We start from the raw sequence: 576,716 nt of genomic DNA, 5'->3' as shown, positions 1-576,716 counted from the left end.
CAGGTGCAGTAACAACATCAACTGCGATGGAATACCAGAAGTCAGGAATGCAGTTGTTGTTACAACATCTCAGGTTTTTGAGACATTTAGAGTACGCAGTAATTATAAGGACACGGAAATCACATAGCTTTTGTTGAGGACCATTGATACCCTGGAGAAAAACAATAAAAGTCTGAGGCAAAGTGTGAAAGTACAAGGAGACCCTTGAGTAGCACATAAAGCTACTATGATTTCCCATAGCTGGAAGGCAGAAAAGCTGAGAATCATGCCTAAGACTAAGAGTAGCTGACCCATAAAGAGTATTGAAAGTTCAGCCCTGGCAAGTGTACCATACCAAGGTCAGGTCCCACACTGTCAAGAGCACAACCTTGAAAGGGAGTGCCTCCTTAAAATTTGGGCCCCGGGTGCCTCACATGTCTCACTCTAGACTGGCTTTGCCTCTGTGAAGAGGAATCCATTTGGCTGATGCCTCTGGGTGGCTTCATGATGAAGGTGGTTTTACAAATGTTGAAAACACTGCAAACTGGGTCCAGCTGTCCTTAGTGTATGGAACTGTCACTGCAAGAGTTAAGAGTCATTGCTTGAGTGATGTGCCAAAAAAAAAAAAAAAGAAGAAGCAGAGAGTAAAGCCACAATTGCAAACAGAAAAAGCAAGTAATTTCTTCTTCCTCCAGCCTTACAGTGTCTCTAGTGACCTGTAATTGGCAGATCCAGAGAGAGTCAGCAGGCAAAGCTTTGTTTGCATAGTGTCAGCACCAACATGCAAAGTTGAAGCCACAAAGCTGAACATAGAAGAGTGAAGCTGAGAGATGATCATTTAGTAACTGTTCTGGTAGTGTGGCAGGAGATAAAACCTAGTGTGGCAATGTGTAGGAAAGACAGTTGGAAGAGAGAACTTTGGAACAGTGAGTACATGAAAATCTTCAAGCTTGCTATAAAGCGATTCATAAAAACAGGTCAACAGCTGGAGGGGCATGAGAAATCAAGGATAAATATTTTAAGGATAGAAGAAACAGTGTGTTTGTATCTCGATAGGAATAATCCAACAGGAGGAAGAAAAGGAATGCTCCAATATAAAAAAAGGAAACATTGCTAGAGTAACTTTCTTGAGTTGGTGAAACTGGACATTAGAGGGTTTGGCCTTGGGGAGAGAGAGGCACAGAGAATTTGTGCACGTTAGTAAGGACAGAGTTGATCAGAACTGATGAAACTGGTTTTGTAGACGTGGTAGTAAGAATATGTGAATGTTGTCACTGTTTTCTCAGTAAAGTAGAGAGCAAGGCTACCAGCTTTAAGTCAAGTCAAGTCATGGAGGAGATTTAAGAATATTTAAAAATATTTGTTTAAAAGAGTGGTAGAAAGAAATGACCATGGAAAGGGCCCCGTTGAATTTTAGGCATCTTAAGTATAAAATGAGATGTGTCAGCATGGTTTTGTGTTTTTTCCAACTATATTCAACTGTGAAGAGAAAAGTATGGAATAAGTTGACCTTTGGATAATGCTAACATTGGGGTTTTGAAGGGGTAAAGAGACATGAGATGGATTATAATAATGGACCATTTAGCCTAAGAAGACTAATGTGTAAGTAAGAACAAAAAAACTTGAGAGAAACAGTGGAAAGATGTTAGGGTGAATGGACAGTAAGTTGCATCAGATAAGCAACAGAAATATAGAGAGAGTGCTGAAAAGAAAGACACACCATTGATTAATTTTGACCTTCCTTCCAGCACATTTTGGAAGATAAAATTTACCCCATGGGCAAGTAAGCATGTACTGTGTACACAATTTACCACTTGGTGTTACCAAGTGGTTTTTAAGATAAAGGAAGATTTTCTCCTTACCAGTAATATTTTACAATATTAGGAAGAAAACAAAGTAGTTACATACTAAATAGATTTCTATGGTTCAAACCAATTTAAGATGCTAGGTATTTGTCACAGGCATATTATGTGGTCTTTTGTATAATAGAAATATGGAAAAACTGAAACCCTGAATAGATACTATGAGAAAATTTAACTAAAAACGTAGAGAATGTTAAATCTCTGCCCCTTGAGAACTGAAACCGACATACATTCCTGGGCCTGTGCAAACCGATTCTGGGGTAAAGCATACTTTCCTATTCCTATGCTAAATAGCACAAAAACTAGGCAAAAAGTAAACTGAGCTGCTTTTTACAAGACATATTTGCTTTTGGAAGATAGTAATAGATAACTGACTTTTGTTGGCAGAATTCTAAGATGACCTGCAATGACACAAGTCCTTGCATAATGCCCTCTCCTTGCTTGAAGGTGGTATCTACAAATTGCTTCTGAGCGGTAGAATATGACAAAGGTGATGGTGTATCACTCCTGCAGTTATGTTATGTTATATGGAAAAAAGGGAAGGTATTTTGCAGATGTAGTAAAGGTCCCAAGCCAGTTGATTTTGAGATAATCAAAAGGGAGATTATTGTGGGTGAATCTGTCCTAATAAGGCTGGCCTTTTAAAAGAGAGACTGGGGACCTCCGCAAAGTCAGGGATTATTCTCCCTCTGTCTTTGGCAGCAAGATGCCATGTTCAGAGAGGGTCTGTAAGAGGACACATGGCAAGGGACTGTGGGGGCCTTTAGGAGCTGAGAGTGCCCTCAGCTAACAGTCAGTAAGAAAGCAGAGAACTCAGTCCTGCAACCACAAGGAACTGTATTCTGCCAACAACATTTGTTCTTGGGAAAGGATGCCAACCTTGAAAAAGGAATGCAGTTTTATGTCTGAGACCCTGAACAGACAAACAGCTAATCTGTGCCCTGACCCAAGGGAATGGTGAGATAATAAAAGTTGTAAGCCAGTAAGTGTGTGGTGATTTGTTATGCAGCAATAGAAAACTAATACACTAAATTGAGTATTAGTATATATATATATATCAAGTCTAAGACTTATGTCATGAATACTTACATTGATATACTTTCTCTCTGTTGCCCATAAGTCCGAAGCTATTGTAGCGTAAATTCTGCCCAACCCAACCAGTTCTCTGCCTTGCAAGACCTGCCGTAAAAACTCAGCCAGGCCCTAAAACTCCATAAATATCTTTCCCTGACTTCCCCCTTTTGAGATAGCAGTAAGATTGTCGAGTTGTGTTCTCCCTAACTTCAGTAGGTTTCATAAAATGAGTTTTGTATGAGCATCAGGTTTTCTAGTGGTCTTTTGGAGAGTGAACATTAATTTAGCCTCTAATATTTTAAATAATGTTGATTAACAAAATAATTATATGACCAGTCAGAAGCATGAAAAGGAGTTTAAATGCGTACTAAATTAACAAATATGTTTATACTTAAATATAAAGTGAATGAAACATGCTCTGCTGTTTTGTTCTAAATATTTTTAAACTGTTTTAACTTCTGGCTAATTGTAGGTAGATGGTAAAATTTTACAGTCCAGAAATTTGTTATAAGTAACCCCCCTATGTTCACTCCTGTGGGGCTAATTTATTGAATAAGAATTTATTTTCCACAGACACAAACATAGAAAATGTTCCAAGCTGCATATATATTCCGAATAGGTTTTTAGGGCAGAATGAAATTTCCAGTTGTTATAACAGAACCATGTCCCAATGTACAGAAATAAATAATTTACCTTGTGTCACTTTCCAAGGATTCAAATCTAAAATAAGAAATATAATCCAATAAGTAAAACTTATCTGAATTTAAAACATTACAGCTGTTCCTTCAGTGGCAAAAATTAAAAGTATTATTTTTAAAGTTGGGATACACGATCAATAAAAACTTTGATATTATAAGTTTTTAAATGGCCCAGCATTTACCAGAATAATCCTTTGCAAATAGGTGGACGTGGATGAAGATGAGCTCAAATTACCTTGGTCTTAATTGACTTTAGTAGTCCACACACTCAAGAGTATACTCTATTTCCTTAGTGATGGAAAGTAGAGAGCACCCTTCTTAACTAATACACAGATTAGAGGGTATACTTACATTTCTGGAAACTTTAACATGTGTTATTTTATTAACGTAAATTAAATAAATGCATCAGTATATCATTTTCAGCCAACTAACATTTCTTGATGACCAACTTTGCATGGGCCTGTAATAAGAACAATAGTATATGTCAGGGGTCAGCAAACTGTCCTGTGGGCCAAATGTAGATTACTACCTGTTTTCCTATGGTCCACGAGCTAAGAATCTTTTTATATTTTTAAATGGTTGGATAATCAAAACGGCAACAACAGCAGCAGCAGCAATAACATTTCTTGGCAGCACATGGAAATTAAATAAAATTCAAATTTCAGTGTCCATAAACTTATTGGTAACACGTCAACTCTCATTTATTTCTGTACTGTCTGTGGCTATCTTTGTGCTACAATGGCAGAACTGTGTAACTGGGATAGACACCACATGCGGTACTCTCATCACTTTGCAGTGTTGTTCAACACACTACACAATCACAGTCATAACTCAGTGGTGTTTCAAGTGCCATGCATATTGCCATAGCTTGATATTTTGTTTGTTTGTTCATTTATTTACAGTGCATATTCAATATGTCAAAAAAAGAGGAGAGAAAATGGACGTTGAATGTTATTCTTTTGAGACAGAGCAGAGTATGGATAGTTTGTCATGAAATTAGATGGCAAAGCATTGTGTACATTAAGCAGTGTCACTATAGCTGGGTTAAAAAAAATTACAAGACTAAGCAATCATCATAATATTCCAAATTCATAGGAAACCAATGGTCAGAAAAATGAGGATATCTAAAATGGAATATCTTATTTGAGCAGAGTTATTTCCCAAAAAAGAAAAGATGAAAAGGCTTCAACCTACGTTTTCACAAGTGTCTCTATTGTTAATCAAGCAAGAAAAGTCACAATGATTTGTTAATTAAGTCATGTTTGATTGCAGGAGCTAAAGAAATTTGTCTATGTTGCTGCAAAAGGCAGCATTTCATCCTTTCTTTATGTTAAGTGAAATAAGAAGACACAGAAAGAGAAATACCGCATGTCCTTACTCAAAATTGGGAGATAAGAAGGAAGGAAGGAAGGAAAGAAAGAAAGAGAGAAAGAGAAAAAGAGAGAAAGAAAAGACCACAGTAATACATTGAACTTTTCAGAAGGAGAGAACAAACCTAAGGAGACTAGAGATGGGAGAAGAGAAAGAGGGGTTGGGGAGGGATTGGCTGGGTAAGGGGCATAGAGAATAATTACAGTTTGTAATAATAAATAAAATAACAATAATAATAATAATAATAATAATAATAATAAAAGAAATTTGTCCAAAGAAAATAAACTTAGTTAAGGCAATTAGCCTTTAGGCAAGAACAGTTGTTTGAATTGTTGAGGACTTTGGAGGAATGTCAAAAGGAAATAAAACAAATTATTCTGAGTGATTGTTTTATTGCTTTTTCAGAGACTCAATGCTGAGTTTGAAATGACTGAAGCAATAGCCTTTATGAATGAATAGTCCATGAGAATATTTTCTTTTTTTTTTTTTTTTGTCTTTTCGGTGACCGGCACTCAGCCAGTGAGTGCACTGGCCATTCCTATATAGGATCCGAACCCGCGGCAGGAGCGTCTCCGCGCTCCCAGCGCAGCACTCTCCCAAGTGCGCCACGGGCTCGGCCCCATGAGAATATTTTCAAAGGAATTTAGAAAACTTACATTCAATAAAAACCAAAGTGGATTCTGCTAAGATTTTTAAAGATTATCATTACTTAAAGATTATTCATTAGCAGATACTTTATGGAAAATGTCTTGACTCTGTCGTGTTATTGAACCAGTAGCATCAATGATGAACTTTATTTATTCCTGTGGGCTTGAATACAATTAGTTGCTTCACCAAAGAGCTTGATAACTAGAGATAGTTTTTGTTTTACTTTTTTTGTGATGTTTTTAGCTCATGGATGAGATCAAAATTATCCTAAAGGAGAAGAACTACCCTCAAACACTTATCAAATAAATGCCACTAGAAATTAGTTTTTACTGCAGACATGATGTTTCTTAATAAATTTAACCTAAAATTATGACAGAACAGTACTTATATGTGAAGCTCACACTACAGTAAAGTCATTTTGAAATTAACATTTTTGAATCACAAGTAATGTCACGCTGCTTTATACACTTCCTGTGCTGCCAAAGGTTAAAAGAAGAAGCAAAGTCTTCATTCTCACACAAATTATAGTGGATATATTTACTCAAAGTTCCATTCCATTAACATTGTTCAAACTTTGATGTAAGTACAAAAGAAATTTGTGTATTTAGAAATCTAAGTTTGCAATTGAAGAGTTTCAACCTATTCTTCAATTGGAAGGATTAATCTGCAATGTAATGACATGCTAAAAGGCAAATATAAAAAAATCCTAGTAGAATCCTATAAATATCTTCCAAGTGGTTGAATATGTTCCAAGAATTGAATATATTCAGTTAAAATCATGTTTGTGGATTGATATCAATATCATAGATATCTGGCAATACCTACCTATAAAATCTCATTACAAATCAGCATTGAGATAAATATTTATAGTCAATTAACTTTGAACCCCAAATAAGCAAAATGTAATACCTCCAAATAATTCTATTATTCTCATCAGTAGATCTGTGTTACAAAAAAATTGTACTGGGCTGACCCCGTGGCGCACTCGGGAGAGTGTGGCGCTGGGAGCACAGCGACGCTCCCGCCACAGGTTCGGATCCTATATAGGGATGGCCGGTGCGCTCACTGGCTGAGCGCGGTGCGGCCGGTCACAAAAAGGACCAAAAAAAAAAAAAAGTACTTAATTATTGTTATTATATTTAAATTTTATTTAAAATTTGTAGAAATATATTTTTCTCTTGTTTTATGACTGCTTACATAATATCACAGATTTTGACTCTTAGCCCACAAAGCCTTAAATATTTACTCTCTGGCTCTTTACAGAAAAAGTTTTACGACCTCTGATACAGATTCCTGTTTTCTGAAAGACCACTTCGATAGCAATGTAAGTTAGTGTCTTTAATATGTCGAATAAGAGACACTGATAGTAAAGAAAGCTGGAGGAAATAAAGGAAGACCTCTCTGAGAGAAAGGGATTTAAGCTATGCCTTAAGGGATCCATAGGATGGAGGCAGAAGAAGAAAGCAGGAGGGAAGCTGCTTCCTGCAGAGGACACGACCGGCACGGGACACGGAAAGTCTGAAACGCAAAGGGTATGCTTAAGGAACAATGAGCAGGCCAGTTTGGCTAGATGGGAGACCTTGTTTAGAAGGGTGTAAGAAGGGAAGATGAGTGAGCAAGACAGTCAAAGCTCTTGGATGCCAGGCTAAGGGGTTTACTTTGTGGCACTTTGGAGATTAGCAATCTTGAATGAACTGCTCTCATATGCAAATTTTTGTTTATCCTTCATAATTTCAAACATCATATTCTCCTTGATATTCTCCCAAACACCTTCAGACAGAATGGAGAGTAAGAAAAAGATTGGACAATGAAGACAGACTAGCAAGAGAACACAGTTAAAGAATATTTGGTTAATTCCGGTGTTACATGGTTCAAGGAAACTGTAAATTTTGTGGGCAGTGAAATATAATATCTTAAATTGAGAAACTGAGCTTTAAAATTATACACTCTATTGCTTCAGAAAAAAAAGTGGGAAATTTGATGTTTTAAGAATTAGCTTAGTAGTAAATATATGCGGAACGTGTCACAACAAGGAGGCCGCTGATGAAAATAATGGCGTTTTATTTTTAACTAGGTCATTTTTATTGATTTGTGGTTATAATCAACTCTTCATCCAAATTCAAGCCTTTGTTCTCAGATCGTGGTAGAAAAACTTTAGGGAAAAACAAAAGGGGGTGGGGGTGGAAGAGGAAGGATTGCTAACCCATTTGCTTGCTCATGCTTCAGTCGTGATAACATCTCAGGTGGGCTGAGGATTCTCTTTTGAGTAGCTGCCCCTGTGAAAGATGAGGAGATGAATTCAGTCCCTGCCCCAATCCCAATTGCCTTTATCTTTGAGAGGTTTATCAAAAGCAATTTTTAACACTGCAACAGCTGTGTCCTAATCTGTGCACAAAATGCTTTTCTATTATCCACCCATCTAATTTTTGATTGAAATGACTGGATTTGTAACAGCTTTAACCCAGTAGGCTATCCAGCTTATGTGAAATTGTTCTTCACAACTGACTAAAATCTTCACTTTTGCCTATATTGATGTGTTTAAAAAACACTACAAATGAGAACATTGTTTGCCATTATTTAACACATTTACTTTAAAATAAGTCTATTTTATTGTATCCCGAATTCATCATGCAAATGAATATAAACAAGTAGGACCTGATTAAAAACATTTTACTACCCTTCTAAACAAAGAAAATATTTTTTTAACAAAGAAGGAAATGGGAAAACATTATGCCATTATGTGTTAAAGAAGTCTCAATAATATTTGACCCTCTGTGGCTCAAAATTCTATCTCCAGGCTTGTACAGTTCCATAAGTGCTGATGAAGTATAATATGAGAAGTTTTTACATCTTCTCTCATGCAGAGCTATTTTATTTATGTAAAAATATCAAGTATAGAGTTTAAATCTAAATGACTTTATTGCATGACTATTTCCCTTTGCCTGTGAGAAGGGTGTTGAGTAGAAGACTAAGCTTATCAATGACTTTTTCGCTAGGGCAGAGGAAAGATGATCTGATTCCAAGAGCCGTAGTTACTATGAAAATGAAATCATACAGATTTGTAAACATAGGCGACAGAAATTGGTAAGATAGAATGACATCACAACAGGAGAATTCACACTGATTTTGAGAAATGGACTGTGAAGACAGAAAATTGAAGAACAGATGGCCAAGTTTATAAGGACACGGAGCCTTTGTGATCTTGGACAAGAAAATACGTGAAACTCCAAACTTTCCTGAGACTAACTTTTGTAGTGATTTCTTAGCCATACTTGTTTCCAGGGTCAGGGTTGGGATGAACGTATCTGAATAAAGGTCAATCATGAAGAACATAGAATAAAGTTTTTAGGTTATCTGATGAAAGGGAGAAAAAAAGCAAAACAGGACTAACCTATAATTCATAAAGCACCCAAAGGGTGTCTCTTAGAATATTGCTTCGGGACATTGATAAATTTTACACACACACACACACACACACACACACACACACACACACACACACACACACACACACACACACTTTCTATGGTGAAACAGTGCTTTCCAGATTTATTCAACCATATAAGTTTTTTTTAATGGAATATTTTGTGTAAACAATAGAAATTTAGACACCTGATTTTATTTTATGTTGACAGTAAAATCCTCAAAGTATCAATTCAGTTTTATGCGTCTCCGTGACTGGCATACAATGAGTAGTCAATAACATTTGTTGACCCTCGTTGCTTGGTCCAATAAACTAGCTAAGCCTGTATTAATTTTACCTTACAAGTGAGAAAACTGAAGGAGAGAAAAATTAAGTCATGTGCTCAAGCATCAAGGGATGAAATGTAGATTTGTTTGATGTCAACCAGAGATAAGCTGTTGTGCTACTCCAGGGGCCGCTATCCATACAGATTATAATGTGCTTGGCACCCTTGGGCACGACTCCAAGAACCATTGTGTGAATGATGAGTCCCCTGAAGTTGGGTCACACTGTGTCCTAGCAGAAGCTGTGCACTTTCCATTTTCTCTTTGGGCAAAGATTCCCTTGCCTCTTGGTCCTCTCACAACTGCCCATCTCCAGCAGAAGTAGATGGATCTAGGGAAATCTCTGTGAATATTGTTTCTGGTATAGGCAACCATGGAAGATTTGGTCCTGGGTAATGAGATCTTTAGAAGGCATAGTCATTTCTGGGACATCCTAGGATTTTTGCTCAGTTCATATTATCTTTAAGGAACACATGGATCTGGTGAAGCAGGTGCCTCTCTGTCTCTCCCACCACAGTGTTTCTCAAACTTCAATATGGATCAGAATTACTTGGGAATTGCGTAAAAACACAGATTCTGATGTGGAAGGTCTGGCGTAGGGCCTGAGATTCTGTATTTCTAATAAACTTTGAGATGATGCCAGTGCTGCAGATCTGCACACACACTTTGAGTAGCAAAACCCTAGAGTATGTTGAAAATCTAGAAGCAGACCCTTACCCCCATTAAAAATTTAGACTCTTCTGGACACTTTTTACTATGGTAAGTGATACCAAACTTTCCTTCCTGAGTTGCAGAGTCCAGTAAGATGCAGAATGAGAGAACCAGGTGCTGGAAGCAATTAGTCTAGACAGCAATACAGGCAATGAAACTGTGAGTGTATTTGGAACATCACGTGTCTTGATATGTATACACAGTTCCAGCTTGAGGTTATGATAGTGGAAAGATGAGTAAAGATGAGTTTAGAGATGGAATATAGGACACTATGTAGAATGGTTTTGTACTTAATGCTAACGAATCTCAACTTCATCTAATTGCCAAGATAGCATCAGTAGATTTCACTGATTATGAGTAGACACAATCAGATGTGTGTAATAGAAGTTAACCTTGGTGGAAGAACTCTGGTGTATAGGACAGGGGAGGGACTGGAGTAAGAAAAGCTGGTTTTTTAAAAAAAAACTATTGTAATAAGGATGATGAGGACTGAACAGGCACAGAACCTCAGTGGGATGGACAGGAAGAAATAGATTCTAATTCAGGGAATGAAGAAGAGGTCAGAACTGAGGACAAGGTGATAAAGTGAGACATTCTAGCCACTTATTAGGAATGATATTATTCTTTAGACTTGTCAGTGGCCGTAAAGATCATTAGGTTAATATGACAGGGTTCTCTGTGTCACAGCCCATTTAAAAGTTGTGTGCTTGCCTTTTAGATTTAGAATGTATTTTTTTGTGACCAAGTGCACAAATGCAGATTTGCTTGTCCTTTCATTCCTCCTCACATGGACACTGGCTGTATCCAGGGAAACTGATTGTGTTGTAGTGACATAAGGATAAGCTGTCCAAGACACAGGGAAAAAATGCACTCCATCTCAGGACTCTCCGTAGTTCAGCGTAACCTGCAATCAGTCAACGTGCGTTCCTGGTTATTGTTTTTTTCTGCTTATGATATTTCTTAACCACTCAAGAGGCTGATCTCTTCTTCACACAGGTTCTCTAGCCCTATATACTTCTGTTTTCTCCTGCCTCTTTCTCTACATGTGAAGTCATCCGAGGTGATCAATACCAAGGATGTTTCTCTGGGTGCTTACTCCTTCAAGCAAGAAGGCAGACACAGGTGGAGTCACAGATTGAGATTTACAAAAACTAAGCTTTGTGATACCTTGTATTGAAGTCATTAAACTAGAAGTGCTGAATGACGTTATCTATTTGATCAAAAAATCTCTTGAAACTTTATAAGATGCATCATTAGTCTATCACATCATTTGTTTGATTTAATAAGTGTGTCTCCCCTTTATTTTTAAGAAAATAATTTTTGGAAACCCCAAAGGTACAATAATCATGTGTATAATCTGAGAAAGTTGAATACATTATGACAGAATCTAGGAAAGATTAAATGTTTATTTTGTTATTTTGTATATAAATGTACAATCAAATAATTCAATCCACAAACATATGTTGAAATCTTCTCTTATATAGTACTTCACTGCAATAGGTTCTATGGGTATCCAAAAACAAACAAGACAGAACTGCTAGCTTTGTTGATGTTATAATATGGTCAAGTAAATAAACAAAAAATGTATCCAACTATTGCTGGCATGTGAAGGTCATGTGAATGTAAGCAGATCCAATAACGCAGGTCCAGTGAATGGCCTCTTAAGGATCCCAGTGTAGACTGGTAGAAAGGGGGCTCTGTAAGAGTCTTCAGTCCTTTGTTTGTTATGAAATATTTTTGGAATTCTAACTTACCTACTATGCATTTTCTCCAGCATTTAAAAATATATTCTAAACAACTTCTCACAAGCACATATTTTGCATACTCTCTTCATCTACTCAGTTTCTCTTTCTGCCTCTCTATTTCTTTTAGGTTGTATCTTTAAATGAATTCCTCTAATGAATATCCTATTTTACAGGATCCATGCCTTTTTTTTCCACCAGAAAGCTTCCAATTCACCTGTGAGGCCCTCCATAGACCAAGTCACAAACCATTCGTCTGCAAACTGCAGGAGAGTGGGGATTACCTTGTTATCACTGACTTCCTGGCTTTTTATTTCAGGCTCTGCTTTAAATTTACTCTTCGTACACTGCAACTGCAAATGTGTTTATTCCTTGGAATAAAAAGTAAATATTTGGTTTATTTAATTTTGGCTGAATAGTTTTCTTTTTGAAATATCAATTTCTGTCAGCATAGCTTTCTACTGCACTTGTGAGTACCTAGAGGGCAGATCTGTGACTTTCGGAGCAGGTTTTGTACATGCCTGGCATAGTGGACCAACAGAAGCATTCATAGATGCTTTGTAAAATAACAGTGACAGTGATAATGGGAGACTTTCTTCTAAAACAAATGTTCTAGCACGTAATAAATGAGGAAACTTGGGTAAATATTTTTAAAAATTATTGGGCTTACCCAGTGAAAAGCAGTAAAAGTAACTTGCCGCTTACTCCTGTAACCAGACCATCAGTACATATTTATTATTCCATTTCTAATTAAACAAGAGCATTTTCAAAACATCAGTATTGCTAAGCATTTCGTACCCCAAATACTATTCTGATTTACCATAAACTTGATTTATCTTCTTCTGTGGAACAACACTTAGCATAGTATTGCTTCATTTCTCAATCTAAAAACTTGGATTTTCTGCTTTTAACTGTGTTTTTCTTTACAAAAAATAGTGTTCTATGTAAGTTTTTATCAAGTTTCATAAGGTCTAGAAACTTTTATGTCTTCCATTTGCCCTGTTAACTGATACCTAAAAAAAATCTTTCTACTTCATAGTCATGAGTTACTTGGATTTCTCACTGTGTGTTACCAGTGCCAAAACTTCTAGAATAACTAAACTAATCTTCCTGTAAATAGAAACATGCCCCACCGTGCTCTACAGCTGTTATCAAGATGAAAACACCAATCTTTTCACCTCACTCTGCCTACACCCAGCTAAGCAGCATCTGTAGCCTAACCTCTTTTGCTTCCTAACAAAAAATTTTAACAAGCTAGCCCATCTTCACAATGAAAGGATTTGCTTATTTTTTTTATCTGTCTATAGTTGTGTAAAGTATTAGCAAGATCGGATATTAAGAAATCTTTTAGGTAGTTCTGAAGGTACCCTTCCAAATTTAAGCATGTTTTGCTATTGTACGGTATGATCACAGCTGGACAGTGCTGGTGACTTTGGATGCAAGCTATTAGTGAGCACATTCCTAATCCAATGCTAGGGAGACACCTTGGGATTCCATTTAGCTAGGATTGGTTCTGGTTGCTTTACTGAGTGAGAGAAAAGTAAAAACTCCAGATCATTGCCATGGGAACTAGGACTCTTCTCATAGTTCAGAATTGCAGTTGCATAATAGCCATCAAATGTATGAAATTCCAGTGTTACTACAGAATACAACTGGTGGAAATGTTCAGAGAGAGAAAGAGAACGTAATATTAGAGCTAAGAATACAAATTAAAGGAAGATCCAGTGTAGCCAGCTGTGTAAAGTTGCAAAATCTAGAATGAGTGCATTATCTTCAGTAGTTTTTTTTTTAAATTTAAAACTATATACATGTCTTCACATGAAGTACCTGAATGTCAGCTCAAATAAATTACTTCACAGTGAAAAAGATTAGTATAAAAACGAATATGACTCAGAGCTGGGAGTGGGAAGTGTGAGAGCAATAGATTGAAGGCAAGAAGGGAGTCTGTTAAAGTGTCTTACATAATCTTCATTAAAAAAAGATGGTGAAACAAGTATTATCTTTACAGCTATTGATGTTAAAGTATATGGAAAATGGGCATTATTTTAGAATTAACATTTATATGCATTTTCCTAAGTGAAATGCCACCCTGGACTATGCCTAGTCAAGCAGAAAAATCTTTTTTTTTAAATCCATGTCAGTAATATATAGCTTTGTTCTCATGGCAGAGAATCCCAAAAGTTGAGCTAGGTGTAAAATGGTCCAAAATGGAGGATTAAGCTTAGCAGTTCTAGAGTTGGACCTTAGACTTAATCTTGAATTTTTCCTAATTATTTTTTAAGACATTTTTACATACCAGCTCATGAAATGAAAATCTGATGAAGAATCATCACAAATATGACAGACTATTTCTCACAAACACCCCAAAACATTTTATTTTTATTTTTATTTTTATTGAAACATAATTGATTACACATACTGTGGAGTACAGAGTTGACTGTGTTTGTGTATAATATGTGATGATCAAATCAGGATCATTAGCATATTCATCATTACAAAACATAATTATTCTTTGTGTCCATTACACAAATTCTTCCCAGCCAAAACAATATTTTAAAAGATTACTTGTTTAGAATGATATATTTTTGGAAATAGGATAGGGTTTTAGATTTTATTTGTTGATACTTTCTAAAAGCTGTCATTTTTACTCTGACTGTGATGGGCAGAATTCTAAGATGGCCCCAGAGATTCCCCACCCCCAGTGTACATGTCCCTGTTTAATCCCCAGGGCTGAAGATGTGATGGATTTACTCCTATGATTAGATTACATTCTAGGGCCCAGCTTCAAGGTATGGAGGTTATCTGGATATGCCTGACCTCACCACATGAGCCCCTTAAAAGCAGAGTGTTTTTCACTCTGTGGTTTCAGAAAGGGAAGTCAGAGAGATTCAATGTGTGAAATGACTTTCACATAAAGGATGTTGTCTGCTGCTGAGATGGAAAGGGCCACTTGACAAGGACCTGAGAACAGTCTCTAAAAACTGAGAGCTGTCCCAGGCCCACAGCTAGCAAAACAATAGGGACCTCAGCTCTACAACCACAAGGGAATGAATTCTGCCAACAACCTGAATAAGCGTGGAAGAGGAGCTTTTCTCAGAGCCTCCTGATAAGAATGCAGCCTGGCTGACACTCTGTTTTCAGCCTGTGGGAGCTTGATCAGAGAACTTAGCCACGCTGTGCCTGACCTCCTGACCTGCACAACTGTGAGCTAATCAGTGGATGCTGTTTAAGGCCACTAAGCTTGTCATGATTTGATGAGCCGCAATAAGAAACCAAATATACTACCTTTTCCCAACATGATTGTCTTGTGCCTAGACAGTCAGAGACTCAGAAGCTCCATGCTAGACAAAAGCCAAATAACAGTATGGGGCATGTATTATTCTCTCACACCATATTTTACAGGTTTTAAGAGAAAATCAAATAAGTTTGTGTAAAATGTTTCTGACTACTCTGTTTCTTTAATGAACTGTAAATTCCATCAAGAATTATTAGTGTTCACAAGTCCTTTGATATGTTAATTTTCATGTTCCAGGTGTTGGGGAAGAAGAGAAATGTAGGAAAAAAAGTCTGAAAGTGGAAAGTGGTAGGGTGAGATGGGAGAGACAGGGAGACGGAGAGGAAAAGGGAGAAAGAGGCAAAATACAGAGATATCATGAAGCCAAAAATCTTTACCTAATAATGTAAAATGAATTACTTGCAAGACTGGCAATGAAGCAGTGTTTCTGCACATTTTGCAGCCTCCTTCATGCAGTGTTTTTTTCCTTCAAATGCAGTCACAAAACTCATTATATTTTTTCCTCTCAATGTTCAGACTTAAATGAACATTGATTCTATAACTATGTGCCCAAGAAAAGCTAGACTGAACTTTGACTGTTTGTTAGGTATTACTGACTGAATTGTGTCCCCTCAAAATTCCTGTGTTGAAGTCCTAACCCCCATTGTGGCTGAATGCGAGTAAAGAGATAGTTAGGCTTAAGTGAGGTCATGAGGGTGAAGCCTTGATTTTATAGCATTAGTGTCCTGATAAGAGGAGACACCAGAGAGCTCGCTCCCTCTCTCCACCATGAAGATGCTTATCTGCAAGCTAGGACGAGAGTCCTCATCAAAAATTAAATCAGCTGGCACCTTGATCTTGGGCTTGCAAGCCCCCAGAACTGTGAGGAAATAAATTTCTGTGTTTAAGTCATCTAGTCTGTGCTGTTTTGTGTTATAGCAGCCTACAATGACTAATACATTAACTATTACTAAATTATTGTTTATTCTTTCTTGACCATTTTAGTTATGGTATTTAATGTCTACAGAAAATTGCGCCATGATAATTTTAACATGCCAATCCCATCAATTTCCATCCAGAAGAACACAGTACAAGGCACATGATCATTTTTTAAGAACACTAACAGTTTGTAACCTGTCTATAAAACATAATAGGTTCTCAATCTAAATTACCTTTACTTTTAACAATCTATTTTCATATGAGTATTTCTTACATAATAAAATTACCAGAGTATTTAGATTTTATATTTTTTGAGATATACTTGATGCTGAAGACACAGCTATAAGTTAAAATTTGTATTTTATTTCATTATATTTGTTACTATTTTAGACATGATTGTAATGAATTCAACACATATTTCTTGATTGCATCCATTTATTCAGCAAATACATACTGAATAGGTACTGTGTGCCAGATGCTCTGCTGAGTTCTGAGTATAAACTGAGCTAAGTGTAATACATATGTGTACCTGACAGTTGCCAAATGTAGGCTTTCTACTGAGGCCGGAGTGCCATGTAGAAATTTCTGCTTTAATGCATATACTGCATCCTGAAACATGTGCCTCATCCTTTCAATGTGTTCTCTCTAAGGTAGCACTTTATGCATTCAGAAAGCTGTTCCAGTGCTCACTGAAACCAGCTTGCATTTAGATGATGTGGTATATGATATGACCAATGATCAGACACTGTATTGTATGCAGTTCCCCTGGGAAGATGCTGTGTTGTGTGGGATTTCATGCTTTTAAATTAGGCATTGTGTCAGCCTCTAGACGATGCTGGCTGAGGTTCTGTGGGCAGAAACGATAAACCCATGCCCTTGAATGGGTATCCCTCCCCCTGAGAAAAAGCTTACAACCTGATGTAGTTAGCTTACAACTTAGAGGAAAGTTGGTCTCCTTGAGGATAGTATCATATCAGGGCTCGCTTTGGTGTCTGTTGCTGATAGATTGGGCATTCAGAATCTAGCAGCAGTAGCTAGATCTAATTTGTTAAGTAGAAGTCCATGATGTTGGGTTGACGTGTAGCTTGCATCTCTACCACTGTGGACAATATGTGGCTATTGTGCCAGTTTTGTAACGGCCAATACAAACAGACTGACTATTGTTAACTGGCAGGGCCATTTTGTCTACTTTGCAATGCTTTACAATACTTTTTACTTTGCAAATTTTACAGTGATTTGCCACTGAAATTCCATCTTCATATTGTTTTCTGTTCATTCCCCTTTTCTGAAAATCATGTCAAATATTTTTGTATCTCTCTTCAATTTTTTGTTGTTCTCAGAAAGTTTTTCTTTCAAAATTTCAATTTCTAACTACACTGAGATGCTATTACCTACCAACTAGAAAGACTATAAACCAAAAGACTGATAACACCAATGAGGACAAGGATTTAGAAAAAAATTTACAATGCTGGTAAAAACGTGAAATGTTAAAGCTATTTGGAAAACAGTTTGGCAGTTTCTTAAAAAGTTAAACATATATTTATTATAAAGTTCAGCAATTACACACCTAGGTAGCTACCCAACAGAATTAAAATATAAGTTCACACATGTGCATATGAAAAGATGCTCAGCATCATAACATGTAGAGAATTACATATTGAAACGACAATGAGATACCAGTACATACCCATCAAAATGTTTAAAATTCAAAACACCGTATGTGCCAGGGAGGGTGTGGAGCAACAGTAACTCTCATTCATGGTTAGTCAGAATGAAAAATGGTGCAGCCACTTTGAAATAGAGTTTAGCAGTTTCTTTCAAAACCAAGCATACTCTTACCATATGATTCAGCAGTTGTGCCCCTTGGTATTCGGCGTACTCTTTCTATGGATGCAATATATGATTTACTGGATGTCACATCTTCTTGAATCTCATTAGCAATATAGCTAGATTTTTTTAAAGTCTATGTTTTTTTTTGTTTGTTTGTTTAAATTAGTTTTGCTTGCATGTGATTAATTTTGTTTGTGTTTATACATGTTAGCTTGTTGCATACAGGGTGAAGCTTGCTCAGGGATTCCTATAAACACCTTCACATTCCAAAAGGGACCCTCACGTTTGTACAGTGAGTTCCTATGCAGTTGTTTTTTTTTTTTTGGTTATAGTTTTTTATCTACTTAGCGCCCCCCATGGAATGTGAAGGTGTTTATAGGAATCCTTGAGCAAGCTTCACCCTGCATGCAGCTGGTGAACACTGACTGACAGTGAGCCTTCATTTCTAGTCCTCAGACATTCAACAGACTAACACGTTTGGTTGCTAGGGGGTATACGGCTGATGATTCATGAAGATTTTTAACCACTAATGTACATCATGCTCTCTAACTCATTCATCCTTTCAGCATCTGTTGGTGGGAATTTAGTTGTGACAGTGTGTGGTTAGAACCTTTAGCTAACGGGAGTTATGGGAGCAGTTGTAACGGTGACATTGGGGATTTCACTGCTGTACAGTGCCAGATATGTTTTTCTCTGTATTTGTTGGGGTTGTCCACATCTAAATAGAATATATACCCTTTTTATCTTGGCTATTTTATGGCCCTACTATCCAGGTAAGGAAAAATTTCCCACTATATTTAGCATGAATTGTGTAAAGTCATTCTGGAAAATACTGTAGTTTAACAAGCCCTTCAGTTATTCCCACTGATTACTCATGGCTCTAGTGATTCAGCTCCTGTATATCTGAACTTGACATTTGAACATCTCTATTTATTTCTTATTGAGACTCTCTGCCTATGGAGTCACATGGTTTGTGAGCATGCCCAGTAGTGATTGTTTCATTCGATCAATTTGTTCTCTTTTTATTCATTTTTTCCAGAAATTCCTCAGTGCTTTGGTGCATCAGTAATGTCTTTCACGTCTTTTATTGGTACCATAAAATTATTTTTCTTCTTTCTTTAAATTTCTTAGTACATTTCATATTCTTGACACAGAGCTTCACATTTAGAACACTTTGTTTTTCCCTCAGATACAGTCCTTAATTCCTATTGAAGTTATTTTGAATACAAATTCATTAATACATTAGTCAACATCCTGTGATATTTAAATTTTTCATTTAAAAACATTATGTAACACTTCATGCATTTAGTACCACTAATATGTTAAATAATATTGTCTACGACATTTCTAAATAAGACTTTTGAGATTCATCTTTCTTTTCCTTATACAACGTATTGTTTATTTAAAAAAATATGTGTATGTGTGTGTATGCATCTAATCAATGGTAAGTCAATCCAACAAATGATTGGTTCTTAAAATCTGTTTGTGTTAATATTGGAAAACCCAAGTGACAAGAAGAGACTTAGTGATATTTTTAGCTGTTGGATCCAGTGGAAATTGACATAAATGGAACATACAAAGACTCTCAGTCTTTGACAGGGTTTAATCAGTTAAATCCTCCTCTTCTGCATTGCAGGGTGCTTCTCCATGGGCAGAGCACAACTGAAGATCCATAGAAAGAAAAGCAGAAAAATTGGGCTATAGAACACAAATGGGATGCCTCTGACCTAATCCTAGAATTCCATTAATTTTAATTCTAGTAAAATATCTAAAAATACAATACTGTCTATACTTTGGCCACTAAGTGATTATGATTTTAATTTTTATGGATTATTGAATACTAATTGAATTCATATGTTGGTTATTTTCCCTTTATTTTTTGTGGTAAAATAAGATAATTACTTTTTATATTGTATTTTGAATTATATTTTGATTATACAACTTCAACTGTTATTTAAGTAGACTATTTTTCATGGCTTTCAGCTCTTTAAATGACTTGAATATTTATATTCATAATGTCTGTGGAATCAAATTCCACCTAGCCTGTACATACTATTGCATAAGTGGAAAACAAATTGATTTTTTTAACATGGAACTGTAATAGGCCACAAGTTGAACTGAAATGAAAATAGTCAGTTTATGGTTCTTGTCCTGAATTTGCAGCTCCATCGTCTCCCAAATATGATCAGTAAGTTAGACTGGGTTCCTGTCATAGAGAGAATAACACAGATGCTAATTTATGACCTTTGGGAGTAGTTCACAATTTGAGATAGGTTATTTTGAGATAGGTTTGGGGAGCAGGTGAAGTGAGAAGTGGGATGAACAGAATAGAGTCAGCTTCTTGCATTGTAAGTTGCCTCAGCTTATTAGTGATGCTATTTTTAAAATTTTCCAAATAACTTTACATTAGGAGAAGCATAAATTGAGTTTAGCCATGTGGGTTCATCCCTGGGAAATCTGAACACCATAGTGTCTGGGACTAGACGGACAGAGAGGTGGAGTCAGTCCTTAACACCAGGATGATGAGGTGCACTTGTCAGAAGGGCACTAGTTGAAGGTTTAGGTAGAAACCCCCCTACTTTCTCAACTACTACCCTGAAGGAAGATTGACTGGAAATTTCTTTGGACTTTAATTTGTAATTTCAATATAAAAATATGTAATCATCTATAGAAGTTATGCTATGAATATATATATATATACACTTATTACATATGCATATCTATCGTCTATCTTTTGAGAGGGAGCACATTTTGATGATAAAATGTTCTCATTTTTAACACTAAGATTTTTGTTTTTTCAAAAGGTGGATACAATTTTTACATTTTGATATTGATCATATTATATTTTTACATTTCATTTACTTTGATTTTGAGAAAATTTCCTTAACATTAATTTTATTTAGTTACTTTATCTTGTACTCTTTCTCACAAATGTTTCTTTTTTTTTTTTTTTAAGTCACAAATGTTTCTTAATTACTGTTCTTATCATGATGCATTATTTTCATGGTACTAAATTTCACCTTTTATCTTTTATGTTTACATCTTTTTTTTTTTTTTTTTTTTTTGTCTTTTTCGTGACCGGCACTCAGCCAGTGAGTGCACCGGCCATTCCTATATAGGATCCGAACCCGCGGCGGGAGCGTCGCCGCGCTGCTAGCGCAGCACGCTACCGAGTGCGCCACAGGCTCGGCCCATGTTTACATCTTTTAAAGTTTCTAGTTTTCCTTCTTTATTTTGTCATTAGTTGTAAGTTCTCTTTTAAATGCTAGTAGAGTTCTCTTTTAAGCATTTTAATTTTATTACAGCTTATATTTTTATACTAAAATTTTTATTTTCTCTTATTAAAATGTATTCAACTCATTTTAACTACCTTAAATTATAAGATAATTAGTTTGTTCTTAATATTTGCTTTCAAGAATCAAGGAATGAAAATAGAAGCAGATTTTTGATCAATCATGCTATTTTTTCTAGACCACGTTGCTTTATCCAGTAATGTGGTCTGACATACTTAGTTCTCATAAAGAAGCCAAAGTATCACTTCAGTAAGGATATGCAGCTAATCTTGTATTATCTAGGCTTTCTGAGGAAAACAGAGTTACACACAATCCAGTCAGGGTGAAGCATATTTACAGAACCATAGCGTTGCTCTCATTTAAAATTCTTTAGTACCACACATTTTGTAGACACTTTACTGTGCGCCAGTATATGGAAAGAGTAGAAAGGGAATCTTCTACTCTTTGAGAAGTCACATAACTAATACATGTCGTTCATAGAGCTAACCGGGCCATTATAAGCGAGAGCATACTTTGTAACCTGGTTTAAAAAACATTATGGGGGCTGGCCCCATGCTTCACTCAGGATAGCGCGGCGCTGGGAGCATCGCGGCCGCGGGTTTGGATCCTATATAGGGATGGCCTGTGCGCTCACTGGCTGAGCGTGGTGCGGACCACACCCTGCCGAGGGTTGCGATCCCCTTACCTGTCAAAAAACAAAACAAACAAAAAAACATATGGGCTTCCTCATAATCGGGGGGGAAACAAAATAATTAGTCACCATTTTACACCCATCAAAAAGAAAAATAATGTAAAACTTCTCAGTATTTCAAATGTTACTAAAGATATGGAAAAATAAGAATCCTTATAAACTCCTGGTGGCATTATATTGGGTATACCAGTACTGCAGAATAATTTTTTGGCATCTGCTAAAATCATTAACTAGCCTAAATCTCATCATTTTCACTGCTAGGTGTATATCTTTAAAGCAGCGATTCTCAAACTTTTTAGTCTTAGTACATCTTCAAACTCCAATAAATTATGAAGGACCTCAAGGAGATGCTGTTTTTATGACTTACATATGTCAACATTTGCCATATAGAACTTAAATCTGATAAATTTTAAAAGCTTTTATTAATTTATTTTAAAATAATATAACAAATTCATTACATTCATTAAATAACATATTGCATGAAAAATAACGTTTACCAAAATAAAAAAAAGAAATTATTGATAACAGTGGCATTGTTTACATCTCTTTATCTGTCTTAATAGAAGATGGTTAGATTTCATAGGCTAATTAGCATATCCACCACCTCAAATATTTATTATTTCTTTGCTGTAAGACCATTTAAAATTCTCTCTTAGCTTTTTTTTCTTTTTCTTTTTTTTTTTTTTTTGTCTTTTTGTGACCCGTAAGGGGATCGCAACCCTTGGTGTGGTGTCGCCCGCACCGCGCTCAGCGGGGAGCGCACCGGCCATTCCTATATAGGATCCGAACCCGAGGTGGGAGCGCTGCTGCGCTCCTAAGCGCTGCACTCTCCCGAGTGCGCCACGGGGCCGGGGCCGGCCCCTCTCTTAGCTATTTTGAAATACACAGTACAGTAGTCCCCCCCTTATCCTCGGGGGATATATTCCAAGACCTCCAGTGGGTAGCACTGAACCCTATGTTTTTTTCTATACATACATACCTTTTATATTTACTGCATGCATCAAGTTGTGTGATATTATATGCTGTTATATACTGAAAGAAAATAGGAAAGATACTACTATAAAGTTTAACCTATAAATTAGGTACAGTAGTAGATTAACAACAGTAAGTAATAATCAAATGGAACAATTGTAACAATTCATTGTGATACAAGCTATGTAAATGTAATCTCTCTTTCTCTCTCTCAAAATATCTTAGTAGTTTTAGACTGGAGTTGACTGCAAGTAACTGAAACTCCAGATAAGGCGGGGACTACAGTACATTGTTATTAACTATAGTCACCGTGTTGTGCAACAGAACACCAGAACTTATTCCTCGCATTTAACTGAAACTTTGTACCTGTTGATCCAGCAATCCTACCACTGGGTATAAACCCAAATGAACTGAAATCAGGATGTGGAAGAGATGTCTGCTCTCTCATTTTCACTGCAGTATTATTCACAATAGCCAAGATATGGAATCAATCTATCATGTACTTTGGATAAGTCTTATACCCATATGTAATTTTATAACATCACCCACTGGACATTTGGAAAATATTGGCTCATGGAATTACACAAGGCTTCCAAATGTATGGAATTAGAGGTTGAAAGTGAAAAAAGCAAATATTTTTTAATATTATTATTAAAATGCTTTTTACTTTCACATATGTTCCCAGGGCTCCCAAGTCAAAATTTGAGAATTGATGATTTAAGGTAACTCTTTCAGATGTGCACAAAGAAACATGAATGATATGGTTAATTGAAGTCTTAATTATTTTGGGGAGAACAGGAAACATCTGAATGTTCAAAAGAAGACTAGAGAAACAAATTATCACACAGGTAAATAAAATGAAGTAGGTGTAAATGCGTCCTAATGGAGAATTTTTTAAAAATTATAATGTTTAGTGAAAAAAATCAAGTTTGGCCAGATACAAGTATGTAAAGTTTAAGAACACAAGCAAATGCTGCATATGATTTATGGATACATAAATACATAGTAATTTATAAAAACATGGATGGGAAAAATATGTTCAGCATCAATGAGGGTCAGAAAGTAAAACAAGTGTCAGGTGAGATGAAGGAAGTCTTGAAATGCTGGAAACAGCAGGTCTGAAAGTAAAATGGAGTAGAAAGGGGTTAAGGTTTAGGTTTTCCCTTTTAAAACAATATTTACTGAGTGCACCAAGTTGTGTGATATTATACTTTGTTATATACTGAAAGAAAACAGGAAAGGTACTAACATTATACTAGATGGGAGGGTGGGAACTGAGCTCCTTTAAAAGCCTCAGAGAAATTATCAAATCAGAGTCAACAATTACAAGTAGCAGGAAAAGTGTGGCGTGGTCATCAGAAGTTAATGAAAGGTCTGCATTGGGAGCACTGGGCCAGATCTGTACCTACCTCTATTTCCCTGCAGCTATTGAGCTTTTGGTCTTTCTAGTAAAAATCTGTAACAAAGCCCTGACTTTAAATCCTAAACAATAGGAAAACATCTATCTTGATACTCCACGTCTGATTTTGGGGCTCTAGAGAAGGATATCAGAGCCTGAATTAATTCCAAATAATGGCGTGGATTTGGGGTGAAAAGAGGAAGGGGAGAAACAGTTCTTGACTGACTATGGAACTTTCCCATAAGATAAATCCAAAAATATTTCTCTCTAAAGTGGAAGTTCTTGATACCATGTGCTCCCAGAATTGGTGACAGACCCTTCCTGAGAGCTAGGAAAATATCTCCAAATGACAGGAGTTCCCAGTTGGGAAGAGGAAACAAATTCGAAATACCAACACTTAATCTACGCCTTCAGCTTCCAATATGAACAGATAAACAATAATCAACAATGCTTTTAGGAAATGAAACAATGAAAAATAACACCAAACTAAAAAAAGAAAACAGAATAACTTATCAAAAAGGAAAAGAATTAATAGAGAAGAAAAAGATAAAGAAAACTTTATATGTATCTAATTAACATCCACTGAGATGTTTGAGAGGTATTATATCAAAATAATTAACTACTCAAAAAATAGTGCTTTAAAAGTATATGATTACTATTAGTAAAAGAAGCTCAGTGGCTGAACTAGTTAGTAGAAGAAACACAGCTGAAGACAAAAAGAGGGATGGAGCCAAGGAATTGCCTTGGAGAGCAGTGAAGAGGAACAAATATTAAAAACATGAGAGAAAATTTAATAAGTGTAGAGGTTATATCCCAAAGTATGGTGAATAGAAATTAATAAAACAACAGATGAAAGGAAAGAAGGAGATGGAGGAGAAGAAGAAAATAAAATAACCCAGAAAAAAAAGAGAGAGAAACTTCAGAGGTACACAAAATGGTTCCAAAGTAAAAAACAAATAAGCAAACCTATAGGTAACCCCCGTACCCCATGAATAAATAAAACTTTTAGAATGCTTTCCTATAAAGGTAAGAGACAGAATGTCATCATATTTTACATATTTTTTACACAAAGGTTGTGGCTGATGTTATAACAATTATGATTGTGTGTATACATATACAGATATATATGATTGTGTGTATACATATACAGATACATTGATTGATATGCTAGGCACATCTACGTGCTTTTCATCAATACTAGCTTATTCTGGAAAGACGAAATATCACTAAAATTCCAAGTGTGAATTCAAAAAGATAAGGATATATCACCATATCATTGTTACATATTTTTTCCTCTAATTTATACGTAAGTTTAGTGCAATTTCAATCCCAATCCTAACATGATAGTTTATGGAATTTGAAAATCTGATTCTCACGTTCATTTGAAAGAAAAATAATATTCAACATTGATAAATTTAGTTGGTATCGTCCTACCACAAAAAATTATGTTATATAGTTAGAATTATTAAAAGAGTGTGCTTTTGGCACAAAAATAGACAATAGATTAGTGGAAATACAAGAAACTTCAGAAGCACACATCTGTGTACTTTGAAATTTATCTTCTGATGAAAGTAGCACTTCATATCAGTAAAGAAAAGATAGTTTATTCAATAAATGGTGTTGGGTAATAGCTACTTGGGAAATAGATAAACTTTACTTCATTAACAAAGGAAAATTAAAATGAATAAAACTGTAAAAAGGTATAAAATTAAATTACTAGAACGAGATGAATAAGAAAATTTTCATGGCATCAGTGGGGTCTTACTCTGCCACCAGAAGATCCTCACCTCCCTTCTGCTCAGCATGCCGTATGCCCCTCATCTATTCCACTTTATTTTAATCCACGGCTCTCATTTCCACCTGACATGATACATTTGTTTATTGTATATCTCTTTTGACTAGAACATACATTCCATGAATGCAGAGATTTGTCTGTTTAGTCATTTACAGTATCTCCAGTGCCTTGAAGAATGCCTGGTATGAAGTCAATACTCAAAAAATTTGTTGAATAAAAGAACAAATGATCATGATTATTGAGAACATATTTATATCTTGTTAACTTTAGTCTTTTGAAATAGAAATGCAACCCCATTTTATAAAATGAGATTAAAAAATATACGTTTAGCTTGCACAGGAGATATAAAACTTATGATTGAAATTCCTCTCATTTGTAAATTAGTAAACAGTGTTTTCTTTTACCACTCTTTGCACCACTACCATTTTCAACATAAAAATAGCTGCCTGAAAATGGTGATGCCTCTTTGTAAAATGGCATTGGTGACTAAAAAATCATTATTTTGAAAGGTCACAGTATTGTACTATTCTGGCTATTTTCAAATTTTGGCACCATCTCAGTTGGAATCTTTATTTATCTTATATCTTCCATTATTTTTTTAAAATTTCCAAATGTGCATTCTTACCTCATCTTTGATTATAGACTGCAGCTATTTATTTTAAGTTGACTTCACAAGAGAACAAATTATCTATATTGCTTTTGAAAAGTGTATTAAGAATAAATCATGACTTGGCTTATAACAAATGAAGCAATTTGCAAAGAAAATAGTAATTTGAGTTACAAAATAATGTTCATAAACATCTGTGGACAGGCTCATCAATAAATTAATATAAAATAAACATTTCATCATTACTTTGAAACATCACAATTTCACACATCATGATTCTTAATGTCCAAGAAGAATTCAATGAATCAAATGCATATAAAATAAAGATGATTCAAATTTCATTAATTTGGAGCTTTATAATATATTAAAAGACTAATGTTGTCAATTAGTTTCCATGTTTTTCCTTTCATTTTCATGCACATGCAGGAAATCCTTAGAATTTTCTGAGCCATGTGCATGTAAGATTTAAAATGTTCTATAGCATTTATGTTATATATCAGATAATACATACTTAGTAAAGGAAATTTGAATGAAACCATTCAAGATAAAATCATGAATCTGATGGAGGGTTTTTTAAACAAACAATGGATTTTAAGATGTGAACAGTTTATACCAACAATACTTGAAAGAGATTTAATCCTACCGTGGGATAATCTGTGTGGCTAAATAACCTTATAAATTAAGGTAATCAAAAACTTTGGTTATGATAAGAAGCATAGCAACAAATTATAGTCGCCATAAACAATTTTCAAGTGAACAGAAAAAAGTAAACATAAAGGATTCTGTAAAACGTGTTTTAATAAATGTGAAGTTGATATTTTCTATTAAGAAGGCATACAATTTTAGAAGCAAAATAGTCAACTGTCTAATAGATGTTACTTAAGACTCATCCTGTGCTCTATTTCGACTTTCATCTTATCATTTTTAACGCTTTGAATCTAGGAAGCCCAGAAAAAGTGTTTAGCTTCAAAATTATTTGACCGTTTTCCTTTGGCCTCATGTCATAACATGCACAGGGCTCTTGAGAGGATATTTACAAGCTCACCTAATACTGGGGCCTTGCTAACTTTTCACTATTCTATATGAAGCTAACATTTAAGTTTTTATTGATGCTATGTAAAACTAACACCAGAAGGACAGGAAGTAAGAATTTAGAATTTTATTTTTTAATGCAAACGCCCCCCCACAAGAAACCTAAAAGTGTCCTCAAGAATATGTATTTTTTGTGCACATACTCCAAAGAGCTGTAGACAAGGCAGATGATTTGAATAGTTAATTCATTTTCCTAAAGGTAAAAAATAGTCAAAGCCAATTTCTATCTACCCAAGAGCAAAAATTATATTAAGTAATTAATACAAAAACAGTTACTTTTACTCTGTATCTTTTACTTATCAGCATCTGGTTTGAATACCATTAAAGCACACAGTAACTCGAGGACTTGTGATTATTTGGGAGGTGGTCTTTGGAAGCACAAATGAGGCAATGGAACTGTGAGACAAAGAGAGCAAGGAAGCCATTAAAGAGTGCATTAATTAGCAGGTACTTATTGTATAAGAAGGCTTTTGAAGCAGAGTTCAATCCTACTGCAAACTGAAGAACTCTCCAGAATTCAGCTTAGAATTGCCCCTCCAAGGTGCAGGTATTTATGCACCATGAGGGTCTGTCTTTGATTGAATGTATTACCTGAGGTATCAAATTTTTAACACTTTTAGGCTCAAGATAAAAGCAAGCTCTCTGTATTGGTCTGGGTTCTCCAGAGAGAAAGAACCAATAGGATACGTTATAAATATATGAAAATGGATTTATTAAGGGAATTAGCTCATGAAATTGTGAAGAAAAGTCCCACGACAGGCTGTCTGCAAACTGGATGCTGGTAGTGGGACTCATTCCAAGTCTGAAGGCCTCAAAACCAGGGAAGCCAATGGTGTCCTTGGTGTAAGTCCTGGAACCCAAAGCTGATGAGACTTGAGCTCTGATGTGTTTGGTCATGACAGAAGAGTGGATCCCGGCTCCAGCGGATAGAGAGAGAGAGCTTTGCCTTTTTCCTCTGTCTTTTGTTCTCTCTGGACCCCCAGCAGATTGGATAGTTCCCGCCCACATCGAGGGTGGGTCTTTCCCACCCAGTCCACTCAGGATCTTACGCTAATCTCCTCTGGAAACACCCTCATGGACACACCTGAAAAAATAGCTTTATCGGGTTTCTTGGCATTCCTTCATCTAACCCAGTCAACACCTAGAATTAACCTTCACACTCTCTAAAGAAAGTCCTCAGGTGGAAAAGCGGATGGAAGTGTCAGTGTGCCTCCACTGGTGCTGGCGAATCTGAAAGGTAAGAAGGCTGTTTTTGTTTTTCCATGCCACATGCTGTAAATGTATCTGAGTCATGCACACAGATGAATACAGAGAGCAACATATCTCATCTCAGGTTTACACTCCACAGTCGCCTAAATCTCTAAAACTACATTTTTCTCTTCTGTACTAGGATTTGCCATCATCCTTCTCAACTCATAGTTGCTTCCCAGTGTCTGCTCCTGGTCTTCCTTACTGTTGTACTGATCATTTGGCCCCGTTTCCCAGGCTCACCACCGCCTCTCTCCTACCCCTCAGCTCAGCTCATTTTCTTGCTCTTCTTTGATTTAGTTGTTGCCCACTGAGTTTTGTTAACTTATGTCCTGTCCTCTGCTCTCAACTCCACATGAACTAGTATCAGGTAATTCCCATTTCCTATTGTGTCTGTAAAAACATTTCCCATTATTGTGAGAAAACATGTCCAACTAAACTAAGACAAAACAGTATTACCTCATTAAGAGTAAACATTCTCATTTCATCTTGATGAGTAAATTAATACAATGTTAATGATCAAATCACTCTCTTCTAAATAGGTAATCAAAACCCACAGCTGCCCTCTTTGTCATTTCAATGAACGCATGTGAGCAGTGAGTTTGCATTTCCCTCAATGCCAGCAAAAGTGTATTTGCATTAGTATGTATTTAAGTTTGACTCATAGTATTTGTGAGAAATTCATGTATTTTTCGCAAGTCTTGAGTGAGCTCATAATGCAGTTTTATTCAAATCATTTTAAATAAAATAGAAACATGATTGAAGACACTCTAAGATATACAATGAGTGGATAATAACATTCAGTTTGCATTTCCTAAAGTAAATTATGTTGAGATCAGATTCAGTGATTCAGGAAGTCTTATCAGAGCAATTCTAAATGTCCCAAAATTGGCATAGTACATTTTATTTGCACAGAAAATTAAGTCTACAGTTTCTTCTCTCATGAAATCCTACCTATCTGTGGGGAGATGCATAGGAACGAATACAGGGGAAATGCTCTAATTACACTAAACTTCTTTTTAAATTATTTTGTTAGTATTTATTATAAATTGTAAAGTGTGTTTGAATTAGAATGAGGAAAACATTACTTAAAAATAATTGATTTATGTAATGATTTTCCACTTAGGGACAAAACTCTTTTATTGAATAGAAAAGTAGGTTCAGAGCTTTAATTCACCAGTGGAAATATATCAGTTACTTCTCTTTACCAGTATAGATACAATTTATAAAGATAGAATTTGGTTCTCTATTCTTGAAGCCAAAATAAACAGTCACAAAGTGTTAGGAGAGGAATTTGGGAGATAGCAAAAGCACCAAAGAGAGAAATTTTTATTAACAGGGCAAAAGAATAGTAATAATTTAGACCTCTTTATTCTGTGAACTATTTTCACAGTTCTGAGCATTTTAAATTAGGAAATATGAATGAAATAAAATTTATACTGGCTACTCATCAGCAAGGCATCAAGGATAAAAGCAAAAGTCAGGGCTTACTAAGAAACCTCATAGCATACCAAAAAATAGTTTTGCCTTGAGAAAACTTCTGATTCTGACAAAAGAAAACTATTTCAAATAAGTATTAATGTGCTTGGGATTTTCAGGCAGAGAATTCTGAAAAAAATAACTACCAAATTCTCAATACCAATTCCCATTCACCCCTGACAAAAATGACAGTGAGCTTCAAAACTGACTTTTTATGCCAACCTATCTTTAATATCAAAACCTGATAAAACAATACAAGAATTCTTGAAAACTGTATACGAATTTCTGGTGATTATAGATATAACATTTATATAAAATGGTACCAAGTAAAATTCTTAAGAAATATCACTCAGAAGGGCACAAGGACCTACTAGGTGGATATGAGACCTGAAGAGAGGAATCCTGGAACTTTGGGTGTGCGGCTTTTGGCTTGTACAATCAGGTGAGCACTAGCCCGCTCCTAACATGATCGGGAAGTGAGGCTAGGGTCCATACTTTGTTGTTGCAGCTGTATGATATGGTAGAACCTTAGCCTACAGCCTGTTCTGCTGTCTCAAATTTGTGCCTGAGGGAATACCTCGATTGATAGCATTAAGCACTCGGCTGCAGTACATTTCCTTGGAGTTTTTCCAGGAGGCCATCTCCCTCTCAAGAAGGCCGGTTTTCAAATAAGTAGACTTACATGAGTTAATTCTGAGCCCTGAAACTCAGTGGAGAAAGTTTTTTAACTGTGTCAAATGCAGCCCATAAGTTTTAAAAATATGAGGATCAAGAATAATTGGTTAGATTTGAAAATATGAGGTCATTTGCTACCCCAAGATAAGCTGTTTCAGTGAAGTAGTGGGGTCAAAGCTGTATTAAAGCAAGCTGGAGAGGATGGAGTGGGGAGAGATAAGAAGTGGAGAAAACCAGTAGGAAAAAATATTTAGAGGAATTTTATTTTTAAAGTGAAAAGAAATTAGTGATAGTGCTATGATGGTTAATTTTATGTTTCAACTTGACTAGGGTAAGTGATGCCCAGATGGTTGGTAATACATTATTTCTGGGTGTGTCTTTGAGAGTGTGCGGGTGTAAGTCTGAGGTGTCTGTGAGGACAATTTAACATCTGAATCATAGACTGAGTAAAGAAGATTGCCCTCACCAGCGTGGCCAGGCATCATCCATTACTTTGAGGGCTTGAATAAAACAAAAAGGCAGAGGAAGGGCAAATTTGCTTTCTTTCTTAATCTGGGACATGTGCCTTCTCCTGCTCTTCCACGTCAGAGCTCCTGGTTCTCAAGCCTTCTGCTCCAGGACTTAAACCAGCTACACTGCCCCCACATCCCACCACACACGTGTGCATGCACGTCTGCAGGCACACACATGCACACGCCACTTCCTGGTTCTCAGGCCTTCAGCCTCAGGTTGTGAGTTACACCATCCACTCCTCTGGCCTCAGGCCACCAGATTCAGACTGAATTACACCACTGGCCTTGGCTTTCCCGGTTCTCCAGCTTACAGGTGGCGTATTGTGGGACTTCTTGACCTCCATAATCACGTGAGCCAATTCCCATAATAGATCTTCTCTTATACATGAACATGTATCCTATTGGTTATTTTCCCCTAAAGAACCCTGACTAATACAAGCACATTTGAAATCTAGGGGGCTTTTCTTTCTTCTTTCCTTCTTTCCCTTTTCTCTTTCTTTCTCTATCTTTGTTTCTTTTTATATAGGAAGTATTTTTCAGCACATTCGTTCTTGATTGGAAGGATATATCAGAAAGTGAGGAATTGATGATTCAGAAGAGAGTGTGGACAGCGACTGGAGTAATGTTCCTGACTGGACAAGAGGAGATGAGGTCCAGTGCGGCAGTTGAGGAGCTGGTTCTAGATAAGAACGCCGACTACTTTCCAATAATAACTTGAGTGAAGGTGGTGAGGTGCACGGGTAGGTAGTGTGGTAGTTCTTATCATGGCTTCTGGTGGAAATTTCCTGCTGATTGCTTCTGTTTCCTCAGTAAAGTAAGAAGCAAGGTTGTCAGCTGGGAGAGATCAGGAGGAGGAAAAATTGGAATGTAGAAACTTTAATAAGCTGGTAATCAGATAAAATTAAATATTTACTTGTAGAGAGTGATTTTCAAATGCTATTTTGTTCTCATTCGTTGATTTTAATACTATGTAAGTTTTATTACAGTTTGAAATGATACCTCAGTTTAAAAATTGGACTTTCATTTAACATTCAGAAAACAATGTAGCTTATGTTATTTTGGGTCAATGGATAACTTTTGTTCTAATTTCTGGTAGCAGTCACTCTTGACTTAAGTATATGTAAGTCCATCAGTTACTATTATAAAGGGCCAAATAAACCAAGTGACATAATTAGAATACAAAATAATATGGGTTAAAGAAGAGAGAAAAATGCATCTAATTGAGGCAACTACGGAAAGATCTCTTAGAAGAAATGGCATTTCAAATTTGATCCGTAATTACGGATGACATTGACAAACGGCATCATATATCAAATAAATAGAAAGTCTAATTTAGAATTTTGAGGAATGTTTATAGTTAGAACTAGAAAAAGAGGAAAAGAAGAAAGAAAGGATGGCTGGAAAGGAGGAAAAATCAAAGAGGTAGGAGGAGAAGTAAAGCATTTGAGTCCATCTAGTTATTGAAACATTGCTCTAATGTCAAGTACCTTGTTAAGCACTGGAAACGTAAGGGAGTCCATATTTTTACGGCATTCACAGTCTGATAGGGGAGACGTAATTGGGTGTCTCCCCCATGGCTAGAAATTTTTAGGTTGAGGGAGTCCTGAACATGTTTTAAAGGATAGAATAAAGAGCCAGAGAGTACTGAAAAGACTATATGTCAAAATGTGAGCTGTTTAGTCCAAATAGATTGTTGTTAGCACATAGACATGTAAACCCTAGCTATTTTTGTGGAACTCTTTTTGTTTAAAATTCATTTTAGTGCGTACAGATAGATATGATCTTTAATTCACTACTTTGGATACCTAGCCTTTGATCCCACTTGCTCCATATTCTCAAGACACAGTGACTTCCTTACCTTTGCTGCTGTGACAGCTGTGTGCAGGCCTGTTTGGCTAATTTTACTAGTTAAAGGTAACCTTTGACATTTTCCGTTTAGTGGAGCATGAGGCCATTAAAAAAAATGGAAGCTGGAAACTTTTTTTTTTTTTTTGTATGAAGCTGGAAACTTTTGATGAGTTGCATAGATCAGAATGACTATTAAACTTTATTTTCTTCCATAATAAAAAGGTTTATTGTTATATAAACTGTTGTTGCATTTAACTTGTTTTAAAACATAGCTCCATTAGCTCAATGTCTACATTTTGTTGACCAAATAATTGAAAGTATAAACTTATTGTAAATTGAGTTTTTCTCCACGAAACATAGCAATTTTTTTTTTCTTGAGTAGTAAATGATGACGTGGAGAGAAATCTTAAATCTGTTATCCAAAGAATATTACAGGCATTTTAATATGCCTAAGCTAAGATTTTATGGGTAAAGTTTCCCTCCCCGCTTCTATGTGAGTTCCCATAACATTTTCAGCCTCTCTCTAATTTTCATTTGGCAATACTTGTAGTGGGCAAAGGTTGCAAGCTGGTTGGAACAGACCTTGTCTTTGCTTTTAGGAGTTTCTGTTCTTAAGCACTGATGACAGGGCTGAGGGTATCTGACCTGTGGCGTGGGTGGCACTGAATGTAGAATTAAAACTCAGATCCAAGACTGCAGGCTCCTAGTCCAATGCTTCACCTGTGGCTTAACCATATTTTGTTCTCTCATTAACATAATGTATGTGTCTCCTTTATTATCTTGGGGTATAAACATTAAAGTCACATCTTTCTTAATAGTTAAATTAAGCAACTCTGAACTCCCCAATTCATCTCTTCTGAAATACCTTTCTTCCCTTCACCATCAATACCAACCTACAAAGTCATAGCTCTAACTACTGATCCACCTTCATCTTAGGGTGCAGGAGAGGAGGAAAGACTCTCCTGTTGTTATGTTCAGCTGTGATCTCTTAAGCTCTTTTCTTAAAATAGCTTTTTCCTTCACAGACACGGGCAATATCCCCATAGTGCCAAGGTGGTTGGAAAAGGAGGGATTTGTATTGTGTGTAAACCAGGATTTCTAGTGAAAAATTTGGCTCTGGTTTTGAGTCTGAGTCACTTGTTCAGAATCCCTTCACTTGTTCAGAATCCCATGAAGAATTTACCATCTGTAGCTCCTAGTGTCTTTTCTGCCCATGACCTTAGACTTGGTCACTTCAATTTATCAGAAATATTCCATATTCCATTTTAGGATGGAATAGTGTAATGTTTCATTTTATTCCTTCCCTCCCAGGCTGCTTTTTGTCTTTTTAAGTAAATGTTTTTACATCTCTTTGCAATCTTTTAGTAGTTTTGTTCACCAGAACACAAGTGTAACAAAATAAATAAAAAACAAAAACAGCAGAAGTAAAAAAAGAAAATATTGAAACTCCATCTCCATAGGCATGCAGAGCAATGAAAATAGGATATTTGGAGATGAAACCTCCTTGGGGAATATAGTAAGAATTTATGTGGGTTTTCAAACATTGCCAAACTGTAAAATGTCCAGGTCATAGAACAATTGAAATTTTGACAATGCATTAATGATAGCAGGATAAGGACATATTTGTAAAAACAAGGAAATATGTGATGTCCATTACAAGTTTCAGGAATCCTTCTCCCACTACCTGCCTTTTGTGAACTTGGTATTGTAGAGGGTTAGAAATTTTGATTCCTATTTGATTTTTAGTATAGGGTTTTTAGGTAATGCATGCATGGGACAAAAGTCCTCGGATAAGAGGCAAGAGCCTATAGCTAGGGGACAAGAGCCCACCGAATCAATTCTAATCACTGTCTTAGGTTAGGGATTATATACACTGATTGTTAATATAATGGTTTCATTGGAAGATTTTGTGAAAAGGAAGCTCACACAGGTTTAAAGCCTTTAATGTGAACAAGAGAACTGAAACAGAACAAGGATTGTTCTGAGGGCAATAACCTTTAATACAACAAAGCTTAAATGATGGGAAAATAAGTGAGTTAAGACTTCCAAGGACGTTTTGCTAGATCAGTTAGTTCATGGGGGTTCCACATTTTGCTTTAAGCTGTTTCTGTGAATTTCTCAAGAAGTCAGGCACTTTCATAATTGTTTTATTGTTTCTTTTTCATGTCACTTAGCTTAGATTTATAACTTTTTTGATGGTGTATTGTTTAAACTATTTTGAACCATGCATGCTTGGATGAAGATTGTTACACAGCCAATTTCTTTATGTTCTTACTGACTGATTAACCATCTGTTCTTTTCCTGTAATTTCCTTGTTTTTTCAATAAAAACTGAAGCAGAAACTGACTCGGGGCTGTTACCCAGTTTCTCCTTCTAACAGAGGAGTTGCTGAGGTGCAGTCCCTTTGGGCTCCCATTGCATTCATGTTGCTTTGAGTAATCTTTATTCATCTCTGTTACACAGAGAGAAGTGTAACAAGTATAACATAGGGAAGAGAGAAAATTTAAAGCTTATAAAATTTAAATGTACATTATTAAAGTCTTGGTGGATACTTGAATTATTACAAAGTGATGAAGGCTTCTAGCCTAATTTTGACCAATGTTTATGGAAATCAAAAACCCTTCTTCCATTGGAATATTTCACATCTCTTCTCATACCAGAACATTGTAATGTATGAGAACATAAACTATGGACCCTCACTCTTGGATTGTAATTCCATCTTCATTCCTTATTTTCTATGAGAACTTGGACAGGTTAAACTCAGTTTTCCAATTTATAAAAAAGCAATAATGTTATCTATCTCATGCAGGGTAATAAGATATTTCAGGCAAGGTATTTAACACAATGGCTCACATTGAGTAAATGCATAATTGTTTTTATTCATTATTATAACAACCACAACTCCCATGACAAAGCAACGGGTAGGAGGAGGGATCCTGTAGGTGGTTTGTCTTCTGTCTTGAAGCTTTTCTTTTCTTTTGGTGGACTCTCAGCATTTTATAGTTTACAGAAGTGTGGAACTCATGAGCACTTTCAGGTTTTGACATTGTTCTTCTCAGCAGCTTCACAACAAGGTCATTTGGGTTTTCTTCCTGTGTCCAGTATCAACAAACCAGATAAGTATCAATAAGATGGGAGGAAAAAGCACAATATTTAAGACGAATTGGAAAGTAAATTATACCTGGGTGGCCTTCTTTAATAAATAAGGAAATACTGGATAATAGAGGTTTCCAATAGTTCTTATTGCTGAACTATATAGGAAAACATCAAATAAAGCAGTTTGGGCACAAAACCCGTGCTGCTTAACTTAGAACCCAAAGCAGCCCCCAGCCAGTTCAAGTGTCAACCTTCCTCATCAGAATCAATAAAATGAATCAGATAAAATCTGCAGCTCTTCAGAATAATATAAACTGAAAATGTATTTAATTACTCATAAATCATGACTCATATTAAAGCTTAATGTGGCACTCACTGGTAGAGTGACAATCAATTCATCATTATTTGAAATGTGTTTATCCTTTGAAACAAAGGGCAGAGTTCATCTTACAAAATATTAGGCCAATTAGATTAATTAATAGTCTTGAGAGCATATGAAGTCAACAGTTGGAACAGGACTGAGGAGTCTTCACACATGGCCTTTTTATCCAGTTCTCAAATAATACTTTGCTTTATGTCTTTGACTACATAAAGATTCATTATGGTTTTGTTTTCTTCACAGAAATGTAGCCCAAAGTTTGATTATCTGATTAAACCTCTAGGCAAAGCTATAAAGATAATTATATTCATTCAAAGAGGAAGAATCACTTGAATTTCAAGGTTATGCTGGGTTCACCACATTTTGGAAAGTTTTTAATAAGAATTGTGAAAGGAATGCATTTAGCATCTATTTGGTCAAGGTACTATTCTACATATCCCTTCCTCTCAAAGAGCTTTTTTAAAAAAAAAAGTTAAATGGCTATGTTAATTAGCTTGCTTTAATCATTCTAAAATGTATACATATATCAGAACATCACATGGTACCCCCATAAACATATGCAATTAAAAAAGTGTACCTGGCCTTGAGTGAATGCAGTTAATTAATCCTAAAACACAGTAATCCAGGTTATCCAAAAGTTATGTGATGGGCATAAAATAAGCACATTTAGAAGTCATTTAGTTTTTATGGCCAATTAAATTAACACTAGTATTGTTATAGCAGCCCCTGTTTGTCAATTATATACAATGTTATGTACATTGTATGACTTGGGTCATTTTCCCAGAAGCAACTCTGAGATGATGATCTTTGTGCATGTGATTTATTAAAAAGGTCTCCTAGGTGAATCCACCAAGGGAATGGGTTAAGTGGGGTAAAAGGGGGAGGCAGGCAAATCAGCGCAATCCCACAGTGGAAGTCTTGAGAGAAAGTCACTCCTTTTTAGTTTAGCAACTTTAGGTGAGAGAACTGGCACCCGTCAGTCACTGATTAGAGATGTTTTTGAGGAGAATGTAAACTTCCAGGCTCTCTCTGCTTTTACTCTGGCACAGCAGCCCTGGTAGTCCACAGGGAACTCCCCACAGCTGGGGGGAAGGGTGCAAAGACAGCATAAATGGTTCCACAAAATTATTTTTGCTCTTACATGAGTTAAACATTATCAACCAGAATTTAGTTGAAGAAATTGAAAGGAGTTTAGCAAATTTTTTAGAATCACACAATCATGATGGTCAGAGGTTGAATTAGAGTAATTTTTTAATTCTTCACAATGATAATGGTGTCTTTGATTCACAACAATTAATTGCTTCAAGACAATAAAATGCGGTTTTCAAATATCTCAAAAACTTTCATATAATAGGTGAGAAAGTGATAATATATGACTTGACAAAACATTTTCAGAGACATTAAATCCATTTTTTCAATACTTCCAAATAAAATAACATGAAATAACTGCACTTAATTGTCTAGAATTTCTCATGAGAAGAATTTTGGAAGACCTTTAGTTTCAGGACTGGTTTAAGCTAGCAACAATTTTTCTATATGATATGAAATAATTTGTTAAAACATACAAAACGATGATGCCTGGATCCACCATTGGACATTAACTAGCCTGAGTTAAAGGGCAAGTCTCTTATTTAAAGTAAAAATCCTCTTAGATAGGGTTCAGTGCTTTACACTTTACAAGGAGTTTTCATGAGCAATATCTCACTTATTTTCCATAATAACCCTCTGGTGTACATGTTTTTGTTGTTCTTGGTTTTTACATGGAAAAGTTTAGGATCAAGAAGGGTAAGAAAATTTTCCATGTCACCCAGCTAATTAGATTCAAGATCTGAATCCAGGTATTTTGACTCAAGAACACCATAGTGGAATCTCTTGTGCTGTAGACTAATACTGCAAAATATATGTACAATGAACCTACTGTGTTCAGTGTGCCACTGGATACCTTCATGTGCATTTTAATTAGAAATTAGCAAACCATTTACAGTAAAACAGTGTGTGTACTTGTGGGGGGGTGGGCGTTAGAGGCCCAGTTGAGAAATTGACAAAAGCCAATGATTCCCACTCCCACAAAAAATTCACATATACACACATTTTTCACACATAATTTCAGTTGATTTCATGACCTTTGTGAGTCCCAAGGTTAATAATTCTGTTTTACAAAAATCTTCAAGTATGAACATCTTAGAGTAGGGTAAGTGGGAGACAGATAAATGAGGAAGTTTAACCATGTGGTCCATGGCTGTGAGCTCAGGAAGGAGGTGCAGGAAATGGTAGAAGGGTGTCAAGCTTGATTCTCATGTTTATTTGTGTTCAAGGATGTTCCTGCACATTCAGTCATTTAATTTTGGGGGTGAACTGCTCACAATATTCAACTTTCTCAAAGTTAACATATTCCGGTTTCCCTACTATCTAGAATTTCTGTATTTTGATTATCCTATCATGTGTATGCACTTCCTGATCCCTCCCCTAACCATCATCAGGGCCATGTATATCAGTCAGTGTTCCAGGAGAAAACTAATGGCATGTTCATATTAGGATAACTCAAGATGCATTTTATTGAACCTATTTGCAAAGATTTGGGCAGGGTACAGAGTATCCACAAAGAATAGCACAGTGCCCTAGGGTTAGTAACAGTGGGGCTATTACTAACCTTAGATCTTGAGGGTGGGAAGGTGGAGTAGTTATTAGAACTTGGAAGTAAAGAGTTGTGTAAACAATCCTTAACTGATGAAAGTATTTCTCAAAGCATCAATTAAGGATCAACTGATCAAAGGAGCTGAACCCGGCCAAAATACCTGGGTTCGGATCATGAATATAATGCAGTCACGTGTCACTTAACAACAATGGTATGTCCTGAGAAATGTGTTGTTAAGCTATCTTGTCGTTGTGTAGACATCATAGAGCATACTGATATAAACCTAGACGGTATAGCCTACTACACACCTAGGCCATATGGTATAGGTTGTAGCTCATAGGCTACAAAACTGTTCAGCATATTACTATGCTAAATGCTGTAGGCAATTATAGCACAATGGTAAGTATTTGTGTATCTAAACATATTTCAACATAGAAAAGGTACAGTAAAAATACAGTATAAGAGATAGAAAAAAAGTTATGCCTGTATAGGCCACTTACCATGAATGGAGCTTACAGGACTGGAAGTTGCTCTGGGTGAGTCAGTAACTGAGTGGTGAGTGAATGTGAAGGGCTAGGACGTAACTTTACACTACTGTAGACTTTATAAACACCATACCCTTAGGCTACACTAATTTATAAAAAAGAGGTTTTTTCTTCAATGATAGGTTAACGGTAGCTTACTGTAAATTTTTCACTTTATACAATTATTAATTATTTTTAATTTTTAGACTCTTTTGGAATAATGCAACTTAAAACAAAAGCACATTGTACAGCTCTACAAAAATATTCTTTCTTTATATTCTTAATCTATACATTTTCTCTATTTTTAATTAATTAATTATTCATTTTGTTTTCAAACTTTTGTGTTAAAAACTAAGGCACAAGCACACACATTAGCTTAGGCCTACACAGGGTATGGGTCATCAATATCACAGTCTTCCACTTCTACATCTTGTCCTACTGGAAAGTCTTCAGGGACAGTAACACTCATGGAGCTGTCATCTCCTATGATAACAACACCTTCATTGTATATACACTATGTCATTGACCAAAACGTCATTGTGTGGCACATGACTGCAGTTAAAAATATCTATGACTTTCATCCAGGGTCACTGCCTTGCTGAGACAATCACTCAGTAGGGATCTAAGGGAATAAGTTCTCTGACATCCCCCTCCTAGACCCTCTGACTCCCTGCCTGGTCTCCCTGTTGACCAGTTGAACCCACATGAAGCATGAGAGAATCCTCTGCTGTAGTTCATTCATGTCATTTTCCAGAGGAGAAAGCAAGTTAAGCCTGCATCTAAAGGGGCAAATGGAACATATCCAGCAAAGAAAGCATGTGTGTGCTTACACGTGCACACTCACACACACACACACATACACGCCCCCCTGCTCCTCTTGCCTCAGTGAAGTCCCGAGTATCATTTACTCAAGGTAGAATTCAAGTTGCCATTTTCATGAAGTCTTTTCTGATGCCCTGCCCCATGCTGAATTTAAAGCAGGCCTTACTCCTTGAAAAGGAATACCTCTTTGAGCTGAGCCACTCCTCTGGCACTTGATTTCCCCTTCCACCTTATTTAAAGAATTATTTGTCTTCAATTTAATCTTACTTATTAGCTCAGAAGTGTCTTAAATGGAAGGACTATGTTTTATACAGTTTTGCCTCTTCCTGAGCACCTCAATAAATGTTTGAGCAACAGAGTGAGGGCTCTGGGAATTTAGTTTTGCCTATCCTAAAGTGGGGTATAATTACCAATAATTTTTCTTTTAAAGCATACGTCTCATCTTTTTTTTTTTTCTTTTTTGCTTTTAAGCTCACCAAATTAAAAAGCATGTTATCTGGGTTGCTTGGATACTAATGTTTTTTTTCTATGTTTTATGAAAAGACTTTGTAATACCTTTCAAACAATTTATTCAACCTTTTAATTTTCTCTCGCATGGAAGACAGCCAGATGCATTCTAATTTTGATTTACTTACTATACCCAAATAAGATTAACATAGTGCTTTTTCACATATTAATTTTTTCACTCATTTAATGCATACTTTAAGATGAGTTATGTATAAAATAATCAAAAGTGGGAATCATTCAGTGATTATAAAGGGATACAGCACATTAAGTGAGATCAGAAAGGGACAGTTTACTTTTTGTCAAGGGCATAACGAAAAACTTTCTGGCTAGTTGAGATAAGGAGTGTGCTAACAGAGGCTTTTTGAAGAGGCTGCGACTAACCTGAGCATCCAGAGATATGAACAAGGTGATCTACATCTGTCTGTTTTTGTCAATATCAACATTTTACTCTGGTTCTCCTCTGATCATAGTCCTATTTACTATCTGTACCCCCCATCCAGAGATGGTTAGACTTAGGAGGAACATGGTTCCACTTATCATTGGTGAGAGTGTTACCCAGGGAACAGAATTGGCCCAAGGATAAACAGCCAATTTGAATCTTGTTTTGTTTAAAAACCAGATTTATTATCTCTCAGACCAGGGTTCATGTTGCCCACACAGTCTTTGTGCTGGAGATATCTAAGCTCAAGAAAACTGAGTAGAAAGGTATTAATAGGGGGGTAAATATTTCAGAGGGCTGACATAAATAAATCTACAACCACATCTGGTTTCTTAATACAAAGCAAGATCCATGCCCACTCCAAAAACAGTTTAAGAGATTCTGATCGAACTATAAGTCTTATTAATAAGATTTTTTTTTTACCTGAAAGTATGTTTCCAGTCTTCATGTAGATTGAGAGTCCAGAATGTAGAGAAGCTGTAAATAAAAGAATAGGATTTGGGGTTGAGTGGACAAGCCAGACATTTAAAAAAGGAAGTGAAGAAGAGCATATTATGGAAGTGGTAAGACAAGAGGAACATAAAATCTGTGTCTTGGCATTGCTTTTAGATGGGAAAATGATATTCTATGCATGGCAGGGCTTTGGCAAGTATTGAAACATTGTCTTACTTCCTAAACTGATTGTAGATAATAAGCAATTAAATTATTCATACCACACAGTGCACACTGTCTTTTAACTGGAACCATAGGTTAATGTTCACAAAAGTATAAAAAGAGGCTATATATTAGGATAAATTTTTTAACATTTTCCTGCATCTATAACAGAAAGCAGAGTTCTCCCTTTTTTGTCAGATCATTGGCATGGATTTCATTAAAAACTGAAGTGGTGTTTAACAACATCCTAGTGTTCTGTAACAAAGATTTGTAAGGTGAGGTATAATATTTGATTCAGGAAGTTCTTGTCTGTACTTTTAAAAAAATGTATAGACCATACATTATTCAGATTTTTTTAGTTTTTACACAATGTCCTTTTTCTGTTCCAGGATCTTTTCCAGGATACCACATTGCATTTAGTCGTCATGTCTCTCCTTTTGCTTTCATGGTTGCTTAGCATAAAATCCTTCGTTGTTGCTTAAATTATTTTCAAATGTTCTTAACTGGAATAACAAGGATAAACATAGATAAAAAGTGTGAAGATCAAGATGACAGGAACAAAATTTTTTATGTTTCATGCTTGTATTACATCTGCCTCACTAATTCTGCGCCTTGGCTTCACTTCTTGGTATTTTTAATATCAATTGAATTTACAAATTGATTTCAGTTTAGAGATGCATTACCATCTTGAAATACAAGAAATCACATGTGAGGGGGCTGTACGTGTGAACCAGGAAATCCCAAATGAGAGCTTCTCTATTTGTTCCATGGAAAGGCAACTTAACAATGTTTAAATCTTTGATTGGATCTGCCAACGACATTTTAGCCTCTGCGTTCATTTAAAAGCATCACAGGAAAACAGGCAGCTTGTGCCAACATAGCTAAGAGGATAGAATTAATACAGGAAATATTAAAGACACTTTAAAGAACATCATAATTATGATATGATGTACAAAGCAAAGATATGCTAAAGGAACTATAAAATTAAGTGGAGGAAATACTTGAATAGAGTTAATTACTTTGGGGGACCTGGGACCAATCTAGGACTGCTTGGAATGTATATATTCCATGTATACTGTATATGAGTAATTTTCCAAGGCTCTGGTAAAGAAGTGAACACATTGATGAATTAGACATGATCTGTCTTTAAAGGAGCTTATACTGTAGTGCAGGGGGCATCACATGTGTGCACAAATAATATAATAGGCAGGTGTGAAAGGAAGTGCTGAGTAGGAGCTGAATGTGGACGTGGGCACTCCCAATGTTCTAAATTAGGTGCTTTGAATGAGAAGACCATTTGTAAATTCTACCCAAGCCCAGCACTGAGATCAGAAGAGCAAAGCAAGATGGAACAACCAAAAAACAGCCTGCAAGTAAGGATACTTTTAAAGTCACAGCATATTGCCTGTGAGGAATAAATCTTGCTTTGTTCATAGACATCAGATCCATGGGATCTACTAAACATCTTTGATGCCTATGGTGTCTGTTATTCACAATGCCAATGGTAGGAAAAGAAAAAAATTGACTGTGCAAGAGAGCGAAGTTATATTTCTTGGTCTCTTGGTCTCATCTTTAGTAATAGTTGACTTTGTAATAGAACCATATGGGTAGTGAATCGCCCAGTTAGTTCTGGCTCCCATTCCTTTGTATTGAGTGTCTGCTTAAATTTCCCTCCTCTCAGAGTTGACAAAGGAAAGAAAGACTATGAACAGTGAGCTGTAGTGGCAGTCTCTTTCCAGTCATAGTGAAATATAGGATTTTAATATTTTTGAACCCTGATTTAGCATATATGTATCTCCTGAAAACAACACATGTTAGAGAATCTCAAGCACCTAAAAAATACTCCATACCATAGCCTAAGGTAACAGTGGAGCCAGAAAATGTGTATGATTGCATTGGAGAAGGCATTCACTCACTAGAGAAAATACTTATGCCAACTCCATTTGTTTACTTTCTTTACAACTCATTGAATCCCTACAGGAAGATGAAATGATGTGGGGATGAAAACTGGAGCGTATTTGCGTACAATCTGAATTGACTTCTTCTTACGTGGAAGTGGCTAAAGTTGTTGCAGCTTTATTAAAACAGTTTTCTTTTGTAAATGTGAAATAATAAAATTGAATGTTCTGTTCCACTGTGGGTTTTCATTTTCATGTAGGGGAAAACAACAACGACAACGACAACAACAACAAAACAGTGGCTATCTGTTTTAATCGTAGTTTCTCACAAAATACAAATTCTACTGAATAAATGCAGGGCAAAGTGCTCAAATGCAAGAGGCCTGTGTAGTTCATTAAGAAGGACCTTAAACTTAGGATGAAATTGAATGTGTCAATTTTAGACAATTGAATGTGTCAAGATAAGGTTTAACATTAGGTAACTACAACTGTACACTATATTCTTGCTACAGTTCATTCCATCTTCTTGTAAGACACTAATACTATTTTATGAAGCTTAATACTACTGCCTTCTGAATGTATACAGTGGTGTTAACCATGACTAGCAGCAATAAAGATAAGCAATGATGACAGATGTTATTTATACAAGAAAAAGGAAGAGGAATAAGAGAGCAGGGAGGAAAAGACTGAACAGAGAAGACCATGAAGATCAGAGAAGAGAAAACAATACTTAATGGTTAGGAGAGTTAACTTCATAGATGTTATGATTCAGGTACCAGTCTTCAGCACCAGTGGCCCAGGAAACAAAAACTACTCATTTTGGTGTTTAGAACTAAACTCATAAATACACATTAAAACTTTATAAACAAAATTAATATGCTATTCCCTGTGAAATATTTGTGACAAATCTTTCTGATTAAGAGGAGCACTCTCGTATGAGCGCTTGCAAACAATAATAACACCAATAACCCAACAGATAAAGTGGGAAAATGACATGAATAGAACATCTATAATGTTTGTATTTTTTAAGTAATTTTTTATTCTAGTGAAAATACTTAATTTACTAATAAAGACTTGCCAGGTATATCACTTGGCACTGTGGGCATGGAGGTGACTATGATGAGTTCTTTATTCTCGAGGAACATCCAGCCTTTTTGTTAGAGATAGAAGTGTAGAAATACAACTTATATTACAAAGATAGTAACAAACTACTGAGAAAAGTCAGGGCACGTTCTCAGGAGCAGGGTCATATAAAAGAACTGTCAAGTAACGAAGTAGTCAGTAATAGGAATATGCGTGAATAAGAAGGATATTCGAGGTAAAGAGAGCAACTTGATAAAACTCAGTTTCAGTGAAAGTGCGAGTCCTCTGACTTGACTGTAATGGGACTTTTGACTTCCTCCCTGTCTCCTCTGCCTCTGGATATCTGTAGGTAAGAAGAGGAACCTAGCATGAAGAGAAGACATATTATACATATAAACTCTCATTTCCATTTATAAAAATAACGTATAGATATAAAAAGGCTTGAATTTTGGAAAAGTGTAATTTGAGACAGTTCAGAGATCAGAATAGAAGACATCTAGGCTATAACTGTGCCATAAACTTCAAAACAGTAAAACTACTCCAGTCTGACAGTGCATAATAAAATTGCATGTTTAGTGATATTTTCCAAAACAAAATTTGGATCCTGAAGATTTAAAAAACATTGTTTGCCTATGACAGAATTAAGGAATTGTTTAATATAACATTTTTGATTGTACAACAGGCAGTGTGAGTAATACAAGGATACTCTTTCCTAAGAAGTACTTTCATGATTTCAAATAGAAGATACAGAGGATATATAGATAACTTCACAAACAATAATATGCATATATATGCGTAGGTCACATCTTAATAAATTAGATATCATCTCTCTCTGAAGACTTTTCTGGCTCATATCTTCATGGTTTCATAAAGCTGTGATTAATTACTTCTACCTCCTCCTTAGCTTTCAAATATAACTATCTTAAACAGCACTTATTTCTGGTTATTTTATACTGTGTTGGAGGATAATGGAAGTGCAAGTAGGCTGAAATTTTTGCACAAGGTTTTTAGAAGACAAAAACGTTTAAAATGTGAGTTATTATATTTTGAGATCAGACCTTTTGTCTTCCCCGCCCAGAAGTCTACTTCAAATCAGTATTGACAGCAATAAAAAATGAAAAACAAACAAACAAAATTTAGTTATCATTTAACTTTCATTTCCCTAGTCCATCAATTTAGAAAAAAAATCACATAACTGTTTAGAACTATATGCTGCAAATCTTGTCATCTATATCGCCGCTCAAATCATGTGAGGCTTTTCACAATCTATTTCATTAAGAGTTGATGGTAAACAGTGTTCTCATGCCTTAAGGGATTGTGTCCTGGCTACTCAATAGAGAAACCTGCCCCCCTTTTATCTTAGTGATGTAAAATGATAAACATATATCATCATTTTTATTTTGTGTATGTCTTGCTGATAAGTGTAAGAAACTAATTTCCTAATTACATTAAAGATCTTTCTCATTTGAATCTGTTCTCTAAAGATTGACACAATTCTAGATTACTGAACCTTAACATATTCAGTTTATTTAGATTTCTTGATAAAATCTCATGTCCCTCTTGTTGAAAATTAAGTACCTATGAGAGGGATTAGAAATCCAAGCACATGTCCCTGCTTCATCCCTCCCATCCTGAATTTCACTATTCATCAGGAAGGACTTTCAACCTGTCTAGCTGTTTCCTTAAACACATGCCTTTAAATTTCTGAATGCCATGTTTATAATGAAATTTTAATTTTTTTTCAGTTTTAGATATTATCTATTGATTCCCAGTATGGGAGATGTGGATATAGTTCTTTTATGCCATTACCCCACATGAATTTTTTTTTCATGTTCCCCATGAGTTTTATATTATAATTGTGCTTAGATCACAAGTCTAAGTTTACCTTACTAAGATTATGTAAATATTATTGACCATTTAACCAGTACTGAATGAAGATTTTACTTCATTTCTTGTATCTCTTTGTTATTCCAGGAGTTAGTAATTGCCTCTTTTTTAATTTGCTCAGTTCTTTCTATCACTAATTTGTCACCAAACTCTACAATAATGTATATCTCCTCTTACTATAATATCAAATTTGGAAATTAATAAAATGCATCTTTTTTTTCCTTGATGACATTCCTCCTGAAGACCTTGATTTGACCTAGTACAGATGATCTTTGGGCTTGCTGCACAAATGCCATCCTGAAATTTCCTTCATCTCTCTCATGGGTCAGAGCCCTTGTACCCTGGAGCCAGAGACTTCCACTTCATTTGGTTTCTTCCTTGTTTGATGGAGTGATCATGATTCCTGACAAAGAATTCAGGGGAAATAACGTTTTGAGAACTTGCATGTCTAATAAAATACTCATTCTGTGCTTATCAGTAAATGACAGTGTGGTTATTTATATAATTCTAATTTGGGAGTATTTTTCCTTCAGAATTGTGAAAGCATTGTTTCAATGACTTCTAATTTTTAATGTTGCAGCTACAGAAATCCAATGCCATTCTGCTTTTCTATTATTGCTATGGATCATCTAGCCTCCTCCCTTTGTTTATCTGCAAACTGCTACTCCAATAATTAGAAACCTGGATTTCACTATCTGCCACTCATTTGCTTAACTGTTTAATTTCAGTAAACACATAAAGCAATATCAGAATTGTTAATTGTTAGAACACAACTTTATCAACTAGAGTACAGTGCTTAAAAACATTTTTTTTTTTCTTTCTGGAAGATCTCAGGGTAGTCTCATTGTCCTCAACATTCTAAAATTTCACTATGATATAATGAGGTTTTGGGTTTACAGAAAAATTTGAAGATAGTACAGAGAATTCCCATATTCCCTACACCCAAGTTCTCTATTACTAACATTTTATATTAGTATGGTATATTTGCTACAAGTGGTCGACAAATACTAATAACATTTTTATTAACTAATATACATGCTTTATTTACATCTCTGTTGTTTTTACCTAATGCCATTTTCTGTTCCGAATCTCATTGAGGATACTACGTTGCCTTTAGAAGTTGTATCTCCTTAGGCTTCTCTTGGATGTCACAGTTTCTCAGACTTTTCTTGTTTTTGATGATCTTGATGGCTTTGAGTTCTGTTTAGGTATTTTGTAGAATATTCCTCAATTGAGATGTGTCTTATGCTTTTCTTATGAACAGTTTTTTGGGAGGTAGACCACAGACATAAAATACTATTTTAATCAGATCATATCAAGGGTTCATCCTATCAATATGGCATCACTGTTGATGTGGTTGAGGTAGTGTTTGTCAGAGTTTTTTCTGCTGTAAAGTTACTCTTTTTTCACCCATTGCATACTCTACCCTTTAGAAGGAAGTCACTATGCACAACACACAGTTAAGGAATAGAGAGTTATCCTCCCCATACTTGAAGTATGAGTATTGACATAAATTATTTAGAATTCATCTGCATAAGATATTTCTTATTGTCGCACATATATTTATTAACTCAATCATTTATTTAGATCACTATGTACTAATGTACTATAGTATTTATTTTATTGCTTTTTTTTTTACCATTTGCTATTGGAAGCTTTTTCTGTTGACTTCTATGTTCCCTTCACATATCTTATCATTGTGAGTATTACATTCTGAGCACTTTTTTACTTTCTGGCACTATAAGATGTTCCAGGCTCATCTTGTGTATTTCCATTTCCCATCTAAGAATCGGCTGTTTTCTCAAGGAGTCATGATTCTTTTTTTTTTTTTTTGTGACCGGTAAGGGGATCGCAACCCTTGGCATGGTGTTGCCCTCACCGCGCTCAGCCAGTGAGCGCACCGGCCATCCCTATATAGGATCCGAACCCGCGGCCTCGGCACACCCAGCGCTGCACTCCCCTGAGTGAGCCACGGGGTCGGCCCGAGTTATGATTCTTTTTACTGAGAATGATATTAGAAACCAAGATCTGGACACTAGGTGTCTCAGTGCTACCGGAGTCACATTGTTTCTAATATGTGTAGATACTAACCCATGTATATACAAGTATATGTAAATATCTCTATGTGTAACCACGTTTATCTATTTTAAGATACATATGAATTCATATTGATGTCTCTGACTCAAATCCATTACCATATGGTTCATTCTAGCCTCCTCCATTTGTTTATCTATAAACTCCCACTCCAATAATTAAAAACCTGGATTCCACTATCTACCATTCACTTACTTAACTGTTTAATTTCAGTAAATATACATATAGCAATATCAGAATTGTTCCCCCATAGTCTCATGGAATACATCTTTATCAAATAGGTTACAGTGCTTAAAAACAGTTTACTTTTTGCCTTTAGTCTTACATATTCAACTCATTTCCAGAGTTACTTAGATCAGCACCTCCCCCCACCGTCTTAAATGAGATTGTTTCATATACTTGTAATACAGTTAGATTGTAACATTACATTCTGCATGCCAGAGATCGACATCATCAAGATGGCAGAATAGATGATTCCCAGTATTGCACCTTCCCACAAGTTACCAATTTACAACTATTAAAAAGCAAAGACTGCCAACCTGGAACCGCTGGAGCTGGGGGAAGAGTAGGAGAGACTTGTGGAATCTGTGAAGGAAGGAGAAGCAATGGTGAGAGGATGTAGAGATGGTACTATTGTTCTGAGCCAGCCTGGTATGGACGTAAGGACTAGCTGTTACATACACATCGAAGCTATGAAAAAAAGCTGCAGCGGGACCCTTTGCATAAACGTGCTTGGAATCTGTAGGGGACTTAAGGGCTTCAGAGAGTACCATACCAGGCCACAGGCCATAAAGACCAGTGGCCGGATTCCTCTGGGACCACGTGGGAGCAAGCCACCACGGCCAACTGGAGAAAGAAGCCTCCCAGAGGCCAGTGAGTTATTGTGAAAGACATGTACATGACCTGTCCCAGTGGGAAATGGCTGGAGTGCAAGAGAAAGGTTGGCCACCTGGGACAGGAGGAGACAGGGAGACACTAGGTGCATGTGGGCAGCTGGTCTCAGTGGAAATCAGTCAGGGCAATAGAACTGCAGAGGGGCTCAATCTGCAGGACAAACTCCATTCCAGGCCAGAATTTCCACAAAGCCCAGACCTGGAAATGATTAACAATCTGCACAAAAATCTTCCCCTGAGAATTAGCACCTAATAGCAGTCTCCTCAAATGCCTAGGCATCATCATAAAGACACAAGGATTGAGAAAGAACAGGAAAAGATGTCACCACCACATGAAACAAAATACCAGCAGTGGAAGCAGAGGAACAGCAGATTGATTAAATGTCTGACAGAGAATTCAGAATAATGCTCTTAAAGATGTTTAGGGACTCACAAGGAACTACAGATAGAAAATCAAATGATATCGGAGAAATAATTCAGGAGCAGAATGAGAAACTTGACAAAGAAATAGAATCAATTAAAAAATTCTAGAAATAATACTTTATCTGAATTGAAAAACTCTATAGAAAGATCCACAGACTTAACCAAATAGTGGGAAGACTTAGGTAAGTTCAAAGATAAAATACATAAAATTATCCAATCAGAGGAGCAAAACAAGGATAAAATAATGAAACATAAATACAGCAAATATGGAACTCCCTCAAGCAAAGTAACCTCCACATAATTGGCATACCCAAAGGAAAGGAAAAGGAAAGCATGTAGAAATCATATTCAAGGAAATAATGACTGAAAATTTCCCAAGTTGGGAGAATGATGACAGCATTCAGGTATAGGAAGGTCAGAGGTCACCAGTCAAATTCAGTGCAAGGAGGAACACCCCAAGTCACATCATACTCAAATTATCAAAACCCCAAAACAATGAGACTACTGAAAGCAGGAAGAGAAAAGAAACACATAATATTCAATGGAGGCCCAATACAACTCTCAAAGGATTTCTCAGTAGAAACTCTATACTCCAAAAGAGAATAGCATGACATATTTAAAGCGCTGAAGGAAAAAAACTGTCAGCCAAGAATTTCATATCTGGCATAGCTATACTTAAAATACGAAGGAAAAGTAAAGTCTTTTCTAGACAAACAAAAGCTAAGGGAATTCATCGATGCTAGACCTGCTTTACAAGAAATGCTAAAGGCAGCTCTTAAGTCTTAAAGAAAATGATGGTAAGGAGCAGCAAGAAAACATTTGAAAGTACATAAATATATTAGTTAAAGTAAGTTCATGGAAAACCTCAGAATACCCTCAGAATACTCCAATGTCATACGGGTGGTGAGTAAACCACTTATATATTTAGTATGAAGGCTAAATAAACCTAACAAGACACTAACATATACAACAACTGTATAAGATAAAGGCAATATTAAAAGATGTATCTTGAAATAACAAAATTTCAAAAAGGGGGGGCAGTGTGGGGAATTATACCAAAGTATAGAGTTGGCTTTGGTTTTTTCTTTTTTCTTAGATATCAAAGTTATGTTGTTATTAGAGTAAAATAATTTGTTATAACTGTAACATGGTTTTTTGTAAGCCTCATGGGAACCAAAAACTTAGAAGAGACATACTAAAAATAAGTAGCAAGAAAGCAAAATGTAAAGCTAGAGAAAACCACTCAACCACAAAAGAAGACAGTAAGACAAGAAAAATGGAAAAAAGGATCCACAAAACAACCAGAAAAAAAAAAAGGCAAACTCGCAGTCTCTATGTTTCGATAATAAACCTAAATGTAAGTGGATTGAATGCCCCAATTAAAAGACACAGAGTGGGGCTGAGCCCGTGGCGCACTCGGGAGCGCAGCGACACTCCCGCCGCGGGTTCGGATCCTATATAGGACTGGCCGGTGCACTCACTGGCTGAGTGCCGGTCACGAAAAAGACAAAAAAAAAAAAAAAAAAAAAAAAAAGACAGAGTGGATAAATAGATTAAAAAACAAGAACAAGAAACTCACTTAACAAATAAAGATACACACCAGCTGAAAGTGAAGGATGGAAAAAGATATTTCTTGCAAATGGAAACCAAAAAGGAGCAGGAAGTAGCTATGCTTATATCCAATAAAATAGACTTCAAGCCAAGGAAATTAAAAAAAGATAAGGAAGGTCATTATATAATGATAAAGGGATCACTTCAACAAGAGGATAAAGCAATTCTAAATATAGGCACACTGACCTCTGGAGCACCTAGTTATATAAAATAATTACTGTTGGACCTGACGAGGGAGATTGACTCCAACACAATAACAGTTGGGGACTTTAATACCCCACTTTCAGCAAAGGACAGATCATCCAGACAGAAGATTAATCAGGAAACGTCAAAATTAATCTCTATTACAGGCCAACTTGACCTAACAGACATTTATAGAACATTTCATCCAACAGCTGCAGAATACACATTCTTCTCAGCAGCACATGGAAGGTTCTTTAGAATAGATAATATTTTAGAACACAAAACAAGTATCAACAAATTTTAAAAAATCAAAATAATATCAATATTCTGCATTCTATCCTGGGATCCTCTACTTTTTGAATGAGTTTTTTAAAAATTTGCATGTTAAGATTCACTCTTTGTGCCGTAAACTTCTGTGGGTATTGACAAATGCCTAGTGCCATGTATCCACTATTCCAGTATTATACAAAATAATTAAACCTCTAAAAAATTTCCTGTGCTTCACCCATTCAATCCTCTTTCTACAAACCCTTACAACACTTGCAAGCATGTTTTTTTTTAACCATCTCTACAGTTTTGCCTTTTCCAGAATGTCATATAATTGGAATCATATCGTATGTAACCTTTTCATATTGTCTCGTTTCACTTAGCAATATATATATAAGATTCATCCATGTCTCTTTGTGGCTTAATAACTCATTTTAATTGCTGAATAATATTTGATTGTATGAATGTACCACATTTTGTTTATCAATTCAGCTACTGAATGACATTTTTGAAGCATGATTTCAATACATATAATCTCAGTGTTTGATGACTATGCAAAAACCTGCTATAAACATCCATGTGCAGATTTTTGTGTAAAGGTATTTAAATCAATTGGGCAAATATCTGACAGGATATGGTAAGACTGTGTTTAGCATTGTAAGAATCTGAAAACAGTCTTTCAAAGTAGCTGTACTATTTTGCCTTTCCACCACAATAAATGAGGGTTTCTGTTCTTCTTTATCCTTGCCAGTAATTAATGTTGCTAAATTTTTAAATTTTAGCCATTCTAGCATGTATGTAATGGTATTTCATTGTTTTATTTTGTAATTCCCTAATGACAAATTATGTTAATGTATTTTCATATACTTATTTGCCATCTCTATATATCTTTTGGTGAAGTATTTGTTCAGATCTTTATTTATTTATTTATTTTTTTCAGTTGGGTCATTTCCTTATTGTTGAGTTTTGAGAGTTCTTTGTGTGTTTTGGATACAATTCAAAATATTAGATATGTGTTTCACAAATACTTTTTCCAAGTCTGTGACTTACCATTTCATTCTTTTAAGTGTCTTTGGCAGAACAGAAGTTTTTGATTTTTATAAAATCCAACTTTTTTAATAGATTTTTAAAATATATCTAAGAACTCATTTTCCATATAAGTTTTAGAAATTTTTAAATTAACAATTAAGTGCATAATCCAGTTTGTGTTTACTTTTGTTAAAAGTATAAGATCTGTATTTATTTTTTATTTTTTTGCATATGGATGTCCAATTGTTCCAGCACCGTTTATTGAAGAGACTATCCCTTCTCCATTGAATTGCCTTTGCTCCTTGGTCAAAGATCTGTTGACTATCTTTGTGTGGGGCTATTTTTGAACTCTCCACTATGGGTCATTAACCTATGTGTCCATTCTTTTAAAATTATCATACTGTCTTGATTACAGCCTTATAGTAAGTTTTGAAATCAGGTCATGTGAGTCCTCCAACTTTATTTTACTTTGATATTGTGTAGACTTCCAGGTCTTTTCTCTTCTAATAAAAATTTATGAAATGTGTTTTCAATATCTGTAAGGGATTTTTACTGGGATTGTGTGGAAACTATAGTTGGAAAGTTGGGAAGAATTGACATCCAAATATAGAATACCTCTCTATTTATTTAAATCTTCTTTGATTTCTTCTTCCAGACTTTTATAGTTTTCTGCATATAGATCATATATATATTGCTAAATTTAAACACAAGTATTTTATTTCTAGGTACTAATGTAAATGGCATTTTAAAAAAGTTCAAATTCCAATTTTACATTAATGATACATAAGAAACCCATTGACTTTTGTATATTAACCTTTTAATCTGTGAGTATAGATTATTTTCAACCATTATTCTGGATGCTGAGAAGACTTTTCAATTTATATATTTGTGTCCTTTGGTTTTCAAAATTTGTTCATGTTTTTTTTCCTCCCCCTATCCCTGGCTTTTCTGTTTTCTCTTTGTGGAACTCCTCACTCAGTTTTGAACCTACTGAACTTTCGTGTACTTGTCAATTTAAAAAAATTTTCTTCCCCTGTTTTGTTTGTTTTTTTGTTTTTGCTTTTGTGTTTAACCTCCTTTATTTAACTTAATTTTATAAATTAATGTTTGAGAGTGAAAAAATATATTTTTCCTTTTAGCCATTGGGCATACTTCCTCAAAGTCTAACGTCCTCTGTCCTCTGTAAATATTTTTAATATGATATGAAATGATTTAAAATATAACCTTTTTAGGCTTAATATTTTTATCATTTTTAGAGACTTTGTCTCTGATCTTTCATTGATAATCAGATTTAACAATGTGCTTTTCATTTGGAGAAATAATACATGAAGGGTTTGTAATTCAAATTCTAAACAGTAATTTGGGCACTTGGGGCCTACAAATTTTAATTTCTTTACAGAAAAAAATGCACTAAATTTTCCCTGGACTGAAAATTTTATAACTTAAGTAGATTAAAATGCCTCTTTATAAAAAGGTTCTACATTTTCCCTATCTATTTAACTCAGAGTTTGTAAAAATTTTTGCCACTTTATGTGGTGCTAGATATATAACAAAAACTTTTCCTTCTCTTCTCTTCTTTTTCTTTATTTCTCTTTCAGTCTTGTCTCCTTGTAACCTTATTTCATCTGCTTTAAATCCAGTATTGCTAAACAACTTTGTATGAACAAGCGTGGTATTTATTTTCTACTTCTGTGACACAGAGCTGTACATAGATTCTCAAGTTACCTATGAACAATCTCATGAAAGTCACTCAAGAGACAGGAATCAAAACTGACACAGCAAGGTCACTACAGAAGATTAATTTTCCGTGGCCCACAGTTTATAAAAAGCAAATTTGATCCTTGTAAATATTCAATTTATCTAAATGATATTGACTGGTTTTTAGATATAATAAAATAGAGAAAGCTTTATTTTTAAAGGAAACAGATGTTTAATAAAGTCAGTTTCTATAAAGAGTTTGAGACATTGTCAAAATTTTGATGGTGTTGAGTGAATAAACATGTCCCACATAATCACTTATATTATTTTCAGTTCAATCCATAAGTTGCTAGTTCAATACATGTCTGCTAAGTCTTTTCCCTTTCAAATCCTCCTAGTAGAATAATAATATTAATTTTCTTTGAGGATATTAAAATGTTCTGAAATAGCTTCCCTGAGCCAGCAGTTCCGAATTTGTTGTAATATACAAGTAAAAAAGGAGCCTGACATAATGGAAATTAAATGAGAATTAGCATACCTACATTTATTATTCAGTTTCATCATTTTATAAGATAAATTAGGGGTAATGCATTTTATTTCCTCATTATTCAGATTTTCTTCTGCAAAATGGGAAGACTATTAGTGTTTTCTACACAATGTTTCTCATAAATAAGATTTGTGAACAGTGAATGAAAAGTTTAGCATAAATTCAATGTATTTAGACAGATTATTCTAATGCCAGCCTACTCCTGAATTCTGCTAAGTCATTTTGGAAACAAATTTCAGTCTCACAGATTAATATATTTTCCTTGGGTAGGAAGTTGCATAATTGATCAATTTGTTGGGCACTGTGAAACAAATTTTATCCTGTAATATGGAGTATAATTAGTCTGCTAGTGTAGCTAAAATATTTTATTAAAAGGGATTCATATCTTTAGGGAACTTCAGCCACTACTTATGAATCCTCTTTATCAAATATGACAAAATTACAAAAGCAAACAGACAAACAAACAAAAACAAAAGAAAAGAAAGAAAAAAAATTAGATTACTTGAAAGGGGTGCCTATCTCAGATCAATTCCTTATCCAGAAACCTGGAATAGTCCCACCACTTGACAGACTTACAATATGCCATGATCCTGAATCACAATTCGCAAGTATATTTACAATAATGTACAGAACATTATTAATAAAAATATTCAATGAATAATTCTACCCAGCAGCAGGAAAATTACAGTGAAATTAAACTCTAAATGTGCCACCAATTTCCAGTGTCCCTCTGCAAAGTTTCCTTCTCTCTATCCCTTGATTTCTATAGTGGAGTTCTCTGTGAACCTCTTCCTGGAATCTATTGCAGTAACTTGTGGGTATTATCCAAAAGTTGATCTGTTCAGATCCTCTTTCTTGTTGATGTGGTTACTTTGATAACTGCTCTACTGCTTAGTATTGACTGTCTTCTGCTGGTTCCTTTAGGCTCTCTTCTCCTGGGATGGTTTGAAGAATTCTAATCTCCCTTCCGTAAAGGACATGCACTACTCAGAGCGTCTTGAGTAGAAATAGGGCACCTGGGATTTCATCTAAATATTCACAATTGTTCTAAAAGAAGTCCTATTCTCCAGCATTGGTGTCAGATAAGAGATTCTCTTGGTGTAGAAATGGATGCTCCTATTTTACAGTTTGTTTTCTTATACTCTCTTAGAAGATCACTCAGGAGAAGAATCATTGCGTATATCGCAGGGTGACACCCTCTTACTTTTCTATGGATCTCACCTTCTTTTCTGAGATATAAGAATAAAAGTATAAAGGGATTTATTTTTTAGTCAATCTGACTGAAATTCATCCCAATTCTGGTGTCATCTCTACCTATAATAAAAATATTTGATGGATATATTCCTTTATTCTAGAGAGATATGGCTACCAATTATCAAGTACTTATAAAGTGCTATTCAGTGTGAAAGGTGATTTATTTATTTATTATTCTTATTTTAACTTATCAATATACAATGTAGTTGTTTTTCATGTCCCTTTATCAGTTCCACTTTCCCCCTTCCCTCTCCCCCTTTCCCCCCATCTACATCGCATCTGTTACTTCTCTTAACAAGTTCAAGGAACTGCTGTGATTGTTGTGTCTTCCTCCTTCCCCCACCATTTATTTGTTCGTATATTTATTTATTATTTATTTTTAGTTCCCACACATAAGTGAGAACAAGTAGTATTTCCCTTTGTGTGCCTGACTTGTTTCACTTAGTATAATTTTCTCTAAGTCCATCCATGTTGCTGTGAATGGTATTTCATTCTTTCTTATAGCAGATTAGTATTCCATTGTATAGATATACCACAATTTCCTTATCCACTCATCTAATGATGGACATTTGGGCTAGTTCCAACTCTTAGCTGTTGTAAATAGTGCTGCAGTAAACATGGGAGTATGGGTATCCCTTCGACATGATGATTTCCATTCCTCTGGGTATATTCTCATCAGTGGAATAGCTGGGTCATATGGTAGGTCTATCTGTAATTGTTTCAGGAACCTCCATACCATTTTCCATAAAGGCTGCACCATTTTGCAGTCCCACCAACAATATATGAGAGTTTCTTTTTCTCTGAAACCTTGCCAGCATTTATCATTCTCACTTTTTTGGATATTAGTCATCCTCACTGGAGTGAGATGGTATCTCAGAGTGGTTTTGATTTGCATTTCCTGAATGCTGAGTGATGTTGAGCATTTTTCCGTGTGTCTGTTCACCATTAGTATACCTTCTTTTGAGAAATGCCTAGTCAGCTCCTTTGCCCATTTTTTAGTTGGGTTATTTGTTTTTTTGCTGTAAAGTTGTTTGAGTTCCTTGTATATTCTGGATATTAGTCCTTTGTCAGATGTATATTTTGCAAATATTTTCTCCCACTCTGTTGGTTGTCTTTTCACTCTGTTGATTGTTTCTTTTGCTGTGCAGAAGCTTTGTAGTTTGATATAATCCCATTTGTTTATTTTTCCTTTGGTTGCCTGTGCTTTTGGGGTCATATTTGTGTAGTCTGTACCCACTCCTACTTCCTGGAGTGTTTCCCCCATGTTTTTTTTAAGGAGGTTTATTGTCTCAGGATGTATACTTAATTCCTTAATCCATTTTGAGTTGATTTTGGTATATGGTGAGAGGTACGGGTCTAGTTTCATTCTCCTACATATGAATATCCAGTTTTCCCAGCACCATTTGCTGAAGAGGCAGTCTCTTCCCCAGTGTGTAGACTTTCTGCCTTTGTCAAAAGATCAGATGGCTGTAGGTGTATGGGTTGATTTCTGGGTTCTATATTCTATTCCATTGATCCATGTGTCTGTTTTTATGCCAGTACCATGCTGTTTTGGTTGTTATAGCTTTGTAGTATAGTTAAAAGTCAGGTAGTGGTATGTGTTCAGCTTTTTTTTTTTTTTTTTTTGCTCATGATTGCTTTGGCTATGCATGGTCTTTTGGTATTCCATATAAATGTCTGGATAGTTTTTTCCATTTTGGAGAAAATTGTCAATGGAATTTTGATGGGGTTTCCATTAAATGTGTAGTCACTTTGTGTAATATGGACATTTTCACAACATTAATTCTTCCAGTCCAAGAACATGGGATATTTTTCTGTCTTCTTGTGTCCTCTTTAATTTCTCTCAACAGTGGTTTGTAGTTCTCTTCATAGAGATTTTTCACATCCTTGGTTAACTTTATTCCTAAGTATTTTAATTTTGGTGGTTATTGCAAATGGGCTAGGTTTCTTGATTTCTTTTTCTGCATGTACACTGTTGGAGTATAGAAATGCTACTGATTTTTGTGTGTTGATTTTTTTTCCTGCAGCTTTGCTGAAATCATTTATCAACTCTAAGAGTACTTTTGTAGAGGCTTTAGGCTGTTTGATATATAGAATCATATCACCTGCAAACAGATCATCTCTATAGATGCTGAAAAAGCTTCTGACAAAATTCAACATTCATTCATGATAAAGACTCTCTATAAGTTGGGTATAGATGGAAAGTATCTCAACACAATTAAAGCCATATATGATAAGCCCACTGCCAATATCACCCTGCACAGTGAAAAGCTGGAAGCCTTTCCCTTAAGAACAGGGACTATACAAGGATGCCCTCTCTCACCACTCCTATTCAACATAGTGTTGGAAGTACTAGCCAGAGCAATCAGAGAAGAGAAAGAAATAAAGGGCATCCAGATTGGAAAAATGGTTTATATACATTGTCTATTTATCCAATATAATCATACCGTTTAGGGCTATTTTCATCTAAAAATTGGAAGTTAGATATGTTAAGTAATTTGCTCAAGGTCTCACAGTTAGTGTATGATGGACATGTAATTTGTTTGCAAAATCTACTTGTTAAAACGCCACCTATTTTTGTAAGGCATCTAATCCTTCAAACTTATCTTTATTCATACTGGCCCGTAATTTTAGAAGGACAAAATTTGCTCACTTCAGTGATAAAAGATGGTTGCCCATCTATAGCTGTGAACCTGTATTTCAGAGTCTGCTCAGCTATTCCTAGTAGAAAGTATAAAGGTGAGGGTTAAGATACCTTGCCTAGTTAAAAAAGCGACTTCTTACTATATTAGAGGGAGCTTGCAGGTATCTATTAATACAGATAAGCAAAATTATTTGAGAACACCAGATGAGGAAGCATAAACAAATGTATTTTAAAGTTGGTGAAGCTAATTGGAGAAAATACGAACAAATAATTGAACATATATATATATCCCTTTGGTAGTCCATAAAAGAAAATATCATGCATTTAAAAGAAAGGGAAAGAGAAACTGCAAAGAAAAAAATATTTGATTAATGACTGAATTGAGTCAATCAATAACCAGGTTAGTTGAAATAGCAAACACAAATCAATTAGGTAACTGATATTTTATTTTTTTAATTAATAAACTTTATTTTTTAGGCTATATTAGGTTACAGCAAAATTCAGGAAGAAGTTGTCATGTAGCTTCTGTTCCCACTCAAGCACAACCTCCTGCGTTATTGACATGCCCCACCAAAGTGATGCATTGTTACAACTAATGAATCTATATTGACACGTCATTATCACCCAAAGTCCATAGTTTACATTAGGATTCACTACTGGTGCTGTACATTCTATGGGTTTGGACACAGGTATAATGGCATGTATCCGCCATCGTAGTATTGTGCAGAATAGTTTCACTGCCCTAAAAGTCCTCCGTGCTCTGCCTGTTCATCCCTGCCTCCCTCTTAACCCTTGACAACCATTGATCTTTTTACTGTCTCCATAGTTTGACCTTTTCTAGAATGTCATAAGGTTGGAATTACACAGTATGTAGCTTTTTCAAATTGGTTTGTTTCACCTAGTAATATGCACTTATTTCCTCATGTCTTTTTGTGGCTTGATAGGTCATTTCCTTTTAACAGTGAATAATATTCCATTGTCCGGGTGTACTGCATCTTATTTATCCACTAACCTAATGAAAGTCAATTTGTTTGCCTCAAAGATTTGGCAATTCTGTATAAAGCCACCTGAAACATTCATGTACAGGTGTTTGTATGGACACACGTTTTTAATTCATTTGGGTAAATACCAAGAAGTGCAATTGTTGGAATATGTGGTAATAATATGTTTGGTTTTGTAAAAAACTGCTACTTTTTCTTGTAAAGTGACTGTACCGTTTTGCATTCCCACCAGCAATGAATGAGAGTTCCTGCAACTGCACATCCTTACCAATGTTTGTATCACAGTTTTAATTTGCAATTCTCTTATGACCTGTGATGTCAAACATCTTTTTATATGCTTACTTGCCATTTGTATATCTTTTTTTTGGTAAAATGTTTGTTCAGTCTTTAGCCCATTTTTTAACCGGATTATTCATTTTCTTATTATTTAGTCAATTATTCATCTTCTGATACTCTTTTCTTTATGTAGATCTGAGTTTCTGACCTATATCATTTTTTTTCTCTTTTTAAAATTTTTTTTATTTACACTTTTAACAAGGCAGGTCTACTGGCAACTAATTTCCTCAACTTTCATTTGTATGAAAAGTCTTTATTTCTTCTTCACTTTTGAAGGTCAATTTTATACGATAAAAATTCCATGTTAGTGTTTTGTTTTGTTTCTTAACACTAAGCATTTCATTCCATTCTTATCTCACTTACATGATTTTTGAGAAGTGAGATGTAATTGTTATTCTTTTATACGTAAGGCATTTTTTTCTTGCTTCTTTCAAGATTTTTTTTAATCTTTATTTTCTGAAATGTGAATATCATATGGCTGGGAGTAGGGTTTTTTGGGGCGGGGGTTTGCTTTTTTTTTTTTTTTTTTTTTTTTTGGCGTTTATCCTGCTTTGTGTTCTTTGAGCTTCCTGGATTTGCTTGGTGTCTGACATAAATTTGGGGAAATGCTCAGTCCTTATTGCTTCAAATATTTCTTCTGTTTCTTTCACTATTTCTTCTCCTCTGATATTCCCATTACATGTATGTTACATTTTTTTTAGTTATACCACAGTTTTTGGATACTGTTTTCTTTTGTTTTTTTTCTTTAGTCTTCCCTTTGTTCTTCAGTTTGGGAAGTTTCTATTGTCATATTGTCATGCTCAGGTATTCTTTCCTCAGAATGTTCAGTGTACTAATGAGATCTCTAGCACTTCTTTTTGGTTTTGTCTTGGAATTTACACCTCTGCTTCTATTGGCCTTCTGTTCTTGCATATTGTCTTTTTTTTTCCTTTTTTTTAAAATTAAAGCCCTTAGTATATTGATCATAGGGATTTAAAATTTTTGGTCTAATAATTCAAACATTCTTGCTATAACAGACTCTAACTCTCAGGCATATTCAATCTCTTTGCCTTTTAGTATGCTTGGTAATTTTTTGTTGAAAGGCAGAAATGGTATAATGGGTAAAAAGAATTTCACTAAACAGGACTTTAGTAATATAGTGTTAAGGTGTGGAGAGAAAGGAAGTATTCTATCATCCTATGATTAGGACTCAGTCTTTTTGTAAGCCTGTACCCCTGGACTGTGAACTTCACAAGTGCTCTCAGTGTTCCTCCACCCTTAGGTGGTACAGGATGGCATGAGGGAGCTAGAATTGGATATTTCCCTTCTCTTGGGGAGGTTAGGCTCTGATATAACTCCAGCAGGTTAGGCACTAGTAAAATAGTTTCTTCTGAGATCAGTCTTTGCGAAGAACAGAATGCTGTTGTGTATTTCTTAACGTTTTTGTTTTTGTTTTTGTTTTTCCTTTCCACTGCCAGAAGCATGAGGGGATTTTTTCCCCCTGATATTCACTGTGAGAATCTGGTAGAGCTTCTGAAGGTAGAGCTTCTTACAGGTGTGAGAGCCTTCCTGTAACTGGTTTCCTCTGAAGTTTTTATCTCTCATGCATGTCCACACTGGGCGAACAGCAATTTTTTAATTACACTTTAGGTTTTCATATCCTGGTACTAGTTCCAGCAGAGGTTTTTGCTCATGGATTTCTGCTCAGGTAAGTTATGATTCTCTGTATCTGTCTGTCTCTCTTTCCAATATTCAAAGCAGTTGTTTGCCCTATTACCTCACGTCTCTAATGGATATAAGAAGAGTTTTGTTTTTTTTTCAGTTTTTACTTGTTAGATAATAGAATTACTTTGATATTAGGAGAGCATTTTGCAACTTGGATTTTGTGAATGCTATCATTAGAAACAAATAAAGATTAGAAATAAAAATTTTTCTTTTGTTTATCCTTCACAAGACTGAATACATGTCCTGAGAGGAAGTTGAATGGTACAGAAATATGTACTAAGTAATGGAGAAATATGAGTCAGCACATTGGAAATGTCCAAAAAAGAAATAATAAAAGATTAGACATTAATTTTGTCCTTTATCTCAGATGTATATTTGTGTGTAAGATTAGTGAGTTGATGTTTGAAGGGGCTCTGTTGATTTTTTTTTTTAAATCCACAGATTAATTATATTAGTGAAGTTTAAGTATTAGATTCTGTGCTGTGCAGTATAGAAACTTTTGCTAAAACAAAATTACATAAATATTGTATTGTGTTATATGCATTTCTAAACTGATGCACCAAATTGATACAAACAATAAATTTAAAATGCATCTGTGATATATTTCTGTAATGGCCCAGTTTATCTCTTCTCCCTGTATGTATCCACTTTAAATTAGAACATGTGGTTTGTTTTGGCCAGTAGAATCAGGTAGAAATCAAAATGTGCTAGTTCTAAGGTGATAAGTTCCAAAATCTGCTAGGCCTTAAGAGTTTCTACTTGCTTTCTCGGGCTTTTGTCAGAGCTTTTTAAAAGCATGTCTCAATAATTTTTTCTGGGTGCATATAAAAACTACATGGAACAGATCTGTCCCAGATAATCAATGACAACTAGTAAGCTATGCTCCAGACAAAGTATTAAAACATACAAATTTACCTACTGATGCATGGAAAATAAATGCTTATTGTTGAATGCCACTGAGATTTTTGGTTGGTCATTTCACAGATCATTGTAGCAATAGCTGATTGATATAGCATGAAAGAGAGATTGTTTTTTACTCAGATTTGAGGAAAATAAATTGTATGTGTGTTCTCGTGTGTGTCTGGGAAAAGTAACCATATGCTTTTAGGACTCTACATCTTGAAGTCCAAATTGGTTTTTAAAAACTATTTTTTAATCTTTATAAACAATCTCAAATCTATACTTATAAATGGAGTATGGTAACCTGTATTACTTCTTTTTTAATTTTTTAAAAATTTTAATTTTTTTATTGAAACATAATAGATAATATATGTGAGTGGGTACAGAGTAGAATGTCAATTACTGTGTATGATGTGTAATGACCAAGTCAGGATTATTAGCATATTTATCATTAGAAAATGTAATCATTTCTTGTGTTGGGGACATTGAATCTCCTCCGTTCTAGTCCTTTGATGACATGCAGCAAATTAATATTAATTATAGATGCCTGGCTTGACTGTACGTCAGTAGAATTTATGTTTCCTAACTAGCTGTTTTGTGCCAATAACCTCCTTCTTGCTATCCTCCCTCATGATCCTCTTTTCACACCTCCAATAACCTGTTCTTTTCTGTCCTTCTGAAAGTTCAACATGTAATTATGATTGTTCCTTCTTCCTTCCTTCCTTTCTTTCTTTCCACCCACTTATGAGTGAGGCCAAGTGGTATTTCTCTTAACATAATTTTCTCCAAGATGATCCATGCTGCTGCAAATGGCAGAATTTCATTATTTTTCAAGGCTGAGTAGTATTCCATTGTGTATATATACCACATTTTCCTTGTCCTGTCATCCTTCAATAGACATTTAGGTTGGTTCCATATTTTGGCTATTGTAAATAGAGTTATGATAAACATGGGAGTACAGGTATTTCTTTGAAATGATGATTTCCATTCCTTTGGGTACATACTCAGTAGTGGGATTGCTGTATCATGTGGTAGTTCTATCTATAGGGGTCTGAGAAACTTCCATACTGTTTTACACAGTGAGTGTAATTTACAGTCCCACCAACAGTGTAGAAGGGTTCCCCTTTCTCCATATCCTCGTCAACATTTGTTATTCTCTTTTTCATAATAGCTAGTCTAACTGGGGTGAAATGATATTTCAGTATAGTTTTGATTTGCATTTCCCTGTTGAGCATTTTTTCATCTATCTGTTGGCCATATGTCTTACTTTGAAAAATGTCTGTTCAGCTCCTTTGCCCACGTTTTAATTGGATTTTTTAAAAAAATATTAAATTGTGTGAGTTCCTTTTATATTCTAGATATCAATCTCTTGTCAATGCATAGTTTGCAAATATTTTCTTCCATTCTGTAGGATGTCTTTTCACTCTGTTGATTGTTTTCTTTGCTGTGCACAAGGTTTTCAATCAATGTGATCCACCATATCCATACAATCAAAGGCAAAACCATGATCATTTCAATAAATGTAGAAAAAGCATTTAATAAGATTCAACATCCCTTCATGATAAAGACTCTCAATAAATTAGGTGTGGAAGGAAAGTATCTCAACACAATAAAATCCATATATGACAAATCCACTGCCAACATCATCCATAATGGGGAAAAAGAAAAAAGTTTTTTTTTTTTTTTTTTTTTTAAGAACAGGAGCAAGACGAGGATGCCCACTGTCACCACTCCTAGCCAGAACAATCAGGCCAGATAATGAAGCAAATCTATATGGGAAAAGAAGAGGTCAAGTTACCCCTGCTTGCAGATGACAAGGGCCTATATATAGAAAAATGTAAAGACTACACCAAAAAAAAAAATTCCTAGAGCTGATAAACAAATTCAGTAAAGATGCAGGATACAAAATCAATACACGAAAATCAGTAGTGTTTTTATACATCAACAGTGAACTAGCAGAAAAAGAAATACAGAAAGCAAGCCCATTTACAATAGCTACCAAAAGAATGAAATACCTAGGAATAAATTTAACCAAGGAAATCAAAGATCTTTGCAATGAAAACTACAAAGCACTGATAAAAAAAATTAAAGAGAACACCAAAAAATAGAAAGACATTCCCTGTTCATGAATTGGAAGAGTTAATGCTGTGAAAATGTCCATACTGACCAAAGCAATCTACAGATTCAATGCAATCCCCATCAAAATACCAATGACACTCTTCACAGATTTAGAAAAAACAATCCTTACATTCATATGGAACAACAAAAGTCCTTGAAGAGCCAGAACAATCCTGAGCAAAAAAAAATAAAGCCATAGGCATTACACTACCTGGCTTCAAATTATACTACAAAGCTATAGTAACCAAAGCAGCATGGTACTGGCATAAAAACACGCATGTACCAATGGAACAGAACAGAGGTCCCAGAAATCAATCCACATGCTTAGAGCCAATTGATATTTGACAAAGTTGTCAAGAACATATGTTGTGGAAAAGAAAGTCTTTTCAATAAATGGTGCTGGGAAAACTGGACATCCATATGTAGAAGAATGAAAATAGGCCCTTACCTCTCCATGTTTACCAAAATCAACTCAAGATGGATTAAAAACTTAAAAATAAGACCTAAAACTGCAAAACTCCTAGAAGGAAACAGAGGGGAAACACTTCAGGATGTAGGAGTTGACAAAGACTTTAGGAATAAGACCTCAAGAGCACAAGCAACAATAGAAAAAACAAACAAACAAACAAATCAGATTGTATTACTTTTTAAAATGTTTTCCTAAGAGCATATGACCTGATTATTCTATATCTTTTATACTTGTAAATATATATAAATTGATAACATATTTGATAAAAGTCTGGATTACATTTCACCTGTTTCTGAAAATAAAAATTTTCCATGGTACCTTGATTTGAGAGAAGCAGTCTGCATGCTAATTTTTGGATAATTTTTAATTAATAGACTTTATATTTACTACAGTTTTAGGTTTTTAAAAAATTGAGTGCAATGAAGAGAGCCCCACACACCTCTTCTCCTCTTCTACCCTCAATATATTCTACATAAGTTTTGACAGATGTATAATGAGATGTACCCATCATTACAGTATCGTATAGAACAGTTTCACTGCCCTAAACCTACCCAGCTATCGTCTCCCCACCCTGTACTCCACCTATCATCCCTCTGTCTCTCCATTGAAATCTCTGGAATCCACTGATGTTTTTACTGTGTCCTTAGTTTTGCCTTTTCCAGAATGTTACATAGTAGAAATCAGTTTTTTTAGACTGGTTTCTTTCACTTACCAGTATGTATTTAGAATTTCTCAGTGTCTTTTTTGTGGTTTGATAGCTCATTTCTTTCTATCATTGTGTAGTATTCCAATGTATGAATGCTCCACAGTTTCGTTTATCAGATCACCTGATGAAAGGCATCTTGATTGCTTCCGAGTTTTAAAAATTATTAACAAAATTGCTCTTAAACATGTATGTGAAGATTTTGTGTAGAGGTAAGTTTTCAACTCATCTGGTAAATACCAGAGTGTGCGATTTACTGGATCATATGATAAGCACATGTAGGAAACTGCCAAAACTGTCTTCCAAAGTGGCTATACTATTTTGAATTCTCACCAGCAAATATGAAAATTTCTTGTTGCTCCACATCCTTACCGGTCTTTGGCATTATCAATGGCTTGGGGGCATTTTAATTTGCATACTATAGCCATTTTGTGCCTTGGTTTTATTTTCTGTTAAGAAGAATTAAGGAGATTTTCACATGTGTTAAAAGCCTGCTTTTAACTGCCTTTCCTGACCAGAATGAGAAGAGACTTACATAACATTAAGAAAAAAATATAAGTGATGGTATCATGGAGCTCTTGAGAAGCACACAGTTGGGGGAGAAGAAAGACGTTAGGTGCTGTTTTTCCCTCTGGTTATTTGACAATCCCAAAGGGACACCTGGAGACAGAAAACCTGAGCAAAACCGTGAAGCCTGACAGTATAAGAAGCTGAGCAGTGTTCTCAGCAGCTTCACAATGATAGAGCAAAACTGAAAGTTCAGGTCTTGTGTCAGGGTAGGCTTTTGGGAACCCCAAAAAGTACTATCCCCTTGGGGTAATAGTGAATTAGAAATAAACACATCCTCACAGAACCTGAAGCCCAACCTTAAATAACTTTAATTTCTGATTTAATTAAGGTAGTGGACACCTCTGCCAATTGCCTGCTGGAATAAAAATTTAAAACTTTGGAAGGAAAATAACATCATCTAGACCATCAGATGATCACTACAATTTTTCATGTAAAATATAAGGTATTCAATAAAATATAAACACATAAAAACACCAAAAATTGACTTAACAGTAGGAGAAAAAACTAAAAATAGAAAGTGATCTAATAGATATCCAGTTTTTTAAATGGTCAAAGCTGGATTTTTAAATAATCATTATGAATATTTTCAAGAAATTAAATGCAACATGATAAATTTCAGAAGCCACATGGATGAAAGGGAAATAAACAACTGAAAAATTTAACAAATAAAATTAAAATCTCAATAGAGGAGTATAACAGTATATTAGATATCAGTGAGTATAACTGAGTAAACTCGAAGGAATTTTAGAAGAAGACATTCAGACTGAAACATCGACAAAGAGATGGCAGGAGAAAGGGTAAAACACATATGGGACATGGTGAAAATACCTACTGTATTTGTAGTTGGAGTCTCAGATAAAAGGAGACAAGACATGAGAGATGATCATTAAAAAAAAATGTAAGAAGAGATAATAGCTGAAAAATTTCCCAAAATAGTGGAGGACATCAAGCCATGACTTGAGGAACACTACAAGTCCCATCCAGGATAAGCACACAAAAAAAGCATACCCAGAAACTCTGTATAAAACTGCTGAAAACAGACAAGATACCTGAGCTAGAAAAAAAAATTACCTTCAAATAATCAACAATGAGCCTTATAGCCTACTTCTTAACAGCAACAACAAAACCTGAAGAGAATAGACTATCATTTTCGAAGTGTTAAAAGAAAATAGCAACCAATGTACAATATAACTAGCAAAAATATTTATCAAAAAAAGTGGCATAAAGATATTTCCCACCTTCCCAAAAGGAATTTCTGAGCTGACTAATAGTAAAAATAGTTTCTTGAAACAGTTCAGTGATCCAAGGTGGAAATATAAAGGGGAAAGGAGGAATAAAGAGGGGAAAAAGACAGATATATGATAAACCAAAAATATTGAACATATAAAAATATCTCATGGATTAAAAACCTAAAAATTAAAATACATATATAATTGCACAAAATGAAAGGAGTTTGGCATATGCAGTTAAAGTGTACAAAGTATGTTTTTGCTTAATATCAATACTTGTATGCATATATGCATCTTTATATTTATAGACATATGTACAACTATTTACTGCAAAAATATTGTGAGTGGCTTTAACAAGTGAAATCATAATATGATAGACATATGGCAAATTGAAACAAAAAATACACCATAAAGGAGTGAATATGGAAAAAATATCAGCTGTGTTATTGCACCAGCCTTCTAATTTATATCTTTTTTCCATTCTCTGCCTTCGCATTTATTCTCCACATTTCTTCTAGAATTAGCTCTGTAAATTTCAAATATGATAGTTTACTTCCCTACTTAAACCACTTCAATGAGATTTTACTTTTCTGTTGAACTCTAGAAATGTTCAAAATTCTAAGGGAATCATTCTGTACCTCTAACAAAATGGCTCCTGCCTAATTCTCCAGTCTCATCTCCCACATTCCATTTCCCACCAACCTTACACTCCAGGCATATTAAAATACTGATTATTACCCCAACTCACTCTGATGTTTCACTTTATGGTTTCTTTATATACTATTTCCTCACTAAATAATTTCTTTATTAAATGACTTATCTTTCTTATTTAGTTTGTGAATCTTTCAAAATTCAAATTAAACAATTTTTCTCACAGAAGCCATTTCTGATCTAATTATCCAAGAATGGATAATTACTTCTCAATTTTTACCACCAGTGTGATCATTATTTAATTAACAAGGTGAAATGAGGAGTATTAATGAACATATTTTAAATTCAATTATTTACCTCTGCCAACAGATCATGAGAATCATGGCATTGGAAATTTATTTATTTTTGTATTTTAAAGCACCTAACAAAGTCATTGAAAAATAAAAATCCCTTACTAAATATTGATTAAAACAATTTTATAATTATATATACACATGCATATATAAAGATACCAGCAAATTTCTTTAGCCTGACAAAGGACACCGTTATAAAATAGAAAGCTATGATATTATACTTAATGATTGAATACACAATTCTTTCTGCTTAAGACTCTGAACAAGTCAAGGGTGACTTGTTCACTTTGACCAGCTCTGTCCAGCACTTAAAGGGAGGATTTACTAAGGGTAATAAGGCAGGAAAAATAAATGAAACGAAAAAATATTAGAAGAGAAGAAATAAAAATCTCTTTATTCAGAGATTATGTGATGGTCTGCATAGAAACATTTGAAAGAATCTACCAAAATAGCTATTAGTTATATATAATAAGTAGGTCAGTGCAAGGTCACAGGCTACAAAGTTAATATCAAAAGTTCAGTTGTATTTCTATATATGAAAAAGGATCAATTGGAAATTGAATTAAAACAATACCATTTAAAATAGCATCAATATACATGAAACAGTAATAAATCTGACAAGATGTATGACATATTTGTACTTTAAAAGACAGAAAGATCTCAGCAAAATTAAAGTAATCTTAAGGAAATTGTGAAGTGCTGATATGCTCAATATTGTTAAGATGTCAATTTCCCCAAACTTTCCATAGTTTTAATGTAATCCCAATCAAAACCTGTAAGGTGTTTTTTGTAGAAATTGACCAGGTAATTCTAAAATTTAGATGAAAATACAAAGAGAGGAATAAATTTGAAGGACTTAGTCTACATGTAGTCAAGAGTATGTGTTATTGACATGAAGGTATACATACACTAATGGAACAAAGTAGACTGCCCCAAGGTAGAACCACACATGCATGAACATCAAATGTGCCGATATAATCCAATGGGGAAAGCATAATCTTTTCAACAAATGGTATTGTAGCCATTCGATATCCACATATATGAAAACTAATAGTAACCCTTACTTTATATCATATACAAAAATCAACTCAAAATGTATCATATGTATAAGATCTAAAACTGTAAAACTCCAAATGAAAACATATTAAAAAATCTTTGTGGTGCTGGGTTAGACAAAACTTTCTTTCATAAGATGAAAAAAGCCTGACCAATAAAACAAAATTAATAAACTGGATTTCCTCAAATTAAAAACTTATGCTACTTTAAACTGATTAATAAGAAATTTTTTTTTAAAAAGATGTCACAAACAGGGATAAAATATTTAGAAAACACTTACGTGACAAAGGACTAGTATCCAGAATATATGAAAAACTCTTAAAACTCGATATAAAGAAAACAATCCAATAAAATTGTGCCAAATAAATAAATAGATCCTTCATCAAATAAGCCGATGGATGGCAAATAAGCACATGACAATATGCTCAGCATCACTGGTCATTAGTAAAATGCAAAATGAAACCATAATGAGATAGCACTATGACCCTACTAGATCGATGAAATTGAAAAGTGCAATAAAACTAAATTACAACCAGGATGCAGAGCAACTTACACCCTCATGTACCAATAGTGAATATGGAAAGTTAAAGCAAATTTTTGAGAATAGTTTGGCCATTGTTAGAAGATAAAAATCTAGGGCCAGCCCCGTGGCTCACTCGGGTGAGTGTGGCACCGGTAGCGCCGAGGCTGCAGTTCGGATCATATATAGGTATGGCCGGTGCGCTCACTGGCTGAGCGTGGTGCAGACAACACCCTGCAGAGGGTTGCGATCCCCTTACCGGTCCCAAAAAAAAAAAAAAAAAAAAAAAAGAAGATAAAAATCTACCATGGGCTTTAAGGTTCTTTGCACATTCTTGCTCAGCATGCCGAGAATGCAAGATCCTGACCACTCTTTATACACTTTACCAGTTCGTTTCTCATGGTTGTGTCCACAGTGAGCAACCCTGAGAGATGAGGCAATGTCTCTTTTGGTATAAAGAGTACACTAACTTATTGCTACCTATAAACCAGGTGGATTCCCCAACTGCAGTGTTGCTTTCCTATAACTCAACCCATTGCAAACGAAGGCATCCTTCTAAGCCCTCCGTAGCTCCACCATGGGACTTGGGGAACAAGGAGAAGTGATGCAAACACACTGATGTTCATGCTGTTTGCTGTGGTATCAGTAATAAAGTCTCTGACCCAGGAGGCTTGTGTCTTTTACCAATATCTAAAGAACAGTAACATGCTGATTTATTATATTGCAAGTTGGGTAAAATTAATTTTAGATGTGATAGCAGTTTTTTTAAAAAAAAAATATTAAACATGCATTCACTCCATTGTACAGCAATCCCATTCCTAGGTATTTATCCATGGAAAATGAAAATATATGTCCACACAACGACCTAACACAAAATTTTGTAGTGGATTCACTCGTAATCATCTCAAACTGGAAACAAGCTAAATGCCCATTGACTCTGAATCGATAAAGAAACTGTGGTACACTGGTTGAATACTACTCAGCAATAAAAAAGAACAAACTAATGACACATGCAACATGATGAATCTCAAAAGCATTTAAGTCAAAGAAGCTATATAACAAAGGCTCAGTACTGTATGATTCCATTTATATTACATCCTGGGAAATACAAAACTATAGGGACAACAGTAATTGTTAGTGATTATAAGTGATTGGGGGAATATATGTAAGAATTGACTGCAGAGAGACATAAAAGAACATTTTTCGGTGATGAAATGTTATATAATTGGACTGTGATGGTGATTACACAATTGAATATATGAGGGTACTTCAAGAAGTTCATGGAAAGATTTGTATTGTTTTAATTTTATTTTTTCATAAACTTTTTGAAGTATCTTCATTTGTCAAAACTCATTACACTTTACACTTTAAAAAAGTGAATGAAGCATTTTCATTATTATTCTATGAAAAAAAGTTAGTTTGAAGATTAGTTAAATGTTTTTGTTTTTATCTAAATTGATATACTTTATCAGAAATTTAAAGTTTCCCACCATTACAGGGTCAATATGCTGTAAAGAAAAGCATGTATTTTCCAGAAGTAATGAGACCTGCTTTTGTCTTGGTTCTCCTAATCACTGGCCATGCCTGAGATCTTTAGGATCTGAGTAACTTCAGAATTACAATAAGAAAGTTAACTATGGATGATTTCTCAGTTGAGTTTCAATATTTAAACTTTAAGAATCGTCCATACAAATTTCTTCTACCCAATAGTTATTGCCTAAAAAATCCTTTAATATTTACTCCAAATATGGCAAACTACTAACATCTGATAGAATTTAGTGGGCTAATTGGGAGATTTAAGTAATTGTTTTAAACAGATGTTCCAGATTAGCCTAGGTATCATAAAATTTAAAGTCATCAATGATTCAGAACTAAGGCAGTTTCTGATAATTCCTCAGATTTACCAGTGGATGTACTGATGTCTTTTTTTCCCCGATTATAATTGCAAAATTTGGCTCCAAGCCTGAATAGTTTGTTCATGTTCTCACCATGGAAGCTGAACTCTTCTCTCAGATGTGGTGGGGATACAAGTTCAGTGAATTGCTTATCTCTCTTTTTTCTTGTGTAAAATGGCACTCTTCATAAGGGTTCACGGTTGCCAAATAATTCATCTTGGCAGAAGATGTAAAGGGACTCAAAGCATACTTGCAACTGAAGTTAAATTCGGTTGCTGACTCTGAAGAACAAAGAGAGTTTTACTCTCAGAGTTCTTTGCTAGTGGAGATGTATTTCCTGAACTCCCAATATATTCTCATTCAAAGCATTCACCCATTCCAGTTCCATTCTTCACAGTTTCAGTACTTTCTAGTGTTATGTGTTTTTGTTTTTAAAGTGTTGGAATCTGTTGTGATTATTTTAAGCTTCTTCTGTGGGTTTGTAACTTCCATGAAAGGTTTAGCATTTCCATCACTTTGGTGCTGGAGGAAGAGTCTTGGGAGGCCCCGTAGCTGGCCTCAACCTACCCTGTTCTTTTACCAGGTTCTTGACTCTGCCACAGGAAAGAATTCAAGAGCAGAGTCACAGCAGAAAGTGAAAACAGGTTTAATGTAACAGATAAGAAATACAGGTTCCACAGAGAGTGTGGCCTAGCTCTAGAGATTGAGCAGGGCCCACATCAAGTTTAATACAAAAGTAAGAAATACATACTCAAAGTTCAGTACAGAGTACAGGCTGGCCAAGAGAGTGAGCAGTCACCTGCTAAAAGTAAGCTTAACACAAAAGTAAAGCATACACACCTCAGCCAGCAAAGTGTAGTTTGGCCCCAGGAAAGTGAGCAACAACAACTTCACCACCTGCTGGGATTCACCTTTTAGAGTCTCACTATCTAATAAATATTTAATTTATAGGGTGGTTTCCAGTTATGTAAAGTAGTCTTGCACATGCTCAGTTGGTCTCTTCTTGGAACATGTTCATTAGTCAGATCCTATCACATGCACCAGACATACTCAAGAACATTCTGTGCTCTTTAGCACCCCTAGTGGAAGGTCATTCAAAGGATAAACTCTCTTCCACTGAGCATGCTTGGCTACCAGGGTTATGTAACTCTTCTCTACTGAGCATGCCCAGTCACTGGATTTACATAAGCCATCCCTTGAGGTCCCAATTTACCTCTGTTGGTGCCAAAAATAGGTCTAACTAGCAACAATAACTTCCCCCTAGGGGAGGGGCCTGAGAACTTGGGGATTAGCCCTAAACCCAGATGTGTGTCCTGTAATCCAAGCCCATGGAAACTGAGCACTTCCTATCTCACCTTTTGGTACAAATTTTAACATTGATTTTAGCATGCATTTTGAACTTTATAAAAGTCATGTAGAGGTCTTATTTAAATAAAGATATTTGGATCTCAGCCTCAGAAAGTTTGATTAAGTATTTCTGAAGTAAGATCCGAGAATCCTTTTTAAGCAGGCACAAGGGTGCATTGATGTCAACAGTTGCTCTGTCACACTGAGAATCTACTCAGTATGTTCACTTAACAAGATCTTTAGTATTAACAGGGGCCTTTGCCTCTCCTTTAACCCCCACATCCAATCACCAGCCAGGTTCCACAGACACTGATTCTTCAAATGCTCACTCCCACTGCTCTTTCCATTTCTGCTGGGGTGGTGGTAGCACAAATGTTCCAAGTTCCTCACCTTGACCATGATAGTAGTTTCCCTAACCCTCAGCTCTAGTCTTGTTCTTCCAAAGTGTTTCACATATGATTTACCTCCTATAACTTCTTTCACGACACTCCTCTCTCAAAAATATTTCAAATCCTTCTAATGTATAATTAGTAAAGTTCAAACTTATTTGTCAAGCCCTTTATGATCCAAACATCGTGAATATCCAGCGTTATGCTATAATTTTACTTTTACCTGGACTGTCATCATTTCAATCTCTACCTGATAAAATCCTACTCAATCCTCTAATATTTAATTCAAATACTATCTCCTCCACACAGCAATGACCAATTCTCTAAAGCATAAATTTATAACTTCCACAGCATTTATGTATTCAAGGGTACTTCAAAAAGTTCTTGGAAGGATTCGTAGTATTTCTTAATTTTATCTGAGAACTTTTCAAAGTGCCCTTATATGTTTATCATGTGTACTGTATATTGTAGATGCTCAGAAAACAATAAATTAAAAAATGTTTACATGATTAACTCCAATCGCTATGACTCATTCTCTCCTTATATCCAATTAATCATTCTGCCATTTTGATTTTTAATATGATACTTATTAAAGTAATGTATGTGTAGAGAAAAGTACACTAAACATAAGTGTGTATATAGATGAATTTTCACAAAATGAACACATTGATGTAACCAGAATCCAGATCAAGAAATAGCACGACTAGCAGACTAGAAGCAAGCTCATGGCTCCTTCCCATTCTTATTTCTCATCAATAGTTACCATTAACCTGACTTCTAACCCCTAAATTGCCTGTTTGTGAACCCGAAGTAAATGAAATCATACAGTATGTACAGTTTTATGTTCAGCTTCTTTTGCTAAGTATTGTGTTTGTGAGGTTCAATTTTGTTGCTGCATTTTAGCAATGGTTTTTTAATTCTAATTTGTACATGGTACTTCATTGCATAAAAGTACCAGAATTTATCTTCTGTATTGGCATGGGCGTTTGAATTGTTTTCAGTTTTTTTTTTTTACCTTTATAGGTAATATTATTATAAACATTTTATGCATGTCTTTTGGTGATTGTATGTAAACACCAAAAGTATTCACCTAGGAGTGGAATTGCTGGGTCAAGCACTATTGATTTCATTTTCTAAATATTTCATCAATACAACTTCTTCAATCTTACATCCACTTCCTGAATTCAGGCTCAGATAATTTCTTTTTTTTTTTTAACCTCAAAACAACTGCTATTTTTATTTTATGATGTCTTCCTACGGTTATTTTTTTATTTTTATTTTTTTAATTTTATTTTGTCGATATACACTGTGGCTGATTATTGCTCCCCATCACCAAAACCTCCCTCCCTTCTCCCTCCCTCCTCCCCCCCCCCAACAATGTCCTTTCTGTTTGCTTGTCGTATCAACTTCAAGTAATTGTGGTTGTTATATCTTCTCCCCCGCCCCCGGTTTTTTTTTTTTTGTGTGTGTGTGTGTGTGTGTGTGTGTGTGTGTGTGTGTGTGTGTGAATTTATATATTAATTTTTAGCTCCCACTTCCTACAGTTATTATCACTGTGCATACACAACTCTACACAGGTGTAATCAAGGTCAGGCTCAGATAATTTCTCATCAGGACTAGTAAAATGGTTTCATAACTGGTCTTTCTGCTTCTAACACTATTGTTCATTTTGCCCAATTGTGGCAGACCAATCTGTATAAAATCCAATTTTCATCATGTCTTCAATTGCCTGAAAATGTTTTATAGATTCTCTGTTGCAGAATAAAAGTGAAGTTTTATATCTGATATACGATTTACTTCATGATCTTGCCAGTGCTAATTTTTTGATTCTTGTAGCCTTCAATTCTTATTATCATAAACAGCATTTCATTTCAGTGATCTACAATTTTGTTACAGCCACTATTCTAATATATTTAGTCAATAAGTAACTTAGCTAGAGTATAGAGGTGTTTTCTTTTTGTTGATTTTAGAGAAATTCTTTATGGCCTAGAGGTCACTCTCATTGAGTTCTGGCCTCATCTAGGCATTGGCTAACTCTTGGCTCATAAAAGAAAATTTTGATATTTGCTGTGGTCTGAATGGGATCTCCAAAACTCATGTGTTGGTAACTTTAATTCCCAATGCAATGGTGTTGGAAAGTAGGGCCTCATTAGAGGTTTTCAGATCGTGAACGGATTAATGCTGCTATTAAAAAACAAAACAAAAAAAGGCTTGCAGGAGAGAATTTGCCTTCTGCTATGTGAGGACACAGCAAGAAGGCTCTCACCAGATTCCTGCACCTTGATCTTAGACTTTCCAGCCTTTAGAACTGTGAGAAATAAATTTCTGTTCTTTATAAATTACTCAGCCTCAGATATTTTGCTTTAGCATCATAAAATGGAGTAAGACAGTATATTCTGGGTTGTTTAACAAATACCGTTGGAGACACTAGTATTTTAGTTTGAATTACAGAAGATTCAGAATGCTGTGTTCACCCTTTAGAATCGGAATAATACTGATCTAGGGGTCCTTGTAGTCTGAGTCCCCAGGTGAGATTAAGTAGAATAGGGTGCAGAATTACATATGATTCCGTGAAAGGAGCCTGACAAATAATTATTGGAAATATCATTTAAGAGGGTAATGATTGGAGTTGAGATAATAGAGGCAGTTACAACCTCTCCTGAATTTCCAGAATTTTTTTTCTTTATTCAGGGGTCATTTTTCTCAGCCAGCAGGGACTGGAAAGTAAAAGTCATGATTATTCATGATAGAAATGTTGTTTGATGGCAAACTAGAATTTTGTCAGCAACTGTACTGAGAAAACTGGTATGAACCAAGACTTGAAACTCATCTTCAAGTTTCATCTGTGAGGGTTTTTTTTTTTTTTTGACCGGTAAGGGGGTCGGAACCCTCGGCACGGTATGGTCTGCACCACGCTCAGCCGGTGAGCGCACCGGCCATCCCTATATAGGATCCGAACCCATGGCCTCGGCGCTACCAGCACCACACTCTCCCAAGTGAGCCACGGGGCCGGCCCCATCTGTGAGTTTTTAATGGAGAAATAACAATTATTGTAAAGTGGAACATTCCAGTGAGATCAGTTAAGGCAGAGAACAATAAGATACCATATGTCCTGGCAGGCAATTGATCAAATTTAGGATACTGGGAAAAAGAAAAAGGTGGCCAAGTTAAAAGCCAAGAAAGCAAAGGGCCGTAAACCCAAGCTTAAAAGTTCGATAATAGGAATTTAGAATATAATTAATAATTTACTTTATAATTTATTCTGAATAAGTAAATAGAATTTCTTACTAAAGGATGTTTGAATAAGAATATTCTTAAGGAATTTTCTTGCCTGTGAACTCAACTCAACTTAAATATGGGAGATTCTGAATCTGTAGATCAGGCAAACATAAAAACTGACTAATTGATATGTAGTAGGTCTCAGAAGCACAGAGACATATCTATAGAATAACTCTTGGTGGTCAAAGACACTCATTTTGTAGGGTTCAATCCAATGTTCTGCCTCTGGAATGTCAGTCTCAGGTTTGGTTTGGTTTTGTTTTATATGTGTGGATGGAGAATACGCCTAATATATTTCTTTAGGAAATGTTACTGGATCATCAGGATGCTAGAATATGGTAGGATCCAGATAGGTCATTGAGATATTTATCAGACTTTGATTAAAAAAACATGTCAAATTCTTACTAAAATTCAGAATTCAGGGCCTCTGAGACATAATTCCTCTTGGAATATCTGGAGGGTGGAGGGGTAGGTAGCAATCAGGAAACTATAAAATAAGCATTGCAGCTGATTCTTTTGTTTATGAAAATTTGAGAAACACTAGTTGGATAGGGGTCAAAATGTGATGCAAATGATCAAAGCAAGAAACTGGTTTAAGAATTAGAGGGCAGACCTGACAAAATTCAAGCTAAACTCTTAGGAGAGATTGAGAAATCACTGTCCTATGGTTAGAATAGGGGACTGCTGTACTAAGTCAATTCAGAAGAGTAAGTTCAAAGTCGAACAAAAATAGGATGGTATGAGGAGATCTGGTCCAATGTATTAAAGAAGATTTTAGGCAGAGGTAGCATAGCTATCTGAAAGGTGAATTTGGGCTACAGGCTTGCCTTAATTTCAAGCTCAAACTCAGTTTTTTTTAAGTTGGAGCTCAGTTTGATGTAGGACTCTCACCCTTTTGTGATGTTTGCCCTTATGGGGTTGGAGAATCTTCCTAATTCCCCTGAGACATTCTCTGTAGAAAGGACCATGTGTACAACCTACACTGATACTCAACAAGCATGCCTGTGTTCTCAAGGGTGACTGTTTTGTAGTGGACTTAATCCTTTGCTTCATAGTCTGGTTAATTGTGTGTGTGTGTGTGTGTGTGTGTGTGTGTGTGTGTGTGTGTGTGTGTGTGTGTGTGTGTGTGTGTGTATTTCTAGCCACTCCCTTCTTTGTCCATAGTTACAGATCTTGTCAGTGTTTCAGATCCTTACAATGATGTAAGGTATTAATATTTATTCACAGCAGTTGATACTTTTGTAATGCTAGGAAAAAAAGCACTTTTTCTAAGAATTTATTGCATAATCAATAAAGACAGATGAAGGTCTTGAAAAAGGTAGAACATATTTTTTTTTTCTTTCAATAAAACATCCTGGAATTTTTTCTTTCTTTCTTCTCCATTCCCTTTAAATCTCTCAGCTTCTTCCTTTTGTCTTTTGTTTTCCATCTTCTCTTTCCTGCATAATCTTTTTGATAGTACTTGATGTTATAAAAAATTTATGTGTATTTGTATACTAGAAGCAAGCATCTAATAGGTTAAAGTTAGTAAAACCTTAATGTTTTATTAAAGATAAAAATATTTATTATAATGAATTTTGAAAATTACTCTGTTATCGGGGATGTAAATGCCAGTTTAATAATTATTTCTTGTCCCATTATATCAATCTTCCCACCCTGAAAAGTTTATTATATCAACTGAAATTCATCATAAAAGTTTTCATAATCCTTATTTTTGTTTACAAGTATACAAAATAAAAATTACCAGCTTCTTTCTCTAGTTTGCAATTAATACAGCAGTTCCTATCACTAACCACTGGGAGGTAGCACGTGTATTGTGTTTTCATTCTTTTAAGTGTAAAGTATGAACTAAGAATTCATATTACTTGAACTTAATGGTAGTATTTTTGTTATTTGCATTAAATTCATGTTAACATAAATAATTAGTGACTATGGTAAAATTGATGAATAGCAAAGGCTAGGTATACAATACAAGAAAGCAAATTCCATTGATGCTTTTTAAGAGGTCAGTGTTTTCCTGTAAGGAAAATGTATACAGTGCTGAATACTTGAATATTTTGCCATCTCCATGACTTTCTGAAAAACCATGTAACAGAAAATCTTAGACTTATTTATGTTCAATATGAAAAAAGTTCAGATATAAAAATAGTTATGGTTTCATGCCTGAGTTAGCATCCAATATAAGATGCTAATTTACAGGCTTGCATACACATTCCAGTGCAAACAAATCTCTGCTTTGCAAAGGGTACAAAAGTAATTTCTGGTAATGGGTATGCCCCCAGTATGAATCTGGCCCCCACATCATTTGCAGGAGGGGGGACAATCAACTTTGTTTCTCATGAATATTTGAAATAAATAAACAAATAAATTTAAAAATTTATTCTTTTAATATCCATTAAATTATTATTGTTACTAAAGTGCATTACTGGAAATTTGGACAGTGTAGATCTATTGGAGATTTATAACAGTAAGTAAATTTCCTGTTCATAACATGCTATTTCCAGCTTTATTAGTGTGGAAATTAACCTCATAGTATTTTTTTTTTTCTGTAGATGCTAATGCCTTTAAAAGTGTCTGATATTTGGAATTGTTTCCAATTTTATATATGTCAAACAAAAACTTTTTGCTCAAAGAACTTGGGGTTAAGTTTGACTAATACTGAATTCTTTTTTTTTTTTTTTTTTTTTTTTCGTGACCGGCACTCAGCCAGTGAGTGCACCGGTCATTCCTATATAGGATCCGAACCCGCGGCGGGAGCGTTGCCGCGCTCCCAGCGCAGCACTCTACCGAGTGCGCCATGGGCTCGGCCCTGACTAATACTGAATTCTAATTCACTTCTTAGTACTTAGCTGTAATTCAGAAATAGTGTGTATAGTAGAGAAAAATTTTATTGTGAAATCCTAATAAATAAATTTCATCAGAAAAATCACAAAATTAATTCATCAAGTGCAAGTAATTCGTAATTTTCCACATGCAGTTTTTAATTGAAATAAAGTCTTAATCAAAATAGATCCTTATTAAATTAATTATTGATAGTTTCTAAACTATACTCAGGACAAATTACCTCACAGAGGAAAAAAAAAGAAAGAAAAGATATGAGAAAAACTTCATGTGATTGCTTCATTAGCAAAAGGATAAAATATCTTGCACCACCCATAGTTGGGAATTTTCATTGTGCCTTAAAATGACATTTTAAAAATTTAATTGAAACTTATTGATTGTACATGTTTACGGGGTACAGAATTATATTTCAATACATGTACACAGCATGTGATAATCAAATCAGGGTAATTAGAATATTCATCATCCCCCCAATTTACCATATCTTTGTGATGAGAATGTTTAAGCTCTTATTTTAGCCATTTGACCACGTGTAATAAATTATTGTTAACAATAGATGCCTAGCACTGCTGTTCACCACTGAAAATTATTTTTCCTACCTAGCTGTAATTTTATGTCCATTAACCAACCTCTACCTATCCCTTCTCTACCCTCACCTTTTCTGCCTCTAGTATTCACAGTTCTACTCTCCTCTTCTAAAACTTCAACTTGTTATTATTATTTTATTTTTTAGCTCCCACACGAGTGAGAACATGTGATATTTCTCTTTCTCTGCTTGGTTTATTTCACTTGACATAATTTTCTCCAAGCTCATCCATGCTGATGTAAATGGCAGAATTTCATTCCTTTTTACCATTGTTAGTATTTCATTGTGCATGCACACCACCTTTTCATTATCCAGTCATTTGTCAATGAGCATTTAGGTTGTCCCAAATCTTGGCTAGTGTGAATAGAGCTGTAATAAACATGGGAGTGCAGGTATCCCTTAGACGTGTTGATTTCCATTGCTTTGGGTATATACACAGTAGTGGGATTGCTGGGTAGTTCTTTCTATCTGTAGTTGTCTGGGAACCTCATGCTGTTTTCCATAATGGCTGTACCAATTTACAGTCCCATCAACAATGAGTAGGGGGTTACCCTTCTCCTCATCCTTACCAACATTTGTTATTTTCTGCCTTTTTAATAATAGCCAATCTAATTAGGGTAAAATGATATCTCAATGTGGTTTTGATTTTCATATTCCTGATGATTAGTGAGGTTGAGCATTTTTTCATACACCAGTTGCCCATTTGTGTGTCTTCTTTTGAGCATTGTCTATTCATCTCCGTTGCCCATCTTTTCATTGGATTATTATTATTTCTTTTATTATTAAGCCATTTGAATTCCTTGTATATTCTGGATCTTAATCCACTGTCAGATGCATAATTTGTAAATATTTTCGTCCATTCTGCAGGTTGCTTCTCTCTGTTCACTGTTTCTTTTCTATTGTAGAAGACTTTTAGTTTGATGTGATCCCATTTGTTTATTTTTTTCTCTTGTTGCCTGTGCTTTTGAGGTCTTATTCATAAAATCTTTGCTCAGTCCTATATCCTGAAGTGTTTCCTTCCCCTATGTTTTCTTCTTGAACTTTTATAGTTTAGGTCTTTCATGTAAGTATTTAAACTACTTTGAGTTGATTCTGGTAAATGGTAAGAGATAGGAATCTAGTTTCATTTTTATACACATGAATATACAGTTTCCCAGCACCATGTATTGAAGAGTCAGTCAGTCCTTTCCCAAATCTATGTTCTCAGCACCTTTGTCAAAGATCAGTTGGCTGTAAGTAAATGGATTTACTTCTGGCCTCTCTACTCTGTTTCATTGGTCCGTGTATCTTTTTATGCCAGAACCACGCTGTTTTGGTTACTATACCTTTGTAGTATATCTTGAAGTCAGGTAGTGTAATGCCTCCAGTTTTTGCTCAGGATTGTTTTGTCTATTCAGGGTCTTTTATGAATCCGTATGAATGTTAGGATTCTTTTTTCTATATTTGTGAAGAAATTCATTGGTATTTGGATAGGGATTGCATTGAATCTGTAGATTGTTTAGGTAGTATGGTGATTTTGACAATATTAATTCTTCTGCTTCATGAACATGGAATATCTTTTCATTTTTGTGTGTGTCCTTTCTAATTTCTTTTATCAGTGTTTTGTAGTTTTCATTGTGGAGATGTTTAACTTCCTTGGTTACATTTATTCCTAGGTATTTTATTTTATTTTTTGGTAGCTATTATAAATGGGATTGCTTTCTTGATTTCTTTTTCTGCTAGTCCATTGTCAGTGCATAGAAACACTACTAAATGTTGTATATTATTTTGTATCTTGCAACTTTACTGAATTTGTTTATCAGTTCTAAGGTTTTTAGTAGACTCTAGGTTTTTCTACATATGAGATCATGCAAACAAGGACAATTTGACTTCCTATCTTCCAATTTGGATGCCCTTTATTTCTTTCTCTTGCCTAATTGCTGTGGCTAAGATTTCAGTCCCATGTTAAATAGGAGTGGAAAGAGTTGCCATCCTTGTCTTTTTCCTGTTCTTAAAGCAAGAGCTTTCAACTTTTCCCCATTTAGGATGATGTTAGATGCGGGTGTGTCATATATCACCTTTATAGTGTTGAGATACATTCTTTCTATACCTGATTTGTTGAGAGTTTATATCATGAAGTGATGTTGAATTTTGTTAGATTTGCTATTTCTGCATCTATAGAAGTGGTCACATGTTTTTTTTTTTTTCCTTTGTTTTGTTTTTGTGGTATATCAGATTTATTGATTTGTGTATGTTGAAACATCCTTGCATCCCTGGGATGAATCCTACTTGATCATGGTGTATAATCTTTTTGATGTGCTGTTGTATTCTATTTGCTAATATTTTACTGAGGAGGTTTGTGTTTATGTCCATCAAGCATATCGACCTGTAGTTTTCTCTTTTTTTTGTTGTTGTATCATTGTCTGGTTTTGGTATAAGGGTGTTCCTGGCCTCATAGAATGAGTTTGGGAGAATGGTCTCGTTTCAGTTTTTTGGAATAGTTTGAAAAGGACTGGTATTAATTCCTCATTAAAGGTTTGGTAGAATTCAGTGAAGCCATTCAATCTGTGTGTTTCTTTGTTGGGAGACTGCTGATTACTGCTTCAATCTTGTTGCTCGTAATTGGTCTGTTCAGATTTCCTATTTCTTCCTGGTTCTGACTTCTTAGTTTGTCTGTGTCCAGAAATGTATCCATTTCCTCTAGATTTTCAAATTTGTTGACATATCCTTGTTCACAATAATCTCTAATGATTCTTTGTATTTCTGTGGTATTGGTTATAATGTCTCCTATTTTATTTTATTATTATTTTTTTTTTGTCGTTTTTTCGTGACCGGCACTCAGCCAGTGAGTGCACCGGTCATTCCTATATAGGATCCGAACCCGCGGCGGGAGCGTCGCCGTGCTACCAGCGCAGCACTCTACCGAGTGCGCCACGGGCTCGGCCCTCCTATTTTATATTTGATTTACATTATTTATGTCTTTTTTTTCTTAGTCTAGCTAATAGTTTGTCAATTTTGTTTATCTTCTCAAAAAACCAACTTTGGTGTCTTCAATCTTTTGTTTCATTTTTTGGTCTCCATTTTATTTATTTCTGCTCTGATCTTTATTGTTTCTTTCCATCTATTAATATTGAGGTTGTTGTTGCTTTTCTTGTTCCTCGAAGTGGAAGTTTAGGTTGTTTATTTGAAATCTTTCTACTTTTCTGCTATAATATCTTATGGAAATAAACTTCCCTCTTGGTACTGCTTTTACAGTATCCCATAAGTTTTGGTATAACATTTCTCTATTTTTATTTGTTTTAAAAAATCTTTTGATTTCCTGCTTAATTTCTTCTTTAAACCATTGACTGTACAGGATCATGTTGTTAAATTACCATGTATTTGTAGTTTCCAAAGATTTGCTTGTTACTGATTTCTAGTTTTGTTCTGTTGTGGTCTTTAAAGATACTTGATCTAATTTCAGTTTTTAAAAATTTGTTGATACTTGATTTGTGGCTTAACATGTGGTCTATCCTGGAGAATGATCCATGTACTGTTGAGAAGAATGTATATTCTGCAGTAGTTGGATGGAATATTCTGTAAATACTGCTTAAGCCCATTTGGTCTAAAGTGCAGTTTAAATCCAATGTTTCTTAACAGATTTTTTGCCCAGATCATCTGTCCAGTAATAACAGGGGAAGGATGAAGTCCCCAACTATTATTGTATTGGGGTTTATCTCTCCCTTTAGATCCAATAATATTTGATTTATATATCGAGGTTGTAACTGAAAGGTATAGCCTTACTCCTGACATTTTGTTTAATTTTTTGTGGTTGTTTTATATATCTTGTGTTCCTTTCTTTTCCTTTTATTGTTTGGTGGTTTTTTGTAGTGATAAGATATAATTTCTTCTCTTCTTGTCAGCATATCTCCTCTACCAGTGAATTTTATTCTTTTGCATGTTATCACGATGGTAGTTATTGTTCTTTTGCTTCCAGATGTCAGAGTCCCTTCAGGACTTCTTGTAGGGATGGTCTTATGGTGTTGAAATGCAGCAGTTTTTGTTTTTCTGGGAAGGACATTATTTCTGAAGGATTGCTTTGTTGGGTATAGTATTCTTCACTGGCAGTTTTTTTCTTTCAGCTCTTTGAATATATCATTCCACTCTCTCCTGGTCTGTAAGTTTTCAGCTGAAAAATCTGATGTTAGTCTAATGGAGATTTCGTTATAGGTGCTTTGATGCTTTTCTCTTGCTGTTTTTAGAATTCTTTCTTTGTCTTTGATTTTTGAAAATTTAACTACAATGTATCTTGGAGAGGATGTTTTGGGTTAAATCTCTTTGGGGATCTTTGAGCCTCTTAGATCTATAAGTCTGAATATCTCCCAATACTTGGGAATTTTTCAGCTATTATTTTGTTATATAGTTTTTTTGATGCCTTTTCCCTAGTCTTCCCCTTCTGGAACACTCATAATACTGATTTTATACACCAAAACCATAGATCTCTTTCTTCATTTTTTTAAATTCATTTTTTTGTCTTATTGTGTTATTTCTAAAAGCCTGTCTTCAAATTCAGAAATTCTTTCTTCTACTTGATATAGCCTGTTGCTTAAGCTCTTGGTGGTAATTTTTATTTTGTTGAATAAATTCTTCAGTTCCAAGATTTTTTCTTGGTTCTTTTTTATGATATTTGTCTTTTTGTTGAATTTCTCCTTCAGACACTGAGTTGTTTTTCTCATTTTGTTGTGTTGTCTATCTGTATTTTCTTGCATCTCATGGAGTTTCCTTATGATTATTATTTGAAATTCCTTTTCAAGCATTTGATAGGTGTCCTTTTCTTTAGGCTTTGGTAGTAGAGAATTATTTTATTTCTTTAGGGGTGTCATGTTTCCTTGTTATTTCATGGTTCTTGCATCACTACACTGATGGCTGGGCATCTGGTGGAACAGTCACTGTTCTAATACCCTGGAGTAGCTTTTGAAGGGAGAAACTCTTTCCTATAGTTGTGTTCTATACTGGCAGTTGGGTAGGATGTTTTTGGTTTTGTTCTATGTGAATGCAGTAGTGTAGTCTCTGTGTTATTTCTTTGACTGTATTCAATATCAATCAAAGTTGTCTCTGAATGCCTCCATGGCCTAGGTACTGGGCCACTTGGAAGTTCCTTGTTGAAATGGGCAACACTGGGCTGTGTCACATGGGTCATGGACAAGGTTCCAAGCTCTTGAGGGAAGTATTGGCGTGCTTTGCTGCTTTTCAGCTGAAATGGGCAACACTGTTTGCAAGAGAAATATTGGGGCACTTTGCAGCTGCTCAGTTGGAATGGGACACTCTGAGCAAGGCTGCTGTCATTGTGGGTGGGCCTCTTTGCCTCCAAGAGAGGTGGGGCATTCTGCACCTTCGCCATTGAAGTAGACCATTCTGACTGATGCCTCTGTGGTTGTGGGCAGGCCCCTGTGACCTCAAGCTTTCTGAAGCTCCTCAGCTGGAGTGGGCCACTCTGGATAAGGTTGCTGTGTTTGTGGGTGGAACCCTGTGTCCCCAGGAGAGATGCTGGATCACTCTTAGCTCCTCGGTTGGAGCAGGCCACTCTGGCCTAGGTTGCTGGGCTGTGGACAGGTCCCTTCATCCCTGAGAGAGACACTGGGTCTCTCTGTACCTCTTCAGCTGGAGTAGGCCATCCTGCACAAGGTCACTGCCATTGTGGGTGGGACTCTGTATCCTCAAGAGGGATGCTGGGTTTCTCTGCAGCTCCTCAGCCATGGTGGATAGGTCTGGAGTCACAGAGGGACTTGGTGCACCTCTGTGAGGAGCACAGGTGCTCCACTGAAGAGAGCAGGGCCTCTGGCATGGCCAAAGGGCCCCATTACTGGTCTCTCTGGCTCTGGGAAGTGCACTCACTGACTCCCTCTGTCCTGAGGGTGGGCTCCATGATGAGCTGTACCATCTGTTCCCAGGGTGCAGGACACTTTGTGGGCTCAGGTGCTGGAGATGTGCCATGACGTGGGGGTCTCAGGGCTGAGGAGATGCTGGGGTTATCAGGCCTCAGGGCAAAATGCACTTGGGAGTTGGCTCTGATCTCAAGTTGGTGTCTGCTGAAATATCCTGGGATCTGGGGGGTGAGGGATTTTGTGTGAACTCCCTCCCTGCCTAATGCAGTCACATGGGCTCCTAGAAACTCCCTACACTGGGCTCATGGCCTGCAAGGGCTATGCAGCTACCTTGTAGCTTGGATTGTAGGCATCATAGCACAGCTCTCACCTTTCCCCTGCAGGCAGAAGTTTGTCCTGGGTCCCTGCTTCTCCTAGCTGGGAGATGGGGTGGTGTGGCCAGGTATTTCCTCCTGTTCTCTATGTGGCTGTCCTGAGTTTCCGGACTCACTAGCTTTTCTGTTACTCTTTTGGTGTGCTCTAGTACTCTACCCCAGTTATTTTCATCCATGTGTAGCTGCATGTTTACTGTTTTGTCTGTCCTTCTGGTCTGGGAGAGACAAGTGGTAGTCTTCTAGTCAGCTATCTTACTCCATCTGTCTTTTAAAAATGACAATTAAAGACTCTTTTTTTTTGCTTTTGACTAACACTTTTAGAAAAATCTAAAGAGTAATATTTGTTAACTATACATTTATAACACCAAGTGCAATAGCGACTATATTTTTATTGTGAATATTTGTCTTTTACTTGTTATCCAAACATATAAACTCCTTAAATTTTACAATGAATCAGTCTTTCAGAGGAGAATTCCAGGATGATTGTTTTTATAAATGATTTACAGTTGTTTTGGAGCTTATTAGACAGAATAATAGAGAATATTATTTTATATTTTAATCTGATGATTTCTCTTTTCATTCCAGAAATCTGTCTACAAAAGTACCAGAACATCTCCATGTAGTGTGTTACCCTTGGACATGAATTCAAATAACTAAAGTCCAAACAAATGATCACGAGAAATACAGTAGAAGTTTTCTTAACCAACCCACTCAGTCGCTGGTTTATTTAGTTTCTCTGTTCCCTCTGAAAACAAATGGACTGATGTTTCTGACACACTGAACATTCACAACAACAAGTTCACCCACCAGTAATCCTGAGACTTCAACCATTATCTGTTGCTTAGAGCCTTATCTAGTGTGCCAGTCAAGGTTGTTAATTTCCTATAACAGAGAATCTTCCAGCTAGTTTAAGCAAAAAATTATTTATCTAAAATATGAGATAGATCACAGGACCTTCAGGAAAGCCAGACTAGTAGAGTTTGAAACAGGATTGCCCTGGCATTTGGGAGGCTACGCAATGTTACAGAGGCAGTACTCTGAATGTGACCTCCACTCTCTTTCCATATCTGACTTCATCACAACCAAGAGAAGGATTCATGAACATTATGTGAGTATCCCAGTTCATGCTTTTGTGGCCTAAAGATACACATAGCCATGGCACAGTCTGCTTTGGGAGGACTGACTCAGCAAGAAACTTGAATAGGCCCCACACGAAGTCCATTTATCCCGGAAATGTTGGGGTTTTGAGTTCCCAAAATGTATTCTAAAAGCAAATGCCTAAGAGTCCTTGTTTTACGGGGAGAGGCATTGCCAAAACAACACACCAGTTGCTAGTGTCTGAAAGTGGCTTTGCTTGGAGTCTATGCACTTGGGCATCCTGGCGCTACTGAAATACAGTGTCAGTAACTGGCAAGCTAATATCAGAACTTCTGTCACTGCTGCTTCCATGCTGGAAAGCTTCACCACTGCTCCCATTAGAAAATCGATTTCTATAGCTACTGCTGCTTGACAACATGAGAATTTAGTTCATTTATCTCCTTCCTAATGTGCTCACATCTTAACTGCAAGGGAGGATGACCAAGAAAATGAAGCCTAACTCATAATGTGGGAAACTCCCCAAACCCAGGGAGATTGTTCAATATGGCTGCATGGTCCCAAAGACATAATCAATGTGCACTAGGCTTAGGGTTAATTATGTTTTTTCCCAAAGCCATTTATGTCAGTTGCACATATTTTGCAACTACATAATTTAAACAAATATTACGCAAACCTATGAAAGGTAAATAAATAAAAGAGAAACTTTCTTCTTTCAACTTGTATACTTTGGAAAAACAGTGAAGGTGAGTTGCTTTTAAAATGCTATTAAATTAACTGTGAATGGAAAAATCATTAAACTCTAAAAAAGACTGTAGTTAGATTGCTTTTCAAGTAGTTTTAGGTTTCATCTTCGTTTCACTTTAAAGAAAGCAAAATTTGAAATCAATTGTAGATAGCTCATTATGTGTATGTATAATGAAGGAAAGACAGTAAGTTACTTAAGTCAGCAGATCCATGTTCAAAGAAAAGATGTTGGCCCTATATCAAAAGATTACTAGCAGAGCATTTATTAGCTGGTTTGAAATTTGGGAGAAAAAAAATCATGGTAGTTAGTCCTAGAGGAGTGATACCATTTTATCAACCTGAAATTCAGAATCTTACAGAAGCACTGAAGTCATTTATTGATTGAGATTAACTCCACAATATAGTAATATATAGCAAAATATACCTATTTTATGAACTTACTTTTATATAACCTCCCTTGAACTTACTTATTTTTTAATTAACCAATAGTTTGGTCTTGATCCCATTGTATAAGATGGCTTCTGTAATGTATCCAGATAATTAAAGTTATGGTTGTAGCTTGAATACTTAAGTTAGGTTACTTTGTCTATGATCCAGATTAATTTCTTATGGATTCATATACACAATATTTAAGACAATGAGTGAAATCAAAGCTTCAAGTTATTTTTGCCATATTTTCACAGATACAGTGAAATAATGAAAATTATTACATATTATTAATTAATTAAATCCTGCTATAAAGAAGAGGGATTAGCAACTTTTAGTAGATGCTCATTAATATCTGCTTTGGTTTAAGTTCTTATCTTATTCCTATATGAAAGTGAACGTACACAGTTACGTGGCTAATTATTTTTTTCTTTTATCATGTGCACTATCAGAATCTTTGTTATGCAGTTTTTTTCTTTTATTTCTGTGTATATCATCTCACTCAGCTGTTATTAAAAATTAATAAACATTTTGGATGCATTCTTTTAAAAAATGAGGCTTTCCTGGCACAGCTGTCTTATGTTGTTTCCCTTGATATAGTTAGTTCTGGTCTTGTCACGTCCAGTTCCTAACATTTACCTGGACTCAGTCTTATGAAATTTGTTTTTACCTCTGTTCATGTTCTTCATATTGCTTAACCATTTTTGCTATGAATTGGTGATGCTCTTAAGGTCAGCTCTTATTGAGAACTTTGCCTTGATGACCAGATTGAATGCAATTCACACTTATGGCCATTCCCTACTCTTCAGTACCCTGCCCGGTTGTAGCTTTTCCAATTCTAACTCTTTGTCTTCCATTTATCACCTGCTGAATTCAATACCTACAATTTGCAAGGGACGGAACTATCTTGGAATATAACTATTAATCCTCTTTGGTTCCTGGTAACATTTGTCTTCCCTTTGTACTCTCTGCTATATTTATTTTTCCAATTTGTTTTTGTTTATCAGCCCATATTTCTGAAACAAACTGATTCTATCTTGTCATTTCTAAGCTGAGTTCCATCTATTATACCTTAGAATTTTTATCAGTCAGTATTGTATGTAGCTGCATACAACAGAAAAACCAACTAACATTTGCCTAAATAATTATTTGTCATTTATTTTTCTTCCACTATAAAAAGTCTGGAGTTAGGTCCAGAGTTGGTGTATCTGCTGAGTATTATCAATAGGGACCCAGCTTCTTATCTTTCTTAGGTCCCTCAAATAACCTAGCCTATTAGTTTTGTCCTTTTGGTGGGATGATGGCCACTTTGATTTTTGCCAATTTTTTAGCCTTTTCTTACTTTCATAAAGCACACCTGATAGAGTTTGGATGTATTGTCCTTGCCAAAACTCATGGGGAAATCTGATCCCCAGTTTGGGAGCTGTTTGAGTCATGGGGGTGGATCCCTCCTCGTGAATGAACTAATGCTCTCCCTGGGAGGAGGGGGCCTGAGTGAGATCTCACTCTATTAGTTAGTTCCCTCGAGGGCTGGTTGTTTAGATGACCCTGGCACTTCCCTCTCTCTTTCTTGATTCCTCTCGCCATGTGATCTCCATCGTACCAGTTGCCTCCCATTTTCCGCCGTGAGTAGAAGCAGCCTGAGGCCCATGTCAGATGCAGCTGTCCCAGAATCATGAGCCAAATAAACCTCTATTCTCTATAAATTACCCAGTCTCAGGTATTCTGTTATAGCAACACAAAACGGACTAATACAACACCCTTTATGTTTTTGTACTTTTTCTTTTAAAAGAGCTTTATTGAGGTGTCATTGACATGCAATAAACTGTACATATTTAAAGTAAACAATTTGACACATCTGGAATTATACATACATATAAAACCTTTGCCACAATCAAAATAGTTAATATACCCATTACCCTTGAAAGTTTCCTTACATCTCTTTATGCTCCCTTCTTCCTGACATCCTCCAACCCAAACAAGCCACTAATGTGATTTCTGTCACTAAAAATTAGTTTCTGTTTTCTAGAACCATGTACAAGTGGAACCATACAGTATGTAGCCTTTTTTGTATGGCTTCTTTTACTCAGCATAATTATTTTGAGCATAAATATTTTCATTTATTGAGCATTATTTATTGAGCAATATTGAGCATTATTTTCAGCATAAATATTCATGATGTATTTGTATCAGCAGTAAATTCCTTTTTATTATGAGTAATGTTCCATTATACAGATAAATCACATTCTGTTTATCAATTCACATGTTAGACTTTTGAGTTGTTTCAGTTTTAAATTATTACAAATAAGGCTGCCATGAACATTTGTGTAAAAGGCTTTGTATGTACATTTGCTTTCCCTTCTCTTGAGATGGCTGGATCATATAGTAAATATATATTTTATGGAAACTGTTATTTTAGTTTTCAAACATATTTATTGTAATATATTGTGTATTATATCATAATACACAGTAAAATATTTTGAAATATATATTGTAAATATTAATGTTTTATAATCTATTTTCTAAAGTGATTTTACCATATTTCATTTCCACTGGCATTATATGAGAGTTCTAGCTGCTCTATGTTCTCAATATGTAACATGCTCAATCTTCTCAGTTTTAGTTTAGTGTATATCATTGTGATTTTAATTTGCATTTACCTAATAACTAGTGATATTGTGTATCTTTCCTTGTGCTTATTTGACATCATTTTATCTTCTTTGGTGAAGTGTCTGTTAAAACGTTTTGCCCATTTTTATTGGGTTCTTTGTTGTCTTAATATTAAGTTTTACATTCTAAATACAAGCCCTTAGATATGTAAGCTGCAAGTATGTTCTTCCAGTCCGTGGTTTGTCTTTTTATTCTCTTATCAATGTCTTTAGCAGATTAAAAAAAATTAATTTTAATAAAGCCCAACTTTATCAATTTATCCTTTATATAAGATGACCTTGGTCTCGTATCAAAGAAAGCTTTGTTAAGCCAATGTCACACAGATTTTATCTTGTATTTTCTTTGAGAAAGTTTAGGTTTTAGGGTTTACACTTACGTCTATGATCTATGTTGTTTTTTTAAAATGTAATATGAGGTATGGATCTGTGTTCTTTTTTTAATGTGGATATCCAAATTGTTCCAATATTGTTTTTTGAGGAGACTATTTTTTTCTCCACTGAATTGCTTTATATCTTTGTGGAAATCAATTGACCTTATATGTATGAGTCTATATCTGCAGTCTATTCTTTTCCATTGATTTGTTAGTCTATCTTTATGCCAATACCATACTGTTTTGATTGCTGAAACTTGAATTAAGTAGTGCTAGTTCTCCAACCTTGTTCTTCTTGAAAGTTGTTTTGGGTATTCAAGGCTTTGAATTTTCATATAAATTTAATTTTTAAATGTTTTAAATTTTTAATTTTTATAGAAATTCATTTTTTAATTGGAACATTAATCATACATATTTATGGGGTAATGAGTTACATTTCAATATATGTATACAATACAATGTGTGATGATCAAATCAGGGTAATCAGCATATTCATCATCTCAAAACTTTCATCTTTGTGATGAGAACATTTGATCTCCTGCTCTCTAGCCATTTGATAACATACTAAACATTATTAATTAAAGATGCCAAGCACTATGATGCACCACTATAGATTATTATTCCTATCTAGTTGTAATTTTGTGTCCATTAACCAACCTCTCACTATTCCCTCTCTCCCCTTCCCTTTCCATACTCTAGAAATAACCCTCCTACTCTCTACTTCTAAAAGTTCAACTTATTTTTTTAGCTCCCACATATGAATGAGAACAATTAGTATTTATTTTTCTGTGCCTGACTTATTTCACTTAACATGATGTCTTATGAATTTCGAAATCAATTTGTTTACTCATATGGAAAAAACCCAAAAAACAACTACTGGGGTTTGGATTGGGATTGCAATGCATCTATAGATCAATTTGGGGCGAACTGACATCTTAAAAAATATAGAGTCTTATGATTCTTAAAATGGTATTTTTCTTCATCTTTTTAGGTCTCTTTAAATTTATCTTTCAGTGTCTTGTAGTGTTCAGGTTTTGTAAAGTAAGATGGCCACTTTTTTTTTCAAGCAATAAATCTGCATTTGAGGTCAGAGGAATAGAGGAAGTACTAAAAATATTCTCCTTGCAAGGTTTTTTTACCTTTTTTTTTTTTAAAGGAAGATTTACTGAAGGACTTTCAACTACATCTTATAGGCCATAATTATTCATATAGCAGACTGTAGTGGTAAGGGTGTCTGACAGGATGATTAGCCAAGAAAAAACAAAGATAGGGATAATTTTGAAGTAGCTGATCTCAAGTATTACAATAATTTCTTTTTTTATTGAAACATAATTTATTATACATATTTGTGGGGGTACAGAATTGACTACCAGTATTTGTTTACAGTATATGATGATCAAATCAGGACAATTAGCATATTAACTTCTGACATGATTTTTCAAAACTTCAAAGCCATTTTATTGTATTCATTCTGCTTTAAAGTAGTAAGAATTTTTTCATCTCTAATATAGTATGAGGGCCGGGTTTCTAACTTAAATATATTGGATCTAGGGTCATAGCTTCTTCAGGATCAAGCAACAATATTGCTATTTAGCCTGGAATTCTTTTTGTATTAAATATATTTACCTAATTGCAAACCTTTTTTTTTTTTTTGGTAGAAAACCTATGTCTATCATCGTAGGAAAGATCCAAGTAATTTCAGGTGTTTATATGATCTACTTGTATTGGTTTTGAGAATGGGGTCCAGTTACCAAGATCTCCAATAATAGCAGAGTTTTGGACTAGATATCCCAGGATACCATTAATCCATAGGTAGAAGATGAGAAGAAACAAACCAAAATAAATAGAAGAATGTTTGCTCAGGCAACTGATGCAATTTTCACCTGATATTCCCCTCAGCCATTTGTCACATAATGTGGGTGATAATGAAGATTAAAACCAGGGAAAATTTAAATTTTGTGTTAAGGGTTGCTTGTGACCATATAAGTATTGACCAAAAGCGCATACTTTGAGGCCTTGATGATCATTTTGGTCATCTTTCTTGTGACTCTTTAGCTTTATGAACAGATAAAAAATTCCAGGTTACTGCAAATCAGACGGGTTTTTGTCTTCTTTAAATTATTCTTTGATTGAAATTATTCCATGATTGAAATAAATATTCTAAATTATTCTACAAACAAATGCTATGAAGCTACCGTTAAGTTTCATGAATAATATACGATACTGAAAAAATACTGTTTTTGATTACACAGCTCTTCCCTGGTATACTCTAATGTAACCTGAATGTTATAGCCTGCTGTAGGAGGTAAAAGGTCTTGCCACTGAAGTGAGAGAAAAATTTTTTTTTTTTCAGAAATTATTTTCTCATTCTATTTAAAATGTACTCTTGCATAATGAAGATGACACAGGTCATTTTGGAGTATCTTGTTACACGATTTCTGACACTCATTAGCAGAATAAACTTGGGCAATTACTATAAACATTCTTGATTTCCTAATATGTGAAATAGAAATGATAAACCTACTTCATGGAGTAGTTGTAAATATATTGATAATATATACAGAATATCTTATGAGTAGTAAGCACCATTATCTGCTTTTCTACCCCTTTAACCCATGCTCTCCCCTGAGCACTAGTAGCTCAGATGCAAGGCTTTAATAATAAAGATAAAAGAAAAACATAATACGGAAAATGGATGCCAAGTTGCATAGACTCACTGTGGTTGAGTTTAAATAAAATAATCTCTTTCTCTTAGTGTTAGGGCCAGAAAATTTAAGAAAAAAAATATGAATTTATGGAACCAATAAATTTAGTATACCTTATTTAACTTCAGCAGAGATCCAAATGATTTCTGAAATTAAATAAATTGAATTTAAACTAGATATGAAGGCATTACTGCTCCGTAAAGTTTGTATTGTTGTAACATTCTTTGATTAAATTCTTTCAGTCACCAAAACTGTCAATGCCTCAGTGACAAATTTATCTCAGAATTTAAATCTAATATATTGTTTCATTGAAGATTATTATCCTAATAAAAAATTTGTGGAAAAAACAAGATAAACTCTGGTAGCCTCCAACACAAAATAAGTAGACTGTTGGGGAAAATGGCACTTTATGTATACTGACACATTACTGAAATCAGGCATAAACTAGATCTCATAGCATTTAGCATCAGTCACCAGTGCCTGGCCAACTGCCTAAATTCTTATTCCTTGATTGTTTTGATTGTGGGAAATTAAAAATGACCTCGTAACTGGGAAATAGAAGAAGTGTAAAGTGCTTTTAGTTTAAACACCTAAGTTATTGTTATAATTTATCTGAGTCTGGACAACTCAAATATACATGTGCTCTTTCTATTTTACACAGTCACAATGTTCTCTCTTAAGACTTATATATCTTATTCCTTGAATGTTGTTATTCTCTCATAAATGTACCCGAAACTTGATCAAAAACTAGTGGCCTATGCCTTAAAAATGTAGCACATGCAATAGTGGGAAAGGAAAGGGTTTCCGAGTAAGACACAAAAATTGAAATATAAGATCCATAATGGGCTTCCCTACCCTGACATCAGGTTAGAGTTTGCATCAGGGTGAATGTTAAGTTAATTAGCCTTTTAAGTTTCAGTTTCCTTGTCTGTAAAACGTGAATGATAATACTTTTTTAACACAATGGTGGGAAATAATGAAGTGCCTGACACAGGTCATCCTCAACAAATTGAAACTTTTATAAGTAGTATTACTTTGTACGATAGCATGGAATCACTTAGCAAGGCTGGGTTTGGATAATGTGAAATAACTAATCTTTTCCCTTCCAATTTAAATATCTGGATGACTATAAAATTATGCATATGATAAGCTTTTCTGTTATTCTTTAAGAAATTTCTATTATGAGGACAAAACTTTTAGGGTGTACAGAGAATGTTTAATAAATGTGGGATTGTGAAGTAATTTTTTCCAATGAATTGAGAGGTTAGACGGTGGAGTGGAAAACATGAGTTGGTTAAGGAAGCACAGAAGAGTAAGAAGTTAAATTCAAGAAAGAAAAAAAAAAAAGCATTTGCTGTAAATCATGCCTCTATTTTCCCCCCGTACTAGAAATATCACAGCATTAGAAGAATATCAAATAAATTGATGTGTGTATGATGCGTATGTGTGAGTGGGTGTATGGGTGTATTTGTTGTATGAGTGTGTGTGTGTGTGTTCACACATTTTGAAAAGAATGAAGATATACTCATTTATTTCTTTACCTCTTAATTATTTTTAACCTCCCCCCATTCTCTTTTCTTTCTCATCTCTGTAAAAACCTGGTCCATAAGAAATAGCCCATTTATATAAGGATGAACATGAGATTCAGCCCAGATCTGCAATAACAACAATGATTACCATATTGGGACATTTTATACTCAAGAGGTTGTAAACTCTGATTGTAACTAGTCTGATTGTTTGCTGCTTAGATGAAACTTTATTGTGCTATCCTTGACTCAAACTCCCAGGGATTGTGCAAAATATTGCTTTGGCACTCCAGAAAGAAAGCATCTTGGACATAATTGCTATCTGCATTTTGAGGTGGAAAATTGTTAATTCAGTTATAAAATGGTTTCACCTGAATAAGATTTAATTTTGAGCTTACTCTTTGTTTCTAAAGTAGAGAGCATGGATATACATATTACAGAGCTATAAAACATATTTAATTCAAACATAACTGGCTTTATTAATATCTTCTATTTCTCAAAACCTTTTTTTTTTACTGTAAAGAAATATAAGCATCAGTGCATGTAACGGATACAGTCAAATGATTTCACACATTTAGCTGAGATTCTGGTTTAGGAATTGCACAAAATAGATGAGCTCGAGGCCATAATATTCATAAGCATACTGTGAATATTTTGATAGCCATTGTGCCATGAACAAATTTGAGAACCCTTTTCTCTCTTTAAATCCAGTCAATTCAAATGCTATATTTGCAAGCAAATATAATTTTAAAAATCATTAGAATTAAAGTCATATTTTCAAACAATAAAATATTCACTGCACTGACACTATTTTTAGATATACAGAAATATATTTTATTATATGTTCTGAAATTCTCATACTTTTAATTTTTGGAACAATGATTATAGAGAACTTTATCAAGTAGCTGGTGATCATGGCTTCCCTGTTCCTAACCCGACCTCCTTCCCTCTTTCTAAAGAAAGTGAACCTCCAATAAAAACTAGCTCTTTTTTTTTTTTTTTGAACGGTAAGGGGATCGCAACCCTCGGCATGGTGTGGTCTGCACCACGCTCAACCAGTTAGCCCACGGGCCATCCCTATATCCGAACCCGCGGCCTCAGCGCTCCCAGCACTGCACTCTCCGATTGAGCCATGGGGCCGGCCCAAAACTTGCTCTTTTTTGAAATACTATGCATATGTTTACCAACTTAAAGAAGTAGTCCTATAGGCTTACTTGTAACCATTTGAGGTCATCAGCACCTTCAGCAAAACCTTAGAAAACTGAGTTGCATATGAGGCATGGTCTTTCCTTTTGAGTTAAACTGATACTTACTTTTGCATTCTGATTTTTAATAGTCTAATTTGTACTTTTTCCACTTTTATGGCTAACTCACAGCATGTTCCTGATACTAAACTTGTTCTCAGTAGTCTTGAGTTACTGATGATTAAGGATTCAGAATGATCAGTAGCTAATTTGACCTTTCCTGTCAAGCCAGACCTCCATCAATGATGGAAAGCACCAGGAAGTTTTTTAAACACTTGATGTTATACCTAACTGGTGTTATTCTTTTAATCTCTCTTTTGAGGACACACTAGAGGTGAAAAGTGAAAGTGACCATCTTCTTCTTTGGCTATAAAGCTATGAATTACTATAACCAGTATTTCCATATCCAAGGGAAGAAAACAGAGACAATCAGCTAACCCACCCCACTCCCATGAACAGAAGAATTAGCTTAGTCAAAAAAGTGTTGCATAGGCCAAGGAATGCTATGGTCCCTTTCTTTTTTTAGTGTTACCTATTTAAATATTCTAGAGGCAGTGAGGCTTGACTGTCTTGTTGAAAAACTTGTGCCTTCGTTGCTTCTGTTCCCTATTAGCCAATATAAACCATTTAAAATCATGATTGATACCATTGTATGATATTGTTCCATGCCACTCTGGCTGAGGGAGGCTTAATGATATTGCCCAGGAAGTCATAGTTTTATGCAATTAAGGATTGCTTTTTGTTTAAGAAAAGAATATTCTTCCCACTACCATCATCCCAGCCTCCAGAGACCACGAAGTTCTCAGGTTAAACATTCAGAACTACAGTATTATGCAAACATTTTATGCTTAATAAGAAAAATAAAAAGAAACTACTAAGTGACATTATGTAATTATTTGTTTTCTAATTTGTTACTAGCGTCTTCCTTGAAACTATAAATCTTTTGAAGCTCCCTGGTTCATTACTGAATATGCTGAGATAAGAACAAGGCTTGTTGCAAAGTAAGTGTTCAATAAGTGTTTGTTGGATGAATGAATCAATAATGAGAGTCCTGTATCAGGAAGTGAGTGTTCTGGCATGGCAACAAGAAGAACTTCAAGCCCAAGACTAAGGCAATTCTATTAACAGCAAATATTTAGGAAGAATTGAAATAGGATACTAGAACTCACACTACATACTTTTATAGTTTATTGGATATAAGTAGGTATCCTAAATTGCATATATACAATAGCCAAAATCAGAAACCTTCTGGAAGACTCTGAGAGGTTTAGCCAACATGGTTAAAAGTTGGAGGAAATAATTCATAATTCCTTATACGCATACACACACACATTCTCTCACACCCCTTATACACATATATGCAGCTGACCCCAGAAAGATTCCCACATGAGAAAATCAATGGGAACATAGGTATCATTGAGTCACAAATAGAGGGATGACATATTAATTAAAGAGGGCTTATTTTGTATCTTTTTTCACTGGTGGAATGGATCCCATCGAGAGAGAGATACTTTAAATAGAAAAGATTAGAAGTAATTGCTAAAGTAAGATTTTTGTGAAGACTTCTGGATGCAGTAGGATCTCCAGCATAGGATGGACCTTAGATAAAATGTTGGAGAACCTTTTCATCGAACAAAGAAGAAGGGGGGTATAAATAACACACATCTAAGCTTTTATGCCTAGAAGTAAAAAATGGACATTGGAAAAAATTTTTCCAAACTTGGACAGAAGAAAGTAAGATAAAGAATTGATAGGAAAAGTAAACTGCAGAACATTGGGATTGCTGTGCAGTGTCAAGTGTTCATTTAAACATGTGAATTATGATTTTTATAATGAAACCAATACACGCTGTTTTCTGAATTTTTCTGATTTTTATAATGAAACCAATACACCCTGTTTTCTGCATTTTCTGAACAGGCATGGAAAAAAATGAACCATGCCTAAATCAGTTTACCTTTGGAATAATATCTTACTCGTAAAACCTTCTGCAAAGTGGCTTCCTCCAACATATTTTAAATCTAATGGGTCCTGAACTTTCCTAAGTCAAGTGACATTTATATAAATTTATTTAAGGAAAGCTAACACAGGGCCATGAAAAACTAACCGACATTTAACCCATTGATAAGAAGCCTATGATGATTCTGTGTAGTATCAATTACTTTTAAGCTACAGGGCAGTATTATTTCTATATATGAAAATATTAACTTTTAATGGAGAAATAACCACCAAATAATAAGGCCTATAATAAGGCACTATTAAAATTTTTTTTCTTGTTGCATGTACTACAAAGCTAAGGATTGCTATTTTAGGTAAACAATAACCAGTTCTATTTTGTTCTTTGATTTCAGAATATTGCAAACAGTATATGTCCCCTTAAATGTGAAAAGGAGACAACTTCTTATTTATTTCTGCCTGGTTTCACTGAAATTATTTTATCCATATCTATTTCTTTCTGAAAAACCAGTGAACAGGTGCTGAGTTTTCTTTATATTTGCCATGCTAGAAAAGAGAGAGAATAAAAATCACTAAGTAATATGAGTACAACTCATGTTGGGCATTGAGATATTTTTAATCATACATTTAAATGTGTGGTTCTTTGATCATTTGGGAATTCAAAATTTCAATAATGAAATGATGCTGCCATACTTTGAAACTAAGAATTTAAGGGAATGAGATCATTATCTTTTGCCTCCAATCTGGCACACTATTCATAATTCTCTCTAAGACTTAGTGTATCTCCTCTCATATCCCTAGCAAGTGCTCTTTTTTAATCATGGCACTTCTGGATCTTATGGTCTTAGATCAGTTGATATGTTAATTAACTCTTTATGTTCAAATGACCAAACTGAATGCTCTAAGACTGAATATAAACAAATAGAATCAGCAATGGGATTTAACATCTACTTTGATAATTAATGTGCCACTGGAAAACAAATAGTTGTCTTAAGGATAATTTTTAAATGATGCTCTACCTTTTAAAGCTCCACCCTGTCACAGAGAACTCAAAATTCTATGGTTGAATATTTGATTCTGCATAGTCCCTGGCTCTACACTTCTCTTCTTTACTTTGGTCTCAACAGAAATACTAGCATCTCAGCTCCAGGAATGAGTTGGCACATTAGCCTTTCCTTGAGAAATCTGCTGAGGCCTAACAGAGCTCTTGTTCCCCTATATGCATAAAACTGCACATCCCAATGTGGTTTTGGCTTGTGTTTATCCAGAAAGTATGTAGTAAATACCTGCTATGTACCAGATCAAATATAATAATAATAATAAAATACATAGAGGGACTGCTGGTTTCCAGTTTTGAATGTAAGTAGCTTGGAATCTGCCAGTCTATCTAACAGCAAGTAAAAAGCTGAACAGAGTGAAAAATCAACAACTCTACTTGGATTTGTGAGAGGGGAGAACACAAGGCTAACCACAGACCCTGAGATTGGAGAGACAGGCAAAAGCAGAGAGTCACAGCTTATGGAGGGGAGAATCATGATTGGAAACCCAGGTGTGAACCAATGCCAGGGTAGGAAAATGTGAACTGTAATTGACTAATTGATGGAGGCTTGGTGTGGACACACTGAGAGTTAAAAATTCTAGGGAGACACAGTCATGGGGGATGGGGGACACAATATTGTGAGTTCCTCCAGAAACTCGACCAGGTTTCCATAATAAATATTGGAGAAAAATCCCCTTGTGTTTTTTGCAAGGGGAGGGATAAAGGAACAATTTTGAAATTTGCCAGACCACTCTGGTCTTTTTAACGGGGTCTGTCCTCAGGAGAAACAGTTTAACCAGAGCCTATTCTGCTAGGGTATGATCAGAGCCTAACTGATTCAGGGACAGGGAAATACTCAACTCCAGGTCCCTCCATCCTTTCTGTACCATCTAAGGGGAAAAAGAAAAACTGAAAAGCACTTGTGAAGTTCACAGGCAAGAAAGATAAGCTCATTAATCTTCTAAGATCTTGTCATAGAGCTATAGAATAGTTTCCTTCTTCCTGCCCCTTATCACCACATTACTAAAGACCTATTTACAGCAGTTCCTTGTATCTGGCACATCATTTATGATTATCAAGAAAACATTACAAGACATTCTAAATGGCAAAAAACACACAATTTGAAGATATGGAGCAAGAATCAGAACCAGACGTGGTAGAAATATTGGAATTATCAGATCAGAAATTCAAAAAGAGACTATGATTAAATACTAAGGGCACTAATAATAAAATAGGCACCATGCAAGAACAGATGGACAGTGTAAGCAGAGAGATGGAAATCTTAAGAAAAACTAAAAAGCAATGCTAGAGATCAAAAACATCACAATAAAAATGAATGCTTTTGATTGGCTTATTAACCAACTGGACGTGGCTGAGGAAGGAATCTCTGAGCTTGAAATATATCAATAGAAACCTCCAAAATTGAAAAGCAAAGACAACAAAGACTGAAAAATAAAAACACAGCTGCAAAAATATGTAACATGTGTAAACAGAGGAGAAGAAAGAGAGAAAAGAACAGAAGAAATATGTGAAGCCATAATGACTGAGAATTTTCCCAAATTAATGTCATAAACCAAACCACAAATTCAGAAAGCTCAGAGAATACCAGGCAGAATCAATGTCCAAAGAACTATGCCTAGGCATATCATTTACAAACTGCACAAAATCAAAGACAAGAAAAAAATCCTAAAAGAAGCCAGAGGAAATAAACAAAAGAACAAAGAGAAGAATTATATCTGACTTCTCAGAAACCGTGCAAGCAAGAAGAGAGTAAAATGAAATACTTAAATTGTTGAGAGGAAAAAAAAAAAAAAATCTAGAATTCTGTACCTGATAAAATTCTCCTTTAAAAATGAAGAAGAAATCAAGACTTTCTTAGATAAACAAAAATTGAGGGTACTTATTCCCAGTAGACCTGCCTTACAATAAATGTTAAAATAACTTCTTCAGAGGGAAGGAAAATAAGTGCATGTAAGTGAAATGAGTGACAGCACTGATACAAGGGATGTTGGAATGAGACTTATTTTGCTATTTTAAAGTATTCACACTATCTGTGAAGGGTTATAGTGTTATTTGAAAGTGGGCTTGGATTAGTTTAGATTATATTGCAAATGCCAGGGCAACCACTAAAAAGATTAATAAATAACTAATATACCAAAGAGGAATATAAATGAAATTATAAAAAATGCTCAAATAAAACCCCAAAAGACAGAAAAAGGATGGAAGACAAAAATAGAAACAAAGAACAAGAAAAATAGCAACAAGAATGGTAGATAATAATCCAAATGTGTCAATAGTGACTTTGATTGTCAATGGACTAAATGTAACAATTAAATGATACATTGTCAGAATGGATTTATTTATTTTTATTTTTTAAGTTTATTTATTTATTATTATCATTATTTTTTACATTCTAAGATGATGTGGAGTAGTTGGGGGAGAGAGGGAGAGGGAGGGAAGAAAGAAACATGTGGGAGAAGGACGAAGGGGTAGTTGGGGCCCATGGCACCCCCCTTATCACTGCAGGGGACTTCAGGGGCTTCCAGTGATGGCTCAGTCATTGCTGGGCTGTATGCAGATGGCAGGAGGGTGTGGCTGAAGCCCTCAGGCCCCGAGTGCTCTGGCTCAGGAGCTGAGGGTGTTTCCAGTGGTGGTCTGGTGGTCATCACTAGGATAGTTGCAGGTGTTGGCTCCAACCAGCGTAGGAGCACAGGGCACTTCCTGCGGTGGTTTGGTGGTCGTTTCTGGGCTGGCTGTGGGTGTCATGGGGCATGGCTAAGGCCCCTGGTCCTCCCCACTCCCTTGCTTGGGAGCCCAAGGGGATTCCGTCCCTTCTAGGTGTTATAAGCATTCTTTGGTGATCTGAGACGTTTGCTAGTTAATACCAAACTTTGATACTGATCTGTGGGTATTTTTTTTTTCTTTCAGTTCTGTGTTGGATCATTCACTGTGCCCACCACTTAAAATCTGCACTCGAACTAATTTGTTGTCCTTTGCTTACTTCTCAAATGGGGGAACTTCCTGTGGGAACCAGCACCTCGATCCTGTGGTTAAGTTAAATTGCTGCTTTGATGCTGATTCCCTGGGGAAGGCTTTTTGTGCAGTTCAGGTTTTAATCATTGGCCTTGTATGTACTTCTGGGTCTTGTGAGTTCTGTTGCACCTGGGTGGTATGGAAACTCTGGTCTGAGACTTTTCAGCAAATAGCACCCCTGCAGATCTGTATTCCTGACTAGTCTTCACTGAGCGGTCCGGCACTGATTGGGGGTCAGATCAGCTGTCCTTGCTGTGCCCCAGTGTTCCCCCTGTGGCCCTGTCTCTCCCACCACCCGTACTCCAAACACTTCCCATGGGAAGGGCTGTGCGCCAGTCCCTTGTGATGACTCACCAGCCTCTGAGTGGCTCCTTTATTCAGTTGTCTGTGACTCCTCATTCCTTTGTGGGTCCATGGGAATCCTGTTAGTGGTCTTACTGGCCTGAGGGCCCCCAAGATCCTCTTCTCCTCCGCTGCCTCCAAGCAACTTCATACAGAGGCCACAGCTGCATTTTTTGCTAGCTCTTGCTCTTTGCACTCACTAGCTCCAGACTTGAAGTGGACATGATGTGAAATGGTGGGAGCAATCCTTTCTTTCTCTCATTATGGCTTCTCCTGCCTTCATGAACTAGCTTATTCTTTGAGGTCTTATTTATAAAGTCTTTGTCAGTCCTACATCCTGAAGTGTTTCCCCTATGTTTTCTTCTAAGAGTTTTATAGTTTCAGGTCTTATGTCTAAGTCTTTAATACATTTCAAGTTGAGTTTGCTATGTTACAAGATGCATGGGTCTACTTTCATTCTTCTACACATGGATATCCAGTTTTCCCATCACCATTTGCTGAAGAGGCTGTGCTTTCCACAATTTATGTTTTTGGCACCTTTGTCAAAGATCAGTTGGCTGTAGGTACCTGGGTTGATTTCTGGGCTCTCTATTCTTTTTTCCATGTGTCTGTTTATATGCCAGTACCATGCTGTTTTGGTTACTATAGTTTTGTAGTATAATTTGAAGTCAGGTAGTGTTATGCCTCTAGCTTTTTTTTTTTTCCTCAGGATTGCTTTGACTATTCAGGGTCTGTAGTTGTTCCTTATGAATGTTAGGATTGTTTTTCCTCTTTATGTGAAGAATGTCATTGGTATTATCATGGGGATTTCATTGAATCTGTAGATTACTTTGGGTAGCAAGGACATTATCACATTAATTGCTCCAATCTATGAGCATGGAATGTCTTTTTATCTTTTGGTGTCCTCTTTAATTTCTTTCAACAGTGTTTTATAGTTCTCAGTGTACAGATCTTTCACCTCCTTGGTTAAATTTATTCTAAGGTATTTTCTTTGTTTGGTAGCTATTGTAAATGGGCTCGCCTTCTTTATTTCTTTTCTTGCCCATACGTTGCTGGTGTATAAAAATCTACTGATTTTTGCATATTGATTTTGTATCCTGAAAGTTTGTTGAATTCATTTATCAGCTCTAGGAGTTTGTTTTGTAAAGTTTTTAGGTTTTTCTTTATTTGGGTCATGTCATCTACAAACAGGGACAATTTGACTTTGTCTTTTCTGATTTAGATGACCTTTATTTCTTTCTCTTGAAAAGACAACCTACAGAATGGGAGAAAATATTTGCAAACTATACATTTGACAAGGGATTAATATCCAGAATATACGAGGAACTCAAACAGCTTCACAGTAAAAAAAAGTCCACTTAAAAACTGGGCAAAAGAGCTGAAATAGTCATTTCTCAAAAGAAGACATACAAATGGTCAATGAGTGTATGAAAAACTGCTCAACATCACTGATCATCAGGGAAATGCAAATCAAAGCCAGATTGAGATATCATCTCACCCCAGTTAGACTGGCTATTATCAAAAAGACAGAAAATAGAAAATGCTGGTGAGGATGTGGAGAAAGGGGAACTCTTCTGCATGTTGTCAAGACTGTAAATTAGTAAAGCCAATGTAGAAAACACAACGGAACACAAAGAAATACTACTCAGCTATAAAAAAGAATGAAATACTACTATTAGAGAGAATTATATTAAGTGAAACAAGTCAGGCACAGAAAGAGAAATACCACATGTTCTCCTTTATTTGTGGGAGCTAAAATTAAAAAAAATAAATGAATATACAAACAAATAAGGGGGTGGGAAGAAGACACAACAATCACAATTCCTTGAATTTATTAAGACAAGTGAACAGACATGATATAGTGGAGGGGGAGGGGAGAGAGGGAAGGGAGAAAGAAGAATGGGTAAAAGGACACAAATATCAACTACAATGTATATTGAGAAGTTAAAATTTTTTAAAAAGCATGGAAGATTCTCAAACAATTGTAGATAGAACTGCCTTATGATCCAGCAATCCCACTCCTGGGAGTATACCCAAAAGACTCAAGTCATCATATTTAAGGGATACCTGACCTCCCATGTTTACCACAGTTCTATTTTCAATAGCCAAGAGTGGTAACCAACCTAAATGTCCATCAACAGATAACTGGATAAAAAAATGTGGTATATATTCCCAACGGAGTACTACTCAGCCATAAAAGACTGAAATTCTGCCATTTGCAGCAGTATGGATGAGCTTGGAGAAAATTATGTTAGTGAAACAAGCCAGGCACAGAAAGAGTAAAACCAAATGTTCTCTCTCTAAGTGGGAGCTAAAAAATGAAAGAGAGAGAGAGAGAGAGAGAGAGAGAGAAAGAAAGAAAAAGAATAATTGCAATAATACGTTGAACTTTCAGAAAGAGAACTGAACTGTGATTACTAGTGGTGGAAAAGGTGGAGGGAAGGAAGGTTAGTGGGAAATTGGTTAATAGACACAAGGAATGATTACATTTTGCAGTGATAAGCATGCTAATTATCCTGATTTGATCATCACACATTACACACAGGTATTGATATTCAACTCTCTACCCCCAAATATGCATAATCAATTATGCTTTAATAATAAAAAAGTTTGCAGGTTTCTTGTAAAATTAAACATACTCTTCCCAAATGATTCAGCAATCTCACACTTTGGTATTTACCCAAAGGAGTTGAAAACCTATGTCTACACAAAAACCCACACACCAATGTTCATAGCAGCTTTATTCATAATTGCTAAAATTTGGAAGCAGCCACTAAGTCCTTGAGCAGGTGAATGGATAAGTAAACTGTGATATATTTCTTTAGTGTAATATCATTTAATGCTAGAAAGAAATGAGCTATCAAGCCATGAAGGAACCTTAAATGCATATTGCTAAGTGAAAGAAGCCAATCTGAAAAGGCTATATCCTGTAGGATTCCAACTATATGGCATTCTGGAAAAGGCAAATTTATGAAGACAGTAAGAAGATCAATGGTTGTATGCACTCCATGTAGGAGTTATACTTGTATTTGGGGTACATTTGTACTGCTGAAAGTAAAAATTAATTGCCGAGTTTCAATATGATGTTTATAAAGTGCTAAGCACATTACCTGAGAAATAGCAGGTGCTCAATGTAGAGTAATTTATTATTCTCCAAGTTAAGTAGTGTTAGCCACAGCAATATATAAAGAAACTCAAGGGTAAACAGTTAATTGTTTTAATAAAGTTTCAGCAAAACAAAAAAAAATGAATTTTTCCTTCTGAAGTTTGCTTCTGTAATGAATACATCCTTGAATTTTGTCATGCCACATATCTCTTTCATCAATATAATCATTGTCTACTTTTGACTACATAGCTAAATACAAGGGTACTTCAAAAAGTTCATGGAAAAATAATACAAATCTTTTCATGAACTTTTTGAAGTGCCCTTGTGTGATGGCTGTAGTTTAGGACACATTTTTTCCTCATCTTCAAGACCCAGCTAAATAGAAAGCATCAACAGACTTCAATATTTTGGTTCAAATCCTTAAATGGGTACTTTAAAGATACCCTGTGACCCAAAGTTTGTTTCGTTGACAGATTTTTACTTTCCACACAAAATTATGCATAATACAATGAATATTCATGTGACTCAAACAGTGCTGAATGATTTTATTTAGCTTCAGGTGATAAAAGAAGTGTTGGCTGACGAGGCCCTGGCTGGTATGCGTGTTGCGTGGGTTAGTTCATCCTTCAGTGAGCTGTGGGGACTCACCATTGGTGAATGTGCCTGTGAGAGGCAGTAACCACGGCTCCCTTCTGGCTTGTACCATCTATGCTGCTCGGACACGGAGAGGGACCTAAGAACACATCAGCACGGGGAGAATTTGCATTTCTCCAGAGAGGTACCTGTATCTTGGAGAGGCTATCCTGCAAGTTATTTTTGGTGCTCCATGGATGAAATCAAGCAGACATTGTCACCATAGTCAGGTGTGACTTCAAAAGTGAATAGCACCTTAGGCAAATAAAACACTCAAGGAAGTCAATTCTCAACAAAGAAGGAGAAGGAGAAAGAGGAAATATATATTTATGATATATATCTCAATATCTCTGTCTCTATCTATCTGTCCGATAATTTTAAATTAGCAACAATCATGCCTCGGATAAACTTCATTGGCTACGATACTGCCACTTCCCAAAGCTAGCTTGATAAATAATTTTTAAAGTTATTTCCTGAGTGTGTAAGAGAAACAGACATCATTATTGTACTAAATACATCTGCTAACATCTTTGAGCATACTTTGAATAAAAATTAATCTTTCTCTAGTTGTACTGACACTCAGAATTTATAGAATGGGTCTCCATAAGGAACTTTTCAATGAATTATTTAATTAATTTCTCAAAACAAGCCCTTTTACAACTGAGTTATGTAGCAAATTCCTGGCAAGCTAAATACAAGAGAGCGGGGGGAAAAAAATCAAATGGTAAGTTCAGTTCGAAAGAGAGACTTTGTCACATAACCTAGAATTTCCATTACATGAAATCATCATAAAACTGATGTTTTCTAATTCCATTTGTTTAAAAAATTCGTAAATAAAAGCACTTATGACCTTTTCTAGCTAGAAATATGTTAAATATAATTTCTAGAGATAACACAGAAAACTACTTCAAGTAATATAAATAAAAATACAAAAAGTTGTAATTTGTGAAATGAGCTTATAATTCAATCTAGAAACTTTGTGCACAGTACCTTACAAATGGTACTGTAGCAAAGAAAAGCACAATAATTTTTAAATGTTTTATCCACAACCCCCCCCCTTTATTTTTCTCAGTACATCTGTGGAGGAATCCGGAATAATGTAGAGTGATCATAAATTTGAAGAAAAACTTTGTATCCATGGGTTCTGGGAATACAATATAAGCCACAGTGCTTACCTTTGGGTAGGGAACGGGCAAACAAAATTATAAAATTTGTGTTTCAAGAGTGATAAATAATAGAGAGTAATTAACTTTGCCAGGAAATTACGGCCTCACAGAGAAAGTAAAAGGAAATGAATTTGAAAGAGTTGGGAAGAGAATTTCTATCAGAGTAAACAGGAACTGCAAATCCCTGAAATTTTTTAAGCAAGGAGGACACAGATCAAATTTATTCTTAAGATGTGTTACTCTAACCAAAATATTAAGGTTTAATGTAGGAGAATTGGGAGGATTTAGTTGAGGGATGGCTGAGAAATCTCTAGACCCTTTTCTGGTCAGTTTGCTGCTGTGGCACTCCACCTCTGAGGCTAGAAGGGATTGGATCTACACAAGATCATAAAACTCATCACTTGTGTCTGGAGCTGTGGAACAGATTCCTTTTACTCCTAATTTTTCTGGATTATGGGTTAATTGAAAATTTATGGGCTGGTCTAGAAAGTTGACCACCACTTTGTAAGTTCCAAACAACTGAAGCACAAATAATGTTTTCACAGGTTAAAAACTGCCTGTATAATTATATGTTTTCTTTCAGGGGCTACATGCTGATTTATTCTGTTTCCAGGCAGCAGGATGTGTGATAACCATTTGGAAGTAAATAGAAAACCTGATCAAGAGTGTACTTATGCCTTCTGAGAGCTGGCACCATCACCCTCCATTCCAAATTTAAGGGCAAATGAGAGTTGACAAAGTCCAACCGGATTCCACACAATGGTGAAGCATGGATTTTCCACCCACATCACAGCTGGCTTCTCGAGTTGTCTCATCAATGTCACCTACAAAGAATTCTTTGCCTGAGATAATTTGGCAGAATCTCCCGCCCTGAGACATTGGAATGCAGCCAATCTATCAGCATGGAAGTTGGCTTGCAGGAAGCCCACGTGGCTGTTGGATGTAGGACTGATGGAAGGAGGGTAATTTTGAGCAGCTTGGATAGTAAAATCTCCTTATGGGCATAACAATTTATTACTCAGGATGTTGGAAGCAATGCACATTGTTTTCCAGGCAGTAAAAAGCTCCACATGTAATCTGATTTTGTTTGCTTATTTTGTTTTGCTTTTCATTTCATTAAAATATAACCATTTAAAGTAAGGGAACACCTATCAGCAAAAGAGGTTGGCAGACCATAAAGCTGAGTGTCCCAAAAGTTTCTGAATTTGAAAATTGGAATACTCTATTTACAAATCAGAGCACTCTGCTATCTTGACCCAACAGGAGGTTTATTGGGCAGTATTCGTGGTATTTAATTTAAAATAATCTATGGAAACATTTAGTCAGCCCCACTGACTTCTGCAAACTCACCCTTATGATTAAGAGCAAATGACTGTCATAATACAAAGCTTATCTGCCCGTAAGTTAAAAAGAGAGCTGTTTCTGAAAAATTAAATATTGTATTAAGAAAGGCTGAGGTTTCAATTGTGAATCTTGGCACAGTAGAATTAAGATCTGCTTGTTGTGATACTAAAGGTCAGGGGAAGTTCTAATCTTTGGGCTGTGTGACCTAAAGTGAAATTGGCTAGTGAAACACTTTGCCCATATGTGCATAGCAACAGTCAGTAGTACCATCCTAAGAAAAGATTCGTTACAGCTAGATAGGAGGAATAAGTTCTAGTGTTCCATAGCACAGTAGGGTAACTATCATAAGTCATAATTTACTGTATTTTTTCAAATAGCTAAAAGAGAGGATTTTGAATGTTACCACACAAAGAAAAGATAAAGTTTGAGTGATAGATATGCTAATTATCCCAATATGATCATTATACATTGTATACATGTATCAAAATATCAATTTTACCCCATAAATGTGTCAATTAAAAATAAAAATGAAGATAGAAAATGAAGAGTATCAATTATTTTTTTTAAAATGAAAGATTTGTTAGGAAAAAGGCCTACCACTGGCTGGTCTTTTGTTCATAAACAGGATATGAGAGCCAGGGATCACCAAATATTTGAAGGAAATCAGTGTGTAGAAGATAAAAACCTAGATGAACAAACACAACAACGGATATTATAGGGACAAGAAATTACTATGAGAATCAGAATAAAGAGTAAAACTATAATTTCCATAGTCAGATTTTGGGGGGAGGGGACAAGGTGTCTTTTTTAAAAAATTATTCAATCATAATTGATTATATATATTTCGGGGGTTCAACATTGACATATGTTGATCAAATCAATATTACTAGCATTTATATTGTTACAAATCATACTTATTCTTTATGACCCTTGTCCAATCTCTCCCCATCCCTTCTCCCTTCCCCCTCCGCCCTCTAATTACCCTAGATTTCTTCTCTTCTTCTGAAAGAGTAATGGTTACTCTGTTGATTTGTTGCCTAGATCTGTCCAATGCTGAGAGTTGTGTTCAGGTCCCCCAATATTACTGTAGAGTAGATGCTTCTTCTGTCACTCTGGAATGAGCTTTGTGGAGAGAGACATCCTCTTCTTTTCTTTGGTCTCTGCTGGTGACTCTCCTTGTATCAATGCACTCCAGTGGCTGGGAGACCATTTGTACAGTGATTGTGGCATTTAGCTGCTTTCATGGCAGCCAGGGTTATTGTGGTAGCTGTGGTGGGCCACTCACACGGACATGATATTTTTGGGATGCGGGAGGGGGTCCAGTCCCTGGTTCCGTACCTCAGGACCCTGGGCAGGTCCCATGGCACTGGCAGTGTGCCTGTTTGTGGGAGAGGGTCCAGTCCCTGGCTCCATACCTCAGGACCCTTGGCAGGCCCCGTGGTGCTGGCGGTGTGCCTGGTTGTGGGAGGAGGGTCTGGTCAGATTGGTTTGAATAAAGAGAACATGTATTAAACAAGAATAGGTTGGTTTAAAAGAGAATTGTGAAAGAACAAGAAAAAATAATTTCCAAAAAACAGTGATTTCTTCCCCCCCTCAAAAAAATTTAATGTAGGACTAAAAGACATACAGGATGAAATCTGAAATGTAGAACAAGGCAACACAGAGATAGAAAATAGGAGAAAATGTAAAAAGTGTAGATAATCAAGGCAAGAAACCCAGCATTCATTTAATAATAAATTTAAAGGAAGGAGAGAACAGAAAAATGGTGAAGAGCGAAAAGTAAAGAATAGAGAGCATTTTAGTGAAATAAAGGAGAGAAAGATGTGGGTTGTAAGCATATTTTATCAGCATATTTTCTTTTCCAACAGAAAACAAAAAACAAAATAAACAATTTGCAGAATGATATATACAATGTGTTGCCATGATTAAAAGCACTATAATATGCAATATTGCATTATTGCAATGTTATACAAATAATATCATAATTTTGTAATACCATAGTATATATTTTTTATGGAATGCTGTAATAGATATACTGTAAAATTATAAAAAGTGCAAGAGAATGATAAGAATAAAACACATGGTGGTGGTTGACTCTGGGGAGGAAGAGAAGGAACAGAGTCGGTTTGGAGAGGGGTATACTGGGCCCTTAAATGTATCCACAATTTTTAACTCTATAAACAAGGATAATCAAGTATGATATCATTTTAAGACTTGATAAGGCTGAGTGATGGATTCGGGGATATTTGTTATATTTTTTCTAAAATTTGATATAATTCATAATTTAAAAAATAAAATAAAATCCTAAATACAGCTATAGCCATGAACTTTCTGATAAATGTTTTTTAAAAACATACTTTTATAAGTAACCTTTCTCCTTCATTTTATCTTTACTGATGTGATAAATTAGACTGTAGAGAAATTATTTTGGGTAAAATATTGGGAACAATGTGGGATTGAGATGGCCATAGTCACATTTATGAGAAGTAGCAAACTCTGTTTAAATTTGCTAGGCTCAGAATGGGATTTTCACTACTTCCTTAGAGTGGGAAACCTTTGAATGCAAAAGCAATTTGTCTGTGTGTTGATGCAATTTATTGTTCCAAGAGTAAACTGTTTAATGAATCAAGAATGAAGAAACTATGATGACTTGCTCCAGAGAAATGTGAACTTTCTGTCTGATTCAGCTAGAATCTTAAGGGTATTCAAAACTGCATTTAGTTTGTGCACATAATAATGAGAGATTTTAATCATTTTGCCTATTGAAGCCATAGTGGAATACTCTATTTTTTTCATGTATATTGAGACACATTTTAAATTAAACATCCATTACATGTCTCTATCTGTTTTTAAGTCAGTGGTGGAAAAATAAAAGCAAAGGAAATAACATTGCAAGTGAATGCTCTGCATTGAGTAGTCGAATGTCCTTCCTCCCTGTTTTCAGGAAGCCATACGTAGAGTGCCCTAAATAAATAATGATACATCTGTACACTAGGTGAACTATTTCAATAAGGATTCCACAGATATAGAGAGAGGTAGACAGATAATAGAGACAGGTAGATTAGATGGATAGATAGATAGATGTTCAAATATATCTATATATAGAGATACAGACATATACATAGATGAACATAGATGTAGTCATAAATACATAGAGCTATATGAAGATGTAATTAGGTAGAAGAAATTTGTTTTGTCCTCAATATCCAGACAGGTATATAGTTATAGTATTACACAAAAAGAAAGCAATGTCATGATTAGCTAGTCAGAAACGTACAAAACCCAGGATGTGGAGCAGACATTTCTGTACTTTTCAAGTCATTGCTCAGTCCACACAGAGCTAACTTGCATGGGCCTCAGAGTCCCTCCTCTTCTGTCTCCCTGCCTCCTCTTACCTGGTCTCACCTGCTCAGTCTTTTCCATGCCTCTGTCTTCTTCTGACCTCTGATTTGGGCCTCAAATCTCAAAAGTTTTGTGCAGAGTTCCCCCTTTCCTGGAATGATTGCAGTAGGCCCTTATGGTTGTAATGAACAAACTATTAACTTTCGCTCAATTTAGAATTAAGCCCCCATAATTTTGGTGGGGTGTACAAAGTGGAGTGCATATGCTCCAGGGGTACATGGAACATAGTTTTCACAATTCTATTCATATTCAGTTTTTATAAATTCTTTGTAATATATGTTTTTATAATGTTCTGTACTGTAATAATATATGTACACACATATAGCAGTTTATAAAGTATAATTAAATATAAATACATAAATGTACATAAATTGCAGGTTCAATTTGTTCAATTGACAGCATTGTGCTATCAGAGGCTACTTTAGAAGATAAAAAACTATTATTGATATTGTTCCCCTTAATATGTTAATTTTGCTACATTTTATACTATCAATAACTGTAACAAGAGAAAACACTGGTTTTTTTTGACAATATCTTAACAAATTTGATTCCCAACTAGAAATAAAGAGGAGAAAAGGGTGAAGAAAAAATATCTTATTCTGCCCTATACATTTACTAATTGAAGAGAAACATCAAATAGATATAACAAATTCAAAGGTAATGCAGCGTTGTTGCTTTTCATAAAACTTATGGAAAGTAAAGTGTGCAGAAAGAACTGTGGGTCACCAGGTTTTCTTTAATGTGCTGTGCTCTAATTGGTCTTCCTGCTTCCCTCTTGTCTCTGCCACTCAACAGTCATGGGGATCCTTCATCCTCAAAAGTCAGAGAACATCATTCCCCTGGTACCAGTCTTCCATTTCTGCCCATTTTATTTGGTATAAAGTCAAAGTTCTTACTGTGTCTACAGGTTCCCAGCTACCGCTCTCATCCCATTCCTTACTGCTCTTTCACGCTTCTCACTGTCTCAAAGTAACAAACACATTCTCTTCTGCCTTGAGGACTTACATTTCCTGTTCTTTCTACATACAGGATTCTTCCCGTCTGTATTCATATGGATCCCTTTCCTTCTTTATTCATATCTCCTTTCAAATGCCAAAACCTTTTCAAATGACCTTTGTAAGTGGACTATGACCCCTATGTCACTTTATATCCTGGAACACGATAAAGGCATCGAGTTAAAAAATCAAAAGGGAAAATTCACCCGGTCCTCATGATTTCAAATTTCTCACCTAAAAACAGGTAAGAGTTAAACCAACTCATTTCTAGGAATCTGGCAATTTCCATGTAAATTTGTAGTGAAAGTACATTTGTCAGATTTAGTTGGGTTTAATAGAATTATTGTTAGTTAATAATCACATTTTTGGGGAATCTTCTTGGTATCTTGGTATTTTTCCCCCAACATTTAGCAATAATGATGGGTTCTTTCAGAAATGTACAAAACTTTAGAAACAGATTCATTTCAGAGTTGCGGGCAACAGACCCACAAACATATTTCTAAATACGTGCAAGTTGTAAATCCAACTATTTTCATGGCCCAGACTAGTTCTCCCTCTTTCCTGCACCCTCAACCAAAACTGTTCCTTGGATATAGAACTTGGGAGCTAGAGGCTGAAGGGGCAGCAACTTTCTCAGCCAGCCCTGCTATCCAGCAGACTTAACTGGAAATAGGGACCTGAGGTGACAAGGCAGGGCAGGGCCGGGGTGGTGAAAGGATCTGCCTGAACCCATGAAGAGTTAACCTCCCTAAAGGCCAGAAAGAGAAACTCCCCCCCGCCCAACATATCACTTTTCTGACTCAGGATTACCAGACAGTTCCAGCTATGCCACCCACTTTCAAAGATTTGGGACAGTGAAACTTGAACAAAAGCAGTCACTTTTTCTGTTTTCCCCAAAGGCTATATGCGCTCGCGCTCGCGCGCGCAACACACACACACACACACACACACACACACACACACACACACACACACACACACACACACACACACACACACACACACACACACACACACACACACACACACACACACACACACACACACCCTCTTTTGGTCTGACTAGCTCAGTTCTCCTGTGGTTTTCGAAGTCCAAATTATTAACAAACTTTCCAAAACTTTTCTTATGCGCTCCCCAAACAAAATAAAACATCTTTATGTATTGATATTTTTAATATGTGGAGTCCTCCAGAGTAAAGGTTCCTCTTGCCCAGGTCTGAGTGCAGGACCAGTCAGCTATACCATGCCAATTTTCTAGAAAATTACTCAGTTTTCAGTGGTCCACTGTCTCACTCTGATCTTTGGATATACCACTTTATATCTCAGTCATATTATTTCTTTTATTTATAATATTTTTAGCAACAAAAACAACCTCTATCACTATCATGGGGGCTCATTACAAAGGTCAGTTTTAACACTTAGAGATTGCTTCATGGGAAATCCAAAATAATTCAGAAACATTGGATATTATAAATAATGTGACCCCCTAGATGTTTTATATAAAATGTTAGCAATTTATGAGAAAAGTTTTATTGAATAAGTCATAATTTACATTCTGCTATATATTAAAAATTATATTTTAAGTAAACTTAAGTTTAATCATAAATGATCATAAATAGTTGCTTAGTTGGTAAAATATAGTATTGAGGCATAGGATAGTTCTTATTAATTTAATTTTCATTCAGGATAATTAGACTTTTTTTTAGGAGCACATACTGAACTTGTATGTACCAAGATTGAAAGACTGGATTAGATGGGTAAAACCCACCTCAAAAAATAATAAAGATTATAATAATTGTTGTCATAATGATTACAATAATAATATTTTAGAAAGCTCTAAACACATTTCTTACCCATTATAGGTGTTAGAAATTTTCACTTAAAGATGGAATATTAACACAAGCTAACTTTGGCTATATTGAAAAGTTCAGTCTAAACAATAAAAATGTCAACATATTCACCGAGTTCCTATTCAGGATAAGGCATAGTGCTGTGTTCTGTGGAGGGATTCAAAGATGGGTAAGACAGTTCTTGATCTTAAGAATATACTAACAAGTATATAAATTAATATAGCATACCTAAAATATGATTAAGTAATATAGGTTTTTAGAAACAAATCATTCCCAGTAGGAAGACCAGACATAGCTTTTCAAAGAAAGCCTCATGAATAAATAGGCTTATAGTACTGAGTAAGATAAAATTTTTACTCCCAATAAAGACTTCTATATAAAAGTAATTTCTATTTGCATTTATATGTATATGCGTGTGGGTGTGTGTGTGTAAAAATCTTTAAAAAGCCTTTTTACATGCATTATCATAAACATCCTAAAAGGCAGATAGCCATCTCATATTAATTATATTGCAGGTAAGTTGTGACTTGACTGCTATCATGAGTTAGTAAAAGGATGATAGTCATCAGTGTGGAATATACTATAAAGCATATGTACTTCACAGGGCCTGGTTTTCCAAAGCCTTGCAGTTTCAAATATTGACCTTGCAAGGACAGAAAACTTTCCTCAGGCTATAAGTCTCTGTTGCAAGATAAGAATTGTGGCACAGCAGATGGCTGGCTCAAAGACAGACTAGTTACTTATTGTTATGTAAAGATGCTGAGAAATTGCTATAAGAAGGAATGTTTGCTAAGGTCAAGCTTGTGTTGATAAGATCACTTAATCATCTACTGGAATGTCATCTGGCTTGTTTCACTGAAAGTTATCAGCCTATACTGTTAAACTATAACCCCACCTATGTCTCATGGGGGGTGTCTTAGTCCATGTTGTGCTGCTATGACAGAAAACCTGAAAATGGGTAAATTATAATAAGCAGAATTCTGGAGATTGGGCAGTCCAAGATCAAGAGGCCAGCATCAATATTGTCAGTATACAAGTAAATTTTTTTATGAATATAATTTGATTATTTTTATTTTTTGTATAGCATTTCTTGAAAGGAATACCCTGCTTTGCTCACAATCAATAAAATGACTTTCATTTTATTTAGTCAATCTCCACACTGCACTGTGACCCTCTGCTATGATTTGAATGTTTTCTCCCCTCCAAAACTCATGTTGAAATTTAATTGTAACATTATTAAGAGGTGGGGCCCATAAGAGGTGATTAGGCCATGAGGGGTCTACCCTAACCAGTGAAATAGGTGCTGTTCCAAAAGAGCAAGTTTGGCCTTTCTTCTTATCTGTTGCTCTTCTACCTTCCACCATGGAATGACACTGCCCTAGAATTCTTCTATTTTCCACCTATTTATCCCTCCCTCCTGTATAACCCCTAACAACCACCTATCTTATTACTATGCCCATAGTTTTACCTTTTGCGGAATGCCATATAATTGGGACCATACAGTATGTAGCTTTTCCTATTGACTTCCTTCATTTAAAAACATGCATTTGTTTCTTCTATGTCTTTTCAAGGCTTGATAGCTCATTTTTTTTTAGCACTGAATAATATTCCATTGTCTGGAAGTACCACAGTTTATTCACTCACTGTTTAAAGAATAACTTGGCTGCTACCAAGTTTTAGGGATTACGAATAAAGCTGCTATAAACATCCATGTGCAGGTTTTTGTGTGGACATGAGTTTTCAAGGTCTTATGGTAAATACCAAGGAGCTCAACTGCTGGGTAATATGGTAAAATTTGTTTAGGTTTTGTAGGAAACTGCCAAACTATCTTCTAAAGTTGTACATTTTGCTTTTCCAGCAAAATAAATGATAGTTCCTATTACTCCACATCCTCACCAGCATTTAGTGTTGTCAAACTGTATTATGGCTGTATTAGTCCATTTTCTGTTGCCTATAACAGAATACCTGAAACTGGGTAATTTATAAAGAAACAAAATTTATTTCTTACTGTTTGGAGTCTGGTAAGTCTATTGTTCAGGGGATGCATCTGGTGAGGGTCTTCTTCTCGGTAGGAGCTCTCTACAAGGTCCCATGGCAACCAGGGTATCAGATGGTGAGAACAGGAAGAGCAACTTCATGTGCTCTCCTTATAAAGCCAGCACTGTAGGCCCATGATGAACCATTGATCCACTACTCCATGAGTGGATTAATCCATTCATTATGGCACAGTCCTCATGATTCAACTATCTCTCAAAGGCCCCACCTTTCAAATACCACAACAGGATTTCCCACCCTCTTACCACTATTATAATGGGGATCAAGTTTCTAAAATATGAGCTTTAGTGGGACATAGTCAACCCATAGCATTCCACTCCTGGACCCCCATATAAATGTCCTTCTTACATGTAAATACATTAATTTCATCCCCAAAGTCTTAACTTGTTTCAACTGAAAAGTCCAAAGTTTGTAAAATCAAAATAAATTATTTACTTCCATAGTATGATGGTAGGACAAGCATAGGGTACATAGTCCCATCCTGAAAGGGAGAAATAGGCCATAAGAAAGGAGTAACATGTCCTAAGCATGTCCAAAACCTAGCAGGGTGGGCATTGAATCTTAAAGCTGGAGAAAAACCTATCTTGATTCTATGCCCAGCATCCTCTGTCCACTGGTGTGGGGGTTGGGCCTCCAAGTCCTCAGGCAGCCCCACCCCTATGGCTTTCCTGGGCTCAGCCCATGCTTCAGCTCTCCCAGGTTGGAGGTCTACATTGGTAGCTCTAAAGTTCTGGGGTCTCAATGGCGGTCTTGCTCCCATGGCTCCATTAGGCATGGCCCTGCTAGAAGTACTTTGTGCAACTCAGAATCCCCATTTCCACTCACATTGCTCTAGCAGTTTTTCTTAAAGTATTTACCTCCTTATCATTATGTAACGTCCTTCTTCTTCTCTAATAACTTTCCCTGTTCTAAAGTCTGTACTGTGAGAGATTAATATAGCAATTCCCACTTCCTTTTGACTAGTATTAGCATAGTAGACCTTTCTCCATCTGTTTACTTTCAATCCATGTATCTTTAAATTTACGTGAGTTTTCTGGAGACAACATATAGTTGGTTCTTGTTTTTCAAACCACTTTGACAATGTCTGTCTTTCAATTGGTGTATTTGGGCCTTTGATGCTTAATATGATTATTGACATAGTTAGGTTATTATCTACCATATTTGTTATGTTTTCTATTTGTTGCCCTTGTTATTTATTCCTTTTTTCCTTTTCCATCTTTTTCTGCTATTGTGCTATTAACTGAGCATTTTATATAATTCCATTTTCTCTCCTTTCTTACATATCTATTTTACTGCTCTCTTTTTATTTTTTACTATTTAAACTGGTTGCCCTTGAGTTTGCAATATAAATCTACCACTATTTCTAGTCTTCTTTCAAATAACACTATACTGCTTTATTGCTAGTGCAAGTATCTCATAATAACAAAATATTATCAATATTCCTCTCCTTCATCCCTTATATCATTGCTGTCATGCATTTACTTATATATAAGCATTCATAAGCATATACAAAGCATACATAATCAGATACCTTGTTGCTATTATTATTTTGAACAAACTGCTGTCCGTTAGCTAAATTAGGAATAAGAAATTTAAGGTTTTATTTTACCCTCACTTATTCCTTCTCTGATGCTCTTCTTTTCTATACATAGATCCAATTTTCTCCTCTACATAATTTTCCTTCTCTCTGAAGAACTTCTTTTCACACGTATTGCAAAGCAGGCCTATGGGCAACAAATTTCCTCAATTTTTGTTTGAGAAAATTTGTATTTCTTCTGGACCTTTGAACTGTAATTTCACAGGATACAGAATCCTATGTTCATGGTATATTTCACCTCACTATTTTCTTGCTTGTTTGGTTTCTGAGGAGACATCAGACATAATTTTTGTCTTTGCTCCTCCAAAGATAAGATGTTTCTTCCCTCTGGATTCTTTCAAAATTTTATTTTTATCTTGAACATTTTGACATTTGAGTACGTTATGCCTCAATGTACTAGTTTTGACATTTATACTGTTTGGTCTTCTCTGAGCTTCCAGGATCTATTTGGTGTCTGACATTATTTTGGGGAGATTTTCAGACATGATTGCTTCAAATATTGAACTACAAATATTGAATATTGTTTCTCTTCCTTTCTCTCTCCTTTTCTTACTCCTGGTATTGCCATCAGGCACATGTTACACCTTTTGTAGTTATTGTACAGTTCTTAGACATTCTGATCTACATTTTTCTGTCATTTTTTTCTTTTTGCCTTTTAATATGGTAGGTTTCTATTGAGATATCATAAAGCTCAGACATTCCTTAGCTGTGCCCGGTCTACTAATAAGCCCATCAAAGGCCTTCTTTATTTTCATTACAATGTTTTGGTCTCTAGCATTTCTTTTTGATTCTTTGTTAGAATTTACAACACTCTGCTTACATTATTCACCTGTTCTTGCATTTGTCATCCTGCATTGATAATTCCAGTATTCCTATCATATATGACTATGGTTCTGATGCTTGTTTAGTCTTTTCAAACTGTGATTGTTTGCTTTTTAAATATGTCTTGTAAATTTTTCTTGGTAGGTGGACATTATGCACTGGGCCAAAAAAAAAAAAAAAAAGCTGTGGTGAAAAGGCTTTATTGTGGGGGGAAGTGGAAACCTTACACGGTCCTATGGTTAGGATTCAGTGTTTCGGTGAGCCTATGTCCTTGGATGTATACTTCACCAGTGTTTCTCATTGGCCCCTCCCCAGGTGGGCGAGGATGGCTAGAGGGTGCTGGAGTTAGGTATTTCCCTTTCTCCACGCGGAAAGCTAGGGCCAGCTGAATTGCATCTTTCCCTTGACCTACATAGGTTAGTCTCTGATACAAACTTAGCAGGCTGGACTGATCAAATAATTTATTCTGAGGGCAGGGCTTTTTAATGCTCTGGCGTAGTTCAAAATGTTTTGGTTTTTTTTCCTTCCCCCGTCAGGAGCATGAGTAGATTTTTTTTTCTTCAGTATTTACTGTGAGGACCTGGTAGAGCTCCTGGAGGAACAAAAATCACAAAAGTGTAAGGACTCTCCACGAGTGAGTCCTTTTGGAGCTTTTAATTCTCAGATTTATTCACACTAAGCCTCCAGCAATTAAACAATTACAATTTAGATTTTCTAACCTTGGCACTGGTCTCATGGTGGTTTCTGCTCATGGGTTTCTTCTTCGATAAGTTGTGATTCTCTGTATCTACTCTTCTATCACTCCAGTTTTGAGGGCAGCAGTTTGCCCTGTGACCTCACTTCTCTAATGGATCTTAGGAGAATTTTTAAATTTTCAGTTTGTTCAGGTATTTACTTGTTAAAATGGAGTGCCAAATTCTACATTCCTTACATGCTGGACTGGAAACTGAAAGTGTTTTCTTTTGAAGATGGAATGTAATGATACTTAAGTTGGCAGTTTGGTGTGACTCTGTCCTTTATTTATAAAGGCCCTTTATATATTCCCTTTGCTATAACTGGAACTTCCCTAGAATACTACAGCCATTTCCACTAAATGTCCATTATGCAAATTAACTCAGTTACTGGTCTTTGTCCAGATTCTGATCTAGCACAGAAGAGTTTTACATGAGTTGTGCTAGAATTTTTGGATGAAAGCATCCTGGAAGAGAATCAAAATCCTTAGGCAAATAGGAATTACTAGGAATAATATTACTAGGAATAATAGCGCATGTCAGAAACCATATACAGGTGGTTCTAATTTCCCAATATTTATTTTCAGTGTCCACATGGTTAAAATATAAATTTAGAAAAACAATAATCACAAGACAACATAATTCATTAGTAAAATCGCCATTTATAAAATTAGACTGAATTCAAGTTTTCCTTCTCTCTTGTGTTCATATGGCCCATGTTTTTGAAACGTTGAATGCTTGCAACAGGACAGTGCAGTGCAGAGTGAATTCATTACAAAATGAAATTAGCAATGTCAAGATTTTATTAAATCAATAGTATGATGCTGGATAATTGGTGAAATTCAATGCCAGTGTATTGACCTGTAATGGTATAATGGAGTTAGAACAGACATTCATGCAGAGCAAATCACTAATTCTTAAAGCAAACAAACAAAATGAATGATGAACAAAATTGTGTGTGTGTGCATGCATGCTTGAACCAATGTAAATTTTTGAACAAAATTGTATGGCAGTATAGTGGGTGCCTCAAAAGAGAAGAGGTAAAATACCTGATGAAAACACTGATGGAACTTTATTGTGCACAAAAATATTATTTTTGAGGGGTAATTTAGATTTGAAAGTCAAATGTAATGTAAAAGCTATAAATTTGAGATATAATTTTTTTCAGAAAAGTTAGTTTGATAAACAAAGAAAAATCAACATTTTATTTATTATTTAGGTAACAAGCTTATATTTGCTATTATAAACTCATTTTGTTAAATATAAAATAGACAATTTGAAAATTTTAGTTTCATTTTAAAATAAAAAATCCAAATAAAATTTTTTTCAATGATTTCCTTGAGTACTCAACTAAAATGGTCATGTTCTAGTATTATTTATCCTTGGATAACAAAACATCCTATATTTCTAAGCATGGTGCTGAAGATATCCAAATATATGGGCAGCTACAGAGTTTTAACTTTCCTTCCTACTCTCAAAGATCCATTTCCAAATGAGCACACACAGATTTTGAGACTGGCAGAACCATGAAGTGTGGGGATGTAAGGTAAAATAGAAAACAAGACTAAAAAACCCAAGGGATTATTAGAGTATCACTAACTAATTAGATAACCAAATACCTTCTTATCAAAACTTTTCCCTGGATCTAGCATCTGATGGTGATTCTTACCTGTACTGACCTTTACTACAATAATTGCAAAATAATCTTTTACTAGTTCACACATGATAATTTATTGAAGGCAAGAGGTCTTTCTCCTCGCTCTCCTATTTATCTATCTACGTATCTTTTTCAAATGAATTTATAATGTTTTACTCTCTTTAATTATTTTGATGCTCAAAGTGACCCAGGTTTGGCCAATGGGAGCCCATTCAGGTGGGTTCCTGTGTCCCTGTGATGGCCTACATGATTCTTTCGAGAACTTCCTTACACTGTGGTGTAACAAGATGTTCCAAACCCATCTTCTGCCTCTCCTGCCTCAGCCTTGGAAGCAGCCATTTCTCCAAGGAACCTGGTATTCTTTTAAAGGGAAATAATATTAAAGGCACAATCTGGTTACTGTGATGCTTGCTTTTTCTCTGTTATCATTGCCTCTAGGTCCTTTCAGCAGCCAGAGCTAGGAAAAAATACACACACAAAGGTACACACTCATAAGCAAATACCTACACACACAGATATCCTGTGCACATACACATGCATATACACAGTCACACACGTTTTAGACATCAGGAGTTTGCACAGAAACCTATAATTCCAATTCATCCCCACAGATATTTTTCTTGTCTTTCTCCATTTCATATTTGAGTGTCTTTTCTTCCACAGTGAGAAACCTGGCTCTCAACCTCCTTAAACATTTGCTCAATCCTATAACATATCTAAAATACTTTCGAAATTGATCCATCCATACTTATTAATTAGCTAACTGACATTATTAGCATTTTTTCAGTTCTGATCCAGCAGAAGTATGCCTTTATTATTTTCATTTGAAAACAAGCCTGCTTTTTCACTTTGTGTAAAGGATACGTGCTAGCATCCATCTGTTATTGTTGTAGGTACGCACACACACACACACACACACACGTATATTTTGTGTCGACAGGGAAAATATATTCTCCCTCATGCATCAGAGTTTGTTTCAAGCACTTCTTTCCTAAATAACTGTGAGGAATTTGTGGAAAGGATCCTTAAACATAATTAAATTATGATACACATAACAAACCAAAGCGGGACTTACGCAATTAGCCTGCCTCAGTTCGTCACCATTTTCTCAAACCACCACTTGCCCTCGTGTTCCTTCAATACTTCATATTTTCAGTCAGTTGTGAAGAAGTGAAGGAAACTGTAGTATGATGAGTAATGACTTCCCAGTCAGACAAATCCAGTTTTGAGGCTTCAATTCATTACTTACCAAACACTTTTACCTCGTTTGTAAAATGCTTGTTTTGTGACTTAAATGAATAATTTATGTAGAAGTACATAGCATAGGACCTGGCACATAATAAGAGTTTATTAATTAGCGTTATTGTTATATGAAGTCTTTAATATCTGCACACATAATTTAATTCACTTAGAATCTTACTTAGTACCTTATTCTTAATTGTGGCTGTGAAGTTCCCCGTCGTAATTGTACTTCAGATGAAACCCACTTAGCAAATTCATTACTCTTTTTTCAGTCACACAGCCTTTATGAAAGAGATAACTGACAGTCAGCTTTTATTTTTCTTCCTCATTTAGTTTCTTGTAGTTTGACTCTTATCATTTGTTCAATTGTTCACATCTGTATATTGCCTAGTTCTTAACTAGCAAATAGATTCATTGTTCATAAAGTACATCCAAAAAAGAGCTGATCTTAAAAATAATAAGGTTGTAAAGTCTAAAAAAAGAAAGACATTTGAAGGATATAGGCGAGAGGAAGTCAGTCTCTAAAATGCTGATCTTTCATCAAGTAGTGATTTTTCCGCTTTCATGTGGGAGCATTAAGGAGGGAGTGATCTCATGGATTACCGCTAATGTCGTGACCTATAGCTTCAGTCGAATATTTCTGCCAATTTCTTCCTTATTATCTTCCTGATGTGCTTACCTGTTTTCTTATGCTAGGCTGACAGCTTGTTCACTTCCCTTGGCCTTGACCTTGGTTTTGACATCCACAGGAGGGAGGCAGGCTGTCAATATGACATCAGAACAGGGCAGAGACCGTCTGGCAGCTAGAATCTGGGACAACTTAGGCAGCTCCTGCAGATTTGTATTTTCCATGTGATTATTCAGCTTGCTCCCCCCACCCTAAAATGTTAGAAGGCATTCCAGTGCTGGAGGGCTAATACATGTTATTAGAGAGGCGTGTTTTTTGCTATTCCCATCCCATTTGCAACAGCTTGAGTATCATTGCATTACTCATTAGGAGTCATAAGCCCTGACCTACTGGATACCCAAAGGGCTCAAAGGCTAGGGGTGGACAGCTTGGAAGGGAGCCAACATTGCTTCTGACCTTGGGTGGCCAAATGAGCCCAAACAAGATTTATATTCTGCATCTCACATTTTAAAAGAAAGATTTTAAAAGATTCCACTTTTATGTGTTTCCATGAGACCCATTAATTTTAGCTATTTTTATTTTTTTTACATCTTTAAATTTAGGGAGCAGTATAAGTATAGTGATATAGCATAGCAAATTAACAGTTTCCAAAAAGGATTTTAAAAAGTCAAAAATATGAAAATGCATAGTCAAAAAATAACATTTAGTTATCACTTCTATACTAATAATAGAATGCACTAGTGTTCATTGTTAATAACTACAAGCAAGACAAGTAAAAGAGATTTAGAAGAACAGAATTTTCAACCTTTTGTTTCTTTCTGGAAATAGCTCCCACCTAACTGGCTTTACAATTTCAACAACGTGGTCCTCTAAACAAATCAGGTGGTGTATATGAAAACAGCTGTAGAAACATTATTGTGTGAAATTCTTACTATCTGTTTAGCAAGAGCAAGGAAACTGAGCTACAGAAACAAAATGATGAATACAAGCTTCCCAGTAATGCCTCTTCTCACCTTGTTTCTGATTTTGAGGGAAGTCTTCCAAGATATTTCCCCAGTAGTGACATGATACCCAAATGCTATTTTCAGCTTCTGTCTTGCACAGTCATGACCACAATGATGTCTGAAAATGGAGAAAATTGCATGGAGGGAGAGAGGAAAGAGGAAGGAAAGGAGGAAGGAAAGAGACAAAGAAACAGAGATAGAGAGAGAGAAACAGAGAAAGAAAGAAAAGGAAAGAAAGAGCAAAAGAAAGGAAGGATGAAAGGAAGAGAGGGAGGAAGAAAAGAAGACAGGTGGAAAAGACAGAAAAAAAGGCATCAAGATGGAAGAAGGAACGAGTACACTGAAGTAGTTTCACTCATTTATTTTGTACTCATCAAGGATTTTTCCTAAAGAAATGTAAAGTCACGTCACTAATAACTAGCAAGAAAATCACCTGCCTTTTGCCTCCCTCCCCCACAGTAATAACTCCTTGTTCTTATAATTTCATATCTTGTTAAACACCAACCTCATTCTTTCAGTTGCACAGCTCGGAGACCTTGGTATCATCCTTGCCTCCTCTTGCTTATATCTCACGTCTGCAAATTCTGTGAGCTCTACATTTAAAACAAATATCTAAAATCTTGTGATTTCTCTTTACCTCTGCCAATATCATTCCAGTATAAACTACTGTCATATGGCTGGATTTTGCTTTAGTTTCATAACTGGGTTCATGCATCCATCCCTGCCATCCGTCAAAGTCTCAGTAAAGCATCAAGAAACATTATTTTAAAAGCATAAGACATTATGCCACTCCTTTGCTTAAAAAAATTCTAAGTTTTCCCACCTGTGAGTAAAAACCAGACTTTACCATGGCTTATGAGATGCTATCTATTTAGCTTCTCTGTCTCCATCCACAGCACCCATATGAGAGTTACCTTTGTGAACTCAGCTGCTACCGTTCCTCCCTCCCCGTTGTTCGCTCTGTTTAGCAATTTAACCACACCAAGCATATTCTTGCTTTCGGAATGTACCACTCAATATAATCCAGAATCTCTCCAAAAATCTTCTCCAGTTTGGCTCAAATAACTTTATATCAGTGAGGTCTCCCCTGACCACTCATTTACCAACATCTAATATAATATATATTTAATTTTTTACTTGTTAATCCCTCTATTGGAAGATGTAAACTTCGTGAAAGCAGAACTTTGCCAGTTTTATGTATTACTCAATTTCCATGACCTAGAAGTGGTTGGATTCAATGGATAGCTAGGATATAGCAGGCATTCAGCAATTAATTGAATAAATCAGTGAATGATTAAGCTGAAGAAGTGATTTGTATTCTCAGAAGGAAAAGCTGGGCATAGGCAACATTGTAAAGGAAGCTTAGTTTATTTTTGCTCTCCCTCACTCTCCTTTTCACTTTCTTACCCCCTCCTGGGAGGCTGGTGGCAATGTGATGGAAAGATCAAGGTGTTTAGGGTCAGAAAGGCTTGTGTTGGATTCCCGGCTATATGACATTGGGCAAGACACCTCTCTAAGACTTGGTAGTTCTGTTCTACATGATGGGATGATAATCTTATCCTGTAGAATTGTCATAAATATTAAATGATGTGTAGGATATAAATTGTCTAGTGCGGTTTTTGACACATTTTATGTATTCGATTAATGCCTTTTTCTCTTTCAGCATTCCTTCTTTTCTACTTAGTGCTACCCAAGAGTCTGCAGGACCAAATGTTATGCTTTGGGGTCTGACAAAGTTCTCAAGCTCTCCAGAGACTAATGAGGTCTTATGCCATGTGTTTAACTTTAAAATGATTGCATTAAGTTGAGATACTAGAGACATGCGGTGTAGCCATCTATAGTGACAGACACTGTCAGAGATCTTCCCCTATTCCCTCAGGTGCCTCTACACTTCTGAGCATGCCTTCCCAGGTTTCTGTGTGCTTCTGCCTGTGGCCAGCAACCTGCTGTTCTCTTGAAAGGACAACCCTCAGGCTACTAAAGCCATTTTGTCTACGGAATTAGAGATCCAGAAGTACTTAGGAGTTTCCAAACACCCACCCTCACTTCAAGGTCCTTAGCCATTGACTGACTGGTGTAAGGACATAGAAGGTCAGTTTCCTTGTCCATAATTAGAATAGGTTCTGAGATCTCCTCCAGAATCAGGCCAAAGCTTCCCTCCATGGGATTTCATCTCCCTCAGATGCTAAGATTGTTCTGCAGACTGGCTCATCCCTCGCATGTGCTGACTCTTTAAAATACTTAGTAGTCCCCCGAGGCTGATGCAAATCCTCCATCCCGAGTCACAGCAAATCGGGAATCTCTTCTCTGCCTCCTATTCTCGCCTAAGATAAGCACCATCTCTGCTCATGATCGAGGCTGACACTCCTTTAACTGACAAAGGAAGGAAGAGTAATTTACCTCAATTTTCTGTTATATTCTATCAATATGCCACCAACTCTATGTCTAACTTTTCTTACACATTTTGTTTGATCCTTCAAAGCCTAGTTTGGAAGTTAAAAAACTGAACATGGACTCTTCCTTGCCTTTTTGATTTTTTTTTTCCTCCTCATTTCTTATAGCAATCCTACTTCTCTTTGAAGCAACGTTGATGGCACTGAAGGAATAAAGGAGAACTGGATTAAAGAAAATAATAAAGGCTTATATTTCAAAATAATTTCTCACTTTATCAGTGCATTCCAGGCAAGAAATGAAGATTAGCAAACAGGGCTTCACTGTAGCCTATTGATTTCTTGTATGTTTGTCTTTCTGCTTAACAAACGGACACCTTGCTATGCTCTGGGAGTGCTAGGTGAATAGTCCATGACCCCTGACCTTATGGACCTAACAATCCATGATACTTTAGATACAAGGCAAAAGGTGTGCCCAGAATAGAATGGTAGTTCTAGAAGCAGCACTGAGTAAACTGGCTTCACGGAAGGTGTATTAGAGGTGAGGACACTGAAACTGCGTCAAGAAAGATTCAGTCGGGTTAAGAAAGGAGAAAGAACATTTCATATAAACGGAATGGCGTGAAAAAGTATGCAGGACTAAAATACAGCACTTTAGGCCAGGAGCTAAAACCAGCCTGTGTTATTCGAATATAAAATATGAGACAGGAATTATTGAAGATGAGGCTGAAGACAGGGGACAGATTATGTACTCATGAAGTTGACTAAGAAAGGTTTGGAGCAGGAGAATGACCTGGCTGGCATATTTTAATTTTTCTGGTAGTTTTCCTGGTGGTTTTCTCTGATTGTGTCAAAAAATGGACTTTGGGATGTAAGATTGAAATTATGGGCCCAAACCAGAACAGGGCTAAAAAGAGATGGAGAGGAGTGGATAGTTTTGAGGAAGAGCTTCACTGGCAGGAGTCCAGAAAGGGTGTAGGCATTCTGCATGCTCTTCTGAGATGCCTTCTCCAGCCTCTGCACCACTATTGGCAAGAATGAATAAGAGGCCTCAGACTTTCTCTTACACCTGGCAAGAAACCCTTTCTCCTCATGTGTCAGTGAAAATCTCATGACTCTCTTTATCCCCACTTACATCAGTCATCATAAGTCCCAGGCTCCTGGATCATTCTTCACCCCTGGATTCTAATCCCCATCTGGTTCTATGAGCATCAAGGTATTCCCCTTCCATCATGATTTCCCTGCACCCTTTGCTCAAGACTAATGTTTCCTCAAAGCAATTATCACCTTCTGACATAATGTCTGTTTTATTTACTTATTGAATTGTCACAGATTCCTCAACCATCCCCTAGTTCCAACTCCCAACATACATACTAGAATATAAGCTCCATGAGGGCATCAATTTTTGTCTATGTGTTACTGGCTATTTTAGGACAGTGCTTAGGATAGTACATGTCACAGTAAACATTTGTAGAATGAATAAATTTATTTATTTTTTGCTGTTCTTATTTATTTATTTTTTTTAGAATGAGTAAATTTAGAAGTTACAACAGGGCTTGTCTATCAATTGTACCTCAGGCATAAGGGAAAGACAGCAATTGAGATCGATTTCAAGTTTTTGGCTTAGGTGACCTGAGAGTATAATTTTACATATTTGCTAAAATCAGAAGTGGTTCCCTTCTATATGCTGTATAATTTTGTTTTTTTAAATCTTTTGTCAAAGTGCATTCCCAAGGAAATTTGCAAGCCTTACATATTTTATTATTGCAACCAGTAAAATTTATCTTTGGGGAAAACTTTGCAGAGAGTTAAGCATGACTATTTTTAGTATAATAGTGAACAGAAACAATTTGCTAATCCCATTTGTTTCCCGAGAATGTGCAAAATCATTGATTTTATGTTAATATTAGGAAGCTTCAGACTATAAAGGTAGATTTGTCCAGGTGTTCTCCTAGAACATTGGTGTAGGAAATAAGACAGGAAATAAAGGAGAAAAAGAGTTTAGGAATTTGAAAGAGGAAGATGAGAAGACATTTATTTTTACATTTCTAAAGAAAGGCCTCAACAAAAAACAGTAGACAGATATGAAAACAAACAAACAAACAAAAAAAAAATGGGGGAAGGAAATTGAAAACTGGCATCAAGTACTGCCTCAGCTAAGAATACTTCATCCATATCATGTATATTTTGAGCTATTATTTTATTATCCACAAGAAACTACTTGATATCTGACTTTTCCATTTAAAAAAAACAAACAAACCTCTAACTCCACAGATAGCCCCCCATGTACACAATATACCTATGACCCAAGGAATCATTATATATTATTATAAATTAATGGCTAGGAAGAAAGCAGGATTTTTAAAATATATGGTCAATCAGAAAAGCAGGTCAAGTGGGAAAGTAGAAATGGAGCTCTCATTTATTGAGTGACTTTTTTGGTGACACATACAATATTTATATGCCTTAAACATATTCTCAGTTAATCATTACCACTATTTTGGAAAATATATATTATCTTTCTAATTTTGCAGATGAGAATAAAGAATAAAGTCACTCAGCTGTAAACTGAGTGCTGTACATTTGTATGTCTGCAAACCATCCTGAAGCTTAATCCCCACTGTAAATGTTGAGGGTGGGAAATACTATTACATTAATTGAAAGGTGGGGCTTTGAGGAGGTGATTAGATTGTAGGACCATGCCATAGTAAATGGATTAATAACGGTGATCAGGGACATGGTTCTGAGGGCTTTAAAAGGAGAGCACATGAGAGTCTCTCTCTCTGCTCTGCCATTTTTTGCCAAATGAGACCCCTGCATTGTTGTAAAGCCACCACCAAAGAAGAGCTTAACCAAATGTGTTCCTGGACTTTGGACTTCCCAGCCTCCGAAACTGTAAGCAATAAATTTCATTTTCTTACAAATTACCCAGTTTCGTGTATTTTGTTATAAGCAATAGAAAAAGACTAATACACTCAGATAATGGAAATCTGACCCATGTTGTCTGACTTCACATGGACTATTTGTTACCATATATTTCATACAATATCTAAAAAGAAAAAAATTATTTATGTGTATAAAGTTCTGAAAGCCTAACTATACAAAATGAAGAACATGGTCATCATGTTAAGATTGCTAGCACTCCCATGCTTTGTAGGCATTTATAAAATTCTGCTAAATTTTGGCTTGGAAACAACACACACTACAAGGGAGCAGTTGTTTGAGTGTTTGGGGAAGGAGGAGAGAAAGCAAGAATGCATTGTGGGAGTGCAGACAAAGAGCAGAGTTCTTGATGTGCAGCAGTGATAAAGGAAGCTCTTCAGCTTCAGAAAGAGAGGGGCGGGGGAAATAAAGCAATAAACAAGATTATCCTCCATTAGAATAAAATCTAAAGACTAGGAGTTTCCACCACATTTGTCAGGCTCGAATATTTTGAAAATTATTTCATATTAGTTTATATACCTTATTTAATGTCATAACATATTTATTCACTGCCTAAAATTAAGCAAGGAAGAAAAGAACAGAAATTCACAGAAAGCTTTTTTTACTGGAGAAGAGTAGTTAATAAATCTCAGAGACACATGATTTAGGAAAATGGAATGATGCCATCGAGATGTCCAGTAAAGTTACTCCAGTGCCATTCATCTGTGCATTATAAGTTCAATAGGTTGGCATACTTTGTTTATTTTTGGCATAGCATATATAGCCTTATTTTATTTTCTAAGTTATAAACTAATGGCTAGATGAATAAGCTTTGGGAACATAAGAATTCTTAAATGTGAGTTTGCCTGGGAAACAGTTATTGCACTTCTGCAAACCAACTCCTTTCTTGAAGAAATAGAAAGGGCTTTTTGAAAATTCTGTTTTGACTACTTCCTGGGACTTGGCATAATTAAATAGACTCTAAACTTTGACTCTAACATAGGATGATTGAGATTAAAAGAGATAACATATAAAACCTCAGTGGCTGAGATATGTAGACATTCCATAATGACAGTTATTTTGGCCTTTTAACTATTAATTGGGAAGCAAGGGATGAGTGGGGTGGAAAGGAGAATAGAAATAAAAGAAAAAGAATAATGGAAGAAAATATAAGTTTGGTAGTGTTATTATAACATCTAATATGAAGAAACCGTTCAATGTCATGAAACAAAAGCACAGAATTCAAATCTTTGAGTGACCTAAAAGGCCACACATAACAAAAAGGCAGCAGATGAAATGTATCAATTAAATGCAATTACTTTTCAGAGGTGACTAACTCTACAGAATTTCATGTTGACCAAGCTCTTCAGGTGGAAATATGCTGTATTTTTATGATTTTGTGGGGAAAATAAAATAGTTGATAGTGTTATATAAATGAATCAAAGTACTGCTAATATTTAAATTAAAAGACTTTTAAAAGTAAGAAACAAGATAAGAGTTTGTTTCTATTATATTATGCTATCAGAGTTTACATCAATAATATCTTACATTCTTCAGGATGATTTATATCTGGACAATTTCAATTATTGGAAAAACTATAAGTTACAAAGCAATAGTGCCTGACTTAGGGATCAAGTACATGCAAAAATATATAAATTAAGTTCAAGATGTCAGGTGCATGCCCAAGGACCTCACCAGCCGTGGACAGCCCACATCTGACAAATGGCAGGAGGGTGGGGACCTCAGGAGCTGAGGGCAGTCCCCGCTGATATCACAGACATGGCTGCCATGTGGGTGGTCCACCACATCTTCTGCCACAGCCACTGCCACCACAAGGGTAGCTTGCTACCACAGTAGCAACCACTGCCACTGTGTAAGCAGCCTGCCAACCACTCAACTGCATTGACAGAAAGAAAGTCACCAGAGAAGCCTAGGGAAAGAGGTGAGTGAGAGAAGACCCATGACCCAGAGGCCCAGCCCACAGGGGGAATTATGCTGTCCCACATGGTAGCACATCTAGGGGTGGGAGGTACTTGTGCAGCCCACACAACTGCCTTGATCAGGAGAGAGACATACACGGAACCCTCTGAGAGTACAAAAATGCAGGATACTAAAATAGAGTAAGGAAGAAAATTCCCAATCACCACCAACCCATCTCCCAACCAGGGGAAGAAAGGACTCAGGAGCAGCCTCTGACTGTAGGAGAGAGAAAATAAAAACCCCACCCAGAGTCACCCATTCAAACTGAGGAATTCCAGTATACCTCAGTGTACCTATTGGGATCACAGAACAGTAGCCAGGGTGCTGAAAGCCCCGTCCAGGGCCACCCATCCCAGCCAAAGAGCAACAGGGTACACAGAGAACTAAAGAGCTCACCCATGTCCTTGATGAACCAACACAATGTCACTGACCTCAGCAAGGAAACAGTAAGTGTCTCATTGGGTAGGCCATGGGGGAATTCACATGCACCTCCAACATGAATATGGCTGAAGTACTCACATGGAGAGTACACTACCACATCTACTGGAACCAGTACTAAAGGACCCTACTCAATGGTCAATATAGAACACATTTACAGGAGGAAGTCTCTCTCCTCAAAGCCCACTCTAGACTAATAAAACTAGCAACTGCTCTATCAGACATAGATGCCAGAAATCAACAGAGATCCTAAAAATACAATAAATGAATGAATGAATGAATGAATGAATGAATGAACAAGAAAATATGACACAACAAAAGGAATATAGTAATTCTTGAGTACCAGATCCATTAGAGCAGGAAACCCTTGAAGTGACTAAAAAGGAATTCTGAACAACAATCTTAAGGAAACTCAATGAGATACAAGAAGACTGGGTAAGAGAACATAATGAAATGAGAAAAAGTATCCAGGCCATGAAGGAAGAAATTTACAAAGAGACTAACACCTTGAAAAACAATGTAGCAGAACTCCTGGAACTGAAGGATTCATTCAAGGAAATAAAAACAACTGAGAGCTTGAGCAGCAGGTTAGAGCAAGCAGAAGAAAGAATTTCTGGTGTTGAAGACAAGCTTTTCAAAATAACCTAGGCAGAAAAAAGAAAAACAGAAAAGAATTTTTAAGAAATGAAGAAAATCTAAGAGAGCTAGCAAACAACGTTAGGCACAAATCTCTTAGGTCCCCTACCCTTTCCATCTCCTTAGATCTCTTCTCCTTTCTGAATGGTATTATTTTAAAATGTTTTTTATCTTTGAAGCAGCTAAATTTGAATTGATATATGCAGCGTATCAGTTCCAAGTTTATCAGCAAATACTCAGCAGGAACTAACCCTCAGAAGTGCACTTTGGGTTACTGGCAGCCACTAATGCTTTGGAAGCTTGCCTTCCTTTTTCTTTGGTTAAATGATGCCACTTGGAAAGACAAATACCACTATAATTCCTGTTGAGTTGGGACACAAGTCTTCATCTGGCACATTATGATTTCATGAAAGCATAAATCAGACTCACAAGATAATATCTGAGTCTGCTGTTCCTACCTGTATATGGAATCCAATTAAAAGCATGAAACAAATGCTTGTCACACATTCTGTCTCATTGAAAAAAAATATAAATAAATAAAGAGACAGAGAATTGGAAGATATGGCAATGACAATATGTGATTTTATTAATTGGGGAATTTGACTAACATCGATTTAACTAAAAGTATCATAAATATATTAAATATGCTAAATACTAAATGATTTAATTCAGTACTGTGAGTAGATATTAGAGAGGTTGGTTGTAAAGTAAATCATAAATGTATCTAATGTTTCAGGCATGATAAGATAATAGCTTTTTGATGAATGTTGTTTTTTAAGTTCATAACACATGCAAGCATTTACAATGCTTCTGTTTAATGAAGATTATATCAGAACACAGGAAAATATGTGGTAATGATGTGGCACAAATGCAACAAATTGCTGTGCAGGTGTGGTGACTTTTTAAAACTGGAATGTGGAAAGAAAAAATCCAGTAGCCTATCACTTCAATACCATATGTCGGACGCTAGAATGATTTACCCCAGCTGGGAAAGCACAACTGGAACTTCAGCTGCAAATGGGATCACCACACCTGGTTAAGCTTACAATAATTTCCTACTGTTTTCCAAGACCCATCCTTTTTCTGCACTGGACAAACTCAAGAGTGAAATTGGGATATTCCAGGAATCAACAGCCCTGCATCTTTCAAGTCTTAATAGTGACACAGATTCCTGTGACTTGACAAAGAATACAGCACTTTTTGATTTAAGCTTTTGATTGGGAGAAGGATCTCTTGGTTTTAGACTTGGCCCTTCCCACCAGAATAGCTTATTCTGTAGGTCGGGAGTCTATTGAGGTGCTTCTGCCTGTTACTGAGGAAGTCTGGTTCTAAATAATCATACAATCAAAATACAAACTAGGACACTGACAGTTTTAACAGAGAGAGGAGGCACCAAAACATTAAAATTACATAATTTTTTGAGTATTGATTTATTGACAAATTTATTCCCAAATTCTTTGAAAAATCAAAAATAACATATCTTTCTATAATATAAAATACTTATGTTACATGGATTTCAAAAATAATTAGAAAAATAATTATTTATGACAATAATTATTTGCAGAGGGTTTTCCCAATTTGATATGTAACTATTTCGGCCCAAATATTTTCAAAGGAACTATCTTTTCACTCTTACTAAAGGTATCATTTTAAATTAATATTTTACAAGCTATAATTTATCAATGTTGTTGCTATTATGATTTATACTTTATGATTTATTATTTTCTTACTATTTTGCATATGCTAGATACTAGAGCATCATAAGACCTTTTAATTTCATTTGTATTCAACATCACATTCATAACAAAAGTTTTGCATAGTATTATTCCAGCTTTATCAACTGCAGCTTGATTGTTTTGTGCACCTTGCAGGTTCCAGCATGGGCCATTGACCAGTACTGGCAACATCATTGTGGTAGTGACAACATTATTGCCTGTTTTTTCTACTGTCACTAGAGGCTTGAAAGAGTTAGATGTCCCTGGCTTCTCATGTTCAAGGAGACTTGTTTTATCAGTGAATGCCTTCATGCTGTCCTTGAAAGTGAGGTGTTAGTGCATCATCTCTGAAAAGTGCTAGAGAAAGAAATGCAAGTTATTTCTGGTCATTTGGCAGATTTCCCCATGCACAACAGTAAGAACTCAATTTACTGCATAATGTGTTTCACACACTGCTAGACGAGACCATGGCAGATCGTCTAAAGTCTTCCCAAAGCATTCTAATGCAAATATTAAATATGTTCTATGCCTTAAAAACTGAAAAATTCAGGACAATTTCTGAGTTTAAGAGCATACTGGAACAGTAAGTATGAGCCGCTCTCTGGGCTAACAAGGATGATTGGCAGCAGAGAGTGACCCACTAAATAATCATGTTTAGGGTTGCAGTGGGCCTATTGATTCATGTAATTGTTTTAAAACTCCATGTACAACCTTTTCAGAGGCAGATCCAGGTTTGATGAGGCCTGAAGCTTATACAATATGAAGAGGCTTCTTTGAGAAAATAAAAGATAAAAATACCTTATGGTTACCACTGTGAATTAATAGTGACATGCTGCTAGGGTCCTCTCAGGGCTGTGCAAGTTGGGGGCTCTGAAGCTTGAACCTCATCAAGGTCATGGTAAATCTGCCCATGATCCTTTTATTACCATCAACTCCATGCTGGCCAGTTGACAATAAGGGTTGTCTGAATCTCCAGGAAGTGGGTTTGTTTGGAGATGGTTGGCAGGAGAGAAGAAAAGGGCTCTGTGAAGGACAATGTGGAGAAATAAGAGAACCATGTTGTGGGTGAAGAGAAAAACGAGCAAAATGAGTGTCTCAAACCCCAGGCTATCTAATAAGCCCCCCCAATTTATCCTTGCAAAAGTGTATGCTGTTTCTTCTTCATTCAAGGACCTTGGAGTTTAGGAACCGGCTTGTGTTGGGCACATGAGGCCTAGATTCTCTTGTATTGGCTGAAATCATTCTCTGTTTGTCAGACCCGTAGTTTTCCTGTTGTAACTAAGATCCATGTGCATCCATTCAAATTACTGAAAGGAAGACTGAAGTTTCTACCTTCCCCCTCACTCTCTCTTGATGCTGGGACTCTGAGGAAGGGTCCCTCAACTGGTGCTGGTTACTTCCTAGAGAACATGCTGGGAAGTTTATACAATATAGAGAACCTGCAAACTAGAACAAACTACTGCTACTGGAAACATCCGCAGTGCCGCGGGGGAGCACTGCTGTCCGGTGGTGACAGCCATAAGAAACAAATAGCTGTTGCTTTTCCCTCTTCCAGCTTTTCAGTCCCCTCTGTCACCCCCTACTGGAAGAGCATAACAGTGATTCGTTGGGAAAACAGAATGTGGTTTGCAGGGTGCCAGAAGGGCACCGAGAGACAATGGCTTAATAATCAGTACATTGTCAGTAGCAGACATACTACTCTTTTGTGCTGGAATTAATTTATTCATTCATTCATAAGTATTCTCCGATACTTACCATATACGGGGAACTCTAGAGAGATTAGAATAGTGAGCAAAATGGACTAAGTTTCTGCCTTCATTGAATTTATATTCTAGTGTGGAAGGGTCAATAACAGCAATTTAAAGAAGTATAAAAAATATTTCAGATAGTGATAGGTGCTGTGAAAACAATAAAAGAAGAAATTTCCTGTGCTGTTTATATTGTTTCATAGCTATAGTTACCTGGTTCTCCAGAATCTTGCTCTCCATGGGCAATTGGTTCTAAGTGACCACAGGCAAGCATTTAATTAGCTGTTTTGCCACTTTGCTTGGTACCTTGAGTGTCTCAAGTTCATTACAAGGATATGAGTGGAAGTTTTGCTGCTTTTAGCTCTATCTCAGCAATATAATTAATTTCAAATGCCCCATATCTCCCTGCTGGTCTTTATTTTCACCCTACTAATGGCATCACTTTCTGTATCATTACATTTGGTTACAAGCTACAGAAATTAACTGAAGCAGAAAGAAAGTTCACAAGATTGAAGGTAAAGCTGAAGAAACCAGAATAGAGAGCACAGAAACCAAGTATCTCCAGGGCATTTTGATGTAGAAAGGGCTTACTAGTCTCACCTATGTGCCATTGCTGGAATACATAAGCAAAGTCATACACATTTTTTTCTGTCCTTATGTAACTATACTCAGGATTCAAAATTCCAGTAGAGAAAGTGCTCAGGTCATGTGTTCAGCCCTTGGCTCTCCTGGAGCTGTGAAAAGAGGGATTTGTCTCGTAAGAGCCTCCAGCTCATTTCAGATTTCATAATGGAGGACAGAGATTAATGCAATATGCCACCAAGATAGCTCATAATCAGGGAGGTCACTACTCAAATTAAAACTGGAAAGCTTCTTGGTTTGAGAAGTGGATGCCAAGAAGCAAAATATCACTACAGTCAACTTCGCTATTTACCTGCCAACTCTTACTAATCCAAATAAATTAGGATTGACTTGATATTACTTACTGGGTTTTAATATATACATACACATTTCAAGGAGAGTTATTATTTTTTAAATTTATTTTATTTATTGAATCAAAATTGATTATAAATATTTTGGGGGTTGAACATTGAGATATGTTGATCAAATCAATATTACTAGCATATGTATTGTTACAAATCGTAATTATTCTTTATGCCCCTTGTCCAATCTCTCCCCTTCTCCCATTTCCTCCCCCTCCCCCCTCTAATTACCCTAGATTGAAGGAGAGTTATTGCTGTCTTCCTAATTAAGTGCAATAATTGAAGGGCAGAATCGCTATGCTATACTGTTGTCTCCGATTTTTTTTACATACCCATACTTTTGCACATTTGACAGACAATACACGTGTTAATGATGTTAACAATAATACAAATATTTGCAGATCTTCACATAGCAAATCATTTTCATGATAGGCCTTATTTTGAGAGGAAGGAAAGCTACTCTTTATCTAACAAGATTTCCATGTTCTTCAGGCAACTAGTGAGTAAATCAGAAGTTACATTCAGAAATAACTGAAATTTTCTTTGTTCTTCTCTCTCTCCCTACTGACTCTGCTTTCTTAGAAGTCCCTGAGGGGTGTCGCTTTTGTGCTCACAAAGAATCTATTCTGTGTAGCACTGCTGCTGCAGCGAGTGTGGAAGACCTTGCAGGGAGCTGCCTCTGAGTGACCGACAGGGCGTCTTCGACTGGAGCACTGCTCTGATGTGGAGGAGCCATCCTGTTATCAAAGCTGTCTCGTTCTGTGTGTGTGGCAAATGTATACATGAACATATGCGAGTTGGTATAGACTAGCAGAAGTAATATTCTCCCCTAGAGCGTTACACTTTGTTATAAACATCCCAATAACCTATCTTTCTTACATTTTATAAATGTGAGTGGAACAATTCTTACATTTCTTCTCTCCTGGACATTCAGACATACATGAGGGTGGGCAGAGGTGATGCTCAGTAAAAGGCACCACACTGTTCTCAAAACCACTATATTCTTTTGTACCCTATGGATGTTTTAGTGGTTCAGGTTCACAGTGGCTGGCTTCTTTTTTCAGTATGAGTTTTCTAAGAAGTTTCTGAGTTTTCATACAAATCGGCTTCTGACGGTTCGTTCACCAACTCTCCAGACATTGCTTTCTAACATTCTTAATTTGTGTTATCTCATCTAAAGTCAACACACTCACACAAAAATAAAAAGGGTTTTTGCATTAACTCATAAACCGTAGTGTACCAATTATTTCAACTGAACTCTAGGACCAAGACTGTAGTTGTCTAAAGCTACTTCTAGCTCTGATAATCTGTGAGCCTAGGAGTTTTTGACTATTTGGACTGCCCTTGGGATGACTGATTTGCCTTATTTCCAGGTCTTACTTATCCTGAGTAGTTTAGTGAAGTCTTGGTTCTGGATGAATGACCTGATTTCTATCCTCTAAGCACTTTGGGGCTGCTGGTGAATAAGGGCACGGCATCCACTTATTACATGCTTTAAAATCCAAATATAATCAATCATTAATTCTATCAACTTCTAATACCTGCCATAATCACTGCCACTGAATTTCTACTGGACAGTTATATTGTTAGAGATATTGCTCTTAAATGGGATTTCCTTACCCAAATTTTGTTGAGCCTCCATGTAATAATATACTAATATCTGTTTTCCTTTTTCTTTTTAAAGAAAATGTAATTTTATTAATATTATTTTTTACATTCTAGGATGTTGTTGCAGACCAGTTGGGGGGCAGGGGAGAGGGAAAAGGGAAAAGAAATAGGATCAAAGAAGGAGGAAGGAAGAGGGGTGGGATTGAGGCCTATGGCACCCCCCTCGTTCCCACAGGGGTCACCAGGGGGCTTCCAGCAATGGCTTGGTCATTGCCCGGCTGGGTGCAGATGTCAGGGGTATGTGGCAAAAGCCGTTGCCCCCCACTGTCCCAGCTTGGGAACCTGAGGCCCTTCTTGCTATGACTTGGTGTTTGTTGCTGGGCCAGTAGCACGTGTCAGGGGGGTGTGGCCAAGGCCCAAGGTCCCCCACTGCCCTGGGCCGGGAGAACCTGAGGTGTTTGCTGTGGTGGCTCAGTGCTCACTGCTGGGCTGGCTGCAGGTGTTGGGGATGTGTGGCTGAGGCCTGAGGCCCCCTACCACCTCAGTTGGGGGGCCTGGGGTGCTTCCTGTAGCAGCTTGGTAGTCACTGCTGGACTGGCTGCACATGTTGGATGGGCATAGACAAGGCCCTTGAGGTTGGTTGCAGGTGTTGGGGGGCATTGCTAAGGCTTGGTAGCCCAGGGGATTTCCAGTCCTTCTAGGTGTTTTAGGTATTCTTTGGTGAAATGAGACCTTTACTAGTTAATATGAAACTTTGTCTCTGGTTGCAGGTACTTTGTTTTTTCTTTTATTTCTGTGTTGGATTATTTGCTGTTCCCACCATTTAAACTCTGCACTGGAACTAATTTGTTGTCCTTTGCTTACTTCTAAAATGGGGGAACTTCCTGTGGGGACCAGCACTTGAGCTCTGTGGTTGGGCTAAATTGCTGCTTTGCTGCTGATTCCTTAGGGAAGGGTTTTTGTGCAGCTCAGGTTTTAATGGTTGACTTTATAGGTACTTCTGGCTCTCAAGAGATCTGGTGCACCTGGGTTGTGTAGAAACTCTAGTCTGGGCCTGAGTCTTTTCATCACACTGCACCCCATTCAATTCTATATTCCTGACCAGTCTCCTCTGAGTGGTTTTATGCTGATTGGGTGCAGATCAGCTGTCCTTGGTTTGCCCCAGTGTTATCCTGGTGGGCCTGTTTCCCCCACTACCCATTCTGGAAACACTTTTCATGGGATGGACCCTGCACCGGTCCCTTGCAGTGACTCACTGGCCTCTGAGTGGCTCCTTTTTTTCAGTTGGTCTGGCTCCTCGCTCCTATGTGGGTCCATGGGAACCCTATTAGTGGTATTGCTGGCTGGGGGCCACCAAGGCCCTCTTCTCCCCTGCCACCTCCAAGCAACTTCATCCAGAGGGCACAGCTGTGGCTTTTGCCAGCTCCTACTCCGTAAGCTCAGCAGCTCCAGCCTGGACACGGCCGGGGTTTGAAACAGTGGGAGCCATTTTTTCTTTTTCTCATTGTGGCTTCTCCTGCCTTCATGTACTCTGTAGGTCTCTCTTCCTCTTCCCCTGATCTCTAGCAGCTCCAGCTTGGCTCTCATTGCTTTTTAATAGTTGTAAATTGGTTGGTTTGTGGGAGTGAGTGACGCTGGGGACTGTCTATTCCACCATATTGACTGGAAGCCCCTCTTCTCCCTTTTTTTTTTTTTTAGAAAAATAAAAACAATTGTCAAACAAATTTAGGCTGATTTTTCTCATGCATTAATATAGTCAATTGGCTCATTTTCAATTATAATATTGGCTTCATAATTTCACCACTATTTTATGATACAACATTAAATGACCCTAGTTCTATAATGAAATACTTCCATAGAAAATGTGAATGGAGATAGAAGAAAAATACTCTGTGAATTTTTTTTTCACCCAGTAAGATGATCTCCTTCAACCTTTAGTCAGTTGTATTAAATGTAAAAATTGGAATAATTATATAGTTACTAATAAATAATCAGTTATCTTTTGTTGTACATTTCTTACTTTAGATGGGCAAAATGTGCCTTTGTTATTTCATTCATTCAAAAACAATTTATTGAACAAGACTAGATGCCAGTCATTGTTTTAACTGCTAGAGAAACAACAGTGAATCAAGCGTTATGGGTTTACATTCTAGTGGGTGAGACAGACAATCAAAAAATAAGGAACTAAACTATTGAGCCTATCACTGGGTGTCAAGTGCAGTGGAGAAAAATAAAGCAGGGAAAAGAGATAAGAATCAATAAGAGGGATTTCCTTCTTCATGTGAAATAAAGCACACCCCTGTTTGAGCTCAGAGAAGAACGTTGCAGGTAAAAGAAACAGCATGTGCTATGCTCTGAGGTGGACGTGTGCCTGGTGGGTTTGAAAAAAATCAAGAAGGTCTCGATGGCTGGAACAAAGTTTGGGGGAGGGAGAGATAGCCAATCAGACAGGTAATAGGGTTTAGGAGGCCACTGTCAAGATTGTGGGTTTTACTGGGACAGTCATCCCCTGAGAGGATTGGGATTAGAGGACCCGGCGTGGCTTCTAGCATAAAAGATTCACTTTGGCTATAGAGTTTGAATTTAGATCGTAAGCAGGCAAAGTAGTGAAAAGTGGTCAGATTCAGAATATAGAGAAAATAGCAGTTACTACAAGATTGAATATAAGGTAGAAGTTAAGCAGATAAATCAAAGATAAAACCATAGTTTTTTAATCTGAACAGGTAGAATGTATTTTAGATTTATAGTTTATGTTTCACACAGATTAATTTATGAAAAGAAATGGGTTAAAGAAGTTTTCTAAACAAGTCCTGCTTAATAATATTCTTAGAGAGCACATACTGAAGTATACATATATATTTAGTTAATATTTTTACATATGCACACAATTAAAAATAAATAATTTTGATGAATATGCATAAATGGAAAGATAAATCAGTTGATCGACTGATCTCTGGGTCCTTTAGTGTGGGAAACAAACACCAACTCTGAAGAAGAAATTTATCAGACATGTAGTGGGAAATTTTACCAGTCAAGGTCCTGGCAAGGAGAAGATGGCACACTTAACAAACTTAATTGAAGATATTTTAATGAAAAGACTATTTACCGAGAGATGGTCAGAGATAAGGAGACCAGCAAGAAAGGTGAAGTAGCCACATTGAAAGCAGCCCGAGCAGGAAGCCGTTACCACTCCTAAAGTGTCAAGGGAGAGGAGATTATTACTGAACAGGGCACAATCTATAGCCATTGAGAAGGCTATAGGAGCTATGGCCATAAGGAATGCTGTTTATTTCATTTTTCAATTCCAATGAGGTCAAAGCTTTAACCTTCTGTGGAATTCTCTATCCCCTTTTTTCTAGCTAAAAAGTTTATCTTTAATTGCAGGTCATTTGTTTTAAATTTTAAAAGATTTACAAAAGTGTCAGGAAGAGAGGGTGTGAATGGATCAGTATACAGTAATTGCCACTGTTTGGGGGAAACAAAACAAATAGATATACAAAACCTTGAACTGTGCTGTAGGGTTTTGTTAATTTACTAGGGACAAAAAGAATCACAAAAAAATAAATCCTTTAATCCAATTTATGCATCGCATTCTAATTGTTTTAGAGGCAAAAACAATAATAGTCTCATTTATAACAGTATACAATTTTGTTTCCAGGCTTTCTCTGAAATTTCTTGCTGAAGAAGTGGAGAAATTTGGCTCTCAAACTCAAAGTTGATCAATAGCCTCTTTGTCGGTGACAGTACCCACCCCCTCTATCAAATGACAATCTGTCATGAGGTTTGACCTTGGAAGTGAAAGGTTAAAGAGAAACATAATTTTAAGAAGGGAATTAACATTCTTCAGTTCATTATTGGCACATTATTAAACCTTTTTCATCTTGTTCATTCATTAATTGATCTGGTGATCAGACATTTAATAGTTTTCAATGGCAAGAAATGAGTGAGTTTGAAAATATTTTTAAACTTCTTATTAAAATAGGAATTACAGCATTTTAGTTGGGAGCACAGACAACTGGAACCAGAAATGGTCAAGAAGTAGCTCTTTCACATAAAAGCTATGTAAAAATTTTATGTTAATAAACTGTCTCTCCTGGAGTATAATACAGAGACGATATTTGCCTTACAAACTTATGATGAGGTTTAAGTGAGATATCTCTGGAGTACAGGGCCCAGGACCCAGGACAGAGTAAGCTGGTATTATCACTAGAGATTATATAACTAATATTATTCACACTCTAGAGTAAACGATGCAAGTCAATAATTACAATGCACTGTAGTAGTGATATGTGTAGTGATACACGTACGGTGCTCTGGGAGCACGGAGGAGGGGATTCTAGATAAAGACTGAGTATTTCTGGAGAAGTTCTTTCGTTCATTCATTCTTTCATGAATATTTATAGAATTTCTACTTTGTACCAGGCTTCATTCTATGTTCTTCATTGGTGAACACAACAAGGAAGGTTGCTGTTTTTGCAGCAATTTCTGTCAAATTAGGAAAAAGTAAAAAATAAATATACAAGTTCATTTAAAAAAGAATAAACACTATTCATAAAATAAAACTGTAATGGGGAGGAGGAAGTGAAGACCTTTAAATTGAAGAGTGTGTCATATATATTTTTTCTCTTTGAATCCACTCTTCATCTTTTTTTCTCTCCTTTGCCCTATCCTGGACATAGGATCAGACCTCTGATCTCTGAGGCTCTGGTTGGGTTTGTCCAGATGGAACCCAAACAAGAGGTTGGAGGCAGGAAGGAGAATGAGAAAGTTTCCACTTTGAGATTAAATCTGTGCCTAAGCATGTTAAACTAGATAGAAGTGTATCAGGAAATTTTTTTTTTCTGGCGGTCAATAATTGTTAATGTCATTAAAAAAATGAAATATATCAAAAAAGAATTCAACAATATTTAAATACATGCCTGGCTAAAGTACAGACGCACACACACACACACACACACACACACACATTTTTTACCTCTTAGAGTGCCGTTCTTTAAAATATGATCTGTATTTATATCTTTTCATTTATCTATTTTGAACAAATAGCATAATGTTTAATGTTGAGATACTGGAAGTATTCTGAGGATATCCATTATCAGACATTTATTTTAATATTTTTCCATATACATTAACCAATAAAATTTAAGAAAATAACAATATATAAATAGTAAAAAGAAAGAAAAAATACTTGTTATTTGTAGGTGATAAAAATCCACATCAGTAAAATTAAATATAATGAAAATAGAATGCTGCAGAGTACAGGATTTCTTTTCTTTTCTGTTTAGTCCCTAAACTGCAGGCCTCAAAGAGTGTCTGGTACATAGTAGGCATCTAAGGAGTTTTTATTGATAGAATGAATGAATGAATAAATAAAGTAATTCAGTAAGATAGCTAGTTATCAGACTAAAATAAAAAGATCTTGAAATTCCATTTTCTGAAGAATAACTCCACCAAAATAAGTTAGAAATTACACTAGATATAAATCTATTCATAATAATAACCAAAATACAAAATGCTTTAAAGAAGACATCATAGTACAACTAGAAAATATTTAATATATGAAGGAGACCATAAAATTCTATTGAGAAAAATAAAACAAGGGTTAGTTAAATGAGAATTCAGAACAGGGATTGGCCCAAGTGGGCAATTAAAATTTATTATACATACATGTGGGGTACAACGTTTATTTTCAATAGTTGTGTACAATGTGTGACGGTTAGACCAGAAGAGTTAGCTATTCATCGTTACAATACGCAATCATTCTTTGTGTTAACCAGTCTCTTGTTAGCCCCCCTCCCTTTCTCCCTTCCCTCCCGCTTTCCACCTCTAGTAACCACGGTTCTTTCCTTTCTTTCTAAAAGTTCAACAAATTACTGTGATTGTTGTTTCTTTCTTTTTCTCTCTCTGTCTTTCTTTCTTGTTTGTTTATTTATAGATTCAGTTCCCGGTTATGAGTGAGAACACGTGGTATTTCTCTTTCCATACCTGGGTTGTTTCACTTAGCATAATTTTCTCCAGGCTCATCCATGTTGCTGCAAATGGCAGAATTTCATTCTTTTTTTGAAATTTCTTAAAATGACAGAAATGATAGATTTGAAAGAAATAGTACAAAATATTCTGGTGAAAAAGAGAGTTCTATCCCCACACCAGAGATATTAAGACCTTTTAAGAGTATAGAAAATAAATGTTATGAAATTTATAGTAGGAAATTAATGAAATACAAAGCAGAAAAATATTTGACTTGACCAACAAACTTAAAAGTTGGTAATTAAAAAAAAAAAAAAAAAATGAAATGTGAAAGCCCATTGCATGAAACACAGAGAAAACAACCTTGGGATAAAGGACAAAGCTACAGAAACAAAGAGGGATTTTATTGTCAATGTTAAGGAAGACATAGTGTACAAATTCACACACACACATTTAAAAAATTGGATAAATTGATACATTTTCTGATATAATACAAGTGTTCAAACTTAATTAAATAAAAGAAACATCAAATAACCCAGTAATAGAAGAAATCAAAAGGCAGTCAAGGATACTCTTAAACAAACGTATAAATTCTACCTAAACTTTGACACTGACATGGAATATAAACTATTATGGAAGAGAGAAAAAATAAGCTTTCAGATCTCTGTCTATGAAGAGCTAGCATAACGAATGTTGGCCATAAATAGCAAATAACAAAAATAATCACTATCATCAACATCATCATTCAATAATGTATTAATAATCTAATGTGACTCCATAAAAAGGACCACTATAAAGATTTGTTAATCACATTTATTATATAATTTCTTACATTAGCAAATTAAAAGAGGAAAAACATAGAATTATCTTGATGTATGTAAAATAATTGATAACATTTATCAATTTGTTATTTTCTTGTTAAAAAATTTCTTAGCAAGTAACAGGAAACCTACCTTAGTATGATAAAAGTTATCTACTGGAAACCTATAAAAATACCATAAAATCAGAACTATTAATATTAAATATCAATATGGCACCGTGTCAGTCAGCTCCCATTATAACTACTACTCCTCAGATTTAATTGGCATTTCTTGCCAATATGTCAAGAAAAAGTGTGTTATAAAATTTGAATGAAAGAGACGGATCTATATTTGGTAGGAAATATGATTATTTACTCAGACTACCAATGAGAATAAACAAAAGAAACTTATTAGATTCGATCAAAGAATTTCCTATTACAGCCATATGCAAGAACAACATGAACAATAAAAAATGCTGTTTTTCTATACTCAAAACTAGCCATTTCACTAAGCATAATGATTCTTTTCCCAAAGATCAGAACACCTGTGAAATACCTAGCAATAAACCTCTACTAAACAAAACATTTGCAAGACTTATATGAAGGAAACTATACAATAGGTTACATTGTATTTAGACAGATAGATAAGACAGACAGATAGAAAGATAAATGAAGAAATTTACCACATTGTAAGATGTACTAATTTAAGATTTTAACTATTTTAATTTTTCTTCAATTAATGCATAAATTTAGTATAACCTTAAATAAAATTTCAGCAGTGTTGTTTAAAAATAATTTGACAAGCTTATTCTCAAATTAATCTGAAGGGGGAAATATAAACGAAGTGGCCAAGAGTTTTAATAAATAAAAATAACTGTGGGAATATTTTAAATAGATGTAGAAATTAAAGTCCAGGTTTGAAGAACACTAAATATATTTTTATTTTTATCTATTCAAATTTATCATTTTTTATAGGGCTTCTTGTCATGCTTTGTGAGGAATTAATTACTCAAGTTATATGCATGGTATATATTTCATAAGTAAAATATATTTAAAATAAACATATATGTATCATATATGATCAAAATAGTAAAAATAGGTAGCTAGCAAATGAATAACTGTAAGGAACCCAATGAATGTAGGAAATCTGTTCATTATTCTTAGTAATTGGGGAAATTCAATTAAAACTACAATAGGACTATTTCTTCTTTCTTGTTCATATTAAGTCAGAAAAGATTGTTAGTACATGATGTCAATGCAAATGTGTGAAACGGGTAACCTCATGCAATCTAAGTTGGAATATATATTGATACAATCTTTGGAAGGTAATTTGATAGTTACTGTCAAAGATAAATATACACACTAATTTAGTAATTCTCTTTACTTCCAATATTTTTTCTCCAGATCTGTTTTCACATTTACACTAAGAAGTGGTAAGGATATTAATTGTAGCACTGTCTGTAATAGCACAAAAGGGAAAAAAACTCAAATGTCCTTTAGTAAAGGAGATTTTACGTAAATTATGATATATCAATTCTACGAAACAAATGCAAGCATTAAAAAAAAGAGTGTTATAAATTCTGTCATGGTAATATTGCCAAAATATATTTTTAAACATTCAATTCAAGTGCTGGTACAATATGTATATTAGGAAATTAACTATATAAAATAATAAATATTAAAGAGTCTAGAAAGAAAACCTTTGCCAGGAGAATAGGAGGGGTTGATCAGATGCTTTTAGTCTACTCTTTATAATTTTGCACTGCTTAAGTTTCTAACAAAAAATATGTGTCATTAAGAATTTATGTAATTTAAAAAAATAAGGAATGAAAGATATATTTTGTTTTTGCATAGAAATGCTCAATATTGTATAACGATGGTTCTTCCTAAACAATCTATATGTGCAATGCAATGCCAATTTAATTAGACAAATGTATCAATAATAGTCAAAAACAATTCTACATGTGTCTGGAAAAAATAAGCATGTTTAATTTTTATGTATGTATGTACACACACACACACACAGAGTAATATGGGTGTTTGGACTGGTCCTGCCATACATTAAAACATACTACAAGCTATTAAAATGTTATAATATTATTTATTAGTTTTTAAATAGAGATCAATGGAAAATATTTTTAAAAGTGAATATCTATCAATCCTTTAAAATGCCATAATATTTGACACTGAATTCATATTTCTGGGAGTTCACCTTACTGTATGTAACATTTCTATTTGAGCAATGCACATGAAATGATCTGCACCGTCATGTTTATTGTTCCATAGGCTACACAGCAAATAGGACAAATAGAAACCATCTCAAACATCAGTATTGGTAGGCTGCAGATCAAATAAGTTATGATAAGATATTAATAAAATATCATACACACACATATATATACATACATACATGTGATACAGTTTCCGTTTTTAAAAATGCCATATAGACTGTTGTAAAATAAACATAATTTATATATTATATAGAATAGTACAGTAGTAAAAATTCCACATATGTACTAAAGTCAACCCAGTGTATGTGCATGTGGATGTCTATACGTTTGCATGTGTAAGAGAAAGATGGGGAACTTCTGAATGCATTCTATTCAGTATGTTCTTTCAACAACCATAGTTTACTGTTTTTTAAAAATTAAATTCTACATACAGAAAACTTAAAATATATGTGTATATATATACACACACATATGTACATACTTACACATACACATATCACTTATAAGTTCATATACTTCTATTGTATGGAAACATATTGTATCGAATTGTTGCAATTATAAATAAATATTGATGAGTATTTTTGTGTTTTTTCACATTTATGATTATTTTCTTATACTACATTCTATATTCAAATCAATCAATGTTTTCCTTTAATGGTTTCTTTTACCATTATGATTTGAAAGTACTGTATGTCTATATAAATATTTATCTACATTTTTACCTATCATTACTTTAGTATTTATATTTTATACTTAAACATCTTAAATTCACTTTAGAAAATAACATGAGACTATAATCTATGTTCTTTTTTTCCCTCAAATCATCACTTAACCATTTTAGCACCATTTGCTATACAACATATCCTTTGCTCAATGACTTGAGATAACATCTTTGAGATATAATTAATACTAGAATGTGTTTCTGGGTTTTATTCTATTGCACTGACTTTCTCTCTTTCTATGCTCGGTACTACCCTAAGCAGCTCTAATACTTTTAAAATCTCATTATTTTTATGTTTTAAGCAGTAGTTTATTGACTAAAAAACACAATTTATTAGCTCAAATGAACCTTTAAAACATTTCATCATGGTTTCCCCCCATGAAAAAACTAATAACATAATCACACAATTTTGTTTAAAACTTAAAAATCAATTTAGGGAGAATCATCATCTTAATATCTTTATATCATGAACAAGGAATATATATTAATTTGTTCATATGCATTTTTATACCTTTTATTAAAATTGTTGTTTTTTAAACTATAGATCTCATACATTTCATTAGGTTTATTATTGTGTAGTTTTCATTTTTAGTTGCAATTGTGAAAAGAATCGTTTTTCTCTATATTATCTTAATAGGGATTGCTGAAGCTTAGGAAAAATACTAATTTTTCCATGCTTAGTTTGTACCAACTTTCTAAATTCTGTTATTAGCTATGATGGTTATCCAGTTGATTATTTTGAGTTTTCAGGGAGGTAATGTTATTAATTGAAAAGAACATGCATTATAGAAATGCTGAGTATAAGTGCACTGTTCTGACTAGAGTAACTCTAGTGTTTCACATTAAGCATGATGTTGGTGGTTGCTTTCTAGGTAGATAATCACATTTGCCTGTGCATAAGACATGGAAAGGCTGTGAGGTTGTTTTCACTGAACTATTTTTTCACTATTCTTTACCACTGCCTTCTTCAGCAGAGACAGGTGTTCTGATTTTATTTCCTTACATGTGAAATATGTATTTAACACATTCCTCTGTCCTACTATGGGGACTAAATTGTTTTATTTTTTAAACCTTTAATTTTCACTGAGAATTTTCCAATAAGCTGTCAAACTTCAAGTCACCCATCTATCTTTTTTGTCTTGTTTCATATGTGCTTGTGTCTGCTGCATGGAGATTTTATTTTAGATTCATATTAATCTTCTGCTGCTGTCTGCAATTTGATCCTAAGCAGAGTATTAAAGGAGACAAGGAACATTTGAAAAGATTCACAATTTATGTATACACTGTGCAGCACCCATTACAACTACTGATGAGACATTGTCATGAAATGAATTCATAATTGATATTATCTGATGATTTTCGGAAATTATATTCCTCCGAAATACAAGGCACTTCACCATCATACACATCTAATGACGTAGAGTCCAACATGATGGTAGTACTATTTCTAAGATGACTTTGAAGGCAACCCTCTAATTTAGCTCAGTGAGTTTCAGCCTGATATAGTTTATCAAAGAACAGATGCAGAAATATGCTAAGAAGAGACTATCCTCAAGGTCTAGGCTTCTATCTCTCTCTCTCTCTGTCTCGTCTCATTGCTTTCATTCTTTTATCAATTTTATCTACCCCGGTCTTCTTGCAAGTTCTCTTTTCTTCCTGAGGAAGCTTTTTATTTATGTCCACATTCTAAACACTTTCACGCTGGCTATAATCAAAAAGATGGTGAATCATAAACGCTGGTGAGGGTGTACAGAGATGGGAACGCTACTGCACTGTTGGTGGGACTGTAAATTAGTACAACCACTATGGAAAACAATATGGAGGTTTCTCAAACAACTACAGATAGATCTTCCATATGATCCAGCAATCCCACTTCTGGGTATATATCCAGAGGAATGGAAATCATCATGTCGAAGAGATACCTGCACTCCCATGTTCGGCACAGCTCTGTTTACAATAGCCAAGATATGGAGCCAACCTAAATGTCCACCGATGGATGATTGGATAAGGAAACTGTCGTATATATATGCTATGGAATACTACTCTGCCATGAAAAAGAGTGAAATACTCCCATTTGCAACAACATGGATGAACCTGGAGAAACTTATGTTGAGTGAATTAAGCAAAGCACAGAGGGATATACCTCGTGTGCTCACTCATATGTGGGAGCTGAGAGAGAAATGAAAGAAGGAAAGAAAGACCACAGTAGTGCTGTGGTCTTACAGAGGGAGGGAACATTCCTAAGGCTACAAAGTCAAGAGGGGAGGAAAGGCGGGGGAGAGTTTGGGGGATAATTGGGTGGGGACAAGGGGTGCAACAGTAATTTCTGGTAATGGGTATGCCCCCAGTATGAATCTGGCCCTCACATCATGGGCAGGAGGGGTGACAATTAGCTTTGTGTATCATGAATATTCTTAATAAATAAAAAAATAAGATAAAATAAAAAATCAACACTTTGAAAGTGAAGTGAAGAAACTTAACTTTTTATATTAATGTAATGATATAATACACATATTCTCAAATTTTAAAAAGTGATGTAATTTTTTTTTTGAGAATTAGAATGAATAAAATATGGCCTAAAAGCTATACTTGGATCAACCAATGACTTTTAAACCTTTTTAGAAACTTCTTAGTTCTATTTTGAGATCTTGTTTTTTAGTAATTCTGTCATATTAGTTTATACAGATATCAAAACTCAGAAAAACTTTTACTAAAATAACTGCCTGGTCATGATTAAGATTAAGTTGAAATATAACAAATGAAGAAATAGAATAAAAGAAAGGAGAAGCTAAACTCAGTATGACGTTTTAGGTGGCATATATTATTATAAAATTCAATTTTTATGTTAAAATATACATTGTCACACTCATGACTGAAAATACAGGGACTGGGGAAGTATGCAGAATGGAAGAAAAGTAGGGAAATGCCTTCAGTCTGATAAAGAAAAGTGGTCTTTCTTAAGTAGGACTATGCTTTAGGCAGTGTTCGTTTTTATCCATTTCTGTGGCTTCCTTCTGCCCTTGGCACCTGCTATTCTCACCCAACTTCTTGGATTTCCAAGGTCCCTACTTTGATAGATCAGAGCTCTATATGGTTCACATTCTTCCTATTTGTTTATCATTAAAATTTGGCCATCTATACTTATTTCTTATGGTTTGGGTTTTGATTAGCTGAAAACAGATGGTGTCTGAGTCAAGACATAGCTCACTGAGAAAGGAGATTTAGCCTAGGCTATGGCAAGTGGAGTAGTCAGGGAAATCTTATGGAGTTGTAACAGTCAGGTATAATGGCTTATTGCTTCTGCTTCTTTCTGCTCTTTTCTCTGTTCTTTGCCTCCTTTCTCAGCCTCTGTTAACCCCTTTTGAAGGCATCCAGTTGTCTTCCAGTGTCTTTTTCCTTGCCGCTCCCATTATTAATTGTTTTCATCTATAGTAAGTTTTTCAGGAAAACACCTTGATTGGTCCCATGTATTTTTTCCATGCTATGCCGCTGGTTACCTGCCTACCATAGAGCCCTTCCCTGACGTGCTGACCCTCTCCCCACAAAATGTGGCTGTAGCTGACAGGAACCTAGGGGACAAGAGACTCCTGGCAGAACAAGATTTCCTTTGAAGAAGCTGTGGGCAGAGCAGCAATGCCTGTATCTGGAACAGATGTTTCAAGACATTCGGGAGTCTTGAAGCTCTTCAGACTCCGGGACTGCCCTGCAGAGTGACTGGTGAGTCTGGCAGCACATTTTGCTTCTTTTAGCCAGTCCAGTGGATTTGCGAGACGCAGAGGGAATAAGAAGGATGTGAGAACGCTTTCCTCAGCATCAGTTGCACGTCCTAAGTTTGACTTGCGAATACTTCTCCCCTCTGAAATGGTAATTAAATTGTAACTAGATTCCGAGACATCTTGACTTCCTGGCATGGTGTAGGGGAACATGGACCAGCATGCTTGCCTCTTAGTGTGTTTTATTGATTACATAACGTATCTAAAAGGATAGGCCAGCTCAGGCGAGGGCTCCTCCACACATTTTTCTCTCCGTATTGGTGACTGATAGACCTGCTTGCATGTGTGTTGATGTGAGTGGCCTTGGTAAGAAAGAAATCCCTTCCCCTGCTTAAGGAGCTACGCAGAATAAACAAGGATAAGTGTAAGGAGGTCAGTTGTCTGTCCCTAGGTGCAGAGCCTTAATCTGAAAAGCCCCAAGCAGCTGATTACCCAGGACTGCACAGTCCTAGTAGCTTTTGCTGTCTGCCTCTCTTCAGCACACATGCACACCCACACGCACACACGCACACACACACACACACAACTTCCCTTCTACTCGTGAAACTCGTTTTCCACGGTCAAACCTTACTTTCTTACGTACATGTAGCTTTACATGGGAGTTTTCGGCATGCAGAGTCAGCCTGTCCCTCTTTCCCCACCGGTAACATTATTCAAACAGGCGTTCGGACAAGATCTCACTGAGTTTTAGGATGTTTGTTTCTTTTGGACAAACACACTCTCCGCCTCAGTCTTGTTCTCCTCTCTCGCTCTCTCCTCTTCCATGCACAGGGACACCACGTCTCTCGCAACATGTGCAAATAACTGTCCCAGAGGGCTCCTGAGTTCAGGGTCACGCTGGGCAGAAGTGGAGCAAGAGTGGAGAGCGTGTGTGATGTGCGGGCGAGGAGAGACCCTTTCCGGCCAGCAGAGGGCAGCCGAGGGGAGGCGCTGGCGCGCGAGGGCTGAGCCCCGCTGAGCCGCGCCTCGCTCGGGCAGCCTCAGCTTCAGCACCAGCCGCGCCGGAGCCCGGAGCGCAGCCACTGAGGGCAGCGGCGGCGGCGGGAGCGAGGCGCGCAGCGAGCAGCGGCGCCGGCGGGGAGCAGCAGCCGCCGCCGCCGCCGCCGCCGCCGCGACGGGCAGCCGGGCTCGCCCGCAGCCTGCTCCGGCCCCTGCCCCCTCGGCTTCCTGCCCCCCGGCGCCGGGCGGCGGCGAGTCTGGAGCCCGCGCCGTCGCCGGCCGCGTCCTCCGGGCATGGAAGGAGGCGGCAAGCCCAACTCCTCGTCCAACAACCGGGACGATGGCAACAGCGTCTTCCCCGCCAAGGCGCCCGCGACGGGCGCGGGGCCGGCCACGGCCGAGAAGCGCCTGGGTACCCCGCCGGGGGGCGGCGCGGCCGGCGCGAAGGAGCAGGGCAACTCCGTGTGCTTCAAGGTGGACGGCGGCGGCGGCGGCGGCGGCGAGGAGCCGGCGGGGGGCTTCGAGGACGCCGAGGGGCCCCGGCGGCAGTACGGCTTCATGCAGAGGCAGTTCACCTCCATGCTGCAGCCCGGGGTCAACAAATTCTCCCTCCGCATGTTTGGGAGCCAGAAGGCGGTGGAGAAGGAGCAGGAAAGGGTTAAAACTGCAGGCTTCTGGATTATCCACCCTTACAGCGATTTCAGGTGAGGGCTCCCTGTCGCCGCCCCCTCCTTTCCAGGCGCGCCCTCCAACATGCTTCTCGGCTCTTGGGAAGGGGGCGCCCCGGGGACCCGGGCGGGCAGCGGGGTGGCGCTGCCGGCGGCTTCCGCTCGGGCTGCACGGGCTCGACTCTTCTCCAACTAGTTGCCACCGAGGAGGGGCTCGAATAGTGAGTTCCTGTTGCCCGGGAACCCCGGGGAGGCTGTCCTCCTTTGCCTCGGGAACTTTGGGGACATAACGGGGAAGGATGAAGGCCACGGTGACCCCCGGATGACACGAGGCTAAGTTGTACCAGGGAAACTTTTACTTCGGAGATGAGTGTAAGGAAGCGGGCAGACACCCGTCCTTGCTCTGCTCTCTCAAGATGTGGGTCCCTCGCAAAAGGCAAAAAGGACGCTTCTGGGGTTCAGGAGACGAAGGGGTAATGAGAGACAGTGACTCGCAGGTCTTAGCTGTTCCAGCCGCTGTCCCCTCGGGGGGTGGGGTGTTAATCTGTTTTTCTTCTGTTTATAGGCACTGGGTGTCCTTCCTGAATTTCTTCAGAATAGTGGCTAAGCAGGCTGGGGAAGGATAATGTGCGCTTGGATGGTCCCCGACTTGAGTTTGCAGTGGAGCCAGCGCTGCCAGGCAGGGCAGGAGCGTGACTGGAAGCCTCGAGTTCCTGAAACAGAGGCAGGGGCGTTTCCAGAGCCCCCTTCCTGAAATAGAGCGACACCCTTTTTTGACCTTGACTTCAAGTCTATTTCAGAAATCTCTTTCCCGTTTCCCAGCTCGGGAAGAAAGGCAGGAGAACAGTCAGAAGAACTCCGCTTTGTAGAATCAAAATTAAGACGTTTCCTGATCTTATTTGTCGCCCAAGTAGTCTTCGGTTATAAGCATGTTTAGAGATTGTCAGATGAAGGTCGTGAAGTAGATCCTCTTATTAGCATACGCACACCCGGCAGCCACGTTGTATTAGCTCCTGAACAAGGCTGGACCTTCCATTTAAAAATCCAAAACTAGTAACTCAGGGTAGTAGTTATTTTATTTAATTTTATTTAACCAAACTCACTGGAAAAAGAAAAAAGAATCAACTGAAGGAGCATGTGTGCATGCTAAGCAGTTTTAATAGGATTCTATTAAGCAGCAAACAGATATAGGGATAAAAAGCAGTATTACTTTGAGTTCTATTTAGAAACTCATAGAAATTGAGATGAACTTCGTGCCTTTAGTGGGAGCTGTCCGCAGTTCTGAATGATATTAGCTGTGGAAAATCTATACTCCTGGCACACAAAGCCTTGTAGTGACTGTCTTTGCTTTTTCTGAGATATTTGTGGTCGCAGAAATCAGTAGCCTCTGTTATTTATTTACGGAGTGAATGAATTTTAGGAAGTGTATAATTCAAAGGTACTTATTTGCAAAAATATTTAGCAACGTCCAAAGGAGGATTTATAAAACCTAATGACATTTGTAGACCATAGATCATTAAGAGTTTGATTGAAAGAATATTTACGTTAAAAGGACTTACTAAATAATCAAACACTTTTCCTCCACTAGGAAGATACTTTAGAGAAGCAAACTTATAAACAACATTGTTCTAAGGTATATAAAGTTGTCAAGTTCTTTAGAATTTTAAAGATTGAAATATCAAATGTAGACTGCTACCTCTTCCTCAGTTCCCAATGAAAATATGTTGCAACTCATGTTACAATTTTAAATGAAAAAATTTTACATGAAAACAGCCTTTAGTAATAATAACCAAAATAAATATTTCCAGAAATATATGAGGTTTAATATTAACATAAAAGTAAAATACTAAATTTATTTATTTAATTTCACACTCAAATTATTATGTATGATACTTTTATTTCCTTTGCAATGTGAAAAGGACTACACTTTTCAAAATGGTAGCATATATCAAATAATTATTTTTTTCCCACTTACTGGATAAAAACACAGGGCCACTGTTCAGGAATTACAATAGTGTGCCAAAATCTTTTGAATGAATGAAATCCATGAAATTAAAGGAGTCCACATTTTCCCAAGGCAGTCTTGTGAGACAAAATATCTTTTTAAAAAACAAATATTGTTACAGAATGAAGGAAGAAGTTGAAATCAGGTGATGATTCAATTTTATCATGCATTTCAAAGAAAAAGTTAGCTAATAAACTAAACAAACTCCAGTGTGGAGTAGTATGGAATATTTGATTTTCCCTTCCATAACTGAAAGAAAGAAAATGGCAGACATCAACAATTATTAAAATTTAGATTTTTTAACTGGAAGATATCTGAAAAATAGATTGGAAAACTCATAATTACAATTTACACTGTTTTTCTAAAACAAGTAAATAAGTAATTATGTACTCATTTGCATTCATAAGATATTTATATCTTATTATTATTTCATTAATGGTTTCATATGATCTCAATATCAATGTAAGATTTTCCAAAATCTATAACATGTCAGGATAATGTAATGAAAAAGGCAAAAATATGACAGACAAAATTCTGGCAGAAATTTTTTCTACAGGAAAAGCAATGTGTGAGTAATCTTCAACAGATACCAGAAATGTTTGGGGTAATGATCTGTTCACCTCAAGCTCTTTCCTGAAGAAGATACCTTAAGGGAGGTGTTTTGCTATGATTCCTACAATACCACACTTAAGTTCACTAATGATTTATAGACTGAGAGAGTAACACTTAAGAATAAATTTCCATGGCAGGGGGTGAAATATTGGAAATACAGATACCCAGAGGATTTTTTTCCTTAACACTTTCATAAGTCTTTGCATGGCCAGTGAAGTCTACTCAGTCTGCTCTTTGGTCACCCCCATGCTGCTGAGTGTAGCATGAGCCCTTTACTCCAAGGAATGTTGTGACTTCAACACTGTGGCTATTGTTCTAGTTTCCCTCCTCAGGATAATTTCTAAGGCTGATTCCTTCCCACTTGTCTCAAGGGTCAGGGCTGTGCTCCCACTGAGACTTCCAGAGAGCTAGCTAGTGCCTCTTTCACCTGCTCAAGCGCTATTGCTGTGTCTGGCGGGTAGTTTTCTCCTACCTCCAGTAGGGCAGAGGTAGGGCAGAGGCACTGTATTTCCCTTCTTTCTCTGGAGAGGGTGATGTTAGAAACCTTCAGGGAGTAAAGAAGAGTCCCGTAGCATTAATACTGTTAGAAATAACTGGGAGAAAGCTAGAGAATATAGTAAAAATATCTCATGTTTTTGTTTATACCATGGTGTGTAAGTACCGAAACTATAGAAAATATGAATAGTTACTTAAAAAAATTTATACTGATCTTTGTGTAGTAAAGGCATGGTTTCAGTCTTACTGAATTTCATGTGAACAACACACACATTTAATGTGAAGATTAAATATGAATTTTGGGGGATTACTAATGGTGACTTATTAGCTGAAATTTTACTTTTCATTCATTTAATAAAAAAGTGACACTGACCAAACATTGTACCTTCACAGCCAGTTTAATAGTTGTGATATAATCATTCAAAGGATTGAAAGAATATTTAAAATATTTTTGTGGATGGCTTTTATTATGCAAGCAATTTACTTTGAAATAATTAATCACCAGGCTTTTGGCCATTTCAGAGATTCTGACATTATTTTGTTGGATCATGCTTAAAGAAGGCCTCTTTTAAAAATAATCCTCCTATTCCATATACAAGTGGTCTTCAAAAAGTCCTTGGAAAGATTCATGTTATCCTTCACTTCTGTTTTTCACAAACTTTTTGAAGTGCCCTCATATATTGCTAGCCAGCACCTTGCCCCTGATAAGGGAGGAAATTTTGTATCTAGACTTCTTATTTTTTCCACTGCTTTTCATCATTAGTGTGAGTAAGTGTGTGAAAAGCTTATTAGGTCATAAGTACTGAAGGACTCTAGAGACTGTGGAAGGGAGTCACTTCCGAAGACACATAAGTGCCATTTCTGGTCTTCTATCTGTGCCTTGGATTGCATCCACAATTGCATGGACGTCATTGTTCACTGACATGTTCATTAGGGAAGGGAGGCTTCACTGTATTATAAAGCTCCTCATAGAGAGACCATTTGTTTCCAGGAGCTTCTCACAAGAAAACAATTCAACCTTCTGGGGTTTAAGGACTAATTAGCCAACTGTTATGTTGTCTTTTGCTGAATGCACTCTGTATTCTTCCAGAAATACTTCTTTTATTTGCTTTCCATATCAACACAGCCAAAATTAACCATAAGAATTTATTTATTTATTTTTTGTATGTTAGCTGAACCTTTATTTATCTTATAAATTCAATTAATTTTTTTCTTAGTGGTTGTAGCAACAGTTTAGCTCAATTAAAGTGAAATTATTTGAAAGATTTGGAGATATTAGTTTATTCAGTTACTTTTTCTTAGTATACGTACAAGTTGTAAAACTAAATTTTAGCAAGTGTTTCACTATTTAATTGCATTTAATATGTATTATGGTGATATCATAGTATTAAAATATTACAAAGTGGTTTCCACTTTTTTTCTGAGAAACTTTCCCATTAAAACTAATTTTGGGGACTTATTATAAATTGAGAATCAGTGGACAGATGCGCCTTACCAATCATATATAATCATGTGGACTTATATTTTGAATTTGGCTGCCTAATAATAATGAAAGTAATTTGAATGCATTGGAAAGATATACTACTTATTATTTTTATCATAAGCTCATTTAAAGAAATAGAATTTAACTATGTCTGCTTGATCCAAAACCACAAACCAAAGCAGTATCACCACCAAAAGTCAATATGAATAATATTTGTAATTCTGCTTTATTTCACTCAATGAACCCATGTCCCAAAGTGAGCATGATGTGATTTTCAGATGAGCATCTTGCCATTCTGAGTGTAATTTTTGTGTTTAGGGATAATTCACTTCATTACTTAGAGACAAAAATCGGTCTTAGAATGAGGACTTTCAAATAGAGTCTCTTGTAAGTACAGTACAAATTATGGTAGATCATTAGCACTGCATGAAGAGTACTGAACATTTTCAGGGTCTGTGACAAACTTTCTTTTTGTCATTTTAAGTGAAGAATTAGGCTGACTATATATTTTTAGAAGCAGAGGTAGTGGTAATGAGGAAAAAATCTGCATACACTAGGAAAAAACTCTTTTAGACTAAGTACTTTTTAAAATAATTTTCTTTGTGAAGGTATCTTGATGTACAACTTACCATTAGTTTTCTAGAAAAAAAAATCAGGGGATTTTTGGGTGCATCCTGGAATTTTCTGTTTTTGTAAAATGAACCTTCATGACTCTTTTAATTCTCTGTGTGTGTGTGTGTGTGTGTGTGGTACATGTGTGACAGAAACTATTCAGGGGACATCTATATACAATTCTGTGCACATAAATATATGTATAGTGATTATTTTTAAATTGATCACTTTTCTGATACATTTCACCCAACTTTGACTGACAAAATTGATTTCATGATCCTTTCAAGTTTATTAATTAATTTCCTTGTAGTAGTTGTCTATTTCACCCAATCATTGACGACTAAGTTAAATCAAAGGAGCAACATTATGCATGACCTGGATTTACAATTTGACAATCTAATTTACATGGACCTGATTTTATTTTCAAGACATTAGCTGTAACTCTACAAAAGCAAGGCTAATTCCACACACTCACAGAGTTAATAATTATTTACAAATTTTGGACTTTTGGATTTGTTCCCAATATTTCAGTATTATAAATTGTGCTACAACAAACATCTTTGTGCATTACTCTTTACTATATTCTGGGAAAAAGTTCACTGAATGGAATTATTGGCTATGAACATTTTTTTTTTTTTTTTTTTTGTCGTTTTTTCGTGACCGGCACACACCGGTCAGTCCTATATAGGATCCGAACCCGCGGCGGGAGCGTCGCCACGCTGCCAGCGCAGCACTCTACCAAGTGCGCCACGGGTTCGGCCCAGCTATGAACATTTTAAAGATTCTGTACATGTTGATTTTACCCATTAATGCTGCCACCAGTTGAGATACTTAATAAAATAACAAGAGTGATGTAGATTTCTCAAGGTTGGCATTTCCTGTTAGGATATGCATGAGCTGTTTTAGGACAGAAAGTCTAAATTGTCCTCCATTCTATTCATCATAAGTGGCCAGAATGAGCTTAACAAGCAAATCTAATAATATTATTATACTGCTTAAAACCCTTAGTAGACTTCCATTACTCTTAGAATACGTTTGACAGACTTTCCATTAGCTATAAGTTCCTGCATAATTTCAACCTATCTGTGCAACCTCATCATATGCCACTCCCTGCCTCACTACAGTACTGTGTTCCAGCCACTTGGGTAAATTTTCAACTCGTAGAACAAGCCAAATTCTCTCCTGCCACAGAGATTTTGATGTGACATTTAACCCCACTGCCTGAAATTCTCTTTTCACTTTCTATCACTCCTTACAGCTACTTTGTACCCATTATCTAGATTTCAATTTAATCATTGTGATCATGCTCATTTTATTTTCTCTCAAGGCCATAACTATGATCTAGTGATAATTTCATTTTTTATCTAGGGCTCTTGTTTTATCTGAGTTTATAATTATTTTTATAGAATTTAAGCTCTGCCCTCATCAATCTTATTTAGTTTTTCATTCCTGGTACTATAAAAATACACATAATAGACATTATTTTCCTGCCAAGCTTTCTTGGATGCTTTACTTTTAGCAGTTTTTTGGAGACATAATTCATGTGCCATATAATTTACACATTTAAAGTGTACAATTCAGTGTTTTTTAGTTTGTTCACAGAATTGTGTGACCATCACAACAATCAATATTAGAATATGTTATCATCCCAAGAAGAAACCCCATCCCATTAGCACTGGCAGAGATAGAAGTCAGTGCTGATGGGTATGGGATCTGTCCTCCCATCCCTACTCCCAACCCTCCCAGCCCTAAGCAGCCATTAATCTACTTTCTGTCTCTCTCTATTCTTTTTTTAAAAAATTCTGGACATTTCACATCAGTGGAATCCTACAGTATATGTTCTTTTATTATTGGCTTCTTTCACTTAGTATAATTTTTTAAAGGTTCACCAATGTTGTAGCGTGTATCAGTACTTTATTCCTTTTTTTGGCTGAACAATATTTCATTGTATGGAGGTACCACTTTTTATTCATTTATTCATCAGTTAATGGACACCTGGTTATTTCTACTTTTTTGCTATTATGAATATTCTTGTATAAGTTTTTGTGGAGAGATATATTTTCATTTCCCTTAGGAGTGAAATTGCTGGATCAATAACAGATTTTTAATAAATATTAATTTAATAAATGGAAAAAGAATTAGTCTCTAGCCAGGTCATACACACAATTAACCTTAGAGTTAATAAATCCAGATGAAGGCACTGAAAGCTCTTTCTTTCCCTACAACAGTACCTGGAATCTCCTCAGTCCTGCTATCTGCAAGTATATATACTGACAGTTACCTTTCCCTGCCCAGTATACAGATGAATAAATGAAACTGCAGAGAGATTAAGTAGCATGAACATGGTGACGTAGATAGATAGTAAGAACTGGGCTGGGAATTCAGTTCTTTTGAATCTTAATTCTGTTACTTCAACTCTTATACCTAATAAGAAACAAGATGGCCAGCATAAATGGTTCTCCAAACCTTCAGGGAAACAGGATGGATTAAACCTAATCATTTGTACTTCCTCCAAACCACTTCCTTGAAACCACTCCAAAATAATATGAAAAAACTGCACAGACACATAGATAAGTAGAAGAAAGAGGAAACAGCAGAGAATAAGAAATTTCAAAAACATTTTGGAAAATAGAAAACTAATGGAGAAATTATTCTACTTCCATAATTCTTCACCCACTGAACCCGAGAAGAGTTCAAGAGTTGGAAGTACCAGTTAAAAAATGACTACAGGAAAGCCAGGATGGAAACAGGATTAAATAAGGGTTTCCTTAGTGCATATAGAACTCTCAATGCTGAAATTAGAATGCTTGGAGCCAGGTCAGTTCTCCCCAGGCACGAAACTGAAGATAAATACCTCCAATAAGAGACATTTCAAATTCTTCAAGTAAAATATCTCGTTTATTACCTAATCACTCTGCAAAATTACCACATATGCACATAGAGATTATAGTTATATTTTTGGTATTGCATTGTTTAATATGAGTTGAAAGCAAAAGATTGCCACACTTTTGAGAAAAGTCTCCATCATGAAAGACAGAGAATAAATCCAACAGCAAAAGGAAGTCCAGAAGACAGAGAGGCATTTGGGATAAGGAGAAATGACAACATTACTAAACAAATACTCATAAATGATATCTTCAGAAAGATATTTTATCTATATAATCAGGACTATGTGCTATGAAAAGAATAGAAAGAGATTAAGAAGGATCTCTAGGATGGAATGAGTTAGCAGATAAAGTCTAGGAAGACTCTCAGAACTAGAGCAAAAAGAGAAAAGATAATAGAAAATTTAAGGAAAATAAGGATAAATATAGCAAAAGAAAGGATTACTTCGTAAAGTCAAAATCTACCAAAAGGAGTTTCAGAATAAAAATAAAGAATGAAAATGGGAATATAGAATTAGCACAGGCAGTTTAAACACATTTTTCCAGATAGCAGCCACTGAAAAGCCCAATCTGAAAGACTCCCAGAGTGCTCAGCACCATAAAGGAAAAAGACTCCAGCAAGGATCATCACACAGAAGCTTCAGAACACCACCAAATCAGAGAAAAGTACTAAGACTTTAAAGAAGTGGGATCAATATCAAGAACTGGGACCAATACTATAAGTTAGATGACAAAGTCTACAAAATTCTGAGAGAAAACGATTTCTGAAAAAAAAATTCTACACCTTGCTATAAATATGAAGATTAAATAAAGACATTCAGAATTCAAGAACTGTAATATTAACCACCCATGTGCCCTTTCTTAGAAAGTTACTGGATGATGTGCTCCAGCAAAACAAGAAATTACACCAAATAATGTGAAGACATAGAAGATAGGAAATGAGATTTTAACACAGAAGAACCTTGAAAGAAAGTCTTAGGAGTGCTCCTGACTAGCTGGACTTGAAGGAAACCAGCCTGGACTAGGGCAGGAATGCACAGGGCTCTGGAGGAAGGACTTAAGGGGAGATGAAAAAAGGATGGATATCAGCATTTGAAAAGTAATGTTAATAGGTGTTCCACAGATTGTTTGGAACAAGATATTTATGATTTTCGTATAAATATTTGTAAAGTATCATACAAGCAAATTAGCAAAAGACCTTTATTAACTCCAGAATGATCTAAAAGTCTATAAAAAAAGGGGGGGATCATAGTACATTGCTTGGTTCAGCAGTGAATAATATTTATCTGGTCATACTAATATAAACAGAGTTGGCTGATTTAAGCAAAGATTAAATTATTAATCTTTAGTTAATTTAGATTAATCTTTTAATCTAAATTATTAAAATTTAGTTCAATTATTCTGCTGGGAAAGAGAAAGGTAAATGTGGTTGTGTGGTGTAAGAAAGCTAATTCATCTTCCATAACTGGAAGATAACATAGTGTTTATTATTAGTTGATAAATGAATTTTTCTTTGAAATATGAATTAAATGTTCAAATAAACAATTATGGTGGTTGAATTTAGGGTGAGGTGTGTAGACTGAAAGGAATAGGGCAGGGTTTATAGTTCTTCTTATAGTCTTTTATATACTATTTTACTTAAAAAATAGACTATGAGCATATATTGTTTTGGAGTAACATATACTTTTATTAAGAACTGTTTGGTTAGAATTACGGCTGTACCACCTTAGTGACTGTGCCTTAGTTTCTTCAGTTATAAAATGAGGAGAGTAATATAAGTATTTGATGGGATTGTTGGGAAGATATATATTTTATAGCTACATATAGTATGTATACTATATATGCTATATATTTATAGCATTTATATGTGTAGTGCTTAGAAATTGTGCTGTGCACTTAATGCTATTTAAGTGTTAGTTTTATTATGAAAGTAAAATTTAAACAGAACTAAGGCATGTGAATTATTTGAGAAAAGAAAATATTCTCTAGGCATATACTCTGACGATCTTCAGAATTCCTTAAGCCAATGGACATATGAAGGGAGGGCTATGTAAATGGTGTGCTGCTGTTTTCTTTTTAACTTCATGGAAGTCTGGGCAGCAGAAGCCCTCATGTGCAATGGCATATTTTATGTGTGATATGTGAAATAGGTCTACTCATGAGGTGATTAGCATTGGAAAACTTCTAATACACCCTCTTTCTGCAGAATTTTCCAGATATCATAGTTTAACCTTCTAAGTCAGTATAGAATGCTACAGTGTTGAACATTTGGAAACAGCTTTTACAGGAAATTTTAATGGCATTGAGCTATTACTTCCTGTTAATCTTCATTTTCATCAGAAAATGGTATAAACCATTTGGGATCTTATTTCAGATCAGTTAAATGTTATATACGAGATAAAAAGATGAGTCATAAGGTACTAATTTTTAATTTTTTTATTGTCACGCTTAATAGTCTATGAATAATAGTTATTTAGAAGTATAATTTAAGAATTTGAAAAATATTGCAAATTTGACAGAATGATTTTAAATTTTTTCTTACATGATTTCTAGAGCAGATGTCATTTATTACCCTTGCAGAATGTTTTGTTATTTTTTAAAAAAGAGAATTTACCTTATAAAAATTGTACAACATTGGTTGTTTGCTTGCAGCACATGAATGGAGGCTGAAAAAATGAATATTGAAAGTTATATGATTAGTACTTATAGGGAGAATGAGTGTTCCTTATTTGTTCTGTAGAAGAGTCATTCATTGTTTAAATAATTATCTTAAAAAATGTCTTTGTTCTGAGCAGTAAATTTGATATGTATCTTGAAAAACCATGTAAGTGAATTAGGATGAAGATTGGAGACAGCTGTAGTGTCTGGGATTCAGATGAATTTTTTAAAATTTATTTATTTTAATTGACACGTTGTAATTGTACATGCTTATGGGGTACAAAGGGATGTTTTGATACATACACATGTTGTATAAAGTCAGGGTAGTTAATATAACCATAACTTCATGCATTTATCATTTCTTGTGGTGAGAACATTCAAAAGCCTCTCCTTTAGCTATTATGTAATACACAAAAGTTAACTGTTAACCGTAGTCATCTCACTGTGCAAGAACTTATTCCTCTTATCTGACTGTAATTTTGTACCGGTGACCAACCTCTTCCTGTTTTCCTTTCTCCACCCTAGTCTCTGATAACCACACTAGATGTATTTTTTAATATATGAAATAAGGGAAATATAGGCCAGAAGCACCTAGGAATGGTTGCGTGTGTATTGCACAATATAAATAATCCCAGAATTCTATTGGCTATAATTATTGATTATTTTGATCATCCATGGTTATCCACTTGTGTTAGTGACTCCTATGCTTCCAGGCTCATAGAACACTGCAAGAATCAACTGAAAGCAGTGGATCCTCTGCTGTAGAAAAAATGCATATATTTATAAAAAGCATTTTCTTTATGATTTCAAGAAGTTTGTGGTTCCCTTCAAGCACGTTTATTTTTGGATCCCAAGTTAAGGACTTAAAAAACTATATAATACTGTTACACAGAAATATGACACTAAAAACAGTATATGGAAGATACAAGGAGACAGAATTTTGCTTGGACAAGCCATTTTAGAATTACAGCTGCAGCTAGAAGACTTGCCCTGGGATGGAGAAAATACTGGAAACCAAGTAATTTAATTTTGAGGTTTGATAACTGGTCAGCAGGGATCGAATAGAGAAGATTTATTCTGGATGGGTCAGTCAGTGCAATCTGGCACAAAATTATAACTAGAAATATACTCGGGGTGAGAGGAGGATAAATTATTTTTTTGTAGATGAAAAGTTGATTGAACCAACTAATAAATGAAAGTGTTAACTGCAAACTTTAGTAGGATGGCTTGTTATAATATAAATATATTAAAATTATTAATAACTTTCATATATATAGACAGCTATGATTAAGGATGTGTAAAAGAAAAAAATACCACTGACTTCAAAAGCCAAAAATATAAACCATACAGCCTAATTTTAAATTTGAAAAATGTTAGTCAACTAAAATGATTGAGTAAAATTCATTATTATCAGTTTACAGCAGAGTTACATCCAAAGTTAGGTTTACATTTATAGATGGTAAAAATAACTGAAATCAGAATTCCTAGGAAAATATTAATGAATTATTTAATAATATTGCTATGGGGGGAGAGCTTTTCACCATATGACTCCAAAGACTTGCGTAAATTGTTGCAACCTTTCTAAAGGTCAATTTGACCCTATCTAATAAAATTCTTGAAAATTTTTGAACAAGGATGAGTCCTATATTTCCCATAATAGTAAAAAGTTATAAACAATTATAACCTCAGTAAAATTTCAAACCTGTCCCAAACCCCTAGTTATCAGTTGTCCCCTATATTTCTGTCTTGTTTTTTCTTTATGAAACTTGTCAGTTTATCATATTAAATGCTTTGTTTATTTACTTTGATTGTTATTGCTACTCATTTGGAATTTAAGCCTCACTAAGGTAAGGGGTTTATTTTTTTGGTTTTATTTTTTAAATTTTATTAAAAAAATTTTTTTTTAATTTATTGAATCAAAATTGGTTATACATATTTTTGGGGTTGAACATTGAGATATGTTGATCAAATCAATATTACTAGCATATATATTGTTACAAATCATACTTAATCTTTATGCCCCTGTCCAATCTCTCCCCTTCCCCCATTCCCTCCCCCTCCCCCTTCTAATTACCCTAGATTTCTTCTCTCCTTCTGAAAGAATAATGGTCAACTAATGCACTCCCAGGGTTAGAAATGTGGATAACACGAAGTAGGTATTTAATGAATTTGAATAAAGGCTTTTAGTAACATTTGCTCAATCTTAGTTTTATACACAATTTATAATAAGCAGATTATTTCTTTACGTATGTCCCCTACAAAAAACTGAATATTTTTATTTAATGTGGCCAGACTAATCTGCTTTTTATCCCTTCACAGAAACATGCATTTGGAAATAATATTTGAAGTCATCTAAAATACACTCGTGCAAACTTTTATTAATTTTATTTACTATTATGTACTTTTTAAAAAAATTTGGGTATATTTATTGAGAATATCTTGGTGTTTCAGTTCTTTCAGGCTGCTGTAACAAAATAACATAGACTGGGTAGCTTATAAGCAATAGAAATTTATTTCTCAAAGTTCTGGAGGTTGGGAAGTCTAAGATCAAGGTCCCCACAGATGCGGTGTCTGATGAGAGGCTGCTTCTTCATAGACGCTGTCTTTTCACTATAACATCGCAAGGTGGAAGGAGCTAAGGATGTCTTGGGTCCTCTTTTATAAGGGCGCCAAACCCATTCATGAGGGTTCTACCCTTATGTCCTAATCACCTCCCAAAGACTCCACCTCTCAACACTGCCATTAACAGCATCATCATTGGAGTTAAAATTTCAACATATAAATTTTGGAGAGACATAAACATTCAATCCTCTGTGCTTGGGATGGCTTTTCTTTCACAGCCCTGTGAAAACTATTTAAATGTCATTGCCAATCAATGCTATCTTAATCAATATAAAGTTAAGAATATATTCCTTTGAGCAAAGACATTTAGAAAGGGTGACATTACTTTCTGGTATCTTTTTTTTGTTTGTTTGTTTGGCCAAATTGTGTTATTTGATATAATGAAGGATATTTAAAGGCCCGATTGTACAGAGATGGAATATTACCACTGTGCCCCTCTAGTTTTAATTAATAAAATAGAGTCAATATTTTGAAAGAGGATTAATTTTCAATTTTAACTTCATAGCAAGCAGGTTTTCATTGTGTTAACCAAACTTGAAAACATTCCAGCCATAAATTTCCTGATGAGCACTATTAAATTGGTCCCTGTGTAAAGTTAATAGAAGAGATATCCACAGACCTTGATACAGGAAAATTGAAGTTGACATAATTTTCAAAAACAAATGGAACGTGAGCCTGAAAAGATAGTGGTGGTAGTGGCAGTTTAGGTTTTGTACTTAAAAAACAGAGCAAGTAGCAAACCCAAAAACCCAAACAAACAAACAAACAGGAAAACATAGGCAACTTTTACAGCAAAACTATCCTCATGAACCTAAATGACAAGTTGGGAAAAACTTTCAACAATTACAAGACCTGTGGTTTTTGAATCTCTTTATAGTAGGAAGGAAGCAACAGTGAGCAGGGGCCTCTGACAGACCTGAGAACAGGTGGGCTTCCCATATAGCCGAGGGGTGTTTGCTAGAACAGCAGCTGAAACTGGGATGGGATTTGCACAAGAGGTCTGTGTTGACTTGAAGAGGAGAGATGGCTGATCCCAGGTTGAGAGCAGGAAGTGTGTATTCAGAGCCTGGAGCAACTTGGCATACCAGATAGTAACAAAGACCAAAGACTGCCAGCATAGGAGCAGAAGGAATCATGCACTGCGTGAGGAGGAAAGGATAAGAATTTCAGTAAATTCAAACCCATTAGATGTTTAAATTTGAGTTCATGATGATGTAAAAGATGATTACCTACTAAAGCTCATAGGCACCTCATTTATTACCTTGAAACTTGGTTTAAAAAGAGAAAAAATGAAGCATTTATCTAACCTTTCCTGCATAATCTGAACCAATGTGTAAACAAGTAGTAGAATAGGAAAAGGGTATCTTTATAAAATCATTTCAGCTAAGATGTGAAAAGGTAATACTATAATTAGAAAATTATGATTCTACTACCCCTATTTAATTAATACATCTAAACATTGACCATCAATGGCCACTAATAACAAACAAGAGCAAAACCAGAAGTTAAATCTTCTTGATGAAAAGAACACACCACCACCTACAATATTGCCAAAAGGATAGAATCTGAGTCTAATCAGGCCTTTAGGTCCAGGTGCCAATGTGCAAAAAATACAGAGGACGGAGGAACATGCTGAACTGTACCTTGGGCATGTAATCTGCAAAATTCAGTCTGGGAGAACTGACAGGCCTACCACCCAGGGTCTTCAATAGATAAATAGTAAGGAAAAGAATGGGATGGAGGGGAACTTGTAGATGTAGAGATACTTAAAATAAGTTTTAAAATGTAGGTGAGGACACACCAAACTACAGTCTATATACAATCATGATGAAACTATAGAAAAACTCAAGGAAATAACCACTTTTATAAAAGCCATCAAATCCGTTATTTTGGAGAGTGAAAGGGGGCTGTGATGAGGACTGTGAACATGGTTGGATTTTGGGTGGGTGGGTGGCAGAACTCTGTTCTAGGTGGTGATTTCAAGGGTGTTTGACATAATAAATCGCTATTTTGTGTGGCTTTCTGTGTTTGTTTTATTATATGATAAATATAAAGAAAGGGATTAAAAGGAAGAGGCCTTAAGTTTGAAAAAGAAAGATAAGGCTATAATGAAAGAGCAGTACAATATTACTGTTTATCTCCCTGTTTTACTCACAGATCTGATGTGTATTTGCAACAAAACCCTAGTAATGCTAAAGCAAAGCAACTTAATGCATCTTTATATTGGGAAAATGACCTAGACATAGTTTTAGAAAAGTCAGAGTCTTAACTCTTTTAACTTGATTTGAATGGCTTTTCCCCTTTTTCCTAAAGGTTGAAACTTGTGTGGCTACCAATATTTTCGTGTGCTAATCTTTTCATTATTTGGTTAATATAGTTCATATAGAAAGGAAGTATTATGTAGTGTAATAAAAGAAGCCTAATAAATTCTGTTTTCCCCCCATTCATTTGGTATTTTGAAATAGGAGATGTTCAACCTATTTGAATCTAAATGATAAAATTTGAGAAAATAATATCTATCATAAGGATGTTGTGATAATAAAGTAATATCCATAAGGTGCCTAACGCATAGCCAATATTTAATAAATATTAAATTCCCTTTTTACCATTTTTGCTAACCTGTTAATATACAAGTACAAATAAAGAAATAATAATGGCTTATCTAAAGGACATGGGATTATAGACATGAAGTCACTCATTCGATAGATATTTACTGAACGTTTAGTGTGTTTTCAGGGACTCTTATGTGCTTTAGAAAAAAAAAAGAATGAAACAAAGTTATAGCATTTCAAGGGGCTTTTAGTCTAGTAAAGGAAATGGGCACATAGGATGTTTCTTTAATGGAGGGAACAAAATGCTAACAGGGAAATTGTACAAAAGATATGCCACTAGGGAAAATCATGATGCTTTAATTCTGTAATATTTAATTACCAGCTAAAATTTAGAATTTATTACTATTTACTGTTCAGTTGTTTGTTTTTTGGTAAACCATCACAAATAACCAATGCTTCTGTACATACTTTTTTATAAAAAATATACTGGGGATGAAATTATCTTCTTAGAAATTTAATATTTAACACTTTATTACTTTATTGTTACACTGTTGTGATTCCAGAAAGCATAATACATTTTTGAGTGTTTAAAAAATCAATCAAATGATTTTAGAATTGTGCACTTAAAAAAGAGAAAAATCCAATGGAAAACAGCAAAGGAATTTACTTATTGACTGAAATGCGGGCTGCCTTTGTATCTCTCATGTAAAATAAAACTAATGTATATTCCTTCTGTATCAACAAATCATGTTAGAAAGAGAGAGAAAAGCTCTTAACCTACTTTACCATCTTCAATTTTTAACTTTATCATGCTTCTTAATTGCCTGGGTGTCCTTTAACCATCTATTTCCACGATTCTTTCCCAGAGGCTTGGTTTAATTTTAAAAGTGCAGTGTATTCAGCCCTAATTAATGTGAGAGCTCACTGCAGGCGAACAGAAAGAGATAGTAATGACCAAAACGTGTTCTTAAATCAGTGTCATGGCTACCACAAGTACATTGCTATATATATTTAATGATTAGGAAATACAGCCATGTAAGATAATTCTTAAAAGCTAGTCACATCTGAAAATAGGATTCATTCTGAAAAATGCAGTTTCACTAAATGTGATTTTAAAAATATCTACTTTTTTTCTTTTTCATTTTTATTTCTTTTAGCAAGTATTTAAACTAGCTGAACGTCCATACATTCAAATTTCGTGCATAATCAATAACTGGACATGAGGTGGTTCCATTATTTCATCTGAATTAGAATGAAGTTCACAAAATATGTTATTTGAAGCTATCATTTTCATTGAAATGCATGCTTCTATGTTGGCTCAAATGTCTACAATAAATAAAGATATTAAGCACTATTTGTTAATACTTACTTTTACATTAACTTAGTGGGGGAAAGAATTCCTATTAAAATGTCGTTTTAACTGGTTACCCATTGGAAAAGCAAAGCAGTCAATGGGATATTCTACAAAAGTTGGTCAAAATACAGCATTACCTGCTAAGTTCTACCTGTGTGCCAGACAATATCCTAACTGCCTTTATTCGTGTTATCTCACTGAGTCCTTAGAGCAACCCTATGACAGGTACTATTGTGACAGGTACTAATTGTAGCTTAGAAAACCAGACTATAAAAAGGTTAGGTAGTCAGACAACCTGTGAGTGGAGAAACTGAGAAAACCCAGGGATCCAGCTCAGAGCCTAGGATTTTAACTCTTATGCTTTGTCCCAGAGGCATTCAGTCATATCCTGATCCAATGACGCAGTCTTTTTCTCTGAATTTACAAAAAAATACTTTCAGAAATTATATATTCTTGTCTTGGCTATGCAAATCCTAGTTAATTTAGCTGCTTTGAGTGGGAAATGGTGGCTTATTAGCCAAACATTGGCTATAGTTTTCTGAGAGCTTCACTTCTAGTTCATCATGTTGAATTACATCCTATGTCTCAAAATATAATTATTTCAGATGCTCATTTGTTTTTCCAAAAAGCTAAATATTTGGCAGTAAAGAGTTAAGGGTAAATCTTAAAAATGGAAATGTTCTTATCCAGGCAGGCGTGTGAACAGAAATAAAACTATAAAGGCTTCTTTTGACTCTACTTAAGTTTAGTACTCCAGAAAATATAAGAACCAATGAAAACAATTCCCTAAAAATACTTTTTATTTCCTTTCATTATATTTTTCTGTATCCTTTTGAATGGTAGCACTCACTACCAAAATGGGCAGACCACTTAAATGAAAATAGCAACGAAGAGCTGTACTCAGAATGAAGTCATTGGACTGTTTATGGAAATAGAGGATGTAAAATTTTAGTCACAAGTATTATTGAATAGAGACATAGTTATTACACAAAAAGGTCAATGTTTACCACTAGGTTGTAATCTACCACCATATAAATGATGTACAGAGATAGCTTATAGCTTGGAGTCTATTAGAATAGTGGATTATACTCGCCTGGGAAAATTCTGGAGGGTTATTATTAGACTTTGAATCTACTGAAGAAAAGGCAGCTAAGAAAGGTAAGAAACAGTGCATGAGGTTTTATATGGCAGATGCCCCCCAAATCCCCTCGTATCTGTGGTACTGTTGTACCTCTGAGATTGTTCTCTGTGGTTTCTTGAGATCTGATAGCAGGATATTCCATCTCAGGGAATCACTGTATTCAAAAACAATTATTTTATAAGTAAATACTACCTATTGGGACTGTAGAACTATAGAACTAACCTGAGGAAACTGAATTCTGAACAGAATTAGAAAGAAAACAACAGATAAACCAGAGAATTAGGGAAAATCCTGCTGAAAATTTTCTGTTTAAAAATAGTGTGATTTTTAAATTCTTGGAAAAATGAGGTAAGTGATGTTATCATAAGTCTTCAAGATCAGAATTTCCTGTAATTATGGATAATTTTAAAAGGTGTTTCATCATGTATCTTTCCTAATTTGGGTAAATTTAAAATATTTCTCTATAAGAAACATACTTAAAACACTTTAATTTGAACAAAACAAAACAAACTCTTGGCTCTCAGTTATGTATGCTGCTTCCGTAGTTTACCTTTTACCTTGGCAGACCTTAGAAAAGAATTTACATTCATTGTGTCTCCCTTGCTTGACATTACTCCTTAACCCTATAAGACCTGGCTTTTTATTTAAGCACTACCTTGTAAAAGCAAACAAACAAAACAACAACAACAAAACAAAATAAAAGAAACCATGTACATAAACAATCCTGTAAATGTAATTTAACCTCCTTGTTTCTAAATCAAGTAAACACTTCCCAGAACTTATTTAATCTCACCCCTTAGTGGCACTTGACAGTCCTTCTTGACTTCTCTGGCTCTTCTCTCCACTGATTACCTTCCTATCTCTGCCCACTGCTTCTCAAATTCCATCTTAGGCTCTAACTTTTTCACCTTTAGCTTGAATGTTGGTAGTCTTGAGTGTCTATCTTCAAGGCATCTTCTCTCCACACTGTATACATTTTCCTTGCAAATGTCCTCCATTACTATATCTTGAGCTGTCACCCCCATCATGCTAATGATTTCCTGATCTCTTCCAGCCCAGGCCATAATCCTCAATACCAGACCACATATCCAACTGTCCCTTTCATTTATTTTGTCACCTTTGACCTGATGGCCAAATCTGCTTTTCAGCTTATGTTTCCTTGAGGACTGGGTGATTATCGGTAGCACTTAACCCTACACCTCATTATTATCTTACATATTTTGGATATGCTTGTTCCCCCAAAGCTCATGTTGAAACTTAATCCCCACTGTGACAGTGTTAAGAGGGTGGGAAACCTATTATGGTAATTGAAAAGTGGGGTCTCAAGGAAATGATTAAATTGTGAGGACTGTGTCCTCGTGAATGAACTAATCCATTCATGGTTGGTCATGGGCATAGTTATGATGGCTTTAAAAGGCGAGTAAATGAGGAGTTCACTCTTTCTTACTCAGCCATTTTACTATTTGATACCCTGTGACTCATCACTGTAGAGTCACCACCAAGAACAAGGCCCTCACCAGATGTTCCCTGGTCATTGGACTTCCCAGCCTCTGAAACTGTAAGAAATTCTATTTCTTTATAAATTGCCCAGTTTCAGGTATTCCATTATAAGCAACAGAAACATAATAATACATTATCCTAGGCACCTACTTGTTCTCCCCCAGCATTCAGCCTCTGGTGCACATGTGTGCACACGGATGGACACACACACACACACAAAACACACAAATGAGAGTCACTTTGTCTTACTAATTCTACCTCCTAAATATCTCCTGAATCTGTCTCCTCCTCTTCATCATCACTAACATGGGTCAGGTCCTCTTCCTTTCTTTCTTTTACGATTATTACTCATCCACTGGCTTCTAGCATGGCTCCAATTCTGTCTTCCAAACCAACACCACATTGTTTCTACCACTCTATCTCCCAAACCAACACCACATTGTTCCTTTTACATTTTGCTTGTTTCTCTAATACATACTATGGTTTTTCATGTGTCTCTGTTTTTACACATGTTGTTTCAACTATTTAATATGTGTCTAAGACAAAATGAAAATTAATAGCTAAATAGACAACCCTACTTAATTATCTGTTCCTAGGTGTTAGTCCACGAAGCAGTCTCAGGTTGCAGAAATAAACTGATCATACCAAACCAGAGCCAGGCAATTTACAATGGAATTCAAAAGGCAGAGCTCTGAAAAATCATCTGAGGCCCCACAGCTATGCAAATCAATTCAATTTAATATAGATTATTAATCACCTGGTTTGTGCCAGTCACTGAACTAGACCCAGAGTACAGCAGTGAAAAAGGCAGACATCAGTCCTAATTTTTCTACGCTTACAATCTTGCTTGAAAGACGTGTAGTAAACAAGTAATGACAGGTGATCACTGTTAACAAGGGAAAACTACGGAGTGATATATGGAAAGATAAAGCTAGAGGTTTAATCCAATTCAGAAAGTTAGGAAAAGCCTTCATGAAAGTGTCACAAATGAAATTAGAATGCAAAGACAACTAGGTTACCAGTGGTTTCAGGCATGTGTGAGGACACAACCAAACACCTGACAAATGGTGGTTTAACAAAGCAACTGCTGATAACATTTTGAGTCTTTTCCTACCTGCATTAGTTGCATAGATAGGATGCATAGATTGATTATAGGTAAAGGATAGATAGATAGATAGCTGATTGACAGCTGATAGATAGATAATAGTTAAATACCTCTCAAGGATCACACTGTATATATATTTCTTCAGTAATGCATTATCATAGCCTTTGCCCATTTTTCCTCTGTCATGATTGTATTTTAATGTATTTCCATTCAAGGTTCAGATTTCCCACAAATGTTTCAACACATTAATGACTACTCCTTTACTTTTCATTCTCTTAGAATTAATTTATAATTCATATTCCATTATCTTGAAACCACATATATTCTTTGGTTATTTTAGCCATTCTGTTCTTTTCTGTTTTGTTTTGTTTTTTCCAAATTCCTCTCAGTGCATATATGTCTTCTGCTTCCTTTTGGTTCCAAGACATGCTTCAAACATATCTTGCTCTGGACATGTTAAAATTTTTCTTCTGAATTTTAGAGAAATGCAAATCAAAAATATTTTAATGTGGGCTGGCCCCGTGGCTCACTTGGGAGAGTGCGGTGCTGGTAGCACCAAGGCTGAAGGTTCGGATCCTCTATAGGGATGGCTGGTGCTCTCACTGGCTGAGCATGGTGCAGACCACACCGTGCCGAGTGTTGCCATCCCCTTACCGGTCAAAAAAAAATTTTTTTTAATGTACAATTATGGGTATATTTTATTTTATTTTATGTGACCTCTATTTGCTCATGCATGTGTATGTGTTTCCAGAGGAAATTATACCTACATTGTTCTTTATGTAATCATAAGATGCATATTAAAAATTTCATTGTTTTCTGGAAGATTTCATGGATAATCTGACTAATGCTTATCATGACAAAGTAGGTCATACTGAAAAAGCTAAGTGATAAACTATATATGAAAATTGGAAGTAAAGTGATGTCTCAAGTAATAGTTCTTCTGGGAATAAAACTTGTTTGTAGGATGTCCTGCTGTGTTAAAATACACATGCACATACATGCACACACATACTTTATAAATCATGGGAGGCAGGAATGATGCACACAGCTGTGTGGAGAGCTCCGTATTTGTCTTGTTCCAACTAATGACCAACAGGGCTGAGTCTTGGCAAACTTGTGGAGTGTGAATAGCCTGTGGTCTGCTCACCACCCTTTCCTACAGCATCTTCCCTTTCACTCTTGAGCTGGTCAAAAGGTACAGTTGAGTATGACAAATGGGGCTGAGGTTGAAGAACATAAATTTGGAGTGCCATGATTGTGTTATTTTTCTCTAAAAGGTCAGCATACCTGTGTTAGAGAGAAATCAGATGGCAGCCTCAATCCACATTTGGGTTTGGCTGGTGGTTGTGTTTAAATGAAGTACTGCTAGTGACCTGGTGGGGCTAGAGAATGAATGGTCTGGGTGACTCACTACAAGATCTAGTGGTTTGGAAATGGAACAGCAGAAAAAGGTTTGGATGGGTAATAGACACAATGTGACTATCAGATAGCACAAGGGAAGGGACTTGGCTGGTCTAAGATATCATAAAGACAAAAGTTGATTTTATGCAACGTCTGAATCAAGATCCAAGCTAGCATCAGACTCAGTATTAGATTGGAGCTGCACATTATCTGGAAGTACGTGGCAGTATGTCTCTCCCAAGATATAACTGATAAAATTCAGAGTAATAGTGAGAGTACTGCTTTCAGCAAAGATATCAAATCACATTTTCCAGGATACTATGAGTATATTGCCACTTATTTGTATTTTCCAAGCAGTGATCATTGTTTGAGAATTCTAAAGTTATAAGCCATCTACATATAACAAATAGTAAGTGCTTTTATATCTGTTTATATCAATTGAAAATGCATTCACTCTGTACTTTTAAATTTTAAATTCCACAAACAATTTTATTGTATTCTGACATATTTTAATAAAACATTCATCATTCATGATATTGAAAGACCTTGTCAATTGGTAACATCACTTTCTGATTTATATGTAATGATTAAAATACATTTAATATTAAATTAACTCTAAGAGGTGAAAGAGGACACAAAATTTGTTATTATATCTAATAAATGCACTACTACTAGTACTTGTATAACTCATCGAATCACAAAATAAATATTTGTTTCATCTTTACAAAAGTTTGTTAGCTTTTATAATGTAAACCTAACATAAAATTGTGAACAAATATGGTATATATGTAGATGGAAGATATTCAGCTTAGAAGTGTATTTTCATAGAATATACATTTCCCTTTTCTTATGCATTATTTTTTTATTGAGTGGTTTTGATAGTTGCCTTCTCAGAAAGTTCTGTGGCAATTCATAAATATAGACTTATAAGTCCTTCTCCTAAAATTCATATTGTTAAGTTCTAAAGATTTTTAAAATGGTTTATTTCTCCCAAAGAGTAATTTACATAATTCATAACAAGCAGCTTAATTAAAGGCAAATTTGTGTATTTGTATAAACTAAAAGTCAATGAAAACCAGCATTTTAATTTTAAAATTTAAAGCATAACCATCCTATGGAAAGCTTAATATAATAACTAAAAGATATCTTAGGCCAGCCAAGTCCTCTCTCTCATGCTATCTGATGTTCACGTTATGTCTATTACCCATTCAAACCTTTTTCAGCTGTTCCATTCCCAAACACACTAGATCTTATAGTGAGTCACCTAGACTATTCATTCTCCAGCTCCACTGGGTCACTAGTTACTTAAATGTCACTTATTACTTAAACGTCTTGGTATGTTCTTTTGTCAAAGAGGAAAAATATTTTGCCTTAAACATTAAAGGAAAATTCAGTTAAAGTATGAAATTAATAAAAATGGGAAATAATTGGGGGACATATATATGTCCATACTTGAAATCATGAGTAATGAAATAAAAGTTAGTACTAGAATGATTCTGCTGTGCCTTTCTTGTGGTAGAGAGCATAAGGTCAGGTTTGTGATTGTTGCTTGGGGGGTCTGTTTTAGAATGTCTTATCAGTTGATTGTAGCTATAGAAAACTTTATTTGAAGATAAATACATTTCTTTATCACCTCTAACCCCCACTTGTGATCCTGATATAAGCAAAGAATTGTGCTATGTAAAAAAGCTACAAATGGTTAGGGATTCTTGGGTGGTACTTAAAAGATAATCTAAAAATCTCCCCATGGCCAAAGATGGAACAAATTTAGAAACTTACTTAGTTTCTAAATTTACTTAATAAAATGATATCGAATTATAATCCAAAGTGTAAAATAAGTATACATAAGCCCATACTGGTATAAGTAAATGATTGAATTAGTAAATCAATGGGATAGCAGAATCCCAAATAATTTATGTAGACCTCCTACCCTCAAGGAAGTGGACTGTAACTCCCCATTACTCAATTGTGGCTGTCAATAGTGATTTCTTTCAAAAAATGCTTTGAGAAATCTGACCAACTCTACCACAGCTAGGTTATCAGAATTAACAATGATATGTCATGTTGATAGTACGTACTCTTGGCATGATGTAATCTCTACCTCTGTGGTCTTCCCAAAACCCTAACCCCGATCTAATCATAAGGAAAATATCAGACAAATTACAATTTTGAGGGACATTTTACAAAATACATGACCAGTTCTCTCCAAAATTGAAAAGATGATCAAAAACAGGAATAGCCTGAGAAACTGTCACAGCCAAGAGAAACTAAGGAAATATGACAACTAAATTGTAATGTGGTATCCTGAATAGGATCCTGGAAGAGAAAAAGGACACTAGGTAAAAAATAAAGGACATCTGAATAAAGTATGGACTTTAGTTATTGACAGTGTATCAATATTGGTTTATTATTCATGACTAATGTAAGATGTAAAAATAGGGAAAACTGCTTGTGTGGACAATGGGAACTTTGTACTATCTTTGTAATTTTCTGTGTGTTTAAGACTAATCTAAAACAAAGATATAAAAAAGAAGGATAATCAAAATAATCTTTTAGCAATGAAAGAACTGGAGCGGAATATAGGAAGCAGAGAGCAGAGCTAAAGCTGTAAGTCTCTTCAATTAAACAAAAATTTGCTCTTTTGAGTAACATTTTCCTTATTTTTTATGACACCATTTGTATTTCTGAATTGTTTAATATGGCAGACTTCTGTTCCAAATACTTGGGCCACAAGCAAATACTTCCAAGCAAAATAGATCTATGTTAGTCAGTTATTTTGATTTAATTCCCTAACTAGTTTTTAGTCACTTGATGGAATGCAGGTTTTCTATTCCAAACTGGAATGATGATATATTTACTGACAGCCTGTGAAGAAAAATTAGCAATACAACCAGGAGTGCTGGTAAGATACTTGTTGTAGAGAAGTGGTCTCTGAAAATATCCTCTGACTCTTCAGGCTCACTGAAGCCCAAGGAAGTTTTTACTATCATTTCTAGCTGTTGAAGTTCATTATCATGATGGTCACAATAATATTTTTTTTGAAAAAGACAACAAAATCATGGAGATGAGTACAATAAAATAATTTCTAGCATTTTCTTTTTAAGTATACTAATAATTAAGGCAGCCTTCTTTTATGTACAGTAGATACATGGCTTGACAGAATGCTCGCATTTAGTTTGAAGCACAAACCTAGTAAATCCATAATTTCCATGGTGCTTTACGACTGGTCAAGTGCATTCTAATAGTCATACCAATTTATACATGTAGATGCAATACTGAATAATAATTTATATTCCACAACATTCTCTTTCTCCCCTTCCCTCTCATTTCCTCATGATATTGCTGAAATTCAGGAGAGAGAGCATTTCAAAGTGTAGGTTTTAACTAAAGGATTTGACCACTTTCTTGAAGTAGATATTTTTCTTATGTGGATTATAAACTTTAAACCAGATAACAAAAAAACTATGTTATTTACTAACAGGTATTTAGTTACTTTGCAAAGAAAAAAAATCCTTGAATACAATAATTACAGGTTTTCTGACACACTGACACAGTTTATATTGATGATAACTTAGAAAAGAACCATATCAATCTCATAAAAGATTATGAGTCTTAATATTTAACTATTGTTTATAGTGGAACACTTTACACAGTTTTACTCTTGAATTATGTTAGTGTATATGTTACTCATACCCTTTTAAAAGTATGCATTGAAAGGAATATTTAATTATTTCCTGAAAAAATATGACTTTTTCCTAGTAGACAAATTCTGAAGTAATGCAGTTTATGTCAGATGTAGATCAAACATTAGAAAAATTTATGTTTGCAAGTTACAGCAGAGTAAGTAAATTTAAATAATGTAGGGTCATGACAATTAAAGAAATTATTCCTGTTAAAATGCATGGTCCAGGATTATATCATATTTGCTATTGAGGATGGTTTCCTCAATAGCCCCAGCTTGAGGACTAATGCCTACATCCCTTAAATGCACTGCTGTATTTATAAGCTCCTTTAGCAATGTTTTAATGAAGCACAGGGTATGAACTGGGAATTAAAATTTTCTCCTATCTTCAGTGGTTTAACTTCAAATCATATGAAATGTTTGGATTTAAAATGTAGCAACTGACTTTTATCGTTATTGAAGAAAAACAAAATGTTCCAGCAAGGAATCATTTGGATATTCAGATTTCTTTTTTGGTTCTATCTTCCTAAATTTGTCTTTTCTTCTTTTTCTTCAGTCTCTGTGGAGATATGCCACATCTACGATTAAAAGCAAATTTCTCCACTTTGGTCTATGTACCATTTTCCCCTTTCATCTATGACTACATTTCCCGTGTTTTTACTTTCGTGTTAATTTTTGTTTAATAGTTTCCACACTTTCATCCTTCAAATATAATCAGTTTTTTCCTAGTCTTGAAAACTAGAAAACAAGTATACAACTCTATAAACTTATCTAAACACTATAAACTTATAAAAATAAATAAAAGAATAAACAAATCTCACTTATTCTAAAAAGTTTTCTAGGATCTTCCAATATTTGCATTTTCTTTGTTAGCAGCCCCATTAACACAGTATTTAATGTCCTGTATCTCTGCATAAACTATTGCTCACTATTTGTAATTTGTTCTTCTTACTACCACATTATCATTGCTTTTGTAATGATAGCCTGTCTTTTCATGATCAATCCAAAAATGTATTCTCTATCTATATTTCTCAAACTTTGAGCATCATTTATTAAAATCAATTTCCTAGTTACCCTCTTTCCTGAATTTTCAATGTGCTTTGTTTATATTTTATTAGTTGTCATCTGATTTGATCACGTTGTATCTTGCATTTTAGTCATTTTCATTCATTTACTCACACTTGCTTTAATGTCTGGCAAAGTGCAGAAGATCAAAAATTTTATTTAATTGAAATGAAACTTTGTTGGATAGAAGTGACAAATATTCCACCAATACTAATGTGAACTATTCAAACATAACATTTCACACTGATGAATATAATTACATAATGACTTGACCTCCCATGGTGTAGGTTATTGAAATCTAGCCTAATGACAGATTTATGCAAATACATATTAATACCTAAAAGTGAATCTTATGAAATATTCAATTTTTATTGTAGAAAAACCTCGTCACAATGGTACAAATAAGTGGCAGAGAAAAAATTAATTGTTAAGACTTGTAGAGATATATAAATACTAAATTTATATGACTATCTTTGGGTGATGACTCATCAATTCTGAACTCTCCATATCAAGCCACTGTCTCTTCTCAGAGATTTTTATCTTAGCCTCATTTGCTGCTTCATCTTCTGGTTGCCTTTTAGTGGAACTGGCCCATGACCATGACTTTGGCTCTTTTCTTCTTTCTGTATCTAATTTCCGCCTCGGACAACTCCTGTTTCCCCGTAGTTTCAGTCCTCAAATCTACACAAGGACTCCTAAATCTGTTTTCCCAGTCCTGGCATCACTTCTGAGTTCTAGAATATTACAGTTTCAACTGTCTTCTGCCATGTGAATGTGAAACTCATTATCCCCCAAATTGATTTTATAATCTCCCACATGTCTACTCCCAAAACATCCACTTTATCATTTTCTATCTTCTCTGGCATGAGACCTTCGACTTTTCCTCAAATCCAGACAATCCCACATCTCACTTACTTTCTCTCACAAAGATTCATTACTCCATTTCTACTTCTCTGCCTTTCCCAAGTTTATTTTCATATTAAATTTTTTAAAAGTTGCTTTAATTCTCTCAATGACACACAGTTAACTCCTACAAAGGAAAACTCTTAGATCTGAGAAGATTATTGGAACTCTTCTAGATTCATTTTCTATAAGAATGGAAATAGAGACCCAGAGGGAGGGGATTTTCTCAAGATTATAAGGTCTAGTTAATACTAAATATCAGAAGCTCAGCACTTCTACATTCAATCTAGTCTTCTTCCCACCATCCCATACTGCTATTCTTCAGTAGTTTGTTTTTCTAACACCAAGGAATATATATATTTTTTTTGAAAATATCTTTATAATCTTGTGGAAGGCAATGATTTTGTGTGTGTGTGTGTGTATGTGTGTCTGTGTTTTAATTGACTATGAATGCTCATGAGATACAAGCTGATTGTCACCCTCGTGCCCAAGATGTGAAGGCCAGATCTCTACTGGCAGCATGCCCATTGCCACAAATTGAATTTGTACCCCATGTCCCCCACCCAATTATCCCCAACCTTCCTCCCCCTCCCCCTTTCTGCCCCACTCTACTTTGTATCCCAAGGTATATTCTCTCCCTCTGCAAGTTCAACACACCACTGTGGTCTTTCTTTCCTTCCTTCTTTCTCATTTAGATCCCACATATGAGTGAGTACATGTGGTATTCATCCCTCTGTGCTTTGCTTATTTCACTCAACATAAGTTTCTCTAGGCTAATCCACGTTGTTGCAAATGGGAGAATTTCATCTTTTTTATGGCAGAGTAGTATTCCGTGGTATATACATATCATGGTTTCCTTATCCAGTCATCCATTGATGGACATTTAGGTTGGTTCCATGTCTTGGCTATTGTAAACAGAGCTGCAAAGAACATAGGAGTGCAGGTATCCCTTCGACATGATGATTTCTATTCCTCTGGGCATATACCCAGAAGTAAAACCAGCTTTGTTCTGGTCAATAATAAGCACTAATACAACTGACAAGAAGAAACCGGTGAACCAATATTTCGGCTTAAATGCATAACTATAAAATTTTTAAGGAAAAAAGAAATACATTGGAAAATAGTAAAGCAAAAAGCCAACATCATGCTTATTAACTCAGATTCCTGTTAATCAATATTATTTTTGCTTCTCTGCTAACATCCATAAAGGTCAGAATTTAGAAATGGATATAATCTAAGTACACATTATGGATCTACTATTTAGGATGCTTACGCACTTTCACGAATACTTATTTAGAGTGGAGCTAGAGATAAATATATAATTTTGCATTTGTGGCTGTTTTGATAATTAATACTGATTATTTTTTCATTAAGCTACTCTTACATATATAAAGAAAATTGTGCAATGTCTGTGGCATAAAAATATTGGGATTTTTTGTACGTAAAATTATAAAACCAAAATAAACTTTATGTATGACATTAGACGGGAAAGAGCCTTGGGCTAGTTACCAGAAAATCTGGCACCAAGTCTTAAATGCCCTTAACCAGCTGAGTGATCTTGGCCAAGTCACATACTATTTTAATTGTTTCAGATTTCTCATCTGTAAACATAGAACTAATAAAACATTTTTGTATGTTTCATAGAGCTGGGTGAGAAAATACAATGAAAATGATTACTTTGAAAATACTTCATGAATACTAAATTGTTTCATAGTGATTGGGAACATAGCTGTGTCTGACAAACTTTTACATTGTCCTAATAGCTTGACAACCAAGTGAAACAACAAAGTAGAGCATAAAGTTGATTCTCCTTACTAGTGTTAGTTGTGTTTATTCCTAGAGTTTCATCAAGTTATAATTCAGAGTATCTTAGAATGTTTGGGTTGATAAGTTGTGGAACATTTTATATTGATCCTAGGCATGATTCTCTTTCAATGCATGTTTTACAATTTAATATGCTATAAATTTGTTAATGGCATCAGTTTCTGGTAACACTTTTCCAGACCCTACAATATGCTTGACACTCTTCTGGTACTTAAAATGTTTCAACTCATTATTTTTCTTGGAACCTCTTTAAAAAAAAAAACTCTATAGTTTACAATGTGAAGGGATTTGTCCATCTAAAATACCTTTATTTTTTTTAGAATCTGACATATAATTTTTACGCAAAGGAAGTGTATTAGAAGAGAAATGAGTATGAAGCAAATAACTTGCCCTTGGATGTTTGTTTTGCAGTAAGCGATAGTAAGAGCACCAGCTTCCACCCACCGGGACCAGCTGGGTCTCTGTGGAGGTTATAGGCCACAGGATAACCCTGCAACTCTGACCTCATGACAAACCACTAGGTAACCTCAGCCCCTGTGTGGCTCAGTTTTTGAAAGCAGTCAAGGTTTGTAGGACCGGCTAGCCTGGTTTCCACGGCTCTTCTTCACTCTCTTACTAGACTGGTCAAACTAAATCTTCACTTTATTTTCAAGAATGTATGGAATATGCTCACATTTCTTCATAGTTTTAATCTGGTCAAGTTTTAAGTATTTAGCTTTTTAAATCTTTCCTCACATGTTAGGTCTTCCATTTCCTTAATCATCTCTTCCCTTTTGTTCTTTTCTGGATGTCTCCCAATTTGTCTGCATTTTGGTGATATTGAGGTGCTGAAAACACTAAAATATCAAGGGACAGATACTTGAAGACTAAGATTACAATACGGTAATCTTAAAGCCCTGAGTATTCATTCATTCATTCATTTATTCAAAAGATATTTAGAGAGTTCGCTCTAGTTACAGACACGTTAGATAAACAGTGAGGATGTAAGGTGAAGTAGAAACGTGATCCCTGACCATGGTACATCCACTGTAGTTGGAGAAACAGACCTTTAAAAACAATTGTCCATGTACATATAAAAAAAAAAAGTACTTTATGTGTGTGAAGGAAAATACACGGTACAAGGATTATATTATTGGGGAACCTGTCCAAGTCTGGGGTAATTTCTTCATTCAGTCTATAACTGCTCATCTAGGGCTTGTTATGTGCATAGTGCCATCGCGGGCTTTCTTTAATGCAGCAGCAGCAGAAGACAAGGTCGTTGCCCTATGAAGAAGCACCAAGGAGTGGCTTCTGAGAGTTTATGCACAGTCAAATGTTTTTGCAGTCTTACATGAAGTGTGAATAAGTATCTTTAGGACATTTTGCTATTTTTTTGACTGGTAATTAAAACTTTAAGCAAAAGCAGTGTGCTGGCTAAAGAGACAGTTTTACTTCAAATCCTTCTAAACCTCTTTCCACGTCATCAGTTTGCCACCCCTTCAATTCCATCTAAAATAGTTATTCCGAAGGTGCTACTGCTTGCCCCTGGATTAGGGTTAACACATTCTGAGGTTTATGTAGTACACAGGTTCAGAGGAGTAACTGACACTCGGAGATCTTGGAAATGTGCCTGGGGAGTTGGTAGCCTACTTAACGATGGGGAAGGTAAAGAGGTAAAGAGTATTCCAGGCACTTGCAGGGAGCAATTGTGCAGAAGAAATTAAAAAGAGGAGTGCAAAGGCTAAGTAAGTAGATTAGCCTGTCTGAAGCTCTTGTGATCAGGTTGAGAATCAGTGGGAGAAAAGGTCAGAGAGATTGGGTAGGAAGGTAAATTAGGACATTTACATCAATTTTAAATTGCCCACACTTCTGGCATGACAATTCTCGTAAACATGTTCCATAGGTTGATATTTTTCTTTTAATTTTTTCTGTTATAATATAACACCATATGGTTTTTAAAATAATGAATTTTTAGTAAGTAATGTCAAAACACAACACAACAAAATAATTATTTCAAGAACTGCTATTTTTGACACATACATAAGATCAGTTCTTGAGTCCTTACCTTTTCTTCCCAATTATCTCTCTGGTACCAAGAAAAGTCAGATTTTATTTCTTAACAAGTTTTCTGTTTTTGTTTGTTTTTTTAGCTGTTGAAAAAACCAAACACACAGCTGTCACTTAAATTAACTGAAGGTAGAAGCCATAACATTTTAAAAATGAAGCAGAATGTACAAATCACAAAACCCCTTGAAGAATTTAGAGAAGTTGTAATTAATTAAAAAATTTCCTCTAACTCACTGGCCTCCATAAAAGCCAGGTGTAACTTCTACCTGCTAAAGACATCTTATTGCAGTTATATTTTCTGATGAACCATAAAAGGTTTAATAAGTACTTTTGAACGATGAAGGAAGGGACGAAAGATGAGAGGACAAAAACATTTCTAATTACACCTGTGCGGAAACATACATACATGACTTCTTTGTGGGGAGTAAAGTTAATCGGAGTTGGGTATTCATTTATGTCATTTGTAGGTGATCGAAAATTTCTCTCTGTACTGGCAGTTCTGCTTAAAATACGCCCTAGTGTTTGTGTGAATTGCTCAGATAATTAAAGAAACTCGATCCTCAATTCTTCAATATTCCATAGCAAATGTTATGCTGCCCACACACCCTCGATACTTGTTACAGACCTGGAAACATATGCTCCTGTTACAATGATTTTCTTCCCTGACATATCACCCATTCTGCTTCTCGGATAATATGCAGCTGCCAGTGGGTGAAAACCCTAGCAGTTCAAGTATGAAATAACATTTTAAAACGTAACAGTTTTAAGGGAAAAAACATAAACTAAATGAAAATGGCATTTCTGTGTATCTATGAAGGGCTCAAAATCCGTGAAATGAATAATCTTTAACTTCAAAAATCTGCTGTTAAAATAAATAAGTAGATGAATATTTATAAAAAGCATTTTGAAGAAAAAAAAGAGTACTATAAAATATATAACTATAAGTAGACCTTAACCCTTTTTTAATTGATATTTTATTTGGTCACATTCTTCACTGTCCTTGATTGTGATCCTACATTTTTACTAGGAAAACAAAGACTTTAAAATATATGAGGAGAAAATGCTTGGTATAGCCTTGAATTTATTTTATATCATAACAACTAAAGCATTAACTGAAAAAATAAATATGCCTCTAGACCTTTTTACTTTTCATAGCATTTAATCTCTTTATCTCCACTTTGTGTCTAATTCTCTTGGTATTCATAGTGGCAACCTTAAGACTAGCAAAGGTTTAGTGCTCAGTGAATGTTCGTGTTGTTGTTGTGTACACCGAAACATGTTTTTGTAATTGTGTAGGGTAAGATATCAATTCACCGACTCTATGAAGGCCTGACCCTCCTGCCCTTCCTCTACAGAAGACTTGACCACTGTCCTTTGTGACTCCTAGGACTACCCTTTATATAAGTCTATCATAGAATTTATAATATTCTATAAGACATTATTAATTTGTTTATCTTTCCTAGACCATGTCTTCTTGAGGACTGGGCTGTGTCTAATTCTCTATGTAGGGACAGTGCCAAGCCTAGGAAGCAACATATATTTGTTGATAAATTAATGAATAAATCTGTAACCCCAGGAACTTCTTAGTAAATGCTGTCTTTGAATTTCTTTAATAATAATACTTACCTTAAACAAATGACCAATTGTTTCACTCTTTTGAAAACCTAGAGTACCTGTTGTGTACTATTTATGAACATGTCTTAAATTCTCTGTTAGTCTTGTTTAAGTAAGTACAAGTCTTCATTTTCCTGTTAATTTTGAAGGTCCTTGAGGGCAGTATTTGTATATAATTTATGTATTCATTTCTCACAGTGCTTTGAATGATATTTTCTATGTGGAAAATAGTCAATGTATATTGTTGGAATTATTATTATGTAACTACTTGGAGAGAATATATGGTACTACATTTGATTCTTGCTTCCCAAGTGCCTTTCACGTTCTGAGCATCTAAACTGACTTTGGTCAATACACTAGTGAAATATCTTTGCAGGCTAAGACATAAAGAATTCAGAAATCCCCTTTGAAATGGTGATTCCATAGCCCCTTTATTTAGAAGTTGTGCACTATTGCATGGAGGTGGAAACAGGTGAACTATCATGATGATTCTCTAGGAATGCAGACAAATTCTGAATGGCTTTTGTATTGAAAGATACAGAGACCAAAGGCCAGCTACTGAGCTGCACCATAACCTAGTCTCCTTCAGGGCTTGGACATTCCTTGTAAAAACAATTTGTAAACTATTTCCTCAGATGAATGACTGATAAGGACAGGTGAAAGTTTGACCATCGCTTCCCTCCCAAATGTGGGATTTTTTAAAAAATGCTTTTCTTAAATCCTTGAATCATTTATCCAGGAACTGAATAGGGTAGAAGCAATGAAAGCACAGAAGCTGGTCATGGGTTCAAAATAAATTCCCATTATTTCTTCCCTGCAAGAACTTAAGAAATGTCCTGAATTTGGTGGCTTCAGTTTTTCTCTTATCAAATTTAGATGAAGTTGCATACCTCTTTGGTTGTTTTGAATATCAAATGAGACAATATCTATAAAGTCTCTATTATCTAATAAATGTTACTTATATCATATTGCCCGAATGATGCCTTCTAAATATTCAGTGAGGTAAAATCATTATATCTAGAAATTAGGACCATGAGCACATCTCAAAACTCCCATAAAACAGATATTTACGGATTTAAGGACACAAAAACATGTTTGGACATTGGTTCTGTACTGTCCATCATTCCTACAAACTGCAGCAATAATGCAAAAGCTTTGTGTGGCATTGGCAGCTGAAGAATGAAGAAAGGGGATGAAGAGTTTTTGAGATCCTCAGAGTAACAGCAAACACAGTGGAAGGGACCTGTATTATTAGCAATAAGAAAAATAAACTGGATGCTCTGAGAATAAGCAATGTGGTGGGAGGATTATGGTAACAATGAGGGAAGAATTGTTCTGAAATTAAAACCCCTAAACTGGAACATAATTTAACTTAGCCATGTGTTTTGACAGGGAAGAATTCAGTTATCTACCTTCTTTTCAAACTTTCATAGTGATTGGATGAAAGTTTATCAGCAAAAAATAAAGCCTTCTGCAATTGATAGCCGTTCAATTGATTTTCAAAATAAAGGTGTCTTTGACGTTTCAGTCATGGGACTATCTTATCAGTAAGATAACCTAATGTCAAGTTTCTTTTAGTCTTTCCTTACAAATAGTTAAAAATAATGGACCTTAACTTACTAAATTTTATACTAGAGTGAATGGTACTGGAACACATTTTTGTTGAGGATGATATGACAGCTGACTTTTGCTTTCCTTAAAGAAATAAAGTGCCCAGTGTCACAACTAGAAAATAAAATAAAATAATCACTCAATGGTCAATTAAATTAAAATGCTTAGGAGCTAAGGAGTAGTTTTAGATTGAACTTTTTGTAAAACTCTAAATTTAAACACAGGGAACTATTTTATACATTATTTCAAAATAATATAAATTAAGGATTTTTCTTTTTATGAAAAATCTGCATGTCATCATAATGATAGAATACTGCAGCACAGACATAATTATCAGGGAGTTCTGCTCTATTCTGTATCCTTTGATTAAAACTGAAGACTTATAGAGAAGTATAATACATGGGTGACAATTAGGGATAAACAGATGTTTGGGTTAAGCAGAATGAAAGTTGTGGCCATTATTTAAAGTGAATTTGAATGTTATAATGAAAGCACCTTTGAATGATATCTTTCTTCCTGTTGTCTAAAGCAAGAAAATTAGAACAGTTTAAAAATAGGCATCTTAATTTTACCACCCAAGTTGAAATAAAAAAGGCTCGTAACTACTTAATTTCCAAACTATCCAAAATAAATGATTATATATAATTTAACTAAATTCTTATAGTGACTTGGTACATCTCCATTAACACGGATGTGATTAATTTAGAATTTGATCCTTGGGAAATTGGCAGTATAAAGTGTATACTATTTGCTAGGCAATTTAAGTTTAAAGAAGGCTGACACTTAATTTGGCTAGGAATCAGAGCTAAACAATATTTCCGGCTATTGTTTACTAAATGGTCTTTGTTCGTTTGTCAAGTCATTATTGACATCATATATTATGGTAAGGTATTCATTGTTAACTAGTAGGTGCCCTTATATGCTGGAAGTTGCACAGAGAAATTAAGATAGGAGTTTGGGGTGGGAGGAGCTCAACACCAAGTGGGCTGGGGATGGGGTGAAAAAGGGAATTTTTAAGGACCTGGAATTTAAATTGACTTTTGAAGTAATATTAGGATACGTAGAGGTTGAGTCTGAATTTTAGGGAATGGAAATCCCAGATGACATTTGTTGGAGAATGTCTAAAACAAGGAATCTAGAAAACAAAGAGTCTTAAAAGAATCTTTTAAAATTTAGCTGGGGACACTGTATGTAAAAAAAAAAAAAAAAAGTTAAATTTTAGGACATAGAATTGGGATACACCTTAGAAGATTTTGAATGGTTACATTTAGTTTTGTAAGCAACAGGAAATTCTGGTGGATATAAATAGAATGCAGTTTACTGGGGGAGGTAGTTTAGAAACAAGAAAATTAGTAAGCAGAATAATGATATATAATAAGAACTTCAACCAGGATGATGGCAATGAAACAAAATGAAAAGCTGAATTTGAAAACTATTGTATTAGAAGAAATACAGAGCTGGGCAAATGATCAAATGCCAGAGCTAGTAGTTTTATGGCTGGTGGATGAACGAAAGAAAAAAAAAAGCTGTAATATAATAAACAGAAATAAAAATAACAGGCAAATTATTTTGAGGCCATAAGATTAATTGGTTTGGATTGATATCTGGTCAGGTGACTGTTCCACTGGGACATTCAAAGGCCACTACCTGTGCAGGATGTAGTTAACAATATGTAACTCCATCACAGAGGAAAAGGCCAGTGATAGATGTGAGAGCCTTTTACATTTAACATATTTGTTAAACCAGCGGGGGTTGATGAGGCCAAAAGAGAGCGAATAGAGGGAAGAAAATCCAGGTCGGATAGTCACCATGTAGAATGCCCACATTAATGGCAGAAAAATCAGGTAAGGATTGAGGAAAATAAGTTTCTAATAATACAGGAATATGAGTGAGGAATTATGATAATGCAGACTCATAGAAACCAAAGATTTGGGAGAGTTCAAGTAGGGGAGGTGAACAGTCAGGTTTGTAAAATGCTACAAAGAAAAATATGTGGAGTAATTTGAGTCCATTAACATTAGAAGGCCAATGCACATGAAAAAGTGTAGTTGCAGGGGAAAGGGGAAGTAAACAGAACATGATTATTTTCTCCTGGATTGGTACATGTCTTGGTACTTTCATAGGGTTTAAATTTCTGCCTCATTAATTCATTTGAGTAAGCCACTTATATGATTAACTAAAACAATGTACTACCTACTCACCTGTCTCATGCTCTTATTGGGTAAATTGCTAGTTTACTAGAAAACATCTAAATGCCTTTAAATATGGTCTAACTTAGTTTTATCCATAAGTTAGGCTATACTTTCCCTCACATAGGGAGCCTTTACTGTATTAAAACAAGCCTTTTAGTAAGGCTTTACTGTATTCAAACATGACTGTCTTAAGAAAGCTGGCATGTTTACACTTATAGTTGCCTATATTTGAATTGTCTGAATTTTCTGATATCTTTCCTTCCCATCCTCCATGGACAATAAATTTGTCCTTGTGAGACATTAAGGCATTAGACCAAATGACAAACCTGACCAAGGAAACTCCTTTCTGATGTGTACCGAAAGGCAGATATTTTACAAAATCTCAATTCTGGTGTGAATAGTCTTTGGTAAATAGTGAGGTGTATCAGGTGACAATGAAGTCTGAGAACACATCTGACCAAAGTTCATGTTTTGGCTGGTGAGACTCAGAGGAGTGAACGGCCACTGAGTTCTAGGAAAAGGACCCAGCATTTAAGAGAAAGCACTTCATGTTATTTTTCAAAATATATGTGCCCAATCATTGGGCTATTAATTGGACTTTTGAAAATTGAATCAGTTTTAAATAAAATTTGGAACGTTATTGTAAGGACTTTGTGTTAATTATAAAAAGTAAATCCCGCTGGGTATTTGCTTAGTTGTTTATTTAGATTGACAATAAGTTAATACAAATGTATGCTCACTTTATGGTTGATATCTAAAAATATAATTTCATCGATATCATGAGGCCATTTTCTGAATAAAGTGGGACAAAACATTTACACTGCATCTAGAGATATGTATTCGTCTTCTGGAGCACCATTAATTTTGAAACCAATGACAGGTCACAGAAACACCACAGTATGACTGTGTGTTTGCAAAAGAGATGCTATGTTTCGCAGGAAGTTATCAAAAGAATTTATCTTTTGGGAATTCTATTTGTTTCTTTTTGAAGTGAATCTTAAGTGTGAGTTGATGGGACAGGTTTATTACATCATCTAACAACTATAGAGAAAACAGGAGCCATTTATATGGTATTATGTCAGGAACTGAACCAGAAGTCTTTTCTTCCATTCTGCTTAAGGACAGATATTTATTTCTTCCGAGAGAGGGGAGAAGAGAAACTTTCATTCAGTGTTTAGAGAGAATATTGAAAAGGCAAGCATCCTTAGTAGCAAAGTATGGCAATTGTTTAAATCTTTTTAAGGTTTTTGGTTAGAAATGTGTAACGTCAGATTATTTCAACTAGAGCAGATGTTATAGAGATCTGGGACAGTGGAACCTTAAGGACATGGGGAAATTCTTGTTAGGGAAGTAGGGGAGTCATCTTTACCACAAGCTTGAGAGGGATGCAGGTGCGCAGAGAAAAGGAAACATGAATGCATTGGAATTCTTCATAGTTTAATATCACAGCTAATCTTTACAATGTCACTTTCTATGGGGAAAAAATGATTGTTTACATAAACAATAAGTTGTCTATGACAATTATTTAATTAGTAATTAAAATTATAGTTATTATTGTTAATATATAATAATTGGAAATACTAATTTATTTAGCCTATTTTATCTATTTTCCAGTATAAAGTAAAATAATTACCTAGATTATCACTCTGCTGTTTTTCCAGTGAACATCCTTTCTACTTTGCTGCTATTTCCAAAAAAAAATGAACTTTCTTTATAACAAGCAAGTTGATGGGGATTTATTATAAGGATGGAGAAATAAACAAAGAGTCCTAGCAATGTCGATATAAGGTTGTGTGGAGAGCAGGAACCTTGCTGGGGAAACCACAGAGATTCCAGCACTGTAAGACAGAACTCCTAGGCTAACATTTCTGTTTCTTGGCTTTGCTCTGCTGTCTGTATTAAGTTCTATACTCTATACTTTCCATGTGTCATTGCATGCAGTCCTCCTACTGAGCAACTCTGAGGGTAGTAGAAGAAAATTGAAGTTCATGGCAGTTAAATCATATAGCTAGTGGTGTTAGGATTTGAGCTCTAGTCTGCCTTCAGCATAAAACCAGGATCTTTTAAAAATCTGTCTCTCTGAGGCAGTATGAATAGAAGTGAATGGATTTTATAAGATGCCAAATTGGGTGTCAAATCTAAAATTCTTTTCTTTGCTGGCTGTCTAACCAAAGAAAATATTCCTGACCTCTTTGTTTCCTACTTTATTTTAATGTATTCTGTTATTTTTAAAAAGCCCTCAATGAGTAAAATTTCCATATTTATACAAAAGGTAAATTAAGAAATTATTTACTGCACTAATGGCTCTTTATCTTATTATGAAAGGTTTTTTTTTAAAAAAAAGTAGCTCCACTAAAGTATATGTTTCCATGAAAAATTCAATTAATATGTATATTGGTAGCATTTGCTATTTTAGATACTGTCTACACTGTAGCAGAAGATAAGTAGAAGACAAGGTACAGTTTTGAACTTCAAATAACTTAAATCTGATAATGGAGTAAAAACAAAGATAAATAATTCATAATTCATAATAAAAGCAAAATTAAAATAGAAAGCAAACTGAAAATACATGTTGCTCTGGGGGTTGTAAAAAACTAAGAAATGGGGGGAGGGAGAGATGAATAAATGGAGCATAGGAAACTTTTAGGGCAGTAAAACTACTCATGTGTATGCATGTCGCTATAAATTTGCCCAAACCTATAGACCGTACAACACTAACAGTGAACTTTAATGTAAATTATGTAAACTGTGATGTGTCAGCATAGATTTATCATTTGTAACAAATGCGCCACTCTGGTGGGGGATGTTGATAATAGGGGAGGCTATGCATGTGTTGAGGAAGGGGGTATATGGGGAATCTTCATACTCTCTGCTCAATTGTTCTGTGAACCTCAAAGTGCTCTAGAAAATAAAATATATTAAAACAAAAACAAAGGGAAAAAAAAAAACACAAAAAACTAAGAAATTCAGTACCAGAATGGAATTTGAAGGATAGGTAGAATGCTAATAGGTAGATGGATAGGTAGAATGGAAGTAACAGTATCTCCTGTGCTTATATCGAGGTATGCATGATGACAAAGCATGAGCAAGTACCCTCTTGTCTGAGATATGGGAGCCTTGTCATAAATTGTTAAAAGAAGAGGCTGGGAAGGGAAGAGGAGACCGTATCATGGAGTGCCCTGATAACCATACTAATCTGTTTTTACTTAATTGAGAAAGTCATTGATGAAAAATTTTAGACCCAGAAAGTTACATGTTAGGTGTTTTGCTTTGGGACTTTTGGGCAGAACTGATCAGAAAGAATAGACAGGAGACTTAGGAAAAATTCTAAGCAAGGAGGTAGCTCTGCCCAAAACACAGAGATAACACTGAGAATGGAAAGAGGTGGTGGATAGGAAAGACAACATGGTAGCAAAATGTGTAAGACAAAGAAATTGAGAGTTAAGGGAAAGGGGAGTCTGGGTATCCAAGATAAATTTTCAGAGTCAGGAAGAGAAACTCATGGGCTGTTGGGTAAGAGATTCTTATAAGGTCAATTTTCAGCAACACATTGATTGCTTAAAAAACAGAAGGTATATCACACTTCTAGAATGGATGGTAACTGTATTTTCTTTGGCTTCATAAGAATGAAACATGTTGAACAAAGACACCAGTATGTTATGCAAAGTCTATAACAAGATCTGTGTTTATGTCTGTAAAATAGAGTCAATGGTACTTTAAAAGGAAATGATAAGGTTTAATGGAGCTTCATATGGATATTCCATAAATATTTAATAGCTTCAGACCATATTAAGTACTGCAATTAAAAAGCTGTGGTGTCATAAACATTATTACTATTATGAAGAATGGATGGCACTTTATTCTTTTTAATCTCAATTGACTAAGAAGGATGGAATGTTATCTTTCCTTCACTGCCCTAAGGTTCTATATTAATGACAGAAATACAAGGGTATCTGTAGAAGTACTTTTCAATGGGTTCCTCTCTGCTCCCACAAAATTGGATTTTTTAGGAAGTGAGGAAGGGCAAATGGATACTGATTAGACCAAGAGCATTGTATGCCACAGTTTATTATATGCCAGTTCTTGTGATGTGCATATATCATTTCATTTAATCCGTAAAACCCTATTCATTTGGTTCTATATTAACCTTCATTTTACAGATGAGAAAATCTGGGATTAGAGAATTTAAGTAACTTGCCTCCAAATTAAACAGATGGTGAGAATTTCTGAATGAGGACAGCTGCATTGGGAATGTAAAGGGCAAATGAATGAATACAACGAATATTTAGGTGTTAGAACCAAAGAACTTTGTGATTGAGTAGATATAGGATTGGCTAAATTTAGGGCCAAGAGTTATCTAGAATGGCTCCAGGGTTTCTGGCTTGCAAATCATGTATAGAATTGTTCGATTTCCTGAGATAGGGAATATGTAAGGAATGTTTGTGGGAGGGAAGATTATGAGTTTGAGTTTAGGCATGCTGTTTGAGATGAGTGTGAGTATACCAGGGGATAGATTTAAAAGGTTGCTGATTATGAGGATCTGGAGGCTTAAAAGACAGGAATGGACTGAAGATAAAGCTTTTGGAGTCATTAGTTACAAATTAATCATTAAAGACATGAATGAATATATACTGTTGCCCCCAAAGCACGTGCAGAATAGAAGATGAAAGTGCTATGTGTGACACCCAGGGGAACAGCAGCCATCAAGGAGAGGGCAGAGAGAGAAGCTCACAGAAGAGGCTAAGAGTGTTCAGATGTGAAAAATCCTCAGGGTACACACGATTTCATTTTAGAGTTCAGTGATGTCACTTCTTTGTGAAATATTTATTGCAATATTGCATCTCCTCTATATCTCTCCTCTGTCCTTGGTGTATTAAATGACACAATTTGCATTTCCATTAAGAGAGAAGAAAAAGAGAAGGTTTCATTTAAATTACCAGGGCATGATGTATGACTAACATGGATATTTGCATACTTTTTAAAAATAAATGTACAGGTAAGTTTTGACAGACATACTGGTGAAATCTTCAAAATAACAAACATTTATCTTTTACATAATCCAGGGGCCGAAGGTATGGGGAGAGAGGGCCTATTATAGTTCCTTCTTGTACTACTATGCTTATTCTGGGATCATTTATAATTAGGGATGATAGTAACTTTGAAAGATTGATTCAAATTTATACCCTACCAAAATGTACCTCGAATAATCTGAGTAAGAGAATTAATGCAAAACAAAAATACCTTGGTTAACAGAAACTTTTATCATAGAAGTTTATGTTACTTATACAACAAACTGCCAGAAAAGGAAAGCTATGAACAGGATAAAGTAACTTATGTTTCCAAAGACGTTTTCATGTTTATGTAGTTGTGTTAGTTGATTTGTTGTTTTTTGAAAAATTTTTATATCTATATACTGTACCAACTATAAATAGTATATCACTTACTTTGTTAACTGCAGTGTCAAAGTTGAAAGAACCTTCATGAAAATAACATTATAGTCATCTGTATGAATTTAGTTAAACTAAATTGGTTTTATCCTAATTTTAATGTAAGTTGAGATAAGAAAGTTTCAAAACATAGTTAGTAATCATAGGCATGTTCAAAATTAGATAAAAATATTTCTTAAAGAACAATTGTTTAGAAAAATAGTGGCACTATATTTAAAGTAGTTGTTCAATGAAGTAGTGATAAAAGTGCAAATTTTAGGTAGATTTTAGTTTCAAATTTGGAGTAGAGTCTGTTCAATTATTTTCAGCATCAGACCAAAATTAATTTTCTTATTTCAGTCAAAAGAATAAAGCGTAAACATTTGAAGTACTGCAAAACTACATGCTATTCTAGAATCTGTGGTTGACCTAATCTATATGCCTAGAGGTAAATTTTCATTACCAAAATTTTTAGAGTACCCTATTTGTTATTGTTTATGCTAATCTATAATTGGTAAATTGCCATATAAAGTATTTCAAAACAACTCCTAAGAGTCTTCCAAAAGGCAGTTTTTTAAGGTAGATCTTCCAGTCTTATACGTCTTTCTTGTTTCCATCTATATTTCGTATTAACTATAAGACAGTTTGCTTTTTGTTCCTCTACTAGATAAATAGGGGTATGGGCATTTTTGAATTTTATTTGTGTAATACTTTACATCGAATAATTTTTAGAATTATATAATTATAATACCTTGGTTTAGGAATATATTAGTTTTACTTAGATTTAAACTGATAGCCATTGAAAGAATTACATTTTTACAGAACCATTTCTGTGTTCCTTTAGTCATATATGTAACTATAAATCAGCAATACATTTTTATGGGGGGAAGAATGGGCTGGTTATTTTCTACATCTTAATATCTGATTTTTTTATTTGTTGTAGGTTTTATTGGGATTTAATAATGCTTATAATGATGGTTGGAAATCTGGTCATCATACCAGTTGGCATCACATTCTTTACAGAGCAAACAACAACACCATGGATTATTTTCAATGTGGCATCAGATACAGTTTTCCTATTGGACCTGATCATGAATTTTAGGACTGGGACTGTCAATGAAGACAGTTCTGAAATCATTCTGGACCCTAAAGTGATCAAGATGAATTATTTAAAAAGCTGGTTTGTGGTTGACTTCATCTCATCAATCCCAGTGGATTATATCTTTCTTATTGTAGAAAAAGGAATGGATTCAGAAGTTTACAAGACAGCCAGGGCGCTTCGTATTGTGAGGTTTACAAAAATTCTCAGTCTCTTGCGTTTATTACGACTTTCAAGATTAATTAGATACATACATCAGTGGGAAGAGGTAAGAAACATCTTTTTCTTTTTTTATAGTCCTATATCATGAGATTGTTAATTATGATGTTTTAAAATGAACAGCTGTGCTATGCGTACTGAGTTTTGTGAAATTCAAGTAGAAAAATTTCTTTGACTCCTTGTTTTTGTACATAAGTGTTACATTTCTATCTTCAAAAGATATGACCAAATACTGGATTTGAGTCAATTGAAAAAATTAGTGATTATAAAACAATTGTCTTATGCCAATTTAATATTTTTTTAAGCAAATCCATTTTAATTACCTAATTTTTATCCTAATCAGTGCAACCTCTCTCCCACTTTGGCTTCCTTTTATCTAATGTGAATACATGAAAGTACCATCTTTGACAACGTTGTGTAGGATCTGATTGCTAATCTAGTGTATCATTAGCTGTATGAGATAGTGTGATATACATTTCCTCTAAAATTGAAATTTCAGTGAATTTATGTTGGAATAAAACAGATTGTTTCTTTAAGTTTTTCCAAGTTATATATAAGGACTTTTATTTTAGCATAATAATTTTGCTCATTGTTATGCCTTGCCTATAGTTATTTATTATAGTTTTTGCCTATTAGTTCATTTTATAATGCTTAAAAACAGCACACTCAAGAGGAAAATTATTACATAGAAAACACAAATAATTAAGTGAATAAATGGAGTGAATCTGGTCAATCAGGTTCGTATTTTGCTGGATAGGGCATCTATTGTTCTTAGGCAGTGGGTGGGACCTGAAAAAGCTAAGCGAACTGGAATTTCCAAAGATCTCAGTTCAGTATACCATCATTAAGCAAAGGGGTGTATGTCTCCAATTCTAAAGTCTGCCTATTAACCTTTTTGGCATTCTTTTCCTTCTAAGTCTACCTTTTTGTATTAATTATAACCTGGATTTTATTGTCTTCGTAAAAATAAGAGTCAAAAAGTCCTTTAGAGTGCCTGAAATAGCACTAATGAAAGCAGCATAATGGCTATGGATTGTTACTTTACTCCCTACAGAAATGCTTTTTAGCATTTTAAAGATGAATTATGCTTTTAAATAAGTCATAAAATGGAAGTTCTGTTTGCTTTCTGTGAGGCTGTATCAGTGTTTTTGTGTGTGCTTGCCAATGGCATTTTGGTTCACAGGATTTCAGGAAATGACATGTAATAATGAAACACTGCATAATACACTGATGAAAAGGCATAAAAATGGATCATTCTTAAAATATGGATATGGAATATATTTAAAATCAAATGGAGTACATTCGAGAAATTGGATTCATCTTGTAATTTTTCTCATATAGCATATTTCTAAAATGGAATAAATATTCAGTTCTCAAAACTTTTTTAAATGCTAATTTGAGATTAATATCAAACCAAGATGATTCTCGATGATAGCTAATATTTATTGAGGGCTTGGTATATGTCAAGTAATGTAATTGATTCTTAATATGGAATAACTCACTGAATTTTCTTAACAACCCAGTGATGTAGATTATTATTATCCTTTTATAGATGAGAACAATTAAATTCAGTAGGGTAACTTGTCCAGATTCACAGAGGTAGTAAGAGTTGGAGCTGAGATTCTAAACTTGGGAATCTGACTCCAGAGTCAATGCTTCTAACCACAAAGTGATATAAGTTCTCACTGTAACATGTGTTCTTTTAATTGTAAATATCTTAATATTTCACCATTTTACAGATTGCATAAGAAATTGTAGGGAACTTTTCATAACTAAGGCTCTGGTTCATGCAGCGTAACAGATTTGAAGAGTTACCTCTTAAAACAAGGCTACCAAAAATATTTTAATAAATATCCTATGAGAGAAAAGTCACTGATATAAATACCCGGTCTATTAAAAATACAGCAGGTAATGTGACTATTTTTAATGTCTTGTAGTTTTAACCCAGTTACCCTAGAGAATGGCAGCAGGATGAACAGATGGCACCATATCAGATAAAATAGCAGGCCATGTGGTCATAGAAGAGGTCACTGCTTAACACCGGTGTCCTCTTGTTCCTGGCAGTGGTCATAGGCACCTAGATCTGTGTAACATGATGGTGTTTGAAAGATGTCATGATATTATTCAGGCGCTTTGGCTCACTGACATCATTATTGTAAAATGCAATTTAATATGCACTTACAGACATTTGGTAATCAAGCACATTCAGGCCAGTGTTGTGAGTTGGCAAGATCTTTCTTATAAATAAATGACTTTGGTAATAAATGAACCATAAGCTCATTTAGATGAAGAATATTTTCTTGATTATTTGATACCCCCCTATAATATCACATGTCATGGGTATTTAATGCCTATTAGTAATACTGTTACACAGGAAAGAAACAGTCATAATCTAGAAATTAATACAAATTTATCATTTCATCACCTACTCATACATGATTCTAACCATAATCACAAAGAAACTTGAATCATTTCAAAACTGGAAAATCCCTACCTGATTTTTATAAATGCTACCACAAAAGGTTTACAAATAAAAATACAACAAATAAATCAGAAAAAGTAACTCTGTAGATTTTGGAATAAGACTGCAGAGGAAGACGTGAGTTCACCCACATGTCTTTGAGTTCTGAGTGTTTTAGTACCAAACTAGCTAATGCTAAATTCAGCAAATTTGGGGAAGTAATGTGTGAAATCTGGAATCTGCCACTGTTTTAAATGAATCATTCCCTAGGAAAGCTGCTGCCTTCTATAGGAAACCGCTTCCATTTTCAACAATACATTTTTTTCCCCAGGCTCAATTAGTTCAACTGAAAACAAGAAACACTGAAGCCAGATAAATTAGAAAAATATTGTGAACGAAATGCAGAAACAAAAATTTATCCCTCATGTTACTATCATTACTAAAGTTGAATGTAGTGGCTAATACAGGAGAAAACTAATTTATGAAACACATGGTGTTAAGAAGTCGGGAGGGGAGTTGTTGTCATGAGCCGATTATAAGATCAATGGCTTTAGGATACAAAAGTAGAGCTCTCTGACACTATACCGAAACTTTACATATATACTATATTGCCAGGTGAGTTGAAAATCTTTGGCAATTTAGAAAAACCTGATCAGAAAATTTCTTTTCCTCTAATCTCTGGAAAACTGAGGTGAATTTTTCCCGTTCTTGTATTTTGGTTTGGAAAAAATCATCCTCTTAATTCAGTGTCATTGTTGTTAGTGTTGTATTTCAAGTAGTCAGTGATCCAAGCCAGATTGCTATTTCATAACCTATCACAAGGGTAACTATTTCTTTATGATCCTCTTAAAAGAGTCATATGGTGAGGAAATCTCCGGAAATTAAATGGAATACTGTTAACAATTTGTGACAATCACAAGCCACTGAAGAGATAAAGAGTGGATTAAGAGCTTAGTAAATAGATTATTCAGTTTGTAAAGGTGAAGAGTTCTAGGAACCTCAAATGCTACAGCTGCTGACCTTAGTCATTTTATCAAAGGGCGATGATCCTTGAAATTTTTAGTGATTTAGGAAATATTAATTAAAAAGAGAAATACTATTCTGTAATGGTTATGTATTTATAGGACTCAATAACACAGATAAAGTATAAATTCCTCATGGGTAATGTAAAAAATGTAGGAAATGCACGATTGTTTACTGACTACAGCTCTGGGATATATAACCATAAGAATTTTTTATTCCTCATTTTCTATCTTCCTAATGTCCCTTGTATAGATTTTAGACATATCACAATTAACTAAATATGTTTTGAGGCAGGAAAAAGTGCTTGTCGTTTTGACCTTCTTATATGTCTATTGCAATTTCACATGAATAATGTGTCTTGAATATTGCAGTCTTGTTCTAGCAATCAATATTCGACTTTTACATTAGCTTAGAGGTAGATTCATATACAAATAGTGTTTAACAACAGAGTGTTAATAATGAAATGTATTTCATAGGGAGCTAATGCAAACTGCAGTTTCTGTCTTTGGTTAATTTTAGCATTCTAATTGGCTTATACCAGAAACTAACTCTTGCTATAAATTGCCTATCTGTAATTATACAATGCATATTCTGACTACTTTCATTCTTTAGAAAACACAGAATTCTATAACTTGCCATAAGCAAGCAGCAGTGTTTTCCAAAACCTGCCCTGTACTAGAACTTAGAGAGGCTCCCTATTGCCTATCACATCAAATTTGTGTTTCTTTGCTGTGCCTGCAAGGCTCTCCGGCACACTGTTTCCCTGTCTCACCATTGTCACTTCATATTTGGACCCAACAACTCTTTTCTGTTAGTTTGTTTTTTAGTTTTATAATGCTTCTTGCAGAGAATGATTCTTAATGCTTCTATAATTTGCATGGGCTACATCTCAGGTTTAGGAAAAGCCTCTCTTTTTCTATTACTGCTTTAAAATTCAGACTCAAACTCATCTCCAAAAAGTATTCTACTTTGATGGACTCTGCTATAATAGTGAAAACCTTTAAAATGAAAAATTCTACTGGCTCTGCATGCATTTGTTCATGACACCTAGTTACATGAATTTGCCTTTTCTTTTGCTGGATGTAAACATTTGTAGGGAAGAGTCAGTGTCAACTTTTGCCCTTGAATTTTCTTGCATATGAGTATAGGGTTCTAAACATGATAATCAGAGCATGTCTATCCACTAAATACATGGCAATGCCCCATGTTCTAAATCCATTAAATAATTATAAGGGAGTATTCATTCTTCACTCCAAAGCATTTATTGAGTAGTCTCTATGTGCAGAGGCTGCAAATAAGGATACAAAGCAGATGCCAGTTTTGTAGGAAAAGCAGACATGTAAGCAAATAATCACAGATGGTGTGATAAGTGGTGTAATAAAGGAGGGAGTGAACAATACAGTTGCTTTTGCACAAGAAGAGGCCTTCAAAGATGTTTGAACTGAGTTTTGAAGCCGGAGTCTGGATTACCAAGCAGAGCAAATGGGCCAGGCAGAGAAGTGTATGGGGTACAAGCAGCCTAGCATGGCAGTTGTGCATCTCCTGGGTGAGTTTTGAGGTGTAGACCAGAATTTGAGATAAGTGACTTAAGCTGTTACTGAGGCATTTTAGGCAGGAGATTTGCATTTTAGTGTGCTACAGTGTGAGGGGGATGGGAAGACTGTGAGGATAGAGCTAACAACACCAGTTTGGAGAGAGGTTTATCACTTAGCTGCAGTTTTCGTATGAAGTTAGTGTCAAGCAGGATATTAATTTTATATAGCTAAAAAGAGGTTTATCTTTGCCAATTACTCTTGCCCTTGAAAAGGTTTGTATCAATTAATAAAACATGATAAGACTTTCTGTGAAGTCTGTTTTGTTGTGTTTCACAGTTTAAATATTAATTATATTGGATGTTTTAATTTTTCTGGTGGTCTGTAATGGATCTTCTACTATAAGTTAGTATATGTGGGTGTTTATTTCAACTGCACCTTTATTTTCTATTTAATCTAGGGAAAATCATGTGAAGTGATTTATTTATGCCTACAAACAGTAGAACAGTTGTGAAGTTCAAATGAAATGAGGTATATAAAATATTTTGAAATATTTAAATTGATACATGCCTATAATATTTATGAATATAATATTCATGATGACATCTTTCTCAGATTAGTACATCTACTAACACCAACATTCTAACGACTGTGTGAATTGCCTGATATTTTCTACAGGCAAATATTGATTCTGCTAATGACCACTAGGTGTCCTCTATTGGTTACTTTACTTCAGGGTGCTCTTTTCTAAAATACCGAAACTGTTTTCCTTGAAATTATTCATTTATACTCTCTTAGAATCACCTTGTTGCTTGGCTAATTTATTTCTAGGAAAAAAAGATGACTTTGGATATTCATATATGCAAAAACTATTTCTCTCTATCTATACTTTCTTCTCAGGTTAAACAAAGTTTTAAGTTTTTTTTTCCCCTAAAGAATCATTTGTATTCTGAGAGAATTGTTATCATACTGTGTATTTTTGAATATGGTATTTTAACAGATACCCTGAGATTCTAAGGTACAGTGTATGGGATCCTATTCAAATATGGAAATGTGAAGCCAAAACAATTAAGAAGAGGTCGATAAGGTCTGTTGGGTGCACATATATGTGTGTTAGAAGTAGGAGACCTCATTTTTATGAATGCCCTTTGGTCAGTGCCCTGAAGAAGATTTGTATAATCCTAATGCTTTTGATGTGGAAACTTCAGTTTAATGTTGGAATATATATAAGATCCAATTTTAAATGTTTAGATCTTCTATTTTACTATTAAAATATTTAGCTTTCTTAATGGTCTATCGTTGGCAAAATGTGTGTTCTTGTTTTGCATGTTGTTCTGTACTTACATGGCTATATGTTGATAATAATCAGATTCACATTCAAAGTTTCAAAATTATGCATGCCAATGCCTGAGGGTCCACATGACTGAATGACATCTCTACAAAGATATCACATTAGCTCTTCAAGCTCAGTAAGTTCTTTTTTCTTTCAAATTTCAATTTCCTCCCTATCCCTTTTTATTGTTGCTCAAGCTAGAAATCTGAGTTTACTTGGCTTCTTTTAGACTCCACAGCTAGCAATAACAAAGTCCTACTGATTGTACTTCTTGAATCCTATCACTCCTTCACTTGATCCTTTCATCACCATCCTAGACCAAGCCAACTTCAGTTGTCTGTCATTTAGATTTCTATAATAGACTCATAATTGGATTTTAAAATTTATCCTTGCTTGTCTTCCCAGGGACTCAAAAGTGGTATTTTTGAAAAGTAAATATTACTATATCACCCACGTGCTGAAAATATTTCTATAACTTTTTATTACCATCAGAATAAAATCCAATATTCAAGGCCTTTTGAAATTTGATTCGGGCCACATTCTCTCACTTCAGCCTGGGAAACTCTTGGCTCACTCTTCATCACCTATGTTGAACCTCTTTAGTTTTTCAAATATGCCATTTTATTTTATTTTTTAATTTTTATTTTCTTAAGATAATTTATTATACATACATGTGGGGTACAACATTGATTTTCAATAGTTGTGTGCAATGTGTGATGGTTAAATCAGGACAGTTAGCTTATTCATCATTACAGTATGCAATCATTTGTGTCCATTAACCAATTACTCCTTAGCCCTCCCTCCCTCTCCCCTCCCCTCCCCTTTTCCACCTTTAGTAATCACTGTTCTTTTCTCTCTTACTAAAAGTTCGACATATTACTGTGATTGTAGTTTCTTCCTCTCTCTCTCTCTCTCTCTTTGTCATCCATTTGTTTATTTATGGATTCAGCTCCCAGTTATGAGTGAGAACATGCGGTATTTCTCTTTCAGGACCTAGGTTGTTTCACTTATGATAATTTTCTCCAGGCTCATCCATGTTGCTGCAAATAGCAGTACTTTGTTCAATTTTATGGCTGAATAGTATTTCATTGTGTATATATACCATAATTTCTTTATCCGGTCATCCATCGATGGACATTTAGGTTGGTTCCATTGCCTTGCTATTGTAAATAGAGCTGCAATAATCATGGGAGTGCTGGTATCCCTTCAACATAATGATTTCCAGTCCTCTGGAAATATGCCCAGTAGAGGGATTGCTGGGTCATATGGCATTTCTATCTGTAGTTGTTGAGGAGCCTCTATACTCTTCTTCGTAATGACCGTATGGATTTACAGTCCCACCAACAGTGCAGAAGGGTTTCTCTTCTCCACATCCTCGCTAGCGTTTGCTATGCTCTGTCTTTTTTGTAATGACCAGTCTGACTGGGGTGAAGTGATATCTCAAAGTGGGTTTGATGTGGATTTCCCTGATGATTAGTAATGTTTAACATTTTTTCATATACATATTGGCCATTTGTATGTCCTCCTTTGAGAAATGTCTATTCAGCTCCTTTGATCATTTTTTAATTGGATTATTTATTTTTGCCGTAAAGTTGTTTGAGCTCTTTATATATTCTAGATATTAATCCCTTGTCAAATGTGTAGTTTGCAAATATTTTCTCCCATTCTGTAAGTAGTCTTTTCACTCTGTTGATTGTTTCCTTTGCTGTGTAAAAGCTTTTTAGTTTGATATGATCCCATTTGTTTATTTTTTCTTTTGTTGTCTGTGCTTTTGGGTTATTATTCATGAAGTCTTTGCCCAGTCCTAAATCTTGGAGTGTTTCCCCTGTTTTCTTCTAGGAGTTTTAAAGTTATGTCTTATATTTAAATCTTTAATCCATTTTGAGTTGATTTTGGCATTTGGTGAGAGGTATGGATCAAGTTTCTTTCTTCTACATATGGATATCCATTTTTCACAGCACCATTTAGTAAAGAGGCAGTCTTTTCCCCAATGTATGTTCTTGGTGCCCTTGTTGAAGATCAGTTTGCTGTAAATATGTGGGTTGATTTCTGGGTTCTCTATTCTGTTCCATTGGTCCATGTGTCTGTTTTATGCCAGTACCATGCTGTTTCTATTACTATAAAGGTGTAATATAGTTTGAAGTCAGGAAGTGTGATGCCTCCAGCTTTACTTTTTTTGCTCAGGATTGCTTTGGCTGTTAGGGTTTTTTTTTTGTTGTTGTTGTTGTTGTTGTTGTTGTTCCATATGAATGTTAGGATTGCTTTTTCTATTTTTGTGAAGAATGTCATTGATATTTTGATAGGGATAGCATTGAATCTGTAGCTGGCTTTGGGTAGTGTGGACATTTTCACTTTTTGATTCTTCCAATCCATGAACAAGGAATGTCTCTCCATCTTTTGGTGTCCTCTTTATTTCAGTAGTGATTTGTGGTTCTCACTGTAGAGATCTTTCGCCTCCTTGGTTAGATTATTCCCAGGTATTTTATTTTTTTGGTAACTATTGTAAATAGGCTTGCTTTCTCAATCTCTTTTTCTTCTAGTTTGTTGTTGGAGTGTATAAACACTACTGATTTTTGTATGTTGGCTTTGTATCCTGCAATCTTAGAGAATTCATTTATCCAGCTCTAAGAGTTTTTTGGTAGAGTCTCTTGGGTTTTCTGTATATAGAATCATGTCATCTGCAGACAGCAACAATTTGATTTCATCTTTTCCTATTTGGATGCCCTTTATTCCTTTCTCTTGTCTAATTGCCATGGCAAATACTTCCACTACTATGTTAAATAGGAGCGGTAAGAGCTGGCATCTTTGTGCAAGTACGCCATTTTAAATCCTTTACATGTTGTTCGTTTTTCTTAGAACTTTGTTCCTTTCATCAACCTCAACTTATCCATCACATTTTAACTTAAGCATCATTTCCTTGATGTGGAAATAACTAATCTCTCAAAGTTAGTTCCATCTGTAATGGATTTGACATAGCCCCTGTGCTTTTGCTTTGTGACATTCATCATTGTAATTTTTCTGAAACTATCAACTATATCATAGCTTTTCTGTATCTTCAGCTTCTAGCATGGCATCTGGAAAATAACAGGACACAAGAATACTTGTTAAATGAGTTAAATTATGCCCTTAAGGGAACTTTAATTCAGTAGGAAAAGTAAATGTGTGGACAAACAGATAAATAAAAAGAAATACAGTATCTTGAACCCAATATTAGAAGCATTTATGGTGTAGACAGCAAAAGTGAAAGAGAGACATTGTATATAAGTGTGTGGTGAGGGTAGAAGAGCAGCCCGAGGGAAAGCCTGCTAAACGTGGCCATTTTCAAAACTAAGTTTGAAAGTATATTTATTCCAAGTGAGTAAACCTGGGAAATATTCCAAAAGAATTTAGAAATCATGAAAAAAAAGTTCATCACATTTGTTATTGATAGAATGAGGATAATAATTTTCTGTCCAATCTCATAGTATTGTTTTTAGGCTCAAATGAGATGTTACATTTGAACATATTTTGAAACTATAAAGTTTATAGAAATGTAAGTTATTATTATTACAAATGTTTCCACTGATTTAAAATGTGAGAATCTCAAAAGAGAGCTCAACTGTTGGCCCTTTATTGTGCTACTGTCCTTTCAAATATTGGCAGCATTATAAATGCTATTATGCATTACTTGTGCCCCAAATATTCCAAGTGTAGAATTAAATCAGCAAATAAATCAGGCTAATTAAGAACAAAATACATTTAGCCTACAGTTATTTAAAGTTTCTGGATAAATGTCTTAGTTTTTCTTTTCTTTGTGCATGCAGATGTGGTAAATATATTATGGCTACTGCTGTTTTAGACTCATCTACGTACTATTAGAATGAAATTTGGAAATGCCATCGATTCATGAATGTTGGAGACACAATTTGTAATGTGCGTATGGTTTAAACTTGAAGTCTGGTTCAACTGCCAGAGTGTTTCATAATAAACATGTGTTACTTTAATTATCCGAGTAATAATCTCAATTGAACAGGTCACTTGGGTTGGTTTTGAAAACCATATACCTGTCTATGAACAAGAGGGACGTAATGAAACATGACATACATCGGAAAATGGTACAGTGGAATCCGTACCATTATTCTGTCATTACAAATAATGAAGTGAAATTAAACTCATCTTTGAAGGAAATGTTAAATATACTATCTAATCATAAAGGAAATGTGTATGCTTTTTTATTGTAAGTTTCTAATGGATCAGTCTTTCACGTTAGTCTGATACAATGTCAACAGCATTTTTATTAATTTGAAATACTTTAGAAAATAAGATTATGCCTACATTATTTCAAAAGAAATAGTTATTCACATTTAATTGGGCAAAGCATAATATTTGAAATCTATCAGAAATTGTTACAGAAAATTTTATGAGGCATTAGAACTGTTATGAAAGTTCAAGAAGAAATAAAATTAGAACCGTTTGGTTGCATTGGGTAATGGCTGAGAAAGACCTACTTTGACTGCTCTTTCTATCTTGCTGATGTATGCACTTTTGATTTTGTATTAGAGGAGTCGTGTCTTAGTGTGAAAAGGAAATAAATTTGGTTGGTTATATAAATCTGGTGGCTATTTTGAGTTTGTCATTTAGGCCATTTTTTTTAAGACAGCCAACATCTTTTTTTATTACATCTTAAAGTGAAAGTAGACATTGAGTAAGGACTCTTGGAGACTAGTCTTAAGTCTCCTGATAATTTAAAGGAGTTATGAAGTGAGGGAATAGTAGCTATTTTGAGATAATCTTATCTAAGTCAGGAGTGGTGTAATTAGAAAGGATTTCCCATCCATTGAAGTTGATCGTGGATGGGAATATTTATAATAATGTACATAGCTCAATGCATTGCTTTTGTTGTTGTTCTTGTGGAGATGGATTGGGTGAACATATAATATAAAGGGAATTCGGAATCTTGAAATGAGTCAGGAGTACCTTATGTAAGTCATTTCCAGATACTTTACTCTTAGTTATAAAATGTAGATGATGTCTTTTACTTGGCTTATATGGTTGTTTTAATGATCAAAGGGAAAATTCATATGAAAGTGTAAGTCTAAAGAGCATATTAATATGAAATGCAATTAGCCTGTCAAATTAATTCAACAATTCTTTGACAGAATCTATGAAAGAATGAAATTTCCTCCCTTTTCAATATTCTAGATCACACCTAAGAGTAAAAAGCAGAATTTGGATCACTGTAGCATATGCTTTGAAATTTAGAATCCTGTATCTGTAACTACATAGCAGTATCTACCAATGATGTTTGGGGAATCAACTAACTTTATGTGGGTGACAGTTTCTTAGTGTGGTAAGCAGTTCTCCACTATGTGAAAATATTCATCTTCGTGACACTGAGGAGAAGGATTAATGTTCAGAACAACTCTTTCCAATTGACTGGCAATGAATTACAAGCATTTTAGTTTACAGGTTTTAGTAATACTATAAATTAAAAGATGTTTCCCCATTTTTATCTAATCTGAGATTCAGAGAAGTTCAGCTTTAGATAATCCTTAATCTGGTACAGGATTATTTCTCTTTCTCCCCCTGGCATACATTTGTTATAGAAGCAAAACAATTTTGTAATAGTTACCAAAGAATGCTAATAAAATGTATTGGGAAAGATTTATTGAAGAAATTCTGGATTTGTGATATTTTAGCTTCACATAAATGATTGACCTTAGAATAGTGTTAAAACATGTATGGATTCCAAAGTAGTATATGTATTCACTCTCCTGACTGCGAGGCCAGATTATGAGTAACAGATTGTTGAAGTTCTAAGTGACTGGTTTTCTGCTCTCAGATATTTCTTCGGAATTGTGACATTAATGACTAAAATTTCATCTTTAGGGAATAATTCATTTATGTTTCAAGGCTTTCTCAGCTTCAGGAGTAGCCTATAAAACTTCAAATACACTTTAAGCCATTACTAGATAATATCTTAGCAGGCTATTGGCTGACAGGTTGTTGAAAGTAATTCTTTATACAAAGGACAGGTACATGAATATGGGTGCCACAACTTGAGTGAGTGAGAGAACGTGCATTTGTATCAGAGGAAGTTCTACCAGCATGTGGAAATTTAGATGGGCTGGCAGCAGAGACAGAAGGGCACCAACAAGGGATAAAAAATAAATAAATACGAATAAATAAATAAATAATAATTTCTCAGTTTCACTGAAGTCTTTTCCTGCTGCCAAATTGCTACTAACTGGCTAATGTCAAAGACAAATGTTTTAATATTTCTAAGTGTTACTGGGAATTTTACCAACTATATCATCCATCCTTCTTCCTGTTTAGTTGAATCATTCTCTCACATGTTTCAAAAATCTCCAATGGTTCAAAATTAGAAGATGACTCTGTGGCTTCAGATGAAAAAAAATTTTCAGTGAGCACATGTTCTAGCAAAATGCTACTGTTTTTGAAAGAATTCTGTTTATTTGGTAGCACATTTTTTAAATGTATGATTTTATACAACCAGCAAAACATTGAATATGTAATTATATAGTAGCTATACTAAATAAAAATAGGAGACTGCGTAAATACTTTCTTGACTTCTCATGTGCAAATTTAGTATCTTTATATTATTATCAAATATAGTATTTAATCAATCACATATTTTAATTGGCCATATGTTGAGATATGCTTTATGAGTACAAAGATTAATAATAAACAACCACTGTTAAAAGGGATTTTGTATGTAAGTGGAGGAATTAGAAAAGGAAATCAATAGTCATAACAGATACATGTGAATTTCTATCTTTTGTAAATAGCTGAGTGGAAGATTTCGAGAATGATTCTAAAGCTGTGTCTCAGTTCATTTGGAAAGATTTGTGAAGTCTTCTAAGAGAACAGGAGTGGAACTTAGTGATGTTTGGGCCAAATGATTACCATCCTTTGATTAGTTAGTTGAAACAAAAAGGGCTATTAAATACCATGCTTTTCTAAAATGTGAGATTTGCTGAGTTTCACAAGAAGAAAGAAAACAATTTTGTTTAAAATAATATTAATGTTTTGAGATTGCAAAATGACTTCCTCATAGTAGAATATGAAACATTCATTTGTGTCCATCTCATATAAATTTATGAAAGATCTTTAAATGTTGAAAAGTTTTTTAGGAAGAAAGTACAATATACCTTAGTATCATAGGCATTCTTACAAACTCTGCAATTAGAGGATTTAACAAAATGAACCTAGTTTCTCTCTCTCTCATTCCTATAGAATGGATGCTTTTGCAGGAGACTCCTAACCAGAGAATGCATCATCACAATTACTAAATGAACAATTAAGTAGGAATATAAAAAATGTTTTAACACATATCAAGAAACTAAGCTGTTTTCAGAGACCTGAGTGACCAACAGCAAATCAGTTATTCTGTACTTATGAAAACACCAGTCCCTTTAAAATGCTTCATTTGTCTTCACATTTTCCATGAGTATATTATTCATTTTCCCTGTACCACCCAGCTTCTATTCCCACATGGCATCACTTCTAACATCTGAGGCTATTGCAGCTATTGCTGAAGCTGTACCCAGAAGAATCCATGTGTTGATAGATTCCACCTGCAAACCCAATGCACTTTTTTCACTAGAAACCTCTTCAGTGTAAAATACCTCTTCAGTGTTGGATTGTTTATTGATGTTGTTTTCCTGAGTTTGCTGTTGTTACTCCTGCTGTTGAGAGAAGCAGCAGGAAGTGACATTAGCCAGAATCTCAGGTTAGATAATAATTCTTATTCTTTCAAAAAGTGAGAGGTCAGAGGACCCCAGCTCTAATTACAGCCCTTCAGAAATCAATTCCTTTTCCTGTATCCTAAAAAGCAATTTCCTGCCAATACTGAGTTCCTATCTTCTCTTTTCCTTTAGGAAGCAGAATTTTTTCCCCTGTCCTCCTCTTCTGTCACATATTCCATTAGAAGATTTGCTAATATAGAGTGTCAGCACAATATTTATTAGTCATTTGTTTAATAACTGTGAAGAAACAAATATAATCCCCTTATCAAGACACACATGCACACATACTACAGAACCTTATCGTACGGCCAAGGAAGTCCTATCTCAGGGACCCAGGGTGCTATATATTCCATTGTTCCTTGAACTGAAAGATTGAAGAAATCTGTGTAATCCATTCCTTTGTTGAAGAACCATTGATTTTATCTATTCATGAATTGCTATATCATTTCATTTCTGACTTCCAAAACAGGAGGAAAAAACCAACCACAACATTTGTATGAAAAAAAAAAAAAAAAGCAATCAAGAGGATGATTAAAATAAAAATAGAACACTTCCAAACTGGCAACATATCTTGCTCAACTTGCAAGACCAAACATATCAGATTAATTATTTTCCTTTGTACATAATACATATCTGGAAAATAATTCGTTTTGTTCAACTCTTTTATTCGACAAGGAAAGTAAATGTTTCAAGTTAAAAAATACAACTTAACTGTGATATAATTTTACAATAGTTATTCTGTAAATATTTTCTCCCAAATTATTCTGTTACATTTTTTCTAAAGGATAAAATAGTTTAACCATTTTTTTCGAAAAAAACAAAATAGTTTTTTTTACAACTCAGCCATAGAAAGCATGTCATTGTTAGAGGGTTTTCTTGGAGTGTTTTTCTTTCTGCTCTAAGAGTTTTTAGAAATCTTGATCAGCATTCCCCATTGTGTGGTCTGTAAGTCTGAGTTAATTGTTTTCTGGAGACAACTTTTTTTTTCAGTGTTGAAAGTGTTATCATATAGGTTAACATATCTTAGTAGCTTCTCATAGCAAAGGTCTAACATTGCTCCCACTGCATAAGCATGACGGGTGGACTAGTGGTCCCGCTCCTTGTCATCTCACACCTGGATACAGACTAACCAAACAGCTTCCATCCTGACCACTACCAACCATTTTGACAAAAGATAGTAGCTCTATAGGGTCTTGGATGGCAATTAAACGATTGACCAGGAAGTGATATATGTCACTTATTAGAACTCTTTGGCCAAAATTTGTCATATGGCCTTACCTGACCACAAGAAAGTCAAGAAGAGAAATCCCGTCATGTACCTGGTAGGCAGAGAACTGAGCTATTTGCTTAATAATGCTTCTTCAGTAGTTGAAATAGCTGAGAGATAGAGACAGGGTGTGTCCCAAATGGATCACTAAATCAGCCTGTGGCCATCTTGCATTTAACCCAGCTCTATTCAAAATAAAATCACACATCAGCTTGATCTCTTTGTTTTTTTGTCATGGATGTTACTGGTCCCAGAGAACCTTCTAGCTATCTAATGAAGTCCACGTGCTCTACTTTTTTTATGATACCGTCACTGTATTGTTCATTCATTTATTAACTTATTCATCCTTTCTTGTTTTAATTGAATAAATATATAGTGGACTCATACTATGTGCTATACATATAGATTACAACAATATGTAAAAAATCGTTTCCATTCTTAAATAATTTATAGTATAGTTGTATGAGTAAAAAAGCAGTTAACATGTAGTGTGCTATGATAGGGGAAATTATAGAGTTCTCTGTGAGAATGTATGAGTTTTAGAGGCCAGGGAAAGGTTCTGGCAGGAAGTGATATCTGAACTGATACATATAAGATGAGCAGGAATTAGGGAAAAAGCAAAAGAAACATGTCATAGCCAAGGGAATATTTCCTAAGCAGAAAGGCTTATGAGTGTTTTCAAGAAGCTTAAGTGAGTATACTTTGGGTATACAGAGATGAGTTTAGAAAGATAAGTTGGTATTTTGAAAGTCGAATTAGAGTAGACTTTTTCCTGAGGATAATAAGAAACTTTTCAAAGGTTTTAGCCAACAAAATACTGTATTTAACGAATATGCAGTGTTTACTATGGATCCACATGTTATTCTAAGAACTTAAAATATTAATTTAAGTCCTGATAACTACCCTATGAGGTAGGTAGTATCATTATTACCAGATCATTTACATAGATGAAGAAGCTGAGGCACAAAAAGATTAACAACTTGCCTACGTTGCATAGCTAGCGCTATCAGTTAAATGTGTCCCCCCAAAGTTCATGTATTGGAAACTTGATCCCCATTGTAACAGTGTTAAGATGGTGGGAAATCCAATTATGGTTTTTGAAAGGTGGGGCCTTGAAGAGGTTATTAGATCATGTGGACTGTGCCCTTGTGAATGGATTGATCCATTCATGTAGTAATAGGCATGGTTCCGATGGCTTTCAAAAGACAGCAAGTGAGAAAGATAGCTCTTTTGCTCAGCCATTCTCACTGTATGATATCCTGGTCACCACAGGACCCTGTAGAGACTTTGCACCAAGAAAAAGGACCTCAGTAGCAATGTTCCCTTGACTTTGAACTTCTCCACCTCCAAAACTGTAAGAAATAAATTTTATTTCTTTATGAATTACCCAGTTTCAGGTATTCTGTTATAAGCAACAGAAACAGACTATCATAGCTAGTAAATGACAGTGTTGAGATTTAAATCCACACTCCATGGTTCAAAATCTTAACAAATAGATCTTGCTTTCTGTCTGCTTAAAAAAGACTGAAAATAGCATACACATGGTTTGGAAAAGAGGCAAGTGAGATTTGAGGCAGGGCTCCCCGTAAGTGAGATGTGCTGTAATTCAGACAAGGATGTCAATGGCGGTGCTACCATATGACCTTCTCCACATGCTCACACAGTGCTTAGAAAGATGATGGACACTGTTTTAGGCACCAAAGGGGACTAGCACTTACCCTGGATGACTCCCTCACAGCTGCCTCTTGGGTATATCAATTATAAAGTAATCTTTTTTTACTTAGTTTTTGTAAGTGAACTCAATCTCAATAGAAATTTAAATCACTCCATTAACGGAAGTACCAATTTCCAGGCTTCAGAACATCAGATTTAGGGTGAGCTAAATAATTTAGTAATTGTGGGTGAATATTTGCATAATTTAATTTTGTAATATTCACACTAAAAAGAATTACAATGAGTAAGTTTTAGATCTTTGCCCAATCAAATAGGAACAATTAGTTTTATGAATGTATGATACAATCAGAATAATTCTTTTAAAAGGAAAATTTATTGTACTTGAAATCTTAAGAACACTTGAACACAAGCATTAAACAACCAGATCTTAAATGTGGCTCACAATATATCAGTTTTCCTTAGAATGTATTACTTTTGTTTGGTCTTTATTTTTTAAACAATTCAGATTTGAAAAGTGCTTAAAAATCAAATACAATTCTTAGGCCATTAATAAATAATATTGCTACTATCATATCTTTAATCATCTTTGAGTATAATTTATGCCTTACTCTAATTTACAGAGACTTGTTTAATTGCCCACGTTATGGTCTATCTTAGTGAATGTTCTATATTTACTTAAAATACGTTTTACTGTTGTTATTGGTTGGAATGTTCTGTAATGGCTAATTGTGTCAAATTTAGTCAATTAATAGTGTTGTTCAAATCTTCTGTATTCTTACTAATTTTCTGACTGTCTGGTCTGGTAGTTCTTGAGAAAGGAATATTAAAATACTCGACTATAATTTTGGATTTGTCCATTTCTCCTTTCATTTTTATCGGTTTTTGCTATATGTACTTTGAAACTATGCTGTTAGTTTTACACATAGGATTGTTATGTTCTCTTGATGAATTGTTTACTTTATCATTATAAAATCCTCCTCACCTCTGATGTGCACTTTGTTGAATGTTAAGGTAGTCACTCTATCTTTAATTAATGATTGTATGTTATGTCTTTTTTTCATATTTTATTTTCAACCTATGTGTTTAAAGTAAGTTTCTTGTAGACAGCGTATCACTGAGTTTTGCTTTGATTAATCAAACCTGACAATTTCGGCCTTTTAATTGGAGTACTCAAACCATTTTCATTTAATAGTTTTATTGATACAGTTGGGTTTAATCCACTCATCTTGGCATTTGTTTTTTATTTGTCCCATTAATACTTTGTTTTTTCCCCCTATTTTCCTGCTTCCTTTTATATTAATTTTATATTTTTAAGATTCTATTTTATCTTCACTATTGCATAGTAACTATGCCTCAATTTTTGTCCAGTGCTTGTTCTAAGGTTTACAATATGCATCTTTCACTTATCACAGTCTATCACCAAATAATATTGTGCCAGTTCACATATATAGTATAAAAAATTTAGAAGAGTATAATTCCAGTATCTCCCTGTTGGCCTTTGTGCTATTGTTATTATACAATTCAAGTCTATATTTATTTTAAATGACATAATTTTTTGTTTATTTTTTCTTTAATCAGACAATTGTCTTTTAACATGTTTGTTTAAAAGTTAAAAAGACATGTCTTTTACATTTTCCATTGCAACTGCTTTTTATTCCTTCGTGTAAATCCAAATTTTCATCTGGTATCATTTTCCTTCTACTAAAGAATTTCCTTTAACGTTTCTTGCAGTATTGGTCTGTTGATAAATTATCTCATCTTTTGTTATGTCTGACAAAGTCATTGGTTTATCTTAATTTTTGAAAAGTATTTTTGCTGCATAAAAGATTTAGGAATAATTTTTCTTTTTCTTTTGTGGTGCTTTAAACATATCACTCGATTTATTTTCTCCGTGCATTCATTCTGATGAGAAGTCTGATGTCATTCTTGCCTGGTGTCACAAAGAAAAAAGGTCTGCTGTATGTAATGTGATCTTTTTTCCTGTCTGTTTTTAAGATTTTTTTCTTTATCATTGCTTTTCAACAATTTGATTTTTATGTGCTTTTTTTCCCTTCTTTTTGTAGATTGTTGAGTACCTTGGATCTGTGGGTTTATAGTTTTCGTTAAATCTGTAAAAATTCTGGCTTTTATTTCTTCATATATTTTTGTTCCGTCTATTTCTTTCTCATAATTCTTTCCTTGGCTTCAGGAGTGATTCACATGCATGTGCAGATTAGTACTCAGCCAAAGACCAGAGGGGATCCCTCTGCTGATCTTCGAGCTGTCTCTCTGTGCAGTTATTTTCCCTCACAAATTCTAGCCATGACATCCCCATCTCTAAACTCTGTCTCTCAACCCAGCAATACTGCTGAGCTGTGTTTGGGTTCCCTTTCACTGCACTGTGTCCTGGAAACTCTCTCTAGGCAGTAAGCTAGTGCAAGGTTAGGGCTCACCTTAATTGCTTCTCTTCTTCCAGGGATTACTTTTCTGTGCTGCCTGTGAGCCAGTATTTGCAAACCATTGTTTGATGTAGTTTGGCAAGTTTTCTAATTGTTTAAGACAAAAAGGGAAACCTGGTCTTTGTTATTTCATCATGGGTAGGAGCAGAATGATGTGCCTTGCTTAAAAATAGAAAGTCATATTTTATAGAGAGATTTATCAATTCAGAGATGATTACGATATAATTTGAAACAAAGTCATCATAATTTTTACAATTTATATGGTGTGATAAGAGTTTATATTGTGATTTGGATGTAGCAAAATTGTGATATATGGCATAATTTGTTTTCTGTGGTTATGCCTATATAGAAGGATCACACAAACAGAATAAATGTGTGCATCAGAGGAAGTTTTTCCATGAAAAAAATGAAGATCATTATATTGATCTTGCATGCTTCATATCATGCTTAACTAGCCACTAGGCTTGAATTACAGTCATTTAAAATTTTAACAACTGTAGTTTGTTACATTCTAGCTTCTACACCTGGGATTCCTAATGGTTTGGGTTAGCTTCATCCAAAGAGTTCACTCAATATGGACAAATTGTGTGCTGAACATAGGCCATGACCCTTTTGTGAACAAAGGATTCCCAGAATAACTTTTGGTCACAATGTGAAGGGACACTTGGGTTTAGTATGTCATCTTGGACACTTTGGAAGAGACACATGAGAAGTCAGAACTGTTTGTCCCAAGAATACAAAATACGTTCAGGTTGCCTAGGGTCTCTTTTATTAATTTGAATATCAAACAATTGCATTAAGTTAGAGTAACAGTTTGTTTTAGTTACCTCTTACCTAGACAGCACTCTTACTGAGAGGGAGGTAGTAATATGAGGTAGTATGATAGTCCTGGATAAAAAATCCTTTTATTTAATTTTTTTAACTGAAATTTTCAAAGCAATATTTTTTACTGTGTTTTTGCTTTTTGCTACCAATCACCCTTTTCAAAAAAGGTGTGGATCCAGATAATTCTTAAGTCTCATTCTCCTGATACTCAGGGGATGTGGTTCCAATCTCAATCAGATAGATCTGCCAATACAGAATACTTTATGGTAAAATGTTTTCAGAGAGGGTTTATATATTTGAGTATATTTAAATGTCGTATTGTCAAAGTGAATCAAAATCAAGAAAGTACTTTTATGAATCTAGATTGAAATATACATCCAATTTTTGGTCCCTTGTTGAAAAACAAATGATGAACTCCTCTGAAGGGTTAAAAACTACGAGTTTTCACCTCTGTAATTACAATTGATTTATGCATTGACAATCAGCTTGGTTACTTTCTTCTAGAATAGCAGACCTTTTTCAGCATTTAACTTTTTCTGACAAAATATTATGAAAATTTCCAAACATACAGAAAAGTTGAAAGAGTTTCACAGTGAATAGATATATTCAATACCTAGCTTCTGTAATTAACATTTAACTAAATTTTCTGTGTCACGTATTTATTCCTCTATTCATATATCAAATTTTTTCTGTGATGCATTTCAAAGTAAACAGTAGAACCCAGTTTTCTTCCTCCAAGTACTTCAACATTCATCACATGCTTAATTTTTAAGCTCTCACTATTGTATATATACTATAATATATAAAGTGCTTTCTTTAAAATAATACATTTTATAGCATAATGAGAATAAAAATGATCAGATCATACAAATAACATCTCAAGCATTAAGTGACTTTGAAAAATTGTATAACATGTTCCAGTGACAACGTTTTACATTATGATTGTTTATTTAATGCCTATGTATTTTCCTTTCCTGCTTCTATTTTCCTTAATTTAGTCATTTTTATGCTCAAGTTAGTGAAAATATTCATAATTTCTATAATTCATAATTTCAGTTAAATGTTTAAAAAGATCTGCTATTCCCCCAGTCTTGGCTCCTCCACCTCTGCACAGAGGAAGTTGAATTGCGCGATCTCTAATAACTTTTCCAGTCTTGGTATTCCCTGATCCTCATTCTTCTTCTCCTGATTAATTAGGTACACCAGGCCCTGCTAGGTATTTATAATGTATTTGGGGGGTGGGGAGGGGTGTAGTGAAAAATTGTCCTACTAATAAATATTTTATTCAGACTTGTATACTTATTAATACACTTCTATTCACCAAGTACCCACAAAAATTCAGAAAAGCATTTCCTAATTTTCTTTAGCTTTTATTCTGTCTTTACTTTTCCTTTTATGGTTGTTTTAATTCAGAATAGGTGATTTCTTGAGAGTCGTATGAAAGCATTTACAATTTAGATAATAAAACAATAATAATAACAAGTATTATTGTGATGTGGCATCGGGGCCTGTGTTGTTCAAGTTCAGGTTTATGATGGTGTGAGAGCACATCTGTGCTATGTGAAATACTCAGTGAGCTTAGGGAGACACTAACCTGCTCAGTATTTTATTTTTAAGTTCAACTCCAAGCACTCTCTTCCCTGGTGTTACAGGACAAACTGTTATTTCACCAAGAGAAGTAAAGGACCATTTTTGAAAACACAAGTGTTTTGGCACTTTATTGCATATTAATGTTCTAGTGCTTCTTGTAGACAGAAGTGTTCAAGATGCCGCTAGCTTGCCAGTTCTCTCCTCTGCTGTGGCAATCCATATATTATTAATTTTGCCTCTACACTTTTATAAAGTTCATATATAAAATTTGATATATTTAAATAAAGGCATCTCAAATTTTACAAATAAACAGAGTATTTATGACACTTTGGTTGTGAATGGTTTATGAAACCATGAGGTGATTATTCTTTTTAGAAATACACCATTTGGGATTATGTTATGACTTTTCTCTAGTACACAAGATCATGGATAATACCCTGCCACTCAAAGTAAATGTTTATTTCTCTTCATGTCTATTTTCCCTAAAGTTAGACATTTTATTCACAGTGGTAACCAAAAGAATCTGCTCTAACCAGATCCGTTAAATTATAGTGCCTTGGGAGATTTGGGACAAGTCAGTAGTCACATCCACCTGTCCTGGAAAATGCTATCATAAGAACATTTTACTTAGAAGCAGCCATAATGGCACCTGAAAGCCATAAAATAACCTAGAATACTTATTACCCCTACCCTAGATCCCTGCATGTAGGATGTAACCTAGTAACAATCCCAAATTTATATGTCATATACTACCAGTAGAAAACCTGACGAAGTAATTAAGCAGAACTATCTTTCTTTCTCTCTCCTTTGACCTCTCCCTCTTCTTGTGATTATAAAATGTTAAGCTCTGCTGGCCCTTTTCGGAACACATTTTTCAGGGCGCCTGATCTGTGTGTCAACCCAGTTGCAATTGTCATATTGGTACAATAAATCCTTGCAATAAATATTTGGCCCCAGTTCCATTTTTAGGTCAACAACAGATAAAAAATACACATGATGGGCTCTATCTATCTTGACTCTGTGTCTGAAATCGGGGATTCTTGGATTTTATTTCATAAACAAGGAAATTATTTTCTTCTCAAAGCATATATGTGGAGCAAAGTAGACATGTTAGCTTTTTATGTTGACAATTTAAAAAATTGCCATCTACTATTATTTCAATTTTATTTTGCACTGGAAATGTAGGAGGCCATAACCAACAGCCAACGAAAACCTCTTTTGCTTCCCCAGATCAGTGAGAAAATATCCATGGCTGTGTCTGGTCCACAGAGCAGCATTTGGAGTGATGGCTCAGTCTAAAGCAAATCATTGAAAGGATGAGAGAGAATACTGTACATCTTTCTCACAGGATGCAAACTGATCACATGCAATCACATCCAGATTATTCTGGAGGAAAAAATGACATGTGTGATTTAGGAAGAGGCGACATCTCTGCTGTTCAGACTTGGAATGATAAATGGCTGATTTTGTAGGTTCTACATTTCAGTGTCAGTTACCAAAAAGAAACCTGTCATCTAGAGAGAAAGAACAAGATGTAATCAGAATTATCAGAATTACAGAATTGTATTCTTTCCTGCCTGAAGGGATAGTCTTCTTAAGTCAGCATCAACTCTTCACAGTTTGACTTTGAGAAATATATTTGGAGTAGAAGTCCAGGCAAATGAATGGACCCAGTTTGATATTTATGCATATACACATTATATACATATACCCGCCCCATATATATATGATTTGCATATATATACATGTCATATATATCTCGTGTGTGCATATATACGTGTGTATATGCCTTCTTTGTGAGGTTGTTTTATGTTTCTTTTCTTTTTTTCCAAATTAGATGTTGTAACTCTCAGACTCCTCTGATTAAAACCTTCCAGTGGCTTAGAATAAAGTCAATATGCTTTAACATGACCAAGACTTGCATGATCTGGCCCCTGTTTACATCTCCAAACTCAGCTTGTATCATTCTCTTCTTTTGCATACCTTTCACTACCCTACTTATATGTTTTTTTGAAGCTTGGTTGTTCCTTAAGAATTTTTGCACTGGTTGTTTTCTCTGCATCTCCAATCTTAGTTAATATGTTACCATTGCAGATACTTATTTCCTGAACACCTTTATCTAAAGTTGCTACTCCTCTCTGTTCACATTCACATCAGCATGAGTTTTCGCTTCTTGGTACTTAGAATGGTTTTGTTTACGTATTTACTGGATTGATGCTCTTTGTGTCTCCACTAGGATGTTAGCTGGATGATAGCTGATTAGCACTGAATTCCCAGTGCTCAGTTAGCACCTGCCACAGGGTAAGCACTCAGGAGTGATTGTTGAGGGATATTTCTTAGGAGCAGCACTTCTGATTGTGGTATTTCAGTGATTTCCACATCAATATTCAGAACCGTTGGTCTAAATAGTCATATAATTATTTTCAACAAAGATTCATTGTTAGATGTTTGTTTGCAATTGACATTAGTAATCTTTTACAATTGTCATAAAATTGATGTGACAGCAATGTACTGTGATCAACATACACGATTGGGTTGAAATTTTTGTTTCTGCTTCCTATGAGCTCTGTAACCTTGCTAAACCTACATTTCCCTATGTATACAGTAGGGGTAATAATATATAACTCATAAGACTATTGTAAAGACTGGTTGAGCTCATGTTTCTGTAAAGAGTCCAAGACAGGGCCTGAACACAGTGCCTGGCACATAGAAGGAATTTTACGAATTATGAACACAAAACTTTTGCCTGTGTCATTCCATATTTTCTTCTTTTTGTTTTAAATATATCTTCTGTGTAAATAAGGTCAGAAAGATAATAATAGAGATGGATCAAAACAGTGATCTAATAATACATTGAAATATTTATTTATCCTCTTTAGGTGTTTATACGAAAGCAATAAATTTCACAAAGTAACCTGAGGTCAAAGCTTAGGTCAATGCAGTTTTACAACTTTATTTTGTTTGCATTGTATTGATATATTTTATTAACACGTCATTGTTATATGTTTTCCATATCCATTTTAGATCTTCAAAAAACTGCAGGTTTTGCTTCTTCTTTTTTTTAATTTCCCCTTCCCAGATTAGTGTTTTGCATTCTGTGATTTTAGAAGTTAAAATTTTAATTAGAGCTCTTCATGTTTTTCCCATTCGTTATCTCATCAAGAACAACAACATCATGAATTAAATATGTACTGCCCTATAATATGTACAGGCACTAGTTTGCAGAGGGTAGTGCTGTGATGTGAGAGGAAGATGTAGGTGATAAGGCAAGCCTGGGGACTGGAGTCACCTCCTTTATCTTTGCAAATGCTTTAGGAAAAGGTAAACTCACACTAATTGTACTTGCAGATAAATGCTTAACTAATATTAATGTATAACCACTGTCTCAAATAGCTCCACATTATTAGATCAAACATTTCTATGAGAAAAATAAAAACAAAGATAATGTTCCGGCCAGGAACTTGAGGACAGAGGAGGGAGCATGTATGTGTATTCTCTTCATCTCAGAGCACCTTAGGTTCCTGGCAGGAAGAATCTCCATCTTTCCCCCTCCCCCACCTGAGCTGAGTCACAACCTCATTAGCCACAGCTGACCTAACGCACCACCAGGACTAATCCCAGTATGCTCTACATCCCTGCTTGCATCCAAAGACACAAGAAGCCCCAGTCTACCACGTTTCTCATCCACAGATGGCTCCACACATCCACAGTTCTGAGGTCATTTCATGCCCCTCTCTCACCCCCATCATCTATACTTTCCACTGGGTCCTGTGGAGCTTGAGGTCTTTATCAACAATATCCCTCTGTCCTCCAGTTCCTTTTAAAATATCCATTTACTTTTTTTCTCTCAAATTGAAACCTAGTTTCCACTTGAGGACTCTGCATCTCCTGCAGCCCTTGCCGGTGGTGACTTTTTACTTTTCCTCCACTCCTCCAGCCTGCAAGTGAGCTAAGCAAGAGAGACCAGTGTATTCTTTGATCCTCATTGTCAATTACAGTCCATTTCTCTCTCTCTATTCCATTGCTTACTTAACTATTTCCCACAGTTGCTATATCCATCCATTGGCTCTATTTTCAAAAACAGATCTGGAGTCTGATCACTTCTAATTTAGCTCCACTTTTACTATTATGTTTGAAACTACCATCATCTCTCACTTGAATTATGGTAATACCTTCTAAGTGGTTTTGAGGCTCCCATTCTCTCCCAGACGCACCCCACCCTACTGTAAACACTGCTGATCTGGGACTTTCCACTCCCAAGAGAAAAACACCATATAAGGTTACCTTTTACCCCACTGTAAAAGCCGGAAGTAATATGATATAAAAGAAATAGCCCGCTGTGCTTGGGGCTCAGACTTTGTGACACAAGTCTGCTGGGCTGGTGCTAGCATCAATAAACTCTGCTTCCTGCCTTAATCCTTGCTGTCCAGCCTCTTCTTGCGAGTTCTCTGTATTAAGCTGCAACATTTCCTTTACTTCTACCTTTTCCCTCTTTGGGCTTATTTTTCATATAGCAGTCAAAGCATTTCCTTGAGAATGTAAGCCAAATCATGTCACTTCATAGCTTCAAACCATCCAATGGTGTCTAATCCTATGTGGAGGCCCATGAGGTCCTACCTTTTCTGACTCTCCACTACCTCTATACCTTGTGTTCTGTTACACAGTCCTAGTGTACTTCCTCTAGCCACACTGTACCTATATTGCACCTGGAACTTGTAAGAGAGTCCTTGACTCATGGCTTTTTTATGAAATCTTTCCTTTACCTGGAATGTTCTTTTGTCAGACACTCTCTCTTCTTTCACTTCCTTCAGATTACTACTCAAATGTCAAAATTTTATTGAGATCTTCCTTAGCTACTCCATAAAAGTAGTAATCCTCTCCCCATCTTCCTTCATCTATCCTGCTGTTTTATTTTTTCTTTGTAGCACTTACCACAACTTCTTATGTTATGCATTTATTTTGCCTCCTTCCCCCACACCCTGAATGGAAGCTCTAGGGGAGCAGAGACTTTGTTTTGCTATTGTTTTGTCCTCTTTACCTACAACAATTTCTGGGATTTAATAGATTTATATTCATTATTTGTTGAATGAGTGGTTAAATGATCTCATCACTCTTTTGAATTAAACTACCTTTATCCAGTTGCAGAAAAAATAGAGAATGGGAAGAGAGTTTGGGATAATGCTACTATAGTACTTGAGATTAAGGTTTCTTGAGAATCTCATGTCTAAATCAAGAAAAGGGTATTAGACAACCTGTTTGTTAAAGCTTAAAATCTTAGATATGGAAGTGATCTGGGGAGAACTAATAAATGGAAGAGGCAAAGTGAACTTGTCCAAAATAATGTTGCTGATTAGTGGCAAGCAGGACTGCATCCCAGCCTTGTTATTCTCTATCTGGGATTCATCCATTCAGCAGTGAATATTTACGGAGTGCCTGTTCAGGGTCAGGGAGACAGACACAATTCTCCTTGTAGTTTAGCATAGGAGATGGATCTTACAGTTTAGCATAGGAGATGAATGTCAAAAGTATTAAAATTAAACATATATATCCTTGGACTATGTGCTTGGAAGGAGGAGACAGTATTTGAAAAGTGGCACATTATGACAGGAGACTGACCCAATCTGAAAGATAAAGTAAATCCTCTCCGGCTAGGTGTAATCATGAAGCTGGTGAAGTTTTGAGGAAGAAGGAGATATGTTCCTGACAAAAGGACAAGACACTAGTTCCTTACTCAGGAAGGAGCAGAGTGCTGTCTCACCCAGTGGAAGAAAGGCCTAGGTGTCCTTTGATAATGCCAGACTTCTGCTTTAGTATCATTATTGCTATTATCAACTACTTATTAAAGGGTAAAAGATGTTGACAATTGTATAACCTTTTACACAATTTGACAATGAATAAAATATTCTTTTGTCTACTCTTTTAATTTCAGAAATGGGTTTGCCATTTGCTGAATTTGCTTACTCCCCTTGTTCATGTTGATGGACTTATTTTAATTTCTTGTTGTTTCTTTCAAAGAACCCCCTCCCTGACAATGTTTCTTTGTAGCTCATCCTTTCTCATCCAGCTAGCTTCCTATTTTTATTGCTGAGTCATCCAATCAGGCTTAATTGTCTCTTTCTTTCCAGCTGGGTCTGTCCTTTTGGAGAAAAAATTCTGCCACAGGTGCATTTTTTAAAATTAGGAAAATGTGAGTGCCTAAATATGGGCACAGCTAGATTTTGATGGTGAATTCTAAAATTATAAAAGATGATTAGCACTTTTCATCTTTCATCATGGTGACCAGCAGTTTTTGAAGCATCCATCTCATTCAAAGATTAACCTATAGGACTCATTGAAAAATCTTTTACTTTTTAGATTCCTTTCATATGGTTTTATTTGCTGCTTAATTATTTCCTTTCTTTTCTCTTTAGAAATTTTAGATCCATTCAAAATTGAGCCACACAATTTGTTTTCAAAGGAAATCGGTATGAAATAAAAATTGAACCAGACTAAATGACTGGAAAATTTTGGAATTAATGATAAATCATTTTAATTCTCCATTCTGTTATTCATGAAAAACCATTTCCAAATAAATTAGTTGTTTAAAAGTTGAAGAGAGTGTTTAACATACCTAAGAACAAGGCATATATTCTACCCAATATGAATGTTAAGAAAATATGAAGTTAACATACATGTAAAGATTCTAGAGTATTTTGTTTCATATACTTGAAAGGAAGAAACAAATTAATTTGAAGATACTCTTGGTCTTCTACAATTGTTCCTAATTGGTGAATTTTACTAAATGGTAAGTGAAACAGATTTTTTTCCTGCTCAGGTTTCTCAAATGTTAATATTCGAATGCTTATATTAGGTTAAACTGTTCATAAAAATTCACTTATACTGTCTCAAATAATATATTTTGATTCATGTATATGAAATGAAAGATTCAAATTGTTAGGTTCATTATATTTTATGAGTTCAAGATCTGCACCTATGTGGTATTCGAAATGTTTCCAGAAAACTTTATTAATCATTCAGTTCCCATCTTGCTGTAGTCATATAGACTTTGTTCTAAAAATAATTTTTCTCAATTATCTCATATTCTAAACTTGATTTATGAAGGTAACATGGCTAGAAAAATAGAAGGAAACTTAATTAATCATGTACGGATTTTGTACTAGCATTTCACATACGTTATAGCAAATAATCCACTTAATAACTATAAAGGTAAAATTATTTATCAATTTTACAGATAAGGAAAATCAAGTTCAGAGAAACTAAGAAACCTGGCCATCATAGGAAATCAGTGGAAATGTCCTCTGAAAGTAAAATGTTTGATGATATCCATGTTGTGGGTTTCATAAGTACATAATAATACTCCACTAGAGTCTTTGTCTCCCATGCTTTACAGTGATTCAGGACATCTTTCCCTGATAGTAAGAATACTACTGAAAAATAAAATTTAATTCACTGTGACAACATGAGGTGAAATAAGGCAAACGTGAGGAATCAGCAGACTTCTATTTTCAACTTTGTCACTATGTTGTTAAATGAGCTCAGAAATGCATTTAACCTTTCTAAGAGTGTCTTTCCACTTCTGGGGGATAAAAAGTAGAACAATTATGAGACTTATCTAACAGGAATTTTCTGAAGATTAGACTGTGTGAGTTTCAAATTCTTGGAATAAAAGTTGCTACAAGCAAGTGCTCTTTGAATAAATCATTGCCGGTGAGCTCAAATCACTCTTTGAGATTAGAGAAGTGTTTCCTAGTTACAAAGAAAACAAACATCTTTTACACCTCTCCCAGTGTCTCTCCTCAACCCAGAATTAATGTTTGGGTTAAGAAAAAAGTTGGTAAAAAAGAGACTGGTTTCTAGTCTGCTTCTGTCATCAACTTACTCTGTGACCTTGGTTAAGGTATTTAAATCTGAGACCTCAGTTCCCTCATCTGAATAATCAGGGGTTGGGGTTAGGTGCTGTGTACTGTCTATTCTAACTTTCATCTGGATGGATGTATCCCAGTTACCTGGAATGAGGCCTGGCACATAATACTCAATAAGTAATAAGTTGAATGAATAAATAGATCGTTATACTGCCTTCATTGGCTATGTTACATTGGGTACTGTAAACTTGTCAGATAGAGAAACTACCAGGGTACCTGTGAGGGTATAACAGAAATGGCCTTGAAGTAATAATCATATTTATGTCTATTTTAATTTTTTAAAATATATATAGTTATGTCTATTTTAATTTTTATTATATGTACAGTTACATATATTTTAATTTTTTCACATAGCTTAGTTCTTTAATGCTCTCCATATTTGTCTTCTGATCCAAGTGGGAGAATTAAAAAAAAATACCAAAACTTTCTATTTTGAAATAATTTTAGATCTATAGAAGAGTTGTAAAATATTATACACTGTGCCTTTATAACTTAAACCCAGTTTCCCCAAATCTTAACATCTTATGTGAATACGGTACATTTATTAAAACTAAGGAATTAGTTTTGGTACATTGTACATTGGTATGTCACTATTAACTAGAAGAAAGACTTTTAGATTTCACGTTTTTCCAATAACGTACTTTTCCTGTTGTAAGATTAAATCCAGGATACCACATCGTTAGTCACCACGCCTCTTTAGCGATGTATGTATTTCTCAGTCTTTTCTTGTTTTTTGTGACCTTGACACTTTGAAGAGTACTGGTGAAGTATTTTGTAGAATTTGTTCTTTTCTGTTGTTTTCTCATGATTAGACTTGAGTTATGGATATGTTAGGAAGAATGACACTGAGGCGAAGTGTTCTTCTCATTGCTTTTTATCAGGGGTACGTGGCATCAGTATGACTTATTACTGGTGATGTTAACCTTAATCACTTGTTCAAGGTGGTGTTTGCCAGATTTCTCCACCATAAGATAACTATCTTTTTTCTTTTCCAAACTCTGTTCAGTAGAAGCAAGTCACTAAGTACAGCCCATACTCAAGGGGAACTAATCTCTACCACTTGGAGGGAAGAGTATCAAAGAATTTGTTGACATGAGTTAAAAATCCCTACATTTATTAACAAGTATGTTGAGGAAGATATTTTTAGGCTATGCAAATAACATATTTGTCCTTAGAGTTTGGTTCATTAATTTTACCATTCTTCAGTGGAATTTGGCTGAAGCAAATTTTACTGTCATAGTCTAATGGTAATCTTTCTGTTTCACTCATTTCTTTTACACTTATTTGAAATTATTCTGTAAGGAAAATTTTCTTCATCTCATTTCTTTCTTTCTATATTTATTCATACATTCATTTATTCCTTTGTTTCCATCTGTAGGGGCTCATGAATATTTATTGTATTTTAATACAATACTGTCGTCATTTATTTTGTTGCTCAAAATGGTCCATCTTTAGCCAACTCTTTTATGTTGGCTCCTGTGTCCTTTTGACATGGTCCTAACTCCCCCCGCCCCCATCACTTTTTTATTTTCTGGCACTGCACAATGCCCCAACTCATGTTGTATTTTCATTTACCCAGTCATTGAAACTGCAATTTTTCCAGGAAGCCCTACTTATTTTTATAGGAGAGTGGTATTTGGAAATTAAGATATGGGCACCAGATATGCTCGTTGCTATTGGGGTGTCAGGGTGTCACTGCTTCTATGACCTCTCAGCAGACAGACAATGGGAGCAATTTTAATACAGTTTAGGGACTATGTATGAAAACATTGCTTAAGAGGCTTGGTTTCCACTCCTCATTTCTTCTCTTACTTGAGGACTTTGACATGACTGATTATAGATTCCCCACTTCTTTAAAAACCACTTTTTGTACCAGTATAGTGCTAAAAGCATTTTTTAAAGCAAATGCCAGGAAGGAATAAGATTTCACTACTACCACAATCATGACTCTCAAAATGATAATTCCACACTTGATTGCTTTTCTGTCTCAGATTTCTATGTCTAGCTCTCTGCTGAATGCTCCTACCCGAAAGTCTGTGTGTTGTGTCAAACTCTGTATATCGAAAGGTGAAATTTTCACATTCCCCATAGACTGGTCCTTTTTTATCTATCACAACAGCAACACTGTCCAACCAGTCATTTGAGTTACATCCTCTCCATCAGCTTACCCATCCAATCAATTACTAAGACCTGCTGATTTCACTTCCTAAACATAATCTGTTTCTTCCTTTCCTTTCCTTCTAATCTTGTTTTAGCTTAGAACTTCATTCCCTTACATTGAGTGTATTGCACTTGGTCTTTGTTTGCTAGCCTTACTTTTTTCAAATCCATTCTTCTCACTGCTCAGGTAAAATTTTTTTCATGCTAGTTCTCTGCTTAAATACTCTCAAATGACTCTCCATTATTTACAGAAATAAATCCAGCTTCTTAAAATATACAAGGCATTCTAAAACTCTATGTTTGCACAACCACAGAAGGCTTGTGGTTCAGTTATAGGTTACTTCTGTTTCTCAGTGCCTTTGTACTTCTGCTTACCACATCCTCTTTGCAAGAGGAAGGCCTCCCTTTCTCTTCCTCCAACACTTGTCCCTACCCCTCACCACAATACACACATGCACATGCACAAACACCTCTCCTCTAAGATTTTTTTCCCCTGACTTCATTTTTTAGGCTGGTTTAGTAGATTTACAGTGTGACAATGGCTACCTCCACTTATGTCATTATTGTTATTATTATTGATTGTTATAGCATGCTAAGAAATCTGCTAAGTGCATTATATGCTTTCATTTTCTCATCTTTCTTAAATTATTATATCCTAATTTCCCACTTATTTTCTGTCTTTAGTCTAGTGAGCTCTTGAGGAACTGCACCAGACCTTCCCCTTTGTTCTATCACCAGTGATTAGTGTGGTTTGTGGTGGATAGTAACTCTATAATATATATTTTGGATGAATGGATGAGTAGATTCTAGAACAGGCTGGGGTGGAAGGAGAACAAATATAGTCTTCTTGGGATGTCCTTTTATGAATTAATTTCTATTCTGGATGATGTGGATAAGGACTAGTAGTACTAACTGATTATTCCTTGGTGACTATTTACAATGTGAAAACATTTCTTCTAAGTTTGTTATGTGTATTTTCTCATTCAATCTTCACAGAAACACTGCAAGGTAAGTTTTCTTCTTAATATTGCAAATGAGGAAATTAAGGCTTTGGCAGAAATTGTTAGACTTCTTCCAGGGCTCACAATACCATTTTTTTTTTTGCAGTCCCATGTAATTTCTGATTTTATTATTGATTTCTTTTAAAGTTATTGAAGAAATAACATCAGTTATACAGAAACTCGTACAAAGAATGGACTAAAAGGGAACAGTCTTCAACGCATGTTTGATGTCACTACCATCTTGATATCAATACCTGACAGAATATTAAGGAGAACAAAAATTACAGACCAATCACCTCGATATATTACATGCAAAGTTGCTAAGTAAAATGTTGGCAAATTGAATCTAGAAAAATATAAAAGAAATAACACAGTATGAGCAAGTTGGGTTTATTTCAGGGGTGCAAAGTTGGCTTAACACTTGAAAATGAATCAATATATTTAATCATATCAATAGAACAAGGGGAAGTCATGTAATAATCTCAACACATGCAGAAAAAGCATTTGATAATATTTAACCTCCATTCACTGCACTGCAGGTCCATTTTTGCCATAAGTTAGGTGAATGCATGTGTATGGTTCTGTTCTGCTCCATCAGTCTATTTGTCTATCTTTGCTCCCAAACCACTGTCTTATGGTAACTTTATGCCAGGTGTTGTCTACTCTACCTAAAAGGTGAGAAATGAAGTGACAGGACTGAGTTCTTGCCAATGTAATATGAGTGAAAAAATGTGCTTCATTTTTGTGCCTGGCTGATATAACCTTGCTACAACTTCTCATCCATTTTCCTTTCCTTTGTCTGGCTTGAGCCATGGTCTTCACTTGTGGAAGATACTGGAACCAGAATATGGAAGGAGCTCAAGTCCTAGAATTTCTACTGGGAGGAGAGATACTTGTCAATGAGGAGCACAGTTTGTATTTTAAACGAACATGCTTAACTTGTGTTTTGTTAAAAACCTGAGATATTATGGTTTAGTTGTTTAACTGCCAGCATCATCCTAACTAATGCAGAGGTTGATAGAGGCTTTTAACTTGTCCAAGGCCACGCATTTCTATAAAATATGTGCAAGCAATTCAAAGCTGGTTTGATTTAACTTAGTAGCTGTGTCCTCTTAGCTTATATTGAAACCCTTACTAAGTGTAAATGTCTATTTTGTGCTTTTTAAAATTTTGTTTAGAGTTTGACAATTATTTTCACCATCACTGCTCTCGTATTTAGCTACTATTAAAAGTTTTGCTATAATAAATGATACCAGCGTTTCCACAGTGGTATCTTTGTCACAGGCATCTTCAAGAGTAGGATAAATTCTGAGGTATCTAGGACATGTTGGAGGAATGAGTAGTCAGTAACATTTTTAGGTTTTTGATTGGGTATTGGAAGTACAGTTGTTGTGTACAGTTACTTTATTTTTGTTAAAAGCTGAAAGAAAAATGGAACTAGATGATATATTTCAATCTGTCAGGTTTCTGTTTTGTTTACTGGTGGAGCCAAAAAATGTCTTTTCATTAACTTCTCTCTTTTTTTCCTGGATGTTCAGTTTAACGTAGAGCAAAGATCATGATTTTATCAGTGTAAAAGATAGGAGTTTTGTGGCTGATTTTCAACACTACTGAACATATTAGTTTGGAAATGTTCTTTAAACGCTCTGAGAAAGACTCTTCTTATCAGTAAAGTGAAAATAATATCATTTTACTCAAAGGGGTTAATGTGAAGATAGTATGAAGTAAACTAAGCATAGTCCCTAGAACATGGGAGCCAATTCAATAAATGATATTAGTGTTTATTATCATTGTGACTATTGCTGTTGTTATTTCTTTACACACTGGGACATAGTCTCAGTACTTGCAATAGCATGAATTGCCTTTAAGCTCCTTATTGATTGTCTGGCATGGTTTCCTGGTTTTCTAGTATATATAATAATACACTGAAAGTTTCTTAATCTCATAGACTGTGAGTGTTCTATGTGCAAGTAATACGTCATATGTTATGCCCCATAGCTCTGGACATTGTGTTGTGAGGATTTGTCTGAGTAGAATTATTTCTGCAGTTTATTCTTTCCTGTTAATTATAATATTTTGTATATGAAACATATGTCTTCTAATACTTGGCTATAAAAGCCTTTGGAGAAAAAGGGTCATCTTTTAAAAAACTGTTATTGTGATATACTAATACATTTTTTAGTCATTTTCATTAGTATACTTCATAGCTATGTAAAATTACGTAGAACAGTGCTTTTAAAAACATTTAAAGACTTTCTTTTATTTTAATTCAACTGTTTTCCAAATCATTTTGGAAAAATAATTTCAGTGTTTTGAATCAAGTAACTTGTATTTTAAGCCATTTTGCAAGTCATCACTGTAGGAGAGTCATTTGTAATCAAAATCTCTTGAGGAGAGAAAGGAGATTAGCATATTATATTTATTGTCCATCCTTCACGTGATCAGAGGAGAGCCATGACACAGATCATTGAATACAGTAATTGGGCCCAAACCAATAACTGACTTTAAAATGAGTTTGATGATTTTAAGAAAGAAGTTTACTTTTCTAATTAGATTAGATTTAGACAATCATTAATATAGCTTTATTTCTTAAGCACATAACAAGTTACATCAGGGGCTCTGGCTCAGAATTCTGAGAACAGGCTGGAACAACCCACTGAGAATGTTTTCAAAGTCAACTCCTCTCTATTTGGATTCTTGCAATTAAATGCTGCATTCATACCTACACTGGCACATCTATGAAGCTGCAGCGTGTTTTCAATAAGCCTTTCTTTAATTAAGGCATAAAATGTATTACAGTGTTGTTTTTGGCTTTGTCTTATATTTGGAAGATATCAAATGTCCAGAGCAAGACATATGGCCATGTGCATACAAAGAATGCTTACATTTCACTCTCCTAAGTTCACATCTCTTTTAAATTTTTTCCGAAAGATCGTAAGTCATCATATTAAGACTCCTGGAAGTATTAGGGAGATTGTCAGGGTGCTTAAATGGCAAAGATTGCTGTTAAACAATTAATGTAAATGTTATTATATTAAGCACATAGAAACTTCTTACTCATTGCTATTTATATTGTCCTGCTTAGGATGAAAGCAGAAAAATCTGGTTAAAAGAAGTGATGGCTTTTAGCACAGAAACTCATCAAGTGAGATATAGGGAAAATTTCCAGTTTTGGAAAATTAAAGCCAAATTAATAAAGTTGACTTAAGTTTTTCATTATTTTCTCTGTGGTTTTTAAACACACATCACTCTCCAATTGTGAATATAGTTTCCAACTAATGAACCAATGGATGAATTTTCAAATTTGAATTGGCTACTAGGAACATGTATACATTTCTAATGGAAATATTGTTGTCCTTTGTAATTAGGTTCCAACAACAGTCCACACAATTTCATTTAATTTACAATGCACGTGACAAACCCATAAATACCACAGAAAGTAACATGCATTTTTAAATGTATTTGAGGAAATGTATATTTATAGAATCCCAAATACATCATTCAGAGCAGAGGGAGTTTAATATTTCATGTGTCATGCTACCGTAGGTAGATCAAGGAAGGAACTCCACAGTCTGAGAGCCTGGCCAGTAAAACTGTTAAAGCTATGCAGCTTCAGAAACACACACACACACACACACACACACACACACACACACACACACACACACACACACACACACACACACACACACACACACGGTGTGTATATAGATACATACATATATACACACACACACACACATACATACATATACACAGACATACTGTTCCATTCTGTTCTGTACTGTTACATATCTGTGGATATATTGAGAAGATCTGTGTGTGAAGCTTGACCAAATTCCTGGTCATGTGAAATTATATAAATTATTTATAATCTCCCACCTGCAGTTTCCTCATTCATAAAATTATAAGATTTTCATGAGGGCCAAGGGGAGGTAATTATATGAAAATCATTTGAGAACTGTAAAAATCCTTCCAATATTAATTTTACTTACATGTTTTGTACACTAATGTTTTGTTTGCCTACATATAGTACAATACACAAATCCCACACTTTGTAACTCATTCTAGTTTAAAGATTCTTTGGCATATAAAGGGTTAACTTACCTTTTAAAAGATCATTTTGATTCTGTTTTAAAATGGTATTGATCTTTTCTGGAATACTACTCAGCTATAAAAACGAATGAAATACTGCCATTTGCAACAACATGGATGGACCTTGAGAGAATTATATTAAGTGAAACGAGTCAGGCACAGAAAGAGAAATACCACATGTTCTCACTTATTGGTGGGAGCTAAAAATTAATATATAAATTCACACACACACACACAAAAAAAAAACCGGGGGGGGGGGGAGAAGATATAACAACCACAATTACTTGAAGTTGATACGACAAGCAAACAGAAAGGACATTGTTGGGGGGGAGGGAAGAGAGGGAGTAGGGAGGGAGGTTTTGGTAAGGGGCAACAATAATCAACCACAATGTATATCGACAAAATAAAGTTAAAAATAAATAAATAAATAAATAAATAAATAAATAAATAAATAAATAAATAAATAAATAAATAAAATGATATTGATAACTACTGCTTCCAACAAAAGTGATGAATATTTTCAGTATAAGCTGTTTTGGATAGAAAGACTGAAAGAGAAAAGTAAATACCTTAATATAAAGGAAAACTTGCACATTCTGTGTGAAGGTAATTATTGGGGTTGGGGGTGGGGTGAGATAATGCAGAGTGTGTAATATGGAATGGAATAGCAAAGAATCTTGAAAACCCAAAAACATAAGCAGAACTGAAATTTTTAGTTAGTACTGCTTATATGTACCACATTTGGCTTCTTTTCTGTTTTCATCCAGCTCCTTTGGGATTAAAAGTGTCCGTTTTTAAGTAAATAGCCAAAGATAAGAAGTCAGAGGAGAAAGAGGAGAAGCCAAAGGGATGGTTCATAGATTGCATAATCAGTCCCAAAATAATTGAGAGATGACTAGATTTGAAAGGTTTATCAAGCAAGAAGCCCTTGAGTAACCTTAAACCTCTAATTATTTTCAATGGGGATCTATTTCAAGTTTCCCCTTTCTCTTTTGTATCCCCTTTGGCAGCTCTTGTGAATGAATACCATGGCATGCACCAAGCATTGCAAAATACAGAGAACCCTAGTTTGTACCGAGATGTGCATATTACAAGTATATCCTTATTATTTTTTTTCAGGAAAGAGTTTATCACTTTATTAAAATGATGGATTTATATTTTCCTAGCAAACTGGGAGATGGGTGGATAGATAGTTGTATATAACATGAGTAAATAAATAAGAGAAATTCATCATCTTCTAGGATAGAAATGAAAATATGGACTTTCTTCTGATATGCAAGATGAAATATTGAGGGAGAGACATTTGGAAAGTGATAGTTTAGGTTACCAGAGGATTCCTGATTATCATTGATTATCACATCAACAACAGATGCAACTTCCTACAAACTGCCTTAGCCATAGGGAAATAACAGGATCTGGAGTGCCCCTGGTGCATCATTTTTACTCACCTGCTATGCCTAAAAAGAATAAACTTGAAGCTAAACAGCTAAAATTTTAAAATGCATTACTGAACTTGTTGTGTCACAGTAACCATCTTTTCCTACACTTGAATTTGGAGTGTTCAAAAAAAGGAAGATTATTTACAATACTCTGGATCATAATTGAGAACATTTCCACCACAGGGTACAAAACATACTAATTTGGTGGTGACTATTGGTATGGCAAATATTTTTTATTTCACTGATGAATTTTAAATTAAAATTAAATTACAACAGGTATTGAATTCCTCCCTCCAACAATGTATGTCTTTGTAAATAACTAATTGAAAGTAATCATTAGGGATAGCTTGAAATAAAAATTCACATCCTTCAACATTTTATTTCTCTGTTTCTCTTCAACACACCCAATGCATAAAGCTAAGTACTTCTGTCTCATGAGGTCATTTCCATTTAGCCTTTTGAAAACAGAATGGTGTAAAATGATATAATCAATAGAAATGGCTACTATACTTTTCAGTGACATTAACTGCTACCCATTGGCTGTGAAACATGCACTTTCTGTTTTCGGGGTTTCATCAATATAGCTGGAAGTTTGAGTAAATGCACACAAACCAAAAAAAAAAGTATAAGAACACACAAAATAACATGGTCTGATACAAGTCAATAGAATGCAAATTCAACACACTCATGTCCCAGGTAACAAATATTTAGTGAGATTACTTCATAATATTTGGGATTACATAAATAAATAATATTGTTACTTTTCAAAATAAGAAAATTAAAATGATGTAAATATCAAAACATATGACTATGTGTTGACTCTCATTATAAATGTACCATCCTATACGCCAGGCACTGGAAATAGAAATATTGTAAAATGCTCATCTTCTCTTCAAGAGGCTTGATGCCCATGAAGTCAGAAACTTAGAATATTTTTTACAGTCTAGGAGGTATATGAATGGTACAGATAACAGTTGCCATTAAAGTCTGGAGGACACTGACAATCAAAGATGATTTCCTGAAGGAATTAGGACTTGACCTAGTACTTGAAAATGAAAACACTTCTTAGGTAAGAGGGAGAAGACCGAGAAAATTAAATCAAGATTCCAGAAACACTATCTGAAGATTAGTTATTACCCTTGTGAATGTGATGGAGTTTGTTACTTTATGTGTCAAAGTTTTTAAACTTGGAAATAGGCTTCGAATATTCTGTGAACTCTGAATATCTTGTTTGCAAACATTCGCGTATATGCGCAAAAAATAATTTTTGAAAGTACTTCAGGCCTATGATTTTTTTCAGCTTCATAAAGAGTTCTCATTCACCTCCAAACTAAGATAGTTCTCCCAGATAGTTACTTCTTCATGATAATTTACCTGATTACAATTGACTGTCCAAGTTATTGCATGTTTTCTGCTAAAACAGAAAAGTTTTGGCAATGATGGTCTCCCTGGTATACCAAATAGTTAATTGAATTTTTAAAAGGAAGAACCATATTCATATATCTCCTTTATATCATGCTACTGGAATAGTACAATATATACATTTTAAGATTATTCATGCTTCTTATTAAAAAAGTCAGGTTGAGACAAATGAAACTAATCAATACTTATTATATTATTAAGAATTTAATGGTATGACTTGAATTTCAGTGACAAAGCATAGAAACATTTCAAAACACTCACTGAATTTCTTAATCATCTTTTGCAAGTTACATTTTATTCAAAATATCCAAAAATAAAGCCAGTTTTTTTGAACAGACATACTTCTCTTGTAGGCGGTTCTGTATAAAAATGTTTAAAGGATTTTCCAATTATTCTAAATTTTACAATATACTTTTACAATATACAATTATTGTTTTATGGACACATACTTTTATCTGTGCAGAAGTAAATTGTTTATTATAAAGCAAAGAATATGTGCAATTTGAAAAATATTTTGTTTTCTGTGTTTAGTATTTTTTTTTCAGTCTTCATTAAGTTATTAAGCTAATTGTGGGATAAAAAAGTACAGGTTAATATCTTAATTAAAGTCAATTATATCATTAATTCTAATAACATAAAGCCTTAGTAAAAATGTTTCATCATAAGAAGTTTGGAGTTAGAACATACATTAGCCATTCATATGTATGTATATAATTTATATATTTCTATACATAGTAATTTATTATATGTGATATAATATATTTTACATAATAAAATATTTAGAAAATAGCATATATAAAAGTGTCTTCTTGAGATAGAGTCAGATAAAATTAAAATAGACTTTCAGTCTTCATTTCAGACTGAAAAATCAAAATAATCTTCAATACCAAGTTTTACTTTTAGACATTGGATTCCATTTTTTCTGTGTGCACACTTATATTATTGTTATGCAGATGCATGACTTTGTATTTTCACAGATAGTTTCATAGAGAGTTAGTTACTTCAATGTTTGTTGTCCTGTATTTCCTACATCTCATGGCTATTTCCTGTTAGAATATATGATCCATAAGAAAAAGAGCTTAAGTTAAAAAGTGACTAAATGCTGGAGAGGACAATTATATATGAGAGTTATAGCTCCTTTTAATATATCCTCTAAATTATTGCTAAACCCTTCTAAAACACAAAGCTTATCCTCTAATTTCTTTATTTAAACTCTTTTCATGACATCCCATCTTCCATAGGAGATAATTCTGACCTATTAGTATCATATACAAGACCCTTATTTTTATTTTTATTTTTTTCCGTAGCCAATTTTCACACTGCTGTTTTGCACTCTCACAGCCATAAGCACAAGCCTTGCAAGATCCTTCTTGATCTGACTTCTGACTTCAATTTACCCTGCCATCAACTTTTGCTGACATCTTATGCTAAGGTCTTTTTATACCAGCTGCACACAGTTACTTTCCTTTCTTCCAGGGTGCCATGCCATTTCATCAGATTGCTCACAACTGTTACGAAATTTCACTCGTCTTCTCAGGCAGGGTTAGTTGTTTCTTCCTCTCTGCTCCTCCTCCATGTTATACTATGACAGCATACTTAATTTTTTTTAATTGAAACGTGATTGATTATACATACTTGTGGGTAACAGAGTTGAATAACAAAACCTATGTACAATGTGGGATGATCAAATCAGGATAATTAGTATTTTCATCATTACAAAATATAATCACTCTTTGTGGCCCTCTACCAATTTCTCGATAGCCCCCCTCTCCCTCCCTTTTCCCCACCTCTAGTAACCACAGTTCTGTTCTCTCCTTTTGAAAGTTCAACATATTATTATGAGTGTTGCTTCTTTCTTTCTTTTTTATTTATTTGTTTGTTTTTTTTAGCTCCCACTTACGAGTGAGAACATGTGGTATTTCTCTTTTCAGTGTCTGGCTTATCTCACTTAATATAATTTTCTCCAAGCTCATCCATGTTGCTGCGAATGGCAGAATTTAAGTTTTTTAATGGCTGAGTAATAGTCCATATTGTATTGTGTATACCACATTTTCTTATCCAGTTGTCTGTCAATGGATATTTACATTGGTTCCATCTCTTGGCTATTGTAAATAGAGCTGCAATAAACATGGAAATTTATTTCAATAAATGCTTACATCAAAAGAATAGAGGGACTTCAAATAAACAACTTGTTATTATACCTCAAAGAACTAGCAAAACAAGAAAAATTCAATCCCAAAATTAGCAGATAGAAAGAAATAATTAAGATCAGAACTAAATGAAATAGAGACCAGAAAAATGATACAAAAGATGAATGAAACAAGAAGTTGGTTTTTGGAGAAGATAAAAAAATAGACAAACCATTAGCTATACTAACTAAAAAAAGAAGAGAGAAGACCCAAATAACATAAATCAGAGATGAAAAAGGAGACATTACAACTGATACCACAGAAACACAAATAATCATTCGAGACTATTATGAACAACAAATATGAAAACCTGGAGGAAATGGATAAATTTCTGGACACATGCAAACTACTAAGACAGCTTACATAAATTTTGTTTACAAGTCTGTCTGCCTTTAGATGGAAGAATCTCAAAGAGCAAGGACTGTCTCATTTTTCTGTGCATCCCTGGAACTAGTATGTAGTATGGTAGAGGGATTTTATCATGATTTACCAAATACTTCGACACCAGCCTAAGAAGGGATAATATTGTAGCTACTATAGTTGGGCTCTTTTTAAGGTTTAATGTCAAAATTACTATAGAAACTAAAAGAGAATGTTAAGGTGTTACCGAGCAAAGGCTTGCTGCCTGAAGCACACAGAAGCTAATATGGCACCCATTTTTGAGAAAAGAAGTCTTTATTTTGCAAGGTCAACAGGCAAGGAGACAGGAGGCAAGGCACTTAGCAATCTATCTTCCTGATCTAGGGATTGGGCAGATTTTAAAGGGTACTAGGCAAAATTGATTGGCTAGCTTTGAGTCAGGCCATATGATAGGACAAAGGTGATTGGTTAGCTCTGAGTCAGGCTATATATGGTAATGAAACTTCTGGATACCAGATCTTCTTTGCTGAAGGACCTGTCACTTCCTAAAAGGCCCTAGTGGTTCAACTTCTGGCTCTTGAGTTCTGGTGACACTAGATTTCTGGTTCCTGAGGTGCTTGAGGTCATTTGGAGGGGAAAGTCCTTCTCTTTGTTCATGTTCAGCTTATATTCTGTAAGACAACTTGTAAAACAACTTGAGATAGGGAAATAAACCAGTTTCAACTAATTTTAGGCAGTTTCAAAGGTATGCCCATTGACTTATACAGTTGTTCACCTTGTCTAACCATCATAAAACAACTACCATACCAAAGGTATTCTGAGCATTAATATTTCCCATAACCCAACACTTCAAAGGGGAAAAAATGCAATAAGTGGACAGTTGTCATTCAGTTTAATTTTTACTTTCTTTTTTTTTTTAAAATTTTCCAACAGAGCTCTAACTTTTTATTTATCCATTCTACTGTTGATAGACATTTGGATTACTCCAAGTTTTATTGTTATCGTAAACATTGCTTTACACGTCTTCTTGTATACACTTCCAGGATTTTCCCTGGGGAGTATACCTAAGAGTAGAATTGCAAGTTATAGGGTATAGGCAGTTTCAGAATTACAAAATGACGCCAAAGTGTTTTCTGAGAAATTGGTACTGTGTTTTCCCATAGTAGATGAGAGAACTATTATTGTTTTATATCCTGTCAAACACATGGTATTGTTTTCTGATTTTTATCACTCTTTGGCTTGAAATGGTATCTCATTTTGATTTGAATTTGCATTTACTTGATTACTAAGAAAGTTAAGCATGTTTTCAGACTTTAATGTCTGGGTCAGTCAAGTTTTTTGAATGTCTTTTGCCATTGTCATTTTTTTTCTCTCTTACTGATTCTTAGAAGTTACTAATAAAACAGTATACATTTTGCAAATGTTTTCACCTAGTTTATAGTCTGCCTTTGTACTTTTTTCTTTGTACCCTTTAAATTTTCTTTTGATATATGGAAGTTCTTAATTTTGATAGGATTCAATGTTTTCCGTTATGAGTTTGTGCATTTTTGCATTTTTTTTTACTCTAAATCATAAAAGTTTTGTTTTTCATTTTCCAGTTTAAAATATAACTTTAAGAATGTGTTATGTCATTTTCTATCTGAAACTGATTTTCATATACTACATAAACATTTCTTAAATGCATAGGTCAGTTTTATTGTTTTGTCTTTTCTTCCATTGATCTATTTGTCTATAAGAGTGCTGATACCAAACCATCTCAATTGCTGTAGCCTTATATTAAGTGTTTAAAGCTAGGAAGGAAAATTTTCCTATTTGGTTACATTCTTTTGGAAATATCTTAACTATTTTCTTTGTCATATTAAGAAAGCCCATCATCAATTTACACACACACATCCCACTTGGGACTTTGATTAAAATTGTAATGAATTTATAGGTGATTGGTAGAAAATTGATATCCTTATAATACTGAATTTTCTTAACCATGAACATGGTATGTTTTCTGTTAATTTAGGTCTTATTAGCATTCTTAAATAAAATTTTATTATTTTCTAAATATTTTTTATGTCTTTTATTAGATATTTGCCTTAATATCTAAAGTTTTGATTGTTAATTTAAATTGCACCTTCCTTTTAACTTTCATTCCTAAATATTTGTTGCTAGCATGTAAAAATGCAATTGACTTTTGTAAATTGATTTTAAATCAAGCAACATTTCTAAATTGCCTTATTAATTTTAATAATGTGTTTTATATTTTAGGGGATTCCCAATATAGATAACCATATCTGTGGCTAATAATAGTTTTGTTTCTTATTTTTTTCAATGTCTATTGCACGGGCTAGGACCTCACATACAAGGTTAAATAGAGAAGGTGACAGCAGGTATTCTTTCTTGTTCTTTATTTGAATGATAATCCATTTAATTTTCACCAGTTAACATGATTTCTGTAGCTTTTGTTGATACCTTTTATTAAGGGTAAGAAAGTGTTCTCCCATGTTTAGTTTTCACCATATATCAGTGGTTGGATTTTATTGAATGATCTTTCTGCATCTACAGGGATGACTGTATATATGTATATCCCTATATCCCCTTTAATATGTAATATGTTGAATTAATAACAGGGGAATCTCTAATGTTGAGTCAAACTTGTATCTTGCATTCCTAGAATAAATCTAACTTGATATTGATATTTATGTTTCCCCCCCTCTGCTTTTTTTCTTAACCTTTTTGGTTTGATACTATTTTGTTTGGTATATTTGCAACTATTTGAGGTTTCTTTTCTCAGAATTACCTCTTCTGTTTTTGTAATCAAGATTATGCAAACCACATAAAATAGGCTATCTTTCTTGTTCTATTTTCTTAAAATGATTTTTTTGTTTTTTTTTTTAATTAGGTATCATTTTTTTCCTTGACATCTTTTCATTAACCCTCTGATTTTGATTTTTTTTTTCCACCTTGGGAAAATTTTTTAATAGTGATTCAGTTTTCAAATAGTTATTCAAATTTTCTGTTTCTATTTGAGTCATTTGTGGTTATTTTTGGTTATTTATATTATTTTCCAAAATATGTCTTTACCTAAGTTTTTAAATTTGAGGATGTAAAGATATTCATATATTATTTCACAGTATCATCTTAATAACTGTGATAATTGTATTATTTTTTCCAATTTTCTTTGGTTTATTCTTCTGTTCCTTTTATAACATCTTACTTCAGATGCTTAGTTTATTAATTTTCCATCTTTTTTTCTAATGTAAGTATTGAAGTCTATATATATTCCTCTATATACCACTTTAGTACATTCTATAAGTTTCACATGTAGAATTTTCATTATCACTCAGTTTTAAATCTATTATCTGGAGATTTAGATTATCATCATTTAATTTGATTTCATGCATATTTAGATTTATTATGAACAACTCATTTTGTTATTTCTATTTTGACAGTTATTTTATAATTATATTTTAGTCGGTTTTGGTTTTTTGTTGTTGTTTTTGTTGCCTTTTGGAGATTATTTCTTTTCTTCCTTATGTATTTTTTCCATTTACCATGCCATAGCTATATCACTTTTTCCTGCTCCTTTCCAAACCCAGGCCTAGATAGATGGTCTGCTTTTGTGGGACGGGCTTTATTCTGATGTATCTGCTGGGGGTATGGCTCTCATCCTGTGTCTTGGAATATTGAAGGATCTTTGCTATTTCCTTCCATAGCATATTTCTAAAGATAAATGCCAGGTCAGGACCCTAGTTTACTATTGTGGAATCATATTTTGTTCTTGTTCCTATCTTTTGTTTTTTCTTTTACATTCACTTAGACATGGTATGCATACGAGGGTACTTCAAAAAGTTCATGGAAAAATGGAATTAAAAGGTAAGGAGTCTTTCCAAGAACCTTTTGAAGATTCCTTGTATATATATGCTCCTACACCACACAGTCTGTTTTGTACCAGGTGGAGTTTTTCTATACTTGTACTTTACCATATTGTCTAAAACAAAGGTCATTTGTTCTTTTCCCGTTTTAAAATTTCTTAAGGAATAAAAAGTGAGACTTAATTTTTCTGGCAATTGACAAAATGGTGGAAGAGTCATAGTGTTCTTGATTGTGGCACTTTCACTGCCTGAAAGTGTTGGCTGACTTTGCATTTCCAATACTGCCTGGATAATATTTGACAACTTTGCATTTCCAATACTGCCTGGATAATATTTGACAAAGTTTGAGGTAAAAGTTTATATTAAAAAAAATTAAAAATATGAAGCTATATATCCCATCAACTATGCTTATCTGTGAATTTTGATTTTGCTTCTGATAATTTTCATTGTTCACACACAAGTCAAAAATGTGAACTATGCTATTTTCTTAGATTTATTGATTTCTCTCTTTTTTAAAAAATCCTTTTACAAACATAATCTTCACAGGTGAGTGAAGTTAATTTTGATTTTAATTTTTATTCACTTTTCGAACAATATACAAGAGTAATGCAGCCATCCTTTCAAAAAACTTTAAACATAATTATGCTAATTAGTGAACAAAGTTCTCATCTTAATTCTTCAGTCTCATTCCCCAGATAACAACTGTTATTGTTTAATGTATATATGTTCAGATTCTTTCTTTATGCAGTTCTTTATAATATATAAAAAGTTTATAAAGTGTTTGCCATTTTTAAAACTTTGATCATGCTGCCTACATTATTGTGAAAACTAGTTATCTTCAACTAATAATCTACTATGAACATCTTCCCATATTAATCCTAGAGGTACCTTAATATTGTAAATAATGACACAGAATTTCATTGCTTCTACACAGTATAATTAATTATTTCTTACCTAATGGACATTTAAATGGATTTTAACTCACTGCTATTAGAAATGATGCTACAGAAATTATTCTCATATATAACTTATTGATCAGGTTTATAATTATTTTTGAAGAATATGTTCTAGAAAATGAATTACAGAGTTAAAGACATGCATAAAGAGTTATGATTAAAATGGCATTAATGTCTTTGAATGCTTTGTTATATTCACAAATAGAGGAACACATTTCATTCTAACATCTACACACCTCAAACACCTGTCTCAAATATATACCAACTGGTAGGCAAACATTTGCCTTGCTTTCATTGTCTGTTTGACACAGCATTATGTTCTTTCCTTTTCATTGACTTTCAATAAGCCTTAAATATAAAAAAGTTGTAATGTTAATGATCACCTTTTATTTCTTTGAAAATATAACAGAAAATACACCTGAAAATACAGCAAAGGAAAATCAAGATTTATGTATTTGCTGAGGCATGACTAACTTCCCTTTTTTATCTGTCTATCCCCACCAACAAAATAGTATTATTTGATAAATTGTAATTAAAGTAAATTACTGTTTAGATGTAGACATGAGTAATTTGCCAACAGTAAAGGCATATTCCTCTTTGCCCATACTTATGAATTAGGTATGAAGATCATCGTCTGGTATTTTCAAGTTGTGGCCTTAGTTTTGCTGTTACCACTCTTTCAACTATTTTGTACATGTCTTGTCTGGGAAAGTTGTCTATATACATTTTGTTGCTAATTCTTAATGTTAAAGTGTTCATTAGCTCAAGTGTATCATTCTTTTAAAAGGCTGATATATTTAGCTTCTTAAACATATGGCATGCAATTTCTCTCCCTTTATTATTAATACATATTAAAGCATAATTTATCAGCAAACCACAGAACAGTAGTTAACAGATACTTTGTCACCTATGTGTCTGGCTCACTAGTTTTTTACAATACTACTATTAATTAATAGGACCTTTTTAGTGTGTCAAAAGCATAGACTCTCTTTAATGTACCTAACTAGAAAACTGAATAATGACATTACTAGCAGAATGGTTTAAGAGTGTGTAATGTAAATCATCACCCAGACCGCCTGTGCTGGAGTCTTGGCTCTGCCACTTGCCAGCTATATATGTACAACTTTAGACATTGGTAACGTGCTTATCTCCTCTAGGTAACCACACTTATGGGAACAAGAATAACATCCTCCTCACAGGGCTGTTGTGAAGATTAAGGAAGTAAATTTGGTTTAAAAACTTAGAAAAGTATTAGCAGTTGGGTTATTTGTAAAATGCTACTTCTCATTCTGTTGATTCTGTCTATAAAGTATATTTCAAAATCACTTCCGAGTTTTGAATTCATCTTAATGATTTTGTGAAGCATTATTTTAGGACTCATTCCTTATAATGTTTGATTGGCTAAGTGGTTCTTATTCAAATTAAATTTTTTGTCTTGTATTATCTGCTTGTGAGTAATTAAGAACTGTTTATAAATTAAATCAATTTGAAAAAGCAAACATGTTTTAATTGTTATATATGCTTACTTTGTTTTTTCTCAATAGATTAACTTATATATATTCTAAAACATAAAATGAAGTGTTTAGTTAATCATGATCTAAGTTATCTGAGATGACAAAAAACAAAAAACAAAAGCAAAACAACCCTAAAATAATTGTGATGCAAAATAATATGTTTATATCCTGAATGAAACCGGAGAGCTTTAAAAAATACCTGGAATTCAGTCACTATATAATGGCTAAGCTTTGTCTCTGTATCAGGTATTAAAAGCTTCATCTGGCACTTTTTTTTTTTAAACTATTAGAGCAGCATATTAGTCTGTTCTTGTGTTGCTATATCAGAATACCCAAGACTAGGTTATTTATTAAGAAAAGACGTTTATTTGATTCATGATTCCTGGTCAGCTTCTTCTGGTGTGGGCCTCAGACTGCTTTTAATCATGATGGAAAGCGGCAGGCAGCTGGCAGATGCAAGCAGATCACGTGGCAAGAAGCAACAGAGTGGGGTAGGTGCCAGGCTCCTTTAAACAACCAACTCTCTCTCACAGAAACTCATAGAGAGAGAACTCACCCACTCCCCATCCCCCCATCCCCCCAGGGAGGGCATTAAACTATTTATGAGGGGTCTGCCTACCATGACTCAAACACTTCCCAACATATCCAAACTATATCAGGCAGGTATTGCTTGGTTTGTAAGCATGAAATAGTTTTCAAACTTGCTGTAATAGAAAAATTACTACAAGAGAAATAGCTAGGAGGAGGGAAATAGTTTCAAAATATTTCTTTAGTAATTCATAAAATAAAGATTTTACAAAAATTAAGGAGCATAGAGCTCACTGTACTTAAAACTCTGAGTGGGCAGGAGCCTATTTTTATATCATCAATATATGGCATTGACATGTATCTGGAACATAATAGGCTTCTAATAAAGGTAAGGTACTGCTATGGATTAAGTATATCCCCTAGATGTTCATGTATTGGAAACTTGACTCCCCTTGTAAGAGTGATAAGAGGGTGGGAAATCCAAGTATGGTATTGAAAGGTGGGCTTTTAAGAGGTGATTAGATCATATGGACTGTGCCCTTGTGAAAGGATTGATCCATTCATGGAGTAATGGGCATAGTTCTGTTGGCTTTATAAGAAGAGTGAGTGAGAAAGTTAGTCTCTTTTGCTCAGCCCATTCTCACCATGTGACACCCTTCATTGCTGTGAAGAGTCACCAAGAAGGTCCTCACCAGGTGTGTTTCCTGGACTTTGGATTTCCCAGCTTCTAAAACTGTAAGAAATAAATTTCATTTATTTATAAATTACCCAGTTTCAGATATTCAAGCAACAGAAATGGACTAATACAGAAAAATGGGTGGGGTGTTTCAAATACTTGAAAATGTGGAAGTGTCTTTAGAACTTGGTGATGAGCAGAGGCTGGAAGAATTTGAAGGAAAAGGCTAGAAAAAGCCTAGATTTTGGTGAGGGCCTAGAAGAGAAGAAGACCAGAGAAAGTTTATAAGGTCTTAGAAGCTGGTTAAGTGGTGGTGACCAGAAAGCTAATAGAAATATGTACAGTAGAGGCCATTCTGAGTAGTTTTCAGATAAAAATGCGGGAGAGCTATAGGAAACTGGAGCAAGAGTGAGCCTTGTTACAGAGTTGCAAAGAACTTGGGGGCATTCTCATGCCTAAGGGCTTTATGGAATGTGAAACTTAAGAGTTATGAACCAGGGTATTTGGTAGAAGAAATTTCCAAGCAGTAAAGCATTCAGGTGGCTGTGTGGCTACTTGTAACAGTTTACACTCAGTTATGGCAGTGAAGGCATGACATAGAGCTGAAATTTATAATTAAAAGGGAAGCAAAGGGTAGAAAATTGGAAAACTCTCAGCCTGGCCAGATAAAAAGTAAAAAAGCATGTTTAGTAGAGAAAAACAAGGGGATAGTCCAAGGACCCTTCGCTAAGGAAATAAGGACAGAAGGAAGAGATCATCGAGAGAATTGAAGAAAGACCTTGAAGGCAACTCAGAGATCTCTGAGGTGTACTCTTCCATCATGGGCCCAGACACCGAGAGAGATAGACTGGTTTCAGGGAACAGGCCCGAGGCATCGTCCATGGGCTTGCTGCCCAAGGTCATATCATGATGCTTTCCCACACCCTGGCTGCTCCACTGCTCCAGCCTGGCTACATTAGCCCCAGCTTCGGACCTGCAGCTTCGGATGATGCAAGCTGGAAATCTTGGTGGCATTCACATGGTGTTAAATTTGTAGGCTCACAGAATGCCAGAGCTATGGACAGCCTGCACCCCACTTTCAAAGTATGCATGCATGAGAGTTCCTTTTTCTCCGCAACCTCTCCAGCACTTATCATTCTCAGTCTTTTGGGTGTTAGCTATCCTAACTGGAGTGAGATGGTATCTCAAAGTGGTCTTGATTTGCATTTTCCAGATGCTGAGTGAGGTTGAGCATTTTTTTCATGTGTCTGTTGGCCATTCGTATATCTTCCTTTGAGAAATGCCTATTCAGTTCCCTTGCCCATTTTTTTAATTGGGTTATTTGGTTTTTTGCTGTAAAGTTGTTTGAGTTCCTTATATATTCTGGATATTAATCCTTTGTCAGATGTATATTTTGGAAATATTTTCTCTCACTCTGTTGGTTGTTTTTTACTCTGTTGATTGTTTCTTTTGCTGTACAGAAGCTTTTTTTTTTTTAGATTTTGGATAACTGTCTTTTTTTTTTTTTTTTTTAATTTTATTTTGTCGATATACATTGTGGCTGATTATTGTTGCCCATCACCAAAACCTCCCTCCCTCCTCCCTCTCCCCCTCCCCCCACCGATGTCCCCTCTGTACAGAAGCTTTTTAGTTTTATATAATCCCATTTGTTTATTTTTATTATAGTTTCCTGTGCTTTTTGGGTCCTATTCATGAAGTCTGTACCCACTGCTACTTCCTGGAGTTTTTCCCCTATGTTTTCTTTAAGGAGTTTTATTGTTTCAGGATGCATATTTAATTCTTTAATCCATTATGAGTTGATATACCCAGAGGAATGGATATCAGCATGCCGAAGGGATACCTGTACTCCAATGTTCATTGCAGCTCTATTTACAATAGCCCATAGTTGGAACCAGCCCAATGTCCATCATCTGATAACTGGATAAGGAAATCTACACAATGGAATACTACTCTTCTATAAAAAAGAACGAAATACTACCATTTGCAACAACATGGATGGACTTAGAGAAAATTATATTAAGTGAAACAAGTCAGGCATAGAAAGAGAAATATCACATGTTCTCACTTATTTGTGGGAGCTAAAAATAAATAAACACACAAACAAATCAAGGGTGGTGGGGGGAAGAAGACAGAATAACCACAAAAATACCTTGAACTATTTAAGTAAAGTGAACAGATATGTTGGGGGGAGGAGAGAAGCGGGGGTGGAGAGGAACAGGTTAAGGGAAATGAAAATCAAGTACAATGTATATTGAGAAGTAAAATTTAAAAAATAAGAAAAAATAAAATAAGTAATAAAAAAGAGAAAGCATGAATAAAAAACCCCCCAAAACCAAAATAAAAACAAACAAAAACAAAGTATGCATGCAAAAGCCTGGCAGGAAGAAATCTGTCATGTGCAGAGTCACTGTGTAGCCTTCACTGGAGCAATGTTGAGTGGAAACGTGGAGTTGAAGTTGTAGCAGAGAAATCCCAACAGAGCCATTCCTAGTAGAGCCGTGAAAGTGATACCATCACTGAGACCCCAAATTGTGGAGCTACCAGCCTGCAACATCAGTCTGGGAGAGCTGAAGCGTGGTCTGAGACCAGAAAAGCCATAGGAGTGGGGCTTCCCAAGGACTTGGGAGCCCAATCCCTGCACCAGTGTGCAGAGGATGCCAGAAATGGAGTCAAGGAAGATTATTTTCTATTTCTGAGATCTGATGACTGCCCTGCTGGGTTTTGGTTTTGTCTAGGAACTTTTACCCCTTCTTTTTGGCTCATTTCTCCATTTTGGAATGAGAGTTTCTGTCTTATGTCTGTCCTTTCATTGTATATTTGAAATAGATAACTTGTTTTAATTTCACAGATGAGACTTTGGACTTTTGAGCTGAAACAAGTTAACACTTTAGGGATGGAATGAATTCCTTTACCTGTGAGAAGGACATGAACTTTGTGGGCCAGTGGTAGAATGCTATGGTTTAAATGTGTCCCCCAAAAGTTCATGTATTGGAAACTTGACTCCCATTGTAACAGTGTTAAGAAGGTGGAAATCCAACTATGGTAATTGAAAGGTGGGTTCTTTAAGAGGTTATTGGATTGTAAGGACTGTGCCCTTGTGAATGGATTGGTGGTTCTGATGGCTTCATAAGGAGAGCAAATGAGAAAGTTAGTCTCTTTTGCTCAGTGCATTCTTGCCATGTGACATGCTGCATTGCTTGGGAGAGTCACCACCAAGAAGGCCCTCTTATGGTGTGTTCCCTGGACCTTGGACTTCTGAGTCCCCAAAACTGTAAAAAGTACATTTCATTTCTTTATAAATTACCCAGTTTGGGTTATTCTAACTAGTATAGGTACATAAAGGAAAATAATCACAGGATATGTGTGGTGTGAGTGGGGGGCGGTGCACACTGGCCTTCATCATCTTATTGCTATTGGCTATTGATACATACTATTGATACAAAATGTTAATGAACAAAACCCTGAATATTACCAAAAAATTATAAAAAACAAACAGAAATCAAAGACACAACCATTGTAATACTGAACCTTTAGTCAAATCAGGGTTATTACATACCAAAAAATACCTGTGCTAAAAGATAGCTTTCTTCCATTAATAAAAATTAATTATATCACATTTCCTTCATCAGTCTTTTAAACTATGTATATATATTGTTTATATTTATAATTATAATAACAATCTTAACGACCCACTTTTCTTTGAATGTGCAGAAACTATCCAAAAGTGATTTTGGAAAATGAGGAAAAAAACTATTCAATGACAAATACCATATTTTATTGCAGTAATCATAGAAAAAAAAAACCCCAGAAGACATTTCTTTTATCTAAAAATGCTTAGTGTTATAGCTTCAAGCAGTAACAAATATGAAAAGTTTGCCATTACGAATAGTCATATTTTAAAATGAATACTGAGGAATGTTTTCAATAACTGGTAAGGTTTCATTTTGCTTTATGGTTTTTTTGAGGCATGATACTACACAATTGATTACCACTTTTATAATTTTTCTGGCAGTAAAGATTTTTTGGGCAAGGCTTTTAGTGATAAATTGATACAGAAAGCCATATGTCTGATTTTCCCCTATAACAAATCTAACCATTTAATGTTAAATTTAGAGTACATTTTAAATATGTTATAGAGAGAGCATGAAATAAATATTAAATTTATAAAAGTTTTCTGGAAGGTATGCCATCAACTACTTTTATCTAATGTTCACCTGTAAGAATTAGAAGCCAGATTACAGCCTTTTAACAGCCTTTCCAGACAAATTGTCTTGTTCCTATTTATCTCATTGGATAGCATTTTATGGAAACAGATTGGCAATTATGCCAGCCATTGTAATATCTATGATTTACTTGCATCTTTAAGTGTATATTTGAAGGGATATTTGAAAGCAGAAAGAGAATTAGTTGAAATAGTATTCTTTGGCAATAATAAGTAGTAAATGGCTTCAGAGTTTATCAGATATTAAAACAATGTAAATTTGGGTTCTCATCTACAATATCATAGGTCATGTTTTCCTTCCTTCTCACACTCCTAAAAAGATGAGAGGGAAGGATCCCTATACTCATATTGACCTATAAAAAATAATTAGTTGAAAGACATCCAACCATATTTTAAAAATCCACACTTTATTCTATAACCACCTTGACTACCTTTCCCTATTGAGACAGACAGATGTTTGAATGAATTAACCAGTTTGTGTTGATATTATGTAGGCACAGATTGCCTCTGAACACTATCAATAAAGAGCTTAAGCATGTATTTTCTTTCATTGTTTGTTAATAAGAATACAAATGAAATCTTATCTCAAAAACTCAAACTTTTTGTGGCACTGTGTCAAAGATGTGTACATGTGTATTTGCTAGTGATTTAACCAACATTTGGAGATACTGCCTCTCAGGCACTTAAATCTGAAGAGAGGATTGCAAAGTTATAAATAATTGTTCTATCTTAATCGCAGGAAAAATAAAGCAAAATTCTGGCACTTTTTCCCAGTCAGCAATCATAAAAGTATTCAATAAGAACAAGCCAAATTCTCAACTATTTTAGGTAAACGGAAAGTGAGAAAGGCACATATATTAGTTTAATAGGGCTGACATAACAAAATACCACAGACTGAGTGCCTTAAACAGCAGAAATTTATATTTTCACTGTTCTGGAGGCTAAATGTCTCAGATCAAGGTGTTGGCAGTTTTGGGTTTTTTTGAGGCCTCTCTGTGGTTTACAGATAGTCTTCTCACTGAATCTTCATAGCGTCTTTCCGCTGTGTGCACACATCTATGGTATCTCTTTGTGTGTCCAAATGTCCCCTTCTTATAAAAACATTAGTCATATTGTATTAGAGCATAATGATCTCATTTTAACTTAGTTATTTCTTAAAAGACCTTATCTCCAAATATGGTCATGTTCTGAATATTGCAGATTAGGACTTCAACATATGAATTTTGGTAGGACACAATTTAGCCTATAGTAGCACAATTCCATTCTTTCTCACTTAATATTTGTAAAATATACATGCATTATCAAAAAATATAAAGGGTTTATTTGGCCACTTTAAACAATCAAAACAATAAAGCAGTAGTTAGAGGGCTTAGATATTATAACTCAACATAAATAACGGGAGTTCAACCAGTATTTTTGAAAGGATTCTGAGCAGACAAAATAGTCCATGTGCATAAGATTATATGCTTTACCAGATGTATATTTTGCAAATATTTTCTCCTACTACGTTGGTTGTCTTTTAACTCTGTTAATTGTTTCTTTTGCTGTGCAGAAGCTCTTTAGTTTGATATAATCCCATTTGTTTATTTTTCCTTTGGTTGCCCGTGCTTTTGGGGTCATATTCATGAAGTTTGGGTCCAGTCCTATTTCCTGAAGTGTTTCTCCTATGTTTTCTTTAAGAAGTTTTATTGTTTCAGGGTGTATATTTAATTCTTTAATCCATTTTGAGTTGGCTTTAGTGTATGGTGAAAGGTATGGATCTAGTTTCATTCTCCTGCATATTGATATCCAGTTCTCCCAGCACCATTTGCTGAAGAGGCAGTCTCTTCCCCAGTGTATAGGCTTGGTGCCTTTGTCAAAGATCAGATGGCTGTAGGTGTGTGGGTTGATTTCTGGATTCTCTATTCTATTCCATTGATCAGTGTGTGTGTTTTTATGCCAGTACCATACTGTTTTGGTTATTATAGCTTTGTAGTATAGTTTAAAGTCCGGTAGTGTTATGCCTCCAGCTTTATTTTTTTTGCTCAGCATTGCTTTGGCTATACGTGGTCTTTTGTTATTCCATATAAATGTCTGGATAGTTCTTTCAATTTCTGAGAAAAATGTCATTGGAATTTTGATGGGGATTGCATTAAATTTGTATATCACTTTGGGTAGTATGGACATTTTCACTATACAAGGAACTCAAACAACTTTACAAGAAGAAAACAAGCAACCCAATTAAAAAATGGGCAAAAGAGCTAAGTAGGTATTTCTCTAAGGAAGATATACAAATGGTCAACAGACATTATGAAAAAATGCTCAATATCACTCAGCATCTGGGAAATGAAAATCAAAACTACACTGAGATACCATCTCATCCCAGTTAGGATGGCTAAAATCCAAAAGACTCTGAATGATAAATGCTGGCGAGGTTGCAGAGAAAAAGGAACTCTCATACATTGTTGGTGGGACTGCAAAATGGTGCAGCCTCTATGGAAAATGGTATGGAGGTTCCTCAAACAATTGCAGATAGATCTGCCATATGACCCAGCTATCCCACTGCTGGGAATATACCCAGAGGAATGGAAATCATCAAGTTGAAGGTATACCTGTTCCCCAGTGTTCATCGCAGCACTCTTTACAATAGCCAAGAGTTGGAACCAGCCCAAATGTCCATCATCGGATGAGTGGATATGGAAAATGTGGTATATCTACATGATGGAATACTACTCAGCTATAAAAACGAATGAAATACTGCCATTTGCAACAACATGGATGGACCTTGAGAGAATTATATTAAGTGAAACAAGTCAGGCACAGAAAGAGAAATACCACATGTTCTCACTTATTGGTGGGAGCTAAAAATTAATATATAATTCACACAGACACACACACACAGACACACAGACACACACACACACACACACACAAAACCGGGGGGGTGGGGGAAGAAGACATAACAACTACAATTCCTTGAAGTTGATACGACAAGCAAACAGAAAGGACATTGTTGGGTGGGAGGGGGGAGAGGGAGGAGAGAGGGAGGTTTCGGTAATGGGCCACAATAATCAACCACATTGTATATCAACAAAATAAAATTAAGAAAAAAAATAAACTCATCAAATTATACATAAAAAAATAAATAAATAAAAATAAATTTTGTCTTAAAAAAAAAATAAGATTATATTCTTTACTCATAGGAACACATCTTAGGCCCTTACTCAGATCTGACTTATTTTAAATTTAAACATGTTTTTAATGGAAATCATGATTTGATTTCCTGGTATTGCAGTACTAGAAGGGATTAGGATTAGAAGGGACTTGATTTTAGCTGTCATCTTCCAACTTCTGATTTTACAGGTGAGAAACACAAGCCCCAAAGGTCAATGGCAGAATCCACAGTAAAACCTGCATTCCTGGCTGTTTAGCAATACCTTTCAGATAGGCTGCTTGGTGATTTGGGATTGGATTCTAGCACTTTTATAGAAGCTATTCCTTATCAGAAAAGGCTGCTGAAATTACCTTTCCACAATGGGGCTAAACCCTTTATTAGATTTTGAGTTACAAACCATATAAGAGATACCTGTTCATTAAGATAAGTCAAATGACATAACACTGCAAAGTCCAGATATGCCCACCCATCATCCAAGGTGGACTACCCAGTGCGAATCCTCCCCTACCCTCTGCTTTGCAGAAGCATTTCCTGTTTTAAGTTTTTTTTTTTTTTTTTTTTTTTTCTTTTTTGTGATAGTTGGCTAGAAACTATAAAAACATGAACAGGAAAAATATTCTATTTCTTCCAACCTTGTACCCATTTCCCACACCCTTCATTGCAATTTTCTCCTAGCAATAGGAGAGAAGTAAAGTACTAGAGCACCACTTCTTAGATTCTTCCCATCCAGCTTCTCACTGTTTTTCTTCACAGACAAAAATTTTGGCTATTTGAAATTCAGCCTTTCTTCAAAACCATGTTTAAATACTGTTTTTCCAGGAAGTGTTTCCTAATTTCTCTCACCCACAGAGATCTCTGTTTTCTGGAGTCTGCAATAAAGTGCACAGACTGTAGTACTTATTTGACATTCATCTTGTGTAGTGTATGTCCATTTCCTTAAATTGATTGCAAACCTCTTGAAAGCAGGTGTTTTGTTCAATATCTTTATAAATTTGCTGGTTCTTAGGTCAGGAACTCCCAATAAAGTACACTGCTGTCTCCTTCAACTGTGTCCAGTCTGATAGCCTCAAAGTGAGATGCTGTTAAAACGTCTCCTTCCAAGGTGAGCTGGCCTGTAGATTTCTGGAGGGATCACCTAATGGGTAGTATCCTACTTAGTATAATTTTACATAGAAAAGGACATTTTCAAAGGCTCTGAAGTTCTGGTAGCAACTAAAAACTTTATCACAAATGAAAATTCCAGTGACTCTACATTAGCTATTAGATACTGGAAACATACCAGAATTTTAAGACTGTAAATAATTTAACATATTTTGATCCAAGGTTTATAAGATTTCGGGGAAAGGAGAGAGTGAAGAATCTGGAAAAAGAGAGAGGGGGAGCATAAAATACTTTTGGTTCAATTAATCAGAATTTTTGCTCAGAATTCACCTGTCACTTGCCTTATTGCTATTTTGAGGAGGTGAGAGAGTGCTCATGAAATTGGAAAATTGTGCCTAAAACTATAACTATTTTTTATAAATCAAGTCGAGATATAATGACATGACCACACAGCTAAACACATGACAATAATTATCCTTGGTGCTTCTAGCCTTTAGCCTCCCGAAGCCAGTAGATACTGAGATGTAGGCAGGCCTGGGCAAACACTAATGTTCTAATCATTATTTATAAGCTCATTGTCTCTGTGTGCCCTTGATGAGAGAGAAAAGAAACGTCCATGTTAAGATCTGCACTGATTTCAATCTCACATTTGTTTCAGTGAAATAGCACAGAAAAAAAAAAGTGGGAAACGTATAAAATAATACTGTGTAATGTGTAATCTGCCTGCAGAGAATACTTAAATGATGACATGGCCACGTATCCTATGGCAACCATCACTGGAAACTGAAACATCACAGAAGTTTTTTTTCCAACAGTGATCAAGAGCAGCTCCCTGACTATCAGATACTGGAGAAACTTCAAACTGTTCCCAACTTCAAACGGTTCCAAACTCCAAACATACAGTGATCATCTCTTTTTTTTTTCTTTTTTTAATGGCAGCCTCAGTGGTGTTTATCTGAACTCTCCAAGAAGTAACTTTCGTTTTTAAAATAAAGAAACAAACAACTAACAACCAAGCAGATAAAAGTATTGTTTTCTTTGAGGGAAATATTAAACATCTATTCCTAGTTATTTCTCATCTCACTTAAGATATTCTTCTAATTTTATTTTGGATGATGCAAAAGTTCTGGAGCTATTCCAATTTAACTTATTCAGTCAGCAACTTTTCCTTCAGTATATAATTTTGATGTAAATTATGGACTAACTTACGTGGAGGCTGGGGAAGAACTTCGAATATAACTTCATGGGCAACCTCAATCTATGGGCCCTCGTTTAAAAACTGCCGCTAAATGGCAATTTGACAGGGAAAAATCACTGCTTTGCCCAGCCAATTAATGTTCTGATTCCCTTTTCTGCAAAGGCAGCAACTGAAGTTTTGTTGTTTGCTGCTTGTTTTGTGTCTGTCTCCATAGGTACTGCTGACCCATGCACGATTATGTACAGAAACTATTTATTCCTTGACCCTCTTATTTGGTCAGCTGAATTTCTCTTGAATGGGAAGTCAGATTAAATCAATTATTCATAGATTGTAGTCTTTGTGCAAGGCATTGCCATTATCTGTATTTACTATGACAGGGCAATTTAGAATAACTAATATTTTTGATCACCTACTATTTGCAAGGCACTGTTTATGCACTGCCTTATTTAATTATTTCACTGGTTATTTTTAAATTGTTTCATATAGAGTCAAATAAAAACTGTAAAGTCATACAGCTTCTTAAGGGATAGAGCCAAAATAGAATGCAGGACTAGAGGATTTCAATGCCTATGCTCTTTTTACTAAATTATACCTTAAATACATGTATTTTGAGGATTATACAATGGTTTACTGAAACCTAAGTATGTAATAACCGAGAGATAAAACATATATTTACAAAATGAAATGAAACAATTGAAGCTCCACAGGGTGTTTGAGCATCTAATTCTTTACATAAATATCACTTTGATTATCCTCAGAGCTACCAACTTGGCTAGAATCAGAGGGAAGTAACCAGGCTTGGAAACGCAATCCTTGGGGTTGAATTTCTTCTTGTGCATGCCTGGTCCAGACAGCTTGGATCTTAGAAGACTTTTATTTTTTTACTTTTTTATTTTTTTGCGTTTTATTTTTATTTTTATTTTTATTTATTTATTTATTTATTTTAAATTTTATTTTTGTCGATATACATTGTGGCTGATTATTGCTCCCCATCACCAAAACCTCCCTCCCTTCTCCCTCCCCCTCTCCCCCCCAACAATGTCCTTTCTGTTTGCTTGTCGTATCAACTTCGAGTAATTGTGGTTGTTATATCTTCTCCCCCCCCCCCCAGTTTTGTGTGTGTGTGTGTGTGTGTGTGTGTGTGTGTGTGTGTGTGTGTGTGTGAATTTATTTATTAATTTTTAGCTCCCACCAATAAGTGAGAACATGTGGTAGAAGACTTTTAGCTTTTAGAAGTTTGTATTTCCTGATGCCAGAAGAGAGGGTCTGGGGACGCCTGATAGCTGGCCTCAGCCCACCTCATTCTTTTACCAGGTTCTTGACTCTGCCACAGGAATGAATTCAAGAGCAGAGTCACAGTAGAAAGTCAGAATAGGTTTACTGTAATGATCAATAGACACAGATTTCACAGAGAAAGTGTGGCCTAGCTCCAGAGACTGAAAAGGCCCACAACAAGTTTAACCAGAAGTAAGAAATACACACTTAAACTTTAATTCAGAGTGCAGGCTGGCTCAAGAGAGTGAGCAGCCACCTGCTAAAAGTAAGTTTGATACAAAAGGAAAGAAATACACACACCACAGACAGAGTGTGGGCTGGCTCCAGAGAGAGTGAGCAACAGCCCTACTGGGATTCCACTTTTACAGTTTCTCTATCTAATATGTATTCACGTTATCTAATGAATATTCACCTAAGGGGGTGGTTCCCAGTTATGTAACCTAGTCTTACACATGTTCATTGTAATCATGCCTTTTAGGGCATGTTCATTGATCAAATCTTATCACATGCCCCAGACATATTTAACAATATTCTGTGCTCTTTGGTGCCTCCAGTGGAAGGTCATTCAAAGGATCAACTCCCTTCCACTGAGCATGCTCAGTGACTGGTCATATAAGCCTGTATACATTCCTTTTACTGAGCATGCTCAGCTACTACATGAATAAGTCTGCCTCTTATAGTCTCAATCTCCCGTTCTTGGTACTGAAAATAGGTCCAACAAGCAACAGTAACTCTCCTCTAGGGGAGGACCTAGAAGAGAGGCTTGAGACATTGGGGAATAGCTTGAAACCCAGAGGTGTGCCCTGAAATGCAAACCCATGGAAACTGAGAACCTCCTATCTCAATACTGTATTGGCATTTCAATGTCTCTTGTTCTCTATTACTTGAAAAAAAATCCCATCTTTTTTTTTTTCCTTATTACCTGTTTTACCATTTGTATTTCTCTCCATAGGTGAACTCATTCCACATCCATAACTTACCATGACAGAGACACCCACATGTATATTTCACCCCCAATTCTGCTCCAATTTCAGATTACTCTTAGATGTTTTAACTCAGACATTGTACAGGCCAGAATTTCTAGGTAAGTTTTCTTCCAACAACTAATTAATTCCATGCTGTATGCCCACACCAATATAACTTCTATTCTTTCATCATAATGTAAATAAGATAATGTGGCAGGAGGAGGTTAACTGGGGATGAGAAGATGATGAAATTGGTTAATCTCATATGCGGAGGATTATTTAAGGAGACATTTTTAATGTGCAGTTAGGTTAAAGAACTGGATATTGTACTGGAGTTACTGTTTAGAGAAACAGAGAATCTATGTGTGGAACATGTGACTATTTATAACTTTATTTATTTATGAGACTGTAGAAGATTCCCTTGAGGCATTGTTAAAGATGAGGTTTAATAACCTAAAAATTAGGTAATGCTCCAGGTAGAAAGTTCCTTAGCAATCAGTCTAATAACTCTTACCTTTTAGTTGAGAAAACTAGGATCCAGAAAAGTGAAGCAACATGTTCAACATTTTGAGGTAGGACTGCTTTCCAGGGCTTAGTAGATAAATCAGGAAAGTCTCAGTGGCTGGTTTCACTAGCATTTCTATTACCTGTGACTGATACAGCAAAACTGATCTTTCTTCTTTTATCTCAGAGAGAGGATGCCTGAGGCAGTAACTGATCTGAAGTTAAAATAGCAGAACCATTAGATCATGATACCTTGACACAATATTGGTTACCTAAAAGTAAAGGAGGATAATGGTACTATCATCATTAAACAGCAGACAGAACACCTTTTTCCTTTGAGACCTGGAACACTGAGGCTCTTGGGGAGGCATAACATTTTTATTCCACTAAGGGAAACCATTTAGTAAATTGCCACTGAAATACACTTAAGGGTCCCCTAAGAGGTCTGCAAGTGTTAATGGACCTCCTAAAGTGTCTGGTCCAGGCCCAGGGAAGAACAGCAGTACTCTAAATTTAGTGACGAGGGAATAATAATAACAAACATAGTTACCCCATTGTAGCCATTTAGAAAGCACAGAACACATTTCTTTTGCTCCTCAGCATCTTCATGTTGGCAGTAGCTAGGTTAAATAAGTTTCCTTGTCTGTTAAACATGTGGGTATTCCCATTGGAACTCAGCCCAGGTGTTACAGAGATTTACCAGCTTTACTGTCTTGCTAAATATGGCTCACCATCAGGGATACGTGAGGTTGGCATGAGGAAACTTGTAGTTTCCTGATATGAATGTGGCACACTATGTCCTTTGTGTTTTATATATATGTGTATGAATATGTCTCTGTCTTTGGCTATCTGGCTGTCTCTGCCAGTGTGTATGTGGACTAATAAAGTCATTATTCTGAAAATAAGAAAAGTTATGTATAGAATATAGGAAAAAATTTTCTGTTTGATAATCAAAATGATTTGTGAGTGTGTGCTGGGGGAGGGATCGATTATTTCCAAGTTAGTTATCTTTTCTCAAAATTAAACTAATGATTTTATTAAACAATATTTTAAAATAAAAGTGTTAGAGTACATTAATGGATATTTTATTTTCGTAAAATTTCCAAAATGGAAATAGCTTAATGTGTGATATATTTTTAAAAGAAGTAACCAGAATTTTCTGACATTTCCTTCTTGTTTGCCTAGATACACTGAAGGTATCTAGGCAAACAAGAAGGCAACTTTACCTTGCTTCTCAATCTTCAGTAATTTGTCTCTTGCATTTACGATAAAGTAGACATCACCTAGGATGGCTTATAAGCCCTTATTCTATGACTATGTTTATGCAAATACAAATTCCTCTAAATTATTCAAATAATTGATTGCTGAAATTCATACAGTGATATTAAAACAACTTAACTACATTTCTTTAAACAAGTTCATACTGAGTGCAGTTCAAGGAACTCAATAATAGTTCAAGAAACAAATCTGTTTCAGGAAAAGAAAGGTTCCTGAGTAAATCCAGTATTCTTGATTAGAACATCTGATATAATAAAATAAAATTTATTAAAGGCCATTGAAATATATAAATATAATAATACATGGATTAATTAAAAATAAACAGCTAATAAGTATCTTCTTTTTATTTTCTTTCTCTAAGACATTTTGGCTCCCATGAAAAATGAAGGATTATGCTAATATCAAAAGTCAGTCAAATAATGATCTCCCATTAGGGTTTCATGGTCAGTATCTTCAGACATTTACATCTACACTTAAGAATTCCTTTATTCTCAGTTCATTTTCATTATAAACCCTGAACATTATAAGATTTTCAATATTTAAGAACATTTGATTAGAGGACTACCTTACTTTAAAACTTACTAAAAAGCTGGTGTAATTAACACAGTGTGATAGTTATGAAAGAATAGACAACAGATCAATGGAACAGAATAGAAAGCCCAGAAATAGACCCAATTTATATGGTCAACTGATCTTTGACAAAAGAACAAAGGCTTCTTTTTCCAAATGGAGAAAAAATAGTCTTTTCAACAAATAGTGCTGGAACAACTGGACATCCACATGCAAAAAAATGAAAGTAAACACAGACCTTACACCTTTCACAAAAATTAACTCAAAATGGACAATAGACAAAAATGTAGAACTCAAACTATAAAATTCCTGTAAGATAAATTAGGAGAGAATCTAGATTATCCTGGGTTTGGTGATGACTTTTTAGATATAATACCAAAGATACGATCCATGAAAGAAATAATTGATAAGCTGTATTTCATTAAAATTGAAAACTTCTGCTCTGGGAAAGACAATGTTAAGAATATAGGAAGATAAGCCACAGGCTGGAGAAAATATTTGGAAAAGAAACATCTGAAAAAGGACTGCTGTCCAATGTGTACAAAGAATTCTTAAAATTCAACAGTAAGAAAGATGACAATAATCTGATTGAAAAATGGGCCAACAGCCTTAACTGACACCACAACAAAGAAGATATACAGATAGAAATTAAGTATGTAAAAAAATGTTCTACATTATATGTCCTCAGGAAAATGCAAATAAAATGAAAATGTATGATATTCTGGAAAAGTCAAAACTATGGATACAATAAAAAGATCAGTGATTCCCAAGGGTTGGTTGGGGTGAGGGAGGGAGGAATAGGCAGAGCACAAATGATTATTAGGGCAATGAACTACTCTGTATGGTAGTAGAGTGGTGGATATACGTCATTATACATTTGTCCAACCTATTGAATGTCCTACACCAAGATTGAACCCTGGTGTAGGCTATGAACTTTGAATAAAAATGATGTATCAATGTAGATTCATCAGTTATAATGAAGTGTACTGAAAGGAAAACCCCGGCCCGAGCGCAAAGTGAGACACACCAGGAGACAGGGACTCAACCAAAGTGTATTAGGCAGGCAAAATGAACAAGTGGGTGCCCTCTCAAAAGTGGGAGCAGCAGCAGAGAGAGTTGGGGTGGGCCTTTTATATCCAGTTAAGCTGAGCTGGACTGTTCCTGTTGGCTAAGAAGGAAGGGGAGGGAAGCGAGTGGGGTTTAAGCTGAGCTGGGACTTTCTCACAGGTGGGCAAAATTGCTCACGCGGAAAGGTGATGTGGCAGCTAGGGGATTTTTCTGGGTGGGGGTTTTCCGGGAAACTTTCTCAGACGCCAGTTTGTGTATCTTGGTCTTTAATGCCATTTTACTTTTCTGGTGGAGGGTATATTAGCCAACATGTACCACTCTGGAAGAGGATGTTGTTAATAGGGGAAGCTAGGTATGTATGGAAACAATGGGTAGATGGGAAATCTTTGTATCTTCTGCTCAATTTTGCTGTGAATCTAAAATTGCTGTAAAAAATAAGTCTATTAAAAATTTTGAGACCGTATTCCCATTAAGTAGAATGTTATTCTACTTAATATGAAAGGGAATTTAGATAATATATTTAAACAGAGATGTGATAAAAGTGGTTTGAAATTAACTATCATTTAACAAACAATTCAAGTAGAATCTAGCTAAAACTATAGAAACTACCTGAGGTTTATAATCCTAGAGCCCGAAAGATATACAAGTACAATAAATCTGTTTCATCTATACCAGATAATTGAAGGAAAAAAAAATATATTTATATATATATAAGCAGAATATTATCCAATTGGTATTTTCTCTCTGATGATTGATGCTATTTTCTAAGAGCAGAGTGGGTAGTGCAATGGAAAAGGAAGCTGCAGTGTATCAAAAGGTGTGCCCATGAGCCTGAAAATTTATAGATAATAGAGCTGTCACCTTTAGACAACTTGTCCAAATGTCAAGTTATGATCTAAAGGAGCTTAACTATTAATTGATTTTCTCTTCTTAGTAACGGTTGATACCTGTTACCATCGAATAAATAAAAATTATTAAATGAATGGTAGCATCTGTTAAATATTACTACTAGTCAATAGAAATTGGGGATTCAAGATCAGGGTGCCAGCATGGTCAGGTTGTGGGCTACAGACTGCCATCTTCTTACTGCATCTTCATATGATAGAAAGAGAATGAAAACTTTCTGGGGCCTCTTTTCTAAGGTCATTAATCCTATACATGAGGGCTTCATCCTCATGACCTAATTACCTCCTAAAGACTCCAACCTCCAAATTTCATCACACTGAGGATTAACTTTCAACATATGAAATTTGGTGGACACAAATATTCAGTCCATAACATATATTCTATATATTTTAATTAAAATTAATAAAGATGTTGTTAATATTTCTTATGGAGGCAATGATTTTTAAAAATTTTTATTGATTATACATATTCATGGGGCACAGAGCTGACCATCAGCACCTGTGCCCAAGATATGGTGATCAGATCAATGCTATCAGCATGCTCACCACCTCAAATTGTAATTATTCCTCGTGTCCCCCACTCAACCTTTCCCCAACTCCTCTCCACCTCTGCCCACTTTATCCACAGCAACCCTAGGTCTGTTCTCTCCCTCTGAAAGTCTAATGCACCACTGTGGTCTTTTTTTCTTCCTTCTTTCTCTCTTAGCTCCCACTTATGAGTTAGGACATGTTGTATTTTTCCCTCTATGCCAGGCTCATTTCACTTACCATAATTTTCTCCAAGCTCATTCATGTTGCGAATGACAGAATTTCATTCTTTATTATGGCTGAGTATCTTCCATTATGTATATATACCACATTTTCCTGATCCAGTCATCCATCGATGGGCATTTACTTTGGTTCCATATCTTGGCTACTGTAAACAGAGCTGCGATGAACATGGGAGTGCAGGTATCCCTTCAACGTGATGATTTCCATTCCTTTGGGTATATACCCAGAAGTGCAATTTTTGGATCATATGGTAACTCCATATATTTTTTTAAGAAACCTCCATACTGTTTTCCATAGTGGCTGTTCCAATTTACAGTACCACCAACAGTGTAGAAGAGTTCCTCTTTTTCCACATCCTCACCAGCGTTTGTTATTACCAGTCTTTTTGATTATAGCCAGACTAACTAGGGTGAGATTATATCTCAATGTTGTTTTAATTTGCATTTCCCTGATGATTAATGATGTTGAGCATTTTTTCAAGTACCTGTTGGCATTTGTATGTATTCCTTTGAAAAATGTCAGTTCAGCTCCTTTTCCCATATTTACTTGGGTTATTTATTTATTTATTTTTTTACTGTGTAGTTGTTTGAGTTCCTTGTGTATTCTGGATATTAATCCCTTGTCAGATGTATAGTTTGCAGATATTTTCTCCTGTTCTGTAGGCTGTCTTTTCACTCTGTTCTTTCCTTTGCTGTGCTGAAGCTTTTTAGTTTGAGATAGTCTCATTTATTTATTTATTCTTTTGTTGCTTGTGCTTTTGTGGTCTTATTTGTAAAGGATTTACCCAGTCCTACTTCCTGATGTGTCTTCCATATATTTTTCTTTAGTCATTTTACAGTTTCAGGTCTTATATTTAAGTCTTTAATACATTTTGAATTGATTTCAGTATATGGCAAGAGTTGCAGGTCTAGTTTCATTCTTCTGCATATGGATGTCCAATTTTCCCAGCACCATTTATTGAAGAGGCATTCTGTTCCCCAATGTATGTTCATGTAGCCTTTGTCAAAGATCAGTTGGCTGTGAGTCTGTGGGTTGATTTCTGAGTTCTCTATTCTGTTCCATTTGTCCAAGTGTCTATTTTTATGCCAGTACCATGCTGTTTTGGTTACAATAGCTTTGTATTATAACTTGCAGTCAGGTAGTGTTATGCCTATGGCTTTCCTTCTTTTGTTCAGAATTTCTTTGGCTGTTTGGGGTCTTTTGTTTTTCCATATGAATATCAGCATTGTTTTTCTATTTCTGTGAAGAATGTCATTGGTATTTTGATGGGGATTGCATTGAATCTGTAGATTGTAAATATGTAGTATGGACACTTTCACAATGTTGATTCTTCTAATCCAGGAGCATGGAATGTCTTTCAACCTTTTGTTTCTTCCTTAATTTCTTTCAGTCATGATTTATATTTCTCTTTGTAGAGATCTTTCACCTTCTTGCTTAAATTGATTCTTAGGTATTTCACTTTTTTGGTGACTATTGTAAATGGGCTTACATTCTTGATTTCTTTTCTGCTAGTTTATTATTGGAAAATAAAAACACTGCTGATTTTGGTGTGTTGATTTTGTATTCTGCAACATTTCTGAAATTGTTAATCAGCACTAAGAGTTTTTTGGTTGAGTCTTTAGGTTTTATATATATATATGATCATGTCATCTGCAAACAGGGACAGTTTGACTTCCACTCCTTCAATCTGAATGCCCTTTATTTCTTTCCACTGCCTGATTGCTCTGGCTAGTATTTCTAAAACTATGTTAAATAGTTGATTATAGTTGGCATCCTTGTCTTGTTCCTGTTCTTAAGGTAAACACTTTCAGCTTTCTCCCATTCAGGATGATATTGGTGGTGGGTTTGTTGTACATGGCTTTTATTCTGTTGAGATGCTTTCTTTCTATACCTAATTTGCTAAGAGACTTTATCATGAAGAGAGGTTGAATTTTGTTGAATGCTTTTTCTGCATCCATTGAGATAATCATATGTATATTGTCTTTGATTTTGTTGATGTGGTGTATCACATTTACTGACTTGTATATGTTGACGCATCTTTGTATCCCTGGGATGAATCCCACTTGATACTGGTATATAATTTTTTTGATGTGTTGGTGTACTCTGCTAATATTTTGTTGAGGGTTTTTGGGTGTATGTTCATCAAGATGTTCGCCTGTAGTCTTGTTTTTTTGTTGTATCTTTGCCTGGTTTTGGTATTAGGGTGATTCTGACCTCACAGTATGCATTTGGTAGAATGGCCTCTGTTTCAATTTTTCAGAATAGTTTGAAGAAAATTGGGGTCCTATTGAAAGGTTTGGTAGAATTCAACAGTAAAGCCATTGGATCCTGGACTTTTCTTTGTTGAGAGACTGCTGATTACTGCTTCAATCTTGATGGACTTTGGATATGTTGTCCCCTCTAAAACTCATGTGGAAATTTGATCTCCAATGTGGCAGCACTGGAAACTGATTGAGTCATGGGGGTGGATTCCCTCATGAATGGATTAATGCTCTCCCTGGGGGAGGGGGGATTAATGAGTGAGTTCTCACTCTATTAGTTCCCACAAGAGCTCGTTGCTTAAAAAGACCCTGGCACCTTGCTTCTCTCTCTCTTGCTTCCCTTGGCCGCATTGTGTCCGTGCCCTTGGGCTTTGTGGAAGGTGGGACTTAAGAGTTGTGAACCAGAGCACTTGACTGAAGAAATTTCCAAGCAGCAAAGAATGCTGCATGGCTACTTCTGACAGCCTATTCTGAGTTATGGTGGCAAAGGCATGATATAAAGCCAGAATTTAAAAGGGAAGAAGAGCATAAAGTTTTGGAATATTTGCAGCCTGGCCATATGGTAAAGAAGCAGAGAGCTGGAGAACAATGCAAGGGTAAAGCAGATAAACTAGTTGCTAAAGACATTATCTTGGCAGTGAGACAGCCAGATGCTAAGAACCAGGACAATGGAAAAAATGCCCTAAGGGCATTTGAGAAGTCTGGAAGGGTGCCCCACCCATCACAGGCCCTGAGGCCTAGAAGGACTGAGTTATCCTGGAGGACAGACTGGGGGCATAGCTGCCCTTGGGATCCTGCTCCCTGCATCCCAGCTGCTCAGCTAGGGCAGCCCCAGTGTGGTTCGTGCAGCAGCCCTGGAAAGTAGAGGCCTGAAACCTCGGTGGCATCCATTTTGTTAAGTCCACGGGCTGGAAGGACATGAGAGCAGTGGAGGTGTGGCAGCCTCCACCCGGATTCCAGAGGATGTATGGAAAAGCCTCGGGGCCTAGGCAAAGACCTGCCGCAGGGGCAGAGCCACTGCTGAGGCCATCTACTAGAGCAATGTCGAGCAGGAAAGTGGGGTTGGAGCCCCAGCATAGAGCCTCCAGCAGGGAAATGTCTAGTAGAGCCAAGGCAGCAGGACCACCATGGAGACCCCAGACTTATGGAGCTACCAGAGTGGAACACCGGCCTGGAAAAGTTGCATACACCAGCACAGCCCACTGGCCTGCACCTGGCAGAGCTGTGGGAATGAGGCTGTCTGATGCTTTGGGGGCCTAGATGCCCAATTGTGCCCAGGATGCAGGACTTGGAGTCAAAGAACATTATTTTGGAGCTTTAAGACATAATGTGTGCCCTGCTGGGTTTTGGACTTGTTTGGGGACTGTTTTTCCTTTCTTTTGGCCTATTCCTCCCTTTTGGAATGGGAATGTGTACCCAATGTCTGTTCCACCATTGTATCTTGGCAGTAGATAAATTTGGTTTTGTTTTTCAGGTTCACAGGTGGAAGGACTTTTGCTTTTGGTCTCAGAGGAGACTTTGGACTTTGGACTTTTAAGATGGTGCTGGAGCAAGCTAAGACTTTTGGGACTGTTGGGATAGAATGATTGTATTTTGTATGTGAGAGTGACATGAGTTTTGGGGGGCCAGAGGCGGAATGATGGAGTTTGGATGTGTTGTCCCCTCCAAAACTCATGCAGAAATTTGATCTCCAATGTGGCAGTGTTGGAAACTGATTGAGTCATGGGGGTGGATCCCTCATGAATGGATTAATGCTCTCCCTGAGGGAGGGGGGATTAATGAGTGAGTTCTCGCTCTATTAGTTCCTGTGATAGCTCATTGCTTAAAAAGAACCTGGCCCCTTGCTTCTCTCTCTCTTGCTTCCTCTTTCTCTTGCTTCTTGTCACCATGTGATCAGCTTGTACCCACTGGCTGCCTGCCTCTTTCTGCCATGAGTAGAAGCAGCCTGAGGCCCGTGCCAGATGCAGCTGTCCCAGAATCGTAAGCCAAATAAACCTCTTTTCTTTATAAATTATCCAGTCTCAGGTATTCTGTTACAGCAACACAAAACGGACTAATACAAATCTCATTGTTTGTTGTGGTCTGTTCAGGTTTTATATTTCTTCTTGATTCAGTCTTGGTAGTTTGTATTTGTCCAGACATTTATGCCTTTCCTCAAGGTTATCAAATTTGTTGGCATATATTTGTAACAGTCTTTAATGATTATTTGCATTTTTGTGGTATAGATTGCAATATTTCCTTTTTCATTTCTGATTTTTGTGTTTTGGGTCTTCTCTCTTCTTCTTCTTCTCTCTCTCTCTCTCTCTCTCTTTTTTTTTTTTTGGTTAACCTAGTAATGGTTTATCTATTTTGTATAGGTTCAGAATAAAACAACTTTTTGTTTCATTGATCTTTTATATCATTTTTTGGGTCTCTATATCACGTAGTTCTGTTCTGATCTTAATTATTTTTTTCCATCTATTAACTTTGGGATTGGATTGTTCTTGTTTTTCTGGTTCTTTGAGGTGTAGCATTAGGTTATTTATTTGAAATCTTTCTTTTTCTGATGTAAGCATTAATTTCAATAAAACTCCCTCTTAGTACTGCTTTTGCAGTATCCTACAGGTTTTGATATGATGGATCTTTTTTTTTGTCAGTTTCAAGAATTTTTTTGATTTCTGTTTAATTTCTTTTGGGACCGAGAGGTCATTCAGGAGCCTTTTGTTTAATATCCATGCATTTGTATAGTGTACTGAGTTTTGCTTGTTATTAATTTCTAGTTTTAATCTGTTGTGGTCTGAAAAGATGCTTGAGATAATTTCGATTTTTAAAAAACTTGTTGAGACTTGATTTGTGACCTAACATGTGGTCTGTCCTAAAGAATGTATCATGTGCTGATGAGAAGAATGAGTATTCTCTAGTTTTTGCATGAAATGTTCTGTAGATGTCTGCCAGGTCCAATTAGTCTAAAGTGTAGTTTAAAAGCTATGTTTCTTTGTTGCCTGGATGATTGGTCTAGGGATGAGAGAGGGGTGTTCAGGTTTCCCACTATTATTGTATTGGGGGCTATCTATTTCTTTGGGTCTTTTAGGGTTTGCTTTATATATCTGGGTGCTTCAGTGTTGGGTGCATATTTATTTATGATTTTTATGCCTTCTTGCATGATAGATCCCTTTATCATTTTATAGTGTCCTTATTTGTTTCTTTTTGTGGTTTTTGGCTTAAAGTCTATTTTATCTAGTATAAGAATAGCTGCTCCTGTTCATTTCTGGTTTCCATTTGTGTGGTTTATTTTTTTCCATCTCTTAACTGTTAGTCTGAGTGTCTTTACACATGAGATGAGTCACCTGAAGATAGCATATTGTTGGGTTTAGCTTTTTAATCTAATCCATCAGTCTGTGTCTTTTGAGTGGGGAGTTTAATCCATTTATGCTAACGTTGTTATTGAGAGGTATTGTCTTATTCCAGCCATGTCATTACTTTTTGTTTAGATGTTATAAATATCTTTCATTACTTTCTTCCCCTTTTATTGTTCATCGTCAATGTTTGTTGGTTTTTTGAGATGGTAAGATTTAGTTTTCTTTTCCTTTCTTGTTTGCATTTGTCTTCCCAGTGGGTTTTGTTCTTTCTTGTGTATTCATGGTAGTGATTGTTATTTTTCAGATTCCAGATGTAGGACTCCCTTGAGAATTTCTTGGAGGGCTGGATGTGTGGTTATGATCTACCATAGTTTTTGTTTGTCTGAGAAATACACTATTTCTCCCTCATTTCTGGAGGATAGCCTTGCTGGGAATAGTATTCTTGGCAGGCAGTTTTGTCTTTTTAGTATTTGAATATGTAGGCATTTACTTAACAGGTTTGCAAAATCACTGAGTTGTGTGGTCTTGATGATATAATGGAAAGACTGTAGCTAACCTTGGCTAGAATTGAGATGTATATTTTTTGGTCCTAGAATTGATTATTAAAACATAAGAATATTCCAAAAGATTTATTAAAATATTCTGTTACATACAGCAAAATCATATAAGCTTAGTAAATTTTACATATTTATTAATTTAGTTTATGATTACCATGCTAGACTTGTGTATTAATTTTCTATTGCTGTTGTAACAGACTGCCACAAATTTAGCAGCTTACAAAAACAAATCTTACAGTTCTGTAGCTCAGAAATCTGACATGGGTGTCACTGAGTCTAAATCAAGATATAGGCAGACTGCATTTTTTTCTGAATACCATAGGGGAGAATTTATTTCTTTGCCTTTTCCAGCTGCTAGATGCTGCCACATTCCTTGGCTTTCAGCTTCCTAGCATCTTCAAAGCCAAAAGCAGTTTGAGTTTTTCTCACTTTGAATTGATATTAGAGGAGAGGGTCTGGAAAGACCTGATAGCTGGCCTCAACCCACCCTGTCCTCTTACCAGGTTCTTGACTCTGCCACAGGAAAGAATTCAAGAGCAGAGTCATAGTAGAAGGTGAGAACAGGTTTCAGGCAACAAATAAGAAAAACAAATTTCACAGAGAATGTGCGGCCTACCTTCAGAGACTGAACAGGTCCCACACCAAGTTTAATATGAAAGTAAGAAATATACATTCACAAAGTGCAGGCTGTCTCCAGAGTGAACAGCAGTCTGCCAAAGGCAAATCTGACACAAAAATTAAGAAATACACACCTCAGACAAAGTGTAGTCTGGCCTCAAAGAGAGTGAGCAACAACCCTGTCTTCTATAAGGATTCACCTTTTTTAGTTTTGCTACCTATACATATCCAGGATATCTAAAGAATATTTGACTAATGGGGTGGTTCCTAGTTTTGTAACACAGTCCTTCACATGCTCAGTTCATCGCTTTTAGAGCATACTCATTGGTCAAATTCTACTACATGCACCAAATATATTCAAATATATTCTGTCCTCTCTTTCACCTCCAGTGGAAGGTCATTTTTGGGGTAAACTTCTTTTTAATGAGCATGCTTGACCAGTGAGATTATATAAATCTGTCTCCTGTTGTCTCAATCTCCACATACTGGTGCTTAAAATAGGAGCTGCAAGCCAGCTTAGTTTAGGACTCAGGGGTGGAGCTTGAGTCCTAGGGGAGTGGCCTGAAACTCAGGGGAGTGGCCCAAAACCTGAACCCTTGGAAACTGAGCACCTCCTATCTCAGAATCACTCTTAACCTAACTCAATAGTCACATCTCCTCTGATTCTCTTCTTCTGCCTCCCTCTTCCACTTTTAATGTCCTTTGTGATTACATTGGGCCCACCCAGATAATCTAAAATGACTTCTCTTTTTAAGGTCTGTTGAATTACAGCCATAATTTCATCCACAACCTTAATTCCCTTTTACCCTATAACTTAATATTTTCACAGGTTCAGGGATTAGGATATGGAAATCTCTCAGGGCCTTTTTTTTAATCTGTCTACAGCATGTTGTATGGATTGAATCCTTGAAGGTGTGAGCAGGGTTGTGTCTTTAAATAGAATACCTTGGTCAATACTTTTCAAGTAATATACCAGAGGAATGTAGTGGAAAGGCTATTGAAATCTCAACTGCAAGCATATTTCAGACAATTTTGTTGTCCAAAGGCGTTAACATGACAACCTGTAGAGGTACCTTATCTCATATGTATGAATCCTTTACCGCAAAGAGAAATAATCTCACATATTCTATTCCGTTGCTGCTCTGTTTAAAAAACAAAAACAAAAGCAAATACCATCATCTTTTCTTTCTCCCTCTTTGTCTATAGATACATATCCAGAGGTTACTTATTACTGTTAAATTCTCATTCAGCTTGATGTGGTATACCTTTTCTCTCTTCAAAATATGAAAATATTTTGGTTTTCTTTATCTAGTATCTAAACCTCAAAATGAAATGTTAATTAAAAACTCAATTGTAAATCAGCACTTATTTACTTATTTTACTTCTTCTTTTTGCTCTATCTTACTTTTTCTGAGATCTCAGAACTACTAAATTCTCTCCATAATTTCACTCTTCATTAGATTTCAGTAGCAAGATCTTCGTGGACTATGGGAGATATCTGCAGGAGACAGAAACATGGCTAGAGGGAGGAGAAGAGGTCCACTTCCTGCTTGTCACCAGGCAGAACACAGAGATAGGCTGAGTTGGTGTTAGTGGTGCCCAATTTTTGAGGCATTTACAACCTAGAACTCCATGATGACTATAGGAAAAATATGACTTTGTCCCCTATAGCCTCTTACAAAGGAAAAAATACTGACCCAGGTCAGTTATTAGGAGTTTATTTGCCCATTGGTAAGATTACCTTTCTGTTTTTCATTTGTAAACTGTGAGAATTGGGATAAATTTTTAGGATATCTTTAAGTTTTAAAATGTGTGTGTTAATGTGTTATAGTACCTCTATTTATTCACTAGTTGTGTGTATATTTAATATTATTACAGTAGCTTTTATAAATATATATTTATAGGTAAACACAAATAAAGTTTAGTTTAAAAACATTTCTTTTGATACTTTAGAAAATTTGAAAATGTCATGAGATAACAGTGATGACATTTGCAAAAAATTAGTTACACACACTGATTAGTCCCATCTAGGTGATGGAGCCAGTAGAGTATAGCAGACATACAACTCAGATATTGCTTTTAATATACTGTATTATTTTTGTGTATTTTTCCCCCATCTCAGAATAATGAAAATATTTTAAATATTCTCTTTGCTCTTTTTCTATAGCAAAACTATCTGATCCAAATCCCAGCTCTGTTACATTTTAGCTATGTAGCTTTGGTCAAATTTATTAGTTTCTCTGTGCCTCCATTTTTTTCAGCTGCAAAACGAAATATGGGATATTAGTAATATTTACCTTACAGTGTTTTGTGAGAATTAAGTGGTTTAGTACATGTAAAGCCCGTAGAATATTGCCTGGACCAAGTAAATGCTCAGTAATGATGAGCTATTATGATTCAGGAGCCATGCAGTCTCCAAAATTGGCTTAAAGACAGTGTGACATTGTAGGATATTTGCCTCACCACCTCCCACGCTTATCTGTTGCTTCCTGGAAACACTGGAATATAGTTGCGAACACGTTGGAGAGAAATTGACTAGGTTAGTTCTTTTTTTTTTTTTTCTCCACAGCAACAGGAAAGGAACAGTATGTGCTGCATGTTAGGTCAAAAGGCTTCAGATATTTTACTCTCAAGCCTGAATCTGATGTCAATTTATATTCACTGCCAAGAAAAGACCACCTAATCACTGTCTGGAATGCATTCCCTCCTGGTGTTGACATCCCTAACATACTCATGTGAGACCCTTAGGCTAGATAGATCCTGTGTCTTAGTAACTTGGGCTTCTATTAGACCTCGTTCAGCCTATTTTGGCTTTTTGGGACATAAAAGTGGGTCATTCAAAAGGAGAAGCACCACACTAGGAATGGCAAAAGCCAAACCTGTCTTTACCACACCTGTGAGAGAAGCATCCTTCCTTCAGGGGTGTAAGTCTGCTTAACTCTACTGTGACCAATCATACTAGACAATGTTTGTACGTATCATCACTACAGTGAGTTATAAGCGTATGTTCAAATACCATGAATTAGAGATGGGGGACAAAAGAGCAGCTACACTACTTCCGACCAGCCTAATCTTTGGTTAGTGTGACTTTGAAAATTCCTAATATTTAATATAAATCTAGACAACAATATTGTTTTCTTAATTTTTAGTTTTTTTCTTCAAATTAAGTTCAAAGGATAGATGCATTGCTCGATATTTCTACGGACATTTACGGAAACTAGATCTCAGGTATAAGAAAACAAACACTTTATGACATACATTTTATAATGTCAGAAAAGTTCTTATGAAGCTCATTTTATAATTTGCATATTAGTAGTTAATATAGATGTTAATGCCAGTAGAAAGTTATGTTTATTAATTTTTTATCTCTTTTTCTTCTATAAAGATTTATTATTTAAGGACTGGAGGCAAAATCTTTTGTAAAATTAGGAATTATTTATTATATGAGTAATCACTATGATAAATCTGTACTGGGCCTATAATCTTATGTCTTACATTCTTACATGAATATGTTTTTAGTTATAAGGTGTTTTGCAAATTGAATACTTGTGAATACATGATAATTTCTGAAATAAATTTTATGTACATTTAACCAAACGCAATATGACATAGCACAGCCAAACATATATTATCTTGACATATTAAAATTAAACCTAATCATCAAAGTCTAGCACTGATATCACCTCCTCTAATAAGCTTTCTGGATCATCCCAATTAGAAGAATATTCATCTTCCTCTGACCTCTAGCAATTTGTGCAAATATCATTCATGATGCCATTATTTCCGTGTGTATTTTTTTCTACCTATTTAATTGTGATAACCTGGAAAGGAAGAATAATTGTATTGATCTTATTTATCTTTCATAGCACTGATTATACTACTAGGAAGTTAAAAATATTTGTTGATTAAGTGCCTTCACTGTGAAAGTAACTGCCAGTAAATAGCTTGCTGATACTCCAACCCTTCCAAAATAAAGCTCTAGATTCAGAGAGAAAATAATCTAGATGTGGTGAATGTCCGTCATTCATTTGGTACAAAGACATGTATAAGCATGATTTGTAACATCAGGAATTCTTTAAGTTTAAACTCAGGAGTAAAAGCCTTAGCATACTTCCTTAGGGATGCGGGAAGTAAAGTGCTAGATTCAGGAAGGTTCAAAAATCTGGAAGTTCAGCTAATTGGAGAATTAAGATGAAATTATATAAATTGTCCCAGATGTAATAGCTATGTACCCTCATGGGATTATAAATAGGAAAAATTAATTTTTATCATTCTATGGCATCGTTAGATAGAATATTTCATTTAATTATCAGTTGCAAGCCAGTTTTTTGTGTATGTGCTATTGAGACTCTACTTATCTTAAATTTAAGTAATATTCACAACTAATAATATTACAAGCTCAGATCTTATATATTTTTTAATAAAATAAATATTCTTTTGTTCAAAAACCTTATTTAATGGTTTTTAAAGAACACAAATCATAAAATTACATATTATAAATACCTTTTTTTCAGCAACCTCACTCAATCATTTTTAAAATGTTACTCCGAATGTAATTTCTCAAGGCTAAATGTCAGCAGTCAACAGTAATAGACTTTTATTTTACATCAACCTTCTTAACATTTTCAATACACAGTTTTTCTTTTTTTTCTTTCTGAAAGTGGATATAGTGAATGGGATGTCACTAGGGGAGCAATTTGCAAGTCTATTTCTGGAAGGCGCTATTCTCTTTAGCGCACACAAAACCATTTTCTTTCTCTCTTATTGGTTTTAGTTCTTTGAAAAAATGACCAAATTTATAAAATAAACATATAAAACAAACAAACAAAAAGGAAATGCACATTTAGTAGTGTTTGCACTGGACACTATTAGCAATGGGATTATAGTAGTAGAAAATGAAGCTTCCTTAATGAGATAATACCTTAGGGAGCCTGGGTGTTGAATTAGAAGACTATCTTAATGATGTCTAGATATTTGAACTGCAATGGTAGTTATGCTCCTTACTAAGTTGGAAGGGGAAGGAGAGGAGAAAAGAGTAATAGATTTGGGAGAAGATGACGAGTTTAATTTTAAATGTTTTGAAGCTGAGGTTGTTTTGGGAAATTGGAATGGAGACTTTGATATGAATAGAGACTATTCTATAATGTTCATAGAAATTTCTTAAGGCTATTAAGTTTCTATTATCAACCTTCCAAGCATGAATTTCTGTATGCCAAAAAATATTTGGTACAAGATGGCACGCAAATGTCAATGCAGATATTTGCTCAAATTTTATGTTCAATAAGGCCTTTCCTGACTACCTTAAAATAAAATCCAGCCCTCCTCCCTACCCCATAACCCCATTCTACTTTATCTACATGTTTTCTCCATATCACCGATCACCATCTGACATTTTATGTGTTGCACTTGTTTTTTATCTCTTTCCCCATCCATACCCCTACAGAGTTCCTCCTTTAGGGCTTGTGTTCAGTGCTGTATCCCCAATAGCTAAATTTGTGCTAGACATATAAAAGGTATTCATAATTTTGTTGAATAAGTTAATGAATATCAAGTCAATATTAGACCCTGAAATTCTGTATCAACAATTATTTTATGTACAGTAAAACTGTCGTACCATTAAGAGAATAAACACATTTTTTCAATTGAAAAAAAGAAAAGTAACATGATTATATTACCCTCAGTCTTGGTTACACACAGGCTAAAATGCAGCAGTTGTACATCCACACATAGAAAAACAACACAGCCATGCTTTCTTTTATCATTTACAGACATTTTCCAAATGAACAAATCCTTACTATTATTAACCTTGAGTAGACTGCAGAGCATCCAACCTCATTCTCTTTAAAGTAGTCTGAGCACTCCTAACAGAATGACAGTTTATGGTCAAGGAAGGGACTAAGTATGGAGATATCATAGACAAAATATTAAAAAACAATGAGAAGTGCTTCCCAGGAGTCTTTCAAAATTGCTATAATTTTTTAAGTAGATATTCCATTCCTCTGGGTGAAGGTCTGAATTAAAATCTTTTATTAGAATGAAAGTGCTTCTTGAAGGATGTATTTGTTACTGATTTTTTGGCATTAGGTAGTTATCAAATTTCTACAGCGAGAACTATTGGAGTGGAGGATAACAATGGAGATCATGTCTACAGATGAATGCTGGGAGAGTGGAAGATAAATCCCTGCTTAGGAACCAACAGGCTTCTCTGTTCTGATTGAATCACACACCACAGTTCCTAAAGAAAAAGGACACTGCACACTTCCAAATGTATTTATTAACAAAATGCAAACGACATGACTCATACTGACTTCAAAATACAGGTATTTGTTATGATTTATAATAAATATCTTGAGGTAGAACAGGTATGAAGTTAATCAATTTGGTGACTCAAAATTCTCATGAAGCATCCAGGTTCTTTTACATCATCTTTCAGCCTCACCATCCTTAGTGTTTCCATTTAATCCAGACTGCCCAGGTCACAATATGACACAGCAACTCCAGGCAGCATATCCGGATAATAGAATATTCAGAAGAAGAGAGAAAAACAGCTTCTTTTCAGTTTCTCCATATAAAAGTTAGGAAATTTTTCCAAGAAGCACCCATAAAACCTACCCCAACCTCCATGCCCACTTTTATACCAATAACTGTTAGGGGAAAATGGGATTATCAGGTTTGTTCACTAATCTGGATTTACATGAACCACATGGAAACGAGTAGACAAACCAGAAAACTCAACCTCTCTATGCCATTAGGAAAGATGAGGAAGTGGCCATAATTGGACAACCAATTGTGCCTGGTAGAGGAATGAAAATGGGCATTAGAAACCAGATTACTTAATTAAATTAACGTAGATGTGGAAGAATTAAAAAAAAAATGTGAAATAGAACTAATAGTCCTCTGCACTATTTTGTTCAAAAATACAATCACATCAAACATTATATTATCAAGCAAGGTTTCCCATAATCATCATCAGTGTTGATATCAAAGATATTTGCCAGAAGGGAAAATAGTCACACAAGAATTTGAAATCTCCCTAGATGGATTACATGGAAATTTCCTTGTGTATTTGTGCTAGAAAAATCAAGTGACTCTAGAATAAGGGAAATAAAAAATCAAGGAATTAGTCCCCAATTTGTCCTTTTATCTCTAAATATTTATTGCTGAAAGTTTTAACCTTTTTAAAAAAATAACAATAACAATGGCAGGTTTGTTTTGCCTTGTGTTATTTTGTTTTTAATTAAACCAATTCAACTATCCAGCTTAAAACTTACAGTGCTAAAATGTAGGGATAAAAGTTAGTTAAATGATGTAAGGAATGTTACTATATCTTGTATTAAAGATATTTGGCCTGGTTTCTATATCCTCTGTGAAAACCCCGAAAGCAACAAAAAAGCTTGCCTTATCTCTATTCTAATTATTGCTTCACTAAAGTTTTTTTCCCAAATGGTGGTGAAATAACTATTGCTGAAAATCTTTTAATAATTGATTAGCCTGACTGCTAAACACGATAATGAAAAATGAATGTGTCAGTGGATTCTGTGCTCTAGATGACATGGAATCTAGGGAAATGTGTAGTGAAGAAAATATAAGCAGAGGCACCAGAAGAATCAATGTCAGCTTTTAAGGATGCAGTAAAAATACTCTGGGGAGGGGAAAATAAAAAAGAGAAAGAGAAGAAGAGAGAAACAAAGGGGGGTGGTGGGAAGGAAGAGAGAGTGAGAAGGAATATCAAATTGAATTAAATATGAATAAAAGATGATTACAGTCACATAATTAAAAATCAAATATAGCTTTGGTAGTTAAAATAGTGATAGGACTTCTTAGTGTGCACTAACATTTTTTGACACAATTTTAGAAACTCCCTTCAAATTTATTACTTCAGTCAGTGGGTGGCTGCTAGTCAAATCTCTCTGGAAGGTGTGGTGGTTAAGCCTGGTTTTTCCATCAAGTCACATAAATTGGTCATGTGTTGGGCATTAAAATATACTAGCATAAGAAGATATGTTATGTTCTTGGCCTCAAACCAAATAATAGTAATAATAAAAAGGCCCACATAATCCATTTATTAAAAAAATAGATTAATTAAAATTTTACTCACTAATCTTAAACTTGCATTAACAATATTAGGACATTAGACATAAAGCTATATACTGAATGTTAAAAAAATGAATGTTTGAATTTTATAAGAAGAGATAAAGTCTGTGTATATTATATACATCTTACATTACTGAAGAAGTTTATAATGAGTAGTTTTTATTTCTGTTGTAAAATTACCAAGCAGAACAAAAATAGAGATTTAATCAAATTAATTAATGAAATACAATGCTAAACACGGTGAAATGTTACACCCTAAGGTTCCAAAGAGTAAGCTCACAGAAGTCTTGAGGTTTTGCATATCAAACAGATTTTCAGCCATATGTAACAGTTTTAACAACTCTGAATTTCCAAAATAAATTTCCAAAACATAAGTCTTTCTTCCCACAAGGGCAAAACCTTCAGTATTACACATAGGAGAGAAACTGTAATATCTTTCCTCCGCTCATCACAAAGTTCACAGCTGACACCCTTATAACAATAGAAACATTAACAAGAGGAAAACAACACATTTATTTAATATAAGTTTTATGTGATAGGGGACGCTTCAGAAATGAATACCCAAAGACCCCAGGAAAACTGTATTTTTATGGATAGTCATGCAGAGGTATGATTGGAAAACAAAGGGGCATGATCTAAAGGTAGAAATCTGGAGGACTCAGAAAGGGCTGTTTGTTCAAATTCTTTCCTGTGTCTCTGTGTGACATTCCTTCCCTCTGGGTATGGAGCAGGACAATGTCACATGAGGGTCTTCAGGGGAGAGGGAGGAAAATAGTCAGGGAGTGACCTTCCCAGGTTTTATGGTCTGCTTCAGGGAAGAAAGGGGAAGGTGAATTTCAGTGTCTGTGACTGTTCTATGCTTCAGGAGAGAGAGGGTGGGAGAAGTTGAGACAACTTCCTGCTTCTGCTGTTTTATCAATTTTCTTCAGCCAAGGTGCCATATTTTGGGGTATTGTGTTCTGATCCCCAATATATATATGATTTAAAAATAATGCATTTTAAAAAGTAAGCCCAATGTTTTGAATAAATAAGCATTTCATTGGTTGTCAAGATGCTTCTAAAATTTTAAAGCACACTTTATAATGGGCATTAAATTTTTTTTGCCTACTAATTTAGTAGATGGTAGAATACTAAATATGATTGACTTTAAAAACTAATAATAATAACAACATAACAGTTATCAACATTTCATGAATGCTTATTCTGTACTAGGAAATTTCTAAACTACTTTACACATATTAATGTAACCAGAACAATAATTGAGAGTTAGACATATTAGTATGCTCATTAAATGATGAAGAAACTGAGGCACCAAGAGTCATTCTGTGACCAGTACTACTTTGGTCCAATTTACCATGCTTTTTTCAACTTTTGCTCTTTATAATCCAAAAAAATTGGTGTGATCCGATAATTTAACCCAAAGGCCTGTAACTCTTCTAAATAACCCAGGGAAGATTGTATTGTGTTGATGATACAATCCTGAGTGTTAAGGTAAAGATCAACTAATTACCAGGGTCCTTCAAAAAGTTCATGGGAGGATTCATATTATCTTTGAATTCTATTTATCCATGAACTTTTTGAAGTACCCTCATACTGAATATTTTTAAGAAGCCTTTGCACAAAACATAATTTACGTTTTTCTTTTTAAAATCTGATGGTTATAAAAGTAGCTCAAGAAGGAGAAAATGTTCTAGCAACTGTTTTTTTAATGTTTAATGACAAATGACAATGATAACTAAAATAGTGGAGACAGCAAATACAATAACAAAACAGAAAATTTCAGCTACACTTGAGTTTAGTGGGAAGGAAGACTTATCATATGAGGTTAATACTTGTTTTAAGTCTTTCCCGACAATATAATTTTGGGCAAGTTCTTAGTGAAAATCTTAAGTAGCATAGTCTGTGTGGGGGTGGGGGTGGGGGGTGTGTTTGGTGTGGGTGTGTGTGTTACTTTACATGCGAAAATAAGATACAGTTGGTAAATGTTTAAGCACATAGTCATACTGAAAAACAAGCAAACGGAACATGCCAAGAAGGCTGAATTCAAAATCCAGGTTTATTTTAAAAACATGCCAAGGACTATAAAAATGTCCATTTCAGTGGGGTTCAGAGTCAGAACTCAATTTTACCCTCATTTGGTTGGCAGGCGCTCTTGTCTGGTCAATATTTCCTATAAAACACTTTTTCCAATTTAATCTTTTTGAGAAGCCATGTTCTTTTGTGCCACCGTTTTTGTGCACTTTTTAAAGTTTTGGCCTAACATTTCCTCTTCTCCCTCACCATCTGTGTCTAGACAACCTCTGTTAATCCTTAAGATTTAGTTCAGCATGTCAGCATTTAGCTCTGAGGACTGCTCCGTGCTATCCACTTTCTCCAGTTAAGGAGGGACACCTGCTGTCCACTCCCAAAGCTTATTCTCTCCTATGGACATTCATCACAGTTCTTCCACCGTGCAAAGACAATTGTTTGTTTGATTGCCAGTCTCCCCTGTCCTTTATATGGGAAAGGAACATTTTTTATTAGACTTTGTATTAGCAGACCAAGAAAAGTTTCTGGCACATAGTAGGTATTGAATAATTTTTGGAGAAGGAAATGAGATAGAAAGGAAGAAAGACAATTCTGTAGTACAGGCAGGTGAGTAGATTTCAGTGGTATGTCTTAGTTCCCTTCTGACTCAATTAGCTCATCTTGATGGTCTTAATTCTTAATTCTTTTGTACACAACATGTAACTTTAAAAGCAATTAAGTGAAATTCCGTTATGTATTAGCACAATATTATTAAATTATAAAATATTTCACGAGCTTCAAGTGGACAAATTTGCAGCAAACTCAATTCCTCTTGAAGGTAGGCCTCCGTTCTCTTTTTCTTCAATGTGTGTTAGAGAGAAAATTATAGTTATGGGAACAGATTGACACTGTGTTTATGCTAGGTTAATTAAGGGATTGCTTAAGAAAAAGCCATCAAAATATTTAAAATTTACTCATATGAATTTTTAAATTATTTTTCAGAATTGTCCCATTTTGGATAAACAATTTAATGGTCAACATACTTATGAATTCATATTTATAATTATCTACATAGTGGTTAGCTATGGATATGAAAGAAATGGGTGCCACTGGAAAGAAATCCTATATTAGTTTTTCTTAATTGTGTCAGCCTCTCAATAGGCTAAGCCTGACTGGAGTGCCAGGCACACTTTTGAAAGATTTGTAGTGATTATGCTCTGTTCTTAGCTCCAAACTCAGGGCCAATGTTCCTAAGCTCCTACTGCAATAGGATGTGCCATGTTCAACTCCATATAGTCCTCTCAAAGTTAGAATTCTCATTGCCTCATTTTCTAAATTTGAATGCAAGAAGCACAATGAACAGATTTTATGTTCGTGCTAGCTTTGGTTGAGACCATGCACTAAATGTATATAGAGTACTGAACACGTGGAGATATGAAAACAGGAACAAGAGCATGCAGTTATGTAGCACTTACTAAGTGCTTTATATTGCATTTATATTAATTTGCTAAGGCTGCCAAAACAAATACCACAGACTGGGTAACTTAACAGAAATTTATTTTCTATTTTAGAGGCTAGAAGTCTTAGATGAAAGTGTTAGCAAAGTTGGTTATTCTGGAGGCCTCTCTCCTTGACTTGTAGAAGTCTATCTTTTTCCTGTGTCTTCACATATCTTTCCCTCTGTCTGTGTCTGTTTTCTAATTTCCTCTTTTTATGAGGCCACCAGTCATACTGGATTACGGTCCACTCTGATGACCTCATTTTACTCGATTCCCTCTTTAAAGACCTTATCTCCAAATGTAGTCACATTTCATGGGGCTTAGCATATAAATTCTCAGATGCAATTTGGCCCATAACAACCATAGAAGACAATTATTATTATCCCATTTTACTAAGGCAGAAGCTGGGCAGAACAAAGGTTAAGTAACTTGTTCAAAGTCACATAGTTAGTAACTGATGGAGCTGAGACTTGAACCCTAAGCAGTCTGACTCCAGACAGAGTCTGTGCTTGTAATGACTGCACAATATCGCAACGAGTCAATTCTGATAAATTTAAGCACTATAATTAAATTACATGAAACATTATATAATAAAAAATTGTGACTACTGTTATTTATTTTGGCTAATAATATTCCATGTTGTTATTTTGTAAATGATGTTAAAGTGGAAGTTATCTTTCTGCTTTATCACTTACCTCCAATACTATATAAATATAAATAAAATCATAGAATTATAAAATTTCAGTATTCTATGAAGGAATTATATTAACAAATAAAAATGCATGAAAACCCTTATATTCCCTACTTGGGAGCAATGATAAGGCATCTCAAGCAATTTGGAAGAAGTATGTGACAACTAAAAACTTTACAGTCTGAGTTGTCTTCTTAATAATGTAGACTAAGAAGAGAAAGTCAACAATACTAAAAAGCATTTACAAAATCTGCAGTTCTTTCCTACTGAATATTTAACTGGCCCAGTGGTGAAAACCTAGGAGAATTTTTGGTTTCCAGATAAATGTGTATTGCATTGAAGGGAACAGCAAAAAGGAAAAAGCAAAATAAGAATAAAAACAGCAAAAAAGTTGCAAAGCTCCAGAAGTGAACAGAGAACTTTGGGAGATATTAAGGGTATTTGATATTTCTGCATTAATTGTGGTTAAAAGAAAAATGACTCTAAACTTTCAGTGACATTGGAGGTTGTGGTAAGTCTTTGGAAAGAGGAGTGATAGGCCAATGACAGAGGAGATTGAACTGATGGGATGGAAGGAGGATGGAAAATGAAGTTTTAGGAAAGACAAATGTCAGGAGTAGGTAGAAAGAAAGCTTGAGAGATGAGTCTGGATATATATATATATATATATTTGAGGTATAAATGGGATCTCCAAAAGATGAGTTCCATTTGCCAGTTGGCAATACAGGGAAGCGATTGAGGTCAGAGATAAATATTTGTTATCCTCACAGAATTATATGAGAAACAGTAGGAATAGAAGAAAGTAGGCACACAGAGGGAAAGAACGAGTTTGGGGGAGAGTCTGCGTTAGAGAGCTTGAGGATGAACTTTTGAAACAGTTAAGAGACAATCAAAGTGTGCTTCTTGGGGTGAAAAGACCAAGATATTAATTTTTGTATCTTTAATGCTTGTCATGTTAGTAAATAGGAATAGAGAAAAAAAGCAAGAAGGACACTAGGAGAGTAAGGGATGAATACTGTAAGGGATGTACAATGTCACTCAAGAGATTCTGGGCTAGAGTAAGTAAAGGCTGTATAGAAGTTCACCTACAGTTCTGGTGAGATATGAGAAAAGACATTGATCTGTAGACAGAGAACAATGGCCTTGTTAAGTTCATTTTAGTATGAGAAAAGATGGGACATTATCAGAGCTTTTCACTTTCTGTGCTGACATTCAGAGTTTCTTGGAAATTTATTAATAAAGAGGTGAAGGATAGATCTGAGTGATGGCTTCGGCAGAAACCCAAGAGATTAACTGCTTTGTGTTCTATAGCAGACAATTTATTCATAATTAAAGATAATATTTTTTACAATATTGATCTGCTGGATTTAAGAGAATGAAAATAACTCAAAAGTCTAAATCAAATAAGTAAATATTAGTTGCATGGTTACAGAAATGTTTCTGAAAATTCCATTCTCTCTACAAAAAAAATGAGAATTTCATAATTTCTTAAATGACATAGGTGAACTTTTTCATGATTTTAAAGGAAAGTTACTGTGAACATGTTTATTCCAAAGCAACGTGTTTTGATGTGGGTGTTTTGCCTTAGGGACATTTTGAAGCAGCCTCCTCAAAACAGCTTTGAAAAAAAAATATTATTAAAAAGAAATCTCTTATTTACATGTCACGCCTGAGCTCCATCCCCATGTCTGAGCCTCCTTGAGACTCAGAGAAAGGCTAAGTGTCAATGATGGAGTGAGATGCTCATGCACATATTTAAGACATAATACAGAAGAAAGTTAAACAGCTCGTCAGATCAGAGGATCACATTTTAAGGTCAATTTGGCATTAGCAAAAAGCCACATACACTGATTATTCATGGGCAATTAAATAGCTCCTTTCACAATATCACTGGTCTTTTCGGTTTCTTGCTGGTTGCCTTAAGGATTGTTCTCAACCCCCACAGGGTGGGTTAGACTACAGAATGTCCAGCTAAGTAGTGTGGAATAGCTTTTGTTTATTGTGTTAACCAGGTTTTAAGAGCTACTAGATGTTGTTTCTTCAGGGAACAGAGCAATTTGGTAACCCTGGGCTGAGTCCTTTCCTCTCAAATCAAGCCTGAAACTAAATGGGTTTTTAGGAGGAATTTCATTCATTCTTTAAAGTTTGAAGACTGTGAGCATGACAGTAATAAATTTGATTAATAACATCTTTATACATTAAATTTTATGAATCATGAAAAACAGAATATTACAATTTGGAAGCGAACTTAGTGTCTTCCGGTTCAACCTCCTTCCTAAACTGAGAACCTCCTTTACAACGTCTGCGGCCTCTAATTACTCATTATGTGTACTTAAGGCCTGGGGATTTGCAATTTCATGAAGATGTCTATTTAATACTTTAATGGGTCTTTCTGTTAATGATAATAAACAACTGCTTGTTTAGTCCTTCAAAATTATAAACTGGTTTTTATTTTTTTGTTGCCCTATCTGTGGTCTGCTGGGAACACATGCTATGAGCTATACAGAAGGAGGAAAAGTTGAAATCAGAAAGGGGCCAGTGGTCTAGGGCTGAGGTTGAAGGAAGGTCAGATATTCCACAGCTAACCCGGATGCTGGGGTCCCATTAGAATCTGATGTAAGTCAAAAAGAACAGAGATGTCAAATACAGTGGCTGAATATGAGTGACAATATTTCACTCTTGTCATTCTTAGAGTTAGGGTGGGGGCAATGTACGTCCAGGTGTATGCTTTTGTAGGTGAGGGAAAACTTTCCCTCTATACTCTGAGGGTTCCGTAATTGAGTCTTTGAAATAAAATTACAGCAGTCAAATTAACAGGAGAAAAGGTATACAAATTTATTCTGTGCATGGGGGCATCACATGAAAGAAAAGTGGACACCCAACAACACATGAGATCTGTGCCTCATGGCAAGTTTTTTGTTTCTACAGTTGTAAGATGTTGCTACATTGCAAAGGAACACTTTAACTGCTAGTTGAAATAAAATGCTATTAAATTTGTTGACTACTGTATTATTTGCGTTTATTGCTGCCTTTTTTTTAAAGCTATACTTTGTCAACAACAACTGCATTATAAATTCACAGTTTGAGAGATGGGGAGTACTGCTCAAACATTAAAGAGGGAAAGTACTGCTGCTGAGTTTAGTGGAGAAGTCAGAGTTAATGAAGCCTTTGCAGTTCTTTGGAGAAATGTGATAGATTTCACTAAAGATGTTATTTATAGACCAGCCTTTCTCTTAGCTGAAGCTCAGATGCAAAATTTAGGGATGATTCTGCTTCTGTTAATCACTATCTGGTTCATGGATTTCTCTCAAAGAATATAGGATAATCTTAAGATGTAATTAAAATTCTGGCAAAAAATGTATAAAAGAACAAATTAGTGGTCACTGTGTATATATTATAAGTTTATTCTAGGAATAGGAACTATTCTGTTATAAAACTAATGACTTTATGTATCTTAATCTATTACCCTTTTGGCTACCTACAAATAGTAAATTACTTTTTAAAAATAGCCAGTTTTTGTACCTTATAAATAATTAAAAAATAGTCATTCATTAAAAAATTTTCTCTACTAAGTACAAAATTATTCTTTGTTATTATAAATACTTTATAGTGTTGCTTGGAGTCATCCTCCACAGTTACTAAATTGTAAAGGTAAAAAACCAAAGATTCTAATTGCTAGAAATAGGTATTATTGTTGGGAATATAGGAAAATGAATGTCCTTTAACAAAGAAATTTTATATCATGATATTGACTATAATCAGAACAAACAATGCCCTTTGTAAGGCAGTATTTTACCTTCTTTTTTGAAAATAAAGATAACTTTTACCCATATTGTCATCTACCATTTTTTAATTCTCCATGATGGTTTAAAGACATAATTTCCATGGTGACATTTAGAGTTCTATTAGTATTTGGGACTTCATTGATTTTTGTCTAAAGACTTGAGCTCTTGGACATATTCCTACATAGAACAACAACAACAAAAAGTACGCAGACTTTATTAAAATCCCCCTGTGTTTCATTTGTTTATGTGCTTAATATGAAATTACATATGTAAGAGATAAGAGAATGATATATTTTTTACTCTTTGGACATTGATTAATTGTCTATTATTTTTTAGTGACCAATTCTTTATTGTAATACTGAACCAGGAAATTGGGCAGAAACTTCTAACAGTCAGGCATGCATTTTACAGAATATGAAATGACTTTCCAAAATTTAGGTCAGGGAAGTAGATAAATATAATGGGCTATTACAGACTGCTAGTATATGCATGAGAGTTTTTCTTAAGAATAGGGATAATGAGTTGTTATCCTGTGAATTATTAAGATCTGTATGCTTAAGATGATGTAATTTAGTTTTCTGTGCATGGCTTTCAGAAATAGTATGATCCCTTTCTCTATTTCTAACAAGTGCAAAATCCATAGAAATGGAAATTAGCTGCAGCTGTGGTTTTATGAATGGTTTCCTAGAAACTACATCAAAAGAGACTTCAATCCACAAATAAGTTTTATACTGCTCTTCTAAGCAAGTACAGATGGGAAATTTGTGAATTTTCACTGTTGTTACCAAAATGCATTAAATATGCGTTTTGAAGATGATGGTCACATTTGTTTAAAGTTTAAGGTAACATTTAAATAAGGACCATCTTTACGGAATGGAAGAATATACATGTTTTAGCAATGGAAACCTTAGTAATCATCTATTAATATGAGAAGCTAATTTATGACCTTTTAGAAGCTATTTTTTAAAAATAAATCAAAATTCATTGACTTCGTGTTAATTCACACAGACTTGGAACATCCATTATCATCTTTTAATCCAGGTTATCAACATTTATTTCTTTTATTAAATCTAGGCTTGTGAAATTTATTTATATAAAGTGTCCTTTGAATTCTTACTATATTCAAGGCTCTGGTAGTAGCCTTAGTGAAAAAAAATAATACAGAAAACATCTTTTCTTAAATTCATAAATTCATTGAGACAAGAAGTAATGTGTATCAACAGATTGTTGATAGACTCTACCCAATTCTAGAGCCAATTATTAAATACACAATTTTTGAATGCCCGAAAAAAGGGATGTTAGTAGAAGCTTATGATATTGTACTACTTGAACATGTACCATTTAAGAACCCGATTTTTCTTTGCAAAATTTTTATTCTAGTCAACAAAATAATACAGATGATGTGTCATATTTGGAACACAAATTTGACAAAGCTTCTTGTGGCAAGATAGTGAGATATGAGTAGATGATTGATAATATATTTAGTAGTAAATGTTGAATTGATATAAAAATAGAATTGGTGATTAAAAGGATTAATATCAGCCTGAAAGACAATTTTTAATGGAAGATCTCTTTTTTTTCTGACCTGTTCATCACAACATTTTATATACTTCTTAGATGAAGACATTGAATGTTTATTTGTCAAATTTATAGATGAAACAAATCCTTGATATGTCTTGACACACAGAATCAAGACCTAAAAAATTACAGTACCAAAGAATGATCCATTAAATCAAATGAGATACATTTTAATAAGCATTGATGTATGTTCTGCACTTGGGTTCAAAACACAAACAAAATGTTAAAAAATAAATGAGCAATAACTCATGTGAAGAAGATTGGTGAAGAGTAAATTCTACACAAAGGTTTAGCCTGTTATGAGTAGAAAGATTGCTAATTTGATTTTACAAAGGTGTTTGAATGAATGCATAGTCTCTCTGCTAGTATATACCATCTATCAATACTTATTTTTCTAACTTAATATCAATAGCTAACTCATACTCAACATAGTGAAAAGCAGCAATTCACCTTCCCATAGTGTCCCTTCTCCTACTTTTACTGTTCTAGCAGCTCCTTGTCCTTGATTGATCAATCCAGAAACTTATGAATCAGCCCCAACTTCTTCACTCCTTTCATATAATTAGTTAATATGTGCTGTGTATTCTGTTACTATAGCTGGAGATATATCATGAAGAATTTTTTTAAAAGGTTAACAACTTTAGATTTTATTCAGTAGGTAATAAAAGCCCTTCTAAAGATTTTCTTAAGCATTTACACGATTAACGTGCATTTTTAAGGTTGTACTAATGTGGAGAATGGGAAAGAGACCAATTAAAAGGTTAATGAAATAGCTCAGGTCAGAGATGAAGGCTAAGATATGTGGGAGAGAGAAAAACAAGAGGAAATGGGCTGAAAACACATGTACACTGGAAAATCTGTGAAGAGTTTTGGCTCAAAGTAACAATTTCTAATAATTAAAGTATTCTAATATTAAAAACAACCTTTTCCAGAGAAGTGAGCTATTTATAATTACAAGATAATTATAAATAGAATGATATGGTATAAATAGTGATATTTAAGGTCTCTTCTGAGAGGTTAAGATTCTATTATAAACATCTTTGAAGACATATAGGATCAGTGCCTTCTAAATTAGCAAAGTAAAATACTACAAGAATTCAAGAGAGAAAAAAAGACAAAGGTCAAATATTATGGAAGAAATTTTATGTGAATTGATAAAAGTGGCACTATAAACTAAGCAGTAGAACTAAGACAGTAAATGGAAAATCACATGGGGAATCATCAGTCTTAGGTTTTTGAACCAAAGGATGGCACACAGAGAAATTTTAGGAAATGTGCCTGGGAAGTCACTTTATGTCTCATTTCAGAATTTGTGAATGTCACAGTACAGATTTTGGATATTAGTCTGTAGTGAGTAAGTGTGGATATAGAAGCCGGTTAGGAAGTGCTCCCGACATTTAAATATGAAGGTGAAATTTTTTTTAAACTTGCTATTTAAAGTAGAAATAAAAAGAATGACATACATAAAGTAAATTGCAAAGAGGGTATTGAGCAGAGTTGCTTTTAGTATACTAGTGTATCAGCAGGAAGCCAGTGAGTCTGAATTTACACTGGGAAACATTAAGAGTACAAAGAAGAAAAGAACAGGAATAGGCTTGGATGTGAAGAATTCTTATGCATTTATTGGTAGACTTGAGAAGACACTAGGAATCTTGAGGGACAAATATCCATGAGATAATTAAATGCAACATTTCATGTTACAGGAGGAGTCGCAAATGGGGATACAGATTTACAAGTCATTTACCTTGGACTGAAAGTGAAATCGGGTAAATAAAATGCCACTGAAGGAGATAGTGTACAGTGAGTGAATAATGAAGAATACAGAGGACATTAAGGAATATGCATACTTACTGTGTATGAGGCTAAACTATTTCTAAATATAGAGAAAGGTGGTCCATGTTACAGTAGAAAGTCCAGTAATATGTTACTACAGGAGTGAAAGAGGAATAATGTCTCACAGAGGAGGTGATAGTCAACAATCTCACATATTGTGAAGAGTTAAGAATTCAGAAAATGCCATTTGCTTTGTCAGATAGGCCGTAACTGTTTATTCCTAAATTAGAAAACTTAAGATAACCTAAAATTCTAGATACTAATCTTTATATAGGCTGTGTGTATCCTATTGTTTCAAGCCATGTCTTGCTGTTAAACACAAGTTTTCTGTCGTTGTTAAAGGCTTACACTATATTCTAAAAAACAAACAAAAAGAAACTAATCTTTGCATAGGGAAAAAATTCATTTATTTAGGAAAAATCTAGGTATTTCTTTTTTGATCTTTTAGAGTTGTTCTTAAGGACACTGGAAACTAATTCTCTTTGAACTTTGCATTAGTTTTTATCTAACAATATAATATATAATTAGATTATTTTTATAATATATAATTATATTATTTTTTGTTTAGTAATATAAGTGTATTCTAAAGAGGCATTCTGTCTTTCTATGGCATGTAGATAGCTCCAATACATTTTATTTTTCTACGTTACTCCAGACTCTTGGAAGCAGATAAGAATTTGATGCTCTTTGTGTTAAGCCATTTCAAAATTCTGGAATAATGGAGGTTGAGATTATAAGAGTCAGAAAATGTAGTCACATATATACAATGGCTCGCTTTTTTGTGCCCATCTTCTCTATATCCTTTTTCAACATCACCCCCAACTCTCCTCTACCTGATTCAATATTGGTCATATACATGAAATAAAAATGATGATCAAGAATTATTTAGCTAAGAGCATTTGCATAATAATCAATATCCCTCATTACATCATAGAAAAAAACAAAGCCCTGGTAAGGAAACAAGCAGAAAGAGCATAGAAGGACTGTTGTCGTGTTTAGTTTATTAGATAGGCTTTTCCAAATAATGTCAACATTTCTATTATCTCAATGATAAATACACATATTTATGGAGTTGTACTTAGTTGAAAACTTAACCAGGCCTAGGCAATTTTAATTGGTTGCCATTCATCTGAAAAATTATTTATAGCTGAATTTGAATTGAGGAAAAATCAGCAAACTTCATTCATTCATTCACTCATTCATTCCTTTATGTCATAATTAAAAAATGCTTATGGAATAAAAGCTACAAGATTATATTTTTGAGGGTGTATATCCCGATAAGGAAATAAAAACTTGTGTCAGAATTGGAATAATACTTGAGAAGAGGTTATTTCTAAAGACAGTGATTAATATATTATTAGGAAGATAACACAATTCTATTGGCTTTTTTTCTAATATTTTCTGCTGAGGTTATCTTCTTTAAAAATATATCCATTTAATGAGTCACTGTAATAAATATTCCTGATTTTTAAAGTAAACCTTTGGCTTTTGGTGTATATCAGTTCTGATTGTCATTTTTATTTTGAAATGGTTCCTTGTTAATTTACTAAATTTAACAAAACAACAATCATTCTGAATATGCATGCATCCAAACTCAAAATATTTTTCTGTGCCTTGTAAATATAAAAAGAACCTAAAATTAAAAGCATGATATTATTCTTCAGAGAGGGGGAGAGTAAGATGTCTTTTAGCAACTTTGGGTGCCATCTTCTATTCAAAATGTAATAATATTTGGTTTTGGTTAAAAACTTCATTATACTTTAGAATTATAATGCAAAGAAATAAGGACATATACCTTTGTATGTTTCTGTTGTACATACTCATATTAAATCAAACATATTCTAAAAATAGTTCAAATATCTTCTATATGAAAAAAGTCTCCAATTGCCTGAACATGCACTGTACATTAAATGGCTAGAGTGGTTCCTTTTAAGTGATGTTCAGTATCTCAGTGTAATAGTTTCTCTCAATTTTATCACAATATGATAAGTTCTGCTGGAAACATAAACCTAGGAAAAACAGTAGAAATTCTGTCACTGAAAAATGTACAGGACAACAAGACCTCTGTGGTGACTTCCCTGCCTTCTGCATGTCGTAGTTCTTAGCTAAACTTATTGGAGGGCACTGAGTGCTCTAGCAGAACTGTTGCTGGTCTGCTCACTCACTATCACTACTGTAGCATTCATCAAAATAACACCTCAGGAAGAAAGCACAGTAATGTCCCCAAAGAACTGCTAATCAGAAAGTCTTTTTTGTCTTTTTTTTTCCTAACTTCTCTTTTCCTTGACTAAAAATAGCATTAAAACTGTGTCAACAGATATTGTAAGAAAAGATATGCACTAGAAAAAAAATTCTGACATACAACAGAGACAGATACCAGGCTGTGTATAGGATATATCTACCCTTGTTCAAACTATCAAGAAAAAACGTTAATCAACTTATTAGGAAATTAATTAGCAAAATGATTTTTGTGCACTATGAGTACTATAGAACAAAACTGTCTATATTTTATTGTATAGTAATCCGTTATTTTGACATTGCCTATGTGTAGTTTCAGTCTTCATGTGAATGATTAGGTAGGAAAAATGAAAGAGGTTTGACTGAATGTAACATGAACTTAACGGCATGCTATTTTTTCAATGTCATTTGACTAAATCTTTAATTTGTATTCTATTTCTAGCTGAATGGCTCTTTCACTTTAATTGCATTACAGAAAAATGTATAAATTAATTCATCTTGTTTATGGTTAATTAAGGTTTAAACCTATCATACTCAGGTTTTTATATTTTTCTGTATGTTTGTGTTATAGTGTTGCAATTCAGTAGCCCATTACTTGTTTCAAAGTCACAGCTGCTCAAAGAAAACTAAGTTATGGTTTAAAGCTAAGTTATGGTTACTCATTTTTATTCTGCATTTGAATTTACATTTTATAAGTTCTCTATTCTTTCTCCTTTACCTGTTATCCATAAGCTGTTAACTACTGTTTATCTCCTTCCCAAAGAATAAGAAAAGATACAATAGTACAATAGGGATTTTTTTTTATGAGTTATGTTAAATAAAGTGTTTGGGGATCATGAAGTCAAATTCACATTATGTCAGTTACAGATTTCGTAATTCTGTTGAGTTTTCTTGGGTTTTATCCTATTGCTGAACTCCCTTCTGTGAATGACAGACAAGAAATAAATGGTAACAGTGTGATAAGTGCAATTATTAGAAGTTCAAGAGTCAACAAAGGAACTTAGCTGCTTCACTTAACCAACTTTAAAAAGATCATAGAAAGTGTCTTTAAGGAAGGGATAATTAAATTTAGATCTAGCTAGGTTAAAGCTGGAGTGGGGTTAGGTGTTCTTGGAGTGTACACGAGGTCAGCATGACACTAGACAGCACATGGCAAGTCACATTCAAGACAGCTGGAGAACAGAGCTCTAGAGAAAGTCCAGCCAGTAGGTCATAGCTCTGAGATCTGGGGATAAATACAGAATTTGGTAATCAAGAAATTGCTGATTTTGTATAGAATTAGGATAGCACTTAAGGGAGCCTTATCAATACAGTGTGATGTTGCCATCAATAATTTCTATAGATTCATTTCTACAATAATCATTTTGTACCATTATATGTGCAGCATACTCCACTCAACTTGTAATAGGCCAATATTTTGGGCCGCCTTATCCTCTTGGATTAACATTATTTTCTACACCACTATAGTGAAAAGTTAGTGGTGACTACTGACGTAAGTATGTTAACAAAGATTTATGTGTCGTATCAGAACAAGTCAGCCATATATGCTATTTTCTCTGGGTTTCAATTTTTTTCTATTATACTAAAGAGAGACCAAGTGGATCTAACCACTCCAGGACCAGGCCCATCTTAAAATTGTCTTTGAGTGTCTTTAATAAACTTTGATTTTCTTTGGTTCTTCACTCACTACATAAAGTCTTCTTTTAATTTGTGTGTGTGTACGTGTGTGTGTGTGTGTGTGTGTGTGTGTGTGTGTGTGTTTTCTACTCACTATATCAATCTGATTATTTACATTGACTGTATAATTTTAGTGTCACCTGGTTTCTTGATATGAATTGGGTGTTTATAATCTTATTGCTCTTTCAAAAACATTCTTTGAATGTTTCAGATGAAGTAGATCAACTCACAAGAAGTATTTTTTTTTTTTTAAATCGGGTATTTAGAAAAAACATGGAATATATAGTTATAGCAGGTTTCAGACCCTAGTTCTGACACTCAACAACTATGTAACCTTGGCAGATGATTTAGATTGGTGAAATTTTATTTCCTAATGAGTGAAATTATGATAGTGTTTACTACAAAACATTGTTGGATAAAAGGTAGCATATTTATACAGCATTTTAGGCATTACTTTGTATTTAGCTGTTATTCAATACATGGTTATTATTGGCCTTATAAATGGACTCGATATTTTCAATTTTATTGTAAATATGTATTTAAGTATGAGGTCTTTTCTTCATATCAATCAGTGAGTCTCTTTTCCCAAGGTTAAGAAACTCATTGATAATTTTACTACTAAAAGTGTGAATTCAACACTTCCAAGTGTTAGAATGATAAGAATTACAATTACAAGATTACTTCCTTTTAGTTCATTTGGGCAAAACTAGCAGATAAGAAGCATGAAATCTGGACAAAATATTTTTTAAAAAATTGTTTGAAGATACTAGAGATTAGTCAGAGATAAGATCTGCTGTTAAAAGACAGGAACTGCACCTTGTGATATTTTGATTTTTCTTGTTTTTTATGCACTACGATGCTCCTCAGCCCTAGTACAACCTTGAGAACAGAAAGGTGCAGCTTTACTAGCCTGAGTTGTTAGAGGATAGAGTTTAGAACTAAAAGAGCAGCTATAAATTTAAGAGGAAATCCTGAAATGAAGGGATCCTCAGAAAGGATGAAGCATCCAAATCTTTGTACAAAATCTTCCTAAAACTTTATCTGACATATAAATTATAGGTTGAGAAATTGTGCATAAGATTGCTGGGAACTAGGGAAAAAGCAATAGCTAACAGCTGAGACAAACTGCTGCCAACCTTGAGGAACACTGAGTTTGTAGTTTTAGTTCAGCTAAGTAAACTGCCTCTTAGAATAAAATGTATTTTCAAAGAAATATAACAAAATCTAGATTTTTGAATGTGTCAAGGCTAAAATTCATTAAACAATTTAAAAAAACAGTAGTTATATTAAGAAACAGGAAAATGTGCCCTATTTTCAAGAAAACAAGCAACTGATAGAATATGACAATGGCATGATTAAATTGTTCTATTAGCAGACAAGAACGTTAGAACAGCTATTCCATTTTCAAGGACATAAAGGAAAATAAGCACATAATGAATGGACACAGAATGGAATCATAGCAGAGAAATTGAAACTACATAACAAAAGGAAATTTGAATGCCAAAAATACAATAACTGAAATGAAAAAATCACTGTGCTGGTTTAAGAGAAGATTGGAGGGGACAAAAAACAAAAAGTCAGTTGAGTTGAAGATGGAATTTATCCAGTCCAAATGACAGAGAAAAACGGTTGAAGAGTAGTGAGCGAGCCTCACAGACAATGCAAGCGGTCTAACATAATGTATTTGGAATTACAGAATAAGATGAGAGAATTGGGGCAGAAAAAATGCTTACAGATCCAAAAAGTTCAATGATGTTCACTAAGAGTAAATACGATGAAAGAAAACCACATCTAGGCACATTATAGTCAAACTGCTGAAATCTAAAATTAAGGTGAGATGTATATGAACTGGGAGATTTCATCATTAAGGGATCTTACTACAGCAAGTTGAAAAGAAAGTTCTTAAGTCTGAAGGGGAATAGCAGCACCATAGATGGAAACTCAAATCTACAAGAAAGAATAAGGTTAACAGAAAAAAATTAAAAACAATTAATGTATATAATGCATATAATCAATATGTGTGTATATATTCACATTACAGATTGCATTTTTTCAGCATTAACACTGAAAAGATGATGGAAAATGCCTTGATATTAAAAATAATTATCTAATACAAAACAATGAGATTTACTGAATTATATTTGCTTCTCTATTACCCTTCTCATCTGGGGGGATATCATCCAGGAATATATTAAGACAGTCTCATTCATTGTATAGATTAGAACCAAACATGTTTATTACGTTTGTGCTATGATTTAGTCTCCGGTTTTATATCTCAGTGTAAGAGAGTCTAAATATCATTCATCTTTTCACTTTATTTAAAAATCATTTTCCTTACTCAGATTGTTGTATGATTTGCATTCTTTTAACATAAAGGCATAATACCATGGTTTTCAGTTTTATAGTGCATGGTTTAATTTTACAGCATGTAAATTGTGGCACTGAGAAGAATGCTGATATTTTATTTTGAAAAGATAGGGTTGCTAGGTTTTATTGTTTCAATGGCTTTCAAGTCGAGCATATAATTAATGTATGTGCCTGTTAAAATATGTTGCAATTCTTAAAATGTTTTTTCACATATTTAAGTTAACAATTTGGAAGAAATGTTTCATTTGGAACAATACCTTTTCTTTCCTCTGCTCCCCAAAGAAAGCACATGCTTGTAATCAATTAAAATCGGCTATTTACTATATGAATTCTTTTATTTTCAAAATCATTCCTCCTCCCAACCAATTTTGCTGAACTAATTGAAGCGGGATGAGCCTTATTCTTAACTTTTTTTTTTTTGGTTAGAATTTCCCTATAGGCTGTGTTAAGCTAGGTCCACATTTCATCTTCATCATCTTCTTCCCTAAACTTTTAGCAGGCCATTGCTTACTGGTTGTTCTCTGACATATTATTTGAGATAGTTATGTCTTTCTTCCTTTCATGAACATTTTAAGATTTCTCTAAAATTTCTGGCAAAAATGGTCTTACAGAAAACCCCTGTAAACCACACTAATCTCAGTGCATGGCCATTGATTTATTACTTTCCTTACACAAATCAACATGTTGAAGTATAACATGTGGATATTGGGTAGTAATTTGTAGGTAGCTGAAAGGAGAAATCTGTGTCGAGTACAACCGGGTTTTCTTAAAAATCTCAAATACCTTTGGCTAATGTATCCTAAAGCTGGTGCCAGCATTATTCCACTCCTTGTTTTCTCTTCTCTCCTCCACTAGCCCCTTAGTAGATTGCTTGCAGCCCACAGAACTGATCCCTACTTCACTCCACTAATGATCCTATTGTTAGCACTCTTTATCTTCTGGGGGCAATGTCACCACATAGGATTGTGTAATTTGGACAATACACAAAGGCCCTTCCCTGAGTGGTGAAGAAGGGCTGAACTCCAGTTAAGATTGTGATCTCCGACTTTTATTCCCCGAAACGGATTGTATTTTATTCTGCGTTTGTTGGCTGAAAGGAGAGTCTTTCTCTTATTCTAGCATGTCCCTGATAGTTTAGCTGTGGGCCATTAGGGGATACATGTGGGGTTTTAGTATGATTAAAATACTTCCTATTTCTTACAAAATGTTGGAATAGATTAATGAGAATGCAAACCAAAGGGTTATCACCGGTCTTGGAAAGGCAAATCAGTACATGTGAGATGGTATCCAGAATCCTTGACAAAGAAAGGAAGAGCTGAGCTTCGGCACATCACATTTGAGATTCCATTTTAAATAAGGCAGCTCCCTGCAATAAGTCTAAGTTCAGACAATGTAGAAAGAAACTGACTTGGAGTCCTAGATTTGATGATTTGCTTTTATTTATTTGTTTGTCTTGATTGATTGATTGTATTTTTCAGATACAGTGGACAAGTAAGGATTTTTATTTTTCTATGCAGTTCTCATTTTAAAAATGTGAAATGTTTACTAAAATGAAAAAGACTTTACACAAAAAAATACACAGCACACACCAATTGCACTGATTTCTGCAAAGCTTGCTCTGAACCTGACACAATATAGAAGTGTGTCCTCAGAACAGTATTTCTTCCCTGAGAGCTCAAAATCTCAGCTGTCAAACTTCCCCTAAACTCATTAGGACTCATTTGTCTATGTCAGTGACACGTTCTCAAGAGCCAGTTCATGCCGACTGCTTTGTCTCACAGCTGCTTTGAATAAGGCCAGTTTACAAGAAAAAAGAGAGCCTGTGCTTTGGAATGTATTATATATAAGGAGATTACATAAATTTCTCTTTCCAAAGTTCCATTTGCAAGGAAAAGTTCAGGTTAAACATTGCCTAAATAAATTAAATGCTGCATAATAAAAATATCCTGTCTATCAAAAACTCAATTAAGAATACTGTATACTTGTCCAAATTAACATAGTAGAGATTCTGACCGCCTTGGCTGATGGACAAGTACTATAAAATAATCTCTTAATACTCAATTTAGAATTGCCTTAGTACCATATGCTGTGATAAAAATTAAACATATATAAATAACACTGATTATTTGTCTTAATTGAAGGGTATATTTTGTCTCATTCTAAGAATAGATGACAGAGTGAATATACTTAAAGCCATATTCCATAAATACAATTTCTCTCAATCTAGTTTTTTAAAAAATTGAATGTAACTGATTTCTAGGTTATAATTAAGCATTTATACTTTGTAGTACCAAATTTTAATAGCTGACTATTAAAGGTTGGAAATGACATTCTTTTTTAAAAATGGAGAAAACTAATAAAATTGCCCACATAGAAGTTTGCTAGAATGGTCAGTATTCTCTTCAAACATTTTTATCTGCTCTAATGTAAAGGAAAATAAACTACTGGAGCTTTCTATACAACAGAACACGACCACAAATGTCTTAGCCTCTAATGTTTTGTAAAGATGGATAAGATCTGTGGTCCCTGCCTTTGAAGGGCCTACAGCCTAGTGAAGAATACTGTATTTAACAAATAATTAAAATGAGATGCATGCTAGAAATTATATGAACAAAGTGCTATGGAAACATAGAGGAGGGAGAGCTTAACTATGACCTAGAAAAACATCTCAGAGATGTCATATTGTAACAGAATTTGAAAAAAAGTGTAGGACTCTACAAGGTAAACTAAAAGAAGAAAGCTATTCTAGCACCCCCTAAATCAGAAAGAAATGAAGGAGAATTATATGTTTGAGGTCCTGGCAAGTGTGGCTGACAGAGGGTCCATGTGAGGAAGTAGAAGGGGAAGAGAAATTAAAAGGGGAGGGTAAATAGGGGCCTTGTAGGCCACACTAATGCAATTAAATTTTATTCTATGGACAGAAGAGAGTGGGCTCTGAGGAAATGGAGCCAGTAGGGTGCCAGGATCAGATTTATGGACAAAGATAAGCTTGGAGGCATTATGGAGAGTCCACAATGGTGAGCAGCGAGTTTGAAGGTAGAGGGTAGGCCATTTCAGGGGCGAGGCTCTTCCAAAGCCCGGAATAAGAGCAATCAGAGTAGACGTGGTAGAGGGAAGGGATATGAGGAAAGAACAGAACAAATTGGAGAAACATGTAAGAAGCAGAACTGACAGTGCCAATTAGAAGAGTCAACAAGAGGAAAAATGTATCAGGGGTTACTCAGTTTCACTGTTGCCATAGATTGTTTATATGAAACAGCTGAATTTGGGATAGAAATTATGATACGATTTTAAGCATGATGGTTATTGCTTTTTTTTTCATGTGATGATTTTCTCTTTGTGTGTGTGTGTGTGTGAACATTAATTTTAGATCAGTAAACAGCACCTGATAGTTATTGGTATTTAATTCCAAAATTCTGTTTTTGTAAAGACCTGTCCATAGACCACCACCGCTAGTCTTTTTGTCCTTCCTTGCTCCTCTTTCCCCATCAGTCCAGGCTGTCTGGGTAAACTCCTGTTTGACCTGTTATTAACTGTGTGACCTTGGGAAAGATAAAGAAATCTTTTCATGCCATCAGTTATGCTACCTGTCAAATGGGATGTTGATAATAGAATTTACCACATAGAGTTAATGCGAGACTTATATTAGATAATACACATAAAGTACTTAGTTTATTTCTATTTTTGGAAAACAGAAATTAATTAAAGTTAAATTGTTACTTTGAAAGGTTCTTTGGAGAGAGCATGAATAGTCTCCAGATCACAGTTATCTTTGAGGTCTAACAGGTTCGTTAGCTAAAATTTTACCCCAAACATACTTGTTCATAGAATTCACACTAGGGTTTTTTTAACTATTAATCACTGCGAAGTGCCTTATGTATAATCCTTACTAATTGTATTATTGCCAATAGTTTTTGCCATTCCAAAAAATACCATTTATTTTTAAAAATTAAAAGTCTTTCACTAATTGAAGGATAATTGGGCAAAATTAGAGATGCCAGTCTCTAATTAGATAGGGAATCATTTCTCTTCTACACAGAAATATTTACTTGTTCCGTCAAATAGACATTAAATTATTATTTTTTCCACTAAACTCATCTTAAAATGCTCCAAAGCACATAGTATGTTAAATATGTAACACAAGTATTCCCCCAAAGCCACAAAATGACATATTTAAAAATGTCGCTTAAACTTACTGAAAGTTAATATTTTTTAATAGTACACTGTGACTTAAAGCATGCCTCTTTTTATTTTTTAGTGTGTTTAGTGCTATATTATTTACGAAGTGTTTCAAACACTTTTTTTTTTAAGCCAGTGATTTAGGAGGGGTCCTGATTTACCTTGCCACTCAGAATAGGGAGCTGAGAAGCTAAAGCCTTACCCTGAGGTTACAGACAACAGTAAACACTGGCGTCAAAACTCAACTCAAATACTCTGACTTCTAGGTCAGTGTTGCTTCGATTTCAGCATTGTTTTCTTAACTCGCCTCTATTATTATGTCTGTTTACATAATAGACATAGTAATACAGATAAAAAATTAAGTAGGTGAAGAGACAAGAAAATCCAAAGCTTGTAGCTTTTTACATATCTTTTTTTTATTTGAGGAATCTAAAGTAGCCACAAAATACGGTAAAAACAATTACATCTATAACCTCACTTTAATGTAGCAGGATTTAGCAAACTTGTAGAAAATATTAGATGAACCTAATTTTAAAAATGGAAAGATTTATAATAGGTTAGTTGCAATTGATGTAAAATTGCAAACTAAATCTTCATAATGAAACACGAAAAGTGATTTGACAACTCTAGGGAGTTCTAGATTTCCTTAAGAGCTTACTTTATGAGAAAAGGTTTGTCTTCGTCTACTTTTCAATTGAAGTGGATACTTCTGATTTTGCCTATTTTAATTTAATGTTCTGCCCAAGACACTGATTGGATCTGATCCGAATGGCTTTGTTTCAATACATTCCTTATTTCTGGATTTTTTCCACAATCATCATTAACTACTAACACCTTAACCCCGAGCTACACACTATTTCCTCAATTACTATGTCACATTGTAGATGAGCAGAAGCCCACTTCTCAAATAGAACACACTGACAGCCTCCCTATTAGAATAAACCTCCACAGAGACCTTCATGTCAGTGTCCGCCTCTCAATTGTCTAATGAAGCCATGAAAACTGTCTTTATCGGGGCTCTGGTTTGACCTCAATATTCATTATCTACCTAATTAGTGACTAATTAGCTCATACATATTGAAGGAATGAAGTAATGTTTATATTTTTAGTGGGGAAAGAGTGTGTTCTTTAGATTTCATATACAGTAAAAGAAAGACATATTTAGGGAAGGGGTTCTTGAATTCATTGAACTAGAGAAAAACAATATAATGCTAATGCATTACAATGATCTTTTTCTTTATGCTGACTGAAAAACGATCTTCAAGGGACTTTAAGAAGAATTGAGTCCAACTGGAGTGAAAGAGATAATTACCTGCTTTTTATTTTGTTGCTTAAAAGAATATCAGTATTGATTTCACTGCAAGAATCAAAATATTTCTTGCTCCATTTGTCTCTGTTAAACTTTTGGTGTCCATAAAGCTAATGATAACTTCATTAAAGCTGATGGCAATTTTACTAAATTTTACTTATCTTTATTTTAATAATCATGTCTGTGATCTTTAATTATCATGCCACTTAGATTTGCCTTCATACACTATGCTTTCAATTTTAATGACACAGTCTATACTTTTTTTTTTATCATTGAGGCTTCAGATCACAAGCAAAGACATTTTGTAAGAATTGTCTTGTCATAGTTCATAGATTTTAAATACAGTATAAGTCCTATAAGTCAAAATTTGGAAAGAGACAATGTTTTCTTTGGTGTCTTTCCACTTTCTTTTTGGGGGGCTTTTTGCTAATTTTTATATATTTTTAACACTTATTAAGCAGCATGAAATTTGGAAGGTCACTTTGCCTCCCTGAGATTTAGATTCCACATTGATAAAATTGGTATAATACTGCCTGCTTTTCCCTCCTCCCAGGCTTGTTCAAAGAATTAAAAACCAAAATGAAAAATTCTCTTAAAAGAATGGTATTAATTAAAATATCTATCAACCAGTAAAACCCAGTGATGAAAGCCAGCTGGTCTACAGTCCTGGCACTTACAGGCTAATAGTCAGTCTTGGGGTAAAACACTTGCTATAACTCCAAAATGCAATGCATATGAATTATAAGCTATTAGTATCATTATTCATAAAAATAGTAATAGATGGCTCTCAGAACAGAGTATCTTTATTTACAGATACATATCAATAATGGCAGGATTAAGGGAATTTAGGTCAGAAAGATATGTGGAGGAAAATTGTCCTTGCAGAATACATGATTGCATAAATAGTTAATCTTTTTGTCTCCTGTGTTTTGTTGACAATGCACTGCATATAGGTGAAGATTTTCATTGCTTACTCTAAATTTACTTATAAGATTAAATACCAGAACAATCCTTCTACATATTGGTAAAGAAATAAATGGAGCTAAATCAAACTTATTGATTTTATTTTTATTAAAATTTATTTATTTTTTCCTAGGAACTATGGAGTATCCTTGGGTTAAAAAAAATTAGCCATGACTTTGGAATCAGACATAGTTTGACTTAGATACCATCTCCACCATGACTGGCAATGCGACCTTCAGAAATTTAAGCTACTAAATATTTATTGAATGTGTACTATATGCCATGCAATCAAAATATTAAAATTAATACAAGATGTTATCTGCCTTCAATCTCCTCAGATTCTATTCAGAGGATTAGAACTGAAACCCAAATTAGGCTTTAGGCATTTTAGCTTTCTTTTCTTTCTCTGCAAATTGGAGTAAATAGCATGGAGTGTACTTCTGGGGGGCAGGGGGATTAGATATGATAATATACTGGAACCCTCTGCAACTGAGGATTGCAACTTGGCTTGGAACTGGCTGGAACCTAAAACAAGGCCCAAAGTAAGAGGATAAGGACCTAAAAAGGAAGGCTTGTGTTGTCTTGCAGTCCAGAAGATGTTAACACAAAAGCCTCAGGAAGGAGGAAATCTAGTCCAGTAGATGAATCGTGATATCTGCAATATAGGTACAATGAAAAAACCTAAATCTCTATATCTCTAGGAAAGAGAATTTCTCCGAGCCCAACGGGTCAGAACAAGTGGTTATCTTCACAACAACTGGATGACTGAGTCTCCAGGCCCAGATGAAGGGACAGGAATTTAGCCTTTCACCAGAGGAAGTTGTGGGATTGGGACAGGAGAGAGAAAGCTGGAGTTAAGGACCTAAAATGCACCAGAAAGTTATCAGACTGAAAATTTTGACAATGTATGGAGGCTGAAGTTCAGTTGCAAAAACTGGGACCCATGGTCAGTGTCAGGTAAGCAGTTTAGCTAAATCTTTATCTTTCCTGTTTAAGGTAAGCACTAGTTTAGAAGTTGAGCTGGGGCCAAGTCTGAAGGAGAAGCTCAAGTGACCCCAACAGTGGAAGAAATGATTGGCAAAAGTGGGAATTAGAGTCTGATATTTTATAGTACATTCTTCGACTCACTGAAAGTCAGCCCCAAACGTGTTAGTCAGCTTAGGCTGTTATACCCAAGTACCATAGACAGAGTGACTTATAAACAACAGAAAAAAAATTTTTTTGAAAGAATTTACCTTTATTTAAATAAATAATGCTTATGTATTAAATTAGTACTTGGAATTTTTAGGAATTGAAATTTACTTTTTAAAAATTTATTTGCCTTTTTAAAAAAACTATTATATACATATAGGTGGGGTAAAAAGTTGACTTTCAATAGTTGTGTACAATGTGTGATGGTCAGATTAGGCTAGTTAGCTTATTCTTCATTACAATATGTAATCATTCTTTGTTACTAGAGGTGGAAAGGGGAGGGGAACGGAGAGGGAGGGGGTTAATGACAAACAACAGAAATTTGATTCTCACAGTTCTGGAGGTGTAAATCCAAGATCAGAGTACCCGCCTGGTCAGGTTCTGGTGAGGGATCTCTTGGGGTGGCGGACTGACAACTTTTCTCTATGTTCTCACCTGGTGGAAAGAGAGAGGGCTAGCTCTCTTTTCTTATAAGGACACTAACCCCATCCTGAGAGTTCTATTCCCTTGAAATAATTAACTCTCAAAGCACTCACCCCCTAATGCCATGAGGGCTTGAACATATGAATTTTGGGAGCACACAAACAAGCAGTCCATAACAGTACAAGAAGACCTAGACTAAATATTACAGACAGCATCTGACTTTGAAATCCTAGCTTATGTAGGTGAATATTTCTGTAGCTGTGGGCAAATCAATTACCTTCTCTCATCCTCCTATTCCTCATTTGCAAAATGGAGCAGTAATATTTACCTTGAACTTGGTTTGGAGTATTTAATGGTGATTTTAAACATGTTTAATTTACTTTTTTATCTATTTGTTATCATTTATCCCGACCTTATCCAAAACAGAATTTAGTGAAACAATTGGGTTTGTACCAGACTTAATATATTGACTACTATATAAAATAATACTTTCTTTTTTAATCTTTATTTTATCATTACACTTACATGAGGTAGATGTTAAATGATCTCTAAGAAGTAGAATAAAATGTTGCCCAATTTTTGGTATATTAATTACAGGGAAGGCTAATTTTTCTTTTGTAAGTTTAATTTCATACAAAAAACTGTTAACACTATTTTTGTTTTCTTAAGTTGGGTAAAATGTTACTTAAGGTTAGGATATTAGGTGCTCATAGTTTTACATTTTTATTCAGTTTTCTAATGAAAAGAATTTTAAGCATTTCTACTAAGTCAAAGTGTCTTCTGGGTAAAACTGCTGGTAACTTAAGCAAAGCTAGTTTTTACTTCACATTTCCTTCTGTATTACTGTCATAGGAGTATAGTAATGATTAATACTCGCACTTTGAGACTGATGCTGAGGGACGTACTATGGTTTTATTGTGTACAGGTTTGAAAATCAATAAATGATTTAATTCAAATGAATAAATTTGACACTTGTTTTTGAGACACTAGAGATTCTGAATGAAGATTTTAATGATAATTTCTATAAGCTGTTAAAATTGTCACAGATATTTAATTATTTACATAGTAAGGTTAAATATATGGCCTAAAATGAAGCTGAAGGTAATAAAAGCAAAACTAACTCTGGATAGATGACTTTTGTAATAATTTAGGGGAATCAAATTAGAAAGATCATTAAGAAATTAAATTTGTATATTTTAAAATAATGCATAAAATCAAGATTTCTACCTGTATGACTACTAGGTAAGACACAGGAACATACGGTTGAATGAAATTTTAAAGTCATTTAGTTTATAGTTTTCTAAAGTTTAGGAACAATTTAAATTGAATAAATCAATCTCATCCATGAAACATATTCTAAAATGTTCTTAAAATCATCCAAGTTTTAGTTAAATAGGAAAAGTATCCACCTTAATGCTCTGTAAAATTATTCTACCAAATAATTCCCTTCATTAACAACGTAGTTGATTAAGGATTACTGAAAACTTCTGGGCCATATCTTTGCTGATCACGAGTAAGTAAAATTATAAAAAATGTTTAATATCTAGGCCACATCAATGGAATCCATTGTTGTTATGGGTTAAATTGAGTCCCCTCCCCCGAAGAGGAATACTGAAGTCCTAACACCTAGTACCTCAGAAAGTGACCTTATTTGGAAATAGGGTCATTACAGAGCTTATCAGGTTAAAATGAGATCATTAGGGTGGGCCTACTTTAGTATGACTGATATCCTTATAAAAAGTGTTGATTTAGACACAAAGACAGATATGCATGGAGGGTAGATGATGTGAAGAGACAGAGAATTCCAACTACAAACAAAGGAATGCCTGAGACAAGCAGAAGCTAGGAGAAAGGCATGGAACAAATTCTCCCTCACAGTCCCCAGAAGAAACCAACCCTGCTGACATCTTGATTTCAAACTTCCAGCTGCCAGAACTGTGAGACAATAACTTTCTGTTGTTTAAACCTGCCCAGTTTGGGGTACTTTATTACAGAAGCCCTTGGGAACTAATATATTTTCCTTCTGGCTTCCTGTGAAGGTCAGCCAATGGGAGTCACCAGAAAACGGGAGGAGAGAGGAGGCAAGTGAGGTCAGGGCATTTGTTCCCTTGGCTTCCTTTTTGCAAAGATCCATGTGTTGGCGTCACCCTCCTTTAGAGTACTTATCTCCACATGCTGTCTTCTCCGGATTCCTGAAACCACTGTCACTCTTTGCCTCTTTAGGTCCAGGTGTTCAAGGGGTCCCTGCTGCTGCAAACCTCAGGGTCCTGTGTCACTTCTTCTTAACTCTTTCCCACACTCTTTCAAATGACCACTTTATTAAACTCCTATGAAACTATTTGCTTTGCATATGACATCTTTTTCTTGACAGGACTTTGATACAGTACCTCTCCTCTTAAAGAGAATTGATTGCCCTCTATCTTATGCTACTACTGGATATTGTATGTATAACACTTATTACATTATATCATAATGATTTACTTAAGTCTTTCCAACTATAATGAAAAGTTCCTAGAAGCTACTTATTCTCCATTGTAAAAATAGCACCTTACACAGGTTCTGGCATATTTTAAGTCCTCAATATATACTTATCGGATGAATGTATAAATGAGTGTTTACTTTTAAAATGTTTGCATATCCTGTCTTATCCACAGAAAAAGAGTTTGGGTACCTAACAAAAATAAGCATCATATAATACTATTAAAATTAATAGGTGAAGGAGATCAAAGGATAATAAAGTCAGGGAAAGAACATGGATATAGTAATAAGACTAGTATGTGAAACGTCATAATATGCTATGTAATGGTATTAGGTGGATAACAAATAAGGTTCTGTGCTTTCTAACAGACAATGGAAAGGCAAAATAAGATTGGTTGAATAAATCACAGCGTCCACAAGTTAAATACAAACTAATTACTAGGTTAAGCACATATATTCCAATTAATGAGACCAGATGCAAATATTAAGCTCCAGTGAATCCTCATGAAGAGGTAAGTGTGTCATGTAGTGAACAATGGTTTCAATGTGCTTATACAGATAATGAAAAAATGAGTTATAAGGAGTTTTGCACCATGCTCTCATGTGGCCAATGTTATAATGCCCAAATAATGTTCAGTGAAGACTATCCTAATTGCAGGCTAAGCAGAGCAATGTAGATCAATGTAGTGCCTGAAAGAATGGATTAATAATCTGAACATGCAGTAGGAGGACCTAGAATATGTGAACTGCCTACAGTTTTGAAAATATTATGATTCATGCCCATAGTATCTTATGCATAAATAGTATTTTCTCCACTAATATTTTGCCCAGTATTTTGTAGCAATTAATTCACTCTTACAAGTACTAAGAATGCAGATACCCATTGTTTAACTGTTATGGGAAAACATGTGTTTTTACAAAAATCCAGGCTAATTACTAGATAAAAAAGTGCTAATAAATATTTTTAAACACCTCTTTAAGTTTATTTTATATTTAATAAATAAAATAAGAGCTAAAATGGTAAAAACAGAAATACATTTTGAAATGAATATATACAGCAAGTTTGTAAAAGCCAGAAAATATAATTTTCCGTTTGGTTCCTCCTAGATATTCCAAAACAGGTTTCAACGAATAATGAGATTTTGTGCCCCGTATAAGATATTTAGAATGAAAGATATTATGAGTAAATAATTTTTAAAAAATACATGTAACCTTACATTCCACACATATTTATTTTTGTTGACCCAGAGGGGAAAACATATCAGTGGAAAGTTTACTTAATGCTCACTTCTTATCCTTTTGAGAAAACTACATATTCTTCTGCTTCAAAAAATTTGTTACAAATTTAATATCACAAATTCCAGCATATTAAAAGTAAAACTACTACGGTCAGCTTTTGGACCTATCTATGAATAAATTAGCATGTCTCTAGATAGAACTCCGTGTGTGTGTGTGTGTGTGTGTGTGTGTGTGTGTGTGTGTGTGTGTGTGTGTGTGTTTTCTATCTATAGCACATCATCTACTCATCAAAGTAAAAGATAAACATGTTTTGTGGGATCCATCAGCTTCTCTCAGTCTCAACTGGTCATCTGGTCTGTGGTCTTCTCATTATCTTGATGAGTTAGGAGGAGAAAACTCAGATTCTCATTTCCCAGTAGCCAGACTTTGGCTTTTGCTTCTCCAGGCAGAATGGTCTTAATATCTCTGTGAAAATTATATATTTATTAGTTTTAGATTTATATTTAGATATGCATCTAAACATATACGTATATATGCATACATACATATACATACATGCACATACATACATATACACATATGTATGTATGTTATCTTTACCTTTTACATCAGTGCCTGTGTCTACCTTTGGGCCACTCATCATCTTATATGAAGGCATTTCCTCAGTTTTTCTTAGCTTAGGCAACTCAGTTGCTTTCTGGAAGCTTATAGAGTGTTCTAACTTCTGTAGTTTACTTTTTGCTTCTCCTATTCCAAAATTCCCTTTCCCTTCTTTAACAACTTTTTGGCTCAAAGCACTTCATCATATAACCATACCCTTTCTGTTGCTTTCTGCTAAACAATGATCCCCACGTTGAATTCTTCATCTTCTCTGACCTCTTCTGATGTTCCATTTTGACTCTCTTCACCTACTGAAGGGATTGTCCCCAGGATGTCACCTTTTCTCATACCAGCAAGGCAACATCATTTACTTTCTTGGGCCTTCTTCTCAAACTGTGCATATCTTAGGTTTCCTGCACTTTCAACAGGACCTTCTCCAAGTTCTGCTTATCTTACTCAGATCCTGGTCATCCTTATGCCACCAGAAGATTTTCCTATAGCCGGCACGATCCTGCCAATCCTGTGATCAGTCTGGGGCACCACCATGCCTAGGCTCAGGAGCTGCCTTCTTGAACAATGTGAGGAGACTGATATGATCATGAGTTTAAAGAGAGGGCTGTTCAATGGCTTGGGAGGTGTGGATTAATGGAATGGCTGACAACTGAGTTGAGATTTTGCCCACAATAATTTGAGGTTTTCTTTAATGAAAAGAAAAATAAATGATTGAGGTGCCAAATGATCTACATTATAGACTATGGTCTCAATAATTTTAGTCTTAACAAAATTAAAGGGATATTACCAAAGGTAAAAGTTATCCAAAGAAAATGTTAATATATTACCCAGCAAGTATCTAATTTGAAGAGATGCATCCTCCTGGTAAATCTTCTAAGGTAAACTTGTTTAAAACTGTCACTTTGGGCAACTGAATAAATTAACCTGCCTGTGCGCTTTTTAGCTGTGAGCCAATTAAGCACCAACTGTCATCAACCAAAACTGATTGCTTGGGTTTAAGATGAGTTTATATGAACTTCTTATTTCTGGTAATACTTAGGTGGGTGTATAAGTAGGGATTGCATTAGACCGCATATAGAAAATTACTCTGATTACAGTAGCTAAAAATTGTTTTTGATTTTTTTTTCTCACATAAAGAGCAGTCCAAAGATAGGCAGGGAGAAGCTGGTATTATAACAACATGATTTTATCAGGGGTCTAAGAATTTCCTTTTAGCTTTGTGTTTTACCATCTCCAGGTGGTAATTCTTGTTCTCATGCTTGCAAGATGTTTGCTAGAACTCAAGCTATTATGTTCTTTTTTCAAACAGAAGGAAAAATGAAAAGCCAGTGGTAATAAGGGATAGACCATTTGAGTCAGACTCCTTGGAACCTCAATGCTAATATTTTGACTTTTAGAATCTGAAAAGATATGATATGTCATAATGCAGTTGTAGATTCAGTGTAAAGTAGCTGACTGGACAGGTGAACTATTTCTGTATATATACTCTGTGTTCTAATTTAGTAGGACTGTGGCTTCACTTTCGTATGTTATCATTGAGTGAATACTGTATCTATTTTTATACATTAGCCAACCCTAGTTATTATAACCTATATACTTAACATTCCTGTTATATGACAGCAACTCTGAACACAAAAGTGGTATCTTTTTAGTTAAGACAGTGGTTTGTATAGAGTAAAAACTTAATACATTTTTATTGAATTGAATTGAGTGGTATTTACTGCTACATGATTTTGTTCATATTTCTTCAAGATATTCAGTATTTGTTGAATAAATAAAGGGCTGACTACAGCAGTTTCAGCAGTGAATCTGCTTATGGTTTTGGCCAAAAATGCTGTTTTTGAAGTTCCTTAGTTTGATGCCATAAAGCTGAGTAGATCCCATTACTGACGCTTGAACTTCTTTGGGCAAGTAACTTGGTTCTCTATAAGAAAAAAACTAATAAAGCATGATGGACTTCACAGAGTGTGGAATTGTCATGTTTATTTATATCAGCTGTGATTTTCCTTCTGTCCTGCATATGTTAAAATGAAAACTGTGTGTATATGGCCTATATACCATGATAAGGTTTTGTAGACACACATCTAGTCATGTAGTTCTTATCTTTAAATTATCATAGAATAAATAAAAGATTAAAAAAAATAAAAAGGAACATTTTTACCAATAAAATTTAATACAAGGAACAGTTAAAAACACTCTCATTTAAGCAGAATTTTCAGGATAGCTAGATGGAAATTTCCAAAAGACTTATTTCAGTTCAACACAAAGAAAAAAATATTTAACAATACAGACTTCATTAAGCAATTAATTATCTTGGAAATATTCAAGTAGGGGCTGGAATTTTTGTCAGGAGTTTTTACATTGCATAGGGTAAACAGGTTTCAAATCAATTCCATAAACATTCACTAAATGTGCATTTTGTTCAAGGCTTTGTTAAGAACATTTCCTCTCTAGTTGGATTTTGGAAAATGGGTAGAAATTCAGCAGCTGAGGTGGTGTGAGGCGGAAGTCATTCCAAATGGTCAAATCAACAAGAAAGAAAGAGTTTTACGAAGGATAGTGTTTAAATAAAGAATTCTTAAATATTGTGATAGAAATAAAGGTAAAATCCTTGAAAAATAGCCTTGGAACACCAGCTTGTACCAGGTCTTAAACTCAGCAAGAAATTTGGTTTTAATTCTTGTTTGAAGGATAGTCCTTGAAGGGCTTGAATTACATGATCAAGTCAGTGTTTTAGTAAGATAATTCTGGCTACAGTTAGAGTGTTGGCTTGTAGTAGAGAAATATTGGAAGTGAAGAGAATGGTTAGAAGACTATTTTTATGATTCAAATAAGGGATGATAAGGTGGTAGTAATGAAATATGAGGGGTCTTTAAAAAGCTCATGGAAAGTGTGTATTATGAAAAAACTTTGCATGGATTTCAAAATTTTTTCCATACTGCAATAAACTTCTCCTATCTTGTTATAACATGTCAGAACAGAATCTAGTTTGAGGCACAAAGAAGGATAAGACATCAATTTTTTAAAAAGCCTGTAGCAGAACAACATGAATTCTGCTAAAATTGAAGCAAAAAGAAATACCAAATTTATGGTGGGACTTGGGCGGAAGAATGGGAAAAATCATGAATGCTTTACAAAAAGTTTGTGGGACAATGCCCCAAAGATGTCAGCACTTTAGAAATGGATAACTCATTTTAAGAAAGGACGGGATGGTGTTGAGGATGAAGCCCTCAGTGATAGACCATTCACATCCATTTGCAAGGAAAAAAATTCATCTTGTTTGTGCTCTAATGGAAGAGGACGTACAATTAACAACAGAAACAATAGCCAACATTGTAGACATCTCAGTTGGTTCAGATTACAGAATTCTGACTGAAAAATTACAGTTGAGCAAACTTTTTCCTCCATGGATGTCAAAATATTGCACCCAGATCAGCTGCAGACAAAAGTAAAGCTTTCAACAGAAATTTTAAACAGGTGGGATCAAGTTCCTGAAGCATTTCCCCAAAGCACTGTAATAAGAGTTGAAATATGGCTTTACCATATAATCCAGAAGGCAAAACACAATCAAAGTCGTGGCTACCAAGAGGTGTAACAGGTGCAGTCAAAGCAAAAGTGAATGGACCAAGAGCAAAGGTCATGGCAACAATTTTGGGGGATTCTCAAGGCATTTTTTCTCTGATGGTATATTCATATCAAGGGTACAATGCTATGACTAAGACATCACTGATGAAGTTAACCTTGATCACTAGGCTGAGGTAGCGTTTTTCAGGTTTTTGCACTGTACAGCTTGTCTTTTCCCCCTGTATCTTTGGGAGGAAGTCACTACATGTACCCTACACATGATGAATGGGAAGTTATACTCCATCTTTTTTTGTGATTGACATATAATAATTGTACATATTTATGGGTTAAAGTGTGATATTTCAATACCTGTATAGATTGTATAATGATCAAATCAGGGTAACTAGCATATACATCACCTCAAATAATGATCATTTCTTTGTGTTTAGAACATTCAAAGTTCTCCCTTCTAGCTATTTGAAAATGTAGAATAAATTGCTAACTGTAGTCATCCTATACTGTTATTGAGCATTAGGACTTATTTGTCTTATATAGCTGTAATTTTGTATCCATTAACCAACCTCTCTCCTCCTTCCCTCCTCCCCTCCACCCCTCTCCAGACTCTAGTAACCACTGTTTTACTTTCTGTTTTTATGAGATCGATTTCCTTCCTTCTTCCTTCCTTCCTTCCTTCCTTCCTTCCTTCCTTCCTTCCTTCCTTCCTTCCTTCCTTCCTTCCTTCCTTCCTTCCGTCCGTCCAGCTGGCTGGTATAAGGACAGATCAATTTCTTTAGATTCCATATAGGAGTGAGATCAGACAGTATTTGTCTTTCTGTGCCTGACTTGTTTCACTTAACATAATGTATTAGTCCATTTTCTGTTGCTGATAACAGAATACCTGAAACTGGGTAATGTATAAAGAAACAAAATTTATTTCTTACAGTTTCAGAGGGTGGGAAGTCCAAGGTCCAAGGAACATATCTGGCGAGGGCCTTTTTGGTGGGAACACTCTACGCAGCCTATGGCAATGCAGGCAATCACATGGCAAAAATGGCAAGGCACTCTAACATGCTCAGTTGCTCTCCTTATTAAGCTGTCAGTGCCCCTCCTGTGACAACCCACTAAACAATTGATCCATTACTCCATAAATGAATTAATCCATAGTCTTCATGATCCAATCACCTCTTAAAGGCCCCACCTTTCAGATACCACAGTTGGATTTTCCACCCTTTTAATACTGTTACCTTGGGGATCAAGCTTCAATGAGTTTTGGGGGGACATTCAGTTCACAGCACATAATGTCCTCCAGGCTCATCCATGTTGCTACAAATGACAGGATTTTATTATTTTTCCATGGCTGAATAGCATTACATCATGTGTAAATACACATTTTCTTTACCTGTTCATCTTTTGATGGACACCTAGATTGATCCCATATCTTGGGTATTGTGAATAGTGCTGCAGTATACATGGGGTTGCAGATATCTTTTTGATACACTGATTTTCTTTTCTTTGAATTTTTACCCAGCTATGGGATAGCTGGATCATATAATATTTCTATTTTTAGTTTTTTGAGGAAACTCCATGCAGGTTTTCATAATGGCCATGCTAATTTACCTTCTCTCCAACATTGTATGAGTTTCCTTTTCTCCACATCTTCACTAGCATGTTATTTTTTGTCTTTTTTGATAAGAACATTGTAACTGGGGTGAAATAATTTTATGGTTTTGAAATGCATTTCTATGAAGATAAGTGATGTTGAGCATTTTTCATATATCTTGGCCATTTCTATGTCTCCTTTTGAGAAATGTTTATTCAGATCACTTGCCCATTTTTTAATTGAATTATTTGTTTTTTGCTGTTAAGTTCCTTGTATATTAATCCTTTGTTGGGTTAATAGTTTGCAAATATTTTTCCCCATTCTGCTGGTTTCCTGTTTTTTCTGTTGATTGTTTCCTTTGCTGTGTGGAAGATTTTTAGTTTGACCTAATCCCATTTGTCTATTTTTGCTGTTGTTGCCTGTGCTGTTGAGGTCTTACACATAAAATCTTTGCCCAGAACAATGTCCTAAAGGATTTACCCTGTGTTTTCTTCCAATAGTTTCACAGTTTCAGGTCTTACATTTGGGTCTTTAGCCCATTTTGAGTTGATGTTTGTATATGGTGAAAAATAAGGGTCTAGTTTTTTTTTCCACACATGGATATCCAGTTTTCTCAGCATCATTGATTGAAGATACTGTCTTTTCCCTAATGTATGTTCTTAGCACCTTTGCCAAAATTCAGTGGGCTATAAAGGGGAGTGTATCTACATACATTATTTGGAATGCTTCTGCATAGCTTTTTTCTTCTTTGACAGTTATTTATTGATTTAATCACTCATTTATATTATTAAGTACTCATGGATTTTTTTTTTATATTTTGGATTATAACACAATACTATATTACTTATTTTGTTGCTTAAATTGTTTCAGTTTTATCCATTGAGAGCTCATGGAGAATGGCATTAGGAACCAACGTCTAGGCACTGGGTGTGCTCATTGCTACTGGGGGTGTTACTAACTTTTGTAAAGTAAACTAAAAATATTTCCACCAATATAAGTTATATTACATCATATTGCCTGTATGATAAACTCCAATTTTCATTAAACTGAAGGTCAGAGATTGCTAATTGTTCTCCAGTATTTATTTTCTATTTTCTTCCCTTTCATAGGACTCCTTTTAACTGGATCTGGACACTTAGAATAAATCCCGCATTTCTAAGCTCCCTTGCAGTTAGATGTGACCATGTGACAGTTACTGAGATGGGCTAAAACAGATATCTTTAAGCGACCTTGTGGTCTTTAAATGGAGGAGACATACCCTTCTTCTATTTCTTCTTCCATTTGCCTGGATGAAATGTGGATATGATGATTGGAGATAGAGTCTGTAGGTTAAGTGTGACAACATGGTAGGAAAAAATCAGGCCTCTGTTCTTCACTTAGTCATCATAACAGACCTGGGATGCCAAAACTTAAATGAGAGAGAGATAAAATTTCTCTTTTAATGCTTTGTTATTTGAGATGTTTTTGTCAACCACACTCCAACCTAATCTTAACTCTATTTGATATACCCAATTCAGACTATTATGTGTTCCAGCCACTTACATCTAATCAAAATAAAGATTTATTAAGTACTTCCTGTTAGCCAGGCTCTATATTAGGAGGAAGAAATTTTTAAATAAACCAATTAAAATGGATCTTTGACCTGTTGAGGCTATACTGTAGTCATAAAATAGGATGTTTCCTGAACACTTTGTTTAGTTCTTAGGTCATGTTTAAATACATGCCTGTAATTGAGATGTCCTTCACTTCCTGTTGTCTGCATGGATATCTCCTAATTCTTTGTGAAAATTCAGGTGAAACACTATCTTTAGAGGGAAATCTTCTCTTACTTATACAAGCAATTTTAGCCATCCTTCATCTATGCTCCTGGAGCACCTACTGCAAACTTTCAGTCTCAATATCAAGTCATACCATTTTTCTAGTAAACTATAACTTCCTGAAGACTGGTTGTGTCTTTTCATTCAAGTATTATCATCTGCCAAAATGAGAAAAGGTGTTTGATGTAATTTAACTTTCTTAATTTAAAATGGGTGATATTCCATTTGGAAGAAGGTAATTTTAATATCTACTACACGGGGAACTCTTTCAACTTATTCAAGTGGCAAGGAAACTGGATTAATTGTCAGAAGCTTGGGTGATGATTCTAGAATCAAAATGCAGCTTTGCTATATGACCTGGATGGTGTTTGAACCAGGCCTTCTAAAGTATATTTTATATAGTGGGGAAAACACAAAAACAAAAACAAGCCTTGAAAATCCTCATAACAGCAGTATACTAGAGATATTCATCAATAGCTCCAACTCAGCCAGTTTTTCCTCTCAAATTAAAATATATCGCTCTATTTTAGTTGGATATGAGTTGGAATAACTGGCTTGCATTTAGGGGGCATTTTAGATAAAGTCCTATCTTTAAATCCTGGAATCAGAACTGACCTACAGAGATGCCCCTGCTGTGAAGAGGCATATGGAAACTGAGAAGATACCTGAACTTCTGTGAGTGTGGTTGATGCTCGGCCTGCAGCACACAGACTTAGAACGTGGTGGTGATTGGAATCTTCTGGACTGTTCAAGTGCTTTTTTTTCTTTCTTTTTCTCTCTTCCCCATCCTGTGAGTGTTTATAGTTGAATTTGTAAGTTTAATACACATGGATATACTTTATCATACAGTTTATCTAACCCAAATAGCCTACATGTTTCTCATTCCCTGGCACAACCAAATTTCTTGAGTTACTTTCACCTCTGAGATATCACATTTATTGCACGGTAATCTCACTGTTCTTGTTTGGGTGGAGGTGCCCTCATAGTTACAAATGAACACAATCAATTTAGCAGAAAATGATATGCTGATATGTTAAATACTAACAGTGGTAGTAATCCTTTGTAAGGCTCAAAGAAGAACACATGTTCTGTTAGTCTGTTTAAAGACCTTGAAAGTGAGGAAAATGTCTTTTTTTTAACCTATGTGCTTTAGGTGGGCACTTAGTAAATATTTGTAAAATTGACAATATAATGATGGAGTTTTTAGAAGAGCAGGCTGAATACGACGATACATAAAATTGTGGCAAATGAGAATGATGACAAAAACCATTTATTCACCAACCTTACTAGCCTGTTTGACTTTCACAAGGCTTCAGTGTGGAACCTAAACCCTTGGCCTTGTGTGTAGGCTTTGTGGTTTTTGTTAGTTTCTCAAAATCAACATTGTAATACAGGCTACCTGCATTCTCTGATGTCTCAAATTTACCCATCATCCATTAAAACCCACCTTTTTGTATTAGTAAGGTTTACATTATTGTTGATATTAAATAACAGATATTCTATATAGGAAAGTCTGACCTTGTATGAGGATGCTTAAAAATGTCAGTCTTTTCATCAAGACTGCCCTGTATTTTCAAGCTTTTCAGCACTATGATTGTTAGTAGAACATGCCTCTTGTCCTTCTCTTTCCCCAGTTATTCCCAGAAAAGACCACGTGTAATGTTTGATTATAGAAGCAGAGGTAATGCTGAATAAATGAAGAAAATTTGGTGAGATATTTTCTATTATTTCAAATTACAGAAAGGTGAAAGTTATGAACATGAAGAATAGTCTGTATCATAAGACAGGTCATGTATTCTGACTCCCTTTGGCTTTCAAAAGTAGGACACAGTGGCCTTTGTCTGCGGCTTTTCTGTAGTCCTGCCTGGAGGTTGGAGAAAGACAAGATGGCCTTTTAAGAGACATTTTCAATTCAGTAATCATCACATGAACTTTAAGAGTTAAGTAATATTTTTACTTAACAAAAGCTTTCACAGAAGGCTCTTTCAAGCTAAGATTAGAATTCATTGATTTCTATTGTGCTTTTGGTTTTCAGTCGTTTGGTTCATGATAAATTGCCTTTTTGTACACAATGTTTGTATATACCTCTGATAGTCTTCAGAATCTATAGAATTAAAATAAGTTTTTGATGAAATTCTGATAGGAAATATTTTTCTACAAGCATAAGAAGATATAATATATGTTCTTTTTAAATCAGGAATTAAATATTGGTAATGCTTTTTAACATGGAATTATAATAAAGTATCTAGAAAATGCTTATCTTTGTATTTATTCAAATATCGATGTAGCTATTTGAGGAATCAGTGCTTGATTTGTAGTTAGGAGGAATTATCAAGCATTGATCTAACTGCTTATAGTTTGTCTTTCTAATATTCTGTGAGTAAAGGCCTAAAAACCCTTCTTTATCACTTTCATCCCTTGATAATCATGTAATCCATGGGTCACGTTCAGACCGTGTGAGGATGCTCCTTAATTTTTAATTTGCTGGGTTGAATGATTTGCACTAATTTATTTCTCTTTGAAGAAGTTGCCTAACATGGGTATATTTTGTGGAGGTTCCCCACCGCCCCCACCACATTTTCAGTGGGACCTCGGAACCATTTCAAAATTTCAAGGAGCATAGAAATGGAGTGTGTTTTCGTTCTTTTCCCATCCTGTTCTAGCCCTCTTAGCTGCTGCTATGGCAACAGACTGGCAGCAGTTACAGAGGAAACCATGCTCAGACTAAGGCCAGATGGAGGAAGTTGGTGCCGGTGGCAGCATCACAGGGAAGCTGTGTGTAGCAGTGATGAATTCGAACTTGGCTACGTTCCTCTTCAATAGATAGGCAAGATGGAAAGGGAAGGAAAGGGTGGAAACTATGGAGCACCACATAAGCTGAGCAATTTTTCACTTGAGTGTGGTCCATGATAATGTGAAATCCAGCTTTCCTATTTCGTTTTTTTTTTTAATGATGTAAAACATGCTAATGTCTATGCTGTATTTTAAAAACAAGCTTTATGACTTAACCTCTGTTCTAATTGTCTCGCTATGAAACATTTCCTCCACAAATTATTTTTTTGTCCTATCTCTCTAGTCTCACGGCTAATGATGTCCTGAATTCTTAGCAGTATTTCTCATTATTGTTGATGATGGCAGTGGCAATATTTTTTTAATTAAGAAATGTCACCCTTAGTTTTCAGTTATAAAGCTTCTAAATGTATAAAATTTTGTTATAAATATTTTAAAGATGTTTCCTTAGAGTTAAAAAGGATTTTCTTTTGTTGATAAGCCTTTATAATATAATAATCAAGATTGATATTAAAAGAATGGAAAAGAATAACAATTAATTGAGTAATAAAACACAGATCTCTGCAGAGAGCTATACTTTAGTCAAACAATTTGTGTGGAAGGAAAGGCTTTAAAGTTTTTCCAACTCATAAATAAAAATGGAAATAAAATAAAAATAAAATATTTAAAAAATATATATTTGAGTGGTAATTTCCTCTTTTATTGATGATACACAGCTTGTGTTGTGTTTTCTAATTTTTTTCTCTATATTTTATTAAAATGAAAAAAAAAAACCTAGAAAAGAGAGGGACAAACATGGAATAATGTTTTCAATTATTTAATATTTTGACTATATCACATTACTTTTTCAAGAAGTTTTAAATTGAAGATCAAATTTGAGATCAATTTTGTTTTCTAAATGGTTAATATGAATCACCTGATGACCGATAGCTCTGATTTAGCTGACAGATTTGAAAATGTGGTTGTTTATAGATTTCTAGGTGTAAAACATGAAAGTTGTCTTAAAAACATATGCATTTGAAACATGACTATATGTATCAGTCCATTTCTGTTGCTTATAACAAAATACCTGGAGCTGTGTACTCTGTAAGAAAACAAAATTTATTGTTTACAGTGTCTGAGGCTGAGAAGTCCAAAGTCCAGGGAACACATCTGGTGGGACTTCTTTGGTGGTGGCTTTACAGCAATGCAGGGATCTCACTCATATGGCAGAAAATGGCGGAGTGGAGAGAGAGCCTAACTTCATTCATTCTCCTTTTAAAGCCCTCCAACCACACCCATGACCACCATTTTTAATCCATTCACTACACCATGCTCCTACAATCTAATCACCTCTTCAAGGCCCCACCTTTCAATTACCATAAGATTTCCCACCACCCCAACACTGTCTTAGTGGGGGGACACTCAAACCAGGGCACAGTAAAATAATTTTCAAAATGCTTTTTGGGTCTTAAACAAGAAAAAGTATAATCTTACCATCTAAGTTGGAACTTTAATTTAGCAGAAAGATAAGTGTAGTCTATAAGTAAACTTTTTATTTTTATTGTGAATTGCAGTTATTTATCTAACAGAATGAAGAAAGGCCAATTTTATTTTATTCTAGTGCATACAGCTATCCTTGTTACTTCAGCAAGGAGAAGATAAACAAGATTGCATTCTGAATTATTTAGATTTGAATTTATCAGGATATAATGATAACCTTATTAGGTCTGGATAATAATATACCGAAGCCAGCTCTAATAGCTAACATTCCTTATTTCTAATAGGTACTCAATAAATAGTCATATCAAATTGATGAAAAATAAAACTGGCATTTGAAAATGATAAAAATATTATAATGAATTGCCTTTAACCTATGTATATACAGATTTATACGTATATACACACAGATATTTATATATGAAAGATATAGATCATAGTATACTAAATTTCCATATATGTCACTTTTCTAGTTGATATTTTAATTTTATTTTACTAAATACATATGCATCCATTTTTAAAAACTTTTTATTACAGAAAATTTGAAATGTGTGCAAAAAATAGAAAGAATGATATAGTTTACCCTCTTTCAGCTTCAACAATTTTCAACATGTGGACATTCTTTTTTCATTTATATGTAAACTCCTCTCCCCATTTGACTATGAAGAAAATCCTAGATAGACTATCATTGAATTTTTAAATATTTAAGTATAAAACTGTAAAAAACTAAATCTTTAAAAATATAAAAATATTATTATGCCTAAAATAATTAAGAATATTTCTTTATTTTCATCAACTATTTAGTGTTCAGATTTTTCTGATTGTCTTCCTTAAACAATCTAAAGCTTTTCCTGATCAGAATCAAAGATATCTCTTAAATATCTTTTCATCTAAATCTACATCTAAAATCTATCTCTTGTCTTTATCTTTCTTTGTCTATGGTTTCTGTCTGTCTCTCTCTTCTTTCCTTACTGTTTATTTGTTGGGGAAGCCTACTCATTTGCCTTTAGCATTTCCCAAGGTCTGGAGTTGGCTAATTTCAAAATGTTCCTCTTTTCTTTTTATTTCCTGTAAATTGTTGCGATTCTGGTTTGATTTTTTGGCAAGACTCTATCATAGGTCGTTATATATGCCTGCATCCGAAGCCACTGCCTACATCTATTATTAAACGTTGCAAGACAGTGATATTCTAATTCACATACTCCTTCTTCACTTATTCACTGAATACCTAACATTGAATCAAATATTTTGTTAACCTACAATAAGGTTTACATAAGAAAAGAGAGATAAATGCTTGATTCTTTTTATTAATTTACTTTGTTCATTTTTAATTATTGTCCTGTATTCCATCACATGTATGTACCATTTGCATTGTTTCCAATTTTCTTACAGATATAAACAATACTGCAGTATTAATGCTTATACATAGTTTGACAATTTCTACTTTAATCTTACTAAATGTTTCTCACATGCAGGACATAATTTCTCTTGGGCCAACATTCTATTGTATTTATTATTTATTAAAATTTTATTATTATTATTTTAAATCTCATAAATGTGGAATGATTTATCATTACTATGATTAACATTTTTTCAGTGATTACTGTTTGTCAGGCCTTCTTTTGGATATTTTTCTGGCACAATATTATTTAATTTACACAGCAACTTTATTAGGTATATACTGTTTTTATTCTGAGTTCACACTGGGAAAATAAAGATACAGAAATATTAAATAACTTGTACATAGTTAGGGAATGGTACCCTCAAGATTTTAGTCAAGATATCTTAATAATGGTCAATCCCAATTGTTTTAATTTACATTTCTTGATTACTAGTGACATTGAACCTCTTTTTATATATTTATTGGCAATTCTGATTTCTTCTTTAGTATTTTGCCTGTTCATGAACTCTATCCTTTTTTTCTTCTTAGATTGTCTTCTTCATTTACATGCCAACTTCAGTCCAAATCAATTTCAGTCCATCTACTTACCAAAGTCATAATTTTGTCATTTTTAAGGATAAATAAAAGTACAAATATAGTAGGATACTTTCTATACATTTGGATTTTAATGTGTGAGGCTATATGCTTCTGAATCGTGAAGATATTGTTCAAATAATACCCTGTGACTGGTCAACATTAAAGCATATCGCATCTTTTGCACAGTAGTCCTACAATGGACATTATCATTAATATAATACAAACAGTATATCATACTAAGCTCCTAATGTGTTCAAGCTAAACCACGTGCTCCTGACTGTGTCAAACAATATGGGAAAGAGAAGAGGCTAATAAAATATTATTTCTAACCTGAAATTTACAAGCTGGTTGAGGCAGCAATTTCAACACTATTGAAATTGTTAGGGAATGGTGTAAAGGAGAGATATAATCAAGGTTTAGAAATACGGGGCATACCATAACTCTACACTAAAAAAAAGTGAAATTTGACTTTTAAGAGTTTTCAGATATTTTAATATATTCTTCTTAGGAGAATAAACATAAAAGGAATACAGCATTAAATTAGCTATTAGCTATTTAAAATAAAGCTAATTTAAAATTATATTTTGAACATTCCCTCTACCCTGAACCCTGAAGATACAGTGATAAATAAGGTGTGATTTTTCTTTCAAGGAATGTGCTATCTAGTAAAACAAAGTAAAATAATATGAATTGATTTTAACAAGCCATGCAAAATTTCATTCATGCTAATTATCCTTGTAGTATAATACATTGTAAGGTTATATATTAGAATGTTAACAGTGGATAGATTTTTGACAATAGAAATATATCTGTGGTTTGATTTATTTTTTTTACTTTCTTCTTTGTTCATATTTATATTTTCAAAATGCCTTTTATGATCCTGCATTTCTTTAAAAATATTCATCTACAGAATATTGGTTAAATGAATTTTGAAACATCCATACATTAAAATGCTATAAATCTGTTAAAAATCAGTTGAAGCAATTCTCTATGTGTTAATATAAAAACCCTCCAAGATACAATAATTGAGAAAAACAAGGTAAAAAACAGCATACATAAGTGTTCTTGTTTGTGTTTATTTTAAAAATTTGTGTACGTGTGTGTCTTTGCATGTGTGTGTTGTGTGTGTGTGTGCATGTGTTTGCATAAAAAAACTTCTAGAAACATAAGAATCTATGACTATAATTAATTCTTGGAAGTGGCTTTGGAGTTAACTCTTAAAAGATATAAACTTCTGAACTGTTTACATTTTTTAACCATGTGCTATCAGCTATTTTTATTATAAAATACAAAATTATTTACTAGGCAGGAATTCAGGATGTTGTAAACATTTGTTTTATAGAAACTATTCTATTAGCCTAGAGACAAAGATGTGCTTGGAGCTAATTGCTTTAAATCTGTAAGCAATAATTACTATAAATGTCTCAATGGGAATATACATATATTTCTTCTTGAACAGTGAAAAATAAAATATCAATATCATGCAACACGTGTCCTTGTGAAAGATAAAATGATTTAGGAGTTCTTGCAATTTTCTACCTTCCAATTTAATCCCTGGGTATTTTATTACTTGGCATCCGTATAATTATTAAAAATTTTAAGGCCAGTTTTGTTTGTTGGTTAGTAATATTCTTAGGAAAATAAGTGCGTAATTTGTTTTCTTTTAGGGTAAGAATCACAGATGATAGTTTAAAGTATTTGACTAAGCATAACAATTTGAATTACTGAAAAAATAAAGCATATTGTTAGATTGTTTTGCAATAATATAAATTCCAGAAGCCTTATAAAGACCTCTAAGTGACACTGTATGTTTTAATGTTTAAGTAAAAGAAATCTTTAAATCATTTAAAAAAATTACACATAACACTCTTCCTGACATCTCAACTGTACTGAAAGTACCTCTTTATATTGTCTGCTTCCTTCAAATATGTTTCGAGACATTTGTATTTATATTATTTTTAGCAAACTGTGATTTAAAAGATATGAAGTATTGAAATAATAAGCTGTCCTTGGAAATAAAAGTAAGGACATTAAATAATTTTTTCTACTTATGTATATTAACTTTCATTATATATCTCTACCCTTTTTATTATTTGACTCCCAAAATGAGATTTGAACTTACATATTTTTAGGCACTGTTCACACCAAATGAAAGAATCAATTAGGATATTTGTAAATGATAAAACTTGTGTCAAAAACACTATTATCAAAGTATTGTTTCTATTATTACTTCTGTGTAATAAAAAATTGATAATCAGAAAACGTTAAATATGGGTGTGTTTGCAATAACAACAAAAGCTTTGCTTTAAATAAAGCTTCATCACAAATATCCCTTTATATAATGAGCTTTATTACATTTACATTTTAATTTATTTATAAAGTAAATACATTTGATTTAAAAGAAACTTTTAAAGTCTATATTATATAAAAGGTTTATCTGTATGCATTAAATTATAATGTATTAATATTTAATTGTACATTAAATATTATTTCTCTCATTAGTTTATTATCAAGTATCTTTCTGTAACAGATAGGGCTTTTTAAAAATATCCACTTGGCATAAAGTTCAGAATAATTAAATATTAATCAGGGAAAGAAATAATTTTTAAAATTCACACTATTTCAACCACAATTACTTGAAGTTGATACAAGCAAACAGAAAGGACATTGTTGGGGGAGAGGGGGGAGGAGGGAGGGAGGGAGGTTTTGGTGATGGGGAGCAATAATCAGCCACAATGTATATCGACAAAATAAAATTAAAAAAATAAAATAAATAAAATAAATAAATAAATAAATAAAATAAAATTCACACTATTCATCTGCTCTTTCAAAAAGTCAAATTCCACATTTAATTATGATACAAATTTTATTTCAGAACACCTAGAGTAACAACCCTTTGCAAATACTTGACATTTACTTTTTATTTATTTTTATTACGAATATTCATGAGATACAAAGCTAAGTATCACCCCTCGTGCCCATGATGTGAGAGCCAGATTCATACTGGGGGGCATACCCATTACCAAAAATAACTTTTGTACCCCGTGTCCTCACCCAGTTATCTCCCAACCTACCTCCCCCTTCCCCACCACCCCATTCTGCTTTGTCACCCTAGGAATGTTCCCTCCCTCTGTAAGACCAGCGCACTACTGTGGTCTTTCTTTCCTTCCTTCTTTCTCTCTTAGCTCCCAAATATGAGTGAGCACATGTGGTATTTATCCCTCTGTGCTTTGCTTATTTCACTCAACATAAGTTTCTCCAAGTTCATCTATGTTGTTGCAAATGGGAGTATTTCATTCTTTTTCATAGCAGAGGTAGTATTCCATAGTGTATATATACCACAGTTCCCTTATACAGTCATCCACCGATGGACATTTAGGTTGGTTCCATGTCTTGGCTATGGTAAAAAGAGCTGTGATGAACATGGGAGTGCAGATATGCCTTCAACATGATGATTTCTATTCTTCTGGGTATATACCCAGAAGAGGGATTGCTGGATCATATGGAAGATCTATCTGTAGTTGTTTGAGAAACCTCCATACTGTTTTCCACAGTAGTTGTACTAATTTACAGTCCCACCAACAGTGTAGGAGTATACCCTTCTCTCCACACCCTTGCCAGCCTTTGTTATTCACCATCTTTTAATTATAGCCAGTCTAACTGGGGTGAGGTGGTATCTCAAAGTAGTTTTAATTTGCATTTCCCTGATGCCTAGTGATGTTGAGCATTTTTTCAGGTACCTGTTGGCCATTTGTATGTCTTCCTTTGAAAATTGTCTATTCAGCTCCTTTGCCCATTTTTTAATTGGGTTATTTCTTTTTTTACTGTATAATTGCTTGAGTTCCTTGTATATTATGGATATTAATCCGTTGTCAGATGCATAGTTAGCAAAAATTTTCTCCCACTCTGTAGGTTGTCTTTTCACTCTCTTGATTGTTTCCTTTGCTGTGCAGAAGCTTTTTAGTTTGATATAGTCCCACTTGTTTATTTTTTCTTTGGCTGCTTGTGCTTTCGGGCTCATGTTCCTAAAGCCTGTGCCCAGAACTAGTTGCTGAAGTGTTTCACCCATATTTTCACTTAGTAATTTTACAGTTTTATGTCTTATACTTAAGTCTTTAATCCATTTTGAGTTGATTTTAGTGTATGGTGAGAGATGCATATCTAGTTTTATTCTTCTACATATGGATATCCAGTTTTTCCAGCACCACTTGTTGAAGAGGCAGTCTTTTCCCCAATGTAGAGTTTTGTTGCCTTTGTCCCAATATCAGATGGCTGTAAGCCTGAGGGGTGATTTCTGGATTCTCAGTTCTACTCCACTGGTCTGAATGTCTACTTTTATATCAGTACCATGCTGTTTTGTTTTATGACAAGCCCACTGCCAGTATCATTCTGAATGGGGAAAAACTGAAGGCCTTTCCCTTAAGAACAGGAACAAGACAAGGATGGCCACTATCACCACTTCTATTTATCATAGTACTGGAGGTACTAACCAGAGCAATCAGGCAAGAGAAAGACATAAAGGGAATCCAGATTGGAAAAAATGAAGTCAAACTTTCTCTACTTGCAGATGACATGATACTATATATGGAAATACCTAAAGACTATCCCAAAACTCCTAGAGCTGGTTAATAACTTCAGTAACATTGCAGGATACAAAATAAATGCCCCCAAATCAGTTGCATTTATATACTCAAATAATGAATTAACAGAAAGAGAAATAAAGTAAGCCCATTTACAATTGTCACAGAAAAAAATAAGATACCTAGGGATCAATTAAGGAGGTGAAAGACCTCTATAGTGAGAACTACAAACCACTTCTGAAAGAAGTTAAAGAAGACACAAAAAGATGGCAAGATAGCCCATGCTTTTGGATTGGAAGAATTAACATTGTGAAAATGTCTGTTCTACCCAAAGCGATCTACAGATTCAATGCAATCCCCATCAAAATACCAATGGCATTCTTCACTGAAGTGGAAAAAACAATCTTTCCTTTCATATGGAACAAGAAAAGATAGCCAAAGCAATCCTGAGCAAAAAAAATAAAATAAAGCCGGAGGCATAACACTACCTGACTTCAAATTATACTACAAAGATATTGACATTTAATTAGCACGTTCATTTGACAAATACACAAAAAGTGCTTATCATGTGCCATGATAAACTAAAATAGGCCCTATATCTAGTTGGAGGAGAAAAAAAATATACAAGTTAACAATATCAAAGAATAATCTTGGGTAGAGATAAGTGCAGTAGGTACTGTGGAGAAATTAAAAACTGGGTAATGTTTTTGTATGGTTGAGAGAGACTGAACCTCTTTTTATATGCAGTCATGCACCGCATAAGGATGAAGGACCGCATATATGAATGGTGGTCCCATAGTATTATAATGGAGCTGAAAATTTCTATCTCCTAGTGTCGTCATAGCCATTGTAACCTCACAGTACAATGTATGACTCCCATGTTTATGGTGATGCTGGTATAAACAAACCCATTGCACTGCCAGTTTTATAAAAGTGTTGCTCATACAATTATGTACTGTACATAATACTTGATAATGATAATAGATAACCATGTTACTGGTTTATGCATTTACTATACTGTAGTTTTTATTGTTTTTAGAGTATGCTCTTTCTACTTCAAAAAAAAAAGTTTATGGTAAAACAGTATGTTGTGTTAGACTGGCAGCCGCTTCATACTTCTTGTGTTTACCTCATCTTTTGATTGCATTGTTTTCTCTTGTGCTTGATTTAATCTCATGTTATTTTGTTTATGATGGCCCCTGCTAAGGATTGAATTGTGTCCCCCAAGTTTTATGTATTAGAAGTCTGATTCCCACTGTGACTGTTGGGAGGGTGAGAAATCCTGTTACGGTAATTGAAAGGTGGAGCCTTGAAGAGGTGATTGGACTGTGAGGACTATACCTAGTGAATGGATTGATCTATTCACTGAGTAATAAGTTGATAGATTGAGGGTGGTTGTGGGTATAGTTCTGAGGGCTTTAAAAGGAGAATGCATGAGGAGCTCTCTCTCTCTACCGTTTTCTGCCACATGAGACTCCTGTGTTTCTGTAAAGCCAAGCCACCACCCAAGAAGGCCCTCACCAGATGTGTTCCTTGGCCTTTGGACTTCCCATCCTCCAAAACTGTAAGAAATAAATTTTGTTTCTTACATGTTGCCCAGTTCCAGGTATTTTGTTATATGCAACAAAAACGCCCTTAAGCATACAAAATCCAGAGCTAATATTGCCAGTAAGAGGCCACATTGAGGAACTTACCTTGAAACTAAATTAAAAGTGATTTAAGGATTACAAAGGTGGAAAATCAGTGATGGCTATTGCTAGCAAGCCAGGCATGTCCCATTCTATCATAGCTATGATCCTGAAGAAAAGGAACAAAGTGACTGAAGCTGTTAATGGATCTGCTTTACTGAAAGCAAGGAGACTATCAAAAATTTGAGAAAGGCCTATATCAGATATGGAGAAACATCTAATGACCTAGATTGAAGGACAGACACACAAGCATATCCCTCTCAGCACCACAACTGTCACAGCCAAAGCAAAAAGTTTGCTATGTTTAAAGAAAAGGCTGGACCTAGGCATGATGTTGAATTTACTGCTAGCTCTGGATGGTTTAAATGTTTCAAGAATTGTTATTCATTACATAATGTGAAAGTGAGTGGTGAATCTGTGAGTGCTTATATGAAGGCAGCTGAAGAATTTCTGAAAACTCAAGATGAGTTAATTGTGGAGGAAAATTACTTGCCAGAGCAAATCTTTATTATGGATGAGAACTTCCTGTTCTGGAAATGGATGTCTGAAAGGACTTTCATCCATAAGGAGGCCAAGTCAATGCCAGGTTTCAAGGCTTTTAAGGACAGGATAACCATCTTGCTTGGGGAAAATGTTGCAGGATACAAACTGAAAACTTTTGTGGTACAGCTTAGGTGTATAGTAGGCTATATCACCTAGGTTTGTGTAAGTGCACTGTGTGATGTTCACACAATAACAAAATCACCTAACGCATGTCTCAGAACATATCCCTGCTGTTAAGCAACACATGATTGTGTTTAATGGCCATTCTGATCTCTTCTTTAGTATTTTGCCTGTTCTTATTCCCTACCTTTTTTTCTCTTGTAAGATTGTACTCTTCATTTACACACCAACTTCAGTCCAACATAAATTTCAGTCCATCAGAAGTCCTAGTTTTCTAATTTTTAAGGATAAATAAAAGTTTAGTAAAATATTGAGAGATGGACTAATTTTTTGCTGAGTCTATCTGAGTTGTCCATCCTTCTGTGGCAATAATCTTTTCAGGAACAAAATTTGCTGCATTTTTATCTCAATAGACTAGATTTAAGTTTGCAAAATTTCATGTATTTAATCAATTATTATGTTGGATACATGAGGATTTTTAATAGTTGCATTTCCCAGGTGTTATAACAGATCCCAAATAGAATGCATGCTTCTCAGGGACTGAGCATCTGTCTATTGTGGTAACCGTAATAATTCCAGTGGCTAGAACAGTGTCTGAAATTGTTGATGTTCAGTAAAATGTGGTAGCTGATCAACCCACAGTTTCCCAGCTTTAAGGCAATTAGAATTCGATATTATTCTTAGATTTACAGAAGCCCTAAGGCAGGTGTGAGCCTGGCATATTGAATGAAGAATATGAAATTTGGCATGGCCACACCCAGTGAGTGATGAGGTGGGCAGTAATACATGGGGTCAGAGAAGTAACTGGCTCCATGACCTCTAGATCCACATTTTCCAAGGGGGAAAAAAAAAAAAGTGAGCCACATACATCAGCTTTAGTTTTAATGTTTTTAGTAGCCACAATAAACAGATACAATTAAGTTTTAAATTCTATTTATCCCATATGTGCAAAATATTATTTTTAATAGTAATTGACATAAAAATTATTAACAGTGTTTTACGTACATTTTTATTTGAAGTCCTGAAAATTCAGTATATACTTCACATTTACAGCACCTCTCAATTCGGACTGGCCACATATCAGGTGGTCAGTAGCCACCTCTGACAAGTGTATTGAATAGGGCAGCTCTAATGCTCTGCACACTAGTGTAAAGACTGGTTTCTAACTTCAGCTGGGAAATCATTTGAGGGTTTTGAGCAAAGGAATGGTGCGATACGACTGATGCTTTAGGAGCGTGATCTGACTGCTGTGCTGATAATAGCCTAAATAAGGGCAGAAGCCTGGGTTACTGTGAGACAAGAGGATGGCCTGGGTCAGGAATTTTAGTTGAATAGGTGGTGAAAAGGCTAGGCTCTGGGTCTGTTTTAAAGTGAGAGCCTCCAAATGGTTGGATATGGAGTTAGGAGGTAGGGAAAGGAATAAAAGATAGACTCTGGGATTTTTCCCTATATCAGTTTAAATCTGTCTAGATTTAATGAGATCTTATTTCTAGGTTTGTGGTCTCCAATTGGAGATGCACACATTCCAACGCATATACTAGACAACACAGCGGTGCAGAAAGAAAACAGGGCATATGAAATACTGGAAAAATGCTGGAACTACTCCTCAGAAGATTGTGACCTGCCTTCATGATCACAGAGCTTGAGGCCAGAGCTCAAATTCTTTCAATAGAGAAATGTAGTCTAATGTATTTCAAATATTTGCCATCTCCCAAAAAGGCAAATCACCTTCCTTTCATGTAGAGGACCCAAAGAAAGAAGGCAGCAATTTATAAAATAATAGTATAATGCTTCTGGTAGAGATTCATATTTTAGAAAATTATAACAGAAAAAAGATGATGGGGTTATAAAATGGTTAACCCTTCACAACCATGCAGCACATACACATACACAACTAACAGAGGGCCAATGTAACTTGACTTCAACTGGTTTCACACTGCTAATGAAAATTAGTATAATATGGCAGAATCAGGATAGTGTAGCATCTTTTCTCTCTAAAAGTAGATACTGCCCTTGGGAAGACCATAATCAAGCATCATTTTGCTTCTGTCACCCAATGAGTCATTATTTGACCCGCCACCTATTCAAGTTTGCGCCTGTTTATCAAACCTTTTATAATGTTACCAGTCATCATTACATGATATTTATTCTCTCTGGTAGGATTTTATTTTACTTTACAGTAACTATTAGGATAGAGAGTGAGGTGAGTTGGAGAAAAATTTGTCAGAAGAGGAGTGGCACATTTATTGAGGTAAATTTTCTTAAATTCTAGAAAAAGTGTCACTAGGAATTTTAATAAATTGGTGAGAAGCTCCTGCCACCCCTTGCTCAGAATCACTAAACAAAAATGTGACAGCTCACAGAACATTTCAACTATTTTTTCTCAAATAAAGTGATTTACATCTCCTAACAGATTGAATTAAGGATAATATGCCCAAGCTATTAATTTTAGGATTTTTTTCTTATAATTGTGCATACCTTGTAACCTGTTCCACTATGATGACTGATAATGGTTAGGCTATATGCTAAGATGAAATAAATTATTGCACAAATGCAATCCAACTTTAAAAGAGTCTTATGAGTTATTGAAGCTACACTGTAAAATAACAAGTTGGTAATTTAACAGTTGTTTTTACCAGATCTAATATTCATTCAACTAATCCAAAAGCCCTTCACCTGAATGTCTACATGCAACATATTACCCACCAGTTTTAGGCACTATCATTACTGTTTGTCAAACTAACTGAGAAAAATTGTGTGTGTGTGTGTGTGTGTGTGTGTGTGTGTGTGTGTGTGTGTGTGAGAGAGAGAGAGAGAGAGAGAGAGAGAGAGAGAGACAGAGAGAGAGAGAGAGAGACAGAGAGAGAGAGAATGATCTGGGAGGGTAAAAATGGCTTCCTGTCTCCAGTGTTTATTCTCCCTGTACTAAAGAAACCCTTCTAAGAATTAATTTCTGGTCAAATAAGGGTCGAATGCTGCATGTGGAAGCTAGAAATGATGTAGGAGAGCAGCTGGTCTCTACCCATTAATGATGGGCGCTAGTGTAATCTGCTGTTTGTGGAGCCTGATGAAAGTGCCCTGAAATTTAGTGGTTATCTAAAATTTTTAGTTAAAGGTAGGTCAATTGAAATGTTTATCTTGGTTGGTTATACTTTGTTACGTATTTCCAAGTTCTGGCAAAATTTCCTAAATGTCAACATGACATGATATTTATTTGTAGATAGTGCTGTTATTAATCATCTAACAGGGCTATGTGAGATCTCGAATTCATGAAAAATAGAGAGCTTGAGCGTACTATCTTACCTTCTTATAGAGGCCCTTCATCATTCCTCCAAAAATTACAATGTTTTTTCCATAACGCACATATTATTTTTCTCATTTGTTCTTCACAATAATCTGTTGATTTTTCATGATAAGATAAAAGACAAAAATAGGTTGGAACCACATTATTCAAATAAGAATGCCCACAGCATAGCACATATCTAATTAAAAAGCACACCCATAAGATATTGGCAGAATAAAAGAATGAGTGAGCAAATGAATGAGGCATGCAGGAGATCTAAAATGTTCAGGGAGTTTCAGCAACTTACAAAGTGACTTAAGTGAGTAACTAGCATATCTGTGATCAAGTGGCAAAGGCTTTGACAGTGTGAAGACCTGGGCACAGAGAGGGTAGGTTAAAGGACCTCCCGAAAATCCAAATTAGATTTTTGAGTGCTTCAACTGATTGCATAATTATAGGCTTGCAGAGTATTATGCATTCTTTGGAATATGGACACCACTTTGTGGAAACATTGTGAGAGATTAAGGGAAGAATTCAATGCTGATTTTGGGTAAGGTTTGATAGCACAAGACTTACCAATGTGAGTTTGCTTGCATACATATTACTGAAAATAGAAAAATATAAAAGTTACTTCCCAAATATGAGTATCAAATAATATTTCTGGGGAAGACCATGTTAATTTTTAATTTTCATATACAGACTCTGAGTGTTATTCACTTATTATCTTGCTGAAAGTTGGCTTAGTGAAATGAAGGAGGCACAAGCTAAACCTCAGTAAGTTCAGGAGAGAACAGGGCTGTACAGCAAGGGTAGATCCGTACAAACAGGGAAGCCACTGGGTGGGTAGAGTGGAAAACTTGAGGGAGGGTTCTCTATTTAAGATGGAAGAGCCTTGAACACACTCCTACGTGGAATATAGAGCCAGTTGAGTGGGAGAAGTGGATGAAACCGGCTAGGCAAAGGATGATTAGTGTAGAAAGGTCAAGTGAACTTAGGATAGGATGTGATCTGTCATAGAGTGAAGGTAGAGAAGTTATACGTTGATGAAAGTTGGATGAAAGAAAAGACTCCACTTTCACTGAGAAAAGAGTAAGAATGGTAAGAAAAGTTTGTCAAACACTTTAATAATGATGATTATGTCAGTCGAGGAAGTGGCAGGTGTATATGGGAGGAGGGATAATGGGTAGGGGCAGACTGGGAATTGTAGCATCACATTTTATGTATTTCTGGGAAGAAAGAAGCAAAGTACTTTGGTAAGAATGCTGAGAAACTGGCAGGCACCTGGAAGCTGGGAGAAAATGCAAACATTTAAAATAACTGTATGGAAATAATGAGTAATATTCATTAGATATGAGTGAAGAAACTGTGACCCATAAATTCGTTGGAAATCACTGAGGGACCAGTCAATTCTGGAAAAGCACAAATCCATAGGTACTATATCAGCAAGGCCTTCGGTATCTGTCTGTTTCTTTTATCTGTTTTCCTTCAATCCCATCATGATCTGACTCCTGACTACTCCTGAAAATTTATCTCTGTCATTGCACTGCTGAAATTCTATGATCTAGTTGTAGTGAGTTTCCTTGTAGTTTTCCAAATGAGCAAATCTTTCTCATAGGTTGTACGCATTGTTCCCTGTTTGAAATTTTGTTTTACCATACTTCACCTGGTTAGTCCCTATGCTTTAAGAAGCTGCTGCAGCAACATTGTATCCAAGCAGTGTTGTCAGGTAAAATATAGAATGCCCAATTAACTTCGAATATTTGGGGCATGCTCATATTAAAAAAAATATATATTCGTTTTTTATCTGAAACTCAAATTCAGTTGGAAGATCTGTATTCTTATTTTTGTATTTGTTAATCTTGGCAGCCCTAATTGTCAGCTCCCAATAGACTAGGTCAGTTGGTGGTTATGTTTTTTATGTTTTGTCATAGCATCCACTATCGTAGACTCTATTGCCATCACTCCGCATCTTGACTGGCTGTCTCATCAGCATATGAGACTTCTGGAGACTGGGGACCACATTTTGGTGGACTCTTCACTTAGTCAATTCCTAGCCCATTTTAGGTTGACTCATCATAGGCTTATCATGCTAAAGCGTTTAGTACCTTCATTGGAGACATTTAAGCTGGCTGCCTAAGGATCTGGCTAAAGAGATGCTAAGGTTCAGATTGAGCACAGCTTTAATCATTGATGTGGACACAGAGAGCCTTACTCTTTGTGGGTATATATGAGTGTGGGAGATGCATGGAATATATAAGGGATTACCAATCCTCTGTAGTCCTGTGGTTCTTGTGTACTTGTCAAACTGCTTACTATCAGAAGAACTTTTTTTTTCTGGAATTGATCCAAATACGATTATTTATTGTTAAATGCCTTCGGGTATTCCCCACTATTGATTTCAGGATTAAATGTAAATGCTGGTTCATGAGCTTCAAGGCTCTTCACTCCAAACTGTCTTTTCTGCCACAATGCTTATATTTTTCCTACATGTCCTGGATTCTCAGCACATGAAACTATTACTTCTCCCTGAAAAGCAATGAAACTTCACATTTCTGCAACTTCGTATTATACCTCTGTCTTCTCTCCCTTAGAAATCTTACTCCAGACTGTAACTTGAATCAAGTATCTTGCCTTCTGTGAAGCTCATGCCCCTCACTTTTCTGAACTGTCTCAGTGTCAACTGGGTATATTTCAGTTTTGCCTAATACACCATATAATATTTGGGGGCTAAGATGTGGTATGATTTGTGGCAGGCACTCAGTACATGTTTTACCCAGTTAATTGTATAATCAAGGCTTTGGGGCAAGAACTTCTCATAACACAAATTATGGTGAGCCCTTGAGGTGAGCTTTGAAGGTGTGTTTCCTCAATTTCTTGAAAGAATTACGGCCACAACACCCAGTATCAAATCAAAGACTAAACAAAAATACTGAAACATCAAATATAGGATTCAATGGAGGAATAGCAATAGCTGTGATATTATTCATCATATAGTTATATATTTCTGTATACTTTACCCAATATTTTCTGACTAACTATATTCTTTACAGTAAGACGCAACCTTTGAAGTTTCCGAATAACTTCCATTTTTTCCAGTATGAAGATTATTACAGCAGGTTTCAGATTGTTTTTTTATAAACTCTCGTAGCTCCTTCATTTTCATAAATATATTTATGAAGTATGGAAGTACCATAAATATATCTTTTAAAACAATATTATACACAATTCAATCAAAATATAGTTGACTTGTGTCATTATTTTTGTATTACAATGGAGTATAAAAAGTCCCTGCTTTCGGATTGATATGAATTGTTTTATCATGGGAAAACTAAATATTTTTGCTGATTTTTTCTCAATTCCAAGTAGCCTTTCACAAATATTTATTGAGCTATTAAATGCCTTTCAGTGTTTGGGATCAATCAGTGCAAAAAAAGAAAAAAGTTCCCCATTCTTCTGAAGTTTATATGTTAGCAGACAGGCACACAGAAATAAACATAATAAAAAGTAAATTACATAATGTTGTGAAATAAAAAGTTGTGTGTAAAAAGTTTAAAAGCAGGGTAAGAGGATCACACGTGCAGGAGCAGGATGTTGGCAAAGTGCTCGGAGAAGGCAGTTTGTAGTAGTAAATCAGGTGATCACTCACTGACATGTAAAATTTGAACCAAGACAACATCATTCAACAAGGAATGATGGCAGATGGCAGTGGTAAGTCCCATATGCATTCATCCACATTTAGATGGTCCTTATTTAATACATATTGTGTACTCTCCAGTCAAGATTACTATATTCACAATGTAGTACAATGTTTAAGTCTGAAAATCAATTGTGTTGTATCATTGAAAAACAGCAAAAGTCAAATCAATATTTTCACTTTAAGACCCCTGTGTTTCTTCTCTTTCAACTCATCAAATGGGATCTGGCTGTGAGTTTCTTTAATCCAGACTTCCAAGATAAATTTGCCTACACGATGCACATGTTAATCTTACATTTTCTAAGAACTTGGCCTGAATAGGTTAATCTGATTTTATTTACCTCTCTAGACATACTCATCTGAAAGAAATAATTTGACTAAGTTTTACTGCATTTTTCTTCAAAACTTATTTTGTGTAACATATTACTGATGGCAGAAGTAGGGTCCCGGGGGGCCGGATAGTTGGTCTCAACCCCTCCTATCCTCTTACTAGGTTCTTGACTCCGACACAGTAAAGAATTCAAGGGCAGAGTCACAGAAGAAAGTGAGAACAAGTTCAATAAAATAGATAAGAAGTACAGGTTCCACAGAGAGAGTGCGGCATAGACTGAGCGGGGCCCACACCAAGTTTAACACAAAAGCAAATTCAGTACAGACATCAAATCTAACACAAGAGCAAGAAAGACATACTTAAAGTTCAGTACAAAGTGCACGCTGGCTCAAGAGAGTGAGCAGCTGCTTGCTAGAGAGTAAAGTTTGATACAAAGTAAAGTATACAAACCTCAGCCAGCAAAGTGCAGGTTCCCTCCAGGAAAGTGAGCAACAACCCTGCCTTCTGCTGGGATTCAGCTTTTATAGTTTCTCTATCTAATGAATATTCAGTTAAGGGGGTGACTCCCAGTTATGTAACATTTAGTCTAGCACATGCTCAGTCAGTCTCTTCCTGGAGCATGTTCATTGGTCAGACCCTATCACATGCACCAGGAATATTCAAGAATATTCTGTGCTCTCTAATAAGCCTGCCCAGCCACTGGATTTGCATAAGCCAGCCCCTTGTCTCATTTTCCCATTGGTTCTGAAAATAGGTCTAAATTGCAACAGTAACTTTCCTCTGGGGGAGCGACTAAAGGAAGGGGCCTGAGACCTCAGGGAGTGGCTAGAAACCTAGAGGTGTGTCCTAAAGCCCAAGCCCAGGGAAACTGAGAATGTCCTATATCATTACTTCATAATAATATTCTTGAATTATTTTAAAAATATAAGAAAAGTTCAAATTACATCAACTGGAACAGGAACTCACATTATTTTGTCTATTTTCTCAGAAGTAATCAAAAATTAGAAAATGCCTTTGTATATGTACATGTCTTTGTACAGTCACTCATTACAATGGGTTTTCATGTTTGTGAGTGCGCATGAGGGCAAAGGTCTGATAGACTATGACTTTGTAATATTGAAATGGCCTAGATATATCAAAATTAGTGATTGGACTATCAGACACTGCTCTAACCAAAGAATATACAAAGCTGGTTCTGTACAATTTTCATCATCTTACCGACCTTTTAAATGTATAGTGCTGTTCTCAAAAATGTATTTGGTATTGAACAAGAAAGATGGAGTGTGAATCACCACCCAAAACTTTTATTTTTTGCATAAATTTACCAAATACAGAGTACAGAAAAAAATATGTGCTTACCATTTTCAAATTCTTAACTGTATACCTGATATTATGTACTAGATTTTCAGCTTATGTATGTGAATTAGAAACTTTTTTTAGTAACCACAATTATCGTTAAATACACTGTGAATAAAGACCTAACACTGTTAATGTAGTGATATTTCTATTTTGGCTTGTTTTGGCATTAAGTAGAGGAGTGTTTTAAAGTTTTAATACATCTTGTACAATTGTACAGCTTAAGAAAGTAAGAAACAACTACTGCTAAAGGGGAAGTAAAATGCCTGATGAATTACCGGAACACTAATGGAAACATAGAAGAGATGCCATTAAAATTTGCATTGGATTTTGCAAAACTAGGAGCATTGTGAATATCTGCTTTATCAACTAAAATAGATGATTTGGTTTGGTTGGTTGCTATTATTGACTTCATATTTGAAGATTATTATGAATTATCTCCTAATTTTATAAACCCATGAAATTTTAATTATATATAGTTAGATTCCTTTACAATATTCTTTCTTCTGATATATTTTTAGAATATTCCTAAAATATTTCACTAAAATTACAAATGAAAGATTTTGATGAGAAATTAAGATAGTTCTTTATCATTTATTTGTTAGTGCTTTGTTTTATTTTTAAACAAGTTTGCTATTCATTCTGTTACACAGCTTAAAAATTCACCTTGAAATATCCTATGTGTCACCATTGATAAAGGTGTGAATGAGTCCCACATAAAGGATAGAATTATAGCCAGTGATACAAGAATTGATGGTGTATAATTCAGGATACACCCAATGAGGGTGTATCTTTTATTAACACCATTTGTAATATTTATCTTTTATATGTTTCTTAGCAGAAGAATAGTTTATCTCTGGTGTGTTGGTTAAAAACCAAGGTTTTCAAAGTAGATAGAATGACTGAAATTTAGCTCCATTTCTTCCAGTTTGGTAAAATTTTGCAAGTTACCTAATTTTTACGACCCTTTGTTTTGTTTTTTCTCCTGTGAAATAAAGATAATTGGATAATACCAATCTTTGAGGCTTTTATAAAGGTTAAAATTGCAAACACCAATTAATCAATGTGTAATAGCTATGATTCTTCCTATTACAAAATCTTGTATAGATGACTAGTCAGATGCTCTGAATAATGTTAACTCCTTCCTCCTAGCTTTGGAAAGAAAGAAGCTCTTGAATGCTGCATGCAGAAAATGTTTTGTGAAGACTTGTGACTCCCTGTTGTACTTTATACTATGATCTCGAGTCAGACTGCGTGGATTTGAACCTTAGATGTATCACTTAGTATTTGGGATCTTGACCAATTTACTCAAATTCTCTAGCCGCACTTTTTAACTTGAAAATGAATGTAATGATAGTACATAACTCAAATAGTATGGTAATTCAAAACAGTAGCTAGTATTATTATTGCCACTTAGCTGGGCTTAACTATGGGGAGTGGGCTAGCCTCTATGTAGGAGGATTCATTCTCAAACCTATTTCTAAACACATGGTGTTCTCACTGCTGACACTATCTATCCATGCTACTTCATTACTGACCTTCACGTTCTGCACTTTATGTGATAATATAGCTTCATGCCTTAGGAATACTTGATCTTGACCTCTTGGATCTTTCCTAGCCTGCCAAACTGAGAACCACAGCACTGTCTTTTGCTTTCTTCTTTTCTAACCTTGAATTTTATTTTTTTCCAAGGATATGAAAAAATTACCTTTTGACTTTGGAGAAGAAAAAAAATTACTTTTACATAAGGATAAATTACACATTAATCCCTATTCTAAGGCACAACTAAATGGCTGGTTTAGATAAAGCATGAGTACTTCCCTATTGTAAAAATTTGAAAATTTTTAAAATAGAAATTACTTGTAATGATTCACATAAGATGAAAATGGTTTTCTTGTTTAGTCATTATTTTTAATAAGACTAAAATTTTACTGTTATTGCTTTCTGGACTTTCACCAATTTTGTGTGGTAATTTTCCAAAAATTTTGATTGTGTACTCAAGAAAGAGGAGAAAATCAGAAGAATGGAGAGAGAGAGGAAGAGTAAACAACCATGGTTTTCATTCAAGGTTTAACATTATTGATAGTCATATGCCTTAGTAGATAGAACTGGATTAAAATGTGCGTGGGAGATATTTCCAAGGCACCAAGTCATCATTTACTTGAAGTAAACTAATTCTGTTAGATCCTGCATTGAAACACTAACCAGTCAATCGCTTTTGGATATTCTCCTAGAACAGTAGTTCTGCCCGCCATTAGCAAGTGTAATAAGTGACAACATAAGGAAGCTAAGCAGATAATTAGCACATCTGACCGAAATCTGTTAGGAAATTAGGGCACATGTATGGAAAATGAGTTTATCTAAATTCATTTTTGGCCACAACTCAAAAGGCCAAGCTTATAGTTGCCAAATTGCCACCTGTGCCCTATATACCACAGGTATTCAGGCCTTCAGAACAGCTTTTCTTCCTAAGGATTTCTGGGGCAGCAGCTCCCCCACACACCCTACTGTGACCTCATGCATGGAATCAATACTTACTTCTGGGTCAAGCATTGGCATTCGCCTTGACTTTGAACACTTTCTAATCTCTTTTTATAAAGGTAATACCATAATAAAAATATGAGTTCTGTATCAGTTAGGATTAGGTTGAGATGTCATTATTAGAGATCCAAGATAACAACTAGAGTCCAGGGGTTCCATGGCAGGTCCAAGGTCATCAGGGACCCAGGCCAATTCTTTCTCTCCTCTTCATCATAAACGGTGGCTCCCATTAACAAGGTAACATTATAGTTACAGTATAACTGCTGTAGCCCTCACCATCATATCCTCATCTTAAAAGGCAGAAGGGAAAAGGGCAAAAGGTGTCCTCTTCTTTGAGTCGTGTCCCCCCCACCCCCCGCCAAAGAGCTTCCCTGGAAGCCCCAATGAAATTCTTTTATTTATATCTCATTGCCTACCATTATCTGTAAAGGAGCCTGGAAAATTTATAACTAGAAACATTTCTAACACTGTTAAAGTTACTTTAAGGAAGAAAGACTATGGGATAGGCAACCAGGAGTTTCTACCATACCCTTTTATATTTAAACTAGATCAATTATCTAAGTAAGTATGTATAGCTAGTAGCTTCTGTATAGCTGTGCTTTAGCTTAGGGACAATTTGCAATCACCTATAATATTCAAAGTTTAGCTTGCAGAAGAACATAATGGACATTTATTTACAATACAGCTTCCAGAGATTCAGGTCCCCCAGGGCTTGGTGAGGTTCAGAAATCCATTTGGAGGTCACTGAACCATATTACATATTACACTTATTGACAGCCCCCAGCTGTAGTGCTGTGGAAAGTCTTTTTGATATTTTTCTTTTGATATTTCTCAACAGTGCCAACTACAGAATTTTTATAGGAGCTTAAGGGTGGCGATCTCTTAAAGGAGGAAGGAGGCATATGCAGTGCTGGAAGCTACAGAAACAAAGCCCTTTACGTAATATTGAGAATACGCCCATAGTCAACATGAAAGAATTGGGCAGCTACAAATTGTGGGTTGGGGCATGAACCTTTTAGGGTCCCCTGCCATCTGGTGCTGCCGCTGTTTGTGAACTTCTTACCTTCTAATTCCTGACATTGCAGCACACCGAAGATTGGCAAATCTCTGAAACACTTCAAATTCATGCCCAGCTTTTGTCCTCTTTTTAAAATCTTTTTCAGGTAGTTGATAGTAGTGGAGTTAGAGTTTCATTGATCAGATAAACAATGACAAGACAAGAAGGAACAGATGGGCCAATTGAAGAGAAAATGAAAACGAAACAAGCCTAACCAAGATCATTTATGAGTACCTAGCAAATGCCTAGCTGTTTTGTTTTTCTTTTTCTTTTTAGCATTTCAATTAATCCTCAACACAACCCTCCAAAGTAAATACTTTATCATCCCCATTTTATAAATTAGAATACAGAGACTCTGAGAGTAAACTACTCAGAATTATAGTTGGTAACAGACAAAGGTAGATTCCTACCTGGATCTGACTTCAAAGCCATGTTCCTATGACTCTGATATACTGATTCTTCTGTGGGGAAAGTAAAGGAGTATGACCAAATCAGAAACATAATTAAACCTCTTCTTCCTTCACAACAAGATTGTTTCCACCTCCCAATTAATTGGCATAATAGATAAGAAGATTGCAAAAGGAAAATGGAACAGGTGCGTGTAGAAGGTAGCAAGAGAGGAAAGCCAGTCTGTTCCAGACACATCTCCCCAAGACAGTTCTCACCGTCCAATCCAGATCCTCCTTTAACATAACAGATTATTTCATTTTAGCTTCAGCTGCTGTGTAAGAGTTTTTATGTTCCTTCCCATTTGTCAGTCTCTTTCAGGTTTGATCCTACCTTGTTCATTTATTCTTAGTATCTATCTGACTATGAGAAAATACAAAGAAGCCGTATGTAACCCTATTACTATCTATCTTTGAACCTTTATTAGAAGACTTAATTAGGATCCAAGTTCTTTAAATCCCTCATTGTTCTGACTGGAAGAAAATATGTTGTGTAAAGCTTTGTTGGTGTTCGTGAAACTTGAAACTCAGCAGCCATTGATGCTAATTTCTCTTCTGCCTCTGCATGGCTTCAATTGTTCTGTTTGTCTCCTAATGGGGAAGGTCAACACCAGAATGTATTTTGCTGTTCTACTGACAAAATTTATCTTATCTTCATTTTCTGGGCTCTCATGTAGCTCTGATTGAACCATTAGTCTCTAGTAAGTCAGTATAGCAATGGTGATTCAACGTTTTCCTCTGCCATAACCAACTGCATATATTTGTGGACATTATTTAAACTTGAAACATTTTCTTCAAGTATCAGAATATTACAAAACTATGCTATCTACCCCAAGTGAATCATTGTGTGGTATATGCATGTATTGAAGCAACACACTATAGTACACAAAAATGTACAAGTAAATGTTAAAAATAAAAAAATAAATAAATAAATAAAACTACCAGGCTGAAGTTTTCTAAATATGTAGAAAAATAATTCTCAAACCTTATCTGGCATAGTGTTTGAAAATGCTGGCTGTACTACGAGAACTATCTCCACACCAACTCAGTAATTTTATTAGGATCCTAACAAAAGTGTAATTTAATCCGGTGTTACCAATATTGCACATTTCTCTCAATTGCCTTCCTTTATAAGTTTTTTACAGTCCACTGACTGTAAAAAAGTCAAGAAACAAATCAGGAGCACGTTTCCTCAAGGCTGAGTTAGAAAACATGTTGTTAATGGCGTTGAATAGAATCACAGTCTAGTTTAAAAACTTACTCTATTTGTGTCCCTGAACTTTTATCCTTGACTTTCCCAGAGAGTTTTATGTCCATTCCAGGCACTGTCCAGGTGTTAAGAAATGATCTTTGTCCTTCTTTCTGATTTGAGAGTCTCAGTCCAAGAACAAACCACCAGTTCTGATGTGCGCATCCATTTTCTCTTTTAAGGCCAATAGGCCTTCATGTAAAGGTTATCTCTCCAGCTGGCTCTCACATGCTTGAACTTGTAAGGGTTTTCAGTGGATATGCAGCTCTATCCCCTTTCTGCAATTTATTATTTAACAAATACATGTATTAAGAGCTAGAGGTATGCCAAGTGATTAAAATTTAGGGAAACATATAAGATCTTTAGTTTTAAAATTAGAATACAAACCAGAATAAGAAAACTACAGAATGGAAGTGCAGGGTATCAATGGAAAACCAATGATAAGTTTTTATATTAAAATTTGGTTCATGTAAAGGGTGCTAGAGCTAGAAATATGAGCAGGATTCAAATAAGTAAGGTTTAGTGATGTGAAATTTCACTAAGAACAACATGTGGAAAGGTACATTAGTCTATTTCTGTTGCTTATAACAGAAATACCTGAAACTGTGTGATTTGTAAAGAAACAGTATTTATTGCTTACAGTTTCAGAGGCTGGGAAGTCCAAAGTCCAGTGAACACATCTGGTGAGAGCCTTGTTGGAGGTAGTTACTCTTCACTACAATGCTGGGTGTCACATGGTGATAATGGTAGAGCAGAAAGAGAGCTAACTCCTCAGTCCTTCTCCTTTTAAAGTTCTCAGAACCATGCCCATGACCACCATTACACCATCAGTGGATTAATCCATTTACTTGGGCATGGTCCTCACAATCTAATCACCTCTTCAAGGTACCAACTTTCAGTTACCGTAATAGGATGTCCCACCCACTTAACACTGTCACAGTGGAGATTAAGATTTTTACGGGGGTAGGGGAAATTCAGTCCACAGCAAAAGTCGTAAACCGTGGGAAGGTGTAAACCTGTGGGAAGGTGTAAACATTTTTGTGGGAATGTAAATAACTCAATTAGTCGTAAGAGTACATCTAAGACTTTATTTCAGCACTTTAGAACTGGAAACCTGAGCCTCTTTAATAATAAAGTAGAACAATTTACTTAATTCAGGAGATAGTACTAAGTCATTGGGAAGTCTTTGTGCAGGGACCATTTGGCCAGAGATGAGTTTTAGAAAGTTTAATGTGTTATTGATTCTGTTATTGATTTTCAGAGTATTTTGGGATAAGAAATGGTATGTGAACTGACCAGTTAAAAATATAAGACAACTATAAAGAAGGAGGAGAACTTTGCTTTTTATTCAATGTTTCTGGATTGTCTGAACTTTTATTAAGAGAATGTGTTTATGTATTATTTGTGCAATTCCGAAGTTTAGCAGAGACTAAAAAGAAAAACAAAACAAATAAAAAAGAAATATTTCACAATGATCTCAATAATTTTTAACCCAGCACTCGCTTAAGAAATATCATCAAATTAAGTTATAAATATAAAATGGGATTCCAAGAACTAATTTTAAAAATCATGAATGGAGATTTGAAGAAGGGATGGGTTATGAAGTTGGCTTAGCAAATCATGGCTAACCATGAAAACTCCATTTATTGCATAGCTAACTTTTAAATTTTATTTGAGAGATTTCACATTGTCGCTCCTCATTTTCTCTGGGGTTGGTAATTAAAGATATGTATATATATGGCGCATCTTCTAGCAAAGCTATTCCCCTCATGGAATGTGATATTTTACATACTGCTTGCATAGGTTGTCTTATTTTTCTTAATCTTCTTTCTACTGTTTTTCTCCTAAGCCCTAAATTAGTTTTAGATTTTCCTTTGGTTATTTCTAAGTTAAAAAAAAACAACAACAACAACAACTAGGTAAAACATCTTTCAGTTGTTAACATTGGATCTTAAGAGCAAATATTTATGACTTAATTATTTCTGGATAATAATAAATTTATTTACTTTTTACAAAATATTGTTGGTCTTCGAGGTTTGCATCTTTGGACACTTTTCTTACTCTACATACTCTTCATGGCTATTTCATTCATTGTCATGATTTTGGGTGCAGGTTCTCTCAGCCAAAAGGAAGTGTTGCTGTTTCTTTGCAAAATGATGAATTATAGGCTATCAGTAGCCCTGAACATAAGTACCTCAGTGCCTCCCAAATTCTTGCCTCTTGCCAAATCCCTCTTCTGAATGTCATATTCACTTATCTACCTGCCTACTGGATATTTCCAATGGGGTGAACTATGGGCAATTTAATCTCAGATTGTCCAAAACTGATATCTGACTTGTTCTACTCTGAAAGTTGCTTTGTGTTTTTTATACTGGGTGTTGGATACCTCCATCCACCTAAATATCACAACTAGAAACCTGAGAACTACCATGTCTCTTTCCTCCTCTTCATCTCCTGCCTTGAGTTCATCATCAAGTACAGACAGCTCTGTTTCTTAAATTGCTTTTCATCCCTTCTGCCACTGGTTCAGATGACTATAATCTCCAGCTTTAGTTATTCCAACAACAATTTGGAGTCAGTTTCACTTGAGCTATATTTTCTTCTTTACTATTCTTTCTCCCATGTAGGTAAAGGAATGATATTCTTAAAATTCAAACTTGATCATTTCATTCCTCTGCTTAAAAATCTATAAGGTAACATTTTTATTTTCCTAAATAGATCTTCTAAAGCCATTCATATTCCAAGCTTCCAATATCATCTTTCATTGCAGCCCATCCTCTCCATCCTCATTCCCCTTCCTTTCCATACCTGCATTCAGATACTTTACTGAATTTCTTTACTTTTTTTTTTATGGTGGTAAAATATATATAACATATGGATTGGCGTTTTAAGCATTTTTAAACAGACAATTGAGTGGAATTAATTACATTCATAATGCTGTGTAACCACTACCTCCACCTATTTCCAAAACTTTTCATCATCCTACACACGAACTCCGTACCCATTAAGCAATAACTTTTCATCATCCTTTCCCCCCTGGTTTCCAGTAACCTCTAGTCTATTTCCATCTCTTGAATTCCCTGACATACCGGTATCTCTCACTTCCAGACTTTTCACAAGCTTGTCCATCTGCTTAGCTCATTTTTTACCAGTCTCACTTTTTTCTCCATTCGCACCACCAGCTCAGTTTTACTCATCAGTCAAGCTCCTGCGTGCCCCACAAAACCTACATACATACGCACTCCACACGCGTTACTTCTTTGGCTTCTTTTTTAGAAAGCTGCTTCTATTCCCCCCATACTGGCCGTGTCGGTCGCCTAGCATTTTTTGAACATGCCAGATATGTACCCACCTTAGGGCCTTTACATTCATGGGCTGACCTCTCTCACTGTGATTGTTTTCTCCCAGAATTATTAAGGATAATTCCATCACCTTATTCAAGCCTTTTATCAACCAGACCATCTGAATTAACTGATCTGACATTGCTCAGATTTTCCCTTTTTTTAGCCATGAAGCCATCTCCTAACATTCTGCATAATTAACGTATTTATCTTGTTTATTGTGTATTGTCTACGCCCCTTTTGCCACTAGAATGTATGCTTTGTGAGAGTGGAAATCTTTGTTTTGTCTACTGGTGTATCCTGAGAGCCACATGGACATATCAGACCATAGCTCTGAGTATTTTCACAGAGCTGACTCTTAACATATTAACTTACCATTTCAAAGTATGTGAAATATTTTGAAATATTGATGCCTTATTGCTATTTTTCTACATAAAGTTTGTACAAATTTATATTTCAGCCAATAGTGAATGAGTGTCTCTTTCTCTATTTCTTCAACAGATTAAAATAGTCCAAGTTAGTTATTATGATTGGTGAGAAATGGTATCTCATATAAAAATTGTTTTAAAATTTCGTATTATGCAGAAATTGAACATAATTTATATTTCATTGGCTTATTTTTTCTTTTGTGAAACTTATTTATAACCTTTGCATAATTTACTATTTTCTAATAGTATTTTCTTTGTATATCTGTTTAATAAGCTTTGCACATTACTTATGTTATTCTCTGACTTAAAAATAATTGATCAAAATTTTACTGCTATTTTTCTAATAACTTTTTTTCTGCTTTCTGTTGTTTATTGTCTATGCTAGCTTCACAAACACGTATTACCAAGTTTAATCACCATTAAAGCCAGGGGCTATTTTGTTCTCCCTGACGTTTTTTCCCCTCTGTACTTTTGTACCAAACCTGCCTTTGTCTTTGAAAGCATTAGTCTTGGCTTTTTCTTATTATTTCTTAAAGGACATTTTAGGTATTTTCTTTTTTTATATTTCTTCCATAGATTAACTTTAGATCACCATTCTGAATTATATTGTTTTCCTCAATATTCATTCACTGAACAATGTGTTTAACTCCCATAGCTTTGAGCAATATTGGTAAGATGATCAAAGTGTACCTTGCACCTCTTTTCTTTGGTTGAATCCTAGATCTTCTTGATAAAGTGATAAAATGTAGAAGTTTTCTTTTTCTGGAAAGACTGTCTTAATTCATTTTCAGAAATCATGGTATAATATAAAGTGTTGTCATTGACACAGTGCTGATTTATACTAGGTGGTAAGATTTTGAAATTATGTTGGATGTCATATCCTGATGTATTAATAATAACTCACTTGAGTATATCTTAGGGAGTTATAAATGTATCTTGGGAATAGTACAGGGCTAAATTAGCTAGATCTATGATCTTAGAAACTTGTTTAAATTCTTATGTTTTTAATTCAACAAATATTTACTGAGCCTTATGCAAAGCTAAAAATACTGGTAAGGTCCTAGAAATATAATGAAAGTCAAAACACTGTCCTTTTACCTAAGGGGTATAGTGAAAAAGACAGACAAATAGGCAATTATGCCTCAGTATGATAAATGTGAAAATAAGGCACAGGGGAGCTATGGGAACACATAAGGAAGGATTTCCAATACAATGTCAAGGGACACAAAGAAGGTTTTCTGGAGGAAGTGAAGTCTGTGCTGAAACCTAAATGTATAAGGAAGCTAGATGAAATTGTAGAAAAGGTGAAAAAAAGGTCAAGAAATCCAAAGACACCCCTGGCAACTTTAATAACTTCATAGCTTTTTATTTTCTTAATGATAAAATGATGAGGTATTTAAATGTGGTTAAAAAAATGTGATGTGCAAATATGACTCATTAGGAGCACCATTTATCATTTTTACTTTTGAGCTTGTTTTATAGCATAGACATGTCATTTGAAAATTACATTTTTGTTTGCGAATATTACAGCTTAATCCCTCTATTCATATTGTCTACTAGATAAAATAAAACTGTTATAAATGTAGTAAATAGCTGTTCATGTTTTCATCTTATGTTCTTTATAGAAGTATAAAATATTCTCTGATGAATAAAGAAAAAATATGTTGAAAAATGTAATTAAGTTTTCAATACATTCTAATTTATAGTTGTATTCTGCCTTTAGGGAATTTGGAGATATATATGCCCCTCATATATTATATATAATCTTTAAAATGGAATACAAGCGATGCCTCACAAACCGTTTCTACTATTGTATCCTAGTTTCAGTAAAGATGATAGATTTAAGGATAAGTTTATGTAGTAAATTTAAACATTTATAAATCAAGAAAAAATATTAATACGTAAAGGAAATTATTTTTAAGGCAAAATTATGTTATCTTTATATGGAGAAATGTTGATCCTAGTTAGATTTAAATGGAATCATGCCTTGAAGTAAATGCTGGTGTACATATTTTACATCATTGCAATTATTTTAAAGTGAAAGACAAGTTTTTTTATACTCTTTCATGGTGATAAGTAGGACATTAGTTTCCTACCCAAACTGCATTACTCCACTTGAACTGTAAAGTGGATAAACCTTTTTATATTAACTTCAATAAATAGATTTAAAAAATTTATTGACTCATAATTGATTATACATATTTTTGGGGTTCAACGCTGACATATGTTGATCAAATCAATATTACTAGTATATAATTGTTACCAATCGTACTTATTCTTTATGCCCCTTATCCAATCTCTCCCCATCACCCTCTCCTTTCTCTCTCCTCCCTCTAATTACCCTAGATTTCTTCTCTTCTTCTGAAAGAGTAATGGTTACTCTGTTGATTTGTCACCTAGATGATCTGTCCAGTGCTGAGAGGTGTGTTCAGGTCCCCCAATATTATCATGGAGCAGATGCTTCTTCTGTCACTCTGGAATGGGCTTTATGGCAAGAGACATCTTCTTCTTTTCTTTGGTCTCTACTGGAGACTCTCCTTGTGACAATGCACTCAAGTGGCTGGTGGACCATTTGCGTGGTGGTTGCAGCATCTAGCCACTTTTGTGGCAGCCATGGTTATTGTTGTTGCTGCGGTGGGTCACCCACATGGAGGCAATGTTTTTGGCATGTTCCTTGGCAATGGTGGGGTGCCTAGTTGTGGGAGGGGGGCCCAACTGCCCAGATCCATGCCTCAGGTTCCTGGGCGGGCCCTGAGGTGCTGGTGGTGTGCCTGGGATAGAACTAATCTTTTGTCCTTTGCTTACTTCTAAAATGGGGAAATTTCCTGTGGGGACCAGTACTTGAGCTGTGTGGTTTAGCTAAATTGCTGCTTTGCTGCTGATTCCCTATGGAAGGCTTTTTGTGCAGCTCAGCTTTTAATGGTTGACTTTATAGGTACTTCCAGCTCTCCAGAGAACTGGTGCACCTGGGTTGTGTAGAAACTCTGATCTGGGCCTGAGTCTTTTCATCGGACTGCACCCCATGCAATTCTATATTCCTGACCAGTCTCCTCTGAGTGGTCCTACACTGACTGGGGGGCAGATCAGCTGTCCTTTCTGTGCCCCAGTGTTCTCCTGATGGGCCCATCTGCCTCACCGCCCGTGCTGCAAATACTTCCCATGGGACAGGCTGTGTGCCAGTCCCTGGAGATGACTCACCAGCCTCTGAGTGGCTCTTCTTTTTCAGTTGTTGTGGCTCCTCAGTCCTATGTGGGTCCATGGGGACCCTGTTGGTGGTACTGCTGTCCTGGGGGCCACCAAGGCTCTCCTCTCCCCTGCTGCCTCCAAGCAACTCCATCTGAAAGGCACAGCTGTGGCTTTTGCTGGCTCCTGCTCCACATGCTCAGCAGCTCCAGCCTTAAAGTGGCCATGGCATGAAATGGTCAGAATGGTTTTTTCTTTCTCTCGTTGTGGCTTCTCCTGCCTTCATATATTCCATAGGTCTCTAGCAACCCCAGCGTGACTGTTGTTGCTTTTTTGTAGTTATAAATTGGTTGATTTGTGGGACAGAGTGACACTGAGGATGTCTATTCTGCCATCTTGACTGGAAGCCAATAAATAGATTTTAAATATTTTTACAAATTTTAATGGATTATTTGACAGTCATTAGGGTTTGTGCATTTTAATTTACATACTTCAAAGAGCAAATAGATTCTTCTAAAATTAAGTTTCAGTTAAAAAATTTAGGTAGGCCAAAGTGTATTAATGTGCCCTTTTCTCTTATATACTTAATTGTCCTGAGCTCTGGGTTAAAAATATGCATATAATTGTCAAAGCAATGTGAGAGATTTAATTGGTAGATTTTAAATTAATTTAGACATATCAGTAAAATATAAATATAAACCAATTTTGTTTCTCTTTTATTCAGGATGATCAGAGGTGTCAAAGACAAAAAAAGATCTATTACAAATGTGGGAAAAGATTATGGACACACACACACAAACACACACTCAGGAGAATTTTAAGGTAAAAGCTCATTTTAGAGTCAGAGAAATTTAGCACAGTCAGTGGGAAATGCCCTGAAGACAGTGAACAATACTAGTCCTTGATTTTTATATTTGTGGCAGTCAGAGCATTTATTCTCTTTGGCTTCCATTCTTTCCACCTGTAAAAAGAGCAAGTTGGAAGGCATCTTTTCTGCTGACTGTTACAGTTAAGAAATTGTATGATTTTTATAGATGCTCATTCATTTATCATTCTGCCTAGGGTTGCATTGATTATGAATAACGAAAGCTGCCTTTCTATGAACACCCATCCCTGTGATAAGTGCATCCCATCTCATTCAAACCTCAAAATTCTATGAAACAGGTATTGGTTGCCCATCCTAATATTGTTCTTTGTGGCTTTAAGGGACATCATGAACTGAGTGTACCTAACTCAGTAGCAGGCATCTTTTTACTGTAGCTGAGCCATGACCTTCCGCCAAGGGCAGACTCCTAAAGAACAGCCTTGGAGTTCCCCACCACTTTGAAGGATGGAGTATCCCTTCAAATTTTCCATTTATTATTGAATTTCTATTCTTTGATTTTTTCAAAAGGTATGTATGATGTTGAGGAATAAGATATTTTATCTATATTTACAGGGAAGCTTTAATGCCATATCATGAATAACTGCTCTAAAAATCTTGTGTAAATACAAGTAAAAAGTTCACCATCTTCATTTAAACATTAAATTTCTTAAATATTGACATGCTTAAATATTGTAATACTTTAAGTATTAAAATACTAGAACTAGAATGCAGTAGTTGTGCATATAGGCTGTTATCCCCAAATAAACACTAAAGGTGATGTTTACTTTTGCTCTGCTCGCATACTTCCTCTGTGTCTTTCTTCTTGTTGATTCTCTAACCTGCATGCATGCCAGGTTTGCCACTGAATCCTGGCTGCCCACTACACTCTAGACCTCAATAGTGTCCCATGCAACCCATCTGCCCTAGAGCCCCTTTTTTGGTTGACTGCAGCTTGTCTGAGCTTTTACCAATGAATATATTCCTTGAGTAATTAATTGTAAGATATTATAACAGGTTAGATTTAAAATGATGAGAATAAAATTTATTGGTACCCCCCCCCAAAATGAGAAGCATGAAATATCTAGGAAATAAATAAAAAAGAATGTGCCAAAAAGGGAATGGCTAAGGCTGAATTTCATATTTCTTGGCTGTCTAGATAAATGACTTGCCACTGACTAAAATGACCCAAAGTAAAGAATGTTTGGTAAAATTTGAGAATTTAGCTTGAGGCATATTGAGTTTTATATGAGTCTAGGGCTCATAGTAAAATAAGCAAATAAATAATAGGGACTATGTTCTACAAGAAGAGACTTTAAAGAAGGATGAAAGAAGTTGGCTAAGAGTAGGACCCTGGGTAAAATGAATTTTCAATAAAAGGCAACAGCAGTAACAATAACATCTATGAACGAGGATGAAAATAGTCTGGGTGTCTTCAAAGCACATGAAGCAGAAAGTTTCAAAAGGTCAATGATCCAAAGTGTGAAAAGCAATAGAAAAGTTAAGAAAATATATACTGCAATACATAAATTGGATATGACAGTTAAAGGGTGTTGTTGTGGACCTTGGCAAGAAGAGGCAGTGGGCACAAAATCTAGGCTGTTGTGGGCTAAGACTGAGTGGAAAATGAGGAAGTACAGATAGTCAATATGAACAACATTTTTCATAAATCTGTCTGAGGAAAAGAAAGAGAATGTTGTCTAGATGGGGATTCGAGTGAAGGAAATCATTTCTAATACTGTTGTTGTTCTTTGTTTTTGATTTTTTTAAAGGATGATTGAGATAAAAACACTTCTAACATAAGATGTAAAAATATTTAAATTAAGGAAAAAAGTTAGATGGTATATCACATGTGATTTTACATTTCCTTTCATTTTTCTGTCCTAAATTGTGCCTGGCTTAGGCAGCAGAAACACTGAGCTATTAACACAGACTAACTGACTGTAAAAGAGACAAGCCAAAGATGTGAGGCAGATTGGAATGAAAAGAGAGTTATAGATAAAAAAAATTTGACACAGTCCATCAAGAAGAATTCATTGGTGAAAAAGCCAGTCCAAAGACAGTGAAAACATGTATAACGCAGCAACTCCAACCCAGTGAAGAATTAATGTAAGTCTAGAACATGACTGAAGAAGAAGAAATGAGAAAAAGGAAGTCCAGATAAAAAATTGTTGCTAACTAATTGAGTGACCAAGAATCTCTAAGGATCTCCAGGTCTGACAAGATGTACGGAAGCAGTGGAGATCCCTGAATCTAGGAAGCAGGTCACTGATGCCACTGTAGCTGGAAGAGTCTGCTCCTTGTGTTGCCATTTGATGCCAGTTTCTCTTCTCTCTGACTTTTTGGTATTGATTCTACTTTCAGTTCTTTACTGCTCATCTATCACATCTCTCATTTCTCTGTGTGTGTTGGTCCAACAATGACAGTTTTACTTTGTGTTTACTTCCAATTTCACAATCACAATTGATTTGGTTGTAGACTTCCCTAATCCAGATTTAGGACCTGAACTTGCAGGGCCCTAGAAGAAAAGGCTATCTGACCATAAAATTCAAATATTTTTCATATATACTTAAAACACATATATTTCACACTAACACATATCACTCATTTAACATTGTTTTTACTACAACTCACTTAATAGCAGTTTCACTGTAAATTTTAATTGACACTATGGTAGTGTCAATGAATATTTAAAGAGGTATGATTTGTTTTTTTCATATATTTAGTTAAATTGTTTATTTAAATTTGTTAAGTGAAGATGCCTTTCCTAATTTTCAAATTCACAGTCAAATTGATAACTCCCTGTCTTAGTATGCTTGTACTACTATAGCAAATTACCATAGACTGGGTGGCTTAACAACAGATATTTATTTCTCGCAGTTCTGGAGGCTGGAAAGTCCAAGATCAAGACATCAGCAAATTAGGTGTCTGGTGAGGGCTCTCTTCTTGGTTTGTAGAAGGCTGCTTTCTTGTTGTATTTTCACATGGCAGAGAGAGACAAAGAGAGGAAGTCAGCTCTCTGATCTTTTCTTATAAAAGAAATAATTCTGTCATGAAAATTCTACCCTTATGACCTAATTGCTTCCCAAAGGCTTCTCCTTCATTGTTCTGGGTGATAGGACTTCAACATATGAATCCGAAGGGGACATATTTCAGTCCATAGCACTACCTTTTAAAGGGCGGCTGCCTGTAAATTCGATGGATGGATAACAGAGGGTTTAAAATCCTTAGAAGAACTTTGTGGCATTGACTACATCTATAGGAATCTTGAGAATGTTTTTGTCTCTCTGTAAGGGTAAAAATATTACCCTGGAGCTACTCTCACCTGTGATTTTAAAAAATGTTTTGCAAATATTTCTATTTAAAATTTAATACTAAAAGTTTTATACTTTATCTCATTCTTTATATGCAACCCAGAAATTGGACCCTTGAATATACCTATTTTTCTTTTTTCTTTTTTTTTTATTTTAGGAAATACTAATTTCTTTTTGAAGGGAGTTAGGAAAAGGGTTTCACAGAAACATAACTATAGAGAAAGACATATTAAAACTTTTCTCCCTTGTTAGTCTTAGAAGAGAACTGCACGTTTTTCTCTCCAAATAAATTACTAAGCATACTACAAAAATATTATCTTCTATTAACTCTCATACTACATAAATATACCAAAGAAAGGAAACGATATGGAGGCCAGAGTCCATGCTGAATTTAGCAGAAAACATGACAGTGATTAGTGAGCTAGAATGCTGGGTGGAAGCCCAGATAATAATGGTAATAATCTTTTGGACTCCTTCATTTAGAACTTGTCAGAAACACTGAATTCTATTAAGTTTAAATCATGCCAACTCAATAGAACTAAGTCCAGATCTTATTTTTTAGAGTGGATTTTGGCACAGCCTACATGTCTGTTGCCAGGTTATCCTTCTTAAATTGATAATGGATCTGAAACTCCTTAAAACACATTGAGGTTTATGTTGTCAGATCCAGTATCACTGGAGACTATTATTTTTTGGTTAAGTCAAAATAGTTCCAAAAGCTCAACATAGTCTGCACCATTGTAAAAAATATTGCCAATCCTATAGTATTTTAAAAACTCTGCAAGCGTAGCATGCATTCAGAACACAGAAACTAAGTTTCCCTGTTTAATAACAAGTTTATGATTGTAGAACGTATGACAATAAACATAAAATAATTAAAGCTGTTTTCTCATACTTATTATGTGTAATCAAAATTTAATTAATCACTAGTTTATTTTACACACTCATTATGCAAACCACTATTATATTATTGATAAATGACAAAGAAATATTTCAGGTAGTTTCTACAAAAATTGACAGAAAAAGAAATATCTCACTGAAATCATTGAGAATTTTAAAAACATAAGTTGTGTTCAAGTAAGTATACCTTGATTGTGCTCTTTGTGTATGATTCATTTTATATAAAATGAAATTGAATAAATATTAACAGGTAGTAGATTTTATTCATTCAACATATCTTAATTCTAACTGACTGTGTGTCAACCTTGTTGAGCTATTAAGACAGTAAGGTTATGTAACCCAGACAGTGGCTCTGTAACCCAGCCTAGTGGGAAGAGTAAATCATAATTTTTTCAAATGAGAAGACTAGAAGAAAATGAATGTGTAGACTAAGAGGAAGGAAAGCAGATGAGGCTTGATGAGTAAGCAGTGGCTAGAGCATGAAGGGTTTCTTATAGTAGAAGAAGGAGCTGCTAGGCCTTTATACCAAATTTAATGGAGCACTGGCTGAAGATTCTTAACTAGGATGGTAGCATCATCCTATGTGTATTTTGGAAAGGAAGCACCAATTGTACGGTGTAGAATGGCAAATCTAGATAACTGGAAGTAATTTAAGATGTTTAGAAATAACAGGTGAAAGATGATAATTTTCAGAAGTAAGGAATTTGCAATTCAAGAATTTTTACAGAAGGAGATTTATCGAGCTTAGTTACCAATTGGATGTGGAAGGCAAGGGGATAGAGTAAGTCTAGCATTACTCTCATGAGAGGCTACTTTGAACGTCAATGTGTATTACTATATGTAGAGGATGCAGTAGGGATGTGGAGTGTGAGAAGTGATTAATATTGTTTTGGACATCTTCAGATTGACATGTTTATGGGTTTTAGGATTGAAACCATTGTCTTCAGTAGAGATCAAAATTATGGAGTCAAATGACTATGAGTAGTAATTGAAGTTATGGACATGGAAGGATTCCTTCAAGTAGAGTGTGTAGAGTGGAAACAGGGTAATTTCAACTAGAGAAAGCAGAGAAGGAATAGCTTAAAGACATTGAATATAAATGACCAAAGAAATGTCAGTAAACTCAGGGCAAGAAAGAAATTTGCATTTCAGAAACAGAGAAAGCAGTGTCAAAAAGAAGTAAATCATAATGTGCAGAGAGAACAAGCAAAAGTGGCTTGAAAACTGTTTATGGGATTCAGCAACAGCAACATATGCAAATTTTACCATGGCTATTTCAGATGACTTATAGGACATGCCAGGTTATGAGATGGTTAAAAGTCAAATATGTTGCTGTGTAAGGCTTTTTATTTTGATATTTTTCCATTTGTCTATTTTTGCTTCTGTTGCCTGTGCTTTTGAGGTCTTATTTTAAAAAATCCTTGCCCAGACCAATGTCCTGAAGCATTTCTCCTATGTTTTCTTCTGATAGTTTCATAGTTTGGGGTCTTACATTTCAATGTTTAACCCATTTTGAGTTGATTTTTGTAGGTGGTGAGAGATAAAGTTTCATTCTTCTGCATGTGGCTATCCAGTTTTCCCAACAGAATTTATTAAAGAAAGAAGGCTTTTTTACAAGGCATGTTCTTGGCACCTTTGTTGAAGATCAGTTGGGTGTAAGTGTGTGGATTTATTTCTTGGTTTTCTGTTTTCTTTGGTTTGTCTACATGTCTGTTTTTATGCCAGTACCATGCTGTTTTGGTTACTATTACTTTGTAGTACATTTTGAAGTCAGGTGGTGTGATGCCTTCACCTTTGTTCTTTTTGCTCAAGATTGCTTTGGCTATTTGGGATCTTTTGTGAGTCCATATGAATTTTAGGATTGTTTTTTCTATTTCTGTGAAGAATGTCATTAGCATTTTAATAGGGATTGCATTGAGTCTATAGATCTTTGTTTAGTACAGACAATTTAATAGTATTAATTTTTTCCAAACCATGACCACGAGATATCTTTCCATTTATTTGTGTCTTCTTCAGTTTCTTTCATCAATGTCTTATTGTTTTGATTATAAAGATCTTTTCCTTCTTTGGTTAAATCCTAGGTATTTCATTTTTTTTTTTAACTATTGTAAATCAGGTTGCTTTATTTATTTTTCAGATAAGTTGCTGTTGGTGTGTAGAAATGCTACTCAAGCTTGTATGTTGATTTTGTATCCTACATCTTTACTGAATTCATTTACTAATTCTAACAGTTTTTTGGTGGAGTCTTTGGGGTTTTCTATGTATAAGATCATGTCATCAGCAAAAAGTCAACAGAGTGAAGAGAAAACCTGCACAATGGGAAAAACAATATTTGCAAACTATGCATCTGACAAGGGACTAATATTCAGATTATATAATAAGCTCAAACAACTCAATAGCAGAAATAATAATGGTAATCTGCTTAAAAAATGGGTAAAAGAGCTGAATTGATATTTTTCCAAAGACATACAAAAGGCCACCAGTTATATAAAATAACTCTCAACATCACTAATCATCAGAGAAATGTAAATTAAAATTACAATGAGGTATCATCTCACCCCAGTTAGTTAGAATGACTATTATCAAAAAGGCAGAAAATAACAAATGTTGGTGAGGATGTGGAGAAAAGGGAACTCTTGTTCACTGTTGGTGAGAATGTAAATTAGTACAGCCCCTATGGAGAACAGTATAGCAGTTCTTCAAAAAATTAAAAATAAAACTCCCACATGATTCAGCAAATCCACTATTGGGTATATGTCCAATAAAATGAAATCAGTATGGAAATCTGGAATCAACCTAAAATGAATGGATCAGGGAAATGTGGTATATTCACAAAATGAAATACTATTCAGCCATAAAAAATGAAATCCTGTCATTTGGAGTCACATGGATGGAACTGGAAGACATTATGTTAAGTGAAATAAGCCAGTCATAGAAAGGCAAATACAGAATGACCCCACTCATTTGTGGAATCTCAATAAGTTGATTTCATAGCAGTAAAGAGTAGAATAGTAGTTAACAAAGGCTGGGAAGGGTAGGGGTATCAGAAAGTGGGGAGAGGTTGTTCAGTGGTTACAAAGGTACCGTTAGGAGAAATAAGTCCTAGTAGTTCCATTACACAGTATAGTGAACATATTTAATAATAATAAATTGTACATTCAGAATAGCAAGAAGAGAGGACTCTGAATGTTCTCACCACAAAGAAATGATAAATATTTGAGAGGATGGATTTGCCAATTACCCTAATTTGATGAATACACTTTGTATACATGTACTGAAACATCACACTGTACTCCATAAACATTATGTATCAATTAAAAATAAATGGGAAAGAAGTTGAAGACAGGGTTAAAAGTAGAGAATGTGTAAATAATTCTCTAGTATGTTTGAGAAGAAAAGTAGACAATACAGTGAATGGAGAGGAAAATACGTTCAACATATATATATTTTTTAATATAGAAGAGATTTAAGCACATTTAAATACTGGTGAGTAAAACATGGAGAAAAGTCCAGGGAAGAAGGAGGAAGTAATTAATGATGCGAGGTCACTGACGATATGGGAAGAAAAAGAATAGAGGAGGTGTCAGAGAGAAAAAGACACACAAGGCTCCAAAGTAAGAAGAAAAAAGGATGAATGTAGACATGTTTATAAATGACAATATTTTGTCAGTAAAATTGGGAATTAAATATGTTCTTGTGAGCAGGCTTGGTATGGTAGACCTGAACAGTTTTAACTAGCTGCCCTGAAGAATCTGATATGTGCTGTCTAGAAACATGCAAATCTCCTTAAATAGTTTTGAAAACCTAGTTGATGTTAAAACCATGAGGTAGCTTTGCAGTTGTAGCGTTCTCTCCAGAAATATGTAGAAACTCATGTATACAAGTGAGAATGTGAACAGTCGGGTGATATTGGAACAGGATATTGCCATTGGAATACAACAGAGCAGAGTCACACTGACAACTTTGGGAAGGTATTGGTCGAAATAATGGATCTTTGTGTCAGACTGGATAGGGAAGGAAGTGATGAGGAGCAGGGAAAAGAGAGTCGGGAAAATTAGAACTTTTTAAGGCTTAGCCACCTCAAACATGGAAAACGAAATAGTTCAGTGAGAGTAAGACAATGAATAGTAAAAGCTGGACACAAACAAAGATGTGATCATAGAAGTAAGTTTTGGTAATTAAGAGTTTGCATAAGGACAAACCAAAATGATAATAATGTCTATATGGATATTGGTCATGTGATGAAGAATAACAGATATTCAGGAATTAATGGGTTTCAAAATTATATGTAAAATTTTTATATAAATTTAGCTTATTACAGGTACATGATAAGGATTCATTTCAAATTAGAGGCCCCATTCTGTCATCACAAAGAATATTTGGAAAAATATATAATAATCCCAAAGGTGCTCATGTAGTAAAATGTACCACATTTCTCAACTTGAAGCTCCTTCCTTCCTTCCTTCCAGAAAGAATGTGCAGTTATGGATTTCAGTTATATTAGTCCTTTAACAATAGGGTTGACAATTCAAATAATTGGGGAAGGTAAACTTTAAAAATGAAGTTTTTGGGGTTTTGAGAAAATGCATAAGATGTATGTGGGCTTTCTGTTCCTCCTGAGATTCCAGGACAATTAAAAAATAGGTGTTAATAGAGGTGTGCATCTATAAATGGAAGAGAGCAAGTGCACAGGACTCTGATCAAGACAAGAAAGTTCTCAAAATTTTTAAAAGATTGAAAGCCAATGGCATGAAGCATAAAGGATGACACAGGAGAGAAAGTCACATCCTGGACTCTGCTTCGAAAGAGACTGCTGAAGAAGTGGGAGCCAGTCTGTCACATGAAATCTTTGAGACATTTGGAGTTGGAGTCAGAAGGCACAATGCAGAACATAATTGAGCAATAGGAAGGGAGCTTAAGGTCAGTATGACACGTCCATGAGTCATCACCTCCCACTCCCTGCACACACACATTCTCATTTATCCTCATTTAAAACTCTTATCTTTTCACTAAAGAAATTAAGCCAATATTTGGGGAATGGTAGAGTTTCACTAAATACTAGGAATCAAGTCTCTAAGTATCTGTGTTCTCAAACATATACCTACTCCCTTAACCAATCCCCCTATCCTCCAGTAAAACTGTAAACTGACACTCAATGAGGCTACTACAAGATATGCTAAAGGAAATGATTATTACAGTTCTATGGCAGATTTAGAGAAAAATGAATTCTGACTAAAACAGTTTGAGAGATCTCTAGAGAAGAAAGTGCTTGTGTGAATTAGGACATGGTTGGATGCCATGAGCCAGTGCCTGTGATCAAATTCTGCATGTAGCAAATGTTTGATAGGTGGTTTTTGTGATAAGAAAAATCAAACTTATACAAATAAGGCTTATTACCATTAAGATCCTACCACATATATCAGTTTATGCAAGGAACTTATAACAGTTCTAATAATTAAGTATTTTTAACACTTCTGGTGTTCTGGCAAATACCTAGATGCACTATTACCTGAATTGGTGGAGCATTTTAATACATTTTGAGCTTTGGAAAGTGTCCAGCTAGTGAGTCTGAAGTCATGCTGTTTTCCAATAGATCAAATCTTACTCAAATGTTACTCGGGTTGCTAGCAACTTGGCCAGCACTTGTTTATTATTTAAGGTTTAGTTTGTTTTGTGCGGGGGAGGGAAAGAGGGGTTGCACTAAGGTATTTTTCTCTCTTATTATGTTTTATCAAAAAGGAGAATGTGTGGTTTGTTCACTAAGATTTGTAGTTCTATTGTATTGGCTTTGTACCAAAATCATGTACTTAGAGATTTCTTTTGGAAGGCATATGCCAAGACAGTGAACCAATACCACTTTTTCTCCCAGAGCATCTCTGACACAAATCCACTCAAATCAATGAGTATTCTGCACTTGACTGGCTCATCAGGACAGAATAACAAGATGGTGTGCAAATGCATGATGTAACTCTTGATGGCCACTGCATAAAAAACTATGAAGAAGCATTGTTCTCATCTTAACAGTTTTTTCAGAAGCTAGTTTTTCTTTCTCTTATCTCTCCTATAGACTTCACCTGCTAATTGATGCAATAAGCTGGTTTGCACATGGCCTTTCTAGACTGAAAATGATGAGAGGAGCCTGGGGATGTTGAGAAACCATTTTGCAATTTATCCAAATATAATAACTTCTACCATGTTTTACTCTACCACACATTTATATTAACATTATTTCTATTATTACCTTTTTATTTATTTGTTTTACCAAGGGGAAACTGCTTATATAAAGGAGTTTTTTATTTTCTGGTTTATCTTCCAAATGGGGTGTGTGTGTGTGTGTATGTGTGTGTTTGTGTGTGTGTGTGTGTGTGTGTGTGTGGTGTTGGATGCCTTGTGTTCTACTATTAAAAATCACACTTTTTGTTTTTTTTATTTTTAAAGTAAAAGGTATTATGGAGTTTCATACATGAAATGTATTTCAGAGGTCATTTGCTTCATCTCATTTATATTAGTGGAAAAGCTAAGGTAAAGTTTAGATAATTGATTACTACAGAGTCAGGACTGGAACTCTCATCTTCTGGTTTCAAGTTATGTGTTTCCCCAATGGACAATTTTTTCAAGGATTTACATTTGAGAAACTTTTATTTAGTGATTTAGTGTCTTTTTCTTTCATGATAACTTTGTTATTTCTAAGATTAACAGAATAATTGTTTGAAATGTGAAACTATATATATTGCTTATCTTGCAATTTAATGTTTCATGAAAATATATATGACAAAATTTTAAAGATTTTTACCACACTACAACCTCTACAATTTGCAACATTTTAAGTCAAAACAATTGGTTGGCATGTCAAAAATTTATTATTTATCATTTATCTTTGAATTTAACAATCTTTATGAATGCGAGACCAAAAACATTACAGTAGATTCTTGCTCATGGAATTTATAGAAATTGTAAAACATAATATTATTTTGGGGTATACTAAAAAATAAATTATCAAGGATACACCAAAATATGTTATGCATTTCATAAATGTTTCAGGGACAGTTTAAGAGAATTTGATTAACTGGTCACTGTACAAAAATTCTTACTGAATGATATCAGAATAAAAAGAAAAAGAAATGACATAATTTTTCTTGGTGATTTCAAGTCAATTCAATAGCTATTTATTGACTATCTAATACCTGCAAGATACTGTCTGTAGTAAAACAATTTACAGAGGACATAAAATGAGTGTAAACATATCCCACAATGTTTGCTTTGACAGTTCAGTCTCCTGTCTGTTTTAAGAGTATACATTATTTAGATTAATAAATACTCCAAGATGTTGTCTGGGAAAAAAAAATTATAAAGACTTCTAAAGCACAGGCAACAAAAGCAATAGTAGAGGAATGAGATTATTGCAAACTAAAAAGCTTCAGCATAGCAAAAGAAACAATCAACAGGGTGAATAGGCAACCAGCAGAATGGGAGAAAATATTTTTAAACTATCCTTTCTGACAAGGGATTAATATCCAGAATATAAAGGATCTTAAACAACTCAACAGGAAAAATAACAAATATTCTGATTTAAGAATGGGCCAATGACCTGAATAGATATTTCTTAAAAGAAGTTGTACAAATAGCCAATAGGTACATGAAAAGTGCTCAACATCGCTAAGTGTCAGGAAAATGTAAATCAAAACCACAATAAGATATCATCTTACCCTGGTCAGAATGGCTATTATCTAAAAAACAAAAAAAAAAAAAAGAAAGAAAAAGAAAATGCTAGCAAGGATGCAGAGAAAGAGGAACTTTTGGTGGGAATGTAAATTAATAAATACAGCCATTACAGGAAAATGTATAGAGGTTTCTCAAAAAACTAAAAATAGAACTACCATATGATCCAGAAATCTCACTGCTGAGAATTTATTCAAAGGAAAGGAAATAAGCATACCAAAGAGATATCTCCACCCCCATGTTTATTGCAGCACTATTCACAATAATCAAGATATGGAATCAACCTAGGTGTCTGTTGACAGATGAATGGATAAAGGAAATGTGGTATATATACACAATGGAATACTACTCAGCCATGAAAACGAATGGCATCCTGAGATTTGTGGCAATATGGGTGAACCTGGAAGATAATAAGTTAAGTGAAATAAGTCAGGCACAGAAAGATAAATACTGCATTTTCTCACTCATATATGGGAACTAATAATAATAATAATAATAATAATAATAATTAATAATAAAGTTGAACCTTTAGAAAAAGAGAGTAGAACTGTGGTTACTAGAAGCTGTGAAGGGGAGGGAGAAGGGGGCAGAGGGAGAAGTTGGTTAATGGACACATAAGTACAGCTAGGTAGGAAAAATAAGTTCTAGTGGTATATGGTGGTGCTAGGCATGTATAATTAACAATGATTTAATGTATGTTCTCAGATAGCTAGAAAAGAGGAGCTTAAATGTTCTCATCATAAACAATAAATTTGTAGGATGATGAATTTACCTACTACCTTTATTTGATCACTATGCCTTATATACATGTATTGAAATATAACTCTGTACCACACAAATATGTATAATCAATGCATTTCAATTAGAAAATAAATTTTAAAAATAAAATAAATAAAAATAGACTCCAAAGTAAAATATCTGTACTTTAAGAGTAGGTACATTTCTGCATATCATTGTACAATGTATTTTAGCCCTTCAGAAAGCCTAAATCCATGTGATTTGTTTTCATATGCTGAAGAAAATAGCTGGTAACAAAACTGGAAGAATTTCCCTGTTTGTAGTTCAAAATGCAGAGATAACTAAATGTGTACGCATTGGAGCATGTAACATATTACAAATCTGATGAGACAGCAGTTATACAAAAGCCAGAGAGAGAGAACAAAAGATTGATGTGAGACTATAAAGATAAAAATGAAACTATTATTAGCATTGTTATTTCTAAAATGAGTTCTTCCCCAATGCCCTCAAAAAATATAATGTTATGGAAACATCATTTTAGATTCATTCATATGAGCTGTACAAAATTCATAGAACATTGCTAATTTGGTTATTAGTTTGATTTTTTTCACCCTCTTTCTCTACCTGTACACACACATACACACACATATGTAGCTATTTATAATTGCTTTTTTATCATTTTTTTCTGTGCAAGTACTAGATAATGAAAAGATAATTTTTCTTTTTTTTAATTAAAATTTTCATTTTGTTTTGAATTTTCAAGATAAGTTTCAGAAAAAGTTTCAGAAAAAGTAGTTATATTTTATTAAGTCAATATCTTGCAGTTGACTTTGTTCTGAAATTGTTCATAGTAAACATCAAATAGTCTTTACACAAACATAATTAAAATAAGGTTCAAGGATCCATCATAAGATAGGTGTTTTTTCCCTCATTTAAATATTTCAGTACTTTTGCAATTTGTATATATTATCTACATTTATAGCCACTTAAAATTATAATAGAGAAACAGGCAACAATTTTAAATTGTTTCATTTTCATTCATTTCATTTTTTCCAGACTACTAATCCATTGAACTTTCTTCTAAGTGGGGTCGTTTTCAATATTTATTTTCAATATTTGTACTTCGATTTTGCCAGTGTGGAAGCTACTTCCTAAAGTAAATTAAGTACACTGGGGTTTTGCTTGCTCTTTCATTTTTCTGGGGCACAGTACAATAAACAGATGTTTTGTTAGACCACATAGGCCTCATGAAAGTCAAAAAGATATACTCCTTATTTCTAAGGAGCATAAAAATACAAAAATTTTGACAACATTTAGCAAAATGTAACCCATTATATTAAAATATATATTTTGAAATATGATATTATATAATATTAAAATATAACCATATCAAAATATAACCTATCAAAACATTTTTGTTCCTGACATATTCCCAGTTGTCAGCTACTATTGATTTGAAATTCAAAGGAATATGAGTAAGATTACTGGAAATGGTTCAGCTCAGCTAGGTAATCATTAGTGCTAACCCATTTACACAAATGCATTGTTAGTTGAGTAACTTCTGTGAGACAAAAAGCATTGTTGAGCATTAGCTCTGTACCTCCAAGCATTTTGCTTGTCAGCTTTCAAATTCTGTATTTTTACAGTTCACTCTGTAAATGTTTCCTATCCTTGTTTCTACCAAAAATGTCCAAAGGATTTATATTAAAATATTTTCATACTTTTTCTCATAATTCTGTTAGTAATATATGATCTTTTATTTTTCTCAGACTGGTAAAGCTAAATGAAGAGCAAGTTTCCATAAAGACACATTTTTCTTAAATGCTTTAGATACATGGAATTAAAATCCTATATAAAGAAAGTATGGTTAGAAATGGTGCATACATTGTACAGTAGCGAAGTAATGAAAGATATATATACAGATTCTAAGTAATACTCAAGGTAAAAGATGGTTTAAAAGATAGTTAAGAAACACGGCACATTGCTTTTTAACTAAAATATCTAAAATTGCTTTTTTTTATTCTATACAAACATTCATATCTTTGTTAAAGAAATGTTTGGATATGACTAAAATAACCCTTACATGGTCAGCATACTTTATTTTTAATTGCCATGATTGATAACAAATACATTCTCTTTAAAAGTACTTCTACAAGCATTTAGTTATTTTGGTTATATAGTACTGTTCAGTATACTGCAGAGACATGTAATAAGGCATAGCCTTCTCTACGTTTTAAATGATATATCTGTGCCACTTCAGAAAGATTGCTTACATAGGTGCATATTGCTTCTTCAGTTTCAATTCCCCCTTTGGGGAAATGAAGTCAGTCTTAAATATCTTCCCATTCCCCTCCTATTTATAGTAGAGGGAGAGGAACAGAGAAGTACAGTGACTATAACACATATGTCCTTCAGGAAATCAAATTTTGCTTTGTGCTAGGTAGTAATTTGCACGTTTAACTGTGAAAAGGAAACTGCTGTACCCTTTAGAGCAGGCCAGCTCTCTCTCTGTCTCAGTGTTTTAATAAAGACAGTTTTTTTTGACAAGCTAAGACAATACCATAAATGAAAAAAAGTGAATTTGGAAAGTAACTAGGAAGTGAAGATTCATTTTCAATTTTAAATATTTTTGAAGAATTGAGAGGTTTTATTGTTTATAAACATTTGGGGTAAGAAAAAGTAATCAAATAAAATTATAGCAATTTGTTATTGCCACCACATCTAAGTGCATAAGCAGTAGGCATAATTTACGTATGTCTTAAGATTTTTTCAATTTGTATTGCATTTTATGAAAGTGTCTGTCCACAACTGATAGGGGAGAGGTCTGGATTTTAACATAGGTTGAGGAGCTCTGAACTAATTTATTGGGTTCCTGGAGGAGAAAGATCAGATGAATATCAAAAGATTTGTAGGGATTAGTTTTGAATGAAAGATACACCTTCTTTTGAGACTGGGAAAAAACAAGTAAGAAAAGTTACCAAGATATGTCAGTTTGAAGGTATGGGGGTAAGAGTTGAAGAAATTTAAACATAAGAATGTGATTTTCCTCTGGACAACATAAAACTTGCAGCTGACACTGAGAAGAATAGTTATGGGCTTTGCAGAAGTGGGAAGAGATCATAGGATGTTGCTAAGAATAGGAAAACGAATAGACCCTAGCCTAGGGCCTCAACTGAGATTGATATTTATTTTAAAAAGCAAGTAAGCAACAAAGAAACGATAATCACAATAATAAATTGAACTTTCAAAAGGAGAAAACAGAACTGTGGTTATTGGAGGTGGTAAAGTGGGAGGGAAAAGGGGGTTAGCGAGAAATTGGTCAAGGGTCACAAACAATGATCACGTTTTCTAATGATGAATATACTAATTATCCTGATTTGATCATTACACACTGTACACAGGTATTGATATTCAACTCTGTATCCCACAGATATAAATAATCATTGTTTCATTTTTTAAAAAAAGTTCCAGAAGCAAGCACAAAATTTCATTATGATTAAGAAGATATTTTATTTGGAAATATAATTTAATACAAAATAAAATAATCACAATCCTATTTAAAAAAAATTAGTAGTGACAATCCAGTTTCATCTCTAGTAGTCTTCCATAGCTCAGGAATAGAAGTGGCTGTTTTGATAAACTGGAAGTTGATTTTGCAGAGAAAATGTAGTGGAAAAAGACCTAGTTCTTAATAAATGGTGTGGTGGGTGGAGAGTGGGAGATTGTTAGATGCCAGAAATAAGGAAAAGTTATGGATTATGTAGCCATACAAAATGAATGCTAAGAGAGGGATTTTTTACACACCTGGATAAATAATGTGTAAAAGTGACAAAGGGGAGCTGGGAAATGACAGTACTGCCATCAGAACCTGAGGCTTCTGAAGTAGGAGAGAATGGAGCGAACTGCGTTTGAGAAAGCTACTAGGGAAGCTGAGTGTTTGGTGGAGGTGTGGGGGCTTGGGAGCAGGGAAGGAAAGGACGCATTTTATGAAGAGGCTGAGAGTATAAGAGCATTAATTGAAGATGTAGGAAGAGTTTTGGAAGAACAGTGGAAAGACGAATCTGGGCAGAAAGCACTCATCCGCATGAGGATGAGACAACAGGTGTGGGAGGTCGGGAAGTGGAATCCAACTTTGTTTCACACCTTGTTAAATAAGAATGTTCTTTGTCAAAAGAGCCACTTACAGCCCATTTGATTCTTGTAGGGTTACCTCGATAGGAATTATGAAGGTATATTGGAAGCCTTAAATTAATATTGAGATCATACAAAATAGCCCATAAATGATCCCAGTCTGTGAAGTCAAAGACTAAGAACAGATCAATACACACTATGAAAAGTCTTAAATTATTCTTGACATTATTTTTTGGTTAGATAAAACTCAGTGAATCAAGAAGTTAAGGATAGGTTAAGGCCACTGGTTTCATATGCAGGCTATTAGATTGAGAGACCCCCAAATCCAGTTTACCAAGAAAGAATATGCAAATATTTTGAAAGAATTCAGCTAGTTTTGGATATCTGTTGTACAGCATGGTTCAGGATTTGGCCTTTTAAAAACAGAATGTATGGAATATACATTGCATGCAGGAAAAATATTACCAAAATTATACTTAGAGAACAATTCTGCAAATACTAGGGCAGGATTAGGAATTCTTACACCAAAATATCATACTCAGAGCATTCTTCAGTTTTAGAAAGTTAATTAGTTTTCCTATCTGGAGTCAATGGACTCCAATTGGGCAGAATTCTGCAATCATAAGATTATAAAAGAAATTCAATGAGAATTTTGAGCAGATCTTTCCAGTTACTGAAGTCATATGAACAACACAATGTCCTGAGATGGACAAATGTAAAGCACAGTGCCTTCCACTTATATCTTTTACAGTCTAGTTTTTGGTGAAATTAAATTAAAGTGCTACTTTAGGAACTTATTTTTATTCTTTTTTTTTTTCCATTGACTACTTTAAGTACCACTTGTAAGTGTATTGCTAGTGGGTCAGAACAACCTGTCTTTCTGTTACCCACATCTTGAACACTGAAGTCTGGTTTCAAGTTAGATTACTTGGAGTGTGGAGAGTATTGAAGATTTTAGTTTGTTTGTTTGTACTTTTTTAATTCTCTGGTTTAAAATTCAGAAGCAAAATCTGCACACTTTTAAGACCATAAAAGTTTGTTTATGCTGTCATCATTAAACCCTTTCAACTTTCTCATTCATTCATTTGGCAACAATTTACTGACTGTCACCTATGGTGCCATTTTTGTGTGAAGTCTAGATTTCATGCAGGAGTATTAAGATAATTATTAAGATAGGAATTTACCACATTTTGATGTTCACCTCATAAATGAAGAAAACTGAAAATATTAATTAATCAATGGTATTGGTCACATAGTAATGTGAGTAAAGCCATACTTGGATTTATCCTATAGGTGTCTGTTAAACAATGAGACGTGGCTATGCATAAATTAGATCAGATGTTTCCTTCTTTGGTTAACATGACTATCTGTTGATGTGTGTGCTCCCAAGGAAATAGACTTTTCACTCCAAATCTTCCATGAGTAAGTTTTTAACAAGGCCATTAGTAGCAACATTCAAGTCACTTGTAATGATCATGCCTGCCATAGTATGTTAATTATAAGAGTTTAAGAGACAATGAGATTGCATCATACATGCATCAAAAGTAACACTATATACATTATGATGTTCCTTTATCAGTTAGATAAGTCAAGATAGAGTTATATGATTTTGACTATTTGAAATTAGTCTCTGATATCAACCAGTGCCAACATAGCCAATTTGCTTGTACCTCCTCCAAAGTTAGAGTTTAAGATAGCTCCAAAAAGTGAGATTACTTTTGACACATATACTAAAGATCTTAAAGGAGATTTTTTATAAAATTAATTATGTCATCTATTACTGATTATTCTATAGTAGAGTTAGTGTATAAATCTAACACTAGTCCTGTATACTAACATTATGGGGTTGGGAATGGAAATGAGATAAAAGATAGTCTTAAATCTAGGGATTATTGTGTTACAATAGTTTATGGAATTACATGGAAACAGAAGCACTCCAGTATTGTGGAAGGCCTTATGTCCCCCATAACTTCAATAAAAATAGTGGTTATGTTTCTCTGGAGAACATTCAGAGATAATAGGGTTTTTTAAAAAAAGGAATTGGTGGATAACAGTTAGCCTATCTTATCTTAATTCAGTAAAAAAATCCCGTAAAATTCCACACAAAAAAATTAATTCCTCAACAAATAGAAAGTGCAAAGAAGTCAGCTCTACTAAGAATGGGCACTAGTTTCCTAGAACATCCCAGACTCCACTCTAAAGCATGATAATTGAATGATGGTTGTTACCTGTATACTTATAATTTGTGGATTTTGGCAGAGTTTCAGGTAGTTACTGTTTACTTCAAATAATTGGGCTGAAAGGTGATAAGTTTCCTACTTGATCCAGAAGTTTGTATTCTGCAAATTTACCCTATGTTCCAACAAGGCAGCATTTACCCACAGGGCATCTTGAACCATTTTCTTTGGAAATGCTTAGATATAAATAAAGAATTCTATTACAAAACAAACAAAAAAATCTAAACTCGTTTTATTCTCTTTACCTAATTTATCAGTAGAAAGTTTTTAAATTATGTTTTACTACATTATTTTACTGAGAAATTATTGGTGAAAACATTGGTACAATTTCTATTTACAAATTCAGTGACCAATAAATATCAAATAATACCAAAAGGATATTTCTATGGGTTTGCAAAATACAAAACTGAATTAAAAATAGATTAGAGGAAAATAAAATTCTCAATGCTGTAAAATAAATTGTGTGCATAGTTGTCAGAATAACAAAATTTATGATCCATTGCCTTTAAAATTTAAGATCTCCCTATCTTACTTTTAAAAGGAATTCAGAGCACCATGTACATTGCTACAAAAAAGAGTTTTATTGCTCACTATAATTATTATGTCAAAAAGAATGATTTTTTAAAGAAAGAATTAACACTCATAGAAATGTATCAAAGTGAAAAACATTTAATTAAAGACACATTTGGTGATTTTATAAAAACAAAATCACAGATGCCCTGTCATTTTAGTTCGACAAACTTCAGTATGCATATCTTAAGAATTACAGAAGTTTTGTTACAAAGATACCATTTTTCAAATCAAAATATAAAGTGTGTGAGTTTTTTTTTTCTCAGCCAGTTTCTTAATACATGTTGACCTTATTACTTCAAAAGTACTTTCAGTGAATTATACAAGAGATGATTCTAAATACCTCAAGGTATTGTGTTTATGTGTATATATGGATATTTGTTACTTGTATTTATTAACTTAGTAATTCCTTAACAAATAAAAGAAAACTTCATTCTAGAATGTAGGTTTGCTCGCAAGTGGGTTTTGTTATTCTAGACAAGGTGAAATATAAGCAAAAACCATAATAGCAGTTGGAGAGTGCAATAAACTGGTAAAGGAAGGAATCAGGTTCTGATTCTATTTCTTGTAATAACTAGAAAAATGAGTGACTACAGTAGTAAAGCTGGATGTTTCCACTTCTAAAATTTTGATCAAGTATATTGATTTGTCATAACAATCCATATTGGATTTCACAAAAATACAAATAAGAAAGGATCATAGGAAAGGGAAGCCTGTACCATAAAAATACAAAGAAAAAAAAATTGATGGAAATAATTATTTTAAAAATTTGCAATCACACTCCTTTTGCTTATGGTTTGGAGTCCTAGGATTTTTTTTGTTTTGTTTTGTTTTGTTTTTGTTTTTGTTTTTTGACCTCCCACAAATCTACTAACTTAAGGAGGGATGAGAATCAGAGAAGAGGCTACTCATTATTTGTCAATTTTGCTACCTTGTTTTAAAGCAGCTTTACTAAAATGTCCAGAAGGACAGTAAGTAAAACCACTGGCAAAACCAATGTTCTTTAAAACATATATTTACGAAAAAAAGAAAACAAACAAACAAACAAACATATATTTATGTATTTATGCTATTTCTCTTCTGTGTGAAAAACTTACAGTTGGTTATAATATTCATAAAGCAAAGTGCCAACCTCATAGTAGAGAAATTTAATCTCTGTTTCTATTTCTGAAAGTTCTCATATTTTCATTAAGTTAGTTACACTACACAACATAAATGCCTACTGACATTGGTAATATGATTTTTTTTAATTGATCATAAGAATTGATTTTATATTTTGGTCAACAGATATTCCACATGACGTATGATCTCGCCAGTGCGGTGGTGAGAATTTTTAATCTCATCGGCATGATGCTGCTCCTCTGCCACTGGGATGGCTGTCTTCAGTTTTTAGTGCCACTGCTGCAGGACTTCCCACCAGACTGCTGGGTGTCTCTGAATGAAATGGTTGTAAGTAGTTCTTATTCTTTTACACTCCGCCTTTTCAACATTTGCCAAAAACTTTCAAGTATTTAGGTTAGAATGATCGGAGACAACTTGATTTTGTTTCCATGGATATAAAAACAGATGTTTTCTCTTTTTTTCCTACAACCAAATTTTGTTTACATAAAATGTTCCTGGAGATCTATTTTTGTATATTTTACTCTGTATACTAAGACAAATTTTATTTCAAAGGTACAAACACATACATATAATTACAGTACAACATTCTTCCAAAAATGCCTACAGCTTAGAATAATTCCTTCTTTCGCCCTTTTCTTTTTTTAGAATGTTTGAGACGTACAATTGTAGGGGTTGTTAGACAAAGACGTAAATATCAGTATAGATCAAATGAGATATGTATAAAGTGAAATGAGATTATTGATTGTACGTTTTGCTAGGGAAAACAAGGAAAACTTCATGGAATAGGTAGCCTTTAAACTTAATTCTGAAGGATATGTAAATATTTAAAAACCTGTAAAATATAAATTTGTTTTATGCAGGTAAGTATATTTTTATTCACATTTAATTTTAGGAGCATATGTTTTGATCTACATAGTGCAACATTCAACACACAAAAGAATTGAAATAACAGTGAATAATTTTAGTATATATACATATATATTCACATATGATGTATTCACCAATATTTGTTTTCACTTTATGTAAGTCCTCACATTTTTTTCCCGCATTACAATTTTAATTACCTTGCATTTAATAAAACATTGTTTAAGTTAACTATTAATTTGCTTCCCTTATATGTGAAATTTTATGGGAGATAAATTTTATGAGATTTTCACAAAATTTTTACCTTTGGCATAAATAAAATGTTATCTGCTTTTCCCAAACGGCTCTACTATTAATTTCTTGGTTTATTATTGTAGAAATTATATGGACATTTTAAGATTATAGATTTTTCTTTCTCCTAATAACTTCAGTTCAGACTTTGTATTTGAAGTAAAAATAGGTTTACATTACATGTTGAGGAGTATCGTTCTCTTTTCTTCTTTCTTGGTTATTTTCTTTCCTTCCTCCCTCCCTCCCTCGCTCTTCCCTCCTCCTTTTCGTACTGTTTACTTTTATTGAAATATCCACCTGGATCTCCCCTTCATTTCATTCATATCTCCTTAAATATCACTACTTCACAGAGACCTTCCATGACCACTCTACCTAATATATCACTAAAATGGTTTCTATTTTAATTATAATAGCATTTAACAACAACAACACACACACACACACACACACACACACACACACACACACATGCACGCACAAACACATATACTCTCATTTATTATTTATATTTTTCTGTGTCTCCCACACAAGAATGTAAGTTCAAAAAGTTTGTTTTCTCCTGTCTTTTATCTCCAGGGCTATCTTAGACTAGGTAATTTATAAAGACAAGAAATTTATTTCTCACAGTTCTGGAGGCTGGGAAGTCCAAGATCAAAGCATCAGCAGGTTTGGTCTCTGATTCCAAGATGGCACTTTGTTGCTGCATCTTTGGGAGATGAGGAATGCTGTTTCTCACATGGCAAAAGGTGGAGGGTAGGAACCTACTCCTGCAAGCCCTGTTTCTAGTTGTATTAATCCGTTCATGACAGCTCCACCCTAAACATCTCCCATCAGGCCCCACTTCCCAACACTGTTGCATTGGGGATTAAGTTTTCAACACATGAACTTTGGGGGATTCATTCAGACTATAGAAAGTACCTAGAAAAGTACCTGACATTAATTTGTTGTAACCTAGTTACTCATCATCAAAGGATTGAGAAATGTTTTATATGGGAGCTTCCATAACTAAAGAATAAAGCAAGAGTTTGATCAGCTTACTTTTCAAATTTGTGATGTTTCCTTGATTATAGATCTTTAGCTTTACTTATCTTTGAAGGAGCAAAATATGTAGTAAAGACAGTAATAAAGATTTTGGGGGGAGAGGAAAAGCTATAATCTTGCTACTAAGTGAATAGTATAAAAACACTAGCACTACTGCCAAAAAGTGACTCATCATTGGCACCAACCAATATGTAACTTGGAAAATAATTGCTATGTTAAATTTTCCTAGGTATCCTTCAGAAAAATAGTAATTGTCATTATTAAAAGAGTAAAAGAACTATTTTTGGGTTACTATAAAGTGAAAATGATTATGTAATTATAATTTAGGGCAGTATACTACTTAATATATCTAGTTGTAAGCACAGTTATTGAAAAGAAATTTTAATATCTTCTTCATTTTTCTTTAAATATGTCTACATGTGCTCGTGTGTGTATGGTTGTGTTTGTGATATATGTTTAATCTAACATAGCCAAACCTTCAACCTTCATTGTATCTTGATGTTATACAAAATATCTTTCCTGAATTTGCAATTTGCTTCGTGGCTTTTTTTTTTTTTTTACTTATGAAGTTGGCTTTTATTTTCTTTCACATTTATTTAACATTATTTCCACGTGTCCATGTTCAAATGTAAGAACCAGAAATTCTTTTATATTGTGGGTATTAGTAATATGGAAGAAATAACCATAAAAAGGATGATTTTTGTATGAATAAACAACCTTGATTGTGTCATTTGATCTTGAAGATATTATTTTCCATCCTAAAGCTGTAGAATTCTAGAAAAACTTCCATTACAAGGACAACAACAAAATAAAGTATATTTATTCACTAAGAGAGTAATAATGGAGAAATGAAAATCTAATATAAGAAAAAAAATCAATCTGCATTAATTTAATACAGTTACTATTTTAAAAACCCTGTACTCTGAAATATGCTATTTTATTTGATCCTCTGAGCAACAGAGTGAGGTAAGCACTATTACGTCTCATTTTATGGTTCAGAAAACTGAGAACTGAGTTTTTAGCAGTTAAATGAGTGGTCTGATGTCACACAGGTAGATTATAGAACCAAGAATAGAATGAATATATATCTGACTCTATAATTTCTGCTCCAAACCACATTATAATGTCTTATGTTGCATAGATTATATATTTTTAAAAAACAGTTAATAAAAGCAATGATACAAAGGGAAACCTATAGTCACAGCACTCCAGTTGCAGTAGAAAGTCACTTAAAAATCAGCATTTGAACTCTGACACTAAAAAGTGACAAGACTAAAGTTTTTCTAGATAGAGAAAAAAAAATCTAATTTGAAAAGCAAAAATTGAGAAGCCAGACCAAGACGTATGCAGTACATATAAGTCATTCTTGGGTATGTCCTTGACAATTATTGTATGATATTTGGCTTTGATGCTAAATTATTTATGGTAAAGATGAGTGTGTTTAACACATTTCTTATGTTGTGGAAATTAGTCTTTGACTTAGAAATGACTGAAATATCTTGATCCCCACTTTGTTGAAGGTTCCAGATCCAAAACCAATAGACACTAGTTAAAATTAAATGTCTCCCTATTTTGTGTCTCCCCAGCCTTTAGTTTGTACTCCTCATAGACCTTAATCTCAATCCACTGTCACTAGCATACTGTTGGGTGAATTAGAAAAAATTGTAATTAGGAAAAAAAAAAAAGTAGTGAGAATTGCTTCATTTTCAAGGGCACACAGCTTGACAAGCAAAAAGAGGGAAGTATTTCACCAGCACTTGTCCCACGTGCAAGAGTCTTTGGGCACAAAATTTCATGGGAATAAAATTAACTTTATTAGACATTATTGCCTAATATGAAATTTTCATTTAGATAGAATTCTATAATTCAGACTTACTTCTTGAATGAAAAAAAAAAAAAAACAAATATAACAAAAGCAGAGCAAGATTCATTCCTGATCATGTTGCACTTTGCAAGTCAGTGTCTCTTTTCTAGTCTTAAGTAGCCCACCGTGGTTAGTTAAAAGAATATCTAAATATTTTAGGCGTAAAATTTTAAAATTGTATTAATTCATTATAAAAGGGATTAGGGTAATGGTTTTTGGTTTAAATTTAGAAACATGAAATATTCATTTAAGAATATAAGAAAATAAAAACCATAATGTATATTAACGTGCATATTAATTTTGAACTGAATCTAAAATACCTGGTATAACTTAGGGAATTATTTTACAGAGTAAATAAAGAAGGATTTACAGCTAAACAGTAGGTTCCTAGAGCAATCTTTTATTGAAGTGTGCAGGTTACTCTCATGGAGTTCATGTTTTCTACTAGCAATCTTATAAATGTATGTTTACATGCTGGTGATAGTTTTAAAGGTTTCAAAGTAAGCATTTTATGAATCTAAGATTATATGAATAGCCTACATATAGAGTTTGGATATGCTTTTGTAGTTGGAGTGCGTTGTGTCATGAATTGTTACACTGAATAATTTTGATTTATGGGCATAATTAGTAAGTGATGCATTTATACCAAATGAAGGCTAACTGATATAACATTAAATGCTGAATAAAATTTTCACCATAGTCAAAAGGGAGAAAAGGTTTGAAGACTGAGTCTTTCATTCATAGCACTCAGTTGTAAGAATAATGTGTAAAAACCACACAGTCTACAAAAGCTAGTGGTATGACAGTTAGCATTAGATGAACATTGTACGCAACTACTTAGTTTCAGCAAACATTATCCATCAAAATAAATTTACAGTAAGTCATGTTTGTTAATTTTTTATTTTGTTAATATTTGATTTGTAGGATTATTTTTGTTATAGATTTATAAGAACTATAAGGATAAGGAACATTTATCTAGTTTTATACTTGTATTTATCATAATATTATAATCAAAATACTGTAAGCCAACTCAAGGGTATTTTATTATAATGTTTTATTTTGTTGTGATTTGAGGGAATCTACATTATTTAATCGTGATAAATGCTATTCTAGAGGGAAGGTCTTATATGTTTCTGCATACCCCACGGATCCTATACCAACCTTGCATACATTGCTAATTAAATAAATATTGATTGTTTATAACTGAAAGGGTAATTATCAACAGTATTTGAAAAAATGTGTAAAGAAGTTATTCTGCTATGCATTTTCTTCCTTGGATAGTTTTTGCTTTAAATTTCTACATCAAATCATTTTTTAAAGGTAGGTAATCACTTGACCAACTCATATACTATAAACATAGCATACTACGAATTAGTGAAGTCCAAATTAATGAACTTCTAATGATTTTTGTTTCTATAGAAGTAAGATAACAATAATTTCTAGAAAAAATTAAGATGTATGATCCAAACTAACTAAGAATACCAGATTAAAAAAATACATATATGTATGTATGTATGTATGTATCTATCTATCTATCTATCTAAGTCTGTAAGGGTCTAATTAATAAAATCTATGTGAAGAGATTAATTGGTTCAATTAGAAAATCAAGGTTACTGCCCAATTTTATTTTTATTTGGACCAATGTGGCAGGGACTCTTACTAATAACCAAATGGGGCCCTGTGGCATTTATGGTGAATAGATTATGAACGGCAGTATCATATTTCACTTATAGGTCGGAACATTGAAAAACTGGTGTACCACCCTCTGGCTCTTTTTTTCCCTCTCCAGTGGTATGTCTTAATATGTAACCCACAACATAACACAACCTGTCCTGACTCATCTAGATAGAAACATAGAGGGGAAAATCTTCAGAATTGAATTTAGAGACACACATTTCAGGGTTGCCTCTACCACTAAAACCTTTGTGATTTTAGACGAGTCATTAAATTTTCCTCTACTTAGGGTTTTTAACTCTAAATTTAGTGTATGTTATTTATTCTTTCATTTACATAATCTTTTGGGTATCTCTTCATGCCAGACGTTATCTTAGGCACTGAACATTCAGTAGAGAATGAGACAAAGTTCTTTCCGTCATTAGGCTTACGTTCTAACAAGCTTTCATTCATACTACTTCATTCTAGGTGCTAAAAACTATGCAGACCTTAACAAAATGTAAACTCTACTACGGAGGTATTTATAATCCAGTGAAACAGAAAATTATGTGTAATAGCCATTAATATGAATTTGAACCGAGGCCTCTGAAATGTATACTCTGCCCAAAGACTCTTGCACGTGGGACAAGTGCTGGTGAAATACTTCCCTCTTTTTGCTTGTCAAGCTGTGTGCCCTTGAAAATGAAGCAATTCTCACTACTTTTTTTTTTTTTTCCTAATTACAATTTTTTCTAATTCACCCAACAGTATGCTAGTGACAGTGGATTGAGATTAAAGTCTATGAGGAGTATAAACTAAAGGCTGGGGAGACACAAAATAGGGAGACATTTAATTTTAACTAGTGTCTATTGGTTTTGGATCTGGAACCTTCAACAAAGTGGGGATCAAGATATTTCAGTCATTTCTAGCTCAAAGACTAATTTCCACAACAAATGTGTGCTGGGCTTGGGGGGTGGGCAGAATAGAAGTAAATGATTTGGGGGAAAAAGTAATAAATTTTATTCGCATGTATGTAAGTTCACATGTACAAATACAAGTGGAAACCTAGGATGATTATATTATCTGTTGATATACCAGAAAATGTATAAAGGCAAAATTAAAACAGGTTCACTTTTTGTTTTACAAAGTCCATTTAACTACTTAGATAATGATTGATTGAAATGCTGTAACTAAGGTAATATAACTAAGAAATGAAACAAAAAACCTCTTAATTAAAAACATACCTGTCATCTCTGGAGGTCTAGTAATCTATTTTAAATTTGAATTTCTATAAATTCAAAATTATATTATTATAATGGTATTGATATTTCCTAAATAGGATGTACTGGCATAACAGAATTTTTTTAAAAAGTCATAACAAAAAGTAACTAATTTGCTGACAAGTCATTGTAGCTTTACTGGAAAAAAAAAAAAAAACAACTGCATTCATACCTCCTGTGAGTTATAATAATAAAGTAGGTCAGCAGCCTGCTGAGTGTTGTGATTCTCTTTTGCTTTCCTGTTTTTGCACATTAGGAAAGCCTGCCTGGCAACTCTCTCTATTGGATAGAAACGTCACCCATCCCAAAAGGAAAACAATTTTCAAGCTGTGTTCTTCCTTCTCAGATGTGGATTCTTTTATGGGAACAAACATATGAAAATAAACTCTAATCTGGTATTTTGTTTTCAAATAAAATGTGCATTTCAGAAAAACGTTAACTTGAATTACCATTCTCTGATAGAGAGGGATAAAGGATGTTGCTTAATTGTATGTTGGCTATGACTACATTTAGTTGCTTTAGCAATATAAGACCATGCCACAAGTTCCAAACATGGTTGTTGTTGTTGTTTCTTATGTAGACTAGCTCTTAAAGTTTAAGCAACAAATGGCTGAAAGAAGTGCCATTCATGAAATTACCTCATCTAACAAGTGGTACCTGCTAAAATTGGGGAAGGGAAAAAATTTTTTGTAGTCCAATATTTCCTCCAAAAAGTCAAATTTTCTAGCCTTAGTTCACCATATATATTTATATAGTCTTGATGAATGTTGTTGAGACTTTCACAAATGTAGTGTAAAGGTATGTGTAACACATCATCTCATTTATTCTGAGTCAAATAAGTAAAAATAAGTTCATTCCCATTTTAGAGATGAAGAGCCTGACACAGAGCATTGTTGCTCCATTTGCATAAAGCCAGAGGCAGACAGCATGGGGGCTGATGTTAAAATTCATGTCTCCCCTCGGGTTAGTGCTGAACTCACCATACCATTCTACTTCATGGGCCGCACAGAACTTCATCCACCATAAGCCATTGCCAATTTATCTTTATAAAAAACTACTATGAATTGACTGCACCACTGGAAGAACTCAGAATATGTATGAAATATATGTACAAAAGCCATTGTTTTTTGTATTTGTGTGTTGGTTTTTAAAGTTTCTCCTTTTACTACTGCTATAAATCCAAAAGAATCTGATAAAGAAAAACAATTGTAACTTCTCACTTATTCTGAATTGCTCATGTACTAAGGTTTCACTTGAAAAATATTGTTTAGAATTGGTGTAGGTTGGAATAAAATTGTATCATTAGTTTCAGTCTGGGAATCAACAGGATAGCAGATTAATGGTTTCTACTGTATTACCCCATTTATAGATATAAGGATGTCAGGCAATTCATATGAAATTCTTATCTGTTTAAAAAGTCCAGGGCTATGACTGTTTTTTAAGAAAAAGAGAGAGAGATTTATACAAACTTAAATTATGTAGGTTAAATTACCTATTCTCATGACAGTTACTTCCCACAATGGAGTGCTCTCCAGAGTTTTCTCTTTTTCTACTCATTCCATCTCATCTTTTTTTCCTTCCTGCCACTATCGCTGACCTACACTTGCTACTCTAGAAATATATGGCAGAATCACAAATGACATGAAGAAGGCCATGTGATAAGTGAAGAATGTAAGAAAGAACAGCAAGGACATTTTGTGAATCTTAACATGAAGGTTTTTGTAATCTCATTACATACTCTGTCTTTTTTGAGAAGTATTTGTTGTTTCTAGAGATGAAATATATTCTGAAAATGAGTAATATTTATGACAAAATGAATCTGGCGTATAAAACTTTAGTTAATTTGAGTTATTGCACATATATTCTTAAAATATATCAATAACCATAGGCTATTTATCAAATAAGATCTTAAGAATGTATAATGGAATCATTCGCCAGTCTTCTTTATGCTTTGAAAATGCAAAGGTGAGTCCAGTATGATCGACATTTACATATTCTTCTGTAATTTACCAGCCAACTGCCTCTGAAAGACGGCTCCAACCAAGCAAGAGTTAATTGGCATTTTTCTCTAAATTACTATCCCATATTCCATGCATAGAGAAATGAGCACACCCATCTGTGGACTATAACCATTTATTCTCAGTTCCAGCTTGGCACTTATGACAACTACATAGGAGAAGTTGGGAATTCACCATATCTTTGTAATTCATAAAAACTATATAACAATAAATCACAAATATACTCAGTATTCCAATAGCATTGGGTATTTTCTTGGGCATATCATAAAGTCAATCAAAATTTTCTCTAAATATTTTTGAAAAATAGAATAAATATCAATTATAATTTCTACTTCTAATGTCCACCAAGGTAATTGATGTATATCATATGTACTGATCGCCTTTGCTATCAATGGGATAATTTAAGATCCTAATTCCTGCAACTTAGGTAAAGGCTTCCAAATTAATTTCAATTATGTTAAAATGAGAACATAATTCAATTTTACCATCTCAATTTTGCAGAAACTATATATTTTTCCATAAGGCGATTTTATAGAGTGTTTTTTTAATTGTTGTTGTGTTTTTCCTATTGATAGCTATTTATTCACTTTTTTAAAAAGGACTGTTAGTTAAATTATAATATGATAGGGAAAAATATCATTTCAAATGGTACACATTACTGTCTTTTCACTGTTTCCAAACTAGAAGTAAAGTATTAACTATTTAAGGATGATTACACTATTCTGTCTAGCACTCTTGTAATTCTGCTCTCAACTAGTTTATAAGGTAAAAGAAAAAAAGGAGTTTGATATATGTCTATCATCAGTGAGCATTAGGCACATGATAGACGTGTTATCCTATAACATTTATGGAAGTCATTCTCCTGAGGGCAACTTTCCATTCCATTCATCGGTGTTATTATTTCTCTTTAGCTTTTTGTTTTTCTATCAGGAGGTCAGAACTTTTTAAAAAGTAGCTCTTCTGAAAAATATGAAAAGGAAATTCAAATATATCCAGATTTTTATACAGTGAAACATGGAAACATGGAAACCTTATAAATGATAAATCTAGGTACAGTTTATATATGAATATTATGAGAACATCATGTTCTACAGTTTTTTGATGTATTTATCATTTAATTTCTATCTTGATTCATTGTGTGAATAGACTAATTTTCATGGTGGTTTAATGCTCTACAGGAATAAATTAGCCACAAAATTTGAAAGAAACAAAAAAAAGGATAAACGCTGTACAGAAGAATAAAAAGAAAGATAGAATAGGATATAAGCCAAATAGCTAAAACAGTCAAGGCAGATTGTCTTTTCTCCTTCAGGCTATTTCTGCCATTGAGGCCATTCACCATTGTCATTAGATGTCTTCAAAGTCTTTTCTGTTTCTTCAAAAGGAAATAAAATTTATACCCTTTATCGTAACCATCTATTGTTTGAGATAGTAATACTATTTCTTTTGCTGAGCTACATTCCTATTATGATCTTTTATTTTTTGACTTGAAAGTCAATAATATGTTTATGGGTATGTTTCTACTAACTTTTCAAATAATAACCTATTACAATAATTCCTATAACAGTTATAACTTCTACCAGGAATCTAATATTGAGTATAGGTAATCAGCTATTATTATTATTAGGTTCTTTATGCATCTGGCAGTTTTGTGATATCCATTCACAACTATGTGCAGCAAACTGTATTAAGTGATGAATAAAGAGCTGATTAAATATAGTGTAATAATACCTTTTAAAAGTACTTTTATATACAGTAAGCAATATTATGAATACATTGTGAATTAGGAAGGAGACATTCAAAATAACTGAAAAGTCAAGCAGAAAGTTGGTGACAGAACTGGATCTAAGATCTCACACAGTCTGCTTACTTGTACTCTACTCTATTTCTCATTAATGTGTAAATGAAGAAATCATATACTGATGTATTAAGATCCAAGTGACTTGGTAAAATGGGAATTCCTTTCCTTTTATTGTTTTTTTTTTCATTTTAAAAAAGGTGTTATCCTTACCAAGTTGATAAGTTAGCAACTGAAATAAACAGAAATAATGTAGAGTTTACCAAAACCTCTCTTAAGGAAATAGTTTGAAAGAAAATCATAAGTAAAACCTATAGCCTGGGATGTTCAATATTCTCATGCACAGGTAGGGCAGAACGATACAAAGTCTTAGGTAAATTATAAAATGTGTTGGACTAGGATTTATGGTTGAAATAGGTCTTTTTAAAAAAAATTGACCTAACTAGAGGAGACCATTTGTCAGATAGGTGCCAATCTACATGGAAGTCTAGCATGTTGGAGAAGATTGAAGTAAACAGGCACAGAGAAAACATTAATGAAGAGGTATTGTTAAGAGCATACTAGAAGGTATTCAACTAGTAAAATGAATGGGAGTTGTGGCAAACTATAGAACTGAGAAAGACTATCTGTGTTGTGGATTGGACACTTACTCTCCTTAAAGCAGAATACCAGTGAGGTCTAGTTGACAAAAAACAAGAAACAAAAAACAAAAAAACAAAATAACAACAACAACAAAAAAACCCTAGCAGAAATGAAAAGCATCTACTCAACCAATGTTGCTTTGTCTCATATGGATTTGTCATCTCTCTTCCCCTGGGTGATGGAGCCATAAAAAGGATTACTGATTACTCAAAGCCCATCACTTCCAAGCAGTGAGAGACCCCAAAGAGGTTAATTTCCCAGAACCCTCAAGGGAGGGGCATTCCTTCCTTTGGAAATTAACCATGAACTGGGGTTCTTGCCCCACATTTATTCTCCAGACCAGGGAGTTACAGGAAAAGAACATAGGTGGGTTTTTAGCTAAGTATAGTTTAACAAGTTTAACAACAGAGGCTGGTAACATTCAGTGAGACAAGCAAGGTGACATTCCATAATGCAATTTGCAAAAGGTTAAGTCAATCCAACAACAAAAGCCTGATTTTAGCAAACATTCTCTTACCCTACACCAGCTTCCCCAGCATTTTTACATATCAATCAAGTAATTTATCTGTCCTTGAGCCAGCAACCTTGCTGTGTTACAAAGACTTTATCCTGAGGAAAGTTTCCTGTCTTTTGCAAGGCTAACATTTCTATATGTAATTTTAAGAAGTTAGGCTAAACCTAAAATTGCAGGGCTTTGGAGGCCCTGTGAAATATATTTGCTTTATAAATATTGGTATATTTCACACCCAAAATTGAAGAATTTTTTAGTTAGGGTTAAGTGATCAAAATATGAAAGGAAGCATGCAAGTAAGCTTAAACTAAATTTGAGTTTGAGAAGTGGTATCATGAAGTGGTTAAGCAGCATGATCAAGTTCTGGAAATAGATTACTTCAATTCATCTCCTGGTTTCTCTCACACTTACTAGCTGTGTGACCTTGAATGCTTTGGTTTTCTTATAAATAATGTGGGGGTGATGATCATATTTACTTACAGAGTTTTGAGGTAAACAAAGGAGTTTGTGCATGCCAAGTGTATAGACCAGTTCTTATTACATATTTCAGCTCAGTAGACATTATTGTTAATAGTTGTAATTGTGTGTGATCTAGAATTGATTTTTCTTATCTATAAATGGGTACCTAACCCTCTCACTTCAAAACAAATAATAATATGTAGCTGGGAGCAGAAACAGATATACCTGGAAATATTAAGAGAACAAAGCCAGAGAAAGAAAAAGTTTATAATGCATAATCTGGCTAAAGAAACCTGCAGAATTTGAATGTAAACCTTTCCTTTAATTTGGAAAACACATACAGAATACTATACAAAATGTTCTGATCCCATATGAGTAGCTGCAAAGCACATTTAGGATGAGAGAAACATTAATAATATTTAGTAATAGTTGAAGCAAGGACCAGCAAGTAGATAAACCCTTCACTTGGGATCCATGGAGTAATACTAAATGACAGAATATAAGTGGAATACTTTCAGTCTTGTTTAATAATGTCTTTTGTCAAGGTGAAATATTTTAAACAGAGCAGACTAGAATAAACTCTAGAGAAATTAGACTCCAATTCATTACTTTGGTACTCCAAATGAGCTCAGTCCATCCCCAGGCCCATGTGAATTGTACCTTAAAATGGTGATATCTTGGACAAGGAATAGGAGCTGATTGTCTAGGACCTTTCAAAAGCTGTGAAAATGGTGGAAGAACTGGTTGTCCACGGAAGATGAAAATGATATATGAATTTACAAAGAGAACATGAAGAAAAATGATGCAAATTAAAACTTGGTATGTTTGATGTTAATTCTAAGCAATACAGCACTAAATTATTAAAGTAATTATTTGTGAGCACTGAGAAAAGGCAGTGCTATTTGGTCAGAGCAAGCACTGGTTTAATGAAAGCAAGTTATAACAGATTAGCTTTTCTCTCTCTCTTTTCTTTATCATGAAAAAAGAAAACCCATTGAAAACCTTGCTAAATACCTATACCAGACACTATTCCCTTTTTTAGATGAAACTTAGACTAGCTTATGCATTTATACAAAGCTTTCTATAAGGTTCTTCATAATATCTTAATATGAGATATATGGACTAACAGACAATAGAATTGAGTGGACTAATAGCTGTTTCAGTAAGTGTTTTCTGCTCCCATACCCCAGAGTGCAGATTGACAGATTGATATCAACACAGAAGATATTTAAGTGGACATCTGTAGAATTCTTTCTTCAGATGTGAGTTTTTTTCCAACGTAATAATAATGACCTTTGGGTAAAGTCACCAAAGATGCAGCAAACACAAAGCAAAAACAAAAGACTGACATGCTGGGTTATAGATTCAGATTTAAGAAGTTCTTGTTCAGTAGGAGGATGGACTGAGTCTAATAGAATGGATTTGTATATGGCAAACATAAGGTTCTATAACAAGATTGGGGGGAAAAAAGGAAAAGGACAAATATGATAATTAGACATGGCTCAGCCAAAGACATGAAAAATACTTAGGGTTTTTGTAACTGTAACCTCAATATATGTCAATAATTGAAATACTGCCCATGTTAACTAAATAGGAAATTCCAAACAATAATATTTTAGAAGAAAAAACATTTAGTTTAACTTTCAGTGCCAAATACTAATATCTTTTGATTCTACAGGCAATTATTTTCTGACCAGGGGATACCTGATTATCTCTTTGAAATGTAAATAATCATTGGTTCTCTACTTCTATTCCTAACACAATGCTTTCAAAACTAATTTAGATCCACTTATCAATTTATTTGTATATAAGATAAATTAAGGACATTATGAACACATCAATAATTAACTTTGTTTTTTAACAACTGTTTTTCTCAAAAAACTCACTTGATTATTTGCTAGATGCTTAGTTATAAAAAAAGCAGTAAAGCACACCTACACATTGTAAAAACCTACCAAGAGCATAGCAGAGAATGGAATTATGCCAAACTGAACAAGAGACTTCATTATTCTTACAGTTAATCTTTTCAGTTATGCAAACAAGAAACAGAAGCTCATTCCTTTGCAATGTGTTTCTCATTTGTAGTACATTTCTTACCATGTTGCTGAATTTAGTTTATAAATTTATATCACTCATTATGACCAATTATGATGATAAAGCCCTTGATTGAGAAACTTAAAAGTATGTGGATCTCTTTCCACATACCATTTGACATCTTCTTATAAATATTCATTGTATTTTTCTTTATTACTAGCAATAGGACAAATCTTTAAAATTATAACAAAATATCCTTCTAGCTAAAATTAATCATCTTTCAGTTGTTATTTGGAACACAATTAGAGAAAAAGATTGAATTATTGTTTAACTTGCAAGAAGAAAGTCAAAAGTTGCATATTTCACAATTGATTCCACCCCAAATAATGTCATCCCTAATATAATTATGTTACATCTGCTTGTTTGTTTCATTGCTGATTACCTTCATTGTAGCCAAGTTATGGAAAATGAACTCTATAGTTTCCTGTAAATGCATGTCTATTTATTTAGAGATAAAAAAGATAATAGATGTTAACTCATCCTCTTTTTATAATTTTTTTTTTTTTTTTAGAAATTACATTTATCTTAAAGACCCAGAGCAAATCTTGGGGGGAGGGTTAAATCTATATGAAATAAACAACCAACTAACCAAACACTTGTAATCCACTTTGTTATGGAATTAAAACACAGCTAATCAAAGCCTTTAAATATCTCACTTACTTCCTTATAATTTGGTGCATAAAAGTTAAAATGGCAAGAGAAATGGGAAACATACCTGAGAGTTATTCTAAAAAAATTATTATTGGGTATAGAATTAATACAGGTTCAGCCCAGTTTATGTCCTCTATATGCTTCTTTGTAGCATAGGATAGCTGAATATATTATAGTGATCCAAAAAATCCAGCTTATCAAATAACAATTTAATACAGTTTACCGTATTTCATTTAACATGTTGGGAAAATACTTTTTTATGCTAACTTTTGAAACCAAAGTTCCCTTGTTACTATAAGGGTCAAATATATTCAGAAAACTTTATTCTCTAAAAAATTAGTTAATATATAAATCATACTGCATATAGGAAAATTTTCCACAAGGACATGAAAAATTGAGGCTATCATGTTAAACTAGATTTTGAAAAGTAAATTTACAAAAACAGTCAATTTAATCAAGTACTATCTGGGCTATTGCCCAGATATATATCCAACTGTGGCCTAACCAAACTGATTCAGTGTGCCCAGAGTTATCAGGGAAAGCTGGATGTTCAGACTTTCATTGGCAATGCCATAATTTTTGAGATACGGCAACTAATTCATATATATGTGTGTGTGTGTGTGTGTGTGTGTGTGTGTGTGTGTGTGTGTGTGTGTGTGTGTGTGTGTGTATACATTTGTATGCACAGGTATCTATACATATATGTAAATTTTATTATTGTATGTATTTATGTATCATTTTACATCATTATTAATTTTCAGAAAAACAATGTATATTGCAAAGAATAATGTACCAGCAAGCCTGATACAAAGCCAGTTGGCCATCAGTTGCCAACTTCAGAAATTAATCAAACATGGTTCATAGAGTTGAGCACAGGAAAACATGCTTGGCCACTATATCCATTGGTCTCTTTCCTCAGACAGTCCCTAACAGAATTCCTCCTTTCTCCTCCATTCACAGAAGGAAGAATAAATCAATAAATGTAATAGGCAACTGGGGAAAATGGGAGAAAGGGACTTTGTTCACTTTAGTAGCTCAGCAGGACTTATCAGATTCATTGAATTAATTTGAATTTTTCTACATGAATGTAACTGGTTTGGCAATTTGTTTCAATAATGATATGATAAAACAGCAAGCAGCTATGACTAACAGAACAGGCCTAAATAAAATAAATAAATAAAATTAAAAAGACAAGTCAGGCAAGTTAAATCAGTACTTTCCAGGAGAATTCTTTATTGTTGCAAGGGAAAAAATAATGCATTTACCTTGAAGTTATGATGTTACTGCAAAGCAGCAAACATTCACCATGCAAAATTTTTTGAAGAGTAAAGGTTTTCTGATAGTTAACATCACCTGTCTTCTTCACTTCTCATGTTGCTTATTGCTGAGAAGCCTCTGATGAGCAATCCATTAATTAATAAATCAAGATCTAGAGCTTTACTGTGTCCATAGCCATAGTACACAGTTACATGACTTAGGAGAACTGGAATTCAAACTTTTTATTCTAAATATTGTAGATAAAAAGAGCTTTATTAGTAATTGGGTATGTGGCATCAACCTCATGTCAGTGATAAGATAAAAATATATCCAGCATCTTAACTTTATCATAAGAGAGCTGTTGTTAAGTTTTAAGTATGTAGTGTCCAGGGTGGACTGAAAAAGATTTGGAACTGTGTTGCATATAAACCTAGGTATAAAACTCCTTCCTGCACCACAGGTTCATTTGCATCCACTTATTTGTATGAGATTATGATGCATTAAATAGTATCTATATATCTATCTATCTTTCTATCATCTTATTGGTTTATTCTAAGGAGAGATAATTTATGTAAATGTATTTTTTTCATTATGTTAACCAACAAATATTTACTTACTGTCTGCCCTGTGCCAGGTGCTTTTGTGGGCACTGATATCATGCCCTGAAAGTTCTTCATTCTAATTGAACTATTTGCTATATAAGGAATAATTCAGAGTAAGCTAGAAATTCCTCAAGTGTCACGATCAGTGAAGAGAAACCAAAACAAATTTTGGTTTTGGCAGTCTTGGATCTTTAGTGATGCTTGAGTTCTTTTATTTATGTTTGCATCCTCATTATTAGAAAGACTCTCAACTTTTATTCCAAACTGAGGCAGATTTTTTTGTTAATATATATATAATACAGATTATCAAATATTAATATTTTATTTTTCTTTTTACTTCCTTTTAGTTTCCTTAAATATTACTTCTTTGGGGAAGTCCTTTTAAAGTACTCTTTGCACTTACATTTACATCAAATGAAATCATTAGGAATCCACATTTATAATTATAAAAATAATATCCTGTTGGTTAGCTGCCATCTTGTTTTAAGTCTAAAGAGAACTTTTAAAGTCTCTGAGCCATTTATGCTGTTACACTTTACTTATAGCATGATACAGGGTACTTGGAATAACTCCATGGAAATAAAACAGAACTTCATTTAAATAAAAAGGGAGTTGTGGATTTGACCAGTTCTTTAAAAAAGACAAAAGATAACATACTAATTTATAGTATTTCTTATTTTAACTTATCACTCATTATATTTTATTTTTTCTTTTGCTAGAAGAAAAAACTTACTAGAAAATATTAAATCACTCCATGTATTTAATTTGAATTCTAAAGTATCATTTGGCTCATTACATTTCCCCAATAATTATATATTTTTCTCATCTGAAAAATATGTGTTCTATAGCCACTCTGATATCTATATGGAATTGTATTTGAGAGACATTTTCTTTGAGCATTATACTTCAGTTAAATTACTCCTGCCCTGAAAGAGAGAAAGCTGCACTTAAATCTCACTCTGCCTATGAGATTTTAATGGACTTCTTGCAGTTGAAAACATAAAATAATTAATTAGCTTATTAAATTGAAATAGTGCTTTATTAAAAATACAATAATGGGATGAGAATGCACACAGATTGTCCACTGAAATCTATCTTCCAGTTTTATAAATGAGTTATAAATTTTCTTTTGACTCATTTAAAGAAAGATGTTAAAGGAGCCTAAGAAGCACTCAGAATGTTACAGAATTCTTTCATGTTATTACTGTCTAAGCAGGCCTTTGATAGTTGTGCATAATTATTGTCACAGAGGTTGCTATGAACAGACAATTTAAATGCATATTCTTCCTTTAGCCAGGGCTAGGAGAAACATATTAGTCACAATTGTAAACCAAATTAAAGTGTGTACTCCTCTTTTTACTTGGTCCTTGATTTTAATAATTATGCTTACTATGTGTTAGGGACCCTATGTGCACATCATCTCATTTAATCTTCACCAACATTAAAGTATGCATTGCTAATCCCAATTTCATTACAAAGAAACTGGAGCTCCAAGTAGTTGATATCACCTATTATAAATGGTAGAGCTGAGATTTAACTCAGGTGTGTTAATTCCGTGCCTCAGGGGCTCTTTAATCATTTAGTCATTCTGTCTCAACATCTAGGACTTTCTTAACTATCTAACCTGTTTTAACTCTTCTATCCAGCTTAACTCCAGCTTGGCACATCTTTCAGGTGATCAAAATTGGATGTCAACATATTAATTTTTCATGTGGTGTGGTCGCAAGCCCCCTGTGGCCCTGCTTCCTAGTATTTAAACCCTTATGTTATCCCCTCCCACTTAGTACGAACATTGGTCTGTGTTATCAGTATGATACAGTAGAAGTGATTGTATGTTACTACTGAGATTAGGTCACCCTCTGTCTTGGGTTCCTTCTCTCTTGGATAATTTGTTCTGGGCGGAGTCAGCTTTCCTGTGTGAGCTGCCCTATGCAAAGCCACTGAAGTCTCTTGCCCACAGACGTATGAAAAGTTGAATGTGGATCCTCCAGCCCTTCTATGAAGCATCCCTGTCTGACTTATGGATGGGCTCTGTCAGGAGAGATCCTGAGCCAGAAGCACCAGCTAAGCTACTCCTGGATTCCTGATTTTGAGAAACTGTAAGAGACAATTATTTCTTTTTTAAACTGTTAAGTTTTATGGTAACGTGTTACATAGCAATATATTCACACAGCATTGTATCTTATTTTTTGTCAGCATAGCCAAAGAAGCCTCCAAGCCATTTCTGTTATCTTCTCCACTGAGAGCATACCTCAAATGTAACACTCTTCATGAAAATTTTCATTCACTTTGGTACTCTCAGGATTTAAAGTTGTGTCCTAGGTTAAAAGCATAATGTGACAAATTTGTCAAGTGCATACTGTGAATGTGAATGGAGGAGACTAGAGGAATATATTCTTGAAAATAATAAAATCTCTTTATTTAGATGCCATACATCTTGAATTTAAGGTTATTTGTCAGGAATCAGAATGAAATTTGCCCTTTCATTATCCATGGAGAAAGTATTACTAAGCTAATTGAAAATCATTTATTTGTAAAGAAGGAATTAAAATATATTATGTAAAAGCATTTTTAGCATTTGTGTTTTATAATAACATTGATAGGAATTTACGTTTATTCATGTTGATGCCTACAGCACAATGAAACTGATCCTCCTATGTGGCTTGAGCATATCCCATTCATTTATTTCTAAAATTTTTGTATGTATTATATTATTACCCTAATGTGTCTACTTAAATATATCTTTACTGACATAATTCTTAAATGATACTTAACTGAGCAACAAAGCTGAGCAACAAAACTGCATTTCTTTTTAAAATAATCTGATTTTGACTTGCTACCTTGGCCATGCCCACATGGGTCTACAGCAGGGATGCTTTGACATTAAAGAAGCAGCATTATGTAGACCAGAGAGCACTAAATAGAGAATTAGGAAAACTGGGTTCTAATCCAAGTTTTCCGTTACTGTACTATTTAATCTTGAAAATAGGGTTTGTTTTCCATTACCTCTCTTCACTCATTTGTAAAATGAAGGAGCTAGACCATTTAGTAGTAGTTAGCTTTAGACATCTTAATTCAAACAAAAGCTGCAAACCAATACATCAAATGTGTGAATAAAAGCCTAACTGATCTGGCTGAAGTACAGATGGGGCCCTGGAGCCTAGACTCCATCCCTCCGAGTTTGTCAAAGGCCCTGTCAATGTTGCAGGGAATGCAGTATGACAACCCAGTAGATTAGGTGCTCTCTGTAGCTATTGTATTTATAATATTCCAAGACCATTCAGTAGAAATCATTTAATAAAATATATATGCTACTTGCCCTTGCAAATAGAAATTGAATAATTGTCTTTGGAGTTCTTGTTAATTCATAACCACTTCTTTTTAGTAGATTATAAATAAATTATCACAACTTTATTATTATTATATGCCAATTATACCTTTGTATAGAGGCCTATGTCAAAATTCAGTGGGTTTAATCAGCCCCCTTTGTAAAGTAAGTGTAGTAAGTAACACAGATTATTGCAGAACCTTTTTTTGCCTTAAGCAACAGATGTTTGAGCTAAAGGAAACATCTGGAGCATTTCATATAGTAAGGTGGGATTAGGTAAGGAACTGGTTATGTGTGCCGGGCTTAGTTAAAGTTGATTGGACAAACCCTAAAACTGAGTAATCTACTGCCAAAGTGAAATAAAAGCTGTGCGAATCAGCAGATCTGTGCCATAAGGTGTCTTCCCCACTGACATTCACAGAAGCCATATAGCAGATTGCATACAAGTGCTTTCTATACATCCTTATAATATTTATATATATATGTCTGTTAAATATTTGTAAATATAGAGAAAACAGAAGCTTCAAGTGTTTTTTACAGCATGCATAGAATAATCCAAGAAGTCCAGATAAAATGTTGAAATGATGGAGTCTTCAGTGTAATTGAATTTCCTAATTAGCAAGAAACTTCATTTTGATTTCTTGGGGGATCTAAGGAGCAGGCCTCAAATCTGAAATGCATACGTTGAACACATATCAATATTTCCTATAGTAAATTTTTTTTCCTTTTGAAATGTGCTATAGAAGAATAGCTTTATCATAACTACTAATTTTGTAGTGTTTGGGTGAGTTTATCTCTAATTATTTTTGAGTAATTTTCTAACTTGACTCTTTTTTTTAAAAGAATGACAGAAGAAAATATCATTGAGAATTTTGATTAGTAAATTCCAAGTTATCAAAGTATTATGTAATACTTTTTTTTCTCTTTATGAATTTTAAGCCCATACCTCATCTCAGAAAGTGTGATGAGTGGCTAATTTATTATTTTAAGTCTAACAGATATTTTTGATTTATTTTTATTATAATTTGGTCATTGTCATCAATAAGGTCTAGCTGCCTGAGCCTTTTCTAGAATATGAAATATTGTATTATCTTATTGATAGATTTTTCTAGTTGTTCTCCTGGAACCCATTTACCAAAAAACCAACATCTATCTCATCTTTTTTATATGTAATTTTACTGAAAAATTGATTATTTATTGGGTTGACTAAATTTTAAGAGAAAGTTAGAAAAATAATCAATTTTTAAAATATTTTTAAAGTGAAATATATATTTTATTTACTACTTCTGTTTTGCAAGAGATATATCAAAAGAGTAAAATACCTTGATATTATGTAAACTTAGTCATCTACTTCATACCAATAAGTTGGAGAAATATTTGATTTTTTGGCACTGATAAATTTTCCTTTTTAATGTATAAATTAGTAATTTAATTATATACTTAATAAAATTATAATATAGAGTATATTTCATATTAGCTAGAATTTTCTTCTTGTCAATAATAATAATTAATGATATTCTTGTACTAATATATTGGATATTTTAATTAGCCTTAACGTTGGGGACTCTTGCATTGGTCTAAACCTAAGACAAGGTAGCAAGTGCCATTTTAAAATAAATAAGGACAATCTGTGATTGCAATATTCTTTAAGGACCTGTTGGCTCTTCTTGATAATAAGGATTATAATTCTTTTAGAACACAAATGTAATACATGAAAACAGAACCTCATTTTGATTATTCTGTATTTTCTGTCACCTCTCTCCTCCTGGGTGATAGAGATGCAAAGGATTACTCAAAGCCCATTTCTTTTGAGCAGTGAGAAGCCCTGAAGGGGTTGATTTTCCAGGAACCCTCAAGAGAGAGGCATTCCTCCGTGGAAAAATAACACTGGACTGGGGTTCTTTCTCAGTATTTATTCTCCAGGCCAGAAAGTTACAGAAAAGGAACCTAGGTGGAGTTATGGCTAAGTATAGTTTTATAATAGAAGCTGGTAACATCAGTGAAATAACAAAGTGACATTCCATAATGCAATTAGTAAAAAGTTAAGTCGATCCACCAACAAAACTTGTTCTTAGCAAACACTTTTTTTCCCTACAGCAATTTCCTTAGCATATTTACATAACAATCAAGTAACTTTCTTAACATATCAAAGTAGGTTAACCTGCACCAAGGACCTCTGTCCTTGAGCCAACAATTTTGCTGTGTTACAATTCTTTATCTGCAACAGAGACTTTAGCCTGGGGAAATTTTCCTGTCTTTTGCAAGCTTAATGTTTCTATATGTAATTTTAAAAAGTTAGGCTAAACCTGAAACTACAGGGATTTGGAGGCTAAACCCTGTGAAATACATTTGCTTTATTAATGTTAGTGCTCTCTACAATTTTCCCTTTCAACGTTTCAAGAGACCCAGTGATGCCCACCTCATTGGGTTGTTGTAAGATTTATAAACACTGTCTACAAAATGCTTAAGACATCTGGCATGTAGACAGCACTCAAAAAAAATATTAACCATTAGCAATATAATCCACTATGTGCAAAAATTTGACAAAACTGGCAATTTTCAAATCATCCATACTCTTCATTATTGTTTAGACTTTGGCCAAATATCTTCTTGACCTATGACTTTGGATACTGGCGATTCTAACTCTCATTTTATTTATTCCCACAAAAATGTCAACCCTCCTCACCCCCATTCTTTTATTTACTTTAATTTCTCTTCTCTATATTTCAGAATGCTTCAGCGCTACCCTCCCTCTGGATTCCTATTGACTGAGATTTCTCCATTGTGTAAAGAACAGTAGTCTTTGTTGTGCTTCAGAAGGCTGCCTGGGGGTGTTCAATCTGGCACTGTGAAAGCCTTTTAGATTGAAGTATTGCTGAGGAAATGCTTTATTGGGCAGACCACAAGTCTCTCTCCAGGGGTGTTACCCATATTTAGGAACCCATAATCTCGCATAGCCTGTAAAAATGAAAATTCTATCACTTTCTCTCTAAATCACTACCTTGTATCACAAGTCTCCAATATAAAGTCTATAAAATTCTTCATAAGCTACTTAAAATTCATTTATTTTTATTCTCTCCAGAGAACTGAAGAAAGTACTCTTAGAGCCATAACCTAACACCTGGTATCAATTAAACCACTTTTACTGAAAAAAAACCTTGCAGGGAGTGAGGAATTCACCCCAGTGTTTCTCTGATACTGGGACACCACTCCATTTGCTTAACTAATACACCATGCATGGATTAATATTCTTTAGGGACCTATTGGCTCTTCTAAAGGGGAGCCTTTAGATCACATTCCTTAGGTTTGAGTGTAAACTAACAGTTTTTGTAATTGCCTCCTACATGTGATATTTTGCCAGTTTTAATTCATTCAACAAATATTAATTGAGCATCTATTAAACATCAGGCACATGCTAAGTCTTACATATGTGAAGAAGAAAGAAAGGGTGTGTTTTGCACTTCAGCTTTGATTCAGGAAATGAAACTGTCTGATTTGAAAAGGTACATTTCTTGAGCCTTTTAACCTTCAAAAGTGCACATAAAAATTGCACATTTTCCCAGGCTAGCCACAGAAGAGGAGAAAGGTAGAGAAAGAAGCACTAGCAACTATGTTGTACTTCCTAGAAACAAAACGTTGACTAAAACATGGTCTCACCACTTCTTTGAGAGTGAATCAGTGAGTTGTTATAGCAAAGTCATGTCTTTGGTGATGTCATTATCTGTGCTTTTTGTAGTTATGATTTGCCTAACTATAAAACAGAGAATTTGATGAATGTGGGAGTTTCATTCTTCTATATTCATTTAATTATCCAGAGATGTACAAGAAACAAAATCTGTTGGGATATTTTTGTTTTGTGTTTGCTTTTGTTAATGGCTTAATTGTTATGCGTATAGCTGCTTGCAGACCATTAACACTCTTCTTCCCCAAACATCCAGTGTTGATGTCGTTACTATGCCATTAACTACCACTCCTTACCATAGTCTACCCCTACAGCTCCTACCCTGTCCCCCATGAAAATTACTTTCTTATGTTCCTTGAAGTTCTCAATTCCAAACTTTCTGTCTCTGTATCCACCACTACTCCTATTATTTTTATTATGGATTTCAACATCCTAGTAGATAGCTCTTCCAGCACCAAGAAATCATTTCTTTCAACAATCTATCTTCAACTCTACCATAGCCACTCACTCTAAGTCTTCACTCAGACATTTTCATACCAATGCTATATCCCTTCCAAAATCTCACCTTCAAACACCCCACTCTCTGGCCACCACCTCATAGATTTCCAGTTCATTTTCTCTATTTCCTCAATTCCAACAATGTTCTGCTGAGAAATTCAATCGATTAATTGATTTTACCTTCTTTTCCTTATCTCTCATGCAACTCATGTTTGTCTACTCTCCCCTCCCAAAAGAGATGAGCTCTCCTTCCCCAGCCCTCAGGCCCAACTGAGGTTTCAATAGGTAGCCAACACCAACTTGTCAGCTATGTGAGTGAGACATCTTGGAAGTGGATTGTCTAACCCCAGTGGGGAAGCCCCATATGAAGCTGCACAGAGCAGAGAGGAACCATTTTTACTGAACCTTGCTTGCTATCAGTCAAATGTATCTCCCAAAAACTAATGTATTGGAAGCTTGGTCTTCATTATAGCAACGTTAGGAGGGTGGGAAATTCTATTGTAGTAATTGAAAGGTGGGGCCTTTAAGAGATGATTAGATTGTGAGGACTGTGCCCTTGTGGATGAATTGATCCACTCATGGAGTAATGGGTGTGGTTCTGATAGCTTTATAAGGAGAGCAAGTCAGCAAGTTAGCTCTCTTGCTCAGCCTGTTCTTGTCATGTGATACTCTGCATTGCTGTGGAGTCACCATCAAGAACAAGGCCCTCACCAGATGTGCCTTGGACTTTGGACCTCCAAGCCTCTGAAATTGTAAGAAATAAATTTCATTTCTTCATAAATTACCCAGTTTCAGGTATTCTGTTATAGGCAATGTAAACTGACTAATACACTGCCCAAACTTCTGATTCCTGAGCAAGGTAAGTGATTGCTGTTATTTTAAGCCACTAAGTTTTGGACTGGCTTATTATGCAATAACATAACTGGAACAGGTGGCCATAGGGACAAAATCTTGAGATTGTAATTACTATCATTTCTTACAAATTCTGTGATTTTTAGAGTGCTAATTAACCTCTTTTAGCATCAGTTGCATCATCTATAAAATAAAGATAATTATAATTAATACCTCTTAGGGTTATTTTGAAGGTTAAATAAAAACGCATTTAAAATTCTGAGAATAGTTACTTAGCACATAATAATTTCTCACTAGTTTCTGGCTATTATTATTACTTTGTATACTAAGTATTTCCCCCCTGCGTATGGAATACTGTTTCCATTTTTTTCCCTCTCAATCCTCTATTCCTCTTCCTATTCTCTTTTCAGAATACATACAAAATATTATATTACATTGTATATAATATATGTGAGGGTACTTCGAAAAAGTTCATGGAAAATTGGAATTAAAAGATAATACAAATCCTTCCAGGAACTTCCATTTTTCCATGAACTTTTTGAAATGCCCTTGTATCTATGTTATATTAATACTTTATTTAGCTTTTTCTCTGTGTGTTTCCTATTCTTTTGTTTCTAATTCAGCCTTTTCTCTCCCTTTTTGTGGACTATTACTCATTCCAGCCTTTGTATCTTTCTGTTAGATCACTCTCAGTCTAAATTTGATTTTCAAATGCTGCAGGGTGGTAATAATGCATTAATTTAATAATACATGAAAGATATTAAATCGTTACAAATCATACTAAATGTTTAATGTAAAATATGTGCAATTGCCTTTATTGCTAGTAAATCAATGTTAAGAAATAAATGTGTATGAAAATTAGCTATTAAACACTTACGTATAAATTTTACTAATATAATTTTTTTTTAATCTATAAGAGCAAATGGTAAATTAGTGGCTTGAATATTTTTAGAAAATGAATGTACTGTACCCCTTCAAATTAGCACTAAAATGACTGAAACGCAGGCAGCATGTTAGAGATGAAAGAAAAGCAAGGATCTAAATGACCCTAACATGGATAATCAAAATTTTAAATAAGACAAAATCCAAACTAAGAGCAGAATTGAACTCATAGCAGAAAATTTGAAACTGACTAACATTATCTCTAAAAATCAAATTGTGTAACGTTACTTAATATTTACATAGTGAGAATATGAAACATAGTTTTTAAAAAAGTATTTATCAGCAATATTTCTACTATGTGCCAGGAGCTTTGCATTCATTATCTAATTCAGTCCTTTTAATGGTTCTACGTATTTCATCCACAGATAAATAATAGAGGAGAATAGTGGTTAAGTGGCCTACCCAATGTAAAACAGTTAGTGAGAAGTCAAGCAATTATTTTACTTAAGAATCATGTCACTCCAAAGTGTTCCCTCTTTCCACCATACTACAGATTTTGCAGGCCAAAGACATAACGTTCTCCTTCAGGTTATGCCCAGAAATTTTGAAAATAGAGCATAATCAAATAACTACCTCCAAACAATCACAGCAAAGCAGGATCTGTTCCCAGAGCCAAATTGAACAGGGACCTGAAATACTCCTTTCTACTTTATTTGGCATAGAGACAGCGTCATTAACTACTACATCATAATTTCAGTCAGATAGTTTCATCAGTGTTTACAAATCAAAATTTTTATGAATCAGTACTTACATTGAAAGAAGTGTTTTTCCAGCTTCTACATGAAACTTCGTGAAGACCTATATTCTTTACAAGCATTTTACCCTTTGTTTTAATCATGATGATTTTATCAATAACAGTAAGTTAGTAAACAAAAGTACAAATAAAAGCAATTTAGTGGAACCATACATTTGACATATGTATCTATATCTTAGAAATATTACATTTTTCCTACACTAATAATTTAATCAACGCAATAATAGCTTTTCCTCACACATGATGCCATCAAAACTGACACCTTGTCAAATCTAACAAAATACCTGTCTAGTTTGCAAGATAATTTGTAGACGAAACTAGGAATATTGTAGAAGGAAAGACTGAACAGATTTTTGAGAAAACATAGGTATTCAGATATTTTAGAAAGATGCATATAATTTCTCTCAGCAGAGGAGTTATAAAGCTTAAATGTTAACCCTAAACACAGAATTTGTGGAAGGTTTTTGTTTTTGTTTTTTAACAAACTCAAACCTAGGTTTGAGACCACTTGTCTCCCCCAAATAAAAAAGATATTTCAGTGAACATTCTGGCTACAGCCACTATTTTTTTTTTCCATTTTGTTTTTGACGTTTAAAGGTTGAAAATTGTAATGTGTTCAACCTTTGGTATCTTAGAAACGGGCAGCATGAAAAGCACCTTAGGAAGAAAACATTTTAAGAAATATAGAGCTGACCAGTGTCAGCATGCTGTGTAGGAGTCAACTTATAGAAAATGCTGGTATGTAAAAAGAATTTAACTTTATCTTATATGAAGCACAGCAAGACTACTTGAACATGCCTTTCATATTATAAGCATATAATATGAACTGTAATTAATATTATAATATTTTTATATTATGTATATTATTAGTATAATAATTATAGCCATATAATATGAAGCACAATAAGACTACTGAATATGCCTTTCATGTTGTAGACATATAAGCTGCTAAATATTTTATTGTATTATGAATGCAGATTACAGTTTTATCTGCATTACAGTTTAATTTTTTATTTTTTTCCTTTAGCAGGCAGTTGGAGAAGAAATGTTTGGTTTTTTAAATTATAGTTAGATGCATAAACACATTAAACATTTCTAGATTTAATTTGGTGAGCAAAAATGAGTGCTTCTGAATTCTTCTCTGGGGACAGATCTGTTTGAATTCTTACCCTGCAGAGAGTTTTATGACAGACCATTCACATTAGCTCCATAATCCATTTGTTTGTAGTGTTCCAAACAAATGATTCTTAAAAGAGATACAGTGAAAAGGCATTCAGGATACATTATAAGTATTGCCATGTAAGAATCATATTCATTAGATCCATAACATGTTATTTCAAAAAGTTTTACCTATTTTAACAATTAGATAAAATTAACTTCACGGAGAGATGAAGCAGCCCTTCTTTAGATGAAGAGAGGACATAGGAGAATCACGTTCATCCAGGCTCAGCATTATAAATACCTACTATCTATTTTCTCATCCCATGGAATTACAGCAAAACTATTCATTACTCATTTTTGCTTCCACGTCATCATTATAATTTGTTGTATGCTTTGTATGCAATTCTTCCTCTGCCATTCCCAAGCCTGTCTCTTTCAAATCATCATTATTTCTTTTCTTTTTCTTTTTCTTTTTCTTTTTTGACCAGTAAGGGGATCGCAACCATCGCCACGGTGTGGTCTGCACCATAATCAGCCAAGTGAGCACACCAGCCACCCCTATATAGGATCCGAACCCGCGGCCTCGGCGCGACCAGCGCCGCACTCTCCCGAGAGAGCCACAGGGCCGGCCCCGTCATCATTATTTCTTATGTAGGTTACAAATAAGATCTCCTACTTAATCTGCCAGTCTTCCTTCTCTCCTTACTTGATTCCACATCACATCCTCCTACCAGTAGAATTGAAATTAATTATTAAGCAATTAATAGAAATCAATCACAATACATTTCTAGCCTAGAATCCCAATTACCCCTTTCTAGCTCTCTAATTCATTTCAAACTCTGCAGCATGGAGTTAATTCAAAGCTCTTCTCTAAATGACTCAAATATATCATCTCTCACTGCTCCATTACTTAGTCCTATACATGGTAGTTGTTTCTTTGTTTTCACTTACCGGAAAGTAGATTATTCTCTCCTCTAAATCTTAATTCTCCCTGCCCTCTCTTTCCATTATTGCCATCTAATATAAAATATCCTCTGCCATCTTTTCAGCTAAAATTACTAAATCACTCTGTGGTACTTGAAAGTATTATTTGATACTTTGATGTGATTGCTAATATGTTGCCAAAAATTCTCCTACAGTTATTTTATGCATTTCTGTCATTTATGCCCAAGGATTTAATGAATGATTTTTGAGATTATCAAATGATACAATAAATGCATTTCTTAGTACTAAATGAAATGCCAAACAGATGGAGTTAGTTAAAAGTATGTACATGCAAATTGTGTAAGTGCTTTATTGTGTGATACACAAGGTAAGAAGTTATGAGCTGTTAATTGTGGACATATACCTCTGCAATTCAATTTATACTGATGATCTCATACTATCCCATGCATTCAGGGACTCGTTTAAAAGTTTGGCAAGAAAATCACAAACCACCATTCATCCTTTGTTGTTATTTACTGTGTGCCAGGCATTAAATAAGCTACTTACTAAAACATCAATGCCATCTTCCCTGATTTTAATGTATTCACATACTAACCAGCCAAACTATGGACTGTTAGTGCGAATTATAAAAAATGACCCCATGATGGAAAACAGCTTTTATCATTAGTGATGATACAGATAATTTTCTATGCATAACACATAAGCCACATGTATTTGTGTGTGTGTGTACATACACAGGCACAGCATCAGAAAAATGAATATGTTTTTTCAGAATAGATAGTAGCAATAGACATTTTCCCATTATTCTATCAAATTATGTATTTAATCTAAATAAGTTTATTTTTAATGGAGACCTAAATCACTGAGACTGCAACTCTGTATTCTGGATAAATTTTTAACATTGTCAGCAATAGAGTGAAAATGTGTGTACTAGGAATGTTAAAGTTTATAAAATGAAACAATCCTCAAATGTAGGTATGGGAAATAACTTAATAAAATTTGTATTTTTATATAGCATTCCATGCCATTTTATTAGTAAAAGTAATATTTTTCTCAAAATTTTGGAAAATTTTGGAAAATTTGTTTATAAGGAACTTTTTTCTCTTTTAACTTTTGATTCTTAAACTTACATAAACTTGCTCAGAGGACAAATATAAATTCCCTAGTTTCTATAGGAGTCATTAGCAATTTTTGTGGAGCACTGTTTATAAGCAATGAGCTTGGCAAGATCAGACAAAGTAAGTATATGATAGATTTTTTTCTCGCAAAGAAATTTAGCTGAGAAGATAAGAGAAATATAAAAATATGCAATTTAAAGAAAATCCTAAGAGTGTAGTTGAAGGTGTTTTGGAGTTCGGGCACTCAGAAACTTTGTTGAACCTCTGTCACATGCTAGACACTGTGATTAGTATTGGCAATATGGTGCTGAACAAGTGAGATAGGAGCAGAAGACACCTTACAGATATGTCAGCAAATAAACTCTTGACAAGTGAAAATGTTTATATCAATTCTAAGGAAATATATTCAAGGAAGAGGTAAAAATTGAGCTGAATTTTCAAGGATGGATAGGATTAAAATCTGGAGAAAGAGAAGAGGAAGTAGAATTCTCCAAACCTGTAGAATGCAGTGAACAAAAATATTCCTTGGAAGGAACTCTGAAGCAGGGAAGTCAAAGGGTTTTTTGGAAGTAAGGTGGAGATTGGCTACAGTGGAGGCTTTGTGGAGGGATACTGAAAAAGAGAAAGTTAGAAAGGTAGAAAAGGAGGCTGGAACCTGATGGTGTGGGTCTTGAATGCTAGGATGAAGGAAGTGGATTTTAGGAGATGGAGAGCCACTGAAGGATTTTTGTGTCTCCTGCTCTTAAACCATATGCAGTAATATATGTCTATTACACTTCTTGCACTTAATGTTTCTTCCATTAACATCTCAGTAGCACAAAAGAGGCTGGAAGGTCACTGAATGACTTTGTGAGTGGCAGAGATGCAAAAGGGGTGGGATAATTGATTGATACATATTTTTTCTATACTGATATACCATGGCGAATAAAAGAAAAATCTGATGACCCTGGAAGGTTTTATAGAAAGATTTGATTAGTTTAGAAAAGTGAACCTAGAAAATATTTACGAGATAGATACTAGATTTTTAGCATGTTTAATTCATAATAGATGAATGGGTTTTTCAAACTGAAAATGTGGAATAGTTTTCTGTCTTTCAGAGAAGGTAAGTCAGAGAATTCTTTTATGGCCAGCTATCTCATAGAAGGGTGAGAAACTGTCAGAGAGTGAGCATCCTGCTTCTGCTGTTTTCTCAGTTTTCAAGATGCCACATTTTGGGGTAGCATTTCCTGGTCAATGGGTTTAATGCCTCTACCTGCATGCGCACACCAAAGACAGGCCAGGTGAGGACATAAACAGAAAGAGGGACCTCACTAAGAACCTCACCATGCTGGCACCCTGATCTTGGACTTCCTTCCTGAGAAATAAATATTTGTTGTTTAAGCCACCCAGTCTATTTCATTATAATATCCTAAACTGATTAAGGTATCAATCAATATTGAATTTTGTATTTTTCAATTCTTTGAATTAAAAAAATAGTTTTAAAATATGTATGCATACAAAAATGATATATTTTTCAGAATATACTGTTTGATTTTAGTTTGTTGTTGTTTTTAATTATGTAAAGGTTAATAAGCTGTACCTTTATCTTGTGGGATTTTTTCCTGTCCCTTATTTTGTTGTCACATTCATCCATGTTGTTGCATGCTGCTGTAGTTCACTCATTCTAGGTTCAGTATAATATTCCATAGTGTGCATATACTCTTTCTAGTTTTTTGTTATTAAAAATCATACTGCTGTGAACATTCTTCATACATTTAACTGTGTAAGAGTTTCTCTTGGATATTTACCGATAAGTGGAACTGACAAGTTTTAGGATAAGTAAAACACCTGGATTAAACAATCAGCTGTCGCTTTTGAAATTAGAGCCTTATGTGGTGTAAGCACAGTCCTGGTAAATTTTGAGAGACTGGGTTGAGTATAAGATAAGGAAAAAGTAGGCTGTACTGGGCCATTTGAGTACAGAGTCCTGATCTGAATGCTTCAAGGAGTGCATGGTGTGTGTGTGTGTGTGTGTGTGTGTGTGTGTGTGTGTGTGTGTGTGTGTGTGTGTGTGTGTGTGTGTGTGTGTGTGTTACAGTGCTTATATTCTGCTAGGAGTTATAGAAACATAAAAGACTGCACATTAAGTAATCTGTCAGTAATAAGTTGAAAGACAGGCCATCTAAGGCTGATGTGACACTTCTCTAATGTCATCAGCTCTTAGACTCAATCTGCTATAGAGTGTGACTGCCACTGTCATTTTTAGGAAAACTTTCCCACCAGCCATCACATTCACACTTTAGGAAAGAAGAGGAAAGGCAAACGGTAGGAAGAGGAACACTCCACTGAGGTGGCCTCTTGGTTTTCCAGAAGCCCTGCCCAGTAACTTTGTCTTTCTCATTGGCCAGTAGTAATTACTTGGTTGCCCCATTCTTCCATAAAGTATAAATAATGTGTTTTATTAAGCTGGACATATTGTCACCCAAATCTTTAGGGATTCTGTGGGAGAAAGGGAATGTATATTGATAAAGCAATCAGCAGTGTACCACAGGATGTAAGAAGTATGTAATAAAAATGGACACCACTTCTCTTATAATCAAATTGTTTCTATATTTAGAAATAATAGAAATATCACATTTTTGAGACAGAAGTAAACTTTAGATTTGTCATCTAAATTTGCTTTTTAAAAATGAAAAGGTACCTAGAGAATATCAACAACTTTCTTAAATTCACAGATTTATTAGTGACTGATCTCTTGAGCTAACACTTCTTGACTCCTAGGTGAATTTTATTTGTTTCCCCATACGGATTCTCCCCTCTCCAACTAAGGACTATACAGGCAGAGGACCAACAGAGAATAGATGGCACCCTCAAGTTATGAAGGTGAAGAAAGGTTTAAAAAGGGGACTATTAACCAAGTTGTGAGTAGGCTGTTGGGGTGCAGCAGGGTCCCCAGGGATAACAACAACAGAACTGTTACCAACATTAAAACATGCTGGTTGTTTTTATCCCTGGGGACCCTGCTACACCCCAACATCATACTCTCAACTTGGTTAATAGTGGATCTTCCATACGATCCCACAATCCCACTTCTGGGTATATACCCACAGGAATGGAAATTATCGTGTCGAAGGGACACCTGCACTCCCATGTTCATTGCAGCTCTGTTTACAATAGTCAAGACATGGAACCAAGCTAAATGTCCATCGATGGATGATTGGATAAGGAAAGTGTTGTATATATACACTGTGGAATACTACCCTGCCATAAAAAAGAATGAAATTCTCCCATTTGCAACAACATGGATGAACCTGGAGAAACTTACGTTGAGTGAAATAAGCAAAGCACAGAGAGATAAATAACACATGTACTCATTCATATTTGGGAGCTAAATGAGAAAGAAGGAAGGAAAGAAAGTCCTCAGTGGTGAGTTGAACTTGCAGAGCAAGAGAACATACCTTGGGATGCAAAGTGGAGTGGGGCAGAAAGGGGGAGGGGGAGGGAGGTTGGGGGAAATTGGGTGGGGGACACGGGGTACAAATGCAATTTGTGGTAATGGGTATGCTGCCAGTATGAATCTGGCCCTCACATCATGGGCATGAGGGGTGACAATCAGCTTTGTATCACATCAGTATCCAAAACCAATAAAAAATTAAAAATAAAAAAAATAAAACCCAGCATGTAGATAGGGTTGCTCCGCAGTAGGGACCGTTGACAGCAAACACAGCCAGCTCACTTTCCTCAGAGTAAGAGTCCAAAATACTGACCACATTCTCCTTCTTCCCTCTGATCTTCTATCAGGCTTTCCCATTGATAGCTTCCAACTGAAAGTCAGAGGGCATGGGAACATTTTGCTGCAATCCATACAGATCAATTTCCTAGACAAAGAGCAGGTGAAGGATAGATACGGATGGGCGTGATGTCTCCTAATTCAAACACTCACTTTCTAGACTATCTTAGGGGGCTTCTGACTCCAGATAGCTCCTGCATCCTGGGTATCAGTATTCCTTGGGGTTTCTGATTAGCATGCTGTCGTTTGCTTCTTCCTCTCACATTTCCCATGCTCTGAGGAGATCAGCCTTTCTCCTAGGGCACCGGTTTCTTGCATCTGAAGTACCTCCCATTAGCTACTTTGTAAACTGTTCCAGTGTTTCTACAGACTCTGCATCGTAGTAGCTGTGCCATAGTTCTTTCACTACATGAATTAGTAGCTTATAGTCTTTTAGGTGTGTTAACAATGGGAGCTTATATAGTGTCATAATGTACCACACTCTGAGCTTCTCCACATTTCATCCTAAGTTCCTGAAACTGTCCAGCAAGATACCTGGCAAAAGGCACTAAGTTCTTCATCACTGGTGCTTCCTAACACAAAAGGACACATATGCAGAAGCAGTCCAAGGACACCTCTGAAAATTTCATAGTATTTATGATGAAGATAAGTCACTCTAATGTAATTGTGAATTACATTAAATGTAATATACTCTGGTAATACTTTTGGATTGGGTATGCCAGTGGCACATAGAATTATAGTTGGCCCTCCATACTTACCGGTTCTGCATCCACGGATTCAACCAAATTCACATCAAAAATATTCAGAAAAAAAAAAGCAATGAAAAATACAACAATAACTAATAATGCAAATAGAAATAATACAGTATAGCAACTATTTACATAGTATTTACATTGCATTGTGTATGATAAGTAATCTAGAGGTGATTTAAAGTATAGGAGGATGTGCACAGGTACAACTAGTACACCATTTTATATAAGGTATTTTGAACTTCTGAAAATTTTGGTATCCACTGGGGTCCTGGAACTAATCCTCCTCAGATACCAAGGGATGACTTTATATATAAATCTACAAATAAAGTATTTTTACAGAGAAGCATTAGAACTTTCTACAGGCAAACTGGGTTTCAGATGTACATCTTATACTCAAAGAAGCAATTCCCAGATGGCTGATATCCTTAAGCATAAGGTTTGCTTCCATTTCCACAATTGTTTGCTTTCCTTTCCCACATCTGTGTTAATCTTAGGACAGAGCTGTTGACAGTTATATTGATTTATCAGCATTAGATGCTAATGGGAAATGTACTATTATTTTCCTCACGGGTTTTCCAACCTAAACACATGGCCTTTTTCCTACCATAATGTCATTTAGAAAAGATCAAAATGTTTGGTCTTAAAAGCTGCATGTAAAACAATATTAACTAGATTAGAAGTTCATTAATGCTATCAGCATTATTTTTTAGGCTCAGATGAGTTCTGTAATAGGTGATTATTTGCTCTAATGTTATATATCTATATCTGTTTCTATAAACATGCATATATACACATAGAGACAGAGGTAGAAAGGGAGGGGGAGAGAATAGCATGTATAATGGGGGACAAACATGTTCAATCCTTCTGTTTGCATATATTTTTCAATAAATATAGTTTAATGAATACATTTTCTCATCTTTTTCTGCTTGCATTTCAACAGAGTACATTATGGCCACTTTTTCTCTTATTCTAAATATGGCAAGACAATATTAAATGATAAATAGAAAAATGCATTTGTATCTATTCATAAAATTAATTTACAAAGTGGTGTTGACTTTTTTCCTAAGATGTAATTCACATAAAACTGCCACTTCAGTATTTTGAGATATCCACTTTTCCAGATACAAACTTGTGCAGTGATAATTCTGTGTATCATTCTAATAAGAGACATTCCATGCCTACCTCCAACCTTGTCAACTTTACTATGTAAAAACATATACTGCAGTATATTTAGAATTTCTGCTTTTTTCTATCTTATTATTTGTCCAATGGCCTAAATGAGATTTTAAAATATGCCTGACAGTTTTTTCCTATATCTTTGGTTTCTTTCTTGGGAGGTGTTTGGAGGATTGGAATTTTCCACCATGAAGTCATACACCTTGAGCATGACCTTGATTTTTTTTTTTTTTTTTTCCCGTCTACACTAATGAGACCCTGGGTAGCTCTTATTTAAGGAAGCTGCTTTGTCTGCTTGGCCAAATTAAATTGATCATAGCTGACTATGGATAACCTTCATTTATATTTTTGAGTACATTCTAAAGGCCTGAAAAAATTCTTAGCTTTGTGTTGGGTGTTACAATTAAGAATATTACAACGTATTCCTTTCAGTCATCTGCTGCAGGCAATGACCTTGTATTTATTTTCGAAATGAAACTGGATATTACACGATCACTTTCTCTGCAATAGCTATGGCATGACAAAACATCAGTTTAAAGGTCACATACTACAAGACCTAGCAAACATAAACTATAAATTCCACGCCTAACTCTGACCTTGATCTAACTTAGAACCAAATACTAATTAGAAAAATGACTTCTCTGATAAAAGCTGTTATTTTTTTCTCAGATGCTAAAATATTACAGCAACATTACACTAACACAGTAGACTTAAAAGTTAATTATTAGTTTCCATTTGTTTAATTAGTTGTACACCTGGAGACAGGTGTCCTAGAGATAAGAATGCAACTATTTAATATAGGTTGAGTATCCTTTATCCAAAATGCTTGGATCCAGAAGTGTTTTGGATCTTGAATTTTTTTGATTTTGGAATATTTGCAGAATACGTACTGTTTGAGCATTTCTAATCTGAAAATCTGAGATCTGAAATGCTCCAATGAACATTTGCTTTGAGCATCCAGTGGGCGCCCAAAAAGATTTGTATTTTGGAGCTCAGATAAGCAATGCTCAACCTATAGCTTGGTCTATTTATCAAAAATAGTCAATCCACTAGTATTTAATGGTTACACATTATGTTTCTGACACTACACTGAGAGAAAACCACATCTGAATGTTCTCGTTTCTACTGAACTTGAACCCTACACAATGCTAACCTAGTTCAAGTTTGCTGGCAAAGCACCTTCAAATTTTAGTGTATTTAAGTATGTTCTCTGTTATTTTGTTCATATGTGGGGAGTGATTCTGGGAAGCCTAGGAAATTCTAAGATTAGGCAACAAGATTTTCTAAGATTTGAAGACAGAAAAATTTGCATTGCCTTTGTCCTTTTTCAATTTGTTGGGGATAGAGGGAAATAGGGAAATGGTAAGATTCAGTGTTTCTTATTCACCAAACATTTGTAGCTTATTCTTATATTGGGAAACCTCTGCCACTTTTATTCTCTACTCTAAAAAGAAAATTGGAGCATATTGAGAGTAATCTTAACTGATTTATGTTTTGGAAAGCAATAAATAATTTTGTTTTGTTTTTGTTTCTAATATGCTCAGGTATCATCTGAACTGAAATAACACCACCGTATAAATAATACTACATATTGATGTATGTGCTGTCTTTCCTTTTCTCAGCAGATATGTAAGACTTATTCTAAAAAGGCTAGTCATATTTCTAAATTTGAGTAATGGACTACACTTTATACCTCCAATGTAAATGCTAGATTTGTTATCCCCATCTAAAGGAACCCAACACAACTTCTGATAGGTAGTTTGCCAGTTTATGTATACTGGTTGTGCATTACATTTTTGTTTTCTGAAGAAAATATGTAAAAGACAATATCTGCATTATTACAGTGGTGCTTCCAAATTTAACTCTCAGCACTTTGAGTCCAGAAAAACATAAATACGTCATTGTGAAAGGACATTTGCTTTCTTCCTGGGAGCAAATCAAATGATGAGAGAAATATTTGAAAGGATGTATGAAAATTAGTCAGTGATGCTTATCCCCTGATAAAGCACTGCCTTGGACTGAATGTTCCTCCAAAACTTAATCCCCACAGTAACTGTTGAGGTTGAGAAATTCTATTATGGTACTTGAAAGATGGAGCCACAGTGAATGAATTAATCCGTTTGATGGTGTCATGGCGGTTATGGGCATGGTTTCGAGGGCTTTAAAAGGAGAGTACCAGAGGAGCTTTCTCTGCTCCTCCATTCTGCCATGTGATACCCATGTACCACTGTCACCACCATCAAGGCCTTCACTGTATATGTTCCCTGGACTTTGGACTTCCCAGCCTCTGAAACTGTAAGCAGTACATGTTGTTTCCTTATAAATTACCCACTTTCAGGTTTTCTTTTATAAGCAACATAAAGAACTAATACAAGCATTTATGAGGAAAAGAGTACCTAAAAAATTGGAAACATTTAACATTATTTCAATTTTTATATAAGTACTTAAATATACACTGAGTTGTTTATGACATCTGCTGTATAGATATCAATTGGGAGAATGGTTGATCAGATTGCTAAGGGCATCTGTTTAATGTCATTAAATTTAAAGTTTACATTTCAATCACAGAAGAAATACCCTGAATCTTAAAAAGAGATCCTGGTTTTCTTTGTGGGTCAGGTAAAGGCATCTGACTTTTTAATTTCCCATGATTCAAGGTAGCCATGTGTATTAGTCCATTTCTGTTGCTTATAACAAAACACTTGGAACAGGGTATTTTATAAAGAAATGAAATTGATTATTTATAATTTCTGAGGCTGGGAAGTCCAAAGTCCAGAAGACACATCTGGTGAGAGCCTCGGTGGTGACAATGATGGCAGAGTATCACACTGCAAAGATGGTAGAGTGGAGAGAGGCTAACCTCCTCATTCACTCTCTTTTCAAAGCCCTGAGAACCACGCCCATGACCACCATTATTAATCCATTCATTACAGCATGGTTCTACAATCTAATCACCTCTTCAAGGCCCCACCTTTCAGTTACCAAAAGAGGATTTTCTACCCTCAACAGTTACAGCAGGGATTTAAACTTCAGTGAGGTTGGGGGGGCATCCAATTTGCCGCATTATGGTGACATTACAGAAAGACAGTTAGCATATGGACCTTGCTCTTCAGGAGCTTTGATTATACTGGTGAAGATAGCACAGTACAATCAAAAGGTAGATGGAGGCACAAGTGCTGGGGCCATACAAATGAGATGGTAGACCAAGCTGAGAGAGCTGGATTTGAGTGATGAAAGCAGATCTCTGAGAAAGGTATAAAATGATTTATATCTTGACAGAGTAGTAAAAGTGGTCAGGCAAAGAGGAAGGAGATCAGAAAGCATGTTGAGTCAGGAAAAACTACCAATGTGGAAGCATGGAACAGAATGAATTGTCTGGGGGAACTGCAGGTATTTCAGTGTGGCAAGAATACAGTCTTGGGTTTTGGCATAGTGGTTAGGAAAGTTAAGGGATATTGCTGAACAGAGAGGAAGCAGCTGCTTCAACACTAGCTTCTTAAGATTCCCATGGTAGGTTTTGTTACCAAACCAGGCCCTCAGGCTCTCTGTGCAATAGAAATTGACAAAAAACTTAACAGAAGTCACAGGCAAGGGTTTATTGGGGCTTATGCTCAAGCACAAGGGAGTCAGCACAAAGGAGTTTCCTCAGGTTGGTTTGTTGAGAGGTAGGTCAAGGAGACTATTAAAGGGAGATAGGCGGAAAGGGGTGATATCTAAACATGTAGAGGTGGGGATTCTTGGCACTTGCCCATTTGAAGGTCATGCTTCTTCATGCATCACATGTCTCATTAGCATGTTAAATATCCACCCTTAGGCATGGTTTTTAGTATTATAATGAGAGAAAAAGTCGTTGAAAGGTACATCTTGGTGCAGGCCAGTTTGGTCCAGTTTTCACAACTGGGTCTTCTCCTTTGGTTGAATATCCTGTTTCCCCATTCCTGCAAGATACCGCCCAAGAGATACTTGGCTTAGCCTTTCTCTTATGTGGGTGCGAGTTGGTACTAGAGGTTGGGAGGCTATTTGTGTCAGCCATTTCTAGTCAGGGGTTAGTGCCCCAGGTCCGGACCCTACTCTGTTTGACTTACTCTTGAGGCTATGAGAAAACTTTAAACATGGGGGTGATGTGATTTGACTTGTTGCTGGATGCTGTGAAGAACAGACAAGAAGGTAGTTAAATTGAAGGTAATAAATTATTGTAATTTGTGTTAGAATTTGTAGTATTTAGACAAGAAAAAAATTAAGAAAAATGAAACATTTATTTTTTCATTGGGATGAAGAAGAGGAGCTATATTTTTTTTCTATTCAAGAGGAAAAAATAATAAGAAGAAGGGACTTTATATAGCTCTAGAAATGATAGAATCAAAGTCCAAGAATGGTGAAAGAATAGGTGAGTTGTTTATGTGAGTCCTAGCTTACAAGGTGTGATGGGATGGTAATATCTAGTTATGACATAGTGTTGATCACAGAAGTGTAATTTAGTTTTAACAAAGCCATGGAAGGTATTGATGTTCAATGCTCTACCCCACAGATAGGTACAATCAACTATGTTTCAAAACAAACAAACAAACAAACAATTGAAAACAAAATGAAAAAGCCACTGAAGGAAAACAACTGGCCTCAGAGTTGTTAAGGGTCACAATCAAGGAAGACGTACATTAAAGATAAGCATGGTTATTAAGGATGCCAAGTCATTTCCCATATTATAAATACATGATAATAGAAGTAAACAAAAGCAGGACCAATATGGCCTCAAGTCAAGTGATACTATATATAATATGATTGCCTGGTGCTACTTACTGGCAAAGGAATGGAAACCAGGGTATGATAAAGAGAGGTGACAAAAGACAGATTCTTTTTAATTGTTGTTCATGTGTGTTTGATTTGTTGTTTTGTGATAAATATGCCCTTTCAAGCCTGCTCTGCTGATAGCTATTTGGTATTTGGGTGGTAGCAGAAACAGATACTGTTTAGTGCTCTCCTGCCTAAAAGAGTTGTATTCACCCAGTGGAGAGATGGGAGTACAACGTGGAGTCAATCAAATGATACTAACCTCAGGTGGGGATTTAGGGAAAACAGGTTTTATTGGTGGCAGTCAGGTTAAATGAGTTCTTTCTGGAGTCTGGGACTCTGTCTAAAGCTGAGTAGATGTAAATCTATCCAGATAAATAGATAAGTCTGGAAGTCAGGAGAGTGGTCTGTCTTATTTTGATGAATCATATTCAACTCTGTTCATCTAAGTAACTGAAAACTAAACCAGATTTATATTTGGTTTGTTTCTTGTTTTATGGGAAGGGGAAGCATGGAGGGGGAGACAAGATAAACAAATAACAAGTTCTTGAGTGTAGTAAGACCTGTGATAGTTTACCCAATAGTGAGTAAGAATACATGAAAACATCTCCTGCTTGGTCTAGTGAATGGTAGCTCAGAGCCCCTGTGATGCCTTCAGATTTATATTGTGATAGAATAATAAGGTAAATTGGCTATGGAGGTTCATTTTCTGGAACTTCTTTCCTTTCTAATGGTCCAGTTTATTATCTAGAGTATATGACAAGGCTCAGATATTTAGTTGTTTTTCTTAAACTTTGGGGACAACTTGTTGGGCTTTGAGGAATGTGAATCCCACGTTCAGATTAGTTTTTTTTTTTTTTTTGACCGGTAAGGGGATTGCAACCCTCGGCATGGTGTGGTCCGCACCACGCTCAGCCAGTGAGTGCACCGGCCACCCCTATATAGGATCCAAACCTGCGGCCTCGGTGCTACCAGCGCCGCACTCTCCCGAGTGAGCCACGGGGCTGGCCCAGATTAGTTTTAATCCCTTGTATGTTCATAGGGATATTGTTGATCATTTAGTTTCCTGAAAGAGATACTTTACTCTGAATCTATTTTCTGAAGATTTAATCCAAGTAATAGATTACTGTCTTTGAAAGTGCCTTAGTTCATTATCAAATTTGTCCTTAAAAATGTCTTAATGAATTCTAAAATAAAATTTTCCTAATGTTATCAAGATCATTACTTTAAGCAAATTTTCCTGCCCCTTCTTCTTCCTGTGAATATACAAATATACATATTACCATTTTAAATACTAAATATCCTTCTATTTTTTCTTACCTCTGAAAGTTCTGTACATAAACTTTGTTGACAACTTTCACGTCTCGCTTATGCAATTTACTCCTGCATGGTGTAGCTAATCTGCTATGGAGAAAATATGTAACCGGGAACAAATCTGAATATCCTAAAATTAGCATGTACAGGGATCCCCAAGTAAATATGTCATTGTCAATGTGTGGTGCTGGCTAATAACAGTAACATTATCATTTTTACTTTTATGGAGCCAACTGGTTTACAAAGAGTGTCACTACATTTACCTCTTCTGGTAAAACTTGTCTTGTATCTGAACAAGTCAGTCAGATAAATTTACAGAAATAACTAAAATTAAAATATTTTACTTTTTATTCCTGACTTTTTCTGATACTAACACTACCTCTTGCTTGGATCCTACCTTCATTACAAATAAACAATGCTCTGGGATTTACTCTCTTGTGAACTAAACATTTTTTACTCTAAGTTTTTATAAAACCTTTTATTTCTCAGATGGAACCATATCTATCTGATTTTTCATCCTCTGGAAATATTCTAGGGTGACTCCTCATCAATCTAGCATGTCACTTCACCATAATAAAATAGAGGGGAAAAAAAACCCTTTGAATCATTCTTCATTTTAACCATGCACTGTATTTCCAGTGGTAGACAAAGGCAAGCCAAAGACATCCAAAAACAACAGCAATCTTTGCCATCTTATGTATTTGATACACATTGACTTCAACTCTATTTCCTTTCATTTGGAAGGTCCTATCTCTGTCTTTGCTTCCAGTTTTATGGCACTCGATCCTTGTCTTTCCCGAAAGAATTTGTCTTGGGTTGCTTCTCATGCTCTCCTCATCCTGTGTTAACCTGTGCTCACCCACTTCCAGCCTCTTGTGAGTCAACTTTGAACCCTGTTGGGGCATGCCATGGATACCCAGGCCATGGCATGAGGATATTTGGATACTGACTGAAAGGCAATGCAAAGGCATTTAAATAGAGGTCTTTCAGAGATAGTTTCATTGACTTTACTCTCTAATCTAAAAGAGAGAGACTCAGAGCTAATTTCAAATCTCTTAGAAGAAGATATGGGAGAGATTTTTGAGCAGGCCATTCTTTGTTTTGATGGCCTGGTTGGGTAACTGGGTATTTCCCTCCCAGACCTCATCTGCAGTGTGATTGCCGTTGTATCCCTGAGACTTACTGCTGCTTCAGGCTGCACTGCTCACAGAACCTGAGCACACAGTGGTACCAGAATAGCACATTGATTGTACATAAGAGATACCACTATGCTACAGCCTGTGGTGAACATACACATATACCCACACCAGAATACATACAGATGATTTTGTTAACCTGTGACACTAGTGCCTAAAGAAATGTGAAGATGAAAAACTATTGACTCATTGGAGCAGATAAATCATTTTAGAACTAGCTTGGAAAAAACTGGTATGAGTCATAGAAGTTGAAGCACAAGAGAAATCATTAAGCTTTGAATGTTTACTTCTTTTCCTGAGCAGTCCCTGTTGACTGAGAAATGCATGCTGTTAATTATTAAGGTGTTTTCTAGCTTTGCCAGTAAGCCATGGTGTTGTTTCCTTCCACGTGGGAAGAAGGGAAGGCAAGACACATTTATGACATGTCTGGGTATGTTTCTTAAGACTAGTCTGCCAATTTGTGGCAAAGTCGGCATTCTGCCTGATTGAGATTTTAGTTCAGTCTTCTACAAGAATTGCACAAAGTGGTGCTCCCCCTTTAAAAAATGCCAATTATTATGCCTCACACCCAAGGTGGTCAAAATTATGGGAGGTGTTGGCATTAGGTAATATCAGAATTGAAAGCAAATAAGAATTCTACTGAAGGATTTAGGGATGCTCGATTTCTGGGTCCATTGTTTATCTTTCCCATTTCTTCTCCATTTCTGAAAACTGATACCTCATAAGTGAATTATAGTACTAGTTAGGTTGCATTTGTCTATTTTTTTTTTTTATTATGCAGAAATGCAGTAAAAACTGCTCCTTTCTTAAAAGTAAAGTAGCTTTAGTTTTTTTTCTCCAGGGCCATAAAATAAATCGTTAGAATATCCTCATTAACATGATTTCAAATGGAATCTACTGAAATTCAATGGAAAGCTGCTTCACATTACTTTCTTCATTAATGCCATGTTGAATATGAAATATTTGGCCACGTATTTTTGTTCTGATTTTAGAGAATTTAAGGAAGTTCATCAGATATAGGAATTATGCTTGAATCACCATTTTCCTCATCTTGTAAGGTGATAGAATCAAAAGCCAGAAGTTAAAAAACAAAAACCCAAACAAACAAAATAAGAGAAAATAAAAGATTGTTTCAAATACTCTTCTTTCTGTGCTTGTTTGCTACAGATTTCCAAATCAGTATATACCTGAATTCAGGGATATGGCTGAGAGAACATAACCTAGGCCTTGAAAAAACATCTCTCTCTCTCTTTTCAACACAGACTCACATACACACAGAGACTCAAATGTAATGTGAGTGGCACATTCATTTATCAAAGATAACTGAGACTCTAGGAATTTAACCTTTCTAAATACAAGTAAAAGAGTATCTGGCTTGATTCTGCTGATCTAAGAGGTTGTGTTTTGCCTCTCTTAAGTACTATTTGCTGTCTGAATTTCTTGTGAAGTTTTACATGACACCAGGGAGTCCACAAATTATAAAACTTACATTTGTATGAGGCTTATGTAGATTTAGAACACAAAGCAGAATATTCTCTCAGAGAGGTGACTCTGACACAGAAGCCTTACATACTAAGAATACACTGAATACGCATCACCGGATAAGAGCTTTAAGTTGGGAGTTAGGCTTCTAAAAATAACTGTAAGTGCGCAATACTTTCTGCCTTTTTCTACAGCCTTACACAGCAGAGGTTTTCCTGCGCTTATTTTATTAGATTGCCTAATCAATAAACCAAGTTCTATCATTACTTGCAATTGAAGGCTTTATTTGTTTGCATGAAATTTATGTTCATGCCTTTAGAATTAAGTAACATGCGTTGCTGCTGATTTGTGTAATTATTACTTACCTGTAAATAAAAAGATGACTTTTAAAAGTATTTTTCTGAAGTAATGCAATAATTTTACCTGATGCCATTGCTTAACTCTGCTTATTCAAGTTTTGAGCACATTGGGCGTGTTAAAAGATGCCATTCATCTTTTAAACTTATGATTGAAATAACTTTAGCATAGAGGAATGATTTTCTATAAAATTTGTTCAGCTACTGACCTCATAAGAGCGTATTTGCCTGAATTAGATAACTCTGTGGCAATGTCAGGCAATACAGAACCTAGTGGGTATCCTTATTATCATACCCAAGTATATTGTAATAATAATTTGAATTGCACTGTCATTTTTAGAATGGAGATGGTTTAACCAGACCATGGTTGACTTTTCCTCTTAAGTATCCATATATTAGAAGAGTACAGGATAGCAATTATTAAGGCACAGCTTAAAGTGTACCATATCTGCAATCAGCAGGCCAGAGATCCAGTAGAGAGATGCTGCTACATACCATGAGGACACAGTAAGTTAATGAAACTCTGAACTTTATCCTCATCAGTAAAATTAAGATAATGAAGGCTCTTCTAGCTACCATAAGGTTGTTGTGATAATCACCAAGTCTAGTAAGATTATTATCATAAGAGATCTCTCTATAAATTATATTCTGTGTTTATTAGTGGTGGCATTATGGTCATTATTATGATTATGCAAATATACTGAAAATAATATTGCAAGCATGTAGAGATATGAGTTTGTATTTTTTGTTTGTTTGTTTTCAATTCTTAAATAAACCAGTGAGACCCAGGGTAAGTAACTTAATATTTTCCATTATTGTAAGATGTACTGTTCTTTGCATATTAGATTAAATTAAAGTTGAGTAGTCCGAATATAATATTTATTGTTTATTTGTCTGCTCATTTATTTATGCATTTATTTATTTTCATCTTATAACCATGCAGATTCTGAATTTCAGATTGCTCATAAAAAAGATAAATTTTTGCCCAGATACCTTATAAATTTAACTTTTTATGAATCTATGAATAAAAGTCAGTCTACTATAAAAAAGTTTAATGGATCGATATTTTATTTTATTTCACTGTCCCTCTTTACCTCTGGTAGTGGGAAGCTCAGTCTAGTAGAAAATCTAGGTAGAAAAAGTAGAGAAGTTTGCATCACACCACCAAATTTAGATGGATATGTTAAGTGTTAAGAGCAAATTATACCATTACTAAGGTCAAGTTTCACAATCTGTAATAGTGAGAGCACAATTTTGAGATATTAGAAAAGGTCTTCTTAACCTCAACATAAATAAACAATTACTAAGTAAATTTCTTCTCAGTGTACACATTTCTTTTCTCTATGGTTCAATTTTTTCTGTATTTTAGTTATGCTTATCTCTGAACATTAGATATTAATAAATTCTTTATGATTTATATATTTCTAAAAAGATTAGAATTGTACCTGATACCAGAAAGTGCTATAAACATGTTTTTTAAAAATTAAAACACACAGACGTACCATTAATAAATTTACCCCTCATTTGCATGCCTATTTTAGATAGAAAACAAAAAGTGTATCATTTATTAGCCTTTTTATATCCAACCTCTTTATGTGTCAGCTTTTTATATAAAGTCTTTCATTTAATCCTCATACAAAGTTCACATATTTTCTACATTGCACCATCTATAATATAAATTGATAAATATGGAAATTACCTAGAAAGAAAACCTAGCGTCTTACTCCTTTATAACACAAACGTTTGTATAAAAAAAATGCATGTTTAATAAATTTTGTGATCTAATAATTGACAATAAACATCCAAGGACTACACATATGCTAAAAAGGCATTCTTACTGCTTCTGCTTCTTTTGTGTATCAGGTGGCTACTCTCGCTATAAAGAGCAGAAATTTGAGCCTAGCAAAAAGGATTGTTATTCTTTGTTTTCACTTCAATTTCACTTTGGTTTTAGTAGTTTTTAACACGCCCAATGTGCTCAAAACTTGAATAAGCAGAGTTAAGCAATTAGTGAATTCCATCAAAAGAGATGATTTGGGAATCATCAGTGTAAAGGTGCTTGGCAATTTAGAGGAAAATTTTCTAAGGTTTTCATCAGAAAAAAAACCTCTGAAAGAAAATTCCCTGAATTTTAATTTAAATAAAATTAATTTAAACATACACATTAAATATTAGCCCTTAGGAAATATGACATCAGTGCTTATTTTACTTTGTCCAGGTGATGAGCAAAAGGACACAGTGTTGATTAGTGTTTCAGATTGAACCTGTTTCTTGTGCCATCTGCACCTTCCAGATTCTGGAGGATTGAGCCTCAGGCAAGAATGTCCTTCCAGAAGACTTTTCCCATTAGATAATAGGATAGGTTGCTTGAGTCCGGGATTGGGATAGGTGGAAAAAAGAGTTCTTGACCAGTAGGGAAATATGAAAGTGAGGTAAGATTGTATGGCCAGACTATGTTGAGTGACCTCAAAATCTCCAGGGAATTTTCTCTCAGAGGTTTTTTCTGATGAAAACCTTAGAAAATTTCCCTCTAAATTCCCATAAGGTATATTAGAGGTTCCTTTATGCTGGTTGAGATGAAATATATATTTAAAAAAAATTTCTGTGCTGTGGTCATGTTCTTAAAATACTTGAAAATCCTACATAATAATTATTATGACTTTTACTCATATAAATGATCGTGAAATAAATGGCTATGGTATTAGAATGGACGGAGATTATACTGTGGTTCAGACATATCTGGGATTGAATTCCAGCTTTGCGAGCTACAATAGAAAGGTCAAATGTGTGACCTTGAGAAAGTTTCTTAATTTTTCTGAGCTTTGGATTTCCTACTTATCATAACAATATCAGGTTAGATTTCAAGACTGTTAAAAAGAGCAATGAAATAATGTAATAGTACTTGCTAGGAGTAGGTGCTCAGTGTTTGCTAATTTATTCCATGGCACCTTTATATTTATGCATATATGTAGGCATATGTATAAAATATATTTATTAATATTTATATATAAACATATATAAAATATATTTGCTAGCCTAGCTCTGCTGAATTCTGCCTCTACCTGGCTTTCTAGTTCCACTATTTTGTTAGCCTCCTAATTTTTCAATATTTTAGCAGTTGATGTGTATACTTCTGAGTCTCTGAGTCCTATATTTCAAATTTGGCAACAGTCTTACCTACTTAACATATTCATACTCATATTTGCTTGCACATGATAAAGAAGAATTAATTCAAGTATTCAACAATCAAATATTTTGGCCCTCTAAATTAACCAAATTTCAGTTCAGGTGAAAAATGACAGATTAGAGAACTTTTGTTCCAATGGTAGTTTACTAAGTGGCTTAACATGAATTTGAATGTCATGTATTAGGAGGTTTAGGACACTAGAATAAATACTCCTTTTTTTTTGCAAATAGTATTCAATTTGACATTCCCCACATTAATTAACAATATACAAATATACATAGGGTGTCAAAACAAATGCCTAGGAGTATTTTCAGTTAAACCTAGAGAAAGCTCAAAATGCATTATTTCTACATAAAAGTTCTCAGATGGAATAAACAAGTTTAATTATATATGTTCCTGTCAATTTCCCTCAATATCTTTTCCCAGAAAAAGAATTATTTTCAATGATGCTTCAGCGAAGTCGTTAATTAAATGAATAAACACTGAATAACATAAGGAGCAATTTGTTGGTAAATCATTACCTAAAACAAGATAAACCCCAATTAAAACAGAGTTCACAAATAACTGATTTGTTTATTGTCAATAGGATTTAGATTATAAGTAAATTGGGAATATGTGGAACATATGGTAAAGCACTTTCAGTATATAGTCTTCCATTTATATTATAATTACTGATGTAGACTAAAATGTAATGGAGTAATTTTTAAAAGATGATCATGTAACACAAGAAATAAGCCATATTGTGATTACAAATATTCCTGGATTTTCGGGAAGCCCCAGGTCATAGCTTTTCTTTCTTTTAGCCTCCTCTTTGGCTTATTTTAATGTACTACCATTGAATAAGGGCTTGAATCTGAGATTCAGGTGGATCAGTCTTTCACCCTTAATATTTTGTCTGAAATTATAAACATAGTGGGCTTATGAAAACTAAAGCCTTATGCTGTAGCAGTTAATAGTGTGGCCTCCAGAGCCAGACTGCTTCAATTCAAAACAGTGAATCTTCCACTTACAAACTTTCAACCTTAAATGAGTCATTTATGTTCTGTGCTTCAATGTGATTATTTGTCAAGTGATGATAAGAATGATTGTCATGACAAAAGCAGTTTAATATAATAATTGGTGCTTTAAACAGCTGTCAAAGAAAACCTGAGAGCAGTTAAATTTAACAAAGTTTATTTGAGCAAGAAATAACGCAGCAGCATTCTGAAGATGGTTCAGAATGCCCCACCTCACCACATGTGCAGGTTGTATTTATAGCCAGAGAAAAAGTGAAAATAAAACCACCTGATTGGTTATAGCTTGGAAGTGGCCTTATTTGGGCATGGTGTGATCAGCTGGCAGCTTGTGATTGGCTGAAGCTTGTCTCACATGATTGGCTGAGACTCAGGTATTTGTTACAAGAATATACTTCCATGCTAGGTTGCATGGTCTGTTTACCTATCAAGTTGTGTTACATTTCACTATGTAGAGAGAAACCTTTAGGTCAAGCTTAAAATAGGTATGGAGGCAACTTTAAGCCAAACTTATTTAAGTTTGATGCATTTTAGAACCATGTGTGGTGTTTGTTATCATCACACTGTTTTCAGGATAACTCGATGTGTGTGTTTTATCACAGCCAATCTAATTTTCCTCCTTGAGTTATTTTTGCTGGTACTATAATGGTGGCTGGAGATTGTGCAGTAGGAGGTTAAGATGGATAACAGATAAAGGTAATGGTATAAAATTCCATTCCTCTACTTCTAATTCTTTCAGCACCAGTCTTAGAATCACATGCTGCCACCTAAATGCTCACATTCCACTGGGATGGTTCACTGAGCCATTGTGCATATAAATAATGTGGGCAGACAAAATTCATTGTCCAAAGATAGCAATGCCAATCTTACAGAATGAGAGAAGATCCTTATATCTCAACACTCTTCCCTGTAAGAAAAACCTATATTTCACAAATCTTTCTGAATTTTCCATAAACCCCTGAATTATTCTACTTACCTTTTTCTTTTACCACTTTATAAAAATCTAACATGCTAAATTCTATAGATATTATCTCCTCAAAACTATCTGATGTTGTTGTTTTATACCTTATGTTTTACTATGTAAGTTCTCCTTTCATCACCCTTAAACTTGTAGTGCTTAAACTGACTTCTGTATCTAGTTATTGTTACATCCATCTGTTACATCAGGATTTCTCAACCTCACCACTGCTGACATTTGAGGCCAGATAATTCTTTGTTGTGGTTGGGGGCAGGGGGCTGTCCTGTGAATTGTAGGGCATGTAACAGCATCACTGGTCTCCTACTAGATGTTAATAGCAACTCCTCCAGTTACAAAAATGGAAAAGGTCTCCAGATGTTGCCACATGTCCCCTGGGTGGTAAAAGTCATCCTTGGTTAAAAACCAGCTCATTACAATTTTGCCTGATCAATCTTCCTAAAGCACAGTTCAGATCATATCATTCTCTACTCAAAAACTTTCAGTGGCTTCCCCTTTATACTGAGAATGTTCTGACTCCTCAGACTCTGGCCATCACTATGTTTCCATTCTCTCATAGATCTTCTACGTAATTTAGACTGGCCAATCTGTGAGAAACCCTTCAGAGTATATGGATATATTCTGATATGGTGAATTTTCTCAGCCACAGTTTTCTTCCAAATACACTGTGTACCCCACATCCAGCACTATATATCCAGATTTTTACCTGCTTAACCCGTGGTCCTGCTCAAATTTCTTCACACAGTGAACACACTTTAAAACCCTGTTGGAATTGAAAAGGGTCCTTGTTTTATATACACATTAAAATATGTTATGGAGTTACTGTAATTAAAACCATATGGTATCAGCATAGAAACAGTTAAATAGATCAGTGAAACAAAACATTGAGCCTGGAACCAAACAGCAATGTATATACAGAAATATATAGTAAAGGAGGTATTTTTATGTCAGTGGTGACCAGGTGATTTATTAAAAGTTATATGCTGACATAAGAGACAATCCTTTTAGAATAAAGGAAGTGTATAAATTTAACCAAGAAAGTGAAAGATCTCTACAATGAAAACTATAAAACACTGGTGGAAAAAGTTGAAGAGGGCATAAATAAATGGATAGATATACCATGTTCACTGGTTGGAAGAATTAACATCATCAAATTATCCATATTACCTAGAGCAATCTACACATTCAATGCAATCCCTATCAAAATGCCAATGACATTCTTCACAGAAATAGAAAAAAAAAAAAACTTGACATTTGTATGGAATCATAAGAGACCTCATATAGCTAAAGCAATCTTGAACAAAAAGAGCAAAGTTGGAAGCATCACCCTTCCTGACTTCAAAATATCCTACCAAGCTATAGTAACCAAAACAGCATGGTACTGGCATAAAAACAGACAAATTCACCAATGGAATAGAAAAGACAGCCCAGAAATAAACACACATGTACAGCCAACTGATTTTTGACAAAGATGCCAAAATATATATATATATGGGGAAAGAACAGCCTCTTCAACAAATGGTGCTGGGAAAATTGAATATGCACATGCAGAAGATAGACTAGACCCCTGTTGAAACTAGATTCCATACTCAAAAATCATCGCAAAATGGACCAAAGATTTAAATTTAAGACCTGAAACTATGAAACTACTACAAGAAAACATAGGGGGAATGCTACACGAAACGGGAGTGGGCAGCACTTTTTGGAGTGATACTACAAAGGTACAGGCAACTAAAGCAAAAGTACATAAATGGGACTATGTCAAATTAAAATGCTTTTGCACATCATGGTATACTATCAATAAAGTGAAAAGATAACCTATAGAATGAGAGAAAGCATTTGCCAACTATACATCAGACAAGGAGCTAATATGTAGAATATATAAGGAACTTAAACAACTCAACAGCAAAAAAACCCCACAAATATCCCAATTAAAAAATGAGCAAAGGACCTGAACAGACATTTCTCAAATGAAGACATACAAATGGCCAACAGGCAAATGAAAAAAAAAAATGTTCTACATCACTAATCATCAGGGAAATGCAAATTAAAACCACAATGAGATATCTCACTTTAATTAGAATGTCTGTTATCAACAAGACAAAAAAAACCAAAAACAAACAAATGCTGGCAAGGATGCAGAGAAAAAGGAACTCTCCTACATTGCTGGTGATAGTGTAAATTGGTAAAGCCACTGTGGAAAACAAACAGTATGGAGTTTCCTCAGAGAACTAAAAATAGATCTACTTTATAACCCTGCTATCCCACTGCTGGGTATATACCCAATGGAAATGAAATCAAAACATCAAAAGGACACCTGCACTCCATGTTCATTACGGCACTCATGACAATAGCCAAGAGATGGAAGCAACCTACATATCCATCATCGGATGAATGAATAAAAACACTGTGGTATATATACACAATGGCTATGAAAAAAAAAAAAAACCTTATCCTATCATTTGCAACAACATGGAGGGACCTGGAAATCATTATTTTGAGTGAAGTAAGTCAAACACAAAAAGACCAACACTGCATATTTCATTCATATGTGGAATCTCAATAAAAGAGGAAAAAGAAGTGGTTCTCATAGAATTAAAAGTAGAATAATGACTATCAGAGGTAGAGGTTTGGGGAGAGGAAGAGAAGTGGAGGATTAATGGGTACAAAACTATTCTATCTACCCTAAGTGAGTCATTGTGCAGTATATGCATGTATTGAAACAACTTATTGTACCCTATAAATATGTACAAATAAATGTTAAAATATTTTGACTTAAAAAAATGTTATGTGCTACCATAAGAGACAATCTTTTTAAAATAAAGAAATTGTGAACTTTTCCATATACAAAAAAAAAAATTATTTAGATAAAACATGTAAATATAGGCAAATATAAAAATAACGTATCTCCAAAAACATATATGGCATGTGAATAATTTGGAAGGATCTTCTTAATCAATATAGGAAATCCAGCAGATCTGAAGGAAATTACAAATTTATTTTTCTACATAAAATAATCAAAATGCTTGCATGGCAAGATATATCATTAAAAGGTCAATAGTTAAATAATAAATTAGGAATAAATATTTATATAACTTAATTAGTCCATTTCTCTTGCTTATTACAAAATACCTGGAACTGGATAATTTAGAAAGAAAACAAAATTTATTGCTTACAGTTTCTGAGGCTGGAAAGTCCAAAGTCCAGGGAACATAGCTGGTGAAGGCCTTGGTGGTGGTGACAGTGATGGCAGGTTATTACATTGCAAAATGGTGGAGCAGAGAGAGAGACTAACCTGCTCATTCACTCTCTTTTTAAAGCCCTCCAAATCATACCCAGGGCCACCATTTTTAATCCATTCACTACAGCACAGTCCTACAGTCTAATCACCTCTTCAAGGCCCCACCTGTCAATTACCGTAATAGGATTTCCTACCCTCTCGACAGTCACAGTGGGTAAATAACAAATTTTAGTGAGTTTTGCGGAGACGTAATTCAATCCACTGCGATCACATATCAGTAAAAGGGTTGACATTCAGCCTTCAAATAGGCATTAAAATTAATAAGGAAAACATAAAATTTTCATCAGAGATGAGGAAGTCCACTTAGTCAATAAATATATGAACACCTTCACAAATTCCCTAATCAGGAAAATTCAAATAAAATAACAATGTGTTACTAGTTCTCAGTATGGTAAAGTGATAGTGTATTTTCACACATTGTTTTGGAAAAGTTACTGCCTTTTGAATCAGTCTGGCAGTATATTTTAAAACGAAATTGAAAACACTATTTTTTGAACCAACAAACACAATCCTGGGAATCTGTTTGATAGAAATAAAGGATATATGGATAACGTTTTTTATTGCAAAATAGTTTGTAGCAGCAAAAACTGGAAAAACATTTGGCAAATGGATGAATTAAGTATTGCATGATCAACAATGGACTATTACATGGTTGCATGAACACTGGATTATTTGGAGGGATTTTTCTGTGATAAAAGTGATATGCAAAAAAGTATATGTAATATGATATATTATTGTAGGGAAAAAAAAAAAGCCAGTACCTGTGTATCTCTGTCTGTCTGTCTGTCTGTCTCTCGCTTTCCCTCTCCCTCCACCCCTTTCTGCGTGTCTGTGTGTAATAACATGAGAAAAGTGCAGAGAGATCCATACTGGTTTTCAGGAAGTGTTAGGTGGAGAGAAAGGGAGGGAGATATGGAAAAAACAAAGAATAGAAAAATTGTCCATGGTTTTTAAAAATAATAAAGCATGTGTGATATGTATTTATTTCAACTCATTTAAGAGAGTGTGTGTGTGTGTGTGTGTGTGTGTGTGTTTGTGTGTTTTGAGTGCTTAAGGAAATAAATCAAAAAAACCATAAACAAATATCCTTACAAAAAAGAGTTCGGCTACTGTTAGCTACATTACTTTGGGAAATGATGTAAACTTTCTTTTCCAATTCCACATCTTGCCTCCCTTCAAAAGTGAAGAAATAAAAAATGCCAACAGGATTAAAGGGCAGTATGCACTGGACACACCACTGGAATTTTTAACTATTTCCATTATATCTAAGTACATCAAGATTCCCTAACAACATACCTTCTCTGTGCCCTTGTTTGAAGAAAGGAATTTGAATTAGATTTTACATTATAGTAAAAATTTATTTATTCATCCTTTCATTCAACAATAATAAAAACATTGAGTGTTGTCACTGAATCATGCAATTTAGACTCTGGAACATGATCAATGAGACATGGTCCCTGCCCTGATCTATGAGCAGATTCAGGGACTTAAGATCATTGCTTTGAGGATGGAATACATGGCAGGTGAATACTTGAAGTTGCTAGTACAAAAGAGAAGTGAAGAATGAATCAAGCTTAATTTTTGTTTGAATGGATCAGAGGGAATAGAGCCTATGATTATTTTATACTATGGTTTGTAATGAATCCATTTTGAGTATGTCAGTATGTTATTGAATTGAATTTCAGGAATTTAAATGTATCATTTAAAATATCATACAGTCAAGATTTTTGTAGGACACATTACTTTACTCATTGAATATTTCATTTCTTGTTGATATAACATCTAGAATTTTGGGAACCTTAGATGTATTCCTGAGAGTAATTATACACTTTTGTGTATGCAAAAAAGATGTAAAGAATGAATCTGTTTATTCCCCCAAATAAAAACTCGTGCATAGGCTCATTATACTATCTGCTCAGTAAAATATAATATACGAATAATATACATGAGTGTGTATATGCATATATATTTTATATATATGGATAATTTAATATGACAGCATGACTTTATTTTACAAGCAAATAATGAATCTAATGTATTTTTTAAAAATAACTTTAAAATTTTCTTATAATTTAAGGGTTAATATGACAAAGGCAGGGATGGCTTCACTGGTATGTGACCTTGAAGTTGCACAGGACCCCACTCTCAGAAGGACCCCGTGCTTGGTTTAATGCTCTGCTGCCACTGTCTTGACATTCTTAATAATTTTGTCTTTGAACTTTGTAAGTGAAGTCTACTGGGACAATAGATCATGAACATGAGCAGCAGAGCTGCAGGGTAGCAGCAGTACACACACAGGTTCAGGCCTGCTGGCACAGCAGGAAGCACAGATGCCAAGCGATTGGCCTAGCAGTCATATGCATGACTCAGCAGTCTGATGCTATATGTCCCCAATGTGGCCACACCAGAACTGGGCCTGGATAAGCCGTGGCACCAGTAGCAGCAGAAGCAGCAGCAGTGACAGAGATGATCATGGGAGATAGGAGTGGATCCCATGATGAGAAGCCAGCTTGCTCATCAGTCTGACGAGCCCATCCCTGCAGTATGTACACAGATATTAAATCTCTTGCCTAAATTCCAAGATGGTACCTGTAGCACTCAAATAGTAAGCTTTGTCAATAAACTATTACAAAATAAATGCGTATGCGTGGGCATCACAATAAGCACTTCAGAGAGTTATTAGAATTCTTTGCGGCTTGTGATGTCCGGTTTTGAAAACTGCTGCAACATTGCAATGCAAATGCCCACAAACTTAGGCATAGAAATTAAATTTACGCATGACATTTGATGGAAAATAGCACAATTTTCATCTGAAGTTTTAAATGAACCAATTATTAACAAGGAAGTCAGTTTTAAAATTTCATTTTCCTTATAACTGAAAATACAACAATAGAATATTTAATTAGGCATTTTGAATGATATGCAAACTTTGAAACTACTTTTGGTTTCTTGCACGACCTTGACAAGTTACAGGAAATGTCAGAGGAACATTAAAATACCAATGCATACATTTACATTTAACATTAAACTCAATAAAAGGCTATGTAAATGATTCTTGTGATGAAATTGTTCTGTATCTTGACTGTGGAGATGAATACACAAAACTACACGTGATAAAATTGTGTAGAACTAAATACACATACAGACAAACATCAATTATTATATTGACATTAGTGAAATAGGAATGAGATCAGTAGATTGTGTCAATAAAAATTTCCTGGTTGTGACATTGTATTACAGTCTACAAGATGTTACTTTTGGGGAAACTGAGTGAAGAGTGAATCTTCTCTATTATTTCTTACAACTTGCATGTAAATCTACAATTAAAAATTTAATTAGAAAATAAAATTCAGAGGTACATGGAACTGATTTGTATGAAGGTGAAGAGTTAAATCTTTATGGAAAAATTATTCCAGGAGAATCATCAGCTCCAGATGTACTAAAATTTATATTTTAAAATAATCAGAAATTTATCCCAATGTTGTCACAGCCTATAAAATACACTTAGTAGCTCCAGTAATGGTTGAATCAACAGAAAAATCTCAAAACTAAAAAAAACCAAACATTATTTGTGATCTTGCATTAGTCAAGAGCAACTGATATCATTTTCCAGTTTGTCATTGAAAATGAAGTTGCTAATTGTCTAAATATCGATGACCTAAGAAATATATTCACAGAAAAGCCAGAAAAATTTTATTATCAATCAAGGTATCACATTAATACAGTATTATTTATTGTATTACATATAATTATGACCCCAAATATTAATTATTATAATTTGTAAGTTTATATTTTTACTCATCCATCATTATTATCACTAAGTTTTATAAGTAATGAAATATTTTCAAAGGAAAAATCTTACATTTCATTATCTTTAACAGGACTGTTCTTCCTGCATTGTGAACAAGGAGCCTCACATCTTCATTTTGCAGTGGCTCTGACATAAGCCCTGAGTTAGGGAGTTTGATACAAATTTATTAATTTTTTTTTTTTACATTTTATCAAAGGGTGGTAGGTAAAATACATTGAACAGCTTATTTTTGTAGAATTGAGCTTGGAAGAAAGTCTTGAAATGACATCAGAAGTTACAACTAATAACTAATGTCAGAAGTCAGCTTCTTCTTCAGAACATTAGCCAAGGTTTTCTTTAGCCCATTATATTTTATTTTATTATTTTATAAGAAGCCAACAAGATTCACCCATCTTCAATTCTGACATTTGAATTCCAATATACATTGCTTTGAGAGGGGACTTCGAGGAAGCCATTATGTTTAGCAGACCTGTATTTCCAACATAAGTTTATTTTTCATTTAAGAAAGATAACAGTATTAAAGAACACACAAATACCATATCAATATGGATTTTGAAATCTGAACATAGTGGTTTTTATAAAAAAACTCCCTGTATTTAGGCTCATATGCTTCACATCCATCTGCTGAATTTCTCAGCTTGTAAACATATTACTAGGGAATGACCAGACTTCTTTGAAACTTTAAAATGAGCCCATCAACATTCTTTCTTGGCATTGTTATGTGATACTGACACCATTGTCTCAAAAGGAATTTTAGTTTTCAAATCAGCAAACTTAAAATTGACTAAGAATGCATGTATTAACAGTAGACTTTTTCTATTTCGTCATGCTAGGCAAGATTTGGAAAACATCAAGTCATTTGATGAGCAATTAGTGAGAAGTAGATGTGTAAATGCTCCATTATAAGGATTTTCCCCCTATACTCACTATTCTATAATGCTCCTGTGTACAGGTCATACTCACTTTTCATTCTGCTATCCTAATGACTCAGTCTATTTTCTTTTTCTCTCATGTTCCAGAATGATTCTTGGGGAAAGCAGTATTCATACGCACTCTTCAAAGCCATGAGTCACATGCTGTGCATCGGGTATGGAGCCCAGGCCCCGGTCAGCATGTCAGACCTCTGGATCACTATGCTGAGCATGATTGTCGGGGCCACCTGCTACGCCATGTTTGTTGGCCATGCCACGGCATTAATCCAGTCTTTGGATTCTTCAAGGCGGCAATATCAAGAAAAGGTAATTTGTTTGTCTCTAATATCTTCAACCCAGCTAGTTAGTAAATTGAATTAATTGTGTTCAAGTTAACTAAACTATCTCTAACTATCAAAAATAGAATGAGCTAAAGTATTTAAAGAAAACACTATCTGTTTTGATTTTTTGAGGTTTCTTCAAGATGTTCCTAATAGCTTTTATTTGTTTTTAAACAGTAAATCTTATTTTGCATCTACGGAAAAAATAGCGACATGTTTCAAAATGTATGAAGCTGAGATAAGATGTTATCATGGTTCATGACCTATCATATTTCAATATATATATATATATATATATCTCACATCTATAATATAAACCCTTCTCTAGCATATGTTAGAAAAATGTTAGTTGATTAAATGGGGACAGGCAGCCATTGCACATGTCCCTCTGTGCCTATCCTCATGCTATAATCATAATTTATATTATAACCCATACGCTTAGCTGAACATATGTTGCCCTTATATCTAGATAAGTCACCACATCCTCCAGTCTTAAAAATGCATATTAACAGTTGCTATGGTGCATTCCTATACTCAATGTGGTAATTAAAATGATTGCTGCTCTAAACTTTTCTCAAAAGAGAGAGAGAAAGTAAGTATATTCAATGATTTATTCATTACTTTTCTAAAATGCTGAATTACTTTGTCTGGGGCTAACCACTGAGTAATTGGAAAGTACTAATATTCTTGACCAAATGTCAGTAACTTTCTGACATATAAATAAGAATATTTCATAACTGAAGAAAGAATGTATAATGTGGGGCTCTGTTGATTATGACAGAGTATATAGCTTACACCTTGCCGAAGATCATTTCTGAAAGTAATGGTTAAAATGGTTGTAGAATACTTCTCCAGGTGAGCGATCACAGCTTAGACTCAATTATTTTCAAAACAGCCAAAGATTGTTTCAGTTGTTGCTTCATTTATAGAAGTTTTCCACACAATAGGAGAGAGGAAACCTAGATATTTTATTTCACTTGAATGTAATTACACTGCCACCAACTATTACAGTGAACAAGTTGGTGTTTTATTACTGAAGTAATGAAAAGATGAACCACCAAAACTGCTTTAGGTTCATTTAAAAATAAAGCCTCCAATTAAATTGGAAGGAACAAAGAGCTTAGTTAGGGAGAAAAGGCTTTATACAATGGTAAGTTTGACTGAAAATTATATACTCAGTGGAATTTGGGCTAATTTTGTGGGGATTTAAGATAACACTACAACATGGTATATTTGATGTTTCTCGTAAGCTGCTTTTAATAAAAATGCTCCTTTCCTACCTCTATTTTGTCTGCATCATTTCTATGTATTTTCTTAAAAAGAAATAAACAAATCTTGAATTTCCAAGATTGCATTGATTAGCATCATATTGCATATTAAATAAATTTATCTCTCCATTTTTATGATTTAGACTTGCTATATAAGCCAAATTTAACTTGGGAACCCAATTTATTCAACTATGGAATTCTAGATATTTATATGCAAAGATGTTATAATATTTGTCATAATTCAAGTCATTAAGTTCTTGATCTTACAAAAGCATATTAGAGGGCAAGGATACTGGGGTGATCCTTTGTCATTTTCTGATGTTTGGAACAATTTAATCAGGAACATCTTGGTCCATCAACTCTCTTCTTACTCTTATATAGACTACTAGCAACTGCTGTTTGTCTTCTCATCAGGGTGGAAGACAGAAGGAGAGGAGAAAGGGAAGGGAAGAGGCAGTTTTAATGTGCCTGGTAGATGTTCTATGCCCGTGTCCCTGGGTGGGTTTACAGATGATTAAAACTGACACTTCTCTTGGAATCTTAAGTGGGCCCTGTTGAATCCTCCTTCATTCACCTATGAGGCCTTAAGAATCTGACAGTTCATCTCCAGCCTCTTTCTGCTGAGGATTCCCTATTCCACCAGGAGGCACTCTTGGACGAGACCCAAGATGCAATGCTGGTCCTTCTGGATGTCTCAGATCTGTTCTCCAGAGAAGCACTTAGCATCCTTTTCTTAGACCATCTCTCAGCACTCCCCTGCCTCCTCCACCAAAACAGTGAAGAGCCTGTATCTAGCCTTCCTTCGTGAGAGTTAGACTCCATTTTCCACAGACTGTTTACATAATTTCAGATGTGATTCAGGCCCCACGCCCAAGTTTCCCAACTAAGTGAACTCATTTCAAAGATTCCCAAGTGGTTTTCTTGAAGTGTCCAGCACAGGTCAGGTGTTAGAACATAGCCTTTCCACACCCTTATCCCAAAAGAGGCTGGGAAGGGACTCACCGCAGATCTCTCTCTAAAGAAATCTGTTCACTAATACCATCAGGAAAATTCTCACTCTACCCTCTGATCTCTATACAGTGTTGATTGAAATTAAGGCCAGGAATGTTGACCCTTGGATCTCCATTTACGATTGTAAACCTGCATGTAAGACAGCTTCTAATTCAACTACTGTTCTGATCTCTCAGATGAGCAGCTCAGTGAACATGAGGCAGAAAGAGTCTGTCCCAATCCAGCATCCTTTTAAGAGCTTTCTTCACCTCATCTCATCTCAAAGCCTCTTCCACAGATAATTTCAATAAGTATTATGTGTAAACAAAAACTGTGCCCTGGTCAAATGAGTTTAGAAATGTTGATTGAAACAATGGTATTGAAGCGTTTTTGTTGTAGATGTGTGTGCCCTGAACATTTAACATGATATCTCTGCCCTCCAAACCAAGCCTGCATGTATTTTAAGGTATTAAGGCTCAAAGAAATAAACGTGGGGAAATACCTTTGTGGGCAAACTTCCATCAGTGACCATTCCTTTCTCTTTTCACTGACCTTGCGTAGTTAGTCTCTTTTCTAGCTATACCTGTAGTTCGTCTAGCTTTTATGAAATGAAACTGCTTTTGGTCACCACGTTTCTTTACACTAGTGCATCTTAGTTCCTACATTTCAGAACCTGTGGGAAGCTTACTATTATTTCTAGTTTTGCCATTATCTTTCCTGTCAAATAATTGTAGTAATAGCATTTTTCTCTGTGCAATTTTCCCTCTGTAGTGAGTGAGAATTTTAGCACAATACATATTATGAATTTAAAATAAGAGATTTTCAACTTTCCATGGAATGTTTGATGTACATAAAGTATTTTTAATATGGAGTTTGAATATGATCAAAGAATTACTTGCATTATGTCAGGAAATTGTCAGTTCCAAATACCTTTATACACTGAATAGCGTCCTGAAACCAGGAAGCGGACTGGATAAATCCAAAGCAGGGCAGGTACAGGATGGGTTGTTTAAATAGACTGTGCTTTGTAAGGTAGAGCACAAGACACTGAGTCAGTACTGTACCTGGATTCAATACGTATGGATTGTGTTGTGTAAAATTTTAAAAAAATACTGAGTCTCAGTTTATCAAGGATATGAAATAAAAGTTCTAAACTTATCCAAATGGACAAAATGATCAAATTTTATTCGTCTTGGAAAGAGTCTTTATGATGTCCATTAAAGGCTCTTTGGATAGGAAGGTACAGTTTAATGTAAGTAGTTTCTCAACGGTACAATTGAGATATATGTAATCATGCATGAAACTGTATTGAATTATACAATTTTATGTAATTGTGTTTTAAAATATCCATGAAAAGTTTTTTCTTGGTTTTAATTAATGATTCTTAGATCCTTATTTTTTCCTTGTTAATGAAGATCTATAAGCAGGACTGTCACCTAAATTTCTTATTGCATAGAAATCTTTTTTTTTTTTTTTTTGGTCTTATTTAATCAGCCTAATCTTCCAAATCTATATGAGCTAATGGTACAAGGCTAGGCACCAAAACCTGCTCTCATGTTGAAGCTATTCAAGTCCCATTTGCAGTAGAGCAGATTTCAGTTTATTTAAAATAATTATGTTTGAGATATATACTTTCTTGGTAAATTAAATACTGTGTATTTTAGCCCCACACAGATCCTGAGGGTATGACAATACTCAGATAAGACAGTGAGGATTAAAGATGTTTACAGGCATTCAGCCTTTATTCTAATATATAAATAAGAATAAGAGTTTGTAATTTCAACTTTTCTGAATGCTGTCACTTGAGTATACATGAAAGGATCTTTTTAAAATTTCTATCATGTCGTTTATTTACATGTATGCAAACATATTGCCACAAGTGTTTCAGCAAGCGCTTGCTTATTTATTTAGTTTGTTCATTTGTTTATATTTATTTAGTTAGTTATTTATTATATTTTGTTTAAACACAGATCACGTTTTGCAAACCAAATTTGAAATCTGCTTTCCCTTCTGAAATTCTGAGATTGATTTTCCTGGAAGTAAAAGGTATATTATCAAAGTGCCTTGCATCAGGGTTGAAGGCGTTTCTTAGTGTCTGGGTTGATCAGGAGTGTGTTCTGCTTCAAGACATGACAGAACCTTTGGCCTCAGAAAAGATGATGGATGGGAGAGTTGGTCACTGCTGTCATGTAATTCTGTCTTCAATTAAAAGAAGAGAGAGATAGTATGACCAAAGTAATGGCTGAGCAAGGAGGAACAGTTTGGAGTAATGTTCATAATCATTTATAAACAATACTATTATTTAGTTTAAAAAAATACATCCTGTTTAACACCCCATTTTCATTATATCAGGAAACTTAGTTGAGCTGCTAATTTGGTTTATTGATTTTGTAGGGCACAGTAGTATTTTTCTTCAGAAGAGTAGAGGGGCTTTGAAGTTGTAATGATTTTGACCTCATAAAATCATATCAACTCAGTGCTTAAATGAAAAATGGTTTGATACCCTAATTTTCACTGGGATCATTCTTAAGGCAAAGAGGTAGCTCTGAAATCCATGTGCATTCAACACTAAAGTTTTACTTGGTTTCTTTCATAATTTGTAAATGCTTTCTTCCTTCCTTTACAAATTAGAATGCCATGAACATAACTCCCACACATTTCCTTAATTAATCAGAAAATTCTCCATTAGGTTATACCATATACTTTTGCTTCCTGGTAACTGAATTTAATGTACTCTGATATGTTAAATTGGTATTACTGCCAGGTATTCTCAGGCCAGGGAGATTCTAGGACTGGTGATCTCTATGAAATTCTCTTGCAGGAAAACAATAGTGTGATAACACTGGGGTTAGTTTAATGTAGCCACTTGAGCTGCTAACAAATTAGGCTTCCAGTAGAATAATGATATTTTACATTCTCATATGGGAAAAATAATTTTTGCATTAACTAAGTGCTATTATAAAGATTGGAGCAAGTAAAGGAAGGGAATTTGAGGCTGTTAATTTAACTAAAGAGAAAAATATAATTTTGCCAATTATAAATCACCTCTACCACTGGTTTTCAACTTTATATTTTGATACATGCCAGTGAAGGATATGATATCCCCATTTCTTCAGTGATAATTTCTGTACTAATATTCTGTTGTATGCTGAAATTTTCCACATGTATATTATAGATATCCATGGTTTCAGGGCTGTGCAAAGCTCTAAAGAATTGTCCTCCCTAAGCCTTCATTTAGTTATTTTCAGTTTACAGTTATTTACAGCACATCTGACAGCTTCTTGTAATGGATCTAAAGCCCAGTTCCATTTTGTAATATTTTCTTCTTTTTAATCTTATTTACTTTTAATTGGCACATAATACTTGTATATACATATATGGGACACAGTGTGACATTTCAATACATGTACATGTATATAGTGTATAATAATAGGCAAATCAGGCTAATTGCCTATCTGTCACCTCAGATATTTGCACACTTATGTTTATTTCATCACTATTTTACTTTATTTATTAATTCATCTGGATCTGATTTTTTTAAATGGATTTGATTTTTTTAAATGTTTAAATTTTTATTTGTATTTACTCCCTGAAGTTCTCTTTCAAGTGTTTGCTTTTATTTTATCCATGCCTTATATGCCATAAAATATAAATACACTGTTAAGCACTTTCACAGGGCAGAACCTGGAGACCGGGAAGCTACTAATCTGATAAGAACCCACGGTGGCAAGAATCACCATACATGTAACTCGCATTTGGTTAGAAAGATCACTGGGATCCATTGGGAACAGGCCTTGAAGAATGCAGAGGAAATCAGCAGGCAGAGATGTTCACTATGGGATAAATGTCCCAGAAAATGCCCTGATACTGAGTGGATTCCTGGGAAACGGGAACAGAGTATGCAAAGGCCTAGAATGGAGCTGTAGGGAATATTTAATAGTCTAATTTGAGTGAAGCACAAGCTACCTTATTGGGCAAAATGTGAAATAAGACTGGGTTATGGTCACCTAAGAAAAGTTTTGAGTGCTGGAGTGATGGGATTGTACATTAAGAAAAGGATATACCTTGCAAAATTTTAGCAATGTGATGTTGTAATTAGAACAGTGCATGGGATACGGTGCACCCCTAACCTAGACTGTACTAACTGATAGAATGACTAACACAAATGTTTTAAGCCTTTTAAAGTAGATATGGACAGCTCTGATAAATAAAACTATTGGAAACAACATTCTTTTATAAACAACGTTCTTTTATAAGTAAGTAGGATCCAAACAGTCTTCAGAGATAAGACGTCATGTGAGTTGCGTTTCAAATAATCCATTTTTTCTCCATTCAATGCATATTTATTGACACTATGTGTCAGTCCTGCTACCAGATGCTGGGCATATAGAGAGCAAAGAGACATGGTGCCTTCCCTCATCAAGCTTCTTATACAATAGTTTGCGGGGGAGGGAGTGTCATAACAGCCAGCAACGGGATTCATAGAAAGCACTACATTATTATAAAACTTTTAAAATGCTATGAAGGGAAATGTAAGTGCATGATAAAAGATTTTAAGACTTTGGCTTGATCCATGGGATGGGGTGGGGTGGGGAGAGAAAAAAAATTATATTTAAGAAGAGATCTAAAAGATGAGTACTACTCAGCTATAAAAACGAATGAAATACTGCCATTTGCAACAACATGGATGGACCTTGAGAGAATTATATTAAGTGAAACAAGTCAGGCACAGAAAGAGAAATACCACATGTTCTCACTTATTGGTGGGAGCTAAAAATTAATATATAAATTCACACACACACACACACACACACACACACACACACACAAACCGGGGGGGGGGGAAGAAGATATAACAACCACAACTACTTGAAGTTGATACGACAAGCAAACAGAAAGGACATTGTTGGGGGGGAGGGAGGGAGGGAGAAGGGAGGGAGGTTTGGTGATGGGGAGCAATAATCAGCCACAATGTATATCGACAAAATAAAACTTAAAAAAAAATAAAAAAATAAAAAATAAATGAGCATTAAAAAAATAAATAAAAAAAAAAAAAAAAAAAAGATGAGTAGAAGTAAGATATTTAAGTGAGCAGCATGGGCAAAACACTGAGGTATGAAGAAGCTTGCCAGGATTCACCAAGAGACATAAGCAAAGTAAGACTAAAGTAGAGAGAAGGGTGAAATGGCTCTAGATGAGATTGTAGAGACTGACAGGAATCATATTATGGCAGACCTTGTAGTTATCCATGTTGTACTTGAGCCTAAATGCAATGAAAGTATAGTAAGGATTTCAAGTGGTAGAGTGGTGAGATTAGGTTTGCCTTTTTTTTACTTCCCAATGAATGTCAGTAAACTGTGTGTGTAATACATTAAAGGAAAGCAAAAATAGCCTAGTCTTCTTTGGCACTAGGCAAATGGTCAAGTTAGCAAAGAACCAGGCAAGATTTCAATTTTAACAGGTGGAGATATCAAACAGGGTGTAAATATTAAACAGGCCATCCCATATTAAAAAATAGTACTAGGGCAAATGCTAATTTTCTGGAAGAAGGAGATCCAACAATTTGTTGACTTAAAGCACTATATGATTTCACACATTTTTTGAGATGAGAGGCCAGGTTACCGGGGTGGCACTGCTCCACATGGTCACTTGTGGACCCCAAGTTGTTCCTCCACTAATGCCTACAAAAGTGCTTTACAAATTTTAATGTGCATCATAAACACCTGAAGAGCTTGTTAAAACAGATTTGTGGGCCACTCTCCCAGAGTTTCTGGCTTATTATATCTGGAGTGGGGCTTGAGAATTTGCATTTCCAATAAGAGCTCAGATGCTGCTTTTGCTGCTGGTCTAAAGACCACCACTGCCCTAAGGTATTGTTCTTGTCTGCATGTTTGAAGCTGTGTCATGGTCATGTCTGTCTTGCAGCTCATGACAAGCAGAAGAGAATAGGCACACCCACGACTTCTGCTCGCATTTCATTGATGAGAATTTAGTCGTATGGCTACTCAAGGAAGCTGAGAAATTTAGCTGAGCAGCTCTGTGACTAGCTAACAGCTCTATCTATAGAGAGGAGGCAGAGAACAGATTTAGATGGGAAACTAGTGATTTCCATCACAGATATAAGAGCAAAGATGAGGAGGCAGGAAAAATGCTTGAGATTTCCTAGTAAACTCATGCACTCTAAAGGGGCATAGAGTACTTGAAAAACAGTAGTAGATGTAAGACCTAAATTTGTCTGTATTTTGTTTGGTAAACAACACAGAACTATTGAGACTGAATTATATGGCTTGACTCTACAAGAAGATAGATGATAGAGAATGTGGAGATATACAGAGTAAGAGATGATAGAATAAAAAGTAAGGAAGAACTTAAATATCCCTCTAAGCTGTCTGTTAGTAAACTTGGAATACATTATCTAGAATTCTTCTTATGCACTGTCTTATCTACCGGGAGTAATAAAGTGACTTTAAATAAAACATTTACAGTGCATTTCCTTTATTAACAAAGATGTCATTATAGTTTATTATTTTAAAAATCCAGCATATAAAAATGTTATGTAGTTATTGCCCCTGGATTTTCAATTGTGATCTTATCATTTATTCTGAATCACTAACACAAATATTCTGTGACATTTTCCATGAAAGGCAATTTGTATAAAACATAATTGCATTATATGTATCATGAACAGTATTAAAATTCACTTTCTAAAGTCAAAAGTTTTCTCTCTGAAGAATATATAAAATAAGAACTCATGAATTTCAAACTGAATATATTGATAGTGTAAATTTAAAATACAAATTAGAAACTCTTGATATACAAATAAAGCAACTATAAACCACTCTGATGAAAAATATTTTCAACTTTTTAAAATGGCTATACCAGTATTTTACTTAAAGGTACAAACATATATTCAGATGATAATATAAGATAAATGATTATATTCCACATTCATTGCCTAAGGTTTGCAAAGTAAAGTTATCCTAGAATAGTATTTTCATTTTAAAAGATTTTTTGCTATTCTCCTATTTCACTGTTATTATTAAAATTAATGAACTAAAATTTGGAAAGTTACTTAAACAATAGGGGAAAAGCTTCTATTAAATACTTGACATTAGCATATTTAATAAAAAAATTTTCAAGTTTAGTATTACAGTTTTAGTAAGTGATATTTAGAGAGACTCTAAGATATCTGTTAAATGATGCAAATAGACTATTTCAACTTTTTCCTCCAATGAGAACATAAAATACTGAATTTAACTTTAACATGAGATAATTTGTTATTTCATTTTCAAGTAGTAGGCTGATTATTAGAGCACTGAATCATTATTAGTTATTTACAGAAATATCATGAATTTGGAGCTCAGATTGCTATTAACAAAGACTTTCTGAACTTAGTTCCACCCATGAACTTAGTGGAAAAGCAACACATTAGAAGCAGATGCAGAGCTGCTTAAAGTAGGTGCACAGAGAGGAATGAGGAGAAAAAAAAAAGAATCTACATGTAAGAAGAACAGAAAAATGATAAATGTAGTATTCAGCAACAAAAAGACTCTGCATCACCATGGCACAATGCAGTGTAGGACCATGCCATGTAGCTTTCAACTGGTTTAGATCAGGTTCTGGTTGAACAGCTCCCATTCCTCATCTGTGCTCCTCCAAATTTTGATCAATTTATAAATGTATTTTTACTACCATAAGAGTTCCTTCTGTTTTGGTGGCATATGGTGGGCAGATTGTGGAGCTGATCTGGTTCTAGAGAACTTGAAGGAGATTGGGTCACGTGTGCTATGAGTAAGAGGTGAAAAGTCTCTGAATCACAGAATGGCTGTGCCCAGTGAACAATGTGACTGTTCTCAAGGAGCCACATGGTGCTCAAATAGAATATAACTGTGGAATTTGTGTTTGCCATTTTACCCAAACTTACTTTTTATTTTTAATTGCATTCACCATTTAATTTCTCCATATTTTTATCCAATTTTTTGAGTATTTAAAAACAAACAGGAATTTTAATGACTTCTGAAACACACCTTTAAAAATGTTATAAATGTTGTTTTAAATATAAGAAAAAATTACAGTACATTTGAGGAAAATTCACAATGAATTTGATTATACTGAAATATGTTAAACTGATTTTAAGGGGTGAAAGGGTACAAATCTCAATTGCCTGAAAGCTTTTCTTATTGGGACACTTTGTCTCCTGATTGGATATCTCATTCTTCCCAATGTCTTGGTAATAATGTAGCCTCCTAGTCGTGCAAGCCCCAGGAAGTTATATGTTAGAGAAATCACGAAATTTAGGAAATTAAATTTATACATCGTTTCTCTTTTTTTTTTATAAATAAGCCATATGACTAGCTTGGAAATTTCAATAAGTTAATATTCTCTATGTAGTTACAGCAGTAACCCCTTCTATTAGCAATCTGAAAAACGTAGCATAAAGAATATGAGATCACTATATTTTATAAAAATATTGTAAAATAGCATCCCATTTTCAGCCCAGTTTTAGGTTGTAACTGGAAGCTACATTCACACAATGCTAAAGAATGAGAACAAAGAAAATAGTATTGTAAGAGGGTGCATGGGGCTCACCAGTATGAGAATACAGAGTATCTACATTTTAAATGACTAAATTACCAACCAGATAATTATTGCTATATAGACATCATTAACACAAATTCTTCCTTAGCTTAAAAGCTGTCAGGTTAAAATTTTCAAAGTTTGCAGTACTGAAAAGATGAGATTTTTTTTCTGTTTATGTATCATTATTATAATTTTACTCTCAATTAATTCACATGTTAGAGATAAGAAAACTGAGGTCCAAAGAGATTAAATGACATTCCACATTTATCCATCTAACTAGAAAAGTGACAGAGATACAAAATGGCATTTTTATTTTCCAACCTAGTGTGCTTTGAAGAAATGCGCAGATAACCGAGTTTAAAATTTTTGGAAGTACTTTGTAGATCAGTCTTTCCATTACTTTTCCAACCTCCAAAACTAGACCATAACATTCAGAGGAGATCTCACTGTGAGCTAGAATTATTATTCTAAGATTGTGCCATTTGAATAAACAATTTTACTTGAAAAGGATCAAACACATGATGAAATAGATTGATTAAATTCTTCCATGTTTGATCCCTGTGTTTATTAAGTATGCAAAGTATCCAATTATAAATAACTTTTCACTTAAAAAGTTTTTTTTTTGCCAATGTTGTTTGGGTGTTTTGGCTGTATAATCAGTGAATTTATACTTTAGAAAATCAATTTTCATGAATTGTATTGACCTAAAATAATATACCACAAATTTCATATTGTTCCAAAGTTTTTCTTTGACTGCTTTTGATGTAATATAGACATCATTCAGATATCTGTGGGAGCTGTTAATATCCTATTACATTTATCCATCAGATTTGTATAGAAACCCTTTATTTCCTTGAATGGAAATGTACGTGGTATTGCAGGCAGCTTTACAAAACACCTTATACTGTATGGTGATCTGAAGGGAAACATGAGTGTATGTTGTAGCTGTTAAGCTTTTACAATTAGAATTCCCCCAGCAAACTCTTAGAGGAGTTTTGCTTCGTATTTAATTGTGGTATAAGTGGATTATAATTTTTCCCCCCAGGAAATAGAACCTTTCACTATTTTCAAATGTAAATGAATATAATCAATTCCATGGTATATTAGTCCATTTCTGTTGCTTATAAAAAAATACTTGGAACTGGGTAATTTACAAAGAAACCAAAATTTATTGCTTACAGTTTCAGAGGCCAGGAAGTCCAGTGAACACAGCTGGTGAAGGTCTGGGCGGTGGCCACAGTGATGGCAGGATATCACATTGTGAAAATGGCAGAGCAGAGAGAGACTAACCACCTCATTCACTCTCCTTTTAAAGCCCTCTAAATGACACCCTTACAGTGGAGACATTCAACCCAAGGCACATGGGAAATGATATGATTTGCCTTTAGTTTTGCAAAGATCATGTTGGCTGTGGTGTGTGGGGTAGATCCAAGTTGGGACAGGAATGGAAGCAGAGGAAGCAGATAAGAGACCACAGCAAGACAGGATGGAGATCTGGGCTAGAGAGATGGCATGGATATAGCAAAGAGTAGGAAGATCGGGATGGGTTTTGGAAGGAGAGGCATCAGGACTTGCTAGAATGGATAGAATAGATTTGAGAGGTTAGATGGATGGATGGGTGGAGGATAGCTGGAATGGATGGATAAATGATGAATTGGGAAAGTCTTCTTTAAGAAGATGCCGAACCTAGCCCTGAAGGATGATATGGAGCTAGCAATGCAAAGAGTAAGGAGAGAGGGGTTGTCACATGGGAAGGGATCATTATAACAAAGAGAAAAAGAATAGCTTTTGATGGATAAAATTTTTTTTAAAAAAATTGTAGTTCTATGTCAAATTTCTGATGACCTATGCAATATGTAATTCATCTAAATACAGAAGATGTAGTAGAAAGTAGAAAATTAGGGCCGAACCCGTGGCTCACTTGGGAGAGTGCTGCCCTGGGAGCGCCGAGGCCGCGGGTTCGGATCCTATATGGGGATGGCTGGTGCGCTCACTGGCTGAGCATAGTGGAGGCGACACCAGGCCAAGGGTTACTATCCCCTTACCGGTCACAAAAAAAAACAATTTAGAAAATTCATTTGGCCCTGATGTTTCTATAGTGGTAGGAGGAGCACTCTAGAGCCTATGTTTTGGGTAAAAATTTATCTGAAACTGTGTTTTCTATCTTATATTATATAATAGGTTTCTGCTAGTTCTGAGAATTTCTTAGAGATTTTTAAGGAATATCAAATTATTAGGTTTTATGGGGCATATATCTTATTAATATACCTTATTAACAGACAATGTTCTTTATTTCTGTACCCATTAATCCTATTATTATTGTTACAATTCTTGCGTAAATTAATTTTAAGAAACTGTATAAGAAATCTAGCTTTGTTCTTTTGAAAAGAGCTTTGCAATCTCATAACAATTCTCCTCTAATGGAAGACACTATATGATTCAGTGTAGCCGAAGATAGCTGCTAATAATTACTGTGCTCTCAGCACATATCTTGACTGTGCCATTTTCTCTGGAAAAGGAAATAACATTTTATATTTTGTAGTTTTATATAGAGGAAGAAAATTAACCTCTCTTTGAATGAGCAACAGGGTCCCTTAATCTCCTGGTCTCAGGAAGTTTCCTGTCTTGTAAGTAATAGAAAGATTTCCTTATAATACTTTGCTACCAAATTAGAGTACTATTATATTTACTATAATATAATATGTAAAAGGGACGTATGGGTCTAATAAGGGCACAAAACTGAAAAAAAAAAAATTAGTGATTCTTATTAGATGTCCAGGCCATGAAATCTTATGCTCTTTCATTTTCCCTACTTGTAATTTTTAGTAAAATATACATAACATAAAATCACCATTTTAACCATTTTTTTGATTGAAAATGTACACATGTTTATTATAAACATATTTAATAACCTGGAACTCAGCAATTTTGAACACCAATGTCCCGATAACCTAACCCCTGATATAACTTAAGTTCTTCCAGAATGTTGTCTCAGCATACACTAGATATTTATAGAATATGCAGAGAATAATGGTGCTAGAGTTTGAATGTTTGTGTCCCCCCAAAATTCATGTTGAAATGTAATTCCCATTGTGGTGGTATTAAGAAGTAAGGCCTTTTGGGAATTAAATCATGAGGGCTCAGCCCTTCTGACTGTATTAATGCCCTTATAAAAGTGGCTTCAGAGAGCCTCCTGGCCTTTTTGCCCTTCTACTATGTGAGGATGCAATAACAAGGTACTATCTTGGAAGGAAAGAGCAGCCCTTACCAGACACTGAATCTTTGCCAGTGCCTTGGTCTTAGACTTCCCAGCCTCCAGAACTGTGAGAAATAAAGTTCTGTTCTTTTTAAGTTACGTAGTCTAAGATATTTTGTTACAGCAGCACAAACAGACTAAGACAAGTGAATTCACACTTTTCAAACTTGTTCTTCATTTTTTTTTCACTTAATGTATCTTGAATATATTTTCATATCTGTCCTTGTAAATCTACTTCTCTCTTTTTTTCTATATATCATGGTAGGTAGCCATCATCCCTATTTCCAGAACTTTTTCATCATCCCAAACTGAAAGCTCTGTACCCATTAAACAATAATTCCCCATTATTTTTGTTGATTTTTTAAAATCAACTTTTAGATGTGGTCGTCCCTCTTTACCAAATAGTAGTTGAATAAATTAGTAGATATGTGAATAAGATTCTAACATTGTATTCTGTAATGATACCCAATCCCCTTGTTATGCTTTCCATGGAAATATTTGTTCGTCTAAGCTTTTTTTCATAGATCTTATATAGATTTATGGTAATCATGATGTTCTGTTTGTGTTCGTTCCTTGAGAAGGCAAGTAAAAATATAGGAAGTTTCATGAGACTTTCATGCCAACCAAGAAATACATCATTTCTGCGGATTAATTATAGACATAAAAGCTTATTAATTTTTGTTGTATTATTATATTAGACTTTACTATCAGGCCACTCCCTTTTATTTTCTTTATGTTGTTTCAAACATACAAAAGCTAAAATTTCTAAATGTGATTTTTATTTTCAGAGAAAAGAATGCTTATTAGATATACAATTCACAGACCATGTAAAGTAAAAATTATCCTAAGTAATGTTTCAGATTAAGAGGAGCATATCACAGAAAAGTGTACAGGAGAGAAAAAACAAATGCTAGTGACCCAACATTGTAAAATTAATCAATGAATAGATGAATCAATGGACAGATGGGTGGGCAGCAATTACTTTAGACCTCCACATGGACAGAAGGTACATAAACTCCCAGTAAGGGCTGAGGACTAGGTTCTGATGTTGCCTGGATCCAGCCTCATCTTCAAGCTCAGATAGAACACATACTGTTCCTCCAGAAGGGAATAGTTCTCCCTTCCTGGACACCTTATCTAAGTGCATTTTTATTTAGAGTTCTGAAGAAAATTTGTGCTCTAATTATAGTTAACAGTGATATAAAAATTTGACCCAAGAATTAATGAGAACCAAAGAATAACAGACCATGCTGAATGGTAGGGTGGTGTAGGGATAATTAAAAAGACTGTGTCTTGGGAATTCAGACACCTGGTTTCATTACTGATATTTACTAACTAGATGTAAAACTTGTGGAAATAAATTTGCCACTCTGAGCTTTTTTTTCTCATCTGTGAAATGAGAGAATTACAAAGAATTATCTTTGTGGTACCTTCCAGCCTGATTGTTTCTTTCTATACTAAATATATATTAATATCACTTGGACCATCCAAAAGGCATTTTAAATGTCTTTTGGGTCATCCTTATATACATGACTCATTAATGTATAGTACTGTTTGGGGATTTAGGGAAAGGAGATACACTTTCTTAAAATTATACGACACCTTTTGTTCTGTATAAATGACTTTCTGGGTTTACACCAACAATTATTTCTAAGATTTAATACCATCTTCCTATACACCCTTCTTGGGGGATTTTCTTTCAGTAGCTTTGGATATGAGCTACAACCTAGTTTGTTATGACATTACATATTTATAGTCACACCCAATCGCACAGCTACCTGACTTCCAACAATCTCAAGTAGGCCAATCACAAATCTGGAAAAAATTAAGCTAAAACGCCCCTGAATCTTAGGGAAATGATGTCAACTTGTAGGTATAGAGAGTGTGTGTATTTCTTGCCTCCTCAAATACATTTTTTTAACTGGTTTTACCAAGTAACATTAACATTGCTCTAGGTTAGCTTGAGCAGGCAGTCTGACAACTGAGGCTGTGAAGATTAGGTTGCAGGTGATTGGTTGCAAAACAGACCCCTAAGTGTTTGTAAAGTATTGTAAAAAATAGGTCAGATCACAAAAAAGAAGCCAGAAACAGCAACAGTAGGCAACAAAAATTTAGTAGAGAAGCCAATACCCTACACATGTTTGGATACTGTGGAATGAGAAATGAAGTTAAGAAGTACTAGGAAAAAGCAACCAAGGAATATGGAATAATCAAGCTAAATAACTACTGCACCATAGGCAGTACAAAAGGTGCTGTTCATAATGATTACCACGGATCATCAGGAACAATTTAAATTAAGTTCAGTATGTTCCATGTACTGTGGCCATGAAATGAAAGGTCTGAGAGTGATTTGGAATCAGAGTTCTAAAGCTGCAAGAAATGTTTGAGTTGTGGAATTCAGTGATCTCTAACTTTGAGAACTCTAGTGAGACAAAGAAATATCTTCATGTCCCTTTTTATTTAAAAATGTAATATGCTTATATAAATACTTTAATTTTTTTATACTTTCATATTTGAAATTCCTTGGCCATATTCTACAAGTATCCTTTGTTTGTGCCATGGGTGGAAATTGTTTCTAATTCAGGTGGTCATAATTTAGGAAACTAACATTTATTTAGTTCTATTCTATAAAATATTACATTTAATCTTTAAACGTAGTTTTGTAATTTCTGTTATATCTTTCGATGAGTTGGAGAAACAGAAGATCAAGGGAGTCACGTTACTAGTTCAAGGCATGTAATTCAAAAGCAACAAAGCTGAAATTTGAATTCAAATTTCCGTCTCCAAAGGGCAAGTTCCTTCCAACACATGCTGCCTCTCCTGCTAAAAATCTTACATGGGCACATGGATATTGGCTTTATCCTCAGTCCATGGAGACACTTTCTTCCTCATATATTGTAAGGCAAGAAAGTTTAGAAGTTATTTTTGAAATGAATATGTTTGTTTTTATTATTAATAACTAACAAATGCACACAATTTCAACTAGTTATGAACAGAAGAATGGAAATGAAGTTCAAGACAAATGAGAAAGTGTATAACTATCTTGAAATGTTAGAGCCTGGAGTGATCACTTACATCACTGTCCGTTGATGACTGGCTTTCCACCATTTTACTTGATCTATGGTTGTCTATTTGTGCTTGGACACTTTTCTGAACACTATAACTTCACATGACATGCATTTATTTGAATTTTTTTTTATTTTACGAATGTCAAGACTCTTATTACTCTGGCATTTCTCTCTGTATAGTTCCTAGCCACTTTCCCTAGTTCTGCCTAGTGCAGTAAAGCTCAGTAAGTGAAACCTTTTCTTTTAGTTAATTTCTGATCCAGATATCAGTCTAAGTTTTTTCAACAAGTTCTCATATGTCATCATATTCTCATATGGCAAACTCCTGATTGCATTCTTCATATTCTAGAACAGTGGTTCTCAGCCTGGGCTAAACGTTGAATCACCTGGAAGCCTTTAAGAGTAATAATTTCAAGACGTCAGGACAGATTTTCAATGCCTTCATTACCAATATGTAATAGATAGTTCACAGAAAAATGGGGGAATGTTCTGTGTGTAAAAACATGCTTCAGAGTTCCAACAACACAGTGAAATTGCTACCTGGCCTTTGCCATGTTATTTCCTGCCTCTGGGTCTCAGTATTTTTGTGAAGATTAAACATAATCTTGTCTGCCCTGCTTGACTCATGAAGTAGCTGGAAAGATCACGTTCTTTGTAAACTTTAAATCATTATACAAACATTATTACTGTTATCATGATCCTTTAAATTTTTTAAATTGATTGCTTTGCCAAATTCTCATTGTTCACATCACTGGTTACCCAATATGTTCCCTAACATCTGTAGCCTTTTCTTCTTTTTCTAGATTTGAAATATTTTTCTCCTTTTCATTACTTGCCAATGAATGTAAGATAACCACAAACCTTCCCCCCCAAAATCCACGTATATTTGTGGAGAGTCAATAAAAATAATAAAAAGGGGAATTCAAGTTATTAAGTGTCTGATTTGTCTCAGCCATCACTATACTGCTCTTTATTTCTTTTAGACTGAATGCACACGAAACAATACGTATCTTCAGCTTTTTTATGTTTTGTGTTTAGCAAAGAGCACCATTCTGCAATCAAAAGATAATTTTTCTAGTCCTTTTTCTTACACTAGCAAGCTCTGTGGTCCTATGGAATCAGAGAGGAAGTAATTAGAAAAGAAAGAGGCACACAAAAGTAACGTGTGGTAAATACGAGTCTGCTTTAAGAAAAAACGATTTATAATTATAAAAAAATTTCAAACATGAGAAAAATCTGTGCAGGTTCAACTATGTACACATCGAGTTTATATTTTTTTATTTATAATTTCCTAGTGATCTCTTTCTGCTTTTTCAAAAACTTGACGTTAAAGTTTAGAAGATCCGTGAAACAAGGTATATACACACCATTTTCTAATCTGACCTATAACAATGTGTTGGGTATGCGCCAGTGTTTTCTGAAGCACCAAAAAGTCTGATATTTTATAGGAAAAAAATTAAATACTGGGACATTATTTTTAAGGCGGGAAAATTGGGTGTACCTAGTGAGTCAACTTTTTCGGTTTACATCTTTAATAGTACTTTGCTGATCCAAGTTTATTATCATTTCAGGATTTTTTAAAACTTTTTTTTGTATTTGATAATATTAGAGAAACATTTGTTATTAATCAAATGTCTGAATATTAGTTGTTTTATGGAAAGTTATTTCTATTTGAAGAGCAGAAACAGTCTTGTGTTTTTCACATTGCTGTATTTTAACATACTCCATTAACAGTGTAATAAAGCCATGGTGTTATGTTTTTAAAAGAAATATGAGTCTCATCTCCTAACATTTTCATTTTTCCCAAGAAAAAACTACTGGTAAGCCATTTCCATTCTACCTAATGAAAGTAAAATTCTAGTCAGACATGAAGTCCTCTGGCACAGTGTGTTTTGTTGCTGTCATTTTCATTGTTACAATCCTGAAAACTTGATTTAATAAAATTCAGAGCAAAAATGATTTATTCCTAGAATTTCTCTTACTTCTTAGGAGTCTTAGCTCAGCTTGAGCCATAGTTAAATTTGTTTATGCTCATGATCCAGAATGATTAATTGAGGCAATTATTTTCATATTTCTTTACTAAGTACAACTAAAGTTCAGAGAAATTTAAACACATACATACACTAGGGTGTTTTGGGGTACAGACTCAATCACTCAAACTTCAATCTGAAAATTTATTGGCAAATTCAATTTTTATAATATATTCTAAAATTTATTTTATTTTAATATTAGAATTCCAACCATGGTTAGACATATTTTAGAAGGATAATACTGGTTAAAGAGTTAAGAACAAATTATGAGCACACAAAAGTGGAAACAAAGAGACCAGTTAGAAGCCTATTGTAATAATTCACATTAAAGATGATGAATTGGGCCAAGTTTGTAGCAATAGAAATGAATAGCTGAATATATTGTATTTAGATCCAGGAACATTATTCAGGAATGTTATTCAGCAATAAAGAAAAAAAAAATCTACCAAATAATATGCAACAACATGGATGTATCTTGGAAAAATCATGCTAAGTGGAAAAAAAATGCAAAAGATTAAATAATGCATTATTCCATTTATGTGAAATTCTAGAACAGGAAAAATAGGAGTGACAAAACAGATCAGTGACTTTCTGGGATCTGAGGTGGGAATATGGCTTACCTTCAAAGGAGAATGGAAGAACTTTTGGGAGTGATGGAAATGTTCCAAAACTTGTTCATGGCAGTGATTGCTCAGGCAAATATGTTCACTTCAAGTATGTGAACTTCATTATATGTGAATTATACTTCAATAAAATTGTAAAGAAAAAATAAGTACGTTCCATAAGATTTTCTATCATAAAATATGGCAAAACAAGAACTGCAACGTTTTTGCCCTCAGCTACTAGTAGAAAGTGATCGTTATCTGACATGCATAAGATCATCATAAGATGAGGTTTTGGTGGCAGATTTCCACTTTGGATGTGGAAAATGTGAGATCCTTATTACATAACCAAGTGGAGATGCCAATCAGGCAGTTGGACATATGAATCTTTATTGAAAGGAGAAGTCTGGTCTAGAAATATACATTTAGGACTTACCAGTGTGTATATAGTACTTAAAGCTGGAAAACTGAAAGATAATGGTATTTGCTATCAATGAATGTTGATATAGAAGAGAAGTAGTAAAATAGAATAATTTACAAATTCTTGTATCATTTACCATTTCTATTTAAATGTCTATAGCCCATCCCAGCTCCCCAACTTAACTACAGGAAGAATGATTGTTGTTTGTATTTTTACTCTTGTTTTCTCATTGCCTGGCTAAACAGCTGGCTAAAAAAATTCTCATCAAAAGTGACTCAAAACACCTCTTTAAACTGATTATTCAACATAGAGAAGAAAAGAAAAAGATCCAACTAGTGTCACCATCTTGTAGCTTCAGTTGATTCTGAGAAATTATTTATAACCTGAGACTATGAAATACTTACCAAATGAAACAGAATTTGCTCTTTATCTGTTAAAATAAATTAAGAAAACAATCATATTGATTATTACCTGCCTGGTAACATATTTGTCTTAACTCACCTTCATATTGTATCTGAAACCACTGCTCTTGCAGTAGATCCCTAATTTGTTAGTAAGCATCTGCTCTCAACTATTGCTAAGGTGTTTACCTGATAAGTTTTTTGTTATGTTTTGTTTTGATAAATGGTTCTGACTTTCATAGGATATTTGTGAATTTATTCTGGTTAGATTGGAAGTCCTTTGTCTTCTTTAACTATTTCAGGAAATGTATTTTGGAAATTGTGATGATGGATTGGTACCAAAAATCCAGTCAAATTTTAGACTTAGATCAACCAATGACAATTAGTTTCATACTCTGAGCTGTGAAAGTTTGGATTCCTTTTTTTTTTTATAAATTCCATGGCTGACTTTCTGAAAATGTCATCTTTTCTTTGGTAACAGTGTGCACGATAGTTACAATGCTATGCAGATTTGCTATCAAATTCAAAGCAGTATCAATAGATACTAACAAATCACTGCCAACTCAAACTACAGTAATACAACAGTACAATTTATGTTATATACAGACTTGCATTCAGAAATCCTTAGTTCTATATGTTTATATGTATGTATATATAGAAAATACATACATATGTGTGTATATTTCTTTTGAAATAAATCTCCAATATTCACCAATATGGGTCTTATACAAGCAAGACTTATTTTTAACTTAAACAAGACTCAAAAGTCTATAATTTTTCTCATTTTGCAGTGCTGTACTTCGAACTTTCTTCTAATAGCATCTCCTTACTCTTTGATAGGTGTCTACCAAAAGGTTATTTTAGTAATTATATAACTTCCACGATTGGATTAACACAGAAATTTAAAGTATTCCATGGTGAGACTGACAACTGATCAGTACTCAGATGTGAAACATGGATTTTGAATAATTCTGCTTAATATATGTGTATGCTGATTCGTTGCTTCTTAATACATAATTTCAGACTTGACAAGTACTATAATAACATCCATTTTAATCTTGTTTATACACGTAAACATAATCTTATTATGCACATAAAGAAAAGTATGCTTTTAATTTGTACTGAAGAAATGATATCTTTGTTAGAATTTTTCATTTTTGAAAAACAAATTAATCGAAAGGAGAATAATAGTTAAGCACTGTAAAAGCTCCTTTCTTCATCAAATATGTTGCTTCTCCATGGTAATTTGCTAGTGAGTTATTAATTCATTGTCTTCTTTTAATTATTCTCCAGATGATATTTACTCCTAATAATTGTGTGTATCCTCAGATATTCAGTTTCTTTAAATTTGGCAAGCTATGAACAATGAAACAAAAACTGTTGTATTAAAAATAAACTAGAAGGACTTACAAATGTAAATCAAGCTATTACTAATGCTAAAAAATATTTGTACCAAAAATAGTGAAGAAAAATATCAGTGATATTTAAACAATGTCCTGTTTCAAACTATTAATCTTTTTAATGCACTTATGTATACAATTGAGGTCAGAAGTGGGTGGAAATGCAAGGGTAGAAGGGTTACAGGAGGCATCAGTAGTGTCTGCTACTGGTATTCAGTGCTGTTCAGATACCAAGTAAGAAAATCTTTGTGAACTGTCTAAGTATTATGCTAATAATCAAGAAATCATGGAAATACAAGAGCATTATTAGTGAAATAGAAGGAATGGGAGCTATAATTAAATGCTTAAGGTAGAGAGATAGTGAGATAATGAGTATAGGCTACTCTTTCAAGAAAGTGGTTGAGAAAGAAGGTGAAAAATAGGATGGTAGGTGGGGGGGTACTTGTGATCACTTAAGAATCATTTTTTGAAGAGAGGAATATCATATAGTGAATAAAAGCACAGACTATGGAGTCATATGTCAGGGTTCAAATCCTAGTGCTTCAGCACTAATTAGTTGTGTGATTTTACACAAGTTATTTAAATTCTCTGTGCCTCAGTTTCATCATCTGTAAAGTGAAGATAATGGAAGGTAATCTCATGAGGCTATCATGAGAATTAATGAGTAAATATGAGTATAATGTCAAATTGAGTGCCCAGAAAATAGTATGTAATATTCAAGTGTTAGATATCATTATGATCAGACTATGGTTACTTTAACTGGAGAGGTGAGTATTTTTAAATGTTATTTTGCTGGAGCTAATATAGAGATACATAATTGCAGATAGAAGATAGAAACTATACGTACAGGAGATAGGATAATGTTCCTGAGGAGGGATGAGAAGAGGATATTCAAGCACAATTGAAAGATTAACTTCAAATGGAAGAATACACACTATAAGAGAAAGAAGGAAAGAAGGAGAACAAACAGAGTGTCTCTCAGTGAGTTAGATGTTCTTATGTGAAAGCTTTGATTTCTTTTTGAAATTTTAGTAGGGTCATCATCTGTGAGTAAATGAAATTGTTAAGGGAAGAAAGTAAGAGTGTTGAGACAACATAGAATGTTTTAAATGGTCCTATTGAAAAATGAAAAGCTGATTAGGTTACCATTGTAGGCATGTTATGTCAATCTGTATTCTTGTTCAGTTAAGGACCAAAATCATTTTCCTGTACAGGAGCATGGGTGCGCGTACAGACACACACACCCCAAGAAAAACTGCAGTAATAAAGATCAAAGTCATTTAGAGGGGGAAAACACTCTAAAAGACAATTAAATATACAAGCACATATTTTAACTATTATAATGATTATACTGACTGTTTCTATTTCTAGCAATCACATATCCCCTTGACTTTTACTGTATAATTATGAATAAATTAACTTTCTAAGGATGTTTTACATGGGCAATTTACCTACTTAGTAATTAAGCATTTTCTTCTAATTGCAAAATACACTACCCTCTCATTATTACCATTTTTTCAATTACTTGGTTAAGTAATAAAAATGTTAAACTGACTTTTAAAAACAATGCTCAACCTGGCCATTTTCAAACAAAGATATCACAATAATAATTAATAAAGAACTATGTAGTGTGAGCAATTTCCAAGTATTTTTAAATATCGAATTTTAAAATAGATAAAAATATAATTCATTGTGAAATATCTGAAAAGATAGGAAAGTTCCATAAACAAGAGGACAAGTAGCTGTTTACGTTGAAAAAGATCATTCTGGATGGAAGAATAACAATTTTACCATGTAATATTTTCTGCAAGGATTTTCAGATTGTTAAATTGTAATTTTGATAGTTTTTGAAGTAATGTTAGATACTTCTTATTGCTTATCAAAAGATTTTCCCTCTTACCTTGAAAGCTGAAGGATTCACTCTTTTATAGAGAAACTTGTTTCATCGCCCAGCTTTCCAAAACATGGAAATAAAAATACAGATAAAATGGAAATATCTGACACAAACTTCTGTTTAAAAAAAATAACTTTACAACTATCTGCTTTTCTCATTTGTGATTTTCCTTTAATTACTATTCAATTTAATTTTTTGGAAGTCAAATTCAGGTAAATTATGATATCTTTATTATTATATGACTTACTTTGTAATGAATATGCTGCTTAAAAATTTTTCACAAAATAACAAGGAACCCATTTTTACTAAAAGAAAAAATATTCTCAGTAGATATGAATTGAAGATTTTTGCTATGTTTTCAGCATAGTTCTTGCAAATGATTTCATGTTGCTGCAAAAATTTTAGAAACAATACTTGATAAACTGATTTGCATATAATCTAGATTTTTTAATATCTAAAGAAGGATTAGTTAATTTTTAAATTTTGGATTAAAATACAAAACATGGCTTCAATTATTGTATAAATAAGTGGCAATACTAAAATTATGCTTGGTAAAAAAATATAGATAATTAATATAAATCCAATGATGTTTGACTTAAACATTAAAAGAAAGTAATGTATGATTAACTGTTGGCCTTTAAGAAAATATTAAATATTTTTATTATTATTTTTCAAATTATGTTTAAAACTTACAACATGTAATCATTAGAATATACAATTTACATGGATTTTTCTTATTTATTTATTTATTTATATTATGAATATTCATGAGACACAAGGTTAATTAATTATCACCCCTCATTCCCACGGTGTGAGGGCCAGCTTCACACTGGCTGCATACCCATTACCAGAAATTGCATCTGTACTCCGGGTTCCCCACCCAACATCCCCAACCTCCCTCCCACTTCTGCTCCCACTTTACCCCCCACTCCACCCTGTAGCCCAAGGCATGCTCTCTCCCTCTGTAAGACCAACGTGCCACTGTGGTCCCTCTCTCCTTCCTTCCCTCTCAACACTCAGATAAGATTGAGCACATGCGTTATTTATCCCTCTGTGCTTTGCTTATTTCACTCAACGTAAGTTTCTCCAGGTTCATCCGTGTTGTTGCAAATGAGAGTATTTCTTTCTTTTTTATGGCAGAGTAGTATTCCATGGTGTATATATACCACAGTTTCCTTATCCAATCATCCATTGATAGACGTTTAGGTTGGTTCCATATCGTGACTATTGTAAACAGAGCTTTGATGAAAATGGGAGTGCAGGTATCCCTTCTACATGATGATTTCTATTCCTCTGGGCATATACCTGGAAGAGGGATTGCTGAATCATATGGAAGATCTATCTGTAGTTGTTTGAGAAACCTCCATACTGTTTTCCATAGCGGTTGTACTAATTTACAGTCCCACCAACAGTGTAGGAGTGTTCCATTCTCTCCACACCCTCACCAGTATTTGTTATTCTCTGTCTTTTTGATTATGGCCAGTCTAACTGGGGTGAGGTGGTATCTCAATGTAGTTTTAATTTGCATTTTCCTGATGGCTAGTGATGTTGAGCATTTTTTCATGTATCTGTTGACCATTTGTATGTCTTCCTTTGAAAAATGTCTATTCAGCTCCTTTGCCCATTTTTTAATTGGATTATTTGTTTTTTTTTTTTTACTGTATAGTTGTTTGAGTTCTTTATGTATTCTGGATATTAATCCCTTGTTGGATGTATAGTTTGCAAATATTTTCTCCCATTCTGTGGGTTGTCTTTCTGCTCTTATTTGCAAGAGAAAATGTTTAGTTTCTTGAAATAAATTAGATGACTGAGAAAGTGGAAAATATGCATTTTTCATGATAGATGTTTTAGTAATGCAGGATTCATGCTAAATACTACATGCCAGTATTGAAGAAGATTAATGTAGCCTTAGAAACCTTATCTGTGTTTCTACCAAAGTTAGGAAGAAACTCAAATAGAGGTTTTTATGGGCTTCCTTTAACAATAAAAATCCAAGAGGGAAATATTTAGAGAGTAATAACAGTGACTATATTTAAATATAAGGTAATAATTTAAAGTTTGTATGGAAGAATTGTTTTATATTAGGAAATCTTTTCATATATTACTTATGAAATCAATAAAATTTAAAAGATCATATTTTTTAATTCAATTATCACTATTTATTTTTAAAGTATTCATAAAAATGTAGAAATATATCCTTAACATGATAAAGTATATAAAGTATACTGTTACACTAAATATAAGGAATATTAAATACATATTTAAATATTTTACTAAATATTACACACACTTTGTAATATGTGTTTCCAGCATACATAAAAAAAATGTTTTTCAATTTTTGGTATGAAAAATTATTTTTGGTGTATGCTAGAAATGCATAATACAAAGTGTAAAATTTAATAAAATACTTAAATATCTAACTGATGTTGCTTATATTTACTGTAATTGTATGCTTTATAATACATAATATATCTCATATTATATATAATATGTTATACATTATATTATACAACATATAAATTATATTAATTATATATTATATTATCAATTAGAGTGTTATAAATATTTAATTATGCTATTTATCATATATGATATCCATAGATATATATTACATCTATAGATATATAATTATTTCTATGTAGATGGAAATTATTCTTAATAAATTTATCATTTGAAATATTGTTATTAGCCCAGTATTTTATTAGAGTCAATCAAATTTATTACCTAATGAGGTTCCCTATGGACACCTTGAAGAATTCAGTGTTTGTGTATGTTAATATTAATTGAAAAAGTATACTTTTATCCATCTGTTATAAAATTGGTATAAAGTTTTAGCTAAACAGGGCAGTATAATCTATTAATTATTAAATTGTTTCAATTAATAGATCAACAACAAATTAATATTTGAGATTAAATGTAGGAATTAAGATTCCTTCTCTTAGGTTATCTTGGGCATATTTATTATCTTTTCCAAAGACTGTAATGTATTTCAGCAAGTATGAGGAGTTTCAGTGACAGTTTTCTCACCATTAATTATTGTTTCTGCAATCATTTGAAGTCTCCCTACGTAAAAACTTTGAAGAGTGCTAAAATGACAATTACTATAACAGTCTGGGTCATAAGAGATGATGCTTTAATAGTCCCAATGTACTTAAAGATACCCCACAGAGTCAATTGTGGGCATGTGCTACACTATAAAACTGTCTTGAGATATTAAAAACCAGGTTACTGTACAGTAATTCAATGTTTCCTGAGAGTGAAATATTAAATTCTTATATGCAATGTTTTACAGTTTTGAGGACTAAGCTTAGAATCATGAACTTAGAGTTCCTTCTGAATTGATGAGTAATTATGAATAATTCATTATTTTTCATTTTTGTATGATTTGCTCTCCTAACACAATGGAAAACACAATTTCTGATCCCCTATCTTCCAGAAATGTTCAGTGTATAATGATGCCGGAAACCTGAAGAATATCTAGTTTTTTAGTTGTATATCTGACTCCATTGGTGATAAAGAAAACCTCATTATTTTTGAATAGAACACATATTCAATGGGAAATTTGTCTTAGCAAGTCTCTTCCTTTCTTAAATAATCACTGTATTTTCTGGTCAATTAATTAACCCTTAAGTTTCTTAGGACAATGACTATGTCCTGTACTTCTTTTATACTCTCCATGCTCCAAAAAGAAAAAAAATGAAAAGAAAAAATAAAATAAAATAAAAAACAACGTACTGAATAAACTCAAACTTAAAGAAATTACCACAACTTCAAAATCTCAATAGAAATAGTTGAAATAAGAAGACAGGGGTGGGATGGGGTACTGGCAATCAACCAAATATTTGTTACTTAATATAACAATTCATATTCTTTGCACATATTTTGGTTAACTTCTGCTATTTTCCTAGGTTTTATAAACGGAAGATAATTTCTCCTTTCCAATTCATGATTTCCTCCTACTTACACTTGCATTTTACGTCAAGACTGATACACAGATTCAGACAGAAACTGCAGATTCCTTAAAAAACAGTTTAATTTAGGATAATTGCAATAGGTTAAAAGGTTCAGAATCTCTCATATTTAAAAAATGTTCTATGAATGATAAGCAATAATAAATACTAATCCCAAATGTCGATCCATGTGGGAGAGTCTCCCTACCTGGCATCGTCCATTTATCCCATTACTTCTCTTGAAAGGAGGCCAACATCACATTCTGTGTCTTCTTTATTGAAAGAATTTTCAGAAAGTGCGTAACAAACCAGACTTCCACTGAGTGAATATTTGAGAGCTTAATATGTACAGACATCCTAGCAGATTCAGTGGTGAACAAGGCAGGCAAGGACAGACAATAAGTAATTACAGGTGCTCTTAGCATAACTAAGATAAGTAGCATTCTTTGTAAGTGTATAGCACGGAGATTTTATGTGGCCTAGAAAGTCAAAGAATACTTTCCTAATGTAGTGACATTTGAGGAAAGAATTATAAGATGGGTAGATATTAGCCAAGAAATTATGGGGTGGAAGAGTATTCCAGACAGAAAAAATAGCATGTGCCAACATTTAGCATCCACAGGCTAGGACAAGTTTAAGAAAATTTTTAGAAAAATAATGTTAAGAAGACATTATAAACAAAAGAGAGACTTACATAGGATAGAGCAGGGGAGAGCTATATAGGCTTAAAGACAAGGAAATTGAACTTTACTCTGAAGGCAATGGGAAGACATTAAAAGGCTTTACAGAAGGGAGTGACAGAAAAGTTAGCATTTTTAGAAGGATGTTGTATAGGGAAATTCTACAGAAAAATCTCTATTGTCTACCTGGATGGATAGGAAGGCTGGGGGAAAAAAATGAGACTAAAATGAAAGCTAATTGTGCAGGAAATAAAAGTGATTAACAAGTTCAAGAAACAAAAGAAAATGCCATCAAATGCTCCACTTGGCACTGTGGTAAATACTTACATGATCAGAGTAATGTAAATACTTTATGGGTTTGGAAGTTCCAATTATAATTCACGTTTACATTGTAAAAGAGATGACAGAAGTTAGAAAATGGAAGTGAAGGAAGGAAATTGTCACTTTCACTTGGTAAACTGTCTGGAGTTCTCATAACAAGAAATAAAGGTAAATATGCTACATAAGGTTACAAAGGAGACCAAGGGAAAAATTAACACTAGTGACACAATTATAGCTTAAGAAAGGAAAATTTGGGGTACTCTAGGTGGCTAACTCCCCTTTTTCAGCAAGAAGTCAATAAACAATGCCTGTAATTAATCTATGTAAGAAATAGAAACAGAAGCATATTGCTTAGTGATATGGATAAAACACCTTCAACGCTGGAGGAGTGAGACTGGTGGGTTTGAATGTGGATCCTTGCTATTCATTATAAACACCCTTGTCAGATCTCATTTATAATATTGTACATAACTCAATTTTTAAAAATAAAGTATATTAGAATTTTAAGTGGTAATTATTTTATAGCATCTTTAGATCTGAAGGGATGAACTTTTGATCTTATATGTTTAAGAAATAAAGTATTGCATCCTTTCTTTTCAAAAATCTTTTTATCAGTGACTTTTAAATGTATCAAGTAATCTTTTGCATTTAGCATATTACTACAACTAATACAAACTTTGACATTTTTTCTTTTTTTTTTTTACTTTTCCAGCTTAACATCTGGTTTAGTTGGTTGTACAACTACCAATAGTAGTCTTCTTTACAGAGTATTCTGTTGTTTTTATTTTTCACATCAAAAGAAGTTGATATTTTCATATATTCTTACAAGTCTTGTTAGGTGCGAGGGAAACAGACAAGGAGAAATACTCCTACTTCTAACGTGTTATATTCTAACAAAGATTACCACCTAATTTCCAGATACACTGGCCACTGTCCAGTACCTCTCTTCTTAGAATATGTTCTTTTACCCACTCCCGCCTTGAAACTTGATCTTTCTTTGGATTCTGCTAATCACGTATTTCTGGTTCTGCTCTCACATCTTGTTGGCGGTTAGTAGAAGTACCCTTAACTTGATCAACATGCATGGCCCCGCTGCTTTTAAAATATAGGTTCCATTTTTTGCCTCTTTTCTCCTCATTTGATACAACCTCCCTCAGTGATCACTTAATTATAGATGACATGTATATTGCCTTCTCTGAGTGCCTCAACTATATATAAATACAAGGGATCTTCAAAAAGTTCATGGAAATATTTGTATTATCTTTTAATTCTATTTTTCCACGAGCATTTTGAAGTACCCTCGTATTAGGATGTCCCCTGGGCATTTTAAACTTAACTTGTAAAAAACTGAATTTATCTTCTTTCCTCTACTCTCACTCAAATGTGTTTCCTTATGGCCTAAGTTAACACAGTATTTGGCAAATAGCAGTGGTTCTGAAACTACACCTAGAGAACCATTGGGACAAAATAATCATTTAATATTTGTTAGATCAATAATTACTATGAATCAATGAATGGTTAAAATGAGTAACAGAGACTCAAAAATCAAACTTAAAGAGTAAATGGCGAGAAATATTCATAGAAGTTTAAAACTTTATTCTGAAAGAACAAGAAAGATCATTCAGTCTAACAGCCTCTTACTGTAAATTAATAAACTGAGGTCTAGATGGGTTAAGTGACTTGCATGAGGAAAAATAACTATATTCAACCAGCCTTGCTTTTCCATAAAAATAAAATAACTTCAAATGTAACATTTGTATTTAGCTAATCAAGTAATAATTTTCCAATTTCAGAAATGGAGATAGAGCAGATTATGGTTTCCCTGGACGAATAGGTCTTTGTACACAAGCACCGATTTTCTGGATGTGAATAAAATACTCCTAAGTTTTAGTGCTGTTCCCTGTACAGCTGATGTGCACAGCAAAAAAAGGAGAAATGTGAAGTTCAATATGTTGATTAAGGTTTCAGATTCTCACCACTCCAAGCAGTGTTTGAGAAAGCAGTATGTTGAAGAAAGTAACAGAGATGATTTGACACCTAGTGGTCTCAAAGACTGATGAATTCTTTATTTTGCCAGAACTAATAGCACTTCTAGCAATGCATACCAGTAAGTGTGAAAAGTACAGCAGTCTTGTTTTCTTAAGCTGTTTTATTATATTCCCAAGTTTAGATATTTGGTAGGACTCATCAGACTCCATAGAGTCTAAGGCTTTTATTTAAAGGCAAAGGATACAATGCAGCAAGAGAAAGAGAATACAGACAAACACTGAATGTCCAAGAGCCTTTTCATAACATAGATTCCCTGTGGGCCCAATCTCTGGGCAACTGGAGCAGGCTGTCTCTGGCTTGAACTGCCAAGACCTGTGCAAGGACTCTTGGTTTAAGGAGAGCTCACCGACAAAGCTCTCAGTGGCTTTATAAATAATCAAGGCAGACTAGTCAAACCAAAAAGGCTAGTTGCAAATTATTAGTGCAGAAGCTTATCTTGAGGGTCTCCAATGGAGTTGCAGACCCCAAATAGTATGTCAAATATCCTACTGCTATCTTTTTGGCCAAGAGTAACAAGATACACAGACGTTTCCAGAAATAAAGATAATACTTTTCTAGTCCAGCTATAAACCAACTTTATCATGCATAGAAATCTTGTAAAGAAGGCCACTGAAGCTTCTTTTTTATGGACCAGCAGCATAAGAAGCCAAGCAGGCTGACTCCCAGGTCTCTAGAAGTGGGCTACCAAAGCATATTGAGGTTAGGTAGGCCTGCAGATTTTGAGCTCTCCAGGAAAAATTGGTAACCCAGTCCTTCCCAAGTATTTATTAGAAGCCACTTACACACAATGGTAGCAATAGCATTGGTGCTATAAAATCAAAATGTGATATCATAATCAAGTTGCTTCAGAGAGATGTACATTGGCTTGAAGGCTTTAAATACTTTGAGGGACAAAGTCTCATGACAAAGTAGAATTTCCTTTGAAGGTACTAGTATCTAAAAAGTAATATCCAAGCAATATGAATTTTATGTGTGAAGAAAGTATTCAGAAAAAAATAGGAAAAATTCAATGCAATGAATTGCTGTTTCTCATTAGATATGTCTGTTATCAATTGCCAATTACAATTACAATAATTATGAACAAGGAGTTAGGAGACATAGAGCTCTGTTATCTGAAACAAATTTGAGAAAATCTTTTTCATATATATGGACATACCAACTGTGTTATTTAAGGGAAAAATCTTATTCTAGAATTTTTATCCAGTTTTTTTTTTTACCTACTTTTTTATTTCTACTCAATTCTGTCATCTGTTACCCTGATATTCTCCTAAATCCTAAATCGGAAGTCTGACATACTCTCTTAGTTCTCAGTACCTTATAGGGCATCTATGTTGCTTGAGTATCTATGATTTGCAAACAGCTGCTGCAGTCTTTGCCTTTAGATTCAGAATTAATTAGGTTCAGATCTTTTGCCAGAAAATCTAAGATAAAACATTTTGCAATATTCACAGTTACAAGATTCTTCTACCAATTAAAGAACCAAACAGTCACTTCCTATTTTATTTTAGAGCTCAACCCCCCCAAAATTCTAAAAACACAGCATTACAATTTTTTTCTCTTGCCCCATCACTGGCTTTTTTGCTGCACCTTTAAATTCACTTTGAACTCCTTTCGTGCCTCCTCTCCACAACACCTCAGCTCTTTACAGGAAATGTTTACCTAAATAAAATGCTTTAAACACTGTGTGACTCAGAGTAGGTACATTAGAACCTGGTACATGAGTTCATTCCTCTTAAAGAATTTCTTCTTTTTGTTACTGAGTTCTCGAATTTTACTGAATGTAGCACAAAATAAAGTGATACAATGATTTCTCATTCAGCCTAACAACGTTTTCTATTGTCTTTTTCCTTTCCTGACAGTATAAGCAAGTGGAACAATACATGTCATTCCATAAGTTACCAGCTGATATGCGTCAGAAAATACATGATTACTATGAGCACAGATATCAAGGCAAAATCTTCGACGAGGAAAATATTCTCAATGAACTCAATGATCCTCTGAGAGAGGTAAGATTTATATATTCCTCAGTCTTCATGGTACATGATCGTTGTTTACGTTCTCATTTCATGAGATATCCCCAAGTCCATGTTATGACACTATTCGGGGGGGGGGGGAGCTAAATGTTAAGATATCATTTTTCCTTTTACTCTCTTTTATATTTCTCCTATGTTTCTTTTCATTGTTAAAAAATACTATAAAAATTATTTCTCTAGTTGTGATCCTCAGAACTGTTCAACTTTTCGTATTTCTGGGTCTCAAAATTCCTTCTTATAGCCTCATTGCCCATATCTTCTCAGTCTCCCATTTGTGCTTACCAAACCATTCATTTACCTTTTTTTTTTTTACTTCTGTTCTCTCTCCTATCTTGATTTTCCCTGTTCATCTCCTTTATCCTGATCATGGACTGACCTGCTGCAAGCAATTCATTTCCTAGTACCTCGTTATAACACTTTGCAACATCAATAACCAACTCGTTGCCTTGCATCATCTTTCCATCCCTCCCTAAAAGTCTTTTCTCAACCCTTTAGAATGTTCAAGACGCTCCTAGACCAAAAGAACATGGTCTTGATTATCCATATTTCTTACACTGCTTCGCTCTCTCTTCTTTCTTTTAGTACTGACCTTTACAAAAGATTACTATGTAATTATTGCACTGTGGTTTGATCTCCACTTATTGACCAAAATTGCTTTCTTTAAAGTTATCAATGACCGGTTAATCATCAAATCCTATGTCTTTGAGCTGTTTCTGGTACTTATTTATGCTGCTAACTAAACACACATCCTGAATCTCCTCTTTGGGCTTCTTCAACACTGATCCCCTGGCATTTTATTATGTCTTTGAATTTATTTTTTTAAATTTCATCTCACACTTCAATTCCGTCAATTGGAGCTCTAACTTTCAGAAATAAATTCTATTTTCCTAAAAGCTACATGTTATCCCCTGTCCCCACATATATAGTGTGCAACGTAATAAAGCACTATCTTCCATCACTAAACCATTTATCTTTTAAAGTCTCTCTGTACATTTTTTAGTCTTTTTTCCAAATCACTTGTAATGGAAAACTTTAGTTCTTTTTTGAATCTTTTTTTCCCCTCTGTTCTATATACCCTATCACCAAATGCTGTCAATTAACTTTGGTAATACATCTTACTCCCACATCCTTGCTTCCTTTCCCAGCACCATCCAGTTATCCTGATTTTGCTTACCAAGGCTATTTGTACTATTCTCTCTGCTTTGCCTTCCAGCCTTTGGTCTGTTTTCTCTAACTACCATTTAAAGCATCACTACCAAATTAATTTTTGTTTGTGTGTACAAGCTGGCTATTTCTCTGCTCAGAAACTTTCAGTCTTTACCTTACAAATTTAATCAAATATAGACTCCTTCAGTTAATATGTCAACCCTTTTTCACTCTGACTCCAGCTAAATCTTCAGCTTTCCTTTCGCCTGCTGCCCTACATGTTCCAAAGTGGCCTAAAGCCAAACTGTGCAACTTGCTGTTTTGCAAAAATAAATGATAATTTCTCAACCTTGCACCATATGTTTTTCAGAAATGCCTCTCTACTGTTGGCAAAATCTAGTTCAAATAATACCTCTTTATTTCTACCTTCCTTGATCTACCAGACTGGCTCTGATCTCTCTTTTTTCTGACCCCTGTTCACTTAATCCATAACTCTTGCATGCTACTCACTTGTTCTATGTTACTATATTTTCAAATTTATTTTCTCCCATTTGTCCCAAAAATTCCATAAAAGCAAGAGCCATTTTGTTTATATTTTAACATTTTCTTAAATATTTTCATCCAACTAATGTCTTTGCCATTTACCACCATTTCTAAATTTCTGTATCCACTAAGTTATTTGTATTATTTTTTTTCTTGAAAAGTCATAAGATAGCAGTTAAGAGTTTTGAAAATGAAAGAGGCTTAATATCTGTTACTTATTAGCTTATTTTCCATACAAAGTCCTAGGCCAAGCTAGAATGTATAAATCTTTTTGCTTTTGGAAATATAATTCAAACCTTTTCTTATATATTTTTAAAAGAAAGCAATATATCATTTGTTTTAATAAAAATCTATCCATATGCATTGCTTTATCTCTTTGCTGGAATACAAAAGTTGTTTTAAATCGAAATCTTCTTCACTACAAGGCAGAAGCTGAGGACACTGGACCAGGTTGAGTTGTCAAGGTAGGGTGGGGCATGTCATAGCAGAGAGACAAAGGTAATCCAAGACAGCATCAGGGATAAAGATAAAATGAAAAGACAGGAAGATATGATAAAACTCTTTTTTTTTTTTGACTGGTGAGGGGATCGCAACCCTCGGCATGGTGTTGTCTGCACCATGCTCAGCCAGTGAGCACACCGGCCATCCCTAGATAGGATCCGAACCCATGGCCTCAGCGCTACCAGTGCCACACTCTCTTAAGTGAGCCACGGGGCCAGCCCAGTATATAATCTCTTGAGGTAATGCAGAAAGTCAACAGAACAAGTTTTAAAATGAACCCTAAGAAATTGCACCCTTAAATGGGAAGCATTCTTCTGTGCTAAAATTCTCAATGTAATGCAAAATGGGAATAACAAGAGAAATTTTTGTATTATTTGTGTTTTTGTAACTGTCCTTTCTCTTGCCACCATGTAATTTACAGTTGTCTTCAGTGGAAAAAATGTACTTTTCACTTTTACCAGCATCCACAGACATATCTCCACTTTCCTCAATTCCTATACCATTCAATCACTAAATTATGATCAATTTTCCCTCTTAACTTTTCAAATACCACAGTTTAGGTTCCCAGCCTCTTTTACCTCAACTTCTAAAGTGCACTCATAAATTTTCTCCCTGGCTTGAATCTCAACTAGCTCAAATGCACCCCATCATAGGGCTACCATATTGATTGATATAAAACACAAATTTGACGATGTCACTCTCTTCTTAAAACCTGAACATGATTTCCCATCCCCTGTGGAAAAAAGCCCAAGCTCCTTAACATGGCACAGGAGACCTTTCATAGCCTGCCTCTGTCTTCATTTGTATACATTAATGCTTCATCCATAAGGTATTGTTAATAATTTCTTGGGAATAAAATGCTGTTGATTGCCTCTTTGCCGTTCTTCATGCTACCTTCTCTATCTTCAATTCAGTTATCTTCTCCTTCCCAAAAAGTGCTCTTAAAAGGCATTATCCTCTTCATAAATTGTTCCTGACCACTCTGTCTCTATCACATTATTTATCATTTGTCAGTTTATTGTCTCTTAAAACTATGCACTTCTTGAGGGTAGAAATTGTGTCTTAACATTCTTGTATCTCTAGTGACCAGCATGTAGTAGAAACTCATATTTGTGGACAGTCTTCTTCAACAGAATTACGAATGGAAAACAGGGTAAGAATCAAGGCTACTTGATAAAATTAGAGATCCTTGAAATGGAAGCACAAAACGCTCCAGACACTTGACACCTTAAAGAGGTGAAAACAATGTTTTTCCATTTGCTCCTCTGCTCTTCAGCTTTTACTGCTCTGGCACCTTAATCACACAAAAGTCTAAATTAAATTTTATAGTGAGTTGAGACTTTCTTAGAAGGAAAAAAGCATGAGCAGTGTAGTAAAGCAAGGAAAGACATGCCAGAGAGATATCAAAAGTCATGTTTTTTGAAGAAAAGGCCAGTTCAGTAAGAACAATGAGAAATATGCTCCCTATCAAATTGGAGTACTGTGTACCTGCTACATTCAAGTCATGGTGATACATCACCAGGAATATCTAAAAAGTGATGAAATACATCATTCCACCTTGTGAAAGCTGCATTTTACTTAGGAAATGAGACATAAACATGCAAACGTGTGTTTTGGTCACTATTGTACTCTTAGTGTCTAGAAAGTGCCTAGCACATAGAAGACATTGAGTGACTGACACAATAATTGTCAAATGAGTGAACTAGTGTACTAAGAAAGGCAAAGCTAGATTATTTATTTATTTTGTGACAAAAGGTAAAAATAAGATTGCATATCCACACACATCACATGCAATTGCTAATCATATATTCAATTTTGAGTCAGCGTCTATGTTATCTTATAACAAGACTTTTAACTTAAAGTGCTCCGTTGTCCAGAAGGCTCATATTTATGAAAATAGTTTGCATAATTTGAGATAAGAGCAGTGATTTGGGCTAACACAAGTCTGGAAAGTCAGGAATTTATAAAAGTGAAGGATTGATCACACCCACAGAGTTTAAAAACATACAAATGAGTGTAAATGAGTATACAAACTAGTTTAAAAACTTATACAGATGAGTAATTCTTAAAAATAGAGAAAGAAAGTGAAATGCAGTGACAATGAAAATGAAAATTATTCTATATTCATAATCAACTAAGTCTATATTATGTTTTATACTCCAGAATTTCTTTGCAATATGTTTGAATACTGTTTAATATAAAGAATCCTGAAGATGTAAAATGGCACAAAGAATTTTATTTGTGTGACCTCTGAAAGCTCTTAAAAAATCTCATCTCATGCACATAAAATTAATTCAGTTACTTGATATTTCACAAAGACACTATTGAAATCATTCTTCTATTTTCATTTCTGTGGTGAAAATTAGGTGTTTTGTCGTTTCCATATGTTAGAGACAAATTGTTGAAACACCTTTAACAAACAACTAGTGCATTCTGATTACTGAAGTCTCAATTCAATTATTACCTCTTTGGAGAGGGCTTTCTTGAGGAGCTCATCTAAATTTGTTCCTTCACAGTCATTCTCTAACACATCGGCCTTTTTGTTGTGTACATATATATATCACTGTTGTGTTATTTTCTCTTAGTGTTTACTTGTTCATTGTCTGTTCTACTTTGTGAATTCAGGATCCAAGAAAGCACGGACTTTTTCTTAATTTCCATCATAACTCTGGCCCTCAGATAGTACATATTTAGTAATTACTTGTAGGATGAATAAACAAATGAAAATTAAATAAGGATCACATACTTGGCAAATCATCTCATCATTAGAGCTTGAAGAGAGCATTTTGTTGACAGAATAGTAATACTTCTGTTGATAACAAAAGTGATGCTCAGAATGATGAAGTGCTCTGTCCACAGAACTTTCTTAGTATCACTGTGAATTATTCTATGGTCAATATTTTTTCTAGTGTATGGCAAAAGGATGCTAGCATCTTTAGATTCTTCTGTGACTGTTTGGTGTATGCATTATATGCCAGAACATCCTTTTTTCACGTGGTTGTTTTCACTTTCTTTTTAATTTTCTCCAGGTTTATGCATTAGTCATTTAGTGTATTGTTAGGTCACAGGGTGGGGGGATATTTCAATAGAGTACCATTATAGAAGGTACAAAAATGTTCTGTCCTATCACTGTAACCCAATAATATCCACGGAAAAGATAGAAAATATCTTTTTCTCTCATGTTATGGTGACTGTTTTTGTCCTTCCACCCCAAATTCATATTGAAATCCTAACTCCTAAGGCAATGTTATTAAGAGGTGGGGTCTTTGGGAGGTGATTAGGTCATGAGCGTAGAGCCCTTATGAATGGATTAAGGCCCTTATCAAAGACACCCTAGAAAGATTCCTTGTCCCTTCTGTCATGCGAGAACACAGCAAAGAGATGGCTGGCCATCTATGAGCCAGGAAATGAGCTCTCACTAGACACCAAGTCTGCTGGCACCTTGATCTTGAACATCCCGGCCTCCAGAACTGTGAGAGATAAATTTCTTTTGTTGATAAGCCTCCCTGCCTGTGATACTTTGTTATAGCAGCTCAAATGGACCACGACAATTGCTGTGCTAGGTCTCCTGGAATACTGTCAACGGCTCATCAAACAGTTGTTGCTGGCTCCCTGTCTAAACCTAAGAAGTGAGATAGTTCAGGGTGTAGAAGATGCACAGTAGCAGAGAAGGTTGTCTGTTGGTATCCTTGGGCTAGACCATATGCACACTGAGCTCCACAGGAATTGTCAGCATCTGAGAAGTGATCGAAAAGTCACATCAGAAAGTTGTCGTCATTTCACTGTGAGCTAAAATACTTGGGCCGAATCAAGTATAATTTTCTGAGGAAAATTCTTAACATGTTAACCATAAACTTCACATTTTAAATTATAACTATTATTTGTGATGTATTCGTTATCTCTAATCTTCTCTCTAGTTGCTCTGTGGCTGTATCTAGTCAAAAATGTAAGACTGCGAAGTTGGACTTCAGTGATTTTTTTTATAGCCTGCCCTCCCTCCCAGTTGCAGCCTGACCTGGTATTCCCTGGAGAACACTTCTCTTTCTGCTCCTCCTGTCCACTAATAGTGTGCTCTTATTTGTCCCTAGTGCTGAGAAATATTCAAAGTGTTATTGTTTTGGATAGTTTAAATTCCCTTTGTGATTTTTCTCAGTGTCCTTAGTAAGTAGATGTATTCTTTCAGCAATGTAATAAGTAAAGAATGAGACTTTCTATTCAGTGTTATGGTTAACAGCATGGCCTTCGTTCCCAGCCTCACTACTAAGTAGATGCACAACTTTGGGCTATTTTCTTAACTTATATGGACTTCATTTTCCTCATCCCAAAATGTAAATGATGATAGTAATAACTACTTCAAAGAATTCTTGTAAAGATTAAGTGAGAAAAATATACAAAATATAGTAAAATTCCTGCCACCTAATAAGTAGACCATAAAATTTAACTCTTGGTGTTACTGTGATTCAACGAAGACTAGGATACAGTTCTTGCCCCCCCTGGATGTCACAGTGTAGTGAGAGACAGACATTTAAGTGACCGATTATAACAAGTAAATGCTGAGAGGGTGTTTGGCCAATACACAGGAAGGACACCAAGCACACCCTTATCTTATGCCCCGTTTATTTTGGAACTTATTCAATCTGCTAATAGGCTCTCCTTTCATTTCAACAGCCGTACTTATGGAGACAGTGCCGTAACATCAAAACTTGACATTGAAACGTTAGGGTCATAAGACTGATATATGCTTTAGTAAATGCTGTCAGTATATTTAAAAATAAAAATTAATTAGAAGAATTCAGTGAACTATGTGCCTCTGCTTATGAGAGCCTGTTGGAATGCGTACAAAGTAGGAAAGTCTATTTTTATTATGATCAGACTCATACTGATTCGATTAGAGCAAAATGGCAAACTTAACAGTCAAGGAAGAGGTTAATGCCCTTCTAGGCCTGTCTCCAAAGTTCAGAACTGATCTATTTTTAAACAATGGAGTGTGAATAGCCGTGGGCTAAAAATAGGTACAGATCATGTGTCCCAGTAGAATATAGAACGTCAGTATATTTCATTTTCACAGAACATGAATTGGGCTGAGAGTATAATCCTGTCCTTCTGACTTTAATTTGTCAGAATAGACTGTTATGTAAGAAAGAAAAATTTGCTTGCATATTTATTTCGTGTAATTCTGAATCACTTTTTAAAGTACATTCTTGTTGAGTTTTTAAATGCCTTCTGCAAATAGTATTGTAAAGCTACAGTAGTATTGTAAAGCTATACTGGGATCTTATAAGTGATCAGATAGTCACATAACAGGCATAAGTAATGAAAGATGAGAAAAATTATGTAAGTGACTTGGTCGTGGTCACAATACTAAACAAAGAAATTTGCTCTTCTCTCTTTTGGCCTAGAGCTTTTTTCATACATCCCTGGATTCTAGAAAACAAACAGACAAAACATTTATTGATTTCTTAACATGTGCAAGACATTGATCCAGGAGTGGTGGGGAAGGTAAATTGAAAGACGTGGTTTTCAATCTCACAGAAAGTGCTTATTATATGTTTGGAGAGACATGACATAAACATATGGAAAAGAAAAACGAAAAAAAAAAACACTGAGGAAAAAGTAAAAATCTATTACTAAAGAAACAGGAAATGTAGGAAGTCACATATGGTTAGCTGCCAGAGAAAGGCAGACTATGTGTACTAAAATTATTGAGAAAAGAGTGAACTCGCCATGGCCTGAAGCAGACTGGAAAAGCATCAGAGGGAAAGGTTTGCACTGAATCTGGAAGCACATGTAGAATTTGGGTAGACAAAGGAACACAAGATGACATTTTGGGTAAAGAAAATAGGGTAAATAAAAGAGATGCCTGTAATTCCAAAATCCAGTTTCTGCTCAGCTTCTCTCTTGGTCTAAGAAAGAGGGAAAATAAATTGAAAAAAGAACTTTTCTTTCTACAACCATTTAAGTTACAGTTTGAAATATGTGCAACTACAACTAAAATACAAGCTTGCTTTCATTGTTACAATAATTATTATTATTTTCTATTGGGAAAACCATGTCCTTTTTCCATGGTAATAATAACCATGAAGATTATTTTAAGTGATCTTGGGGAAGGGAACTAGAAAATAGAATTCAAACTAAAATAATTAAAATAATTAGAAACCAAACTCAAGAGCAACCCTGATTATTGCTAACAAGTCAATGCAGTCAATAGTATGTATTAACATACTTAAGATTAGAGAGATGCCTGTGTTTTGTAAAGCTTACATTTTGCATCCAGGCTCTATATTGAATTAAATGCAAATCCAAAGTACATAATATTGTTTTCCAGTGTTTTAAATTTGAACTATTAAAGGAGAGTATGTGTTATACATTTGTCTAGCTTATACAAATCAAGTTTCTCTTGTTTAAAATACCCCCCAAATTGATATGTAGCTAGAGCTTCACATGGGTAAATTATGTAATGATTCAGATATCTATCTCATATTGTTGTCTGATTTTGAAGCTTGCCTCGACAGAATATAGAGTAAGATAATGTGTGTCATGTAGAAGTGTTGATGATGATGATGATGATGGTGATGGTGATGGTGGTGGTGGTGGTGGTTGTTGTGATGATGATATTGATTTTTAAACATCCAAATATTCAGGTAGTTTGGTTTCGACATTACTTCAATCATCAAATAAGTCGCTTAGGGACATTATGTGCAGGTGTGTTGAGACAGATAAGCATATAAGCAGTGTAACCTGAGAGTTAAAAAGTGACAGAAAACTACTAACATGAGAAAAATCTGAGCTCTTGAGTTGGACACAGAGTGATGATTCAATATATACATGTTGGTCATTTAAAAGTCAAATATTGAGAAGTCTAAAAGGAAAGGAACAATATTAGATAATGCCTCTGAAATCCTCAAAATGCCTTAAACTTGAGATTTTAAAAATACTTCTGTCACAGGATTTATAGACTTATTGTGTTTATTTATAATTGTGAAGTAGGGAAAATAAATCTATTTTATATAGAAGTGACTAGCATGGTGTCTGTTCCCTAGTAAACTGTGTGTGTTTATGTTTTAAATTATCATGTTTTATAATAAAGAAAACACTTAGCAAAGAATCCAGAGTGAAGTAGGTGCTCAATAATATTATTTTTGTAACAATTACCACCCTAGGAACTCAATACTGATATTAATATATTTCAATGTTGTGATCTCCTAATGTGAGTCCTGTACTTTACCTGACATAAATATGATTGATTTATACTAGATCAATGACAAAGATCAGAAGCAGGAAAATATAGAGGGTTAAGAATTATGTCTCAAAAACTAATGAAAAAAAAGTAGATTTGACAAATGACTCATATTGGAATTTTTAAATCTAAATCATACTTTTCAAGGAAACAAAAGAATGATCATAGAAACTAGAATGAAGATAAAAAGACATATGTAATACATTTTTAAGCTTTTATGAGAAAGACTTCACAGTAAATTGTACACATTAGAAATTATCCCAATATAAAGCAATGCATGCTTTTGTGAAAGATAAACTTGCCTAATATATAGAATAGTTTGAGAGAAAAATATATTTAAAATTATTTTTAAATGAAGGAGCACACGTTAATAGGGCAAGAAAAATCAGTACCAAAGAGGCATTTGATTTTTATGGAATAATCTGCAAAGTATTATATCTAATAATGAGAATATCTTCTATAGCTGTTTCAATGAATTACAAAAAAAAGTCAAATGGCATGATGCATTCTTGTTTGCCCACTACAGATTCTTGGTGAGTTATTTCAAATTAGTTTCCCTTTGTTCCAATCCTGAATTTTTTATTTTTTTCTAGTATCATCAAAGTGAGTACACACACACACATACACACACAAACACACACACACACACACACACACACGGATACTTCAAAATTTTGTAGAAAAATAGAATTAAAAGATGAGATGAATCTTTCTATGAACTTTATATATATATATATGAGGGCATATACATTAGGCCTATGAGTTTATTTGGTTAAGTTTCATTCCTAACACAAAGATAAGCTTTAAATTTTCAACAGAATGTGTTGATTTATTTTCACTCTCTTTCCCTATGTTTGAGCAAATTCAATTTGTTAGAGCAGAACTACATAAGCCCCAGTGCTTAATCACTCTATCACTCCCCTCAAAAATCTATATATGCTGAATACAATGTCACATCATGGACTGGATCCGAGAATAAGAAAAGAACACGAGTGGAAAGCTAATCAAATGAGAATAAAGTTTGGAGTTTAATTAACAGTAATGCAGCAATGTTGATGTCTTAGCTTGACAAGTGTCTCATGGTAATATAAGACGTAAACCTTTGAAAAAAATTGCGTGAGGGATATATGGTAACACTACACAGTTTTGCAAGAATTCTGTAAATCTAAAGTTATTCCAAAGTAAAAACTATTTAAAAATCTATATATGTACTGGAAAGTAGATAGTATTTGCTTTGCTATCTGTAATCTTGATTGTCCCAACTTATTCTGTAAAATTAAGATAATAATACTAGTCTTTTATGGTTATTATGAAGATTAAATAAGATGATGTGTGTAAAATAATTTTTCAAACCCTAAGTCACTATACCCATCTAAGTTATTATTTCTATCCCAATTTTTTTTTATTGAAATATAATCGACTGTACATATCTGTGAGGTACAGCATTGAATATCAATACCTGTGTGCGATGTGTGATGCTCAATTCAGGATAATTACTATATTCAGCATTATACAGTGTAATCATTTTATGTGGCCCTTCTATTCCAATTTTGCCAAATGACAAGGCATCTGGGAATTTTAGACTGTTGTAGAAAGATGAAATTTTTATTTTTCTTTGGCTTGCCTATACAGGGATCTGAATCCATAACCATGGTGTTATAATACCACACTCTAACCAACTTGAGCTAACTGGCCAACCCAAAAGGTGAATATATATACATATTTTTCCCAAAGGCTGTAATGGAATTAGAATAGACTAACAGACTGGAATGTAAATAGACTTTTGAATTTTTTAAAAAATCTCTAAAATATCTGTTTCCCATATCTATAATTGTATAAGTAAGTCATTATAAAAATAATTTATTTTATGATCATCTGTTTTTTAAACTTCTCATCAGCATCCCTTTGGACAATTATATACACTCAGTTTAAGAATGGACTTTTCCTTCCTCCCACTGAATCATGGAAATTTGAAGGGGAATGGAGCAGATAATTTGTTTTATTGTAATGAGGGAAATGTGTCATTTCCTTGATTTTTTTTCTAACATTACCCTCTCTCACCACCAGTCTTTCTCTGAGTAGCGCTATTTCTAGTATTATATGAATATTGTATGATCCACTTTCATGAGATCCATAGAATAGCAAATTCCCAGAAAGTAGAATAAAGGATACCAGCGGTTGGAGGAGGGGGAAAGGGAAAGTTCTAATTTAAGGGTTACAAAGTTTTTGTTGGAAATGATGACAAGTTTTAAGTATAGATAGTGATGATGGTTATACAACATTGTGAATATACGTATGAATTGGACACTTAGGAATTGTCAAAACTATAAATATTTTTATATATATATTTACCATATTCTAAAAACATAGTATTATAAAATGTCCCTTCATCCTGCATCTCTAAATCATGGTCTCCAGAGCCTTTTCCATCTGCCTGCTGCTCTTGTCATGAGTGCCCAAGATACTTTGCATTCAATGCATTAAAGCAAAATATCCTTCCTCCACATATCTAAATATCATTTTTAAAATTTATTTCTCCCCAAATGGAAGAATTCTAGGGGTCTCAGAGTGTGTAGACTATGTTCCACATAGACTCAGAGTGACCCTGGCTAGATCGCTTGTGCTGTCCCTGCCGCATCCTCACCATCAGAAGAGGGGCACTACTATATCTTGATGGATCCTCAGAAGGAGCAACTTGGTTCTTCTTAGCCTTACTTGCTATATTGGTTTGCTAGGGCTCCCATCACAAAAATACTACAGAGCAGGTGGCTTAAGCAACAGAAGTTTGTTCTCTCATAGTTCTGGAGGCTAGATGTCCAAGATCAAAGTGTTGGTAGGTCTGGTTTCTTCTGAGGCCTCTCTCCTTGGCTTGCAGGTGGCCACCTTTTCACTATGCTTGTGCATCCCTGGTTTCCTTTTATGTGCAAATCTTCTCTTCTTCTAAGGACACCGGTCAGATTGGATTAGGGACCACCCTGATGTCTTCATTTTAACTTAATCACATATTCGAAGGCTCTATATCTAAATGCAGTCCCATTCTAAGGTATAGGGGCTTCAACATATGAATTTGGGGGGGATACAGCCCAACCCATAATACTTGCCAACACATGTAATGGTCCATGAAAATCTAACTAAAGTGAGAAGTAAATGAGTGTTTCACTTACCTTAGGACTGACTCTTGCTTGGTTTTAGGGCCTGGCCTGATTTCCTCATGTCTTTATGCACAAGTACATATATACAAACCATTTCTATTGCTGATCTGTGAATGATGAAATTGAATTTAAGTGGAGGATATTATAAAATTTAAAAACATAAGTTTTTATCAAATTCTCCAAATCACGTTCTCTCAGAATTGTCTTCTCATTTACTGTACTATCTGGTGGTCCTGTTTTAATAATATTTTTCAGTTCATCATACTTCCAGACATCCATTTTCTATATTTGCTGTATTTGACAATTCAAACTAATTTGTTCTTTGCATGTCAAGTAGGATTAACTCCCATTTTGCAAATCATTCTACACCTTACTGCAGACAATTGGAGCTGAATTGTGCTGAAGCTTACAGAAATCAAATTACTGCACTTGAGCCTTGGATACCACATAGTGGGGCTGAGAGGCAGTTTCTAATGAACACTCTCCTTGCAAATATGTAACTCTTTGATTTAATTTTTTGTTTGTTTGTTTATTCTTTGTCTGTTTCTACCTTCTGTTTGTTTCCTTTATAATCAAATGTAAGTGAAGATTAAAAGAATTTTATATTATCTGCTGTCTAGGAAGTTAAAGCAGTGGGACTACGCTAAGACTAAATTAATTTCAAATTCATTTGTACTCATATTATAAAGTTCAAATGTGATACCTCAAAACAAAATTCAATGCATATGAGAACTGTAACTACAGAAAACATTAAAATTTGAAAATCTATACATCTCGAAATTCAGCCTGCCTTATTTACTCTTTATAAGCAGGCAGATTTCATTTAAGCCACTTAATCATAATTTGCCATTTGCACATGGAGAGATTTCATGCTAATTACTTTTGACTCATAATTTGAAGACTATTAATCTATCAATTAATGATATAGCTGGATTTCAAAATAAGTAATAGAAAAAAGGCTAAAGCTTGCATTAAAGAGGCCATTGCAGCCTATTTCTCTCTCTCTCTCTCTGCTGGATTTTCTTAATATAACCATGATTAACACAAGATGAAACATTGTATGGCCACTAAAAAGAATGGCAATGAGGACTGTGCCACAACCTGGGAAATATTTTATGTTATAAAAGTGGAGAAAAAGAAAACAAATATTGAATGTACCTTATGATCACCACAATGTTAAGGTAAATAGGAGATTATCGGAAGGGAATACATAAATAAATTACTTTTACAAAGGTGATGAGAATACAGAGGTTATTTATATATATATATATATATATATATATATATATTTTTTTTTTTTTTTAAGGAAATTGTGTATATTCACTTTGTTTTCAAAGACTTTCAAAATACTGTTTGTGGTTGGCCAGTTAGTCCAATTGGTTAGAGCGTGATGTTGTAACACCAAGGTCAAGGGTTTGGATTGCTGTACTGGCCAGCCATCAAAAACAAACAAAAAGCATAAAAACCACCATTCGTTTGCAATGCAAAACATACCTGATTAATCTTCTTTAATGAGACAGAAATTAAATAAAACTAAAATTGAGACACCCTATATCAATTAATCTTCCCTTTTCTACCTCTAATTCTTTTAACCGCCCCCAAATAAATATTGAAGGAGTTCTTACCTTTGTAGTTTACCATATAATTTTGACACTCAAATTACTTATGAATTGCAATAAAAGCTCTTTTAAAAAAGTGTTACAGATTATCCTACCTAGAGAAAATAGGTCATTGTAAATAAATCCTCCTTATTAGAGACATAGAAATCAAGGGAAATGCTTTGAATTTAAGAAATTGAAGCAGGTACCTAACTTGTTAGTCAACATTTGAATACACGTTTAAAACATTTTTAAAACAGTAAGATCTCCTTGTGTAGGCTGATTTTCTTTAACATCTTGCAATGTAGAAGACAAACCACCAGATCAATATAAGAAGATGGGCAATAAAAAGAATTTTTTTAAAAAATTGCTCCCACGTGTTTCCTTTTTGTTTTTTAGTGGAATGTATATGTAATTTACAATTCACCTTCCAAATTTATTGTATCAACGTGGCAGTTTTATTACAAGAGCTCTATGTTTCATTGCTTGACTTTGGCCAAAACCTATGTTTATTTTATTATTTACAATGATCTCATAATGAATGTATACGTATATAAGTTCTTCCCTGAACTAGATTTAGACTTCCAGATACTTGTTTATTTTAGAAATCAAGGTTTTCATACCTGAATGTTTATGACTTGGAGTGTTTTATAAAAAATAGAGATTTTGAGTCATATCCTCTAAAGATTTAGATTCAGATTTTCTGCGTCTGGTTTGGGTCCTGGTAAACTGTATTTTAGAAACATATCATAAATAAAGGCACAGGGTTACTGTCTTCCTCTAAAGAATAACAGGGAGGAAATGTCATCTTTGGGAAGTCATTGAAACCATTTTTTTACTTCCTTATTGGTGCCAGGATGAGGGCTATAGCCTCAGGATACTGAGTATGTTCTGTTAAGGTCCAAGAACGGTCCTACAAGCTTACGAACTTCACCCCACCCTGGGCACCTTCTATTCTTCAAGCTCTGTGTTGGACACTTCACCAGTCGTTTCAGAGCTGCAGAAGCACGGAGGAACATTGAGAATCTTCATTTCAAGATGTGGATGTTTTTATTTTATTTTTTAAATTTTTAAATCTTTATTTTTATTTTTTGCCTTACAGACTTCATGTGGTCTTAGAGGTAATGATTGCAGATGTTCCTTAGAGTGAGGTTTCTTAAAATCAACTTTGGCTAGCCATTTCCAGATATTGACTTATTCTTCTCGGAAGTCTTGGGATCTTAATTTATCTTCCCATGGGTCAAACTAAACTATGTTTCACTAGTCTATGAAAATTTCACCTTCTAGCTTACCTTTCTCTTTAAGTTATAAATAAATATTGAAAAATTTTACCTTTTGTATGTGTTGCTGAATTTTTCATCAAATAAAATTCTAGCATAAAGGATTAAAAAGATCTAGAAGTGCATTCCACCCTTTTATTTTTCCAAATTCCCTTACACATGGCATCATGCTTCTTCTACAGCAGTGCTCACTTTCCAGTGGAAATGTAATGTGAATTATATACAGAATTTTAAATTTTCTAGTAGTTACAATTTTTGTATTAAGTCTTTATAATCTGTCATACATTTTTATAATTACAGCACATCATGACTTAGATGCTAAATTTTCCTCAAAAACGCTTAATCTGCATGTAGATTTTATAACATTTACAGCTGAAAAAGTATATCCACCTGTTCAAGTTTTTTCAAATATAATTTAATATCTTCTAATAACTGAACTGCCAGTTTTTAACTTTAAACTTAAATGCATTTAAATTAAATAAATTAAAATTCAGTTTCTCAGTCACACTATCTGCATTTCAAGTTTGCAGTAACCCCGTGTGGCTAGTGACTACCGTATTAGGCAATGTAGCTCTAGGAACAGACTGCAAACTTCCAGATAAGGTCTTCAAATGAAAACCTCCTTGAGACTCATTTGGCTCAGCTCTCAGATGGGGTTAATACTATATTTCATTGGGTTGTTGTGATAATTAAATGAGAAAACAGAAAGCAGTCAATAAGTGTTGGCTAGCATCCTCACGATGGTCATTACATTGCATTTAGATCAATGGTACTTACCCTCTTTTTGGTAATGGTCCCATTGAAAATCTAGTGAAAGCTGCCATCTATTTCACGTAAGACATGCACGTACTCTACACCTATTTGCGTATAACTTCAGAAGGCTCAAGGCAGCCACTTGAAGCCTGTTAACACGCTTGTTAATTGTCCTTAGAATCCAGTTTTTCAATACTGATTTTTTCTTCTAAATTGTATAGATCCGGCCACCAATACCTTTTGTTCCCTTACGTTATTTGTGACTGTGTATTGGAGTTCTTAGAGGAAATGAATTCATATTGACTAAGATGCTTATTTACCAGTATTATTTTGAATCATTTAGTTACGCTTCAAAATCTCATTTGTTTTCTTCCATATGAACCTTTTACAGTAATTTTCTGGTGATGCACAGAGGAGTTGCTTCATATTTACCTAACATATAAATGAATGTTGATAACTGAAGATAAAGTTGTTAGTTTTGTACATAAAAGCAACTTTATTTTTCTTAGTTTTCAAAAATTTTTTCGCTAATTATTATTAAAGCAGCTATCTTTTCATAGCAAACTTTGACTCACACATAATAAAACACAAACAAGGATTCTTTGTATATATTTTTAACTAGAACTATGTATTTTTAACGAATTCCACTACAGCAAATGTTTTGCCATTAAACTAAATAATCTGCCATGAAAATATGGACACTGCATAAAATATACATTCAAATTGCTTAAAAATGTCAATAATCTAAGAAATACATTTAAGTAAAACAATAGATACAGCTCTCAAATGGGTACAGTTTTAGATTAAAGAAGTTATAACACGCTGAAAGTGATGATTTTTTAAAAAATTCTAAACCATAGACAATTGCAAAATATAAGGGTGTAGGTTAATTCTAGGTGTTAAGCTTTTATAACTTTGATCCAGAAAAATAGGGAAGCCCCATGCTGGGGTTAAGGGAGCACGGTCAGCTTCTCAAGACATATTCTAGCTCTGTGGCCTGGACAATGCATTTTTTCTCTTTAAGCACCACTCTTTTCTGTGTATGTGGGAGAAATAAAACCAAATTCAATCTTATTCTTAAGTTGTTTTCTCCCAGAAATAGATGAGGTACAATATGAGAAGTACCTAGCTCAAAATGGGTGCTTAATAAACCTGTTCCCTTTCTCCTTTCTTCTACATCCATAATTTATAATCAAATTAAATTACAAAGTTCCTATGGGGGCTCCGCAGGGAGAACCAGAGATACTATTGAAGAAAATGTGGTATGTATACACAATGAAATACTACTCCACCATAAAAAAAAAAAAAAGAAATTCTGCCATTTGCAGCAATATGGATGAGTCTAGAGAAAATTACATGAAATAAGCAAGACAAAGAAAGAGATATACCACATGTTCTCACTCATAACTTACTGCTAGAAAGGAAGGAAAGGGGTGGGGAGAGAGAAGGAGGGAAAAAGAAAGGAATGAAGGAAAGAAAGAAAGAGAAGACCACAACAATAACTTTCGGAAGGAGAGATCAAACCTTAGGATACTAGAGTGTTGGGGAGGGAGGGAGGGGGTTTGGGAAGTGATAGGTCAGGAAAAGGGCATAAAGCAATAGAACAATTTGTAAAAATGAATATGCTACTAGTAAATAAAAATTTAAAATAAAAAAAGAGGGAAATAAAGGACACATACTGACAATCCTCAAAGAGGGTTTTCAGTTTGCTGACACTGTCCCCTACAGTAGAAGACATGCCCTCTTCCCTACCCCCAGGAGCAATAAATACTAGTTTCCCCATCTTTTCTTGCAGTTTCTTGCTTTGTGGTTCAAAGATCTCAATTTTATTGCCTTGAAGAAGCCTGTCAGATAGCCTAATTGCAGGAAGAAGCAAGATAATGCAAATGGTTTTTAGAAACTGTGGCAAACTCGAGCATGCATGCCACATATAAAGGAATTTGAATTCTGATTTTTAAAAACCATTCCTCTGTGGGAAATGAAAAGAACCAGGGTGTAGCCTTCAGTTTGCCACTTCACAGTCAGCAAATGTCCATGTCAGACTCTCACCATACATACAATTCAAAAGAACAAATTTATGATGAACATATAAACCTTCAGAATTTGTGGTAATTCTAAATATGTGCGAAGATAAGGTGGCTTCTTATCATAATCCATCAAAACCCTAGATTCTCAGAATCCATCAAAACCCCAAGTTAGGGAGCCAGGCTGATAACCCATAGTTCTTCCTCTTACAAGTGTGTAGTCACTGACTGACTACGTAACATCTTCTATAAAATGGTGTAGTAATAGTACCTAAGACATAAGATTGTTGTAAGGATGAAATAAAAAACATTTAGATCCATACCTGAAGCCCAGCAAGAACTCACTAAATGTTGGCTCTTACTTTTATAATGTTCATTCTTAAAATTATCCCTACCTTAAAGAAATTCCTAAAATCATTGAATTGCTATTTTGATTATAACTAGTCCAGGCTGCTAAATTGAAAAGAAAAATGGGATATCAGTACCACTCTGTAATAGGATGTTCTAAGTGGTCAAGTGTCAGTCAATATAGATTTGACTATATATTTGTGTTTCTAAAGTCAATATAGAAGTCTCCAAGTCCAGATGCTTTTTGAATATGTAAGTTCTTAGAAGGAAGCTTTTGTGTGTTCCACACAGTCTAAAAATATGGTTGTGTTGGAATGTAGGAATTTAGCAATGTAACAGCAGCTCTGTTTTGTTAAGATTACGCTATGATTCATTTGTGTAATGATGGTAATTATATTTATAGCTATCTTGCTTTAAACTTTTTAGAAATATACTGTTCAGAGTAATAGTAATGTAAAATGGAGCAGAATTAGATGTTTCACAAAATGGAATTTTACACAGTGATATTTAAGTCATCTACATATATAGTTCTAGAAGGAACCTCAAGATTATTCTTTTTCATAATAATCAAATAAAATATTACTTAAAAATTTCAAGGGACTCAGAGTATGTACAATTCCAAAATACAGATTCATGATTAACATAAATCCATCTAGAAGCAATCTAAATGTATTATATCCCATTTTTTCTGGTTGTTATAGAGTTAAACCAGGAAACAAATTACCAACAAAATGATTAGAATGAAAAGTACTATTGAAAGTGAAAAGGCAAATCACAGAAGAGAAGAAGATGTTTGCAATGCATCGCCCAAAAAAGAGTGTAAGATCTACAGTAGAAAAAAGGGGAAAACTCTTGAATAGGCACTTCACAAAATAGGGTATTCAATCTGACCAAAAAGCCTAAGAAAATGTGTAGAACAACATTACTCACGGGGAATTGCAAAACAATAAGATATTTCTACATACCCAACAATGGCTAAAATTTAAAAGAGTGAAAAAATCAAATTTTGCCAGGAACATAGGACGACTGGTACTTCACATATTGCTGGAATAAGAGAAACATAATGTACTCATTTAGAAAAACTTTTGGCAGTATCTGTTAAAGTTAAATATTTGTACGCTTATACTATCACCCAGAAATTCCAATATAAGGTATATATTCAAGAGAAATTAGTGCATTAGGTGCTCCAAGAGTGTTCATAATAGCTTTATATTATATTAGCCTAAAAACATCCAAATGTCATAAAGAGTAAAATGGATAAATAAATTGTGCATAGTTATAAAATGAAATACAGCCTGAAATAATTTTTTAAAAAATGGAATCAATTGCCACTGTACAACAACATGCATGAGTCACACAGACATAATTTGCTTTTGCTCAGCAGCAAAAGAAGCAAAACGTAAAAGACTACATGATATGTGGTTTCATTTATATGAATTTCAAGAACAAGCCAAACAGCTCTATGGGGATAGAAGTCAGAATAAGAATAGCTAGAACCTCTGGGGTTTACTGGGAAGGAGAAAAAGGAGTCTTCTGAGAAATGTTCTATATCTGGACCTGGGTGGTTATAAGAGTGCATATACTTGGAAAACTTCACTAAGATTTGTGTACACTTAAGATTTGTGTACTCACTATATCCACATTATATCTCAAAAAATAAAAGATTCCCTATGCTGTGACCAAATAATGAAATGCATAATCCTGTCATACTTTAGCAAAATAATGCCAAAAGCAAGGACTTTCAGATGTGAAATAAGCTGACATCATGTCAAAATAAGAGCAAATACAGGATTCTTTATTATTATTTGTTGTGTTATACTGTTTTGTAATAGATAAAACTTGACTTAAAGTCTTAGTACTACTCTTTAGCAGGGTTTCTATTTTCCAAATGAAAAGCATCTTAAAGAGGATATTGGATAAGAAAAAATTTTACATGAGTGTGTGTGTGAATGTTTTAGAAGGCATAAATAACTGGTCCGTTTGGTTCAATGGCAGGTCCCAGAAAAATCTGACATTACCTTTTCTAACTAATGTAGTCTTTAACACACTTTCTCAACTAATACAGATAAATTTACACCTAGGGTTCAAATATAGACTCTTCTTGATAACAAAAATTGTTTCAATTTGAAATATTGGAATGGTTTGCAGCATTTCCCAAAGCATCTGAGCTTATTTACTTGGAGTCTCAGTGTTTAGCTCCCAGCTAGAAATTTGAGAAAGCTGTTGGTGGACTCCAAGGCGGAAAATGCCTTTCAGGTGTCAAGGCAACCAATCTGCTCTTTCTCTGCAATCGCTGCTCTGTCTGAGCTTTTCCTCATAGGAATAAATGGAGCTGCAGGCCCCATGCATTTTCCTATGAGAAATCTTATGCAAAGAATATTACAGAAATCACACTCATAGCATTTATTCAGTCAACACTTTTATGTGCAACATATCCTCTATGGATTGTGACACTCATGTTGTAGTTGTCATCAGTAAAGCAACAACAAGTACACTATAGAGAACCTAATATTGTATAACTTCAAAATCATGTTACTTCTTATACCAAATATTTATTATGAATTATTTTAACAAAGTAAAATAACAAAAATTATAAATCACCTTCTCAGATGTTTAAATTAATTTTCTAATATGAATTGATTTTCAAATGTAAGAAGAAATTGAAATAGTGTATTTTAAGCAGTAACATTTGAAATCTGTTTTTTTTTCCAGTTGGCAATTTAAAATGTATTAAAATAAAAACTGCATTGATGCTACATAAGTTATGTAATAATATTCCTTTGAGGGAGAAATTTCTTCGGAGCAATATTTTTGTTTCTCCCTCATTTTTAGTGCCCTTAATGGAGGAAGATATATTTCAAACTTTGAGACAATTATGGATTTTTGTATTTGTAAATATACAAAATTTTACAAAATATTATAATTTGTGCAAAATATACAAAATTTGATAGAAACATACCTGAGATGGAAAAATATAAGATGAATATACAATTATGTGTTATTGATTGACTAAGTCATAAACTGCAGAGCAACAGAAAAGATATATTCAGGCCTGATATTTATCACTACATGCACTATCATGACTATTTTAAAATATTTCCTAGAAGATGGTATTTTTGGTCTTTATAAATGAGTTAATTGGAAGAAAATCACATTTATTTCCATAAGTATAAAGAGTACTGATTACATATTTAATAACCTTCTTATTTTATAATAGTTTTAGATTTGCAGAAATGTTGCAGAGATGGTACAGAGCATTTTCATATACCTAACACCCAATTTTCCCTATTTTTAACATCTTACATTAGTATGGTACATTTGTTACAACTATTGTTGTGACCAATACTGATGCATTACTAACTTAAATCTAAACATTATTCAGATTTCCTTAGTTTTTAGTTGAAGTCCTTTTTTCTGTCCCAGGGTCACATCCAAGATACATTACATTTAGTCATCATGTCTCCTTAGTCTCCTCTTGGCTGCAACAGTTTCCTCAGAATTTCTTTGTTTTTGATGACCTTGACAGTCTTAAGGAGCAGTGTTCAAGTATTGTGTAGAGTATCTCTCACTTTGAGTTTGCCAATATTTCTGTCTTGATTAAATTGGGATTATGGGTGTGGGGGATGAACACCACAGAAGTAAAATGCCCTTCTCATCACGTCATATCAAGGGCACATGTTATCCATAGGACTTATCACTCTTGATCACATGGCTTGAGATGGTGTTTGTCATGTGTCTCCACAGTAAAGTTACTCTTCTGCCACCTTTTCATATTATGCTCTTTGAATGGAATCACTATGCTTAGCCTACTCTTAAAGGACAGGAATTATAATCTACCTTCTTGAAGAAAGAGTATCTATATAAATTATTTGAAATTATTTAGAATTTGAATGGTAGATTTATCTATTCTCCCTCATTTTTTAATACATTCAATCACTTATTTATATCCATATGGGATTTGGGTTATTTATATTATACTTTTGATTTAATCTAACATTACATTATTTACTTCATTGCTCAAATTGTTTCAGCTTTGACCATTGGTAGCTTTTTTAGTCCACCCTCATCTCTGGAATTTTTTTTTTTTTTTGGTTGATTTTTTTGTTTGTTTATTCTTAGCACTTCCATATTTTCTGCTACTATAAGATGATCCAGAAAAGAAGTAATTGCTTTTTTTTTTTTTTGTCATTTTCGTGACCGGCACTCAGCCAGTGAGCGCACCGGCCATTCCTATATAGGATCCGAACCCGTGGCGGGAGCGTCACCGCGCTCCCAGCGCCGCACTCTCCCGAGTGCGCCACGGCTTGGCCCTGCTTTTTTTTTTTTTTTTACAAGTACAAACAGTAAACTTAGTAATTTGGAGCATGTTATTACTTAAGTCAGGACCATATGTTTGCTTCCCTTAGCAAGTGAGCTTTCCTCAGTTTAATGCCTTTAGACAATACTCCTAAATCAGGTAAGACACTCTGATAAAAGAGCTAATTATAAAAATTGACATAAAAATTCTGGATGGAGATTAGAGATATTGACAACTGTGTGTTTTATTTAAGTCAATGTGATATAAGAAAATATGATTGATGGATGGGGAACACTAAAGTTTTGTTTTACTTATGGAGAGATATTAATAACTTAATTAAGTATGTTTTCTCTAAGAGAATGTGCTATAAGGAAATGTGATGATGATAAAGAGCTTTTAAAAGTTTGCTTTACTTCTAGACTCACATAATTGTTTCTACTAAAGTATAATCCTCAACAAACAAATAAATTTCATGGGGAAATGAAAGGCTTTTAGGGGTCAAGAAGTTTGTCTCATTACATCTTTCCCTTTCATATAGTTGTTAGAATTTACAGTTTACAAAGAGAGGGAAAAACTGAAAGTTTTCTTTTGTTGAACTGGAAAAAGAATCTGAGGCACTGATAAGGTATCAGTTTATTTGAGTCTACGCAGCCTGGGAAGACACCACCAAATTGCCTTGGGAAGTGCTTTCCCAAGGGCCAGAGGAGCTTTAGCATATTTTATAATCAGATATAAGTGAAGAACAAAGGGGAGAAAAAGGGACAGCCCCTTCATCAGCACATCAGTTTTTCTATTGGTCACATAGCATTATGTAGGTTAGTGATTGGTCCTTGGTTGCATTCTATGTACAGATGCATGAGTAAGGGGCACAAGATACACTTTCTGCATTCCTAAGTTAATACACAGCCCTTTCAGGCATCACTAGGTCTGGTTTTAGGTTACAAATAGTATTGTATTAACAGTTCCAGAATGTGGGGACATGATTGTCACCCCATTTCAGAACCCCCAAGGCTTTGACCTCAGTCAGAGCAGATTTCTGGTTTATCACTTTTAAACAATAACAATAATGTGAAATTATTCCAGTAGGGTTATAATCAGGGAAGTTCCATTGAATAAACCTGAATATGCAAATATATCATAGAAAAAGGCATTCATATAAATAAATACCAGTTTAATTGTTTATAAAAATATATTTTCAATTATTTTCTAAAATTAAAGATGAGAGAATAGTGATGAGAAAAATTTGCACAGATTAAATTTAAAAACTTAGATGAAAGATTTCTCTATTAATTTTTATTTGAAAATTCTTATTTCCTCTGCAATCTGAATTGTTGTTTCCTACATTGTATTATTTTGTTATTTTATATGTGAATTCATTAACTCTCAAACAACCAATCTTGTCGCTTTAATGACATATCTGTGTCTTCTTTTAACACCACTTCACCTTTTTATCTTCTTGTGTTTTGTGTATAGAAGTGTTTTGAATAGTATGAAGCACATTTTTGTACACATAAGAGTTGTTTCTCAAGCCATTTGGTTGAGGAAGAAGAGTCATGTTACCACCTCCCATCAAAAATAAAGCTAGTCTTTGTGAACACTTTTTTCCACAGTTGAAAGTTCATCTTCCTTCCTTCCTTCCTTCCTTCCTTCCTTCCTTCCTTCCTTCCTTCCTTCCTTCCTTCCTTCCTTCCTTCCTTCCTTCCTTCCTTTTCTATTTTTTTTAGTATGCATGCATATTTATTGAGCACTCACTGCATCCTGAACACTGTTATTGCCCCGTACTCCACACCCCTGCCTTTCAGCACCAGCTAAAATTGGTCGGAAATTGCCCTAGATACATCCAACCATGGAGTCAGTTGTGCATTATTTGGGCTTGGATAATGCCAAGTACCAAGTACCACATGTAATACATTTCTCTTTACTCCTATGTCCAGTTTCTGAATGCTGTTGGTGATTCTTAAGTAGTTTATCATCTTTCATGAAACTCCACAAGTAGAGGCACTTCTTTGCTCTGCTAAACTCACAAGATATTGTTGAGGATGAAGCACCTTCTTTTCCAAGGTGGATCCAAAATGTCGTGACTTCTGTCTCAGCTGGAATCTTTTACCTGTCCTAAGACGATATCATTTCATTTTATGAAGCAAGATCAGGGAAACTGTCTTTCCCAGTTTGAAATCGAGGAATTTTCATAGTACGTTTTCCCAAGGCAGGGGATTTAGTTCCTAGACACAGTTAAAACCTCCATTTCTTCTTGACTTCTTAGCAGAAGTGACTTCAGTTTCTATGCCTCTTAAGCAACGTCACAAATTCAGGCCCAAGCCTTTTCTTTTGGGGTTTATTGGTGAAGAAATTTCTGAGAAATGGCATTGTGGTAAAATTTACATTTTCACTGTCTATTCTGTGTCACATTTCTGACTTGCAAGATTAAAAATTATTGATCCCTTACCCCTGTGTTGGACCAAAGAGATAAAAATGTGTCTAATCTAGATAGAATAAAATCAAACATGCAGATCTTCTAATTTGGAATTGGCCTGACCCTGTAAGTGAAACAAAGTCAGGAAAAGGGAAACATCGCCTTTCTTCAGTCCAAGACTTCCAATGGAAACACAAGAGGCTTTGGAAAGAGTGATTTTCTGATCTAACCTAGATAGAGATGGAATTTATAATTTTAGATTGGAGTATCCTTTGTATAACCTTTCTCTTCACTCTCCATTGTCCTTGCTCTAATGCACGTGATGTTAACAAAAAAACATCAAAATGCTTCTGTCTGGGAGCTGAGGCTTGTTTCAGTATTCCTGTCAGTAGAAAGGGTTAGATTATTCAACACAATGGAGCACGGAAGCAGTAATATTATATAGCTAATTGAAATGATATGGCTTTGCTTCTTTATAAATAAAAGATAAAAGGAAGGCTAAAATTCTTCCACAATTTATAAGTTTTAATTTTATGTACAGAATAGTAAAGAAATGGGAAGTTATAAAAGTTGGGACTTTATGTATTTAATTGATATTTATTAAATAATAAATATTTTCCTATACTACATTAGGGGCTGGGAATACAAACTTTCAACACAAAAATATACATAATCCCTGACTTTAATGAAATATATAGATTATTAGAATTTATGTATTTTTTAATTCTGAATTTAAATTGCAATGTTATGATATATATATATAAGTTTACAGTTTAGCACATGTTTTTCTTCCATGTATGATTAATATCTTTCCTAATATTTGTTATTCTTGTCATCTTTAGGAGATTGTCAACTTCAACTGTCGGAAACTAGTGGCTACAATGCCTCTTTTTGCTAACGCAGACCCTAATTTTGTGACTGCCATGCTGAGCAAATTGAGATTTGAGGTGTTTCAACCTGGAGATTATATCATACGAGAAGGAGCCGTGGGTAAAAAAATGTATTTCATTCAACATGGCGTTGCTGGTGTCATCACAAAATCCAGTAAAGAAATGAAGCTGACAGATGGCTCTTACTTTGGAGGTTAGTAAAATATAAAATGCAACCAAAATGAAATCTAAGTTGCTTGAGATATTTGTCTGTATCAGAATTTTGGAGATGTCCAAATGTGGGTTTGTTGGAACATGTATTTTAATTCTGATAAAAGGATATGCTTTCACATTTCAGGGTCACAGGTTGAACGCATTCTCATTTACCACTGCATTGGTTGGGGTATTGTTTCAATCTTTTAAATTGGAACCAAATAAGAGTGATTTAAACCGTATGAAAAGTATATTTTTCTCCCACACCCAAGTCCCAGGAAGGTTGGATGGCTCTCTCCTCGATGGTTTTCAGGGGCCCAGATTCCATTTACTTTGTTGGTCTGCCATCCACTGGAGTTTTTGTGTTTTCTTCTGTACATGAGAGGAACAGATTACTCTCCATCACATTTTGATATGACCCACAGGTGGACAAAGAGAATAGAGAAATGAAAACCTAGCAGGTTCTTTATAGACATGTGCCCAGAAATTGCCAACATCACTGCTATTCACATATGATTGACCAGAATTTAGTTACAGGATCACCCCTAGCTCTATGGAAGGCTGAGAAATGTAGCCCCTAGTTGGGTGGTAATTTACCTTGCTAACATTTTTGAAAATTTGGATTGTTTCCAAGTTTTACTGACTCCATTTCTAAACATGTATAAAATTTGCCTTAGAACGAAATTACTGGGTCAAAGTCTGTGTGTATGTTTAAACTGACATATATAACACCAAATTGCTTCTTTGATGATACTGTCTGTTTGCATTGCCAATTCAGTTTTACTTTTGTCCTCCTAATAAGTGAAAATGGAATTCCCTTATTGTCTAGTTTGCATTTCTGTTATTACTAGCGAGGCTGAGACATCTCTTCATAGATTTGTCAATCACCTATATTTATTTTTTTGTTCTTATTTTTTGCACATTTTTCTATTTTGTTTTACTTTTTAAACCCAATGAATAGAAATATTCCAAATATATATTTGTTATATCTGCTTTAACTATTTTTTCCAAGCCTGTTGTTTGTTTAACTTTGTTCATGGTCTCTTTCATCATTCTAATCCTCACTATTGTTGATTTGAATCTGTCTATCCTTTTATTAAGACATTAGAGAGTTTGTGTTTCTTAAGTGGGTTTTGAACACTGCAAAATTATGGAGATGCTTTCCATATTTTCCTCTATTTTGTTTAAGTTTTACTACACATTTTATTATTAATGCTTTATTATTATAATTTACTAGATTTGGTTATGAAACATACTTTCATTACATTTTTTTTTAAGTATTAGTTCATCCAAAGTATATTTGTGAGTATAGTGTGAGGTCAGATTCTATATTTTTTTACCCAAAAGAGATAACTTTTTCACAATCATTAATAGAGGATTTCATCCTTTCTGCAAAACTTTAAAATGTTTCTTTAATAATATGCTGAGTTTAAGAAATTTTCTTTTCTTTCACAGCTAAGATATATTTTTTAGGAATAGTTTTGAACTTTATTAATTGCTTTTTTGGAATTTATCAAAATAACCATAAAGTTAATATCCATTAATTAACTTCTTTGACTTTCCCCTCACCCATTAAGGACAATTTCAAAGTTTCCCTCTTTTCCTTTCTTCTGACATTTCTGCCTTTTCAGAATGATTCTGGGTGGCCTCATCAGTCCCTTAGCCTTTTATGCAGATTGTGCTAAGGAAAAAGAATATTAGGGAAAGTTAAAAATCTAACAAGGTCTATTTAAATGTTTAGGTAATGGAAGGAAAAAAAAGAAAAAAAAACCTACAGTGGTTGCCAGGGTTTCAGGGGAGGAGAGAGGAAGGGAAGAAGGGATAAAGAGGTGGAGCACAGAGGATTTTTAGAGCAGCAAAATTATCTGTGTGATACTGTAGTCATGAATACATGACATTTTGCATTTGGCAAAATCCACGGAACTGTACAACACAAAGAGGGAACCCTAATGTAAAATTGAGATAAAAATAATACATCAATATTGGTTCATAATTGTAGCAAATGTTCCATGCTAATACAACATGTTAATAGTAGGAGAAACTGTATGTGTGTCGGGAGGGAGGAAGGAATATGGGAACTATCTATATTTTCTCCATAAACCTTAAACAGCTTTAAAAATAAAGAATATTAAAGAAAAAAAAAAAGAAAGTGCAGACAACTAATGTTTGAACGATGAAAAAGATACAGAATAATTGTAATCTGATGGGGTAATAAAAGTATTCATGTACAGGCTACATTTAGGGGAAGGTTGGTTGGGGGAGAAATATCTCTGAAGCATTCTGGGGGTGTGATTAATATGTAGAAGAAAATTTTAGAAAGGAATTTTTTGAAGCGTTGTTATTCATTAAGAATGGATTTGTGAAGTTGGCAAATGTTTTGTGAATTCAAAGAAGGTTTTAGTTACTTTACAATTATATTTGGTAACATGACTAAGGCTTTATACAAAGGCTTTAATTTGTGGTCCCCTGGATTCGTGTGAGTTAAGCTGTTTGTAAAGTCAGTCACTTCAGTGAATGTACTTGTGTTGAACCATAGATCATTTCTGGGATAAAAACTATATTTTCTTGACATATTATTTCTTTAACACATTGCAGCAATTCTGTCTATAAGTGAGATTGGTCTGTAATTTTGTTGTTAGTGTGGTTATTTCTGTGATCCCCTAGATGACTTTGGCTATCAGGTTTTGTTCACCTCTTAGAAAGAGTAATAAAACTTTTTGAAAGAGTATTCTTTGTTTTAGAGAAGTTTAAATAATCTAGGCATTACCTGTTATTTGGAGATTTGTTAGGCTTCACAAGTAAAGCCACTTGTATCCAAGTCCTTGTCTTATATGGGTATTAAAATACTCAACTTTTCTACTTCTTTATGAGAAACCATTCAGTTTATTTAATTCAATTGTTCATAATACTGAATTGACATTACAATCTCCTGGGAAACTTAACAAAATCTGATGCTTGGGCAAAATTGTACCTTACATTTTCTGATATGACTGAGAGGTGTTCAGAACCAAACACAACTATGTAAAAAAAAGAAAAAAAGAAAAATCCACAGATGATTCCAAATAATTTTCAAATTACTTATAAATAGATAGAGATAGAGATAATGATATAGATATATAGATCCCTTTTTATTCTTAATAAACTTACTTTTATATTTAAACCAGTTTAATATTTACAAAAATTATTGCAAATATTATACAGAGAATTCCCTTATAAATATCTTGCATTACTATGGTACATTTGTCAAAATCAATGAACCCATATTGATACATTATTAAAGTACTTAATAAAAATCATATTTTATTCAGATTTTCCCAGTTTTTACCCAATTTCCTTTTTCTTTTCAGGATCCCATCCATAATACTGCATTATAATATTTAGTAGTAATGTTTTCTTATGCTGCTCTTGGTTGTAAAAGTTTCTTAGATTTTCCTTATTTATTATGAACTTGACAGTTCTGAGGAACACTGATTGGATTCGTTAATGGTTTTCTCATGATTATAGTGGATAATGTGTTTGGGGAGGAAGCTCCTGGCTCATCTTTTATAGTTCCTACCCAGTTTAGAATCATCCATTTCTCCAAGGAGCTCTGGATTCTATCACTGGAGAATGGTATTTGAAATCAAGATCTAGACAGGTGTGCTCATTACTGCTGGGTTCTCATTACTTCTAAGCCCTCCCAGCTAACAAAACAAAGAGATGTGTGTGTGTGTGTGTGTGTGCGTGCGTGCGTGCGTGCGTGCATGCGTGCGTGTGTATTTGTATTTCTATTTGTAATCATCTGTATCTATATTAATCTACATATGAATTCATCCTAATGTTTCCTACTCTAATCTATTACCATATGGACAATTCCAGCCTCCTGTCCTTGTTTATCTGTAACTCTTCACTCAACAGTAGGATACTTGGTTCTCACCATCTGCCATCCTTTTACTTAATTGTTCAGTTCTGGTATGTTTGTATAGTTGTTTCAGAATAGTTAACCTGTACATCCATGGGAAACTATCAACTATCAACAGAGTTCAAGTCTTATGTACAGTAACTTTTATCTTGTGTCTTATAAACTCCACTCATTTCCAAAGATTCTTAGGTCAGCATCCTATTCCTCTACCCCCTGTAGCAAGATTGTTTCATGTAGCTGTGATACATTTATATTCTTTTGTCACATTCTGCATTGTATCCTGAGACCCTTTGACCTTCTAAACAATTTTTAAAATTTGCAGACCGTAAAGTTTACTCTTTGTGCCGTAGAGTTCTACAGGTTTTGATGCATGCTTAGAAGCTTATATTCACCATTACAATATCATACAGAATAGTTTCACCACCCTAAAAAAAATCCCCTGTGCATCACTCAACCCTCCTCGTTTCCTAAACCCATGACAAGCACTGACCAGTTTACTACTCCAATAGTTCTGCCTTTTTCTAAATGTCATATAATTGGAATCATACAGTATGTAGTATTATGCAAATGTTTTATTTTATTACAAAATTCAAATTTCTGTTATACAGAAAATTGAATTTTGTATATTAGCCTTTTATCCAGTGATCTTGCTGTATTCTCTTAGTAGATATAGGAGTTTTTGGTTAAATTTTTGATACTTTCTAGTGTTTTTGGTACCTTTTGGTATTTTCTACATAGACAATCTTGTCATGTGAATATAGAGACAGTTTTATTTCTTTATTTCCAATCTATATACATTTAGTTCCTTTTCTTGTCTTATTTCCTTGGCAAAGACTTCCAGTACTACATTGAACTGGTGTAGTGAGAGAGCATCATCCTTGCCCTGATCCCAGTTTTTGGAAGAAGCATCCACTTTTTCACCATTGAGTATGATGCTAATTGAAGGTTTTTGTTAGGTGTTCTTCATCATTTTGAGGAAGTTCTCCCCTATTCCAGCTGTTCTGAGAGTATTTCTGTAAAGTCATGAATGGTGGATGGATATTGTCAAATGTTTTTTTTTTTTTCTTCCTTACCAATTTTGTGATCATATGTTTTTTCTTCTTTAGCCTGTTGAAGTGCTGGATGAAATTGATTTTGATTTGGAATGTTGAACTAGCCTTGCATGCTTCAAATAATTTTTTAATGTGTGAAAATTGTTGGACTTGATTTGTTAATATTTTGGTCACAATTTTTGTATCTATCTTCATGAGATATTGCTCTGTACTTTTTCATTTCTTAATGTATATTTTGGGGGTTTTTTTAGACTAATTCTCACCTCATACAATGGAATAGGAAGTGCTCCCTCTGCTTCTATTTTTTGGAAAATATTATGGAGAATTGGTGTCATTGCTTCCTTATATATTTGGTAGAATTCATTAGTGAAATCACTGAGGCCTGGAGATTAATTTTTTTTCAAGGTCATCAAATCATTGATTCAGTTTCTTTCTAGATATAAAATTATTTAGGTTATCTTTTTCTCATTGTGTGAATTTTGTTGGTTTGTACTTTTCATCTATACTGTCAAATTTATGGGGATAGAGTTGGTTGTAGTGTCCTGTAATTATCCTTTTAATGTGTCCAGGATCAATAGTGATGATCTCTCTTTAATTTTTGATGTTAATAATTTGTTTTCTCTTTTTTTCTTGGTTAGTCTTCATAGAGAATTTTTAAATATCTTTTCAAAGAACTAGATTTTGGTTTTGTTGATTTTTTGTCTACTGTTTCCTGCTATTAATTTTGTTGATTTCTGCTATAATTTGTATTACATCTTTATTCTTCTGGATCTGGGCTTACATTTCTTTCTCTCTCCTGCTAAAGTAGAAGCTCAAAATTATTGACTGATTGTCTTTTTTTCATTCTAATACATGTATTTAATGCTATATAGTATAAAATAATCACTAAGCACTATTTTTGCTTCCTCTCACAAATTTTATGTCATACTTTAATTTTCTTTAGTTCAAAATATTTTTAAAATATCTACTGAGATTTCTTCCTTGGCCCATATTCTATTTAAAGTGTTTGAAATATTTTAGGATTTTCCAGATATCTTTCTGTTGCCAATTTCCAGTTTAATTCCTTTGTGGCCTGAGAATTTACCTTGTATGATTCCCATTATTTTATGTTTGCTAAGGTGTGTTTTATGGCCCTGAATCTCACGAATGTTCCATGTGAACTTGAGAAGAATATATATTCTGCTATTGTTACTTATTCAACCCAACTCACTTTAATAAGAAATTCTCTAAAACACTATTTTGTTTGGGTTCAGTGCTCTTAGCCTCATCCATATTTTCACTATGGTGATGTGAGGTGGCTGTTAGTGGACTCCGAGGTATTGGAAGCACAGGCCTTTGGTGGGCAGGATATGGAAAAAATAGGTCTACAGTGCTTTTAATATTTTTACACATGTAGTTAATATTTGTTTGAATTAAACATCAAAGAAGATGATGTAAGGCAGTTAGAATCTAGTAATAATAGCATGAACTTAATTTAACATGTTAGGGTTTACAATTCATACCTCTTTTATTATCTTATATGAGTCAATAGAGTCAACTTTTGTATTATACTAATTTTATATTTGCATAAAAATGAGTACAGACAATCACAGGGTGAAGCTTTGCTAAGTCATTGGGTGAGAGAGATGTTAATCCATATCTGTCTCCTCACCTCACAGTTCTATGGTTCTATAAAGTCACTTATAAATGAATCAATGTATATTAAAGTATTAAATCCAAATGTCCGGCTTAGTTGTGAAAATTGGGATTAAAACATTACGAAAACATTTTATTTTGAAGTCACAATGTCTTTATTTAATGAAATAGGAAAGGAGAAGGAGCGGAAGGAAGGAGAAAGGCCATATTACAATTCTGGGTCTTCCTGTATTTCTGTGGTTCTTCATAAGAAGGCACCTTTGGAGCTTTTTATAATTAGAAAGCTAGGCCCATCTTGAACCTGTTAAAATAAAATTTCCATAAGGCAAGTAAACTCTCTAAGCTTGTTGTATAATTTTTATCCATGCACGTTTAAACAATGAGTCTCTACCTAGTTCCTAAATTTTAATATACATCAAAAACTGGGAAAAAATGATTTTAATGAGAAGTGTGGGTTTCTATTGCAAGATGAAATAAATCCAGCAGGTTGTGATTCACTTTAGAATATTAAATTGTTTTGAATATTTTAAAAATCTTCTTTCTCCTTCTTTGAAAACACAAATTGCTATATTTTGATTATCAGTAATTTTGTTGTTCACATTTTACTTGTGTTATTCAAATGCTAACTTTTCGTAATGTTAAGCTTTGTATGGTATTAAAGGACTATCTGGTATTGCCCTCTATTTGAAGAAGAATAACATCCAAAACTTTTTACAAATACTCCAAAACTCTGTACAATCTGGCTGAACACATTTTCCTAATCTCAGTTAATATCTTCCCCTCAGTCACCCTTGAACCAGTCCCCAAGGCTAATAGTTCTTACTTAAACAAGCAAAGGTTGCTTTGCAGAGATTGATCACTTTGCTTAAAAATAAAAAATTCCTCTCCACTCTTTTCAGTCTGACACATTGCTTTTCATCCTTTTTAAGATACCACTCAAATGTTTCCTTTTTTATTCCGCCCAGGCAGGTAAGTGATTTTTCTCTTTGTGCTGTTATAGCATTTAACCTATTATTAAATTGTTTTAATTATTATTTTATATGTCAATCTTACACATTACAATATGAATTTTCTGAGTTTTAGACACTGCTTTTCTAAAATTGAAACACACAGCACTGAAGAACAGTGCCTGAATTATCAATAGCACTCAATAAGAACATATATAATTAATCAGTAAATGGAAAGAATGGATGGATATATTTTTCTTTTTTTCAACTATTAATCTTTATCTCTTTTTCTTCTTCTCCATCCCTAAAATTATAAAAGCAGCCAAGCATCCCATTTCCTGTAGTATTATTCTGTGTTAAACTCATCTTTATCTAAAGATAGGAAATCAATGCAAATGATGATGGTAAATTACAAACTAAACCAAATGAAACACAAGGTATTGCCTACTTCTGAGAAATTTAGAGTTAATACTTCTCACATTACTCTCTACCTAATTTTAAACCATTCTCACTATATAGGGATCAGATAATATAGTTCTAGAATCTAAAACAATATAATCTAGAGCAGAGCTGTTCAGTAGCATTTTCCATGGTGATGGAAATATTCCATATTCAGCACTGTTCAATAGGGTAGCCACCAAACATATGCAGCTATCGAACACTTGAAATGTGGCTAGCATGGCTGAAGAACTGGATATTTCATTTTATTTATTGTAATTAATTAAATTATTAGTTAGTGCCTACCATACTAGACAAAATAGTACTAGATTGCTTTAAAAATGAGGTGAAGAGGATTAACAAGGGAATTGTATCTAGAATGGTATAAAGGGGTATTATCTCCCCTCTGTTCCTACCTTCTTGGAAGTTTTTCAATCTTTCAAAAATTTATCTCATGTTAAGCCCTAAATATCCTTAAGAGTTAACACCAGAAATGAAGCAAATATATTACATTTCTTTCTTCTTTCCTTCCTTTCTTCCTTCAGCAAATAGATATTGAAAATGTTCCATGTTCGAGGCAGTATTCTCAATGCTTTTCATATAGTAGTGAGTAAGGTAAAATCCCAGCATTCCTGGATAGTATTGGAAGGATGCACAATAAACAAAAAACAAGTGAATGAGCAAAATAATTTCAAATAATAGTCAATTCCATAAAAACTAATAAATCAGGTTAATAAAAGAACAGTTAGGCAGAAACCTTAATGAAAAGGGATAGCTAGCCATATAACAATTGGCTAGGGAGCCATATAACAGTTGGCTAGCCATATAACAATTGGAAGGACAAGCATTGTAGGCATGGGGAGCAACGAGAGCCAAATTCCTAAAGTGGAAACACAGATGGTGGGTTTCAGGAACAAAGGGATACCAGTATTTCCAGAGCAAAGAGAGAGGTTGAAAGAATTATAAAAGATTAGCTCAACATGGTGTCCAGCAAACGGAACTGGTGGACATGTATACATAATGTATTTATAAGGTGATCTTCTTAGTGATAGACCAAGAGCTCTTAGTTCATGTGGGAAGGTAGTAAACAGTGAATAACAAGTGGAGTTAATGAACTAGAGGTCCTTATGGGACAGAAAAATTGTTGGAGGTAGAGCAGTAAGGTGAGCTGGATATACAAGAAGCCGGATCTTAATGAAGGTTTTGAAGTTGGTTAAGCTATTGGGATGATGCACATGATGGTGATATGCCTAAAATGTTGTGACAAGAATTATCTGTATTTCAATGAATCTGTTTAAAGCAGATTAAGGTTTAAGAGTGTAGTGGATTGAATTATGTCCCCCCCCAAACTCATTGAAGCTTGTGCTGTGTTCCCGAAGTTTTATGTATTAGAAACTTAACCCCCACTGTGACTGTTAAGAGGGTGGGAAATCCTATTATGGTAATTGAAAGGTGGGACCTTGAAGAGGTGATTGGATTGTAGGACCGTGTAATAGTGAATGGATTAAAAATGATGGTCAGGAGCATGGTTCTGAGGGCTTAAAAAGAAGAGGAGAGTCTGTTTTTCTCTCTCTGCTTCCACCATCTTGCAATGTGAGACCCCTGAGTCTGTCACCACCACTAGATGTGTTCCTTGGACTTTGGACTTCCCAGCCTCAGAAACTTGTAAGCAATAAATTTTGTTTTCTTTATTAATCGCCCAGTTCTAGGTATTTTGTTATAAGCAACAGAAACAGACAAATACAAAGACCTTTTCCTTTCATACATGGCTTACATTCTTTTTCTTCTTTTCTTTTCATATCTATTTTTTCTTTGTGATTTATTTGCAGCGTTTATATAACAGGTGTACAGAGACCATAAGACCATTCCTATTGTACTGCAGCTTAGATAAGATCATTTTATGTTTTTGTTTGCATCCTCACCCTTAGCACAGAGCCTCATATATAATTTTTACTGAATAAGTATTTGTGACTTTGAGTCTCATTTTGGAGCCATCTTTAATTGAATAATATATCATATCATTAAGTCAATTATCAAGCTTCTGCTAAATGATGTCTACTTATATGTTTTTTTCAATTTTTCAAACATAAAAGTGTCTACTCTTCTTTGACACTACTGCAAGTTCTGAGCAGAAGTAATCAATGTGAATCATATGATTAGATTTAGTATTTTGGTAATGCCTTACTTAGTGCTTACTATGAACCGAATGTTCACGTTCCCCCCAATTCATATTTTGAAACCCTAATCTTAATGTGCTGGTGTTTGGAGGTGGGGCCTTTGAGAGGTAATTAAGTCAAGAAGGTGGATCTCTCACGAATGAGATTAGTGCCCTTATACAAAGAGACCGGAGAGCTGGCTATCTCTTTTTACACCATGTGAGGGTACAAAGTAGTGAGCAGGCAGGCGGCAACCTGGAAAAGGGCCCTCACCAAAACCCAACCATGCTGGCACCCTGATCTCTGACTTGCATGCAGCCTCCTATGAGAAATGAATTTCTGTTGTTTATAAGCACCCAGTCTGTTGTGATTGTTGTATTGGTCTGAATGACTAAGACAGTGCTGAAAAAATAGCAAGAGTCCTCTTTGGCTGCTGCTGCTTCTATTCCTGTTCATTTGCTCTCCAGCCTCACATTTGGCTTTCCGAGTCTCAGTGCAACTTTGCTGACTAAGATCTTCTTGCCCTACTTCGGCAGATCTGTTCCTTGTCACAGTTGGGTGTGATTCATGAGCTAACATTAGCAAAGTACTTTGAGTTCTTTAGATAAAGTTGTGCAAACTATTATTCTGCTGTGACATTTTCTTTAAGGACCATTATTATACATCACTGCATTTGTGGAGTCAAGGAGAGAGAAGTCTGCAGCTCCAGCACCTGTGTGGGAAGAGCTGGGGTTCAGGTTTTTATTTTTCATGCTCTCTCTTTTTAATTCTGTAATACCAGCCCAGACTGAGGTGAGGTGAAGCACGGACCATCTTTCCATGGGAACAATAAGCGTTACCTTTTGGGGCATTAAGCATATATTTGGAAGCAATTAAAAATTCTTTGACTAGCTTAAAGTCAGGTAGTGTTATGTCTCCAGCTTTATTTTTTTTGCTGAGCATTGCTTTGGCTATTCGTGGTCTTTTATTGTTCCATATAAATGTCTGAATAGTTTTTTCCATTTCTGAGAAAAATGTCTTTGGAATTTTGATGGGGATTGCATTGAATTTGTATATCACTTTGGGTAGTATGGACATTTTCACTATGTTGATTCTTCCAATCCAAGAGCATGGAATATCTTTCCATCTTCTTGTATCCTCTCTAATTTCTCTCAGCAGTGGTTTGTAGTTCTCATTATAGAGATTTTTCACCTCCTTGGTTAACTCAATTCCTAAGTATTTTATTTTTTGGTGGCTATTGTAAATGGGCAGGCTTTCTTGATTTCTCGTTCTGCATGTTCACTATTGGAGAAAAGAAATGCTACTGATTTTTGTGTGTTGATTTTGTATCCTGCTACTGTGCTGAAATCATTTATCAATTCCAAGAGTTTTTTTGTAGAGGTTTTAGGCTGTTCGATATATAGGATCATGTCATCTGCAAACAGGGACAGTTTGACTTCATCTTTTCCAATCTGGATGCCCTTTATTTCCTTCTCTCAACATCACTCAGCATCCGGGAAATGCAAATCAAAACCACATTGAGATACCATCTAACCCCAGTTAGGATGGCTAAAATCCAAAAGACTATGAACAATAAATGCTGGCAAGGCTGCGGAGAAAAAGGAACTCTCATACATTGTTGGTGGGACTGCAAAATGGTGCAGCCTCTATGGAAAATGGTATGGAGGTTCCTTAAACAATTGCAAATAGATCTACCATACGACCCAGCCATCCCACTGTTGGGAATATACCCAGAGGAATGGAAATCATCAAGTCGAAGGTATACCTGTTCCCCAATGTTCATCGCAGCACTCTTTACCATAGCCAAGAGTTGGAACCAGCCCAAATGCCCATCATCAGATGAGTGGATACGGAAAATGTGGTACATCTACACAATGGAATACTACTCAGCTATAAAAACGAATGAAATACTGCCATTTGCAACAACATGGATGGACCTTGAGAGAATTATATTAAGTGAAACAAGTCAGGCACAGAAAGAGAAATACCACATGTTCTCACTTATTGGTGGGAGCTAAACATTAATATATAAATTCACACACACACATACACACACACACACACAAATCGGGGGGGGGGGAGGGAAGAAGATATAACAACCACAATTATTTGAAGTTGATACAACAAGCAAACAGAAAGGACATTGTTGGGGGGGAGGGGGGGAGGGAGAAGGGAGGGAGGTTTTGGTGATGGGGAGCATTAATCAGCTACAATGTATATCGACAAAATAAAATTTTAAAAAAAAGAAAAAAAAAAGAAATTTAAATTTTAATGTAAAAAAAAAAAAAAATTCTTTGACTTTCTCCCACATTTTTATCTTAAAGAATAGTTAATAGATTTACATATGAAAGATGACAGGCTCTTTATCATTGTCAAGTATTTCAGTTTAAAACATACTTAAGGTTTTCTTATTTGATAAGCGCCCCCAACAGACACGGTTTATGAGGAAAGCGCTGATCTTAGGGATCTGCTGTGTGATCAGGCTCACTTGGAAGACAGCAAAGTCCTGCGGATACTTTTCGTGCTTCGTGGCTGGTGGACAGATGGCTGTTTTCTCAGCATGTCTTCATTTCAACTCTTCTCTAGTTTGTTCCTTTTCCATGTGGACTTCCACCTGTGCTAATAGTGGAGGCTTTTAATTCTGTGCCCAGGCTTTACTTACTTTTAAAATTGGACCCCCCCCCCCTTTGAGTCTGAAGGTTTAAATTGCTAAAACTATGAAACTGTACCAGTGATCCCCCTACTGAGCTATGCACCACATGCAATTTAAAAGGTTCTGCGTGAGGAGCCTAAGCCTATTTTGTTGTTTGATTGTTTTCCTCTCATAATATTGCAAACTAATTTATCAAATTCTATCTTTAGGATCAAAACTATGAAAGGATTAGGAAGCAGCATGATATAGTGGTTTGTTCAGCATCCACAGAGCCAGGTTCTAGTCCCATCTCTGTTGATAAGACCTAACTGCATGTCCCCAAGCAATATGTTTAAAATCCAGGGGCTTGGGATCATCATCTGTAAAATGAGATTATTAAGATAGACATTCTTTACAGCCCCTTCCAGGTTAATGATTCTGTTGGAATGTGCTCCTGGGTGGTATATTCTGTTTGCCAGCTTTTTTGTTTTATTTTAATAGCCTTGTGATCATCTAAAATGTCTTCTTGCCTGTTCTAGAGTCCATAGTGTTTTTGAAGAAAGGCTGTGTTTTGTTTGTATCATAGAGAATGTTTTCTAGGCCTACCACTTAACATTTTTAAAGGAAATGGAGGCAGGTGATATTTGTGGTGATTCATGCTCTGGTGGGTAAAAATTAACTACAATTTTTTTTCTTAGTGAAAAATATAGGAATTGTCAGGGGTTGGGCCATGAAGCTCTTTGAAATGTTGTGAGAGATGGGAAGATTCCCATTAAGAGTGTAGGAATGAAGTTAGACCTTGAGATGCTGTTGGGCCTTGGGAAAGTCACTGATCTTCTCCAAGGCCCTGTTTCCACCTCTGTAAAATCAGGATAATAGTAATTCCTAATTAGGTTTGCTTAGAGGATTAAATGACTTAACAGACCTAAAATGCATAGAATACTACCTGGCAGTCTGTGTTATGATGTTAGGCATTAACATAAGCAAAAGGGCTGGTGCAGTATAAAACAGCAGATACATGGAAACGACATTTCTAAGGTATTATTGATTCAGTGCTCATGTCAAGTGCACCAGCATTGGAGAATCTAGTTGTCAGTCTGGATAGTCTCCTGGTTTCATACTAGCCTTAATCAAATAGCGATGAAAATCATTCTAAATCAACGTGTGTGTATGATGAAGGGTGGGGAAGTGAGGGTGGAATAATAATCTTGAAAGCTTTTTCAAACTAAAAAATAACCTCAGCTCTGAAAATTCTGTCTCATTATACACACATGTGCATGCACACAAACACACACACACACACACACACACACACACACACACACACACACAAGAAATAATACTCTAGGATTTCATAAAATCTAAATTCTCCAAACAAACAGTGCATAATATACCAGGCACTGTACTCAGTAATTTCACATGTATTGTATAACTCTATATTAGACTAAAATAACTACAAAATATAAAATCTTTAACATTTTTCAATATCAACTTCCCAAATGCATTAGAAGGAAAATGGAAGAATAGACACACATTTTTCAAAAACTAAATATTTGGAAACATATTTGTAAGTTAGGAATTAAGAGGACTCTAATTCATTATCTAATCAATCTCCTTGTATAAATGAGAAGCCTGACAGATGCATGCGCCTGGTGATTGGTGGTGAAAGGGCTGGGACTAATACTCAGGCCACTGATCTTCTTAACAGTAACAGGTGCATTTTCTACAAGTTGTTACCAATGATGTTACTTCATAGTATTTCAGAAAATAAGGATTCTTTCCATTCTCAACACATCACACACACACATATTCCTTCTAGCCTATGCTGAATAATCTAAGCGTGCTCCAATTAAGTGTGACTGGTTTGACCTACCTATTATCCATGGAGACATTTCTCCATGGCTGAATTTACTTAGATAGAAAGAGTAAAATTATACCCGGTCAGAATAGTTCAGCAAAACATAATAAAATGGAAGAAGTTTAGTCACTTTAAATTGCATTTCACCATCTATGTTGCAGGGCATAATAAACTTATTGAAATGTTTAAATATCTTCAGCAAATTTAAAATACTAGAAGTATTTTTAAAAAGTGTCTTTGTGCCTCATACCATATGTTACTAGAGAAACACATCAACGACACATAAATGTGTCAGTGGCATGCAGTAAGTACTTCCCTCTGCTGGGATATGCATCTGTGCCTGAAGAATATAATAGAGAGTTCAAAATATGTGTGTAAATAGTTTGATACTAGCAAGTCAGTTAACAGTCACTGACCCTAATACAACCATACTGGACACGAATGAGAAAGTTAGTTGAAAATTAAAACAGTTCAGACACTTTAAAGAAATAGCATTTGAAATTTTAATTGAATTCATTTCACAATGCAATGACACACTTATTAATTCAGTACCTATCTATCCTCTTATTGTAAGGATTTAAAATGAGCATGTTAAAAGTTCACATTTTCTTGGAGATTACAGATTCTTGTAATTGCAGAACAACCACTAATGCTTCCTTCCCCAACAAGAAACTGGAAATTTTGGTACAATATTTCTTAAGTACTAAAATCATTTTTATATCATAATATGCATGGCTCTGAATATACTGTTTTAACTTGAAAGAGAGAGATGATACAATGTTTGGACTTATACTTTCTAATAGGTTATATATTAAAGAAACTATATAAATAGGTAAAGTTATAATTATTAACATTATCAATTTGTCAGTGAGAGAGGACACAAATTAACCCTTCCATGTTTAGTCTCCAATATATGTCCCCTTTTCCCTATCTAATTAGAAAGGGAATGATGAAAGAAAAGTTGATTTACACTTTTCTGAGAATTTTGGATTTGCTGTGGCTTTATTTATTTATTTAATTATTTGGCTTCAATCTTGTGAGTACCAGGATGTTCTGCTTATAACTATATAGTTCAAAGTATAGAAAAGATTTGAACTAAGCTATTTGACCATTCTGAAGTATGAATTTTCTGACTTAGCTTCTTCTTGAGTTATTAAACACACAAGTGCCTGATCACCTCCTTACATTGTGTGGACACAGCCTTACTAAGATATTGGAAGGCAGCTATGCTCACCACTATACCACCAACACCGCCCTTTACTAAGATATTGCATTACAGATGGAGATTAATTTTCTTACTGGGTTTGATTTCTTTGAGGGGAAAGACAAAAAGGTGTTACAGGAAAGAATTGTGTGTATTATAGAGTTCAAAATGCATTTTTTGTGGTCCAAACCATAATCTCATATGGCAAAATTCAGGCAAGCTAAATTAGGGGAAATACCTATACTTCAGCAAATGCATTCTGAATGTATCATTTTGCGTCTTAGATTTTTATTACAGGATATATTATTGTTTGAGGGATCAAAAAGAGAAATTATAAAACTTGATCATAACTCCATCCCCCCAAAATCTGAACTTTATCCAATAAAAGTTTACAGTTTTTAAGGCCTTAATTGTTATATAGTACCTTAACTATGCAGTTCTTAAAAACTTAAATTTACCTTTTCTGTGTCTCCCCAAACGATAAAGAAAGTTTATCAGCGAAGATAGGAAACTGATGGTGAGTGTCTGATACTTTGTGTATAAGATAATCGTAAAGTGCTGCTGAATCCTAGGTCATTTCTGGTTTGTGGAACTTCTCTGAATCACTTATTTGTCATAATTACCATATTTTTGTGTGGATGTAGACTTCTACCTTTTAACTTTGCTGGAGGTGGAGGGTAAGAGTTGTTATTAGAAACAAAACAAAACTCAGCATGCCTTCCATCATTAAGTGGGGCATCTTTGAGCCAAGTGCTTTTGCCACTAAAACCATGAAAAGAGAAACTGGTGATAATTGGTCTTGGCTACATTTTTCAGATGATGATCTTGAGATTTTTCTCAGGGACTATGGAGATGAATATGAAGCCAAAATATAGAAACCTGTAATAACTGAAAGCTGAAAAGAGTCAGTAAAAATGTTTAAGTGGAATACCCTTCCAAATGAAATTTATTGTTTTGAAAGTGTCTAAGTCTATAGGACCTCAGGAATACCTAAGAGTAAACCTAATTCCCACTGGCTTCCAAGTGAGAATTCTATAATGATATAAGAAGAGTGAAAATGAGAAAAAGAAATGTCATTGGGGGATGTGAAATTTCATTTCCGGCCCAGAGGATAACACTTCAGGAAGATATTTTGGATTTAATGTTCAATTCTTTGCATTAGCCATGTGCATTGGCCCACTTGTGCCTGAATCGAATATTCCAGGCCCTGACAGTAGCCAGGGAGAGAGAAGCTGGAGCTCCACAGCAAAGGGAGGAGTGATTATTCTGTGCAAGAGGTGACCCTCAAGGTTGACTGCCAGTGGCTCTGAAAGAGTGGATATGCCTTCTCATGAAAGATTCACATCTTTAAGTCCAGTGGCATTGCTATAATTGCAGGGATTTGGACTGGAATTTGCCACAAGAGTACTGAGGAGGAAAGGCAAGGTTGAGAACATGTCAGTGAGGAGCTTGAAATGGAGATCACAGCTTCAGAAACCTCTTCATGTTTTGAACTGATGAGAAGAAAATCCTGGAAGAAAAATCTAATCATTAAAGCAAACAAATAAAAAAGAATGAAAATAGACAAAGTTCCCCAAATATGAGCAATCCTATGATAATCCTTTTCTAGACACACACTATCTCTGTACCACATTACCTTGTTTTATTTTCTGCAGCACTTTTCATTGCTCAGGTCATCTTAGGATTTTTCATCTCCATCTCTAGAATGTTAGTTCCACGCAATAAGGAAATTGTCTTACACTTGCAACACCTAAAATGATACCTGACCCACATCAGACCATCAGAAATAGAAAAAAACTATCCTATAATTCATATGAAACAACAAAAGACCCAGAATAGCCAAAGCAATCCCGAGCAAAACAATACACTACCTAACTTAAAACTATAATATAAATTTCTTGGATGGACAAATGAAGTAACTTCTGAGCTGAGTTGTGAAAACTGAACAGTAGTAAGCCAAGTAAAAATTAGGATAGAGATGGCAAACTGAAGAAGAGTGTGTCCTGTTTTAGAGAAAGAAATTATATGGAAACACTTCTGCTCCTTCACCTCAGGAAACCCACTTCTGATGATCTGAAACTCTCCAGCTCATTCCAAAGTGGAGTAGGACCCTAAAGAAGGACTTGGAAAGTTGACTGTAAAGTAACATTTTCCCTTCCATTATGGAATAGAAACTTCTGAAAGTCCTACTCAAAGTACAATAAATTTAGGGTTGACCTAGATTGTTTTTTTTCAAATTTAGGTGGACCCATCACTTTTATGGAGCATAGGAAAGAGAGAAGAACACTTAGAGACAAAAAAAAAAAAAAATCTCTTGTCCATATCTCCAAACTAATGACTGCGACATCAAATGGTTCTCAGATTTAGTTTGATTTGAAGGTCTCTCTTCTTCTGCAAAGAGAAACTGCCATATGGCCTACATTGTGATCTTTCCATTTACACAACAATTTAATATGCCTGATTCATGATGAAATACCAGCTCCCAGCTGGGAAATTAAAGCAGCGTTCAGCTCCTCTCAGCAAGAAGGCTGCAGTTTGATATATTCTGTAAACTGGATTCTGCATTAGCCAAGGGAAAGTATTGGCATAGTTAGGAAACACAGTTGGACTTGTTAAAACAAGCGTTTCAGTGCACAGATGCTAAGTCTCTTTGGAGCTTTGCTTTGGATCACTTTGCTCCTCCTTAGCTATCAATTAAATATATTTTTGTTTTAGTCCCTTTTAATTTTCATCTTTACAGGAATTTATATGAATGCAAACTTTTACCTCTAAGGCATCTCAAAAATGTTTGTTGGGGGTAAAACAATGGGGGGGGTCTTACAGTGTATTAAATATTCTCTTTTCTTTATGAGTGCCATTTTAATCAGCCAATACAGTATCTGTCAAGGTAGCTGAGTGGAACAAGGATGGCCTCGCACAGACTGAGAAACGAATGCTGGTTCTTTTATCAACTAGTTTTTTGGCCTTAATGGGTTAATAGAATTCTTTTAGCCTGAGTGCAATAGTCTGTAAAATAAGGATAATAATGCTTACTTTATAGGGCAGTTGTAAGGAGTTGTACTTCCAGACAAGTAGTTATGAAGATTTAAACTAAATTCTCAGCACAGGATTAGAAAAGATACTAACCCATGAAAATGAATTAAGGGAATTGTAAGTTCCATGAAAATGAATCAATGGAATTTATAGTCTAGCTGTTTATGGAGAGAGTAAGAGAAAGGGAGAACTCACAAAAGACACCATGTTTTTGGTTTGGATAACTGGGCAAATGTGATATCATCTAACATGTTGGCAAATATAGATGAATCAGGTTTGCAAGAGTAGAGGTGAAAGGGGATAATAGAAGAGTTGGGTGTTAAGCTTGATAGACTATATATTTTAAGAATGGAAGAGTTACGTGCATTATATTTATAAGCATATCACCAATGTCCACCACTTTTGTAGTTTTTCAGTACATACGGTTGTTTGATACATATTTATTGAAATGATGAGTGAGTGCCTTTGGAAGAGGCAGTTTGTAAAGGTCCAGGAGATCAATAGTCTGTTTGCAGTACCAGGGACCTGTGGTACTGTAATAAAGATGACTGGTTCACAGTAAAGTAGGAAAATTAATTTCCCCTCTGAAAGCTGCCAATTACATGAGAGCAGTAAAGACTCACAAACCTGAAGAACTCTCAAAATTGTAAGGGTGTGCTCTGTTACCATTATAACCAATTATAACTTTTAAAATTCAAAATTTTTTCCCAATTCAGTATACCCCTCCTCATACCTTCTGAACCAGATCCTAGAGAGAATCAAACCCTATAAAAGCACATACTCTCGATAGAATGACTCTAGCTGTCTCTACTGAAGTCAGCATAATTTGTCCCACATGGTAGAAAGGTATACTCCATTATTAAATTTTTATGTAGGAGAACAGATGGGTCTGAGAAGATCTTCCAGGACTTAGAGAAAGTTACTCAGCAAGAAAACATTGCCTATGAGAAAAAGGAGAATAAAGACAACCTTAAAATTGATTACCTAGACTCTTTACTACATATATATTTAAACATATTAATGTTAGGCTAACCCAGTAATTTGAGACTGAAGAGAAGCATGACTCCATGAAAAAAAATAACAATTATTAATGGTTTATTCATGTCATCTTCATGTGTCATAGAATGCCACTTTTGATAGTTGCATTCCTAAAGCCCAGTGGGCAAGCTGGTGCAGGTTTGTGTTGTATTTTTACTGGTCTGAAATGAAGTAAGTAATATAAGAACAATGTAGTAAGTTATGCAAAGTGATGAGTTTATTTAACTGTCCTGTCCTTTCTTTGTGTTCATATTTTTTGATTTTGAAATTACTCTTGCTATTTCTTTGTTAACATCTTTTATTTTTCCTTTATGCGCTGACGGAGATGGTGGATGGTTGTTTGATTGTTGTTATTTTTTTACTTGTGTTCACACCTGGAAAGAAACATACTGACTATTTCTTGGTGATAATTAAACAAAATTTTTAAATATGTGACTGGTCCATGATACCTAAATATATCATAATCATTCATAAATTTATTTATTCATTCATTCTCCATCACATACGTACTGAACAAATGCAAAGTGCCAATTACTATTGTAGGTACTGGCAATACTGTATGTAGTGAGAGGAGAAACATTATCCTGCTCCCATACAGCTTACATTTTAGTTGAGAGAGAGAGACCATAAACAAGAAAATAAGTCAATAAATGTGATCATTTCAGATGATTGCATATGCATTGAAAATAATAAAACTGTCTGGATAAGGGTTCCCCAGGGGTAGCTATTGCCCAGCGGTACACCGGTTTTAACTGGCTAGCTTGAGGTACCCAGCCATCTACTTCATAGAATTAGTCATTGCGGTGATAGTAAGTATGTTATATTATGAAGTGGCTTATTATGAGGACTCTAGAGTGAAATTTCTTTCTAATGTATGTGTAGGGAATAATAGAGATTATCCTGAGAAAGCATTTTTTAAATCTTTTGATGGCAGAAAATAGCAGAAAATGTGTCTTCATCATATCTACGAGTAAAATTAGAGACACATTTGTTGCCTGCTTCCTTTCCTACCTTTTTCCTCAATTATTTTTAAAATATGTCCTTACTGTATGTCACCTATTTTACCACCATTTGCAAAATCAGATCTCACTTTGATTTGTTCCATGTTCCAATAAAAGTTGTAAAGCATAGTTTTCTCATGAGATCACCTGGTCAAAGCAAATCTACACTATTACCAATAATTTCTATTTTCTACCTTTAATCTGTATTACACTTTAATATTTAAAATGTAAATATATCACTGCATATAGATATCTGGTGTATAAATTTGTGTTATAAATACTGTTAAAATTTCCAGAAATATTTCCCTGTTGTCAAGGTTTCATTACTTCTTTTTTTTTTTTTCAACGTCTTGTGAAACTGAATTTTTTGTTTTATCTTCTGTGACCCATGGTGCTGTTCAGTTGTTATACAGATAGATAGATGCAGATAGAGCAGATAGATAAATATCCATTGTTACATAGATGGATGTGTAGATAGATGATAGTTAGAGATAAAGATAGATACAAAACCTGAACAATGTTTCCATGCATTAAGCATTTCTAAATAGTTCTTGATAACAGACTATATTATAAACTATTTGTAGAAGCATTTACAGCCACAGTGAAAGAACAACTTTGGAATTACCAGAAGCAAAACTAGCATTGTCGTTTCTAAGTCTGGCAAATGTGCAATCTTTTATTTTTCTGCTGAAAATGTTGCTGTCCACTTATGTTCATCATGAGTATATTTCCTTTTTGTGGAGACTAATCATAGGCAGTGATAGATGTCATACAGCCTGTCTACAAATACAGAATCTCCACTCACCACCCAAATAGTTCATAGAGAAATACCTAAAATCTATGCATTTCCAGGCAGATAATCTGGCTTTGAAAAATCTATCGCGATAATTGAATTAATCATGCAATGCATATAGCTGACAATGGGTTAGGTTGTGATAATTTTGGAAGAACAAAGACCTGAAATAATGAAGAATTAGTCCTTAAAGAACTCACAGAAAAAAATATATTTAATTGGGGCTTTGCAAAAGATATTTATTTTCTGTCCTCCTTAGGATACTTTTAGTAAAAATTCAGGACCCTTAAGGGGGTAGGGGTTACATGAAAAAAATCTTTGTACCTTCTGCTCAGTTTTGCCATGAACCTAAATCTAAAGTAATAAAATAAAATAAAATAAAATAAAATAAAATAAAATAATAAAATAAAATAAATAAATAAAATAAAATAAAATAATAAAAAATAGGTCTATTAAAAAAATTCAGGACCTGAAAGAGAGAAAAGGAGTTTTATACATTTTCTATCCGAATCTCAACTTTATCTTCTTAAATTCAAACCTGATTGAAATTAACCAAACTTGATAGAGCAAACATAAATTGAACCCATATTATATACAAAGAATTATGCATTTTATACCATTCTCTTTAATCATCCCTGCATATGCCTTCTAAGTATATTTTCACCTCCATCTGTGGCAATGTTCATCACACATTCACATTTGTGGGGGCTCTCCTAGATCAATTCAAAATGGAAGGTGTAGTATAAATTTATGCTTATCCTCACATAGGTGAAGTTTATCATCTTTATTACCGATAGTTTAAAACACTATAGGTTAGGTGAGGTGATAAAAAAGGGAGAGAGACATGTGTCAACTTTACTAATGTACTGTGTATATTATTTATAGAATGGAATTTAGAATTCACTTTCCAGCTCCTCCATGATAACTTTTCAGTGACCTTGGTATCTTTGAAGAATTTTGTTGCTAAAGTTGGACTCCAAAATTTTAGAGTGAAATATTACATGCTAGTTCTTAATTCATGTATTCATTATGATCTGGTTCAAACTTTTGCCTTCATCTCTAAGTTTGAAGTAGATCTAAAAGGACACATTAACAAATATGGACACAAAATGTGGTCCATACCTTCATGGTAAATATATATATATGAGTGGTGAGGTTCATATATGAATACGGTCTGTAGTATTTGGTAAAGTCTTCCTAAATGAGATTATTTCACTTAATCTTTTTCTTAAATGAAAGGTGCTATTTGGTTATGTAGAGGACCTTACCAACGGGGTTTCAGGAGGAATGAATAACAAAAACATACACTTAAAGAGGGGAATGACCTAGAGATATATTGGTGCTGATTGAAAGAATGAATACTGATATATATGAGGGTAGGCGGCATATCTAAACTACCTCTGTGTTCTCCATAAACAACACAGTATGAAACACATAGTTGGAGCTGAATAGATGTTTGATCAATTGAAGTGGAGCATTTGAGCTTGAGATTCGAGGAGATACTGGTTGGAAACATAAAATGGGACAAGATTGTGGAAGGTTTTAAAAGCCAGATTAAGGAATTTGAAATTTATTGTACGGACAGTACCATCCAAATGTAAATTTTCATTTAAAAAAAGCTTGTCTAATGTACATAGCTCCACATTCATCTAAGGAAAAATTATTTGTGTTATTCAAACTTTGTTCACATCAGCATGGATGGATTTAGAGAAAATTATGTTAAATGAAATAAGCCAGGCACAGAAAGAGAAATACCACATGTCCTCACTCATGAGTGGGAGCTAAGAAAAAAGGAAAGAAAGAAAGAAAGAGAAAGAAAGAAAAAGCAACAATCACAATAATACATTGAACTTTCAAAAGGAGAAAACAGAACTGAGGGTACCAGAGGTGGGAAAGGGGGAAAAGGAAGGGGTAAGGGGGGAATTGGTAAAGGGCCACGAAAAATGATCACATTGTATAATGTTGAATATACTAATTATCCCGATTTGAGCATCACATATTGCACACAGATATTAAAATTCAACTCTGTACCCCACAGATATGTGATATGTACAATCAACTATGTTTAAGCAAAAAATAAAAATTAAAAATCCTTTCTTTATGCTAAATCTAGTCACTAAACATAATTAGAATCAACACTTTTCAATGTATTTATGAGCTATTTTTTAGATCATTCTACTTAAGATATCTTAGAGGAAAACCAATAACGACAACAACTTGTTTTCTTTTATATGAATTTTGGCAAGGTAATTTTTAAAGCCCATTTAATTGACATGTGAAGTGCAAGTAAAACCATATTATCAGTGTAACTACAAAGCAACTTTCAATGCTTTACTAAGTGTTGTTCTTAAAAAGATATTTAATGAATGTCCATTAAATTTCTATACATAACATTCCATAGTGGAACAATATATTGCAAATTCTTCTTCAGTGATAAATTATAGTCCTATGTGACATGTATTGGGCATATTTTCTTCTATTTTCTCTATCAAAAAAAAAAATGTGCTTTTGTTACCAGTGAAAATGCAGTGACATTTAGTTATACAATTCAACATTAAAGAACACCTTTAATGTAGCTCTTTCAACATTCCCCCAATAATATGCTACAGCTAACCAATAAGAAGAGATTCTCTATATTCTTTGCATGCCCTCAAATATTTTTTTTAACTACACACACTAACAAAAAGCCCCAATTTAATCAAACTTTTTCTATCATAAACAATCTGCACATTGGCTACTTCTTATTAACACTAATGTGAATTTTATTTTCCTTTTTCTCATTATTTTTTCTCAATTTCTAAGTGCCATGGACTCTTTAGCAGATACCTTTTTATCCTGCTTAATTAAATTGATAAACCAACAGGAATTATCTGAAACTCAAATGGGAAAGAAAAATAGAGTTTTTTAAAAAAGCATTTCTAATGTGTTTAAATAGCTTTCTCTCATTAACAAAGTGATTAGCATTCGTTTTACAATGTTCCAAGAAGATTATCCAAAAGGATTGCATAATTAAAGCACATGTCCCAAAGAGTTTAATTTTAGATGCTTTGATATCTAAAACATAATTTTAAGATTCTGTTGTAAAGATGATCCAAAAGTTGTACAAAGACAAAAGCAATAACATGTTTCCTACCTTGAATTTTTAGAGCAGGACTTAGGAGATTTGAGACCAAAGGTATGTCCTCATCAGCTCTCCTGTCAGTCACTCAGTGTGGTACTTCTGGTGAGAGGCATTTGCTACTGGCATCTAGTAGATCGAGGCCAGGGAGATGCAGATAAATATTTCACAATCCCAGGACAGCTTCCTACACCAAAGAATTATCTGGTACAGAATATCAATAGGGCTGAGCTTGAGAAACCCTGGTCTACAGAGTCTCATTTGGGTATATGTATTGGAATACATTTCATATAATTAATAGTAGTCAAGTAACATTAAGAATGATTTTTTTGCAATTGTTTTGTCTCCTAAGATTCTTTTAACTCTTCCTTCATTCTCACTTGACCTCAACTGCCTTCCACCTTTCTGTTTAAGGAATTTTGCTAATGATGATAATGATGATGCAAAAGTAGTAAATAAAGATTTGATAAATCAATATTCTAGGACTAGGGTATTTCAGTGCAACACCAAAATCTGATGTTCAATGTATATATAAGTATACATTTCTTGTCCTGGTACAGTATTATAATGACTTATCTGTCTTTTATCTTTAAAAACTTATTTTTAATTAGTTTAAATGTTGTGAGTTGCAGGGGACATTTCTGTTTAGGCTTCTCTGGGAAGGTTGGGGTGTTGGAACATGCATGAAAATAGCCTCCTTACGAGCCGACCCGTGGCGCACTTGGGAGAGTGCGGCGCTGGGAGCGCTGCAGCGCTCCCGCCGCGGGTTCGGATCCTATATAGGGATGCCCGGTGCGCTGGGTACGGGTTCGGATCCTATATACGGATGGCCGGTGCGCTGGGTGCGGCCGGTCACACACACACAAAAATAGCCTCCTTACAAATGTTTCTGCTTAGAAGTTTGAACACTGACTGATGTTTAGTAATGTTAAGAAATTATTGTTAATTTTTTAGTTGTGTTAATGATATTATGGAGATTTTTATTTTAAGAATATTTATCTTTTAGTCAAAATGAGTGGAAATAAGGGCTGAACCCGTGGCTCACTCGGGAGATTGCGGCGTTGGGAGCGCAGCGGCGCTGGGAGCACTGAGGCCGCAGGTTCGGATCTTACATAGGGATGGCTGGTGCGCTTACATAGGGATGGCAGGTTCGGATCTTACATAGGGGAGCGTGGTGCGGCCAACACCAAACCAAGGGTTAGGATCCCCTTACTGGTCACAAAAAAAAAAAAAAAAATGGAAATAAAAGCAAACTTAGTTTATCCCACTGTACTCTCCCAACACATTTCTGATACCAGCTGTGTGGGATTTCTACCCACCAGCAAGCAAGAAATCAGTTCTGCTGGGGACAACAGCTGGGTGTCCCCCAATTCAATTCTGACAATACCTACCTGGAGATAGCAACAGATCCCACATGTTGAGGGCTTAGCCCCACAAGACTGTTCTCCACTTCCGATGGCAATCACAAGTCCCAGGTCATTTTATTTGTTCTTCTAACCAACTGCTGTAATTCAGGGCTCCCGTGACCCCTTCTTTTTGTTCGATTAATTTGCCAGAGCAGCTCTCAGAACTTAGAGAAACATTACTTATGTTTACCAGTTTATTATAAATGATATTACAAAGGATACAGATGAAGAAATGCATAGAGGAAGGTATGAGAGAAGGGGCTTGGAGCTTTCATGCTTTCCTTGGTCACCCCACTCTCCAAGAACCTCCTGGAAGCTCTCTGAACCCTGTCCTTTTGGGTTTTTACAAAAGTTTCATTATGTAGGCATGATTGAAGCATGAACAACTGTGTAGAAATGTGATTGAACAAAAAGGACGTGATCTAATACTAGTAGACTGGAAAACCCAGCAAGACCTGTCTGTTCAGATTCTTTCTGGCCTCTCTGTGCAGTATTCCTTCCTCCTAGGTATGGGGCAGGACCCCTTCTGAAATGGGGATCTTATTGCCTACAATCAGATAAGGTAGGTCAGAGGATTTCTTTATGGCCAGCTTGAAGACAGAAAAGTGGGTGAAGATTAGAGTCCTGCCTTGGAGAAAAAAATGAGCAGGTGAAAGGAGGACAAGAGAATGTCTGAGAGAGAAAGATTTTGTTTTCTGAGGCCTCAAGCACCATGGTCACTGTGTTAGTATCCAGGAATCATTGGATGAAAACTAAAATATATCTATTGTAATATTACAGTGGTGTATACTGAAATTTTATAGTTGAAATAATATATCTGCAATTTACCTCAAATTAATAAAGGAAAGGGGAAACATGTGAGGTACCAATGAAACAAGTCTAGCTATGAGTTGGTAATTGTTGGAGCTGTGCAATGAACACGTGGGGGTTATCATACTGTTATATTACAGTATTCTTCTTTCAGTTAATTAAACTATGATATTGTATTCTTCTACTAGTATTCTAATAGTAAATTATTATACTGTTCTATCTTTTTTATGTATTTACAATTTCTCACAATAAAAATATTAAAACAAACAACAAGAAAAAGCAAAGAAAATAGAAAAAAAAACTAGCTTTTTTGTAACTTTTGTCTTTTTAAAAGTTGTTCCTCTTCCCCCCTCCTCCACAAACATTGAAATAAAATACCAGTTTGAGTATCTGGTTAAGTGAGGATTCTTTTGAACATGGTTTAAAAAGGATGTAACTACATCTCAGCTAAGCCTTTAAGGAACGATCATATATTTCTCCTCTTTGATGAGGGCCAGACCATTTCTGGTGGTAGGGTTTCCTGGTGTCCTTTTATTGTGCTGACCAAGTGGGTCAACGAGTATTTCTCTTTTTTTACATAGAAGATAACATGTATGGCCAGATAGTAAATATTTAGGCTTTGTGAGCCGCACACATATAGTCTCTGTTGCATATTTGTTTTTCATATTTTGTTTTAAAACCTTAAAAAAATGTAAAGAAAACAAACAAACAAAAAAAACATATCTTAACTTGGTACTAAAAGCAAAACAAAAATCCCATGGTGGGATTTGGCTGTAGGACTTCTAAACTAACCCCTCATTTCAAAACTAGCCTTTTCTTCAAATTAAACTCATTCTGAATCAGATAATATATCAAAATCATTCTTTAAAGTGTATTTTGCTTATCTTTATCATCCCTTTAATGAATATACATTTTACCTTTATCAACCAATACATGCTGCTAACTAAAGTAGCTAATTACTGATGTGGATTATTTCTTATCATAAGCATAGACCTGAACCTACACACAAAGTTTTTAAATTCAGAACTTTAGTGTCATTTCTAAGATCATAATTATCACCTTCAATTTGCTCATTAATTGTCATATACAATGATGTTTCATGGAGTGGGAAAAGATCAACAGATTTTTATCTTTGTTAGGATTAATTCGTGAGTGTGGGTGTTTTCTTGGTTTAGGGGTGTGACGGTAGGATTGTTTCAAATGCCTAATAAATTTTTGCTCTTATTTTGCATGAGAGATTTCCAGTTTCGTTCTCTACTGATACCTTGAATTACTCAGAAATAGAAAATGAAAACCTTATAAGTAGGATATTAGTTTTCTACACAGTTCAAGTCCTCTCTGTGGCTACTTATACACTGGACATGAAGAGCTCATTATAATCTATAAAGAGCGAGAAAGAAAAGAAGAAAAAGAAGAAAAGATAGAGGCTTTTAACAAAATGAACTGGTATGAACATCTAGACCTGAAAGAGGTCAGGGCTGGAGATGTGTATGAGTCATGCACTTTCATGTTGATTGGCAAAGTCAAGCTCAGGAGAAATGAGGTGACAGATTCTATTGTAAGGGAGCACATGAGGAAAAGAAGCACAGCAAACCATCTTAGGAGTGTGAAAGGCATACTTTACGGCAAGCAAGAATGCCGCTCAGGAAACACCAGCAATCCCAGTGGCCCATGAGCCACTTTAGGAAAATACCATCTGCAATTCATGCACTCTGACTTCTCTTGCTATGTATCACTTACTTTAAATCTCTCCACAAGAGGGTATGATTAGGCCTATTAGTCACAATCTGGTGTAAAGCATCCCCATCAGGAAGAGCTCTCCAACCAGGCCGTTGTATGGGCTGTTGCCCAGGTTATAAGATGATGGCCTTTGAGGTAGACATCAATCTTGGCTGAACCAGTTATCACAGACATTCTGAGTCACACAAAGCTTGTATACACACATAAACAAAATACTCATTTTTATGGATTTTTAAGATAGGGACAACTGGCTTAGTGTCAGGAAGAGTTTCATAAAATGAGATTTTCTGTGGATGCCAAAGTTTTGTTTGATTTTTTCCAAAACAACCTTTTATTGTAACTTCACACACAGGACAGACGCCCCCCAATATTTGTTTGTATGTTTATGTTCAAAATCGTGGGTGCCTCACCACCTTTCAAGCTCTGTTGAAGCTTCATTTACAGTGACTCTTGGAAGAGATCACTTCTGCTCTCAGAGCTGTAGCTTTAGTTCAGGAAAATCCTCATCAACTCATGCCCCAAATTATCATCAAAACTATTTCACAAATCTTAACTGCTAAGAACCTTGCTACCAGTTAATTTTACAAAGTGATTATAGATAAATATTTTTGTGTCAACACAATAGGTTTGAAACAGAATAAATTTAGTTTTTAGAGAAAGAGAGATTGAATGTCTTTCCCATACATGTCAAGATATGTAGAGAGCTAAAATCTACCACTCTGTTCCATATAACTCCATTACCTAAAACAGTATTTTACACACAAATTCCTTCCTTAAGAGCCCCACAATAACATTTTAAATTAAGGCCAAACTTTTTATACATGGAAGCATATTCTCTTTGCCTAACCAAACTCTTATGACCTGTGAGGCTGCTCTTCCTACAATTCCATAAAAACATCAATCCTTGCTAACTCTTCTCTGAACCTGTGCTCATGATACTATTTCAATCCAAATGCTCTACCCTCCCCTCACATTCCTTTTTTCCTGTCTTCTTCACACCATGGCCTAATGGAATCCCTATGCCACTTTTAAAGCCTACCTAAGACCATTCATGTCACCCAAGATGTACAGATTTATTATTTGGATTTGTATAAAGTCACTGTGTACATATATGCTATATACATATATATGCTTGCAAATATATGTCCATTTTTAGCTTTATCCAAAGCGAAAATGTCTGCTATATACATTTTAGCTTTGGAATTATTCTGAACCTTTTTTAAAAAAATATTATGCTTGGAGTGGGGCAGGTTCAAGATGGCTGACTACAGACTGTTATCTCAAATACAAAGGAAGTCCAAAACAAGTGGATAGTCAGACGTTGAGTAAATTTTCTGAGACAAAACACTGAAATTCAGCAAAAGGGTGAGGAGGACTGCGTGAGGTTCAGAAACTTGAGATGGCAGCATGGAAAGACGAGTAAAGTTCGACTGACTTTGGCTTGGAGCCAGGAAAGGCTCCTTGCCGCAGGGAAAAGGTAGGCAAGGGGAATCCCCAATGGTCCAGTTTGAGCAATGGAAACCTGATATCTAAGTTACAAGGGAGCTGCATAATCCTTGCAGGACATGAGCCCAGTGTGCAGAGCTGCTTGAAGCTCACACAACTTCATTTATCCAGAGAGGTAGTTCCTGATGAGCCCCCCACAACCCTCAGATCCCAGGTTGTCACAGGACATTGCCATTTTGGGATTGAAGCTCTTACCAGAGTGCATTTTGCCTTTGGGCCCAATAGCCCCAGCCTCTTCACAGCTCTACAGTCCCCTCATCATACTGTGACTCTAGCATCCAAGACCATGTGGTGCCCTGCATCCCTGGGAACAGGTGCTCTACCTCCAGGACAGAAGCAGCCAGTGCTCACACTTTCCAGAACCCACATATTGGGCCTTCTGCCACCACCATCAACCCTGCTCTCTTCATTGGAGCACCTGTGCACCTCTTTTGGAGGCAAAGAGTCCTGCTGTGACTCCAGAAAACCTGCTCAGAGACACTGACTCCAACTGGTAAGGTTCAGTGTGCCTGTGTACCTGTCCCAGGGGCACAAGGCCACCTGCCCCAGCTAGGGAGCTGCAGAGCACCACAGCATCTCCCATGACCTCAGCAACCTTGACTGTGGTGGCTCACTCCAGTGCCTCTCCCAGGAGTCCAAGCTCCTGGCTGCAACTCAAACAACCTCTCTCCAGGGTTGGCCTCTCCAGATGACAAGCTTCAGAGTGCCCTACTGCATCTTCCCAGGGTCCAAAGACCTTCCCATTACCTCAGCAACCCTGCCTACTTTAGCTGAGGAACAGCTGATTACCACAACACCTTCTACTAGAACCTCAATGTTCTGATGGTGACCCCAGAAACTCTTTTCAGTGTTGCCCTCTTCATCTGAGGAAGCACTGAACACAAGTGTGCATCTTCTAGGAGCTGGTGGTCCTGTCTAAAGCCCTAGTAAACCCACACAATATAACCCACTCCAACAAAGAGCTGTCGAGTGTCCTGGCACCTAGGCCACAAAAACACTTACAGACAATTCCCACATTGAATATAGTTAGAGAAATCATGGAGAGACTACACTACTGTGCTCACCCAGAACCAAATGTAAAACACCCTACCCAACTGACACCATAGAACACATCTAAGGAGAGTGTCTCTCCCTTTAAGAGCTATTCCAGAAAATTAGAAGAAGCAACTGCTGTACTATATGCTAAGACATCAAACATGAGAAACAAAGACACATGAAAAAACATGAGAAACATGAAAAAAGAAAGAAATAGGACACCCTGAAAAAAATACAATAATTCTGTAGTACTATACCCCAAAGAAAAGTAAATCCATGAAATGCTTGAAAAGGAATTCTAAATAATAATCTTAAAGAAACTCAACAGAATGCGAAAAAATACAGATACACAAGACAACAAAATCAGAAAAACAATTTATAATTGGAAGGAAAAATTCAACAAAGAGATAGATATTATGAAAAAGAATGAAGCAGAAATCTGGGAACTGAAGAATTCATTAAATGAGATAAGAAATTAAACCACAATCTTAAGCAACATGATACATCAAGCAGAAGAAAGCATTTCTGAACCTGAAGATAGGTCTTTTGAAATGACCTAGTTGGACAAAAAGAAAAAAAAAAGCAAATTTTAAAAAAATAAAGAAAGCCTATGAAATCTCTGGAACAACTTTAAGCATGCAAACATTTATATTATGGGTGTTCTGGAAGGGGTAGAGGAAGGAAAAGGCATCAAAAACCTACTTAGCAAAAGAATAGCTAAAAACTTCCCAAGTTTTAGGAGCGATATGGACTTCCAGATCCCAAAGGCTCAAAGTTCCCCAAACAGATTTAATCCAATAGGTCCTCTCCAAGACACATTGTAGTCAAATTGTCAAAAGTCAGAGATGAAGACATAATTCTAAAAACAGCAAGAGAAAACTGTCAATTCACCTATAAGGGAATCCCATTCAGACTAAAAGCAGATTTCTCCACAGAAACTCTATAGGCCAGAAGAAAATGGGATCATATATTCAAAATACTAAAAGAAAAGAATTGCTGGCCAAGAATACTATACTCAGCAAGGCTATCCTTCAGAAAAGAAGGATATTTTTTTTTATTTCTCAGACAAACAAAAACTGAGAATTCATCACCACTAGACCAGCCTTACAAGAAATCCTTAAGAGAATCCTACACGTGGAAGCAAAAGAATGATAACTACCATCATAACACAAGAAAGAATACAACTTACTGGTAGAGCAGATAAACAATCAAGAAAGAGGAGACAAATATATCTTATCACTATAAAAAACAAATAACAAAGACAAACCATAAAAGAGAAAGAAAGAAAGAAAAGATATATAAAACAACAATAAGACATTTGACGAAGTGTCAGGAGTAAGTCAATGCCTTTCAATAACAACCTTGAATATAAGTGGATTAAATTCCCCATTTAAAAGATATGGGCTGGCTGAATAAATTTTAAAAGTTAGACTTGACTAAATGCTTCCTGCAAGAAACTCACTTACCAGTAAAGAAATGCATAGACTAAAAGCAAGGGGATGGAAAAAGATATTCATACCAATGGAAACCAAAAATGAGCAGGAGTACATATACTTATATTGGATAAATACATATTTAACAACTTCAGAATACACATTCTTCGCATCAGCACATGGATTATTCTCCAGGATAGACTACATGTTAGGCTACACATCAACTCTCAACAAATTTTTTAAAAATTGATATCATATCAAGTTTATTTTCAAACCACAATGGAATAAAACTAGAAATCAATAACAAGTGAAACTTGGGAAATTTTAAAAATACATAGAAATTAAATAACATGCTCCCAAATGACCAATGGGTCAAAAAAGAAATTAAGTAGGAAATAAAAAAAAAAAATCTTGAATGAAAATAGAAGCGTAACATACCAAAACCTATGGGATACTGTCAAAGCAGTACTAAGAGGGAAGTTTATTGCAATAAGGGCTTACATCAAAAAAGTGGAAAAATGTCAAATAAGTTAGAATTGCTCCTCAAGGAACTAGAAAACCAAGAACAATCCAGTCCCAAAATTAGTAGACGAAAAGAAATAATAAAGATCAGAGCAGAACTAAATGAAATAGAACCCAGGAAAAAAATACAAAAGATCATTGAAACGAAAATTTGGTCTTTTGGAAAAATAGCCAAAATTGACAAATCATTAACTAGACTAACTAAGAAGAGAGAAGTCCCAAATAACAAAAATCAGAAATTAGAAAGGAGACATTACAACTGATACCACAAAAATACAAAGAATTATTAGGGACTATTATGAACAACTATATGCCAACAATTTGAAAAATCTTCAGGAAATGGATAAATTTCTGGACACATACAACCTCATGAATGAATCAATAAGAAATAGAAAACCTGAACAGACCAGTAACAAGTAATGAGATTGAATCAGTAATCAGCAATCTCCCTAACAAAGAAAAGCCAAGCACCAGGTGGCTTCATGCTGAATTCTACCAGACTAAAAAGAATTAATAACAATTCTTCTCAAACTATTCCAAAAAATTGGAGCAGAGGGTATTCTCCCAACCTCATTCTATAAGGCCAGCATCACCCTGGTACCAAAATCAGACAAGGACATGCACACAAACACACACACACATAGCCTACAAGCCAATACCCTTGATAAACACAGATGCAAAATTTATCAACAAAATACTAGCAAACTGAATTCAACACCACATCAAAAATATTATACAACATGATCAAGTGGGATTTATTCCAATGATGGCTCAATATATAAAAATCAATAAATGCGATACACCACATCAACAAAATGAAGAGCAAAAACCATATGATCATCTCAATAGTTGCAGAAAAAGCACTTAATAACATTAAACATCAACATCCCTTCATAAAAATCTCTCAACAAATTAGGTATAGTAGAAAAGTATCTCAACACAATAGGGCCATATATGACAAACCCACAGCTAACATCATCCTGAATGGGGGATAGTTGAAAGCTTTTCCCTTCTAAGAAAAGGAACAAGATAGGATGCTATTTTCAGCATTCTTATTTAACATAGTACTATAAGTTCCATCATGAGCAATTAGGCAAGAGAAAGAAATAAAGGGCAACTAAATTGAAAGTGAGGAAGTCAAATTGTCCGTGTTTGCACACAACATGATCTTATATATAGAAAAATCAAGACTCCACTTAAAACTCTTAGAACTTGTAAATGAATATAGTAAAGTTGCAGGATACAAAATCAACATACAAAAATCAGTAGTGTTTCTATATACCAACAACAATCTAGCTGAAAAGGAAGTAAAAATCAATCCCATTTACAATAGCTACTAAAAAAACAAAATACCCAGGAATACATTTAACCAAGGAGGTGAAAGATCTCTACAATGAAAACTACAAAACCCTGATGGAAGAAATAGAAGAGGACACACAAAAAAAGGAAAGACATTCCATGTTCACAGATTTTGAGAATTAATGTTGACAAAATGACCATACTATCCAAAGTGATCTACAGATTGAGTGCAATTCTTATCAAAATACCAATGACATTCTTCACAGAAATAGAAAAAATATATATATCCTAAAATTCATATGGAACTACAAAAGACCCCAAATAGCCAAAGCAATCTTGAGCAAAAAGCACAAAGCTAGAGGCATTTACACTATCTGATGTCAAAATATACTACAAAGCTATAGTAATCAAAACAGACTTGTACTGACATAAAAACAGATACATGGACCAATGGAACAAAGTAGGGACTTCAGAAATAAATCTACACATCTACAGCCAACTGATATTTGACAAAAGTGCCAAGAACTTACACTGGGGAAAGGACAGCCTTTTCATTAAATGGTGCTGGGCAGAAAGAGAAATACATGTCCTCACTCATAAGTGGGAGCTAAAAAATAATAATAATAAAAAATAAATAAAACATTTTTAAAAGGCAAAAAAAAAAAAAGAACAAAAATACAATAATCACAATAATTTGTTCAACTTTTAAAAGAGAGAACAGAACTGAGGCCACCACAGGTGGGAAAGAGTGAGAGGGGTTAGTGAGAAATTGGTAAAAGGCCATAAAAAATGATTACATTGAATAATGATAAATGCAATTTAAAAATATGGTGCTGGGAAAACTGGATATACGTATGCAGAAGAAAATAGACCTCTATCTCTCTCCATATACCAAAACCAATCAAAATGGATTAAAGATTTACATGTAAGACCGGAAACTATAAAACTACTAGAAAAAAACATAGAGAAAAGACTTCAAGACGTTGGGCAGGCCAAAAAATTGTGGAGAAGACTTCTAAACCAAAGGCAACAGAAACAATAAAAGAAATGGAATTATATCAAGCTAGGAAGCTTCTTCTGCACACCAAAGGAAGCAATCGACAGAGTGAAGAGGCAACCAGAAGACTGGGAGGAAATATTTGCAACTTATTCTTCCAACAAGAGATTAATATCCTGAATATATAAGGAACTTAAAAGAACTCAACAGCAAAAACAATAAACTAATTAAAAAATGGGCAAATGACCAGAATAGATATTTATCAAACAAGATATATAAATGGCCAAAATGTATATGAAAAAAATGCTCAACATCACTAAATCATCAGGGAAATGCAGATCAAAACCACCATGAGAAATCATCTCCCACAGTTAGAATAGCTATTATCAAAAAGAAAAAAAAAATGATAGTGAAGATGCAGACAAAAGAAAACTCTTACATACTGTTGGTAGGAATGTAAATTAGTACAACCATATGGAAAACAGCATGAAGGTTCCTCAAAAAACTAAAAATAGAACAAATCATATAGCATATAGGGTTATGCTATATGATTCCAGCAATCACCCTGCTGGTATTTATCCAAAGGAAAGGAAGTTAGCATACTGAAACAATATCTGCACCCCCATGTTTATTGCAGCACCATTCACAACAACCAAGATATGGAATCAACGTAGGTGTCCATTAACAGATGAATTGATAAAGAAAATGTGTTATATAAACACAATAGAGTAACTACTCAGCCATGAAAATAATGAAATCCTCCTGTCATTTTGTGACAGTATGGATGAGCATGGAAAACAACATGCTAAGTGAAATAAGTCAGGCACAGAAAGGTAAATACCACATGCTCTCGCTCATATGTGAGGGCTAAAAAAAAATAAGTTGAATTCTTAGAAGTGGGAGTAGAATTGTGGTTACTGGAGGCTGGGAAGGGGAGGGGCAAAGTGGGATGGGGAAATGTTCATTGATGGACTCATAATTACAGCTAGATAGGAAAAATATGTTATGTTGTACAGTAGTCTGAGACATCTACAATTAACAATAATTTATTGTATGTTCTCAAATGGCTAGGAGAGAGGAGGTCAAATGATTTCATCACAAAGAAATGATAAACTTTTACAATGATGAGTATGCTAATTTCCCTGATTTAATCATCACACATTATATACATGTATTGAAATATAATTCTGTGTGTCATAAATATGTACAATCAATGTGTTTCAACTGAAATATAAATAAATTTCTTTTAAAAATACGTGCTTGAATTTCTAATTTGTTGTCAACTTCTTTAGGCAGAATCAGTGTCATTCACTTGTATTCTGGTTATAGGGGAATCATTTGTTGACTTGAATTCATATTATCCCCTAATTCCATTCCTTTTGTCTTCTTTTCCCAATTTCTCCTAAAACCCTACGTTAGATGTAAATGTGAAAGCTACATAAATTTATTTCCAAAAAAGAACATCATTGGCATCACCTGGGAACTTCATAGAAATGCAGATTCTTAGGCCTAACTCCAGATTTTCTAAATCCTAATCTTTTTAACAAGACACACAGGTGATCCCTATGCATATTAAAGTGTGACAAACACCACACTAAAGAATCCAGTCTGAATGAGTTGATCATTAATTTCTACATTAAACAAAGAAAATGTGTTTTTAAATCTCTATTATGTGTGCATGTGTGATATGTATGTGTCTATATATGTGTGAGTGAGAGAGAGAATAACAGAAAATATTTTGGAAACAAATAACTTTTTTCCCTGTAGTAGACTTGCCTCATAAATAGATCTAGTGAATATATTTTCTACTGAGACTATCATTTTGCCTATGCTCTTTTTTTCATTTTATGTAAGCATATTAAGCCATGTAGGAAAACAGAGCTGTCAAGACATCACTTCAAAACCAGGTATCTGAGAGCTGAAATCATTTGATGAATTTTTTAAAAACTGGCTGATTTTTAAAGGCATTTATAATTCAAGGTGTTTGATTAACTTTTAAAGAGTTGAGTGTTGGTAGATTTAAAATCAAAAAGAAAAATTTGGAGTAGTCTGGTTGATTTTTAAAGTTGGATAGAAGCAGGAAAACTCTGGTCTAACCCTTCTTAGCTTTGATGTTTTTATGTGATTTTTGTTCCAATTACATAACAGATCTCCTTTAATCTTCTATATGGATCGCTTTGGCTAACATGGGGCTGGCAGTAATTGTTTCCTATCTACCCAACAAATATTCTGAGAATTGCTGAAATTAAGTCCATCAAGTATTTTGACTTGCCAAACACAAATAGTATAAATATCTATTAGATAGCAATTTATAAATAGTATTTTTAAAGCTGATTTTATGCACACATTAGGAGTCACAATGGAACTGAAAAACACAAACATTCTAAGGAATAGGAAGGGGAGAGAAGTTAAGGAGTAGGAATTATGAACCTTAATGAAAACATCTACATATCCAACCAAATGAAACAATCATGTCACAAAAATGGTCATAATTAGTAGGAACCAGATAAGAGCCTTGTAACTTTTAGAACATACAGCCAAAACCCCTCAAAAAATATGACTATTTGGAATGTTGTGTTCAAATGTGAGCACCTCATTTCATGAAGAATATTTACAATCTGGTATAGGTCATTCTGCTTTTCATTTATTGATTGATTCATTCCTTCCATATTTCTAGAACAAAATGTTATGTGAATAAATCTATAGTAAGTGCTAGACATTGCAAATGTGGTTGTTGTACTTGCCTTTAAGGACCTTATAGTTTAGTATAGAGAAATATCATATAAACAAGTACAATAATGTGTTATAGGAACTAAGATGATCAAGACAGAGAGGAGACACAAAGATAAATTCTCCCTGAGGTAATTAATAAAGGGTGCCCACGGGTGTGAAAGCATCTTACTCAACACAGTCTAAGTAATTGTGATGGTTATGAACAAATTGTATATGAGAAAGCAGAGTGTGTGGAAGATGATAGCTATAATTCACAAATTTGGAGAGCTACTTGGTATATGAAGCATTACTTTTCCTTGTTTCTTGCAGATAAGGCCAAAATAACAAAACAAAAACAAACAAACAAATAAAAATTAGAAAGAGAGGAGAAAGAACATAAGAAAAAAAGGAAGGGATCTCATTTTTAAAAGTGCCCACAATGCTCTAGCATTGTGGTGGGCACGTTATAGGCACTATTTTAGTTAACAACATAACAACTTTGCAAATAAATAACTTCGCCAGTGCATTACTTGTCTTAGTTGCTGGTACTAAGTCAATATTCAGAGCCCTGGGTGACCACTTCAGTTCATATGTTTTAGGGAGACAAATTGGTCAAACGTACACAGAGAGCTAAGATTTGTTTGACAAATAACTTCAGCTGATCTAAATACCATAAATAACAGTGGTATGAGTAGTAGTAGAGGACACTCACAATTGTGCAAGTAGTGCTGTGTCTATGTGACCAGTTATATCTTTTTAAAAAAGGCAAAATTGGGCATTGTGGTTGTTAGAATATTTATTATGATATATGATATATAATATATACATTCATATTCATTCCTTTATAATATCTGTATTTGGAAATTTGAGTCTATTTCAGAAAATTATAAAAAATGTAAAATTCATGAAGATAAATCAAATACTACAAAATTTACATCTATTTAATGTTCTATCCTAGCCTAAATTTCTTTAGATCCCTATTCAAATTCATTTGACAATTCCCCAAAGTACTTCTACCAGCTACGCTTGATAAGCAAATTAATTTAAGCCTGATGTTACCATCTCTGATGCCATACAGAGATGATATTTTACTAGCTCACTAGTATGAATACAGAAAGACTGCAAATACAATACAAATATGAGGGGTCTTCAAAAAGTTCATGGAAAGATTTGTATTACTTTTAATTCCATTTTTCCACAAACTTTGAAGTACACTTGCATAAAAAGACAAAAAATAATATTTCCTCTTTCACATTATTATGAAACACTGGATTAGACACCTAAGTAATTTGTAGGAGATTAGTATTTTGATGCACAACAAAATTTATTTCATGGTGTCAGGTACAAAAGAAGGAGTTAACTTATGCTTAAGTTGCTATAAACAGCTGAATACAACTTTTCCCACAAATTCTAGAAAGCCGTGTTAAACACATTACTTTAGAAATTTCTGACATGAGTTCCTGATTAGCTTCGTGTCACTGCAATGTCAAACTCAGTTTTAGAGGTCAGAAAAATATTTCTGAGTTGCAAAATGCTTGAAGCCATTTAGCTTATCTTATAAAATGGCAGTTTATAGAGATGACAATAATGTCAGGTGGACTTAAATGTTTATAGTCAGGGTTAACTAATGTGAGCAAAAATAGCATTGAGCAATTGATATATCTCATACCCTAAGGATTATTAGAAGTGTACATATAATGTAGTAGGTCAAATCTAATCTCCCAGACCACACTCTTTCTGCCATCGAAATTGAAAATAGAGCTTTATAATGTGCCTGTGATAGGGTACATTACTGACAGTTTTCGTCTTAGGTGAAATAACTTGTTAGACATTCCATAAATGTCTTAAAAAGAACACTTGGAATGTCCTACTGAATTAAATTTAATATGCCAAATCCTCATGACTTGTACACTTGGTTATAACACGGAAATTTGCATCCAGATGAAAAGACCTTTTACCTGCGTAAATTTGCACTAAGGTTCTTAGCAGTGATTTCATTTTCTTTTTACTGAAACATAACTGATTATACATATTTGTGGAGTACAGAGTTGACTATCAGTATTTGTGTACAATATGTTATGATCAAATCAGGATAGTTGGCATATTTGTCATTGCAAAACGTACTCGCTCTTTGTGTCCATTAACCAGTTCCTCCCTAACACTCCTCCTCAACCCCTTCCCACCCCAACAACCAGTTCTGTTCTGTCCTTCTGAAAGTTCAACATATTATTGTGTTTCTTGTTTCTTTTTTCTTTCCTTCTTCCTTCCTTTCTTTCTTTCCTTCCTTCCTTCCTTTTCTCTCTCTCTCTTTCTTTTTTAGCTCCCACTTATGACTGAGGACATGCAGTATTTCTCTTTCTGTGCCTGTCTTGTTTCACTTAACAATTTTCTCCTAGTTCATCCATGTTGCTGCAAATGCAAAATTTCCTCTTTTTTATGGTTGAGTAGTATTCCATTGTGTATATATACCACATTTTCCTAATACAGTCCTTCATTGGTGGACACTTAGGTTGGTTCCAACTCTTGGCTATTGTAAATAGAGCCATGATAAACATGGGAGTTCAGGTATCCATTTGACATGGTGATTTCCATTCCTTAGGTGTACATCCAGTAGTGGGATGGCTGGTGGAAATTTCTAGTTGAATTCTCAGAGAGTAAGCAAACAAGAAACAAACAGGAAGATTGGAACGATACCAAAACACTCTTTAAAAGGCTTATATCTGTACACTGCACTTAGCTTATTCTTTAGGAGTTCAATTTTATTTAACTTAGTCTTTTATTTCATATTCTTTAAGAATTCGACCTGAGCACCAAAAGCAAGTTAATTTTCTACCTGGTGAGTAAAGACATGTCTACATTGAAGAAAACATTATCAGATTTTCTAGATTTTTTTTTTTTTCATTACAGGCATAGCACAAAAACCTCAGAGATATGTTGTGTTGCTTAAATAATGTACATAAAACATTTGGTGAGTTCTATTATAAAAGGGAGATATCTAGCAGGGGAACCAATATTACATTATCTAAAACTTAAGAACAGATGTTAGAGTGGACCTTGGATTAATTCACTGTTACTGACATATTTATAAGCATTTCAAATCATTTTGTCTGAGCTCAAAACTCAATATAGCAGGCACTGTCAGGGATAAAGTAATATATGTAACTGTATGGTTGCTGTCATTAAAATTTTGTAAACCAGTTAGGAGATGTGGCCATTATTTAAAAAACAATTAGAAAATCCAGTACAAAAAAGTAAAAAATAGTGATAAAATAATATATACATAATTTCTAAGGAACTTAAAGGATAGTATGACTAATTGACTAAACTGTGTAGTATGACAAATGAGTATAATGGTTTTCCTTTCTACATCCTTTCCTCAGACACACACACACACACACACACACACACACAACATTCATACACATAAAGTCACACACACACACACACACACACGTAAACACAGACACAGTAAATACACAAAAACTCTGTACTATCTAACACAGGGCTGTGTTTATTCAATAAGTGAATTTTCAAAATCAGTTAATATCAAGAGAAAATTAATTCACAGAGAAGCACCTGTTGCATTCACAGTGAATCTGGAAATTCAATTCATGAAATCTAAAACTTTTATGATCAAAACGTTACTATTTTGGATTGCTAAGTGTGTGTCATTTCTTACTTCTGTTATTCATGGTAGAAGCAAAGAGCATGTAAACTTTTAAAGAAGAAGGGACTATTTTAAGTTATTTTCATACTGCTCAGTGTCTATTTCTATTCTTATGAATACACCTTCATTTGTTCTGTTTCTCGCTAACATTATTAAGGAGATGCAGAGAGATAATGGCTGATGAGTTTTGAGTTGGTAATCAACCAAATCATTTATGTAACTTCTAAAATGGCTTTGTTAGTATGTCTATATTTATCCCTTAGTTTCTCCATAGGAGGAAATATCATACTAAGTACAAATAAATTTTACTTATGTAGGTGATTAAATATTCATTTTGTAGAGCATGTTGCCATTTGGTTCAATGATTCTACTCAGCAAACATTAAGCACATACTATGTACCATGTAGGCACTAGAGATACAAAGATTAGTAAAACCTTAGAGATAAAAAATGGAATGAAGTCTAAGTTACAGATTTAATGTTAATAAAACTCTATTGCTGTAATTGAGCTTTACATTTCACCGATAAACTAAAGTCTGTAGAATATAATTATATGTCTGAATACTGAAAACCAAAGGGAAATCAGTATGAAACTATAGCACAGGACTCCAACCCCCTAGTCCAGTACACTTTGTACTACACCAAGAAAAGAATCTGTAATATAACCCAAGCAATTAGATGTATATCACTGAATCAGGAAGAACCCAGTCATCACTGCTGCAGAAAATCACCAAAATAGCACTCTATTTTATTAGTTGGCAAGAAAGACCAAACTGAAATATTAGCTTTGATCCCGCAAATTACAAAAGGTAATGAATTACACAGGTACATCATCTTCTTAAATAAAATTTAAAGAAGGAATAAGATTTGTTGACCAATAACATCTAAGTTTTACTGAGAAGGCAATAGCAATATAGGAAAACTTTGGATTAAGAGCTTACAATACAAGTACACATTTTTTTCACAGAGGCCAGAAACATTACTTAAAAAACATCCTATTTGAATAATTTATTTTCTTACCAATGGCAATACTTAACTGATTCATCAAGCAGCAGTACTTAGTAATGGAGACCTATATCATGTAACATATACTACATATATTATATTTCCATTATAGGAGGATTCCAAATGATGGAGGTCAGAAAATCATTTGCAGAAAATCATTTAGGAAAATATTAATAAGCATTTTATCCTTTAATAAGTTTATTTTACCATATCTCTAAAATGAGTATACATATTGAAAATAGCTATATTTTTATTCCTAATTTTTAAACTTATTTTTAAAATACAGAAGTAATATATAAATGCAAACTTATTATAAACAAAAATCCAGATGATTTCTAAGCATAAGACAAATAAAGAAAAGCCCATTTCTTATCTAAGATGATCCTCAGCATGTGTCTTTATTTCGTCTCTTTCCAGAGACCCAGTTAAAAGTAGTAAAAGAACAAAATATCAACCCAAACCACAAAGAGACGTGATGCATGAGTGTGTGCTTGGGAACAACCAGGAGATGAGACATGTGACACATTTCTGGAAGACAAAAAGTAAATATGAGAGTGGAGTGTCAGATGGTGCTGGTTCCCTCTTTAGCAACCATGTCCCTGTCCTCCTTGTTGATAGAATTCTGATTGGATGTGATTGGCAAAATATGCAATTCCAAGGATTAAACCAATATTTACCTTATTCAACCACTAATAGTAATTATCTTATTCTAGTTTACCAAATATTTCATTTTAAATCCTTTCCTGTAGCTAAGGATGGCCATGTGATACAATTCCGATAGTAGTATGGTAAAGAAAGTAAGTTAGGGACCTTCAGTGCAACTTTTGCCTTCATAATAAAAAGAAAAAAAATGTGGGTAAGAAGTCTTTCCATTTCTCTCTGTTTTGATGCTGTGTGTGAAGATGTAAACGCATGCAGTGTTGCAGTCAACTGGTGGTCAGGAGAGGGAGGCCAAGAAAAACAAAGTCTTGTTAGCTCAGTGCCTTGGCATCACTGAGGTGCTATGCCTATGTCCAGACTTTTGTTTTGTAATATAATTAAATTATTTTGTTGAATAAGCCAATGTTATTCAGGTATTCTGTAACAGGTGGTTAAAAGTACATGGGTGGTTATTGATGAATCGTAAAGGGAAAGTATAGGAACTTGGAAAGAGAGAGAGAGGGAGAGAGGGAGGAAGGGAGGGAGGGGGGAGAGAGAGAGAGAGAGCAGATGTGCTGGAAAAATTCTAGAGAGGCTCTTAGCTAAGAGACAGCAGGACCAAATAGGGCAGAATGATAAGTGACAGTAAAACCAAGGTGACTTGATGGTTGGTCTATGGAACAATTGACTCTTCATCCCTCCCTCCACATGGCAGAATATTCCATAGTTAACCTCGTATTCTCCTGAGGGGGGACAAGGTCAGTGGTTCTTTCCTAAAGCAATTGAACAAGGGGAAGAACTAGGACAGCTGAGAGGTCAGTAAAGCCCTCCTTGTTCTTCCAGTTAGGGAAATATAAGGAAAAGTCCCCACCTATTCACCCTAAAGAAAAACTCTAAATCAACAAATCCTGAAGCATCATCAAAGTTTTCATCCTTAACTGTGAATGAATACCAATAGATTACCAGTAAGAAAACATTCAACACACAAAGGAAAGGCAGAGATGGAAACAGTGCTTCCAGAGTAAAGAGCATTTATAAAAGAGAAGAGATTCAAATATAAATATAACAAATATAAAGATAAAAAATAAAACAACTTCTTTCATTTTCTACAGCTTTAAGTGCAATGTATTTTACATATACAATGTATCTATTTAAAGTGTCCAATTCAATTATTTTAGTAAATTTACCAAGTAATGAAGCCATCTCCACAAATCAGGTTGTAGAACCTTTTCATCACCCCAATAGGATTCTGTGTGCCCACTTACTCTTAATCCCCTTTCATATCCCTTGTCCCAGGCAACTGCTAATCTGTTATCTAGCTCTATAGATTTGTCTTTTCTGGACATTTCACATAAGTGGAATCACACAGTATGTGCCCACTCATGTCTTGCTTCTTTCACCTAACATTACTGAGGTTTGTTCGTGTTGTAGCACCCATTTGTTATTCAAAATCAGAACTCTTAACACCTGCCAGGGGATAGAGGCTATTATATCCACAACAAAAGAGGATATAATGAAAAAGCAACATATAGAGAAAGACAGAAAGCACTTGGAAATTAAAAATATAAGTGCCAAAATAAAAATATATTTAAAAGAATAGAAGGTAAAGTTGAAATTTCCTACAATAGTAATAACTATTTAACAGGTTTGTTTATGTTCCTTCATATCTTGTCTTTTTGCTATTCTGTGTACTTAGATATTAAATTTCCTAAATGGTGTTTTTAAAATAAAAGTTGTGTGTGTTTACAAATAAAAGAAATTTATGTCAAGGAAAGTTGAAAAGAATAAAAATCTACACAGTAAATCAACATAAAGAAATCCTTTTCCATCCAGAGCAGGGCAGATTGATAGATTTTATAGCCATATTACTTATACTATATGCAATCATTTTTTCTCATACTATAATTACAATCTTGTATCCTGCTTTTCTCACTTAAGCTTTCATGATCCTTCTATTGTTACCATGTAGACTTTAAAGGTTTCCCTTTTAGTAACTGCCACATAGTTCATCCGGTGGCCATATAATTATGAATCTTGACTTGTTAAACATTTAGAGCATTCCCTTATTTTAAGATATATAAATAAATTCACGATGTAAACCACTGTATAAACAACATTATTGTAATTACAGACTATTTCCTTAGGTTAGATTGTTAAGTGAAATTTCTGGGTTGAAGGATATGAATACTTTTAAAGAAATTTGTTACATATTGTAATAATGTATTATATATTATAACAATGTGTTGTATATTGTAACAATGTTATATATTGCAGTAATATGTTACATATTAAATTTACCATGAGGTATAGACCATTCTACATGGTAAGTTGTAAAGTACACATCTGAAAGCAATATTCAGCAGTAAAACATTTCTCCTCATCTTGTTTGCCATAATGTGACAATCATAAATTATATAATATGGCATGAGCATTTTGGTGACACAGGAATTTAATTTTGGGGTAGAAATGAAAATGCTTTCTTTTATTAAATTGTTAAGATTAGAGTACCAGGCAAAAATCCATGGTATGATAATTTGTTTAAAAATTGGCCAATATAGGTTAATCTTCCTACACAAACACTAAATGCATACATACACACACACATATACATACATACACAGACGAACATGCACACAACATGAACACTCCAAAATATTAATTGTCAATTTTACATGTTTACCTACGTGAACAACAACATAATTGGTAGCTTAGGTGACATATCCTGAAATTCTCTCTAACTTCCAAGATTGGTTCAGAAGCACTTTTTATTTTTTGCAAAGTCTCCATATCTTTATCATTGTTCTTACCAGATTGCATTTAAATGAACTCTATTAAGATTGTTCTTTCCTTAAACCACTAGAATATGAGTAATCCAACAGCAGATATCATGTTTCAATAATATTCCCAGCCCTAAGATCAAGTACACAGTGCATATAACATAATTTACAGTAGTTCCTCCTTATCCATGTGGGATACATTCCAAGACCCTCAGTGGGTGCCTGAAACTAAGAATAATACCAAACCCTATATACACTGTATTTTCTCCTATAAATACATACCTACCATAAAGTTTAATTTCTAAACTAAGCACAGTAAGAGATTAACAGCCATAATTAATAATGAAATGGAATAATTATAACAATATACTACAGCATCACTACTCTTGAGTTGTGGAACCATTATTAGGTAAAATAATGGTTACTTGAATCTGAGCACTGCGATACCTTGACAGTCCATCTGAGATGGCTATGAAGTGACAGCAGGCAAGTAGCATATACAGTGTGGATCCTCTGAACAAAGAAATGATTCATATCCCAAGCAAGATAGAGGAGGAGGATGCAAGATTGCAACATGCTATTCAGAAAGACATGCAGTTTAAAACTTATTTTCAGACTCTGGTTGACCATGGCTAATTGAAACCATAGAAAGCAAAGCCATGTACAAGGGGGGGCGGGAGGGAGTCCCATACTCACAATGTTTGCCAACATGAACTAAATGAACTTCTTTAAGTAGGTTCAGAAGAGTATGAATTTAATCATTTAATAAATATTTTGCTGTATTTCTTTTGTTAGGGGACTGTAAATTTTAGAAATACTTCTACCATTTCTTTTTTTTGTCAAATGGGTTATTTCATAGCTAATTTTTTTCCCAAAAAAACAAAACAAAACAAAGCAAAACAAATACTGCAGTTTATTTTAATTCATAATTTTTAGAAAGTAAAATGGAAAATTATCTGTTGTAGTTACAATTAGGTAGTAAATAAGGAAGTCCAAATTTGCAAATGTTTACCATATTTGCGCACTCTAAATTACAACAAAGAATTCTTCTTATAAATTATTTAAATAGAAAGCCCCTCTGTACATTTGTAATTTTCTTCAAACAATCTCATTGTTAATACAGAAACTACATTAAGACATGCTTATAATATATCTGAACCTCTGGTCCAGTCTTGTCTGATGCTAAGACTTTCTAAGCCAAAGTTTGGACTCGCATTAGCTTGTCTAGGTTACACCATCTACATTATGCCTTCCAGAATTCATAAAAGCTTCATTCTGATTATAACCCCTTCCTGTTTTCAACTCCATTGTGAATTTTTTATTCCTCTTTCTGCACCTTTTTGTTGTTGTTGTTGTTTCAGGGAAATTGGCGTGAGGGGTGATAGATAAATCTTTTGCAGCCTTCCATTTGAACCCAAACCCTCAACTGTTTAAAAAATAATATTATTTTAAAGTTGTCTTGACAATTGAATGCTTTTAATTGTTACGAGGAATTTGCTGATAAAGTAGAAAATGCTGCTAATCATTGGTTTCGCACACCATGAGACTTTCTTTTTTTAAAATTGTGGGATGACTTAATGGCATTTAGTAGAAAATGACCAAACAAGTCTTTCTTCCTTGTGTTTATAGAGATTTGCCTGCTGACCAAGGGACGCCGCACTGCCAGTGTTCGAGCTGATACATATTGCCGTCTTTATTCTCTTTCGGTGGACAATTTCAATGAGGTCCTGGAAGAATATCCAATGATGAGGAGAGCCTTTGAGACAGTTGCCATTGACCGACTAGATCGAATAGGTACTCTTTAATTTTTGATCTTCTCCATGCACAATTTAGTTTTAATCTAGTGAAGTAATATCAGTTTGCCATTATAGTCCCAAATGCTAGTTCATAGCTTGCTTATTAATTTTTGTAGAAATAATAATTAGTTGTAGACATATTTCTAGACAGATCTGAGACCCTACCTAACATTCTTTTCTAAGTATTCTGGGTTTATTTATTCATGTCTATTTTCACTAGCTACACAATCTGATTTCTCGAGTGATGCCAAAACAAATCGAATCTTCAGGTAAAAAGCAATGATAAAAATTCTAGAAAGCATTAAAATAGAACAAAGGATACAATAGTATGAGTCTACATTACAAACTGAATTTTACCACAGGCTTTTTTTTAAAGTTAAACTTTACATTTTATTCTTATATTATGAATTGAAAACTTGTGCATTTAAATTGGTCTCAGCAGAAATTTATTTTAATGTTTGTAATACAGACTCAAGCAGAAAAATCCTAGATAGAAGTTCCTCACATAGATGCTTTACCTTGCAAATATCAATTTATTTTTAATTCTTTTCTGCTATCAAATTAAAATAATATATATTAGACCTTATTAGTTATGCTAGTTTAAATATCTGCATAATCGCCCTAGTAAAATTAGATCATGTTGTCTTGCTGTTAACTTCCCTACGTGTCCTAGAACATTCTGATAAGTCATAAGGTAGTATGCATTCATTCTCCACCCTAAATCCTCTTTGCCTACCTGACCCTTCTCTGCCCCCTTTCTGAGGCTAAATCTATTCAACCTTCATATCTCTGTTTAGAGATCACTTCCCTGTACGTACCCTCTCTGACTTCCCACCCCCTGCCATTTTGAATTCCTTGGATATGTTCCCCTATGGCCTCTGAAGTCCCCCCTTCACAACACTGCTCTTATTATTGTAGTTGCCCTAGCGATGCTTAGCTTTGTGAATGTAGAGATCATGTCTGATTCACTGTTGCCTTCCCAGTAACTAGTAGACAATAAATATTTGTTAAAGAGAGGTAAGGAGGGAGGAAGGAATAGATAAACTCAAAGGAGATGGGGCTGGAATGACTTGTACTAAATAAACCAGGAGGGACTTCAACTACTTCATTCTTATTAAAGGTAAGGACTTTAGATGGTTGTATTGTCATGTCAGCTTTTATCTGCACTTTCCATCTTTCTTTATCTCTTTATTAGCAGGATGACAGACTGCAGAACGTTCTGAAATTAGATTAGGAGGAGTAAAGGTAGTATTTAGACATTACCATTACACATAATAAGCATATTAAAAATTTATATGGACATCTCAGAGGTCTAACAGAATATACTCATTTAGGGAGACAGCACCCATAAAAGAAAGAGGTACTCTTGAAAGCATTCTTTCTTAATTTGAAAATAACTTCTTTTTTTGTGGTGTGTGAGTATGCATGTTAGAGAAAGAGACTAATTTTAAGTGTATGAGCTTTTTCCCAAACCAGCTAGGAATTTTTAGATAAAGCATTAAAATCAGAATATTTCAATAGAGAATTTCTGTTAATCTGATACAGCTTCACTTTCATCTAAGTTATCACTGTTATTTTTTATAACCTAAGTTTGCATAAAAGGCAATAATACAGGCTATAGAATTTCTAGTAAGCACCAATCATTCTCATTTTTGACCTTTATAAAATTGTAAGTGTGTAGTAAAAGTTATTTTTTCCAAGATTACAGATACTTAGATTATAATACGTTGACTATTCATATATCACAAAGAAGCATTATTCTTCTCAATTCTGTGGACGTTGTTCATAAATGTGTGCTGTAGTTAAGTTGTTGAAGGGAATATGCTAAATAAGCATTTGTATTTATTACTAATATAGGAGTTTTTGTTCTTTGGGAAATTAGGACAGTTTGCAAGGCGAGAGAAGTAACTATTTTGGCAGTCATTTAAAATGATCTCTTTTCCTAGCAGTCAAGGAAATGATAATATATATTTCCATTTAAAAATATATTTTGTTGGTGCTGATGGCACCAGGGCCATGGATTTGGATCCCTGTATAGGGACGGCCGGTTAGCTCACCTAGGAGAGCATGGCACTGACAACACCAAATCAAGGGTTAGGATCCCCTTACCTGTCATCTTTTGAAATAAAAATCTATATCTATGTATACATAGATATAGTTACTTTTGATATAATACTTTATTTAGCAATATAATGAATTGATTTGCTTTTCAGTTACCATATAATTCACTAGAGTATTACTGTATCAACTGTGTCAAAGAAAAGTTACTGCTTTTCCCTTCCTTCACCTATTGCTTTTCCCTTCCTAGTATTGATTCTAATTGTTATTCTGCCAGAGAATGTCCAGTTATTGCTAACCATTCCAAAGATGATGGCAGGGAGAACTATTGCTTATTGAAGTCCTAGAGGGAGCTGAGAGCCTGACAGTCACTGTGCCCTTGGCCCTCACAATCACCACTTAGAAGAGGAAAGATCACAAAGTGATCTGGCTACACGTAGGATTCCCCTGGGGAAATTTGCTTTTAAACTATCAAAATCTGGGCCCCATGTCTGGTTATTCAGATTTAATTGGTAAGGTATAGATGAACATTAGTATTTTTTAGAGTTCCAGAGATGAGAAAAAATACGCAGCTAGGATTGAGAATCACTGGGGTAAGGAAATGGTCAGAAGCAAAGGCCCAGGTACAGTGCTCCTCAAACTTGCATGTGCAAATCACCCAGGGGTCTTAGTAAAAAATGCAGTATCTGATTCAGCCAGTGGGGTCAGGCCTGAGAGGCTGAATTTCTAGCAAGCACCCAGATAACCCAGATGTAGCTGGTCCATTATCCGTAGCAAGGATGTGTAACCATATTCACTTTTCTCCCTTCCCAGCCCTGTTACTTACTAACCATCTTTTCTTGGGCATTGTTCTTAATGTCCTGGTCTCCTTTGGGGTAAAATTGCATTATGAACACACCTACCTCACAGGGCTGACTATTAAATAAAATATAATCTACCTCAAGTCCTTTGTAGAGTGCCTATCACACAGAAAGTGCTCAGATGTTAGCTCTCATTTCTCCATTGTTCCTTCCTGAAAAAGTAGCTTTAACTTCAAATCTTGATTCCAGGCTCATCCTGATCCAAAAGCCCTTTCTTCCCCCATTCTTCAAGGGAGCCCTCATGTTAGATATCTCCATTTTTTCTGTAAAGTGGCTTTTGCCATATTATAGGCTTTTCAACTCACTTTGTGTAGAAGATAAGATTTACCAGAGAGATACAGGCAGTGTGAAAACCAGGAGCCACATTTCTATTTGGTGTCTAAAGGTGAGTATTTGGCTTTTAAGCCTCTTCTAGGAAATGTTGACATACTTCTGTTTGCAAGAGCCACTCTGCTTGACGTTGTCATCAGTGATGGGGAGGCTTTCTAAGTGTCTATCTTTCTTTTGCTGACAGGAAAGAAAAACTCAATTCTTCTGCAAAAGTTCCAAAAGGATCTGAACACTGGTGTTTTCAACAATCAGGAGAACGAAATTCTGAAGCAGATTGTGAAACACGACAGGGAGATGGTGCAGGCAATCCCTCCAATCAATTATCCTCAAATGACAACCCTGAATTCAACATCTTCCGCTACTACCCCGACCTCTCGCATGAGGACACAATCTCCACCAGTGTACACAGCAACCAGTCTGTCTCATAGCAACCTGCATTCCCCCAGTCCCAGCACACAGACCCCCCAACAGTCAGCCGTCCTCTCACCCTGCTCCTACACCACTGCGGTCTGCAGCCCTCCCGTACAGAGCCCGCTGGCCACTCGAACTTTCCACTATGCCTCCCCCACTGCTTCCCAGTTGTCACTCATGCAGCAGCAGCAGCAGCAGTTACAACAGTCCCAGCCACCGCAGACTCAGCAGCAGCAGCAGCCCCAACAGCCACAGACACCCAGCAGCTCCACGCCGAAAAACGAAGTGCACAAGAGCACGCAGGCCCTTCATAACACCAACCTGACCCGAGAAGTCAGGCCCCTCTCCGCCTCGCAGCCCTCGCTGCCCCATGAAGTTTCCACTCTAATTTCTAAACCTCATCCCACTGTGGGCGAGTCTCTGGCCTCCATCCCTCAACCCGTGACAGCTGTTCACAGCACGGGCCTTCAGGCAGGGGCCAGGAGCACTGTCCCACAGAGAGTCACCCTCTTCCGACAGATGTCATCGGGAGCCATTCCTCCAAACCGAGGAATCCCTCCAGCACCCCCTCCACCAGCAGTCGCTCTTCAGAGAGAGTCCTCTTCAGTCTTACACACAGACCCAGATGCAGAAAAGCCACGATTTGCTTCAAATTTATGATCCCTGCTGATTGTCAAAGCAGAAGGAAATACTCTAATAAACTGAGAATATTCTCAGATCTTATTTTATGCTATCTCCTGATAGATCGTTATAGCCTCCTATGAAAAGATATTTTAGACAGCTCTGGCCTACATGAAAAATGTAAAAATATATATATACATATACTATTAAATATATATATATATATAAATTCTCAAGAGAAATTCAAAAGACCTGTTTAGCATTCAGTGTTATGTCTTCCTTTCTTTAAATCATTAAAGGATTTAAAATGTTGTTTTAAGATTATTTATTTCTAACCTACTTTTAACTTAATTCCTTTGATATATGTATTTCTCTATTTTATGATGAGTTCTTGGATTCAATGGAAACAAAACTGATTTTAAAAAGGCAACTCAAATAAGCTACTGAATAGCACCAATCAAAACTTTCTTTCATTAACTGTGTCTCTGCATCTAAATTGTTAATCATTAATTGTGGAGGATTAAATAGAAAATCTAATTTTATAAATCTAAATTGTATTTTGGTGCTTTCAATTTTGAATTAGGTTAAGGAACACACTACATACTTGGCCACCACAGAAAACTAACATTGCCTCTGTTAAGAATAACTCTGATCTCAAACATGTTCATTGATCTTTCAGAAAGCTGAGGGGATATTTACCTTCATGTTTTATCGAACTTTTACCAAGACTCAGTCAATGTTAGTTGTAAATAACTTTTTCAACCCAAATAAAAATAGCTATTCCATGTTGTAAGAAGGTAAAAGTCATTGTTTAAAACTTTAGTTTCATTGCTTCACTTCAAAACTTAGAGTGTTAAATTTTAAAAAACTTAATTGTGACAATTATTCAATTGTAATGCAATGGCTTGAAAACTACAATATTATTTTAACCTGCAATGTTTTATGCAAAATCTAATGCTTGAATCTACAAATTGCTTGTATTACACCAAAAATCATTACTTTTCTTCCTTCTTGTCATAATCAAGCATCTGAAAATAGTCCCTGCATGCTTTGGGGGGAAAAATAGGTTCAAATCAGTCATTGTAGGGAAAAGCTTACAGTATTTCTCATTTCTAGAAAAGTGTAACCATTAATTATGTATCTTAAAATTCCTATAAGGCTGACTTGGATCTCTGACTTGAGTCTAGAAGTGAGGTTTCACTTTCATTTAATATTACTGCTATTACTATTATTTAAACAATTATTTGTAAACCACAGCTTGATTTGGAGTTGCAAGTGTGCCCTGTCTTCACTGTAGTTGGTAATTTATGGTGGTGTTAATTAAAAAAAATAAATACAATATAGTATCACATCTGTTTGGGAACACCCAATTTGCTTTACATGTATTGTAACCAAGTGATTAGTAAATCTAAAGGCATGTGGTGACTTAGTCCTTAAGAAGGAGGTTTGTTATTTTAAATGTGTTGAAATTAGTATGGACATGATGACAGAAAGCAAGGGTAAGATGAATGTCTGTCAGCATTGTTTGTTTGTTTGTTTCCTTAACTCTTTCCATGATCTGTGAGCATTCCCTTCTTCTCAAAGAAGTCCCCGGGTAATCATTTGTGCCTAATGCACCCCACAAGTGTGGTGGATGACTAGAACACAATTGGAAGTTTCCTAATAACCAACGTCTGTAAATAACCTGAGTTAAGAGAATGACCTAAAGTGGAGGTCTTCAGTATCTTTGAAATTGGTGATGCATTTAAGAAGAACTTAACAAAGATCACACATTATATGGGGCAGGGCCTCCAGACAGACTTGAGGACAGAAAGCAAAAACAAAAACTCTAACGTGGATCCATGCTGCCTGTTATGCCTTTTACAGATATAATCTCTATAATACCAAAATGAGTTATGTTTAATTTCTAACAGATCCCAACTTGTGTGGAAGTAATCAACAATGCTAGTCAATATATTGTTATCATTAACATGCTGGTGACATATGATGTCATGTCAGGAATGGTGTGAGAAAGAGATTTCTCAGTCTAGAACCTATGGAAAAGCTGCAAGACCATTTACATATCAGTACAAAACTCCTTTATTTTATTAAAATATGAGAATTAACTTCAATTTATTAATATCATGTATTGGTCCTTTAAATTATTAAATATTTACATTTGATAGGATTAATGGATTTGGTAGTGAAATATTTTTATATATATAATTTTTTGGTTTTTTATTTGGAGCGCTATTGGGAAACATAAGCAAAGTTTAATTGCATGGTCTTTCAGTGCAATCATACAATTTTTATTGACTTTTTAATAGAATGGACAAAAAATATAAGGTTTATATGTTAAACTGATAAAATGGTACAGGGTAAATTATATACATATATATATGAATGTATATATACTTAGGTTAAGAAAAAAATTGACTCACATTCCTGTAATATAAAGATTAATTGCTAGTTGGAAAGTGGCCTCTTTTCTCTATACATAGTTAAGCCCATAAGTATGGAGTTTTAATCTGTACAGAAAGAAATGTATTAATGACAAGATTGGTCTTTTTTGCTGATGGGAAAATAGTAGAATAGCTGAGTCTTACAACTGTATGATCAGGGATGAGTTAGAATATTTCTTTTGTCATTGCTCAAAGCCATACATATATAAATATATATAAAGATTATTAATAAATTCAAGAAAAATAAACTAAAATCATGAATATTTTATTTTATCAGTATATTCTAATCAAATGTTTGCTTTATTAATGAGTTCAGATTTGCCTCTGTCTTTCTGTCTTTACATCATAAGATTTTCAAGAGGGCTTATACTTGACAATCATTATAAAATTAGTTATATTCTATAACTTTAGGATGAGAACCATTTAAGTAGAACATAGATTTTCCAACCATTCTTTCGTTTTATTTCTTCCATATAGTTAGTTGAGTTTATTTTATTCTTTGCTCTATACCTCTATAGCATGTGTTGTGGTCTAATTTCAAAACACAGCCATTTTTTTGTGCTCTTGTTGGATATGGGGATGAGAAAAAACTTTTGTAATTTACTCATACAAACCTATTCTGTTACAGCCTTGAGCCTTGCAATGGCTTTTGGATAGTGATAGAATCTCAGCATACATGTGGATTTTGAATCAAACCTAAAAACCTGAGATTGAGTTTGTCACAGTGAGAAGAAATAGTGAAGCAGTTTCTGAAAACAGTGAGGTTACATGGCGATAGATTCTATTCATCGAATAAATAGCCTGTCTCCAGGCTTTGGTGACCTCTCCATAAGAGAATGATTCCCTAATGAATGCCTTTCCACTTTTAAAAAAAGGTTATTTTGCAATTTACAAACTTAAATGAGCATACTATTTTCAGGATACTACAAAGTACACAGTCAAGTTATTAGAATAATTCCTACAAAACTTGGGTGATTTAAACAATATAACATTTGTAAAATTTTAGATATATTATCTCAAAACCTGAATTATTTACACTTCAAAGTATAAGCAATCTGTATTATCTTTCAGGATAATGTTTAAATCTCCATACGTTCTTTTTCAGCTTAGAGTTTTATATTTGTTAATTTTACTATGTTACTTTGCTTTCTTGGACCTCACTTTCATCACTTACAGCACTAAGCTGTTTGAACAGGATCTCTCTCCCTTATAGTTCCATCCTTCTAGAACACATGCCATAAAACCCAAGTGTGGTTATTTTGTTCCTATGTACAAACCTAGAAAAGTTTTATTACATGCTCAGACTACTTAAAAAATTAGTCATGAGAAAGAAACCTGGTCCTTGTAGAATAATTGGATGCTGAGATATTTTGAGTCCTGAAAAGAATAATCAAAAATTTAAGAAAGTATAACTTCCTGCAGGCACCAAATTGTAGCTCTAGAACCTTAACTATAGTTAAAGTTCTGTAACTTTATTCAATATGTCCTTTTTCAAGGAAAACAGGATGGAGATGTTCACTGAAACTTTTGCTGTTGTATGAAGGGTTAAGTGTACCCGGTACTGTCGCTTGAAAACAGTTATTTTCTTAAATAATTTTAATGATTTCTTTTTTAACAAATGGCATCTATTTTTTTTTTTTTGGAAACAGGCAAATGATTAAGTTAATCACGAAGACAACTGCTTTTAAAAGGAACAAATAAAGTATAAATTATCTTGCTTAAATTCCTGAAAGATTTAGAAGCAAATCTAGCCAAATGATCCAGACCCTTTTTCTTCCATTTTGAAGTTTTTGACCAAAGGCCACATTTCTTCCTTCCCTGTAGGCAATTGATATTACCCTTAATGTTTGTCATTTTGTTCTTTCTCATATTCTTCTTAGCTTTAGGGTATGAAAAGCATGAGTTTCTCTATGTAGGAAAAATGTCAAGGCATGTTCACAAATCTGTTGCCAGAAAAAGATCATGTTATTATTATGTCTACAAGAAGATATTAGTGATTTTGTAATACTTGAATGCTTTTCAGTTTTGGCAACTCTCTCAATGACATCACTGTTCCCTTTTCTCCAAATTGAAACATGTCCTTTCTCTGATACTAAGCAATCAGAAAGGGAGATCATCTCCCTAGCATGTCCAGAAAAAGGATAACATGCGTAAGGCTTCTCAGAGTCTTACCTAGGAGGTGTTAACGATAGCATCAGAATAAATCCTGAGTACTTTCACTTCAAGAAGAAATGTAGCTGTTTTGGAGAGGAGAAGGTGTGAAGAGAATTAAGAATGGAGAAAGTCTTAAAAATGTGGCCTATTCAGGAATAAAAAACAAAAGAAATTTTCAACAGAGACAGAGATAAACCTAGGAGCAGACAAGGAATTGTTCAGCTGGTGGGGAGGGCTTTAGATGCACAAATTTCATAGAGGGGCTTGTGCTACCACTGGAGACACTGGAGAGTGCATTGTCACTTTCCCAGGGAAATTAACATGAAAAATTGTATAATGCTACGTACACACACAGAACTGCATACTTCCGCAGGTATGTTATCTTCTCATGTGCTTATGATAGCAAGCTTCTTTTCTGACTGCAAACTTCTAATAAGAGCTTTATCTTTTTATCTTCATTGTGATTAGTAGCATTCTTTCTGTAAAGAGTTTCAATCCAGTGTGTATAACCCCTTGAAAAATGTGGGTGTGTATGGGAAAGATGATGTTTTTAAAAAATATATTCTGCTATAATTTTGTGTTAATATTTATACTTAATTTTTAAAAAATTTTTAATAAGTACTTTTTGTTAGCTCTATTCATATATCATGTAAAACATTATATTTATGAGTATTTAAAAATGTGTTCTATCAATGACTGTCATCTCAGGGGAGTAATAGGGCCCTGATAAGATACTAGCCATCAAAAGGGACAATGATGGGTCGGGAACCACTGTCCTAACTGCTGATGTATAGGGGGATTTCTACAATAGACTTACTTCTGAACAGATATTCCAATTTCTGTATGATAGTACATTTCATAATAAAAAGTAAGTATGTGGACTTAGAAAGAATAAAAGTGAGTGAGAAGAGGCAGCAGTGAGGAAGGAAAAAATTATCAAATTAATTTTAAAATAGCAAATTGGATATTATTTCCTGTTGGTTTCCTATCATCAGATTTATAAAAAATTTGAAACAATACGGTTATTAAAAATGACCTAAGAAAAGAAGGAATATGGGCCTTATTTTGCAAAAATTAGTTAGTTAATTAAGCTTGCAGACTCCAGTTAGTAATTGTTTCTTTGAGTAATCAAAGGAGTCACTTGGATGGCAAGATCTGAAAGATGTCTAGTGGTCCTTTTATCCATAACGTTTCCCTCGTGTTTCTTAGAATTCCTGCTATTTGACTCCATTTGCTTTCGCTCATGCCACTTTTCTTGTTATACATGTTACCCTTGAGGTTCAAACACACTAAGCCATTAGATCTACCTATAATTTAGATGGCCCATTAATTCATCAAATTCACTCCTTGCATATGTACGGCATGCCAAGAAATATTCTAGACAATGTGGATATGGCTGTGAACAAGAAGGACACAATTTTTTTCCCTCATGAAGTTTTACATCCTTCCTGGAAGAAATAGATAATATATATGACAAAAATAAATGAGAAAAAATGTAATAATTCAGATAGTGAAAAGAGCTTTGGAGAAAAACAATGCAGGGGAGAGGGAAGAAAGTGCCAAGAATAGGGATTGGGGAGGATTTGATATTTTAAGTAGTGTGATCAGGAGGACTTCATGGGAGAAAAAGTGGTCATTAAACAGTGGCCAGGAGCAGTTTATCAAAATAAGCAGGTGTCCTCCTGTGCCTTGCTACTGAAAGTGTGGTGCATGGAACTGCAGCATCAGTGTCACTCAGGAGCTTGTAGGAAGTGCAAAATTCTGGGCTCCACCACCCCATACCTACAGGCAGGAGTCTGTGTTTTGACAAGATCCCCAGGTAATTACAAGTGAATTAATATTGAAAAGCATGGGGCTAGTAGTCCTAGGAGAGGTAAATTTTAAGGGCATGTTAAGGGAACTTTCAGGTGTCATTTCTGGGATGGCAGGTCAACATTGCAAGGGATCCTGCCTAGACAAGGAGAATGAGAGGACATTAAATAAACCTAAAGAAACTGAAACCAGTGACAAACCACCTATTTAATTATTTTACCTTGGACTATCTCCAGTCATACTTTTGGTCACCTGCCTGTCCTAGCCTGCCTCCTGGCACTTTTTATTAGAAACAGGGAAAAGGAAATTAATAAATGTTAGATGTTATGATATCTTCATTTGGGATTTTTTGTGTGTGTGCCATTGCCAGCAATTTTTATTAATCTCACACCAATCCAATGCATCTACTGCCTTCTATAACATTTTTTAATGCTGACCATAATAAATTGACATTGTAAAAATAAATAAATTTGGTCAATGCTTTGTAAATGACCTTCTATTGATCTGCTATATCTGTATACCTATGGTGTTTAGAAAGCCTGACTACAGAAATTGGCTCTAAAACTTACGTCCTCTGTGACCATGGTAGAGTTAGATAATCATGGGAAATGGAGGTTGGAATAGTGTCCACTTCATAGAATGGTCATGATGATTAAATGAGATAAACTTTGCAAAATGTTTACTCCAACTGTTGGCCCACATCAAACATTCTAAATGTGATGAGCAGAATTTTCTAAGTCATGCTGGGCTACCTGGAAAATAAATTAGTCAGGCCTGACCTATCACTTCCTGGGGGAATGCAGTCTTCTACTCACTGCCACATTTCTCTGGGCTCAAAGTCTCTGGGTGTTTGGCGGCTAATATTTCCACATGACTTCTGTGAGCAGCTCACACCACATATCCAGTCTTCTCGGAGCCTATCAATCTGATCACTGCTGATGCTGTATTTTCATGTGTGTCGTGTAAATGGTAAAATAGCCGGAGGGCAATATCCCTCAACTGGCACACTGGCCCCAGCAAGCCTCTGCCTGAGACGGGAGGATGGGAAGATACAGGGATGGCATCAGGAGCCTACTTCTCAACATATATCATGTAACAGTAGAATTTGTCCTGAAACCTAGTGCATGAGAGATTGAGCTCCAGATAGGATGCCATATGCATATATGACACACTTAATAATAGACATTATTATAATCACACCTCTTTAAAATACAAATCTGCAATTAAGTGCAGTAGTCAATATGTTGTTGGTAGTGTTGATAATGATTAAAACGTGTGTACACATACACACGCATGTTTGGTTAGACACATAGAGCCTTGTCTTTTATATGGCTTATTTAGAAAGAGGCAGGTTTTTGAAAGATACAACGTTTAAATCCTTTCCTCTTTGTCTGAAGTACAGATCTCATTAAAGAGAATAGTGCCCATTTGATGTGCTAAGGGAGATGGCAACTGTGGAACTGGAGCCCTGCAGTTGTCTTTCTAAGTGTAGGCCAGCTCCTCAGACCCCTAAGAATTTGATCTTCCTGCCCTGTCCTTTAAATTCGGGCTCATTGCTAGATAGCAAGAACTTAAGGAGGTGATGAAAGACCAATTTTTTAAATTTACACTTTAAAATCACCTATTACAATTACAAAGCCATAAAATCTTTTGGGCTGGTAAGGCTCTAGGGAGATCATCTGGACTCAGTTCTTAAAACTTTGTACACAGCGGGAGCTGAGATTTAAACTTCTCACCATTATTTTGTGATTTGTATTTTTAAAAATGTAAAAAAGAAAACACCCACTTCATGTCAGAGTACTTTAATGTTACTGTGGTGAACCCTGATGTTAAAGATCAGTAGACAGGTGATAGAAGTACAGGACTTAAATAATCAAAGAACTGCGAAATTTGCAAATTGAAGCTTCCGGAAGTTTCAAATCAACTTCATCTATTTAATCAGATGTTTGGCTGAGTGACAGAAGTCTGGAGCTGTTCATTTCATGCACAGTTTATTGCTAAAATAGACATTAAAATTAAAGAGATGGGGGGAAATGAAATGTCTGTTAGGGAAGAAACAAAATTTACTCTTAATTTTTAAGTTTTTGTTTTGTTTTGTTTTTAGGGATTAGATTTAGTTACCAAATTAAGTTTAGTTGACAGTTGAAGACTACATTTTGTACTGGTGCTTATAAATAGAAAAAACAAATGTTACTTTTAAGCTAAAAAGTTACCTCATATGCCAATTGTAAACTTTGTGATGTTCTTTGCTTAATTTTTAATCTTAAAGTATTGATATAGGTCAGGAGTTTAGCTTACCTTAGCATTTATAAGCATTGGGCATGGCATGAAAAGCTAAATGGTTCCAATACTCTTAACATGCCTGATTCTCTAGGATTCTGGCCCATTATTAATACTTCAGTCATTTATCTGGCACACTTCTTTCTTCACTGATGAGTTTCTTCCTGTCCTACGTAAGCAAAATCCATAATTTTAGTGTAGATATGATAAAAGTAAGTTCATCTTTGAACACCCCGACTACCCTTTTCTATATTATTCCATTCTTTTACACTCTACATTTTTTCAGTTCTTTCCCCAGGAATAAAAAAGATCTGATATCACTAAAAATTTACTGTGAGTTAATGAGCTCTTAAGTTCTCCCAGGTGTATTTGCTTTTTTTTTTTAGAATGCCATCATGAAAAAAGGAAACAAAAGATATAAAAATAAATCAGCTACTAACCCTTGGACATCAGTTAATGTTGTCATCTGAAAAGTAAGAATTTCACTAAGTAATCTGTAGGATTGCTTCTAGAACTAAGATCCTGAAACACAAATGCATTTGCACCTTGATGGTAGGGACAGTTTGTATCAAAAGAATAATTTGATAGGACTTTAAGTTGCTCAAATGTCCATCCAACACCTACAGACTCTGCACTAAAAAAAATCAATAAATAATTTGTTGAGAAGCTAGGTACATGTAGAAACTAAACACTTGCAATAAATAACAGTAAAATATAACTAAAACAATTCAAGACAAAATCAAAAAAGGCATCACAAGAAAGTAACAATTTCAATTAAATTATACAGATGAGACTTGTCATAGCAGTTATTATTTGGATCATACAGATGGAGGGAGAGTTTATAAAATCATGAAGTAATACAATGCTTGAGCTAGGAGGGTCCTTAGAAATGATCTTATTCAACTATCCTATTTTATAGGAGTGAAAAGAGACCCGAAGCCTCAAAATCACAAGAGATCTCATGAAGATTCAGGACTATAATTTACCTGAACCTATAGATTCAGTGTCCTTTGAGTTTGTGATCATCTAGGATGATTTTATGGAATTCTAGTAGACGGCAATAATTGAGAAAAAATGGAAATGAAGGGAAAGTTTGGGATGTTCCAGGATTTTTGCCACATGGAAAAACCTAAAGGCAAGAATGCACATTCATCTAACTTAGGACATGTGACTAGAGGGAAAAGGTTTTATAGAGTTCAGACCCTAGATTGAGGAAAGTCCTAATTATGACCTTAAAAAATTTCATTCTTAGCAGCTAGGCATCAAGGAACCATTGATAGCTTTTGAGTAGAAAACCAACAAGATGAAAACAGTACTTTAGAGGGAATATCACAGTATAGAATAAATTAGATGGCAGAAATGGAATCTCAAGGAAGAATTAACAGATTTGTGCAGAGTTCCTACCATGGGTTTAGTTTCAGCCTGAAATTTAATGAGTGGCGACTTGTACAAATGGTATTTTGAAAACTGATGCATAGTACCAGTTACACAGTAAGTACTCAATAAATATTGGTTGAATGAATGAGTTAATGAAGTATAACCATCCTAAATACCCTACTAGAAGAAATTTTAAAAAATCATTTGGTTTCTCTCTATGTTAGGGGTTGTTGTTGCAATTTCTCCTGAGGAAAAATGGGGGGAATGTTGTTATTCTAGAATATCAGGCATGAACTAAAATTCATCGAGATAGAGTGTGCATCATCACGTATTGTTCAGCATTTTTACCAACACGAGTTAACTTCCAGAAAATGTTTCTAGAGTCTGAAATAACTGGCAAAACTGAGGTTAAGGTTTCTCAAAACAGCTATGTATATAATGATATCTTTCTGTGAACTGATAATCTCAATAATAATTATTGAATCATCTAACAGAAGAAGCATAGCTTCTAAGCTTTTCCACCAAAGTAATCAATCATTAGTCAGATGTCATACAGGGCTCTTACGTGTCCATACTATAGCAAAGTTGAATATAGAGTCATATTTTTAATTTAAATAAATTAAACCTCCCTGTGGCTCCCCTCTGAGTTGCGGTCAGTCCAGCTCTTTCCCTCCCAGCTCACAACTGCTTCATTTGCACTTTCATCATCTTACTTTCCCCATCATTTCCTAAAATTCTGCTTCTGCTAGCCAGAATTAGAATGGCCTAATCTAATTTTCTTTGCACTGCTAATGTTTATCGAAATCTCTTTTCTTTTAAAGTAATTTCCTACCTCTCCCCTCATTCCAACACAATTATTTCTTGAAGCAGCTCCCTTAACTTCCACAGTTCAATTTTCCAATACATTACTTATAGGACACATTTTGCTGTTGTTGTCAACTTTTAACCCCTCAGGTTTAATCTGCTCAGGGTTTGATGTGGTTTGAATGTGCCCCCAATGTGATGTTGGAACTTAACCCAAATATGGTGATGGAAGGTAAGAGATGATTGGATCAAGAGGACTGGGCCCTTTTGATTGGATTGATCCATTCATGGAGTAATGGGTGTATGGTTTAATGGGTTGTTACAGGCGTGGTTCTGATGACTTTCTAAGGAGCACATGAGAGAGCTTATGCCAATTCTGGCCATGTCACACCCTGTGCTGCTGTAGAGAGTCGCTACCAAGAAGAAAGCCCTCACCAGATGTGCCCTCTAGACTACAGACTTCCCAGCCTCCAAAACTGTAAGAATAAATTTTGTTTCTTTATAAATTATCCAGTTTCAGGTATTGTTATAAGAGACAGAAAATGAACCAATACAGGGTTGAACTCTTAACCCACAAGATAGATTCAATGTCTCTACTTTTGTTAGTAGCACCACATTTTTACCAACACCAAAACTAGATAATGTGGCCTAAAATTGGTCATTTCCTGCTTTTATACCTAAATACAACTTGACATATGTCCTGTGTTTTCTTTCTCCAGATTGTCTCTTACATTATATCAGCCAACTCACTGTTATTATCTTAGTCAAGGCCCTTGTCTCCAACTTTGTTTTCTCCAAATTTGGTTTTTGCAACACTTTTCCCCACCCACACCCTGCTACATCTTTAAAATGTATAATGCACATAATCTTCCTGATGTACTGCTTTTTCACTTTACTCCGCAGGTTGAAGATATCTCCAAGTAAGCCAAATTAATTTCTCTTATTCTCCACAAATATGCTTGTATGTCCCTTTTAATTTATTCTGTCTACCAATCGCCATTTCCACTGCAAATTGTAATTCTCTACACTCCCCCTCAACATAGCTAAATACTTCAAAGCTGTTTAGTATCTAAGCCCTCTACCACAAACTTCTCCAATTTATTTTTCCTTGGCATAGTAACAAGTGTTTCCTTAATTGTTTTCTTTAGCATTTTAACAAAATTTATTGAGTAATGACTATGACTATATGTTGATTAATCAATGTACCAGGAGCTGGTAATATAAATGTGGGAAAATTCAAGGACTGCATTGCAGGTTTATTTTTTAATGGGGACATGGATTTTAATAAAATAATCATATAATTATATATATATATATATATACACACACACATATAATCTCCTAAATTTTAGGAATAAAAACTGCAGAGTACTCAATACTCAATGTCTACATATAATAGAATCATAAACTAATCAGGGAGTAACAAGTTTCCAGTAGAAAGTTCTATTTGTATAGACATCCGATGGTGAGTAGGATTTGATAGGTAAAGATTGTATGATGTGTGGCATGTAAGAAGAAACATTCTGGGCAGAAGGAGAAATCAAGGGGAAAGTCCCTGGGGTATGTGTGAGTATGACACATGCAAGAAGCTAACAGAGGAACAGAATAACTATGGCCTCGAGAGTGAAATGAAATGAAGCTAGAAAAGCAGGGAAAATCCAAACTGCACGGGATCTGGTGAGATATGGATGGGTCTTTATCCTAAGAATTTGGTTCTTTATCTTCAAAATAATGGAAAGACACTGAAGTTCTGCAGATTTAGTTTCCATATCCCCAGATATATTCTATTGCTAAGGGTAATATATTAATCTGTTTTCTGTTGCTTATAACAGAATACCTGAACACTAGGTAAAGAAACAAAATTTATGTTTTTACAGTTTTGGAGGTTTGGAAGTTTAAGGTCCAGGGAACACATGAGGTAAAGATGACCTTCTTGGTAGGAACTTTCTACAGAGTCCTGTGGCAACCAGTGTATCACACAGTAAGAATGGCATGAGCTATTTAATGTGTTACACGGTCTCCTTATAAAGCCACAAGTGCCATTTCTGTGACAACTCACTAAATCATTAACCCATTATTCCATGAATGGACTAATCCATTCACAAGGGCATTGTCATCATGATCCAATCACTTCTTAAAGGTTACTCCACCGTTCAACACTGCCATGGTCCAGTTTTCCACCCTCTTAACACAGTTCCAGTGGGGATCAAGCTTCAATGAGTTTTGGGGAAACATTCAATCCACAGCATGTAAGTATCACATCTAATGCTTAATTGATGGTCTAAATCAGGGCACATCTGAAAGTGAAAAGGGACTGTTAATGCCTGTACTGGCATTAAACTGGAACTATGCCAGGCAAATTGTGACTCCTGCTCATCTTTTGCGTTGCTTCTGCATCTTTTCAGTGACTAGCTCAAGCAGAGTACAAATCTCCACCAATGCTTATGGCTTCATTAACCATTTAGTGAGAATGATGTGTAAATGAGCTTTCTCTAACAATAGTGGCCTATGTTTTTGTAAGACTCCTACTGAGGAACAGTCTTAGGCAAAATTTGATGGAGGAGATTTGGTTTGACATCCCTTCAATAATTTGTTTAGTATTCTAATAAACTCAAATTGAATTAGCTTCCCCAAATGCCCAGAGTTGTGCTTTGCAGTTGGTATTTCCCTATTTCATTATCTTTGAACAGAGAAAAGTACCTGTTCTAAAACAGTTGGTATGGTTGAATCATCCAGTTCCAGTGAAAGTCTGAGAAAGAGGGGAAAGATAAGGCAAAGGGATGTACAGATTTGACACATTGTCTAAATTTTTGAAGACCCCCAAGTCCTCCCATACTTTTTCATTTTACCATCTCTTTGTAACTTCTCATGATGGCTGAGGGTAATCTTCTAGGGCTTGAGATAATCTCACAAAAAACATGTAACTTTTCCATTTCTTTGCTCTTCATGTTTATGTTAAAACACCTACTAGAACTCTATTGCCTCCTCTGTCCCCATATGCAAACACTCCCCACAAGCTGACCCCTTTCTTTGATTATGATCATTACAACCTTTTCTCATACCAGCCTCACTGTATTTTCTTCACTGCCCAAGTCTTTTCCAATCTTAATATTCTTCAGAGGCCTCTGATCACCGTCAGCAGCAAGTTCTAACTCTTTATCACAGCACATAAGACCCTTTACTTCCTCGCCCTTGACAAATTCTACAGCTCCAAATTTGGATAATGTTATTCAGTTAAATGTATTCAGTAACTCCCTCTGATATCATTGCTTGCATTCCTTAATGTCTACAGAATTGAAGATCTGCACCACAGTACATATGGATAAACTAGGTAGTATTGTTTGCGGATGAATTTATGTACTTCAATATTTGTCTGACTAGATTATGAAGTCTTCAAGAGTATCGGGTCACATGTTTCAGAGCATTGAGCGCCAAACAAATAGAATAAAAGGAAGTGGTGGTTGAACAGAAAATCATTAAATTACACTTCTTTGTTATTTCTGTTCTCTTGATGCCGTCTTAGACCCTCTCCTTTTCTCACTCTTAAAAAATCTCTAGATCACCTAACTCATCTACCCATTTTATGTAAAGCAATACAGAATAATGGTTAAGAGTTTGAACTCTGCAGCCAGAGTGTCTTGTTAGAATACTAGCTCTGCCACTTCCTACCAGGGTAATAATTTAGTAAGTTAAGCTCACTGAGCCTTAATTTCCTCATCTATAAAATAGAGATAATGATAACAATGATGCAACTTCCTCCTGAGGTTCCTGTGAGTATTAAATGTCTTAACCTCTAAATGTGAATGCTTACAACAGTACATGACACATAACAAACACTATTCAAGTATTATTTGTTATTATACTGAAGACTCCCAAGTCTTCACCTCCAAGTAATCTTTTCTTCTGAATTCTAGACACATTATCGATCTGCTTTCTCCATATGAACATTCCACCATAATCTAAACATGTCCAAAATGAAGTCTAATTTTATATTTTTACCCCAAATCTATTGTCCTTCTGGTCTTATATCTTACTACCACTGTTGCTTAGATGCCTTTCTTCTCCATTTGGGCTTCTGTATAACAAAATACCTTACACTGGGTAACTTATAAACAACAGATATTTATTTCTTACACTTCTGGAAGCTAGGAAGTCCAAGAACAAGGCATCAGCAGATTCAGTGTCTGGTGAGGGCCCATTTTTCACAGACAGTGCCTTCTAGCTGTGTCCTCACATGGCAGAAGGGCAAAAGGGCTCTCTCAAGCCTCTTTTATAAGGGTGCTAATCCCATTCTTTAAGGAAGAGCCCTCATGATCTAATCACCTCACAAAGTCTCTACCCCTTAATACCACCACCTTAGGGGTTAGGTTCCAACATATGAATTTGGGGGAGACACATACATTCAGACTATGGCAGTACCCAAACCATGAATCTGAAAAATACTCATATTTTTTTTCCTTTGACCCCCATACATCCAAAAATTCTACTAGCAACCAGTTCCACACCATGGATATTTTTTGGATCCACTGTCTCTACTTCAAGAGAATCACTGTGTGCTTAAGTCCTTTCCAAAGTAAAACCTATGCAGCTAGTTTTTTGTTTCCTTCTCCATCTCCTAATATCTTCATTCTGCATAGCAAGCACCCAGGGGACCAAAGTCTAGCAAAAATTCTCCTTGGAGGGTGAGGAAGTAGAGATGATTCAAAAAACTCAAAATTTATATTTACATAAATTCTTTTTTTCCTTTCACATAATGAAAAAAAAAAACAAAAAACAAAACCTGCTTTTGTAAAACAGCTAATTTTCCAGAGTCATCACATGGCTACCTACCAATCATCCTAAGACTATTCTTTTCATATTGGTCACTAATTAATTAAAATAATGGGAAAGTCAAAGGAGATGGGGAAAGAGTATGTCAACTATTTATTGTAAATATTCTGTGCCATATTTTCCATTTCTTCCTGAGACTAGTGTGAGTCTCAGGAAGAAATATTTTCTTCAATTCTCAGTAACGAGATTTGAAGGGCTTGACTCAAGTTTTGATACATGTTGAAGCCAAAAAATTGAGATCAATTTTTTCCTTTTTGAGAGCAATAGTCCTGTTTTTCCCTTTTTTTAATATACCCAACATTTTTGTTTATTTGTTTGTTTTCCTTTTTAGTTTATGTGAGGTGGAAATTGTGCAATGTTTTTTTGAGTGATGAACTAATGTCTTGTTAAAGTGCAGGTCAAATATGTATAAACATATGTACCACCTACAGATACTATCACACAAATAGGTCTTATATTTGCCCCTTTCCTTTATCTCCTGTCCACAATTGACTCTTTAGCTATGGAGGTAGTAAATACCTGAAGCAAAACAGCAGACTTTTTTTTCTTTGTAAGCAAATAAGTTCCAAGGAAATAAAAGGAAATTTTCTTGTTCTTGATTCTCTGAGAAAGTTCAAATTGTGTATGTGTATTTAAATTCACTTTGACTGTATAGTGATGTCTTTTTTCTTCTGTGTATGTGGGAGGCATAGAAAATTGTTCAGTGAGAATAATTTTGAAATATTTTACCCTGGTATCAATGTGTGAAATGACTTAGCAATTCAAGTCAATCATTTCTTCATCTGCTGCTGTTATTAAGGTACATTTGTATGTTAAAGTTGATCTGAAGCTAAGCTAATATTATTTTTTAATGTCTGAAGGCAAATGTAACTCAGTTTTTTAAAGGCCACCCACAGTGCCATTGCAATAATCCAATCTTAATTCTATGGAGATGTTTATATACATATATATCTAATTTAGATATATATATATGTGTGCATAAATGAGCGTGTGTGTGTGTAAGTGTATACATGAGGGGTCTTCACAAAGTTCATGCAAAGATTCATATTATTTTTTATTTCTATTTTTCCATGAACTTTGTGAAGTACCCTTGTGTATGTGTGCATATATATATAGTTGCAATTATTTGTACTGGGACCTTTGAAAATGATTTTAAAAACACTTCAAAAAATACCTCAAACAACTAACACTTGTTAGGCCACGTGGGGGTAGTTACAGAGGAGTATAAAATAAATAAAATAAAAGACTTTCTGTAATATAATAGCAGTTCGTTGGAAGGTCAAAACTAAATATATCCAAGTGGAAAAAAATATTTGCAAATGAATACATCAACATATATAAAGCAATTTAATGTTGAAAACTACTTCCAAAAAATTAATTTGTGTACTGATTTTCTAAATATAAGAACATGAGATTTTTTAAAAGATGTTTCATTTAAAAATTCATACGGCTATTTTGAATTTTATTATAAAAAATGGATCTTAATTCTAGCTCTCTGTCTTGGTTTGGGCTGCTATAACAAATTACCATAGACTAGGTGGCTTATAAGCAACAGAAATTTATTTCCCATAGTACTGTATTTGGAAGTCTGAGATCAGGGTGCCAGCATACTTAGGTTCTGGTGAGAACCCTCTTCTGGGTTGTAGACAGCCACCTTCTCACTGTGTCCTCATGTGGCAGACAGAGAGGCAGGATGCAAGCCCTCTGGTGTTTCTTCTCATAAGCCCATCAAGAGGGATCCACATTCATGAACTCATCTAAACTTAATTACCTCCTAAAGACCCTACCTACCAATACCAACATATCGGGGGGTAGGGTTTTAACATATGAATTTGGGAGGGACACAAACATTCAGTCCCTATCAGCAACCCTATTTTAGAATGCCAATTAGTCATGAAGCACTGTATTAGGTCCCTGCCCTTTAAGAGTTTACAATATAGAAGAAAATAAACCATCATGACCCTAATTTGGTAATTAACAAATGAGTGAGTTTATCAGAAATTATTCTAGAGCAGTGGTAATGTAGAACTTTGGCTGTACATTAGAATCAACAGGGGAGCTGATGCTATGATCCCTGTCCCAGAGATTCTGGTTTAGTTTGTCTTGGGTGTGGAATGGGCATTGAAATTTTTAAAATCTTTCCACATGATTCTAATGTGTAGTCAAAATTAAAAACCTTTGCTATAGGCCCTAAAGGTACAATTTATCTTCACCTGGAGTAATTATAGAAAGCTTCTCAAAGGTGATGAGTTTTCCAATGACAATGCATCCAACTGGATTTAAAGGCTGAGCGGTATCAGAGAGATGTCAAACTGGATTTAAAGTCTAGAGTGGTATCAGAGAGGTGTCGGAGGTTTTGGAACATGAGAAACATGGCAAATTAGGCAAAGCTGTCCAAAGTAAGTCCACATTATAGGTGTTGAGCAATGGGTAGAACAGAAAAGATGACAGGAACAAACATGAATGTGATGCTGAAACAATCATCTCACTCACCGTGTATGTGCTACAACACCTCTTCTGATATCCACCTTTACCATGTAGACATCAGTGATACATTATCCAAACCGTACCATGGTATCTCAGTGGTAGACTGCATACATGGCCATAGTCCTTCACTTTAACCTGTACCCCCTCCATTTGCAAGTCCTACCATTAAAAAATTAGAGTCTCTTTCCTATTCTTCAATCTAGGCTGTTCTTATGACTTTGTTTGGTCAATAAAATACCATAGAAGTCAGGAAAGGCCACATCTAACACTAGGCCTCAAGAGTCTTTGCATACCTCCACTCTTTCTCTTTTAGAGCTCATCCAGCCACAATATATGAACCCCGCCATAGCCTGCTGAAAAAATGAGAAATCACATTAAGCAGAGACATGACTTCTCAGTTGAGACTATCCTAGACCAGACAGAGTCCACTTGACTGAGCAGCTGATTTCAGCTATATAAATGAGCCCAGCTAAAACAAGAAAAACCGCCCAACTGAAATTGCCACCCTACGGAATTGTATCACATGTAAATGGCTTCTATTAAATCCACTAAGATTTGGGGTTGTTTTGCATCAAACACTAATAGAAATAGTCTTACTTTCCCAACTACAGTGATCAGTCCAAGGGATAAACAAAGGTATGTCAATATGAGTTGTTCCTCAGAACATTTTTCACTGCAATTGAGAGATACTCTATTTACCTTGGGTTGCCAAACTGGAAGTATATGAGTACAGAACTTTCTAAACCTGGGTGTTCTATGTAATGGAGAAAACTGCCTGCAAGTAAAAAAGAATGAAGAATGAAGCTTAAATACAAGATGACAAGAGACAGCAAGAGTGAGAAGTTTCTTGTTGACGGTCTAACCATCCAGGATTCAAAATTTCCTTAAGACCAGGTCCACCCTGCTTCCTTGCTAAAGTTTGGTTATAAATCAATAAATTCCTCTGTTTGTTTAAACTAGTTCCAGTTGGGTTTCTGTTACTTGCAATTGAAAGACTCCTTACCCAAACCGTTTAGCCAATCAGGAAGAAATGAAATCAAAAGTGAGCAGGTTACTGACAACCCAGTACCTCACGCATAAAATGAACCAATCAATAAATATTTATTTAGGATCCACTAGGTTAGGATATGAGGATATGATGTTATCTTTAAAAAATTTATATTCTAGTAGGAAAGACAGATTACTACACTCATAATTAAGCCTAATAGGGGACAAAAGATGTAGACAGGCTCACTAACCTAGTCTTAACAAGGTGATATGTCAGCTTAGCCTTGAGAGGAAAGTAGGAATGAGGAGGCCAAAGAAAGCATTCTAGGTAAAGGATGACGGTAGCCTCGTCACCATCGAAATATACCCTTCACAGGTTTGCTGATGCTCCCATAGATAAAATTCCATTTTAAAAAATAAAATGGCAACGAGAGGAAGAATCAAAGGTAACATTTTTAGTTACCTACTGTATGTCAAAAACTGTATAAGTTATTTTATATATTATCTATAACAAAGAATTTGAATTATCTCATTATATTTTCACAGCAATCTTGAAAACTAGAGGATATTATATTCTACCTTATCTTATTATATCATGTGTTATATGACAAAAATTAGCTTCAGAAGAAGTAATTAAATTTGGATATTTTTCTTTGGAAGAGTATAGATATAATTGAGAGATAATTAAACTTGATATATACCTTATACTATTTTGAAAAAGAATTTACAAATTTTTTCTAGTATTGACTTTATTCACTAAAATTGACTGATGTCTAAAATTTTTAGTAATTTTATAGATATAAAAATTATTATTGACTTGACTAATGACTTTGTTTTACATCTAAGACTATAGCTTAAGACTCTTGTCATTGTTTTCTTTCATATACTCACAGAGATGTATCTTGGAGACATAATAACACCATAATGAAATATTATGTGAAATTGCAATGCATAAATTATTCCTTAGGTTGAATGTTTTCTCGCTCTCTGTGGGATTCCTATCTTTCGCATGTATTTTTTTTATTTGTGAACTTTACTTCTTCCCCAACATTTTCTCATAAAAATTTTTAAAAGAAGAATACAACCTGTGCTGTTAGCCATTGTATGTTTGAGTGCATTTGCATATTGCTGGTTATGATCAACAGAGGAAGATTGATAGTACAGGAAAACAGGGATAGCTGAGAGGAAAAATGTCTTTTAAAAAAATGAAAGGACAAAATACCATGAGCACCGCTAGAAGAACTGATTTTTAATAGCTGACATTTTCCATTGCAACAGATTTTTTAAAAAGAAGAAGAAATGATAGGCACAGATGCTATTGTTGTTATTGCTGCTACTGCTGTTATTAAGGTTGTGATGATGATGATGGTGATGATGAGGACATGATGCTGATGATATGGCCTGGAAATGCAAGTGCTTATATATGATGATTTCTGTTCTCAAAATGCAGTATGAGACTGGACTGTCATTCCCAAGTGTGAATGAAGATGCAAAGACAGGCTGTTTATGGAGAGATGGTGTGAAATCTTGGGGTACAAGAAAGGGAGCCTTGTGGAGAAAGATTGTATTGTCACTGGTCATTTCTGACTGATTTGATGATCTATTTCATTAAAAATATTAGGCACAGTTGTATAATTATCTCCAGCAAAATTCATCTATTGCCTAAAGGTGTGAAGAAGCCAGATGGTAAGGTTTATCAAGGTTTGATAGGTGTGGGGAGAGGGTGGACAGGGGCACCTGTGCCTGTGTCACTGTGATCATTCAAGATCGGACTAGGGGTGAACACCTGAGCATGAGGAGCCATCTTTTTTCTGAGATTAAAGTGACTAGGTAATTTCTGTTGAGTATTTGAACTTAAAGACAAGGTGAAGCTGAGGCTATATATTTAATATAGCAAAAAAAAAAAAAAGTGCACGAGCAGAGAGAATAAAGGTGAGTACACATACACAAAGCACAGATCAGAGACCCTGATCCTGACTTTATATTCCCCCAATTTAGTACCTTATGAAATCTCTGTCTCTGCCCCTTGGCTCTGTGGGACCAAGCATCATCCTTCTAGTAAGTTTACTTTAAATTTTCTAAGCTGCATTGAGTGGGTTCTGTTATTGGAATCAAGTAATCGCCTACTAAGACACTATGGAAACCACTCAGTTGAGAGAATGCTATATTCTCTTTCAGCATGTATTGCTTGGTCAATACTCTCAATATTTTTATTTCCGTAAGTGGGAGAGTCTAGTTCCCAGTCTAGACTAAGCCTGCCCATTCTGATATAAGTTAGCATCAGGGACCCTCTGAGTTTGAACTTTGACATCCAGAATTTTCACTAGACTGTAGGATCAATAGGAACCAGAAGGTTGGTGTGATTGACAGTAAGGCTAACAATCTAATGATTAATAATGGTTTATGTCCAGAATATGGGAAGTGTTAGCATTAGCTTATAGGTTTCTGATCAGATTACAAAGGTGGAGTAAAAGAATGGTGTGTCTTCCACTAAATGTAAGCTTCAGTCAATCAGCAAGATTTTCTCTGTCATTCCCCAGTTTTCCCAGTGCCTAGAGCGTAGGTCCTCAATAAATGTTTACTGAACAACTGAAAGCCATGTAGTATGAAAAAGGCTTGTCATAACTGGGACTTTCTCACTTAGAGATTTGGACAAGAATAGTGGAGAGGAAATTTCTTTCCTTAAGTATCTGAAAAATAGGCTTACTCCTATTAACTCAATAGGGCAGAATTATAAACTTAAACACTCAGTCTTCAACTTTCTGTAATTCTCCCACACTCAGAGTTTCTAGTAATGTTCTTTGTCACATTAAGGACCTGAATCTTTACACTAAGCTTATGTAACTACATCCAAACATAGGCCCCACCCTATGCCCATGAAGTGTCATCTTGAAATAAAACTAATGAGGAAAATAAGCAGATGTTTCTTACACAAATACCGTTCTAATTCACCACTGTTTTTTATAGCACTCCTTTCAAAATAGCAGAGCCTGGAAGTTTTAACCTTAATCATTTTCGCTCTGCCAATATGAACCCAAGATGGATATTTAGTCATGTTGATTATCTGGTATACACCTGCCAGCATAACTAGGGCTAGAATATGATGTTTTGCTCATTCACTAAACTAAAAATAGCTTAAACCAAGTGTAGGATCTGTGATTCAGCAGGCAGTGAGAGGTCTTTTGGGTATTTTGAAAATCATGCTCTTATTAAATCAAGTACTCTACCTTCATTTAGAAACTTTTTTTTTTCTTATGTCTTAGGTAAGTGATTCTACTGGACCTGGGTACAGCCTAGAGATCTACATTTTTAACAAATACTCAGGGTATAGTAGGTAGGTGGTAGAAAACACTTTAAAGTCCAACACTAAAAAAGAGAAGAAAATGGAGCTGGTTTCCAGGTGTTGATTTATGAGAATTGAGCATTTTCATTTGAGTTAAAAGCTTCTAACTTTATTTATGCTCTATAGAAAGGCCAGTAAAAAGTTTCATTGACATTTGTAAGTTAATCCTTTTATGTTGTAATAGGCAGAAATTCCATATTATTTAAAATCCAAATCTGTGCAAACACATGAAGTATTTTAAGCTGGCCTAGAATTAAACTGTTAATGCAGATGTAGCTTCTATGTGTTTCTCCAATCACAACTATGGTACCCTTGAGCCATGCCTAGCAGAATCATACTCTTTTGGACATAATCCTCAACCTTAAAGTTAAGAAATTTTTGTTGAGCAAAAAATTCAAGCAAAAAATCAGAGAACATTCAATCACCCTCCAAAAGTTCTTATCTTTTTTTTTCTGAATTCCCAATCTTCTCCTCTCTAACAATGAGGACCCTTGAAGTAACTAGGCCATTTTCTCTCTTCTGTGCTCTTAACATGTTCTCTTACTTGCATTTCCTTTCTCTACCTTCCTTCCTTTCATGAGCACCGATTTTCATATCTTCAAATAATAGAATTGAGATGATTTTAGCTTTTTTACAAAAAATAGGAGTGATTCCCTTTGTCAACCTCTGATCACCTTAAACTGCTAAATTTATGCTTATAAGTGAATGCATGTTTTATTCTGAAGAACAGAAAAGAGCTATTTCATAAGTCTACACTGATGAAAAATAAGCTTATAAAGAGAGAAGTTGAATCCAGGTGCAAAGTAAAAGGATGGGAGAGACTGTAGAAGAAAAAATGAGTCAGCAATGAGGTAAACCCCAGAACTGAGTTCATTAAGATCAGGGTGAGTCTGAAGGCAGAAGGCAGCACACTAATGGAGCAACTGGAAAATATATTGGGAACTGAGACATTGAAAGAAACCTGAAGAGTACAGTGTCCTGTGAGTTCAAGAGAGTTAGAAATTGACATGATCAGGAAAATGACAAAGATTTTTTTTTTCTCGGTCCCTTACGGGCCAGGAAAAAATGGAAAGAAGAGGAAATATTTGTAAAGAAAACATATTTGTTGTTTTTATCCACAGTTGCCCCTGTCATTTAAGAAAATTATCCTCTTTAACCCTTCCAACAACTTTTTCAGGCAGTTATTGTGGTTTCTCTTTACAAAATAGAAAACTAAGACTCAGAGGAAGTTAAACAATTCATCCAGGATTGCATACCTACTACATGGAATTTCAGTACTTAAATTCAAACTTCATATTTATTTCTTTCTGTCAAAGAGAGAATTAGAGTAAGAATCATGAATTCACAGGACATGCAACCTTAGAAGTATATAAACTATATTATCTCAGACTCATTCCTCATTCAATATTATTTAAGCAGGGTTAACCACTTCTATAGGTACCATAAGTTCTAAAGAAATATAGTGGACCAGAAAGAATATTGACAATGAACACGCTGTGTGCCTCTGATTTGCTAACCCAAATCTGATGCTATTTTTATTTGCTTATACTTCACTAAAGTAGCTGGAGTCAAATATGAATGCCTGATGAAAAGAATAGGAGAGAATAAAAATAAAAATAATGACTTGGATATAAAGCTCAAATCAGACTTGCCCTTTGTCTGTGTCTGTAGCAACAAAAGTATCTGCTAACAATAATGATACTTGAGATAGCATCAAGGGAGAGATTTTTGCTTCACTGCTCCCCACCCCAGAATCAAGAAACTCTTTTTTAAAAATTGTATTTTTTATTGGATTTCATTTAGAAAAATTCAAGGTTCACAGCAAAACTGAGCACAAGGTACAGAGATTTCCCATATTTTCTCTGCCCCCAAACATAAATAGCCACCCTAATTATCAACAGTGGGTTATTTGTTACAATTGAACCAACATTAACACATTATCACCAGACTTCTAGTTTACATTAGGGTTCACTCTTGGTATTGTACATTCTATGGGTTTAGACAAATATTTAGCAACATGTAGCCACCATTATAGTGTCACATAGAGTAGTTTCACTGCCCTAAAAATCTTCCAGGATCTGTTTATTCACCCTTCCTGCTCCCAAATTTCTGGCAACCATTGATTTTTTTTTTTTTTTTAATTGTATCCATGGTTTTGCCTTTTCAAGAATGTCCTTTGTTTGGAATCATACAATATTTAGACTTTTCAAATTGTCTTCTTTCACTTAGTAATATGAATTTAAGTTTCCTTCATGTCTTCTCTGGGTTTGATAGCTTATTTCTCTTTAGTGCTGAATAATATTTCATTGTCTGGATGTGTTACAGTTTATTTATCAATTCAACTACTGCAGGATATCTTGGCTGCTTCCAAGTTTGGGCAATTATGACTGAAGCTGCTATAAACATCCATATGCAGGCTTTTGTGTGGACATAAGTTTTCAGTTGCTCTGGATAAACACCAAGGAACACAATTGTTGGGTTGTATGGTATATTTAGCTTTGTACAAAGCTGCCCAACTGTCTTCTAAAGTAGCTCTACCATTTTGCATTCTCATCAGCAATGCTCGAGAGTTCTCTTGCTTCACATTCTCTCCAGCGTTTGGTTTTGTCAGTTTTCCAGATTTTGGCCATTGTAAAGGATGTGTAGTGGTATCTCATTATTGTTTTAATTCATATTTCTCTTATAACATATGATGTGAAGCATCTTTTAATATGCTTATTTGCCATCTCTTTATCTTCTCTGATGAGGGGTCTACTAATGGCTTTCTCCCATTTAAATCTTTTTTTCTTATTGTTGCGTTTTAACAGTTCTTTGTATATTTCAGATAACAGTCTTTTATCAGATGTGTCTTTTAAAAATATTTCTCTCAATGTGTGGTTTGTCTTTTCATTCGGCAGACAGTTTCATTCACAGAGTAGAAAATCTGAATATTAATGAAGTCCAAATTATCAATTCCTTCTTTCATGAATCATGCCTTTTTTGTTGTGTCTAAGATGTCATCACCAAACCCATGGCTATCTACAGTTTCTCTCATGTTATTTTCTAGGAGTTTTATAGTTAGGTATTTTATTTTTAGGTTTCTGATCCACTTTCAGTTAATTTTTTGAAGGGTGCAAAGTCTGTGTCTAGATTCATTTTTTTTTTTCAGGTGGATGTCCAACCACTTGTTGAAGAGACTGTATACTCCACTGTGTGGCCTTTGTTTCTTTGTGAAATATCAGTTGACTATACTTATGTGGGTTTATTTCTGGGCTCTATTATTTTCCATTGATCTATTTGTCTACTCTTTCACTAATATCACACTGTCTTGATTATTGTGACTTTATATTATGTCTTGAAGTCAGGTAGTGTCAGTCCTCCAGCTTTGTTGTTCTTTAATATTGCATTGGCTATTTTGGGTCATTAGCTTCTTCATACATATTTTAGAATCAGTTTACCAATATCTGCAAACTATCTTGCTGGGATTTTGATGGGGATTTTATAGAATCTCTACATGAAGTTTAAAAAACTGCCATCTTAACAATATTGAGTCTTCCTATTCCTGAACATGGAATATATCTCAATTTATTTGATTCCTTTTTGCTTTTCTCATCTGAGAGTTGTGGTTTCCCTCATATAGATCTTGTGCATATTTTGTTAGATCTATACCTAAGTATTTAATTTTGGAGGGATGCTAATGTAAATGGTATTGTATTTTTGTTTAAAATTCTACCTGTTCATTGCTGGTATATAGGAAAGTTGTTGATTTTTGTATGTTAACCATGCATTCTGCAACATTGCTATGATCATTTATTAGTTCCCGGAGGTTTTTTGTTGATTGTTTTGAATTTTTTACACAGATAATCATGTCATCTGATTGTTTATTTGTTATACTTGAAGCGACATTAACACATCATTATCACCATAGTTCATAGTTTATATTAGGGTTCACTCTTGGTATCAAAACATAAAACAAGGACTGTTTTATTTATTCCCTCCCAATCTGTATATCTTTTGTTTCTATTTCTTGACTTATTGCATTAGCTAGAACTCCTAGTACGATGTTGAAAGGCACAGTCAGAGTCAGAAGGGACATTCTTACCTTATTCTTGATCCTAGTAGGAAAGCTTTAACTTCTAACCATTAAGTATGATGTTAGCTGTTAGTTTTTTGTAGATCTTTTTGGTCAAGTTAAAGAAGTTCTCTTTTCCTGTTTATTAGCAGACTAGTTATACTTTTTTTTTCTTACTTTTTTATGTGGTTGGCTATATACATTTACTATTAATCGAAGCCCACTGTCAAATAACACTGTACCACTTCTCAAGAAGTGAGTACCTTATTATAACAAGATAATTCTAATTCCTCCCACTCATCTTTTCTTTCACTGCTGTCACTCATTTCACTTATACCTAAGCATATGTATGTATATATGTATATATATATACATGTACACACACACACATATGTGTGAGGGTACTTCAAAAAGTTCATGGAAACACTCATATTACCTTTCTTATCTTTGCTACCTTTCGGTAAGCTGTTTTTTTTGTCTTTGTTTTCCATCAGGATTTTTTCTTTTATTTGTTTTCTGTAGTTTGAATATAAGATGCACATGTGTAGTTTTTGACATTTATCATGCTTCCTGCTTGCTGACATTCCTGGACCTGCAGTTCGGTATCTAACATGAATTTGGGGAAATTCTTGGTCATTATTTTTTTCAAATTATTTTCTGTTACTTTTTCACTTTCTTCTTCTGATATTCTTATTACACATAATTTATACCTTTTGTTTTTGTCCCACAGTTCTTCGATATTCAGGGTTTTTTTTTTTTTTTTTTTTTTGCTTTGCTTTTCAGTTTTGGAGGTTTCTGTTGAGATATATTCAAGCTCAGAGGGTTCCCCCCCCCCAGCTTTCTACAGTCTACTAATAAGCCCATCAAAGTTATTCTTTATTTCTGTTTCAGTGGATTTGATCTCTAGCATTTCTTTTTTGTTGTTTCTTAGAATTTCCATCTCTCTGCTTACATTTCTCATTTGTTCTTGCATGATGTCTACTTTATCCACTAGAGCCCTTAGCATATTAATCATATTTGTTCTAAATTCCCAGTCTGATTATTCCAACATCTCTGACATATGAGTGTACTTCCAAAAGTTCATGATATCTCTGTATTCGATATTTCCACGTACCTGTACCTGGTTCTAATGAAGTACCCTTATATTTGCATCTGGTTCTGATGTTTGCTTTGACTCTTCAAACTGTGTGTTTTGCCTTTTAGTAGTATGCCTTGTAATTTTTTTTCTTGATAGCTAGACATGATATACTGGAGAAACTACAGCAAACAGGACTTTAGTTTTGTGGTAGTAGTGTGTGTGTGAGCAGGGGGAAGTATTCTATAATCCTATGATCAGGTAACAGTCTTTTAGTGAACCTGTGCTGCTGGACTGTAAATTTCCCAACTGCTTGTCAGTTTTCTCCCCACCTTTAGGTGGGACGGGAAATCTAGAGTGGGCTAGAGTTGGGTATTTCCCTTCTACCACATGGAAGGCCAGCGCTGGCTTGGGGCTAAGGATTTCCCTTCCCTTAGATCAGAGTTCTATAAAACTCCAACGGATTAGGCTCTGGTTAAATAGCTTCTCCTGAGGGCAGACCTTGTTAAGAAGAACACAGTGCTTTGACATATTTTAACTTAAATATTATAATAAACATATAAAATAAACCACAATTCAAGTTACTAAACAGCAGGCAATAAAGGGTAGTGGTCCCTGAAAAAGGGGAAACAAACTAGGTAAGTTCCGTTACGGCCCCAGCTGAGTACCTGAAGGAAGTTTCCAGGCCATGGCCCAAGAGGGGATACAAAGCGAAACCAGACAGACTTCTTCAATTGCAGAGACAAAGCTGTGAACCTGGGGAAGACTGGCCTTTGCAGGTCAGAGTATTAGACAGAAGAAATAGACACACAAAGAAAATTCCAGAGAACTGCAAGGGGTCACCCTCAAGTACTCAGATGAATATTGATCAGCACATGCAGGGGAGAAACCTATTCTAGGCTGGTGAATGACACAGGTGCAAGGACTGGGAAAAAGATTGCTAAAAGCCCACACAGGGCAGAAAGAAAATGAAAACGAATGGAAGCCTAGATCTGCATAAAGTAGCGAAGAGCTCTAGAAATGATTAATACATGGTGAATTATACAAACTTTGGCTTATTACTTAACATTTTTGTATAGATAATAAACTGTTTAAAGTAAAACCAGCAACAATTCATAGTGATTTTTAACCATAAACAGATGTAAGATATAGCTAGTAATAGCACAAAGGCCTGGAGGGAAGAAATGGAAGAATACAATTGTAAGGTTCTCATGCTATATCTAAAGTAGTATAATAGAACTTGAAGGTAAAAAGTTATAAGATAAATATATATATCACGTCAGCTCTAAAGCAACCACTTAAGTAAGGCAATAAAGAGTTATAGCTAGTAAGTCAAAGAGAAGATAAAAGACAGAAAAAGACTCAATCCAAAAGAAAGCAGAAAAGGGAAAAGAACAATGAGCAAAAGTAAATATAAAATAATAAACTCTCACTTCCATTGCCGTTTTCTTGCAATATTTGTTAGCTCTAAACATGCATTTTCTTTTTGCCTAGCAGTACAAAGAATTTAAAGTGAGTGTGCTCAATGCAAATTTCTACATCAACTGCACTGTTTACTGTTCATGCCTTCTTCAAAAGACTTTCTTGAACTTTCAGTTTCTGGTCCATCATGTAAGGAGCTTAGAAGTAACCATTCCACCCTAACAACAAGTAAAAAACTGAACAAACTGAAAAAAACAACAACTCTTCTTTGATCCACAAGAGAATTAAGGCCACAGGGCAAATCACTGCCCCGGAATTGAAGAGTCCAACAGGTGAATACAAAGATTCAGAACTTACAGAATCCACAAACCAGAAGCAGAAACCTCCAGTGCTGGGGTAGGAAAACCTGAATTGCAACGGACAAATTGCTAAAGGCTTAGTGTGGGCAAATCTAAGAGTCAAAAACTCCGGGGGAATCCCGTCAATACCCTCCCAACCTTTGGGAGTTTTACCTCCAGAAACTCTACCTGGTTCTTATGGTGGATAGCAGAGGAAAACTCTTGGGAGTTTCTGCCAGGGGAGGGAAAAAGAAACTATCTTAAAATGTGCCCATACCTGAGCTGCCCTTGCAGCTGGAAAAGTTAGTATCTGCTATTTCAGGTAATACAAGATGAGCTCTGCCAACTAGCATGAAGTTGGGAGTACTCCAGAAGTAGAAAGAGTATTCGAAGGATAGGCAGACAAATGTTGAATACACCCTATTTATCATACACTTCACTTGCCTAAAGTTTTTGAAAGTCCTATTGTGGTTTCCTTCATATTCCTGCTACATGTTTCTTTCCTCAACTTAAATTGCCTGACACTTCAGGTATAATAATCATTTGCTGCGAATGTTTGGTTAAAATCTGAATTTTACCTCTTTCCAGGGAAGACAGCTATATTATTAAACAAAGATTAAGGAAGCATACTAGTGGAACAAATATAATATAAAATGCTCTCTTTTAATTTCAAGTAAGGTGACCTTGGCTATGTCTCAACTTGGCCTTTTTGCACTTGTTTCCTCAATTTAGAAATAGTAATGAGCCTACCTCAAATGGGTATTGATTAGTTAATATGGTCTTATAAGCTATTTAGAGAAACCTCTGAAGAGCTTACTATGGATGCAAGACAAATTATGAGTGGGTGGTGAACTGGAAGAATATATGAATTGTGACTGTAAAATTAGGTCTTACATCCCAGAGACTGCTTGTTGAAGCACTACATGTTAACTCATTTCAAATCTAAAAGTCATGGCAAAAGAAGGTAAAAGTATGTTGCTATGACATCATTTAAGTCCTCTTTCTCAATGAAAAATCTACACACACACACACACACACACACA

At 34.7% G+C, this 576,716-nt stretch overlaps 1 protein-coding gene and 1 pseudogene across 1 annotated transcript; one reads left to right on the top strand and one right to left on the bottom strand.

Moving 5' to 3' along the window:
* Nucleotides 1–109,393: 109,393 nt before the first annotated feature.
* Nucleotides 109,394–109,549, bottom strand: LOC134371272 (U4 spliceosomal RNA; annotated as a pseudogene).
* Nucleotides 109,550–156,743: 47,194 nt separating this feature from the next.
* On the top strand, nucleotides 156,744–546,311 carry HCN1 (hyperpolarization activated cyclic nucleotide gated potassium channel 1). The gene is made up of 8 exons (XM_063087497.1): nucleotides 156,744–157,153; nucleotides 200,849–201,272; nucleotides 376,014–376,175; nucleotides 434,294–434,512; nucleotides 467,296–467,442; nucleotides 493,604–493,844; nucleotides 541,826–541,990; nucleotides 545,425–546,311. Exons 1-8 carry the CDS (start codon nucleotides 156,744–156,746, stop codon nucleotides 546,309–546,311), a joined length of 2,655 nt encoding a protein of 884 aa, XP_062943567.1.
* The last annotated feature ends 30,405 nt before the right edge of the window (nucleotides 546,312–576,716 follow it).

Source organism: Cynocephalus volans, chromosome 2, assembly GCF_027409185.1.
Source record: "Cynocephalus volans isolate mCynVol1 chromosome 2, mCynVol1.pri, whole genome shotgun sequence".
In the NCBI taxonomy this organism is placed as follows: Eukaryota; Metazoa; Chordata; class Mammalia; order Dermoptera; family Cynocephalidae; genus Cynocephalus; species Cynocephalus volans.
Note: the sequence above shows the minus strand (reverse complement) of the source record. Positions and strands in the feature narration are given on the sequence as shown.

Excerpts from the sequence above, each read along its gene's own strand:
- HCN1 (XM_063087497.1), top strand. The coding sequence starts at position 156,744 with ATGGAAGGAGGCGGCAAGCCCAACTCCTCGTCCAACAACCGGGACGAT. Across the intron at positions 467,443-493,603 it reads TCAATGATCCTCTGAGAGAG|GAGATTGTCAACTTCAACTG; the intron begins GTAAGATTTATA and ends TGTCATCTTTAG. Across the intron at positions 541,991-545,424 it reads TGACCGACTAGATCGAATAG|GAAAGAAAAACTCAATTCTT; the intron begins GTACTCTTTAAT and ends TTTTGCTGACAG.